The sequence below is a fragment of the Chamaea fasciata genome, unplaced genomic scaffold (assembly GCF_029207755.1).
Source record: "Chamaea fasciata isolate MVZ Bird 193981 ecotype frontalis unplaced genomic scaffold, bChaFas1.0.hap1 SCAF_4, whole genome shotgun sequence".
Classification (NCBI taxonomy): domain Eukaryota; kingdom Metazoa; phylum Chordata; class Aves; order Passeriformes; family Sylviidae; genus Chamaea; species Chamaea fasciata.
The window spans coordinates 65,660,098-66,065,008 of record NW_027094089.1 but is presented as its reverse complement, the minus strand read 5'-3'; the positions used below and the strand labels follow the sequence as shown (position 1 = coordinate 66,065,008).

General features: G+C 37.1%; 1 protein-coding gene and 1 long non-coding RNA gene across 2 annotated transcripts; one reads left to right on the top strand and one right to left on the bottom strand.

Moving 5' to 3' along the window:
- Positions 1-55,335: 55,335 nt before the first annotated feature.
- FBXL17 (F-box and leucine rich repeat protein 17) lies at positions 55,336-337,748 on the bottom strand. The gene is made up of 9 exons (XM_066181845.1): positions 336,929-337,748; positions 323,464-323,586; positions 319,991-320,248; positions 319,148-319,279; positions 244,271-244,378; positions 235,763-235,893; positions 148,898-148,974; positions 68,889-69,031; positions 55,336-55,967 (listed from the first exon to the last, which is right to left on the bottom strand). The coding sequence occupies exons 1-9, from the start codon at positions 337,658-337,660 to the stop codon at positions 55,830-55,832; spliced, it is 1,842 nt and encodes a 613-aa protein (XP_066037942.1). The 5' UTR covers positions 337,661-337,748; the 3' UTR covers positions 55,336-55,829.
- A 172-nt stretch (positions 337,749-337,920) lies between these two features.
- On the top strand, positions 337,921-360,819 carry LOC136288944 (uncharacterized). The gene is made up of 4 exons (XR_010720657.1): positions 337,921-338,114; positions 342,104-342,208; positions 353,840-353,926; positions 360,093-360,819. It is a non-coding gene; the product is annotated as an uncharacterized lncRNA (long non-coding RNA).
- The last annotated feature ends 44,092 nt before the right edge of the window (positions 360,820-404,911 follow it).

The window sequence follows — 404,911 nt, the reverse complement described above, 5'->3', positions numbered from 1 at the left end:
CATGTTCCTTTTTACATATGGTTCTTTAAAATTTGCTGTTGTTTTTAATGAAAATCATCTTGTTATCAACTTTGCTTCCATTTCAGTTTGGATTTGAGCTCAAATCCTGTGTGTCTGGCTGAGCAGTCAAAAGATCTTTAGCTCACAATTTGGACAAGATCTCTTCATCATGTAACTATTTGAATATTGGTCTGGAAATTTGCAAAGTTTAATGCATTGAGGAAAACTTTGAGAAGGAACCAAAATATTTCTTAGCTTCATATGGCTATTTCATGACTTTTATTCCCTCTCAAAGCTTGCAAGGGAAAGAATTACAAGGCACAAGATTTTCAGAGACATAAATGGAAGTGGGTTATTTATCTATCCCTAGACACAGAAGTGTTGAAGTTAAATGCAATGTCCCCTCCATATATGTAGGTAATAACTGAGATATAGTGTGTTGCAATTCAAGTTTGTGTTTGTCTTCATAAATACTTTTGCTCGTATTTGCTAAGTATCTAATTATGAGGAATTTGTTTGTTGACACACTTTAAAGAGCTCAAAATTTATGCCTTTGTGAAGTAAAAGTATTTTTAATACTGTCGGTTTGAACGGCCAAATAAAAGCATTTGTTTCTACCCACTCAAGACCCTGTGTAGAGTTTCTGGCTTTACAAAATGTAAAGCTCATTGCACTAATTTGTCATTAATATTGATTGAATAAGAATAACTGAAATAGCTCATCAGTAAAGTCAAAGCAAGAGAATCCATGGCCCTAGGAAAAATATAGAGCTTTCCTTTTCCCATCCACTTTAATTCCTAAAGACATTAATGTAAAAATCTTTTTTAAAGACTTTTGAAAGCAATTGCTCAATCTTAATTTATTACAGACCAGGATCTTGCAAAACCTCCAATTTTGGTATTATCACTGTAGAAGCAAGTATTTAAAGATCGTAGGTGCAAGAAAGATTAAGCATTGTACAGTAAAAATAAAGTATAATGTGAAAAAAAAAATTAAAAACAGAGACAGTGTACAGCATCAATGTAGTTTTGCCGAGATTTCTGTTAACTCCTGGAAAAAGCCCTGTATTGAGCAGATAGACTATACAGGTTGTACAGATTATGTTACATGATCAGGCTCTCATTTCAGCATCCACGCATCTCCTATGATGACAGGGCAGGACTTAAACCAGCTAAGGTAAATATTAATCCCGTTTGACCTTGTGATACTCTTAAATTATATTCTGTGTAGCTTGCTGTTCAAATGCACATGCTGAGACTGCATTTTTCCAGACTCCTCATGATGAAAGTTAGCCTTTCAGGATTCTTTCTCTACACTCAGTAATTGCAGATGGTGGTCTAGAACATCAGTGTTTGTTTAGAAACTCTCTTTTCAAGCAAGCTTTTCAAAACAGACAGAAAGAGATTTTAAAAATACCAGATAAACAAAATAAAACCCTCAGAAAATTAAAAGAGGTACACATGAATGTAAAAACTCTGAATTCACAATAATATGACCAGAATCAGGTGTTTGCAGGTATATGTGGTTCTTGATTTTGTAGTGATACATTGACTAGTGGAGAAATCATTGATCTTGCTTACAGGCATGCTGTCTTTTGTTTGTTGCTGGTTTAAGCCTTATTTCATGGGACAGACAGCTAGGGTATCCTCTTGTCTGTGTCCAGATAAGTGGAGAAAAACAAGTTAGAAAATCAAGGCACAGGCTATCACCTGGAAACATGATGGAAATCCTGTACTGAATTGCCAGAAAATCCTATGTAGTAAATGTGATTATTAATTTTTATTATTAATAGCACACTTTACAAGAATAAAAGAATTCTTGATACTCTTTAATAATTTTCAGAATTTAATCAACTTTCAAGATAATTTTTGATTTGAACTTGCGCAACTGCAACCATTTATTGCTGTTCATTTTACATGTGAATCATAAGCTGTAAAATCATAAACAGTCCCTATTGTTACAAAATCCTGTGCTTGCTTGTGCGTATCTTTCAGGACATTGCAAAGCCTTAGACTTTGACACTGTTCCCTCATCACACAGCACCACCCATTAACTAACATTACTCACCTCAGTGAAAATGAATCAACATTAAAAAACCCCAAACAACAGTGCTGCAGAGTAGGTTATTACTGATCATGCCACAGTTTTGTGCTGAGTTGGCACTGGAGGCTATCACTGCCCTCATATGTTGCACAATTAAGAGTTTTATAGTCTAAAGACAGCTCTAAGGAGTTTGCATGCAGAGGCAGCTGAATGCCATGAGACAGTCTCTCCATTCAGGAAACTTCAGCTCGTTCACTAAGGCAGATTCAACACATGTCACACGCTGGAGAGCTCTCTGCAGAGGAGATGCTTTCCTGATCAAGGGAGCAGACCTGACAGGGCATTGCTGGGTGCTGTGGGTGACACATGGCCTGTGAAGAAGGTGGTGGTCTCCAAGATGTCTGTCTGCACAGCACAAAAATTTCCCCCCATGGGTGTTTGGTGCAGCTTCTTGCCCAGCCCTGTTTGCTTTGTACAGCAACAGTTTCACTGGTACAGCAGCCATGGAACAAGGTCCTTTGTGCTGGGGAGAAAATCTGGTTAAAAGAATAAACAGAAGCAAGACTGATATATATTATTACAGTTAATTAGCAAGACAATTCAGGAGAAGTCTGTGTGCAGCTATGCACTTTGGAAGGTTTTAGCTGGAAGAAAGTAATCTCAGAAGTTTCAGTGATAAAATGCTGATGAGTTGTTTACTGTAGTTGGGGTGGAAGATCCTTGCAGTGTTTTTAGCTATACTGTTTGGACTTCAACAATGCTTTTAATTAAAAAGCCTATTCTTATAGTCATGTAAATAAGAGAAAATATACCATTTCCTTTAGAAACTACATTTCTGAACATTTTGCATAGTAGGTTTTGAATAGTGAGGCCTAAATATTTTTGGAATAGCAGATGTCACATTCTTGCCTTGGTATCTGTTATTTGTAGTCCCAAAATTCTGTGAATTCCAACACGAAATAGAAAGAGAAGGGCTATTAAATACATTTATGAGCACAACAAACAACAACTTTCAAGACAGAGTCACGCAAGAAAGGACATTTTCTTAACCCTCTTTATTCCTTAATCAGAGAGGTCCACTAATGTAGCACATTTGTTGTAGATTTTGTATGCAACCTTTTCCACTGCATGGTATACCAAGTTTGTCTGACTCTTGAATTCCAGGAGACTAGGCTCAGCCAAACAAGAACAGAGCAGAATTAGCTGCTGTGTGTGATCTATGCCAACAAAACAGACGTCAACTTGACAAATGCCAGTCTGATAATAGTCATGGAAATCCAGATGCAGAAAAGCAACATGGTTAAATTTTTTTTAACTGTTTAACAAGGCTTTGGTTGCATTCTCACTGTCAGTGAAGGTGCTGTGGATATAGTGCTGTGGATTTATGAAAAAATTGCAACAGCTTGAATCATAATGTCTGCTTTGTGCCAATTCTAAGTGAATATTATTCTCCTTACCATCAGCTATGCCATAGCCTTCTAGAGAATTGTACTGTCAGAGGAGAAAATATGAGAATTTTATTTTCTCAGACCATAATATCAAAAACTTAGATGAGAGAAAGTAGTCATTTGGCACTCATGATCTCTCTTCCTTCTTCTTTTTTTTAATAAGTTTCATCTCAGATGAGCTTTTGCACAGACTTCTCTGCTTAACGAAAAGTATTCATTAAAATATTACTCTTTTAAATTGAAGTTACAGGAGACTTGTACAATTAAGTAATTAATTTCACACCTTTTTGGTAATCATTTTCTTTTACTGTCCTTCATTTTGGATCTTGGCCATAGGTACTCCAAAGACATGCATCTTACCTTTGACATTTGAAAGGTATTCTCAAAACTAGTTTTTTCAGCCTTCCATTTGAGATAGTGGAGATAGTGGAATGCAGCTAACAGATAACTAGAAAACAGTTCAGAAATGTAGGGCTGTCTTACAAGTGTTGAAGGAAAGTGCCAAATCAAGAATTGAAGGACTAGTGATAAATGCTAAAAGGGTAAAAGTAAGATCTTGGAAAGAATTCATAAGCGGACTTCCTTATGAGGAGGGTTTATTAATATCTTATAAAATCCACTGTGTATTCTTAGATCATTTAACATTTCAGCATAAACAAAAGAAAACAAACAGTAATTGTCTTATACTTCTGAAATCCTAAATCTGAAACAGGCATATGGTAGAAACAGAGTGGAAAATCATATTACCCAAAGGCTGCTGATGAAATCAAGAGATCTGTTATCACTTAAAACATTAAAAGTTTTTAATTTTGAGTGAAGATTGATGTTTTCTGCTGTGCAAATGTTGCTGCATCTTCCCTGAGCCAAGAAATAGGAGTAATGATTAATTTTGTGTAACTATTAAACTTCAGAGGGGGAAAAAGGGAAGAGGGGAAAAACCCTGGGACAAATCAAATCAGAATGTGGCACTCTGAGGTCTGAGGTCAAGAGTCAGAGTGGTTGTTTTTTTTTTTTATTGCTAAGTTACCTAGGAGTTGATTGGTTTGATCCTCCTTTGACATGTAAAATGATATCAGAACTTTATCAGAAGGAATTTGCCACCTGATTTTATTGCCACATATTCCCATTTAACAGAACCTTGAGATTAAATTCTGAGTTTGTCTACATGACCTAGTTAGCTGCAGAGTGGATGTTCTTGGTTCAGTCAGAGTGTACCACTATGGTTGCAACTGGTGTATCACAGTGCTGAGGAAAACATCCTGCTCCTGCAAGGTACTGAGTGAGACTGTGCACACTGACTATGTACACCGAGCATATTAATTTCTCCTTATCTTTGGTGCAGTAAAGGATGTTTAGAATTTTAGAGGAATTAATCCAAAAGGATTAGACTTAGAGTGGCTAAATCTTCCATGTGTTAAAGAAAACTAGTGTGTTGTTATAAAACATGTTTGTGCCCAAAATCCATGCAAATTGTCATAGTGATTTACAAGCCACTTACAAGAAAAGCTGAAGCAAGACACTTAACACAATCTTGCTGAAATCATGCAGATCTGACACATCATGGTTTCTTTTCCACGACTTGTTCCTGCAAGATCATGATCCACTGCATAGGCTTTAAGACTTAAGGGATTCTTATATCAAGTAAGTGATAAAGTGTAAACTTATGTATGTGATAGACAATAAATAAGATAATTAAAATATATTAAAAATTTTTACTAGTAATGGAGAAGCTTATGTGAAAAATCAAAGAATATTCAATTGAGTTGAAGTTTTACCTGCAAACTTATCCTTGGCAAAGCAGCAAAGAGTATCATTATAGCAGGATAAATACCTCAGTAGTAAAAGCCTGATATGACTGTTTATATTGTCAGATTAAATATATACCTCTAAAGCTTTTTAGCAACGAAGTCCTTATGTATCTATCTATCTATCTATCTATCTATCTATCTATCTATCTATCTGTCTGTCTATCTATCTATCTATCTATCATCTAGCTACCTCTGTAAAAGAGCACTTTTTTGTTTGTTTGTTTTGTTTTGTTTTGGTGTTCTTTGGTTTTTTGGGGTTTTGTTATGCTGAAAACTTTGTAAGGTTACAATAATGGTCTGAAATAAGTAACTCTCAAATTTTCTTTTGTGGTCATCAATTCCACTTCTCTAAAGAACCTCATAAACACAATGGGCCCAATGCCAAAACAAAAATTAAATGCTCATGTGATACCCAAGCGAAGACATACTTTAAGTATGAAGTATTCTCACAAGGAGCCTTGTAAACCCTACATGAAAGTGAATGATCTAGAGTTTATGGCATTAATGTTTGTTGCTTTGACAGTACTTTTTATCAAAATAACTATAATTTTTAAAGAAAGACTACTTAATTTTGACTATATTGCTCTTTTTGTTGGAAAGGAGCTATAAATAATAAGTTTACTAAGTTTTGGAGGTAGTTTGCAGTTGATCTAGTTTGTGCCCCAGCAGTCAGTTAATCCCTTCAAAGTATCATCTATTCATCAATTCATTATTTTCTCTAAGCTTAGATGGAATATATTAAATCTATGTGGAAGCATTTAAAAAGAAAAAAAGTTGGAAAAGAATAGTACCCTGCATGTCAGCTCTTTAGAGAACCAAAAAAACCCAGATGCTTTGTTGTATTGTTTTCCCAAAACGCCTCTACCATCCTTTCCCATTTTCCTCATCAACACTATTTATCTTTTTTTCTTATACTCATTTAAGAAACTGCATTTAAAAAGCAAGACAGGTTACATTTGTCAGGTATAGCTGCACTCATATTACTCTGATATTGTCTAGCTGCTCTTTGCTTTTGTTACTTGTTGATTTATAAGAGCTGGCTGTAATGTGGTAGCATGCATTTTAAAAGAAGTGGCAGTTTAACATCAAAAGACACAGAAGCAGTAAAGGTCTCAGATATGCACAGAGTTTCCACACACACCATATACTATTGTTCGTACTGCATACGCATAACAATTGTTTGAAAGTACTCAGCCTTGCTTGCCAATAACTCCTCAGTCCTGTGTATGGGCCTAGACCTTTTACATTTCAAGTTTTTTGTATGGTCTGCTTAGGAAGATAGAGGCAAAATTCATCATGGACAACAGTGAGATCTGGATCTCACTCATAGTGAGTAAGAAACATAACTACACCAAACAGAATATCTGCAATATGCAACACAGTGGCAGTAAATCTCAGAATGCTGTGCCAGATCTCTTAGCATAATTTTCTTTTATTAGTAGCTAATAGAAAAGAAAAAAAAAATATTTCAGAAGCTTGCAAATTTTACTCCAAAGTATAAAAGAAAATTCTTTGATTTGTTGCATTCTACAGGATTCGAGACATATCTTACTCAGTCAAGGAGCCTGCAGAAGAGTAAGTGGAAAATACTGTTGGTTGTAAACCAGGGAAAAATTTGAGGCCATGTTTAGATACTCAGCATCTCAGTTTGTTTTACAAAGGGAGGTAGAAAAGAATTTTGTCTTCTTTTTTACTGGAAGGCCTGAGGCATTTGAGTTCAGTACTTCTCTAGAAGCATCTGCTTCACATCTGTAGATGAGACTTTTCTGTAGGTCCCTGAAGTTACAGTTGGCTGTGGATTAGCTCAGGTCATTGTCCACAAATACAACTCCATGATATTGCAGTTCTGAAAGCTCTGGTTCCTTTTTGTATGCTTTCCTCGACTGTTCTCAAATAGTCAAAAAGACTTTAGACAAGCATCATAGCTTCTGTAGGAGCCACCCCATTAAGAAAAGCTAGAACTGTGGAATAATGCCTTTTCCATTAGTACCCAAAATACTCTTCATTAGGAACTGCACTGGGATTAAGACTGAAGTCTGGACGAATTTTACTACTGCTTACTGTGAAATCAGAATTTTGCCAAATTAATGTAACATAATCCAGGCCAGGAATTATGAACACCCTGCATGCTGATGGCATGCTGCAGGCAGCACCAAGCTGTATTTAATCAGATAGGGAGTGGAAACTCAGAGCATGCTGTCTGTGGTGAGTAGTTTCAGTGAACAGTGCCTTTTAACATCTTTATAAGTATCTACCGTCATTTTAGACAAAAAAAAAAGCACTGCATTCCCAACTTTATTAACATAATTAGCTGGTTTTGGTTTTGTTAAATAAACTATATCCTCTCTCTGGTATTTTTTTTAATAACTTCCCAGCTTCACTGATTAGCACTCCAATCCTTCACCTCCTCTGTTCAGATATCTTTCTTTGCTGTTGCAAATACTTAGTTAACACCACCTGACTGTTAAGAAGTTAAAAGATCAATTTTCTATCAAGTCAAAAGATCAACTGTTCTATCCAGAATATAATACTGTTGTCATAGTTAGGAGTTCTCACAGCCTAGATTTTCCAGCAGTCCATATCTGATATTTGCTTGTTCCACAACCTTTGACAAATCACTTAACTTTACAGATTCACAGCTTACATATCTGAAAAGCAGATCTAATAATAATTGCAACGAGGTCTCCCCTCAGTTTCATTTTCTCTTTCAAACTATCTAGGACTATATTTAAAAACACTGTCTCCTTGCTTGTTTTCTCTGGGACCTCAGATTTTATTCTTACCTCAACAATGTATTTTATTAATGTTTTCTTATTCTGCATTACTTAGAACACTGTAGCCTGATTTTTTCCCACCTAAAAATATGTGTATTCCCATTTAATAAAATAAAAGATATTCTTTAATTTGTCCTGTTTTCAAGATAATGATAAAGACATCAGTGACAAGAATACCAAAAACTCTCATTACAATTAGAAAGAAGTAATATCATAAGCATATACAGCACATATAAATCTCATGTTGTAGAAAACAGAAATGGACAGGCTTTCTTTGGTGTAAGCCTTAGTGATTTTGGCAGTGAAGCTCCAACTGCCAAGGGATGAATCTTCACTTTATCTTCAGGAGCTATTCCATAATGTTGCAGATCTAAACATGAAGATGTTTATTTTGACATTTAAACTATATTTTTTGACATTTTAATCTTATGCCATCCTTGCAAGGTGTATCCATAAACAACTGCCCCTCCTTCATGGGATTTATAATCTTGCAATGCAGGTGTTTGAAATTAACTTGAAGACATTTCAAATGAAAATGATCAAGACTAGTTTCACCCTTGTACTAGGTGGAGCACTCTGAGAGTGCTGGACACTAGTACTAACTCATAAATGTCAGTACTCTCAGAGCAGATTTATTCAGAAATTCTACACGTGGACAGTCTTCATGTTTTAATACCAAATTTACTTATCTTAAGATATTTGACATTACAAGAGATTTTGATTCAGCAGAGGAATACAGCAGTATTGTGCAGAAAATACAACACAAGGACAATGAAGCAATTGCAGTACACAGTTGAATAAAAACAAAAATCTGATTCCCATTCCAGGTGTTTCTATGCTTATCAACACTGGGGTGGTTGGTTGAAGCCAGCTCATACTTGCTGCTCTATTTGAAGTTTGTTTTGTAGGTTCCTCAGTTTTTATATCCCTATGTTGAGCTGTGTCATTTGTACACTTCTCCCATGATGATCTAGCTGTCTTAGAATGACACCCACACCTTTTTGATTAACTTATGGAGAACATTTGCACAACTCAATGATCCATTCAACTTTCAGAGCCATTGATTAAACCAAAAGCCAACCTCATGCCCCCTTTGTGTTGGGGTAAGTTCTACTTTCTTTACAACAGCTGTGGTGGTGCGCTCTTCTCTTAGCCTCAGGATCTTTGCCCATCTCCTCTGGGTCTTCCTCTGCTTTGGGGGTTCATTGATCAGTTACAATTGATGTGACCTGCCCCTTAGTGATTTTTCAGTTATTTCTACAGACAGAGGGAAAAAATTATGTTAAGATAGATGCACTTTAGCTAATGCACCAGTGAGGTCATCAGGAAGGAAAGCAGCAGGGATGGCACTGGCTGTTATATCACACCATTCTGAAGAAGTAGGTAGCATAATAAAAATTCAGTTGAGATCTTTACATTAGACTAAGTACTTCTAGCAGTGAAATCAGAGTGCATTGGCCATCCAGGATGCTTTTTATGCTTATCCTTTCCTGACATCTTTTTTTCTAAGTGTCTCTGACAACACTATTGTGACAGGACACTGGACATGTCAAACCTTTTGTCTGACCTGGTGCAGCTGTTCTTACACTCTTAATGTAATAGGAACATCACCAGGGTCACTAACTAGCATCAGTCAAACTTGAGAAGCGTTTTAATCCAAAAATATTTTGAAATAAATCCATTTCTTAAAAGTATAATAGCCATTTTCTTAAATTACCTTAGACAGAAGAGATGAACAAACCAAGACTGATATGCTTAAAACACAGCTAAGGTTTATTTTAATTCCTTTCAAGCAAAGATCTTAAAGTAAATATTGATCTAAGACCACAGTGTTCCTCTGGGGAGTATGTTTGACTCTGAATTATTCTAATAGCTTTACAAATGCATAAATAGGCTAAATGAATTATTCCACTGCACTCTGACAGAATATTGTTATTACATTTGACTTGGAGACCTGAATAGACCACATACATGCAGTGCCCGAGTGAACCAGTGTACAGAAACACAGCTTGGAGCAGTTGCTATCACAGCAAGGTTATAAACTTGTTACCATAAGTTATGTCAATATATGTATTTATGTGGTCTATATTTAAGTGAGTAAATGCTAAAAATCTGTATTCTTGGACACAAAATTTCTGTAATTTCTGTTGGATATGCAATCTATTGTTCCCAGGGAAAATATATATAAAAAGCAAAGTAGGCATTACTGCCTTCTGAGACAGTTCTCTCATCAGTAAATATATTACAGGAATTGGTAAACACCATAATTACTTTTGCTAAATTTTGTAAGATGCCATTATTTTTAATGGTATCCTAAAAGTTTTGTACGTGTTTTTGTTAAATTTAGCTATTTTTGTCAAACCATGTGCTCTTGGAGAACGTCCTACCAGAAATACAATGAGTATTGTGAGTGACAGTTCTAGATTAACAGGTCAGCAGTGTTGTAAAAAGGTTGTTGGCAACTCCTCTGACAGATTGCTTTGAGTTTTAAGAGCTTCCACGTCCATCCGGCAGAAGGACTGGGCCCCACAAAAGATAAAACTTTCTAATAAATCTTCAGGAGACTAAAAAATGAAGTGGAACAGTTGAGTAAGTGGAATGAAGTGGAATAAGCCCAGTCTTCATGGCATGTTGCCACAGTGTTCCCAAATGGCTCTAAAATGAAAAAGGAGACAATGTGTGTTTATCATGGAGTTATATGAGCAGCCAGAGAAGAAGAATTAAAGGCAAAGATGAAATCAAATCAAAAGGGCCACATCCATATCACATCACCACTGGCTACTAAGGCTTTAGCAGGTTATTGTGTATGACAACTAGCTTTGAGAACAAGCAAATAACATTTTTTTTCCCTTGTAGTTCTGTTGCCTCACTGCCTGCTGGCAGCTAGGTAATGGAGATTACTTCATGCCCAAGTGGGAATGAATAGGTTACTGTGTGCAAGTCTGTTGGGAAGAAAAATATTTTGGCTATCTTCATCTCAGAGAACAGTATTTTTGCAGAGATTTGAAAGCAGAGTCACTAGGTTGAAGGGAACAGGGCGATAGAGTAAATAGGACAACAATACATAGTTTGGATAGCATTAAAAATAGTATTAATCTGAGTTATTTTTTAGTTCTTTAGAAATCTCATATTTTACTGTTTCTTTTCCACTTGTGTCCAATCCATGGCAGTCTCTTTTGCTTTGTGGTTGAAAAAAACCCACACTATTATTTTTGGGGTTAACTGTTGGTGCTGAGACCAAGATCATTTAGTGTTCTTCAGCTGGCAGCCTCTCACACATAGTGAAATTCCCACTTCAATGGTCTGCCACAGAACAGTGAAAAACAAATCCCTGCACTTCTGTTTCAGGACAGGTTAGACAGATATGACACTCTAAATGTAAAGCACTAATAGGTTCCTTTGTCCCTGCAGCAGTGTCACACTAGGTCAGGAACTAGGCCTGGACAGTGAAAAATGGAAGAGCTTGAGAACAGAGGCTTGGCTAAAAGAGTGATGAAAACCAATTTAGCTGTAATCTGGCAGCTGTAAATTTAACTGTGATGGTAGAATATCTATAATTAGGAACAGGATAGGGAGGCAGACAGTACAGAAATAGAAAAAGAGCTAGCAAGATTTTGGTGGAGTTTTCTGACTATGATGGATTATTCTAAAACTGAAAGAAAATAATGAAGACAGGCCATTTATTTTTATAGTGTGTGATCAGGTACCAAAACTAGGTCAAGACAAAAATAATTCAGAGTTTTTTATTATTTAAAAAAACTAAATAAATTTACAACAACTAGTTGGGCTAGCAAAGACACTTTCCAAACCAGAAGATGGTAGCATTAAGTCAATATGGTGTACTTTTGGCTTTCAGATGAAACTGCTTGGTTATCAATAAGTGTTCTTGTTGTGTGTGTGAAAGGAAAAAACTGACATCAACTTGCAGAAATGCTCAGCAACAGGTATTAAAAATTCTAAGAATATAAAGTAAACCAGAACAAAGGAAAGAAGCCTTGGGATTTATCTGAGATTTCCAGCCTTAAGAGATGTGGCAGTATATACTTTGCTTATGTGCCATCTGCACAAGTGAGGAACTCAGTCCAGTTCTCCAGGCACTGCTATATTAAATATTGATAGGAATTCACTGTATAGTATATTTTTCCTTCTAAGGAACTGCTAAATAGTTAATGAGGTGTTAGGCAGCTGAGTCCATCCTGAATGGGTAATTCTTTTAGTAATAACAGTTTGTTTGCCCCTCGAGGGTTCATTTTCTTACTACCCAGTACAACAAAATGTAATTTGACTTAGACTTATTATTTTGTAACCTATATATATATATATATATATATGAATTGATTACTCTATTCTATATTAGCTGAACACCTTTGGAAATCTTTCCCTGCTCATAAATAAACAATGAACAAGTAGCTAGTCAGCATCTGTCTGATGAATTACAGTGTTTGAAGCATCACAGTCAGTGTGATCTAGTCAATAATAGACAGCAGCAAAAAAGATACCAACCTACCAGGCAGAAAAATGAGTCTTTCTTTTACTTTTACTAATTTCTTCCTAGCCACATAAAGATATACCACTGCACATTCTAAACCTATGCTACTACCATGTCAAGAGTCTCAGTGCACTGAGCCAGTTGTTTGCCAGCCATGTGTTCATCAGCTGTCAGCTCACTGCTTCTTTGCTAAAAAATTAGAAGGCGGGGGGGAAAAAAGTACTTTCCTTCCTGAGGATTTTGTATTTAAAGATGGAGGTAGCTGGAACTGAGATCCCTTTAAGTATCTACAGTAGGATACAAAGGTAGGAAACATTTCATCTACAGCAAAGTATTAATACTCTCTAGTCAGGCAGTGAAAGAAGAAAGTGATTCGGTGAACTATCAGGAACATCCACGTTTGGGAAAGGGATGTTGTTTCTTTTCTGAAACTGACCTCAAGTGAGTTTTGACTTGTAGCTTGGAGTGGAATAGAAAGGGAAATGCTCATGGGCAACAGTTACTGGCTCAAATCAAATCCAAGTAAGTCTTCAGCCACAGAACATCAGCTGTTCTGTTGCAGAGGTCTTGCTCCAGGTAGACACGACAAAGGCAAGTGCATGGAGACCCACCTGTGCAGGCTTTCCAAGTCACCTGTTACAGGCATGCTCAGATTTTCACTCTCTGTAGGGTAGCTGTTCCTGCTCAGTTCAGTGGATAAACATGGGTCATTATGTTGTTGATCTATCTTTTTTTAAAATCCAGTAAGCATTCTGTAGATACTTTAAGAGAAAATACAGCAAGGAGTAATAAGATTTTGTAGTTGTATTGGAGGGGTGTTAGGATACAAAAACATAGCAGGTTTTATGTAAGTTATTTAAACATTTTCTAGAATGGATAGGTACACTCAGTTCAGTGCAGAAAACAAAAACACTACTGACAGTGTAACACAAGGTATGAGAGACTACTTCATAGCAGACAAACTAAATGTTTTTATAGGTGGGCCACTTTCACTCCACATTACCTTAAACAATCATAAAGCATGATCTACTCCATTGCACAAAAACTGCTTGGTATTTTTTGCTATTACAGACAGTCCTGAACACAGTGAAAAAGACAGGCAGATTTTGCAATATGACATAACATGAAGAGAAGGATTGTCAGAACATCAACATTTCATAAAGTAATAAATCAGTGTTACAGTAAATAAGAAAATCTGAGCATTGATAGACATCTCTCAGGTTAGTGAAGGAAGAAACTGTTGGGCTTGCATTTTTACGTTTTACAAGTTGTACTGGTTTTCCAACACAGTATCTCTGAATATTAAGGAAAATAATTTATCTGAATACAATATACTGTACCTCAAATACAGCCCTCTAATCAGTTAATCCCAAAAGTATTACTACCACAGAATGAGAAGGGATGCTGACTATTTAAACACAAGCGCAGAAAAATGCAATGAAGCATATTTCAAGCCTAACAGGCCTCCTCTCCCAGGGCAACTTATCTGAATGGAGAAAATCAGTGGGTTTTCCTAGCAGTCCATGGGAGTCTGGGTTTTCACTACATCTACTGATCGTGGTGACAGCACGCTTTTACCAAAAGGTGCTGCTTTTTAGTCTCTTCCCCTGTTCCATCTATATCTATGGATAAAGAACAATGTTTGCCATTTTCTGTCACTGGAGACACTCTCATCTGCTCTGCAGCTTTTCTCCCACTGTGGCTTTTGTCATATTTAATACAGGAGTAAATTTGGCTTCTCATTCACACTTCCCCCCCCCCCACCCCCCCAGAGTCCTGATTCTACAGATAGCAACCTGATTACCTAGGAAACAGAGCACAACCCAGTAGATTGCAAGGAGCTGCATACAGTAAGACAGTGCATGCAGCAGACAGGACCCTTGCAGTACCTTTCAAAGCTCTCCTTTGAGTTATGATGGAAATAACATAGGATGAAATTAACCCTACTGGATCAGACCAAACCACCTAGGACAGTAGTCTTGTCTGAGTCAGGGAACAAAAGCAGATGACAGGGGAAATTACTTATAAACAGAATGGAAGTTTGTAAGAAAATTTTCCAATGTTGGTGCTCTGAGATGCACGATGGAAAGTGACAGAAGCTGAAGCTTTCTTCTCAACTTAATGCAGAGGAATTGGTGCCAGAGGGGGATGAGGTTTGTGCACTTTTTTCAGAGTTCCCAATAAAAATAAATAATTTATCTAAGTAACGCTGATGAAAATAAGGTGAGGAAGCTTCTGTGTTTACAGCTTCATGCAGTTCAGAGAGGAATATCAATAGCCTGTCAATAGCAGCTAAACCAGTCTGCAAGTTGCATCAGTGATGGCAACAGTTCTCAAAGAAACTACTTCAAGGATTTATTTGCTTGCATAAATGTACATGTTTCTACTAAGTCTTCACCAATCTTGCAATAGGTGCTCATCCTGGAATACACGCCAACAACAGTTTATTCAGGCAAACTTTCATGAAAACCACCAGACCCCAAAAGCAGTGACATTTAGAGACTGCGTGGCTATAAAGTAGATATTCTGAAGAATTTGTCTGAGAAGAAGGATGAGTGCTTCTACAAGGTGCTGTTTACAATGTGCTTAGTGTATTGGACTGAAGTGAATAAGCTAATTCATGAAACCATTGTTAGAGAGTCTGTGTGAGACAGTGTAGGCTGTAGCAAACCTCACCCATCCAAGAAGATGTTGTGAATAAGCTGGAGGGCAACACAGAGAAGAATGAAGAATCCTGTTGTTACAGTGGCATATTGGAATGAAACACTATCAGCAGGACAGGTGGCGAAAAGTGTTAAGGTGAGAAAAGAGGGATTCTGATACTTTTAAGAGCGTAATGGCTTTGGCAAGGAAGTATGCAAATAGAAGTGATGGAGTTGTAACTACACTGAATCCCATGGAGTATATCCTGTAGTTCAAGTACAGCAAATCACACAGCTCAGATAAGACCCATCCAAGGCATCCAAAGAAAATCAGCCTTTGGAAACAATAGAAACAGCAATGAGGAAGCTGAACATAATGCATATGGGGGCACAGAGCAAAAGAGGAAGCAACTGTTTTGCACTTAATGTATTCTATTTGCAGAATTCATTGTCAGAGTGGGGTCACAGAAAGACACCCAGAAACAAAGTAGGGCTGGTTCATGCTCTGGCTTGATGATAACTCTGTGGTTATCCAAGTGATAGGCAGTCTGCTCTGAAGTTTCGGTAAAAAGAGGCTTACGAGGGAGAGAAAATAGCTTGGAAAAAGTGTCCTATGCCTCAGCCTCCTGTACTACTAGTGGTGTCTACATCATAAAATTTTCCTTCTCTGTGGGATCAAGACTGGTCATTATCCAGAGACAATGACTGTTTCTGAAATATAAACGTTGCTAAAAGCTGATTGTTTCTCTTTACTACATTTCTCTATTAGGTTTCTGATCTTTGATCATCTTGATTAGTTTTCTCACAGCTGGTGTATTTTTGTGACAGAATCTGCTGACCAGTGAATCAAGTCTGTGCTCAGAGGCAAATGCATTCTGAGACCAGCCTGTGGTGCTTCTACATTAGTGTGTGTACCAGCAGTCAGGAAGAGCAAGAGCAAATAGGGACTGCAAGGTCATGTCTGGTGCCAGGGCTATTGTGTGAGCACAGTCACAGAGACCGAATGGCACAGCATGTGCACCAGGAGCACAGGCTTGTTTAGGGAGACAAGAAGAGTATGGAGGATTGCATCCTGTATAAAGAAGGTTCATGATGGAACAGCACTGGGATGAAATCTTTTGGTGGTCTTTGGATCCAGACTGATGAAACCTTGAGAAATAACAGTGAAAACAGTTTAGAAAAAAGCATACCGTATTCCTTCAGCCACTTACAGTGATTGGGTAAAATACAAGATCTTTTTCTAAAGTATTTAGAGAAAAGGCCAAAAGTCAGATGGAGCTAAATCTAGGCCTAGACGTATAGATTAATGTAATATTTATGTCTTTGACAAGTAATTATTGTATTCATACAACAAGTATGTTACAAGTTATTGTATTAATATGACAAGTATGTAACAAGTAATTATATTAATGTAACAAGTATGTCTGTAGGAGAAAGCATGGGCCTGTTGTTGAATGAGAAAGACAACCTAATTAGTAATAAAAAGTAGCTAGTATCTAAATAGCAGCCAGGAAGAAATGGAGCTGAGTCCAATATGCTTCAATTATTAATCAGTAACTTGAATGCTAAGAAAGTGATTTGTAAATGATAAGAAATAAGGGAAAGAGATTATTAAGCCAGAAAGTTAAACCTTATTCTTAATAGACTTCATGAAACATGAAGATTGGTGAACAGTACAAGAAGTGTAAATCCTGCACATGGCCATAAAAGACAAATTCATGAACAAAGGTAGGCTGGGACTGAGTAGTGTCTCTGATGTCAGTGCCTGGAAGCGGCAGTGAATATCAAGCAGAAAACAAGCCAGCATTGTAGACACATCACAAATCAGGGGAAGTGCACACTGTCTATTTGGAGGAGCCTGGCCAGCAGGTCAAGGGGTGGGACTATATACACTTTCCTGACCCTTTGTGAGGCTGCACCTAAAATTATGTAGCTAGTTTTGGGTTCCAGATCAAGGGGGTAAGAGAAACAGTATCATCCAGGAGCTACCAAAATAGGTAGGATCCTAGAGCACGTGATCTTCAAAGAGAAGCTGAGAAAGATTGGCTTGTTCAGGATAACACAGAGGTCATCTAATAGCAGTTCACAGTGCTGGAAAGAATTTACGATTTCCTGATCCAAACTCTTCTCTTTATAAGAAAATAATCTCAAAAGGAACAATGAACCCTTACTGCAGCTGGGATGTTCAGATTACATGTTTGGGAAAACTTCTTAGAAAAGATGGTAAATGCAGCACAGGAGTAGTAAGAGATGGTGCAACTTGACTGGGGAAAGAAATGCCGTAACTGATCTACAGCTGGTGGTGAATTTGCTTCAGGGAAGAGGCTGAACTAGATGCCTTCCAAAGGAAAATTCCAAGAAATATTCTCTGAAACAATGATTACCTCATGGTTAAGTATGTCATTTTCTTCTTATATTGTATGTTGTTTGATTTCCACTGCAGCAAATGGACGAGTTCAGAGGAAGCTCAAATGCTACTCTCAGAGTGTCCTTTTAAATGTCCTGTGCCGTGAAAGAAAGGCTAGCAAGCGAATTATGCTTCTGTACCTTGACAGAAGACCTATAGCTCAGGGTAAAACCTATTTTCATCTTGTTTTGTCCTGTATTCCCTTTGCCTGTAAAAAGTACATGTTTTGCTTTGCAGTGTCACTTCTTATGAGAGGACAGTCTTGAGTTAGTTGCAGTAGCAAAGGTCAGGAGATTAGGAAGAAAAATTAATTGCATGCTATAAACAACTTGAATATTCTCCATTCTTCACCAGGGCTTTAATCAGCTCTTGTTTTATCAGAAATCAATCCATCGCTTCACAGTTTATTTGTTCATAGAATAAAAAATCAGAGCTTGCAGTAGTAAATATGGAAACTATAGCTCTAATTCATCAGTCCTTTTATCTCTGATAAGCTTGTAACATTCACAATAGAAACTTCATGTATCTCTCATTTTACCAGTGAATGTGACATTTATTTCTATAAACCATATATACAGATAAACCTACAAAACTGAGTCCACAGGCATACCTGGAATAATTTCCCTGAGTAGTTATACTGAAAACACTTCATTGGTCATTTTTATCTTGCCTAGCTTCATCCAGCCTCAGAACTAAACTTTAATTGGCTGGATGTACTTTTCTTTTCAGATTCTATAATGCAACAATATTTGGGCCTCAATTCCCTGTGTCTGAAAAATGTTGATGTCTTTTGTGTTCAGTATATGATTTCCTTGAACCTCAACAGGAAACCCAGGCTTAGACAGGACAGACTTTTCAGATTTTTAGCAGCAGTCTTCAGGATTTATTCACAGTCATCTAAGCTTAAAGCTTAGAAGAGTATGTATGATTAACACACAGACACACAGACACAGACACAGACACAGACACACACACACACACACACAAAAGGAAAGCAAAAACCCCAAAACAACAGCAACAAAAGACAACCCATCCTCCACATTCCACATAAAGACTTTTCAGAAGACTGTTGTTTACCCAAGCCTCCTAGGATGTTTCTAGTGCTCCAGAAATGTGGTGATAAGATCAGACTCATGCTCTAGGACATATATAGGAAAAGACAAGAAAAAGATAGAGCAACTAAAACAGAGGAGGACAGAGAAAGGAACAACAATCCAAAGAGATCTCTCTGGGGCTGACTTTGCTTGATGCAGTGGTAAGAGGTGGGGCCTGGCTCTACAAATACTGCTTCCCCAGTTGACAGCACTGACCTATGGATTACCCAGATTTTCATTTCCTGGGCACAGGCTCTCATGGACCCCCAAGAAAACCTCAGCTGCTTGCCCTGGCAAGCACCTTTTCAGCTATCTCCTCTGTGGCTCTCTCTGGCCCCAGTTTGATGCAAGTCCTGCTGCTTCCAGGCCAGAGGGATGCAACAATAGCAAGGTAATGCTGTCTCCAAGTGGTCCTGTTGCTAAGTGTAGAGGGGAGAGAGAAAGGGAGAGAGGACCTGTCTCTGAAAACCTGATATGCCTGTTACTATTCTTTTCTCACCAATCCCTGGCTGTCAATTTCTTTTAACTTCTTTCTATCTTATTTGATGTCTGCTGCTGGCTCTTCCCCCCCCCCCCCCCTTTCTATTTTTCTTTCTGTCTCAATATCTTTTTTTTTTTTTCTATTTGGAGGTTATTAAAATCTAGTCTTTTCTCTCAGAGTGTAGCCCTCCTTGCCCTGTCATGAAATGAAATCATATTGAACAGAAGGGCTTTACTTGGAGCTCAGACAGGAATTAAAGACAGCAGTTTTAACAAGAACATACATAAACATCCCCAGACTTCTTGTACTGCCAATGTGAGCTTCCTTATTCATGTTTAGATATTGACAATTTTCAAGGTAGGATACATATTGCTTTGCAACTTTTATGTGTGAAATGTTTTCCATCACTGTGAATGCCTCTCGAAGACAGAATCACATCTAGTCTTCTCACAGCCCTTGCCATCTCACCACCTGCTTCTTGTATCTCAATAAATTCCATAAACTGCATTAAACATGTATTCTTTATATAGAGTTACAAGGGAGCAGAAAAGAAGTCCTAATTTTGCAGTGTGTTGCTGGTGATTTAATCAGTACGCATTTACACATCAGTATAAACCAGTAATGCACACACAATATTTCCCTTCTGCCTCCTGCTTTTTCTTCATGTCTTTTGACCACATGGATAATGCCAGAGCTGCTAATTCTCTGCTTGCAGTGCTTAATGCTCTTGCCAGAGCACTCATTACTAGAAAGACACTGAGGATCAAGCCCATACCAAGAGTAATCCAGCACAGCATCGGCTGAAGTCAGCAAGAGTTGTCTCCTTATGCCGGGGCTGTATTTATTGCTAAAACCATCTCCAGCACAAAGATGTCTTGCCATGTTTATTTTGTGCACCACATCCGGTATAATCAGGAAAAAATAAGATACAAAAGGTTTGCAGTGTTGTTTTAATGTCTGCCAATAACAAGATTGGAGATTCACAGCATCTGAAGCCAGTCAGTTAGCAAAGTGTTCTTCTGTTGCACAAAGCACTCCATCCTAGCATTGCGTCCAATCTCACATTTCAGAGAATCTTCCAATATGCTCTTCTAGGCCATGCTAGCCAACTTAGCAATATGCACTCTTGCCTTACTTGCTGACTGGCTTAAAAATGAAAATTAAATACATTTCTCATATGGCTATAATGTGGAATTTTCCCACACCATTAAATAAAATGTTACTCTAGTTTATTGGCATTTTCTAGGAGAAAACATTTCTTAAGCTAAACTTACTGAGTTGTGTGGGACACTGTGCTAGTGCACACCATATTTTTTCCCCAATACATATAATATTTCTGCTTCTGTGCCAGCAACTCATCTAAGGTACAAAATCAGCTGCTTCTCCATGTCTCACCAGAATAAACAGAGTAATTCTGAAGTCAATGGAGTTAAACCAGTGTACAGAAGAGAAAATCATGTTCTGCCTGATCAGCCCTGTAAAAAAAACCAAGATACAACCTTTATTACAAACAACCAAGTTAGAGAAACTTATTTCTTACTATGGTTTTTAATGTAGCTTGAGTGATAGAGTATGACACATAACATCAGTAACATCTCATGAGTAATTAAATGTATGTGATGTGGGGTTTTGGGGTTTTTTTTGCAGCAACAGCCATGAGAAATAAATTCTTTGAAACAATAGTATTTCTTTGTTAATGTATTATGCACACACCTGTGCATTCACGTAGGTTAACAGGAGGGCAAAAGGAGCCTTAGCGCAAATATGATAGCCAGAGTAGAGCAAACACAAAGGATAGTTATACTGAAAGACAGACAGAAAGGTTTAATGTTAGCCTTTGGAGCTACTGGAACTGATACTTTGAGCTAGAGTTTCTTAACACTAGGGCTTCCTTCTCTGTCTTCCTGAAAAGCCTATTACATAAGTCTGGTGATTGGGTTAGACTCATTTAAAATCCAGCCTTGTGTCACCTATTAAGCTAACAGATGTAGATCCATAGATGGATGAATTACTACTAGCTTCAAAATGCTTGGCTTGTGTAAGGGGATTGAGGTGCTGTGTGACGCTTGGGATTTTTTATTTTCCTCTTGCTTTATCCACATGAGAAATATTTTGCTAGGCACTAACTTGCTTGACCTTTTTGTCTCAGTCAGAAATTTTCTATTAAAAGTAAAAAATGATCCTAACAGAGAGATACCAAACATCTATTGTTTAATCTCTGGGGTCCTTCAACCAATTTGAATGTCAGCATTGGAGGAAGCAATTTTTTCTGTGTGTTTCAGCCTGATCTCCTACAGTTGTTTAAATTGGACTAGCAAACAGTTTTAAATTAACTGAATAGTAAAATAAACATGTTGTGTGCGGTTTTTATAACACTTACACAGAAGAATATGATTGTGTAAAAAAAATAAAAACCAATATAGGGACTATAGAATGACACATAAAGAAATACATTTATTTAAAAAAAAAAAAAAAAAGTACCCCTCTGAATTCTGGCTTCAACAGGCCAGAGTCACAACTATCCTAGAGGTTATTAATGTAGTATGGGTGAAAGATGTACTTTTGGTCCTGTACAACCCGGTGTGAGATATAAATAAATCATGTTCATTTATGCAGTCCAAGTTACATATATGCATATTCACAAGAACATCTGTAGACATACTGAGATCTGCACACATTAGAATATAGTATGGTGTTTGATAGGGCAGTTGGAAAGGTAACATGGAATTCTTTGCTCTTAAAATATTTATTGAATTATAAAAATTAGTTTCTAGGGTTTTGGCACTCATTTCTGTCCAAAACAAAGTCTTCAACGCAGTTTTTTTTCCTCATTTTTGGGAAAAAACCCCAAAAGATCTGACCAAAAAACCCCAGTCTGCTGAGTGAAGATTTATTGGTTTAGACTTTAGATTCTAAATTTCTACTAGTTCTTTGGTGGGAGGCAGAACTCTGAAGAATTTTATTGGTATTTAGAAATATACAAGTAAAAATCTTCAGTGACCCCAGAGAAATAAGTTCAGTGAGACTGTATTACATAATGTATCAACATAAAATTCATTTGCTCATTTGTTGGTTTTTTTTTTGGAGTCCGGCAAAGAAATCACCAGATAGTTCAGTTTTGTATTTTGTTTAGGATAAAATTCACCTAAAATCACTCTGACAGAGCTCTTATAATTACATGTTTTATGTTAATTTGCAGACATTTTTATCAATTTTGGCAGCTGCAGGGAAACCACATGGCAACATGAGGTCTTGTCATTGCTCTAAAATCTTAAATCCTGTAAAACTAACTAAATATTGACCATGAGCTAATACTAAACATAAACATGCTAAAATATTGACATTCACTGCATTAAAGATCACCCCAAGTGAAGAACAGTGCAACACTGCTGTTCCGTGAAGGCAGTGGTAGTACAGAATAAAAAGGTATTTTCCCTGTTCCAAAGTGCAGTTTTAATTTCACAATCTGTGAAGGCTAGATTTTACTTTCAGATAAACACAACCCACCAAGCAATTTTCTAAGTAGTTGTACCAAGATTCCCAGGCTCCAGTCTCTTTAGAAAATGTAAAACGGTCACACCAGAATACAAGCTGAAAGGGGAAGCTCTAACTGGGACCCCTAGATTTATTTATCTCAGTAGTTCTTTTCTTGAAACACAAAAACAAACAGGCCCAGCCTTCTGCAAGCTTAAACAGATGCTGTATAACATGAATCCTTCTACCTGATGAAAAAAACGTTGTTTAGAAATTCTGTTGCAGACTGTGGCTTGTGACACAGCAACTTTCCCATTTTTCTCCTTTGCTTTTGATTTTCACGTTAAGAAATGAAAATGAAGAGTCATCTGTTGAGCATTAAATATTAATTTCTAGATAGTGCTTCCTATTTCACTGTTTGCCAAGTTTTAAAAACAGAAAAATAATTCACATTCTGCATTTCCTTGAGTGTTTTGGAGGCTTCCTCAGCAGTGGAGCACCGTAAAGAACTCTGTGACTAAAAGTAAGAGATGCTGAGGAAGGTCAAAGTTCAGGAGCTTTATGAGAGGAAGTTCAATATAGAGAAGATTGTGTGTGATCTTGGGATAGCCTGGATTTGCTATGCCATGTCCTCTGTTTCCTTTATTTTCTAAAGACAGTAACTCTTAGTCAATAAAGTTGTACTGGACCCAGAGAACAGTTCTAGCTCTGGATCCCCATACAGAAGGAGAGCATGGGGCTCACCACAAAGTGCTCACTGTGGAGAAGGCTTTCAAGCCTGACAGTGAATTCACTGCCAAGACTTCTGCTAAAACAGCTGATTTTTTGGGAACTCTGACCAAAATCCTTTAAAAATATTATTCCCAATTTCACTGACAGCATTTCACAGTGAACACACATTGTCTGCAGAGATTTCATTTTTTAGGGCTTTAGCTCATGTCCTTTTTTGACCAATTAAGCTTGGCAATTTCTTTTTAAAATGATCTTTTCTTCTTTTCTAACAATCCCTCCACCTACTGTCCTTGGAAGTTCTCAGAATAGTCAGGGGGAAAAAAAAAAAAAAGAATAAAGCCCCAGTAAAGGAACACAAGGTACATCTGTGTCAGAAAATTCTTGTTAGTGATTTTGGAACCACTTTTGTCACTGAAATTTAAAGCAAGAATAACAAAACCCTATTATAAAAGAGGACTGAAACATTGTTTCTCTCTTTTACCTCTTTGTATTATCATGTCACTCTGAGTCAACTAAAGCTGCACAGAGGGAGGAAACCATGGTCTCAATCTCTCTGATTTTTGTAGCAGGCCTAATTTTAGAATCTGTTGTGTCAAGTTTTTCTAAACCTGTCAGTTTAATTTGGCAGATGCGGGTTAATGGAGACCTACTGAAAGCAGGGTGAAAGTCTATCCGAGGAGACGAACATAATTCATGACTTTCACAATGCAGCAGTAAGGTAATAGATAAATGTCTCTTCCTTGAAGTTGTAGCAGGAAGCTATAGACAAAGGTACCTTTATAAGAAAAAAAAAAAAAGCACTAAAAAGGAAAAAACATTAATGGCCATGAAAAGAGAAAAAAAATCCTGCTATGTTAGCTGGCCCCTTATCTTCAAATTCTGAAGTGGCAGCTGCTAAAAGATCAAGACGGGTAGGGCACCAGAAGGCAGAGGCTTAGGCAAAAAATCTTTAAATGGAAGCAGAGCACTTCAGGAACCATGATACAAATCAGCAGTGGTGGAAGAAGCCTTTCAAGAAAATAATGTTTGTTAAATAATTTGTAAGAATTATTACAATATTACTTAGTTCACTTCAGCCCCTGACCGCCAGTGAGTCAAGAGCCTGGAAAATGCTGTCCTGCCTGGACACTGGTCCATTTAGGTAACTTAATACATACACCTAATGTAGAGAGTTGAGGGATATTCAACTTTGTAATTACATTACATTACATTAATTCCATAGTGATTTTCATTCTGGAAAAGAAAATGATGAGCAAAAGTTCACAGCAACTGATCCCAGCACAGCAAACCCTACAAATTTGTGTCCCATTGGGACAGTTCAAATCCCATTTGTCTCTCTGCAGTGTCAAGGAGAACCTCAGGGCTTCATGCAGGTTGTCTGAATTACTCCTTAGAGATCATCATAGGGTCCTAGTACTTCACATTACCTCTCACAAGGAACTAGGCATAATTTAGAGGCTTAGAAGAGACCTGCTTTCCAAGAATTGCCCTCCTTTAGATACGGCACAAAAACCAGTACAGCCATTATCTGAAAGAATATTTGTGCAGGCAGATAAAAAACCCCAAACAGGCATAGTTTTCTAACTTGCTTTTGAAAATAGAAGGAAACAAGCTGCTTCACTTTTTGATAGTTCACTCTGTAAGCTCACCTGGAAAAGAAAGCATGAAGAACTACAAACGAGTTTCCTTGTATACACACAAGACATCTCAGAAGCAACCACACACAACACACTTCAGATTAAGTAATCACAGCTATGATGTGTATCTGACAAAAAATCAGGGAAGAAGGGAAGGGAAGAACCTCCCGTCTATATAAGAGTCATGCCAAATTGCACTATTAAGTACTGCAAAATCAGGCCACTTAATTTTTGTGAGAGTGAAGGAAAAAATCTTTATAATCACAAGTATAAGCTGCATGCCAGCAGGGAAGCAATGCTGATTGGTACAGCACTCCTCTGGAGGCTTGAAAGATTAGGCCCTAGGTATGTGCTTATCCATGTTGTCTCTGTGCAGCCTTCCTTTGTCACAAAAGGGCATCTCAGTTATGAACATTGTTCCTCATATGCCCCAAAGTGAGGACTTCTAGAGCACTGTTAAAAAAACCCCAAAACCTAAAGCCCAAAACCACACAAGAGAAGGGAAATACAGGCTTACCAATCTTAGTGCTTTTGTCAATCAACTGGCCTCCACCCATATTAAATAGTTCTCCATCTGGCTTTTCCATAACCTGAGAAAATCCAGAACTGCTGGACAAACCCTGGGGCAAGGTGACTGCATGCAATGTGGTAACAAGTAATAAGTGTGAAACAGTTTAATCAGATCTATGACTGTTGTACCATTATTCATCTGCTTATCATGAAAGATTTTGTTTACACTTCAGAGAATTCTGAACAAATTTAGATTTTCAGTGCCCTAGGTATGAAGTGACCCTGCCATGCACAGAATCAGCATCTGCTCAGCGTGAGATGCTTCTAGCATATCGAGTGACAAAACCAATCACTGAAAGCAACTTGGCTCACTAATAGAAGTTACATGCTAATGAGTAATATTAAGGCAATATTTTTGCCATGTAAGTCATTTTCATCCTGTGTTCAGCTCAAAACTCTTTGGGATACCTCAAGTTGACAGTTTGAATCATAGAATTATAAGGAAAAAGGCTGGAGGGTCCTTAGGAGCTCATCTTTTCACCCCCCCCTCCCCCCCCCCCCATGCCCTAAAGCTGAAACCCCAGGGATGCTAAGCATTCAGGAGTGATTATGTCCAACTCCATGAGAAGTTTGCCTTTCAGACATGCTAAAGGGCAGAGGGCAGCAAGAACAACCCTGATCCGTTGTATCCTGCTTGAGACGTTCACTGTTGTGGGTTAAGGGTCAGGGTATATCCAGATTATTTTCCATTGTTGCCTAAAAAGGAAAGGCCTCTCTGAACACTGAGAAATCGCTTTAAAGCCTTGATTTATCAGCACAGGATTTGCTATGCCAGATCATGGCACAAGTTCTACTGAGAGTGGTTTCCCTCCTAATTTGACAACCCACACCTCAGCCTTCAGAAGGAGCTCCAATGCATCAGTGTGCAAACAGGGGAGACACCCCAAGTGCAATGAACACACGAGAGGGTGTCTTCTAGCTCATAGAGTTTCTATACTATTGTTATTGTTGCTCCAGTTTTCAAACCTGTAAATATTGTAAGCTGTCATAAATTTATAAAGATTATATCTTTCAAATATCCAGAGTAGTTAACGCTGCCACAGAGTGAGCTCCATAGGCTGACTGCTCCCCAAGAGAATCATGATTTCCATGTTTGTGTTGAGTGTACTTGTACTTCCTTGTAATCTATCATGCTGTGGGACAAAGGTAAAAAAAAGTTTCCAGTTTTTCCGTAACTTCCATAAATGCCTGGCAATTATTTGAAAAACTTCACATTTTTGATCATTGTGTTTCCTCATGACAGTTAAATCATCTTTTTCTATGCAGTTTCCTCTCTTGTCTTACTATTCCTCCAACAGGCTTTTTTTGTCTGTCTGAGATTTTACGCAACTCCTGCTATTGCTCTCTTCTGTACTAGATTTTACTGGCATCTGTGGGCCACATGCAACAGAGCTCTAACCAGTTCCATAAGCATTGGTTGTCAGTTCTGGAGTCAGAGCTGTGCATTTCCTCCAAAACTCACAGCTTCCAAAGCTGGAGTTAAAGCAAGAAAAAAATAAAAAAAGTAATCCTAAGCCATGAAAACTGTCAATAACTACACTTGCTCTTTAAAAATTAATTGGAACAGCACATGAGCTTGTTTAAATCCTTGAAATTAGTGTAACTCTTCGGGGTCCTTAAGCAGAGTTGGAATGCTCTGCACAGTTGGAAGTTCCCAGTCCACTACCTTAGACAAGCTCTAGTTCCAAAAGATTAATCCCTCTGAGAGTACCTGAAGCAAGACGCATCCTCCACAGCTGGGCAAAGGTGGAAAAGTGATCTTTTCTGAATGTTGATGTAATATTTATAATACTAGTTTCCATCTCTTTTGGTGACACAAATGGTTGTTAGAGTGCTAGCAATGACATCTCAGAGATGTGCAGATAGCAAGAGTCTTTCCGATTCAAGGCCTATCACCAGGAATCACAGGTTAGGGTTACCTTGATGAGGTGACATGACCAGATCCTTAGGGGATACATCCACAAGAGAGACTGGGGCACATATCAACAATCAGTCTTTCAGAACCTTAGACCAGGCATTTTCTTGGGTTAAATCCTATTTTGCAAGATTGAATTCAATGCAGGAGAATAATTATGCACCTAGGAATTCAGACTGAAACCACGAGAAAGATTTGCTTAAGTGAAATAGGAAATGAGGAAGAAGGTTTTAGGAATCCATTATTTATATCCATAAATAGACCCTGAGGTCTATTTCAAAGTCTCCTAGCATGATCCACACATTCTGATAAAATATGGCAAAGCTGTGTGAATTTGTCACTCTGAATCTTTGGATTAAATTCTTTTAACTTACGTGAGGAAAGCCATATGTATTGAAGAGATGAAATTGCTCCTTTATAAATTTATGGCACACTTAGCTGTGTTTGCAATTTTTACTAAAAAAATCTGCTGAATTAAACCTAATTATTTTGCTGTTTTCTGGGGTATATGCTAACTAAAATAGTAGTTCATTTTATTCCCTAATTAATTTTCTTTAGAAAAATTCATTGCTCAATATGTCATATCTCAATTTTTTTTACAACATTTTACCACCATTAAGAAATTAATTTTTATTGCCCTTTTATAAATGGCATAGCGCCATGGAAGAAAAATCGTTCCATTGTTATTTTCTGAACATTCAGAGCCACAGTATCCAGTATTGATAGTTTCAATATATCCAAGACAAAGTCATCTCTATGGCCAGTTAATGGAAAGATTCTTCTTTATGGAGGACCTGATCTAGCTCCAGAAACAACAAAAACATTAAATTATTGCTATCAAATGCTTACAAGCTAGACTATTTTTTCTTTAGTCTGGCCAATTTTGGCAGGGAAAAAAACCCCAAACCTAACAAAAAACAACAAATAAGCAAACAAGAAACAAACTAAAACCATAACCTAAACCAAACCCTATCCAGAATGCAGTAAAAGACCTGAAAGACAATATCACTGCAATCAAAATAATTTTCAAGAATTTGAAAAGTTTGGATCAGTAAAAATTCAGACACTTACCTTCAGAACAAGTGTAGGAAGTGTAAGTTAGTGTTGCTGACATACAATTCATGCAGAGAGAGCTCTCAGATTTATAGGGCAATCAATGGAAATTCTGGTGAAGAAGTCAAGACACAGGAAATGTGGGGAAACATCAATACATTTTGCTGGGTGGTGACTCCTCTAAAACTACAGAACTGTATTTGATTCTTGTTAATACTGTGTAGGTTCACAGCTTTCTTCCCTCCATGCTAATATCGTATAAAACTCATCCCTTTTTCCCTGCACTTCTCTGTGTTGTCACCCTATTCAAAACATGAATTGCAGATTTTCTCAGTTTTTGTACTTCATTCCAATTAATTATCTGATCTGTGGAAGGCAAAAGTACACTCATATTTTAATAACAAGCTTTCAATTTATCAACAGACTCATTTTGTTCTTTCCTCCACCTTCTCCATACTAAGGATGTTTTCATGATAACAATTAATAGAAGCAAAAATTTTTATGATATTTCCTAGGATCAAATTTTGAGCTTTTAAAATTCAGACTATATATATACGGATCATATTACCTCTGGGAAAGCTTTTATTAATCTCAACCTCAGAGCTGTTTCAACAAATCTACCATAATAATGAAAAGACATCTTATCACATTTTGCTTTCAGTAAATTTACTATTCTTTGATAAGGTTGCAAACAACTGAGAAGTAATTGATCTGTAATTAGTGTGGCAACTGCACAAGATAGACTGCACTGGGATTTAATCATTTTTCTGCATAGTGCTGTGCATCCTGCTCAGTAATATTAAATTATTTAGCTTCTCTCTTCAAATACAAATGGTTTCATGCATCCTCCATTATTTTAGGAGCTCTCCAAAGATGAGAATAACATTTAAATTTCTGATTATCTGTCACCAGCGGAATTATTGCCAGAGGGATCATTTTTCACACATGCCTTGCCATCTCCTTACTTAGAAAACCATTGTCTGCCCATGCTTGTGAATGGATGCAACGAAAGCCCATTTGATCTGCACCCAATTATCCCTATTTGTCACTTGGCTGCACTAATCTCCTGCTATATATGATTGCCTAGCTGAATCCTTCAAGAGCTGTGGAAACTAAAAGGCACAAGCTTAGCACACCGCTGCTGTGGCGCAGCACCACTGCCGTCACCTACATCACAGTTTCCAATTACTCAGGCTCTGTCTGCCACCCATTCCAAGAATATGCTGCAGGTCATCACATAAGTCCACAGGGAAAACAGTGGCCTTCTGACACAGTTCTTTATAGTGGGACTTTTGTGTAGGAGTATATGAAGCATGATTTTTTTTCAGTGCTGTGTTTCTTCTTAACTTTGAAGAATGGGGAGAAGAAGGTAACGTGGGTGTTCATTGACCTGAGAAAAGAAATGGCCACAGTTTAATTTACGTAATTGAAGATGTAATTTCTTCAATAGATCAGGAAGAGAGAGATGGCATTACCCTTTTTTCGCTCAGCTTCATTTTATTTTCATTAATAGTTACATTCATCAGTTCACCAAGAAGTCGAAAGGAGAGCCTGTCCTTTGAACTCAGAAGTGTCAGGACAGTTACATATTAGTTCATATCCAGACTCTGCATCTTTATTAATTTCTGCAGTATAACTGATATAGGAAAATGAGTGGAACAGAATACCAAGTGAACCTGCTTCAGTGTCACTGTATATAATGATACGATAAAGTTTTAGATATCAGTTTCTATTCCATTTTTTATGCATTCTAACATTTTTTCCACAGCTGTATAACCAAAATGAGGTTTTTGATGAGGTAATGTGACTGATACGGTGTGGTACTATTGTAAAACATAACAATTAGCACAAATGCTTGGAATATTCCTCTCAGTATATATTTTCCACCAGCTAATTTCTTTTGTTGATTGCCTTAACTTTGTCATGCCCTTTAAAGTGTCTCACAGTGCCATCCACAGCAAAAAAAAGCCTTGTAATCATTGCTTATTCTTGATCAGTGGTATATTGACACCAACAGTCCTGCCCCAGCATAGTGGGTTGGTAACAGCCTATTTTCATTTTATGCATGCGCGCTTTTTTTTTTTTTTTTTTTTTTTTTTTTTTTTTTTTTTTTTTTTAATGTTTGTGGCATTTAGTGCTTCAGATATCATTTTTTGTAGCACCACCCTTGTGGTCACTTCTTTCCATACTGCAGTTGGATGAGTGGCTAGCCATTGTGAGCAGTGTTTATTCCTGCCTTCCTCTGACAGCATATGTTTTGATGATTTTCAAGTTTCTCCGCAGCCTGTTTTCTAGTAAAAATTACACATGTGATGAGAAATAGACATCTTCCCAAGTGCCTCATGAGGTCTCTGTCAAGCAGAGCTTTGCAGATGGTGCTCATCCTGGTGCCAGGTTTTCCATGACTGGAAGTGGCTAAGTAGGCCTTGAGTACAAAATGTCTGCAAACTGCTCCTAATCTCTGCAGTACTGAAGCATGTTTCCAGCAGTGTCATTGGACCCCTGGACTTGTGACAGGAACCTTGACAAGAATGTATTCTTGACATATGTTAAATTAAAGAAAGTCCTAACCCCTAAATATATTCATTTACGTATTTTACTTACTCAAATATTTAACATTTTCTCTGCCCATAATACCTACAAATCTCCCTCGCTCTGATCCTAATCTTCCTTTTTAATCTCTTAGCTAAGTAGGAATTACAGATGGCAAATTCATGCGTTAGTTTGCTCAGTTGAACTGCACTATAAAGTAAGAAGCAAGAACTCAAGATGTGGGACACAGATGTTTTGTACTTCCCAAAGATTTACCATGTCATGGGATACAGATACTGTGGTACAGCCCAGAGGACAGAATTCACATGAATTTTCATTCACCTGGACTTTCTGTGAAATGGGATGGTGAAATGGAAGGGTGAAACTGGAGGGTGAGCTTTTTGAGCAAGTCTCCCTACATAGAGGAGGGCTGGCAGCCTCAGAGTTAGTGAGATTTGAGTCGAAATTAACTTGAAATATATTAGTGAGAAAGAAAAAAGGAAATTGAAAGAAGTTCTAATGACATATGTGGTAAAGCTCTTTGTAGACCCAAGATGCTTAGAATGTGGAATTAGAGGCAGGAGGAAGAAAAGCACTAAGGCCTGGCTAGTGTAAGCTGTTTTACCCTTTGCTGTCCCTTGTAGGTTTAGTCAAGCTCAGGCACACTTCAGCTCTGGTTGCATAAAGTACCCTGCCTTTATTTGACTTCTCCTGGGCTCTAGTGCTCAGACCTACCACGGAAATAAAATAGAAGCTGAATCTTTTAATGATAGATTAATGGGGAACTGGCAAAGAGCCTCTGAACACTCAACAAAATGGCAAGGGTGGTGCACTGTGGGCATGCACAGGAAGTCTGACCTGAGGCCAGGGAAGTGTGTGAAGACAACCCTCACATCCACCCGCTCCCCTTGCCTTGTGCAGACACTGCTGAGAGCCTGCCTCCTCTGCCTGGTGCCTGGGGGCTTTTTAACTGTGAAACCTTCACAGTAGAAATGGTCCATGAATCTGCCACATAGTCTCCAGGGCCTGTACGTAAGCCAGCAAGTACAGGTTTAAGCTGACAGGCCTGACCTCAGACCTGTTCCAAGGGGTAGTTATTGGTATCTATTAAAAAAAAAAAAAATCCTTTGTGTATTTTTTCAGAACTATGATAAGAAAAAACAGATGTATAAATACAGAAAGATTAGCAGCTGGCTCAGGACATTGGTAGTGACAATTGGGTTACTGATTCAAACCCAGTCTGTTCAAACGACTCAAATTAACTACCAAGCAACTGACTGATGGACTGTGACACACATTTAGTGCCCCTGATCTGGAACAAAAGGGACAAGTGTTCCCAAAATCCCATTGCTGATGCTGCAGGGTGGCAGGAAGGAGGCTCCTGGGGAGGCTGTAAATGATTTGTACAGCAGGACGAGCAGGACAGTGAGTCTCTGTGCAGGCCATGCAGGGGAGGACATGCAGGATCCTGTGGGGCTGAGGGAAAAGGGAGAACTGCCAGCTCAGAGCCAGAATAAGGGGTACCTTGGCCTACCCTCCATCATTGAGTAAGATCAAATTTGATGAAAGACTGAAAGCAAAATTACACACAAATTGTTTCCATAAAGTGAACGGAAGTGGGATGAATTCACACAGCAGTTGCATAACGGAATGGAAAATCATGAAAGCCCTACACATGCACGCATACACTGCCAAAACAAAATGTGATCAAAGCAAAAAGAAGCAAACATATGGACGAATTCTTAGCAAAAGAAAGCGTAGCCAAGTTCACTGACCTTTATTTTAATTTTCTTTAGTTCTCAGCTTTATGAGGAGTGCAGGAAATGGAATGTGCTAATCCCAGTTGATACAATCTTCAAGAAAGGTGCAAAATCTCCCCAAACTAGAGAAAATTGAATGCAGCCAGAAGCCTGTTTAATCTGCTCTCCCCTAGTGTACTTCCAAATAAAGCTCTCCTGATGTTCTGTCAGGGGCCTCCAAATAAGTCAACAAGGAACTTGCAGTGTGGCAGAGAGTTTGGTTTTTTAAAAATATATTAATACATCTCATGAAAAGATCACTTCAAGGAGATGAGAATTTATTTGAAACACTGGGGGATTTTCATATGGCAATGAAGAGCTTCAAGGTTTTTTTTTTCCTTTTTTTTTTTTTTTTTGGTGTTGTTGTGATGGGAGGTTTTTGAATTTATTTTTTAGTATTATTTTTATTTTAATTTATTAGCTGTTGCCCCATTTCCAGTGTCTCTTTTATTATCACGTCATTTGATAGCACCCAGCAGAGCAATAGGGAAATATTGCTAGGGAGTGCATTGGTTGGGGGTTTAAACTGACTTCTGGAGGTCATATTTGGAGTCCATCTTGTAATGTTTTCAATCTGCTGCGACATAAACATGAACTTTGAGGGCAGCATCTGAAATTTTCACATGATTTTTATTCTTTTGCATGACAAAGTATAAATTTAAAGCAGTGAGGTTCCTTGTGAAATAGTAAATTTTACACCTATTTTACAAACAAATGGGTAATAGGTACAAAATAGATGAAACTCAATCCAAGGACATAATGACAATATCTCACATCCAGCTTCAGGCAGTACAATAAGAGTATAAACTTTGGCATTTCGTCATGGAAGGTGCAACGTAATTCTCTTCTTATTCACCCTGGTGGGAGTTTTACCACTGCCTTTGTGGGGCCAGGATTTCATTCATGGTTCATGAGAAGCAGGGCTGCCAAACTGGCCATTAACTCAGGCTGACAGCAGAGCAATGCCATACCTGTGCCACCTGCATGGATGAGTGTACTGTGCTTGAAACAGGCTCCCAATGAACACTGACTTATTTAACCTTTATTTTACCAAACATTCCTGAAGACAAACCTGGTGGGCTATTGAGTTTTTTGCTTTTTCCCCACACAGAGATTACCCAGTAGAGCTCACAGACTGCAGTGATGAACCCTCTGCAGAACTCAGGGATACACACACATTAGACTGTCTGAATCTTGACTTCATGTCTTAAACTGTAGTGTAAATTCCTAATTGATGACTCTCTGATTTAACTATTGTGTGACTGCTTACAAAAAATTTTGTCTAAATAAATTTTTCAAACAACAACAAAAATGGCACTTTATTAGACTATACAGTTAGATTTTCTTTGATTTTTGCCTGGAGGTAATACACTTTATTCTCTTTTAGTGTGGGTGATGAACTATTAATCATCATACCAGTACATACCAAAGAGGTTATGGCTCAAACTGACCACTGAGCTTCTGATCAGCCCCTACACTGGGACCACAGAAATAGAAGCATGATTGAAAATCTAGGTATTAGTGACTAGAATAAGAGGGTTTATAGGAAGGATCAAGGTTTTTCGATTAAATCTTCCCTTCATGCTAGAACTTTATTTTAAAGGGATGAATTTACTTTGGTTTATAAATGCCATAACTACTTTTACCTAGGAACTCCAGAAAAATTTGGAAACAGAAACATAATTTTTGTGTTATTTTAAAAAATGTAAACTTTTATTTTAATTGTATGTTTTTCCCTTTGTTGCTCTAAATAAAATAAAACAAATATAACAAATACATAAAATAAAACAAATATAATAAATACATAATAAAATAAAATTAATAATTTAAAAATTTTTCTTTTCATCTTCTCATTCTTTTATGCTTACCCACTGTTCAAATATTCTGCAGTGTTTTCAAGTTGCAGAGCAAAAAGACTGCATCATCCCCATTCTTTTGTCATTCTGTAACCTTTCCTAAGCATGAAAATGTATGGAATATGAAAAGGTGGAGAAAAGTAAAAATGGAAATATTAAAAACTAGCCTGCCTAGACACAGGTAAAAAATTGAAAAAGCAGGAAAAGGAGGAAAAAAACAAAAAAAACCAAAAACAAACAAACAAACAAACCACCAAACAAAACCCAACATCTGAAGCTGTTCTAAAAAAAAATAAAAAATCCCAAAACAAAGTTACATTTAAAAAGTTTGAATTTAAGCATTAGAAAGGAGAACTCTACCATAAGGTTCTTTTTCCTTTTGGAAGCTGCAAGTGTAAAGGCAAAAAAACCATCTTCAACTTTAATATAAAGCCGCATGCTGAGAGGGCATGATGACATTGTAATGCTGCACACCATATCCATGCCAGACATTCTAGAGCTGCTTTTTTGCTATTTCTGTCACAGTCCTCCCTTTACCCTGCCTTTTGCTCAGTATGTTGGTGCAAAATTTTGTGAGGTAATATTTAAGGACAGCAAAATTATTTCTCAGTGCCTCTGACCCACATTATACAAATGAAAAATTTAAAACAAAACAAAATTATTTTGGAAGTTAGCTAAATAAATTTAAACAATATGCAGTTTCTTAAAGAAGAAAATGGCAAAGAATATTATTTCAGAGAAAAGAATATGCATATTTCAAGGTCCTGCTTTAGTAGTTAAGTCCATTAGCAAATTCAGAAAGGCTCATAAACCTTACAATATCTCCCAGTAAAAAATGGAAGAAATAAAAACTGAATATATTGGTAGAAAAGAGTTGCTACGAAAGCTGTTCTTTCTTGTGTGTTTTCTGGTATGTCAGGACAAATTTGTAATGGTTTTCATTTTTCATACATTCCCATTCATCCACAAGTGTAGACACCCAGTGGCCACATTTGCATGGGCAGATGAGTAACTATACAATTAATGTTGTATGGTCTAGGCTCAGAAATACAGAAACTGTGTGTTGAAAAGTCTATTGTCTCTAAAAAGTATGCCTTTTGAAAATGTGACAATAAACTTTCTGTGTTCTCACATCCACAGGAAAAAAATCCCCTTGTTTTAGTCATTATGATAAATTAAGGAAACCTTACCATAAAAGAAATCAAACCCATCTCCCCTGGGTTTAAAGAAAGAGGATGCAACAAAAAGAATCATGTAATTTGTGTTGTCAGGACTGACACACACAGCTACATGCACTTGCTACAAGTGTTGAAGTTTTAAAAGTAAAGAAGTAAAAACAAATTTGAATGAATACCCTAAGGCTTATTTAATAATGTAATAATTTTCCTGGCTAAAACAGAGTTCTAGAAATGGCTCCCAGAGCTAGGAAAGCTGTACTCTTAATCTGTATTTTTTTACCCTAAATAGGCTGTTTTCCCCTTAATTCCTTTCCCTTTAGGTGTTACAGGAAAACACATTTAGTCACTTTTAGCCTGAAGACACATGAAAGAGAAACTGAGAGTCCTCCTGTTTTAGCAGTCTCTCATTCCAGTATCTACCACAGCCCCACTCTGGGTGTAGCGCTGTGACGCTACCCGTCCATCTGCTTTTACTTCCTTCCAGCTTTAGATGTAGAGGTCACTATCCCTCTGTTGCACTCAGCATACCAAGCTGCAGAAGAGATCACTTCTAAATGCCTGTGTGTTGCTAACAAACCCTTCAGCTTTGAGCCATGCATTGTACCTGCACCTCCTACTGAAGAACACCTGTGACTGGTTCTGTGAAGAACACCTGCGACAGGAGCATCCTGTCCTTTCACAGCTCACCCAGCAGAGTTACTTCATCCCATCTGAGCTGCTCTTCTACCTGCTATTTCCTCTGTTCATCCATTTGTGAATACAGTGAGACCTGACTTGACTTTCTTACGTTTGTACTATCAAATTTACTGTTTTATGATGGCTCATTAATGAGTTTTACAGTTAAGATGTTTGTTCAACCTCTCCTTGTGTGCTGCTAAAACTGTGCTGTTTTAATAGCTGGGAGCCCACAAGATCAGATCTCTGCTCAAGAATATTTATGTGTGGTAAGAGTATTCAATTTGCTAACAAATGAGGTTACAGTGCCTTGTAAGTCATTCGTTTTGATGTTTATTTCTTCTGGAATTGCTCTCAGGGGTAGATCTTCCTTCCTGTCAAATGGCTCCACATTCACTTCTCACCAGCTGTTCTTCTGTATCCCTGAATGTTTCCTGGACTGAGAGAAATGCATATTCCCTGATTTGCTTGATTGCAACCTGTGACAAAGAAAGCGGAGCCCAGTCTATGCCTTTAATCAGATGCTATGGGAGGAAAGGGAAGGAATTTTGAGAGAAAAAGATAGACAAGAGGGTCTTTCCCATTTTTTTCCCATTCTTTCACCTTTTCCTTTATTTTTTCTGTGGGTGCAGGTTAGGCAGAAGGTCCTAGAATAATTCTGGTTGTTTAGTTCAAAGGGCATCACTGTGAAGCACTGTGCTGTGCTGGCAGAAGATATTCCCTTTCTTTCACTTCATCTGCTCTAAGCAGGCCATTGCTGTTTTATATATGAAGACTTATATAAATGCCTACATAAAGACTGCAGCTCTCACTGACAAGACAAATAAAATCCCTCCAAGCTTAGCACTGAGGAAAACTCAATCAACTGAGCAAGGTTTGTATGTCACATACTGGCTGCCTAACATAGTTCTGATAAACACACTCATATGCCAGAACCAAGTCCTGAGCACAGGCTAATTCTTTGGAAAAAAAAGAAAAAGAAAGAAAATGAGGACAGCAGACCTCTTGCAATGCAAGTGTTGTCGTATAAGCTCTGAGTCCCAGTTTCAGTGACTTTGTGCTTCTCCCTTTTTATTTTATTTTTTTCTTTCTGTGAGACTTTTTGCCACTAATGCAAACAGAAATTGCGATGCATGCATGTCTTGATATCTTAATAAGTTTTCTACTCTAATGGGACACCTTAGCATCCTGAAAGTTTTAAGTTGATATACAGTGTAACAGTAAAAAAATTAATTATTATTAAGGGTTAACCAAGGACCTGAGTGGTAGAAACCAATTCAGTTGTGTATAATTAGAGAGCAGCTACCTTGTGATATTGAAGCTGTAAATAGCCCCAGCAGGGGCCCTGACAGAAGGCTGAGGTGTTTACAAGGCACAAGAGATGCTGCCTCAAAGTACATAATTCCTGTTGCCATAACTATTGCTGATATAATGGATGTGTTCATTAAAACCAGACGATTATTTGTTTATCCATCTTTTTCTATTTCAGGCCCCTCCTCACAGGAGGGAGGGGCAGCTTCCTTTCAATACAAATCTATAGTACACACCTTATTTTTGCCCAGTCAGAGGAATATTAAAGGATTGCTTTATTGATTGCTAACCAGCTGTCTGTTCCCCACTGGGGAAACTAACTTCTCCAAACTGCTTGCAAACAACCCTGCAGAATCCAGAAGGGAAGGAAATGTGTACACATCCATTTTTAGGCTCCCGTTGGGCCTTGGGAGTGGCACTTATTAAGTCTTTGTCTGCAAGGCAGGCAGGCGGTGCTTTCCCCGGCAGAGCCATTACCCAGTCTCCTCGTCACGTGCTCAGCTGGGCTGCTGGAAAACTCATCCTGGGCCAGTGAGAATGAAGGTGCGAATGTTACCTGAGGAGGAAGGTGAGGAAGTGTCACACCGGACCACAACATCCATTACCCATCCCTCTGCTCTGGTTGCAGAGAAGGGATGAGGGAATCTGGAAACAGGGAGACATGATGAGCCCGAGTGAATGAGTGAGGTGAGAAAGGTGCTTTAGTTTTTATCTTTACTGCTCACTTTCCAAACTAGAATTGATAAGAAATTAAACTCATTTTCCCCAGGGGGCACCTGGTTTGTTTCAGACACTGACTGGTGACTGATCTCCCTGTCTCCCTCTCCCTGTCATCCATAGCACGTTTCCTTCTTACTAGGTACCCACATCCTTTTGGGGAGGAGTAGGAGGCACTTGGTAGCCCCATGAGGTCAGGGCATCAGAGCCCCATGAGCATCTGACCCCAGTGTGTGGTTCCAGAGCTCCTGCCTTGTCACAACACACACAGAGTTCTCTTTCCAGGCACTACTGAAATTCCAGCATGTGACCATGTGCAGCAACATGAGGAAAGACACCAGGAAGACAACAGTAGCAGTACCAGGCAACTAAATAATAACCAAGCAGACAAAGCATCTCTCCATGGGCTCTTTCTGGCTTGCTTCCAAATGGTGAGGCCACAAGTGGCTGGGGAAGACTGCCAACAAGATAACATCTTCACAAGCCATAGTAAAGGCTTCATCACAGCTCTGTGCCTGTAGAAATGAGCAAGGGACTGATTTTCACAGACTGGTATTTCTGGATGGGCTTTAACCTAATTTTTTTCTCCATTAATACTACCTGAGGTGTGAGATCATGACTCATGTTTTATACATAGTGTGCATTTATCTCCAGAAGATGCTGCTCCACATGTCCTCAGGCTGGTGAAATTGCTAGCATGCCAGAATGAATCACTTGCTAATTTTGGAGCAAATGTGAAGAAGCAGCCTGGGTTTCAGAAAGTGGAGATCCAGTGTCGGGCTACTGACAGCAAGCATGCTGGCATGCATCCTGCAAGCACGCTGTGGGTGGTAAGTGAGCTCTGCAGTGATCACTTCGAAATGAACTGTCCTGCTTGGAAAGAGTAACTGCCCTACAAACATCCATGAAACCTATCACCTAAATTGCATGCTGTCAGAGTTTCCATGCACAAGTGCATCTGAGTAAAAATTAATTCATTAAGAGGAGGCAGTTTGACCCATAAGATATAAGAACAGTGTTTTTCTCCTAGCATCATCATCTGTCGTCTAAATATTTCTTTTACCACTGCTGTTATCCTCATCTATTGTAGCTCAATATTTCAGACATCAGTCATTCGTCATGTCTTTGGTGAATAACTTTATCCCATTTTACCATTACACATATTCATTTTAATCAAATTTTATCATTTGCTGATTTTTAGTCACATCAGTATCAAAGCTCAGAATTAAAAAAGTGTACACAATTTTTTTTAAAAAATTGTTTCCAATCTGCTACCTTTTGTGCAATGAAACTTCTGTGCCTTGGATTCCTCATCACTGTGAGGGCAGACCAGGATGGAGCAAATGCAGTGAATTGGCACAAACAGCTTGGTCACCAGCTTGCAGGATGAACAGCAGGTGTGGTGGTATTGGAGGTTGCCATGGTCTAGCAAGGTAAGAAGAAAGCCTCAGTGCAACATGGGCCAGCTTGGGATCTCTAAAGGTCAGTCTCAGCATCCAAAACACTTTTCGTTCTCATAGGTTTGGGGTGAGGGCGATATTTTTAGCTATTTTTAGTAGTTTGGTTTTATTATTTTTCACCTGTCAGTTTTTGCACTTGCAAACTTGTACTTGCACTTGCAGGTGAGACTTCAGCAGAGGCTCAAAACTTCTGCTGAGACTTTGTTGTCTCTGATCTCCACTGTCACCAGTGCCGGATTACAGATGAAGTCTGCAAGCCAAGGTTTACAAACTTGATTATAGCTAAACGTTTCACCAAATGTTACCCCTATCCACAGGTTCCAAAATCACAATTGGTAGAAATCTCCTCAGATTTTTCTGAGACTCATCAGGAGAAAGCAACTCTGTAGAGGTTTGAGCTCTAAGGTGATTAGAAAACGTTTCAAAGCAAGCTAATACTTTGTTCTTAAACACTATGGAAATGCTATTGCAAATCAGCTCCTGGTCAAGTGGTAAGCACGTGTGCTTGATTTGAAGTATTGATTTCATGATTAAGCAGTATCCACAGTATTGATAGATGTCCCTGAATCAGGGCCTTAAAGTATGCAGTGGCTCTTCAAATTAGCTGCTTTGGTCATTTCACCATGACCTCTTAATTTTATATGATTGGAGTTTTACTAGTTTATGAAAGAATATAAAAGCATTCAATAAGAAAGCAGGAAACAGTGAATCAATTCACTCCGATCTCATCAGGGGTTGATCCTGGGATATGCTGAGCATTGGCAGGGCTTAGAGAAGTCAACACAGAGCATTGTACAGCTTCAGGTAACTTGTCATTAAAGCAAACTGTAAGCTTTTCTGGTTACCCACATTTTCATATGCCAACAAAAGTCTTAAAGCAAAAAATATAGCAGTACTGTCATTTAAAGGGGTCTTAAGAGACTGGAACATTTAGTATTCAGCAATGAATGCAGAGGACAGACACACTCTAAGTACTAGCTAACTCTCTTGCAATATTATTTAAAATATGACAGCACTAAGACACACATTCTAAAGAAATGCATAGCTGAGTACATTTGTATTAGGAAGTATGGAATTGTAGCAGGCAGACCTCCTGCTAATTTTCAAAGAGGTTTTAGTTCTGTCATTGATCAGAAAATTGTCAGTTTCAGCACCCCATTCCATCCCAAAAAAGCCAGATGAAAAAATCATTATACCATGTTTACATTCATAAAAATACAGTAACCAGAAAACAATAATCACAAAGTAGCTTATAAACAGTCCTGCAATTCCACCCCATAAAATGATACAAATACAATTTAAAGGTTACCTCTATGGTATTGATACAGTGCTGGTACCTATAAATAAATAAAATGTGTGGGACTAGGAAGTATAGTGACATTCACTTAAGAGTGTAGAAAAGCAATTAGCTCAAGGTCACTTGCAGATCAGAATGGCTTAGGAGACTAGTTTGATCCTGAGCTTCTGACCAGGACAATGAGATTTATATATCCTTGTTTGTAGACACTATGATATTTGTTTAACACATCTGGATAATATTTGCACTGAACAAGCAGGGAAGAAAGGATGAAAGAGCCAAATGTCAGCTGTTTTGTGTTTGTGTGTATAACAAAAGGGAGAGTTTACAAATGTCAGCAACTTGTTTTTGTGTTTCACTCCTCCAAAATACCTTGCAACAAAAAAATTGGATGTGACAAGAAATTAATCCGTATTGTGATCTAATTATTGTTGGAATTATGGAAAAATTTAGGATGTCTAAAATATTTAATTGTGAGAAGTGTCTATTAAGCTAACTTTGCAGTGAACTTAGAAGATTTTTAAACAGTTGCGCCAGGTTTGAGATGCCTAAATATCAAGAAGACTGTGATTTTCTCTTTCAGGGATAAAAATGGAGTACACACAAAAAAATTCTCTACTTCTTACAATTCAGACCAGGACCTGATCAGAGAGTCTTCTTACTGCCATTGCATGGTCACAGGGAAAGGGGCTTTTTTCCAGGTAGGCTAGAGAGGGAAGGTGGACTGGGGAACTCAAACTCCTGGGAGGGCTGGCAGAGCTGGGGTTGCTGTGCTGAGCCACATCCTTCTGCCAGCCTGGACACAGGGGCAGTCGTGCCTCATTCACATGGTGAAGTCTCAGCTTTCAGGAAGTGTTTACACAGAAGCTGATAAAAGCTGAAAAAACCTGGTTTTATATTTTAGATCTTATTTAACTATCTCACGTCATCTCACTAAGCCATCTCTCTGACAGATGCCCATTTCTGGCAGTGTTGTTTGGGGTATCTACACCATGATCAAAAACCTGTAAATACTTGTTTACATGCCCTTCTACTAACATAGTCTACTGTTGTGTGTTTTCAGATTAAGCTGCAACAAGGCAAAAAGGAAGCGCTCATCCAGAAGTCTCTTCAAAGAGTTTGCCAAAAATTTAGATAGGCTGAACCAACCTATGCAAACCAAACAGAACTGTCATGAACACAACTATTGGCACAAAAAAAGTCTTCCCTTATTCACTGTGATTGAGTAACTCAGATACAACATGGAAATGAAGGAATTTTGCTCAGCTCTTATTTGGGGGCTTAGCTATCAGCGGTAATGAGGAATACAAAGTGGAAGTACAGAAATAACAATTAATAAAAATCCGTATTAGATATCAATTTCTTTCTGTAATGAGTGATATACAGTACAGGGTTTTAAGCTTACTCATTGAACATGCTTCTCTCTGGCAAGCCAGTGCCTTGGGGACATCTAGGGCTGTCCAGATTGTTGTCTCTCCCAGTAAAAGCACCCTTGGATCATTACTATCCACAAAAAGTTCAACAAGGAAGGAGGGAAGGCAGAAGGAAGGGCAGAAACACCCAATACCCAGCTTTCCTAGTCCCTCACTTCCTCAACATGACCCCAGTTCCCAAGCCTCTGTCCTGGCCTCTCTACCTCCAGCCCCCACGGACTGACCCCAAGGGCATCTCCCCATCCTCCCCACCATGCCCCTCACAAGTTGTGGTCAGGTCTGCACCACCCCTTCCACAGTCTGAGGTGAAGAATCAGCCTGATATGGCTCCAGCTGTGAGGCTTCCAGGGGCTTTCCTGGTTTACGCACCCCTTTCCTTGCCCTGTGAGCAACCCGTGCAGCTGCAGGCACATCTGGCCCATCAGGGACTGTTGTCTCCCATGCCAGCTGTGTAGGGCTGAGCTGGCATCCAGTGCTTCCTCCTGGATTAGAAGTGCCCCATGGACCACCAATTCAGCAGTTCCAATTCCTTTCCTGTCCAGTCATACTAGCAGCAAAAATCATCACTACAAGGTCTGTTTTATTGTTTTGATTTGGGTTATTTTTTCTCTTCATATTTTTACAGAGATTTCAAAAAGTGGCAAACATTTTACAGAAGTGATGATTTTCTTATTACCAAATGATTTGTTAACTTCCACATTCTCTTTGATCACTTAATTAGGTTGAGTGTATCACATTTTGGAGAAAAATTAATGGAACTTACTGGCACCTGTATTAAAACTTGGATGTAGTACAAGACTCCAAAAAGAAGGGACAGTGAATCTTTCCATGTTTTTGGCAAGACAATGTAGGTACCACCAGGGAAATTCAGAACTAGGCTCATTGCTTTGTATCTGTCTTAGATGCTGATGTTTGTGAGAAATTCTTACAAAGAGTGTGAGAGTAATTATGGTTTTAATGATTGACCACAGCCAGTTTTCACAAGTGGAAAGGACTACCAGAGGTGGAGGCAAGAGAACATTTGTTTGGGGTGTCCTACAATTTCACCCTCATACCACTGATATAAATGTCAGTCTTCTTTCATCAAGAGGTCATTAGGTCAACCAAGTGGTTAAGTTCCTAGTAGCTTAATTTGTGTCAAGGGGACTGCCTGTTTGTACAAACCATCTGAGAATACCATCAGGTCCCACAGGCTTTCAGACAAATTTTGCACTTATTTAACTTGGTGTGGAGTAAGAGTAGATTCTTGTCATTAGTGCAATTAATTCAAATATATATCATTACAATCTTCAGCAGCATTAACCTATTCAGAAGCATGCTCTCTATTTTGTGCACATAAATTCTCTTGACATTAACAGGAGGGGACAATACTCATGGAAATGTAAAGAGAGTTTAATACTCTTCCCTGCGACCTTCCCAGAGACATCATATTTTCTCAAGCTGACCTCTCATTATGCTGAAAACAGCAAAGAAAAAACCCCATGATTTCTGTTGCTTTTTTTGTTCACTTCAGAGACTATAGACATCTGCCCTAAGTACATTCTGTTAATAATTATTTTGAATGTATTCTAAAAATCCACATCATTCCCAAAGAGGGGAAAAACACAAAAGAAACCCCAGTTGGTAAGGAAGGACAATGTACAACATTATAAGCAGTGCTGGAGCTGCCTATCGTGATTGCCACTCAGAGATAAAAATCATTCCTCACACTTTGAGACAAAAGTAAATGGCAGTTTGCAATGTTAAAAACCCCTGTGGAAATAAGATGAAATGAGATGAGGCTTCCAGACCTGTGAGAAAAATCAATCTGATGGAAAATTGACAAACTTGTTTAACGTGTCGGCACAAGATCCGAGAGTTGACCCGTAGAGACCTCCACTTAGGCATACCGTGAAGTTACTGTCAGTTCTCTTAATCTGTTCAATTACACAACAGGATCTCAAAGGGGACTTTTTACCAAACATCACTTTAAATTAACTTTTCTCCTTTGTGTTTTAAACTTGCAGTCCTTCCCCGCCTCTTTGCAGCAACATGGGTAAATCATTAAAAGCCCATTTGCTTGTCAGTGTAAATGCTACAGAAAGATCAGTTTAAATTTCTGATTGGAAATAGAGAGGGTTTGTGAGGTTAAAAAAGAGAAAAATGCTCATCTTGTTACGTGTCACCAAATTAATCACCATGATAATTTCTCTGAGGCAAAGGTCTATTGTTTTTATGGTTTAGGGGATGAAGAAATGGCAGCAAAAAGCAGCACACCGCAATTTTTATTCTATTAGGAACATGAAACCACTTTTCACAGCCATGGGCCACAAAGTGAAACAGAGAAGCATTCAAAATGGAAGATATACTACTGTACTGAACTGCCCCTAAATGTGTTTTTTTTCCTTGGGGAAGTGGAGTGGGAATAGAACAGGAAGGGAAGATGCTAAATAATGCAAGGGATGAAAGAAATTTAACTTTGAAGATAGGTGGAACAGAATTTAGAAGGCAGAGATGGAACTGCAGATGGCCAAAGAAAAGAATTTGGGATTTTCTGTCTTCATTATTTTATTTAATGCACCATTGAAATAAAAGATTAATTTTCCCCCAGATCTGTTATATTTGAAGTCTGAAGTGAAGGACTCTGAAACTGAGCAGAAAGAGCAGCAGGAATGCGGCCTATCAATTAAACTCAGGTGCCAAGATTCATTGAGATTGATTGGTGTTACAGTGCAAATGCCCAGAAATATTATTTAATAGGTTCATTTTCCCTAAATGCATTCTGTTAACCAGCAAGCTCACAGAGAACGTCACAACAGCCACAGCAGTCTGTCAGCTATTGATCTGGAGTAGGTGTGGATCATGTCATGTATCTTGCTGCTGAGGTGTCTTGTTCTTGTTGATTTCAGTGGAATGAGGCTCTGTATCAGGTTCTTTGCTGGTTTTCCATTTTATTGTTTGATTTTTCTATTGAACTGATTGAAGATGAGAGACCAACATTAATTTTATATAGTAAGGAATGAAGAATGATATATTAAGATGAATGATAATGAATTTTTTTTTGGGGGGGAGGAAGGGGAAATGCACATGGAGAAGAAATTGCATCTAGGAAGAGAGTAGAAGCAAACAGCTTATTTTTTCATTCAGAAGGGACTAAGTGATTTTCTACCATTCTTGTTAGAACACACTGGGGAAAGAAGGCTCACTTCTCTAACCACTTAAAATACAAAGGGCATCAAATTCTGATGGTCTTTTGTTAGTTTTGTTGGAAGTTTTAATATAGTAGTGTCGACAACTCTTGATAAAATAAAATACAACCAACTGCTCGAATAGATAGCACTTTTAAAAAGTTCTGTCTTGATTAATACTGTGTTCTTGGTTTGAAGATTTTAGGTAAAGGTTAACTGTAATTTACATTAAGTACCTTCTTTATAACTATGTCTTCACTGCTATCAGAGATAGCTCTATTTTAGCAGTGCAAAAATTTCTAGATGTTTTCTTTTGTAAAAGCCACTGTTAAGGCTCACTGGAAACTTGTAAAAAGTAGTATTAACTCTTTTCTCACTTTCTGACTGGTCTGAGAGAGACCTTGTTGCTCTTTTCACCACCTAGAACTTTATACAAGCTACACTTTTAACAGGCTTAAAAAACTTCAGCTTCCTCAGTCTGCAGAAACTGATGTAACTCAGGTTAGACTCAATAGTAGACAACCTATGTTTGTGAACTTTAGGTAGATCCTCAGCTCGGACTATTTACATTAAAAGGGCAAATCCTGACCTAAGGAGTAGAGGTTAGTTTTAACAGGGTACCAGAGGCCACGGGGATGCAAATCCATATCTCCGTTTTGACAGATCGTTGAATGGGTAGTCCTCAGCAGCTCCCTCAAGCCTGATCCCTCGATCCAAGAGCAGAGGTGGCACATGATGGCTAGTGATTCCAGCTGCTAGCTCCTGTATGTTGTTTACTTGGAGACTACAATAGATTACACAATTTTCAGAGATGCCCTATTCATCTATGGGCGCTTTTATTTAAGAGGATAAAGTCAAAGTTTGCTCAAAATTAGAAGGGTAGCAGTTCTACTACTTTATATAAACTTTTGATGGATCTTAATGCTTTGTGACTTCAGCTACAAAGGAGAGTCAGTATTACTATTAGCCCTACTACTGATGCTAGTAGAAATGTTAATACTGAGTACTTAGTACTTAACACTAAGTATCTTCTAAGGAAAGGGTCAAGAACAAGGTGTAACTAATATGATAAATCTCATTAACACATATGTCAGAACATAGATCACTATAATGACAATGTTTTAGCTAACTGATATAAAAAAGCTAGTGCAGTATCAATGGTTTTAGACGTGAGTTTAACTGAGCCTTGAAGACTGTGGTTAAAAAAAATACTTCAGGGGTCACTCCAGGCAGGTCAACACATTAAAAAACAGTCCTTGAAATGTAGCTGCCAGCAAGTTAGGCTGGTGGTTTTGCAAACATCCTAAAAGGAAGCACAATCCACGAATCACTTGTTTTTCCCTTATTTCACTTGTGCTTTCTGCCAGGAGAAAAGACTTTTCCCTTTATTAGACAGCATCAAACAAGGGGAGGGAAGGATAGATGTACATGCAGCAAGAAGTTCTTATTTTTGCTTTTATTGATGCAAACTTGACTTACAAGAGAGAAGTTTCTGTGGCCTTTATCATAACAATATATGATCACCTCCTGTTAAGTTTCCAATATACCCAAGGACTTACTCATATAAATGCAGAAGCTTTTGAAATTCTTACCCTTTTCCCTATACCCGTGGTTCTTGCCTGTTATATCCTGATGATGCATAGAGTTACCCTATAGTCACTATCTGTATCAAGGGTGGGGTGTTTTTTTTTTTTTTTTTTTTTTTTTTTTTTTTTTTTTTTTTTTGTTTTGTTTTGTTTTGTTTTGTTTTGTTTTTTTTTTTGGTGGGTTTGTTTATTTGTTTGTTTCCCATTCATCTACTTCTCTTATTCTCACATGTTCACACCATGGTAATAAAATTTTATCCTCTTCTAGGCATAAAGGGTAATTTCCCAGACTAGAAACAAAGAGATGTGCTGATCTTACAGAAAATTTCTCTTCCTTTATTGTTGCCATTGCCACTTTCCAAACCTATTCTGTCCTGTTGGCAAAGATCCTACTTAGATCCTGCCCAAGGCATCTTTGTTTCTGCCAAGTACCAGATCTTACCCTTATGCCATGATACATGGGACTGCAGAACAGTCAAGAAAGTTAGATAGCTTTGGTGGGTTTTATTCATTCTGTTTAGTTTTTTTTTGTTTTTTGTTTGGTTGGTTTTTTGGGGGTTTTTTGGTGGGTTTTTTTGCCTGTGTCTGTTTTTAAATGGATTCAGACGTGATTTCTCTCCAGTTTCCTAGAATATCAACAAAAGTTCATTGAAAAAAATGATGAGTACAGACACAAACATACACAGGTGGGAAAAATAAGTTTCTGAGGGTTGGTAATAATTTCAGTATTTTGCAGCTATCTGCATTTGCTCAACTCTACCTCTGCTAAGGAGATTTCCACCCATGGAAGATTTACCCAAAATACTTATTTTTCAGAGGCAATATTTTCACAGGCACATTTCTTGAGCTTAATTTACTGCATATCCTTGCTGGAAGAGTTCTCAATCCTTTGCAGATGCAAAGTCATAGAGAGTTGCCTGGATATATATAATTTTATGTGCCTTGCAGATAGCTCAGAGATGCAATTGCAAAATCTGGCTCACAGACAGTTGGGAATTTGTGACAGTCCCTGAAGGACTTTGCATCCATAAACAAATGACTGGATTACACTGATCCATAAATGCGTTTTTCTCCTATCTCTGGCTAATGCAATACAAGTAGTCTTCCTCCTGTTAACTGTTTCTGGAGCCACACACAAGAGAACATAAGGGATGTGGCATATATTCAAACAGAAAGGTCAACAGGTGATTTGCTCTTTATGCTAGCAAAAGAACATCAATATCTGTAGTGTTGCAGAAAGAACTAAATGCAGAAATATACCTTAAATTAAGTTCTGTGTTCAGAAAATTTTGCTAAAAAGTAGTGATTCATTCAGACCCTAAAGGGGATTGGTGACAGTCTGGGCTACAGCAGGAAAGCTCAACTCATCAACAAGCTGTGGGGATAAAGTTGCAGGTTTTTTTGTCAGCAGTTTCCTGCTTTGCAAGAATCCAGGAACCCTCATGCTGATGTTGCCTCCTCAGCGCTGTACCCTCTGTCAGCCTGGCTCAGAACCTTTGGTGCCTTGTCCCATCCCACAGGTCCCCTTTCTTTACAGCCTGGCAGCCAGGGAGAGAGGCAGGAGGGATCCTGCATCGAGGGTGCAGCTGGCCCCCTGGCTCCTGACCGGGTGAGGGGCTTTCCCCTGGCCCCTGCTCCACTGGAAGGCTGGAAAGGACTGCTGCCCGGCACAGAGTGAGTGAGACCCACTGCAGCAGCAAGGGGCTCTGGGCAGTGCTGGGCACTAGCAGGGCTGTGAGTTGGGACTCGACACCCAGGTGTCGAGACGCAGCTTCTGAAAGATAACCACGCCCTGCAAACAACAGATGAGTCACGGGGCTGTGCCTATGTGAGTAAATTGAACTTGCCCAGGACAGCTCTCTAGTGCTGAGGCTGACAGACACAGCACAACTCATGCCTGTGCCATTCAACCTTCCTGCCCTCAGAAAGCCACATCTGCACCCAGGGAACCTAAGGAGATGGATACTGGGCATCATTAGCACTGAACTCTTTTAGGGCCACAAGTCACAGGCCAGGAGCATCCCAGTGACAGCCAGAGTGATCTGAGAGTCCAGAAGTGCTCCTGGCACAGCTCTTGCTACTAGGAGAAATGCAGTCACAGAAACTAATGCCGTGTCCTGGAAAACACAGTGCCTAGTCGAGGCAACATCTAATGAACAAACTCTTCCATTATTACTGTTGAGAAGATCATGAAGGCATTTGGACTTTGGAGTTCCTGTCAAACTTCTGCAGGGTGATTAAAAAGCAATTTTGCTTTAGCTACAATCTTTTTGGCGGCTATTAAAGATTTCCAGGTTTATTTGCACCCTAATCAGGAAGCAAATCCTTGCTTTGTTTCTCTTCAGGAAAAAAGTTTTTTTTCTATTTTCTAGCTTTCTCATTGACCTCAATATTTGAACATCTTTGAAAGACTCAAGCAAGGTGATTAACATTCACTACATTTGTTTCTCATTTGTCTCCAAGAAAAGAAGGATATGAAGCATTTTGCTTTGTGTATAAATACTACTGCCTGTCTTGGAGAAAAAAATATCCCTTACAGCAGAGTTTAGTTTATATTGCTTCAGAGACCATGACTCACTGACATGGTCCGGAGAGGTGACCAGAGATTAAAACAACAGCACAAAGACAACCTTTTAGTCCTTCAAAAGTAAGAACTGAGATGTTTATCTCGGTTGAAGGAGAAACCAAAGCAAAGCACACCTGGAACAGGTTAACTGTGTGCACTGGGAGTTAGTGCTGCTGAGAATATTCTTGCAAGTTGGTATTTTGAAAACACCAAAGGCTGTAGCAGTTTGCAATAGGGTACATGATGAAAGCATGAGATTATGAAATTTTCAGTCCAGGAGTCTTTATAACTTTACAGCAGCTGGAAATGCCCAATAATCCTCATTTGTAAAATTTTTAATTTTAAGACCTCAAAAGTTCATTTAAACAAACATTTTCATCAGCTACATATAGAAAGACCTGCCCAAATATTGAAAACAGTTCAGCTTGCTGTTTTTGTTGATTTTTGCTCCTAAATGAATCTGAAACATAACACATTAGTAAAACTCAATAAAGCTGAAACACTTGGAGCTATCTTATATAATCCTGACAGCCTTTACAAAAAATCCATCCCTAAACATTAATTAAAGAATTTTTGTCTCAGTTTCTTTTTAACAGATGTGAAGATGTAGCTGTTATGCAGACCTTTATTTCCATGCTACCATGGAAATACCTATCGAACTTGTGAAAGTATCTCCAGTTAAGCAACCACAGCCACAATGCTGTGTGTGATTCAGCCAATTTATATGTGTTAATCTGACCCTAATGCAGACAAAGTTGAAGAAGAACATCTGAACTTTTTCACAGTTCTTCAGCAACTCAGGTAATCTACAATGATTGCGTGTGTGGAAAATACATGTAGGGAGTCTAGCACAGGGAGGCTTTTTGTAAAACAAGACTTGGAAACATAAGACCCCATGAAATATGAGTCACAAAATTTGACTGTGTACCTACCCTGTTTAGATTGGCAAAGCACAGCTATTATCACAAAGAATTATTTGGTTTTTCACTGGTGGCAGTCTATGGTATATTGCACATGCTCAAGCTTGGAGCATCGCCCAGAGTGTCTGGTTTGAAATAATAGCTTCACAACTCTGCTTCCCAAGTGTATCAGAACTTGAAATAAAAATCTCAGTCACATATATACTGCCAATATCGCAGGTCCTTCAGGGGGAAAGCTAAAAAAAAAAAAAAAAAAAAAAAAAAAAAAAAAAAAAAAAAAATTACAGAAGGCAAGTTAACATTGCTTTTAATATTTTATTGTAATGGACTCTTTAAATGGATCTGCTTTAAAGTGATCCTCTGTTAATATGGGGTTTCATAAATAAGCAGCATAAACCCTCACCTGCTTTAAAATACAAATCTGAATGTTTACAAGGTCAGGGATCATCATATTCTTTCCATGCATGCTCTTACCATTGTTATTTTGCAATGCATTATTTTGTTAGGAACCATTTCTTTAACAAGAGGGTGCTCAAACACTGGGACAGGCTTCCTGGGCAGATGATCAATGCCCTTTCTTGCTCAGTGCTGTCAGATAGTTGGACTAGTTGGTCACTACAGGTGCCTTTCAACAGAAATAGTGTACCGTATCCTATCCTATCCTATCCTATCCTATCCTATCCTATCCTATCCTAATTATTTATTAGATGTAACAGTCCTTTTCCTTTCCTTGTTCAAGATCCTGTGACCTGAAGAAAGCTCATTTTGGGGTTCTGTTTTCATAAAACCATTGTGTATGTGACCTCCTGCTTCTCTTGATTTTGCTCCTGTCAACACCACAGTTTAAGAAGCATCCCCAAGGCTATATTTATCTTGATAATCTGGATGGACATCATTGAGTTCATGAGGAACCCAGCTGAGAGCCTGAAAAAACCAACTGGTAATTATTCTTAGTAGGGCTATTTTCTCATTTAAAAGGGATTACATCTTCTCTTCAGAGAATCAAACAATATCTTGAGTTGGACCAGGCCTTAAAGATGACTTGGTTCCAATCCCTCTAACACTAGAAGAGACCAAGTTGCCCAGAATAACATCTTGACCTCAATGACCCCTTGATGGGGCACACACAGCTGCTCTGGCCAACCTGTTCTAGTGCTTCACCACCCTCACAGTAAAGAATTTCTTCTTTGTATCTAATCTAAACCTATTCTCCTTCAGTTTGAAACTATTTCCCTTGACCTGTCACTACATGATCTTGTAAAAATTATTCTCCATCTTTTTTGTGGGCTCCCTTCAGGTACTGGAAGGCCAGAGCTTTTCATCCTGAAGCTTTCTCTTTTTCTGGTTGAGTAATCCCATTTCTCTCAGCCTTTCCTCAAAGCAGAGGTGCTCCATCCCTCTCATCGTCCTGGTGGCCTCCTCTGGACTTGCTCTAATGGCTCCATGTCCATTCTTTGCTGGAGGGGTGAGAGACCGAAATGTTAAAGGTTAATGACTCAACCAGCCACTAGCAAAAGCAGCAGGTGATTTGCTGGGGGGCAGATTTGCACCCCCAACCAAAGAGGGAAGGAGAGTTTTCGGGTGTATGGTGGCAAAAGAACATCCAAGGTGCAGAGTGGGGGAGCCAGTGGAGGATGACCACAGGTGGAGGATGGCCACAACAAACCAAGCTTTGTTTGGCAGTAAACTGGGTTTCAAGCCAGGTAACAGAGGAGGCTGATAAGAAGCAGATCATGTCAGGTGGGACAAACATTTTGACATGCCCATGAATACCCCTTGCAAAACTGGCTCAGGTGTAGAACTCCCACCTGGGGTATCAGGACATTCACATGTAAGCCTGAAGATACTCGCCCCATCTGATGGGGCATAACTGGCTCAACTACACAGTTTCAGTATTTTTAAGTGAAATACAGTTTGTCTCTGTTCAAAGATTACTAGAAAATGCCTAGTGCTACACAGAGCACCTGCTAAGAATGGAGGTATGCCATCTTGGATTTGGCATTTCACTAAATTTCCCACTAATCTGGGAGCCTGGGCAAAGTGAACTTGAATCTGCATGAGAAACATCACAGTAGCCATTCCCCCTGGTGAGACAAATTGCACAAGAACACTCCCCTCCACATAGCCTTTAGGTGGTGAGAGATGGGTGGAATGACCACCGGGTGAACTATCTGAATTTGTTTTAAGCCTTAATTACACCTGGATTTAAAGAGTGAATGACTGAAAATTAACATTATCTTCCTCCTACAACCACCTACCTTTTAATTAAGAAAACACTTTAGAGTTTATCTAAGCCTTTCCTGCAGGCTGAACAAGCCCATCCTAGAAATGTTTCTGATAAGACAAGTGCTGAGCCACAGGTTACCCTATCTTAACAGCAGGTTTCCACAAAGAATTTGAAGGAAAAAAAGAGATTTCTTCCTAGTAAAGTAGGCCTTTTGGATATAGGCAATCTAGGAGCCACCTATGAGTTTTTGAGATCACTAAGTTTTGTATATGAGAAAACAGGGGTAATTTTTATTTTTAGAAGAGGCAATAACTTTTCTTCCAGAATGACATTTCCCCTGCATGACATGTCAAAGATGAAAGAGTGTGCAGTACTATTTATTCCTCCAAAATTACTAGAAAATTAAGGAACTATCTGTGTCAACACTGCAATCAAAAAAATGTATTTCCATTAGTTCTTATACCACATAAAATTAAAATTATTAGTCACGGTGAGATCTATAGATTAGTATGTTCATAAAACTGAGAGATGAATAGTCAGTAAAAGGCAGAACTACTGGAAGTGATTTACATGACAAAAATGAAAAGAGATGATGAATCAGACTCATATTTAAAAAATCCGTACAGTTACAATATATTTTAGATTGAAAAAGATTTCTGGATATCATCTAGTTAAACTCTGTCAGTCACAATAGGGCCAGTCTACTAAGGATCACATCCAGGTGAGTTCTATCTATTCAACGATGGAGATTTCACACTCTCTCTTAGTACAGTCTAAGTACAGTTGGGTGCACAGATAAACAGAAAACATCATATCTTTCTTATTTTATTAAAATTTATTGCAAGATCAAAGGTCTCACAAAAAAATAGAAACTTACAAATTGTGTGAATAGTTTTAATGCACTCATGAAGAGACATTTAAAGAAAATTGACTAAGATTCTGTACTATATCTGCAATATAATTCACTAGCTTTATTCTTAAAATATTGTTGCCATTTCGGAGTAAATAAACAGCATAGCATTACACATGTTCACAAGTATTTACCACTTATTTTAAACAAAATCTTTACGATATATTTTTTTTCCAGAGAAATTAGTTCATCCCCATTTTGAAAAGTCTAATAAGAAAACATTCAACATCCTCACTGGAAGTAACGTGAGCTGATGTTTCTGTTGTAAAAAATTATGCTATGGAAATCAACAAATAGCTTTACAGAGTTATACAGCCATACTAAACAAGCTTCTATGTTATGCTGCATTAGGCCTTCTGGATTAGCAAAACATTTTGACAATAATGGCAACTTTTCAGCTGAAGCCTAAGTATTTAATAGGTTGGATTAAAATGCTGTAACCTTTTAAAAACAAATATCCAGTGTTACACACCTGACAACATTCTTAACCAAATTGTAATACTCTAAAGGTTAAGGCAACTCCAAATTGAAGCTGCAATGTCTGTATTTTCACAATTCCCTGCTCAAATTTAACTCCTTAGAATGCAATATGAGAGAGAGTGAGAGAGAGTGTCCAGTACTTGGTTGCTGTTTAGGGTTAAACCATAACAGTCCCACAAAGATAATTAATCACTCTTTATGTTTAATTTGGGTAGTGCCTTGCACACACTGTAATAAAAAGCATCGGATCCTATAAAATGATACCCATGATGGGACTCACGTTTAGATGGCCTTCTCAAAGTACGCACTATGTGAATTTTAAGATCCTTTCTAAAGTAAAATAATACAGGGAATGAGAGGGATCCTGTCATTGACTGACATTCATCTGAATTTTCCAATTCATCAACAGAAGAGCAAAGTCAGAGAAGACAAGTTCATTTACAATAGAGACTAATTTTTTTCAGCCAAATACAGTGAGCATTGCCAACTTATTTCTGATGGTTGGTGTAACCAGTTATTCTTTGTCTTCATGAAGTATAGCTGGTTATTATTGTTAGGGTGAGCACTGTTACTCATGATTAAAATGTCAAGGTGGAAAGATTTTAATATTGCTACAGTTTCTAATATTTAAAGAAAAAAAAAGGAAAATGTTGATGAAAACTGGTAATTCACTAGATTTTATTACTCTGTATCTTAAAATCTCTGGCATAGCTTTAGTAAATAAAAAGCATCAAGTTTAGTTCCCAGTTTCAACACAGGCCTCCGTTGATCAACTGCACTGGTGCTAGCACTGAGTTACCCTTTACAGATCAAAGGAAACACACATGACCAAGGCAAAGTAAACAGAGGAAAACAAGCTTAACATCTATAACTCAAACTATCCAGAGAACTAGTAGGAATTCACTTCAAGAAATTTGCCAAAGCCTTTTATAACTTTTATGCAAAAACCACAATGCATTTCTAAAGTTTTGCTTCAGTATTTGTACTTAGTTGTACAGTACGTTAAAGTCAGTGTACAGCTTTTGCCATTTTACTGTAACCTCTGTAAACTCACAACTATATTGCATCATATGAAAGGTAATAAACCCTTCTGCAATCCCCATTAGATCTACTGAATGCAGCAGAATGGAACATGTTGGTACAGAAGGTTAGGAGCCAGAAGACATATTGGGTGTCCAGCCCATTTGATAAGCCCGCTCCAGTGTTCTCTTGCAGTCTTGCAGCACAGTACTGAAGGTTATATGTGGATACTGCTGCACCAGCTGCTCTACTGTGGCCTCGTTCACCTGCAACAGAAGAACAGAGCCTGTGATAAGCAGAAAGTGAATGAAAAGGGTAACATTTGGCAAGCTAGAAGAATGGAGAAACTTTGGACTCCTGGGTGGGCTTGCAGGATGGGACTCCTCATTGTTACTATAGGTATAGTGCATTTATCACAAAATAAATATACAGAATGTAATGTCTGTTAGAGAACGGAAAAAAACCAAATCAAACCTTATGCTTTGATTTCATTGTAAAGGAAGAAGTTTTATCATCCTTGTTAATAAACAAAATGCTGCCCAGCATAACAGATTTCTAACTTGAAATAGAACCTATTTACTCAAAGTTGCTCAAGTGGACATACATTTAAAAATGTGAGATTTTTTTGGCTTTGGAAAATGAAAATGGATTACATCTATTAATTGATTTATGGTACAGTTATGGATACATTTAAAAATGCTAAGTAGTAACTCCACAATTAACTTTATTGAAATGAACTTGCACTGTATGGTTGCTATCAACAGGCCTGCAATGAAAAGTAATAGGTAACATGACTAAAGATGAGGAAAAAGTACTAATTATTCTATGCTGCAGGTAGATCAATTACTTCTATACGTCCCTTTTCCCAAAAGGTAAAAGCACTGTATGTCTTCACATACATCACAGGCAAAAGATTTTATTTTAGCCTTCTTTTGTGAGGATAACATTGCAGAGTTGAGATCAATAATTAAAGTTGTTTTGGTCTGGGATGTCCCTCTTAAATTTGAGACTTCAAAGTTAGCACCTTTATTCTTCATATGACAAGGTAATCAGACAAACCCAGCTAAACCAAACACCTCTACAACTGCAGTGCTGTGAGGGGATTCATTTGTCAATTATTTTAAAGATGATTGCAGTTCATATCACAGAGGTAAACAGCTTTCTTCAGCCTTTAGACAAATAAAAGATTAACCAAAGAACCATGACTTCTAGTTGGCTCTCCTTGAAATCTTTGCTGAACAGCTGGGCATTTTAAAATACATTGATACTACAGTTACTAAAAAACCGACATCAGTAGCATGTACAACTGATGGCATTGTTTGCTTTTTCTTCCTCAGCATTCCACATTCAGGGCCAAAAGTGAAAACCCAGACTGAAACTTTTAGTACCATTACAAAGATCTGTCTTGTGAATAATATTTTAAAGCATGGTAACCACAGTATCTAATAATATTTCTGTCCTTAAAAGATAACAAGGAGAGCTTCCTTCTGAACAGTGATTGCACCCAATCACTGCACCACAAGGATAAATGAAAAGTTTAATATCCAGTTCTTCTACTTTGATAATAGAAATACTCAATCTTCATTGGAAGTTTCATCTAGCTGAGACTGACTTGGATAGAAAACTGGTTTAACTTCACAGCACAAACTGTACTTCTCTGGCAAATTGCTATGTTACAGTAACATCTTTCAGTGCTGAAAAACAAGAAGTGACTTTTAATAAATCAAAATGAAATCAGAGATAGCACAAGTCCCCCATAACATTTGATATTTACAGCTGAATACATACTTGCAAACTGTAAGCTACAATTCACAGAAATATTGCTTGGAAGGAAAGAATCTCTAAAGTAGCACTAATTTGCTACTTTATGCCTATCCAAAAAATAGTCAAAAGTCTCTTTTCATTAGAGTTATGCTGCAGAGACCCCTGGCAGAATCTATCACGCTACCAGAAACTTCTCTTAATGGTTAACTCAGCCACAACAAAGAGGCTTTACAACCAACAGCTGCTTATTTTGCTCTTTCTTAATGGGAAACTTGAAGAAGATGCATTATTTATCTACTAGATAGCTGCAATATTACTAGTACATAGAAGTTACTATGATTTAACAGTTACCGTTGGGCAATATTTGTTAGAATAGCATGGATATTATGGCTTTAGAGCCAGTGTCATATGCATAGTCTCTGCTATAAGAAACAAATAAGGTGAATTCATTACAAAGATGATGCTCACACACAGGAAGGTAGTAAATGCTCTCCATGTCCTGGTGTACTTGACTCAGGACATGTACACAAGAAACAGCCTTGCTACGTTTAAGTTCACGTATTTACTACCAGGCCAACTTAGGCATGGCCCATGACACTCAGAAGACAGAGATGTTACAATGGTATCTTCTAGTCTTAAAACCTATGAAGAAATCTGCGGTAAACCACCTTGTACTAACTGTTTGTCCTAGTTTTTTCTGATACAATTATTACTAGATAAAATAATATTTTACAGAAATTGCTGCCGATTGCTAAACAGAAGAGGGAAGCTTTTGGCATCGGTGACAAATACAGTTACAAAATAAACATGAAGAAGGCAGATAAAACCATTGAAGAAGTGCCACTGAAAAAAACAGCTGTTTTATGACCAAAGCCTGAAGAGTAGAAGCTTTTCTCCATTTTTTACTGGAGCATTAAATAAATATTTTAAATTATTAGTTTGATCCTAGGCATCAACTTGTGTTATAACTTGTTGTTAAACAGCAAAGTAATGACAAATCCTATGGATGTATTTGGAACCATAGCATTTACAGGAAGAAATTACTTTGAACTTGAAAAACTGAGTTTACTCTCATGATAAAGGAAAAAAATTATCTTACCAAACTTCCTGATAAATGATCAAATATATGTAACTTTAAGTTAAATATAAATGCTTTTAATCCTGAGAGTAAAAAGCTGAGTTAAAAATTACACCAAACTAAGTTCAATGTAAGATTACACAACAGAAGAAGGAGAAAAAAAATTTAGCAATGAGACAACTAACCTGGATCCAGAGATGAGAAAAAAATAGGAAAAAGAGAAATAAAATTTTATTCTATGTTAATGAATGTGAAAAGTAATATCCAAGTCAACTATGTTAGTATCCTTGCCATCATTTCCCTAGTGGTAGGATTAGGATGAAAAGAAGTCTTATGCCCAGCCCTTAGAACACAAGCTTCTGTCTCCTTTTAAGATCAGCCTGGCTGGTGATAAAACAAAAGTACTGAATGTCATTACCAAAATAAGTTCATTACACAAACAGAGCAATTTTCCCTTCTGAGCTTAAACATTCTTGTTCAATGAATGAAAACTAAAAATCTCCACATCTTAATATGCTGTAAAATGCTATATTTTTCTTTTGCAGAACTTCCATTAATCTTCATCTTTTGAGTGGTCAAAAGAAAGGCTACTGTCTGCAGATAAACTGCTTAGATTATCTAATACATAATCATTTATCTGAATTTGAGTAGTTCTTCAATTATATTTTAACACATAATGAAAAAATGCAGCCAGTATCATTAAGAATGAAAGTAATATGTTTGTGCAAATCCTGATCATCAAACAAAAAACCAAAATAACAACAAAGACTGGTCTGAAAATTATTTTTTCTTTCTGAAATAAAAAATTATCCCAGACCAAGGAATAGATTGAAAAAAAAAAACAAAGGAGAAGATGGGTTAAAGATAATGGCAAGACTAAGTGGTATAATTTCTCTTTAACTCAATTAGACCAGTTACCTAGAAGTCATAATTTTGAATACTTTTTCCTTAGAGACACATGAACACATATTGCCTATTTCCCAGAATGTACTTGACTTTGTGACAAATGTTATCTGGGGTGAGACCTCCTTAACTTCTTCATCTAATGACAGTGTGGTTGTGCAGTGAGTATTTAAATATTATCAGAAAACATTTCTCATGTGATAATTACAAGTTCCTCTTGGAAAGAAGAACAAGAGCATGGGAACATGTCTAGTCCACGTGAAATGGAACACTGGCAAAACGGTTTTCCAGGTGCCTCTTTGCAGAACTTTCATCCTCACTCTGCTATGTACACACAAAATGCAGCTGAAATACTGAGAAAAATGGGAAATCAGTGCTCAACACCCTTATTCTCCCTTTAGGTAAAATGATCTGCCCACAATAGAAAGCTTTAAAACCCCCACCAGTCAGTAAATATTTTTCCCAGAATTAAGTAACCAACACATACGAGCTGATTTTTTCCGGCTTAGAGTATACTGAAAGCCACTCACAATAAAATATTCATATTTGGATGTGGCATGCTATATTTACTCATCTAGTCTAATTGCCAGTATTTACTGATTTGGTACACCACTTGTCTGACAGAACATCTTCAGAAATTTCTGTTATGCCACCTTCCACAAGTTTTCATGAAAAATTCAAAATTCAAGCAAGAATAGTTATTAGGTAATTTATTTTCCTTTTAAATGTGCTGTGTCATTTGGTTCTAGTGATAATTTCAGCATTGTTTTCTTTAATTTCTAAATTCTAAAATTAGGAATTTCTAAAGAAACCCAATTATTCCAAAGCACTAGGATCTGTCTTCTTTTTTTTTTTAACCTTTTGTTTTCATTATGTTCCTACAACAGATCTTATTAAATTCGAAGGATTAAGTCAAGTTTTCCTAATCCTGTCAAGGTAAATTAGAGATTACATTTGAAACCATCAGCCAAACTAGGTATTTCTTATTAATAAGACTGATACCTGCATTCACACCTCAGGAACAGAAATACAGGTATAGGGACTTTTCCTAAACAGGACTTTCCTAGTTACTTTTCCTTAGCTTGTCTTTAGTTGATACCATATCCTGGAAATCTTCTCTGGGACTGAATACTCTTTCACTAAATTGCCAAGAATTGTAAGATTTCCTACTGATCTCCAAAACTTCTCCTACAGGTGCATTAAGTATCAAGTCTTAGAATGCAGTTCTGAGTCTAAAGCTATTAAAATGTGCCAAAAATGTCTGTGTTGTGTTATCTAGAGCAATATTGAAAAGCAAGAAAAGAGCCATCATCTGAACTGCAAGTTTTATGCAGCTCTACACAGTGTATGAGTGAGTATTCAGCATTAATCTAAAGTTTTATCAGTCCTTTTCAATATCAAACCCTAAAAATCTTCACATCTTAATGACCTCAGTTTAATGACCAACTCACTTGAAAATTGAAAAGAAAAAGTTATCTCTTTTCCGAGTTAATAATTGAAACCAATAAGCAGTTATATAAATAATAAAGCTAAAGCTTGCAAAACTGTGCAAGTTTTAGTGCAAAGGTGCATTACTAGAACTTCATACAAAAACCTACTTGTGTCGCTCAGACCACCATTCATGGATGACAGCTGAAATAATTTCTACATAGTATCTAGCCAAGTCCTTGCAAAAGGCATTGGCCAATTGATTTCTGACCAACTGAGGTTGGTATCCACAGTTACACAACTTTATAGACCAGTCATTAATAAAAAATAACAGACCAATTTATAATACCCTAAGTCAGCAATATCTGCACAGAAAGGCATTAATAATACATAGAACTGCTAGCTTAATCGTAGAAATCTAGTACTTGCAAAGAATTTTAGGGAAATATTAGCAGGTGATAGGTAACATTCAGACCAAAAGATTTTGAGGGCTGCCACACAGACAGTTTGGTTAGAAAAACGGCACAAGTATTATCATTACAGTTCTACACATACAGAATCACAAAATCAACTTCCCACAGAAGAAATGCAAATGGATTTTTTCCCAGAGGGCTTTCTTACAATATTGCTCACATTTTTACTTATGGAGTGGTATTGCAGCATTAGGGCTACTGAAATTTATGTGCACTTCTGCCTCGGTACATATAGAGCACTATTGCATGAATGCCAAATTTGTACGCACCCATCAAAGAAATGAATTTACAGTCATTGTGTCTATTCATAATGATGGAAAATACTTTATGTTCCTATTGCTTTAATGTTTTACAAAAAAATCCAATTTATACACACTTAAAGTTATAAGCAAAACATTTTCACATGGACTTTCTCTAAGTTGTATTTTGCTTCCTCAAGTGAGTGTCTTATAAAAACTGTACTTTGATTTCATTTTCTGCTAATAGTTGAATGAATTATGTTCTCAGGTGACCCAATTATAACTGTTGCCTGTGGCCATAACAAAATTAAAGATTTCTGGAAACGTTTTTTGTGAAGGGCGCTTGATCAGCTAAGGCAGACATATTCCACAGAGTTTCAGTGACTGCCCTCATGCCCAAGGGCAGAACCCTTGTTTAGGACTTTAACAACATAACAGCACTACCAATATTAGGACAATATCCTATAGTCCAAATAAAGTCCCTTACAACTTGAGAAAATAATGTATTTTGACTTAGAGGATGCTGTTATTGAAAAAAAGAAAAACAATCACATATGCACCCACATACAAACACTGTATTTGTAGACTCATAAATAATGAAATCGGCAAGTATAGTCTGATGTGCTATTATGTTGACATTTGAGAACTTAATTGTATTAAACTTTAGCATTTAATTACCCATTTAAATTTGTAAAGGGGAAGGAGTAGGTAAACAGAATTATCTGCAATCTTTTCTGCCATGTGAATTGAAATAAATGGAATACACAAATCTTCTACTATTCCATGGTAGCACTTCTGGAAGGATTTCAGAAAGTGTGGCAAGGTTGCTTGTGGAATATGACTACTTTACAGTTCTTGTTTAAATCACATCTGAAAGGAATTAAATTCATTGTTCTGGTTGTTTTCTCATGTGACTGCTATTGCCTCAAACTGCCAGTCTACTGCAAACTAGTAACACCTATTTCAGATCTCTGTGAGGATGTACAGTTTTCTGCAACACACTATTTTTTATTGAAGTTGTGTAAGTAACAAAGGTTTCACTCTCAGTTCTCTTTGCTTATTGTGAGAGTTTATTCTTCTATTAAATCAGATAAACCACTTTAAAGGAGCCCTTCAGTTTGGCTGGTTATTTGGTTTGCTAATTCTGCCCATTTCCTCAGATGAACTTCTAGACTCCACCTATAGAATATTTCCAGGTAAAAATACTACCAGTATTATACACATTTCAAAAAATTGTTCTTCTAAAAATTGCAGTTAATAAAGACGCAGATGCAGTAAAATGACAGTGGTGATTTATATGGTGATAAATATACTTTCAGATTTACTTTCTCCCTATTGAATTAATAACACTGAATATTTTCCTTCCTATTTGACTACATTAACAATAATTTGAGCACATTACTGTAGTACCTGTCAAAATGATGGCATGTAAAGCAAACAGAGAAGTCTTTCTCTAAAGTTGCCAGCTGGCAAAGATAACTGAAAGTTCCAGGGAGCAATGCTTCTAAAATAATTTCTGCCCTTTTTTTTTTTTTTAATTCATAAAAATGCTGACCAGTTCACACAGCATTCTTCCTTAATAGTTGGTCTTACCATGATTTTGAACTGTTGACTAGCACCTGAGGGCCCATCTTTCTATTAGAGAATGACACAGTCAGGTGGGTGCTTTTTAAAAACAAGGACAATTTCATAAACTCTGGAAAATTCCATCTTCGGCCCAGTGCTATGGAACTGCTGCAGAGAGATCAGCTTGGATGATAAAAATCTTTTAGCAAAGAAACAGTTAAACTAGAAGAGCAAAATCTTTAGATTGTATAAAAATTCGTTTTTGTGTGTGTGTGTGTGTGTTTTAGCAGATGCTTTCATTTACACGCATAATGGATCTGTTATCCTAGTTAGCTAGGGGGAATACGCCAAAAGTAGTATTGTTCAGACTTTTAAAATTGTTGCATTGAAAAGCAAAGTGAAATATATGCTATTCTTCTTTTGTTGTGGGATAGCTGTGGTTTCCTTTTAATGGGATTCACAGATCTCATGAATCTAAAATCTTCATTATTCATAGAGAGATGTATCAATTACAGCTCCTACATTATACATATAAAACTTAAAAAAATACAGCAATTCCTTTTTAATATGCAGCAATGTACTTGAACAAATTATAGTAATTTAAGAGAAAAAAAAGCTACAGAATTTTTCTTAAAGAGAAGGATTGGATATTTTCATTCCTCTTCAAATCACAAAACCATAATTTCAAATCTCAAAATGAACCCCTTGTAAAATAAAAGAAGAAATGGTAGCAATTTGGCAGGTTTTCTGATCGGACTAATGATAGCATTTTCTGAAAGTGGACGGCAAATTGCTGTGATAATTATATTAAAACAAGACATGGCTCTGTATTCTTACTATCCTGCCATTGATTAAGAATAGTTTAGCTCAAAAGTATATTTGAAATTGAAAGATGTATCTCTAGAACCTAGGATACATAAAAGAGCTAATACTCTTTTTCACTTACCTTCAGATGCAGACTAGCTACGTAAATTAGAAGCTCATAACTGATGGGTAAATATGTTTCTCTTAAACAACAGGAGTTGTATTCCTGTTAGGCTAATGATTTGCGATATTCACTGAATATGTATTTACAAATATTTGTAAAACAGGTTTAGTAGAAGGACAAAGTGACAAATTATACTAAAAATCCACATATTGTCTAAAAATCTTATTCTTACTTAAGATGCAAATGATTTCATAACTGACCATTTTTATTTTTAGGGATCATCTTTCTTCCTTCCTCTCTCTGGCAACAAAATAGTTTGTCACTTTTTCAGCTGTACTGACCATCAATTTCTGTGCTCTAATTTCTCATCAAAACTAGAATAGGAAATATATGCTACAGTTTATCTGAGAAAGTCATCTGGAATAAGCTACAGGTTTTTAGAAGTATTTTCACAAAAAGCAGCTGTGTCGTTTTGAGAAATTCATCTCAAAAATAGAAAGAAAAAAGCAAGGCAAAAAAAAAAAAAAAGAAGAAAGCAAGGAATAAGAGCCAACATGATTTATTAACTAAGCTGTATATCCTTTCACAGCCAACTTGGTTAGACTCTCTTCATTTCATTCACACATAGTGATGAATATTGAATTTTGTGGCCTCTGTTTTTTGGTGTCATTTTTCTGCCTATTTTCCCAAGGAATGTCTCCTGCATTTATGTGGGAGCACTGCTGATAACCACTACAAATTGCACCACAGTTATAGGAAAAGGATCTTGAAATATGAAAATTGTGTGTGAAAATGGTTGCAGGAAGATTATTGTGACACATAATTCAACCAGTCAAGCTATCACCCAGAAAAAAAAATCCAAACCAAACCAACCAACCAACCAACCAACCAACCAACCAACCCAATGAATTTTTAGTCCCTATTTCCTAGTTGAGACACAGCCATTTTCCCCAAGGGTGAAGATTTTAAGCTGCCACTATTTAAAGCTGGTTCACTTCTTGTGAGAGCACAAAAAAGAAGTGCTATAAAGACATCTTTCAAATGAGTTCTTTCTAGCAATAAATATAATAGAGAACATCACCCTTCTCCTTCATGTTTTTAATATTAAATACAAAATATACCGAAATAATTAATTAATTAACTATAAGAGGTAAATAGGATCTATATCAATTAAAGGATACGAATGTACAGTAGACTGTGTTCAGTAAGAAAAGCTTGAAATGTGCATTTAAATTTGTCATTTTGATGTAGGCATCATTTTATGCCCTTAGGATGCAAGTAAAGGCCTTAGAAATTCTGATGTCAGTGTTTGTGGGAGGAAAGAATACATCCTTTAACTGCCCACACCTATCTCAAGGTACTTAAAGTAATTAAAGGAAAGGTTCAATCATCTTTAAAATATCCCTTTTCCTAAGCTGTGATAAAAAATACAGACCTCCAATTAAAATTTGATTGGAAGAGCAGATAGTCGTGCTCTCTTTCTGCTGTGGGGAACTAACCTTAAGTGAACTTAATATAACCCCTTGTTTTGCTTTTCTTGGTACACATTGGGGTGACAAACCAAGAGCTGCCGTGCCCCCGAGCAGCACCAACCCGCCATGTGCTCCCACATACCCACATCAAGTCCTAAAATACAACCTTGAGCTGCAGCCCACAGCACTCCTCTGTGCAGAGGAACGGGGAGTTTGTGGTTCCACCCTGCTCCTAGAGCACTGTGAAGAGGTGACGCGAAGGAACTGAAGCCTGGCCTGCTGCCCCTGGGGGCGCGGCACAGCGCAAACACAGGTAGCAACATTGGAATGCAAAACAGAAATGTCTTCTCTTTCATGCCTTTTTCAATTACAAACCTCTAAAATGTCCTGCTTAGGCCTTAAATAACTACTGATTTTATCTATTACTGCTTTCAAAAGAAATGGAGACTCCGAATGGCAACATTTTCTTTCCGTGGAACACGTGACTTGAGAAGTCCTCCTGCTGCTTGCACAGATGCACACATACCCATGGACACAAACATTTATTTGCACCCTGTCCTGTGTGAGAGATCAGAAGGGAGCAAGAGCCTAGCTGCTTCAACTACCTGTTCATGTTGGTATGCAGACAAGTGGGGAATTATGTTGTCCAGAACATAGGTATTTAAAAACATTTAGTCTACTCTAGATCACTTTCGCACTTTAGGAGGTCTGGTCTCTCAGATGTATCCCATCTGATACAGAAAAGTTCCAACTGAAATACATGCTCTCATGATGACCTCATGGTAAAGTCAGCAATTTTTTATGACATTTCTCAACACAATGTCATCTATTTTAACGCAAAGACCATATTGCTCCTGTGGTGTGCATGTTAGATGCTAGGAAAAATGATAAAAAGAAAGGTCATGGCAATAGTAGTTTGATGAAAAATGAGCAATTTGATTATTTTCATGGTGTGGATCAATAATGCTCCGCATCTACTGAAACACATTGCCTGGAGGCACTTGGCTAATCAATGGCAAAAAACAGAGACTGCTTTTACCCAGGCTTGCAGCCTCTCTTGATCTATCTAGGGAGGACCCTTGACGCCTCTAATTTATGTCAAGTGCATATCAAAGAAATTCCAAAGAGCCTGACTCATAAAGAGTGTTTTAGTGGTACCCATTTGAAGTCTACTTACATATGTTCCTTATGTAACTGTGGATAAATACTTCCCTTCCAAGTGCCAGGGAATTCTGAGAAAGGCATAAAAGCTATCTGGTACTAGCATAACAGTCACCTCAGAAAAGGAAGTCTGGTTAGAAGGACTAATCTTCTAACCTTCTTTTCACTGCAAGCTGACAAAAGTACAAAGACAAGAATTTTGACCAACTTGGAGTGTAAATAAACCCTTCTGCACCACCCAAGAATTCTCTTTAATGATGTGCTGAACACTGACATTTTTAATTTAATAGAGCAGCCACTGGAAATAATTAGTTCTGCATGATATTGGGGCAAGACAGTTGAGAACACAATTTTGTTCAGTAATTTCTCTGTTCGTTTGCAGTGGAAAAAGGGAGTTGGCATCTTCTAGCTGCCAAAACTCCCTTAAGTCAAGGATACTTACTTCATTCTGTCTGTGGAGCTATTCTTCCCATCAAGGCTTTGCAAATAAGAAAATAATTCCCAGTGGTAGTCCTGCTACTACACTGTTCACTGTAACAGCATTTATGAATTTCTGAACATCTTTTAGCTACCATACTTTGAATACTTGCAGATGCACACACACATTTGCAGGCACACAGTCAACAGTGCTTTTCTATCTTCCCTGAAGCTTTTAAGTGATATTTTTTTTCCCTTTTAGCAGTTGACTTTCATTGCAAAAAAGATGTTGTATGCTCCTCGAAAGAACTAGAAAAGCATTTACCAGCAATTAGAGGAATACAGAGTGTAGCACATGTCCACAAAAACTACATATAGTTTAACTTATGAGGCAGTAAAGCTTGTTTTCAACATCAAGATCATTGATTTTCTATAGTAGTTGAAGACAGGATAAAATTATTGCACTTATTAGATCGCTGTCGTTTGTTCAGCATTAGCTAAATTCACAAAAAAAATACATGTGCAGAAGTGGTTAGATGATTCTGGGTCAGGTCTAATTCCCAAGGTTAAGTTACCCTTTTAACATTCTCTAAGTACATAATCTTAGCACAATCCATCCGAGATTCACAAACTCCTTTTGTCTGTTGGCCCTCATAAAACACTAATGTTTAGGAGATTAAGTGGACTCAGCTTTGATAGACAGAGCAATTCTTCCAAAGTGCTCAATCTCCTCCCAAACTGAAAACTGCCTAAGGCTGGCTTTGCAAAATGCTATTTTTAACTTTACCACTCACCTGGACATTATTATTCCTTGCCACCTGAAATACTGGGTTTTGTCACTGTCCTTTATGGTGGACTGTGAAGGATGCAAGATAATGCTTTGAAGCAAGAATTTTCTTAGACTAAAATCTGTTTTTCCATAGAGTGCATCCCATCAGAAATCCACAATGAGAGATGCTTATTATGATGGGCATCATAAACCCGACATTTTGTTGATGATGGCTGGGAAGGAAACAATCCCTGCAAGGTTATATGAAGAGTTGAGGTCAGAGACTCTGGACCTTCTTTTAGCTATTTCTGCTGTGTTCCCAGGCCTCTTGACCACACTTCTAAACAGGAACATGATTTCTGAAGGACTATATACCGGGTGAAGTGGAGATGGACTGCCTTCTCCTCTTTTCTTGTTATGATAAAGTACTAAAACCTCTTGACATTCTTACTATACTCCAAGTATAAAGGTATATAGTAAGAAACGAGGTATTTTTTTCTCTTTTTAGCATTATGGTTTTATTCAAATCTTTGTTCAAAACCATGATATATGATCAAGAGCATAGATATATATAGAAAATTGCTGAATCACTCTTGAAGTAACACTGAAGATTTTCTTTTTCCTTTCTTTTTAAGAAACAAAATAGTCTGTCACAGTTATAACATGACATACCAACCGCTTTCAGACAAAAATATTCAAAACTGTCCGAGGGCAGATTTTACAAAAACTTCTGTGAGCACCGCAGGCTGCGAGTGTAACCTATGAGTGTATTTTGAAAATCTACATCAACAAACGTATATATAATGATCCTTCTAGTCCTCTGGGTTACTTTTGACCTGCATGTATGAACACAGCACACCAGAACAGTTGACACGGTAGAGAATACTGAACATTTTTGTTCAGAAAAACATAAATCCTGATGCCTCCCACACACAGAGGGACACTCTCACACTCAGAATCAGGTATAAGCTCAGGCAAAGGCTCCTTACCTGATCACATCTCATCAGACCCAAGTATCTGAGGGATTTGCTGCGCTGAGCAATCTGGGTGGCTCCACGGTCTGTGATCTCTTTGCACCATCCAACATCCACCGTCTCAATTGTCATGCTGTACCTCCCAATGGCTATCAGAGCTGGAAAGACATTAAAGGCATGAAATACACAGCTCTGCAGATACCTCAGCTCCACACACACACTGAGTAATGCTGAAATCAAGTTTTGAGAAGCAGTTGTCATGCACTTTGTAAATGGCATTATATTTCATAATTCTGAACTTCAAACACACAGATAAACATATTTTCCTATATATTTTTCTATCAATCAGGATAAATAGACCAATTATCATATATATTCCATACAAATTCTTTTAATTATTTTTTTCAGAAGAATCAAGGATCAATAATTGAAACTGAAATAAACACAGATTAAAACCAACTCTATTTCACTTTTCAGAGAAAATATACTTTATACTACTAACAGTTTTTTTTCCAGGAAAATCATACTACCAAGACAGCACTGAGATTAACAGGACATTTTGTGAGTCAATAAAACATTGTTTTAGAAAACTCTGTAGGAAATTTCATGTCATATATGCTACAATTATATCCTAAAATTGCATTTTTTCTCATTGTTCTTATTGGTGATGTAAGAACAATGGTGTGTTTCACTTTCAAGTTTTCTTCAAAAACACTTTTCCAGTAAAAATAAAGAAAGAATTAAAAATGTCATAAGGAATTAAAGGAAAAATTTGAACCTTTATTAAAGGAAAAAAAAGAGGATCTGGAAGTTCTGAATGGGCTGAGAGAAACCACAAGGGATCTGAACCAGCTGGGAAGGTTTTGTCATGACATAACAATTGACAAAACACAAAAGAAACAATTCACTGGCACCCTGGTCACCATGGACTACAACATTTTTCAGAAATATGGACTCAGGAAGTCAAGCTGGGATTTATTAACAGAAATTTTAGCAGCTAAAAATCTCAGTTTAAGAAAAAAGGCCAAGGTTTCTGGTGCAGAAGTCAGCCCCCTGCATATAATCAAGGGGTAGGACATTCAGTTTTTAACTCAGGTTATAAGGTAGCTGTTGAAAAGGAAGATGAAGGAGTGACTTATTCCAAGTAATGTGTGTATCTTTAAAGAGTGATTTTTCTTTAAAGTTGATTTTTCAGCAGCTGCGGGGCTGTTCTGTTCATGCTACATTCCCAAATGGCACGGGAAAAAAAAAAAAAAAAAAGAGGAATTACAAAGAGCTGGTAGCTCTACATGATACAAGATATTGATCTTAGCTAATCAGCATGTAACTGAGATCTAGAAGAAGAGAAAAAGAACCCACCTCACTTTCCAGTGATTCTGCAAAGAACTGCATTGATGGTGTACAGCAGTGAGGGTATTTGGATTAATTATAAATATCTAGGTGGACTTGATTAGCAAACAAAATGAGCCAAAGGAGGCCAGAAACATTCTCAGAAGCTGTGGAAGGGGAAGCAGAGCATAATCTCTTTCTTGCAGCAGTTTTCCAAGAAGGACAACATTAAATGAATTTTGTTAATGAAATACTGAATGTATGATAAAATCACCTATGTAGTTTCTTTATGATTTCACTGATATTTGTAGGACAATAACAATTTTCTGTTCTCTTTCCAGCACATCTCTTGAAAACAAATCTTAGTTTTGGAAAGAAAAAAAAAAGTATATCTATATCAGAAAATAACCTTTGTATTTTTTTAGACATGTTTTAAAATATCACTATAATAAAGAGTATGGATAGTCAGAAGCTTTCTGCATACATTTTTCAACAGGAAAAGCTATAGTAATTATAGATAATTGTACTTCCACACAAAATGTTATAGACTTGAAGTAGTGCAAAAATACTGAAAGCTTTCCACTACATTAGAATAATGTAAGTTCATTCGAATATTTTGCCACTGTTTGTAAAGTTACAACCATATTTTGCTATTTTCAGTCCTTCATGTAAAACTGACAAAGAGAAGAACATCAACAGAGAATACTCTCATGGAAGTGCCATTAAAGACCATTAGAATACACTGACAAAATCTGTCCCCAGATTAGCAGACATCTCTCTGGAAAACCAAATATTTTGACAAGAGTGTACGATGTTATACTGAAGTCATATACTACTACAGTTTATTGCAGGAGAACGGGCACGTGGACACACAATCAACATGACTGAGCAGAAGCCAATTTACGTTTACATTAAGCTACAGTAATAGGCTCTAAGACGCATGTTCATGCGTTCACACATCACTTGGTTGGTCCCCTCGGCTTGTCCACGCGATGAGCTTACGTTCTTCAGGACATCCAACTGGTCAGAGCTCATCATCACATTGTGCTTCCTTTACCAAGGTTTTGCATCCCTGGTATTCTGTTTCTCAGGCTGTTCTTTTCTTATTTTAGCCCTGTTTTTCTCAGTAACCTTGACGAATTCCTGAGGGTTCTGATAACAATAACTGCAGGTGGTTTGGCTGGGGCACACTCTGGCCCAAACTGTTCAAATACATTGCAACAGTTCATCTATTAAACGCAGAAGGTATGCCATTTGAAAACACCAGTGGACCATATTTTCTGGAAATTTCAGTGTGTGCAACTGCACCCTTCCAAGAACACTCTGGGTTAGAGAAAACACTATTCAGTTTCTATCAGCATTCAGCAGTGGAAGATAAAGAAAGGCCATGAGAACTAGTGAAAATATAACAATACTTTTCCAGAACAGTTTCCTCACATGAAAAATGTGGCCAGGGATTTTCCAAACTGGGGTTTGTGCCTCTGTACTCTCACAAGTTCATCTGATCAGTCTTGTTGCCCACAAAACACAACATCCATAACATCCTGTGGCAAGGAATCCTGCAGTTCAGAATTCTTTTCTCTTTCAAAAACCACCTTCCGTTGTGGGAAATGCTTCCTGGAAATCTCAACAGACTGTATCAATCAAGTTCCTTATTGTTTCCTGACTTTTTCAAAGCACTGAAGCACAACCTCTTGTAATAAAAGCTGTGGCAACTCCTCCTGAATACGTTGTATTTATTCACATGTTCACTAACTTTTTATATTTCATATAATAACTAACTCGCTTTATACAGATGCCAGATTTATCAGTTAATGTTTTTCTGATCCTTCCTGAAACACTTCTTTGAAATACTTCTGGCAAGGCAATTCTGAAGTAGTCAGGCAGGTTTAAGTGAAGGATTACACAGTGCAGCTGGGAGCTTGGATATTTCATCCTCAAGTTCTTTTACTGAGTACACACACTTCTCCTGGTTGTGTGAGCCAAATACTTTAAGGCACAAGTTTCAGCTAAGAAAATGGTTGCATTGCTCAACAGCTTTTCTTCCTGTCTGCATTTGCCCACAATAATCAGAATACACTGCTATTCTTCAAAAGCCTGGCAGTAGTTTAACAAGGAAACAAGCAAAACCCTTACAAAACTAAGTTTGAATTCTATGACTTGAGAACTTGTAGCACAATCAGCAGTGAATAGTCAAAAGTGTGTTTCCACACTAATGACAGCCAGGCTTAGAAACATGGTCAGTAACCAAAGGGAAGAACCTGACACATTGAAATTCAGTGGAGAAGGATACACAAAAAATCCTCCATGTAGTTTAAAGATATTGGCTTTGACATATGAACCTCTCTTCTTTGTTTTTGAATATTTAACAAGGCATCCAATTCTTTTTTCTCCTTTTTATACTCCCATTTATTTTGGGAAAAGCAAGATATCATATTTCTTTTTCCAGTGCTAGGTTTGTGGAATGGAAATCAACTGATGTCCAGTTCCTACTCTGCAGGAGATAAAGTGTAATGTCTCCAACTGGAATTGGAAAATCACCCCTACAGACTTGAGCTGTATCAAGCAAAACTGTTTTCTTGTTGTAATGGTACTTGTTTGTAGCTCAGAAGTTAAAAGGGAAACATCTTTCAGATGATCAGCTGGAATAGTTGAGAAAACCAGACAAATTCCATCCTTAGTGCACTACCACTAAAAGCAAACTGTAATTTAACCTCACTTTATTTTAAACTGATTAAGGTTAACTGACACATGAAAATGCATCTACTTCAGACAGAAATGTCTGTCAGAGGAAAGGCCTCTTCAGCTCTGCGTAACCTGTGAAACCAGGAGATGCTATGTGTGTTGTCATCAAGTCTAAGGTTGCTGCAGTAGAAAAAAACACATACATATCTTTGATATAAGCAACTGAAATATGGCCTACTCTTAGTTTAATTTGAAGTTATTTTTATGCCTGGAAAAAAATACCCCAGGTTTTGCATAATATTACCAAATACAACTGTTTGGAAATCTGGTGTATTGAACACAATTATGTCAAATTAAAGATATATTTTAATGACATGTACCTACTACACCGTAGAATGCTTCCTTAATCAATAAATCCTATTTCAATTTAACTGAAAATAAACCTCTGTAAGGCTTAACGGAATTTCTGTTTCCTCCCTGTTATTACCTAAAAGGCAAATGTACAAGGACTTGCATTTGGTCAGCCGTCAGTGAGGCACGGACAAAAATGCTTTTAAAAATTAATTATGATTGATATCATCCTTACACCAGGGCATTATAGACATATATGCATTCATGCAAAAATCATTTCGGCATTTATTTACACCTTTTTTCATTAATGTCAAAACCACTTAAATGTGCAAGAATTACAATTTAAAATTTCCAGTCTCTCTAAGGGTTTTACATAGAGGACAAATCAATTAGTCAACCAAGGATTACCAAATGATAGTCTTCTCACAGAACTTTCCATTATATTTTTATTTTTGAATAAATACATTAGTAATAGATACATATAATATTTTTCTATTAATACCTATATAAAACATAAATGAGACAAAAGAACCATATTGCATTCTTCTTTAATTAATTATATAGCCAAAAGTTAATTAGGTGGCTTTGACAGTTATCTACTAACTCCTAGGGAACTTAATTTATAAAAAAACTTTAGAAGTTTATGAGAGTTAAAACTGCAATAAGCAGATGTAATAAAAATAAAATTTGCAAAGAAATAAATACATTCAGGTATTAAAAAAATGGTGTAACAGTTGAGCTTAGTGGACTTGGAAATTATCTGCTGTTGTTGGCATTCTGGAGTTACTCTCATTTGCCTGAGTTATTTAAAGTATGAGTGGACAAAACTCTGGAGAGAGAAAAAACGTTCTACAAGATAGACCAAAAACAGGCAACCTGAAAAGTCTTTTCTATCTTTTATTTATGTTGTTCTAGTGAATTAGAAACAAAAGACAAAGATGAAAATCATGCAGGTAAATGATAAATACCTGAATGCAAAGAGGTTTTAACAGTCACCAAAATTAGTTTGATATTTCATTTCCAGTGATTTGTGGAGAAGAACTTAAAAATTAGCATGCAATTAGACACAAAGACTTGACAATTGTGAAATTCTGTTGAATATAGACAATACACTGCCAACTGATTTTAATATATTATTATATCTACAAAGGCAAACCTTAATTTATAATAACACTCCCTACAGCATAGATTAAATATTGCTTATACATAGAAAATTATTTTCTTTACAAATGCATGCCTATAAAAACTTAAATTAGGACAATTGAATCTTATTCCCCAGAGCAAATCTTGATGTCATAAGAAAAAAAAATCAGTAATTTTGCCCATGATACTAACTATGCATGTTCAGCCCCTGCACTGATGAGGCTGGTGGCTGTCTGCCATGCAAATTACACAAGTTCTGCAGTTTAGCTAATCTGTTATGTGCAGAGAGGCAGTACATGCCTAATTCCATTTCCATGTGTCAAAAGGTGTTTAGCTGCTGCAACCATGCACAGCAGTTGAAGAAATCACTGCTTGAGTTCTCTGCTACCTTGCTCACCCAGCAAAGGAATCATAGCTCACAATTCATATTTCTTATGCCTCAAATTAAAGACTCACTGTGTGACACAACTTTTTATGGAATTCATTTATTTCTGTTTTGAAATTGTAAGGGTATTTTGATTACTTAAATGAATGTTTGTTCACCATATCCTGATATAAATCATGCATCAAGCACTGTAGTTCATCTTGTAGAGATAAAGGCTACCATGGATGTACCAGTCTATCAGCGATTGATGGAGAGACAGGAAGACTGATTTTGTTGTGTATTCCCACATCAGTCCAAACTCAGTTTGTGCTGGCTTCCTAATAAAAACTCTAATTCTGCTCAGGCTTTTGCACATCCAGCTGACAGGTAGTATGACATGGTTTTTAATTCCTTTATAATCAGGACCTCTCATAACAGCCACATTTCAGTGCCACTAGGAAATAGCAAAGCAAGAGAGACAGAATCTGTACAAAAGCTGGCCTTCTACCAGGAAACTCAGCCAATTCCATTTACAGTCATGCACTAAAGTACATTCCTGGTTTTCACTGCAGTTCTCTTGAAATTTAAGTAAAAACATAAACAGAGGACAGAGCCCTGAACTTCACTGTTCTCATAATCAAATCAATCTTTATTCCCTAACTAAATTCCCATACAGTACACCCATGTAATATACATATAGGAGAAAAAGCAAATCCTTTCTCTATGGTGCAGAAGTGATGCAAAAGGGAGATTGGTCAGTGTTCATTTAAAAAATATTTCACACTATTGGTATTTTAATATTTATAGCAAGTGCTCACAAAACAATACCCAGAAAGGTACAAGTAAATATTTCATCTTTTGTAAATCCTAGAGACGTTTAGAAACAAAGTTGAACTCTTTAAAACCTTAAACCCATGAACAGCTCGACATCCAACCTCAAAAGTTTTCCCAGTGGAATGCTGTATCACCTCTCAACATGGCAAACCTGCATTTTAACACACTTGGAGTACTCAGTTTTTTCCCAACTGTCCTCATCTGCTTCAGGCTGCTTGAGGTCTCCTGTGATGATTTTACTGTTGAACCTTTGTGCTAAGCGGCTTGGGCAACATTTCTTGAGAATGAAGGATAAGACTACAATAAAATGCAGAAAGATAGAGTGGCATGACCACAGTGGGAAACCAATCTAACCAGACGTCTCAAGGAAATTAAAAGGAGAGAGACTGTACCTCTTGAGCAACCGTTTTTTTTTTCTCTAAGACTTTAGAAAATTTGGTTAAATCACTTCTCTCTGAAATAATTTTTTGACCTTTATTTGGGAGTATGGTGGCAAACCACTTAACTGGTGATACTACTCAAAGTTTAAAAAAAAAGAAGCTGTTTGAAAATGGTAACACATAAATTTATGTATTTCTGGTTTAGCTTTTAAAAATAAAATCTCATTGTTTAAAGTATTTGTTACCTAAAGAACCATAAGGAAAATCCCCAGAGGTAAGCAAGTCCCAAGGACTGAAAAGACCACATATGAGAGGGAAAGATGACAGAGACACCTCTCATGCAAAAAAAAAAAAAAAAAAAAAAAAAAAGTATTTTATTTTACATTTTGAATATAAAACACATTTAATACAGGTAAATATTTTTTCTTTGAGAGTCACAAAAATAATTGGTATATAGTTACTTGGCTAAGGTCTGTTTGTGGTTTAGGGTTACCACTAAGTTGATACAGTATACATTGCTGTACTCAATGTCAACTTAACTGACTGATACAAAAAGAACAGGCAATTGCTAATCAACTTTTATCCTAGAAGTTTCATGAACTAAAACTTCATGAAACACATAGCACTAAGAGGGCTATGATTTCCCAAGTAAAATTTTATATTTATCTTGGGTATTTGGTGAGACTCGAAGTATGTACAAACCATAAATATTTGTACAAAGGTTACTATTGGCTGTCCTACAATGCAAGCAAAGCTTTGCCCTAAACAGTTTTGAACTTAATTTTTAAACTAGAAATTAAATTGAAAATACAGAAAAGAATGATCTTTCAAAATTATCTTTAATGTTACAACTACAAAGCACCTGTTTCCCCAAAAGTCCATACTAAAAACAAAGCTAACATATGGACAGTCATAGAAAATGGTTTATTTTGTTTTTATACAGGTCCCTCAAGAAAAAATCCAACATTGACAACAACAAATTAATCATAAATACATCTGCAGTTTAAATCTATTAATCCCAAACATAGCTCTATGACTTTTCAGCCATTTCAGTATCTTTTACTCAATGCACACCAACAGAAAAAAAACAAATAAAAACAAAGCATCCCCCCTGCCCAAATCTTCAACACAAGGATGCAAAAAGACCTTAGTACTAGAAACTGAAAGACATGCAGCATATTTACTTCTGTCCTGACTGCAGACTTCTTACAAAAATATTAAAAAATAACCATTTCAGAAATGGATTACAAAAGAGGTTGGAGTTGCTGCTTTTAACCCCAAGGTTTTAGGATAAAATAGCCCCTGTGGACCAAGCTGTTACATACCAGTTCAATTTTCACTTTCCTGGGGACACTAAAATGTAACTCATTTTCTTTGCGTTATTTTGTACTGAAGTAATCTCCATCATTGTCACACACATAGTCTGATTATCAATGGAAGGAAGTAAGCCTGGCTTCAATCCCCAAGAAAATCATGGAGCCAATTTTCCTGGAAGCCAAATCTTAAGGACAGAAAGATGACTGGGAACAGGCAGCACTGATGTAGGAAGTGCAAACAAAGTCTTGTCAATCTGATTGCTTTTCTGTCATGAGACAACTGACTCCATGGACAGGGATATGTAAATAATTTCTTTGTTTTTACATCAGGAAAGTATTGAGAAGAGGTGCTATGGACTCTTAAAATGACTTCTCCCAATCTATAGACAGAAACCTTTTTTTTTTGTCACATTAACAAAGACACCAAAAATTAACTGAACCCTTTTAATCAGGGACAAGGAAATTTAAATACTGTTTTTTCAAACAAATAATGTGGCTTGGGTTTATTTAAACAACACATACCTAACCTCTGAGAGCTGTAACTCCAAACTGCTGTTCCTTAGTAGCATTCAGATATGACAGCCACTATTGAAGGACAGAGAAAAGCCAGATCTGTAAACCTGAATGATCTGAGGTACATGTAATGCACTAACCTAGAGAGATAGGAAGGAAACCATCTTTTTTGGAATCTTGAATTGTTTGGATAACTAGTGCATGCAGTGCTCCTAAACATTTGTGAATGCTTCTAAAAAGCCGTACCCTAGAGTTACTCCAGGAGCTATAGATACAGTCACAGAGGCCAGAACATCAAATATGGACAGATGTAAAGATCACTTAATGTTTTGCTGGAACAGTTAAAGATGATAAACTGGCAGAAGCTAGAAAAATCACTTTGTATCACTTGGTAAAGATATATTAATTAATATACAGTTTTAGGTTATTAATAATATGTAAATAATTGTACATATGTAATATGTACACGTATATAATTCAAAATATTACAATCACTTATTAACAGTCTATTCTGATGAATGAGTTAAGTTTGTCAAGTCCGAAGTTTACAGATGAAAAAAAAAATCAGGATATAGAGATGCTGGCTGTCAAAAAAGAAGAAATTTACCTTAGCTCTTAGTCACATGAGATTGTAAGAGGGGGGTAGAGACTGAAGATGCATTCTCAGAGAGGGAATTTAACGGTTTAGCCCATTCAGTTGTGAGATTAGGCAAGATTAGAGAGCGCCTCTTTGGAGAATGACAGAACAGGCAAGATTAGAGAGCGCCTCTTTGGAGAATGACAGAACGTAATCCTAAATGATGTGGGAACACACCCTTTTGTACACTTAGCTTTGTCTTTCTCTAAGGAATCTAGCTACTGTATTCTTCTGAGTAATAAATAGTGACTTTGAAAAGCCTGCTCCACGGTCTGCAAATACGTGCTGAGACAAAGGATGACATCTGTGACAGAGGTCTGCACTCATTTTGCCAAAGACAGAAAATGTTGAAAACACGCATCCTAAGCTCAAGAACAACAGAATTATGCATTTTGCCCTTTTAAAGAGTAGTCACAAATTCATCAATTTGAAAGGGTACACATCAAAAAGGTTAAAACACTGAAGGATGGAGAACATCTAAAAAAAGCATGACAGCATGTTACTTCTGTCACGCACTAAAGAATTTCACACTGTTTGATGGTAGAACAATAATTACTTAAATCATGATTCAGTGTAACAACTCCTAAGTTTTGATAAGCTTAGCAGCAAGTAGAGTACAATAGATACAATTTTAGTACATAAAACTGGATCAAATTGAGACAAAAGAGCTAAATACATACTAGAAGATAAAATTTGTTTACAAAAATAGAATTTTGTGTACACAATATAAAAGTGGAAGAAAATGGTTATTGAAAGTTTAGAATTTTGTAACTCCTGATTTATAACTGTTCTGTACCCAACAAGAGGTTAGATATTTGACTGTTCACCAGAACACATAAAAAATAAAAGGCAATACTTTAACAAAATGTAACGGGCAATACACCCAAATAAAGGACAGAGCCTGAGGTGTTACACCGAACAGGCTGTTCATGTACTTCAATGACCATGCAGAATTTTTAACTCCCAGAAACAAACCTAATGCCATTTTAAGATATCAATACAGTATTTACTGTTCTCTACTTTAAGAGTACAGGTTCATAAGAATCACATATTTATTTTTCTAACCCAGCTAGTTCATACTCACTCTCCTAACTCAGTCTTCTTGCAATATGGCAAATGAAGACTGGAAAACTGGGTTTACAGTTGTTGTGTAATCTTGTACAGTGGTATTCCTGGGAACTCAGAGCAGGAGCTCGACACTGAACAGAACAGCACTGAACAGAATGGAAAAAATTACTGTACACTACAGGGAACTATGGATTATGTTATCAAAAAGTAGCTACATTTGAAAGTGCTAGGCATAATAGAAAGTGAGTGATCTTATGAATTATAACACATTTTGAAAGAAATGAAGAAAAGACAAAGGAACAAAAACTAAAAAAGTGAAAGGGAAGATTCCTACACATATACATGTAGACATACCTGTAGAGTTCCCATAAATACATGAATATTTGATAAGATAGAATATTAACATCTTTATAAAAACTCTTTATAGCCCTGGAATATCATTCTCTGGTACATTATGTTTCCTCTTAAACTATTTTTCTTCCTTTCTTTTCTAAATAAATAATAATAAAAGTTTTCGTCAAACATAGTAGAATGCTTTCCATGTGAACATCTCTAACATTTTGGCTGTCCAGTGAACTGCTAGAAATGTGAACAAACAAACAAACCAATGCAAACACTCAATATATCTGATAAAGCATCATACATCCCGATTGTCAGATTTCTCTGCAAAAGACCTGTATGTTTAATACCAGTTCAACAGTTACTTCCCACATTCTTGAAGACCACAGTTTGAAAGTGACTCTTGAGAGTCAAGCATTCCATAAAGAGTAGGGAGAAACTATTCAACTTCAGATGGTGGTAGAAAAGTCAACATTAGTCTATAACATACTAAAGAAATGCTTAGGCTTGTATCAGAAAAGCAGTCAGAAAAATAGCAGCAACAGTCAATCTTACCTAGTGATGTGATTAAAGTACTATTATGGCATTTCCATTGCATTAAAAAAAGGAATCTGAAAAAAGAACATTCAGACCAAGTAATTTATGTGCAACATCACTGCTCTTTGAATTGTTTCTTACTTTTAAGATATTTTAATTTTGTTTAGAATATCTTCATACATTAGTTTTGCCCTCTTTCATCAACAACCGATTTTTACCTATGTAACCAACACTAATATGATTGCTACATTTAGAAAGTTTCACTGAAGATGTAGAGCTAGTCAAGCATCACCTCAAATTCTGTGTTCAGTCTTGGGCACCTCACTACAAGAATGACATTGAGGTGCTGGAGGGTGTCCAGAGAAGGGCACTGGAGGTGGGGAAGGGTCTGAAGCATAAGTCTGATGGGGAGCAGCTGAGGGAGCTGAGGGTGTTCAGCCTGGAGGACAGGAGGCTCAGGGGAAGCTTTTCTGCTCCCTACAATTCCCGAAGAAGAGGTTGAAGCCAGGTGGGGATTGGTCTTTTCTCCCAAGTGACAAGTAACAGGATGAAAGAAAACGGCCTCAAGGTCAGACAGGGGAAGTTTAGATTTGATCCTGGAACACCTTCTTCACTGAAAGTGTTGTCAATCACCAGGAAAGGCTGCACAAGGCAGTGATGGAGTCACCATTCCTGGAGGTACTTAAAAGATATGTAGATGCGGCACTGAGGGACTTGGATTAGCGGTGGACTTGGCAGTTATGGTTGGCATAATGTCAATGATTTGGAAGGTTTTTCCCAACCTAAACAATTCTGGGATTCAAAAGATACAGCATATGGACAGCTACAGCTACAGGACAACATAGTTCTTCCAGGAACAATTTTGAAGACAGTTATCAGCCAATGTAATTAGCTTAAGAGTAATGCATACAGTTTAAGTACAATGGTAACAGTGTTTCTGTTTCCACTGAAGGGAGAAAATCTAGTTGAGCAGAAGAGGGTATGAAGCTAGGCTACAGCCAGGATGATATAAGCACAGGCAGTAATAGCATTTATTTTACAACCTTAAGCTTGTGCAGACTTCTTATCTAATTATGCCTGAGAACATTTGTGTTTAAGGCAGCTCTGGGAATAGCATTTGCTGCTAAAGGCTTTGCAGTGATCAGCAGAAGTGCAGGAACTGTATTTTGTCAAGGAGAAATGAATCTTCACATGCAGAGAAGACTGGGCATCCATGGAAGGCATGAAAAGGGCTAATGCAAGGTCCACATTACCCTTCCAGATGTGCAGTTATCCCTAGCAGAAACACAAAGATGTTTGCCAAAGTAGAGTTCAGCCATTCTCAAGATGTTAACTCCATGTAATTTTTAAAGTAAAATAAAATAAAAAAAGATTGAAACACATGTTTTTATAAATAATATGCATATACTTATTTTATTTCATCAATGCCTGGAATTGAAAAAATGCTTCTCTTAAAATTGTTGAATTAAAGTATATTACTGAAAGTATGTTTAGAGGTCTAAAAGGTTTCCAAAAAGGACAATAAGATTTGATTCAGTGGCTGAAAGACCACTCTGACTGTTTCCTATTGTGGCAGTTGGTTAGGTCTCAGATCACAGTATGAAGTTACATACAGCATGTGCTGCACCAAATCTATACAATTAGGGGAGGACAGACTGTCAGCCTCAATTCTGCATTTTTCTGTTTTTGTCAGCATGTATCACTCCACAGCTCAACATAAATTAACACAGGATTCTGTGACGGTTAACATAACATTTAATATATTCCAATGCAGTTACATTGTTCTGCTTTGGAAAACACAGTCAGAGAAAAGTGATGTAAATTGCCATTAATTTCATTATGACTAATGTAACTGAGGTTGTTCATATAAATCAATACAACTGGATGCTAAGAGTGAGCACAGCTGACAGGGAGAAATGAACATAATTTTAAAAGTTTCCATACTGTGAATCATCACAAGTTAGCCTGAAAAACAAAGGAACTACTTTCAGAGAACTTGTTTTGAAGATCCTCCTTGTTTAATATCTGAAATAAGTTGTGTTTATTCTTCTATGACAGCTAAAACAGAGTTTTGATGAGAAAAATCATAAATTATCTGTAATTCCTTAAAGAGTAAGGTGTCAAATATTGACACCTACAGTGCATCTTCAAGACGTTTGTAGTTGAATGGTTACACAATCTCGCTTAGAATAATAACACTTCCAGCATTAATTAGCTGTCCTGTATAATGAACAGAATGAAACCTCATAAAATGAGCCAAGTGTATTCACCTAAGGAACTCTTTAAACAATAATTACCATGATGAAATGCAAACAGAAAATGCTAGTTCCTAAGGGCTTGAAAAATACTTGTTTTATGAAGTATTTCTCCAGTGTACTTCACATTCAGGCACCTAATCCATTCCCTTAAAAATAAAGGCCATTTTCTTGGGAACTCTACAGCAAAGCAGTTCAGCGCAGTAGAACCTTTTCTCTCTAACAAAGTCTAACTGGATCAGGAAATATAGCAGCGTTTATGCCAAGTAGAACATGTCTAATTATTAGTACTATACATTCAGAAAATGTCAAATTTAAAATATAAATACGGTTTCAACAGAGTAAAAATGCACAGCCATGCTAAAGTAACTGCTTATTTAAGTTGCTTAGTGGGCTTTAATTTTCCTTTTGGCTCCTTAACATAAACACCTTAATAAACATGGAAGTTTTTTCCCTTTTATATGGTTATGTAAGAATGCAACAGTTTACATAATAACTTCATTCAGGACAATCTGTTCAAAAGAAAAACGAAAAACTGAAATACAGAAATAATAATGAAGGTTTTAATGGGCTAGATAAAGAATTGGCATGCATACAGACCACATTCGTTTAGAAGATAAAAAAATTTCTCCAGTTTTGAATCAGGTGCCTACTTTTCCAAAAAGCAGAATGCCTGAATACCAAAGAAGATAGTGTTTGCTTGCAAATTGAGATACAACCAGTAGACCAAGTATAAGGTCAAGCAAAGTTGTATACTGGGAGCTATACTGTTGTATAATAAGGTCTATTTGGGTGTCAGCCATTTGTTTTCATTAGAGTTTGTGCTCACATGGCAGCAACAATTTTTTGATGCACAAAGTATGAAATTTTCTTTATGCCAGTCTGAAAATAATATTAAATATATATTTACCATAAATAATAAACAATGTCTATGAGTAACCTTGTGAGGAAGAAAAAGGCCCCTGCTAATCTGTGGATCTGAATTACTCATAATTATTCAAACGATACCACATGTATTAATCTACATACACTTAATGAACTCGTGTTTACAAACTTAAGTGAAAGTCATCTTACTAGAGCTAGTGACAGTCACATACAAACACACTTTAAGTCAGACAACCACTGAAAGTTTCAGGTTCTGGTACCTTTGCTCATTATTAAAGCTTAAAACCTGCAGCCTAAAAACAGTCTGATGAAAAAATCTATTTGATCAATACTGGAGTATTTCAGAAAACCCTCTGTTTTGTCACAGAAAAAGTCCTTTCCTTCAGCAGTGGTATCACTCAGATAAATGAGTGCCTTTTTTCTGTAAAAAATAAAGCAAAACTTTGCCTTATTTTCTGTAAAAACAATCTTTCTGGGAATGCTAACACAGTCTGTTCTATTATCAGGTAAAAAATTAAGCAAATTTTAGCTTATGGAAAGGATCCAAACAGTCAAAGATTATCCAAATGAAGATGGTATACATGTAACCTTGTTAGAGAGTGGCAAACATTTATCTGTAGCACATCTGCAACAGTTTCGAAGTCTTTTCTTGATGTGTAAGCAGTCACACAGGCTGAAGAAACAAATTTGCTCCTTTCTGCCGGAAGAATAATTACTTTCAATATTATTTATACTTTTGAGCAGCACATGAATTTTAGAATTCTATGAGGAAGAAAACATGGTGAATCATTTTGTTTCATAATCCAGAAGGCTAAGCAGTTGTGTTAGCAGAGTGGTGACCATGAAAGCAAACCGAACTGAACTGCTACTAACTGAAATTTCCAGATACATGATCTCAGCAGATAAACTCACTCCTATTTGCCATGTCTTTTGACAGCTTTTACACAGGCTGTACTGATCTACATTCCATTACATATGACTTGGTGTACAGGTGGCAGGGTCCCAGTCCTTGTTAAATGATGTGGATCACAAAATTCCAACTGTATCCATTTACAAAGGAAAAGTGGGAAATACGCTGGTGACTTATTCCCAAACTTGTAACTAATTTCTATGGTGCTGAAACTCCACTGTTACTATTTAGTTGAATTGTATGCACAACAGACATGACCAGTCGTAAGACAAAATTAACAAGGCCAGTATAATGATATTTGAACTCAACACTTCCATTTTTCTTCAACAGGAAGAGGAGAAAAAGAAGACAAACTTTTGCCAGGGAAGTATTTTTTCTCCCTCTCCCTGCTAGCCACAAAATTCCATAAACATTACTCAGAAATATCAACAGTGCTGCTACAGATAAATTCCCACTGTGAACACACCTTTGTGCATGTAGTGTAAAAAAATAATTTTGATCATGCAACAGATCAATATCTTTGTTTTCCTCAGCTATGAGCACTGCCTTTATCCTAGATATCTTTTGTTGTACTATATTGCAGACAATACATCCCCAAAGTTGAAATGGACTTCCTCCACATTTTGTTGTTACTGCTTTTTGCCTTGGTATGTCTGTCTTCAATCATATTGACAGTAATTGTTTATAAAAAGAAAAAAAAAAAAAGTGCTTAAATTTCTTTTCATTCAAAACTGTACTTGTGCCAGAACTCTGTGCTTACAGCTGTAAACCTCTGTCCCTTGTACTTAAAACCTTTTTGGCTGTACAAAAAAATATGATGCTGCATAGAACCTACCCCGTAAAATCCATTATTAGCTAGGACGTTAGTCAGGACACCACTAGATAACTGAATTTTCTGTCAAGTCTGCATGTGGTAACTCCTCTTCCAGCCTTCTGAAGCCTCCCCATTTAAAATATTTTCTGTCAGTTCTGTCTGTTACTTTCCTTGTTTCTTTCAGCCCATTGTTGCTTCGAGTCGTGCTCAAGAGCATCATAAGTCCTGCTCTATTAAGTAATAATGAAAACTAAATGACTCCTCTGCAAACAGAACAGTAAAATTCTACATGGACTCAAACCTGAAAGAAGAATGAGCTTATACTATTAACTACTGTTTTGTTTCTAAATGACACTGAAATTAGAATAATTAGAAATTATTTATACACCTACACTTTAATTTACTTTGGCAAACAAATTACGTCCACAGATTTGTCAAGTTGCATAATCACCCAGGAAATAAGTAAAATGCTGTTGGGAAGCTAGTATTTCAGAGCAGTGTGAAGTACTTTTAAGAACTGTAACCTAAACAAAAGCCATAATCGTCTTCCATTGCACTCAGTAAAATGGCAATGTGACAAATTCAGGAAACTGACGTAAAGCAAGTCTTATCATGGAGGAGAAAAAGGAAACTATTATTAGCAGACAGAAGTTTCATACATGAACATCATCTCTAAGTTTCACTAGTGGTGGTAGACACTACCTCCTCTATGGCTGATAACCTTCCTTTACCCACTAACATTTTTTGCCATCAAAATTCAGTAAGCAGAAGAAAGCTGTGGACTTTTTACTCCCTTATTATTCCTATTATTTCTTATTCTTATCCAAGGGATGACAGATCCACGACAAGGAAGGCAAGGAAAGAACAAAGCTAGCTTCAGGGTGGTAGACCTCACAGTTTTTCTACTCTTCTGCTTTCCAGGTTCCACAGATATTCCCAAAGCCTCTACAAGAAGACTGAAATTCCAAGAAATCAAATCCCACAACTGCAAGACCTCTTCCTCAGTCTTCCAAACTTTACTGCAGCTAAAGTTAGAAAGAAGCTAAGCTAGGAAGAAGACACAACTTTCATTTAACAGTTTCAGTGAAAGAAGCCCAAGCTTATGCATCTTCTTGGGGTTTTGAAACGGAGTGTTTTTCTGACTGATTATATTGCAGAATGGCATTATCATGTACTATTACTGTATTTCATACTCCTTTAATGAAAACCATTCATGCAGATCTCAAATTAGGAATTTAGTCTTAAACTAACATGTACTTACAAGTAGATCACTAAGACATGGTCCATTTTTGTCAAAGAATTAATTTTATTTTCCATGCAAACAAGATTGCTTCAAATAAATAATCACTTTCTGCAATGTCTATACAAATAAAAGTAACCTTTTCTCATATTCCCACCCAAAAGAAATTAAGAAAACCAAAAGATGTTGTTTACTTGGCAGAAATTATATTTGAAGTTTTAAGAACGGTAGATGAATTAGAAGGAGACAAGTCATAACTGTCATAAACGGATGGCCCATGTAAGGGTTGATAAATAGTACAAGAAGCAACAGACTGTTATTTAATTCACCCAGTCATGTTCAAATATATTTCTTGTTGTGTACCAAATTACATCTTGGTTGCAGTATTGGACTTGGTAAATGAGAAACAGAAATCTGAATTATACTAGGCAAAATTTCCTTTTATCTTTTTAACAGCCAAAAGTAACATCATAAAACCTACAGAAAATAATAGAGGCAAGATGATTGAGAGTTTCAATAGAATTATGCTGTAAATCTGCTAAAAATTGCTTATAATGTTAAGTTTTCTTTTTTTTCTTTTCCCCAAATGCAGCAACAAATTAACCCAAAGTTCTATAATACCACTCAATTTATGATGGCATGACTTGGTTAAGTCAGAATAAACATAGATAAACTTTTTTTATTATAATGCAGTAATTTTGAAATAGTTTTTTGTGGACTGTAGGAACATGCAATACTTCTGAAGGGCTTCATGGAAGATTCAAATATGACACAGAGTAATCTACACATATTTGTAGAATATCCATACTTCCATCACAAAATTTGTAGAGACCCACAAATCAAGGAAGGCTGAATACCACTAGTGTGAATTGCTACAATGATGTGTATTTTACACTGAGGTAGGTATATTTAAAAGAAATGGGAACACTGTCACATTTAAAGCAGCAAATACACAACATTATACATATAAAAATGTTTAATTTTTAAAAGGCAGGCATTTCTAAATGCACACATATATAAATATACAAATGAAATCTGCATGGACATCTTAAAAAGATTAATAATGCATCCAAAGAATCATTTGCTTCATTTTGGCTGAAAATTTCTAAAAATTTAAAAGATAATCACTACTTGTTCCCATGTCTTCCACAGACACCCATTCCTTCTTCAAAAAGATTTAATAGAAAGATAAAAATGTGCACTTTACATTTACAAAGACAGACATTCAATGGCTCATTGGGAGATTAAAGTCCATGATCCTGAGACACTGAATGAAATCATCAGTCTTTTCGAAAGAGATACTGTAATATCTTTGTCTATTCTGGTTGTTCCAAGTTAGCTGTTGAACTAAAATTAACTTATAGGCCTGGAAATGTCCAGAAAAATTATCTGCAATAAATTCATACAAGCTCTTACAGTAAAATCAACATCTTGAAGGAAGTTAAAAACTACCTAGAAATTAGAGCAAGTTCTGAGGCATATATTGATAAGTTTTGCAAAGAATCCAGTGGGGCAACCTGCAGTAATTTATTCAGACTTTTACACCAGGTTAAGACATAGCCAAAAGTATGCTGGACACATTGTATAATAAACTCTCAGTTCAATAGATGACTACACAGTCAACAGGGTGGAGACCAAAGCTGGGAAAGAAATTGAAGCCTCCTTACCAAACGTAATTACTGCCTGTTTACTTCTATTTAATCATTTCAAAGCAGAAAACAACTGAAAAAATTTCACACGCAGCATGCTTTACCAGCAAATACTAAGTATCCTCTGTTACAAAATCAATTGTCTTGGTGCTTCTTCTAAACTAATTGCATTTTCTGAAAATATTACTTTTATTAGTCTTACTCAATAGATATGTAGGCAGCCCTCTTCCATATCTCCATTATACACCTGGATTAGAAGGAAATTTCCATTTTGACATCAATGAAAAGTGTAGACTTGAATTTAATTATTTTGATTCCATTATAAACCAAAATGTAAGCATCTTCCTCACTGACTAAAGACCATCAATGAAAGACCTTGAAGAATGGACTGCATTAGCTCCAGAAGAGTTACTTTACTGTGTTGACCAATATCTGGACATATGACCTGTTGTTTCCTCTAAATATCTTAAAGATGTCAAACACTGGGAGTGAACTTCAGCTATTTAAGGCTTATGTTAATGGATTTTCTGCTTAATTTTAGGAAATAGTCATGTAGTTAAAAATGTCTTTAATGAGTACCATTTAACAATATCTTAATAGATATTCTACATTGCTCCAGAGATAAGTTACAGATTTAATACGCTCAGAATAACTCGCTCTAGATCAAGTGAACTGCTCACTGGTTCAGACCAGTTACAAATACATCCCAGTTGTCTGAAACAAGCACCGCTCAGGGGAATTAACCTGTTGCTGAGGCATATTTGGTGTTCATGGTGTCTCAATGTATAACAGACCTCTGAAGTATAATCTCTCAGTGCTAGAAAACTCAGCTGCCGCTTTAAAGCTGTGGAAGAAGTTGCACAGATTCACTAGGAACTGTATTAGTTCCTAGCAAACATTCCTAGAACAACCAGAAGGGATGTTTTTCTGCAGACTGCAGGAATCTGCAATACTTCAGACTCCCAGTCCACAGAGTCTCAGCACAAGTTTCATGTTATTTACCACTTTTCTCTATTTTTAGTAAGTATTTAGATGATCATCACCCTAGAATATACAGTTACTGCCAATAGATGCAGAAAGTTCAGATGTAAGGCCAATTTCACCTCTGCAACCATTTGCAAACAGGTCCTACAGGGACTGTAAACTGTACAGAATAATGTATCCATTTTGACCTCTGAAGTATTTCAGCTAGTGAGCTGAATATTTCATCTGAATATTCACTGAGCTGAGTATTTCAGGTGTGTGAGCTACACACAAAAGTATGTTGACAACAATGTTAGGACACAAAAATGTACTGGTGAACATAATTATCACGTTTGTCCTAGTTGTCTGTTTTTAAAAATATATTTGTCCCTGTACTTGTTAGACCATATACTAGGGAGTAAGTCAGTGGAAAAACATTTAATATGATTTTATCACCTTTCAACTCAATAAGATGATGTTTCATGATAAAAACAATAACAAGATTTTTTTTTTGGCATTTAACAAATGCAAAATAAATCTTTTTTTTTTTTTTTTTTTTTTTTTTTAATGACACTTCTCTGCCATGTGGGAAATCCTTTAGTTCTGAAGTAAATTAACAGCTTAGATTGAAGCACCAGATGTGACACAGGAGTGAGATGCCGATCACTGGAGTGATGGTGCCACAAATACAACTCCCACTGCAACTCGTCAGCTAAACAACATGCAGCCACCCTCACTTTGCATAATATATTATCAAGAAATCGATGCTGTAACATTTATGTCAATATATATATATCTCAATATATAAATCTTGACAATAAATTATCAAGAAATTGTAGTGTTCAATAAGCACGTTAAGGACCCTTTCAGATAAGGTAATTTCACAAATTGCTGTTCCTTTCATGCAACCTTACAGAGATAATAGTGGCACTTTTTGTTTAGTTAAAGGCGTGCAGCAGCAAAAATCATGCATATGGTCAAGTGGAACTGACAGAGTTTAGTTTTAATGTTCCCCTGGGATTCAAGAACTGGCAAAATCCTAGCGTGTAAGTATTTTGCATTTGTATGTAAAGCCATTCTGTTCTAAGCACTATCTTTGGGAGACAAAAATTAGAATTATCCTAGCATTGATATTTTAAATTTAATTTTCCAAAAGAAGATCTATGCATGTAGACAGACAACGGCTTCAGCTGTTAGCAACAAGTGAAGGTTATTCCCAAAGAAGAAGAAATTGTATTCTACAAAATAATCTCCAAGAATAGTTACATTCAGCATTAGACGCTGGTAGGAACATTTTTAAACAAAGAGAAGTTTGCTTCAAGTAAAACATGATAAATTTTTTGTATCCATTAAACATTTTTGTTCTCAGTCACACCTGTAGTCTATTCCCAGACAGACTGAAAACACTAACTTAGTATGGCAGCAAAAGAACATGGAATAGGCATTCTCACTCGTCATTCAGGAAGATCTAACCTGTCATAATCTGAAGTTTAATTCACTTCAGTAGCACTATGTTGATTTTCATGATCAAGAACCTGGACCATTTTGTTGCTGCACTAAACACATTAACTACTCTCTTCCTCTAAAGCACTACCTCAGAAGGAAGGTTTCCTGCATTCCTGTGACAGATAGCAGAATATTGCTCATTACTGACAAGTAAAAAATAAATAAATAAATGAATATATATATATATATATATATATATATATATATATATATATATATATATATGTTCATTTATAATATATATTCATTTCAAATTTTACTTAAGATTCTGCAGCGGTGAGATACACATAAAGCGGTCTTTTAATGACAGTGGTTGTTCGGGAAAAGAAATGTTTGAGTTTTGGTTTCATATATATAAAAATAGATATATTTATATATAAATATATAAAAATTTATATAGAAAATATATAATATATAAATATATATTTATTTTATAAATATTTATATATATTTATATAGAAATATATAAATAAATTGTTATATACACAAATATATATATATAAAACCAAAACACAAACATTTCTTTTCCCGAACAACCACTGTCATTAAAAGACCGCTTTATGTGTATCTGATTGCTATAGAATCTTAAAGAAGTAAAATTTGAAAGCTTGGGTAACTTGTGAAGGACTCTGACAAACACATGAAATGAAAATAAAAAGTTACAGAAAATAAAAAAAATAAATTCTGAGATAACTTTGGTTTTCAAGACAGTGTAAAGTCAGACACTGTAACTTTGAAGAAGTAATTTAAAGCTTGGCCATATGTAAAGGTTTAACACTACTCAGAGCCAGTTTCATTGAAGCAATCTCCAAAAGGACAGTGGAAATAATTGCAAAAAAGTTTGTTGGACAAGAGTGAGCTTACCCTTACACCTTGCAGTAGAACATATTACATACAGACTCATCCACTTGGACATCTGGCAAACTGGGTAAATCAAAAATAGGAAGCTGACCAATGGAAAAGCTAATCGAGAATATTTATGAAAAATAGTACATTGTTTGAAACCAATTTGGGATGCGAACTATTTCAAGGGAACAATCTGCTTATTTCTTCCTGGAATGAACTGCTTTTCAAGACCTTCCTATACCCAAAACTAAAATCCTAGATTTTACATTGCATTTTAAAATTAAAAAGCATTAGTATATCTATAACTGAAGAACAAAATGGTAAAACATATAATTTATTTTGAAATATATTAAGAAGTATTATCCTGATTTTTTTTCTTAGTAGTAGTATTTGTGTAACTGTAAATGAGACACCTCCACATGCAGTTTTTTCAATGTTTGTTTTTTCAATGCAGTTTTTTCTGTAGTTCAGAATACTGCTGAAATAAAATTTCTCCTTTATAAAGAACTAAAATCTGAATGTAAAATACACATAGATTAAATCAAAGTAAGCTATTTAAATAAAATTGTGAGGGAATGGTTATGTCTTTCATAGAATAACTTTCACAGATTAGAAAAAACATGAACTAATTAAATAATATTTTCTTTTTCATTTATCCTTTTTCGATCTGACTGCTCTAGTTGCAAACTTGGGAGATTGTTGTACAATCATTGCATTATTAATAGATAAATCTAACAATTTACAATCACTTTCAACAGCTTCTTTGGTCTATTTGTCTCTTCCTCATGTTTTTGCTCTTTCATCCTTCACATTTTATGAATATGTGTAGATAGAGACAGAAACAAAGTGAAAAAAAGAAAAAGATGAAGTGTAATGTTCAATACAAAAACCAACAACAACAAGAACAAAAAAACCAAGATGAAAAATGTAACTTGTGAAATGTCTCTTTAGGCCAGCTGATTGCAGGGTAACTACCAAAAAGCTGACACACAGACTTTTATTTATATCTACTCAAAAGCAAGAAAATGTCAAAGAATCATGATGAAGCTGATTTCCCTCTTGTGTATGTGCATAGGTTTTGATTATAGGCTTTTTCCTCAATTGATGAACTATTGCGTGGAGTTCTGAAAATCACTTTACAAAAATAGTGCTGTGTTCAGGGTCAATACCTCTCCAACAGTCAGCTATGAAGTCAGCTATAAAGTTGCCACTGGCTTTTTTGGAAAAGAATGGAATCAAGTCCTCTTTATTTTGACTAGAAAGATTTTGGAAGTCAGCTTCCAGAAACAATAGAAAAACCGACATCTGACTAATTTGTGGTATTCATTGATTGTTTTTCTGCTAAGGGGACAAACAGAATGTGATTTTACACAATTTAAAAACTACCTTTCAACTTGGGAAAGACTACAAACTTAATCTGAATATTTGCTATACTAGTAAATACTGGCTATACCAGCAAATACAGCTATCATCTGTAAGTATTAAAAAAGAAAAATAACAAATGTAATTTTGAAGCAAATTTTCTCCATTTCCAAAGGACCAAATCCTCAAGGTTTTGCATAGTCCATTTGTTTTGATCCCCTCTTCAAAAACCTCAATGTTTTTCAAGGTTAGCAAAGGAGTTTAGACAAGGGTCTTCCTGTAATACATGCAGTGCATCTGGAATCACATATTATTCCTAAAGCTGGGAGCCATTGTTGATACTCTTTATACAAAACAATGCACCTCTATTTTTAATGAGAAAATATAAAAAGTCCAAGAACCTAGCAAACTTGAAAGTCTTTATGCGCATAACTAATCCTGTGACAAATTTCTACGACTCTCCTATTTCTAGCTTTTTCTTTTTTTCACTCTTACTAACTCCCTCACAGAAGACAGAAACAAGGGAACGCACATCTAAATTTAATGTCTGCACTAGGGCAGCTGACAGAAGCCTGCAGACTAAGTGCTGTGTTGCAGTGTCAAAGCATTTGACTACCTGGGAACACTTCCTTGTGATGCACTGAAATGAGATTTAAGTGATGGTAAGAGTTGTGAAGCACTATTCCAATGTAATCATGTAATTAGAGTAAAATGTTCTTGATTAAAGGTTGGTAGCATTAGTATCATAGGGAAAATACACCATCTAAAAGCCATTTCAATAAAGGAGTTTTTATCGGATAAGAAAAAAGAATAAGCCAAATAAAGTGTAATTCCCAAAATATAATGAAATCTGTGACAGGGACAGGAACAAAGCATGGATCTCCTGATGTTTTTCCCTAGTTAATTGATTCTTTTAACATGGTGCTTTCTCCCTATGCAATACAAACATAAAATCAAAGTTGAATTGACATTAATTTTAGGACATTATTATAAACTGTTCATTGTTTTTAATGTATTCTTTAATAATTTCTGTGTCCTTAGAATCAATGTATGGCCACTCCAAATTTTGATTCAGAGTGCCAGAAAGGGAAGAGAGGAATCATGAAACACCTTTTTTTAATTCAAAGCTGAGCAGTTGTTCTGCAAGCACTACCACTCTTCCCACGCAACAGCATGAATTACACTTTTTCCACCTAGGATTTTTTTCTCTGACCTTCTTTGGCATTTAAGTGAAGAAAAGTAAGTATTTCAGGGCTGCATGTGTCACTCTCAGAGATCTGAAGTTCTGGCTGCGTGCAGGGGCCATTTAAAAACATTAGTGTCGTCCTGGGAAAAGCAGCCTTTGGACATACTCTCATTCATAACAAAAGAGATTTTAAATAATAATGAGTGTGAGAATATATTGTTTCTCTTTGACCACTGGTGTAGGAAACCTGGTCGTATCATAAAGTCTCGTGAAGGGAAGAAGCATGTAGAGGCGAATAATGGGAAAATAGGACGCCTATGGTGCATGTTCAAACTCTCAGGAACAGCTTTTACCGAGATCAAAAAGGGAAATGAAACTAAATCTTCTGACCAGCTTTTCAGAGACCCTTTGACTAGTTTTGCAGTGAAGTGAGTATACAGTAGCAATCTGTTCCACTCAGAGCTCAAAAACTTTTTAATGTGGTATTTATGTAAAATAACTTTAGTTTATGATTTGATATGTCAAGCAGGAAGTTGATTTAATTTTCACTACAAATCTCTTTTCTAAACAATAGAAATAAAAATGCATTTTAGGTAGACACTGGCACCATCTTTAAATGAAAAGCAATTTTATTCCGGCAGTAAATGTTAATTTTTAAAAACTAACTTAGGGCAAAAGCCTTAAAAAATCGTTGCAGTATTTTTGGTCAGAGGCATTAAAAAAAGTTGACAGTAGCTGGATGGACAGCCCATGCTTTCAGAAAAAGGATCACCTTCCTTTAACAGACTTACTGTTGATCTACAATTACTTCTTACAAAAAGAACAGAGATCACTATTTTCCTAGTTCTAAGATGAGTGCTTTTACATTTTAGTTACTTGCATACACTTACTGAACATACAGCGTATCTTTAGATACAATTCAAACCTTGCTTTGTCAAACGCAGTCTTTTATGGTTTGTATATAATTTAATGAAGTGTCATTTAATAGAGGAGAAAAAATATTGTCAAAGAAAGTAAAAATCTCCCCCCCACTCCCCCCCTTATATGGTCCCCAAGTTTTGCTACATCAACAGTAAAGAAAAGCCCTACTAAAATATTGAGCACTCTGAGAACTTAAAAGACACAAGCTTGTACTCAAGCAAGTTATTTTTCTAATTCATTTTTTGGAAAGAAAGGTATTTAGGGATTTTAAGTGAAACATCACTGCTAACCCCTATATGCATCAATTTTGTGTATCTAAAATACTTCATGTCCTGGGGGTTTTTAGCAAAAAAATACATTACCAGCAGCTTTAACAGTTCGAAGCACACACATAGTTACATGATAAGCCATCAAATTCCCTCTAAAAACACAGTGAACAAAACCCAAAATGTTAAAATTACTGTTAAGTGCATGTAGATATAATAAGACAGGCACAAAGTGAGAGTCCTGAGCTGTATGTGAATATCCACAACATACACAATTAGTATTTGGTAGAAGCTGATTTAAACAGCTGTGAAAATATCTGTGACAAACATGCCAGAGTGTGCCAAAATCTCAAACTGTTCCTCAAACCTTCACAACAAACTCCAGAAACCTACATTAGCAGTTAAGAATCAGATGCCAACTGCATGTCTGTGATCAAATTGGATGAGCCCAGGATCTCTGACTCTTCATTTTTTTTCTCAATCATGCCATGAATGTATGCGCAGCTGCAAAATTTCACTGGAGCATTTTCAAGGCTATTTCAGTGTGGTAGCACCAGAAGAACTCAGAGTGCAGAATTCAGCACAAATGCATTACAAGTACTGCAAACTCCTTTTCATGAACTATGATATGAAAACAGAAATTCTGACAAAGTGCATCTGCTGAACACAAAGAGAGATGGATCATTCATGTAACAGATCAGATTTCAAGCTTTATTGGGCAGAAGCCCGGTACCCAGCATGTACCAGAGTAACCAGAGCCCATTAAAAAGAATTATAGAATGGAAACTTCATTACACTAATAGACATTTGAGAGAAGATAGTAATTTGGCATAAGACGTACAATATGACAGCATTACAGATCTGTTTTGAAATCCATAAAGAAATAAACCTGTATGTCAGGAAAATAATATACTATTTCTAAGGTGATCAGGAGACTGGTACTTATCCTGATAAAAGAAGATTTTAAATCTTGTTTCCTTTCTGCAGGTGGTAGTTCATGAGATGAGAAAACAAAATGTGAAATTCTTAACCCCTTGCATAAGGTCCCCTGGAAAAGATGTCTCCAAAGAGCTGTACTACTCCATAATTACTATTACTTTCCCCTGGGAACCTCTGTCTTACAAAGAATAACAAAGAATCACTGGCCTTTTTTTTTTTTTTTTTTTTTTTTTTTTTTTTTTTTTTTTTTTTTTTAAATGAAAGATAACAAATTTAAAGTTTTATTATGCAATCTTTGACAAATCCAGTGAGATAAACCATTTTAAATAAACACAGTATGCATATTCCAATGTATTTTAAAAGCTGACACAGAAATCCTATTGCCTTTTTATCTGGGGAACCACAGGTGCCTAGGACTAGCTTTGTTCAGGAATACTGACAAATATACAGCTGTATATATATACAGGAACATATGTAATCATATTATGCAAGGCATATCTATTATAAATATTCTTGTGAAAGTCACAATTTAAATTTAATTTTCTGGCATGTAAAATGAAAGCAGTCAGGCCTCTGACTTGAAAGATCAAAACTACTTCACTTCCCAGCAAAAAAAAACCCCCAAACAAGCTAGATGCTTGTTAATTAAATCTTAGGGGATAGAACATAAGAAAATAAAAATTAATTTCCCTGCTTACTGTACACTGTTTGTCTTTTGGATTACAAAATAAAGCTGAATATGGTTTCCCCAGCTCTTACTCAAAGTACTTTCCAAACCCCCTGCCCCCCAAGAAACCAAACCAAACCAAGCCAACAACAGCAACAACCCAAAATAAACAAAACAAAAAAACCCAAAAAAAACCTCACCCAAAAAACCTCACCATAAAAACCCACAAAAAACCCCCCAAAACAAAAACCAAAACCCAGCAACCAAAAAAACCCAAAAAACCCTCAAACCAACCAAAAAGCCAAATCAGATTTCTGCTTGAGCTTTTCTTTGTCCAACCCAGAGTGTGACCATAACCCAAGCACAATTAAAAAATTCTAATTGTTGCAAGGTGTACAGCAGCAGTTATTTAAGTGTTACACTTTATTCAAGTGTTACACCTCACAAAGGAACAAAATTCACACATGACATCAGCTTTTATTCCTCAAATATTTGAGACTTACTTTTGGACATGGAAGGACATTAGACGTTTGGACCCTAGATACCAAGTTCTATAAGAATTCATACTGAACTGGAATACAGAAATGTTGAAAAATTTTCAATAATAATTTCTACAATCATTTTCTTAGGATCAGCTTTCAAATTTTATATTTAGGTCAAGTATCAAGGATTTCATATTATATGCATTACATTATGCCTCTCAGTAAATCCACTGATGACAGTTAAAGAACACTAAGGTTTTATTTAATAATTTGAACAGATTCCCTTGGTGAAATCATTCCAATGTATATTTCTGATTCCGAACGAAGTAGTTAAGTGGCCACTTATTTGTTGTTTTGTGCACCTTATGTTTGAAACACGAAAAAGTTACAACATCAGCTGGCAGAGATTCCAGACCTCTCAATTTCAAAAAGGTGACTGGTTTCCTGTCTCCAAAACAAAACCATACTGAGTAAAACCACCAAGGAATTTGAAACATTATTTAAAGATATCACAAACCTGTCATAAGCTCAACTACATACTCAAATCTTCAACCAATTTACTTAGAAACAAAAACACTTATTTCAGAAAGTTGGACTTTTCTTTTTTTTTCCAAGACCTATGCTGCACTCAAGAAAATTATTTAACTAAGGTCATGCCTATACAAGGAAAAATGCATTGATTTAACTAAACTGATTGATCTTAAATCCAGTTAAACTGGTACAAACATCTAATGTAAATGCACTTATCCTAGCTAAGACCTCACTTAAATTAATTTAGCTTACTTCAGCAATTTATCAATGTTAGCTAAACCAATTCTAGTAAAGGTTAAGATGGTTTAAGTGCCTCTGTATAAGGAGTTTGAACAGATTTAACTATATTGACTTAATAATATTTTAATTAAAACAGTGTAACGTCTCACCTTTAAACAAGGTTTGAATCCTCAAGGCAGAGAAGCAAAGCAGCAAACTGAAATTTGTGGCTTCCACCTGGGTACTCCTCTGCTGATAAAGGGTACATAGGCTATGTAACCAGCATGAAGGAGGAAGAGCAGTATAATCAAAACTAATTTCAAATGCCAGAAGGTTTTGTGGGACCAGCAGAAAAAGGAAAAAATAAAAAGAACAAAACCCACCAAAATTCCAAATCCATTGTTAAGGATTGAGGAAACCTGGTCTGAGTATAAAATGAAATATAACAGAAATACCACTCCATCATGGCATTTTTAAAAAGTCTGCTCTCAGAATGAAAACTAATGTATCTGTTTAAGACCTTAAAAAAAACCACTGATGCAGTATTCAAAAAAAGGTTTACTTCTTTTATATCAATTCAGTTAGTCTTGGAATTTCATGGTACATGTGTGTGGTAACCTCATCACATCTATTTTAAAATGAACACAAGAGGGATAAGCAGTGGCATAAGTCATCGAGATCACTTTTCTCCTGCCCATCAAAACTGTAATCACTGCACTCTTTTAAGCAAACTTTCATACTGGCTCCTCCTTGGTAGTCTTGTGAGGCATGGATCTGCAGAGAGGTGCATGGCAAGCCCTCCACTCCTCCTGGCCGGGCAGCACACACAGTCCAGAGGTGAGAGCATCCTGCTCTGTGCTAACTCATACACACCTATTACTCTTCCTTGGCATGTGAGCAAAATCAGTGATGATCAGAGCAGCTACAGCCACTCAAGGCATCTGCACAAATCTACATTCACTTTTGACTTCATGATTCTTAATTCTGTTAGCTCAACATTTTAAAAGAATTTACAACTACTAGAATATGGAGAGTAGTTACAGCAGAGAGGCTTTCATTCCCATTAATCCTGAGGCAGACACTAATCTAAACTCACTGCAGCTGGTACAGTTGTACATGACGCTTCCTCCAGACTACTTTCTGCCTTTTCTTTCTGATTTTGCAGATACTCCTCCCATTCCTGAAATTTACTGGCACTCATGATTCTGGCTAAAAACCTGTTTAAATATATTTTTCCCTTTCTGACATCAATCCTACTAGGCGAATCAGCTGTGATGTTATGTGTGGGATTTATGCCTAAATCCCTCTCCCGACACCTGAGATCATCACCATTACTACTTGCTTACTCTCTGCTGGTCTAACTTTTAGCATCCAAAATTACCTTTCTCACTAAGGCATACAGCAAATGCACAACTAAGTTAGAGATTGCATAAGCTTAAAATGGACACATTTAGAGACATTTAATAATGTGTTCCGAAATTATATCTTGTATTGACTCTCAACTTCTAGAAGAATGAAAGAAACAATTGTAGTTACAACTTCTTAAAGAAAATTCTGAAGAGCTGAATTTCAGTGCTTTAAAAAAGATGTCTGTGAAAATACAGCAGTGTATGTTGCTGATTTACTAGGATACAGAAAAATGTATCTGCAGTTTCAAAATCTGATTTTAAAGAGGGGCTGGGTATTTTAAGTGGTATTTTATCAAGCAACTCTGTCTTTAGCTAATTGACCCAGTATTCTTTGCTAAGTCTGGTAAACTGTTTTCAAATTATCAGGCAACTAAGTGCAAGGTTAAGTTTAATCTCAAATACTACCGATATTACTAAGTTTGAAAGAAAGGACTTTATTTGTTTATGATGTCACCAGGTGTTTTTCATAGTTTTTCATGTGTTATTAACTGTGTGCCAACATAAAGCCGTATTCTTTCTTTAAACACATACTAATAAAATTTAGAATGAAGTTAAGGATGGATTAATCTCATCTAATTTTAGCCATGTTAAGTAAGAAGCCTCATCTTCGCTGTTTGTCTAATTAAGGTCTGTAGTCAGCCCAGTGGAGAGGTACTTCTGGAGATGTCTGAAAAAGATGAATCATTCTTGTGGATCTTGCTTCTCAGCAGCTGAAGAGGTACAAGTGACTTACTTGCGGCTAGCACAAGCTGAGATAAACCCCCCATTATCTGGCTAAATACAGAAGGCAATCGAACAATTAGCAAATTGAACAACTACTTACATATTTTCTATGAAAATTGCTGTTATTTTCATACAGTTGTAACATATGGGAATGGTCGGAACACAGCAATGCCATATTTTGAAGTGCAATTTTTATGAGTATAATTCATTTTGTTTACAATTAGCAAAACCCATAAGTAAAATGTGATGCTTGTGATGCATCTGAATCAATATGCAATAAAAAGCCTGCAGGTTTAAACACATAAGACAAGTTTTTTATAAAAGGAGCAAAGGAGAATCTTAACTTAGGATTCTTTGGTAGAATTGTTTTTATGCTGTATCTTACATTATTGTCATTTGGAGCTTTAATCACTTCAAACTCAAAGTCTGTTTAGCATATTTTTACCCTTTTTCAGAAAGTAAGTTTCTGCTTTACTATAAATATTACTATATTTCACACTGTCATTCATCTTAGTGTAGACTTTGTATGAACCACTACAGGACAAGCATGGAGAGCATGTTTTGCATGACTAGTGTTTAGCCAGCATGCCACAAAAACATAACTGTTTTAATTGGTACACGTAGGTATTGTTGAGAAGGTTGCTACAGATAAATATCTCTGATGAATACATAACCCACTTACACAGCTTTAAAAAAAAGAAGCACACACTACACAATCCTTGGCACTTAGGTGTTTGTACTAGGCACAAACTAACACCATCAGACTGGAATATGACACTTTTTACTTGCCTCACCTACAACAATACCTTGAAGCACACCTTGGATCCTATGTATATTTTCCAAAAATGGCCTTACTTAAAAATGACTTTCATTACTGAAAACCTTAAAAAGACAAATAAAAATATCTGATACAGATCTTTGATGAAACTGCTACAAAGTTCTGCTAGCAAACTTGATTTTTGCCACCATCACTAATTTCCCTGGTTGCTTATAATAAAAGTAGGCATGAACATGAATAATCTCTAAATCAGACCAGTTGCCAACTAATCACTGAGTTAAGAGTTTATGCTGGAGCTTATCCATCCTAAGCATGAGTAGGAATGTGTTGTACCAGACCACCAGGTTCTGAAGCACCTATAGTCTGTGATGGATCAAATATAACATAACAGTAACAATACAGATTTAAGCATTCAGGAATTTTTTGACCCAAAGATGGACCAGATACTGCTGGAAGTATTCATGTTCCTGGCAGAGTGCAGTGTCAGAGCAGCCTGGATTTTTCTCCTAATGGCCCAAGTCCACATGGAGGAAAACCGTTATGCTTCAGATGTCACCAGCAGAAAATAGCAAGAAGACAAGTGCAGTCCAAGTCGAATTAAGAAGGAAATAAATAAGGCAGAGAAAAACATTTTGTGAGAGGATTGGTTATTTGCCAGGTATGAAAATGGAGGGGTAGACAAATGCCCCATCGGATCCCTCAGTGAAAGGATAGAATAAATGAAAAAACTTTATGAGTGGCTTAAGAAACATAGCTTTGGAGAATAAATGAGTCACTGTAGCATGAATCACTTCATTTTAATGAATATAAACAGATTTGTTTTTTGATGCGGAGTATAGTAAGTACAGTGCTATAGAAATGCAGTAAGTTGGATTAGATATGGCTTATGAATTTATTCAAATACTCTATAGCTATGTTTTACAATTTTATAAGCTATGCCTTTACAAATAATCAACCTGTCTACCGTGCAGCCCTAAAAAAATAAACAGAACAAAAAATTGCATTACCAACACTAATAATCAGCAAGTGACTAAGGCACTTTTTTCTATCTCCTTAGTAGTGATATATTAGTTTAATCTCTACAGTACTGGCAGTGCAATCCTTTCCATATGGACACCCATATGCTACATTACTAGTAACATATCTTCTAGGAAATAGCCATATGTTTCACGTTTAAACCTGCATAATTTGAAGACTTGCTTGTATTTTTACTGCTGTTCTCACTGTGCATTTGAAATACCTGTGGGCGTTAAGTGGTATGACAATAATTAATGTTATATTGCACTACACTGCTAGAACTGGAAATGCTTTCACACTTTGCTGTTTTCAGCAATGATATTTAAGAAATTTAATTACTTCTTGACTTTAGTGCTAACTATGTGCACTTTCCCCCTCTATTCCTTGGAGCAGAGGTGAGTATTCATTAATGTAATACAAAGCAGATAAAAAACATTCAGTCTTGACTTTGACTTCAGATCACTGAAGGCAATTCAGTACTTTGCATCTTGGTGCAGCCACAGCATTGTTTTGGAGTACTGGGAGACTCTGAACATCCATCTTGCCTGTTGGGCCAGGCACAAGCCATGAAAAACTGAAAAACTGTATTGCCCAGGACCAGGCTGGATGAGGACTGTCCTCTCCATCCATTCTCCCTCCCCTTCACATCTGTCTGCTTACAGCACTCAGGAGTGTTGGCCACAAGAGCAGGCTCACTTTTTGGTCAGAGAATCCATGCAACCTTCAGACAGAGACTGACAAAGAGAACACAATGAATACAACCAATTGTACTCAACTGAAAGCTATTGAATAAAATTTGCATGTTATCTTAATCTCTCCTACCTCTGTTTAGCTCTGTATCTTTCAAGAGACTGAGACACACTATAGGTATAGAAAAAGACAGTGTGCAGGGTCCTAATGGCAGAGAGCATTAACTTAGAAAATTCCTGAGGAAACATATGTCATGAAGATGAGCTATTTCTGAGCCCCTAAGACTCAGCCCCTTATTTTGAAATTCAATTGCAGAGAAACTTCCTCGTTACTGAGGAAAAAGTATGTCCTTGTGGAAAAGTAAAATAAGCTTATGGTCTCTTTCATGACACATTTTACTGCCCATGTCTCAAATTACAACAGGTAACCAAACTGAAACTCAACATATTAAAAAAAATGGCAGACTTCTGTTAAAATATCCTCCAGTCCTGAGTAACTTTTCCTAGTCTAGGCATGGTAAGTATCACAGATTCTCATAAAGAAAATAATTAGGCTGGTATTGACTTTGTAAGATCTTTCTGAACACTTTGATTCATTAGTTTTGAATTAAAAAGAAAAATTAAAAGTGTCCGGTGAAAGAGTCTAATCAGAAGTTCTTTACTGCCACTTGAAAAAACATTTTCACAGCATGACTTTTTTATTGATAAAGAATTGTATTTTTGTGCTGTTTCAGTATTATGCCACTATTTCTTGCTTGAATTGTTCCCACAGAGAACAAAGAAAATCTGTTTATCTGAAGGTTACTTAGTATGCAATTCATAAAATGCTTCATCTCAGTAATCTCAGTTTTTGCAGTTGCATGCTTACTTAAAAATACTCAGTCCTTCTAAACTAATTATTATGCATTACTAAAAAAATCTCTATCAAAATGTGGATTTTAAAAAGCCAGTTAGTTATTTTTCAGTTGATTTATACTATTGTTTATCCAAGTAAAACACATCAGGCTAACATACCAATTCTCTTGAACCGAGCCATCAGGTAGTATATGCTCTTTCCTTTCTAGTGGTTGCACAAGGTGAAAATGATAATAGAAGTGCAGGGTATTGAGGGACAAGGTAACTTTGCTTTGTAAATGACATCTCCCTCTACACTTTTATCCACTCGTCTCAAAAAGAAATACAAGTTCCCAATTAAGGTTGAGACTGTAATTAACACACATGCATAGGTTCTACATCTAAATAACTACACAAACTTCAGTTACTTATATCATTGCATATATAGACATCTTTCTACACAATAAAAATAATAGACTTCAGTGGGACTACTTATAGCAAGAAATCTGTGAAATTAAACTCTAAATATAGAAATGAAATTTATATAACCTAACACTATATCCAACGTGCTTTTATTTCTCTTCTTCTGCCCTTGGTTTATGTCAGCAGCAGATGATGAATTTAATTTGAGTTATAGTTCCTACATTCATGTGTGTTTATATACACTAATTCATCACTACAGAGAGAAGCCCTAAAGTATACTAACACAATATGTTATGATTTCAGACATCTGTTTTATTTGTTTTGAGAACCAGAAAAGATAAATGATAAAATATTACTACCAATCTCATTTACAGTAACTCATTATTTTACTAACATAAGATTGAAAAAATATTTTTATCTACAAAATACAGCCATTAAAAAATTGCATACAACTGTTTTAACCTTTGATTTTGAATTTACTTATAGCCTGAGATCAAATTAGACCACATGTCTCCTGATAGATAAATGAAATAGTTATTTCAGAAATAAAAATGATTAGCATAGAAAAAATGTGGAATCTACTAGGAGAGAAATTACAGGGTATCCCAGTTAGTAACAGCCTTTTCTGCCATCTGTTTTATATTCTTACAGTCCAACATACAAAACAAATTCAACATATTAACTGCACTGTTCCTGAATATTTCAATCCTGTATAAAAAAAAATTAAGTTTCAGTGTTTTTAATTCTGATTATTGTTCTTTCTCCTTAATAGCTGTGTAACAATGTAAACACCAAAACACGATCTTTGAAAACTAGAAGTAAATCGACTTGCAGAGCTGCCTACAGAATTAATTTACTAGCACAAAAGAACAGATTATGGCATGTAAAGACTGCCATGACACACTAAGTTCCATATTTAATCATGCCACTGTAGGAAACTTTCTGTGGTAAATTCCAGGCTTCATAATTTTGTATAGTACACCTACACATAAGGTTAGCACGGTCACTTGGGGCAGCAGGACCAACACCACACTTGCCAACAACCAGCACTGGGTCTTTGACGTGGTGCCCCAAGAGAACACAAGGGTAAAGAAAGCACATTCAGTTCCTGCCTGTGTCAGTGTGCCCACACTTCCCTTCTCCTGACCTCCACAAACCAACAAAATCTGAAAAGCCCAATGTCCCATTTCAATATGACCTGTTGTTTGATTGCAGTCAAGTGCGGCAGGGGAGTCTCAAAGTTGCCAATTTCTCATGAGGTTTTAGAGAACTCGCTTCTGATGACCCATCAATGCTCACATGGAGGAAACAATTGCAGTGTGACATCAGGGGCTCAACCAGAGCTCAGCACACAAATACAAATCCAGAGGAAGCCATGTTTCATTAGTAGTGCTCCTCTGAAAAATCCATGGACTGTAACATAGAAATATTAAACAGAACAGAAAAACATAACTAATCAGAATGTTTCTTTTCAATATCTTTGAAGTGATGCATAAAAGAGTGGTATTCTTTGATGTCTCATAAAATATCAGCTTGCAGAGGACGTATACCCACTTTTAAATAACTTGGTCTTTTTAGCGCAGAGTAAACAATGGCTCTGTAGTAAAGTACACAGAAACAGGTATTTTCTATCTAAAAATGGTTTCAATATTCAAGCTAAGTAAGTGATTTTAACCCTTCTGATGTTCACATAACAGCAAAATGCAGAAGAATTAATTAATTCTTCCTTGTCTTTCCACCTAAATGGTCTCTTGAGCCAGCAGGAAAAGCAGGTATATACAAAGAAACACAGCAGACACCTTCACTATCTAATGTTGTTCTATGGTCATTCAACTGTGACACAACTTTCTGCTACTCACAATAGGGCTCCACCTACACCACATCAAGAGATCCATTTTGCATCTTTTCACATGGGGTGGTAGGCAACTCTCTTTGGCATGAAGTAATTGAAGCAATTGAAAGTTAAGTAAAAAAATTTTAAAAACCCATCATTTAGGGTGATCAGTGAACACAAATCTCAATTATGTTCCAGAATATACCATATTTGTACAAAGAAAGACACATAAATATCTTAAATTATTTTTATATGGCTGAAGCTATTTATTAGTATAAAACTGCACAGGGCTCTAAAACTGTTTAATGATGATTGCCATAAAGTTGCCCATCCCTAATTCTGAGATACTGTTAAATATTTCCTCAATAGAAATGATCACCATCAAACATGGTCAAATACAAAACTGTTCCTTTGGGAACTTTGCATATATATGTTACTTCTATATATATATATACTTACATCCACAGACACATACATGCACATACACATTAATTTACATATGTATGTATGTATGTCCTTTACCTTCATCTCCATTATGCTAGAAATATAATTCATCCAAGATACTTAGCATTTCCTAGATGTACAAATCCTGTTTGCTAGTTTTGCAGTTAGTTCACTCTCAAGAATTTTTTTGGGTGCTGTCCTCAGACACTACATTGGGCCTTTTTCATTAAACAAATTTTTTTCCCTAAATTTGAGATATTTAACACAGAAGGATTGAGCCAAGGATATTTCATAATTTAAAAATAATGTATTATACACATGTAAATACACACAACACTTGGAAAATTATTGGAATTTCAGTAACGAGTAACTGTAAGCCATATTTCATGCAGTAGTGATTCATGAGTCATAATCTGTGATAATCATGACATGTACATAAAGGTATGCTGTAATTCCAGATGCCATAAATTCATACAGGGAATGTTTCAATCATAATGATGAGTTTGAAAACTGATGCCTTTTCTGTTTACAGCAAACATACATAGCTGTAGAACTGACTGACTCTGAGGTCTTATTTATGAGCAGAGGAAGCCGTCAGGACCTCTACCTTGTCTCAAGCAGCACACAGATGATACTGACAACCCCTGCTTCAAGTCAGAGGTCACTGGCATAAAATAAACTTTACTGCTGGATCAGGGCAATGTGTTTGAGAAATCTCACTCACTTTTCTCCATCCTGTTTTCCAGGTCCAGAAATGCACCTCTGCTACAGCTGCCACCTCTATTTTCAATGATGCTGAACAACCACAGCAATGGCACTATGTTCATATGAAGTAAACAAGTAAGGATTCTCTTACAAGGCACCTCCACTATTTGAAATTGTTTAAATAATTCTAAAATGAAAAAAAATCACGATTTTAATCAAGATTAAAATTGGTTGAATTATGCAAGTGTGCATTTTTCTTATTCTGTGTATTGAAAATATATTCCAGAAAATAACCCAGACTGTGTCACATATTCTTTTAAATTTATTTTTCTGTCCCAAAAAAATGTATCTCAATTCATGTTGCTGTTTGATTTTGAGATTCACTGATCAATTTTATCTCATTTTGCTTTCAATCTCACACACTATCTTCTCTAGCAGTGAGACTGAGGGCATCATCTTTGTATCTTTCCACCTTCCCAGGGGTTATATTTCTTTCACGTTCCTCAAGAATCAAAAAAAAAGCCATTTTCTTCCTTATACTGATCTTTTTTTTCCCAACAATCTTCTAAGAAAGATTTAACATAAGAAGAATTCCTTGTATGCAGTATGTTTCCATACATTCAGGCACACTCAGATTTAAAAGAGTATCTGAAACATCAATAATTAAAGTTTTGTTACGGGGAAGATTTCTGAAGTTGTTTATGTCTCAGGGAAAAGTTCTGAAGCTGTTTATTTCACTTCAGTATTTCCACTGTCCAGTGAAACCAAACAGTTTTTTTTTTACCAGAAGCAGATAAAATTTTAAAACAGATAGGAACTGGATGACTTACATATTCTAAAGCATAAGGATTAGCATATATTTTTTTCCACGGTTAAGAAAAAAAAAAAAAGAAAAAGAAGAAAAGGCTGTCTAAACTGAACATGCTGAAAAATCTCAATCAACAATATGTGTGGCAGAAATCTGTAAAGGGGAAGACAATTTAAATAACTCACAGGAAACTTTCAGAACTTCAGTAAAAAGGTCTCATAATTTATAAAACAATAAACCAACTAGTAAAACATATTCTATATCATACACAAAATCCCTCAAGAACAGCTACTTGGGAAAAACCATTCACAAATAACTTAAAATAAGCATCAGCCTAAAGAAACTGCATGCAACCCATGTAATAAAAATGTCAGACTTCTCTTAACATCTCTTATCCACCAGACACCAGTAACTTTTTTGAGTTTAAATATAAATATCAAACATTCTCAAAAACTACTATCAGTGTCATGCCACTGGCATGCTGAGACTGCTGTCTTTCATGCTGACCGCAACTGCCTCACTGGTTCTTTGTATTTTCCAGTTTCATTTTATTTACCTCTGGCCTCGAGTTTTATACATGGAGCGCGAGTTCTGAAGGGTAAGGACCACAGGGACTCTTTTGTTCTGGTTTTAAACAATGCCTATTGTAAGTGGATTCCCCAGTTCGCTGCCAGAGATTTTACAGTCACTCACGGTACTGTGATAAACAGTGCAGTAACATGGCAGATTAAAGACTGCTCTTGTGCAGCTCAGTGTGAACGGGGACAGCAACATTGTGGTAACAGCATTACCACAGGTAGTGAAGGCATCTTACAGAGAGTAACAAATTCAATGATCTGTTTTCATTAAGCAAGAATAAATGCTTTCAGACATTCCAAGTTTGTGCATTCTGTTCTTATACTCTGCCAAACACACTCGTATGCAGCCCTGGAATCCAGCTCCCTACAGAGTAAGGAAAATAGAAATCTTGTCAGCAGTACAGGTTTTAGAAGGAAAAAGGCACAAAATGGCACTGTCAGACAAGATGACAGGCTGGACAGAGTTTGGTGGTGGGCTGAGACCCAGCCCTCAGGAACCCTACACTGCAGCTGGGTTGTGCATGATCTATTTGCCTTACGTCACTGTATGCACTACAGAACCATGAGCTTCTGCATGGGCAGAACATTGCAGGCTGGGGACAGAGTAGTGGGACAGTGCCCAGGCAGGAAGGGACCTGGGGATACTGGTGACAGCAGCTGAACATGAGCCAGCAGTGTGCCCTGGTGGCCAAGCAGACCAAAGGCATCCTGGCCTGTATCAGGAGTAGTGTGGCCAGCAGGAGCACAGAGGTCATTCTTCCCATGTACTGGGCACTGGTGAGGCCACACCTTGAGTGCTGTGTCCAGTTCTGGCCCCTCAGTTTAAGAAGGACGTTGAGACGCTTGAGCGTGTCCAGAGGAGGCAACAAGGCTGGTGAGGGGCTTGGAACACAAACCCTGTGAAGAACAGCTGAGGGGGCTGGGGTTGTTTAGCCTGGAGAAAAGGAAACTCAAGAGGTGACCTTATCACTCTCTACAGCTTCCTGAAAGGTGGGTGCAATCAGGTTGGGATTGGTCTCTTTCACCAGGCAGCAACTGACAGAACGTGAGGACACAGTCTCAAGCTGCACCAAGGGAAATACAGTCTGGATATTAGGAAAAAGTTTTTCACAGAAAGAATAATGAAGTATGGGAATGGTCTGCCTGGGGAGGTGGTGGAGTCACCATCCCTGGATGTGTTTAAAAGAAGACAGGATACGGCAGTCGGTCCCATAGTCTAGTTGAGGTGTTAGGGCATGGGTTGGACTCGATCTCGGAGGTCTCTTCCAACCTCAGTCTGTGATTCTGTGTATCTGTGCTACCACAAAAGTTTTATAATAGTTCTCAAATGATTTTAAAAGTCACATTATTAAATGTGAAAAGAAAGAAGAAAATGAAATCAAAGAACCATCTACAATCTTATGAATTAATGAAGTCTGGCTTCCAAAGGATTTTTGTTGTTGCTGATTTTTAAATTGCATTACACTAAGACTTTAGAGAAAAACCTCTAATATTTTACATACGAAAAGAACCAACACTGGAGGGAAAAACCATCAATCAGTAAGGAACTCAACCAGAAGAGAAATCCTTTCTGAGAATGAGGTACTCTGACATCCAATACAGCATCCATTTTAACATCTAGAGCATTCATGGTAGCTATTTTAATGTGGATCTTTGAACATCTAATAAAAATTGACATACAGCATTTTGGACACATTGCGGATTGGGGCAACTACTGGTATTTCTACCTTGTACGCAGAAGATTGTTTTAATGAAATTTATTGGAGCTTAAAACATGTAAGACTTATCTGAAATTCACTGAAAACCTAAAAGGTAAGTATGTTTGTAGGTGGACCAAAACTGATGAAAAATGTGAAAGCAAACAGGGTGACACAAAACGTTGTAAATCCAAACGCACAAAAATTAGGCAAAACTAGTACTTAGGTTAGCTTCTTAATTTCATCCTTTATGCCTCCATGTGATAATAACGGAATGGTAAATTAAGCATGAGATTCCAACAAACCCCTGTCACACTGCATGTGCAGAATAGACTGCTTGCTACTGAATGAGAATCAATTTAACATTTCTTACTAACTTCAAAATGTACTGTTATCTTTGCACACAATATGCTTTTATGCTTACAGCCTGGGGATATGGTGACACAGCTACTGTGTCATTGTGCTTTGCAAAACTTATGATCTGACAGTATGTCCATAACTATATTGTGAGCTAGACTAAATCGTATTACCATCACAATTTTACAGACAGGAACTGAGATGCAGGTTAAAACCAGAAATGGCCATAAGTTGAAACTATCAAATAATGCTGAAATGCCTAGCAACAGAAGTTTTCAATGTATCTCATGAGAACTGACTTCACCTATGCACCCTAAATACAGTAGGTCAATACACTGGAATACAGAGGGGCCTGTAAAAATTTAGATTCCTTGTCCAGCACCACACAGGAAGCCTCTAGCAGAGGCATGCAGCAATTCAGCTCTCTGGCAGAGCACTTGGCTGTCTTAGCATGACACTATGCTTTTTTTCTACAGTCTCCAATTCATCCACTACATATTTTCCAACTTCCGCAATAAAAGAAGCAGATGTACTACAGACAACAGCCTCATTGCAGCCCTAATGTGTCCCCAGTACACAATTTGTCCTGTTCAAAGGACAGAATGGAAAGCATTATGCAACAGATATTTAAAACCTATCGTGCAATGTACACAAAATAACCAGGCAACTAATTAATCAGAACTTTCCTCACCAGTGCATTGATCTTAATAAGCACTCGGAATCTTAATGCTGAATAAGCTTTTCTTCTGTGTGTAGTTTTTTGGGCTTTTTTGGGCGGGTTTTGTGGGTTTTTCTGTAGAGCTATAAAATTTAAAAAATTCACAATTACCATCAATGATTCTCATACAAACATGCAACAATCTGTTTCTCCTTCTTGAGACTAAGCTGATACAAAATCTCTGAGTTCTGAAGGAATATGCTCTAGTGAACATAAACCTATTCATCCCCACCCCCTGCTCTTTTCTTGATGCTTCTACTTCATGTTTTTTCTCTATTTCATTGACCAACTCCTGATTCTTATTACAAAACATTTTCTGCCCCTTTTTCCTTCAAACTTTTCAAACTGTTGCCTTCTTCTTTGTAGCTTGAACACCTATCCTTACTTTGATTTTATCCTCCTCTGTTTCCAGCAACAACTTTCTGCTTTTCTCCCAGCATTTGTCTGCATGTCTTCTACCTAGACATCCACTTTGAATGTCTCTGATCATACCTCCTCATTCCTAAAAATCTCCTTCGTTCTGGCTTGCCAGGATCTAGAGTGCTGGATGGAGGAGTGCACAGTGCACAGGAAGTATTTTCTTCACTGGCTTCCCCTACTGGACAGATGGCTGGCTCATAGTTGCCAATACTAACTGAGAGTCCTTAAAGGCTTGTGCCCTTTTTCCAGGCAATTTAGATGGAGAACTGTGAAGGGATACATAATACCCACAACAGACCAAGCACTGCCAATCTCTGACGAGTATTCCCTGAATATATGCAAACATATGTTTTTACAATTCAGACAAACGTGGATGAATTTGTACAAGGAGAGCAATTACACTAGTATGACCCTGACATCCAACTTTATGTGATTTCAAAGTCATGACGGCTACTCAATTATTTTATTAATGGTTCATGTGGACAAAACAATCTAATTTAATTCTCAAAAACTGCTGAACTGCTTGAAAAAAATATTTTTCAGAAGGTTAAACTGAAACATACATCTCCCACAGAGAAATTCCCACAGATATGGACAAATTGCAAATGAATTCAAAACGGGTATCTAATGAAGTATGCCAAACACTCACAGCTATGGAACACACTATCCCCTTCAACTAGAAAACTACTGATACATTTTATTAATTAAATTAATTAAAACTATTATTACATACTTGATATTATTACTTGTTGAATAAAAAAAGGTAGAAATTTACCATATTTTTCTTACCCATCCTTAAGAAAACACTTACTGTCAAGTAATTTATGATGTAGTAAGTTGCGTTTTCATATGATACAATTGAGGAATGCAGTAGTGAAAAGCATTGTCTTGCAGCAAGCCACCAACAGTGCTTCATCGCCTCTAAAGAACTTGAAAGAATTACAAAGTGTTGAATCTCCTAAAAGAAGTAACTGCAGCTGAAAGCCATTAGTGTGCAATGCGACAGCAGCTGGCATAGGAGATGAATGAGACCATCCTATTGATAAGGTCGCAATCGATCTGAGGCAGACCTTTTTAAATTAGTAAAATGTTGCAGCACTTTAGAAAGTGTCACCAACAGCTCTTCTCCATGAAAAATGCTCCAACTTGTCAGAAGACTGTAATTTATTATTTTAAACAAAAAAATTGCCTCATAGTGATAGAGTACCATCTGTGGCTTTTGTTGAAAGTGAGCTTAATTTTCTGAAGATAATATTCAGATCTGTACGCTTAAGTTTCCTCTATAACTACTCTTACAAAGATGCTCTTCAATAGTCATATGAACTGCTTGAAAATTCTAGGATGGTGGTGAGGGTAGTGAGACCCTGGCACAGGTTGGCCAGAGAAGCCATGGATGGCTCACCCCTGGCAGTATTCAAAGTAAGGTTGGATGGGGCTTTGAACAACTTGGTCATGTGAAAATTGTCCCACGGTGAGAGGGTGGTCTTCAAGGTCCCTTCCAATCCAAACCATTTGATGACTCTATGCTACACTCAGATTCAAAATATACTAAATATAATTATTTTTATGTATATATATACACATACATACACACACCCAAACATATATATATATGTATATATATGTATATATGAATGTGTGTGTGTGCGTGTGTGTGTGTGTGTGTGTGTAAAAAAGGTGATGGCCAACTTTAACTTCTTCAGAATAAGAAAAAATGTGTAAGAAGTGCTTAGAATGGCCTGGCCTCCCAATCACTTCCAGTTCTTTAGCAAATAGGATGGAGAGGTGAAAACTGAAAAGGATCATGACCTCAGGAAACTTAAAACAAAAAACTAGATGCTCATCCTCAGGGCCTTTCAAACAAAGTCTGTTCCTATGAGTTGCAAAGCACCCTTATCCTCCATTGTATGTCTCTATGCTCAGACCCTGGCAGGATCTGAAGTGTTGAGAGCAATATGGTAATGATGTTCCCACAAACACTGTGAAAAACCGATCATTTGAGAAAGAGAAAAGCATAAAGGAGTGGAATACCTCAGTTTTTTAATGCAAATCGACCTAACTTTTTTTTCATAGACTTTAGAAAGAATTTTTCCCAAACACTACAGCTCCTGTTAAGCCGGTGCTTTTCAAATTTCCTTTAAAAATATGTTTTTGAACACCAAAAGAGGATGAAAATGCCAATGACCAAGGTCATACAAGGAGACAGTTTCTGACTGAATCCAGGCAGTAACAGTGAATAGACTCCAATACATTAGTAGACATAAAAGCTGTGGTGCAAAGCATGTATTCTGGAATAACAAGACACTAACTGTTTATGTGTGAAAAAGAGAATAAGCATTAAATACAAAATGTATGTCTACTGTCCCAGCTGTATTTGAAATTCTCTTCTTAATGCTGAGACTTCTCAAATCTGCATCTAAGTCACTTAACAAATAAACTTAACTCACTAGATCACAGGTCCTTAATTATTGCCAGTCTCAACTGAGAAATGGCCAACAGCTGAGTCAACATATAACCTGTTTATTAAAAGAGGAACAATTCAACAGTAAATAAAAGCAACACAGGACAAGTTTTTTCTTGAAAGCTTATAGTGTAATTATTCTTTTCATGATACTTGATCTTTATGTAAGTCCCTTAAAAAGGATAAAAATATCCATACAGCATGAGGCATGGGTACAGTTCATACTGTCAGATTCAGATATGCATATATTTGGAGCATATTTTGTCTTAAAGCTAAAAGAACTTTAGATTGCCTTAGGAAAAAGCACAGAATGTACTGCTACAGTTAGTAATGAACAGTGTACTAAAACTAAGACTATAATTCTAACACAGCTTCCTGTCAATGTAAGGCAACAGCAACTGCAGGCTGATAAAATTAAAAAGTAATCAAATGGTAAATTTAGTAACAGTACTATTTATACAGCTACAGTGCATACTCTAAATACTTTGTTAAGTACTTTCAAAAGACTAAGCAGTGACATTATTTAAATTTCATTATAAATACAAAATGTGAAAATAACACCAAATTTAAAATTCTTGTCTAAATAACTGGACTATGTTAGCATTACAGTATAGCATTTACTTCATTATGTCCCAACTTGTTAGAAAATGCTACAGCCTGACTGGTAGTAGGCTAAGGTTAGAATCAGTCTTCCTCTACATATATGTTATTTCTTTTTTATATTCTTGTGAAGCATGCGATCCTAGTTATTCTTAGATGTAAGATTTATTGGCCTGTTGGTCTGGTAAGCAAATGATGTACTTAAGGACCTGAAATTTTCACTTTTAATTAACACGGTAGGTATTTGTCTGAGCACAATAAAAATAAACTATAACTAAAGAACACCTCATGTGCAAGTATGTACTCTGCCCGCGGGTCATATACAATTAACCCCAGTGATGTACTCTGTTGAGTGTCTTCTCACAGTCAAGAACCAATAAAGCTAGGACCTACAAGGCGAAGCTAACACTTTCTAAAAGCAATGAACGTTTCTCCAATTCAGACTCAACTCAAAAACTTTAAAGTAAATTGTTTTAAGCGAACTACATGTTCCCTTAAAGTCAAACAAATACTCAAAGGACTAATCAAAAATATTTTCTATTGCAATGCTGTGAAAGAAAGAAAAGTATCCTGAAATGGGCATGACAGACCTGCTGCCTTAATTGCTTCTTAAATTATGGGAGTCTGTTGTGGAAGACCTTAACCACAATAAAATGTCAAGTGTACAGCATAAGGACATGCCAAGGATGTTTGCTCCACTGAGTCCTTCAATTTCAAAGAACTATCAGAATAAGAGAAACCCCTTAAATTCACAATGAAACCAACAGCAAAAATAAATAGCATCATTTGAGAGAAAAACTCTGCATTCATATGATAGTATATTAGTGCATGTTTGATATAAATTACATGTTTAAAGTGTTGTAAGTTGCACTGCAAAATGCAGTGAAGGGATTAGGACACTTGTCACCAAACTCAAATATTTTCCTCTTATCCACATGTCACAGAATCATGATGGGTCCTACTCACTCTTCTGATTCCATGCATCTTCAGTCCTTTCTGTACAGGGTCTTAAAATACAGATGTTCCTAGCACCCAGTTGGTTTGCATCCAAGTTCCTTTCTGCATCTAAAGGATGTCCCAGACTACTGATCTCCTCAGCCTAACTTCCCATAATTACTCCACTGCACACACAAAGGGTCTAGATCTGCTGTGATTGATTAACTGATGAGAAAAACTCATTCTAAGGAAGTACAAAACCCAGCGGACTCATCCAAGGGCTCTGTGGCATACAGGGAGGAAGACAGGACCATTCACAACACCGTGACTACAAGAGCAGGGCTCTAGAGCGCGAATGCTCAGAATTTAGGTTGGGTAACTTGCAGAGTGGCCCTGTGATGAATCCCACCACCACAATGCATGACAGGAGCTTGGTCACCTGGGTGGAGTCTCCTTTACAGAAGCTCTTTTCCTCTGTTAGGGAAAATCTCAATAGAACTTTTGTGAGCAGTTTATGATGGGACTTTGGAGTTCTTCAATAATTCATGAAGACTTTCTTGTAGGGCTTAACGCCAATCCTATGTATGCAACTCTTCTCTATGCCTCTCTTCCATCAGGATGAGAAGTAACTGCTACGTCAGGATCCCACTAGAGTGACTGGATTACGGCAAGCTAAGCATTTTGAGGGGGAAGATGTAAGACTCTTAAAAATGCAGAAAAAATCGTGTAAGGAAAACAGTGCATCTGCATTTTGCCTCAAGAGGTCATGATGTATGAGTATTTGACATAGTCCACCTACTGACAAATAACAGCTTTTTCTGAAATTGTATGGGTTTTATCATCTGTCACCATTATCTTGACTTTCTGTGCTTTTATTAATGTGCAGCATGTTAATTAAACTCATAAAAAAGGGTAGTGAAAAAATCATTTCAGTAATTTCTACAAATATGGAAACCACAAATTAAATTATTTAAAAAGTTAGGGAAAGACTGTAAATTTTACCTAAAAAAACATTAAAAGTAAATTATTCTTTCTAATTAACAGAATTGCAGAGCAGATAAAGCCTCTGAAGACAAGTCTTTCCTCAGGCATCAAAAGCTCTCTCTAAACACTGTGCACTGATGAACAAAGTAACAAAAAAAAAAAAAAAAAAAGAGGGTTAGTTGTAGCTTTTCTGTGTACTTGCACTGATATAAAGATGACAGAATATCTAAGTAATTGTTTACCACAAAGTGTGGGGTTGATTTGCTCATTATTTATTCATTCCTGCAAGCCTAGTAACATGACCAGAAAGACCTCAATTTGCATAAAAATAAGGCACTATTGCTTTTACACAGGTACCCCCAGTTGCAACTGTGCAGACAAGTGTTTTAAAAATCATAATCTCTTCTTAGGTGGGTTTGGTCAGGGATGGCTGGCTAATTGGGGGAAACACATGAAAGCACCTCAAAATCCAATTAGCACTTCAGTGCAATTAAACAGCTTTGCTATTCTGTAGAGACATGGCTTTGATCTTGCACTGAAAAGCGTCCTTCCTTAAAGCTGATGTTTTGACTTTTTTCTCAGTAATTAGTGCTAATTGTAAAGCCATTCCTGACATGCTATAAACAGTATTTTGCTTCGTTTGACACAATGACCTTAAATCAGTGTTCTCTTTTGTCTATATTGTACTGGTTTATTATTGGCCTAGCTACTTTACTCATTATTAAATGCACAATATGTAAAACGTGTTAGTCAGATGAAACAAATTATCTAGGTTTAGGAGCTTTTATGTATACTTTCACTAGTGATATTATAACTTATGATTCCACTGAAATAGAGGAGACAACACATAATAATAATAAATTACAAGCAAAGTGATCTGCTCTTTCAAATTTCTTTTTTATTCTGAACTGGAAAAGATGAATTTTGATTTATGTCTTTTTTTTTATTTTCCAGCCTACTATAAGAGGCACACTGAATAATGAACTGAACAAATAATTCTTATTCCAATTGTCCGGACAACTCTTCCCTCTAAGCTACACTTCTTATGGCTACGAGCTTACTGGCTGCATTACTGACCTTGGAAAAAAAAGAGCTATTTGTAACATATGTTATGAACTCAAATGTAAACTCATTAACACGAACATCTGTACTATTTTATGCACTAATATTACACTTCATGGGAAAAATGTCCCAGTTTTCTTGTTTCTTGTTTCATTTTAAGGAATCTCTCACAGACACAGAACTTAAAAAGAAAATAAAACAAAAGCATCCCTCTTTTCTTTTTTAGTTCCTGTTATTGCAAAGTAGTATTTTGATGAAGATACTCATTCACACTTTAATTATACTATAGCTGCAATGTTGAAAGTAAAATATTTGTAAGAAATAAAAACTTCTAATTAGATATAAGACAAACTTTTTTTGAAAAATAAAATACCGTTTTGAAAAACAGTTCCAGCCATCCTAAAGCATTTGTGAAGATGTCAGTGATTTATGTTGGGTTTTTGTATGCACAAAGCTGTCAGAAAAGCTGGTGGTTTCTGTTGTTTCTTCTTCTCCTTGTCTCTTTTAATTACACAATTCAAGAAATCACCACAATATAGAAAACAAAGCTTTGAAGTCCACCTGACTGAGGCCAAGAATTCAGAACAGAACTTCTTACACTCTCAGACAATAACTTGAACACTACCATACATAAAAATTTCAATGTATGATCTTTCTCAATTCTTCCTAGTAGGATTCGATTTGTATAAAATGCTTACATACAAAGAATGTGTTTAGTTAGTTGTGAAAAACAGTGATTACTCTTTAGAAAGGAGTGAGAAATACAGCTCTGGGATATAAAGCAGAAGTTCTTTCTGGTTTTTATACAAATACCTAGAGGAACGGATGTACAACAACAACAGGGCATGTAATAAACTCTGTATTTGTTTTCCTTAACCTCACTAATTAAAAAAATACTACTTTTGTCTTTTCTGTGCCAGCAGTTGAAAAAATATCAATCAATTCATAATTAAACTCATAGTCAAAGCATGTGTTAAAAGTAAGGAGGACTGTGAACCTGAACAGCAATTCCATTACTCTTCCCAATTTACTACAGTCCTTTGACCTGTTATTCTTGATGTCCTTGAGACAAATTTCTCCCTGCTGTGGTTATCAACTTGCTATGCTACTGAGATTTCAGTTGTGGCAATCTAAACTTGTATCAACAACTAGCTGAGCCCAAAGTAGCTGTTGCTTTGCAATGGCATTAAGTGTCACACTGCTGTGTGCCACTGAAAAGAATCAGAGGTAGATAATACTTCAAAGTGAGCCAAGCAATTTTACTGCTGTTCCCACTAAATAATTCTACACAGATTACAAAAGCTATTGCTCCAGTAACGTAGTTAAACTTACAAACCTCAGGCAATGGGATCAATATTATAATGATCTGTTTTCAGGGTTGAAAAAACAATTGTAAGATCTGCTCGATTTTGAGAAAAATATTTATGTTAGCTTAGAAACTTTTTTCCATCTACAAGCTTTGAACAAGTGACTGAACAGTCAGCTAAACATTTATCCCTAAAAGGAAAAGACAAAGCATTTTATACTGAGGTTACTCACAAAAAAGGCTGATCATATTAAGGCCTAATCCTGCACTTTCTGACGTCAATGGGACTCTTGTCATTGGCCTGAATGGGAAGAGGGCCATTAAAATATAATTTTACTTTTAGTCAGTCTTAATTACACAATGATGGAATGATTAATTCAATTGGTTGATTCGTAACATTTTAGCATTTATAACATGATTAAAACAGCTTTGAGATACTAATTAAATTTTAGGGGCATCTTTTAAAATAACATTTACCTATTAACTCTAGTAACAAGCATTAGAAATAAACCTAAATGGCACACATTCAGTTTGGAAGCTAAAGGTGCGTCACTACTAATGACACATGCATTATATCACTGTTTTAAAAAAATCAAATGTTTTGATAGAGTAATGATGAGGCTGCCAGCAGTGCACTCCATCCCATTAGTTTCCACTCCCTGCCATGCCCTCACCTTCTTGTCTTTATAGCAACCTGTTGCAAACTTATAAATGGCAGACACTGAGACTATGGCCAAGTTGTAGCATTAAAAATTCATCAGAAATATGAAAAGGAGAAGGAAACTCTCTTTTTCCCCTGTTATTACCCAGTCCTCGTCTCCACCATTAAGAATGTTTGATGACCAGCAAGCACTTCGCAAAAAATCTCTCTGAAATACTCATCTCAAGATTAGTTAACTCTACTGACATGCTGACTTGCAAGGTTGGTAACTAGCCACAAAACACATTTGCCTGCTAACAACACCAGGAATTAGTAGTCTTCACTGTTTTCCAGTCCTCTTGCTGGCTATAGTCTAAATGGATGCAAAATAGATACTGCCATGTTAAAAAAGAATCTGAAATGTTCTCCAATTAGGCACATCTCTTATTAGCTAGCTAGTACACAATGTTCATAATCTTGGTATAAATGACTAAAAATAAAATTACTATAAATTGGTATTATGCAACCTAGTGCATTAAATTTAATTAATAATTGGCATTTTCTCTGGAGCCTTTACCAAAATCAAACACAACAAAAAATATAAGAAAGAGTACTTTTTTCCTAGTTGAGTGGCAGCGCAAGCAAGTGTAAGAAGTCTCAAATAGATCTGGGTAGTCAAGAGATTCTAAGATGAAGAGTGAAAACACCAGTGGTATTCAGCAAAAACTGTAACAAGGCTCTGCAGTGCAAAGGAGGATAAGGGCCCTGCTGGGACCTACAAGAGGAGGTGCCCTAAAGAAGAGGGTTACACCAGCTCAATGCCACTTTTGTCACAAAGCTGATATTTTGTATTAATGGTACTAACTCATTAGATTAGAAATAACTGACCAAATACTGTGAAATGATTAATGCTGTAATATCTACATACTATAGAAAATTCTGTTATACTACTGAGGTCTTGAAAAATGGTAGAAAAAGCCACGTACTGCCCAGAAAACATCATAATATTGAATCACAATTTAATGAATGAGTAACATGTGAATGCCAAGAACCAAACACAAGTAATGTGGGTTATAAAGACCTTCAATAGCCCCTTCTTGTATTGCACCAGGACTTCCAAAATGTGGTAACACTGCACTTTAAATCTCAAAAGTCAGGTTTTTTTTAAGCATTAGAAGTCAGATCTTTCTGAATTGCCAGGTAGGATGCACACTGCAATCTGCCAACTTTTCCATACCCCAAAACTGATGATCAGGCAAGCTACAGCCTCATGAGAAACCTAGAAAGCAGTTTAAAGATGAGGCTTTTATCTGTGAAAACAATCTTTGAATTCTTAATTAAAAGTCTGGCTTTAATCAATCACCTATCCTACCTACATGGACAATGGGTTTAGCAAGCAATATTCTTGGGGTGAGCACTCCCTAAATATGGAATGGTATTTTTTCAGAAATAGTTCAAGGTAAAATACAGAAGGCTGTTTACCATACATTTAATTAAAAAGCCTAAGAGAAATTACATAAAAACGAGAGGCATTTAAATATGCCTGGGGAAGGAAGGAAGGAAGGAAGGAAGGAAGGAAGGAAGGAAGGAAGGAAGGAAGGAAGGAAGGAAGGAAGGAAGGAAGGAAGGAAGGAAGGAAGGAAGGAAGGAAGGAAGGAAGGAAGGAAGGAAGGAAGGAAGGAAGGAAGGAAGGAAGGAAGGAAGGAAGGAAGGAAGGAAGGAAGGAAGGAAGGAAGGAAGGAAGGAAGGAAGGAAGGAAGGAAGGAAGGAAGGAAGGAAGGAAGGAAGGAAGGAAGGAAGGAAGGAAGGAAGGAAGGAAGGAAGGAAGGAAGGAAGGAAGGAAGGAAGGAAGGAAGGAAGGAAGGAAGGAAGGAAGGAAGGAAGGAAGGAAGGAAGGAAGGAAGGAAGGAAGGAAGGAAGGAAGGAAGGAAGGAAGGAAGGAAGGAAGGAAGGAAGGAAGGAAGGAAGGAAGGAAGGAAGGAAGGAAGGAAGGAAGGAAGGAAGGAAGGAAGGATCCCCAACAAACACTACAGTGTGTATTTCTGCCAGAAAGAAAAGGGAAGGTACTGTATCCTAGGCATCTCTAACTATGTTGTAATGTTCTGGCATCTACAGCACCACAGTTAACAGCCCAGACATGTTTCACAAACACACTTCTACTTTTTACTTAACAACTTGCTCATGACAAAACCTCTCCATATATAAAAATAAATGCACTGTGCTACTCTTGAATAGCTAAGAAATGTCATGCACCACCTTATTAACATTTACAAAAGGAAAATATGATGGAAACACAAGCAAATAAAGAAACTCTCCCCTCTTCCTCATATTGTACATTCTTTCCTGTACTTATTCAAAACCAATGGAAATATTTCAGAAAGTAACTAAGAGTTTAAGATCTGTTTTGCCATGTTTTAAGTCCTACTATTTGGTATTCATTCATCTTTTAGTACCTGTGGCAATGGGTAGACAGTGAACTGTGAATGCTGCCCTAGCTAGAGATTAAAGAATTTCAGTGTGTTTGGACTGTTAGTGTGATCCATGTTTTGATAAGCACTTTTATGCATTCCATGCATTCACAGCAGTTTTATTTAACCAACAGCACCAAAAATGAAATGTTGCTTTTGTACATTTAAATTGCATTCCTAATTTCTAGGCAAATGGTGCATAATACAAATCACAGGTATAAAAACTTAGAAAATATGATACATGTCATATTTTAACTTAAAAACATAAAAAAATAAGCCATGTTTTTGCTAAATCATATACCTGTTTAAATGAACTTCTGGTGACAGAGGATACAATCTTGTTTAACAAAGCGATTAAACAGTTACACAAATTGGCTTGTCCCATATCTTTAACTCTCTCACAGTGTTTCTACATACCTACCTGGCTACTAAGCTGTGAACAGCTGAATCTCTACCCAGGAGGAATAAAAACCTTGTCCTCATGAAAGGTTTTGGATGCAAACATTGATGCTTCTTGGTCACACTTCCTAACCCCAGAACCACATGGTAGTACCTGATCCTCAGCACTCTCATTGCATGTCCCTCTAAAAGCAGTACGGCAACAAATTTATGCTGCTCTATCTCAGATCCTAGTTCTGGATAGGGACTTGCTGGCAGTAACAAAACCTGCACCAATACAGTGACAAATGTCTCCTGTTTTCAAACTACAGGTTACAAAGGAAGATATTATTTGAAGCTTCTTTTTTAGGTTCAAAATAGTGTTAATCAAACTTCAGGGCACGATACCAGGCTCATTTATTTTCCCATGACATGAGCCAGAAAGAATATTACAGGCGACTACACTTTTCATTTGCTGGATTTTCTTTTAAAACAGAGGAAGCTTAACCAAGCAGTCCATTGAAAATTTTTGAAGAATGTAAATAAAACATTTACAAAGCAACATTTTCATCTTTTGATGGCTGGCTACAGAGCATATACACAATACACATAACTTGACCTCCAAACTTATTTTATCTATTTGGTTAAGTAATTTATGAATTTATGAAAGATACTAACTGAATTTATGTAAGACACTAACATTTATGGAAACAAGAAAGCAGTGACATGTTAAAACACAAATTTGTGGGGACCTGCTTCAATGCAAAACGATTGCAGAGTTATTGGTCAGCCATGCTGTGGTGGGATACATGCTCCACCACATGTTTGTCAAGTTACACTAAAGAAAGCAGAATATGATGACAACATTCTATTTTATGTCATTTGATGTCCACTTGAGAGACAATAATACAAGGATCTCACAGTGGAGGTATCACTAGTTAAACAGCAACCTTTTTCTTTGTTTTTGTTTTTTATGTTTGATTTTAAAAAGCCCCTCGAATCACATTTAAGCATCACAAATATTGTATGTTCTAATGAACTTATAAATATTTTAACAGAAGCCCAAAGTTCAGAGAAATATTTGCTGTATGCCATATGCATTTCTACAACCAGAATTTCTTTTGAAATCACTAGGTTCACTCATCTCAGTTTACTTCAAACAGCTAGCCAACTGATGGTCCCTGAAGACAACACTTCTGTTAAGTTGATCTTAATTATCATGTGTACTGACGATAATGTCATCAGAAATAGACCTCAATCCATCTTCCTATCAAATTTAATGATTTCTAGAAAAGAGTCTAAATGTACAGAACAGGTGATGAATTATACTAATGCCCTGCACAGCCCTTCCAGTTAAAGTTCTGTCATATTTCCATTTTAAAATGTCTGCACTTTCTACCTGTATCAGACATAAATTATTAGATGCATAATTTGTGAATGTTATCTTTTAAATAATAAGCACCTAGAACATCATGAGACAGAGTAACAACAGTATTAGTGTGAGAAGGAAGAATTTTAAAACTCCCCAAAAGAAGTACTAGCTCCTGACCTAATCATTAAGCTGTCAGGCACAAACCCTTACAGGGACATATATTTTTCAAGAAGCATCTCCATCTTGATGCTGACATTATTTAGATTTATTAAACATCTTTCCATCTTCCTTGCATAACAATTTTCTCCTTGTTTTTGATGTAAGGAGATTAATGCACTCAAATACATGACTAAGGCTAAGTTGAGGTTCTGCACCTAAAGCCAGATTCTGCAAATATTGAGTATCATCAGATATGCTAAAGAATCTGCAATTTTTAACATTCTGGGATATACATATCCTTTGAAATAGTTGGGACCATACCTATTTACCTCAATTGTACATATATTCATGGGAAAGAAAATTAAAATTTACAAAAAATTCCAATAACTTGTAACATTAGATTTTACTGAGAAAGAATCAAGATGGAAACAAACTGAAACAATCCAAACAAAAGGTCCACTGCTATAGTTTACCATCACAGACTTAGCCTTAGAAGAGTTAAGAATTTGTCTTGAATTCTGGCATTTATATATCATGGGATTAAGTCAGTTGAGGGTTCTCTATTTGAAACTCAAATCTTGGTTGATTAATACACAATAAAAAGGTCATGTTAATACTTCTGGCTCACTTGGTCTAGTTAGCACACGTCCCTTGCAAAACAGGTTATACATGCAACAGTTAGAATCATATGAAAATACTGCATCTTCATTGAAGGCAGAGTTAATTTTTACAGAACAAGATGCTGGAAGAAAGTACTAGTACTAGGCTAACATACTAAAACCCCAAAGCAACATGTCTACTTCAGTTTAGGTCTGTATCTATTCCAGACTGCTTACAGAAATAGTCCTGACCAAAACAGATATGTGGTAAGCACTGGTAAATTAATTTTAAACATTCAGTGTGATATACTGAAGACTACACAACTGTTGTTTGTTTTTTGTGAGACAATAAATGACAGTATTTAATACATAGAGTTTAAACAAGGACATGAAAAGTTGTAACTTCTCTCTCACTATACCGCCCTTCCTCCTTCATCCTAGAAAGATCATCCACCATGGAAGTAGAACAAATTAACTTTATTATGAAACCTGAACAAATTAACATGAAGAATATTATAACTCACTGTGTCATTACAGCGGGGTACAAACCAATTCCTTCTCAAGCAGTTTTGCAAATGTCAGGTTTCTTGTTAATCACATGGACAATTTTAAATCAAAAGTGTCAAAAAGGAAATGACTAAAAAATAAACCATTGCACCCCAGTTTCACATGAAACTAGGTCTATCCATGTGAAACAGGTTTATCACAAATTCTTGTGACAGCATAAAGATGACTGATAAACTTCAGTGACCAAACTAATTGAAAAAAAGATGCTTCAGTCTTGTGATCAGGTTTCTGGTTTTGAAAGATTGCTACACACCTCTGTAGCTGATACGTAAGGGTTTTTAGGGATGATGAGCCATTTGCTTTTGGCAGCAAGCTCTAATGGCACATTGCCAGGTGTCTGAAGAGAAAACTAAAAATCCAGTACATGAGGTACAGACCGTGTAGCTATTCTTGGGTTACCTTGGAGAAGAGCCTCACTGCTCTGAAGTCATGCCATTCCTTGATAAGTTTCAGAGAGTCCTAGCAAACATCACAGTTAGGTCTCTGGAGCTTTTTTCCTTTTCACATTACCAATAACACACTGATGTGGTAAACAGCACTATTTAATGTGTTATCTTTTATTGACATACCATCAACTTTTTCAGGTTTATAGACAATCAATTGGTATTACACATAATTTTTTCACTTTAAAAAAGTAGACCGCTAGCAAGGTTAAAGTGAAAAGTCATTTTTACAGCTTCTAAAGTATTATTAAAAAACCAACACTTTATGTGCACATCACTTCTAGTTCCATAGAAGAAAACTCCAGCAAAATGAACTCCATTGAGGATAAGTATGGACATCCTGTATAATTAAAACCTATACCACTGACAGCACTAACATTAGCAGTACATGCAAAGTTACTTGAAAAGCTGGTCAAACATATACACAATCTATACACATGTATACAAATGTATACACAAAATGCAAATCTACTACATGGAAAATCTATTAAAATCAGAATAGACAGGATGCTCCCTACAGAACCCCTAGATATGTTTTTACAATAACTTCTGGTGCTAAGCAGCTACTTGTAAGTTAAGCACAGCTAACTTGTGCATTGTACTTGTTTGCTCATAAGCTGCTTATTTAAGTATTTTTGTTGCTTCCTAGTTCTTTTAGAACATTCTCCTAATCTTTCCCCACAGCAAGAAACCAATGTAAGTAGTATTCACAGCAATGACTTTGATCTATTCCAACACATCCTACAGGAGAAAATAAAAGCTATCTCTCAAATGGAAGAATATAGCAACTTAAATAGATGATCTGCATGGGACACAATCAGAATAAAAGGGAATGATCAGTGGGATGGGTTGATTGTCTTGGTCAAAGATGATACATGCAGACAAAAGGAGAATTTTAGCTTGCATAAGGATGCATGGGTAGAGGTTTGTATGTATGTACACACATATGCATGTGTGCATGTGCACTAGGACAAAATATTCAAGGACAGAGCTGTAAAAAAAGATTTTAGGATATTGCAGAAAGCATGCCATGGAGTGACTGCAGGCAGTGTGCATGCTTGCATGGGTAGGAGGGGGCAGAATTACATAGTCCACACATATTTTTATTCCAATGATATTATTAGACTTCATTTGTAAGAGATGATTTTACCTTGACATCTTTGCAAAGCTGTATTCCAGTTATGACTGCCACAATAAAATACCTATATATATAAATTATAAACTGAGTACATTTATAGAAAATATTTGGTAAGATCTGCATTGCAAAGTCTATCACTTGTTGATAGACTATCCTCCACTATAAAAAAACCCCCAAACTGTCACACATCAAGAACAATATTCAATGAAATAAAAACTAATACAAAACTAATGTGTCTTCTACTGAGTTCAAGACATCTAAGCACAGACATCTATTTTTTTTATCTTTGCATATTAACTCCATTTCCTTGTTCCTCACATCACATCATTATTTGAAAACATACATGTCAATAATTGCTCTAGTCCACACATTGCATTTCTTTGTTTTCTGACCCAATAAGTAAATGCTTCTATTACCTGCCCAGTGTTTGGGCTGCATTCTATAATAACAACATTCATAATGTGAAGAAAATCATACAGAGACAAATCATCTGGAGCTTTGAACATAACTTTTTCAGGTATACTTACTTTAGGGCTATTAAGAAACACCACCAGTAAATAAAGAAGCACCACATGTAACTAGTAATATTCTTGCATGTAGCAAATGCAAACATTAATTTCAGATAGTAGTTAAATTGCATTTAAAGCTATCTCTTTTCAAACAGCGGCTACTTCACCATTTTCCTGCAGCAAACAAAAGTAGGACTGTTAATGCTGGTTTGTGAACACAGTGCATGAAGACATTTAGCTTTAATATTTTTTTCAACCGCTAAAAAATCCTGAAAACAGCATGTTTTCTTCAATGCCAGATAAATTGCTACCTCAGTATAGATCATTTATTTGCAAGAAAAATGTTTCCTGCAATACTAGAAATTGGTCTTTTTCCTTGCTAGTTCAACAAATACTTTTCTACTTTTCTAAATCATAAGGTAGAAATCTGCTGAAGAATCATGGCATGTCTGGAAAATCATTCCATTCATTGAAGTATCTCACCACAATTACTAGACTGCTTATTTGATAAAATCATCATCCCATTTTTCTATTTAATACATCTGTATTCCCTGGATATTAGATATTAAAGTGATGAAATCAAAACACTGCTGAACAGTTAAGTCACAATTCCATTTTAAAGCTTTGTTTAGGCTTCACCCTAGCATATGCTGTGAAAGCTGATTGCAAAAATAAAAAAAGGCCATATGCTGTGACAGCTGATTTAAAAAAAAAAAAAAAAGACCACCAATGATAAAACAATGCTTAAATGAATTATTTTGGTCAATTGAAATGAAACAGTTAGAAAAATATTTCATACTCGATTAACTATATTCTTTTTGTATCCTTCTTTCTAGTCTTCATGTAAAACAGAAACATAAACATAAACCAGAAGCACTCCTTTAAAAATGACTAAGATTCCACACTACAGAAGGCTCATTATGTGCTACAGCTAAGAGATGGCATTAAACTGTTTCATTACATACAGAGAAGGTCAGACTGTTTCTTTGCACATGGTCCATAATATAGTACTCATCAAGAAGGTTCAGGATAGCTCTACAACTCTTCCGGCTACCCAGGAAAGCTATAGAAAATAACTGAGGATATGAATTTAGTAATTGTACTTCATATTTCTTTAACTCCTTGACTAGACAATTATCCTGCATCTCCAAGTACACATAACTAGTCTTGTCCCACGCATAGAGAACATAAAGCATTTAAAGCTCTTTTAATAGTTCACATACTAGTAGGACAACACCAGAGGACATTATGTAAGTTACAAGATATATAAATAACCCCAAACACCAAACTTTTATCATCTTTCTTTCTGCCAGAAAGAAGTAGAACAAAATGGAAAGTGACAGCAGTCAATTTTGGAATCTGCTTTTCTTAGCAGGTAACATGAATGAAAAGACAATTCAAAAGCAGAGAAGTAAGGTAGATCACAGAATCACAGAATGCCTTGGGTTGGAAGGGGCCCTAAATATCAAATCATTCACACCCTGCTCCCACAGACAGGAACACCTTCCACTAGACCAGACATCTTGACTCCGACAACATCTCACAGCCCCATCCAACCTGACCTTGAACATGTCCATGGATGTAAAAGCCGCAACTTCTCTGGCCAACCTGTGCCAGGGCCTCACCACTCTTCCAGTAAAGAATTTCTTCCTAATATGTAATCTTAAATCCACTCCCAGTACTCCCTCTGTTGCTCTCCTGTAACCTCCCTTAAGGTAATGAAAGGCTTCCACAAGGCTGAATAATCCCAGCACTCTCAGGCTGTCTCCATAAGTGAGGTGTTCAGACTGAGCATCTTCATGGCTTCTTTTAGACTTGCTCCCCATCCTTCCCAGTTTGGGGGTCTCAGAGCTGGAGGCAGCTCTGCAGGTGGGTCACACCAGAGTGGGGCAGAAGGGCATAATCCCCTCCTGCCCCTGTAGCCCATGAAGCCTTGGATGGAGCCCAACAGGTTTGTGAGACCAGCTGCCTATTCATGTTGAGCTCATCATCCACCAACACCCCTTCCCAGAGTCCTTCTTCCCAGAGTTGCTCTCAATCCATTCTCTGCCCAGCCTATGTTTTTGTTGTACTTGGAATTGCCCTGACCCAGGTGCAGGACCTTGCACTTGGCCCCGTGGAACTTCAGGAATTCCACACAGGCCCCACTCAGGCCTATCAAGGTCCCTCTGGGTGACATCCCCTCCCTGCAGTGTGTCTGTCACACTGCACAGCTTGGTGTTGTCAGCAAATTTGCTGACAGTGCTCTGATCCCACTGCCCATGTCACTGACAAAGGTCTTTAGCAGTGCCAGTCCCAGCTCCAACCTCTGATGACCACCAGGTTTCCACCTGGACATTGAGTCATTGACCACAACCCTTTAAGTGCAACCACTCAGGCAATTCCTTATTCCCAAAGTGGTCCACCCATCAAATCCAGACGTTGCAGCACAATTTAATTTTTTCAATAATGTAATATATTCTATATGTCCTCCTCCTCCCCTCCTTCCTCCAGCATTCTTTAAATACCTCATTCTTTTTCAAAACTTTTCCTTCAGTTTCTGCTCTTATTTCTCCACAGGACTTGATCACACACTTGTGACATACTCTGGTATATAGAGCCAAAAATCACTCTCAATAGACACAGGAAACTGAATTTTATCTTTCATAAACTCCTTTAGTAGACAATTGTTCTGCATTTCAAAACATGCATAATTTGCCCTTCCTAACAGAGCCAATAAATGAGTAATCTAGGAAATGGCATTACCTATATGAAGAGAGGCTGCGCAGGAATCAAACATGCAGCAACAGTGGGCAGAAACAACATGACTAAAAAATACTCAGTGCAAGAACAAAAGGCTAGAAACAGAAAAATGTTTTACTTTACAGAGACAATGATGAAATCATGGCAGGCAGGCTTGGATTTTTATTCCAAGGCAGAGGGACTTCAAAACTATACTACCACTGCAATATAGAAGAAGATATAAAGATCTGAAGAAGATGAATTTTCAGGTTCTTCAAATTCCGTCACTTAAAGGAATCTTACCTTTCAAGTGTAAATATCACAAGAACTCATTTTGTCATTGATTTTCTTACAAGTTTGAAGGAAGCCTAAGAGTTGCAAAAAGGAGGTGTCTTGGACTGATAATTAGTGCAGAACTTTGCATGAAATATCAGATGTCACTTTTCAAGACAACAGTGAAACACTTAGGCAGAATGAATGAATGGCTTTGTGCTGTCAAAGTGAAGCCAATGTCTGCAACTATGAAAACAGAGTTTTTCATGTACACAAAACCATGGTCTTTCTCATGCAAACAGTCTGCTTCTTTTTATTGCGTCCTAATGCTTACTTATTTTGCTGGCAGAGAGGGATTTGATAAGCTTCAAATGATTCTAGTCATCTATGATATCCAAACCAAAAACTTCAGGAAGCCAATTTCTACAAAGCAGAAAAAAGAAATCCCTCTTTCTGCTGCTCCTATTTTTCAGTCCTTTCCTGGCGACTTCCCTCTGACTAATGCATTTGCAAAGCTTCTTACATTAGGCTGTGTCCATTTTTCTTTCTGAAGTGGTGATTCTGCAGGTCAGCTTGCCTAATTTGGAATCTAAAGTAGACATGCATTTTGTGCATAATTTTCTCTGTTTGTTTATTTATTTATTTATGCCAGACAGTCTGAGGCTTACCTCTGCCTAGAGGAGAGAAAAGATGTCTCCCTGGACCTTGATAGTCAGGGAATTACTTCTCAGGGTCCTTTTAATGGAGAGTTTATCCTAGTATTTCACATCTTCTTATAACAAGTTTTCCTTTGTTCATGAATCAAATTAGAAAGGAGAGTTATGTTCTCTATTCTCAGTATTAGAGTAACAGATCATTTTGTGAGCTTTCTGGACCACATAATTTTTATATCCATTTTTTATTTTTAATCTTAGTTTCTCCTTTAAAATGTCACTCTTGACTACTTATACTATATAAGAACAATCCATACTTCTATAATTATATAAAACTGCTCCAAGTATATTATGCACCCCTACCACAAATGCAGTTATTTTTCCCACCTAACTTAGTTTTATGTAAATTAAGCCTATGTTTTCTTCAGTAAGAACTGTGAACTGGTGCCAAAGATTCTAGACAGAGCAACAAATATTTTGTCAATCAATATTGGTCTCCTGGTACTCAAATGCTATATGGATAGACAGAAGTGTCTTAAAACATCTGTTAGCTAATTCCACTTTTAAATTGACAACCATGGTACTCAGACGAAGCTCACATGAAGAGTTTTTAAATACTGTATGACACATACAATATTTCTGAAATCTGTTTAGAAGTTGGGTGTCCAAGAGTTTGTACACAACCCATAAGTACTGCATCTAATTTTAAACTGATTACGATTTTGTAGTCACTAAATTCACATGTAAATATTTAAGATAGAACTCCTCACCTGTTATTCTTCTGCTGTTTGCAAACAAAAGCAAACCCCCACTTCAGATGCATTCCGTCCTCAAAACCACAGCTGAAATATTTCCCTTGTTCTTACTCTGAGAATTAAGATGGAAAACAGGCACTTGGAAAAGGTAAATATGAATGCCAAATACTGAAAGCTAAATTAAACATATACTTGGAGCTGGAAAGATCAACTTAGTTTTAAAGTTTCTTTTCCATCATAAAGAAGTCACTTTTAAATAGGGATTTGTTTTTCTTCAGAATAAATTAAAACTGAGAGCACAGGGCATATCTGAAGAACAAAAGGATTAAATCTACAAAAGCTAAGACAATTTCCTGCAAATATGCAGGTAACAATGGCAAACTACAGACACTGTAATGTGGAAACAACAATAACAAAACCAAGGAAGAGAAAGAGAAATTCTTACTCTTCTATATACTTGCTAAGCTAGAATGTGTGGTAAAGCTGATGTTTGTAATGCCACTGTAAATGGAAACCAGAAATGGATGTTTTATTAAAGCTCCCAATCACAGAATATAAAGACACTAGAAATTCTTCCTATCTGGACACACAAAATTACCTACTAAGATTACAGAATCATTTAGGTTGGGAAGTCCAAACATTAACCCATCAGTGTCATGTCCACCACTAAGCCATGTCCCTCTGTGCCACTTCTACATGTCTTTCAAATACTACCACTGCCCTGGACAGCCGGTTCCAGTGCTTGAGAACACTTCTGGTGAGGAAATTCTTCCTAGGATGAAATCTCAACCTCCTGTGGCTCAACTCTGTTTCCTACTGTACTGTCACTTGTTAACAGGGAGAAGAACCTGACCCTCACCCCTCATGGCTACAACATTTTCTGTTTTAGAGAGAAGTAACTCTAAAGGGCCCACCCTCTTTCTCCAGGCTGAACGCCCCCAGCTGCTCCTCATCAGACTTGTGCTCCAGCCCTTTCTCCAGCCCTCTTCCCTTCTCTGCACACGTTCCAGCCCCTCAATGTCCTTCCTGAATTGTGGGGCCTAGAACTGGACACAGCACTCGAGGTGTGGCCTCACCAGTGCCCAGCACAGGGGGACAGTCACTGCCCTGCTCCTGCTGCCCCACTGTTGCTGACACAGACCGGGTGCCCTTGGCCTTCCTGGCCACCTGGGCACAGCTGGCTCATGTTCAGCTGCTGTCTGCCAGAACTCCCAGGTTTTTCACAGGGCAGCTCTCCAGACCCTTCTTCCCAGCCTGTAACACTGTATGCGGTTGTTGTGACCCAAGGAGGTTCTGACACTTGACCACCCTGAACCTCAGACCACTGGCCTTGGACCATGGATCCAGCCTGTCCAGATTCATCTGCAGAGCCTTCCTGCCATCCCACAGATCATCAATCTGAATTAGAGGGCATTTGATCCCCTTGTCCAGATCACTGATAAAGAAATTAAGCAGGATTGGCCACAATACTGAGAAAATCTAAAGGGCAAGCGTAGCTAAAGACAGTGCGAATGCAAATGGTTGGCTTAATAATAGCCATGAAGAATGAAAAATATCAACAAAAAGTGCCTGACTTTGCATAAATTTCTGACTCCAGTATCCTACCATTCCATGACATTTTGCATCCTGGCAGTATTTGTAAGAGGTTCTTAACACAGGGCTTTTTAACATAGATCTGACTCTGAAACCCTTTTCCTAACTAACTAGAAACACTGATCACCTAAAGCATGTAATGAAAAGAAAAGCTTTGAAATATATGATGCAGGTCACAAATTGACACTATTTTCTAGTACTCCAGAAAAGAATTTTATCATAATAGAAGTAAGGTTCATTTAAACATTTAAATTTGAGGGCAAGAGGGTGTATTTACAAAAGCACTCTCTCATACAACATTATTGGTAGGAATAGAGAAGCTGAATGACTTGGGAACAAACATTCGTGCACAGGGAACAAGAAGGATAAGGGTACATGCCTGTTCTGTTTACTCTTTTCCCCAAGCAAAGGGGTGACCTGGGCAACCCCTAACCCCTCTGAAGGCCCTCTCCCAGCTCAGAGCATTATAGTCCCTCCATTTGAAAATCCATACCTGCTATTACTCCTTTCCTGAGATAAAATTATCTATGCTTTAATCCAGGAGTACTTTCTATCCCAGGGATCCCCTATTCTGCAAATTTTTGAGTGCCTGACCTCAGTGTTCCCCATCTCCCCAAGCCATAGCCCACATTTTTCTTGAGGAAACTACATCCTAACTCCATTTGGGCCAGTCAAACTGTGGGAGTGATCAAACCCCTGGATCCCTCTTCTTCTTTATTCCAAAAGGCCACCACCACCTACTATCAGGTGAGGCTGCTGTCTTGCTTGGACTCTCTGAGAAAAAGTGGTTTGCCTATTAACTTTGTAAGAGATTAAAAAAAACCTGCATTGCACTTATGAAAACATTAGGAAAGTGAAAAGAGGCCAGGTGTAGGTAAGAAGGCATCTACAGTAGCATTCCTCATACAAAGTGACTTATTTCAGCAATACATATGCAAAATTTGCAACAGCCAGAGTTAACACTTAAACTTTTCTTTTTTTTTCTCCAAGCATTCTGGAATGTAACAGTGAAGGCTGATGTGTCCAAATCAGATCAAGGTTGCCTCGAGATTATCAAGATATTTGAAAGCTACTATAAATGCTGTTTTCAGCATTGCAGAATCTGAAAATATTTTGCATAATCAATTAAAACTTCGAAAAGAAGAGAGAAAACATTTTCTGAGTTCCTAAACTGTTCAAGGTTCCAGCTGACAGCAAAAAATCCAAGGATTTTTCCCCTAAACCATAGCTGCACATGCTATTGCTGTGACTGATTTATTTTGAATTTTTTCCCTTTTATTCTCATACATCTAAAGCTGCTTTTATTCCCGATGTGATATCATCAGATCTTCAAGATTTAAAGTCTCTGTCAGCAAAAAAACCCAAGAAAACAACCAAAAACCAACAAGGTTTTCCATTTTTCACAATCTGATGTGCACCAACTCTCACTCAACAAAAGACCTGTCAGTAGCTCCATTTTCAAGTACAGTAATAAACTTAACTTCCGTGTGCAGTTCTAAGCCTCTTCCCATAGGAACTACACAAATGCTTCTTTGTTAAATCCTGATTCAAGATTATGGACTTTTTATCTGCAAACTGCAAGGTGCTTCAAAATCCCTAGTACTGGAATCTTTGGTAATCAGATGGGTGACAATACAGAAAGTTGCACGTTTGATGATTAGAGAATCATAAGCATCTTGCATGAGGAATGGAACAGAGATGTGTAGATCGGTAATTTCACCCACCTAAAGGATGAGCGTTGTGTACACATGGTAAAAAAGTATTACACAGTTTCTGCATTTTATCTGAAACAATCTTTCCAAAAAATCCTATAATTAAGACATCTCCATGAACTGGGGAACTAGGTTCTTGTGTGATAGGTTGTATCTTTAGACCCCACAGCTTTTAGATTGACCTTTTATTTTTATTTATTTATTGATTACAATACTACATGTTGGATAGATATCCCAGTGAGGAGATTCAGGCACTTCGTAAATTTGAAAAAAATTTTGTGTCTGTGCATTTCATATATATGTGCTCAAAACTGCTTACAATTCAAGTGTTGTTATTTCTTTGTTTGGCCCTAGCAACAATATTTACTACCAATTGCATGAACAGAGGTAAAAGTAAGAGGGTACACCAAATTTATACAGTCCATTTCCTTTTCATTAGAGACCTCCCTCTTCCTAAAATCAAATTAAATCAAATTAAACACATTATTAAAAAGTAATCAAATTGTACTTTATTTTACTAGAAAGACTACATTGTTGACCTTTTTATTTTGATTAAAAAATAACAGGAACGCATGTGAAATTTACCAGTACTGCATCTGACTTATGAAATGCTCAGCTGCATTAGAAGTCAAATATGTAAAAAAAATATTTAAGCTGCTATCTAATCTTTTTCCTTTCCCTTAAAGACACCTTTGTAAGATGTGTGCTATGCCTGTACTCTAAAGGCAATTTTTCAATTATGGCTATATAAGAAACAGACGTAATCCAAGGTGTTTTTTCTATGTGCATGTTTGTACCTGCATGTGCAGGCCATGACAACCAAATATATGTGCAAACACATGGCTGGTGGAAAACCCCTTTACATAAGATCACAAAAAGGTATTGTATATATATACATAAATACGAAAGTCCCAAAACCACTGTATCTTCAGTCTCTTTTACCAAACCTCTGCAAAACCTCACTGGTCATAAATCATAGCTTATAAGAAAATACGGATTGCAGAGGGAATAGTGACCTCAATGAATTAGGTTTCTTTCAGTTTGCGGTTTGTATTAGTTTTAAAGTGTACTTGTATATTTATTGATTAAAGGAAAAAATAGATTTCTTCTTTCCTTCTTTTTTCTTAGCAGTTACATTTGATCAGAATGGTTTCTTAATCCTCCTCCTTTAATTAAATGACAAGAACACAGCGTGGTAGAGAATACAGGTTCTCTTTACACAGAATTGTTGAACTATAGCTAGGAAAAATAAGAACTCATATGCCCTTTAAGATCAAGAGAGAAACAAAAGAGATCATCTAAGTAGCCAAAATGAAATTAGTGGGTGTTATGTTTTCATCCAGTGACATACACAAGCATCACTTCTGGGACTCACGGGTTAAAAATGGATACTTTAAAATTTTGATCAAGTTAGTACTGTTTCATAGCTGTCAAAAGTATCCCCTAAATAAAGTCTTTTTAACTGAAGTTCCATATCAACATGTTTTTCCAGTTTCTTGGCATATACAGGAACAGTCCCATGTAGGCACAGAAAGAAAGAAGAAATTCCTCCATGAATCAATACAGTACATGGCCTCAAAGAACAAGTCGTAGGCTCCAGTGTCACCAAACCCAACACAAAACACACTCACCACCATAATTCTGACTGATGAATGTGACGCAACTAAAATGCACAAATCAAAGAACAGGTAATGAAATTTTGAATATGTTACTGAGGTAATTTTTCCTGAAAAACATAGCTTCAAATACTTTTTCATTTATAGTGTCACCATTCTGCCTGGCCTATCCAAAGTCCTGAAGGATGCTCATGTTTCCAGTCAGAAGTTCCATGTTTCTCTGTCCGAATCTCTAAAATGTAGATAGAGCAGAGCCACTTCAGGACATCATTAGTTATGATCACAACTCTTCAATGATCTGAAAATAGCTTCCAATCACTTAGAGTATTTCTGTCCCTCTTTAACATCAATCAAGAAAAACTGGTGGTTTATGGTGGTGGAAGAAATGAAAAAGAGCCAAGTGTGGACAAACCATAAAGGTTATATTCTATTGATATTTTCGACTTCACTGGTAAAAATTGTACAAACCTATGCTTTTAGGGAAATAGCAGAGATTCAGATTAAATGTTAGAGGAGCACAGGATACGTACAATACACATAATTCGGGATTTGGTGCACCAGGCCAGCAACTGATTATTGTTAATTATGCTATATGTCATTTTACCAGGCAGTCACAGTCAAAGGCTAAAGATGCTATGATCTCATTGATTTCACTTTTCATAACAAAGACAGTAATAGCAAAACTGGCAGGTTAGGAGCAAAACTTATTACTCCTAGATGAGTTTTCTTCTTTGTTCCTGATTTCAAAACAAAATGAAAGCTAAAGAAATTGTGTTCTACCAACATGAAAATGTAGCAATATCCAAATAGCCAGAAAGATGTTCTACTTTTTTTCCCCAATATCCCCCCACTGGTTTAAAACAAAGCAGTCGGCACTATAACACCGTCACTGATTTTTAATGACATCTCAATGTAAACTGCAAAAAGAAAACAAACATAATTAATTCACAAGGCATTTGTTGTTTTTTTTTCCCTAAATAATAATATATAATGTAATGGTGAAACAAGTGCTCGTGGCCTAAGGAAAAATTCAGTGTGATAAATATGCAGCATAAAAAGCTCCTAACAGGAGGAGCCATTGTTGACTAACCAAGAAAGAGAAAGTTCTTCTTATTTGTTAACACTTGTTGATTATCTTTTTTTTTTTAAGTTTCAGATTCATTTCACATGTGAAAATAAGACACTTTTCTTCTTCACACAAATATAGTACTGTGGTAAGATCTGAGTTGTATTGGTGGTTATGAAATGGATAGAGTAATGGCTGACTCACAGCTCACCAAAAGATGTAAGAAGGTCAATGATCACAGTACAGCATGTGAGGTTGGGCATTAGAGGGAAAAAACAAACCTCTTTAGCAGTGTAAATGAAGCACTGATAAAATGTCTGTAAGACATATGGTGGATCCTCTGTCCCTGGAGGGTTTTTAAGAAATATCCAGGCAAAGCCACAGACAGTCAGAGTGGACCTCTTCAAAGGCTGGTGACATCGCCGCCCTAGGTGCCTGGCTGGACAGAGTGACTCAGCAACGGTCTCCTTCAATCAAAATTTCTATGATTTATTGATTATACCAAATTAATAGTATGGCTAATGCTCTAATGCAAGACCTAGACCTTTGAGAAGCACTTACAAACAGTAAGCAATGATGATTTCATACTTGAAATTTTTTGTTTACTGGTTGGTCACTAAACTTCAGAGACAGTAACTTTTTCAATTAAATTGAGAAAATACTTCTGTTTAAGATGCATTAATTCACATACCCATAAAACAAGATGCATGAATTAATTGGCTATTTGAGAGAACACCCATCTCGAAAGATAAATTTGACACAACAATGATTAGCGATGTAGACCTATAGATTTCATCAAGGAACATACTTGATTTCAAATGTGAAGCAGTGAGAGATGCTTTTATTATATCTTCTAATTCAAATTATTTACACAAAATGCAACCTAAACAAACTGCTTTCAAAATTTGGTAGTATGAAAAGATTCATTTCCATTTAATCTTTATTCTAATATCCATACATAGCAAAAGTACCATGTTCCTAGAGCTCCCAAGTTCCCAAAAATAACTGAGTTACATCATATACATCATACATTTTATTAAAAAACAAAACACTCACACACCTTCTCCACCTCCACTCCCCCCCAACCCCCCCCCCCCAAAAAAAAAAAAAAAAAAAAAACACCGAAAAGATACTAATGTCTAAAACAGAAAGTTTTTAAAGTTTGTACTCAGGAACATTATAAGAACATTCAAACATACCCATATTTGTAATGTTTTCAGAAGTATCTAAACAGGTTGAGATCATGGAATATATTTCACTCACCTATTACCAAATATGTAAAAATGAACAGAATATTCCAAACCACACTTTTAAAAGAATTTCAGATATATTATACTCAAATTATATTACAATATATTATCATATTATAATAAATATGTTATATTTATAATAAATTTTATATTATTAAATGGTAAATATATTATTATATAACAATACATACATACATACATACATATATATATATATATATATATATAATTATTATACTATATTATACTTTCCTACTCTTCTGTATTAGACAACTTGTAGTTAGAAGAAATACGGTTCAGTATGTATAGCTAAAATTAAGGGATGATGGCAACAAGCCAAAGAGAACTGCAAATAAAGCAATGTTGCTGTCTGAGTGTTCTGGAAAGATACTTGACATTTCAAAAACTAAAATGATCCCACTTGACTCAAGAGAAACTAAAATACATAATTTAAAAGCTACTTTGAGACTAATTTTTTATAGAAAACTCTTCAAATATTTGAAGTTGACCAAAACAAAAATTTTATTTCAATTTACTAATTTTTGAAAGCATAGTGATTACTAAATTATTTACGAAGTGAATCACATTCCCTCCATTGGTAACAGAACAGTTTCTACACTCTCTTCTCTGCTGTGAAGAGTTTACAGTTTACAAAGACAGCATGAACTTCTTCGTATAATTCATTACAGATGTAAAAATCAAATGCTTTTGTCACAATAAAGCTAATCGAGAATCACAATTACAGGAGTGCAGAGGGGAAGTACCACTCATTACATTTCACTAAATAAATTAAAATACTTTTGGATGCATCCTCTGTTCTTAGACAAGTTTATAAAAACCCATGTTATTAATTTTTTTTATTATGTATTTGCTGTTGAGTTGTAATTCGTATTTCAAATTAATAAAAAATCCAGTCCCTATTACTTGATATTTAAGTATTTGGCAAATCCAGTACTTTGACATAAGAGATCTATTAATGTATATTCACAGTGAGACCTCAGTAATATGTCAAAAGGCAGATAAGTAGTAAGGTTAGAATTTGTTTTCATGTTCTCCTTCCAATTGTTAAAAACATTTAAGCACTGACATGTTTTAATTAAATATTTCATTTTTAAGCATTAAAAAAAAGCTCTAAACCAGCATTTAGCATATTGCTGTGATATTAGCAATTTAGATTCCTTTTAGTTCTAGTAAGATACATCAATATCTTAATCATTTTTTCATCCGTTTAAAGAAAAAAATAGTTGCTAAGTATTCATTCCCTGAGCACAATGCTACTACAGAAGACTACAGAAATCATTGCAAGAATATTTTTTTAAAAACTTAGGCATTCAAAATAACTACATTACTGCTATGTCTACAAAGTAGTAGACAAATACAAATTCTTTATTTGAATTTTTTAAGGCAGGCAGACAGATGATGGTCAAAATTAGATTTTTCTTGAGTAATTTGAGTATTACTGGAATTCAACAACAAACCAAAAGAACATACAAAAGAGAATATGGAAAGGAAATTCTTCCATGAAAAAAAAAATTTAAGATTTAATTTAGTTTGAGCAATTATGACGAAACAACTGTTTTACTTGCTAGGTTTAAACATCAGTTTTTACGTTTAAGAACAGTAAAGGAGCTTCTCCCTTTTGGATGCCAGCTAAAGAAAACAGTCACTTTCATTTAGGCAACACTGTAGAAACACACTAACTTTAAAATCTAATCTGTAAAATATGTTTTATAGTGCAGTAAAAATGGGGATCATAAAACTGGCTCCTGGTATTTAGGAGAAATACATCACAAATGCAAACTATCAGCCACTTTAAAATACGGTGCAACTCTTTACTTGTATGATTACATATATCAACAAGACTTTCTCATCATATCCTATTAAATGGAAAAAGACTAGATAAATTCTTCTTTTTTCCTTTCATTTTGAGTTCTGTTTCTCTTGGAGAAAATTACAAATACTGCTTTAAAATTTAGAATTACGAGAAGGAATGTTAAATAATCCCCTCTGAGACTAATACTAGGTTTATTTTTGAATAATTTTAAATGTAGGATTTTTTTAAAGTATATTGTTAATAGCTACTCAACAAATAATATGGTTTAGGAGCAAATTTTAAACAAATTCAGAAGTACAATGAACTAAATATAAAACTGGATTATAGGAACAGTGTATTAATGTGAGTTGTAATTGGTTTTATCAGAAAATGTTAAATGTTTTAAATCTTAAATTATTCTATCCAAGCCAGAAATAAATTAATGCTAAATAAAGTTTTGCAACTGTTTTTGTTAAGCAAATTTACCTCTGACTGCAAATCAAATGTTCTGTTAGAATTGGTATTCTTCCTTGCACTGTGACATAACAGATACCATTTGAAATGAAAGTATAAAATGACAAAACATTTTGTTGGTAGTCTTAGGAGGGGCGAAATCAAAATTTAAAAAAAAAAATCATCAATGACTGTAATGTTCATAACATGATGATAATGGCACAATTTACATCTAATCATTTATTTGTACTTTAAATCAGTCTTGAGCTCCAAAGACAAGTGATTAGATATATTACTTATGCTGTGTGGTACCTCACTGGAGAGGCACCCAGCACACTGGTTTTAATACAGGGGTTAACATGGACACTGGAAGAATAAAGCTATATGTATTATTATATGTTACTTTTTTAGGTCACACAAAAAAAGAAAATACAAAAATAAAATACAAAGAGAATAGGATCCAGATCTTGAGATAAATGGAAGTTCAGTATTATATTGAAGTTTCCTAACACAGTACATAAAGCAAGAACACGAAAATGTATTTCTGACAGTACATGCAGAGGATTGTGGCTATTTCAATTTTTGTTGTATCAGAAATATGTGTCTTAGAACTCAGAAATGAGATGTATTTTTCCTGCAGATTAACTTAAGCACTTCTCTCTAGTGATAAAACAGCACAAAATTAAACTTTTTATTATGACTGATAAATTGCTGCCGAATTTCTCACCAAAGAATTGAAATAACAACGCAGAGCACTATGCTTCCCACAGAAAAGCTTAACTTAAAATAACAGAACTTGCGGATCTCTCTACAAGACACATCAGTCCTGAAGTACAATACATCTCTGTTTTCCACATTCAGAACAAGAAACTGGGAACAAACTGTGTATAAATCATAGGCTTCTGCTCTGTTCATCTTGACGAATCAGAAGTGCATCTACATACATAGCTTCCTCCAGCTGGCTATTATACTACATTATTTTTAAGGGTACAGGTTAAGGGGGACAATCCACCTTCCAGTATGACAAAAAATAGTTTGAAAATTTGTCTCATCTCATTGCTCATACAGAAAATCCTTTATTATGTACCATAGGACAAAGGATTTGCAACTGTCTGTTATTTGAGAAATATGTTATTGCAGTAATTTATCTCACTGTATGGGTCTTGAAGATGCACAGTGATATCTCAAATCAACTTCTAATGAAAACTGAGTGCCATTTTTGTGACATTGGGAATACTGACAAAACTTGAAAAGAAAGAAAATTTGGGGGTTTGATAGTTATGAATTATATATGGTGCTGACAAGATTGTTCAAGAGCTCTTTTCTGCTTTGGGTATTACTTTTGATAAAGTTTTAATTTGACTTTTCCTTATTAATTATTTCCACAGACAGGTGACTAAACTTTTCTATTCACTCCTGAACATTCCTAAAAGTTCCTAACAGAACTGAAAAAACATGTTCTCTGATAGGGTTTCATTCCCAAAATAATACACAGCTATCTTTCCTGACATTAACATGTCTCTTTGTTTCAAGGTCATCAGGATCCCTTATGGAAACAAAATTAGATATCAATACCTGCAAGACTCTATGTGAGTAACTACTCCAAACAAAAATAACAATAATAAAACCAAACAAGTTTTAAAATGTCCTTACAAAAGCTCTACACTGTAATTTTTCCTCCTAGCTGAAGGGAAATTTTCAGAGGTTTTAAAATATGTGGAAAGACTCCAACTTCTTCCTGCACACTCCAACATAAACAGTAATGCCATTATAATGAAGGAAGAGGCAGTAAGTTATAATAGGTACTGTTGGTTTGTTAAACTACATAAAACTCTGAAACTCACCTCTATTGTAAGAATAAGCTTTCACTGATCCTCATAATTACCAGGGTTTCAATGGAAATACTTGCTTTGGAATTCAGAAAGAGTGAACATTTTAATGCCCATTACTAGCTGCTAGATTTTATGAAAGGAAATAAGTATCATTAAAACATACAACAGGGTACAGATTGCTTGCCACCTACTTACTCTTCAGGTAATTTAATTCTTATAGCCTGCTAAAGTTAAAGTTGCAATCTATGCACAGAAAACTAATACCAAAACCAAGCAAAGAACCTCAAAATTTGGCACTGGACATCGACAATCTGGCTGACTTACTTCAGTGAATTCAGGCTTCTGAATAACTAACAGAACAAAAACTAGAGAGAAAATGTTTTTGTGAAAAGAAGAAAAAATTTATAAGAAAGCAATATATATATAGTAGTTAGATACTACTATGTACTGTAATATATTACCACCACTTTATACAAGCACAAACATACATACATACACACCACCACTAAAGAAAGTAGCAGAGGTCCTGGTCCTTAAAAGATTATCTGTACATTTACCTACAAGCATTAGCATGGTTGTCAGTGTGATCACTGCTTGCTCTCATAACGTCATTAAAAGAGTGCAAAAGAGAAAGAACCACACACAGGATAGGAAAACCTAACAGGGAAAAAATTCAGAGAAGAAGAGAAACTTGGAATTCAATACAGCAGCAATTCAAAATAATTTTGAAAGACAAGATGGAAGTTGTATTTATTTAAATTATATAAATTGAGGAAGAGATTGCAAACCAGTAATGGGTAAGGATGAAATATTTTAAACTCAGAAACATATTTACCACCTGTTCCATTCTGTCTATCCATAAATACCGCTCTTATCCCCCCCCAAATATATTTGCTTTCTGAGTTATACTGTACAGAAGACATGGTGTTTTAAAAATGAATTTAGAAAAGCTAATATTAAGAAAGAAAGTTTTAGTGAGACCAAGCCTTAGAGAGATTGGCTAATCCAAGTGAGAAGCAGAGGTTAAACTTTCTTTTTTGCAAAAATACCCGCAGTATGCTTATTCTTTATGATTCGCATGACAAATGCTAAATATTGGAGAGAAAACACAAGAAACTCTCAGCAGGACAACTTGATCCCTTGATAATGAAAATATTCTATTTTAAAATAGAAAGCATATGTATCCTAAATATTTTAACATTAGAATTTAATAGTATCTTGGGAAACTATTTTAACATTGTTAGTGGTATCTCACTTCTGAGAAAAGAATCCATAATCCAGTTATGAAGAATAAGTGCAAGTTACAGTTACGGGTTTTTTTGGTGACAGTTGGACTTGATTCAGTATAAATGCTATCTTATTCCTCCAGACTTCTACTTGTAACAGATATGCCCTATCTATAACATTTTAATATAAAAACTATATAATTCCATTATAGTTTGTTAAAACTTTTTTTTTTTGCTTCAGCAAACACCCTCAGCAGAAGAAAAACCTTTAAAAAACCCCCCCATGTGTCCTCAGAGACACTAAATCCATCATTAAATGTTGAAAACAGGCAATACAAAAAAGGAATAGTACCCATTTTAGAAAAGAAAAGGACTACATAACTAGAGAGCTCTTTCTCAGTACTCAGAATCTTTACGTTTTCAGCAAAAGACCACAGTTCAGCTCCTTGTGCCAAGCATTTCTTCTGAAAAGCTTTGTGCAATTACTTTACAGCTGGAAAGAGAGACTTTTTAAGTTACACAGAATCCAGAACTACTAGGTAATGGAAATTCTACAAGACAACTGTGAAGACAACTGTCATCTTCTTCAGGTTACTTGACAGGCAACATTGTGAGATAAACTTATTCCCTGCTAACTCTGCCAACCGCACTCCTAGTAATGACTATTTGGGCACTTTTTTTTTTTTCAGAAAGGTCTTCGGTGATTTTGCAAGGCACAGCTGTAGCAAGTGCTGGATTTGAACACTTCCTTACAAACATTTTTCAAAGGTGACTTCTTTATGGGTTTACTTTTTGGGTGGTGGTGTTTGGATTTGCTTTTTCCCCTCCCCTGTGTTCTGCCAGTGGAAGCTTACAATTTAAAGCTTGTCTCAAAATTATTTTCTGCACCCATAAAGGAAACATTGGTCTGACTGCCTTTCTGAAGTGGGAATAAGGCATTATTAGACTTTTATCTTTTACTACTGCAAAGAATGTGGTTGTAAAGTAATTCTTAGTAAATATACACTTAACATTACTGCAAGATCAGACCCTTAAAACACTTACTCCTGTTTCACAGGCTAGTTTAGAATCTTTTTATCTTTGAACACAAAAATCTCACTTTTGTGTTTCAGAGTGCAGAGCACTCTGCACTATTAAACACTTGATAAGTAATAATTTACTTAAAATAAATTCCCAGCACTAAGGATATCAATAAAACCAAAAGTAGAGCATAAAATTGAAGTGACAGTTACACCATTCTGTGTGTGCTTGCTGCCCCAGCTCAGCTCTCTGCATCTTCACATCAACCTAATTCATTTGACACACCATCTCCCCACAGCTGAGAAAGTCCCACTTCCTTACCAGTTCTTCGGAAAAGCTTAAATACAAAATGCACAATGTTTAAGTAAAGTTTGTGACACAAATCAAAAAGAGGCAGGAAATTCGAAGATAATACTGACAATCCATGCTTAATTCATGACTGCCTAAAAAAAGCATGAAACGCTACGAGGAACTAATGTTTAGCTTTATTATACTAATTCAGTCTATCCTGTCAGTCTAGATGCATTTCAGTGATTATTTAGTGTTGAACAATGTGTTGGATGTAAAGAAACTTTTAAACTAATTGTCAATATCCAAGCATGTTCCACTCTAACAGACATCATGAATTAAAAATACATCTTGAGAAAATTATGCTAGACCTAAAAAAGGATATAATAGCATCATTTCTTTCAGAAGTAAACAAAACACATTTTTTGTATCCAAAAATACAGAATTATTTCTTTTGCAATGTAACATGAAATAAAGAATGCTTTTTCTTCTCATCAGTTAATAGCTCTCAGTATGTACACAAACTTCAATTGCTGTTTGAATCCTAATTTGTCAGTATAATATAAAGAATATTTTTCTGGTCAGAGAAAGGAATGTAGCCTATGGCTACATTATTAGAGTGTAGGGTGTTTTATTTTATCCTTTAGGTTTCCAAATAAAATGTAGAAATTTAGTGCACTTTAAAAATAATATTTACATTAAAAAAATGTATGCCTGGTAACTTTGTATACTATCTGTCCTATGCAGAAATTAGAAAAACAAAAGAAGGAAATTAATAAAATGACAAAGATAGCAATTCAGTGCCTTCTCTAGAGGACGTGAAATTACCTTACACATACATACCCTATTGAGTTACTTGAAGGACAACAATAACAGGTTTTGCTGTAATTATTTTCTTTATTTAGTGACGTTATTATTGATAAATTAATGTATCAAATAATTAAAAATTTTGCTGGATATTAGCAATATTACTTTTTATCCCCAGTTGAGTTACTAAGCAATTATTGTCTTGTCCCAGAAAAAAATCCTGCTTCTGTACAAACCTGGTGTCAAGATTTCAATTGTCAAAGCAAGGACAACTCTGTGTTTCACCTTCACGATTATCAAAACCAGAGCACAGTTGAACAGGACTGTGCTCCCACCCAGTTGCAGCCTCACAGAGCCTCAGATACTCCTTGGTGGAGCCTGAACAACTGCATGTGTGAAGTTGTTAAGCCTTCGTAAGACCATGGCACAGCACCTAAAAGGAACCTAAAAGGTTCCCTGAAGTTAGGAAGGTGCTCCTCAGCTGATTTCCTCTACTGAGGACATGAGGGCTTCAAAAGCCTGTGAGGAACAGCAGCTGCTCTTCTCCCCTTGAGAAGAAAGACAGATTCTTTGATAAAAGATTTGGCACTGTAAGGAGCTCACTTTTGAACTTGCCAGCAACAAAAGCAAATGCAAGAGTCTTCAACTGAATTGCCAGAAAATAAATGATAAAACGGTGATGCCTGGCTCAACCCTGCAACATTCTTGCTAAACTAATTAACATTCACTTGATAACACACTTTTGATCCAAGGCAAAATCTTGACTTCCTTAGAAACCATTAATTCTGTCTATAAATCCTACTTTGTTACATTTTGTTTTACTTTTTCAGCTCAGATATTAAAAGCAAAATTGATTTGTCAGGATGGCATGCTGAGACATGCTGAAGATTATAATGCTAATTAGTCAATAATGAACCAAAAATCAGTGTATCAGATGCTTAACTGGATCCTTAATAGCAAAAATGGATCCATTTTTAAGTAAATAGTAAAGCATAGTAGCAGCACTACAAACAGAAAATATTCTCAAAGTCCCAGTAACTGAGTGCAGTGATACTAAGTGACTGCAGGTCACAACTTGATAGTGACAGATGGGCCTTAGTATACAGAAGAGAAGCTGAGGTTGGATAGAGCTAATCAGCCAAATGCTACATTCATTCTCAACTCATTCATTCCCTGAAACACACTTCCTGCCTTCCATCTAGCTATGCATACTTCCTTTTATTTCTCTTTATTCTTTCATAAGCAAGGTTTTCTCTTTTCTCTTTCTTAGGTTTATTTGCTTAAGTTTTTCAGTTGCTTCCCTACTTTGGGGAAAAATCACGTTTTCCTCTGAGCAACTACAGTGAATGAAGGGTGATATCAGTTTGAGAGATTATTGATCCTCAAGACATGGATTCCATTATGCCCATGATAACTCTTTCCACATGGGTTGTCAGAATCAGAAGGGACAAGAGTAGGGCCTGTAGACCGGCAGTACACAGAAGGGAAAAGTCTGCCTTCTGACCCTGCCCTGCGCCTCTCGCCTTTCAGCAGTGACAAGAAGCACCTTCATTATTATAACCTTATGTTCTATAGATGATTTTCCTCCCTGAATTTCCACAAGACATTTCACAAATTCAGAAATTCATCTTGGACAAATGGTGTTGAGCTGAGAAAATCAATTTTCAACTCTGACAACATCTGTCCTGCCCATGGAAGTACAAACAACAGCAGACCAAAGGAAAGCGCAGTAAAGGCCCGTGTTCCCCTTCCTTTGCCATGCTCCAAACTCTGCAGCTGCAACAGCTGCATGGTGGCCTCATGTTCCAACACTGTGGACATAAGGTGTGCAGAACTCTGCAGAACAACAGACCCTTGAATGCACAATACAAACCCCAGTGAAGTGCAGAATTTGAAAAGGAAAATAGAAGAATGAGTTTGTGACCACTGGAATGGTAATTTATCACTTTGATGCAGTAATTCTTTATTAAAATCTAGGGAGTATAAAGTTAAAAAAATAGACTGAGAAACAAAATAATCATCAAGTCTGAAATGAACACCTCAAAAATATTGTTTGTAAATCACACTGAAATATAGGCATGTATGTGGGAGACAGACATTTGAGAATTTGGCCTTATGGCAAAAATAAGTGTCTTATTTAAGGCCAGTATCTTATTTGAAAAAAACAAAGTAGCCTTTCCAAACAAACATTAAAAGTTTTCCTATTCTAAATAAAAAATCTGTCTTTCTATGTGGCCTATCAGAGAGGACATTTAATTCCTAAGATGCTCCCCTCTATTTTGCCATAACAGCAGTTTTAAAGGATCATCAACCTCATTTAAATTGTATGGCCTACAACAGGTGATCAATCCACATTCTTGCTTGCTTGCTTAGTTATGCTTTTGCAGCATCTAGAAACACACACACACGCACATATAAATATATATATTTTTATATATATATTTTTTTAAAATATTATTTTTTCCCCCTCAAATGTTCTCCTGGTCTCCAGGACTATTCAATGGGGACTTTACCTAGCCTGCCCAGTAATTGCTAACTCTATAACAATGCTTTGCAGCAAATATATACACTGACTTTCATACTTCCAACCACAGATATTTTTAAGCAAGTAAAACACTTTTTATAAATTTCCTATTTTTATGAATGAAGGTTTTGAAAATTTTCATCTCTATATTTCCAACACCTTTGATAACAGTCCCTGTGAACTCTGGTTCAATCTTCACAAAAAATAAAGATATAAATGTATTACATACCATAGTCTGTGATCTTACAGGATACTAAATAAAGTTCTTTCAGGTTCCGTCCTTCTCTGGCAATCACCTCCACACATCTGGAAGACACAGTAAAATTACTGTTATAAGAGAGTAAACCACTTTTAAATATCAAGAGTACAATCCACAGGTAAAATGTACTGTATCTCAGTATCTTCATTTTGCAAATGGTTCCATACATTTCACTGAAAATGATATGGCTACATGTTTACACTGCAGAATAATATTATTTTAAGTTGAATGCCTTTATCTGGATATTCCCCTAAGTCTCTGAATATGTGAGTTGTTTGAAATGTATACAGACAAGCACTTCGGAAAATTACACAAATGTGAATTTTCATTTCTTTTTACTTTGGAAAGTTTCTGTTGCAAATTTTAAGCTTTGACAGCTTTCTTCTAGGGAAGAACTATAAATGCACTGTAATGAGGACAAAATATAAGAAAATGCAATTTTAAATTCACGTTTGTATTTCTTTGGTGATTACTGCATGAGTCAGCATTCATCAGGTCATGAAATGTTACACGATCATGGTGTTCCAACACATTGCTGGAGAAGCTTGTATAGATGAGAAAACGGCTCAGTCATTTGCCTTATCATAACCATGATGAACATGAAATTAAACATAGAGGTTTTTACGTTATTCTTGCTGTTAGATTTTTGTAAACAAGAAAATTAATATTAATTAATAATGAAATTAAATAGGAGCTTATATTATGTTCTTGTGACCAAGTCTATATTACAACGCAATGTTTCCAACTGCATTGTTTATAACCTATCACTCAGAAACCACAGAATCATAAAATACATTTTCAAACATATTAATGTAGCTCACTTGTTCCTTAGATCAGCTAGCATAACTATTGTGTTATTTTCTACATAGATACATTTTAAAAAATGTACACTTACTCTGACACTTAACCCTTGATCAGAACACAAAATTAAATTACTTGCCAATTTCTAAGAAAATAAGTATTGCTGAATTTTTCATGCTTTTGAAAGATACACCTAAATTCTCAGGGATCTTTTTCTTCCACTTACCACCTCCAATAAATTATCTCCTAATCTGATTTAACTGTTCATGCCGGCAATTTTAGATTTTAAAAGCAACCACCTAATTCTGACAACTTACAATAAGGCAATAATTGAACAATTCCCCTTTATACCTATTTGTTCTCTCCTAAAATGTACAATGAAGATTCACCACTACTAATAAACAGTACACCTCTGGCAGAGTACCTTAATCACAGTTCCTTTACAGTTCCTGTTATAAATATTTAACCCTGGAAAACTGTGAGAACCTGATATTTAGAAATTTTTTGCAATTTTTTATCATATAGGTTACCTTACCTCATGAATACACAAAGAAAAGAAATAAATATTTACATTGGGACTATGTTTTTTAATATCAGGTAACCTCAGAACTACACATTTTCCTAAAATAAGGTAAGATTAAGAGCCCTAAACACACTTTATATACATGGAAATTTTCTTGTGGTCCTGTCATACATGATTTTGAAGAACATACTCATCTTGGTTAACTGACTTATTCAGATAACTAAGCTATGAGAAAATATTTTTATTATTTATTCCAGAAAAATACTTCCTAATAATGAGACTTTATTGTATTACTGGTATTATTAATTTAAAAAATCATTATCATGTAATTTTTAGTATTGCTTTCATTAGGCATTTCAGCAAACAAGATATTACTGAAGAGTCAATAGACATTAAGTTTAAAAGAAGCTTTTATTATCATATACATCATTTAGCAGAACAATGATATTACGAAACAATTCTTACCCTTGGATAAAATTTCTGAACTGATAAAAAAATCTGTAAATTGTATGTAATGGTTCTAAAGGTTTTCCAAGTATTTTTGCTTATTTTCACTTACTGAGAGACAACTAATCTAACAAAAATGAAGTGTAGCAATCAGTGTCTAAAAATACCACCCCAAGGCAGTCAAGATGACATATACAACTAACTAATTTTCTCTACAACTTCAGCTGCACACCTTTTTTATCAGTCAGGGTCAAAGTCACATTATCTGCACAAATGCAAAAGCACTTGACTGTGTGGCCCTTATAAATGTATCCTTTAATTTTTCCAGGTATCGCCAGCTCTAAGGGTTAAAGTTTTTTAAAGTGACTTGAGTGACTCCAGTTCTGTCCTCAGTGACACCTTGGAGTCTAAATGAAATAGTCTTCCCTTTCTCCTACTGGGAAAAGAAAACCTTCACAGTCTGAAGCTATATTCATTAAACAGGAAAGGAAAAAACTAAAATATAAAAAGAAAAAAGGTTAAAAAAAGGTTCTTTGCCTCATTTCTTTCTGTTTTTTGAAAATAGGAAAACGATTGAACATCTGAAAGAATGAAGCAATGGCACATCTAGTTGGGAGAAAAAAATTATATATAGCTAAAATACTGAATTGAATTTATGCCCTTTTGTGTGCTTTCTATACCTTGCATGTCAATCTAATTCCAGTTTTAATTTTTATTACCCTTTCTATAGATCATCGTCGTGTAAATGAACTTGCAGAGACAGAAGAAACACTTTATATGGCCTCATTTGCCTCTGCCCTATAAACAATCACACAATACATAATTGCTTGTAACAACTGACTTCTTTACAACATAAGGAAAAATAAGAGTAGTTGTGTATTTATTGCTTTTACCTTTTAATCTTAGTTAAACATGACAGCGAAGAAGAAGGTTGAAAGAAAAAAATCAAATTAACCTTTTCTAGAAAGCAAGGATCATCTTAATGTTGTTGCAATAATCCATCAAAATGATGTCAGATTATTGTCATATCTATCTTTGGAAGTATTTATATTTATGATGTTGCTGAATTAGACAACAAAAAAGCATAACCTAAAAAAGAAACAACCCAGCATTATCCTGGTAAATAAATGAAGAAAAGTTATTATTTAAAGCTGTGGCAAATTCAAAAGAAGTGAGCACACCAGAAAACTGAGCCCCATAAAACTTGGGGGCTAATCCCTCTCTGTCAGGGACCTAACAAGGACATGGTAGGCAACAGCTCTGTGCCAAGGCTGAATTTCTTAGATCTCTTGACCCAATGTCACTGAGCAGGCTTCTATCAGTTGTATTAAAAAATAAACAATTGTCCAGAAAGAAAAGAGATTTTTGCACTCAAAATAACTTATTACCAAAAATGAGCCAAGGAATAAAGAAATAAAATTATAGTTAGAGTTTTGCTAATATACATGTCTGGATCAGAGCTGGCCAAAGTTAAAATCTTTTCACTTCCTACTTTGCAAATGACTATCATTTAGAACTATGTTAACACATTAAAATATCAAAACAAAGAACAGGAAAAATTTTAGTAAGACATTGTTTATTTATTAAACCTGAAAATATTATCCAATAAATGCTTATACCAAGGTTTCCCTAGATCTACTCAATATTTTATGAATACTGTTCTCTGATAGACTGTTAGGCAATTCAGTTTTATTGCATGTGATTCTAAAAATAAGAAATTAATATCACATCCTGTGAAATTTACAGTGCAACCAGGAGCAAGAAAATGTCAAAAAGCACAAACTGGTTTGACATAAACCAGCCAATCAAACAATACTATGATATCAAGAATATAACTAAAAATGTACCTGCATACTGTTAATTCAAAATAGAGTTACAAGACCATAGAAGTCTGTAAGATAACTGAACATTGTGATGTTGAACATATTCACACTGAAAACATCCCAAAATTCATGACATTTAGAGACTAATAAACCTAAGATTGCCTCTTACGTCAACAATTTCTTAAGATGTCCTTCTATTTTGAAAACTAAAAAAAATCTCAAGGTGAAAACAATATAATTATAATGTTGCTCAACTTTTAGCAATTGCTATTAGAAGCAAACTTTCCATCTGGGTTACAGAAACTATAGAAATTTTTCCACTAACACATACCTGTGAATACTGCTCTTCCCACCTGTTCTTAAGACACGAAAGATTACTTAGGTGTACAAAGAGTTACTGATATAAAGCTTCTCTGCCAACATGTCCCTTCAAAAGTCACCAAACTGCACAAAACTGCATCATTGTGTTTCAGATTTGTCTACAGCCACCTTCAAATTAAGGCCCATATTCTTGATGACTTCACACATACAAATACGTGCAACCATTTCTCAGAATCAAGGTTTATGACTTCACAAAACTTAAGAGCTTAAAAATAATAATAAAACTCTAACAAACTAGAAAAAATACGTCATCTGAAACCCTGTAATTTTTCTTCTCTTAGCCAATTGATCCCTATATTCTTTGACCTGAATGAAAGGTTAAGGTTAATAAAGTAAACTGCAAGCTTCTACCTGTAAAAAAAGATAACACAGATCTTTAAGTTATGCAAGATAATTAGATTTAGATATATATGTAGGTGTGTATGTGTGTGTATGTATTATATACATGTATGTGTATAAAAACACAGAGCTATTATATTTCTGATCTAAATCTGAAAACATTGGAAAATTGTATTTGTGGCAACTGAATGGAACTAATGAGAAAATATGAGTACAGTATTTGTGGTGTAAGTGGTCCTGGGAGACCTTGTTACAGTCTGAGACTCCAGCCCTGAGCGGAGCTAATTGGAGTGGCCATGTGCTGGTTATGAGTGTACAGTTTGAGGGAGTCAGTGAGCTTCACCCACCAAAGAGGCATAAAGCCCCCAAAACATAACCATGCCACCTTGGTAAGGTTCAAAACGAACATCAGACTGCCTGCAAGTCTTCTGTGGTATTTGATTGTATTTGTCTCTAGGTAGGCGAGTGAACACCTCACTATTCCGCAAATCATAACCAATTGCACTTTTGGGAAACAAGATGAAGCTTGGAAAGAACAAGAACACTAAATATGCCATGGAAACCATAAACCTCTCATGAAGAAATATATAGTGCTCCTCAAAAATCAGCATTTCAAGTTAAATTCAGGCAAAAAAGTATTAGCTGCACATGAAATAACACTCAGAGTCAGTGGTTTTGATGACTTAAATATTCCAATGGCAGGCAGAAATGCAATATAATAACCAAATCTCTCCTGTAACAAAACCAAACCTCTGACCACAGAAGCATATATAGTGTTAAGAATCTGATGTAATCTGAGGCCCACTGCACTAGGAAAGAATAATTTAAAGGCTAAAACAGTGAAAATAGTAACATTTTACTGATAGATCTATAAACCATTGTAAAACCTTATAACAATAAAAGATGAAACAAATACCCTTATGGATACATATTCTTGGTTCAGGATTATCTTTCATTGATCATTTTATTGGCATTACGAACAAGAGATCTCCTCCAACGTATTTGCTTTCTAATAATTTATACTGATAAGAAGTATGATTTTTATTTGTTTTTAAGTTACCCTTGCACACAATTGTTACTGTGATCACATTTCTGAATCACATTCAAAATACATGTTTTAAAGTGATTTTTAATTTCAAGACCAAGAACTGCATCTAAAAGAAACAACATTAACCACAGAGACAGCAAAACAGGATGAGAGTTGTAATCAAAAGCACAAGGAGAATTTGAAAAGCACTTTTTGTCTGGAGCCAACATGCAAAGTGTCACTAGTTACACATGTTAACAGCAATTATCTTAGAGCAGTCATTAAGTTGTGATTAGCAGGGAGGTATCCTTTAGAAAAATCGATGTGTCATGGGTTTTGTAAAGAGCATATTATTCTATTCCATCTGGGTGGAGAAGAATTGCTTATCTTTGCCCAAATGGGTCAGTGTCACTTATCAGATGGTGGAGTGCTACTTCTCTCTCTTCATTGTTTCACTACTTCCATGAGAATGTCTTCTGCTAAGGGACCAATAAGAGCTCATCAATGACATTACACATTACACTGCACTATTGTAAGCTGCTCCACACAGAGAGGAGGAGCCAAACCATCTTAACCTAGATAAAAAAGAGTCACAGTCCCCCTAGGTATGCAGTTTTTCTACCGGATCCCTGGAGGAAGACCGGACCCATCTCACCCTTACTGGACCCTTTTTTCAACAGGACCATCTCTACTCCAACAGAACCACATCTGCCACTCCAGGAGGGCTTACTTTGGACTGCTTCCAACACCCTGACCAACAGGGTGTCAGGTTGTATTTCTGACTCTGTCAGGGTTTTCTAGGATTTCTTGTTTGTTTATTTGTTTGCTTATTCTTCCGTACTACAACATTTGTATTTCTATATCCCTAGTAAAGAACTGCTATACCTATTCCCAAAATCTTTGCCTGACAGCCTTTTAATTGCAAATTTATGATAATTTGGAAAAGGGGGGGAGGGGCTTACATTTCAAGGGAGACTCCAACCCTCCCTGGCAGATACCTGTCTATCTAAACCAAGACACGATGTAATTTAAAATCAGGTTTGCCAAACAGTTTTGCCACTTACAGCACAGGAAAACAGTAAGATTTTTTTTTTCATGCTGGTACTTATAAATAACCAAGGGGAGGGCAGCCAAGTCCCATAGTGTCTGCTTGTGCTCTGAGCTAGTCAGGTGCATGCAAGCTCTAATCAGAGAGCTACACAGGTAAATGAATCAGCTCTTTGCTTAAGCTATTATGCCCTGTCTTTCAGCAAAAATGTCTATTTTCAAATATTTATTAGTATTCTTATGTAAAACTAAAAGCCTCCTGTTACCCCAACTGAACGTAAATCCAGAAAGCAATTAAACCAAGACAGGAGAAATTAAGAAAATTGTTTAATTCCACTATCTGATAGTTATACGTAGTAGTATTCCACGTAGCCTGCAGGTCCTTTCTGGCTTGGAGGAACTAGATACCGTAACAGATTTAACAGAAATAAATAACTAGGAAAAATAATCTTACCCTGACCCCTCAGAAATCTGATTTGCCACAGATAATCATGCAACAGATAATCATATGTAAGCATGGAAAACAATTAACTGGTATCTCTTACTTTTTTAAGAACTCTCAAGTATTTTGGAATTCAGATTTAAATGAAAAGGCCTATCTGATACAGCACTTCAAATATAGCTTCCTACATCAATTGTGGCAACCGGTCTACTGTTGTAAGGAAAAATTAGGAAGTGCTGACTACCAGCAAGCCCATGTATACTCCTTAGCAAACACTGTTATGTATTATAAAAATAAATAATAGCTTCCTTCCTGAACTGTTTCAGTGGTGCTTTCCCATTAAATTACTGGCAAAATATTTGCATTCCTGATATGATACTGTTGAATTACTCTGCTACAGTGGTCAATGGTTCAGACTCCTAATAGGCATCCGTGACAAGAGATGTTTTTCAGGGGTCTATATTTGGATCAGTGTTATTTAATATCTTCAACAATGTCTCAGATGAAGGGATCGAGTACCTCCTTTGCAAATCTGCAGATGACACCAAGCTGAGTGGTGCACTTGACACTCCTGAGGGATGGGATGCCATCCAGAGGGCCCTGGACAAGCTCCAGCAATGGCCCATGGGAATCTCATGAGGTTTAACAAGGCCAAGTGCTGGTGCTGCACCTGGGCCGGGGCAGCCCCCAGTGCCAGCCCAGGCTGGGGATGAACAGACCCAGAGCAGCCCTGCCCAGAAGGACTTGGGGGTGCTGGGGCTGAGACCTGGACATGAGCCAGCCATGGGCACTCCCAGCCCAGAAAGCCAAGGGTGTCCTGGGCTGCATCCAAAGCCCCGTGGGCAGCAGGGGAGGGAGGGGATTCTGCCCCTCTGCCCCGCTCTGGTGAGAGCCCACCTGCAGGGCTGCCTCCAGCCCTGGGGTCCCAGCACTGGAAGAACATGGAGATGTTGGAGAGAGTCCAGAGGAGGGACACCGAGGTGATCACAGGGATGGAGCACCTCTACTACTATGAGGAAAGGCTCAAATAAATGTGATTGCTCAGCCTGGAGAAGGCTTTAGGGTGATCTAACTGCAGCTTTACAGTACTTGAAGGAACCTCGTAAGAAAGATAGAAAGGGACGATTTACAAGGGCATATAGAGAGAGTTAGGACAAGGGAGCATGGCTTCAAACTTCAGACAGAGAATAGGTTTAGTTTACATATTAGGAAGAAATTCTTTACTATGAGAATAGTGAGGCACTGGAATGGTGAGGCCAAACTGTATGGTGCTCTGAGAAAACGGGTCTAGTTAAAAGTATATCTGTCCATGGCAGGGACGTTGGAATGAAATGATCTTCAAGGTCACTTCCAAGCAAAGCCATTCTATGATTCTATGATTAGTGTATTGGAGTAGAAAAATTGCTTACATAGATATTACTTCCTTACACAGTGAAGGTCATGGTGGCTTTTCCCTAAGGTAAGTGTAAAGGAAACTGCCATAATGTAATCTGTTAAATGCAAAAATGTCTAGATTTAGAAAATAATGACTGCACAGTAGCTACAGACAAGATTGGGAGTTTGCAGATCGTAGGTTCTATTTCTACACAAATAAGCAAATCCTTCTGAAGTCAAGATCCTTAAGGTCCTATTTTCACAGCAGTGTACAGAAAGGGTGGGGTGACATCTAGACTCTGAATGTGTGTTATGGCTGAATCTTTAGTTGAAATCATTCAGTAATGATGCTGTGCATAGAATGAAGTTCAGAGACAGGCCACCACATAAGCTGCTAATTCAGAGAAGTGTGAAGGAGAACAAAACAGTCCAGAGAAGAAAACCTTGAAGTATTGCCATAATTCTCCCACCTAGTACAATTCACATAAGGGCATACAGCAGCTCAGTTGCACCATTTCACGCATGGGGAGACTGGGCTTTGAGCAGCAGTGGATTTCATTTTTCCTCAGGTTTTAGAGATTACATTTACATGCTTCAGGCCTCAAGGTGTTTCCTGGAGTTACAGTGACCTCAGTTTTGGTAGATTTTCTTTTTTTATTAGTAGTCTTGTGCTATTTCATTAAGACTTAGTATACAGTCAGAGTAAAAATAGCCTCTTTTTTTTTTTTTTCCCCCAAAAATCTTCCAAGTTTAATAGCAAAAGTACAAAATGGCAACTGTACTACCATGCTCTAATTTCCCATAAACATTCTTTGAAGTGTGCTTTTAGAATGCTTGGACAAACTTTAAAATAGTTCCATAAAAATGAAAAAAACTTTATTACATGATAGTTACGGGTTGGAGACAGACGCACAACACAATATGCCTCAAGAGTTCTCAGCATGTTTTGTTGTCCCAAGCTTCCTTTTATAGCGAGTTTAAACTTCCTGGGCTTGGGAAGCCTATTGGTTGGGAATCTCTGCGCTGCCCAGATCTCTGGCCAGTGATGTGTCTGCATCCAGCGCTTAGATAGGATTGGCTGAGGTTTTTGCTCCCATAGGGAGTGCTAGAACAAGCCAGGTCAGTCAATTTGGATCTGTTATGATCAGATTCATTTTGTCCAGCTGCAGATCAGCTGTACATTGCTACAAAACTTCACATGATATTTTGAAAATAAAATACTGTTTATACACCTCTGTACTTCTTGATCTCAACCAAGACAACATACATATGACAGAATATTTTGCCACATTCACTGCTTTATTCACAGCAGACATACACGTCACTGTGCTTTGCATATAGGCAGCTGATCTTACTTATTGAGATTTACCCTTTCAAACCTCTTTGTATCTCTGACTTTTTTTCTAATTAAAAAAGAACCCCTAACCTCTACCAGCTATTCATTAATGTACAGCTTTGAAGACTGCCTTTTCCTGAAATGACACTGCAGATAATGGTCAATGAGTCGTGGAGACTGAGAATGGATTTCAACACTCTGCCTCACTTTCTTCTTTCCAATATGGAAACATAAAACTATTTTTTTACTGAGTTGTAAACAGATGATTTAAATATTGCAAAGGTTCAGTTCTGTGAAAACATCAAGTCCCTATAAAATGGGAACAACAGTATTGCTAAGAGTTCTGATCTAAATCTACATGAGATGAACAAAGTTTACACAGGTAGCTTCTTCCACTAGACAGCAGAAGAAGTGAAGTCTTTTACAGGAAATCAGGAAGCTGCCTGCAGAATAGTTTTATCATCACATCTGATATTTCTCCTCTACTGCTGAAGGACATTCAAGTTTGTAGTGAATTTCTGCTTATTTAAAGCAATGATAAAGCAGAAGAAGAGCCAAGATAATCAAAGAGGAAAAAAATAAAATCCAGTACTCATCATAATTCATGTATCTTTGGAATTGATTTGGGGTCCATTCTCTTTATAATTTAAGAATTAGAGCAAGTTGGTAGAAATGTTAGATTCATTTAATTCTGCTGAAGTTAGCAAAAACTGATGAAAGACAAAATCAAGCTCAATGTATTTTTTTACAAATGCTATGAAGAAGATAGATTACAGACTGTGAGCAATAACTGAGTTTTGCTGTTCTCAGATCTCACCCAAAGGGTAGCAACACAGCAAAGCTTGTATGAGAAATTTGGAATACTTCATACAAAATACCTTACTGGAAATATTTTAGCATACACATTTTAGCATAGGAAAAATCTCCATGCCTGCTAAAATTATAAAACTATTGATTTGCCATGATGTTCTGTCTAAATCTTGATAAGAATGCCCAGGTTCTTAGAACTTCACTTTAAGTTGGAAAGAATGCACTGAGACAGCAATGCATTTCAAACAAACAAACAAAGAAACAAACAAACAAACTGTAATACCAAAACCCCAACACACTTAAAGGCAAATTTCAGAACGTCTTCAGTAATGATAATAATTTCTTTCCATATGGCTGTCTGGCTAGCATTTGCGTTACTGGTACATAGAAAGAAGCAACAGAAAACAAACTTGATGATGTTCTATATAATTTGTATGAAGCAAAATTGCCTCCTTTTAACTCAGAGAATATACTAGCAAATATACTTATTGGAAGCTGGAAATGCATTAAGTCTTTCTATGTATCATGATCTTAACAGATTGCCAATTACAGTCTCCAAATGCAGATTTTAATACCACCTAATAATGAACAAACTTCATCTAATGTTATTCAATTCTGAAAATACTTAACAGGGTAACTTTTCATGCAATCTTACTGGAAAATAATTTGTCTAAAAGGAATATTAGGATATATTGTCTCCTTTCAAACTGAAGTGAGAAAACATGGCAGTTTGCAATAGCTGGAAATTTCATAACTGAGCAATTATAAACACATTCAGAAATATGTGAAGAAACTTTTTTCGTTCTGTCCCATCTTAGGGCCCCCTGAGTCTTGCTGATATGGTTCTGATTTTGTGAGGAATTCAGAGGGTTAGTAATTACTCAGTAGCTGTATCATAGCATAGCTTTTAGTTTTGTAAAAGAAACATGACTTCTTGTTACCTGCCTGCACTTATATCTGAGTGTTGTATCACTGGCTACCCCAAACACTTGTTTGTTGAAGAGTAATAAACTGTCACCCAGTTCAACTGTCACCAGAACAATAGAAAAAAAAAACCTACTTAGAACAAGTAGAAGGATTTTGACTGAAATTTTATGAATTTGGTTTTTTTTTCTTCCTAATTTTTCAGAAGTGTTTAACAAACCCAATCGTACAAAAGCAATTTCTAGCTGAGTGCTCAGTTCATTGATGTGCATATCTTAAAGCTTAACAGCTTAAGTTCAGATGTCTTCCCAGCAAGCCTCAACTAATTTTGCACAGAAACAGAACAGAAATAGTCATGTGATTCCTTCATGGCATCTCAGCTACGACAGTGACTATTATGTTCTGCTGAAGGACAACCACAAACAGCATCAAATGATTTCTTAAACTGATCCAGCTATATCCACAAAAATGTAACTGTCTAAACCATGAGAAAATATGCAGTTAATTAAATTTAAAAACCTAAGGAAATTTCCACTTGTTGTATTTTTGCCCCTCTGAAGAGTTCAGGCAATAATTCAGTGATATATTCATAAATCATTATACATAACTATAATTTAATAGATTTTTCTAGCAGACCATTATTAATAAAATAGATATAAATATCTATGAACTCACCTAACTGCAGATCTACCTTTCCCTATTTTCCTTCCCATAGTTATATTACATTGCATTAAAACACTTAGCATTTAACTTTGTTAATAGTTAAAGATTTCCAAAGCAAAACCAGTGTTATCCTATTAATCTTAGCTCTAAAATTTGGCAGTCACTTTAAACGAGGTCAAACAGAGTAGGAATTGTCAGCCCCTCTGTGCAAGAAGTCATTCCTGTATAACTATCTCAGGCACATTCCCCTGCTCACCAGGGAAGTTAGGGGAAAAGCAAAGTAACTAGTGTGTGTCCTTGACAGAAACAGTGGCGGGGAGGAATATTTTCCGTATGTGCAACTTTGAGAAATCACAGAAGGACTAGTGTACTAATACGTAAATTTGCTTTGCACTTTTTTGGACGGGTAAACAGAGAAGACAGCAGAGCGTGCTGGTGGTCAGCTGGAGCAAACACATCCACTGTGCAGCACAATGTTTCAGGTTTTTAAGAACTCAAAACAGATACTATTTGCCAAGTTGTTCTGACATGCACTGTGTTCAGAATTTCTCTTGCTATCACCACATTTACTGGGATGGCAGCAAATTAGAAAATGAAGTAAAAAGAAAACTCTGAAACCCATTCAGAATTTTAGCAACAAAATCTGTATTTAGAGGACACCTTGTTTTCTTAACTATCCACTGTACGCAAAGATACTCATAGCCTGTACTGACAACAGTGATTAAAAAAGAATATGTTCTCACTGTCTTAATTCTGATTAAATTACTAGTTTTCAAGTTTCACATGGAAGCTCCAAATATTTCCTGGATTACTGGCAGAACACATAAAGGAGTTTGTAACTCATTGCTAGACAGTCCTGCAACATTTTGATTCAAATTTTCATCTAGATAAAAGCCTTCTTTATATTCTTACTAACTTGTCTGTACCTAAGATAGGCAGGGTCAATTAGAGTTTCTATTTGTCTTTGGTTCTCAAAATCCACAGGAGGACTGAAAATCTGTTTTCTAATTGCAAGACTGGAATTCCATAGCAATTTCCGAAGTGCAAGCAGTGCATTCATATTGGTTGAAAGGTAGGTTTTGCCATTGCTCCGAATTTCATTTTTTGTCACGTACTTTCAGCAGAGGTACATATAATGACTCTGGTAGAGAAAGAATTACCTCCCCCAGAAAATATAATGTTTCTCCACAAATCATCAATGCAAAATTATTTGCCATAGCAAGTAGTTTGAAATCTGCAATTCCATACACAGATTCTCCAGGTAATGGCCTCAAACATTACCAGGCCTTCAAAGTAGCTCATTGACAGGATTAATCACCTCACTGCTACTTACTTCAAAGTGTTGGTAAAATCTTAAAATATTTCCTGTACCAGCTAGCATTCTAACGTGCTTATGGAGACATGTTTTACTTAATATTCGCCTTGGACACAGCAGGAAACATGTAAGAAGTGATATGGCAGGCTAAATCTTTTGCTCGAGGCCATGAATGTAATGAATTAACATTATTTAACTGCCTGAAGACATGCATCAGTTTCTTCTAAAACAAACAACTACCAAACTGTACCCCAAAAAGAAGAACAAGACTCTTCATATTCTCATTCTAGCCAGTTGTTACACAACTGCATGAAGTTTTCAGTTATGGCACTTCATTAATAGGTGGAATCCTAATGCCTTTTCTGATTTTAGTGGCTTTGGGTTTAATCCTAGATTTAGACGAGTTCACTTACTACTTCCTCCTGCTATCTGGATGAAGTATTCATGTGACTAAACTTCTGCTTGGTATCTCTGCTGCTTTTTTTCTTAGAAAATGATGACAGTACTTCAGCTTATTTCTGTCATAGTAAGACCAAAGGAAGTATCAGTAAGCAGAGCTCATACACCTCGAATTCTCCATTGGCTTTAATGTGATTCCCATTTTCTGTTTGACTTGTTTGTGTGACTCTTTGTTCACTGCACCCTAGGCACCTCAAGACATGATTTTGCTCATCATGATGAAAAAAGGTCTGAGCATCTTCAAACTAAGTTCATCCCCACTAATCAACTGAATAAAATTTACCGTTTCTGTGATAATGTTTGGGACAGCAGTGAGACTAAATCAGTGTGAAATAATGTTCCCATGCTAGGTGGAACAGTAAGTACAAGTAGCAGATCATAGAAAACCAACATGACATCCTTTCCTGTGATTACATGAATCAATTCATACATGTCACCAATTGAAAATTCCTCAGTTCAGCAGGAGCCCAGTGTGGTCAGACAAGATGGAGACCTTCATAAGTACAAAACCAGAGAACACATTTGTATCCATACCTTAAATTTTTATTTCAGCCAGCACCAAACTAATTTTTTACCTATACTTTGTGAAGACGTTTTTGAAGTATTTGTTTCTTACAGATACGGTGCTTACATATTTGAATCTCAAAACCCAAGAGTTTCTGAACCTTCCAAAGTAGCAAATAGTGCAAAATGTTACTTTATCCTAATGAAATTCTCCTTTCTCCTACTGTATTTTTCTTGGCTCCCAGTTACATTTTGCATCTTAAATGCAAATCTTGGCTAAAAATGATTCCTTTCTACTGTATACTACAGTTACAAGCCCACTGTCTCAGCAAGGTACAGGAAAGAAAAACAAATTTAATTGAATATTTACATTTAATTTGAATGACCTCTAGATGAAGGTTAATGCATTTTCTTAAAGATTTAGGTATTTCTGGTAACATCACAGAGTCAGCTATGACCACTGCAGCACCAAAACCTCTGAACTGTAGACTTCTGAGCAAATAATAAGCAGACACCAATTTAGACTAAAATAATATTGTTATGTCACAGTTTGCTGTCTTTATTATCTTCTTTAATGCTACGTTGTTCATACAAAGGTTATTGTACGTACTGTAAATGTTTCAAGGTAGAAATATTAGAACTTCAGAAGTGTATTTAAGAATATATTCATGCATTAGTATTTCTAAATAATAACATAGATGGAAACATACCCAATATACAGTATCTGCATATATCTATACTTACCTTAACATTGGTTTTTCCCATTTTTTTGGTATAAGAATATAAAAACATTAAATAATGTGTACAGATATATTTTATAGAGGAAAAGGTTTTACACGATCTAATTCCACACCTTCCTATCCGCAAACAAAGTACTGCCACCTTCTGTGCATAAATTAGACATTTTTGAGTCAGTCCATAAAACATTGCTACTTTTCTCTCAAGAACTCCCACAGCTGTGAATACAGTATTTTGTTTCATGTCAGGGATAGTCATGGTTGCAGTCAGACTCTGATTACAGCACAAAGAGGTGCAAGTGACATAATAAGTTGACAAGACATTTTTTCAGACTACTCCTCAATCAAAGAAGTAATCAATTTCAAACATATATGACTTTCAGTCATCCTGACTCAGACATTCTACAGGATATTACAATGATTAGAGGCAGTGTTACAAGAACGATATTTCAGTGAAATGGATGCAACACAAAAGGCATCTTAAAATAATCCATAAATCTTTGTTATTGTAATATAATGTCACAATCTTTGGCTTGATTCAAGAAACTGAGATCATGCTAAGCACTTGCAAGTGAGACAGATCTAACTGAAACACACATAACTCTTCAGCTGAATCCAGACTGGAAAATCTTACTGTCCTTTAACAATTCTGTTAGTGTGGGAATCAAGAAACAGCCATAATTCTTGCCTACCAATTGGCATCAGCTATAATAATTACCTCCAACTCCCAACAGACTATTCTGAACCACGCTCACTCCCTTTTAGTATAAGAAATTACGAAAACACTGTCTGTCCTTGCAAAAAAATACAACAGTGATCACAGTAATCTCAGATCTTGGTTTCTCTTGTGCCTCTCAACTGGACACAAAAAAATTTTCCTTTTTCCGTTAGCCAGTTTCTTTTCACTAGTGGTAACCTGGTGATTTCTAAAATGTCTCTACTTTTCAGCATGGCTTGTCTTTGTGAGAGATGCTTGGACAAAGCTGGATAACTTTGCCTTCACTGCCACCCTCTGGGCTCCTTGCTTCAAAAATAAGACTGAGTCATGGCACAGAGATTTCAGGATGGTTTGAAATCTGCACATACTTATTAAATATAGTACTGCCTACTTACACAGTAGTCTCTCCTTCAAAAAGATCTCTGCCAAATGGCTTTATAGGTCTGTTGGTTACACAAATTTAAAACCAAGTGAAGTTAGAATCATTTTAGGCCGAGAAATAAAGATAAGCCTATACAACTAAAAAAAATTTATATAATCTAAATGTTTACAACGGATTTATGACTGCAGATGAAAACGTCCTATCACTAAGAGCTTACCTTTTACATTTTTATTTCAGTTACAACTATCAAAACCTCACTGAAAATCCAACGTCCACAGGGTCCATTTTTATTTTACCCAGTTACATAGTCCCATGACCAGAGATTCCCATACTAAATATAAGTTTATGATACTGTCTGAGAAAACATCTGAGAAGCTTAATTGGTTTTTTGTTTGGTTGCTTTTGGGTTTGGGGTGTTTTTTACACAAAAACAAAGAAGCAGGATTTAAAAGGAATCTTGGGCTGCAGAACACGAAAAGCTCTTGAGATGGAACTCAGTGTCTGCATCCATTTCCTCTAGTTGTCTTAGATAATCACAGTGTGCTACAGCATATCCCCTGACAACAAGGAAGACAATTAAATCGTTACAAAGGTGGCTGCAGCCTGAGATGATTTGGAAGGGTCTGCAGGTGGGAGCTCCAGCTGACTAAAGAGCTAGAATGGGAACCTGCTGATTCTCTTTTTCCTTTCTTTACTATTGTCTTCCTTCCCTCCAGGGTCTGCTATGTCATCTTACACTCAAAATAATTTTCAGTTGTACTCATCCAGACTAATTTTGTTTAACATGTGAAATGACAAGGTAAGAGTTTGAAGGTTACTAAGGGTGAAAATAGTGATGTTTGTCCAACAGTGGAAAAAGAATTTTCAGGTTATGCTCACACAGTGGGAGTTTTTGATTTCCTACACAATTTGCAAATTTCTTTAATCGAGTAAGTTTATTAGAAAAATTCGTGAAACAAGAATTTATATCTACAACTATCAACAAAAGGAAAAGCTAGGCAGATGGGTAACAGGTAAAGAATTAAATTTTTTATCAAGAAATTCTCCAAGTATTGAAGTCATGGAGGAAAAGACAATGCTTTGCAAACATCCAAGAGCTTTTAAAGTATGTTTTTCCTCTTAGCATAACAAATCTGATTATTAGAAGAACAATAAATATGAATATATTTCCTGGTTTATATATAACATGGTTCTAAATTTTGTTTATGCCTCATATGAAATGATTTAGCAAACCCGCAAAATCCCACTCAAATAACTCTTCATAAGCCTCTCAACCCAACAAATTCAAGGAAGACTGAAGTTGCCTCTAATCTTTACAAGCACTCAAGTTAGACTCAAAGGCATATAAACACTCTTAATAATCTGTTCCTAAGGATTCTCAAATACTTTAGCAGTGGTCTTAGAAGACAACCACAATAATGCCATTAACAACTTATTACCATACTTCGTAATCCCTGGAAAACACACACTCAAATACTGGCATCCAAAAGGAAAAAAAAAAAAAAGGGATGAAAACAAACAATTTGTTCTACTCTTTCATAGAAAAGAAAACAGGAGGAGAGATATAATCCATGAAAAGCTTCCTAAGCCGCAGACCTATGTAAATAAAACAGTGTAACACATTAATCAAGTGACAAAAAAACCCCCCACGTACACACACACACACACAAAAAAACCAACAAAACCCAAAACAAACAAAACAAAAACTACAAAAAACAACAACAACAACAACAACCCAACAAAAAAAACCCCTAAGACATCAGGGAAAAGTGCATTTCCTAATATAAAAATAAATGAGCTAAAGTTTTACATAGGAAAAAAACACTTGAAAAAAGTAATGTTTAAAAGAATGCCTCTGGAAACAGTAGTATTAAAAATCAAAGATACAACTGAGTCTTTTGAGCTATGTGTTGAATCTACCAGTCAACAACCAGATGGTTATAGTAGATCTTACAACTGCTGGAAAAGTGCAATTGCATAAAAGTATTGGCAATGTAGATTTTCCCCTGTAATTATGTGTTTGCATGGATACATGCATGTATTTCCCAAACATACTGTGAGGCTTTATAAAAAAATTCAGGGTTATTTTAAAGACCTTATACAGGGCAAAAAATAGCTGCTCATGATTCTCTCAGCTTGGTATAGCAAGCATAAATAGGAATTTTTAAAAAATGTAACACCATTAAGCAATCCCAAACCCACTACATGTAATCCCAGTGAGAAAAAAAAAAATCTGCCTTTAGGGAATAATGAAAATGGATTTACAGTTCTCATAAAGAAATTGTTACAAGTTAGATAACTTAAACATAAAACAACAAACAAGACATTTTAATGTTGAATGAAATTCTTAACAGAACAGCTCATGTTTGTGGAAAGCAGTTTGAACTGAGTATTAACTCTAAGATCTATGTTAGTACATGTGACTAGATTTGCAAACAGATACCCAGCTTCCCAAGCTGAGGATCTGTTTGCAACCTCTATGAAAAAAGGCCAGGTAAATAGGCATGACAATGTAAGGTCATTAAATATTGTATTTTTTATTGAAAATGTAAGCTGCTACACAGTCAAATAGAAGAATTTTTTAAATATGACAAGAAGCAAAAAAAACTCCCCAAACTTGAATGTGCATAAATGAGATGCAGAATTAAATTTATCTGAAGAATTTTACATGAAGTTGCCTTCCTTTGGTATTGATCTACAAGTGAGGACCAGGCAGACAGACTTTATATTTCAGTTTGAAACTTAGAAAATGGCAGACAACTGCGGCATAACAGCATCAAGATCGAGTTTTTACCATCATCCAGTTCAAAAGTAAGACTTCCTACTAGTCCTCCAGAAAGATGTTTCAACACTTGCTCAAGCCTCTCATGCTGACGCTCATATTTCAGAAAACTGTAGCAGTGTTCAGTATTCATGAAAGCAGCTGAAATTCTGAATCTTAAAACATCCAACAGGAATGCAGGACACAGAAGAAAATCAGTCCAGCTTTCCAGAACAGGTGGGAAGTGCAAAATAAATGATAGAGGCCGCTATCTGTAGCAGATCAAGGGGCTTCAAGCCATGAATTAGAGGTTGCCTGCTCTACACAGATAACCCTTACATGGAAGGACGAGCATCCTTTAAAATCCTCAGGAAAAGTCAGTAAAAATCAAGATTCCAAATGAACCTCAGCACACTGTGTATCATACATTTAGACATGTGTCAAAGCCAATAATAGTTTACTGCAGAAATAAATATGGCAAATATGATTTGCCTTCTACATATGGCTTTTAAAAAAACCCCACAGCCTCTTAACATCAGTTCCTATATTTCATATAAGAAAAATACATACTTTTTGCTCTTTCCACAACAAAAACATCAATGAAATTCCTTTAAAGTGTATTGAAAGCAGATGCTTCAGCTGTCTGGTTTCTATAACTAAGATAAAATATGTTGCCTTATGTATAAAAATAGGAATATTTTTAACAGTGTCGTTATTTGCTAGTTGAACTAAATAGAAAACCTCTTGATAGCAGCAGTTCAGGAAAAGGAAAATGAAAGATAATTCAGCTTACAATGCCAAATAGGGGAACATTCTTGAGCCATTTTTCATGAATTTTTGATATCATAAAAATATCATTATATTTAACAGTACAGTGGCTATTGTCAGAAGCCAGGAATGCTCTTTTCCAGTGGAAAGAAGAATTAATAAACCCTCATATAAGTACTGTCTCAAACTGCATTTGAGAATGGGACTGGCTTTCATTAGAGGAAGCCATATAAAAGAAGTCAAGGACTCCAATCAAATTGGAAAAATCTATTATTCTAAGGATCCATTTTGCCTGAGGTTGGTATTGAAAACATCTTGTTTTCAGTGTTTCATGGTAAACACAGAAACATCAGAATGTTTCAACAGTTCAGGGTACATGGAAAAGCATTACCTGAAAAAAGTGGGGTATCCATCTAAAATGTTTGCTTTTCTATATTTTCTATTAGAGCTGTTAAAAATTTACAGCTGTATTGCGCCTTGTGTTTCAAACAAGACATTTTACTTTAGTCAGAGCACTCCTAGAAAACTAAAAATTACTGCTGACATCTTGTCAAAAATATCTGCAGAAGTATTTTGCCACAGATTTTGAGCAGGAAATAGATTTTACCTTTCATCCATCTATTATGCAAGTGTTTTGGTTCTAACCACCTAAATTTTTTTTCAACATCACAGAAAGAATGGACACAACTCTCAGTTTTACTCCCACACTCAATTCTTGTGTTGTACTGCATACACTGATGCATAGATCCTTTGGCATATGATTTGGGGCACATGTCCTACGCATACTTCATCTCTATTTTCTTTTTTTAAAGTAGCTTTTTTAAGTTTGATTCAATACATTTTTTACTTTTCATTACCAGAAAGGACAACAATGTCTCCAGCCACAGCCAACTCAGAATGTGTAAGGGTAGAAGTTATCCATCCAGAAACACAGGGTACAGCAACCCACAATGTACCAAGACAGGTACTATATATATACAGGTACTACTTGTACCAGCACCAATTAATGTTGGTAGCATACAAAACAATAACATCGACACAGGAATATGGGATAAAACTAAAGGCGACTGAAGACATCCTAGAATTAACCAATAAAAAATACTTTCAAACACAATCAGAATCTAAGTTGCAAATAAAGGACCCTAGACCTTCCTCTAGAGACCTCAGTCTAAGAATCAATGCTAGAAAAGGAAGCATCCCAGATTAATATCTCCTTTCTTTAGCCCCATCAGGTCCGCAGCCTATAAATATGCTGAATACAATCGTTTTACTTTTTTAACTATTTGGCCACACCAATGGGTTAAAAAATTTAAAAAATCAGTGGCTCTTTTCAGCTTTTTATCAGCACACTACTGAGCCTGACGTATTCTTTTCTTCTCACCTTATCACCTGGCTGTTTGCCCTTTCTTAAACAAGCTCTGGAAGAAACTATTCAGTTCTATGATTCCATGATATAAAATGGGTTAGAGTAGAAAGATGAGGAAGATAACTGCTGACAAGTCTTCCTGACAGACATATAAAAAAAGAATTTCACAATTTGACCTCCAGGGCCTCATGGATTTACTCTGTTGCTGGTTCAGATTCATGATGAATGATAAAAACGTTTCTTCTGTCCAAGCAAAAAAAAGTATGTAGTTCATCCAGCTTCATATTGGACTGAGAAAACTATTTGTCTATACTCTAATTAGCTGGAACCTAAAAAACAATTAAGTGGCTCTTTCTATAAAGGAATATGGAAAACTATCCATTAACAACTCAGAGAAAAGTCATCAAATGTTCATATCCTACACGAGGAGGAGAAACTATCTACTTCTTTCATGAATCTTGGATAGCCTACAGAAATTCTTAACACTGCAGTAAAAAACTTCAGGTCTGTCAACCACCTTGACTTAAAAGTTTGAGGAATAAAGCTTGTCAGAAGACTAGTAAGACTGCTTATCAAGAAATTTTGAATACATCCAAACTAAAGCTGCAATTATCCAAGCCAAAAATAATAAAAGAAAAGCTTCTAAATATCAGACAATGAAAAGCACATTACCATCTTAACAGATAATTGCAAGAATAAGAAGGTATCAGAACAAAACAGTCATGGTCCAGTTGCAACATCCTTTCTGCAAAATACAGCATATTCATTGCCAAAGCAGCAGAGAAACAATCAATCTACAGGTCCTCACCCTTTAGCAACTCCTCTAAAGGCCTGTTATACAAGCAAGTCTTTGGATTTGAAAGCTACTTCAACTCTTTACACCCAAGTTCCTTGTGTTCCCTGAAGACCATAGTTGTAAAACTCTTCCTCTGAAAAAATGTAACATTCATAATATTAAAATATTGAGGGTTAGGAATTGAAGTATTTTGAACATGAGGTTAAAAGACAAGCCATGTAAGTGAGCAAGAGCCTCATGCTGAAATGTTCCTAGGCTGTCCTTGATATCAATTTAAAGTCAAAAACCTGCCTCTGGAGGAGGGGTTACTGAGGTTCTACGAATGACATATCCCTTGGGATGGAGTAGAGTGAAAGGACACTGAACAGTGCTGTGTTTTCAATTCAGCATGAGAATCTTGTTGATAACAAAGTAATGATTTAGTTGTTGCTGAACTGTGCTTACCACAAGTCAAGCTTTGCCAGTGTGGAGGTGCACAAGGAGCTGGTTGGGAGCACGGCCAGCAGAGCTGACCCAAACTGACCAAAGGAATATCCATGGCACAGATATCATGCCCTGTATACAAACCAGGGGGAATTGAGTCGCTGAGTGGTGAACAATGGCATTGTGCTTCACTTCTTTCTCTTGGGTTTTCTATCTCTCATTTTGTTGTCTCTCTTCATTACAACAGGAATAACAGAACAGCACGAACAGTAGGGCTGTACAACACTGCTACTACTATGACTATTACTACTATTACTACTACTACTACTACTACTACTACTACTACTTCTGCTGCTATTTTATTTCAATTATTAAACTGTTCTTATCTCAAGCCCCGGGTTTTGCTTTGTTTCTGATTCTCCTCCCCATCCCAGAGTCGGAGTAGGTGGGGGTGTGAGCTTCATGGTACTTAGTTGCTGACTGGAGTTAAGGCATGACTATTTTCTACTTTTACATGGTAAATTGGGGATTTTTTTGTACACCATTACTTCCTAAAATGCACCCCAAAGCATTTAAAGTGAGATAAAGCTCATAAACTAAAAGTTTTCTCTATGCAGAAGCCATCCAGATGAGCCTGTCAATTGTACTATGCAAATGCTTACTGAAAAACTACTTCAACCTGTCAGGAATCCTTTGTTCACTGAGTTAACCAAAACCAGTGATGCTTCTCTGATACTTCAAGAACTGCTACAAGTACTCTGCATGGAAGCCCTTTCCAGGTGAAGGTGACATGCCAAACAGATGCCTGAGCATAACATCTTGGTTGATTTGAAGGGCTATTACTCTGGGCATATTTGGATGAGCATCATGTTACTGAGAGAGGCATTCCTCCACTTAGACAAACCAGCATCTCTGGGAGATGACTGCCTGCAGCATGGCTCCAGTGTAACTGGGTACTTTCCCCCGAAGTAATTGTGTCATACAAGTCCCTCTTTGTCCCCATACACAGGGGTATGAGCTGCTGAAACTCATAGTTAGAAAGCATTGGCTATTTAGCTAATCTGAACAGGTTTTTAGCTCTGGGGATTGTGATTCATTTTCCTTTACTGTCAAGGGAGCAGTTAACTACAAATGCATTTGTTAAAATAATGCATCTGTAAAAGCTGCTGCAGCTGATTCAATAGCATGTAAACTCAACCCCTCAAAACATACAGACATTTTGTAATATAGTCTACACAAACCAAGGCAAAAATTATTTCTAGTAGGACATATTACACAAATGGTCACATTTAAAGTAAACATCAAACATGCATGTGCTTTCACTAATTTCTGTGATCTGAGAAACGCTGCCTTTTCTCATTTATACCTCAATAAGCTTTACCATCAATAAAATCAAATAGCTGCATAGGAAACTGGGAAACAAAATTCTGAAGGAAAGTAGCAGTTCAGTTCAACTTACTTGGCTTACTTGGTTAAAAATCATAACCTTAAAGCATGAAGAGAAAGGGCAACCAGGTGTAAATGTGACATACTCTCATTTCTGGTCAAGGGACAATGCACTCACTTTCTGACTCAGACAGAGGACATGTTACAGAAGGCCAATTTTGCCATAAAGACTGTACAGGTTAATACAGATCACACAGGTTAATACTGGCTTACACATTAATCATCAGGAAAGTAATTTACATTTGTAACTTTGTTTTAGCTGTTAGTTGTAAATATCCCCCTGCAGTCCGCCTGGGCTTGAGAGGCTTTGGAGAGATATCTCAGAGGGACAGGACAAAAGATCCCAAAAGAGGCTCTTACCCCAGGATTATTCCAAGGCGTTTATTCTCAAAGGGTTCCAGGGGGCAAGAGAGAGAACAAGGAAGTACAGGGGTCTTACCTAGTTTCCCACTCAGGGAGGATGGCTGGCACTCAGCCAATTAGGTCAAGAAAGGAAGGAAAGGTCAAACCATATGGTTACAGGCATTAGGGGTCTTGGGGGGAAAATCCATTCCCCAGAGAAATACAACAGTTAATCAGTTATAGAACAGGTATGAATGATTATTAAGTCATTACAGAGCACATTAAAAGAAAGTAATACTGAAGTGTGATCAAACTAGAAAAATCTGAGAAATAATACCAGAATATAGACTCTTGTAAATGAAAAAGAGTTTATATAAGCTAAAAGCATCACTGGAATTTCAGGCACATGTGTTTGTACAACAGACATCAAAATGAAAAATTTTAATACATTCCAGTTTTCCATTCTCAGAAAGTAAGAAGTTATTTAGACCCCTGCCTTGCAACACATTGTTACAAATATCTGTCACAATAGCAGAAAACCTGCAATCCTACACTTCGGATCTATCTTTCATAATCTGCTGGCATAGAAGCAGCATTCAGAAACTGAATATTGGTGAGAGTTACCGGAAAAAAGCCACAAAAATAGCTAAAGATCATTTGAGGAAGAAAAATAGACATACTAGCAATTTTCAGGTATCAGTTTCTCTCACTATCTGTTAAGGTTTTATCCCATGTCAAGATGACTCAAATTATATAAATGTTCTTGAAAATTTCCAGATACTTCAATATCAATAAAAGAATCAAGTTGAAAAATCAGGAAGGGTATACAACTCTTATGGTCCAAGTGATTACCTGAGACAGATACTCTGCTCATCAGTACAAAGAAAAAAACAACAAAACACATATTATATAATATGAACCCCTGAATCTCTCTTTTTGGTTAATAAAAGAGTGGCTGAAAACAACTACTTAATGACAGAAGATTAAATTTCTTAAACTTTCTGCACTGCTTGAAAACTAGAAAGCATAATTCCATATATCAGCACTAATTTTCCCCATTTTAAGTGACTTGTTAGTAACAACTTGATTATCAAGAAATTAATATAAAAATTCATATTTCAATCACTGAAAGCCCATGAAAACTAAATGGTATAATCAGTGTTATTTACAGTCCCAAGTAGAAAGCCCAACAATTTTTTTATTGGTCTGATTAAAGCTTTAAAGTGTGGACATAAAAGAATGCATAAAGGATAAAAAAACCCCACTGCTTGCTGTACCCTCTCTTATATTGTCGTGATTATAAATGTACCTTGAAAGAAGGTCAAGATAAATATAAATCACAGAAACATATAACATATGACAGAAAAAATGTAAATTAGAATAAATTAGAATTAAATCTATATAAATGTATGAGATTAGCGCATTCAGTTAACAGTAAAACTATTTTAATAATGTAATTATATTTTTGGTGTATCTGTTATACCTGATTCATTGATAACATATGAAAATATAATATTTTTTAGATTAGGAATTAAATGATGAAGCTCTGTTATAGCAGACACTGGTTTTAAGGCCACTTCATTGGGTAGGGGCTTGAAGTTTTCTTTGAGTTATTTAATGATAGACTTTACAAGCAAATCCACATGGCAGGAGGATTTAATTTTTTTAAAATAATAAAGCTTATTTAAAGATACTACAGCTGTTTGATTCCTGAATGCTAATTGAAGTGATTTATTACAATTACTATCTAAAAACATTTTTCATTCATAAATTTGATTCCTGTGTCAGTAATAGTTTAAAGCATTTAGTGTTAAGGGAATAAAGAAAATTAAACCATAAAAGAATACATTATGATGATGAATTAAAAAATACTGGCTACCAAAACACCAAGTATGAAAAAAATATTAAGAATAGACATGAAAAAAAGGTTGCAATACTTTTTTTACATAAATGACACTTCATTTCTGTTTTTCAAAACCCCTTGACTTCTCCAAGATAGAGAGCAGAGAGCTCTAGTCAGCACCACAAATAAACAAGCAATCAAATTAAAACAGAAAAATTAGGAAGTTTTTCTATTTTCAATGCTGACAACTGTATAAATACAGTGTATATAATTTTAAAAACCCCCAAAACCAAAACCACCACCTGAACCCCATTTTAAAATACAATATTATATTTGTTCAGTGTCATAGACTAGTGAGAGATTACAGCTGTTCCATTTATCAACCTGGCAACCACTGGTCTTGTAAGTAAAATAGTCTGAACTGATCAATGATGGCAGAAACATAACTGAAAAATAAATATTAAATCCTGATTTGTCTTGTGCTTGCTTCTTCCTGTTTCCCATTTGCAGAGACCCAATCTCTGTAGTTAATGCTCACTGGTGTTTACATTTCATTCAAACCACAATAAAATTCATACGGAAATCACCACAGTCCATGTTTGTTTATTTTTTCATGAAATGCTTAATATTGAAAAGCAGGCATTACGAGACAGAGTAATGCACAGAAAGTTTTCCAGGAATCTTGAGCACTTTCTTATTAATCTCCAAAACAAGATTTAGAGAGACAAAAGCATATCCAGTGATACGTTGTTCCCTGTCCTTCCACTGACATGATTTGCAGATGAATCCATAACCTCCTGTCAACAGTACAGAAAGAAAACACACACACACCCCCCTACTAATTTCATCAATTTACCTGACCTCTAACAGTCCTAGATACCCATAGTAGTAAAATAAAGTATCCCTTCCATACTTATTCCAGTGTTTAAATTGATGATTACCAAAAAAATTTATGGGCAGCAATACACAGCAAGAATTACCTCCCCACAGCCTTTTCAACGCTGAAAATCAGAAAAACACGAACAGAAAACAAGGCAATAATCTGCCACAGTACTAATATGAAGTGATAGGACATGAAGCATCCATAATAAAGAAAAACTTTTATAACAAGAAGTAAATCTGACTTGCCTCAACAACGTACTGAAGTAACTTGCTATTTCTTGTGTGATTTTCTCCAAGAAACTCCATATGTCCTCAACTGCTAAGGACCAGAGATCAACTATATAGCTGATTTTGCAACTTCCATCATTAAAATGTTAATTATTCCGTATGTCATTTCTCTTCAGAAGACTACTTTCTCTTCTGTGTATTTCCTTCCTACACCAAGAACATCCCAGAGAATGCAGCATTTCTAATGCGAAAAAGTAATGCAAGAGTCAGCCAATTGGTTCAAAATTTGCTTAAAAGGCAGTTTTGTCCCCTTTATATTTGCAGAAAATAATTTGCTAAGAAATCTAAATAATTTTAAGTTCATACATAGTGACTCCGTGTAGGGAAAACAGTCTTGATGGATTATGCAAATTTCTATTACTTGTTCCATAATTTGGGATGAACAATTCTATCAACTGTATTTTTCACACTGGGAAAGAGGAGATTTTGTTTAAATGTTAAGATATATTTAAAGAGGTATGTAGATATACAATCACATTCAAGCACACGCTTACAATTATTCTGTGAGATTTACTTAAAATGCTATCATACAGACCTTTGCATTAGAAATATAGTTGTTTAAAACTGACTATGAACATGCGAAATAAATCATGAACAAAAATCACTACAAAATATTCAGCATGTCAAAAAAGATTTTAAAAACACTGTTTGTGAATTTTCAGCAAATCTAATGCTCACCTGAACACAGCTACCCACACACTCCCAGTAAATAAAAAAGCTCTTGAGATTTATCCTAACCATTTTCTAAGAAAATGTAAACAATAAGAATGCAATTGAATGTATACTGGGCTCCGTGAATATGTTGATATGTATAGATACCTCTTCCTAACTGCCAAAATAAAATATAAAGTCCAGGTTCCCCCTGCAGAGCACAGTGAAGTGCTGTGCAGATGCAGATAGTGCTCCTCGGGAGGACAATCAGCCACTGAGCTGGGCTGCAGTAATGCAGGATGTCCCTTGCTTACCTGGAGCACTGCACTGTGTCATACAAATATAAACTTCTCCAGCAACAAGTTACAAATCACCATGCTTTGATAGTTGGCACCTGAAGAGAAACATCAGGTGAGGAACTAAAAGTACAGATGCAACCAACAGTGTTTGAATCCTGGCTTCCTGATTGCTAATTTGATTTTGATAAGCCTGAACTGGTGTTATCTGATGAGAAAGTGCACCATGTTGCCTGTTCTGCTGATATCTTGGGCATGATGACTTTGCCTCAGCAGAGTTCTCAGTTCTTATCAGAATTGGACAATGAAATTGTTTTTTCAGTTTTTCCATACTAACCCATCTCTGGCCTCAACATTTTATTTAAATGCAGTAATTTAAAAACAAGAGTGGTTTTTCACATCTTTTTGCTTCTCCTGGTAATTTATTTGTAAGGAGAGTTATTTGCATTTCATACTGCAGATACTAAAAAACTAGCAGAATTTCTTTTAGCTTTCTTCCACTTTCTCTCAACCCAGGTGCAGAAAATCACTGCTGTACTGCTGAGGGGATAGCAAAAGGGGCATAAAAAGAGCAGAGAGGAGGAAAAGGGAAAGAAAATAGAAGGGTGAAGGCAGAGGAGAGGAATGAAAGTGAGAAAAGGAGTCTGTCTCATAGGAAGATGGCAACAGAAAGGTTGATAGCTAGAGTAGCAGCATATATTTAATAGATTTAATGTTATTAACAACTATGTGACTCAGGTTTTCTGATTAAAAGTTTTTCAGACACTTGTCCTGCTCCACAACACTGGTTTTCCAAAATTTAATTTAAAACATCCCTGCACACACACAACTGACAATGAAAACTTGCATTATTCACACATCCTTCTCCTTTTTGGTTAAATACAAAAACTTTGTATTTAACACACGGCATGACACTTCAAATACTATTTTCCCACTTTTCCTAACTCATAGCATGCTCAGAAGCACTTAAGAGCTCTCTTTTGATAATATAATTTATTACTTATGAAACTATAATATAAAACCAAATTGCATCTTCAACATGTTTTCTTTTTAAATATATCCAAATTTAGACTCCTCTTCAGACTAAAGCAGAGAAAATGAACAGAGATTTTTGTTCCTGCTTAAGTAAAGACAAAAACAAACAGAACAAGGACTGATGAAATATTTCAACTTATTACAGACTATCCAAAAGCCAACAGCATGATACAAGTGAATCTCATTCAGTATTGTATTGATAAAACTAAGAAGTGAAAGGCACAATCGAGGTGCTTCATACTGCCTTCTCCTTGCAGCCCAGGAGACCGATTTCCAAAACAGACAAAATCAGCTCTAGATAAGACTTTAGCAATTAAATGTCAGGTTGGACATATTTGGCTTAGGTGATCTGTTGCAAAGGCTAAGATGAAAACATGTAAGAGATTCCCAATGTGTTAAATGAAGCTATTAAAAAAGACACTGATACATTGTTCTACATGGTCTTTGTAAAAAAAAAAAAAAAAAAAAAAAAAGTAAAAAAAAAAAAAAAAGTAATAAAAACTGCTTTCCTTGTGCTCCTCCACCTTACTGTCAGGACAGTGGAATGCTAAAGCAGGTTTCCTAGGAAGCAACATGGTATAAAAGGTTAGACAAAATTTTGTATTGGTGTCCTAGTATGCTCAACTGCCTCAAAGAACAAATTTGAAATAAATTATTGGTCTTCCAGGTTTACATTTTTATGATCCTATAATTTTCATAAATTTCTAATTTCTTCTAATTTAACCTTTAGAAACTTAGTAACTGCTTTCTGCTTTCCTTTCCTTATTATGCAAAATGATGCCTGAGACTAAAAGTACTTTTATAAACTTTATTGAAGTGCAACATACTAATTTTCAAATGTATTCAACATCTGAAAAAACCTCACCTTGTCTAAATTCACAAAAGAGTTCAAATCTGTGCATATTGTTCTCCTTTGCAAACTAAAGGAATATTAAAAATCAGTGTAATTGTTTTTGAAGAAGAAAATATTCTTTTAATTAAATTAAATTATCAGAAGATGTCAAATAAATTGAAACAGTACATTGATGCTAAAAAGTTAAAGTTTTCTATTTTTAAATAGTATTTGGAAATCAGCTAATGGACAAAATCAAAGTAACTGTGCACCAAACTGAAAATGTTTTACTCGTTAAGTTAAAAGTCTTTCTTTTGCCAACTGACAGATACACATTAAACATACACAGATCCATCAAAACCATGGTAGCTGAGTCACATTTCAGGACTGTGCTAGTAAACCATAATCAATTCCTAATTAACATAAAAGATCTATCACACACAATGGTTTAAGTTCATCATAACTTGGAATGAACACTGCTTGGAGAAAGAACTAATACACACATATACACCTCCTTATCTGCAACTGCCTGCATCCAATTTGACACTTTTGGTTTCCAGCTTAGTTCAAATGAAGTGTTCTCACAGGTTCTTGTTTACCCATCCTGAAAAGCCTTTCAGGCCACTTTGTGCTCATTTTTTTCACTCTCAAGATTTTGGACACCTCTTGGCTTAAAGATTTCAGTGATCAAATTTGTGACTCCTTCTCTTTCTTCTAGTTTTATTTATGGTGGTTCCAATTTCTTATTATTTGTTATTACTTCCTCTTTTGATGGGTTACTGCGGACGATTCTAAGGTTTCCTTCTGTACCATTTTTCATTCTCCCTATGCTAGTCTGTTTTGTAAAATAGAAGTCTGAATCTCCACAATATTATTCAAGGGAGATGGCAATACTATATGCTGCATAATTTCTTCATTACTTACGGTCAGAGGTTTCAATTCCACATTGTCTCCTCCCTGTCTCTATCCACAGAAACTGTCAAAAAGTGGAGCTGCTTGTTTGGTAGACTACTCTCAACACACATGATGACAATTCTGTACCTGTATGCCAAGCAGCCAATGTCTTCTGTTCCTACTCCGTGAAGGAAAAATTCTTGCCCTAAATTCTTTTGCTGTGACCAGTCTTACATAAGTGAAGCCTTTGGTACCTGGGCCTCCGCCTTCTGGATATGGTAACAGTGCCCCTTCCCATCTTCTCTAGCACAATGTCACAGCAGAAATGAAAAAAGTCAAACAGCTGTCACTGCAGTTATTGTAAAAGTGAGGAAGCAAACAGTGGCATTTGATTACACCTTCCTCAACAGGAAGCACCCTCCTTCTGCAGCAACTCCTGCTGCTGCAAGGCATGTAAGTGAGGATAGCAGGGGGGAAAGCAGGGGGGAAAGCAGGGGCAATGTGAAAAGGTGCTCTCCTCAGGTCTGTTTTCCAGGTAGGTTTCATAGTGAGTTGGTGTACTTCCTGCATTTGTTTGATTAAGACAAAGTTTTTAAAGCTGGAATATTATGTTGTGGTTTTTTTGGTCTGGTCTTGTACAGCTTTGAGCAAATTGCCACCACTTAAATAACTAATATCAACCATCATAGCAACAACAAACAATGACAAGTGCACTCTATGGACACTGAATCTCTTCATAGGGTCCCCCAGAAGTCATTAGGTGTCCTCCCCCATAAATATTTAATAAAGATTTGATTTCCAGGCACTTCCACTGTCCAAAATGTTCTCTTGAAAAGCCTGTGAAAGCACACAATTGTTAAATGAAGACCACAGAGGGAGGGATATTACTTCGGCACTTTACAAAGTTTGAGCACTTTATGTCAAATGATACATGGTATTATTACAGCTCTGTCTTGAGTAATGGTTTTAATTTTATATTTAATCAACAGAGACTGACCAATGTGTTGCTAGTAGAGGGTTAGAAGTGACTTACCTGGTTAATATTTTAGACTGGGGTAACCATTCTGCAGCTTACATGTTAAGAGAGTAAGTGGATGCACCAGGTGTATAAAAAAGAGAAGAGACCATGAGGTGGCCTCTAACCAATATTATTTTTAACACTAACTCTGGTGTGGGGCTGAAAAGTCAAACCCAGGAAAACCAGAGTAAAAATCAGCTTTTTACTGTTCTACAGAAACATATTCAACATCAAATGTAACTGCAACTTATGTTCATATCTGAAAAACATCCACAATCTTTGAGTTAACATTGCCTTCAATCATAGAGGATGGTATTACTCTATTTTTCTTTCTTAGTTATTCATCAGTGTGATACTCTTAGGCGTGGTGGTGTGAGAAGTTCCAGGGATACCTCAAGCATTATAAATTTAACAACCACAAAAATAAACTATTTTTGTATTTATTTTTCTCTTCATCTGCACTGTGTATGAATGTTTGAAGACAATGTCTCTGAACGGGTTTCTGAACACAAAATAAATGAAACTATTTAGTTAATATCACATTGGGACTTCCATAGTTGTATTATGTTTATTACTGTGTAGCTGTGGTACTCAATAACAATAAACACAATCATTCTGCTCTCTATCCCCCCACTTACTATAACTTTCAAAAGTGTAGGGGGAGGGGGTTTAATTGTCTGATTCTTGCTAGTTCTGTTGCATGAACACCACATGCCATTAAGAGCTCCAGTGTCTATTCCCTTCAAGACAAGGATTTACCCCTCGAAGCTTTAAAGAGGGATAAAAGGAAGACACTGAGTTGGGTGGGTTTCTCACACGCATAAGCTATTAGGGGAAACTCATTACAAAGTGGAGGGAAGAGAGGGCCAGAAGACTGCCAAAACAGCTTTGGAGCCCTGGTAAAGGGTTGGTACACCTAGAGGTGATGGGAGGACCAGTACCCCAGCCTATGCTGACAGCTCCTTGCGATCCCTCTGTTCTCACTAATGACTTCACTGAATTTGATGCTCTTCATTACAAACTCAATATTAATTCTTACAGCCTAGCTGAAACATGTTTTGCTTCCTCACAAGCACATACATATTGTTACACTGGGCAACACTGGAATTACCCAGTACATTGAAGTTTTTTGAGGCACTCTGTGTGCCTTGCTGTTCTTCTGTACATTTTATCCTATCTATCAAATTCATCATTCAAATTTCATGCTCCACAGGTCAAATATCTGACCTCTGCATGCTCTTTAGGGTTGATAATAAGGACAAAAGCAGTATAAAGTAACAGTATGAAAAGACCATATCTGCTTTGAAGGCAAGCAAACATGTTTATGGGAAAGAAAAAAGTAATGACACAGTTCCACCTCCACATAAAACACTCCATCCTTGTTAAATGCAGTGTGGAAATGTGACCTGCCACAAGTGTACCAGTTCTCCCCCAATAGACTCTCCCTTGCACCCTGACCACGAGCATGGCAATGCAGTGCCACTGCGACAATCACCCCATGGCACACTGTCCCCTTGCTGTGCCACAAGCACCTCAGGAAGGTCGCAGGGTGCTGCACGATGACTCCTGTGGAATGGAGCTCTGTTCTGTACCCTCAGCAGCATGAGCCTTGTCCACACAGGCTGCAGCACTGCTCTAAAGCTCTGTAACATTCCCTCCTGCCCCATCAGTGATCCGGCTAAGCTGTCTACCTGGGAAGTGATTCCTCTGGAAGGGATGCTCTCATTAACAGACAAAAAGTTTCCTCAGAAAGCAGGTCAGTAGAACAACGTTGAAGCACTGGCAGTGTACTAGCCATTGTTTTAAAATTCTGCTTTCACACAAATACACAAGAATATACAGTGTTTAAATGTACAGACACACTTTTAATCCTTTGCAATGCCTCTGAACCATAAAACAGCTGAAATCTTCCATTGAATGATTTTTTACAATCGAGTCCCTGTAATCTCTAATTCCTAATTTAACCAAGTTTAACAAGACAGAACTTGCATTATCCTAAATAACGGTGCAGAAAAATACAACGCTATAACTGAGCTATTGTTTGAAACACGTGTATAACTTAGAAACCACTTACTATACCATTGTTCAGCCATATTGACTGGTTGGTTGGACAAATCAGTTTTACTGTGTGACTAAGACGCACATAATGGGTTTTTTTTGATTTATAATTTAATTCCACGCTTTGATATATGTAAAACATACTGAGGATATCCTTTTCATAACATTAAGGGCCTCTAAATTCAAGTAGAATGACACCCATTTGTTACAATCCTATATTAACTAATGGCAGAAACCTTTCAATAACTTAACAATTTCCACTTACAGAACAAATGATTACTATCTGGGTGTATATGAAAAAGAAACTCTCGTAAATAAGCACGTTTTGAAAAAGTGCTATTGCAAAATTGAGGTGGAATGTTCTTATATATGGGTATTTAAAAATTAAGATCCAACAACATTTTACTTGTCAAAACAATTAAATACAGATTATCTAGTATGAGAATTTTAGTTTTGCCATTTTCATAGAACCCCAGTAAAAGAATCCCTGAGTGCACTATCCTAGGCTGAGAAATACAGAGAACATTTGCTGTGAATCAACTGCAGGTTAAAAACCAATTATCTACAGTCTCTCAACTAAAAAAAAATACTTCATTATTTAGGAGAAAATTAAATTATATTTACTTTTACATGAAAAAGAAGATGCATTAACACATGTTATGTTAAAGATGAATAATGTCTCTCTTAGGGAAGTGTAAATTTATGACACTTTACTAATGCTGGAATCAAAGGAGCTTTCTAGCTGTATTTTCACACTATTAGGGCCATCTTGTTCAGTTATTTAATAATTATTTCATATAGATTTGATTAGTGAGATAAGCCCCATCAAAAAATATTTGCTACCTTGAATAAAATACCACATTCTTAGTTATTTAAGGTTCTCCATAACACTGAGTCGGGTTACTGATTGCTTATTTTAGAGAACATGGAATCACGTAGGTTGGAAAACATCCTTCAAGATCAAGGCCAATCACCAATCCAACACTGCCAAGTCCACTACTAATCCATGTCCCAAGTGCCACATCTGCATGTCTTTTAAATCCCTCCAGAGATGGTGACTCCACCACTGCTCTGTGTAGCCAGTTCCAATGCCCAAGCAAACATTCCCATGAAGAACTTCTACCTGGTACCCAATCTAACCCCCACGACCTCAAGCTGAGACCATTTCCCCTTGTCAGAGCCTGACCCCTACCTGGACTACACCTTTCTCTCAGGCAATTGTAGAGATGATAAGGTAGACCTTGAGCCTCCTTTCCTTCCAGGCTGCGCGCCCCCAGCTGCTCTTCATCAGACTTGTGCTCCAGACCCTTCCTCAGTTCTGCTGCCTTTCTCTGGACATGTTCCAGCTCCTTAGTGTCTTCTTGTGGTGAGTGGTCCAGAACTGGACACACAATTCGAGGTGGTGCCTCACCAGGGCCCAGCACAGACAGCAGTGATTTAGATTTTCTATGCAGTAAGCTATAGTATTATTTTATGCTGTATCTCAAGTGTGTTTTAAAGGGTGTAAGTTACGGTAGTAACTGTGGACATTATTGCTAATTTTGTCCTGAACATAACTTTCTGATTTATGAGATAGGAAAGTAATTTTCAACTTCTAAAAACATCTAACTTTATGGAAAAATAAAAAAAAAAAAATGAACAAACCACAAAAAAAGTAACATGAGCACTACTCAGTTGGAACCATCTGAAGTACTGAATCAAGACTGAGCCAGGACTTCGCATTTCACTGGAAGACCCTGCTCAAGAACAACATCATGAATCAGGCTTTTTATGAGAAGTGTGATTTGTATTAGCTGACCTGATACTTCAGTCATCTGCAGAAGAAAACAGCCAATTCCCAGAGGGTTTGTTATGTGCTTGAACCTATTTTTGATGAAGCAGGCAATGGGAACTGAGGCTTTTTAAGATGCATTTTAAGTAGAGGGCTGAGAATATGAAGTTGAAGTCAACTAATGAAAGTGATCTTGAAATAAGATTTCAAATCAAAGTCACTCTGTGAAATATTCCCCCCGCAGCCCCCTCCAGGGCTAGCTCTGGAGAGGCTTCGGAGGAATATCTCCGAAGGGACAGGACAAGAGATTCCAAAAGAGGATCTTACCCCCAGATTATTTCAAGGTGTTTATTACTCCAAGGGGTCCAGGGACCGAAAGAGAGAGAACAAAGAAATACAGGTGTCTTATCTAGTCTCCTATTTTGGGAGGGTCCTGGCATTCAGCCAGTCAGGTATGGATATGTAGGGAGGAAATTCCAGAGGGGTCAAAAGGCGAGAGACCATTCCCCTAGAAAATTACAACAACTCTGAATTTGCTAGATTCCAAATTTTGACCTTAGTAGTCTCCTTTCTCCTTTTTTCCTTCTTATTTTCCAGTCATTAAGAAAACAAAATTCTGGTGAAAAAAATTTAACAGAATTAAGAAGAATAGCAAGAAAAAGCTGGAGCAGACAAAGCAAAACTCTTCACACTCTTAAACTCAGAAGTGATTTAAATGAAATGGATACTGTATCAAATGTGTAAGCATAACGGACTGAGAATTTAGGGACAAAATTCAGAAAGGAGCAAGCACAAACCGAAACAAAACCGGCAAGGGGCAAAGAACAATACAAATTATGCAAAAAATATGCTCAGTAGTTACAGGAATGCCTCATTAAAATCGCTGTATCATTCTACTGCTAAGGAAATCTGTCAACATGTGATTCTGAAAGACCAGAATTACATGCCCTTTTTATTTCAGACTTCACTGAACTTCGCCCATGACCAGATGATTAACTCAGTTACAATAATTACAAAGGACTGACCTGGATGATGGACTAAAATCTCTCTAAATCAAAAAGAAATCTTGCTCCTCATCAGTGGTGAGGTGGTGTCCAGTTGCAGCAAGACATATCCAGATAAAGTTACCATAAGCTTTCCACGGGTTAGAAAAGAAGACACTGGAGTAGACTGCCTACAAACAAGATGAAATCTACAGGAAGGTATTTTTAAAGAACCAGATACAATGGAACACTTTCAACTAGAGATGAACTTCAAGCCTCATTTTCTATGGCTTTGTGGCGATCTACACGCAAGTGGCTCTGAAAACCTCTGGACAGTGACCACTGCCATAATGTGGAAGATGTCACAGGGTATGGAACATTATGCTGCTTCTGAAGAGGTTTCAGTAGCTTGACCTCCATCACGTGACATTTGTAAAACACTTCCATAACCACTGCAGTTTGCTGGAAAAATCATAGAACATGTAGAGGCACCTCCATGATTGTGATTTTGTGGTTTTTTGGTGTCTTGCTTTTGATTTTTTAAACTACTCACATTATACTTGCATATGGTCAAGGAAGGAGAAGAGGAAGGATAAGAGAATTCAACAAAATGTGAGAAAAATGTGAGGCAGACAAGAGACAAGTAATATATTAAGGTATAAAATAGCAAAGAAAATACTGTAAGCAGATCTTTCTTTTTTCCACAACAGAAATTCAGATGGCAATATTATTTCCTTTTATGTACTTTCATGTCTTTTCTGTACAAGAGTATTTTGAATGAGCATCTAGATTATTATTATCTAGGGTTATTTTTGAGCTATTTGACATCAAAAGTTAAAAATGACAGGTAGGCAAGGCTCTCATGCAGTGTTAAGGGACCAGCAGAATATCTCACTGCACGAAAGGCAGAGACACAAGTGAGTACAGCTCATCTAAGTGACTCCCACTGTTCATTCTACCTGACCTCTTTAGCAAGGAACTCACCACAGGAGTATTAACCTGAGGTCCCTTATCCTTGCAACCCCATGGTCTGAATTTGCCTTTAGAATAATTCTCTAGATCAAGTCAGTGCCAAAAAGCCAGTCTCACACAATGGTTACTACTCCAAAAAACCATTTTCATTCTTTTTTTCACTCCCCGATAAGCAGGTATCTGGTGCAAAATATATATAAAATACTAGCAATTACTTCATATTTATTTTTGCCTACTCGTAACCTGCAGCTGCAGGTCCCAAGTCCCCACAGCCCAGAAGCCTCAGCTGCACTCTACTGATTGACTACTCTAGATATTTGAGTTTGTCCCTCAGATTTTTTCATCAATTCTATCTAAAAATAGCTGCAGGAAGAAAACACTGATGACTGGACTGTTGTCAATAGATTCTGAAGAAGCAGCACAATAAGGTACATTAGTGGTGTTGTGCAGAGTGCATTAGGATATGTTACACCTTTTAAAATCCTGAGGTACAACTGCAGTGGGCTGAAGAAGACCAGCTTAGTGCTGTGATGCTAAACTACGAAAAATTACCTGAAAAGCTGTGGCAGTGACACATGTCATTCTACAAAATCTTGTAAGGTCACCCTATGAAGACAAGGGTGGGATCACGTGATTCCCACAGACACCTGTGACATAGACTTTTCATGATTCTGCACTAAATTCAGAATTTACCTTACCATTTCAAGCTTCACTTTAAGTATCTGACTGGTTTATCAAATGTATTATGTAAAACAAGCACTCAGAAAAGTTTAAAATACACAGAAGAAGAAAGTGCTACAAGTGTTGCTTCTGCATTTTGAAGTGTAAAATAAGGAACTGACCAATTACTTTTTTTTGCTGTTTGCCTTTTTCAGTTGTGTTAGGGTTGAATAAGGTCACTAGACAAGCAAGTGAATAGCTGAAAGACTATGAGCTCATGCACACTTATTTAGTGTAATGTAATGAAACTACAAAAGCCAGGAGTTTTGAATGCTCAGAGGAGCATCCAGAAGTGATCTGTAGATAAAAAAAACCCACCGATTTTTCCAAGGCCCAATCTTACATAAGGAATTTCTCATCAGCTGAGTTACTACTTGAGTGTTTCAGTGATTGTAGTCCCAATCTCTCTAAATCTTGTTAATTCATTGGTAAACTAGTTGCTGTTTGAACCTGAGATGTTCTTGCCTCAAGTTTCTAGAGGGGCAATGACAATGTCAAAGATTTCTGCATAGTACTGGAGCAACAAAATATCCAGTTTCCAAAAGATTTTATCACTCTGCTATTCCTCTGTTAGGACTGCACACACTAACTTCTGTTACATAGGGTTGAGAGGAAGTATCTTTTAGGTAGTTATTGGCATTTCAGATTTACAAAAACTTCTGTAGTGTACTCAGTAGGAGTAACTTACAGAAAATAAAGAACTACCACCATAAACATTTGGTGACACATTTAATAGCTAATTCAATAACTGGAACCACAGAATCAACTCATTATTGCATAAATGTAGAGATTTAACTGGTTATAGCATTAAAGTTTGAGAATTATTAAATATGTACATACTGTGTTACACAATAATGAGTGATACCTAGTTTATCATGACCATAGACATGGGTCCAATATACACAACTACTCAGAAGTGACTTAGGAGAACTCAAGAAAGACTAATGAAGTTTGCTCAAGAAACAATGTTTCTGTGTCCTATGGTATTGCTCTTTTTGGCCTTATGCCCCAAGAGTAAACATCTAATTCAAACTGAAAGCCAAGATACTGATACTGACCTCAAGATTCAACAGTTCATTTTTTATACACATAATACGACATATATGCCTCACTTCAAGCAAGCATTTCACATCTACTGCACCACTGAGAAAGCAAGGAAATGTATTGGTTTTGAAAATAAGTAGTAAATTCTGTCTGAAAAGAACCTGAAAAGATGAGCAAATTATTCTACTAGTCAAAAGCCAAGTCAATTTAATTAGAAAGGTCATTACAAGCACACAAAGAAAGCTTCAAAATTACTTCAGACACACTTAATTCTGTGTGCTGGTTTTGGCTCTGAGAGGATTAATTTTCTTCAGAGTAAGTATGAGAATGCTATGTTTTGGATTTGTGCTGCAAACATGAGAAGCAAAACAGGCCTTGACTCTAAGCACTCCTCAGCAATAACTAAAATATCCAACCCTGTAATACCAATGCTGTCTCCAGCACCAATTCTAATCACTGAATGTTATGGAAATCATAGCCCCATAACAGCTGCTGTGAAAACAATTAACTCTACCCCAGCCCAAACCAACCCAGTGGCATGCACATGTCAAGCTAATGAAGAAGAAACAGTCTGAAACCAATGAACATGGTTCAGTGAAATATTAAATACAATAGTTCCTGATCTTGCTATATAGCAGTTTTAAACAGGTTTTTTTTTTAAATCAGAAAAAGTTTTCAACCAAGAAAGGAGACGTTTGTTGCTTTGAAAGAACAAATGACAAACTAGAATCAAAAAACAGCATCCTGCAGCTCCTTAATAAGGGTCGCATGTATGTTTGCATCTATACATAGTTGTTGTTTAAGGCTAAGATACATAACAGGGATGATTTGCTTAATTTAAAAATGTACCTGCTATTAAAAAATAGACGTTATTACAATAAAAATGAGTTCTATCAGGATGAAGTACAGACATGCCTATTTGTCATAACAAAAACAAACAAAAAATCTTGTATCTGACATACAGTGCTATCATAAAAACAGAGAAAGAAGTCTTCTGCAACAAGTCCAGTGTAATCTGAGACATAAGACATACAGGTATTTCCTGTAAATTAGTTAAGCCTGGGAAAACACAGTTAAAAAGAAGAGTTCAGTTACTCTTCATATGAAGTGAATTTGAATCATTGTGAGTGCTGCCGCCAACTTCACTGCTGATCTCATGATGAGTGATGCATATGATGGACTACTTCAGTTCTTTAAGAATAACAATATAAAGGAAGCTCTCCAAGAACTTTCTGGGAGTTAAAATCTTTCATTAGCTATCTAAGGATACCCACAGAGAAGCTACTGGATTACCTGAAGTAACTTACCTCACCTTGTTTTAATTTCCTCACTTGTTGCTAGAATATATACTTTATATTACTATAGCAGTGAGACACAATATTTAATTCAAATTTACATTAGAAATTCTTGGCTTATAAGTAATATCCATTTAAAGTAAGTTTTAGCACAAGCTTTTATTTAAAAATCTGAGCTGAAGATACCTGAGCATTTATTCTTTGTCACAGAAAAGATTATTTGTTCCACACTTTGGAAAAAAAATGGAATTTTAATAGATTTCTAAATGCAATTGATGCTAAGAGCAATACTTGATCTCTTTTGCTACACATTTTTCCATTAAGTGGGAAACAGAAAAAAAAAATAATCTGTAAGTAAGCACCTGAAGTTCTGACCTTTAAATTCAGTCTATATGCTAATCCCTCCTAGTTAGGAATCGGTTCCCCAAATCATCAATATGGAACACTAAGCATAATCCTGCTTTGAGATTCAAAGAAGTAACTTTGAAAACATGGAAGTCTTAGAACTAATTTTTGTTAAAACATATTTGAAAACTCTGTATTTTAAAGAGTTTCAGCTTGCCATAGAGTTTATCTTTCATATTCCTATCGAGTCGCTTTCTTCTGTGCTATCAATAAAAACTAACACTGACCTTCCTCCTAGAAGGTTAAACTTCTAGCTTCTGTTCGAAACACTAGAGTGCCTTTCCTCAGAAGAAATGCTACATAGACGTGCCGCTAGCAATGCGAAAGAATACTCTCTTGCTCCGACCCTTCACCAGTCAGAGGATCTTGGCAACAGCAACAGTGCTTATATACGATGTCTGCATGAAAAACTGTTTTCAAAGGTAACCTTGCCAAGGGCTATGTTCCGTCCTGGCAAAAGGAAGCAAACTTTACTTTTCTACCAATCAGTTCACTCTGCATGAGAAACAGGTGTTATGATAGGAAATGGGACTTGAAGCAGAAACAAAATACATCTCTCTAAAAATAAGTTTGGTTTGGAAAAACTCAGAGATAATAAGCCTGCAGGGCTTACATGTTTTTGCAAAATGCAAATCATGAAAACTGGTTAAGGGATTAAGTGCTCTTTTTCAAAAATGACCATGGAGATTATAATCATTAATTAAAATCATGTAAATAATATTCTGAAAGAACTCTTCCTTTTTATCTCATAGGTTTTGAAAAGCCTAACGGTAAAAGATTTAGTCTCAAAAGAGCTACTCTAATTTAAAAAAATAGCATAATTAATAAGTGTGACTAGTCTTGCAATCTCACCACTAGCTATGACATTTTTTAACAGGGAAATAAGATTTTATTTTTAAGTATCATTACAGCAGGCATATACAATGGATTATAACTTTATATGTCCCTTTATATATATTCAATCAATTTGATAGGTACTAGTATTAAAACCTTGACTTCTGGACCCTCATTACTACTACCCTTAAAACATGGCACATGATGATATTTTTTCTGCTCACTTTGTAAGCCTTCTGTCATTCATCTGTACAGATACATGATCAAAAGACACAAAACAGACGGACTTAGTAAAAATAATTATAAAAAAATATTTATCTATACAGTATACAGATTGTCTCTATGTTCTACAATTTCTCTACAGGAATACAGTAATGAAATATTTGCCTCCCTATTTTAGGTTTTTTTCAAAACTTCAAATTATTCTGAAAAGGAAGAGATAGCACTTCTGTATCCTATGCTGAGGCTTAGCTAAGAGATGCTATCTTTATCATGCAAACAAGATGGGAATCCCTTGCTCTATCTTGAAATCAAAGATGCTTTTAGGAGTCCCTAACTATGTTTTCTCTATGCATAAAGATGGATGATTTAATCTTTTTGCAGAAAATACAATAAAGTAGAAGTTAAGAGCATATTTAATGATCTAAAATAAATGGCACTTACATTTGAAGAAAACAATGTTTTTTTAAAAAGAAACCCTGAAATTTTAAATTATATTAAAAGCTATATTCCAGTTCTTCAAGTGTATTGACAAACTGAGTCCTTTAAAATCTGATTTTTTTTTTTTTTTTCCCCAGAAGAGTAATTGTTACCTTGCAGCATTTCACAGGAATAAGAACGGTAACACAGGGTTACAAACCCACACTGCACTACAAGCTTGGGCCAAGTGGTTGTAAAGCTGCCTGGTGGAAAAGGAGCTGGGGGTGCTGGTCAATAGCAGCTGAACATGAGCCAGCTGTGCCCAGGTGGCCAAGAAGCACAAGGGCATCCTGTGGCCAGCAGGAGCAGGGCAGTGACCGTGCCCCTGTCCAGGCAGGGGTGAGGCCACATCTTGCATACTGTGTCCAGTTCTGGGTCCAGGAAGGATATTGAGGGGCTGGAATGTGTCCTAAAAAGGGAATGGAGGTGGGGAATCTGGAGCATAAGTCAGATGTGAAGCAGCTGAGGGAGCTGGGGGTGTTCAGCCTGGAGAAAAGGAATCTCAGGAGGGACCTTGTCATCTCTACAACTCTATGAGAGGAGGGTGTAAGCAGGTAGGGATCATGCTCTGCTCCCAGACAGGATGAGAAAAACAGGACAAGAGGAAATGGCCCAAGGTTGCATCATGTGAGGTTCAGATTGAGTATCAGTGAAAATTTCTTCATGGGAAGTGTTGGTCAGGCATTGGGACAGGCTGCACAGGGAAGTGGTGGAGTTACCATTCACAGAGGCACTCAAAAGACATATAGACGTGACACTTGTGGACATGGTTTAGTGAAGGACTTCACAGTTGGATTCAATGATCTCAAAGGTCTTTTCCAATCTAAATGATACTATGATTCTAATAATATTTAAATATGTACATCAAAAGAAAAAATAAGTATAGACAACAAAAATAATTATAACAACCACCTTTAACTACATCTAAAACCATGAACAGCAGAGTTTTCCCACTTGTCACTTCACAATTATTTCTAACATTGTAAAGAAATGTGATCTAAATAATTGAAATGCAAAAGGCTTGTGCTGTTTCTCAGAACTGATGCTCTGTTCTATAACAAAGTAAAAAAGCATGCCAGTTGCTCTTTTGACACAGTAAAAAAGATGCAAATAGAACACACTAATATTAGGTGGCAAAAAGTATTTCCTTTGAGTTTGAACACAAAATGCATCTTGCAATTTAGCTAAAAGCCACAGACACGATTTGCACTGCTATGTACTCTAAAATAAATACCAGTACATACTACTCCTTTCAATAAATCAAGTGAAAATCTAAAACCTTTTAACTTCTTGAACGATTCTTTTCACAACTTTTTTCTGTACCCTTGCTGCATTTTGATTAGTAAGGGACAACACAGAGAGACCTGTAACCCAAAATGACAAACACACTGTAATAATGTTCAACAAGCTTTCAAATCCTAAATTTTGAGGATGTCTCAATTTTGAACAACACAGGGCATAGAGGAGTCACACTGAAGAAATGCAGGTAACATGGAAAAAGCAATGAACCCTCTTATATTTCGCTTTATTTTAGATGTAATTGAAATGCTCTATGAGCTAACCCCGCTGAATTGTTTGTTGTAATTTAAATAAACATGAAATCAGAATCACTGGGCAACGCACAATACTCCTAAAATTAGCATTTCCATTTCCATTTGTGCTCAATAACAAAGAACAGATTATTAGATAAAGTGGAATGCACAAAAGACTCTGTAAGGTAGCATTACTTTTAAACAATCATACAGGCAGTCCATTTACCAGAAATGGTGAATAAAATAAAAGAAATACCTTGTGGTTTTGTAAGCAATTTACAGTATTGTACTGCCAATCTGTAACTATTCACTAGCAGATATGTACCCTGCATAAACAAGTTAAAAGTACCTACCTCTAGAAAACTAAAGCTAAAAATAAATTATAAACTCATTGGTGATAGTTTGAATCTTCTACAAAGCCTGAGAAATGAAAAACTTGGTAGATGGTTAGGAAAAATATGAGTAAAATGCAGTGGTACCAATAACACTGCTACAGTGATTTTATGAAAAGAAAAAAATTACATAAAGGATTCTTCTTCATTCCTTGTTGAAGATGTCAGGCACACACTTTTCCATGGCACATGTGGATTGGCACCACTGAGACTACTTTTTTTTTTTTTTTTAATTGTAGTGCAACCAACTATCCTTTCAGAACTCCACAATACTTTAAACTATGAGCTTAAACTCTACAAATGCTATTTATAAATTTAAGATTCCAAAACACTACAAAAAAATACACTCACTTTTAGAGTAGAGAAACAAGCTTCGCTTTCAAAATAAAAAGAAATGCCTAACAGAACTGTTTACAGTAATTTTTTTTCCACAAATAAGTAAATAACATAGTATTTAAGGCCTATAAAGAATGTCACTTTGTGTGACCAAGAAGAATGTTGACAGTTTAAATTCCCCTCCTCCGCCCATAATATTCATTACACTGATCCAACACTACTAATTTTGCCTGATTGCAATTAAATAAATATGTCAGAACAATTTCTGGTAGGTTCAAATTTCTTCACAATTCTTTACCTTCACAGAACTTTAATCACTGTTCTCTCCTATTATTACGTCATCTATTATAAAACACTGGCACCATAACTGAGAGTCACAAGCTTATTCACTGAAATGAAAAGAAATTCATGGTAAGAATTCAGAAAATTTGAGATTTGAAAGGTGGATTTTAGAAAGAAGTTCTAAAGATGAGAACTTTAGATGTGAGATGTGAAATTCCCTAAATATGACCAGTGTTTTTCAGTATGTTAAAAAACCCTATAAACACAAATTCTTAATTTGTCTCGATAATCACTCAACTGTAAGAATTTACACAGCAAGAATTGCAAGGCAATTATAATTTTGCTCAAAGCAACAAAGTCCAGCAACATTTTCGATGCAACTGAAAAATACTTGAGGTGTGCAACAATACAAACGTGTCTGTACGACTTCTGTGTCTCAGCCACTTACTCAGTAATGCTCTGGAGAGTACAAATCGTGTACATTTTGTAAACGTGTATTTATTTCATGAAGAAGTATAACTGTTTGTTGTAAGATGAGTTCCTAAACATTCTAATTCCTCCCCTCCATGACATTAGTCTAGAGTTCAACCGTCATGCATAGTAATGATTTATGTCTCTTTAGATAAATTCAGTATATTTTCTATGATCTAGGCAGATCTGCAGAAAGACTGACACTTTCCACAAAAAACTCTATTACTGCCGAACCACCAAACACAACAGTGAGTCATATTTGAAATGCACAGTAAAAGGACTATTTTCATTACCTGACTGTTTTTCTCAATTATCTCTTACACTGTTAAGTTACTAAGTTCAGGGGATAACAGAAGCAGTGCAGAAAATATTCAAGAAGAATTCTAGAAATGAAAGTCAAATCAGTTCTCACAACCTTAGATAATCACTTCTCTTTCATATGGTTCTGCACTCATACAGCAGAATTTGTTAGAAGGCGGGTTCTTCAAATCTATTTGGAGGTAGATTAGAAATCTGACTGCAAATTCAGAGCTATTCAGCATGTAAATGTAATGCAGGTTACTTCTTTTAAATTACAAATTTTGCTTTTACTACAGAATTCAAACCACTATAATACCAACTCCATAAATTTCTGTATTAGACTCTAGTAGGAAATGTAGACAGTATAGTTAAATGCAGTATTGTTCCTAGTTAATTTTTCTGATTTACAAAGCGATTTTTGAACTACATAAAGTTAATTTTCTCTTGAACTGCAGATTCATCTAGCAGAAAGTGGATAAATAATTACTGAATTTTAAAAGAAATTAGTTTTTAACTTGCCCTACAATACAGAAAGGCACATTGAAAAGGAAAACCCATTTAGTTTCTGGACAAATTGAAAGGGAACAGAAAGTACACAAACATTAGAAAGTATCACAGAGTTTTGTGTGATGAAAGAAGATTGACAGTTTCCTTATTTTTTCTTTCAGAAACATATTCCTGGCATTTGAAAGGGATATAGGTTAACACCCACACTGACAACTTCTCAGCTCAGCCTCAAAGTGCACACCAGATTATTTCTGGGTTACTTCCTGGAAAAAAAGGGATAATAAAGATCCCAGACAGTGCCCTAAACAGCAATGTGACTGACCCGTAAGTTTTGAAATTACATTAATCACATAGAAACTAGAAATGGACCTAAGAAGTGCCACTGGTAAACTAGAAATTAACTGCATCTGCTTACAGCTCTGTTAACAATGGTAGCGCATCCAATTATCTGGAACGTCCAAACATTCAGTTTTCCAACAAAATTCTTCATTTTAGTCTAAACCTAAAAATTACTTTTACAGCATCAAACAAATATAATTCAGGTGAGGTTTGAAGTTATCCTTAGTAAAATCAGTTCATCAGGTGATAAGAATATTCAGATTTGAGGAAGCTGAGTGGTTTCTAAAAGTTTGGAATATCTAAATCTGTCAATCTGTAACCTCCATAATTCATCTCCATTCAAAGCCCCAGATCTTCAGCAATCCATTTCTGGAAAGGCTTCTGAAATGTAACTGCAGGTATTCCATCCTACAGATTGGATTCTGGATACTCTCTAAATCAGAAATGAAAAAAGAGGATTCAACGCCTGAAACTCCAGATAAGAAATTTAGGTACTATTTTATAATATTTTATGTATAGGATCTGCTGATGACAACATCTCAACTGAATTCTTCATTTCTTCTACTCCCTTGAAAAAAGGCATGACAGTAACACAAAGATGAAAGAATGACACAATTATTCAATGTTATGACTGAAAAAGCAGATTCTCTAGTTCAGCTTTCAGAAAGGAAAGTTTCACTAAATTTACATCATTTACGTGTTAATTTATGTTAAAATTTGGGCTATATGCAAATGCACTATGAAAGAAGAAATGTATGCTTAATTAATCCACTGTTTGAAGCAAGCACTAAGTTGCATAGAACTTGGAAAATACTAATTTCATAAACAAAATTCATTCATTAGAGGATAAACACATGTGAATAGATAAAGGCAGAAATTCATATTTGATATTATGGGCTTCTTAACTTGCAATTATTCAGCTTTCAGCTAATTAATAATGCTTCCATTTTTATTTTTAACTAATTTTTATATTTTATCCAATTACAGAAAAAGAAATGAGAACTCACAGTAAAAAAAAAAAAAAAGACACTGGAAGTTGCTTTTCTTTGCATCTCTACATGATGAATTTGCTTAATTTTGTAGGCTTTTAGGATACTCATTGAGAAAAGGGCAGCAGGATTATTGTTCTATATCACATTTGAAGATGCCAAAAAAAATCTCCAAACCCATTATTTACAAGAAAGCAGCATGTCAGTTTTCTTTACCCAGAACTTCTAGTGAGTAAACACAGCCCACAAGAACCATCAAATCGGTATAACTGAATCTCATTTATCTATCAGAAAACGGAAAAGAGAACAGAACATGGCACACCTTATTTAGTATTTGAATATGTTTAATGTGACTACTGTTAGGCTTCCTGGATGCATCTTCATGTCCTGTGAGGAACAAATGGCATTTAATTAATTTTCTAGCAAAATAAATGTCTATACAACTGACATAATTTGTACCTCATTGTTTGATTTATAGCCTAATGCCTACTCCCCTAAGATTAGCATCTGAATCTGAAAATTAAGTTCAAAATACTTGAAGTTTTTTTCATTTCTTCTTGCATCACAGTCCCTGATCTGCACTCAGTGCTCTGTTAGGCACACAGAAGTTACGGGCTTGTGATTACAAGGCAGCATATTGGTGACTCAATAGCATTATCACAGTCTACCGCCTTGTGTCCTCACTCCCAAAATCACATGCACAAGTCACACAGGAAGAAGAGGCACGAAGAAGCTGATACTCATAGAACAAAAATCACAGACATAGTTTTCTTGCATTTTAAAATGAAGCACAACTTTTACAATTAAGAAACAAGACTCAAGAAACAGGTTTAATTACACAAATGATACTGGCTCAATTCTTCAAAAGCTGGTGCCAACTACAGGGTCAAAATTGGGAGAAAACACAGAAATTGGACATATCAAAGACTCACATGATTTTTCCCTTAAGAATGAAAATAAAAAATCAAAACATTGGCTAACAGTTAAATAATTCTAAAATTACTCTAATCCAACTGTTTAATAGAACAGAGCTTCTTCTCATAGAACATACCCAATCAGGTGAAAATTTACACATTAGCATTATGTTTCTAGCTCTGACAACAAAAGCAACATCAAACAATCACTAATCTGAAATTTTTCCATTTTCAACAGAACCATTTAAGCAGTGAACACTGCTTGAAATACAGTAACATTTCTTACAGAATTACTTGTTTTGCACTGGAAAGAAATAGAGAATTTATACACAGAAACAAATATGTGCAAACAGTGGTTTTCGGATGAAAAAAAAGCCCAAAAAGCTTAAGGGACTAAAACCTAATTAAAGAATAGCTTAGTTTTCAACTGGTTAAAGTGAAAAATAGAAGTCACGATGTCCTTCATTATTGATTTAATCCTACAAGATTTTAAAAATAATTTCAATTACTTGTCTTAAGCAATTACCACACATCAATGAAAATAACACCATGAAAATTGAGCTAATGCAGTAGCATTATAAAGCCTTCCACAAAAAATTATAGCACTAAGTTAGAACAAAATCACTTCATTATTCAATTTCTTTCTCAGAATATTATATCACCTGAACTATATCTAAAATGCATATATTTGAGCATTAAAAATTCCGAAGTCTTTACTTGTGCACAGATTTGGCTAAAAAGTATTTGAAAGTATGATTAGATCTATGCTAGCATGTTGGACTTGCTCTTAAAACAGACATTGTTCCAAACCTCTATTTAAAAATTCCTTTTAAAGACAAGAACTTTTCATCAAAAGGAAAAAAAAATCTCCTTGCAGATACTTCAAAACTGTGAGATATTAAGTTTCAATTCAGACTTAATTATATATTTTTTAAAATACATCATATATTTCCCAATAAACAGCCTTGGCAAAGAGATACCTAAGAAAAGTTATGTATTCTTATTATATGAAGAACCAAAATACCCTAAAAACCCCCCGACTTTATTGCAGTGATACAAAACCAATGACCCCAAATTTGAGTCGGTGTTATACAAATATTTAAGATGCATTGTTATTATAGAGTATCTTACTTTATTCACTCTGCCTTTAGCTAATGTTTCAATCAAAGCTGTATTTTGCTTTTTCATGAAAAATCTGCATTCAATAGCAAATACAACAATTTCCATAAAGTAATGCCAAATGTGAAGGCCAGTTAATTGATTTTCTGGTCCTTCCCACTGTAGCAAATACTAAATGATAAATCTAACTGACAAGCCAGCACTTCATGACATAATTACAAATTTAATAATTTTTGCCTATCCCTCCTCTTAGAAACTGTACAAATGCCTTTTGTTGTGCCCTTTAAATATTTCGTGGCATTTTAACTTTTAAAATCTGCTTACTTTAAGGTACTTCTCACTTGTTAGTGAAAAAAAGTGAGTTATTTTGTTGCATTAAGTTCCATATTATTTGATGTTAAAATTATAAAAATATAAGCATATAATTTATGAAAATTACACATTAATCATCATTTCTCATAACTGAATTTCACTATTCTTGAAGGACACATATCACTAAGTGTTTGACTGATGAAAATTAAGCAAGAAAATAATTTTACAGCTGTAAAATGAAATAAAGGTGGTAGATACAAAACTCCACAATTTTTAACAAATGTTTAAGTATGATAGAAATATTTTAAAATTATTCTTATATATACAGTGGTCTTGTAAAAGATAAGAAATTTTAAAATGCAATACTAAGGAATGGCCAATATACAACTGTAATAGAACTATAAACTAGAAGGCCTGGATCTGCTGTGATTTTGACTGAGTTCACTAAGTCTGAAAGCACTGATAAGTTGCTGAGCACTGCTCATACAGGCACAGCCATCCATGAGAAAAAAAAAAAAGGTTGTGGGAAGAGTACAAGGAGCTTAAAAACAGATCAGAAGATACTAGCTAGGAAATTACTGAAATTGAAAAAAAGCAATCAAGAAATATAGACACTAATTGAAAAAGCATGGATCAAATACTTAAGACAGTAAAAGCAGGAACACCAAGCATCATAAATTTACAAAAATATGGCCCTACATTGGTGAAATCAGGTAAGCAGAATGTTTAAGTTTATCCTTTTTCAACAAAATACTTCATTAAGTACTTGACTTTAAGTTACATTGAGGCTTGCTTGTTTTGTTGATCAGGAAATATTTTACTGAACGGAGTTTAAACCCCTTAAATATGGCATACCACTGCGTTACAGGAGACCAGAGAATCTCACTACTGGAACTTTGAAAATTGATCATAAATACGCAAATAAGGTTACTATTTTTCACATCTCATTTCCTGTATGGGGTGAGAAAACAACCTAAGAACTCATGTCTAGCACAGAAAATGGAGGCAACTGTAACTCCTGTAAATTAAAATCCATAATCATCTTCATCATTAAATCAGTAGAAAATGTGGAAGAGAACAAATTATATTTTGGGTGCATTTACTTTTCAGTACTAGTTCAGTACTAGTAAATTCAGTGCTTTAACTCCACCTAACTTCTAGAATACTAAAGCTGTCATTACGAAGCTAAACCACATCTATTAGTCCATTATGCCTTACCTCTGCAAAGCATTCTCTATAAAGTATTAACTACATAAAATACTAATTTAGTGCATTCTGTCATTCCATACTTTAACTCTGTCACCTAGTTCTATTCATTCTGTTGGTTTTGAACCACCTAACCCCTTAGCTGATACAGGGTGCTTTATTTATATGTTTTTTACAGGGTGCCCGAACTGTAATTTTAAAGCAAATACATATGACACCTAGAACTCCAAACTTAAAGTAGTCTCAAGTAAAATACTATTTGCTACTCTAAAATGCTGGGATATTCAAAGAAGGAGAGGCAAAAGCCCTGATGGATCATTTAGTGATATGGTACAGTGTGGTCTGACTCGACACAAGATGTTTACTTATTCTCTCCACCTAAAAAAAAGAGCCTCTGTTTCTGGTTTTGTATGTGAAAGTTTATTATTTTGTTTCTTCTTCATTAATATCTAAGTTCCTTATCTATATCATTTCAGATCAATGTGAGAAAAGTACCTATAGGAATAGGGCAAGTGTACAGATCCAAGTCTTCCTATTTGTGTGACAGTGTAACTTTGTATTTAATACTGTGGGTTCTGTGGGTACCCACTATGTCCTTTCTACCTTGTATTATTTTCTTTCAGTTGTCCTAGACTTTATAAATGCACTTTTAGTGGATTGACATTCTATTCTGGATACTTTAATCCTGCCAGGATGTCATACTGATTCTCTTTGCAACGGGACATAGATGGGACAACAAATAAATAAAGGAAAAACAAAAAATCCAATACCATAGACTCCATTCTCTGCACTTCACAGCACAGGGCTCAGCTAAACTTACCTTAGAATTCCTTACAATTTCTTTGCCATTGAAAACAGAGTATCATTCTGATGTACCTAAAAGACACTGAACTTATTTGCACAGAAGTTCCTATGCAACTCAGGTACTACGATATTATGAAGGGAATCACAGACTTTGTATATACACACACACAAATCCACTCATGGTCTTGCACACATGCATACAAATCATTCAAGGGTCCAAGAAAATTTTCATAGAATAGGCAAACTATTCTGGTCATCAATAACCATGTCTTTTTTCTCTTTTCACACTCTGCCAAACTTTTACATGGTTCCTGACAATGGGGTAAAGGAATGGGTTTTGTTATGAAGCCTAAATGCTTTAATAAGAAGACGCATCATTTGCTCCCTACACACACTTGCTATATATCATTTCCCTTAAGCAGATCATTTACTGAAAACAATTGTGAGGCAATGTAAGAGTTTATGGTTTATTAGCAGAACTGTAAGATCTTTATGTGGTAAAATCAATGCCCTCAGTGGGCAAGGAATTATTGCATGTTGTCTCTTGTCCCAGAATACCTTTAGAATTCTGTACGTGAAATAGCATACATAAATCTAGATTGTGTTAACACTGCATTAACAAAACAACTCAAAGTGTCTTTTCTGTCCTAAAAAAATTATTCTATAACAACATCTTGGCTAAATAACTGGCTTGGTATGAAAATATACTGCAAAAAAGGTTTAGGAAGTGTAAACATTCAGGCAGTAATTTCTATCATTCTCAAAGGAAAGTATCTTTCCTAGTCTCATCTATTCCACATAAGTGTGGAATAAAAAATATAAAAAATATAAAATTCTAAATCTTTCTGCATGTATCCACTATGCTCTACATAAGTCCCTGAACAGCATTTAAAATACAAAGAAATGAAACCAATTCCACTTGCTGACAACAGAAAATCTAGCCAATACAGCTTTACAAAGACCATAAATTTTAAAAACCATAAATATTCCTTTTCTCATATATGTAGCTCATTCAAGAAAGTATTCCAGCTACAGAGGTCTATTATATTGGTTGAAATCTTGGGGAAGAAAAAAACCAAACAATTAAAAAAAAAAAAGCCCAGACCCTCTTACTCATTGAACTGTTTGTATGGAATGGAGAAACACATAAACAACAATGAAAGAAAAACTAGCCAAAACCATCCAAGTTAAATTCCCACGCATGTCTCTAGAAAAAATGAACCCCTGTGAAGGAGTTAAAAAAACCCAAACCTTAAAGGACTTCTCACAACATGAATAAGAGTCAAGCTCTCAAAAATAAGACAGTATTACCCTTTATGCTCACTTTCTGTAAAATGGTTACATACTCCTGAAAGTTGCTGACCTGGGAGGCTAAAGATTTTGTCCAGCTATGGAGAAAAATAGGAAAATCTTCAAAGGAAGAAATATAGTTTTCTGATATCATTATACATTTCAAACAAGCTCCCACACAACTTCCTATGATCTCTAAAAATAACTGGAGATACCTGATAACATAAAGTAAGAGTCCCATGATGCCTTAAGGCATCACTCACTAAACAAAGATGTTTCATACACAAAGATGTTTCATACATTTAGATAAAATTTCAATCAATCTATCTCTGGAAATTCATGCAGCAGACAAAGGTACTGGCTCCCAGTATTCTTCCTGAAAGTGGAATATTCTTTCCTCTTGCTAAGAAATGGAAAAAAGTATGCTTGCTTAAATCCTCTGGTAAGTGTTTAACGTTCTTTATGAACCAGAGGAAAACCAGCAATTCTATGTAGATCTTTTCTACAAGAGAAATAGGAATAGGAGCTCCTGGCAAAACTCAGACACAAAAAGAAAACATATAGGAAGTGGAGAAAGGAAAAGGTAATGTGCAAAGAAAACACTTATACAGGGATGACGTTAGGAAAGTCAAAGCCAAAATGGAGCTGAGTCCAGTTGAGGATGTCAAAGACAATGGAAGGGATTTCTCTAAACACACAGAGAACAAAAGAAAGGGTAGAAAATATCTGGGCCTTCTGCAGAATGAAGCAGGGGACACAGAATATGAAAGAGACTTAGGGCCTGAATGGTGCCTTCTCCTCAGTTTCCAAGAGCAGGTCTTGATGAATCCCAGCTCTGAGAGACCAGGGGAAAAGTCTGGAGCAAAGAAGATGTACCTGTGGTGGAAGCTACTTTAGGGTACTAAAGCAAACTAAATGCAAATAAATATAGGGGTGTCAACAGGATGCACTTGAGTGCTCAGGGAGCTGGCAAATGGCACTGCAAAGCCACTCACAGTAACTTCTGAACAATCATAGCAATTGTGAGAAGTGCCTGAGAACTAAGGAAAAGCAAATGTCACTATCTTATAGAAGGGCAGGAAAGGTGATCCAGGGAACTACAAGCCAGTCAGGCTCACCTTGATCCATGAGAAGGCAATGCATCAGCTAATTCTGGAAACTGTCAGCAGGCACAGGAAGGACAATAAGATCATTAAGAATAGTTAGCATAGATTCATCAGGAGCAAGTTATGCTTGACCAACTTTATCATTGTCTATGATGAAATGACTGGTTTGGTAGAAGAGGAAAAAGCAAGGGATATTGTCTACCCTTAGCTTCTCTAATGCTTCCAACACTGCTCTCTGTAAGATCCTCATAGAGAGAGGCTGGTGAAGTACAGGCTGGATGAACAGACAGTGGGATGGACTGAAAAGTGTGGGAGAAACCCCATGTCGAAGGAGTGATGGTAACTGGCATAAGGTCTACTAGCAGTGTACTTCTCGGGCCAGTACTGGGTCCTGTTTCATATCTACACTAATGCTCTGGATGATGGCATCCCAGAGAGAAAAGATCAGCACCTCCCTCTCCACTTCTCCTCCCCAGGAAGCTGCAGAGAGCAGTGAGGTCACTCTTCAGCCTCGTTTTCTCCAAACTGGACAAACACAGACTCCCCAGCTGCCCCTCACAGGACAGCCCTTCCACCAGCTCCACTGCCCTCCTCTGGGTGCATCCCAGTGCTTTCACATCCTTCTTACATTGTGTGGCCCAGAACTGCTCTCAGCGCTCCAGGTGAGGCCTCACCAACACTTAATACAGCAGGATAACCCCCTCTGTTGAGTGGCTGAAGAAAATTAAGAGACAAAGATGCGCACAGGTCTCAATTTTCTCCAGCTACCATTCTAAATTTAGCCAACAATCTTTGCTTTTCTCATTTGCTGCTCTTCATAGTATCAGACATAGAAAGAAGACACAATGAGAAATTATATACTAGAAATGGCAGTTATGTTCCTTTTCTGCTTTGCATGCACTATTTCACTACAGATGATCAAGTAATAACAGAACCAAACTCAGATTATGGAGTGAAGAGTAATAAGGGGATTGTTCTGCCAAACACGGCATCTGTTTAAAATGTTTCTCTGCTGAAAATGTATTTAAAGCATGCATGGAGTTCCACTGGATCATTCTGCAATGTCCAAATTAGAGGACTTCCAATGAGTCCTTTAAATTCATGTAGGCTTCAGTAAAGCCAGCAGGACTTAATGTTTTGCAGCACATTGAAACAGTAAAAATAGAAATAAATACACCTTAGGAAAAACTGTGTTTCTCTCAATCATTTTTTGTGGTAACCAGCAGCAAAAAATTTCTAGGAAGGTTTGCTGATATACAGCTCAAAAATGCAGGACATTTGCAGTGAAACTAACTTTGTCACTGCTTTATTATAAAACCAGAAGCACTGGAAAATAAATGGAGATTCGAAAGGGTTAACACCCCACTGATTTCAGTTTGTCACCTTATCATAACTTATTCTGAAGCAGAAAAAAAAAAAAAAAAAAAGAAAAATCTTCTGGCGGTTGACACCATACTCACAAAATTTCAAATGCAATACAAGTCTAAAATGCACAGCTGAAAGTCATAAGTTCCATAGCACCATTTTATTCCAATGCACTTTTAAAATTTAATGAGCTTTTGATCTCTTGCATCACTTGTTAAAAGAAGCAACAGGGAGACACTTCAGTACACAGCTGATGACTCCAGCAACCAGCTTTAGAATACAAAGTCACAGATTCAGAAAAAAAGCACTTTTCAATTATATATTATTTAAGGGAAAAAACATACCAAGATTATTTACACAAAATGCATAATCAAGTAAAGCCAGAGCAACGCTACCACATTAATAACTGCTGAATCCATGTTTAACTAATATGATTGCAAAGAAAACTTACAAAATGGGAGCAATTAATCTGAAGAGTTTTCCTGGATTGATTACATCTTTATTATAAAACTAAAAGCTATATTGAAAGAATACACTTATTGATAAAATGCAATATGAAGGCAGGACTTATTTTCCATTACATGATATATATCACATGTGGTGTTTTCTGTGTGACAAATATTTTAACTGTAAACCAGATTTGCAACCAGTTAGAATCTACTAAGGCACTGATCCCCTAGAATCCATGTGAAATTTATCATTTTTTCACGGAATGCCACAGAGATGTTGCCATCTGGTGCTTGAAAAACCATGAGTTGGAAGAATTTTAAGAGCTGGTAGCAAAAACCTATCATGCATTACAAGACTGCCTGTCAACCACAGACATGCAAGCCTTTTGTTTACCAATATACGCAACCTGAGGCACAACCCAGTTTCTGAATAAAAATAGCCTTGGATATCACCACAGAGGCTGATAAATTTTGGAATAAGTATGGCTTTGTCAAAGAGTAGAAATAAAAATTTTAATCAGAGTATTTTATTTCCTTTGGTGAAGGAAATTACCTATTCCAAGTAGTGCTTTTAGCTGCCTGCACCAAAAGAAAGGCTGCATCCATAGAGTTGCTACCCCTTCAGTGACTCTCCCCAGTTTTAACCAATATTTATTTTGAGTAGTTGTTAGGGGTTAGGCTTTCTTCTCTTTCCTTTTTCTTTCAGCAACTCAATGGGAATTTTTTCCCATTGAGTTGCTGAAACTCACAAATGGCTAGGTGCCTGGGGCGGGGAGGTGGCCAACCTCAAAAAAGGAAGGCGTCTAGTGGCACTTCTCTAGTTTTTTAAGAGTTTCTCTTGAAGGGATAGAAATACCGCAAAAAGAGAGGCAAGTAAAAGACGGGGGCTGGGACAGTTAGGGGTTCTCACTTGCTCTAGGCTTTCGGAGGAAGACAGTCAAGCTGCTGCCTGGGGAAACGGATTTCACTACCACTGCTATAATCCAGCTGGGAGCTACACTTTCTTCTGCTGCTGGGCCCCGCTTCCCCTGCCCTGCTGGGACATCCTACAGTTCCAGCTATCGCCACGGAGTTTTTGATACATCTCCACCGCCCTGGGATTTCTGCTCATCCCGGCCATTCCAGTTTGCTGCTCCCAAGAGTTCTGCTAAAGCACCAGGATCAACAGGCCCAGGGATTTGTGAAGTGAAACCTCTCTTCCATCCCTGCCCCTGTCTGGGACAGAGCCACCATTACCATGCACTCCCGAGCCCGTGCCACAGCGCCCCCTGCAGCAGTGGGGGAATCACCGCACTGGCCTGACCCACCGGGAGCCACCAGTGCCCCCGCTGGCTGTGATTGGAACTGCACCGAGGGGAAAGTGCCTGTGGCCAATAAGGCTGTCACTAAGTTCCTGGTTCTGTTTGTTGTTAATGCCATAGTTAGGTTTGTTTGTTTACCTTGTTATATACACTAGTAAAAAACTGTTATTTCTATCTTCATATCTTTTTATCTAAAATCCTCTTGATTTCAAAATTATAATAATTCATTAAAAAAAAGTTTACATTCTCCATTCCCAAGGAAGTTCCTGCCTTCCCTAAAAAACATCTGTATTTCAAACCAAGACAGTACTCCATTTTTTACTAGTAGAGAAGACAATACCTTCTGTCTTCTGTTGTAATTTAGCACATACTCAAAAAGATGACTAGAATAGAATCTTTAGTAACAATTTAGTCAACCTGCAGAATTTCAGCCTTTACCATTTTTCTTGCCAAGATTACTCAAGCACAGAGTCAGACTTTGGTTGAAAAAGTCAGAATTGCTGAAAAAGTAGCATTTTTTTTTCAAAACCAGCAATAATGCTACCTCACTGTGAGAAACTGCATTCAGACCTGAAAATGAAGAAGTCAAATGTATTTCCAACTAACGCACAGCCTTCATTCATTCTGGAAGCAAGACATCAAAGAATGAGTCTCAGTTGTGGTACTGGCAATGTAAACAAGCATTACAAAAAGTTTAGGCCATGACTGTTCAAGAACATTACTCAAGAGAGTGAAAAAAATCGGGCACCAGTGCACATGGATGACAATTTTTTCGTATAACTTAGTCAAAGTCACAAACAAATGGACCAACACAGAGTCATAAATATATCCTAAAATACCAGCCAGTATTGTGTAGATTGATACGAGCTTCATTTGTACTGGCCACTAAAAATCAGTACTTTTAACCATTCCCTTTCCCCATTTCCCCATTTCACAATTCCCTTTTCCAAATGTCTCAGCTCAGGTTTGCTTGAAGAGTTAGGTTGAATTCGCAAGCACACTAGTCCAACTGAAACACAAACATGATCACGTCACATACTCACTACGCAACTGACCAAGTTAGGTCCAGTGGCACAGCTGTCAATGGTTAGAAGATCTGCAGCACTGAGATACTCAGATGAGCTTTTCCAAAAGGCAAGAAATAGAACTTCTACAGTGATACAGGTGACTGAGTGGAACAATAGAAATAGATAAAGAGGAGAGAGCTGTATTATTTTTTAATCACAGAAATTACAGAATGTGGTTTGAAGGAAAGTGTCATTGAGAAGGATAAAAAGAACATCAGACAAGGGAAGAATTCTTAGTGTGAAAAATTGCAGTAAGTGTAAAAGTGCAGTAAGAAGCTGGAAAAGTATAGAAACAAAAACTTGATTTCAGTATGTGAATGCTGATCATACTAGAGTAGCTTATTTAAATTACTACTCAACAAAAATTTTGTTGAGGGACTACTCAACAAAATCTCTTCATGTCAGAACATTATCCAGCCATGAAATATCCAAAGAGCAGAAACTTCTGAGGTTAACATAACAGCACAGAACTTTAAAGGCCAACTGCATGCACCTAATTTAAAGAATGCAAGCAGAAAACCCTTCTGTGTTGTGAGGCAAGAGTGAAAGGACGTGTGAGCAGCAGCAGGACAAGCACAAAAAAAGCCATCATGACATGAGATGCCTAAGGTCAATTAAAAATGCAGAAAGGATGACAGGAAAGCTCATAGCCTGCAACCTGAGTCAAAATCATAGCTTTGGGAAAGTACAGACACCACAGAATTTCCCAAGTGAGTGTAAAAATATTTGGTGCAATGCAATATTTACTGACAAAGAAATCTCTCTCTCTCTCTTGTTTCCAAAGAAACTGTGAATATGGGGAGGGACCTCAGGGAGTAATTTTTTTTTTTTTTTGGAGAGGAGAGTGGGGGGTGGGGGAATGTTGTACATATTCCTGGAAAGACATCATTCAGGGCAAACATCACATAAAAATGATGAACCATATAATAGCTCTGCAAAACACTTCTAGCTGTGCTTAAGCCATTTATAAGTTGTCCTGATGGGTCTTATTTTGATCTCTACCAGTGCTGATCTCCACTGTGAGAACAGCAGAGGAAGAACTTACCAAGACATATGAATTTCAATTATAAAAAGTATGAAGAAAAGAGAGAGTAAGCTACAAAATCTACTTAATCTAGACTGAGTGCATTAATATTAGAGTAAAATAATCGGGAGAGGGACTAATGCAAGGCAATTATTAGACCTTTATAATGCCTTCTGGAGGCAGTAGATGAATATGCTTAATCTGGTAACATCAGTAAACAACCTGTTTTGTTCCTATCCTTTTCCTCCTTATGCCTGTGCATCAAGGGGACCTACAACCTAATTATGCAGCTCAGCCTACAGGTCTTTTCTATCTCTCATCTGCTCCTTTCCTATCACCCTCTGCTGGTAATGTACTGATGACGGGGAAGAGAGGAGAAAATTCAGCTTAAGAGCTGATATGAAAAGAATTCTCTATTTTCAAACACAGAATTTTGAAGCCAGATTTTAGCAAACCCTATCTAATAATAAAGCAAGGAAAGCTAAACCATAACTTTTTCCATGGAAATCATAAAGACAGCAGCAGAGATACAGACACAGAATGGGATACATCAGGTGTAGCAGTGCTACTAGCACCACTCCAAGTAGAACACCAGGATACTATCACTGGACAGAGTCACTTTGTCTGGCTTTCTAGAAAAACCTCAGAACAGATTCATTCAGTACTCACTGAAATCATGCATAATTTCCAGTTTGCCACACGGATGACAAGCCAGGCTGTCACTGGGGCCCAGCTTGCCTCCCTTGCTTCTTCAAAAGAGGTCAGAGAAGAAGAGATTTCATTATTCTGAGCTCCCCCAGCTGCTGTCGCCTGTCTGTACAAAGTCTGTCTGCTGGGTTGCCCGCAGTTCTGGCACCACTCAGGCCAGCACAGCTGGTCTGCAGCTGGCAGATCTAGAAAGCAGATCAGACCAGAGCACATGAAATTGGCAGCACTGCCCTATATTTGCTTACCATTTTAAAATCACTGAATAAAAAGCTCAGGTTTCTATGGGTACCAGTGAAATAACTGCTGGCAGTTTCTATAGGTCTTTACAGGTTTCGGTGGTAGCTATGAGGGACTGAAATGTTGAAACACACAATGAATGTGCACAGGTCAAATATATCTAATTATGCATCTAGCAGGTGTCCATTTTTTGTGCACAGACTTTTCCCCTGCAAATACTTTCTCGCAGATAAAAATGTGTGTGTGGGCAAATCTTTTGCAGCACTAACTTTTCATCCTTAATTGTACAAGTTAATCTGAGCCAAAAAAGACAGCAACTCAGCACCGTGAGCACAGACGGAAGTTCAGAATGCCTCCAGACAGACTCTTCTCCTTTGGCACATACCCTTTCCCTGTCTGAATATAAAATAAGATTAATGTTATTTTACTAAAAGTTTCTTGGAAAGGTAAAGGGGTGTTATTCTAAACTAAGAAAGGTAAAATAACACTGCATAAAAAGCAATGAGATAGAAGAAACAATGTGCTCCAAATCTTTAAAGTAGCTGTATCTATGAGATGCCCTAGAGGGCCTTGAAAACCTACTTAAAATCTCTAAATGCTCTACCATCAGACTCTTCTCCAAGTATTTTCCAGCTTGTAGACAAAAACAGTCGCAACAAAGTTCTAAGTAGTTGTACTTAGAAAACTTGTTATTTTATTTTTATGTCACTGGGTATGTTCTCAGGAAGGTTTTTACAAAACAAACATTGATCTAGCCTAGAATCAGACTATTTTGTGGCTGCATGATCCTTATACAACAGGTTTAGCATCACCATCTCATGGTAAGATAATTCTACTTTTTTTTATAGATATTCTATAAATATTTCTGTTTATTTTTATATTTCTCGACAATTGCACTTTTCTTATAAGCTGTATCACAACTTCATGGGCAAAGTTAGAAGTTACACTGTAATTGTAACTACTCTGCAGTCAATGCTTCCTTCCCTCTCTTTTCTGGGAATTTTCCCTCCAAATTTATTAGAGCAGCAAGAGAGGTTTTTAATGACCTAAATCTGTATTCATTTCCAGAATTAAAGGCAAGTTGTGTTTTAAACTTCCAAATGCTCCATATCTTTTTTGCAAGTCTGTTTAAAGACCATCAAGAGATAATCTTGGTCCACAAAATACTGCGCAAGAATTTCTTAAAATGTCTATTTGTTGCAATCTGTTGACTCCTTTTGCCTCTACATTTAATAGGTAATTTACTGCACGCTAATTGCATACACTACTGTTTTGAAATTTGAAAAAAAGAAAAACCCAAACCAAAGAAAAGCTATGCATCAGTAGTTTCATTTTAATTTGCTGTGTTTGAAAGAATTAAAAATGAGACTGTACGATGGCTAAATGAAGCATAGACAGACTACACTAGTACACCGTACTCTGTAGTGAAAATGCAATATTAAACAAAGAATTTATACTTTCTGTTCATTCAAGGAACACTAAGATCAAGGTAGAATATAATTTTTTTACTTATTTGGAGAGTTCTCTGAAATTATTTATGTGTCACATATTTCTGGGCCACATTTTCCATACAGCAACTTAGAAACTTTTTGGCTTTGTTATATTGAGAAGCAACAGTAAAACTTCCAATGTTTGTTTCCAAGTAAGTTGCTAAATTTCATCAGGTTTCATAAAAGATCCAGCTCACACAAGCAGATACACCTCTGCAGGCACATGTTCCACTACTGGGAAGCCTGGAGGCTACTGGGGAGGTGCGAGCCAAAGTCCAGTCCAACAGTGCCCCAGGTGTCCTGCAAGGCCCTGGAAAACCCCACACTCTGGAGGTGTCACAGCTCCAAGAAGCAGCTGGTGAAGAAAACATATCAACAGCAGCATGGCTTAACTGCACCCATACAAGTCAGGTGTCTATTATTATTTGAGCTATGATTTTATCATGAGTACACACATTTTAAGGTGACAACTGTCATATTGCGGTAGCTACAGTCATTTTTCAACCAGTATTATGAAATAAAAACAAGTATTTGCCCAGTAAATACCTGCTATTTGTATAACAGATAAGATTTCAATGTTATCTCTAAGATAAGATTTCAATGCTTTAATTAAATCAAAATTCATAAACATTGCATCAATATTACTTTTTTAAACAGTTTTTGAAAAATAATACAAAGAAAACTACTTCTGAAGAAAATCTTCTCCTTTCCAATGCCATTTGGCACTGAGACTTACAGAGATAACCCAGTGCAGAACCACTGCTAACAAAACAGATTTTTTCATGTTATTATAGGGTTGATAAATTAGAACATGAGTGAACTGGGAAAACAGAAGTAACATAATGCAGACCTTATGAGAACTGGGAAAAAGTGTGGCCAGAAGATTTAGGCCCTGAAGAAGCACGTATGTCTGGATCTTGTAGAACCAACACATCTGACTTCCTTTGTCTCCACAAATAAAAATTCAATATGTTTAACTAGGTTTTAATGGGCTCACAAGCATTATAACTTTAATCACTATAAATGTTAGTACAGATATTCTACAACCACTTGCTTCTCAGTGTAAAGAAGTTCTATCCTGGAATAAAGCTTTGTGAAGTGCTTAAATTAACATCAGCGATCCTCTTTCTTAAATCAGTTCAGCAATGAAATAGAAGTTGATTTTTACATACTTCTCACAATAGCATTTTCATTCAAATCCATTTTTTTAAAGATTAAATACTGCAGAGAAAAAGAAATTATAACTCCTTCTTCACTCTACCAATTAAGAGTCAATTCAACAAAGTATTTCAGCATATGCTCAAATTAATTACTTGAATATATCAAAATGAGACTAGCAAGATTTTAGCAACCAAATAAAGCACAGGACTATTCATGTACTTCTTTTAAAGCAATTTTATGACTTGCAGTCGCAAGCAAGCAGAAAAAATAAAAAAAGATTGCTACTTCAGATGAGGGAGCTTAAGATTCTATCAGGCAGAGCAGTATCAGAATCTCTAATTGAATATATGTCCCTATTATGACAATCTCCCAGCAACCACAAAGCTCTTGGCTCATCACCTTGTCATTAAACAAGTGACCCCCACTGTTTTTACTTCTTCGCACTCCCTACAATGATTATCCATGGTGTTACTTAATGAAAGTATAAATGTCTCATATGCAGCATCTCCAGACAGTAACAATAATGAGCAGTACAGGAGTAACTCGCTGAAGGTTGTTTGGAATGTGAATTTATAGTAACAGGACCAATTTATTCTCCTGGCACTAAAAGCCCTAAACACAATGAAACTTTGGTTTACTTTCTTTCTGTGGTAGACCAAAGGTTTCTCTTAGCAATACATGGCACCACTATTTTTAGTAGATGCATAGCAGGAGGCAGCTTCTTGTCTTGTTTGTCAAAGAACTATCAGGTTCTCTTTCTACTCAGAACTGATTCATCACCTTCACTTTTGGGGCTCAGGATAAATCTCTCCTCAGTTTTTGTGCTCAAAAGAATTTTTTTTTTCATTTTGATTATGCAGAGGGTATGAACAGATGACTGCAGTTAGCACAGTAATAGTAAGCTAGTCGAGGGGCATAACACCATGTCACCAGCCCTTAGCCACCCAAAGCAAAACAAGACTGCCAAATACTCCATGAGTACTGGAACAAAGAACCTTTTCTCTTCCGTACCAGTTCATACACGATCAGCTTACAAATTCCAATGATTAAAGCACCAACTGATTGCTATGGAATGACAGATAACAACTATGGGACAGCAACTTATTGAATATCTAGTTCCTTCTTGTTTTAACAATCTCTTTCTAATAATTTGATACTATATTCGGGTATTACACCATATACATCTGCATCAGAGGATATAAAATATTCACAGAAAGGTAAGAGTTTAAATGTTGCATACTTCTCTACATAGTATACTACATGTATACTATGTTTTGTTTTGGGGCTTGGTTGTTACTGGTTACTTTTTAACTATTATGCAACTCCAATTACATTTAAATACTAACTACAATTTATTGGAAAACCCAAAGCAAGCTCAGGTAAACTTTTTATATATATATATATATTCATTTCCAAATAAAGAACAAACAATAGATAAACAGAAAATAAGTACTATAAAAAAAAGGCAAAGAAGACATCACACTTGCCATATCGACACCAACTCCTATTCCAGAGTTTCAAAGACAGCATTAGTTACTTTTAGTACTGTCTGGATGAGTGGGGAGTGGTGGATACTGTCTACTTGGACTTCATCAAGTCTTTTGGCACTGTGTTCCATGATATTCGCAAAAGCAAACTCAGGAAATGCAGGCAGGACAAGTGGACAGTGAGGTGGACCGAGAATTGGCTGAACAACAATTCTCAAAGGGTTGTGATCAGTGGCACAGGGTCTCACTGGAGGCCTGTCATTAGTGGTGTCTTGCAGAATTCACTACTGGGCCGGGTATTGTTTAACTTGGATGAAGGGATAGAGTGCACATCTCAGCCTGTCCACTCATGACACGAGGCTGGGAGGAGTGGCTGATAACCCAGAGAGCTGTGCAGCCTTTCAGAATGATGTTAACAGCTTGGAGAGATGGGCAAAGAGGAATCACCTAAAATTCAACAAAGGCAAATGTAGGGTCCTGCACTTGAGGAAGGATAACCCCAGGCACCATCATGGGTATACTAACCTGCTGGAATGCAGCTCTGAGGACATGGGGGTAGACAACAGGCTGTCCATGAGCCAGCAGTGCCCTTGGGGCCAAGAAGCAATCCTGGCGTGCACTAGAGCCAGCAGGTCAAGGGAGGGTATTCTGCACCTCTACTAAGTCCTGGTAGTCATCTGAAGTGCTGTGTCCAGTTCTGGACTCCTCAGGACAACGGACAAGCTGCTCTTGAAGCAGGTCCAACAGGGGCTTCAAAGATGATAAAGGGACTGGAGCATCTCATGAGAAAAGTCTGAGGGAGCTGGGCCTGTTCAGCATCAGGAAGAGACAACTGAAAGCGGACCACATCCACGTCTGTCAGTGTCTGCAGGGAGGGGTCAGAGCAGGAACCAGGCTCTGCTCTAGAACAAGAGTCAAGGGCAGAAATTGATGCACAGGAAGGGAAGTTCCACCTGAACATAAGAACTTTATGTGTGGGTGACTGAGAATTGCAGATTGTCCAAAGAGGTTATGGCATCTCCCTCACTAGATACATTCAAAGGCTGTCTGAACAATCCTGCACAACACGCTCTAGGATAACCCTGCTTGGGCATGGAGGCCAGGCTGGATCCAGTGGCAATGGTCCCCTTTGGCCTTAACCCATTCCCTGATTCTGTAATAAAGGTGAAGGATACATAACTGATCCTGGAACCTTTTCCAGGAAACTTTTTTGTCTAGTAGTAATCAATAAATATCCATGACCAGAGAATCAGGAACATTAGAGGCTTTAATAAATTCTGTAAATTACATCTGCAAGCATACGCATCAATGGTCTTCATAATCCCTTTTTTTTTTTAAAGAAAGGTGAGGTCTATTAAAATCAAATGTTTAAGTTCCAACTTTTCCTAAAACGCAAATAAAGATACTGGTCTATTACTATCAGCCTCTTCTTGTAAAACGAGAAAATTACTGGTGCTACACCCATCTTACCTGAATAGTCATATCAAATGTTGCAAACTGAAAATAAGTGTTTCCAAGTATTTCTTGAAGCAGTATGTTTGATTTAGTTTCCCATCAGTTCTAGTGTTTTTTCTAATGCCTTCAAAGTATTCCAATGAGCATGATATAGTTTTTATTTAGGAAAAGATATATATCTGTAAATTCTACTGGAAGCACTTACACCTTGTCACTTCAGTTTCATGCTGAATATTTCCTCTTCAAATTTGCTTTCACAAAATACTAAGGCTACTTGACTTTCTTCCTGAATTTCTCATTTCCCATAAGAAAAACTTAAATTTTAATAAGTGAAACACAAGGCTCAAATGAAAAGCTTGTGTAAAGACATTGCTTGCATAAAACATGAAATAGAACCATGATTATATCCAGTGAAAATGAAGAATCTCACATTTAAGTTGTTAAAGCCATGGGACAGTACAAGCTATTCAAGGTGGCATCCCAATAAAACATGAAGGGTTTATGCCATTTTGCCTAGCTCAGCTTGTAATCTCTTAAAAGCTCTTTAGGTTAATTACACCTAAATACCATTTTTTTTCCTGAGAAATTACAGAAGTGATACACAATACATAAAGAAAAGAAGATGGCCTGTTTAATGCCCAACTAATATGCTAAGGCTTTAACATTAATTACACAGAAGTACTGCGAACCAGAATTCATGAGGCTAATCACTGCCTGAGGCATCCATTATAGGATACTTTCTTTAAAGGGTACTGTTGGTTATGTAATACCCACGACAGCCATTCACTTATATGAAGAAAAGAAGCTAGTATATGAAGATAGATAAAATAATTTACAGGTCTATTGTTGCCTGAATTTTGGCAGGCATGTGAGTGTCCCAGGAAGTTGCAGGGGTTGTTTAAGAGCACCATGATATATTAAAAATTATTTTTAAAAAAAGCCCAGAAATGGATAGAAACTGATCAGGATTTACTAACAAAAATTAAGAAAACTGTTTTGTATAGTAATATATTAATTAAATACTTCCACAAATGCTCAGACTGTGCACATAGTAACTATGGAAAGACTGAATATTTTTCAGAAATAGCAGTAAAATGAAATTAGCTACTTTACATATCTGAACAAGCCTGTATTAACAAACTCTTGAGCTCTGTGGCACAGTACCAACAGTCAGTCACTCCCCTCCTCCCAAAAGACACTACTACTACTACTACTACTACTACTACTACTTTCTGAACTAGATGCTATCAACTTAGCTTATCTTGGTGTAGATAGGCTAGCAGTGATAAAGTCATGCAGCTACTGAAATCCTGATATAAATGGCAAGCAATTCTTGTGACACAAAGAACCTATAAAAGAATTTCTGTTTCTCAGGATTTTCGAACAGCAGCACAGTTCATAACAATTAAATAACCACACTAAATAAATCTGAAATTTAATGACCATCTAACACAGTCATATAATTTGTCAATCATGGTCAGTTGATTTATTAAATATTTTACATGGTCCCCCATAACATCCTTCTCTCTAGATAATAGAAAAATTAATTTAATGGGTAGACTGTTTGTTGTATGAGGAATCGGCTGCACAGTCATATCCAGAGGGCAACAGTCAATGGCTCAGAGTCCCAGTGGGCATCAGTGAAAAGTGGTGTCAAGAAGGCACTAGGGAGACCTTTCTGTGGCCTTTCAGTACTTACAGGGTGCTTACCAGAGACATGTGGACAAACTTTTCAGCAGGACTTATGATAAAAGGGGTTTTAAAGTAAGAGAGGGTAACTTTAGAGATAAGGAAGTTTTTTTACAGTGGGGGTGGTGAAGCACTGGCACAGGTTTCCCAGACAGCTGGCAGATGCTCCATCCCTCAAAAAATTTGAGATCAGATTGGACAGAACTCTGAGCAATCTGATCTGGTTGAAGATCTCTACTCACGGCACGCAGGTTGGACTAGAAGTCCTTTAAAGGTCTCTTCCAACCCAAACCATACTAAGGTCTTCATCTGCACTTGTCTAAAAGGGGAAGGACAGGCTGTGGACCAGCTGAGTGGGAAAAAGTTCTGCAGATAAGGACTTGGTATCTTGGAAAGCAGAAAAATGCACGAGTTGGCAGTGTATTTGGGGACTAAAGAAGGTCAACGTTATCCCTCCACAATGGTCTGGTGCTGGAGCACAGGCCCTACTGAGAGGCAGAGGGGCATTTTCAGTGTGGAGATGTGGTTTGGGGGCAATAAAGCAGCTTTCCTTTACCTGGAAGGTCATCAAGACAAAGTGATGTTCCAACAGTGAAGAATGCTGGGAGAATGAGGAAAAAATGTGTAATTTGAAACAAGAGTTTAAAATTGGATGTGTGCTTCAGACTTTTTCCCCGTGAGGACTGCCAAGCAGTGGCACAGAGAGGTTTTGCAGACCTCATCCTTGGAGACTTAGATATGTAACTGTTCTGGTCCAGGCTCACAGCTGATCCTGCTCTGAGCAGAAGAGTGGACAAGAGACCCTCTGAGGCCCAGGTTGAATGATCCTATTCTAGTGATACTGTTTGCATCAAGCCAGCAGTTTCTGGAAAAGTTAAAACACATAATTTACAATCTGATCAGGGGTTGCGGGGGGGCAGGGGGGAGCAACCAGAACTCACTTTTTTTTTTTTAAATAATTCATTCTAAGACATACTATTTAAAATGTATTTTATTTCAGATGTAAATGTCTATTTTCAAATGCAAGTTATTTCATTCATATTTACAGATTTTAAAATGTCACCAGCTGTCATCTTAAAATTCTTCTACACTTTTTTTGCGAGTCTTTGTGCTTGATTTTTTTTTCAGGTGCAAGACCACATTCCTTACTTTAAAAATACTAATACGGATGCTCTTTGTCACACTGTGATATTGTCATTTTTAAGGGTGTACGCAAAGATTAAATAAGTTCCTCTACCCCAGGCCTTCTCAACAAATGTTGTTTTGCCATGCTTAGATAGTGTGACTTCATTTTACTCTTCGTAATCCCTAAATCTGTTTGAGAATCGTAATTCTCAAAGGTGTAACTCTTTTCCCATTGTGCAGGTATATTCTGCATTTTATGTTACTAAATATACAATTTTGTATATGGCTCTACTGAAATGCATTTTTCCCAGCACGATCTTAGTTTACTAAAACAGTTTAGATTTCTTGGCATCAACAGTCTATCTTCAGTGTTATTTACTACCTCTCTCCTTCCTGCATCACCCAAACATTTCAACAACTGTAATTTTATATACACCTAGAAGATATGCATACAAATAACAAATGATTGCTGATCTCTCCCCAGCCACTTTCAACATATGACACCAGCCTACATTTAAATTAAGAAATGAAATTCATGGAAAAAGTAAGAGAAAGGTTCTAAAGTGGAAGAAAGATGATGTTAACTTCATTCTGAGGGATATAAAAATTGGATTTACAAATATGAGCTAGACTAGTCTTATGAATAAATAAAAAGCTTAGCGCCTCTTTTGCTGCTTGAGAAAGAAATGAATGTGTTAAGATTACCCAGGAAGAAGAAATTTCCCAAGAAATCAAGCAGTATGTTCCTAGAAGTAGAACGCTACAGCTACAAATCTCAACTTCTGTTTAGTATTAGAGTTTCCAGTGCTACAGCAGTAAGTGACACATTCTGACCTCTTTCTCCAAGTATTTAACAGATTCTTATTCCTTTTCCTGAGAAGCACAGTAAATATAAAAAATTAATACACTAAATCTCAAATCTATAAAATACTGTCTTCATATATAAATGATAATAGACTCCATTTAGTCTTTTTTCATTATACTAAAAGAATCCTTCAGAGCTACAAATACTGTAAGTCTGATGTATGGTAGCAGATGCTTAAATTTTAAGACATATTCAAATTATAAGATACTACAATATAGCTTAAATTCAATTCCCAATTTATACAATGAACAGTTTCTCTTCACTTTATCTGTGCTTTGTAGTAAATATTTGAGACATTTTAATTACGAGTGCTTAAAAAGATAGTTTCTTCCTATTGTTTTGTAAAGGAATAAACAGGATCAAGAAATTAAAAAAAACAGTAACAGTAAAGCCTATAATGGCACTCAACTTGGCTACTTTATTCACAGTGCCATACAGTTTTCCAAATATCTCAGCATTTCTAAATTTTCTTTTTTTAAACCAACCTATTACGCAAATAAATACACAGTGCTTCATTTTTAAGCATAAAACTAATTCTGCTTGCAATAGAGGGTTATGCAAAAATAAAATCTTTGTGTACTTGCCATCTAGTGTGAAACTAATTAAAATGTAAAAATTCAACTACTCTTTCCTAACTTCAGAGCATATGTTATTTAAAGAAGAAGATTTAGCAAAATGTGTAGGCCAAACTTGAACTACTGGGTATCAAGCACAACACTGTTTCAGACTGTGAATTTTACTGTCTCAATCCATCAGCCCCTCCTTGAAAGTCCAGTATCTTGCTCTGCATATTAAGAGCTCAAGACAAGCATGGGAGGCATCCAGGTTCTCCTCCTCTGCTGAACTCAGAAACATAATTGCATAATGGAAAGTTATTTTAAAAGGTCAATCAAAGCCTCCAAACAGTAAATATCCTACATACTCTGACCTATCAAAGGTTATGAAATGACAATCAGTTCAATAGCTTCCGTCTTGTCCCTTGTTTTCAACACAACAGAAAAGTGCAAAGGTCACAGTGACTCCAAGCCCACTCACAATTCTTCTCCCTGCACTTCTCTCTCCACTGTTTTTCCAGGGCTTTCTGCTCAGTGTAAAAGGTTTTTCTGCCTGAATGTTTGACTCTGTAATCAGATGGTAACACAGACATAGGATGAATGGGATAAATAAGCGCAGATTTACTTGCAAAGTAAATTAATACAAATATAAATATCTAGACATAGAATGTAGGCCCACATACTATCAGTTTATTCTTTATTTTGAAAAACAGGGAGATTGAGATGAGATGAGATGAGATGAGATGAGATGAGATGAGATGAGATCTTCACTCTACTCCTTAACATTCACAATACCTGCAATCCTGAGGCATAGCTCCTACTAATACCAGCTCTATCAGACCTCACCATTTTGGTGTTTTGTTTTTTTAAATTATAACAAAGACATAAACACAACCAAGAAAAGATGATATCTAGAGGTACACAGAGTTTGGCAACAGAGATGATCATGGTCTAGCTACCACGGATTTGTGCTTTTAAGATTTCCCCATGACCCTAGAAAGAAAGTGATCAAAAAAAAACCTGCATTGCTTGGCAATAAATGTTGTTTCAAAATAAAACAAATTTTGGAATGCTGAAATAAGTTCAAAGCATGCTTTAATCATATATATCAAGGTCAGGTTGTTGAAGAATACATGAAGAGCTTTGGTTTAGGGCAAATTTAGGGAGGTCACCCCTAAATGTCATCCTAGGACAAGCCTGTTAGGACCTGCAGTCAGTGTTCTTTTGAATTATGCCAATCTACACATGTGGATTAAAAAAATCAGCGGACTGTTCTTCTGGGACCAGCCACAAGCAGCTGTCTATGACTCTGTCTCATGTTACTTTTCTACACCCTCTTTCTAAATATGGTGTCTTGGTATTTGCTGTTTTGCCTTCTAGGTATTTTTGATACCTCCATAGGTATGAATATCTCTTTGAGTACCTCCAGCATATTGATAAAGAGTGTACCTCAAAAAGCAATTAGTCTTTTAACAGTACATTTCCTGTGTTCACTTTTCCTCTGCTCCTACCATATAATAACAAAATAACTCTTTATGCTAAAGGTGTAATTGAGAGATTAAGTCGATTTCCAACTGCTTTTTTAAAAATTAGTATCAAATCAATGTCCCAATTTGACATACACAGCTCTATGAGGTTGTGGCAACATACTGTGGTTTGACACAGTGAGAACCTTTTTTAGAGGTGTAATGAAAGACTCAAGTTTTCTCTTAGGATGTTTCCAGATATGAGTGCTAACAAAATATATCTTTGTTTCGTTGATTATTTGAATAAGAACAAAAACTGCACATAAAATTTTACCATACCCTGACAGTCCTTGAAGCATTTTTTGATAAAAAACAATTTCTCGGTGCAAAGAACATCTTCAGGACAACCTATAGGAACTTAACCACACTTAACAGAGCTGTCAGGACTGTAATTATACGAAATTATTCTTTTAACTGACCTCTGTTTTATGTGTGCATCCTGATGAGGACCAAGGTTAAATGAAAAAGAGCAGGGAAAGAAAAGAAAGTAGAAAAAAAGAGTGTCCCATTTAAGATACCACTGTACTATTTTGAATATGTACTATACTACCAAATTCAGCCTAAGTATTTCAGTATTTGACATTATTACATTTGTTAAAGTTGATGCCAACATTATAGCAGCTTTTGTAGCTCAAGATCTTTTTGTGTCACTCATTGTCTCTTCACTATGTGAAAATAGAAGGGTTGAATTGCACTCTGGCATACCCATTTCTATTCATTAAAGCAGATAGGTTTTACTGCACACAAATCTTGAGGAACATGAGACAATGAAAGAACATGCAATTAACAGAGAGTACTTAATGTTATCTCTACTCAGCAGCACCAAGTGCCTGTAACAGAGCAAGTCCACTGTAATTCCATGAAAGATAAGATTTATATATCCTAGCACTTGTGTTATACACTGATGAACAGCATAAAATTGACATAATGGTTCTTCAGGGCTACAGAACATGTTTTCTTTTGCAGTTTAATTGACAATGACTAGATTGACCTTTTCTCTATAATTGTAACTACAGCAGACCAATTAGACAAATCGTCACCTCTATCATTTCCCACATATAATATGCAAAAGCAGAAGTATCAAACTGTTAATCACCTTTTCATGCTGATGTTACAGCAGATCAGTATTTTACACTTGCATACATGAGTGAAAGCTGGAGTGAAAAAAAGTTGCTTAAATTATATACTTCAATGAATGAAAAGGGACAACTACAGAAATGAAATATTAGAAATACTTTAAATCCTCTGATCTCCCAAATACTGTGTTCGAAATGAAATTTTATGTCCTTCACTATTATCATATTTTTGATGACAATTTACACTTTCACTTAAATTTCAGCTCACTTAGAGCCCCTCTATTGTAAGTAGTAGTGAACTAGATACTTTTATAAAGACATTGCAAACCATCTGTGCATATCAAAAATACTCAGCAATTCATAACATTTGGATTTTACATCAGACAATTCAGTATTAGAGCTGTGTCCCTGTATTTCATTCCCTGTTCTTCTCTGCAGAGATGAGCTAAAAAACCCACAAAGCTCTTTGTGCTGTGCTATTATTCAAAATGCCCGTGATTGTTAATAGGAAATTGTAGAGTATCTTCTTTTAGTATAGGGATTTCTTCACAAGATAGAAATGCACCAGTAATGTTGAAAAACATCAAAATTAATTTCTTATAGAATGTGTGTTACTAGGACTTGAATCCTATTTTATAAAGCAATGTTACAATTAGCTTGGGAAAATTGTATCAGTTTTTTAAGACTAAGTTCATAATACAGACTTTATAATGTATCATTAAGTTTCATCTCAAATTTCTAGACTAAGTCTGGACACTGTACATTTATCATTAAAACTTGAATGCTGAAACACATCCTTTATGGAAGATTCTGTAAAATATTTACTTTGATGTTCCTGAACAAATTCCACATAATATGCATGAATATATATACCTTTATATATACAAACATTACCCAGTAGTCAATATTTCAATGCAAAAAATAATTTGCAATTTCATGAAAAATTAAAGCACTCCACTGAATGATGAAACCTTTATAGAGAAAACTGTAAAACATCACCTCACTGTATGTATTTAAGAACTTGTTTTCCAGAAGTGGAGGGATTTTGTGCAACTTTTGTTTCTAGACATTTACAAACATACCACTATTGAATGTTGTTTTTTTTTTTTTAATTTGAACATAGCTGGGTTACCTATGTAAACTATACCACCAGCGAATTTTAAAATACTGTTGTAAGCTGAGAGCTGATGCTCAGCCGAAGTACCTAAAAATTGTTTCTTTTCCCTGTAGCCCTTTTATCATGCAATTGTGTAGCATCACAGGTAAGGAGACATATGAGAAAGATATTACTAGAAAATCTAGTTTTCACTTGTACTTCAATTCTCTTCTTTTGAATTTTGAAAGCTTAATGCAAAACCAAAACAAACCCAAACCAACATTAGTTTTCTTGGAAGTTTATACCATTTTAAAATAGAATGGATTTTTGTGGTTTTATGCTGAATTGAGGGTTGAATATAATCTGAATTTTCCAAGCTATTCTTGCTATTACGTAAAATCAAGAGCATCCATTACAATCAGCTCCAAGCTACAATAATTACTGGCAGTTCTGTTGCTACTGTCATCAACAAGAGACCAGAAACAGGCAGCAAAGCAGTCCAAATGGAGACCAATGAGCACAACTAAGCTACACAGAATGTATTTTCCTTTTTCTCTGGCTGCCCCAGGAGAGTCTAATATCATTTAAAATTCCTGACACGGTCCCCCAGGCCAGAAGACAATTAATGGATGAAAGTTTGAGCATGCACTTCTTATTTTTGCCCGGCTGAAATGCTAAAGGATGGCACAAATTTTCTAAGCTAAACTCTGCTGGCTAATAATTATTATGTCTGAAAGCAGAAATGGGACTACAGTTTGCAATACAGATTAGAAAAACACTTTCTTTAAGGAAGTGTAACAAATGGATACATATTTTACACATGCATGAAATATATTCACATATCTGAGAAAAGGCCATCTCTCAACACAGTCTACATGTCAAAATTTAAAGGACCACTTTAAAAGAAGTCAAAACCACTACATACGGACATGTAAAAAAAGAAACCTCTGAAAACTATGAGCCAAAAGAAATACATAGATTGGAAGAAAATAGAACTACACAAGGTAAGACCTTCTGCTTTAAGTCATTTATTCACAGGAGGCAAGTATTTTCAGTATCTGGAAGACTGAATAAATGTTTATATGGCATGTGACAGGCCTTCCTTAGTAATATTTTGTACACTTTCCATCCTAACAAATTGTTAGCCTAGCAAATTTTTATGCCTTGTTGATAAAAAGCTCCCAAGAGCAGAACGGAAAAGCAATTAATGCTATAGAAAGGTATCTAGACTTCATGAGTAAAATTTACCTGAATCAATCCAATAAGGACACAAATATTTCAAGAGTTCTCAGTGACAGTAATCAGAACCATTAAAAAAAAAGTTTGTTAGATCCTAAGTCGATTAATGTATGACTTATAAACATGTTGAAAATATGTTGGAATGAATGTATTTTATATACCAAACATAGAATTGATTGAGGACCATAAAAAGGATTTTTGTCACCTGTTAGCATTGTGCAAATCAAACAGATCTCCTGAATTTACTCTTCCAGTCCAGTATGGCTAGATTTTTTTTCCCTATTATATTGGCTCATACTTGATTTTCCAGATTGAAATAAATTGTGCAACTTCAGTAGCACTGAAAAGGACTTTCAAGGAGCATAGAAACATGAATTGGCAGAACTGCATAACTCCTAATAAAGTTAAGCTAATAGCAACATGTATCTGAAAAGAATCAGAGGAGGGCAGAACAACTGGTAGATAATCCATTATACACACCTGAGAGTTTGAAATTCAGTTTTATAAATTAATTGCCATTGTTCAACAGTAGATGGAGAACAAAAATTAGCCTTTGGGTTCTGTTCTATTTCGCTCTGGGCAGGGTCCACAAGCAGTTGATAATATTTCTGGCACCCAGGCTTTTTAGATGCTGCATCCAGCCTCAGGTTTTGAAACAAAGAGTTTAACATCACTAACTCCTGGTAAAGTCTTACTGACATGTACTGTGGCTCCAGAAAAAAAATACTACTGATATGTTACTCCTCAAGCAGCAATTCATAATAAATCACTTAGAAACTTGTCTAGATGTAACTCTTAAAACTTTCCTAAGTCTCCCTTGAGTCTTAAGACTTCCCTAAATAGAAAGCATTCATTCATTCATTCATTCATTCATTCATTCAACATCTTTGGCAGACCTACCCATATGCAAACATCTCTTATCACCCATTCAGAGAATGTATCATATTTGTGTTTATTTGCATAAAAAAATGAAATTAAAAGGCAAAAGGATAAACTTCAAGATACATTCTTTTCAGAAGAAAAGTAACAAAAAAAAATAAAAAAAGAAAACAAACCCCTGTAACTCTACTGATCTCAAATAACAAGTGTAGGGTGTACTTCAACACATAATTTTTTTTTTGTGTGTGTAAAACCAGATGTATCATGTATCATGTATGGCTTGTTACTCTGCTGACTTCTATTAAATGTTCATGTAGAAGTAAATTAGATAATTTTACCAGAATAGAATTCAAGTATTAATCATTAATGACTTGTCATGTCTATTTCTTTTTTCTAAAAGTGAACAGAAGACCAATTCTTTTATTTTACTATTCACAAACTTTAAAAAGCCTTCCAGGTGGGTTAATATTTCATTGCAGCTTTCCTTCCCACTGTCTGTAGGAAACTTAAGGAAGAAGTCAGGAAAACATTACTGGAGTGTTTTGCCTCCAGATAATCCTTTTTATTAGGAGTACTTTTCATTCATTAGAGATCCACACGCTTCTTTGAAACACCTGTACTAATGACAAGCTGGCAGGTGTTGTTAAAGCTGGCTAGCTACAGCATGTCAAGAGGTCATAGGATTTTTTTTCTCAAAGTAGTAGAAGTACTACTGTATATACTAAGCCGATCCAAGGTGGTTCTTTCCCCATGTGAAACTAAGCAGCTAAGCACAGATGGGATTTTCATCAGAAAAAATGATCATGTCAAAGGCAATAACCACCTATAAAAATGTTCTAAGGTAATTGAGAAAAAAACCATGAAAATATGAAATACAAAGCACTAAGTGCAGGTAAACTAGTTTTATTTAAACTCTATCCTTTGGAAACAAGATAGAAAGTCCTGTTGACTCTGTCACATGCTCTGGGAGGTGTTGCAAGGACAAATACAGAAAACAATCACTGTCTTCGGAAACGAAGTTTTTGATACTGTCCTGCAAGGGAGCAGACTACAAACCTCAGTCTGGAGTGACTGGAACTTGGCAAATTTGTTCCAATGCACAGTATTTGGATTGCTCTTAATTCTCTGACTACCACAGACTCACAACCATCTGCTAAATGCCACAGGCTAGATAAATTAGACTTTATCAGATAAAGTCTAAAGGGGAGGGAAAATTAAGACAAGAAATAAAACTGATTGGGAGGAGGTAGTTGGTACTGGAAAGATATGGAAATTACGAAGGCAAAACACCAATTTTTGCCACTCTTCACTAAAAGTAGTAACTTCAATGATGCTGGTATCAATATATCTCACATTCCTTGTGGGCCTTCTCTAGGACTTCCTTGACCAATACATTTTCCAGAATTAGGAGATAATGGTCTGTCCAAACATGGCATGACTAACTTCGAAAAATCAGAAGCAAGCAAGGCAGATGGCTGATATGGTGAACCTCACTTCATCTATCTCCATCTATCTTAACAACCAAAATACTAACAGAAAAGGTCAGTATGAGAGTTACAAAATAGACAAGTTCAGCAGAGGCCTGGAAGGCACTTAGAATCCTTGCCTCTAAGGAGGAAGACTCCACAGCCCCTCTGGGCAACCTGTGTCAGTGGCCAGTCACCATCACAGTAAAGAAATATTTTCTGATATTCAGAGACAAGCTCCTGTGTTTCAGTGTTTGCCCACCACCTGTCACTGGGCACCATGGGAAAGAGCTTGTCTCTATTCTTTTTGCTCCCTTGTTTCATGTGTTCATGCACATTGAACCTTCCGTTCTCCAGCCTGAACAGCCCCAGTTCTCTCAGCCTGCCCTCACAGGACAGCTGCTCAAGTCCCTTCATCTTATTTATGGTCCTTTGCAAGACTCTATCCAGTATGTCCATGTCTTTCTTGTACTGGGGAGCGAGAAATGGACATAGCACTCCCAGTATGCCAGAACGACAGAAATTCCAGAAATTATAAATAAGATATTAATGTCTTTTACAGTGAAAAGTTCAGGCTATATTTAATGAGTGGGCAGGATTTTTCCTGTCTTTTCTGTCTGTATAGAACTGTGAGGCCTGGGAACATTCTGCCCCTCTGAATGTTAGCCGGACAAGTTAGCTGAGTCCTAGCTCCCTTCAGGCACATTGAGGTGAGTATTTACCAGTTTCTTCTCTACTCCATGAGACTAAAAACTAGATGCTCTCAGATAACTTCACCATGGTTCTGAAAAACAGCAAATCACAATCACAAGATATGAACAGAAGTCAGTAAGATTTCAAGCAGAGAGACACAGTTTTAGCCTTTTAAAACATTTATTCTTTGTGTTGCTCACTTGTTTTTTCCCTGACTACACCCTATAGGCATCACCATGATCACCACTTTAAGTTACTGCTTCTTTTCCTCATTACCTTATTATTACACTTTCAGAACTACCTAATTATTCATTCTCTGAGCTGACAGTTATTCTGTCAGCTCAACTTCCACTTCATTGCCATCTTCCACTTCAAGCTGACTACAACTTCTCAAATGTACATTAAATTCCTGTATCCTTTATAAGTCAGTACCTACTTGAATTCTAAACACAAAGTACCCCTACATTTACATCACAGAAAATTCAAAATATACCAGCCTTCTTTGGTTTTAACAAAAGAAAAGCAGGGCTCACTGAGTAACCTGATCAGGATTAAAGGTAATTTGTATGCAGCATCTGACACATTTCCTGTTTATATGACTGCATGATCCCACCGTAAGATGAGTTTATGCTCACCCACACATATACGAAGAAAAAAAACACCAAATAATTGCATTTTTTTTTCATTTTGAGCTTAGAATCCATGCAGCAGGAAATAGTCTAAAGTGGATTTAGAACATGGTTATGTTTCTTCCAAATGGTATTTATACTGGATATACTGACAAGGTCTAAACAATATAGTCACTGCAGTTAATCATTGGGACACCCATTCCTTCTTCTCTCATCTTTTCAAAGTACTGTGTCTATTCTGACTGCATGGTGAACTATACCTTGCAGACCCAGAATATAACAGTAATTGCAATAAAGACCACATCTTCTTTCCTGTGCCTTGGTAGGGTTGGGGTTTTCAGGGGGGTTGGTTTGTTTGTTTGTTTTGGAGGGTTTTTGTAGTTTTTGTTTGTTTTGTTTTTGTTTTGTTTGTTTAGGGTTTTTGGTTGTTTTGTTCTTGTTGTTGTTTTGGGAGTCTTTTTTCTGTACTGCTTTAAATTATAACACTGGAAGTATTTTAACTGTACAGAAATTATATATATACACAAAACATTTCAGTTTTCACGATGCACTGAGGAATCAGATTTATAACACACTGTCCATGCCCTCAGGGAGCATTGCACTTTCTTAATTTCTGTAAGGAATGCCATGCAAAAAATCATCAAGCCACATTTTGTGTCAAGTCTGCCATTTTTAATTATTAGCAACAAAGTTTAAGAAATTTCTCCTTTGGTTTAACAAGTGCATATCTATCTCGCAGGATTTTTTTTTATGCCACAACTCATAATTTTTTTTAGGCTGATGCTAGTCCCTTGCACTGAATTACCAACTAATCACAGGAGATATTTATCATCTCAAGTTTTTTACATGAGAATTGTCAGACTTAATCACCCTCCTCATATTTTCACTATTTACAGACCTTCACTTATCATACATTTCAGCAGTGCGACAACAGTAGACTATTTTCCCCATTTTTCAAGTTAAGACAGATAAAAGCATGGCAAATAATGACAAGAGCTTGAAATTTTTACCCCCTCTGATTACATCCACTTCCACCAAAAAATGGTCCCTAAAAAACTATTTATTTTAGTACCAGTTTTATCTCCATTATAGAAATAAGCAGAATTAGCAGACTAAAACCTCAATAAATGGAAAGTTACACTTTATTATATAAACTGCATTCTGATTTTTATCATTGGTTAAACTCTGCAGATATTACGAGAGAGATCTGTTCTAATCAAATGTTTGCAAAAATTAATTTATTTCATAACAAAGCTGAAGAAACAGTTCCTAGAAGCCTTTATAATGTGGGTTCAGGGCACACTAATAGAAGCTGAAAGGATGACTAACACTGGCAAGGTTAGTGATTTCTGAGGTAACTGCTGAGATATGTGAGGAATCATACCCCACATTCTTTTTCCATTGCACTGATAAGAAAACATTTAAAACAAAGATACCCAGAATGGCAAAAATATATGGCCACTGCTTGATTCTGGAGGAAGTTCATCCTACACTCATGGACATGAAAGGTGCCATTCTCACACAGTACTGCAAAACAAGTGCAAAAACTAAATTATGCAAGATACGACTTTACTGAAATAACGTACGAGTGACAACTCCCTAGTCTACCAAAGGAAACACTGGAGCATAAATGCCACCTCAGTGTTCACAGAACCACAGAAACTGAGCTTTGGGGGATCCATGCTTGGAGCAGCCTATTCGTTATGAACTGTACCTCATGGAAAAAAATCCACACTGGAGCAGTCCTTGAAGAACTGCAGGCCATGGGTAGGACATACGCTGGGCAGTTCATACAAGAGAGTATAGAAGTGTGGGATGGGGTGGCGAGGATACCTTAAATACCTACCAGGTGGGCACCCAGCCACTTCTCAGCCCACCTCCTCAGCAGGACTGGGGAGGAAAATACGATGAAAAAGCCCTGTAGGTCAAGATAAGGATTAGGAGATCACTTGCAACCTATGCAAAACAGACTTGGTTTGGAGAAACTGATCCAGTTGTCACTTACACAGGATAATGAGAAATAAGAACAAGTTTAAAAACATCTCAGCTGCCATTTTTACTGGGCGAAGTTTAATCCCAGCTCCCTTCTCTCTTCTCCCAGAGAGAGTAATGGGGAATGCAGAGTTGCAGTCAGTTCACAATACTATTCCCTGTTGCTCCTTTCTTCTCATGCCCTTCCCTTGCTCCTGTGTGGGTGCCTCATTTAACTTTATCCCACTATTCTGGACTAACCACAAAGGGGTTCTTTTTCTTTTTTTAATAATCATTTTAAAAAATAAACACAAGACTCAGAATTTAAAGTCAATAAAGAAAATTGCCATGCTTAGGTGTATTCTTTGTCCAAATTCTATGCTTTGTTCTGAATTTTTAAAAAAACTTGACAGTCAGTCTCAAGTCATTTCACAAAACATCGGCAGGGTGAAGCAAATTTTCTTCTAAATTTAATTAAAAAGTATGACATTCAAAAGAATAAGTAATTTTAAAAGTAAAATTGATTTGCTTTACATTCTTTCAGTTTTTATTAATTGATTTGCATTACATTCTTTCAGTTTTTATTGAGTTCAAGTTTTTAATGTAGTTGACTAAACATCTGATAAATCTGCAAAGAACTCTAAGGAGATCGTCTTCCAGATAACTCAGAATAGATGAAATTAAATTAGAATTAAGAATTGCTAATATTCACCTAGAATGATTCATTACAAATATTACACAAAAGTACAGTTATTTTCTGAAAGACTTTACTATATCCACAAATCCAGATTATACAAAATTACAGAAATAAGTATTAATGCTCTTGAAGAACATTGCAACTCCAGTCACATCTAAGGTGACGTATACTAAGATGCTACATTAGCACTGTAGTCATCACAGTTAAAATGGACATTTTTGATTAGGAAAAGCACAGGCAAGATGAAAGCCCCGAATTTTTTTCTTTAGAAGCAATTTCATTGCTTCTAAATATGCAGAGCCTTTAATTTCAGGAGGAGAAAACTTTTTCTCTTATTTTTCCAGAAAATAATTCTAGTGTTCATTAATTTTGCATTTTATTAAAAATATACTGTAAGAACTGAGCTGCTGTTGTGATGCTCATGTCTGCTAATGAAATGTTGGGGCATTCACGTATACCAGCAGCTCTGGAACTAAACACAGTGAGCTAATGTCCTCTTAAAACCGCACTCTATCCTCTACCCACAAGTCTCATCAGATGCTTCCAATGCTGATTCAATGGGTTTACATAAACTCATGGTAGGCAGTCAACATAAAATTTTGAACACTCTTCTAATGTATGGAAGACCACCTTAACAATTTATTCTACTAAGTAAGAGTGTGGAAACCCCAACATGCTCTGTGCCAACAACTATGATACCCAGACCTGAGAAATCGGCCGTGCATTAGTGACCCAGTCAAATAAGGCAGATGGAGACTCTCTGAAGGTGAATTCTCCTTTCTTCAGATTCTGAAGCAGTATAAACAGTTTGATTTTCATGCTTATGGTTCGTTTTCATGTTTCCACCGAATTTCTTTTGTATACTGACTTCCTGACTACTCTCCATTTCCTACAGAAACGTCTGTATTTTCAAGTTCCTCTGTCTTGGACTCCAGCTACAATCCTCACCAACAAATATTAATCATTACAGTACGGGTAGACTGTCTCATTACACTGCCTACTCTGGTTTATCCATAGTGGATTTTCATGGAAACACAAAAGAAGAAAGAGAAGTTTTCTCAGAAATAGAATAATAAAATTACATCCAGGTTTTCCACCTGTGCTAACGGGTCAAGGAGGTGCACATTAATGCCTCTCTTCTCCTATCACTAATCAGAAGTCCAATGATGGTAAGCAGTACCACCACAAGGTCAATAAGCAAAATTCTCACAGTTTTAATGTGCCATGGAGATACTGCATATCAGCCTCCAGGTCACAACCATAACTTGCTTTCAATGATGTCCAGATGTTCCGCATATCTTAGCACGTGCTATTGAAGTCACCTACAGTGTGCGTAAGAAATTACATGAAAAAAATACAGCTCTCTTGAGACATTATTACAAGAACCTGTGGCACCACCTACAGAGGAAGAACCAAAGTTCTTAAATGGTTGGGAAAATATTGTCCTGTGACTACAAAACCAAATACAAATAATTTTGCATTGCAGGTGGAATCTTATCCTGGGTGACTGGCAGTGCCATGGCACAAAGAAGTCTCACTGTACTTGTAAATAAAGTTCTTTGCCTCATCTGCATTATTCCCTTCTTTCTAAGAAGAAACACAGATACATTAGGAACTGGCAAACATCCTCCATACAAATATTACACAAACATAAGGAAATATTTTAGTAAGAGAATGACTGAAGCAAGCAGAAACACTCTTAAGATTTCACAGTCACTGCATAGCTTTTAAATGTCTGTCCCTAGTTGAATTATGTAACACAGATGTTGAAGTGAATTATGTAACTCTCAGTCCATAGTGACAAGATTCACAAAAAAAGTTAGACTGTCTGCTAAAAAAGTTAGACTGATCATTATGGATATAATAAATAACAGATGTTCCTCAAACTATTAAAAAACCCACACACCTCTGAAAACTTTACCAGCACATGATACTACATTTCCTGAATCCCCCGTAAGATTTATTTCAAGATGCTCTATTTTTAGTTAATCAATTAAAATTCAAAAGAACAAGGGCATTGACTATAAAAACAACTTCAAGGTGATAAGGTTACCAAAAGCAAGCTTCAGAGGGTATTACTCACCTCACCATGTACAAAGAACTCAATCCTTTCAAATTGCAAAGACTTGATATAATCTACCCATAATGCATATGAAAAGAATTTGCAAGCTTGGTTATGTTCATATTTGAAAGAAGTAGGACTGTTTCTATAACAAACTTCAACAGTCTGAAAAATACCATATGAAGTTTTTGAGTGAGCTGTAGTACTTAAGAAATCATTATGTTAGATAATTTCAATAGGTGTTTTATGATCTTGCTTAACTCACAACTTCTAGAAACTTTTTTACAGTCATCAGAAAAGACCTCTTTTTCCTACATTTTAAAACTAATGTCTAGAATATCTCAACTGAGCACTTTTTTGCTTTAGATAAAAGTAATTTTTTTTTACTGTCCCAAATAAGCTTTTTAGATGCATTATGTCCAAAACAAAAAAGAGCTCCAATCAAAACACAGAAATAATGGTCCTCCTGAATTCTTTCATATGCAGAACAATCACAGCACCAAAAATCTTAGCAAGTGCCTGCCAAGCAGAGCTCTTACGCCCCGAAAATTTCAGTTATTTAAGAAGAAATGTAATGATCACAGGATTACCTCTAACACCATCTCACAAGCAAGAAAGGACTGTAAGTGTTCTAGAGTTATACTCTTGCTTATGGAAAGAATTTTAATGGATTTCTAGAAACAATCATGAAATCTAAAATAAAATTTTAAAACCAGTGACTTACCTCTGCCAAGCAATAATCAACGGTCTTTAATAGCTACTTAGCTCTTGTAAGTTATACTGGTATTTTAACAACTTTCTAGTTTTCTTTAACACTCAGTATTATGCACAAAGAAATGGAGCAAAACAGTTTTGCAAGGCTTTAAAGAAGTCTCAGCCCTCAGTACTCTCCAGTGCGCAAAACGCTGTCCTATTAACTGTGAAAATATCTGGAATACAAGTCCTACGTAGTTGGATCTCACAAGTAAACCTGCCTGATAATGGGGTGGGGAGTGGGGGAGAGGTGGAACTAATCTTTATTTTAAAACAAGGAATCAGGAAAAACATTAGACTGCTACTATCTCACTGGAAAGGTATCAAGACACAGAATCTCCTCTGGCACTCCCTCTGACTAGGAGCCACTCAATGGCATCAAAAAAAAAAAAAAAAAGAGAAAAAAGGTAACGCTTAAGTAATTAATAAATTAATTTACTTAGTTTAAATTAATTTGCATTTTAACCCAAGCACCTGAACACTCCTGTGAGCTTCTGAAGGCTCACTCGTATTCTCAAAGTGAGTACGCTCAAAATACTCAGCTAAACTGGTGTCCACCTCATTTGAAGTCCTGTAGTTGTCTCATGTTCCTTTTTTCCATTACTCTCAATTGAGCTCTTAGAAGTTCAGACTAGTATTCAGTTCGGACTAGTATTTGGAGTTTCATGCCATTTTTAAAATAGGAAAAATATCTGAATTGTCGAATAACTGTTTATAAATAAGATTTACAGGCACTAATTATTTTCTAAATTCTCTTTTTTTAACTAGAAGGTATTGCAAATTGCCAAACTTTGTTATAGTAAGTACTAACAAGTATGATCAGAAAAAAACATGAAATGGAAAACCTTAAGATACAAAAATAAAGAACTAAAAGTTACATACAGAAGCAGATTATCTCTAATTGCTGGAAAGGGCTTCCTTTTCTTGCTAACATTCACAATTCTTTTAATTCATACTCAGTGTGATGTTTTAGAGTAATATGTGTAAAATTAAAATATATACTTATCATTATACTAGTTTTAGAAAAGAAATTAAAAGAACAGTTTGACAGCGGTTCAGATCAAATTTAGTAGACTGCCATATTCAAAACATTCAAGCAGATGGATATATGTTTCTAAGTACTTTAATTAAAACCTGAAAACTGCCTGTTTTTTTAACTTGCATTTTTATCTTATTATTTTTTCTAGCTTATCCTAGAATTTTCCAGTAACCTCATTCAGCATGTGAAAATAAGGCCCTACAGACAGAAAGATCTGAGGCAACTAAATTCTTTAAAACCAGTGAGGTTGCATCAAAGGTCCGACCTAAACCAACAAAGCCAAAAAACTGTCTTAAGGGCTAAAAGGAGTTACGACAAATTACTGGTACTTCCTCTTGCACACATTGCAATTTTATTACTTTTAGAACACTACACTTTCACAAAAGTCTAAGCTCATCTACACATCAGTACACCCTTAATGACTTTCAAAAATCTTGAAAGCATACCTTATTAAAAAATCCAAAAAGTAATAATGGGAAAGAAGTACAATTGCTAGAATACATTATTCTGGTTTATATGAAACTGTTTTAGAACCCTTCTCTGTTGAAAGTGTTTATTTCCTTTCTTTTTTTAAAGCACCAGTTATAATGAAATAGTCTAGTACAAGTAATTAAAAATATTCTTTCCTGTGTACCCTCAGGCACTGACTTTGCTCAACTTTTTTGTTTTAAAAGAAAACATTCACTTTTAAAATTCTCAGTACTTTTTATTTTTCATCTGATTCGTGATATAACTATACATACTCTTTGTCCACATACTTAATGTTGATATAAATTAGTTGATCTGAAGACTGGAATACAGCAGGATAGGAGGTATTCTGGTCAAAAGGAAAAGACTAGGTAATAACCTAGTTATTCTTTCATTTTCATTCTGGAGCTCTTTGGAAAAAAAAACCCAAAATCAACCAAAAAACTTTGTTGCCTTCTAAAAATACAGGAATTCTACTATTTAATTCATAAGCAGTTTACTTTTACTTGCGTAGTCAAGCATATTTCATTGTCTGTGTGCATATAAATTTATCTAAATCCTGGACACCTACTAAAGGAGTCAGTTCAGTTGCAACTGAACATTCCAATCACACTTCGTGCAGAGCACATTCTCCTAAAATCTGTATGAAACAAATTAGTGCTGCCATCCAGTCATAACTAAACTTTTCTCTATTGCAGAAATAAGCAAACACTCCACAAAATAGGTGACTTACCTAAATCTGGATGATTTACACAAAACAAGCAAGAACTCAGCAAACACTGTCTCCTTTAATCAATATCCTCCAACCCCCAAGCCATGAGGAATTATTCTCAACTAACACAACTAGTTAAATTTGCATTACACTGCTTTTGGATGCTCTAATGAAGTTACCTGTCATTAATGATCCAGTTCAGACACAGATTGAGAGAATTAAGGTTTTTGCATCTCTTTACTATTTCCATCACGGTTTCATTGTCCAGTTCTGTGATATGACGTAGATCCAAGCTCGAAAGATTTCTTAGCTATTGAGACAAATATGAGAGAGAGAAATAATCTGAAATTCATTCACATACGTAACTGTTGAAAAAAATGTTAATTTTTTTGGAAGTAGCACAGTATGTGAAAGTTATGAAAGAAATTATCACTGTATCTTTTACAAAAAGCAAACATGCCAGAGATATTCACAGAACTCAGCTTGAGCAAAGTTGTGATACAGGCCCTCAGTTACTGCAAAAAAATCCAGACATCCTCACTCCAGGTGACATACAACCTACAATAAGGGCCTAGGCCTTCCTCCTCCTCTTAAACATAGAGTATGAGATCCTGAGGTAATATAAACTCATTTAACCGTAAGAAAAATAAGGCATGGAAGGAACTGAGACATCATGTTTATGCTTAAGATTCAAATGAATGCAATTAGTGACTCCAGAGTATAAGGCTTTCAAAGTAAACAACACAAACTCTCTGGAAAATACAGTATTTATACTTCAGTCTCACAGCACAGTTATCAATAACAGATTGGATATTCTGAAGAACAAAACTTGGAGTCACAGAACAACATAATTAAGAGTTATGCACTGATTAAACAGATTTATTACTAGTGTCAATCATTCTTGTGTCCTTCAAAAACAAACTCTTTTACAACTTTTATGAGTTACGGATGCAAAAAAAATCTTTTACAGACTTCTCGAGTATCAGTTTAGTCATAATAACCTCCAAGTACTGTTTGCTTTTTAAGCTGTCTGAAATAATCTCTGTTGTACTCTGGAAAAATAATTGCATAAGGCAATATTGACACTTTAATTAAATTTACTTCCCTGTAAGAGAGAAAAAATTATCCTCATCAGCAATTTAAGTCACTAAGGATTTGATTAGGTAAAGGCACACAACTGAGATCACTTAACTGGTCCACTTCAATAGGTAATTATTAAGTCAATGTATTTAGTGCAGGGGGTTGAGGGAGAGGTGGCAGCATGGGGTGAGAAGAAGAAAAGTAAAAGAAGAGGACTTCAAATGTAGCAGCTTTCTACAGAAACAGGAGTTTTATTCTTTAAGTTTTTAACAGTCTCCAAACAAAAGCTGATGATAAACTACATACCATTCCCAAAAATTCTGCAAAACAAGCAACAAAAAACAAGAACCCTGACCTCTGAAGAACACCTGCAGGGTACATCTACAGAATCTAGGACAATAGTATGTCTATTATTACGATACTACCACTGTGGAGGTACTTGCCATATTCCCACTGAAATTCTGATAAACTTTGCTGGGTATTAGGAAGCAGAGTATATAGTGATTGATACTGTGTTGGTAAAATAGACACCTTTTACAAGCTCTGTCTACTCTCATTTCATACATACTGCTCTAACATGAAGTTTAAAAGTCTTATCTTCTCTCTGTCTAAAAAAAGCTCATAACCAATCTCTCATTTTTTCCTGCATAAATTACAAGAAGGGGAAGCTTACAGCAGCTGTCAATTTCCTCACCTTCATACAGCTACTCATATCAGGTGTTTCAGCCTTTAAACTATGCAGGCAATAGTGTGGCCTATGCCTATGACGTACAAAATATACCTGCTGGACAATTCAACAGTGAGTATCTTCTATGAAATTAAACAACTAAGGAGACTTAAAAGACAAGCAGAAAACCTCCCCACTTAAGAAAACCCCAAACTTTCTTTCTCAACAACATTCTTCTTATGAGCAGATGACAATACTGGTGACTCTTTTGCCATTAGTATTACTTCCAGACTAAAAACCATGAATTTACACTAAAGTATGAATGCATGGAGAGAGGTCAATAGTCCTTTAAAAGGTGCCTAAAAAACATGGCTTCAGATTAGGTAAGAGGCAACAAGAGTATATTATCTACATTGATGATGCAATGATGAATTCAGCCGAAAGCATTTGTGGTTGCCCAGTATTTTGGCATTCCACGCATGGTGTCAAAACCCCAACTGAATTCCTAGTATTCCTGTCCACCAAATTAATAGGGTTCTCAAGGTAGATTTTGTCCTGTACCATCACAGTAGAATCATTCCCTCATTGCTCCTTTCCTTCATACTAGTAATAGTCTATCATTATAATCAGTATACAGTAACTCAACCATCACTTGTCTTTGTTACTGTCACATTCCTCCATTTTAAACACCTTTTCGACTAGGTAGGTTAACAAGCACAACATACTCAATGAAGAAAACCTTTGTGTCTAAGAAGTTTGAAGAGACTGCTTCAGATTGATACACACTCAAGTATAATTTGGTCTCTACAACCTTGAAATTGCAATTACAGAAGTGTCAATGGTTTTCAAGACCTGCAGAACTGCATGCACACTCCCTTTTGAGAAAATTTTGGATCAATCTGAATATGACAGTGAAAAGAATATCTATCTGCCTACTTAAGTCAGAGGTATCAACATCTCATTACTGGCAAGAGAATTGTAATAAATGTGTATATAATGATTCTTCATTTAAATATATATATATACACCTCAATAACAAATTTCCTATTTTACATCTTACCTGAGAAATAATTTGAGGGGAAAATGCTACAATGATACAATCACTACTAAGAAAAAACTGAAAAATACCCAAGCCTTACATTTTAATACTAACCCCCACAGATAAAAGTAGTATGACATTAAAAACAAAAATCAAACTTCTCCCAAGTAGACAATAAAAAACAGATGCTAGACTCTACAGTGCATTCACAAATTCTGAGATTAAATAGAGTACCTTTAAACAGCATTTTCTCATCAGAAGGAGAGAATTCTGTGACTTGAATACTCAGTCTTACAGAACTAGGATGCAAAATGTTTTTCCTTTAGTGTTTAGTCTTTTTTTTTTAACCAAAACTAATTTTCTTCATGCAACAACACCATTTTACGAGCAATTTCAGGGCCCTTCTTCTGCAGATATCCAAGCTTTTCTTGAACTCTTTATTTCACAGCTTCGCAAATAACCATGCAGGAACAGAATTTAAACTTTGAACTCCACTACGTCAGTCAAAATATTTTAATGGAAACTGGACTATTTAATGTGACAAAACACACAACGCAAATAAGTAGGCAGAGGGCTTAAAATATGAAAAAGAAAATCACAGATTTTTCAAAAAGCAGCAACACTTAAATTAATTGTCGCTGAAATTACTGATTATCACCCATTACTTTCGGATCTCAAATATTTTAAAATATGCTAAAATCTCTGGGGTTTTTAAATACTTTTGTTGGTTGGTTTAAATGAAATTTTATGCTGATACATTTCAAGATTCAAATTATCATACTGTTTGCCTGAATGTCATGCAAATAATAAGATTTCTATCTTGACTACTGAAACTTGGAATATTAAAATATGTGCAGTGCTTTAGGTGATAGAAAATTACTACTGCCATTGGGACCATAGGTAATTCAAGTGTGCATGTATCAACTCCTGAGAATATTTAGATGTTGTTGCATTGAAATTGCTAATATAATAGGGACAAAATTTTTTTTCCACTGCACACATTTCCTCAATTCCTGTAGAGATAAACTGCCCTAAAAAGCATAGAAGAGAACAGAACCATGGAATCATTTAGGTTGAAAAAGAACTTTAAGCCTGAGTCCAACTGAAACCTGAAACTGCCAAGTCCACCACTAAACTATTCATGTAAGATTAATCCTCTTCAGTATGACAGCCAACTTATTTCTGAAGGAAAGTGTTTATAAGGATTTAATGAGCTTTAAACTCACATCTTTTGCTAATTAAGCTTAATTTTCTTGACATTCTCTGTATATACATGCCTTCAGGGAGTAAACTGCTCTCAGATTTAAGTCTCCCAGAGCAAATGTATGATTGCAGGAAATGTTAAATAGCAATGTGAAAAAACCAGTAAACTACATTCTTTTTATTGTAATTTCAATACAAACTATGAACTATTTTTTCAAAAGTCACATGCATTAATTTTTACTGAAGAGCTGCCATAACTGAACTACACAATTGAGATACACTGTGATCCTAAAACAGTAATCATACATGGCTTAAGAATTGGAAAATGACTGAATATTTAAAAAGGAGACTATTTTCCCATAGACTGATTAAATGTCTTGCATATTTATAAATTTTAATTTCAGTTCTTAGGTACTGTGAAACATTAAGGTCCCATTGCTTAAGTAACAAATACACAATCAAAAACTGTGTTGTAAGCATAAAGATTTAATTACTTCTAGAGCAGGGACTTGGACACACATATAAACTACACATATAATACCTGTGTTACAAGACTAATTTCCAGTTTATAAATTCCAAAAGTTGCTGTAGAATTACATTATTGCTGATTCATAGTTTACATCATCATGTTATCTACTGTCAAGTACTACTAATGAATTTTTTGGGGGGTAGAGGGGAAGTGCCAGTTTCATAGATCCCACTCTTTCAACCATGTAGTCTTCTCTGCAATGTCTTTTTTACTTCCTTGAAAGAAATGGCAGTTGGGTACAACCACCAAGTTCTTCAGAATATCAACAAAAATCTCTTAAGAGGGACACAGTTAACTTCATTCAACAAAATCATCAGGTTCAGTTTGACAGGATGCAAAAACGTTCACTTACACAGCATCATATTAGTTAAAGTTTCAAGCCAACATTCATGAAGAATGTCCCAGCATCACTGTCTTCAAAATCCCCCACTTAATGTCTTTTTCCTGTGATTGGAAGAGTAATATTTAAAAGGACATATTACTAAAGGCAAACAGATTGAAATAAATCATATTCCATCTTATGAAATCCAGTTCATTATACAAATTGATTAAAATACTGTTTTCTCTGTACCGAGCCAAAGAAGAAGGAATCATGCCCTTAGTCAGGAAGAGTAACGATTTTAAGATCAGAAGGTATGCTGAAATATAACCATAAAAAGAGCATAAAGCAGAACACTTTTGTGTCAAAACAAATCACTTACTAGAAAGAAACTATACATTACCCCAGTTCAGAAAGGGTCTAACAAAATCAGTCCTGTCATGTGTAGATTATCATTATGTATCTGTCATGCTGATGAGGACTACACTGAATGAACCCTAAGAATATGATAATAGAATTTGGTCCATAAATCTGAATTTTGAGTGACTTCATGCTGACCACCAACTCAGACACAGCTGTCACTAAGTTGGACTGGACGTGGGTAATTATTACGAGATGAGGAAAAAGTGAAGATCACATTATTCCAAAAAAAAAGTTCTTAGATTAACTGTCTTCATGCATTGGTGATTAGCAGAGTAAGTTAATTATTTTTTTATGTTGAGGTTCTGTACAAGGATTGGTACCTAATTAGATGTCTGTAACACACTTCACCGGTCTGTAAGAAGTACATGGTGTAGAAGCAGAGAGTTCTATTCCTATGAAAAATTACTGTTGTATATATATATATCAGTAACCAAAGGAAGAAGCCAAGGAAGTGGCTTGGTAATAAAATTATACCTAGACGTCAACATTTGCTGATGCCAGCTGTTAAGAGTTCTATTAGAAAGCAACAATTAAACTACTGAGAAGCAATTACCACAAGGGGAGGAAAATGCCACTGCTCTTGAGGTCAAAGATGTAACATTAAAAAATCACTACCTCACTAGAAAAAAATACTAAGTTTCTTATTCTCACCTAGTTAATCAACAAAGATTACCCATCTGGTTGTTCTGTCTTCAACACAATCATCTAATGTGCACAGGCACTTTTCATATTTGTGTTGATCTTCACACTTACAGGAGGAGCAAAGTAAAAAATAACCAGGGAAAAACTCATGAGAGACAAGGATGTGTGGAGGGAAGAAAGAGTGCAAACAAGAAAAAAATTGTACATGGAAAGCTAAATAATTGGTAAGTTATAAAAAAATATAAAACAAGAAAACAGGAAGTGGAGATGTGGTGAAAACAAAAAATAAATTACAACACTACACATGTGCTTCCCTTCTCCACAGAAACAACATTCATAAAGTGTTGGACTGAGTACTCTGATGTCATGGAGGAGGTCATTCACTTCTTTTGTGACAATGTTTCCCACATTAAAACTCCAAAGGAAAATGAAACATTCAGGTCATCTGAACAAACAACTGGTTTCAACAAAGAGTCTGTGAATGGCATATAAACACACTCCTTTTTTCCCTTTCTTCCTGTGTATGTACATGAAGCACCTCTCATCTTACCCAATAATCATTATTTACTTTATCTGTAATTTTTTCAGTTTATAATAACTTCAAGGAAGAAAGGCAGCAGCATGATGACATGGTCTTGCTCAAAAAGCAATTTTTTTTGATTGTTGTTCTGTTCAGTAGCAAAATAGTGAAAATAGACCCTGAATGTTTCTTCTTCTTCTTAAGTATATAACACTTTCTCTTCTACACCTCACAATTAGCTATTAAAAAAGCTCTGTGATGCAGCATCACTGTTATTTAGAATTTTTCAACTGCCAGTATTTTTAAAGAGAACTAACATTACTAGGGGGAAAATACAGTAATAATCAAATACTCAATTTTTATACATCAATCCACTCCAAAGCAATTTCACAACTGAGGCCATTGCTGTTATCTCCAGCTTGCACACAGGAAACAGGACAGAAGGCAACTAGCTCTGCACAGCCTGGAGGGACACACTAACAGGCCATGGAGAGCAAAGAGCAGATTCCACATTCCCTAGGAATACCAGACTGCAATTACTACTAAACACTTATGAAGCACCACTTAAGTACTCAACACAAAACCAAAGTGCACATGGTTAGAACAAAAAATGATGCCATCAGCAGATAAATTCTGGCAAAGACGGATGTAGCAGATGATGTTACCACTCGCTACAGGTAACATCATCTAAAATGCTTGTCCCCATTTTTCTTATAAACCCCCTTTAAGTACTGAAAGGTTGCAATAAGGTCTCCCTTGAGCCTTCTCCGGGTTAACAAATCCCTAACTTTCAGTGTTACCACATCACTGTCTTTGCAGTATTCACAGCTTACAGAAGTTGTACAGATACAGCTTGAGGGAAGGAAACTGAAATACCTAAACCTCAAGTCCCAACATGCACCAATTACAAGTAATTACATACTGAGTCTAAGCAGCCTCTTAGATATTTTCTGAAGGACTATGCTCAAAAGGGTCGCTCCAATGTAAATAATGATTTCTAATAACTTATTCTTAATAAACACTTGAAAATCAGAAATACATATTAATAAAATCAAGATCTTGACTCTTCTTCAATCTAATAAATGCAATTATAAAGTCATTTTGTTGAAGGATAAGACATCTAGCATCTATTAAATACTCAATAAATCTATGTCAGAATAATAACAAAACCAAAGTAACCAAAACATGTAGCTGAAAAGTGATCCTTGTGGAAATTTCCACAAAGCCATGGACTACACAATTTGTCTATGTCAAATTTTTAAAGTGTGTACCTCCTATATTTATGTTGTGTATATAAACATAAGCTTACATAGTCATACATATGTAGTTTTCATAGGATATGAAAATAATTGTATCACTTCTTTCTTCAACAGATACACACGCCATTTACTCATCACTTCAATACACAGTTCATTCAAAACGGCATCCTTTGAGGTCCTATTAACTTTACCACACAAATTAATTTCCCTGGCTTATTTCTTTTTGCATTTCAATTCTTCTGTAGATTCAGCTAAGTAGCTCTAAAACAATGAAAGTAATTAACATATATGCTGGATGGTTCTGTATAACAATAGGAGACCTTCACAGCTGCATCAAAAAACTGTTCGTTTTCATCAGGCACACGCCATTTTCATTAAATATGCTCTCTACTTCCTGCTTCAAGATCTCTTTAGTATTTTCGTGTTTGCATGATCCCTGGATTTACTTTCAGTTACAAATTTTAATTAGATGGTGTTTGTCCACCTCATCCAAGTCATCCATTTTACTGAACACTTTAATTACTTCCTGCAGATTCATTCAAGTTAGTTTTCCCACACATCACTCCTCTTATGCAAAAGAAAAAGGAAAGAGAATAAAATGTATCTATCACACTATCTATGTAAAATAAGAAGATGAATAATGTCAAAATGTATGTACACAAGGGGTACACTGTTGCAACCAGAGGTCTGCCTAAATCTTTTGCAATTATAATTTTGCACTTTAAAATGGAATTTTGTTTGCAATGGAATCAGCTGTAATTATGCATATTAAAGAGTTTTGACCTGAACATCACTGCTACTTGGGAGAAAATGTATAATCCCATAAATATATTTTTGGTACAGTGTTTTTATACAGTGAAATCTAAATATTGCCAAGTTCACTCAGTCATACTTCTGTCCATGTCAGTGCTATAAATCATACACGTAATCTCATCCTGGTGAATACCTATGACATGGTTATAGTCCAATACAGTAATAACTAGCAGAAAGTAGTTATAATACTTACATTGGTAAGGTGAATGACTCCTTTTGAAGTAACAGAGCAGCCCATGAAACCAACATACTGCAGCTCAGGGCAATGTTCAGCAAAAGCTTTCACTGACTGATCTGTCACCTACAGAAAAGGTAAACGGGTAACAGTTGAATAGGTGATATAAACCCATATTAACACAGCTTAAGAAATCTGTACATAACACTGGCAAGTGGCTCATTTAGACTGTTAGTATTATTATTACCACTACTATTATTTATTTCAAGAGTTTGAGAGAAAACATTGGGTATGCACAGTTTGCATAGATATGCATGGACATATGTGCATGAAAATAAGTAAGAAAAATATTTTTGGCAGAAGACAGAAAAAAAAGAAACACAAGGCAAGAGATGATAGATGATTCAGATCTTAATGTCATCCTATTAATGTGCAAATAACCCAAGTGACAACTATATCCCCTATTTTCAGACGTTATATACAAAAATTACAGCACTAACAAATTTGTTATTGGAGATGGAGACGTTATCTAGTTTATTGTTGAGAATTATTTATTTCTTTATACAACTATTTTTTATCTACAATTAAGCTTCTATAGTAAAATTTAATAACTATAAAAAACAATCTGTTGTATAAATGCATTGCTTTGTAAGTAGACTAAATGATGAAAAGGAACTTTCTGAAAAATGTTATACTGACATAGGAACACTTAGGACACTGTCACATCTTCCTTTAAACATGTATGGTTTGGTGGTTTTTTGTTCGTTTGTTTTTTTTCTCTGAGAAGTATATATTCCCAGTGCAAATGGAAGTAATGAAAAACCATATACTGACCGTGGGACAAAGCCTGTATTTTCAAGCTACACCGCTCAGGAACATCTCACTGTGACTGGAATTTTAACTCCTGAATGCTGAGAACATTCAGAACTTCTATGCACGTCTTCCTGACTCCACAGAATCAAAAAGCAAAACAAGTTTTGAAATGTCTAGCACACAGCTGAGCCTCAGGTGAATACACACAGGAACACTATTCCTGCTGTGCTGTGGATCACCACCATCCAGAATTCCAACTTGCCCAACATGTCATGTTCCTGCACCCTGGCAGCATATGGTGACCTTGGTGAGGACTCGGGCAGAACAACTTTTGAAAAGATAATCCAGAGATATGGGTTATAGGCCCACTACCTCATAAAAGCTGTATTGCTTTGGGGTTACTGAAAATTGTTATAGACCTAGTGCAATTTTCTCAAAGCAACAATTTCTCAGTGAGCAGAGATTTTTACTGCTGCACATCTGCCAAATAAAAAGCAACCCTTCTAGTACTGCGTATTTAGAACCTGATTAAACTGAAAACAGACCAAAAGAAAAGGAAAAAGGGTCAGATGAACAGATTCAATCAAAAATTGGGTAGTGATCATGGGGTTAAAAAAAAAGCAAACCACTGCAGTAAGAAATTTCTTCTTCAATATGATCTAACACAGCCTTACATTTTTATTTTTGCTCATCTCAGCTAGAGACAGCTACACCAACTATTACTTTGTTTGAGAAACTGATTATCAAAAACCTGTGACAACTACTATCACAAGTCAAAGGCTTAGAAATTTGCAGTATTTATGATGCTACCAGCACCAAACCAGAGCTGAAAACAAGAGTTTATCACCTACAGAAAATAAATTTGAACCTCTGATACAGCTAATGACCTTAGAGAAGGACTCTATTACAATCTTAGTCTACTCATCTACAGAAGATTCAAGTGTAACTCTCTGTTGCAGACAGGTTTGCCCCACCTGTCAAGAAAATGCAGTCAAGAAAAATCAATGGCATAAATGTCTAATATCACAAATTCACTACAGAGCTAAAAACTTCAATCTACAAATAGTTTCTTACTTATAGCTAACATTTAGGTGCATAAAGACTTAAAAAATTGACATTATGAATGCAAATAATAAAATTCCTATGTCTTAAAATATCTTCTTTCCATACTTCAGTATTTTCTGTAATCTAAAGAAAACCTGTGTAAAAAATAGTTTTACTAAAAATTAGTAACAATAGATTATGACCATTTACATTACATAGTTTACAGATTAGCTGTGAATCTTTTCAGTGCTTGTTAGATATGTAACATCTATTTAATCAGAAAAAGATTCTTCATTACCTCTATATGCCAGGCAAGCCTCATGATTTTCTAGTCAAAAGGAATGTGACATAACGTGATTATGCTTTACAATTACTGTGGTAGTTTAGACTCATATTTTGCTACTGCAAATAACAATTTGTTCTTAAATCTTGACTTATAAATAAAGGAGCAGTGTTTCTGGCTTTTGCTGTCAGACAACAAAACTCTACCATCTGCAGAAGATTACTTCAACTTTTATTGGGAAACACTGTAAAAATTGTCTCAATCAACACTGTACCTTCCCATCTGCAGTCTTTGTTATACCAGCATCTAGGAAATCATTACTTGTTTTTCAGACCTTATGTCATTTATAGCAATTGATTTTTTAATACCATGCTTCCCATTCAGACAGCCTGTAATGAAGACCACTTGATATCCTGTTTGGTTAAACACTTTTAATATGATTCCACTTTCCTATGATTGTATTAGCTGGGAAGGAATACTTGTGTATGTATTTCTATATTTACATATACACACACTTGCAATTTCAGTAAAAGGGCTTCTCCTAAGATGAATATAAAACACTATGCATGGAAAATACCAGATCAAAATACCTGTAATCTAAACATCTGCTAAAAAAAGGTTAAAAGGTAACATTTATATTACATCTTTTTGTTCTTTTTTTTGCAGGGCTTGGGAAAAACAAGAACATGTAGTAATTTGGAATTTATTTAAAACTTATGTGTAAAATGATAGTCAAGTAAAATTACCTAGTCTTCAGTAAGAATAACAGATAACTAAATCCTATTTGTCCTTATTTATATATGGCTCAAAACCATAATGATACAAAGTATTTATGCAGAAGCTTGGTTTGACTTTTTTTTTTTTTTTTAATTAGACCTACTTGTATCAAAACAAAAAAAGTAGATAAAGATCAGCCATATCTGAAAGGGAGATCAGACACTGGGATGGGCTGCCCAGGGAGGTGGTGGAGCCCGCGTCCCTGAATGAGTTTAAGGGGGACATGGCACTCAGTGCATGTTTGGTCAAAGCTTGGACTTAGTGACCTCAGAAGTTTTTCCAACCTAACTCATTCTGTGATTCAGTGATACAGAAGCAACAAAGTTAAAGTTCAAGGATGCTTCTACAACTGGAAATATCTATTCTTCTGCTTAACTAGGCTTTCTTCATCATCTGCAGTATACAGCACCGATGGTAAAAGAGACTTGTATTTAGCTCCCACATGCAGCCTGGGTCACTATTTCTATCAGAAGTTGGTGACAGAAATAATAACCTCTTTTACTGTATGCATGTGTTTTTTACACTTGCAAGAGATGGTCTGTTCAGCAGAATGAAAGAAAATGAAAGAAAAATAAGTGCGTAATGAAAAAAAAGCACGGAAAACTAGCAGTGATATGTATGCAATGATTATGCACCTTAACACGGCCTCTTTGTTATGCAATGAGTTAGCTGTATGTTAAATCTTCACTACTCAGGAGACAGAACAGGTACATAAAAGGTGTATTGTAAATATGGCTTCTGTGAATGAATGAATTTTTAAACAACTGACATTCTGATGCATTATACAAGCAGATTAGACTAGCATAATCTAAGACTAGATTACAACAAAATATATACTGCAGTTCTACAAAAACTACCCTTGTCACCAAAGAAATTCATACACAATTCTACTATAGAACACAGTATTGTTCTTCTAAGAATCTTTAGTAATTGGATTGTCTAGTCGACCTTCATTGACTTTCATTCATCCAGTCTTGCTTCATGTTAGTCTTGCTTTGAAAAAGTAATACAGGATGATGAGGACAGATTTATAAGTTACGCACTAAAGCATTGTGAATGGGAAATACAGTGGTCTGGAACTAATGGCACAGATTTTGTCCCTATCAAAAAGATCTATGATAAGTGAGATATGATTTAATCATTTTCTCTTTATGTATTGCAGCCTGTTATATGCAAATTCCAGTTCTGTTGTTCTACAGAAATTCAGTATTTTGCCTACTCTGAATTAAATTCCAAGTAAGTATTATTTTATTTTACATTCTATTCAATAAATGAAAGTGCAAAAAGAAAGACTAAGGTACAACAATAGAAGTCACTCAAATCCCAACTAAAAAGCCTCGCAATTAATGAACACCTACAGAAGCTCAAACAAAAGTAACTGAAAAAAGAGGTAGGAATACAAAAAACAAATGGCACAGAACAAATACCATGTTTTCTTATTTAAACAGGTGCACTGCACTGTCTGTAAGTAGATTTTAATATGCAGTTTTTTTCATGCAATATACATAAATAAAAGTTGCAAAAATATGTAAAATATTTCTCAGAAAAATAAACTGGTAGAGTAAAAATATGCTGTCATGTAAATAGAGACTCAGTCATGAATCTAAGTATTCATTACAAAAGGCAATACTAATGGTAGAAGAAACCCTTTTTCTCCCAATTCCGTATTCCATTAATGTTTTCTCCATCTTGGTCGGATGCCAGCTTAAGCAAACTTTATTTGGGCACCAAAGGAAGAAGGAAGGGAGGGCTTCTAAAATTCGGTTTTATGTTTGAAGAGTGATTAAGTTTGCAAAAAAGCTCATCTACCAATTCAGTCCTAGAACTTTCTTGCCTTACCTATGCATTATTATCTCTACAGACTGAGGCCCACATGCCACCCACTCTGAAACCTGCCCTGCATGAAGCACGTGACTACACCCTCCAATACTGTGTTTAAGGTATCACATACTCAGTGTGCATTCCCCTGGTCTGTCTCCTCTGAAATTCCCGTGTGACATAACCTACCATGATGTGCAGATAGGAAAAATTCTGGTATAGTTTTGGTCTAACTCATTTTTACCAAGACTTCTAGAATATATTAATTTCAAATGATGCAAGCAAATCATAGAGCAAAAGCATTTATCAGGGACTAATTTAGATCACAGGTGAATTCAATCACAGTCACAAGTATGCAATACATACATACAAAAAAAAAAAAGAAACATAAAGTGAAAAGACTGCTAATACACAAAAATATCTATAGACTGTAAACCAAGTCAGTCAGGCTATCACTGTTCTATCAGCACGAAAGAAATTAAATATCTACGAACGTCTAAGAAAAAAAAATCCAAAAATCACAATCACACTGATGAAGTAGTTTTGAGAGAATATGCTTTAATACACGTGTGCTTAGATAGGTACTTCCTACTTAGCTTAAAATTTGCCTTACTATCTCTGTACAAAAATTATCAGATGATGCCTCTTTCCCATAAAGGGAAAGATGACCTTGTCTCTCCTTTGACTAACACTTTCAAAACTACTTTTTAGGGTTATCAAAAAGGGTCAAAAGGAAGGTCAAAACAAAGATCATAGTATTACAGTAGAATGCTATTAAATTTTACATAGTTGAACTAAAGCATAGACTTTAAAATATTTAAGATTATACATACCTTCCTAGTCCTGTGAATAGCAAATTACAAGTAAATTCTCTTATAATTTAACCACATTTAAATTCAAACAAAAATTCAATTTTATTTTTAAATTACTTTCCACAGGAGGCTTCAATACCCGAAGTATTTACCAACAGATTTAGTCTTAAGGTTCCACCAAACAAACCAGGGCCCTCATTAGCATCTGTTCCTAACAATATCTTAACAATATCATTTCTTAGGAATACATTATACTATTAGATTGACCACAAATATAAATCCACTTCATTTTAAATTAATGGTTATTCAGCACAAACTCAGCTTAAAAATACACAAAAATAAAGACTACTACACACAAATAAAGGGCTCTTTTGTTGTACCTCCCTAAGAAAACAAAAGGCAGAAATGGTGGAAAATGACATTTCTGTTTCAAAGATTCATTTAAAGCTTAAACTGGAAAGGACTTTTCCTACTCAACAGGACTGATACACTGCCTGCTTTCCACAAGCATCAACTTAAATTATATTTGTCATAAAAGCTGTGACAAAGTAATTATTATTGGCAAACATGCATTTAATTCATGACCCCATATTGCAATTACAGAACACAGACAAAAATAAGGCACGGATAATCTGTCATCACACTCAAGTACTCAGGACACCCAAATTTCATTAGTGAACAGCAGAAGGCAAGGCTCATCTGAACTAACTGCCAGAATATATTTCTTCACCTCCAGTAAATGCAACCACTTGCTTAATCGAAACAGAAATTCAACAACTTCCAGCTTTAACTTTAAGCAGTACTACCAATTTCTAAGAGCACACAAAAGAGAAATATAAATCTTTCCATTCCTTCATCTTTGAAGAAAACTACCTGAAAAGGAAATGATCCCCATTTTTTAATATATATTTTTAAAGTTTCCATTCAATCTTCAATCTCTTCACAATCTTGTTTTATAACTTAATGTAGGGGGGTTTTGTTAGAAAAAAAGACATTTTTACAGAAAAAAATGTGTAGTCTTTCATAAAATAAGACATTGCTGCTACTAATGGCTGCTGAAAAATATGGGATTATAATTGTTACAGTTAATAAAGCTTATATTTACCAGAAAGCCCAGTAGGAGGGCACAGCTGCAGCCTGGACAGTTAGAGGTCAGCTGGGGGATGAGAGACAGCTACACACGGACAGCGGGCTACAGCTGGGCAGCCAATGGGTGCCCTTCCTCTGTTAAGTTTTGGTTATGCCTGGTGAAAGCTGAAGGTATAAAAGGGGAGTGTTTTCTACAATAAAGTGATTTCCTCTGCATGCACAAGAGGGTACGTGTCCCCGTTCCCCATTGTTACAGGTTGCAAAACATGTTCCATTATTACCTGAAAGGGATGAATTAATCCACCAGCGTGACTTTTTCCAAACAAGTTAATTTTTTTTTTTTTAAGTATTTTAAGATCAACTTAAGTTTAAGATGTCCTGTGCACCCCTGCAACCTCAGACCTTATGAGAATATATACTCACTCTGTGGCATTTTGCAATAATTCACTACCCCAGTCTCACATTTGAGGGGACGGGAAGAGTGAAGGAGATTGAATTTCTATCCTTGCCCTCATCCTTATGCATCACTCCAGGAGTTAGTATCACTAATCTGCCCATGATACAAGAGGAAAAGATCAACTAGAGTGTAAGAACTGAAGAGTTAAAAGGAGCATTTTACATTACATACACCAGCTGGCCACATCACCTACATTATGGTAACATCAACTAATTCATACCTTAAGTGTGAAAACAACCCCAACATTTTGCAGTGCACTCAATTCAATATTCAGAGGAATCATAATTTTATAAGGTACCCTTTTAGAATGCTTGTGGATTTACAAAGTTCCTCCCTGATTTTTCAGAGGATAGAACAACTGCCCATAAAGACCAGTGTTCCCATTTTATCTTGATAATAGTGAAAGCCTTACAAGGATACAAATCTTCCCTCATTACTCCAACATGATTTTTAGATACAGAACTCTAAGTACCTCTCTTAAAGGCCACACAAAGTATTTCTTCCATTTCTGTAGCACAGAGTATCACTTTTTAATCTTATTTTCTTTTTGTTTCTGATGACATGAGGCATCAAAAGACGACTTGCTCTTCTTTTCTGGTCTGTTTTATCCCACAAATAATTTTGTACTAAACAAAATAACACCCTTGGAACACATTTAGTTTGAAATAGCAAACAACTGTATATTACCCATATCTTCAAACCGGTTTAAATATCTGGGTTAGAAAACAAATCTGAATTCTCAACATAAATTACCTCTGATTCCCATTATCTCATAATTTTATTAAGTACAGTTTACATGCATTTGTATTAAACAAGACTATCAGCAAACCCTAAATTATTTGTTGAAAAATACAAAAAAAAAAAAGTAACAACAGTTCTTCATCTTCTAAAATACTGCCCTCCTACCAAATGAGAAAAATTATTATCAAAATGTGTTTACTCTTGACTTGGAAAACTCTGCTTCCAAAACTAAACATCTTTCTCCAAACAGCATGTATACATAACCTGACAGCCTACAAAAATGTAAGGAATACAAAAATAATAATTCAAAAAATAAAATAAAAATGAGTACCACTGTAAAAAAAATTTGTGAAAACAGTCACACACCAGGAATACTTTATATTAACAAATGGTTATAGGAAAACTGAGTGCTTCTCAGCATATTTTTTAAGCAGACAAATGCATGATAATTTCTAAAAATTAAAAATAATATTCTGCTTTGCTATTCATAACACTCAGTCAAAAAGACTAATGTGTCCTCATTAGTAAGAAATACATATCAAGCATTTTAATTTAGTATCATTTTGAATACAAAGGAAGAAAAAATTTCCATATAACCACAAAATGGGTCCATGGTTCAGTGGTCTAGCAACTTAGTATTTCCTCTTTGTGTAAGAAGAGTATGAATAAAATATTCATCCTCTCTAGGACAAAAGATGACTTTGCATTATCTTCATTTTTAATGCCCCCAGAGCTATAGAAGCATATTTTCTATTCTGTATTATGAAGAAAAAGAAGAAAAAAACAGTTTATTCGACAGCTTTACTGTTAACCCTAATAGAATAATCTCATCACCACTTAAAATCTTCTTAAAAGAAATAAACTTTTATTTTCGCTTCCTCTGCAAAATATGATCTTATACATTCCCATTAAATTCATTTACTCTGGCAAATATATCTATATACCACAATTTCAAGGTTTTTAAAGGGGCTGGAAGTTTATTTTACAATACACATACATGTAACAAGTGTTCTATGCTCATACTGTTTTCCTTCTAAAATGGCTTCACAAGAGCATGATTAATGTTCACAAATAGTGGAGGTCTTGGTCATGAAAACTACTAAATACTATTGTATCTGCATACTTTCAGTTTACACCAAGAACACTGCCCTTTTCATAAATATATATGCATTTCATTTCCCTTGTTACTCTGATTATCTTCAGAAGGCCTCCTAGACACTTAAATAAACCCTTTATTTCCCTGGTCAATAATCTGAAAAATCCACGTCCCTTTCATTAAAAACACCATCACCTCCATAGCATAAGTTTGTTTTGTTGTCACATCCCTCCTATAGGCAAAACTGATTTATCGTTCTTGTAGTGTTTTTATTTCATGTGAAAAACTTAAATATCAATGTAGACAATGCTCTCACTGCTATCATATAATACCAACTCAGAACCAGTTTTTCTGACACATTCTCACACATTAAAGCTTTTCTTCACTACAAAGAAACAGTAGGAAGTACTGTAATTCTCTCTTTACCTGAAGTTATTATATGCATCCGTGTATATGCTACAAGGATATAAATATTTTTCACATTCTTCCCTAGGGCTAAAAAAGCTTCCTCAGTGAAAGTGTTAAAAAAAGTGATTTAAAAAATTAAAGCAAGCCAAAGCACTAATACAAGAGTGACGTATCTATATGCAGATCCCTTCATCTACCCAAAATAATCAAATTCCTAGTATGCAATTCATTCAATGATACAAATTTGTGACATAACATTAATATATATATGACAGTGGTAACAGAGCCACTGTAACCTGAGGCTAACACACACACACAGACAGCAAATACCTGGTACTTACTTAGGCCTACAAAAACACCATAAACTGTACATGTAAAAACATGTTTGATCCCTTGGCATCAAATATTTATTTTAGGAATAATATTTAGGAGTTAGTAAACATGACTGAAAAAGTAATCTTATCATAAAATGGTTTAGGTTGGAAGGAACCTCTAATATTACTTACAACTCCCCTGCCATAAGCAGAGACACCCTGCCCTAGACCAGGTTGCAAAGGGTGCCAAGCAACCTGACCTTGAATACCTCCTGGGATGAAACATCCACAGCTTCTCTGACTCACCACCCTCACAGAAAAGAATTTCTTCCTATATCTGATCTAAATCCACTCTCATGTTTGAGTCCATTGCCTTTTTCCCAGTTGCACTATGCTCTTAAAAACAGCCTCTCTCCATCGTTCTTGTGAGCTCCCTTCAGGAACTGGAAGGCTGCGATTAGGTCACCTCTGAGCTTTCTCTTCTCCAGGCTGAGCAATCCCAATTCTCCCAGCCTTTCCTCATAGCAGAGGTGCTCCATCCCTCAGATCACATCAGTGTCCCTCCTCTGGACTCTCTCCAACAGCTCCATGTTTTTCCAGTGCTGGGACACCAGGGCTGGAGGCAGCTCTGGGCTCTCACCAGAGCAGGGCAGAGGGGCAGAATCCCCTCCCTCCCCTGCTGCCCACGGGGCTTTGGATGCAGCCCAGGACACACTTGGCTTTCTGGGCTGGGAGTGCCCATGGCTGGCTCATGTCCAGCTCTCAGCCTCAGCACCCCCAAGTCCTTCTGGGCAGGGCTGCTCTGGGTCTGTTTATCCCCAGCCTGGGCTGGCACTGGGGGCTGCCCCGGCCCAGGTGCAGCACCAGCACTTGGCTTTGTTAAACCTCATGAGATTCCCATGGGCCACTGCTCGAGCTTGTCCGGATCCCTCTGGATGGCATTCTGTCCCTCAGGAGTGTCAGCTGCACCACTCAGCTTGGTGTTATCCATAAACCTGCTGAGGGGGCACTCAACTCCTTCATCTGAGCCACCGATGAAGATACTAAACAACACTGGTCCCTGTAGCCTGTCCCCTGGGGGGCATCTCTTGTCACAGACACCAAACAGAATTCAGAGCCATTTATCACTACCCTCTGGACAGGGCATCCAACCAATTCCTTACCCATCTATCAGGCAATTCATCAAATCCATGTCCCTCCAATTTACAGAGAAGGATGTTGTAGGGGAACTGTGTCAAAGGCTTTACCGAAGTCCAGATAAATGATATCTGCAATCCTTCCCCTGTCGAATGGTGTGGTCACTTCAACACAGAAGGCCACTAGGTTGGTTATTTAAAAACAATGTGAGCATTTTATCATATAAAGTTAAGATATTTGGAACATTTAATTAAACTAGAATTACACAATCTTGTTCAAATCTCTTCTTCCAAGTTTCATGGATACCATGTAATTGTAATGAGTGAGGAAACTCCTGGAGAAGTTGAAAATATAGGGAAATATATTGTCCTGGGTTGAAGTATATGCTATCACCATCTTCATGAACTGTTGAAACCAGGTGAGGCAGTGCTCCCTGACTCCTCCACTCTGGCTTATCTTCTGTTAATGGGCCCATCAGCACCTCTGCCACACAGCTCACAGATAACCCCCTCCTGGACTATCTCCTGTTAACGGGCCCATCAGGCCTTATCACATGACTCACCATCCCATTGTGAGACGCTCTGCCCAGAGGGAGGAACCAAGCATTCCAGCCTGGATATAAGCTGAGACTCTGAACACCCCTCAGAGGGGCACTTACCCACTGGATTCCCAGAGGACAAGAGCTACCAGACCTTTCTACAGGATCACTGCTTCAGGAAGACCACCTCATCTGGACTGCTTCCATCACTCCGCTCTGGTTGTATTCTGACTCTGTCAGTGGTCTTTTGTATTACTGCATCTATTTTATTTTACTTTCTTTCCTTTTTTTCCTGTTAAATTGGATCTCTGACCTGGAGCCTCTCATTTGTTTTGCTTTCAAACCACTACATTTTTTGGCGCCCAACGTGTGGCACAAGGCACTGAGAAAAGTCAGAATTACAATTTTGTATTGAAGAAGACACCTGTTCGCTATGATGCTCAACATGCTTACATGTGTCTTATATCTATCTCTCTATATTTTTCCACAATGGGGGCACTATATGCCAGTCTTAATGCTCCTGCGTAGACCAGGGTATGGTACCAAAATTGCTTTATTGGTCTATTATGTCCATTGCTTGATAAACTCCAAGGCAATGAACATCATTCAGAATATACACCCAGTCTTGTTTTCTTGTTCTGGTCTAGGATGCTACATCTGGGGCCTCAACAATCTCACCCAGACCCTGTGGGGAGGGGTGAAGAATGATTTTTTCCAGCTTTTCAGGCATGACACAGCAGTTTTTGAAAATATGGAGTACCCTCTGGATGCCAAGGACAGCATGATGTTGTCGTTAGTCCTGCTTTGTCTTCTCTGCACGGCCCGCACCATGCTTAGAATCAAAACACTACATGGTATGATACAGTATGTTCTGAAGGAAGAGGAAGAAGGAAAAAGAAGCAGAGCAACAGCATCAGTGTCTACACAGAGTGTCACAGAGGCGAAAGGAACCAAAGGCAAGGCAACAGTGTCCTCATCTTCACAGACTGCCACAGAGGAGAAAGAAGCCAAGAGTGAGGCAACAGTGTCCTCATCTATGCAGACTGTCACAGAGGAGAAAGGGACCAAAGGTACCATCAGCATCTCCACACAAACCGTCACCGAACCGGAACAGCCTAAACCAGGAGCAGTTGCCCCCGTTCAGAAGAAGAAATCAAGGACCAAATCAGTCCGCATAGTGACTGATGAGGGTGCAGCAGGACCTTCACAATCAGCAGAAGAGACAGAGCCAGAAATCATCACTCGCTCTCTATCTCTGGGTGAGCTGCGTGACCTGTGAAGGGAATTCACCCACCAGACCAATGAGTCCATCCTGACCTGGCTGCTCCGCATCTGGGACGCTGCAACCAATGACACCATTCTGGATGGAAGTGAGGCCAGGCAACTGGGATCGCTGCCCTGGGATGTGGTCATTGACCAGGGGATTGGGAAAACACAAGAACCTCTCAGCCTCTGGCAGTGACTGCTAACAAGTGTGAAAGACAGATACCTTTGTAAAAAAGACCTCCAAGTGCACCAAGGAAAATGGAACACAATAGAACAAGGTATCGAATGCCTGAGGGAATTGGCTGTGTTGGAGATCATTTTTTCAGAAAATGAGAGATTTCTTAAAAACCCAGATGGTGTCCAGTGCACATCACGGATGTGGTTGAGATTTGCATGGCTTGGACCCGAGATGTACTCACGTTACCTGGCAACACTGCAATGGAGGGAAGGTGAGGACAGGGTAGGTGTCTTGGCTAATAAACTAAGAATTTACGAGGACACTGTCACTGCCCCACTTTGTACCCATGTCTCGTCTGTGGAAACAAGACTGGCTGAGCAAGTCCGGAACTTGATTGAAGAAGGCCATCAGAAACTGAAAAAAGAACTTAAGGAAGAAATTTACTATATCCCACCAGAGCCAATGAGAGCCTCTGCCATTAGGAGCAGGCGTTCCCCAGTCAGGGACAGAGGATACACACCACGAGGTAACCTGTTTTTTTCTTCGGGAGCATGGAGAAGACATGAGGAAGTGGGATGGAAAACCCACCTCCTCCTTAGCAGCCCGGGTACGTGAACTGAAAAGAGAAATACCGACCACAAAGAGCCCATCTAGAATCAATGTTGCTCCGGTCTCTTGTGCACAGAACTCCAGACGGTACAGGAATGATGATATGACTGATCCTCTTGAAAGAACCTCAGAAACATATTCACAAGAAGAGAGCAATGTATGCCATGACCAGGAATAGGGGGGCCCTGCCTCTAGCCAGGTAGAGGAAAGGGACAATCGGACCTACTGAACTGTGTAGATCTGATGGCCTGGAACATCTGACCCACAAAGATATACGGCTCTGGTTGATACCGGTGCTCAGTGTACTCTGATGCCGTCAAGGTATGTGGGAGCGGAACCCATTCCCATTTCTGGGGTGACAGGAGGATTCCAGGAGCTGACTGTACTGGAAGCTGAAGTAAATCTAACTGGGAACAAATGGCAGAAACACCCCATTGTGACTGGTCCAGAGGCTCCATGCATTTTGGGCACAGACTATCTCAGAAATGGGTGTTTCAAAGACCCAAAAGGATACTGCTGGGTTTTTGGCATAGCTGCCCTAGAGACAGAAGGCATCAGACAACTGAGTACCTTGCCTGGACTCTCAGACGACCCCTCTGCTGTGGGACTACTGAAAGTTGAAGAACAACAGGTGCCAATCGCCAGAGCAACAGTGCACCGTCGGCAATATCGCACCGACAGAGACTCTGTGGTCCCCATCCATAAGATGATTCGTGAGCTGGAGAGCCAAGGGGTGGTAAGCAAGGCTCGTTCACCCTTTAATAGCCCTGTATGGCCCGTGCGTAAGTCCAGTGGAGAATGGAGACTGACAGTGGATTACCGTGGCCTGAATGAAGTCACACCACCACTGAGCGCTGCCGTACCAGACATGTTAGAGCTTCAGTATGAGCTGGAATCCAAGGCAGCAGAATGGTATGCGACCATTAATATTGCAAATGCCTTTTTCTCCATTCCTCTGGCAGCAGAATGCAGACCTCAGTTTGCCTTCACCTGGAGGGGTGTGCAGTACACCTAGAACCGATTGCCCCAGGGGTGGAAGCACAGTCCCACCATTTGCCATGGACTGATCCCGGCTGCACTGAAAAAGGGTGAGGCTCCAGAACACCTACAATACATTGACAACATTATCGTGTGGGGAAACACAGCAACAGAAGTCTTTGAGAAGGGAGAGAAGATCATTCAGATTCTCCTGAAGGCCGGCTTCGCCATCAAGAGGAGCAAAGTCAACGGACCTGCTCAAGAGATCCAGTTTCTGGGAGTGAAGTGGCAAGGTGGACGGCGTCAGATTCCCACCAAAGTCATCAATAAGATCACTGCAATGTCTCCACCGACCAACAAGAAGGAAACACAAGCTTTCCTAGGTGCCATAGGCTTCTGGAGGATGCACATTCCCGAGTATAGCCAAATCGTGAGCCCTCTCTACCTGGCTACCCACAAGAAGAACGATTTCCACTGGGGCCCAGAACAGCAGCAAGCTTTCGCCCAGATCAAGCAGGAAATCGCTCATGCGGTAGCCCTTGACCCAGTCAGGACGGGATCAGAGGTGAAGAATGTGCTTTACTCTGCAGCCAGGAGCCATGGTCTGTCATGGAGCCTTTGGCAGAAGGTGCCGGGTGAGACTCGGGGACGACCACTGGGATTCTGGAGCCGAAGCTACAGAGGATCCGAAGCCAACTACACTCCCACAGAGAAGGAAATCTTAGCCGCCTATGAAGGAGTCCAAGCTGCCTCAGAGGTGATTGGTACTGAAGCACAGCTGCTTCTGGCACCTCGACTACCAGTGCTGGGGTGGATGTTGAAGGGAAAGGTTCCTACCACACATCACGCCACCGAAACCACGTGGAGCAAATGGATCGCCCTGATCACGCAGCGCGCCCGTATTGGAAACCTGAATCGTCCTGGGATTCTGGAAATTATAACAAACTGGCCTGAAGGTGAGACCTTTGGATTATCCTCTGAAGAAGAGGAGGAGCAAGTGACACGGGCCGAGGAAGTCCCACCATACAACGAGCTACCGGAGAGTGAGAGACGATATGTCCTTTTCACCAACGGTTCCTGCCGAATTGTAGGTGCTAACCAGAAATGGAAAGCTGCTGTATGGAGCCCCACACGACGAGTTGCACAGGCTACCGAGGGAGAAGGTGGATCGAGTCAGGTCGCAGAGCTTAAAGCTGTCCAGTTGGCTTTGGATATTGCTGAATGAGAGAAGTGGCCAAGGCTCTATCTCTACACTGACTCATGGATGGTGGCTAATGCTCTGTGGGGATGGCTGGACCGCTGGAGAAAGGCCAACTGGCAGTGCAGAGGGAAACCCATCTGGGCTGCTGAGATTTGGCAGGACATTGCCACCCGAGTAGAAAGGCTGACCGTGAAGGTTCGACACGTGGATGCGCATGTACCCAAGAGTCGGGCTAATGAAGAACATCATAACAACAAGCAGGTGGATCGAGCTGCCAAGGTGAAAGTATCACAGGTTGATCTAGACTGGCAGCACAAAGGAGAATTATTCTTAGCTTGTTGGGCTCATGATGCCTCTGGTCATGAAGGGCGAGATGCAACATATCGATGGGCTCGTGACCGAGGGGTGGACATTACTATGGACAGCATCTCCCAGGCTACCCATAACTGCGAGACCTGTGCTACGATCAAACAGGCCAAGCAAGTGAAGCCTCTGTGGTGTGGTGGACGATGGTCAAAGTATAAGTATGGGGAAGCCTGGCAAATTGACTACATCACCCTTCCCCAAACCCGCCAAGGCAAGCACTATGTGCTCACCATAGTGGAAGCAACCACTGGATGGCTGGAGACCTACCCTGTGCCTCATGCTACTGCCCGGAACACCATCTTAGGCCTGGAAAAGCAGGTCCTATGGAGACATGGCAGCCCTGAGAGAATTGAGTCAGACAACGGGACTCATTTCAAGAATGGCCTCATAAGCACTTGGGCCAGAGAACACGGAATCGAATGGATATACCATATTCCATATCATGCACCAGCTGCCGGGAAGGTGGAACACTGCAATGGACTGCTTAAAACTACCCTTAAGGCACTTGGTGGAGGGACCTTCAAAAATTGGGAAATGAACTTAGCGAAGGCCACCTGGATGGTCAATACCCGAGGGTCCATCAATCGACCTGGTCCTGCCCAGTCTGAATCCTTGCACACAGTGGATGGAGATAGGGTCCCTGTGGTACACGAGAGGTTTGTTAGGAAAGACTGTTTGGATTAATCCCACCTCGGGCAAGGGCAAACCCATCCGTGGGGTTGTCTTTGCTCAAGGACCTAGTTACACTTGGTGGGTGATGCAAATGGATGGGGAAACCCACTGTGTACCACAAGGAGACCTTATTTTAAGTGAGAACTGCGTGTAGGTTTTCATTGTGTATTTATGTGTGTGTGTGTGTAGTTTAAGGAAGGTATTGATTTGGGATGATGTAGATGGTAATAGAATAGGGGTGGATAATGTCCTGGGTTGAAGTATATTCTGTCACCATCTTCATGAACTGTTGAAACCAGGTGAGGCAGTGCTCCCTGCCTCCTCCACTCTGGCTTATCTTCTGTTAATGGGCCCATCAGCACCTTTGCCACACAGCTCACAAATAACCCCCTCCTGGACTATCTCCTGTTAATGGGCCCATCAGGCCTTATCACATGATTCACCATCCCATTGTGAGATGCTCCGCCCAGAGGGAGAAACCAAGCATTCCAGCCTGGATTTAAGCTGAGACTCTGAACACCAGAGGGGCACGTACCCACTGGATTCCCAGAGGACAAGAGCTACCAGACCTTTCTACAGGATCACTGCTTCAAGAAGACCACCTCATCTGGACTGCTTCCATCACTCCGCTCTGGTTGTATTCTGACTCTGTCAGTGGTCTTTTGTATTATTGCATCTATTTTATTTTACTTTCTTTCCTTTTTTTCCTATTAAATGGTATCTCTGACTTGGAGCCTCTAATTTGTTTTGCTTTCAAACCACTACATATATATACACACTCCATGTTACATGATGTATACACAGTACATTCTATATCCCACAGTCAAGATATGTTCGCAATTGCAACTGTTTTTCAAGCAACTAACCATGTTTTATTTTTCAGGTTTCATACTAGCCATACACCATGGAAATACAGTATGACATCATAAAGCTGATACAATCAGCTGCAATATTCACCTAAGTTTGCCACCAGCAATTACCTAAATTGCTACAGCAGAAACTGAAAATTGGCACAAATACTGAAAAGCTTTCTTACAATACAGCCTCTAGACAACTCCATCCTACAGCATTCCACAGTTTACAGATTCATCTCCTCCTCCTCTTTTACAAGCATACAAGGACAAGGTTTCCTCAAATTTTGCACTATAGGCCACAGGTACAAAATTTTGCCTGCCCAATGCACCAGTACAAATTCCACAGAGGGAACTGTTTAGTTCTGATTATGTGGACTCTAGTTGAATCATATGGTCACCATTTGTTACAATTATAATTATAAATACAATTATAAGATAAATACACATATTAAGGCAGGGGGAAGGAAAAAGTCTTAAGTTGCTTATGCTCTTCAAACTGAAGCACAGAATTAAGAACCTTTCTAATCACCAACAGGTCTCCCATGCCACACAGGAAAAGGAATAAAACAAGATAATTTCCTACATATTGAAATAAATACAAGTTGACAAGAAGACAGGAGAACTATGACTACAACTGCACAGGTCTAAAAAAATCATATCATCATAATCATGAAGTTTCTTATACTTCAATAACTTTACTACATAATGAGAAAAGGGTGAAGATACTTTATTGAAAAATACTACATTAAATGAAATATTGTCTAGACCCCAGCATTTTATAGCTAAGCTCACAAAAAACCACAAATTATTTAATGGACATTACCATTCACTGGGATACCACAAGAGCTTTTTAAAATAGTCCTATTTTGCTCAAATAATTTTACATATTAATCTTCCTGGGTAGCACACATTATTTAATATGAACCGTTATTTTTTTAAAAAAAAAAAAAAGGAGAAAACAAAACACAGAATGTCACTCAAATTTCAGATGCAAATATTGTTACTGGCTGAAATTATTTCAATCTGCCTCTTAGGGAGGACAGAAAATTTAGAAAATTTAACCAGCCCTGAAGTACGCCTTTTGATATTGTAAGCTGTTAAAACAAACTACATTCTCCCCATGAAAAGTCCTTCTAAAAAGAAAAAAGTGCAGGAAAAAAAGGCTTCTTACAATATATGTTAAGGGACATGGTATTATACCTTCATTACTGGCTAAAAGACAAGCTGATAGGTATTAAGTATCCATGGTTATTCATCCTGTTGCAAGTACTAGAAGTCTTCAAGTTTCATTAATGAAAATATGCAATAAGCCATAGTATTCTAGCATACAAAACAGATAAATTCGGAGTTCAAATCCTAACTGAAGAGGATTTTTTAAAAAAAACGCCTCTTTAAAGAATCACAATTTCAGACACCCTTGGGAAATGTAATTAGTGTACAACCAGTGAAAATGAGAAATATTGCACAGAAGTGGAAATGGTTTTGGTTTGATTTATATATCTTCACAAAACAAAGGTCACACTAAACAGAAATACTTGATTATAAGAAACAATAGGAAGAGGTCTCTTCTTCATAATTTTTTACTTAGTGAACTGCATGCATTACCAGTAATTTAATTTAAAATAAACCTCTGTTACATTAGTCTGATCAAGCAGGACACCGACATATTCTATCAATCTGATGCAGAATCAGGTTTGAAGCATGAAGTAGTTAAAAACCTGAAATGCACCAGACAGGATGAAAAGACGGATAGGATGTGATTTAATATAGCTCTCTGGTTTACATTTGTATGAAATACAATTGTTTACATACTTTCTGATCTAGTCAGCACTGCAGCCAGAGGACATTCAGGCTACTCAGCACAGGCACTATAGGAACAGCTGGACATCAAGATTCTCTTCATAGCAGCTTTAGAGTCTTGTCCCTTCATTAACAAATTGGTACAGAGTTCTACATGAAATTTTATGGTAGGAAGTAAATGTTTATGTTCCCTCCCGTGAGAATTATTACATGAATGGGACCAGCTTAAAATGAAAAGTTGCAGGAAAATTAGTCATTAAAATGATAATCTTCTGCATTCACTACTGTGATTAACTACTTCATTACAATCACAGTTTGATATCTGCAGTAACTGGTTGAAGCAACCTCCAAACACAGCAACAATAAAGAAAAAAACCCCATAAAGCTGCTAAAATAGAACTTTATTTTGCATGTACGCAAAGACTCAGATCCAAAACACACTTTGGTTTAAAAAAAAAATTATATTGCGCAGATACATAAACATAGCCTTGCATAAACTTCAGTGGAAATTTAATTTATAGATTTTTAGCCATCAATCCCTAGCCCAGAAAAAAGCAAACCAAGTGGAAGTTCTGCACAGTCCTTGTATATCTTTCTTTGTTTAGCCGCAAATGATACACTACTACACGTACTGACAAAAATTTAAACTATTCAGATAGAAATTAAGGTATAATTTTTTTAAAATTCTTGCACTAAAAAATACCAACAAAAACCCCCAAAACTGAACAAAAACCACACAACTTTTGCTTTGTCCTAAACACAATAGCAAGGAAAATCAATTATCTCCAGAAGGCATTGAAGAAAGGGTATTTATAGTAGGTTACAGATTATCTACTCATATCAAACATTTACTCATAACACACATTTCCATGAGTTGCTTTTTTTCAACAGACCTCTTAGCAAACAGATTGTCAGAACACAACAGGAGATCTTTTTGTTGTATTTTATTTGATCTCATAATATTTAAAGCAGTCTTGATTTCCTTCTTTTCTGAATGGGCATCCAATGAAGTTCTTAGTGTTGTTTGGTTATATATACATTCGTATACCTGGTTGGCATAATTTACACTGATAGTTTTGGTCTGTTAGAGTTAAGTCTGAAGAGGCTGCCTGGATGCAGACAGTAAAAAGAAACTCAGAATATGCAGCAATTGGAACAAATAAAGTACAGTCAGGGAGGCATTTAAACATATTAATGATATCCATTTGCCTTTTTGTCATCTGGATTAAACAATTTCACAATTACAAGGCCAAAGACTAAAATAGGAAGACAAATCATCTCATAAGGGCCCTCGCTGACACAGAAGAAAACGAAGGGGTGAGAATCTACAGCTTCAACACGTACACACAGACACAGAAACTAGAAATGCAGCATGTTGCTCTCTGCCATCATATCAAGGCACAGCCTGAAACAGGCCCAGGAAATCAACACTGAAACATTACCAATGATATTAGAAGAAACTAGGTGACAATGATATGAATGTGAACAGGAGTTAGATGTGATATTTTTTTATTCTTACATGTTGTCCAAAGGCATACCTGTTCAGATTACATCAATCTATCATTGCATACATGCATTTCAGAACAGCAACTTGCTAATGAGAAATCCAAGTGGGACTGCTGTGTTAGTTATAATTGAAAGCAGGCTACAATCCTGATTAACCCCAGTGCAGAACCCAGTGGCTGCCAGGTTTGTGTAAAGCCCTGCATCCTGTGTCATAACAGCAGGACCAGCACAAGAGGGTGCTGAAATTCAGCAATTTAGATTTAAGAAAACAAAAATTAACACCTGCTTGCTCTTCCCAGAGCTCAGCCCATTCAGAAAGCTGTGTCCTGGCTTAAAAAAGCTGTGTCCTGGCTTAAAATCGCAGTAGGCAGCTAAACATCACACAGCCACTCACTGAATCCTTCACGCTGTGGGACGGGGAACAGAATTGGTGAGAAACTTAATCAAGTTAAAGTTGAAGTGAGAAACTTGTGAGCTAAGTAAAGGAAGTTTAGAATTTAAAAAAAAAAAAATCAAAACTAAGAAAAACAAATTTTGCACAGAAACCCAAACCAGTTGCTCACAACTAAATCAGCAAGTCCCCAAACACTGGTGGTCTGGCCAATCACCTTTACCCATCTGAGTTTTCTTGCTGGGTATGATGCCATATGGCCTGGAATTTCCCTTTGGTCAGTTGAGGTCGCCTGCCCCAGCTGTGTCCCTTCCCAGCTTCTCATGCACCCCCAGCCTTCTCCCTGGCGGAGTGAGAAGCAGAAAAGGGCTTGACTCAGTGCAAACCCTGACCAGCAATAACAAAAAACATTCCTGTGTTATCATCAGTGTCTGCAGCACAAAACCAAACACAGCCCCATGCCAGGTAACATGAATTTCACTCTAACCCAGATAAAATAAGTACACAGTACTACCACAAACCCTCATTTTGGTTTAAGAAATTCAAAGGTTCAAAAAACCCAGAAAATTCAACCAAACAAATCCCAAGACCACCCTAAAACCACCACACCTTTAAACAAATAAACAAAACTGTGATTCAACACATAAAACCCCAGACAAATTAAGTAAATGTTTTGAGTCAAGGTTGTTAAGATTTTTTAAAAAGAGGTTTTTCTTTCCTGATCATTCTAATTTTTCCCAATGTGACACCCTTCACATCACCCTTCTAAGAAGGTAAAATATGACAATTACAAATGGGAAAGAATTTTTTTATGCCACAGCTGTAACACAAGCTACATAAATCAATAAGGGAAAATGAGTCATTACTTTACTGAAAAACACACAAACTATTGCCTGCCTCCTAAACCTTCTGATGAATTCCTTCACAAATCAGTTGCAATTTTGTGAAAACAGCAAACTACACAATATCCAATGCTCTGCATAATCAATGCATCTTCAACATTTCCAGCTTCTGGTAAAGCAATCAATTAGGTCAGCTCTCAAATTATTGTCAGTAGTGCCCAAGTACATTGTTTAATGACTTCCAGTTGTACTGCATCAGCTTTTTTGCTTTTGCTTTTTTTTTTTTTTTTTTTTTTTTTTTTTGGTCGAGGGACAGATGAGAGAGAGACAGAGACTGCAAGAATGAAGATCTCCCTACATGCAAGTATAAACAGAAGAAAAATTATTATTCCTATCCCTAATGTAATATCTGGAAAGGTGTTAGAAATGTGTTTTTGTTTCTTGTCTTTCTCCATCCCTCACTCACTCTCCAATCCTCACAACCTCTACAAAGTGAGTAGAATATAAATAAGGCCTCAGGCTTCATTAGGCTCTCCTTGGCAGCCTCTTTCTACAAAAACAAACAGAATGACCAGCTGGACAATGATAATATTCACCTCCTACCTTGCTCCCTTTATCCTTGGATACTTAGACCCTTAGCTGTCTTTGTCTCATTACCTTGAAATGAGACTTGCAGAGCCAGTGTTTGGCTCTCATTAACTCAATCCCTTTTCTCCTGACCTGCTTAGTACAAATTATTCCAACAATTAACAGAATACATTTTAAGGAAAGAAAAAGGACGCAGAAGCAAATGAAAAATCTGAAGCATACATTTATCTGAAGTAGGCCATGGTCTACTTAGCACCTGTAATTTTTACAACTTTTTGGAGGGGCTTACATGGATGAAGACGATACAGCATCAACTATTTTTGTGACTAATGCTTTTCATGGAATATCGACAAAAAATTATTAAACTGAGAAAGGTTGAAATCAATAGAGGAATTTAAGAGCAAAAAAAGTAAAAACAGCTACGATGGAAATAGCAAAGAACTAGACTGAAAGGAGAATAGTAGAGCTGGGAAGACTGAACAGTTACAAACAGATTTTGTATGATCGTCTTGAAACAGGTATTACCAAGTCTTATCAAGAAGGAAGTGCAATCCCCAAAAAGCGGAACACAATGAACTTTATTGGCGAAGCTGGGAATCTAATCAACACAGAAGATAATAACTGTCCTATAATGTAACAGGTAAAGTCTTCTAGAAGAGAGAAGGAACACAATTCCCCAGTGCATTCAGTAAAAATATGTAAAAGCTTTCAGCAATTCTGTTCACTCATCTTTACACCAGGCAAACACAGAAAAGAGGCACCAAAATCATAGAATTGAAGCAAATGAGAGCACAGTGTTTATCAAAGATCTGATCTCTCACCTGATATACACTAGGAGGTGACAACACAAGGAAAAACTACTACTGAAGCATAATTATAGCTACAACTCTTGTGTGGGAAGACTTGTAACAAAAATTTGAAATTCAAATAAAGGTTCAAATTTCACAGCAATTCAACTTCCTAGCATTAAAAGTATAAGCAATCTATTTATTGGATTGAAACAGATATAAGCAGCTATAAACAGATACAATCATGAGATTAGCCATGGAAGCAAGTTGTGAAACTTCCTGACACAATGGGTCTCTCCTCCATGTGTTTCCATGTATTCCTTACACAAGTTAGAATAATTAGCTAAGTCTCATAGACTTCAGGAACATCTAGGTTTAATGAGAAAAACATAATTATAGTCATGGCTGCAGCAAATTTTCTTAGTGGTTTTTACTTTTCTTAATGACTTTACTTCACTCTTCTTAATGACTTGAACTGTCAAATATTCCTCCAGATCACACTTACAAATCCAATGAGAAAGTAGGTCAGTCTCAAACATAAAAGCAGAAGTAAACTCAACAAGCAAACCAAAACCAAATCACACAAAAACCCTACATAATCAACTGCATCCACCAGGCTGGGACTCTCATCCAGCAGAGTGACTATATGAATATGACATACATGCTATATTTTTTTCAAAAATAAAAATGGATGCGGGGGAAATACAAAACTTGATCTCTCCCCAAAATACATACAAAATCAAAAGCCTATTGGGTAATGGTTTCCAGGGGAGTGCAATAAGAAAAAACTGCTTTTTGAAGGAAAAAACCTTCCATGTCCTTGTGATACATTGAAAAATTTATGTTAGGAAAATCAGAACTCCATCTATATTAATAAACTTCTTGTGCTTTCAACTGTTGTTTTATTTCATGAGATCTTATCTAAGGGATGCACTTTTCTTCCAACTGTTATGAACTATTGTGGTAATCTTCTTGTAAGAAACAGATCTAGTAATTGCCCTGTCCAAACACACTTAACCCAAGGCCCATGGAACGTGCTTTAGTGGGGTAAAGTAATTTAGCGGGGACTGGAGATACAGGAAACCTTAATATTTGACAGTGATTGTCACTAAAGGGGCTATTTCCCACAAAGTTAGAACTGTTATCCTGAAAATGTGCCCTACACAAATAGGAAAAGGTCTCATTTTGCTGCTGTTTTTATTTCCTGTCTCACTGCATCACTGCACTGCAAGAACCCTAGGGAACTGGACATGCAATTCATTCAAACTACTCCTGTTGCTGTAAGAATATGAAAACAATATCCCATCTTCATTATGAAATGACCTTGATAGTCTGTATAACATTTGTCAGACTAATAAAATTTGTAAAGATACTTGCTGATATGATGGATTGCATTCTTCACTGCACCAGTTACCTCAAATTAAATTGCCTGTCATTATAATGATGGCTTCTCTAAGTGCAGTTTCTTAATTTGTTCCTCAGTCTTTCAACAGTGATTTCACAATAGACTTAAAGTGTTTATGGATCAATAATATGCAAGAATGAAGTACTGCATTCTAACAAAAAGTATTTGTAATCTTTCTGCTTCCAGTGTGCCATGACAGCATTAGTAGAGAACATAACTCTAAGTAACAGGAAAATAACTTCAAAACTAGCTCACAAGCATCCAGCACCATGAACAGACAGAAAATCCTACAGATTCTGAAAAGGATCCAGTGCTGGCGGTTCACAGTTCATCCAATGGATGAAAAAGAAAGTGAAAAGATTAATCATAAAGTTGTAACCAATACGTATCTTCTCCACATACCTGATCACAGTCGCTCCTGCTGAGCTATACAAGTGTGCCTGACCTGTGCTTCCCTCACAATGAGCTCAGGAGGAATGCACAACGCAATGATAACGAGCAGGGCTTGAAAAGAGCCAGAAAATATTCAGAGCATTTACTCTTTTGCCTCACAAGCATGATAAAAATGTCTGAATTACTTTCAGTCTCTGAAAACAGCACATCCTGATTCATACAGGAACACAGATAATCAGGCCATGCTCGTAATTTAGGTAGAGTACTCAGAAAGCAACTGTATCTCTAGATGGGACAGTAAATCTTCTGCATAGGATCAGGAAGCTTTCTCATTGACAGCCAGGTTCCTGAATGTCACAGATCCAAAGGACCTAAAAGAAGCTCTACTCAAAATTAACAAAGGCAAAGTTGAGAGAACTGCAAAGAAATTTCTCTGCAGATCAACTTTGTTTATTAAAAAATGAGCACAAAAGAAGGCAGCCTCCAACAGGAACTGAAATTTGAAGAGGTTCAGGCATGGGAATTACTGGTTTGTACCTGCTACAGACACTGCTCCAGGCAAATATGCTGCACAGACATGCAACCAGCCACCCTCCCACATCCTCTTCTCAACAAGACGGGGAACACTGCACAGAAAAGTTCATGGTCAAGTTAAGGACACCACTCACAGTAACTGCCACAGGATAAACAGACTCAATTCTTCCACCTCCCCTCTGAGGGAAGCAGACGAATGGGGAATGGGAGTTGAAGTTAGTCCGTAACAGCTCCCTTATGCTACTACTCCATCCTCACTCTTCTCCACCCAGTGTGGCATCCCTCCTACTGGATACAGTCCTTGATGAACCTTTCCAATGTGGTTCCATTCCACCAAATGAGGTCCTTCAGGAAAAGACTGGTCCATGCCACAGTTTCTGCTGGGAAACCTGTGGGCGGCCCTCCATAGGCTGCAGTTTGAGGAGCTTGCTCTGGCATGTGCTCTCCATGGCTGCAGCATCCTGCTGGGAATTTCCACAGAGTGCCATGATGAAAATGTGCTCCACAGTGGTCTTCAACATGGTGTGCAGGGGAATCTCTGCCCCAGCATGTAAAGCACCCCACTGCTTTCCTCCTTTACTGACCTCAGGGTCTGCAGTGCTGTTTCTCACACTTTGTTCTCACTCCCTTCTCATGTCCCGCTGTGCAGTAGTTCTATGCTTTTCAAAGAATATGCTCTACCAGAGGTGCCACCCCATTGCCAGCATCTCACCACAGGCACGCACTGCACCGAGAAATGAACACATTTTAAAAAACCCAAACCCTAAAAGGAATCCATATTTGGTTTTAGCAAACATGGTATCAAAGCATACAGCTTTGATACTCACTAGCCAAACTACAAGGGTTTTACTTAAGGCAAAGAATTATTCCATTTCACAGACACATTCTTAAGAGCTTCAGATTACATACCTGATCCAAAGCAATGCCATGAAAGACTGCAAATCTATTCAATTCCACCCCTTTGTTTTTACCAGCACTGATTTAGCTTTAAATACCTTTCAGTTCAAATCACAGTATCCTGTACATTAATACTTTTAACTATAATTTCACATACTTCAATTGGGCTCCTCTAAAGGTTAAAGCAGTAACTTCAGAAGCTGAACTACACAAGAAAGCTGAGTTGCCCATAAAACTATGAACAAACTCAGTACTAAAAAGGTCTTTTAAGGTAGTAATAATTTTTCAATTGCTTTTCAATACAACTTATCCTCTTTAGCACTTCCAAATACACGTTAGATGAAACTATCTACACCACTGGAAGCTTTATATAAACCTATATACAAAACCTCATGTTAAGACAGTCTTTTGTGCTACCACATAACAATATCTTGACTGATAAAAATCTAATATATACACTACAGTGGAAACTACATCATATATATATATATATATACATAGATATATATGCATATATATACATAGATATATATGCACATTAGTCAGGGAATGCACACATTTTCAGACAAGCCAGCATGTGGCATGAGAGACGTTTAAATCTGTATTAATTTTCCAAAGCAAGTTCATCGTAGGATCCCACTGTTTCTATCAAGATCACAATTTAAAGGAACCTCCTGGGTCCATGCATTCTATGCAGAATGGTGCTACAAATGCCAACAGGAAGATACACAGTAATGCACAAGCCAAAAAAAAAAAAAAAACCCCAAAAAATCCCACAACAACAAAAATCAAACAATTCACCTAAAACTTCCAAGCAGTATGGTTATGCTAAAGTAACCAAGTGGCAACATATTTGATGTAAGTACATAACTGCAGGTTTGCTCGACATTTTTGAAGATAAAGTCACTTACCTTTTGTGCATTTTGTCCTAGTTGTGTTGCTTTGCAGAAGCTTAAGTCACTGAGTCCCTTGACACTTACAACTTTCAAGTGCTTAGAGATAACTGGTATTGCTAAAAAGTGTGAAGCTCGAAGGTACAAGTAATTACAAAAGTAGGACTTCACTGAAATTATCTAAACACGATAAATATTGTCTTGTGCCTGCTAAGCTGTGTTCCCAGATTGTTCAGAAAACTGAAAATAATGTTCTGATTACTGGGATTCATCAAAATTAGTAATAATTTCTGCTCTTATAACTTGATTTCAACACATATCCAAATAAATGCCTTTGTCAAAAGCAGAAGAATCTTCCAATTCTGAAAGACATACTGTTGTAAACAAATAAATCATATCTCCTTTCACTGCTGCAGATACAAGGTGAAAGAACACAGACCTGTCTTCTTACTTCCAAAACGTACAAAAAAAGACAGAAGACAAGATCCAGCCCCAGGGAAGGTCTAATCTATTTTCCGCTCATCATTAGCAACAGCAAGGAACTAGGAATAACAAGGGTTTTTTCTGAAAAAAACCACACAATTTCTTCCTCTTGTACTTAAAATCAGCTGTAAGAGTTTATATAATAAAGTAATTTTCCTTGGCAACACAAGAATGCATGACAGTTATATGAGGGGCTTGTGGATTCAGATAAACCTAATTTAGAGACTCTTCTCAAGTGCTAAATTGCTTCTGGTAAACAAAATGGTTTTCAGCCCAAAATATGTGTTGATATTTTGCATTAACTTCTGCACCTATTCCTATTTTGAACTTCTCCCACATGAAAAATACAAAAATCAAGAAAGAAAGAATCATTTTTTCTTGGTTTATTCTAGGTGGATATGGGGGGGTTGGTTTTTGAGGGTTCTTTTTTGGTGTGGTGTTTTTTTCTGCCTCTCCACCTGCACTGTTTCAATACTTACAGGAGATTTATGAGAAAGATGAGGATGGACTTTTTACCATGGCCCAATAGCACAAGCAGTAATGGTTTTAAACTGTGAGAGGGTAGGTTGAGACTAGCTGTAAGGAGGTTTTTTTGGCAATAAGGCTGGTGAAACACCGGAACACTGAGAGATGTCCCATCCCTGGAAATATTCAGAGTCAAGTTGGATGGGGCTCTGACCAAGCTGCTCCAGTGGAAGATGTCCCTGCCCATGGCAGGGAGGTTGGTTTAGACCACATTGAAAGGTCCCTTCCAATCATTTCATGATTCTATGATTTTCTAAAAACAGAAGTGCCTGAACTGCTGTTGCTAAACTTGTTGCCAAGTATTTTCCTAAAATGAAAAAAATTAAGGATATTAGTAGAAATACTAATAATGTGAGACACTGACTAATTATGAAAACACACCAAGCCCAAATGTTCTTAATAATTTCAGTGTATATTGGAAGTACAGTTTATATCTGGGCAAATAAAACACCTGTATTTTTAACTATTCCATAACAAAGAGAATCTATTATTCCACTCCTGGATAAAATTGAAATAAAATATCTTCACATATATTATCATATGTACACATTGCTACACTTTGTTTAAAATAGCTAAAATAAAAATATTAGAAAAATTAGGGCTAAAAATCTGACACATAGAAATTGAAGGCATTAAACAGTGACAAATATTTTCTAGCCACAGCTTCAAAGTAATGCCTCCAAACTCACTTCATTGTTCAACTACTATATAAAAACACACTAAATAATTTTATTAACTAAAATTGAATAAAGTTGACTAAATTATTTTCCAGTATGCCTTGAAATGATCTCTAAACCTAAAAGGAAGGAAACATTAAAAAGCATCAAATAAAACTAACCTTAAATATACAATAGCATAGTAAAGAGCACTACCGCTAACAAAAAATTATTCCACACAGGATTAGCTATAATCACTATTACAATATAAAAGCACAAAAATTACTTTCTTGTTTACATAGCAGTAATGCAATGCTCTTCCTCTTTAGATAAATATGACAATGAAACAACAAGTTTAACTGCATGCAAAGTAAAAAGATAATTTTCTGGGGTCTTCAATTAAATAAATTCCAACTATTAAGGCCTCTATACTATAGTAAACATGGATGATAGTAAGAAAAGAAATGAAAACATTATTGCTTTCTAAAACAACATGACTTGAAAGTTATACAGAAGTGTTTCTGTTTTTCTTCACATTTTAAACTTACAATCCTCTATCACTAGTTTACTACACTTTAAGGTAGATTTTGGTCATTCAGAAATATTATCTCTTATTCTTAGTCTCCTGAGCACCTTTTAATGGCTGAAATTAAAAAAAAATTTGGAATTCCAAATGGACTTCATCGATCAAAATGGGGTTTTTTTCTATGTTTGTTAATATTTTCAAAATATTTCTATCTTTAAACACTTTTTCCAAATGGATCTTACTCAAGTGTCCAAAAATTCTGCTCTCTCCTATTTTTTCAGCTACTTTGTCCAATGCATTTACATGTCTTACACTCCTCTAACTCCTTGCATCACACATAGAAACACTAAACCAAAGCATGCAAAATACCCAATGTTGCATCTGTTTTATGATGCTGATTCCTTCATCTGACTGAAACTTCATTCTCTAACATATGCATTCTTGCCTCCAACGATTTATCTTATTGACTTGTTTAGCCTTGTTAACCTTTTGCCACATTTTTGCATCTTTTTAATGGTGTGTTTCCTCTTCTTCCTTAAGTATGTTTCACCTACTACTGTGCAGGTTTAATTTTTCTTATTGTACGTTTTCTGCTCTTTTCAGTAAGTTGTTTTGTTTTACTTTGTTTCCTGAAGTTGTGCACACTAATAGGTGTGTGGGTGTGTTCTGCAGCTAATTTTGGGGGGGGTTTCCTTCAGTTTTTATTTTGATTTGGAACACATACTACCCCATTTACTGACAGGTGGTCATATTGAAAGTTTTTCACTTAGCACTACAACAGTGGTTGAATCTCCTACATGCTCCATGATCAGTTCTTGCATATCACTCACAGTCTATATATCTCACTTCAGTTCTATCTCAGTGTGAAATCCTCTCCCATGACTACTGTAGTTCAAGAGCATATTTCCTGCTCTCCTATCTCCTTCAGAATGTTCCATGCAGCCAGTGACCTTAAAAATTTTCCTACAACATGAAAACTATTTTTTTTCTGGCTCCCGCTTTAAAATATAATTCCCTTAGTGTAAAGAATAAAATCTCTCTCCAAGTTCAAATTATTAATGCACCACATTAAAAACCCAACTAATGTTGAAAATTTTAAAAAAACCCCTTTTTTCCCCCTCCTATTTTTTATTGCAACAAAAAGAGATTCAGTGAAAGCTAGCATAATCTAAAAGCCTCTCTTTACAAAATTATGTCACAAGACTACTATAACATTAACATACTACTGGAAATATTCACCCAGTACTACTAGGTTTGGAAACAGCAATTTGTACCAGATTGTCTTGGATTTCATATCGACAAATGTAAAATAAATACATAATAAATGTAAAATGTTTCTAAAATATAAAACAAACACATAATAAACATAAATAAATACATTATTCTGAAATCCACCTCCTTTAAGTGCCTTTCCTCTTCTGCCCTTTATTTCACTGTTCCCTCACTTTTGCTGTTCATGAAAACTCTTTTTAAAACAACCCTACCATTCAAAAAGGTTTGCTGCTCTAAATTTGCCATGAATAAGATGCATTCAGGACATGAAACTTAGATTTATAAAACCCCACTTCTAATTTAAAAATAGATTGTCCTCCCTTGCCCTGAAGTCACATGCAATTACTACACTGTGCAATTCGTGCTCTAAACTACAACTTTCTATGCTTCTACAAAATTGCTGGATATCAAGGTTAAAGATAACTTCCCCTTCAAATGCAGATAAACACAAGTTCAAACTCTTGAAACAGCTTTATACTCATTGGATGAAAAGCGTTTCTTCTGTAAATATGAAGTCCAACCAGAAAAATGCTACGTTTGTACTTCAGAACTCCAAATGAATAAATAAATGTACTCATTATTAATATACTTCCTTAAACTTGTTTCCAAAACATTATTACAATATCATGACTGCAGTATCTCTGAATTTTTATTTTTAGTAAATGCAATATTTCAACTTCAAATTTAGAAGGAAAAAGCTCACTTATAGACACATATGAGAACAGAAAGCATGAAGTAAGAATTATAAACTTCACATCTTCCTTAAAAAATAGTTTCTGATTAAAAATCTGTGTCCATTCTTAATAATACTACCAAACTTTTCAAACTAAAAATGTTGCTTACAAGATCTATTTTTATTGTATCAACAGTTTAAGATAACAATACAACAAAAATCCCACACTACCTATTTATTAGCTATTGATATAGATTAAGACTTTGATGCAGTTCTAAAATGCTAGCAGCAGGGGGAAAAGAAAAAAGCTACAAATTTCTTTGTCACCTCACAAAAAATACTTATTTTTGATGCCCTATTTTTTCCTTTTCCCTTCTTTTTTTTTTTTTTTTTTTTTTTTTTTTTTTTTTTTTGACACAACCAAATGTCACCTTGGACTTATTCCATACTGCACCACAGGTATGTTGAGATACTTTTGGAGCTCCCAAAGACACTGCACTATTCATTTACTGTCTTGTTTCTCTTTGAGAGAGGAAACCCATACATCTCTAACACAGATGCCATAGCTATTCAAGAAAGGGAAATGCTTTCAAATTCATGGTCAGGATATTATATTTCCTGGTACCCTTGAGTTTAATAAAAGACAAATGAAGTTTCAAAAATAACACTCATATCTGACAATATCCATTATTAGAAATATCAAATAAACAAAACCAGGTATTTTGAATATGAACAGAAGGTACTGGGGGTGGCAGGGGGTGTAGGCTGTTCATTGTTTTCTCATTTTTTGTGTTAGACAATGACAAAGAAACACAGCCTGTTTCATCTCTTGCTGACAGTACACCTAAATACAAACAGACACAATCTGGAAGCCAGTAAGCTTAATGGAACCACAACCAGCAGACACAGGGACTCCATGCCCATAACCACCCTACTAGCTTTTGGCCCAGAAAAATCAGTCACATGACCCAAAACAAAAGAGAAAAAGACTAGCAAAAGATAACTAAGGTAAAATTAGGGATGGAAGTTTACTGTAAAATATCAACATTTACAAAGATTTTTCAAGACCTCAGTGAGCATCTTTTACACATTGATAATCAGAAATAAGCACATGGACTCAAGAACACAGTCAAGAACTCAAGCTGTACCCTTATTCTTCTGACAATCTTGAGATTTGGAATAGCCAAATTAAAGTTCTCTTCACATCAGGTTTAAATATACAATGCAGAAATGATACTTGTGATTTTCTAGAGAGCACCATAAAGAAAAAATGCAAAAAATACTTGCAATACATTAATAACTGTTGCACGTTTTCTCAATCCCTTGTTTTTCTGCTAACAGGAAAGATAATCTATGATTGTCATGGCATCTTATCCCAAACAGAGCAAATTACAATCGTGCAAACCAAAACTCCTAGCTTTCTACATTCAGACTGCTTGAATTCTACCAAAAGAGACATTTTCTCCAGAGAGAAACACTCTTCTCCAAATCCAAACGTGCATCTTATTCAAGGCAGATAAAAAATTGTAACCAATAAGTCTTTATTTTATAGCGATCCAAAAATGAAATTTTTTTTCTTGGTGACACCCAAATTTCAATAACTTAAAACAATTTCCAAGCTTCATATTTTTACCACACTCTTTCATTTCTTTCCTACAGAACAAAAATCTTACATTTGCAGTTCTGAACTGTAACTGACTGAACTACAGAATGTTGAGCAGCTGCTCCTCCTTAAAAAATAGAGCAGAACAAAGAAAACTGGGGGAGATATACACTGTACAGTCACATGTGAAGACCTCAGTTCTTCCCATATTTTTCAAAATGGTATAGAAATAATAAATAAAATCAAATATTTAAGCTTAACTTCATATTGACAGATGATAATCTCCAAGAAGAACTAGAAAAATTAAGCATTGAGAAAAGATTTAATTCATTAGTCTGACTGAGGTTCTAAATTTAACCAAAGACATTTAATTTTTTTCCTGGGATAACTCAAAATCTAATGATTCTATTCTTCAGAAGGAGGAAAATTTGAATTATCAAGTACGTCAAAATTCTATTTCTTCCTTTTAAAAGAACATATCCATAGTCTTCAAGCTTCACAGAAAAGTGACTTTGACAAGTCTGCCAATAATGAACTGGCTTTCTCAGAATTACACACATTTGTTTCTGCCATGGAATTAGTCTTGTTTATTTTTCATGCAATCCTTAGTTACCTTAGTCAAAGAATGAGGAAGAAATTATAGGACAAAGCTAAAAGGCAGAACAGTAGGTGCAATTCTGAAAATGTTAGTTCCTACAGGTATGCAATCTCAGACTCTGAAGTCATAGTGAAAATAAAAGGCTACAGCCACATTTGTAGGTAGCCTGGTACCACCATAAGAAAAGAGGAGGCCTGGTCTACATTGACTAGACCACTTCTCAAGCAAAAGCTACCTTCTGCTCCTCAAAAATCTACTGAATATTTTCAGCAGTTAAGCCTAACCTCAGCAGTGCATCCCAAAAGTATTCTATTCAGCAACTGTACATTTTGAAATTTTACAAAGATGTGGTACACTGACTTTGGCTGCTACCAGATGTCCGCACAGCCATTCTATCTCCTCCTCCTCAATAGGGCAGAGAGAGAAAATAAGGTGGAAAAGCTTGTGGGTCAAGATAAAGACAAGCTGAATAACAATCAAAAAGACACCATGAAAGCAAAGAAAAAGAGGAGTTCATTTCAGTAATTTTTATTGTCTAGCAACACCCAGAAATATTTCAGAGCCACAGTATGTGTAGAAGTTGCTTGGGAAGACAAACTCTGTAACTACAAATCTCCCTGCAGTCTCCCTTTTACCCTCATCTTTATCGCTGAGGATGTGGTATGGGAAAATCCTTTTGGTCAGTTTTGCCACCTGTCCCAACTCTGTCCCTTCCCAAGCTCTAATCCACTCAGCTTACAGATCTCTGGGAGGGACAGGGTTTGACATAAAGCCTTGACCCTGCACAAGCATTTCTCCAACAACAGCCAAAATACTGGTGGTGTTATCAACATTGTTCAGCCATAAATGCAAACCTCAGTCCGATACTGGCTGCAATGAAGAGAGTTACCTTGGAGGCCTGTACCTAATGCTCCCCGGGTGTCAATACTGGGTCCGGTCAACAGTAACATGGATGAAGGGACTGAGTGTACCCGCAGCAAGTCTGCTGATGAAACAAAGCTGGGAGGAGTGGCTGATGCCCCAGAGAGCTGTGCTGCTGTTCAGTGGCTACAGAGCTGGGCAGAGAGGAACTCAGTGAATCTCAGCTAAGGCAGGCACAAACTCCTGCATCAAGGGAGGAAAAACCCCAGACACCAGTACAGGCGAGGGGTTAACCTGCTAGAAAGCAGTTCTGAGGAAAAGGACTTGGGGGTCCTAGTGGACAACAAGCTGACCATGAGTGCCCTGGGGCCAAGAAGGGAACCTGGGGTGCTTTAGGAAGAGCACTGCCAGGAGGACAAGGCAGGGGATCCTGCCCATCTACTCAGCCCTGGTGAGGCCCATCTGGAGTGCTGTGTCCAGTTCTGGGCTCTCCAGATCAAGAAAGACAAGTAGAAACTGAAGAACGTCCAGCAGAGGTTACAAAGACAATGAGGGGCCTGGAGGAAGATATCTTAACAGCACATACCAAGAGGATGAGGCCAGACCCTTCACTTGCACTCTGGACAAGATCAAGCAGCAACAGGCACAAACTGAAATACAGAAAGTTAAATACGAATAGGAGGAAAATATTCTTTACTTTGAGGGTGAGAGAGCATTGAAACAGGCTGCCCAGAGGTGTTGGGGAGTCCCTGTGTCCGGAGATATTGAAAACCCACTTGGATGAGATCCTGTGCAATCTGTTCTAGGTGAACCTGCTTTAGGAAGCAGGCTGGACTATTTTTTTCCAGAAGTCCCTTACAATCCCAACCATTCTGTAATTTCACATGAAAATCCCTACTGACATTTCAGTTTCCGTGCTTTTCTTTAAGCCTTAAAATTCAGTTCATATTTCTACTACAATCTAAAAATATTCAGCATTCCTAAGACACAGAATGTTATTTAGCATTGGTAATTCCTAGAGAAAGCATTGCTGCAATGTCTTTTATAGTCCTGAAATAAAAATTTAGGTCCTCCATATCTATTACTCCTTTATTACTTAAACTTCTGCCGTATTTGTAATGATTAATTTCAGGGGTTTTCCTGATATTTATCTGCTTAGCAGAGGTTAAGGCAATAAATGGCACAATTGATCTGGAACCTTTGACAGCTTGTCACTCATCTGTCACAGTTTTCTGATTTGTGTCAAAATTTGTTTTGCTTGAACCTTGACAGATGACAAGAGGGTTTGAAGAGTTATGTCTACAGTAAAATGAAGCTCTAATAGGGAAAATACATACTTTTGAATCATTACATCAAATATCAATAAGTGTGCTAATACTGAAAATTATATCTGTTGCCATAGGTAACTCAAAGCACACAGTTCAGTAACACTTGTCACATATTTTTATCACATCAAGTACAATCACCAATTTACCATCATCATAATCATATTTTCAGCTATACCTCTTGACAAAGAAATAGCCTGCATTTCTAGAAGACCCTACCAAGATCTGATTTTTTCTCCTGCACTGGGTCATTCCCTCACTTTCTTACATGTATGAATTTAAGGGCAATTTTCTATCTAAGGCATTGCTTTGGAACCACAAACATCAGATACATTTAAGCTGATGTGGAACCTCACTGCCAAAAACAGTTAAGGAGAACAACTCAAGAACTGTAATTAAGGTATCCATGTATCCACCCTTTGAAGTAGACTCCCCTTACGACATTTCCTAAAAAGAAAATAGTTCTTTCTTAGTATAGTTCTGCTTATAAAACTTATTGTTGAAAGTGGAAAAAATAACTGAAATAGTGACACTCCATTTCTGGGAGATGTATTTCTGCCTCTAGAAAATTAAGGGCTTTTTTCCTCAAGAATTAGAAAAGGAAGATCAGAGAGTAGCACACATGAAAACATTTGTTTCTACATATTCTGAGACAAGTACTTCAAATTTTTAAAATTTTTACACAGCAAATAGGATTTATCTCAATTATTTCTCTGATAGTCTATTGTTTGATGCAATCCCAATCTTAAGTGAAGACAAGAAGATAAGGACATTCAATCCATTGTCTTAGACTATTATTTTCCTAAAAAACCCAAAGTCATATACCTTTGTCACAAAATAACGTACTTTGTCATTCTGGTAGTAAGTCAGGTCATATTACTACTTTAAAACGCATAGTAAACATTCAGTTAAAACCTGCCGCAACACCAAAACAAGATTTAATCTATTTCCCCCTAAACTGACACAGAAATAAAACAGTTCTTTTTCTCTACAAGAGCAACTATCACCTCTTTGCAAAGCACACGAATGCACAAAATGCTCCTGGCATGAATATGAAATAAAAACTGAATGAAACCCTCGATTCCTTCCTGGACCTATTTATGAACCACAGAATCCCAGTGTATTAACAATATACAATTGTTGGCTCTTGGTACTTTTACGATGGCAATATTTCCTTATTTTATTGAAGATCATCTGAAAAAAAAAGACTTCTCCTGAATATTAATAAGCTGGGACACATTAATCTTTTTCTGGTTTTCATTATCCTCTTTTTAGAATACTAAATCATTAAAATCACAAAGAGAAAAAAAACCCACACCTTAAGACAGAATAGTTTGGAAAATTTGAAATGTTTACTCCCATCCTTCAGCAGCAGACTTTTCATCCTTTTTTCTTCCAAATTGCTAGAGAAGTGAAGCTGAAAATTCTCTCCTGATTGCTCCCAACCCTGGGGCACCCTGACTGCTGGATCCTTGAGACTTAACCCTCTCTCCACTTTCTCCTTAGTTCAACAGTAATATTTTTAAATTAGTAAGTTACTATTTGTGAAGCATCAACAACTGTGAGTGAACAGGAGAGGAGAATATTCTGCCTTCAGAAAAGCATATGAACAGGGGAGCAAATAGTAAAATACTACCATTAGTCATAATTTGAAAACTAAGTGAAAAGAAAATATTGTCTAAATTTCCACTAATATAATCAATGTCTGTAAAATGAAAATTAATGAGTAAAATGAAGTTCCAAAATAAAAAATGGAAAATACTACCTTTTCATTTTAATCCTTTATCATAGTCAATAATGCATAGTGTTAAATCAGGTTTCATTAATTTTTGACCAGTCAACTTTGCCACTAAAGAAAGAATTTGCTTATAAACACATCACACATTCAAAGTATGCCATAATTTCAAGCATTACTGCAATGGTATAAAGAATCCTATCTTGCTATTGCCAACTCGACATAGTGTAAGTACATTGTAGACCAGTAAAATAACCAGTATCACCTACCACTCTTACGTCACACAAGAATAACAGCTTGGTTTATCAGGTGCACAACTTCCCTAAACTATTTTAAAGGTCTTCATAGTCATGCCTGTCTGATTTTTTTCAAGAGTATGATAAAGTGAAATGTGAAAGGATTCTTCATTCATGCTGCCAAATAATCACTGACAGATAATTCTAGTTTTCTGTCTCAATACTATACATAATTACATTGTCATTTTCTGAAGCACAGATTAAAAACTTAAATGCACATGATATTTTAAAAAGCAAAGCTTGTTAAAGAAATTTTTCCTATTTGCTCCATGTGTTTACTGTGGTAGACTGGTAAGTTTTACACTTTCTTTCATCTCTGCTTCAAATACTTCCTTGTTGTATCCAGCATGTTTAACTAAAAACATGTGTGTCACTTAATGCAAATTTTCCCATGACAGCTTCTGCCATAAAGCAGAAGCCACACACATAGTAATTATTTGCAATACACAAAGAAATTACCCAACTTTTATTTTAAGCAAAACAACGAAAGAGGTATATTGACACAGAAAATTTTAGAAACATCATTAGAAATGCTCTTTAGGAAATATTTCTTAATTCAAAGATTTTTCACTGTGAATGTTTATTAAACATAGTACTTTCTTTTCTCTTCACCCTACAAATCTTACTGATAATGGCAGCTAACCATTTGAAGCATAAGCTGTCAGCCTTCCCTCTTGCTTGGCAACCACGAGTTTAAGGCCATCAGAATTTTACCACTAGAGCATAAATGTATTAATGAACTTCTTGTAGATGACTTACATGTAAAATATATTATTTCAGTCATACAACCAGTGTTTTGGTAGGCACAATTCCAAGTCCCTGCCACAGTTCTGCTGCAGTTACAGTTAGTTCTGTGCTTACAAGAACAGGAATCATGTATGCAAACCTCTGGTTGTAAAAGACATAAGCCGAGGTAAGTGACTCCCTAGAATAGAAATGTGTTTGTAATATTCTTTAAAAGATCACATTAATTACAGATACTCTCTACCAAAGTGTTGGAAGAATATACTTTGAGAAGACAAAAGAAGATTTAATACTTGTGGGCCTGAGAATCTGAGACATCAGAAACCGGGTTTCATGAAGCTTTTCATTGTTTAATACTGATACACTTCAAAAGGATTAACTACTACATATTTATAGAATACTTTAGAAATGCAGAGAATTATCTAAGAGCTAGGTATTATAATTCAAAGCTTTCTGGCCAATAAGCTGAAGAAAAGTTACTGTTCTTTAAAAAAAAATTAGATGCATTATAAAAAAGATTTTCAAAATTACTGGACTTCAGTTCCTGGAAGGAAGATCTTAATTTTTTTTTTTTTTTTCATTCTTAGAAAGATTTTTTCATTATGTTTTCCTTACATAAGTAGTATATTTAAAGAGATACACTTTGTAGACTTTGGCCTAATCAGAATAAGCTAAACTTGATAAAAATAATTTTTTAACCACCTGTAATAAGTACATCAGGGGAACGACATCATATAAATCAAAGATGGCCAAAGCTATTGAGATTTACTCACAAAATGACAGTTTTATCTATATACAAAATAAAAGAGTAATGAACAATGTAATAGTTTCCTTTAAGATCAGAATATCAACCATCAGAGTAGATTAAGAATCCCTGAATCTATCCCACCAGCATAAAAATAATTGCCTCCCATAACAATTTTATAACCAAGAACACTCCCCTTCCAGGGAATTGAGCTTAACAATTTCCTCAAACTCTAGTAGAAGCACCTACTCACATAATTTGCCTTTGACTTTTCCTTTGTCAGATACTTAAAAACACAGTAAAATAATCAAACACATTGTAATTTTCAATTCCACCAAGCTGCAATTAAGGTTTCTATTATTTTCATTATTAAAAATTGCATATTTAAGAGCACCTGAGTCCCCTATAACTTCTTCTCATGTCAATGTCCTTACAAAGCAGACTGCCAGTCACAAATAATACAAACTTTCCAGCACCCATCATTTCTAACATTCAGCCGGTTTGCTTAAGTTATCTCCACTCATTCCTATCTTTCAAATGAAAACCTTGGAAGAAAAGAGTGATTCAGTCAGAAATATAACTAAGGGAGGTGAGACCAAATGGGCAGGGAGGGAGAGAGTAGAAGGGAATGTCTAATAGCATTGCTACCTTCACTAATAGCATAATCTGTCCACAGATAAACTACTACTGCCTACATCTCAGAGACTTCAGAAGACTTTAATAAAAATCCTCCTTATTAAAGAATACCTCTCATTTCATTGTAAATTATATTTGTTACATAAGCACTTTCAGGTCTCGTGAAGGTTTTTTGTTGTCTGTTTCTTGAATCTGCCATTACTACAAAAGATTATTCTTCCTTTTCTGGCACCTGCACACATAAAAAGATAGCACAAAGATTCAACCACTTCCTCTGTCAGAAGTGTCATTCCTTCCACCATAAAGTAATACAGTAAATTAGCAACGTAATTAATTTATGTATAAGAAACCAGATACTGCCCCCATAAAAAGCTTCATTTACTGAAAACAATATAATCAACTACCAGTCAATTATATGAAGGGAGAGCTTTCAGAGTTCCTCATCTGTTTAGTTGTTGCTCTTTACAATCATATTTTTTAGCAAACAAATTCTCCCATATACTGCATTATCTCTGAACATTCTATAAAATATTTACATTCTCCCATCTTAGCGATCTATTGAAAACATCAATATCCTTTGCTCACTAGCCTTAAAACTACACAAGAGACTTCACATCCATTTGTCTTTATTTTAAACAGATTTCCCCCAAACTGCCAGATTAACTATTCAGACATAATCCGATGACTACAGTACGAGAACACGAACTTACAATCATATTCTTCACAATTTCCAAGTATCTTCTTCCACTCTATTTATCCCCAATTATTTCTTTAAATATTTCCTAATATAATTGGGTACATATAAGTACAGATTAATATTTGAAAGCTTATAAAATTCTTAGTCCAGTTTCTTATTCTTGCTAATAACTATTTAATCATTGATATGTCAACTTTTTATCCCTTACACATAAAGTCTATAAGAAATAAAAATCATGCCTTGGTTTTCAAAATCATTTCCCAGTTTTAGAACATAACTCAATTTATCAAGCACTACTGACCCACTGTAACTTATCCATCTTCACCAGAGAGACAAAGTACTGCTACACAACAGATGAATGGATATTCCAAGTATCTGCCTCACTAGAATGAGTAACAGGCTGGGCTCACAAGGGAACAACCGCAAGATAGCAGCCAGACACTGGAGCAGCTTGCCTGGAGTGCATGTGCAATCTCCATCCTTGCAATACCCAAAACTCACCTCAAAACCCGCCTTGACCAGGAGACTGGACCACATAACTTCCGGAGGTCAGAGGACTGGGTAACTTCTGGAGGGGCACCCTAATCTATACGATTTTATGACAAACAATTCTAGGACTTGTATGAGCAGGTTCTTTTCCCTTATGGTTACCTACTGACAAACATTTTAGCATGTACTTTAACAGCTATTCTGACTCTCAGCTAAATGAATATATTTTCAAGGCTAAAGCATGGACAATTCACACAATTCTTCCATAAGGTGTAAGTCTCAGTTTCAAAGGAGACTGAGAATACTCCTGCTCTTCAAACAGTTTATGAGGTAGCTCTTACCTAATTGAGTCAGTGGGGAAATCAATGCACAAAGGAACTAGCTGATTTACATAAGACTTCAAGAAAAGCTTGTTTAATTTGGAAAAATTCAGTGTTACAGTATCTAGAAAAGCTTATCACACAGAAAGAAAAGACCCATCCTCTGCCTCGACATTCTACAGGATTTTAGCCAGGTTTTACTGGCAATGTAAAAAGAAAAAATCAGTTCAACTTCCAAGTCAAATATATTTATTGACCACTTCTCTTCAATATTAAACTTGTCTCAGGCACATGACTGCCTGATAAAAATTGCAAAATACTATTTTAGCTAGTATTTGAAAATTTAAGTGATGCTTTAAGATACTTTTCTGTCTTTCAAATGATACATACACAAAGGCAGACTGAAAATGCAAAAAATAAAAAATAATAATTCAAACTCTTGGCATACGAGCTGGTGTGCAACAACAAGCATTCTTAATTAATGAGCACAAAATGAGCTCCATTTTCCCAGCAAAGTGCTCATTTTCTTTTTATCAAGAGCCACATGTATTCCCAAATCAAGGGAACAGAATAAGCTCATTTCAAGGTCAACATGATGCTGCTTAAATTTTGTTAGTTGTAAATATAATATTACTATCAAAAGCTGACAAAGTCATACATCATTATGTACATTCTGACAAGTTCCCTGATATCAATTCAAAATGACAGATAGATTAATCACATTCTAGTTTGACAAATTGCATTGAAAAATGTGACTTGTAAGTACAAAATTCAAGAGCTCAGCCATCTACATCAGATAATGAAGATTCAAAGATCTCTTTTCGTCAGTGTCATTTGATTAGTCCCTCTTCAAAAACGAGCCTTTTTCTTGTGATGAGGTTCTTTCTTTTACGTACTTTTTTCGTTTTCTCCAGATTTATTATTATTGATATACCGAGATAAAAAACAGTGAGTAGCAAGGTGGCAATATATTTTGATTTGTTTGAGATACAAACAGAACAAATGAAGTTACTCTCTTACAGCACTACATGGATCATGCAGTGTAAAACTGGTCCTGAATAAAATTCTAAAAAAGGACTTCCTCAAACAAAACATTCACTATTCAAAAACAGGCTATGAAATAATCATGTAAGGATATATTTTATTTTGCACAGACTGACCTGTAGTATTAATTTGTTCATTTTACCTACACTGAGGCACTTTTATCTAAATGAAAGTAAACATACTTTAAATAACCTTCCCAAAACAGTGAACCTAAAGGCAGATGCTACTACAGAACAAAAGAGAAAGGAAGACCTAAAAAAAAGGTACTAAATATTTACAGCAGCAAGATGGTCTATCCCATCACAGGAAAAAACAATTTTGTATTACATAAACAAGAAAGAGAAATGGTGCAAATAACAGTCTTCCATTGCTAATGATCCCAAGATATATGAAACCACACATGGTATTATGACACTATTTCTCTCATTAAGACACCTTAACCATTCCTCTCAACAATTATGTTGCTAACTAATGAGCATACTAAACGTTTTGCAGCTATAATAATTTTACATTATATACTTTAGCATAAACAGCTGACATCTAATACAAAGCCATCAAGTTTCAAAACCTCAAACTGTTTGGTTATTACCCCTCAAGATTATTTTTGTAACTTAGGAGACATAAAATATTTTTATATTCTTTCCATCGGTACCTGATATTATACATATCAATTTTCAATGGTTCATAAATACTACTATATAAATTAATATATTATTAAAGAATAAACTTTACACAAGTGAACTCTGTGACAACAATGTATGCTGACAGTCAGAAGAAAACCACATTTAGAATTCCAGAGCACAACAATGACACTGCTTTACAGAGCCACATCATTGTGATAACAGGCTAACTACTATTACTTTTATTTTAAAGGATTTCATTTAATATATATTAAATTTCAATTTCAAATAACAACCATATAATGGCTAATCACAAACAAGTATCAGGAACAAAATCACATTTATTAAGCTCTTCTATTACTTTTTAGAAAAACTGGGAACAATTTTAAAAGGAAAATACCATCTAATATTAACCAAAAAGTAGTAACACTGACTCATTAGCTGCACTTCTGACTTAAAGGTTTTTCTTTATTATATAAAATATACTTTTTCCACTAATTTAAAAATATCTTCTCCGTTACACATGCAATTTACAGTGAATAAGAGATAGTTCACTGAGAAAGAGTGTGGTACACCCTGTCTTCAATTTAGAATGAAATATAGATGCTCATCACAACCTTGTTTTTGGTTATTAAACTGTACACACACACTCCCACATGACTTGCACTTATCCCCAAAATTTTCCTGTACAATAATTTATTAAAAAGTAAATCTCAAGTCCTTGCATTAATTTATGAATTCCCTATTTCTCAGGATTTGCCACATGTACAAAGCTTACAATGAAGGTAATGTCACACCCCCCTTGTGTGCATGCCTGTGTTGAACTCACAGTTGATGGAGACTCAACAATGCATTCAAAATACTGCATGCAAAGGGGCTCTTCTCATCTTCACAAAACACTGTATAAACTTGGAAATTAATTTAATCTGTGCCGGCAAATGTTGAATAGTTTCTGGTCAAAAGATTTACATTAATTGCTACATTTAATTATACATCTTACTGTGTAAAACAATGATTTCGTGTTATACAAAATCACTGGCACATTTACACCTCATAAACCAAAAAAATCTTAAATTCAGTACTTAAATGCACACATATAAGAAAATATTAGGAAGCAGAAGGGTATTTGAACTTTATTTTTTAGATTTTACTGCAAGTATTGTAGCTAGATTGCTACTTGCACTTTTTTATTTTTTTATGGGACAGTTAGTATAACAGTATGATTTTGGTAATCTTTTATACAAACTGAAATGCAGAACAAACATCATGCTTAACAGATGTTGTTACACATACCAGTATTTTGAGTATCAGACAGAGCTCACTGGTATTAAAAATATATGGATTATGACATCGTAATTTCCATCTTACCAACTTCACAAAAGGCAGCAGTAAGTACAATGAGCAAAAAGAAGCCTTTCACTAATATCGATCTCCAGTATTGCAAGAAAAAAAAAAAAGGCAAGTCAAGTTTTTCACAATAAGCATACTTTTAGATAGGACTCAATCTGCAAGTTCTTTTTGTTCATGGGGAAGCTCAGTAAACGCAGTAACATTAATGTCATTAAAATAAATAAGTAAAACAAAAAACTAAAAAGATTTGAAAAGGAAAAATTGAACACCAAGTAGAATACGTTTTGTGTAGGTATATTCAAACAAAATTAACTGTAAAACAACTTCTTTAAAATTTACAAACAAGCATTTTAATAAACTTAACATAGTTTTTACAGTCTCTGCGCACACAGGCAAAGACAAAATAGTACTTTCTTGAATGATAAATAAAAATAATTTTCTAGTTACAGATGAAAATTAAGATCATCATTCCTCTAATGAAAGCTCGATCCTATAAGGCTACATTAAAAAGGCTTTACAAAAATATTAGTTTTTCATATAGCTAAATACAGTCTCAAAACGAAGTTCAAAACATAGAAAGCAAAGAGGAAAAGTGGACACAGGACATCTCTCTCCATTATTTCTTAACTTTTTTTTAGCATTTTAAATAGTTTTTAATATTTTTGTTAACATTTTTAGCATTCAACTTCAAACTAATATTTCTGAGCTAGTAAATACAAAAAAGATAGTAACATACATACCTTTCAAAGGATTTGATTTACTTTGTAGATATTTATGGACTGACTTAACAACACAAAGGAAACATTTCTTAGTTGTAGTGAGTTATTTACATTCATTAGACTTACCAGAATTGCAAAAGAAGAGCTGGAGACTTGTTTGATACATCCATAATGGTTTAAGTGTAGATTACAGTTAGAGAAGAACAAAAATAAGAAATGTACACACGGAGGGCTAACATATGTCCCAGGGAAATGGACAAGCAAAAAAAATCTTAACAGCTGATGATTTTATATTATATTACAATTATATATTACACCTTAACAGTATATTATTATATATTTCTATTACATTCATGTTTAATATTAAAATTCTAGAAAAATAATGAGAGTAAAACTCCAGGGATAAGGACCAAATCATCGTAAGTGAGGGATATTCCAAGTGAGATCTTACTAGCACATTTATAAAAAAGCATTGTCGGTCACAAAACATGACAAAGTGAGGCATGACCACCAAATTATATGTTTTCTTAGGTTTTCTTCATTTTTGATAAACAGTTCATTCAGATATCCTAAAAATATGAAGCACCACAATAACTCAGTAATATGAAAATGAATGTAGAGTGAATTATACAAGACTGTAATGTAAGAACCTGTTCCAACCCTCCCCTGATAAATTATAGTGAGAAACAAAATGTCTTGGTCATACTTTCACTGTGAAGTTATACAAAAGCTTTTCTGACAGTACAAAAGTGACCAGTACTAATTTGTAATTAAACATATTCATAAGGAGATGAACTAATCATTTGTGAGGCAGCAGAACTTCGTACACTGGAATTAACTGGAGAGCTGCACGACTAATATTCTGTCACTGTATTTGACTGTAAAGTTTCTTAATTAATTGCTAAAATTTATTAATTAAAGAGTAAAAGCAGATTAGATGGTTATGGAAAACAAAGTATTAGATATCACTGAATCTGATAAGCAAATCACCTTTTAAAATTTCATCTACCCAATCTCACACATCTCCCACCCACAATCACTTTCTTTTTTGGAACAGTACTAGTTGCAGCAGGGTATTTTTCTATCCCATACGTTACTATAACTCATGCTCAAAGTAAATTTGAAAATATTGATTTCCCCATTTCCAACCACACTCATTTTGCAACTTGGTGTTTTGCCCTTCTCAAACAATCACTAAAAGCTTTTAGTTATGTTTTAGCAGTGTAAGACTAACTAGCAGATGACTGGTCATCAAGCCTGGCACAGAAAAGCAGTGGATGAGAACAAGCCACATCAGTAATCTACAATAGCTATTTTCTGTTCTATTAAATCATTAAAGATTTCTAGTTGAACTTAAAAATTCAGACATGAATGATAGGTCTCTGTATTGTGCAGACTGTATTCATGATGTATTACAGTTGAAAGCATAATGCATGGCACCTTTTTATTTAATATCTTCTGCCTTTCACCATTTTTGAAGTTCAAACAAATACTTGTACTTTAAATTCTTCCATATTTATTACAGTTTCATGCAGTAAACGTACTTCATATTGCAGCCAATATGACAGGATAGTCTTAATCACATAAAGAACAAAACATACCATGTTCAAAGTAACCAGCGCAGACAGCACATACATAACCTGGTATTTACCATGCCCAAACACAATCAGAGTCTTAAAATCCTTCTGCATTTAAAAAAATTAAACAAAAAAAAATCTGAGATGTTTCTGCTACTTAATCGTTAAGCTAATTTATAGCATCTTAAGAATCAAAGTTAATTAGATGAGATCAATACTCAAATTTGCAATATGTGGCAAATTTCTGACTTGACTTGTTAGGATTAGAACTCAATGTACAATGTACAATGTACTCAATTACAAAATCCAGGCAGACCAAAAAGAATTTAGGACAACAGCATCATTAACCACTAAAAAGGGGGTTTCGTGTGAAAACAATCTAATCTAAAAAAATAAAGCATTCTTTCCCTTTAGAACAGTAAACAAAGACTTAAACATAACATAAAAACAAGTAATTTAGAACACATCCTAGCACATCAAGTGCAGGATTTCTTTCAATTCATTTTCAGACCTACTGCTCTCCATTTTAGTTTCCCTCCTCTTTTTCATAAATTATTTTTGTGATGTTTATTAGTATCTATTTTCCAAGGTAAGGAGATCTCTAAATTATGAGTGTTTTGCCACCTCAAAGATATAGCTTGCCTAAGTACAAAAGCAGGTCAAAACAAATATTAGAAGAAGCTTCAAAAGACAACACTGCGAGCCACCCAGCATAATTATTACAAGAGAATCCACAACCACATGGCCTTGACATGGAATACCATTAAATGCCCTTCAAATTTCACCATCCTGATAGCTCTTATATCATTACAAAGCACACTGCCACTGTAAAATAAAATACTGAAAAGCAAATGTACTGCATTTTGTGTAGCAACAAAAAGAGTTCCTTCCATACAGACAGAACTTCCTAGAGCTCAGTATTTGCCACCATTTCATTTCTCCACCATCCCTTCCTCCCCTATGATTTTCCTTGTCTCTTTTTCTTATTCCTACCTTTTGTTTTCCCTTTTCGTCTTCCCCTCTCTTCCTATGCGCGTCTGTTTTGTTATCTGCTCTCATTTGTTACTTTCTTCCAGCTGGCAGCATGTGAACCCTGGGGCTGAGGTCCCATTTAGCCATGCCTGAGAATGTCAAGAAATTCTGGCTATGAAAGCCAGCTACCACCTGGGAGGGGACAGAGGGGGGCTTTAAGTCCACCAGAAAAGCTTGCCCAATGAAAGCCAGCCTCCCAGCCTATAATTACAACCCCGAATACACAGACACTGGGGCCTTGGAAAATGTCCAAGCTTTCCTTTTTCCCACCCCTCCCCTCTGGTTCATTCTCAGCACTCTGGCAAACAGATAAAACATTGAAATGGTAGTCAACACTTTGGTACAGCTCAAGGGTTTTATCTTACTGCCTGAATGACACCCTCTTGCAAACAGATGCCCCTCCAACTGTGAAAGAGTACTCAAAAATGTGGAGTTGTTTTTTCCCCTTAAGTAGAGAATGCTCAAGCAGGCTTATGAAGATATACTGCAGCACAGTTTCTAAAGTCAGTTTGCAGCCCTTTCTTGCAGTCGCAAATGCTGCCCTTATGCTGGAAATACAATCACTGGTGTACTCACTGTTAACAAAACACAGAGTTTAATAGCTCTTATAAATTTACCGAAATCATGTTAGAACAGTCATTTTAACTGAATCCTTGAAAATGTGTACAGGCTACACATATTGCTAATGTTGTCATCAAAGGAAATATACAGATTCGTTCATCTCACTGTAACAGACACCATTTCATCAGTTACACACTCTGCTTAATTCATGTGAAACACAGGTGTGCTGACATTAATCAGTACATAAACAGCAGACACATCAAAAGGGTATGCTTGCAGATCAAAAGGATCTTCATCTTTTTATCTGCAGTATTTCTGTAATGCCAAACTCCAACATTATTTTTGCCACATATAAAATTTCATGGAATATTTAACAATAGCTTGGAATATTTAACAATAAGCTCTGCCCTCCATTACAGGACCAGACTTCGTGCAAATGTATTGCAGCAACAATAAAGCACACTGTGCCAGCTCAGTGGCTTTATGGAGAGAAAAAATCCAACCAACCAAAACAAACAAACACACAAAAACCTCAAACAAAAACAAACAAAAATCATACCAAAACAAACAAAACCAAAACATCCACCAAAAAGCCCCAATACACAAAACACTAAAATCAGTAGGTTTTGTGTTGGAGCCTTTTTTAAATTATGTTCTCAAATATTCCAAAACACATAAGGAGCTGTTATTATTCATTCTGGAACTGAGCTTTACCAAACACTGTCACAATGTCTTGTGACACAAATCTATCTTGTCTATAAAATGAATTGTATCGTTGTTACAGAAATCTTATTGAAGTAAGCACCTTAAGCATCCAACACACATAGAGTTGTACTTTCAGCATGAGCTAAGCAATAGCTGGCACAGGGCATGCTCCAGTTTTTGCTAGAAGGACAAAACTGAAATTGGAAATGTTTATAATTTTACATGTAAGGGTCTTATGAATAAAAGCAAACCCGGTGGGCACAGCAGAACATCTCTCAAGACACCCAAAGTAATGAATCTGCCCAAATCAATACCTCAAATTACTCTCTCAAACTGTAATACATTTTTCAGACAGTTCAAAATGGTTAAAGACACTGTAGCATGAACCCACAGGGGAAGCACTCCATACTCTTTTCAAGAGACTACAAAATTAAACAACTGTCAGTATGCAAAATAATTCTGAACTCATTTAGTAAGTAAAACAATATATTCTTATATTACTAATGGATGACTCCATACATACCAATGCAAAACATTCACATTACATTATGGCAAGTTTTGTGCTATGTAGTGAACTGGAGTAGAAAAATTACCATTTTGAATTAAGTTTCTACTGTTCCTCTACCACAGCAATGCTTTCATAAAGTAAATTATGTAACAAGCTTTATACCAAATTAAGAGACAACTAGGTGTCTTCAAAAAAATCTTGAATATATTAATAGCAATTATGACCATTAGATGGCTCTGACTCAGAACTTCACTCATTTCCTCTTCCCTCAAGCTGCATCAGCTGAAACACATTCAATTCAGTATTTCCATCTCCAATTACAACACTATAATATCAGGAACCATTGATTTTGGACTTTGACGGTCATGGAAGTCTCTTTTTTAATTTATTTTCAATGAACAGAAATATTTGACTCAGATCTTTCTAGCAATTTATTAGCTAAAAAGGATGAGTGAATGACTTTCTTATTCTTTCTGAGGTCTAATGTTTTGATAGGCCTGTATTTATGTCATAAAATGTTCATCTACCCTTTATCACAGAACTGTCCGGGTTGGAAGGTACCTCTAAAAATCATCCAGTCTATCCCTCCTGCCATGACAAGGCCACCTGAAGTAGGTGGCAAAGGAACGTGTCCAGGTGGGCTTGGAATGTCTCCAGAAGGGGAGACTCCACACTCTCCCTTGACAGCTCTGCCACCCTCAGTGCAAAGAAATTATTCCACATGTTGAGGTGGAAATTCTTGTGCCTTAATTTATGGCCATTGCTCCTTGTCCTGTCACTATGCACCACTGGAAAGAGTCTGGCACCATCCTCCTGGCATCCACCTGTGGGATATTTGTATGTATACATTACTTAGTCCTGTTTTTCTGAGCTTTTCATATACCTAAATTTCTCTAATGCTAACTTCCCAGAGATGCTCAGAGGATTTCAGTGTTCCTAATAAAAGTGGTTCAGAACTTTTGTTTTAACACTGCAAAGAGTTATTTAGCTTTGTAGTACGAAAAAAACCCAAAAAACAGCACAGTAAACAAAGCTAGCCCAATACAGAAGAGTAGTTTATTTATAAAATCTGGGCCATTTTTGGTGTCTCTTTGTCATGGTTGTTATCATTGTATGGTTGTAGGTAACCAGAACTAAAAAAAATTACAAAGTAGCTGTAGTAGAGTCTATATTAATGCAAAGAAAAAAGTAATAATAATAATAGTAATAATAATAAAAAAAAATTTAAAAAAAAGCTAAATAATCCATCTCCTACAGACAGGTCTTACACTACTTTTATTCAAGTAGTTGCAAATCCAGACATGGTATAGAACAAATGTAGGAAGACATTTTTATTTTGGCTAGGGTTTTACTTTTTGCCAATTGGAACATTAAGCTTTCAGAAGATAAACACATCACCTGAAGCTAAATGATAAATCTGTTAGAGAACAAAAACCATAGGCAAAATGTAATCGAGTCTTAAATTTTTAGGTCAAAGTGATTACTAGGAGGACTCAGATGGCACTGCAGCTGAAGCTTTATTATAGTTTACTGCTCACAGGAATGTTAAAAGTGCCATTTCACTTAATAAAAAAAACAACAGAAATAACAAAGGAAAGAACTAGCAAATGCCTAGCAATTCCATTCCTATTTATCTATATTGCAGCAGAATGAAAACAATATATGACTTTCTCTCTGAATACAAAACATATTTTGAATTTTTTTGTGTGGATGTGTAGTTATTTTTCTTCATCTCAGAGACGAGAAGAACAAATTAAGCTAAATATGATTTTTCTCTAAAAGATATTGAATACTAGTTACTCATTGCAATTATTGTGTGAGTATTAGTTTGGTTTTAAACCACACGGTCACTTGAAAGGGAAGACTCTAAGATCAATTAATGCAAGTGAAAAGCTTGAGAAGCTGCATGAAAGCTGAAATCAAGAAGAAAAGGCCTGCCATAAAAGTACAGAATGAGCACAGAACAACAGCTTGGGTTTTCTTCCACAGTAACAGTATAAATATTTCAGAGCTGCATAGGACATTTCAATTTTGCTTAGTCAATATTCAACTATGTAAGACTTTTTGAGTTGATAATAAACCTCCTGGAGTATTTTTAAATTACGGGGGGTTTAAAATTTATTTTAAGCTATCAAGACGGATTATGCACCTTTTTACTCTCAGAAATGCCTGGCAATATACACACAGTAACCCTTTCAGATTTAACAAAAACTATAAAACATACTCATTAAGACAAAAATACCCTATATTCTACTCTTGTTAGACTCCACCTGCACTGCTGCATCCAGCTCTGAGGTCCCAGCACAGAAAGGACATGAACATCTTGGAGAAGGAGGGATCAGATGGATGATAAGAGGGATGGAGCACCTCTGCTACAAGGGAAGGCTGAGAGAAACGGGATTGTCCATCTTAGAAAACAAAGGGCTTTGGGGTGACTTCTACCCAAAGAGTAGCCCACAAGAAAGATGCAGAGAGCTTATTTACAAGAACATGGCATGACAGGACAAGAGGGAATATCTTCAAAAAAAGAGTAGGTTTTGATCAGATATTAGGAAGAAATTCTTTACTGTGAGGCTGGTGAGGCCCTGGTACAGGCTGCCCAGAGCAGTTGTGGCTACCCCAGCCCTGAAAGTGTTCAAGGCCAGGTTGGGTGGGTCTTGGAGCAACGTGGTCTGGTGGAAGGTGACCCTGTCCATGGCCAGGAATTTGGACCAGGTGACTCGTAAGCTCCATTCCCACAGACACCATTCTATGATTCTATGAGGAAAAGAAAAAGAAGAGGAGAAGGATGAGAGAAGAGAGGAAGGGAGGGGAGAGTTGGGAATCTTTTTTAAAACATAAAGAAAACTCAGATCATACTTAGAAAAAGGGACAATATAATTGTTAAACTACAAAACAATTTCTAATAGCTGATTTGACTAAAATATTTATGCTCTACAAGATGTATGCACATTTTTCTCATTTTGAGTGCAGAAAAATAAATTTATAATTGAAATGTGACAAGTATGCCTCCGAATAAAATAAATTTTTATTACTATACAGCTGTATAAAGAAAGTCATCCATAACAAAATGAATTGTAATACATAACAGAATAAAAAAAGGTGCAGACATGAGGAAATTATCTTAAGTACAAGGAAGTTTGCGTAATAAAATATATTAGCTTACAGAATTATGCCATGGAACACCATGAAAAAACATCACAGCTACAAATTACTTAGGTTTTGCAGGTGTGCATATATATGGGTAAGTATTTCAGAAGTGGAACACTCTTTCTGTAACACCAAATATGGCTTATTATCACACTTGAAATGTTTACAAGTAATTCCTTATTGTTACTTTACAGCTAGACTTTATGAGTTACAGTAAAAGTCTCCACAGAAAAAAAAATTGTATCTACTTATAGCATATGTGGCCACATCTCTCTGTTTGAAGAAATATAATACTATTATTTCAAATATTTTAATCTTAATAATATTATAGTATTAAAGAATTTAATATTAATATTGGAATATTATAACTATCTAATATAAATTTCAATTTTTATCCTCAGTCATCAAAATGAAACACCATTGAAGAATTCATCAGTGAGACCAGGCTAGAAATAGAAAACCCATGGCCTGAACATTTTACTTGCAACAGGGGTCTTTTAGAGATTTTTTTCAGTGGGGAAGTCTATGCCAGCATTACATAGAAAAGCACCTTCAATTGCCCTGAAGAAACGGGAAATAAAACTCTTCCCTCTCCCCTTCAGTTTCCATCCTTGCTCATTCACCATAGATCAAAAGGAATCAGCGCAACCTGACACACAAGGCCTATTCCCCTCGGTGATCCGGCAGGTGCTGAGGCCAGACAGAAAGCCTCTTTTCCACAGCCCCTTACCTTGTTTGATCGCTGGTTACTTTTGATCTGACACTGCCCTCACACTAGTAATGACTTCCCCCTCGCAGAACCCACCTCGCATCTGTCACACAGAATAAAGGGTATCACACTGAGCCCTGACAAGGCCTATGGCCATGAGATGTGCTGCCAGCGAGAGGCTCCCCAGCTCCCACCCTTTCCATTTCAGCTCTCTTTGTTCTGCTGGGTACTGGGGCCAGGGCACCGGTGACAACAGAAAGGATTATACACCAGCTGTGAAGCTGAGCCTTCATGAATTTATATCTTTTTGTCTCAGCTTCATCATATCCCTAAATACAGTGAACTTCATGGTGGTTACTATGAAATACACAACCAACAAATGTGATGGAAAGTTTGTTTAAATCCTCTTTCTCTGTAAAAGAAAAACCCGCGAATGTCCTCTAGGTAAACTGAGAGGCACATTTTTCCCCCCAAGTATTATTATTAAAGTTCTCCAACTGATGATAGAGGAAGTCACGAAAGGCCAGCTGGTTCATACCACTGAAAGGGCAGAAGTGAGAGGAGCATTTTATTTTACCGACAAAAAGTGTTTGAGAGTTTAATGAGCAATTTCTTTATATCTATGTTTTCCTTGCAACTGGGTGTCTTAACAGCAGGTAGAGAAAAGTAGAGTAGTTCTTTAAATCAAATCATGTTACTTGGAGAATATACAAAAGAAAAAAGTGTACAGCTTTTTATACACTACACAATAATAATATAAATTTTTATTTAGCTTTGTAATTACATGTGTTATTGTTGTTCAAATTTCAGTGTATATATATTTGAAAGACATACCAATTTTTTGGGTCTGGAAGTCCAGTTAAAGAATTGAAACTCATATCACAAAGGACACAGCCACACTTTTCCACTCCCCTATAAGCATAGCATTGCATGGCATGGGTCAGAGTCTAATATTAAAGATTACACAGTTAATACCCTAAATAAGAAGTTCCTGACTCTCAGAGAGTGTTGCATGATCATTCTTCAAAATTAACAGGAACTGAGCACATTAAAAGTATTCGGAGCATATTAAAAGCATTTTGAAATAACTTTTTGAACATCTAAGTGTGAGTACAGGAACTCAATTATGTAAACTGCTTAACTTCCAAAACTGGAATCAGATGTTCTAAAGAGTTGTAGATCCAATTAACACTTACAGAATTCAAAAATCAGCAGCTCCAGTCACAATTAATTTTTAATTAAGTTCCGTTGAAAATCCAACTAATTTTTTCAATTATTGTCTCTCAAAAGTAACACTCAGACTCCAGAAGCTAGCTGGCCTCTCTCTTTTGAGCCTGCTGAACTTCTCACGGCAAGATCATTATGCACAGCAATAGAGCATCATAACTTGATGACATTTCCACATCCATCCTGGAATAATACTGAGATGAAGAGAAAGAATACATAGAAAATGAGGTCTCCCATTTTCAGCGCTTTTCCATCAAGAAACTCCAGGTCACTTAGCATCAGAAAGATTTACTCAAGTCTATCCTTGGAAGGTCACACAAAAACCGTAACAGTTATAGGAAGTCAAAACAACAGATGGATTTGTCAGAATTTGTGCAGGCACTAATTGGAAACATCAAGGCACTACAACTTCTCTTTAAGGAACAATGCACTGTATTTAAGGAAGCTGGCTACCTTAAGACAATGATCTTCATAGTTTTTAATATAACTGGTTTCTTGACAAAAATCAGCTTTTTCAAATAAAACAGTCACATTTTGTCTGACAATTTAGTCTCATATATCAGTGTCTATCCCTACATCATCTTTGTTCCAAATGGGTTTTCATTTAACTTACAAGTGGGTTACTAGATGAATATAGTGGGTAAAAAGCAGATCTTCAAAACAAAATAGTACTGGGAGAACAAGCATAGAAAAATGTGAGAATTAAACTGGAAAAAATCTCTCTGATTTGAATTAAAATACAAAGCTGCAATATCTAGAAGAAAATCATAAGGATGACAAAAACACTAGAAATACCTGAGGAAAAGAAGATAAAAAGTATCTTAAATATTTCTTAGCTTATCTGAACAGAATAAAATGTACGTGATTCAAACTGATGAGATATCTTTGCATATGGCAGCCTATGTGAAGCTGTAAATGTAGCCTAAATAATAAATACTTCAACTGTTCTGGAATTAAAATAACAAGCCTCAGGCAAAGGAAAATAGAACAAAAACTTAAGTTTAGCAATCTTGAAAGACAATTAAATCAATATTCAGAAAGACAGTAGATATTTAGAGCTAGACACTTTTCTAGAAACAGATTAAAAATTGATTGAAATTATAACTTTAATGGAAAAGATTACCAACTGCAAGGAGCAGCAACATATCTCTCTGTATGAGAGGGTATAAAAGGGGAAAGGAAAATCCCACAAACCAACACTCCTCACATACCTGCAGGAAGGTAGGACTGACTCTGCAGGTCACATCCTACTGAATAACTGCCTTGTGCAGAGCAGAGCAGATCTTACTACCAACTCGGGGTGATACCCCCTATCTCAGGGACTGCTGTTGGTAATTTCTCTTCCCTGCTGATGGAAGTCTTAACACCCATTCTGATGCGAAACAACAACCTTTTGAAACCTTGTTTATTTTTACTGGGTGAGGACGCCAGTGTTAATGGTATCAGACAGATAAAACTAAACAAACTGACCTTGAACAAATCAGTGTCAGCAAGTGAAAACTGAAAATAAACTGTGAAAGTATGTAAGGCAAAGACAAAAGTGCTCAACAGAAGGAATGCTCTAGGGGAAAAAAAAAAATCACTTCAGTCAACTTAAAAGGATTGCAATAACACTGAATAACAAGGTGAAAATTATGGGGTTGCATCATAATTGTAATCTACTACCTGAATTTGAAAAGGAATTATGGTCTGCAAAGACAGAAGCCCTTTGCCTCTTTCAAGAAGTTTGCAAGAGAAAATAAAAAGAAAAAAAGCCTAAAATCTTTGTAACAAAAATAATAACTGTCAGTAAACATTTTCAATACCACTTGCACTATACAGAAAAAATGGGTTAGCTACTAAATGACATGCTATTCGTATAACAGCTAGATTAGACTCAATAACAAGGATAAAACCTTTGCAAAATCATTTCAATTTAAGGGAAAAATGGTAAAGAAAAGACATGGCTATACAAAAATATGGTTTTATGAGGAATCAAAAAAATAACATCTTTAATATAATAGTTTTTATTTTTAATTAAGGTCAGCATTTAAGGCTGCTACTGTTAAACCAAAATTCTCAATCAACAGAAGAGTCCAATTTTTTCATTTATCTAAAGCTTTGGAATTCTGTTTTTCTTTGCTTGACTGGAGAGCAGGGACAGTTTTCAAAAAGATAAGAGACTCTAAAACCATTCTACAGACCAGCTTCAGCTACAGCAACAAATAAATAGTTCCTGTGAAATATACAATAATTAAGTAGAGGAAAATTGCACCTTTCCTGCCCTCACACCACACCATCCCCTGAAGTAGTCCACAATGGTCAGAAAAAACACATTCTTAATAACAGGAATAGAATATTAAGGTTGAATTGTCAGCCTCCATCCATCAGTACTCCTCACACATTGCAAATGAGTTGTGCAACTCACAAATAATGTCGTGTACTGTGCCATTAAAAAAAAATTACATAGGAGAGGTCTTCACCTTACACAGATGTTTATAATTCACCCCAACTAACTTTAAATCTAAATATTTTATAAATTGATGTTTAAATTATTTATGTAATAATAAGTTAGTGTTTGAGGAAAACAACAAAAATGCATACGGCATACCTAAATACCTTTAATCGCAACACTAATTCAAGAGCTGTACAAAGAGCAGCTACGGGATAGTAAGTAATTTAAAACTTCTCCATCTGTGTAATTCATCTGTAAATAGTCAAAGTACTGATTCAGGCTCATAAATTCACAGAGAAATAGTTTCAAAACTGACCAATAAAGACTTTTGGTTTAGCTAATAAAAATCACAGTGTTAATATAATAGACTGGATTTCATCAAGGCACTGAAATACGCACCAATTCAGTGATAAGTTCACAAATTTATAAATAGTGCACCATCACTGAGCAGACCAACTGTCTACTAGTCATTTCTTAGTATTTACTCTGCTATAAACATTTGTCTTGTTAAAATTTTTTTTTAATCACTAAAATCCATTGGTAAATGCTTATAAAATGGTAGCATAGAATAAAACATGAAAATACCTGTGAGAATTTAGACCTGCAATCTATACGGCTGAAGTCTACCTATGGCAAAAGCATTCCAGTTCAGCAGAGAAATAATTTTGCACATTGTGCTGTACAGCTGTATGATATTTCACTGCTAAAGGTGAATCCAAAACCATTTTTCATAATTCCTATCAGCAGACTCAATGTCTTAAAATGCGACGTCCCCCTCCTCCTTTTATTTTGAGGAACTTATACAACAGGAAACATGTTCAAGAATTAATTTTCCCAAGTTAGTCTGATGTTCATAATCCACAATCCTTTTATTTCACACTCATCTATTACTTTAGTAATTTTTTATTTTAAAGATAAGATCATGTGGAGCACAAATTAGCAATCCTCTAGGATAAAAATGGCTCACATTCACTCTCAGAAATAATACTAATAACACCAATGACTCAAACAAGTCCCGGAAATGGGAAAGAAAAAAAAAAAAGCAAACAAACATGAGTTTGGGGGAAATCTGACTGCTAATCCCCAGTCTTTTCCAGCAGAAAAAAGCCAAAATGGGCTGTACGACTGGATGAATTTGGAGAGCAGCATCACTTACTACTGATCTATCCTTTGATCAGGCCAAGCTTCAACTTTAGGTGAGAACCATGGAAAAAGTAGGAGTGGAGTGAAGCTTACAGCACCTGTTACAAAGTCTCTTTCCAGTATCAGAGAACATATGATTTCTGGGGAAGCAGGTTTTTTAAATCATCTTGCAGATTTCAGCAGCAAGGCTTTTCCAGAATTCTCACCTTCTTTAATCCTCAAGCCATATTCTCCAAATGATCATAAAACCCCCCAAATCTCAAAAGCTATCAAGCAACATCCACTGATTTTTACTACAGGGATGGAAAGCCTCTCAGACAAGACTGAAGACAATCAAGAGCTACACATTTTCCTTATTTTCCTATGCTCCACTCATAAAACCAACAAGGAACAAAGCATAGATGAGCAAAAGTAAACTAAGACAAAACAACAGAAACCACCACTGCCTGTTTTTATTTGATCCGACGCTTAGAGCAGACCACAGCATGTAGTGAAAGAAGTACCAGGTAGCCTTACCAAACCTTTTCACACCCTGAACAGAAAATGTTCATCCTGTGGCAAATCACATCATTCTGCTCTCTACATACATCTAAGTAATCCATCTCAAAATGAATTATCTCTAGCATAGACATATATATGCAGAAAATAATAATGCTTCTCTTCAGACCTGGGTTTGAACATAGGCAAGCTATATTTTTCAAAGGACAATAAAACAGCAAAAGCACATCTGTCATACTGCTGTGCTTTCCCCTGTTAACTGGTGCAGAAAACCCCTTAATTTTACAGAGTCATAATGAGATATTCATAGAGATTTTTAAATTTTTTGTGAAAAATGAAAACCCCTCTAAACAAAAGTCTGGCACAAACACATACTCCCTAGCTAGAAGGAGAATTTCTGTCTTAAGTAAAAAGCAAGGGAAAGCTATACGCAACTGAAAATGTGAGGAAAATAGGAACTGTAATGCTACATTTATGCAGGTAGTACAAACTGCAGTGACAGTAATATGAAATTAATTGGTAGTTCTTCAATAATATTTGTTTTCAGAATCAACAGCTGCTTTTACAAAAATGTTAGTTTCGTAGTGTACAACGTTAGTAATTACTCCTTACATTGAGGAGCCTATCTTTTCTGCAAGAGAAGAAAAGAAGTCAGGAAAAAATCAAGAAAACCATAATCATATGTCTCCTGAATACAATTACAAATAGGTTTACCAGTAAAAACAGCAATAATTCCACCTACTATATTAAGCAAAGAAAATAATTTGAAGTATTACCTGAAAAAATAAAACTAATTTAACACTACTTTTAAGATAGCCAAATCTGTCTGGAACAAATATGCCTGGAGAATTAAACAGATGAAAGAGAGGTGCAGTCTCCTGTGATGGAGACTAACTACTGCAGAAGTTGCCTGTGCTAGGGAACACAGCCCTAGCACACCAATCCATGCATGGCAGATTTGATACATAAAGAATGACATCTTTAACAGAATTACCAGATTAAAAGAACAATTTATTGAAGCACACATTCATAAACCAAGGTATCTAAATATTTGATCTGCCTGTTGTCTTTTATTATGCACTGAAGTATGTCTTCTTTCAAAGCAGCATTTCCTAAAAACACCCGACACAGAAAGACAGGAAGCATGTTTAATTCAAGAAGAATGTATTAAAATTTTTTGGACTGCCAGACAAAAATACTGTATTTTTACATGCAAATGCTATTTGAAAATATAAGCTTATAATATTATAGAATGAAATATTTAAATACTTTTTCTTCAAATAGCATGCTAAAAATGGTGGAGCATTTATATACATATTGCACTACAAAATTTCTGTAGCTAGTAGCATCTAAATGTAGACAAACTGCATAGAGATACTCTTCAGATCAAAAGTGCTTGTAGCACAAAATCCACCAAATTTTCAACTGTTTTTCATGTACATTTAGTATCTTTAAACACCTTCTATCACCTTGTCCATCTTCAAACATAAAATCAACAGCTAAATGGCAAATAGACATTGTTCTGCAGACAAAAATATCTACACATACCTATTACAAATGATTCAATCAGTGTCACATGACATCACATTTCTATGCATTAAGAAGTAAATAGCTTAAAATTTACAAAAACAGTCACAATACACATCTGGATGTACTTCTTAATCAAAACATACTTGAAATTTTCCTTACAATACCTGCAGTTTGAGAGCAGGAGCTTAAAATATTTGTTTCAATATTCCACTTGTGCCTACTTTAATGCACAAACTGCACTATCATCATCTTCATAAGATTAGAGGAAATCATTAGCTGAGCCAAAGTTAGCAGTAAAAATAAAGAACTTAGCATGGCAGCTTTTCGCATTACCTCACACAAGTTTTATTTTGGGAGGGCGTTGGTTCACAGATATATTAGATCTCTTTCTACAGTCCAAGAATCACTACTGCCAAGTAAAAGCAAAAGTCAATTAACTAAACCAGTATCTCAGCATGAAAATCCAGGATATCCCGTTTCTATGATACTTTTCAGTCCCAGGACAGAGTGCTTTATAGGAGAGGAAAACAATGATCTACCTGAGTTTATGTTGTAATGCAGCCAAACTGTAACCTGCATGAAAGCATCAACAGTTGCCACAGTATCTGAAATGGCTGGAATACCTTCAGAGAAGTTTGGAATTTCCAGATAACTTCACCCACCACAGAATGAAGCATGCAGAGGAGGCACGCAGCGGCCTTCACAGGACATGACAGTCCTACCATATATAATCCCAAGAATTCTGTTGCCTTACAAAAAATTGCTTCCTCCAAAGGATGACTGTCCTCCCAAATTTCCATTTGTATAATAGAACTAGTAAGAAAGAAGTGCCATTCAAGTTTAAAATTCACTGTCCATATAGCTTTTCTTCCAGTTTAAAAAAAAAAAAAATCAACCACTTATCTCTACAGACACTGCAGTTTTACATCATTTCACAGAGGACTAGTATCACAATCGAAAAAACAAAAGGTCAGTTGTAGCAAGCCTTCCATAATAGTTTATTTCCAACACCTTTTCCAAGCGAGACTAAAAAAGAAAAGCAAAAAAAGCACAGAACATCTACAAGATGTACATACGGCAAACACCCACACTATTTCTATCTCATTAAAAGCACTCCAAAACTTCCTGAAACTTTGTTGCAAATACTTCAAAACCTGGAGAAATTGTAGTCTAAGAGCGACAGGAACAGTACGATGTTTCCCAGACTGTACAGTCCTAAGAAACATTTAAAAAAACCCCAGGGCATAAGGTCAAGAATGAGCTCTACAGGAAGAATAAATTTTCTGAGATGCGACAGACGTGCTAAAACTGAAGGAAAACAGTACAAGATAGAGCTGTTCTGAAATCTATCAAGTAGAAAGTTTTGAAGTGCTCACTATTAAGGTATTTTCAGAAGTGCCTAAAATCACAGAAATTATCAGCTACTATTTCATTCTAGAAATTCCCATCTTTTTGAAATAACAAATATATTTTAACAGCCATATATAGTAGCTGAAATCATCCAATTGCAAGATGTTGGTGGTTAGATTTCTTCCATTTTTACTTATAGAATTTTTTCCCATAAGTTGCTAGGAAACTAACTACTGGGTAATTATGGGTGCTAAAGTACAACAAAAGAAGTAGCCAAAGTTGAGAGAGAAGGGTAGCATCTGGCAACACTTCTTTTGTCTCGGGGGGGGGGGGGGGGGGTGTCTCTTGGAGGGGGAAGATACCGTGAGATTTTTGGGGGCAGGTAAATGACTGGAGGCAGCTGCTCTCGTTCTCGGCATCAGAAGGAGGACGGGCAAGCTGTTGCTTACTACGGGGAGAATTCACTGTCACTGCTGGAGTCCAGTCCTAGGGACCTACCACCATCTGCTTATGTGCCCAGTAATCCTGAGCTGGCCTTTTCCTGCCCTGCTGGGAGCCAGGCCGCCGCTGTCCCGGCCCTGCCCTGGGCCTTTGCTGCGCTGTAGCCCCGCACCCCCTGCCCTGCCGGGACATCCCCACAGCTCCAGCTGTCACCGAGGAGCTTCTGATACATCTCATCCACCAGCCTGGGATTTCTGCTCATTCCTGCCCTTCCAGCTTGGTGCTCCTCAGAGTCCTGCAGATGCACGGGGATGAGACTGCCCCAGGGTTTTGTGAAGCAAAGCCTCTCCCTACATCCCTTCCCGTCTCAGCCAGAGAAGGCCGTCACGAGGTTCCTAAATCTGTTTGTTGTTAATGCCATAGTTATTCTTGTTTGTTTGCCTTGTTACACAGACTAGTAAAGAACTGTTATTCCTACCCCCATACCCTTGCCTGAGAGCCCCTTAATTTCAGAATTATAATAACTTGGAGGGAGGGGGTTTGCATTCTCCATTCCAAGAGAGGCTCCTGCGCTCCTTAGCAGACACCTGTCTTTCATAGTAAGACACAAGAACACAATCACAAATCTCTCACTCATGTTATACAATACAGGTATTCTCTACATAGCTGAGTAATCCCCCGTATTTTCAAGAAACTGGACAGGATTAACAACAAACACTTCCCCTCCCACCAAAACAATCCAGTAACTTCTGTGCAACTAACAACTTTCATTTTCACGTATTTTACACAGCAAATCAAATAAAGTATTAAAAAACTTCAAGACTAGTTTAAAGAAAACTATAAAACTGCTTTAATAAAAGCACCTTTAAAAAATTCCTAGCCTCCAAACATAAACAGACTGCAAAATACAGTAAAAGAGAATTGTGCGGATGAAGAGAGTTGCAAAGTTGACATTTTATGCAAATCAAACACCCCTTTTGTCACACCTACACCTTGTTGCAAAATCTGAGAGCAATGAACTGTAGAGCTGTACCTCTGGCACAAAGCCATGGACAACATCAGCAGGGTAACATCTCCAGACGCACAAGGCCTACAAACAAATCCTCTGGGCACAGGGCTCGTATGTTAGAGGCAGACCATGGCAGAGGCACAGCTATGCCTCCAACAGCAGCACTACATGCGATCATCACTGCAAAAAATGCAGTCTTTGAAAGCAGTCCCAGGAAGTCTTTTGGACAACTTCTGCTGGCAATGCACACTCACAATGAAGTACAATGGACCACAATGAAGTTGGTCCATTGACCCATTTACTAAATCCAGTATTTTCTTTGGAGGGTGGGGAAAACAAAAATACTTCATGAAAACCTTACCCTTGGAGGGTTTTTTATTTTTCTCTATGTTTAGGAAGTAAAGTATTTTAAAATAATAATTGTTAAAAGTACATACTTGATATTTTTTGTGATTTTGTTAACTAGATCTTTTTCTAATTTACATTTTGATGTTTCAGATACAAAATAGTCTTAAAGCATCCTTGTAATTTTACCAAGGTGGTAGGAGAGGGAACACCAGCACAATCCTCTCCATTGCCATGGCTTAACCCCAGGCAGCAGCTTACTACCCACAGTGGGATGGGGAGCAGAATCAGTAGGGTAACAGTGAGAAAACAGATATAGATAGATATAGATAAAGATATAGATATAGATAAATGTGTATGCATGTATGCATGTATAAATCTCATAAAAAACTTGAAAGGTTTAAAAATAATTTTTCAGTTTTAGCAAACTTATTTAATTGTATAGTGTCAGAATAATGTACAATCTCCCAGAGAGATATACACCAAAAAAAAAAAACCCAAAAAACCCTCAACAAACCACATTTGGATGCAGTGGAACAAGAAGACTAAACGAATACAACCGCAAGTTGTTGTCTGAGGATGACCCCAGTAAGACAATTTTTCGGAAAAACCTCAGATACAACAGAACTTTCAATAGTTATTACTGAAAAATATATATAAAACAATACAATACAAAACAAGGAAAAAGAGGAACACTAAGCTAAGGACTCTTAAAAATACTGGGACAAACCTACACGTAGTTCTGAAAAGCAGAATAGGATGTTCAAATTGGCTACAATAACTACAAATTACTTATGTCTGAAGCTCAGACAAACACAGTTTTTTAAACATTATCATTCTGGATTAAAAACACAATGACAGTTGAAAGGCCATAGCAAATTCTAAAATAAATAATGCTGGAATTCCTAGGATGAAAGTGCATAAAATGTGTATGGATGACAAATTTGCAATTTAAATGTAAATCGAAGAATAAATGCAAAAATTTACCCACCAAGGGGACAGACGTTTCAGTTTAAAACTCATGAGAATTCAACCTTGACTCAAAAAAGACAGTACCTAGGATGGTTTCAGCAGTTCTGCCGCAGTGCCTATTCAATTTGCCCTGTAACCTTGTCTACCAACAATGTAGCATTTTGGAGAAATGCTACATTGTTGGTAGACTACCGGTAGGAAACTACCCGGCAGAGCACCTCCAGTTACCCACAGAGAACATACATTTATATATGTGCTCCCAGGTACCCGTCACTCTAGAAAGATGAGAAGAGGGAATGTAGACATTTGCAGAACTTGTACCCTTAATGATCTGATCTCTCCTACTGAAAACTGTAACTTATGTAAGTTACAGTGAAGTTCTTTGGGAAACAAAAGCGTTTTCCCACAGCTTCAGAAATTTGACAAGTTCATTATTCTAGCTTCATAAAGATAAAAAAGTTCAACTGGAATTTCCTGAAAAGAAATTATATAAAGAAAGCTGCATGCCTATCATTTGTTACTTTTACATAATCTTGTCTCTGTCATATACAAATAAAAATGTATTTGGATTATATTTAATTGATGCAAATTACCACTATTTTAAAATATTGATACTGACAGTTTTAAGGGATTTGCTTCACAGCATCATACTTATGATCTCTTTCAGTAAGCATCACAGCTCACTGGGAGAAGTATTATCAGTTTTGATTTATTGCTATCCTCAGTGAATGGCTGAAGACTCCTACAAAGTACGGCATGAGTCAAGATACTAACTTAACAGGTGAACAACCTACAAGTGATTCATCTGGAGTTTGCCAGTGCTCTCTTTGACACAAGACACCAGCAGATTAAAAGACATAAACAAACAAAAATTTCAACAGGAAAACAAACAAACTACAGAAATTTCAGCTCCATTTAGGTAACTTTAATATCTAGCAGCACATGTTTTAGTGGAAGGGTTTTTCACTCTAGTATCATGGAATTTGGTTTGCGACTAAAGTACTGTAATACCTACCATCCCAAAGGACTAGGGATTTTTAACATATTGTTATTTCAAACAATTGGAAAGACTCCATTCCAGCTACCAATTCCTGGTCATCAAGTTTTTAACTAAAAGCTCAAGTACCTTATTCAAAAACAAGAGCAGCCAAAAAACACACAAAAGAAACAATAAAGTGGAAGTGTCTACATTCTAACTCAAAATTTAAAATTCACAACTTGCTGAAATTTTTTTGTATATTGCATTTAGGATTTTTACATTACCTCCATCCGTTTGGACTTTCAACACCAGAATCTTCAACACTGAGAACATTACTTGTTACAATTCTTCCTAAGTTTGATTTTGATGTACAACACTAACATGCTAGCCATTAATGCACAGGTATAAAATGATGTCGCTTAAATGAGAAAAAAAAAAAAAAAAAGGTATTTAACTTTACTAAAATTATTTGCAAAATACATCATCTGCAAGTATCAAATGAATAATCACCTTATAATGCTGACCAAAAAGTAGGGAAAAGTTCTGTATCAGCCACTTTTCTACTCCCTTACTCCATCACTCACTTCCTTGTCATCGTATTAATCTACAGTATATGTACCACGCATTTTTATGAATAGAATGTTTATTATAAGTGGTAATAAATTACAGCCCAAATAAATGTTTTAAGTGGTATTACACCTAATTTTATATCAATATCAAAACTGGAAGTTTTTTAAGCAGTAGAGTAGGTATAGCATTAATCAACCACATGTAACCTGACAAGAGCAAAAAAGTGTAATTAATGTTGCAATACAGATTACGACTCCAGTTTTTGGTTGCTTTTAAATGTGTACACAAACACAGTGTACATGTCAAGTAAACTCACAACATCAAAATGCAGTACCTGTCTAAAAAGAAAAAACAGAAAAGTATAAAGTGGTGAAACCATACAGCTGACCTTATTGAGACACTTAAGAATTACTCTGACAGCTATCCTGGCAGCTGAAGGGAACACAGGGTCTGTGGAACCAGCACAATATTCAGAAATTATCTGCTGTGCATTGGCAATTCCCCACAGCCCCGGCCGGGAGCTCGTCACCACTACAAAGTCAATGCCGCCATCTAAGGGTGACAACACCACACTATATTTACTGACACGGTATTTACAGAGAGTTATACTGAAACTAAGAGTCTGACTCCTGCACTGCGGTTCTAATGTCTTCACAGCAGATAGATCTAGGTGATTTATGCACATGTACACAAGCTTTGCCTTCTTCCATTCTATTAACATCAAACTTTGCATAAACGTTTCACTGCAGGAACAGTATTACAGAAACTGCCAAGGTCAAAATGCAATAGATCTAAACAAAAAAAGACCAAAAAACTGAACTCTGAGAAATAAGGTTCTCTAAGTTAGGTTTCTAAGAAATTGACTGAATCATTTTACGTTGTTGAAAAAAATAACAAAGTAAATGTTCAGAAGAGCCTGTCAAAAGACAAACTTTTCCATAACAATTTTATTAACAGACTGACGTCTCACAGTTCTTACGAAAGCATGACTTCCCATACCTCATCTTAGTATCAGCATAGCTGTTAAGCGCATTTTTAAGGTGCTGAACCTTACTTTTATGGTACATTAGGTGGTTCGGGTGTGTAGGTAGAGTGTTTGAGAAACTAAAATACAAAAGGGACTTCACCATTACTACTGCATACTACCATCATGCCATCTGCATGAAGTTTTTGCTTTAGAAATAATCTAATTTAGTACTTGAAGGAAGATGAAACATTATTATCTGAAGTTATGACATAGAGTGTACACAAGAGAGAAATCCATCTTGGTGTGTACAGAGTCCTTTATTGTGGGGATGGTGAAGCACTGGAACAGGTTACCCAGAGACGCTGAGGATTCCCCATCCCTGGAAGGGGACAGGTCGCATGGGGCTTCAGGCCACCTGGCCTACCGGTGTAGCGGTAGTGGGGTTGGGACCAGACCACAGGTACGCTCCAACACAAACCATACCATTACTCCACCATCTCACTGAAAATGTATATAGACTTTTAGCAAGCAACTAACTATTGAGAGATGCTAGTTATTCAGCATAAACAAGTCCTAAGCAGGATGAGCTACATGAAGTTACAATGTGTGATTTAGTGTGTTGCTTTTTTAGCATCAGTAGCTGGATTTGCTGAAGCCTTAGGCCAGAAGCTGTGAACTTAGACCTAGATATGCTTTCAGACAGAATAATTCATTCGCTTAGTCATCTTCCTAGGAACCGGTACAGCGCTGGGACAGTGCTGTATTTTAGCTTTAAACATAGTGACATTTCGCTTGTTGCTAGGCAATGTTTATTATATTAGGACTAGTGGTTTTTTAGCTTTCCATGCACAGCCAGTGAGTAAGCAGGTGCACCAGGAAAAAAAACAGAAAATACAAAGGGGCTACAGCTGTCTGCAGAAGCTGTAACTCAATAGGACAGGAAATTAAGTGCCTGCCTGTGTGGTAGACATGGAGAAAAACTAGGAAAGTGCTAAAAGAATCACCAAAATCACCGAAAGTGCTAACCAAAAATTGCCATTAGATCGACCAAGGCATGAGAAGAGTGTGTGAGAGGTGGGGGCATAAGTCATAAGTATATAATTGCTTGGGGTTTTCTTTGTTCTGGGTCCCTCTTTGAAGGCACCCAACCTTCTCTGACCTCATGCTGTATCTCTGTAAACCCAGCATTTTTATAAATCCAGTGTCTGAGACTTTGCTGCGGGAAACCTAGGCCACACCTGAAGGAGGAGGAGGTGCCTGTGGCTGCAAAGAAAACCAGCAACAGGTCCTTCTGAACATGGGGGTTTAATTGGAAAAATAGTAACTGAAGGGGGAAGTCTGAACAACTACAGTTCTTTTCAAAACCTCAAATCATGAAATAAAGTGGTTCAAAAGTATTTTGGGAAAGTATGCCTGAAGAAACGTGGGAAAACAATAATTCTTCTGACGTTTCTTCATGCAGAAGAACAGTTTCAGGAACAGTATGTAAAAAGTGAAATAGCATATGGAGTATATTGTGGGGGATGGAAGAAGGACAGGGAAATTACATTCTTTTGGAACATTTTCCCCCCAAAAATTTCTTTCATTTACTTATTACCATTGAAACAAAGTAAGTTATTTCCATACATTCTAAACATTAGAAACTGTGCAGTTTATATGCCTTATAATATTTTCTTCCTGAAACAATCTGCCTGGGCTAAATTGCTTTTAGCAAAAGCAAAGCAAAATACTCTCTCAACGTTTGCGACACAAGGTGCAATGCTGAAATAAGTGTTTTGCAGATGACAAGTATGATGCAGGATGGGAAATGCTTCCCAAAGTAAAAAAAGAAGTGGGGAGGGGAATATCATTAAAAGACAAAAATAAATTTATTTTAAGTCAGTTTACACAACGCTGACTATTCAGAAAATATGAGAATTTAGTTTATTTTTTCCTCTGCATTTTATACTAAGTTGATTCCAGTCAATGCTTTAAAAGCATATGTTAACTCTATAACCATGTGACAAAACTGTAATATTCTGTATACTCTTAATTCTTTTTTACTTAAACTAAAGTACATTATTCACATATCTTAAGCACTGTAGTTTCTATCAAACAAAGCATCACAGTTAACTTGAATTTTAACTCTTATCTGCTGCAAACTGCCAAGGTAAGCAGAAAACTTACAGAATACTCATCTTAAAAAACTGTTAAATAGCTGCCTGTAAAATACAAACTTAAAAAGTGTTATCACATATCAAGCATATTGCCAACTGTGCCAAAATTTGCTTATCTTGAAATGGAAGAATCAAGAGTCTAACAAAGAAATACAAACATGGTCAGTCTTTACAATTTTTAAAAATTTAGTAAGGGGATAAAAAGGGACAATGTCCAGTGCTGGGGTGTTTCTAGCTATAGTTCAAAAACCACACCATTAGTTTTAAAACAATGTTCTCTATATACTGCTACATTATTGGGGTACACACATATTCATGAGTTTATATGTTATTCTTTTTTTTTTTTTAATGATGTTACAGGAACTCTTTTGTTTGGTTTTAACTTCTGACTTGCCTGCATGTCATCTTGCAGATTAGGTTAATATATTGTACTTCTTCTTGTGGTTTCATCCTGTTGCTTCACAACTCCTAATAACAAGGAGTCAATAAATTATTTTCTAATTTTTTCTTGGTGCTCCGGTTCCCGACACATATCACTTGGAGAGGCCAGTACACAGACGTGAGAAACAACAGGATGAAACTCATTGTTTTTGCACCATTCTCTGAGTTAAAGGCATTTTTAATATACCATAGTTTGCTAGGACCTACAATATATTAATCACAACATTATTTATACAAGCTATATGATGCATACATAAACGGATAGATTATTTTATATTATACTGTCATTTATAACACACGGTCAACTCATACTCTGTCTTAATGAACACATTTGGGAACCATCAAGCAAATGATTTGCCTTTAAGGATGCACTTCACAACATCATTTTATTGGAATGGAAGAAGTGCTGCCATAGGAGCTACTACAGTAGCCCATCCATTCCTCAATGAGCTTGTAAAAGAGTAAAGACAGCAAGGGAACAAAGTATAGAGGTAGGAATGTTGTAATTCTTTTACAGTATCTAAAATTCTACCTTGCATTATCTTTAGAAGCTATCTCTCATTATCTATATCTAGTTCACCACAAAAAACACAGACACTGAGTGGAATAGGGAGGAATAATTATTTTATTTTATTTAATTATATTATAATTTTAGCCATTAAGTTATCAAGTTAAGGAAAAGCAATTAAAAAGAAAATAGTGTGTTTAATCAAATTAGTTAAGTGGAGAAGGGTTTTCTCCAGCTTTACAGTGAGCTCCCAAATCTAGATGAACTCTATCCAAAATAAGGAAAACAGACAGCTTGTGTGAAAGCTTCTGGAGACAACCCTTCCGTTTGGGTGCTCTGTAGCCACTGAGTTCTACATCTCACAAAACCTTCAAAAACCTTTTAGGACTCCATCCTTCTATGGAAGGTTGCAATAAAAGCAATTGAAGTAAAGTACCCCCCACTCTGTGTATTAGTGAGAGAACTGTATGTTAGTGTGGAGCAGTTCTCTGACTTTGCACCTAAGCTATGTACTCTCTGTGTGGGGTGGAGAGATTAAAAACAGCAACTAGTAGCTGCTAATTAATCCATTGTTGGCAGTTAGGTTTGTTCCTTCTTTCTCTAAAGAATTTTTTCCCCATAAGTTACCAAGGAGACCAAGTGTTGGATACTTGAGAGTACTTAACCGAAACAAAGAGGTGGACAAAGTTGGAAGGGGGAGATAACGCAGGTAAAAGACAGAGCTTGAGGCAGCTGCGGGCTCTTCTTTTTCGTTGTTTGGGGGGAGGGACAGAACGGCTGTTGCTAGCTGGAAGTTTCACTGTGGCCAAAGGGATCCAGTCCTGGGAAATCTACTATCACCGGTTCGGCCTGACTCCTGAGTTTTCTCTGTCACCCGCGGGAGCTGGGCCGGCCCTGCCTCGCCTTCGGCTTCTTCGGCGCTGCTCCTCTTGCTACAGTGTGACCCTGCACCCCCTGCGCTGCCGGGACACTCTGCCATCCCAGCTACCAGCCCGCGACTTTTCCACTGTTTCAGCTTGGTGCTCTGAGGATCCTGCAGGGACACCGAAACCAAACTGCCCTGGGTTTTGTGAAACAAAGCCCTCAAGGTTCTTGGTACTGTTTTCGTTTGTTAGTAATGCTGCAGTTGTTTGGTGGGGTTTTTTTTGTGTTTGCTTGCTTTTTAATACATACTAGTAAAGAACTGCTATTCCTATTTCCCAAATCTTTGCCTAAGAGCCTCCGATTGTAATTTATAATTGAAAAAAGAAAAAAAAAAAAAAGGGGGGGGGGGGGGGGGGGGAAGGTTTACACTCTCCATTCCAAAGGAAACTGCAGGGTTTTTTTATTACCTGGCAGATACCTGTCTTCCCAAACCAAGACACCCATCCATCTTCCACCAGCTTCATTCACATTGAACATTCACATGATGCAAACACAGAAATTATAGCATACCATACCAGTCACAACCATAAAATAAAAAGTCCAACTAAATTCAGCCAAGAAATTAAGAAATTTTCTAGTTTTGTCTGGACAGAGCTATAATCTGTTTATCCATTTACACTGAAATTCTCTGAGATTATTAAACTGCATCAGACTGTTTGGGGGCAGATGAGGAGAGAGAACACAGTGGCACACTTCATAAGTCCTGCACTTGTAACTATTTTTTTTTTTTTAAACTAGGTTGCCTATTTGGCCAGTATGCTTCAGAAAAGAGGCTCAGCATGTAACTGTTCTTTCATTCAGAGGACAGAGGAAAAATAAACATGTTTTGAAGAGATACAAATCCTAAACAGTTATGCAAATAACTACAACCTTCTGTTGTTGTGTTAGCCATGCAATGTTAACTTTTTCCTCTTACATCCTTTGTCCCATTTATTAATTGCAGCTTCTGCTTATTACCATGACATAATCAGCACTTCATAGACAGGAAAAGGTCTATTTTTCTGTGAAATGTCTAGCATATTCAACAATCAGAACATAAATTCTCCTTTCCCTGTTTCTGCTCAGCAGTCTGATAACGGAGTTACTTAGCAACAGATGAAGCAACTGAACTGTGCTGCCTGATCCACATACATTTCACTGCAAAGTAACACTCACAAAGGCATTATTTAGCTGATGGTTGCCTCCGCCTAGATGTACTCTTGAAGTGTAAAATCCATTATTGTGTGACAAGCCTATATGAAAACTCAACCATCATGTACTATCTGTAATGTACTACACATTTTGAAATTAACAGAAATTGTAAGAGTCACATACATGATTTTGAGCACCTCTGAGAAAGGAATAAACAAGAAAATACAAAACAAGACTATTTACATGGATGCTACAGCAGCTGCTTAAAATGGGAGGAGTCCTCTTCGTAGCATACTGACAAGGTATGACCTTCAAATACACAGACTAAGACCTCACACATCAAGGACACTCTTCTTGCCAAAGAATATTTTGATTTCTGAGAATAAATACTTATTCATTTTAAAAACACATACAAACACATATTTCCCCAAACCACCTTCTTCACCAGAGAAGCAGAAAGTAGTATGTGCCACATCAAATACTAAGGAGACTTTTTTAGAAGGGACAAAAGTAACCCACAGAATTTGACAAACCATTTTCCAACCATTAATCCCTTTTAAGGTAATTCCACAACTGAAAATTTCCTGCATGTTTTATTTATTTTGGAATGCAAATGTTTCTATTTTACAACTGCGTGAGAACTTCTTAAAAATTATCTTGGTTCATCACACAAAACTACAGTGCCAGCAAGACTTCAAAGTCTCTTGACCCTAGCAAAGGGAAAGCACAGCAGCTTTTTCAGCTTTGTCATCTGGCAGCATTGTTCAAGTGTTATTTTATTCTAAGGATTAAACACCCTGGAGTTCATAACAGTTTCAAAACTTTTTTCATGTGTACATATGAAGATTTATGGAGCTGAATTGAATTTTACAGACCTATATCAAGTTTGCCCCAAGACTTTTGCTTCTCCCTGAATAATTAAAGATGGGCAGGAATTAAGGTACAATTAGATACTAAAACAATAAAGTACATTCATGAAAAACTAGGCAAAAATTCAGCTTTGGTAAGTCGCTAGACAAATTACCAGGAGTGACAAAATTCAGAGAAATTTCCTATTCATTTGACAGCAAATATTTTTGTCTTATTTGCTACTAAAAATCAGTGTTATGTTTTTAACAATGAAGGCAACCAAGTAGAGTGCAAGTTAAGAGCACATTTCACGACTGCCTTAAAAAGAATTAAGATAATCCCTATGTTCCATTTCAGACAGGAACTTTGATGACAATTCAGATACTAAGACTGCAAAGTCTTTAAGTGCTAAGAACTGTAACTTCTTAGGTTAACAATAACAACTTCTTAGGTTACATTTCACACTGCAAAGAGAATCAAAATTTCAGTGACAAGAACGCTAAGATGCATCTACAAGAAAAGCTAAGTTAACACCTTCCCTCCATATTTTCCAATGAACAAGTACTTATGCCAATATTTAAACATACTGCATTCTTAATTACACTTCAGCCATCTTTCGCATACAATTATGCCAACCTTGAAGGTTTTTCTCTTTTTTTCAAAGACAAATAATTAACTCAGCTTTCTCTCTCCAGAAAACGAAGGAAGCTAGATGTTTTTCCTTCCAGACTTCTCAGATAATTTCTTTTTCATATTTAAAGCTTTTTATGTATTAAGGTAAGTATTAGAAGGACTAGCTTTGATTGTGTTTCAATACAGGAGGAGGCACAGGCCCTTTTTCTGCATTTAAACTGTACAGAAATCTCAGTTTAGGTCTCTATCTCCTTTTTTTCAACTTTCTACAGTTCTGACCAAAACCAATAACTGGCTGCCTTTTTCTTTCTTTGTTAATTTGAAAATGCTTTTCTTAATACACAAACCAATCTTGAGCATTAGCATCTCTTTGTCTATCTGAAGACAAATATCAAATGATTCTAGAATACAAGGTATGCTGTTTTCTAACAAACACAATTTATTTTTTCCAGTTCAGCACTTTTGAAACAAAGGCTATAACCACGATAATAGCTGACAGTTAAATATTCAACTGCAAGCAAGTTTTACTACTTTCTTGCAAGAAACAAATTTTAAAAATAGAATAATTTTTTTTAAAAAAACCCTTAAACCAGTGTTCTGCTATACCATTTACAAGCCACTCTTTTTACATTAGAAACCACCATTTCACAGACTGCTTAGAATTAGGACACAAGATTCCTTTATTACTCCTCAACACCTTCCTTCTACTAGCACAGGCATACTACTCTATCCTGGTGAGAAAGTGATATATTTCAAGAAAATATTATGAGTGTATCACTTGCAATCAAGAACCCAAGCTCCAAAAAATCTTTTAGCTGTTTGCACTTTTTACTGCACTTGTAGAAAGAAAATAAACATGCCATATGAACTAAGTACTTTCCTATACAAACCATGCATCTCCCAAACAATTACTTCTGAAATATCATGTTAAAAACAAGAAGTTAACACATTTGGCTCAACTGGTACTTGCATCACCTTCTGAGCCATCTCTGTAGAATCGCAATTTTCACAGCCAGAAACATTTTTAAGCAATTCACTTGCAAAAAGCCTTTCTGAAGAAAATTTTTAAAAGATAAAGAGAAAAAGAAAGCTTTGACAATCAGAATGCCTTGGGAAGAAAAAAATCACGATATGTACTTACTAATTTGTTTTCTTGCATATATATTCTTTGCAGCTTCAGACAGCCTTTAGCTATAATGATCATTCCTTCATCTGAGATCTTGTAACATTGCCCAAAATGTATGTCTTTCAATTCCCTGCATTTTGAACCGAGCTGCAATTAATTAAATCAAAGGGGGAAAAAAAAAATAGTTTGACTGAAATGAAGAGATGGGAGAAAAGATATTTTTTTCTGCTTCTCTACCCTCCATTAAAAATTATCTCTTTTCACGCTTTGAAACACTATGTGCAAACAAGAAAGATTCTAATTACACATGTGACCAAATCAGGTTGCTAACTATAGTCAACAAAATAGACCTAAAAGCAGCACATAAGAACAAAATCATTTACTGTATGCACAGGTAGCTAACAATAAGCTAACAGCTTATTTGATATACCCTAACTCCTAAATGCTCCTTTAACACTCTCAGAGAGTTGATGAAACCTTCCTGCACATCTAACAAATAAAGATCTTAGTCACCTTCAGCATTCATGAAGGAAAAACGAGTTACTTAAACACAGGTTTTGAATAGCAACCAAGCTCAGGAAAATTGAACCCAACAGAGGTAAAGTATAGGATGTCAAACTGCAGATTTAACTACAAAAGCAATCATTCAAACCCTCAGTATTAAGATGAAAAAAAGAAAGTATGTCCAGTCTCTAGAGAACATCATTTACTGCACCAAAAATGGTCTCCATACACCAACTTTTAAAACAGAAGGTTTTTTGTGATTTTAATTAAATCCTAAAAAAAGTTTATCTTCTTCTACTTGCTAAGCTGAAACATACTAAGTTTACAGAATGAATTTGTGGAACGGATGGTTACCTGCTTCAGGCCTTCATCAGTGAGTCTGTCTTGATTGCCCACATGCACTTTCTGAAGAAGAGGACACTGAGAGGCAACTGCAATAATAGAGGTGTCAGAAAGTTGTTTACACCTGTAGGCAGTATATCTTAGGAGCCCAGGACATTTAATTGCTAATATGCATACTCCTGTATCAGATACATTGCGACAATCAGAAATATTGATTTCAGTAATATTCTGGCTTCTTGATGCTATTTTTTCCAACAGCTCATCAGTGACCTGCAAAGAAAAAACAAATACTCTCATGTAACTTTTTACGTAAAGATCTTTAATATCATTAAGACAAAAACAGCTGTTTGTAAGATGCATTTCCATGAGCTGTAGGAAAATGAAACAACACCTCCTTTAGAAATACTACCTATGGCTGAATACTAAACTGTAACTGGTTTGCCTTGGAGGAGGGAGGGGGTGATGGTTTTGATGAGATATGGGCAACTGGGGGAAAGCCAGTTCTGACAAATCATGCAGACTGTAGCTAGATGGTTTCATGACAAAGCTTACAGAGGGAGAGGCAAGAGCTAGACAAGGACAGAAAATGAGTAGCTGCAGGAATTTATGCCACCACAAAAAGAATCCCAAACAGCTGCCCAATGTGACAGAAGTTCTCAAGTATCAGACTGAGCTCCAGAGTTAGGAGGGTAACCACAGACCTGCTATTCTTTTTAGCCACGAATAGACTGTCTCTGATGTCCAGGTATTAAAAAAATAAATTACTAGTTGGTAGAATTGTCTTATTAAAGTTTAGGGCTTGATGTGCTTTAATGACCTCAGCTCCTACGGGAGGTTAAAAAAGCTTATGGAGAGTAATGTACTACTGACAGTGGACACAAAGAATGCAGAAGTCACAGACCACAATGACATTTTTCAGAACTTCTTAGATGAGGAAGAAAGTAACAGAGTCAACTCAGCAACTCTAGAATCAACTCCAGCTGAGTAAAAGGCAATTCTGGCAAGAGGAGATGGCAAACACCACAGACCAACAACCCAAGAAACCCACCAACCCAAAAGACCACAAAGACTGAGTGTGTAGACTAATTAGCATAAGAAGTGCAGGAATCATTTAACCAACAGAAGGTAGAATACTAACTCATAACAGAACTATATAACTTGTAGCCAACAAACATGACTGCATTTGTTTACTGAAATATATGGGATTCCATATTGATAATCATTTCTGCCCTATGGCAATTGTGTTAGCCTTCATTCTATTATGTTTGATGCATAACTACTTTTGTTGTATGGAAGGGCAGTGTTCACTGTTTTAAAACTTTTCTTATTTCATTTTAATATACTAGCAGGTATGCTCAATTAAATCAAAGGGAGGACTGTTGAGGAATACATTCAGTACAAATAGCTTCGAGTGTGTAGCTGCAGTGGAGCTCAGGCTGAGCTCCAGGTGGCACAGCCAGAGGCAAAAGGCCATGCGTGAACTGGTGCCAACTCTTTGCACAACAAAGAGCACAGAGACCTCTGGCACAGCCAGGTGAGGGACACTTGGAAACACAGCAGGAGCCAAGAGCCCCCAGACATAACCATGCACATACAGTGAGGGCATAAAAGCACAGGAGTCCCTCTGCTGGGGTCCCTTCTCCTCCAGCTTGAGCTGTTATTCTGTAGTTGCACAATGATTACATTACTTTAAGGACCCAAATGTCTGAGACTCTGCTGTGGGAAACCTGAAATCGAAGCAGTAAGGAAAGTGGTCTGACTGTGTGGAGTGTGCAGGGAGCTGGGCAGGGAATCCATCACCACCCTGGAGCAGCCACCAGGAAGGACTTTGGTCCCAAGCAGGTGGTGCCAGTGTGGCTGACAGAGCGGCCCCTAGATGCTCAGACAGCAAAGTTTCCTTAACACCATCATTAAAAAAAAATTCCTTCCATTTTGTATCTATAAACCTTGTAGTTCACCAAAAATGACAACAATCTTAAAAGAAGACAATCCTACAAAGGACCGTTCAGAAATACTTACCCATCACCTGGCACAGATGAGATTTAGCTTTAACCAAAGAGGGAAAGAAGGCAACACAAATCCCTTTTGATTTTTGTCTTACACAGCTTAGGAACAGCCTTTGCTGCATTCAACATGCTTTTCATTTGTAGCAAGTCAGATCTTTTTTCTTGCTCTTTCATCAAGCAGGTGTTAAGATAGAAAAGAACTGTGCTGGTTTTGCCTGGGATAGAAGTAATTTTCTTCACAGCAACTAGTATAGGACTATGTTTTGGATTTGTGCTGTTTTTCTTATTGCTGAGTGGGGATTGCACAGAGCCAAGGCCTCTGCTTTTCACCTGGCCACACTGGCAAAGAGGCTGTGAAGGAACACAGCCAGGACCCCCCAGCTGACCAAAGGGACATTCCAGACCATACGGCATCATGCTCAGTGTATAAAGTGAGGGAAGAAGAAGGAATGGGGTTTGTCATTTCCAGTGATGGGGATTGTCAGCTCAAGTTATTGTTCTTTGTGATGGGGCCCTCCTCTGCTGGGGATGCCTGAGCACCTGCCAGCTGATAAGAAGCAGTGAACTAATTATTTGTCTTGCTTGCTTTGTGTATGTGTGTGCAACTTTTGCTTTCACTATTAAACTGTCTTTAAACTCTCATGTTTTGTAGCTTTTATTCTTCCAGTTCTCTCCTCAACCCTGCTGGTGGGGGAGCGAGGAAGGGGCTGCCTGGGCCTTGGCTGCTGGCTGGGGTTAAACCACAACGCCAAATTGCAAAGAAAAAGATCCTTCTTCAAATGCAACTGTCCTGTTTTTATTTCTCTGTACCCTCTACTTTCATGAAGTCTCACTTTTAACACCACTTATTAACTCCTGCATATCACCATTCAGAAAGAAACCTAAGGGTAGTAGCCAAACAGTACTGGCATCCCTAAAACTTTCCATGGAGGGAAGTTACCCTGTACAATTTAAGGCTAGGTTCCTAGGGATCTCACTAAATTAAACCCACAATATTTCATTTAAGGATCAGCTAAAGGCCTAAAAAAACCCCAAACCAAACGCAATCCCTTTTCTAATGAGTAGGAGCCATACCAGCTGAAGAATAAAATAAAGACAATTTGTTAAAACAGAGCAAGCACCATGTATGTGACCATTCATCCAACTACTGCATCCTCAGAAATGCTCATGTTTGTCTTTGAATTAATAAGAGGTCTGATAGCTCCAGACTACCTGATGCAGAGTTGAGACAGGTAACCCACAACCCATTTCAAATAGCATTTGTGCTCATACTGTTTAACAACTGATCTCAGACAAAATACACTATATATAAAGGAATCAACCTAAGGGTCCAAACATTTTCAGCTAATAGAAAAATCTGTGAAACTACAGATATCACCATTTTATGTGTTTATTCTGTTTAGCCCTAGTCAAAATTACAAGTTCCAAGAACAAATTCTGAGTCATGAAAACAATTATCCCACAATGATATTTTCATACCTGCTGACGACTACTGAGATCCAGTTGCTTCCAAAATTGAAAATCTAAACAAAGGTCACGCCAATATTTACAGACTAATGACACTGAAAGGCAACGCTCATTCAGAGATAAGTTGGAAAATATCTGTAAAGAATGAAAAAAAAAATTGTCAGATGTAATTATTATTTAAAGACAGAAATATTTTATTACCAGTACATCTTGCCAAAGACAGAAAAGTATTAGCATGCATTATAACACACAGATGTACAACTTGCCCCCCACTTGACTAGTCCGAGACAATAACAAAAAACCTACATCCCACAAGAACCAACAATATTAGTAAGTCATATTAGCATAACCAACAATAGAATATATCCTAATTACTCATTTTTTAGACTAAGTTTCAAAAGTGCTTCTGAGATGGCACACCTAAAGAATTACAAATTATCTCAGTGTTATTTGCAATCCATTTAAAAAGTGTATTCATTCCCATCCTGAAATGGATGGGAAACCTTTCTTTTTATTTTCTAACTGAACTGGTAAGAAGAGTCATAAAGGCACATCCAGTCATGTTGGAAGGGGGCATGGGATGGTAGAGTAGATAAGCACAGTACATCTGTGTCATAGAAGAGAACTGAAGCACAAAATGAGCCTTTTATACCTCAAGGTTTTGAGCACTATAGCAGCTGCCAAAAAAAACCCCAAGAAACCCCTGTAACTTTATAGCACGATCATAAATTGCTACAGCATGTATTACATTCATCCCATCCATTTCTTAAAAGTACTGTTGTTTATTAATACATTTAAAAAGAGAGTCTGTCAAGAGTTCACATGAAGGTACACTGTCAGCACAAATGAACTTAAATCTACATGTGATCCTATAATGAGAAAAGGCAGTAGTAGCTTTGTACCTATACTACATAGGAGTACAGACTGCAAAACATGAAAAAGTCCTTCCACCGATCTGAGGACATCCAGTACTAAACAGAAATACTATTGCCAAACTCAGGCAATTTTCTCAAGAAAATATGAAAATACATGAGAGTGTCCACAGGAAAGCACTGAAGTCTAGCAAACATGAAACATTCAGGGAAACTACTAGGACTGTTTAGCCAAGGAAAAAGGATGGCAAAGGCAAAAACACATACAAACACACCAAGAAAAAGAAAAAAAAAGAGTAATGAAGCATTTAACTACAATGGTAACTTACAGAACTTTGGTCATTGTGTGGTCTTCAAAACAGACAAGACAACAAACTATTGAGAATAACAACCATAAATGTGCTACTTGTTTTAGAGGATGGCTTACCCCAGCAGTTTTAAACATATATATCCCTACAAGACCCTTGAAGGCCCTTCTTGATGAAGCAGAGCTCCATTAAGAGAGGAAGGGGTCAAATTCAGGACACTCTGTACATTCTTGCAAGATTTATCATTCTCCTCTTTTTCTAGCCATGAGAAACTTGCAATCTCTTACACAAGACTCCTCAGTGTTAAAGGATCGTGCATGAACCCCATTTCCACACAGGCCTTTGCTTGGCCACTACCAGAGTGTCCTAGGGTGACGTTAGAATGTTTGTATCCCAGTCATCTGTTGGGTCTGAGAGCAAAGACGAGGGAGAAGCACTGAGTTTGTTTTCAGAAACCCTCCTCCGCTGGCTGCCCTGGAGAGTCACAGTCAGCAACACATGGCGCAGGACAGTGAGGTTTTTTTTCTTCCTTTTTTTTTAGTTAGTTAGTGTGTAGCTAGCTGAGGGGAGGAAGCTTCATTTTCCTATTCCTCCTGGGGTTTTTTCCTTCCTTTTTTTTCCCATTTTTTCGCCTTCCCTTGGAACTCTTAAAATCTCTCTGGACTGAGGACCCAGGGGAGCGCCGTGGGGGTCTTGCACCTGGAACCCACCAAGATCCATCCTGCACAGCAACGTTTCCCAGCACCAGGGGGACTGAGACAGAGCAACCACCTGCAGGAGGGACTTCCTTTGTAAATCTGTCATCTCTCCAGAGCGGCACAAAGTTCTTGTCATTGGGTATTGTCCAATTTATTGTGCTGGGGAGTGCTTTGTCTGTTTAACAAACAAGGCTCTTTCCACTTCTCTCTGAGGAGCTGTTTTTTGGGGTTTTTTTTTCCCCCAAACCAGCTGGGGGAGGGGAGGGAGGGCCCCTTAGAAGGTTTCTTCCCAAATTTGCCCTAAACCACTACACAGAGTCAGTGTCTGTTTCTCATTAGACAACCAGTTAAACACAGCAGACAGAAGTGCAAACAAAACAATCACTGTCTGCTTTCTCCCTGCAGTTCTTGTGAACCGATGTGCAGAACCAGGACTTGGCTGCAATCAGCACTCAAAAAATACCATCACCCTTGGTCAAGCACAAAGAAAGCACTGAAGAGTAAATGGTAATTTGGCATGTGACATTTCCTGCAAAAGTGTAATACTAAACAATAGAAAAGGTGACAGTCTGATGATGATCACTAATTCTAAGTTAGTAAGAGCAGTAGGAAACTTGAATTCCTGCTGCCAGCATGAAACAGAAGACTGAATCTTTTAACAGTTATAAAATCTTTACAAGAGAACAAAGCAACATGATTCACATTATGTTTAGACAGACATCTGGCTGACTCAAATTAATATTAACAAAGGATATCGAGGTTGGCATTATAAAATACTTCAACTAATCTTTACTCAAGTGGAAAATAAATATGCTTATTTGTGGAAATACCACCTTCAAGAAACAAAATCCTGCAGTTCTGAAGAATAGTAAACATGGCACAGCAAAGCCTGTTGCTAATACAGCTGCCACGGTTAAAATGAAAGCCCATAAATAATTTTTGTATTTTATTTTGTTTATCCTGGGTTGGCATGGCTAAGCTTTGACAGTAGGGGTGCTACAAAGGCAGCTTCTCTGAGAAGCTGCTAGAACCTTCCTTCACGTCTTACAGAGCCAGGTGTCAGCCAGCACCCAAGGTGGACCCACATTGGCAGAGACTAAGACAGTCGGTGATGGCAGTAGCACCTCCGGGATAAGAAGAAGAAAAAAAAGTCATCCAGCAGAAGCAAGTTGCAACCAGAGATGGAGTGAGAATATGTGATGAAAAAGGAGCAGCAGAAACAAGGTATAATGAACTGAGTGTAACCCCTATCCTGGTCCTCCTGAACATCTGGGGGAAGGAGGCAGAGAATTGTCAATGCAGTTAGGCCAAGGAAGGATAAAAGGATTAGGAAAGATATCGGTTTTAGTTCTCGTTATTCTACTCTGATTTGATTGGTAATAAATTCAGCCAATTTCCCCAAGTTCAGTCTGTTCTGCCCATGACAGTAATCACTGAGTGATCTCTCCCTGTCCTTAATTTGTGAACCTTTCTTCATGTTTTCTGTCACCAGTCAAGGAGGGGAATGCCAGGGCTTTGGAGGGGAACCTGGTGTCCAGCCAGGAAAACCCACCATCGCAATAAAAGCTGAAGGCCCTCACAAATCACAGACCTACTGCTAACCTGTTTCTCCTGCATGAAGCAGCTATAGCAACAACAAAACAAAAAAGAAATAAGTTTGATTAAGTACTTGACACAAACAGTACTGTTGCATAGAAAATATTCTGAAGAATATCCAAAGGCATTTGCAGTCATGTTTTAGTCCATGCTGTACTTAAGCCTAGAAGTAGAGACAATTAAGGAGAGCACAGGTGCCGCAAACCGACTTCTTAGAAAACAGAAGTGAGGCCACCAGGACAAGAAGAGAGACCAGGTCACTGCAGAAGTCCCAGGATGCACAGGAGTAGCCATGTTAGTTACACAAGGGCTATGTGTTCAAAACCAAGGCCTTGACAATTTTATAATCTGCAGTAACTCTAAAAGTTCCAGCTATGAAAGGATGCTGAATAAAGCCATGTAAAACAACAGCTTCTCTTCAGAACCTGAAAGTGTTAAAAGATGATACAAGGAATTACATTAAATGGAATTTAGTAGCAAGGATTATACACATTCCAGGTGGTGGCACATCAACCTTTCATTAAGGGATTAGCCAAGCTACTGATTAAAATACTATACTAGTGCATAAAACACTTTGACTCACTTTGATGATTTCACCACCCTTTAATTCAGTATTATTCTCCAGATATACACTGATATTGTGGCAGCTTAATTGTCCCGACTTAAATTTTCTAATTCCCCAAGTATGCATAAATACGGCTGGAAGCTAAAACCATTCCTACACACGAGCCTGTTCATTTAACTTCTGCTTATGACAGATAACTTGGACGGCAATGGTTCTACTAGTCAGCACATTTAATTCCTGAAAATTGTACTCAAACATGTACACTTTCACATCCACTATTCAATTTGTTCTCCCTCAACTCTTTCTAATCCCTCATCCAAATGCCAGAATATCCTTAAGAACTGTAAAGAGGAAAAAAAAAAAAAAAAAAAGGTTTAATAGCTTTTCTCAAGAATCGTTTTACATCATTTCCCTGTTGGCAAAAGTAGGGGTAGAGGAAGCAGAGTTCTGGAAAAGGAGGACCCTCTCTCTCATCTGACCCTCTTTCAGCTCAAATTCCTAATGCATATGTCAGCTCCTCCTGCTTCACTCTTTCACGTCATTAAGACTACTGGGTTTCTCTTTCCCTTCAATTGCTGCAAGAGACTCTCTGAGCCTTCAGGCTACATCCCATTTAAGGATACCTGATCTTCCCCACTGACCTTATCACACCTTCCAGACACAGTAAATTCTTTAACAACAAGCTCTTGCTTTGAAAGAAAACTGTTCACACAGACTTACTAAAGACCAGTAATGCCTTCCTTGTCTCAGTCTTTAAAAGCAAGACTGGTTGCTCTCCAGGCACTCAGCCCACTTAACTGGAAGACAGGGAGCAGAATGATGCCCCCCATAATATAAGGGGGAACGATCTAGTGACCTGCTACATCACTTAAGACCCACACAAGTCTACAGGGCAAAATGGGATCCACGTCCCCAAAGGAGTTGGTGGAAGTGCTTACCAAGCCACTTTCCATAATTTAGAAGCAGTCCTGCATGCTAACAGGGGCATTTCCAGTCGACTGAATGGTGCCACGCGTGATGTTCATCTACACAAATGGCTCAAAGGATGATCCAGGGAACTAAAGGCCTGTCGACCAGACCTTGGTCCTGGATAAGGGTATGGAGCAGATCATCTTGAGTGTTGTGACATGGCACATACAGGACAACCAGGAGTCAGGCCCAGCCAGGGCCAGGTTTGTGAACGGCAGGTCCTACTTGACCAACCTGGTCTCCTCCCATGACCAGGCAACCTGCGTGGTGGAATAAGTGAAAGGCTGTGAATTTTGTCTGCCTAGAATTTAGTAAAGTCTTTGATGCAGTTTGGTTTGACAGAGCACACTACTGGAGAAACTGTCTACTCATGGCTTGCATGGGTGTACTCCAGAAACTGTGGGAGCAGGACCAGGGCAGTGACCATTCCCCTGTGCTGGCCACTGGTGAAGCCACACCTCAATCGTGTGGTCAGTTTTGAGTCCCTCATTACAAGAAAAGCCCTGAGGTGTGTCCAGAGGGCACCGGAGCTGGGAAAGGGTCCGGAGCACAAGTCTGATGAGAAACAACAAAAGGGTTTTCAGCTTTGAGAAAAGGAGGCTCAGGTGGAACCTTACTGCTCTCTACAACTGCCTGTAAGGAGGGTGTAGCCAGGGAGGGACAGGATTTTCTCCCTGAACAGGCAAAAACTGACAGGACAACAAGAAATGGCCACAAGTTGAGGCAAGGGAGGTTTAGTTTAGACATTAGGAAAAATTTCTTCACTGAAATGTTATCCAGCACTGGAACAGGCTGCCCAAGGCAGTGGTGGAATCACCATCCCTGAACATATTTAAAAGGCATTTAGATGTGGCACTTAGGGGCATGGATTATTGGTGGACTTGGCAGTACCAGGTTAATGGCTGGATTTAATGATCTTAGAGATGCTGTCCAACCTAAGTGATCCTACATCAAAAGAAAATAAAAAAATGCAATGCCCAGAACAGCAAAAGTCAACTAACATATATAGAAAGTGTTCAGTCAAATAACATTCAATCTGCTTCACTCAATTCAAACAGTCTAATTTTATGTTGACAGATACACCTATAAAAATCCCTTACAAGAGAAAAGCCACACTGTTTTACCTTTAAACAACAAAACACAGGTAATTCCACAGTACCCCACGTGAGTCAATCCACCATCCTGAATCAGGTGATGTCCAATTGATTTTAAACCAGCTAAACCAAGTCCTTGTACAGCAAAATTCAGATCACCAAAAAATACTTCCTGACCAAGTTTTGGTGTTTTCTTCAACTTTTTAAAATATTTTGTAAGACAATGGATGAGAAAGAGAGAAAGCAAATGCTGATTAATATTAGCAAAAGATCCAATCAGAAAAACTACGAATAAAGTTATTCTGTGGAATTATCTTCTTTACCACCAAGTCCTTGCACAATGGGCCTCAATCATTACACCTCTAACACTTTCCCACTGTTATTATATTAAATGTATGCTAGCTAGTCCAACCTGTGTGTTCAAAAAAGACTATTTTGAACACTTTTTCAAAAGGTGAGTATTTCAGGATGAACTGAGAAAAAAAAAAGCAAAACAAAAAAACCCCACAGAGCATCCTATAAAAACCTTTTTTGAAAAGATAAAAGATAAGTTTTAAAAAATCAGAAATCCATGTACTAAATTTATTTAGTATGTCTTTAAATATTCGGTAATTTTGGCCTTAAATCAAGTTCCTCAAAGTGAATCAAGTGAAGAAGAAAACTGCACTTTTAATCAAAGGAAATAGTGAAAAGTCAACCATATCCATTAAAGTTACTATGAAAGGAAGTTTGGTAGAAAAGTAGAAAATTGTTTGTGAGGTTGCTAACACAATATCCTCAGCATGAAGTTTTCTAAAAAGCAATTTGCATCACAAACCCCAAATATAAAGTAAATATTAACATAATTCAATAAATAATTTTAACTTATTAAAAAAATCTTAATTTTAAGAAACATTAAAAACCATAAAGAAGGAGTTTGAATTATTGATTGCACATCCTAAAGAAGCTTTTGCCTCAGGAAGGGACGCAAGAGAGTTCAGTTGATTGCTAATACCAGTTTTTAAAAAGATACTGCTAACTTTAAGAACAAGGTATACCTACTATGGACATGAACAAAATATAGGCCCCATGGCAGAAGAAACTGTAAAAGGTGAATCTATGCACCCCCTATTTCTGTCTATCATTTCAATTTGAAAGAAATAGTTTCATTTCTGTGAATGAAGCTCTCCTCTATCAATAAGACTCTTCTGTATTCAAAAACAGGTAACTACAAAATTGTTTTCATTACACTACATCAGGCAGACTTGTTTGAAACCAAAAAGCATATGGAATTAACAACAAAAGAACAATAAAATGTACACTAAAACATTTCATGGTGCCGAAGTAACTTCAGACATTCATTCTTGGAAAACTGCTCACTTGTTTAATCAATTTTTTCAGCAACTAACTAAAATTGCAGTAACAAAAATATTTCTCAAGTACTGCTTGACAAAAAGAACATGCTTAGTGCACGACACTTCATTATGACCAGTAAAACACAGTATTGGCTAATTGCAGGCATAGAGCAGTTAAGCTACCAGTGGATTTATGTTTATTAAAGGCTGCTTCATTCTATTTCAGAAAATTCAAGAATCATATGTAAGAGAAGAGGAAGGAAGTATCTGCCTTGTTTTCAAGATATTTCTTCACTTTGCCCACACATAACTTGAAAAGAATGAGAGAAATACAAATGATTCTCAGTTTATGAAAGAGATGTGAGCATTGAGCTCGCACATCTCTGAAAGGAGCCTCAGTACATCCATGAAGGAAATCAAGTTAAAACGGTTCTTGTGATTAAGACAAATGTGTCAGCCAGGAAAAGTGATGGTGTGATTTCACATTCAAGTAGGATTCTCTTGGCAAGTTGCTATTCATAGCAAACATTTACCAGTCCCCTACTTCTAGTAACTTGAATTTAATCACTGGATTTAGTGACTGTACTTAGAGAAAGTCTTTTCAGGCAGCTGATTCTAAGGAAAAGTTTTGCAAATTTAGATTCGTGCCAGATTAGCCAGATGAATTTACTTGCCCTTGCACGATCACTCTACAGAGCACAAAACCAGTGGCAGGAACAAACAGCCAGAAGTAACAAAAGGAAACAGACACTGTCCTTATCAGCCATTTACTCACAGATTGCCTTAGCAATCTTAGGGTGACGTTAGGATGTTTGTATCCCAGTCATCTGTTGGGTCTGAGAGCAAAGACGAGGGAGAAGCACTGAGTTTGTTTTCAGAAACCCTCCTCCGCTGGCTGCCCTGGAGAGTCACAGTCAGCAACACATGGCGCAGGACAGTGAGGTTTTTTTTCTTTTTTTCTCCCTTTTTTCTTAGTTAGTTAGTGTGTAGCTAGCTGAGGGGAGGAAGCTTCATTTTTCTATTCCTCCTGGGGTTTTTTCCTTCCTTTTTTTCCCCTTTTTTCGCCTTCCCTTGGAACTCTTACAATCTCTCTGGACTGAGGACCCAGGGGAGCGCCGTGGGGGTCTTGCACCTGGAACCCACCAAGATCCATCCTGCGCAGCAACGTTTCCCAGCACCAGGGGGACCGAGACAGAGCAACCACCTGCAGGAGGGACTTCTTTTGTAAATCTGTCATCTCTCCAGAGCGGCACGAAGTTCTTGTCATTGAGTATTGTCCAATTTATTGTGTTGGGGAGTGCTTTGCCTGTTTAACAAACAAGGCTCTTTCCACTTCTCTCTGAGGAGGTTTTTTCCCCCAAACCAGCTGGGGGAGGGGAGGGAGGGCCCCTTACGAGGTTTCCACGCAAATTTGCCCTAAACCACTACAATAGTGAAATTAAAGGACAGTTTTACCTCCTAGCATCAGCCACAAAGGTTCAAAACCATTCCATGTATTTTAGTGCCACATTTAAAAGTAAGACTCAACATAAGCTTTAGACAGGATAATATAATAGGAACACCAGCATATATACGAAAGAAAGCTGGTATTACAAAAGGGACTCAATGAACTTACAGATTAAGTCCAATCCAACTGATGTATTATAATGACTCTGCCTCCTGACAAGCCAAAAGAATTTAACAACAAAAAAAAAAGAAAGAAAATCATAGTGCAACTATAAAATCCACATAAAGTCCTTCCAGGTATAAACACCAGCATTCAAAAATCAGAAGATAAAATTAAAGGTCTATCTCTTGTCTATCAAATCCACTTCATACCACTCAGATTATCTTAAATTCAGTGCTAGCAGTAGAAGAGCAGCAGCAATGCATTTTGCATGAATCAACAATATCATTAAAAAAAATTTTAAGCTATCACTGCAACAAAAAAAACCTGTTACTAAAACAAGAGAAGAATGAGAAAAAATAAGTAAAAAGCACTGAGTAAGGACACAAGAAAAGGAATCAATAGTGCTTCAAATAACAGTAATAATATATTTGTGAAAATCCTACATCAAATAAAATACACACCCACATATATATTACACACACACTTATCTTCCCTTTATAGTGCATTAGCCCTAAGTCAAAACTGACAGGTCTGTGCTACAGGCATGTGTCTATGCTTTATTAAAAAAAAAAAAAAAAAAAAAAAAAAAAAAAAAAAAAAAAAATCAGCAAACTGAGAAGGAGGATCTCAAAAAGAAGATGTCATCTATTCTCGACTCTTTTGTTTTGAAGCAAGTTCAAGCACACCCCAAACATTCCTGATAAGGGCATTCCTCTTGCTGTTGAAAAAAAAGCATCAATAAATAGAAAACCCAGCTTGCCACATAACCAAAGAGACAGGAAACCACTGTTGCCAGGACCTGGAAAATTATACACTGTAAGAACATCTAAGTATCTCACCCAAGATAAACTTATTATTTCCTTCTATTCAACAAGGGACAGGAATACAGTTGAACTTTCTATCAATTTACTCTTAAGTAAAGAGAATAGCAGTCTTCTTTCTGAACAACTGTCATTTTGTTCAGAATCTTCCAACTACTGTGTGTAATAGGCCATGTTTTTCATGACCTCTGTACCTCCTCTGATCCCTCTCACATTTGTGTGTGGATTTTCTAAGGAGATCCCAGTGCCCACAGCCTAATGCAGTACTCTAGCAAAGGCCTTAAAAGCACCAACTGTGTTTTACACACAGAACTCCTGTTAATACACCTCAAAAGGAAATCTGAAGTGTATGAGTTGGCATCTCTTGTAAGATCATGGCTCAGTCTGCAGACCATTTTACACCTTATTTATTAAACAGCAGCACTGTGAAGAGGTAACAGGTACAACAGGAAGATTTATTTTTCTATAATATTTTCCAGGAATAAGTAGCAGTGACACTTCAATAAGCACAAATGTGGGACATACAGCTCAAAGTTTTCAGAACTTAATCATATCCAACAGAAGATCTTGTAATTTTCTGTAGTGCGTGCTTAGAAACAGCTCCCTTTTTACATTCACACATGTCGATGACACAGACAAGCTATCTATAACGGACTGATCTACAATTCCTTAATTGCCCTCGAGTTTTAAAGAGAATGGCTTTAAATTACCCTTTAGTCAAAGGTAATCACCCTCCTCTACCAAGACTAAAGATGACATTCTGACTGTGTAACATTGTTTTCCCATCCGTGTCAGCAGCAAAATGAAAAGCAAGATGCAAAACCCTGACTGTGGAAGCACCATTCTTTTATCACTTCATATTGACCAGGACACCTCTTCACCAGCCAGGGAAACAGGATCAACTGGCACACTGCACCATGAACCTCCCAACCCAGTAGGGCCCATCTAACAATCTGCAGGCCAACTTCAGCCTGACAAAAGGTTCCACCAATCCCAAACTCTCGGCCAAAAGGAGACTGAACCACAGTCTCCTTTAGTAAACAGCTAAACAGCACCTGAGCAGACAAAGTGGCAAGCTCTTGCTAAAGGAGCTCCTGACATATTTCCCTGGGCTTTAGGCCACCTACAGAGATGGTGACAGCCACTCCTGCACCAGCACCACTGCATCAGAAGGTCACAGATGTGGGAATCAAGAAAAAAAAAAAAAATCAGGATCTGCCTCTTAACCCTTCTCAGGATGGAATTGCTTGTCCTTGTATTAAGGTTTGTGTCTCCTACACCTACTGTAAAAAGCTCAGTAAAGATTTTGGGTATATTTGTCTTCCACCCTGTCACAGTAAAATGACAGCTTTAGAGAAAGAATATCCTAAATACAATCCTATCTGTATCAAAATCCATCATAAGAAGGCAAATGTAAATCCAGTTGACAGGACACCTAGTTAAATATCTTAAGTTAAAAGTTCCATAGAGTAGTTTATTTTCAAAGCAACAAAAAAACCTAAAACAATGAAATAGTTAGGAAACAGATATATAGATAAAGACACATATCTTGTAAATATATACATATATATATACACATATATATAAAATCTAATAAGAACCAAAACCACAAACCCAACTTGTTAGTACAACTATGGATTGAAGGGCAAATTTCAGGGTGTGTAGATTGGCTCCTACCATGGTGCTGGAAATAATGGCCTATTTTTTCAAAGACATTGCAGAAGGAACTGGACTATAGGGCAACTGTACAGACAAAATCACTGGGGATGGTAGACGTCTGTCCTGATTTCAGCTAGAACAGAATTCTTCTCAGCTGCTGGTACAGTGCTTTGTACCTGGTACAAAACAAATGTACCGTGCATCAGCTGGATCTCTCTTTCTTGAACTCCTTCTTATACAAACATTGTTAGTAGCATACTTTATTTTTCTTCAGGTGTTAAACTGTTCTTATCACAGCCCAGAAGGTACACTTTTTTTCCCCTGAATTCTCCACCCAACCAGTCTGTGGATGTGGTGTAAGAGTAGCTGCCTGGTACCTAATTGCCAGCTGGGGTTAAAACAAATCCCCTTGTTTATAAAAAAAAAAAAACAAGTAATCAAACATAAAACTCACACAACCTTGAAAGCACGGGTAACAATGAAATACTGGGTCTATATAAAATAGAGATTAAATAACATTTAAACTAGTCCACAGGTAAGATATACATGGCATCTTTTACTATTAAAGTTATGGCAGAGCTATAGATAGATATTTTTGAAAAAGTGAAACTGAGTACCAAAAGTAACCACAGAAAAGTACTCACACCATTGATCAAAAAGTATTTCAGCTACACTAATCAAATGAGTCCAGTTTCAAAACCTAAAACCAAATAGCAAAGAAAAAAGTTATTTTCCAGTAACAGTGGCAAACAAATGGACTCCTTTCTAGAAGAACTACAAGACAGTTTCAATTTTGTAATCACAGATGAGATTCATTCAGGTGATAGCTTATGAGTTCTTATTTGCCTAGAATTAATTTGCATAGTGTATCACTGAAACATGACTTATCATTACTAACACACTTAAAAGTATTTAAAAATAAAACAAACGAAACCATCAAACAACGACAAAAAAAAAAAAAAAACCACTCAAACCAACTAAACCTCCCACAGAATTAGTGTTATGTGCAAGACAGACAGATAAGTAGGTTGTTACTGTTTGACAACAAAAGAGTAAAGGAAGTACCTTCTACATTGGATATACAACTAGAAAAATATGAACACCAAGACTCATGTCTCTCACTCCTCCGTTACTATGTCCTGCTTTAAGTTCTGCCATTTGACCTCGGAGAAACACCTGCAATCCTGAAAACTTATCCCCCAAAATTTAAAGACACACTCACATGAGACTATGGAAAACATCACCCGCTCAGTTCCAGCTAGACTCCTCTTTTTAGCTAATGTTTAGCTGAAAGAAGTCAGCACAGTGGTCAAGAGAGGAGCTTAAAAATGGAAAGTAGGTCCAAAGGAGAACAGTATTAAAGGAACACAAAGATAGCAAAAGGGACAGGAGAGGAGAGAGTGTTCCTTGGATATACAGCGTAAGAGGTTATGAAAGCAAGTAATTCAAGGCTTTTGCAAACACTGTGGAACTACTAAGGACAAAATTGATCCACAATACACAGCAATACAAACTGTTTCATAATCAACGCTGAAAACTTGTCTATGTAGCTCCAAAACACACGGAAGCACTAAATACAGTGACAGCCCCCCTTCGCGAGTACCTACACCACTGATGCAAACAAAACTCGACCTGTGAAGGGCACCTTAAGAAGTTAACGGGTACAATCAAAAATTTTCTGGACCTGATCTCTGTGTCTGCACCTCCAGGTAATGGCTCACAACGCCGTTTCCAACGACAAACAACTGGGGTCGGGGAACTGGACACAAACAAAAGTAAACAACACCCCCAGAATCCTATCTATCTCCCCAGCTGCAGGAGCTGAGGCAGCTCCGGACCGGCCTGGCCTCCTCCGGCTCCCGGCTGCACCGGCGCCGCGGGGGCTGGCGCAGCCCTCTTTCCCAAATCCTCAGGGAGAGGACTGGCCCGTCTGTCCCCCCAAACCGACCCACCTTGAGGAGGATGGAAGGAGGCAGCTGATTGATGTCCGGGGTGGGCGGCGGCGGCAGCTCCCGGCAGCTGTCGCCGGGGTACTCCAGCGGCTCCTCGCAGCCCGCCTCGCCACCCCGCTCCTTCTCCTCCTCCCGGCCCTGCTCCTTCTCGTCCTGGGGCGCAGGAGGCGGCGGCGAGGTGGGCTGTCCCCCGCCGCTCTGCCTGGCGGCGGCCCCGCCGCTCTCCCCCGCGGCGCCGGGCAGGGCGAACAGCTGCGGCTCCGCCGGGCACTGGCAGGCGCCTGGCTCGGGCTCGGCGGCGGCGCAGCGCGGCTGCTTGCAGGGCGGGCAGGCGGGCAGCCCGGTCCCTTTGCGCTTGCACACCATCTCGGAGGAGACCTCGCCGGGCGGCCCCAGGAGGCCCCGCACCGGCGAGGGCAGCAGGCCGGAGAAGAAGAGGCGCTGGCAGCGGCCCGAAGGTTCCCAGGCGGCGGGCGCCAGGCGCAGGAGGCGGCGGGCGACGCGCTGCTCCGCGGCGGTCAGCGACACGTAGGGCGGCGGCGACGGCAGCGGGTCCCCGGCGGGCAGCGGCTGCTCCGGGGCGGGCGGGCTGGCACCGTGCACGATGAAGCAGAGCATGCAGGGCCCGCGCAGGAAGCAGCTCCGGCTGCGCGGCGGCGGCGGCACCTTCCCCCGCGGGCGGCGGCGGTCCCGACTCAGGCTCCTTGCCTCCTTCGAAAGCAGGTGGCCCATATAGGAGGGGAAGCGGCGGCAGCGGAAGGGCGGGTGTCACCTGCGGGAGGCGGCGCCGGGAGCTGACATGCCGCCGGCGGGCCGGGGCAGGAGGCGGCGGCGGCGGGCCTGGTTCCGGGACGCCGGGAGGGAGGGAGAAGCTTCCGCTACCGCCGGCCTGACCTCCCCCGGGGAGCGGGGGCGGCGCTCCGCGGGCTGGCGTTGCTGCCGGCAGCGACGGCGCCGGGCCGGGGGAGGCTCCCCCACGGGTGCGTGCCCGCCGTGTGTCACATCAGTGCAATCACTGTGTAAACTCGGGTCTGCAGACTGCATACGTCTCGTACGCCTGTAATGTGTGCGTGCGTGCATTATCACAGAATCGTTAGGGGTTGGACGGCACCTCTGGAGATCATCTCGACCTACTCTCGTGCCAAGGCAGGGTCACCTGGAGAAGGTAACACAGGAAAGCGACCAGGTGGGTTTGGAATGTCCTCTAGAGAGTGACGCCACGGCTTACCTGTTCTAGTGCTCTGCCACCCTCAATAGGGCGTTCTTGTTGAGGTGGAATTTAATGTGTATTAGTTTATGGCTACTGCCTCTTGTCCTGTCATTGGGTAGCCCTGAAAGGAGTCTGACACCATCTTCTTTGCACCGGCCTGGAAGATTTTATACACGTTACTGAGAACCCTTTCACTCCTATCTAAACTTAACGGGCCCAGCTCCTTGCAGTCTCTTCTTACAAAGATGCTCCAGACACATCACCACATCATCAACTTTTTGGCGTCTGCTGGACCCCCTCCCTTAGCTCATTGCCGTGTATATGTGTGTGTGTATAGTATGTATAAGATGTAGAAAATACATCCATATTTTTGAGTAACTGAAATAAAATTTTTTGTAGCCAAATATGAGAAGACCCCTGCCCATTGGTCTCAGATTATGTGCAGGATGGTGGCTGAGGTTTTGCAGTGGCAAAGCAGCACAAGCTTAGACGTCACCGAGAGTAGTCTTCCAAGTTTTCCTCTGTCAACATCATCATCCCAGCAACACTTTCTAGAAAATACTTTTTTCTGCTGTTTTAATTCATTGTACATCCAGAAACAGGGCTCTTATGGGACCTCTGACCTCCTATACCCTCCTGCAGACACTCACCTCTAACTGCAGTGCATTGAACCTCGATGCAGGTGCCCTGGTGTGTAAATCCTTGCTGGAGGCTGCACTGCTTTAATTAAGACTCTGCTTAGTGCCTAGCAAAAGCAATTTGTTTCAGCATTCAGTTCTAAACAGTTGACTTAGCTATATAAGCCTAGATGTGTAGTTTAAATACATGTGCAATTTTGTCTCTAGTAAAAGGTGTTTGGAGAAGGAGAAAGCAAGTTATAGCTAGAGTATATATGGCTCAGTACTAACATTAAATAATAAAGGGCAGGAGAAGTAATGCACAGTGTTTTATATTGTGTAGCACATTTTGGCCTTTTGCCCAGGGATGAGTTATGTTAGGATTAAAATACCCATGCTGCTATTACTTTTGTTTGTTACCTCTATTATTAGTCTTCAGCAGTTCTGTAAAAATGTTCCCTATGAGACCTTTGGATAAAAGCAGAGCAATAGAATATTTTGTTTGGATTTATAATTCAATGAGCTTCATCAATAAAAACAGCAATTTTTTGCAAAAACATTGCCAAGGATTTTTCTGCTCTGTTGGGAGAATGGGTTGAAAAGCAGAAGACAGCTGGAAGTAACTCTTGATGAGACTATGAACAGCAGGCCAGTCATCATCTTACATGGACTGAGTTTAACGGTGCCTGCTCTGCACTTGTGCAGCCCAGGTGTTGCTTCAGTACTCCTCCAATTAGCAAGGTAATGGACATAAATTCATTTTTTGTGCCTTGGCCATTGGTTTGTGGCTGTCCCAGCTGCCTGCCAGTGGTGGCTCACACACTCCCTCCTCCCACAGACTGCAAGGTTTTATTTCAGTAAGGAAAAACAAAAACATTAAAAGAATATGAAAATCCAAGTAAAATCTTCAAATCAATCAGAACTTAGAATAGACACTGGCTACCTTCAACTTTTCCAGTGTGGGTCTTTCCCATGCAGGCTGCACTACTTCAAGAACTGCTCCAAAGTGGAGTCCTTCCATGGGTCCAGAGGTCGTGCCAGGAGCCTGCTCAAGAACAGAGTTCTGATGGGGTCATATGTGCCTTTGGACATCCGCCTGCTCTGGCATGGGATCCTCCATGGGCTGCCGGTGGTTCTGTGCTCCACAATGGACTCCTTCACAGTCTCTTGGACTCAAGTTCACATTGGAGTTCCAGCCTGTCCAGTACAGCAGCACAGGAGCACAGATTGCCCTGGGCACCCTTCAGCCCAGGCACTTTGCCATGGCTGTCACCAAAGTGTTCCCAGGCACAACATGCTGAGGTGGCTGGCAGTGCAGCCACTAGGAAAATCAGAGCAGCCACTAACAAGCACGGGGTTCCAACAGACAGGAAAGCAAGCCCCATGGCAAGTACAGTAGTCTGCCAATTAATAGCTAAACAGCAGTAACAGCTACAAATTCAATGTATCACATTCCAATAAAATCTGCCATTTTTTCAACCCTTCATGCACTACAATGGGTGCCAAAACAACTGACATGGTATAACCCCAGCTGTTCTTTCTTAAATTTTAATCTCTTGCTTTTCTTGAGTTTTATTTCTTTTCTCCTTGTTTTGTTTTCATTTTTCTTTTCCTTGCAATTCATTATTACTACTACTCTTAGTATTTCTAACTTATTAAACTGCTGTTAGTTACCTCAGCCCATGAGTTTATTTCTCACTTTCACACTTCCCTGTCCCACTAGAGTGGGGTAGTGAGAGGGTCTGAGCAGCTGTGTTTTTCTTAGTTGCCAGCTAAGGTTAAACCAAAACAACTGTGTTTGTTATAAGTATATTTGGTATGATTATTTTCCCTTCGAGTATATTACACAATCACAGAATCCATTTGTTTGGAAAAGACCTCTGAGATCATCAAATCCAATGTTCTACCATGTCAACTAGACCATGGCACTAAGTGCCACATCCAGCTGATCCTTAAACAGCTCCAGGAATAGTGACTCCACCACCTCCCCGGACAGTTTATTCCAAGGTCTAATCACCTTTTCTGTGAAGGAATTCTTCCTTGCATCCAATCTAAATCTCCCCTGAAGTAGCTTAAGACTATTCTCTTATCCTGTTACTGATTCCCTGGGAGAAGACTCTATCTGGCTACAGCCTCAGGTCAGGAAGTTGCAGGGAGCGATAAAGTAGCCCCCAAGACTCCCTTTTCCAGGCTAAATGCACCCAGATTCTTCACCTGCTTCTCATCGGACTTGTGCTCCAGACACTTTCCCAGCTTTTCTTCCCCTTCTCTAGACACACTCCAGCCCCTCAATGTCCTTCCTGAATTGTGGAGCCCAGAACTGGACACAGCACTCGAGGTGTGGCCTCACCAGTGCCCAGCACAGGGGGACAGTCACTGCCCTGCTCCTGCTGCCCCACTGTTGCTGACACAGGCCAGGTGTCCTTGGCCTTCCTGGCCACCTGGGCACAGCTGGCTCATGTTCAGCTGCTGTCTGCCAGCACCCCCAGGTGCTGTTCCAACAGTCAGCTCTCCAGCCACTCTGCCCCAGCCTATAGCAACGCTGGTGGGTTTTTTGGTCTTGTTGAACCTCAGACATTGGCCTCAACCCATCAATCCAGCTTTCCAGATCCATCTGCAGAGACTTCCTGCCTTGTAGGGGACCAGCACACCCACCCAAATTGATGTTGTCCATGAATTTGTTAACGGCAGATTCAATCCCCTCATGCAGATCATCAATGAAGATATTAAATAGGATTGGGCCCAACACTGATCCTGGGGGGACACCACCAGTGACCAGAGGCTAGCTGGATCCAGCACCATTCACCAGCATTCTCTGGGCCTGGCCATCCAAATAATTTTTAACCCAGCCAAGAGTGTACCTGTCCAAGCAGCTTTTCTGGGGAGATGGGATCAAAGGCTCTGCTGAAGTTCAGGCAGACAACACCCACAGCCTTTCTCTCCTCTGCCTGGTGGGTCACCTGGTTATAAAAGGAGATTTTTATGACACTGGTATCTCAGAATTACTTTATATAGCTGGACCACCATTAGCAGACATAATGTGTATCAGATGTTACAGTATTTCTGAAGTTGCTGCATGCATAAAATTTTTGTCACTGTAGTAGGCAAAGTTCCAAGGCAATTATGCTGTCAGAATGCCATGGGGGTCAGGGCACCAGGCAAGGCAGGACAGGGCTTCCCCAGCTGTGACCAGAGACAAACTTTACCACATCCCAATTGTTTTCAAGTGTCTTTATTACCTAAACCTACATATTTATGTCTAGTGTTTCAACCAAGTAGATCTTCAAAGTTCCCCAAAGATTTGCAATATCTGTAGGCAAAAGTTAAAATTGTTTTTATTGTTTTCAGCCTTCCATCTGAAGTTGGAACATGCTTATCCCAAAACACCACCTGCTTCAATATCTGAACAGTGCAATCCCGTCTAATCAAGATCACATTCAAAACCAGAATGATGTAAGTACTTTAACAAAGCTGTGGGCTTGTTTTTTTAATATTTTTGACATAGCTTTTTAGGTACAAACATAGAGGGAGAGTTTAGCTCATTTTTCAAGATGCTATTATTCTTTTTCTAATAGCCTGCAAGAGCTAAAAACAAATTAATTTTACTCTTAATAATTTAAATAAGATTTAAATTATTGATGAGAAATACAGGGAAGCAGAGGGCGCTTTGTTCTATGCAAGGGTTTTAACACTGAGTGTCACTGTTGCCTCATGGAAGGCAAGCACAGAAGCAACCTATTGTAGAGTAAAAGCAGAATGAAATATTACATGACCAAATATCAGCCATGAAATCTTCACTACATAATGTCAGAAGGCAGATGTAACTAACAGTTCATTTCTTCATTAGCACTACTTATATTTCATATTAGAATATTAATATTTCAAATTAGAAGTCATAAAACCAGTAATGTGAGACACCTGAAAGCTACTACAGCATAGTCTTGGAATTAAGTAGTAAAATCCCCTCAATTTATGATAGTAAGAGTTTATTACACACATAGCAATAGATTATGACATTTTTCATTGTTATCTCTGTGCATATTTAAATAGGCCACAAAGATTGGTGACCCAAGGTAAGTATGGTATTTATATAATAATTTTTATATATATAAGTTTGAGCTGCAAGGTAACACAAGAAATTTTTTAAGTTACCATGTTGTATCTGGTCCTGAAAGCCCTTAAGTGCATGTTCATCAGTATTTCAGGACTGACCTTTAGAAAACTGGGTCTATAATCTTTGGCCGTATTGCCAATGTTGAGAGATAATAGTTATTTAAATAAGTAAGTTTAAAGTAGAATAGTTTAGTTGAGTTATGAAGTTATAGCAGTGTGATTTAGTATGTTTATTCGCTTTGTATAGCTTTGCTTGCTTAATATCAGTAGCTTTGAAGTGGTGTGTTAGGAATGTCATTATGAAATAGGTGGAAAGAAGTAGCAGAATTTCCATCTTGGGTTTAGAAACAGATTAGGAGTTCTTTTGTAAAATCCTATTTGTTTCACTGTTGTGTTGGTTTAACTGGAATATACTTAAGTTTCTTCACTTGTAGGCAGCTGTGTTTTGATTGGTAGTTGAAGCAGTACATGGATATTTTGTTTATTGCTGAGAAGGGCTTGCCGAGTTCCAAGGGCTTTTTCTGCTTCTCTCTCCATCCTACCAGTGAACAAGGAATTGGGGCGGCGCACAACAGGGACACGATACCCCAGACCACGTGACATCACATTCATCAGTGAAGTGGAGTGAAGAGGAGGGAGACAGAGGGATGTTCAGTGGGATGGCGTTTTTCCTCCCAAGTCACCATTATGTGATGGAGCCCTGCTTTCCTGGGAATGACTGAACGCCTGCCTGCCCATAGGAAGAGAATTCCTTGTTTTGCTTTGCTTGCGCATTTACCTATTAAACTGTGTCTATCTGTATGCAGGAGTTTTCTCAGCAATGAGCTCCCTGTGGGATGGGGGTGAGAATTGGATGGGTAATGCTGTGTAGGGCTGTGTGGGGTTCTGCTGCTGGCTAGGGCATGACAATGCCCTTGGTCTAAATGAGTTTGACCAGAGGTTCCTCAGTTCTCCATTCCTGAAGACCTACAATTTTTATCAAGCTCGAACAGTAAGGTATTGTTGGTGGAGAGTAGGTCTCCTCAGCTAAAAGGCTAGATTAGGTTAACCCACTCCCTGGATTATACTCTCTTCTGTTTAGGTAGAGTACTGGAGATGGAAAAAGTACCCTTCCTCCTAGCTGATTTTGCTGCAGAGAAGAATATGTAATTGCTGGCAACAATAAAGAGAGAGTGTCCACCATTCTGCACTGGATGAGCAGTGATAAGGAACTTCAGGCATAGGGGTGAGGAAAAAGGGAAGGGAGGAAAGATTAAAAAGGAGAGAGCAGATATCTTCCTTCAGCCTGTGCTTTCAAATATGCATTTGGAAAATAGTAAGACAGGCTGCCTCTTACAGTAAGCCCAGAAATAAAACAATTTGAGGGACCTAATGCCTTATGGCCCTTATCCTGAAGACATAATAGAGACTCTTAGTCTGTGCAGTGTCGGAGATTTGTATTTTTGAGGATTCAGTGAAAAAGTTGGCAAGATTTCTGAAGTCATTATATGTTTGATGAATTACATCATAAAATTTCTAAAGATACTGTTCTTCTGGAAAAAAACATTCTTTGGAGGGTGGGAGGAATAGTTTAAAGGACAAATTCCCCAACACCAAGGTTGCATATGAAAATACAGAATTTTCCAGCATAGAGATGAGGTAAGACATTCTCTGAAATCAGAGAGCTCATACCTAGTAAAAGATTACAGTTTTAGACACAGCACAAGCAAAAAAAGTGAAACATCATGAAATCTGTAAGGACATAATCTAGTATTTGAGTCTAGTCAAATTCTGATTTAATATCCTTTTCCTTTGTAGGATATTAAGGAACATAAAAAGTCTATCTAATTTTAACTGACTTGCATATTTATTTGAAAATGGCAGTCAGGATCTGGCTGTTCTTGATTTGCATTTTGTTGGCTGGTGTTCTGTTGTGTTTGCACTAAATACAGTATTTATGTATTATCAAATACCATATTCTGCCAGGACAGTAAGAGTGCAGCAGCAGTTCTCATTAGGATTTTTTTTTTTTTTAAATAAAAGTACCTGATTTTGTACTCTAATAAGAAGTTTTTAAAAATATGTCTCAGTGTTTGTCGTGGTTTAACCCCACCAGCCCCAAAAGACAGTCCCTCATTGACCCGCCAGCAGGATCAGGGAGAGAATTGGAGAGGTCAAAGCTACAAAACCCATGGGTTGAGATGCAGAAAATTTAATAGGAAAAGCAAAAGCCAAGCACCCAAGCAAAGCAAAACAAGGAATTAATTCACTGCTTCCTGTGGGTGGGCAGGTGTTCAGCCACTTCCAGCAGAGCAGGGCCCCATCACCTAATGGTGACTTGGGAGGATAAACCCCATCAGACCAAACGTCCCCTCCTTCCTTCCTCATCCCCCCACTTCATACAGAGCCTGATTCCACATGGTCTGGAATATTCCTTTTGTCAGTTTGGCATCGCCTGTCCTGGCTGTGTCCCCCTCAACCACCCACACACCCCCAGCCTCTTTGGCAACATGGCAGTGTGAAAAGCAGAAAGGGCCCTGACTCTGCAATCCCTGCCCAGCAATAACGAAAACATCTTTGTATTATCAACTCTGTATTCAGCACACATCCAAAACACAGCCCCATACTGGCCACTGTGAAGAAAGTTAACGCTACCTCAGCCAAAATCAGCAGTGTTTAAATGAAAGGCTTGGCTACTTATTGATACGTTGCAAGTCCTAGTCTTCATTGCAGCCATTGTATTGTCTGATTCTTCATGTGATTCTCATGGAGTCACATGAATGGAGGCTGTGATTCTTATGAATGAATCTCAATTTCAGGGCACTTCAGGAGGAAAAGGTAGTTAATGTCACTACTCTGATGAATATTTGGGTAGTATATACTGTGAATTATCTGTTTGCAGGGGTAGTTTGCCTTTTCTTATTTGTTCTGCAGATATAATCATCTGATACTCAAATGTCACCTTAAAGTTCTACTTTGCTGGAAGGAAAAAACATAAATATGACACATAATTTCAATCCATTGAATTGCAATGGTTTACACTCTGCTTCCACAATGACCTGCCTGTGTCTTGGCAACACACAGTATGCATATTTGGAAATGCGTAGCAGTCAGGGTCTCTTGTATGGCTGTAATCTTAACTGCCTGTCTCTCATTACAACAAGGGAAATATTGAATGTTTTCATTAATGTTTTGCCCAAAGTAACATTTAGGTGAGTTTAGGTAGTGGTAGCCTCATTCCCAAAGGTAGAAACCAAAATTTGGAGATCTCCTTCATTAACTCATGTAAGGTATCAATCTGAAAGGTCTTCAAAATAACCATTTTTTTGTTTGTTTGAGGTGATGACCCCCTCAGTAACTAATAAACCCTCGAATTTGTTAATTACAGTCTGCCTGAAGATGGCAGTATTTGATTTGGAAGAATAAATCCTGGAGAGAAATGCAGCTTGGATCCTGTTTTATTATTCATCATACCATGGCACCTAAATGACAGGCTGTCAATAATTAAAGGGAGGGTAGGAGTAGAGAGAGCACATGTTTCACAGTCTTCTGACCTGCCATAATTTTTCCTTCTCTCTCAGCATAAAGGTTCTCTAGTGAGTGTGTTGTAAAAATCTATTTTCAGACATTATAACACTTGTATTCAAGCCTCCAGAAATCCTTATCTTGGAAATCCCTAATTTCTTTATTTTTCTTTTTAATAAATTGCCAATTAAGATTTGCCCCTCCGTGAAGTGATGAAGATAAAAATATTAGCACTATATTGTTTCCATTTCACAGTTTTTGTGTTTAAGCATACATTGAATTTACAGTACTAAAAAATGTTTTGTGTCTAGGTATTTCAACGTTAGCTATGAACCACCATATTTAAGTTAAAATTTTATCCAGCTACAAAAGGGCTGCAACCTTAGGAGAAAAAGAAGGAGATAACTTAGTAATTATTCTCTCTAGATTTCTTTCAGTAATTCACAGAATAATTACAGTTGCTTGTAGCAAATTTCTTCTTTACAGGAGCATTATGTGAAAAATCATATGTAAATAAACAAATCAAAATAGAAGTTATCTTAAACAGAAATCTTGGGCTAGTCTTATTTTCAATGCATTTAAGGAAATCCTGTCTCAATTATCTGTGTGTGCTTTTTTCACCATTCCAAATAATTATTAAAAAGGGTTAAATGAGTGTAAGAACCTCTTTTTGTTGCCTTGGTTGAAGACTGCACAATATTCCTGAGGTCAGTGCAACTTGTAACTTGACATAATAACTACAATGCTCCTGGCTGCCAACAGTCTTGAGAAGTTAGTTTCTGGTATTTGGTAACCTTTTACTATTTATGATAGTTGCTTCGAAAGTAGAATTGTGATTCTCAACTGGGGGTTGAGTCTTGCAAGATCTAAAGAACAGTAACTAGTGGGGTTCTGCTGGGCTCCATCTTAAACCCTCTGTTCTTCAACATCTTCATAAATGACTTGTACAAAGGATTTGAAGGTACACCAAGTTTAAAGATGATACAGAATGGGGAGGAACTGTTGACCACCTGAAGGGTGGTGAGGCCCAGCAGAGAGACCTCAACAAATTGGAGAGATGGGCAGTCACCAGCTTGATGGAGTTTAACAAGGACAAGTACTGGATTCTGCACCTGGCATGGGGTAACCATGGGTATACATATAGATTGGGGAATGAGAGGCTGGAGACCAGCACTGTAGAAAGGGACCCAGATGTCCTGGTCAGTGGCAAGTTGAATCTGAGCCAGCATTGCCCTGGCAACCTTGTCCTGGGGGACATCAGGCACAGTATCACCACCTGGGAAAAGGGAGGGGATTGTCCTGCTCTGCTCTGGGATGACATGGCCTCACCTCGAGTCCTGAGGGTAGTTTTGGGTGTTGCAATGTGCAAAGGTTATACAGCTATTAGAGAGTGTCCAAAGGAGGGTCATGAAAGTAATGGTCTATAGGGGAAGGCATAGGTGGAGCAGCTGAGGTCACTTGCCCTGTTCGTCCTGGAGGAGACTGGGAGGAGACCTCACTGGGGCCTTTGACATCCTCACAAGGGGTAGAGAAGGGGCAGACGCTGATCCCTCCTCCCAGATGACCAGTGACAGGACCCAAGAGAATGGCCTGAAGTTGTGCCAGGGGAAATTTAAAATAGACAAAAGAAAAAGGTTTTTCACCCAGGGGGTGTTTGGGCACAGGAACAGTAATTTAGAGGTTATTAAAGTAGTTTAAAACCATTAGAAAAGATGGGAGGAATTTTTAAAAACTGTGAAGTGTTTTGGGGGATGGCTTCCAAGCAGGATTCATACATATATTTTAAGAATAAACAAACAAACCAACCACGTCACACCCATGACATTGCCATTTCTGCCATATACGTCTAAGGAAGAGGAGCAGAAAAATTACATTGTAGGAAAATTAGATTGCAGGCAGGCACAGACAGAGAATACAATCTGTCCAGGTCTAGAATGTCAAAATATAGAAGCAGATGCTAAAACCTTCTGAGAACAACACCTCCCAAGATAAGATTCTCTGGGGGGAGTTTATATAAAAATAAGTGGGACAAGTTAGAGGATTCTGTCTTGATAAACCCCAAGAGAGCAAGTAAATAGTCCATTCTAACTTTCCATGAAGATGGATGTTTGAATAAACACATACAAACAAAATCAGTAGGAAATCTTTAAGATAAAATTATAAATTAATAACATAATTTGTGTAATGATATCTTCCTTTCATGTATGGACTGTTCTTCAACACTCCTATCCACAAATGTTTGTTTCTAGCAGCCAAACAACAGAATGGCTGAAAATGGATGTCACACTGCCATATTATTCTGCCTAGTTAGAGTCTGTCTATTAGGCTGATGGCATAAACTTAAAACTTTGGCAGATGTATATATAGATATTAAATAGAATCAAAAATTCTAGTTGAAAAGGTAGTCTTTGTAGCAACATTTTAAAGCAGTGCTGACTCCCTTCAGTCTTTGTCTTTGAAGAGAAGTTGGGGCCTTTGCCAGAATTCATGTTAACTACTGCTGGCAGAAACCTATAGGCAAACTTGCCCTTTATCTGGAAGTAGCAACTGCAACACCAACATTCAGAGAAATTGTATCTCTCAGTAACCTCTCAAGGTTTCATCACCTTGCTCCCATAAGAGGAATTCTGTTAAACATTAGTACTCCTGTAAAATGCATATCCTAAAATTAAAGAAATATCTAACAGGCAAATATAAAAAGTTGGGGAAGATGTAAGGCACCTTGGCAGGTTCTATTAATGCTATTGTTAGGATAGTTTCTGCATTTTGCACATTTTAGTAGGAGGGGACATAATGCTAAAGAGTTGACCTATACTGAATGAAATGCACATATCTTTCCCATAAGTATGTCAGGGAAATGCATGTGATATGTATTATAAGATCAGCTAGCCTAACTAGGAAAAAAGAATGCATTTCTCTTTGGATTCCATGGTGCCCAATGTCTGAGGGATGGTAGAGAACAAAATTAGTTGAATTAAAATTTGTATAAAGCAAACTTTGTATATTTCATGTGCACCTTTTATCCTTTCCTGTAGGAGCATCCGCGGACGGCAGGGAGAAGGAATTCTGCTGACCTGAGATATTCTAGAATACGTGGTTTTATTGCATGGGTCGTGGGTAAAAAGGGCCTTGCCTTCAGCCACCAGCCTTGGCTGAAGGGAAGTCCCAGAGAGAGCGAGATGAAGAGCAAGGGGGTATGAGTTAAGAGAGAAGGGAGCCAGGTGGCAGGGATCAGAGAGCAGGGGGAAGAGGTAAGAGAGGTAGAAGTAAGAGAGGGAAGAGCCAGGAATAGAGAGCGAGGTCCTTGTTACAATGCATTATATCTCTTTTTGTGATGAATGTTCTAATTTACAGTGACCAACCAATACAAGACACAAAATCCTATAGAATCTACTGATAGCCTATGAGAACTACTACATTACCATACTATATTATATTTTAAACTCTAAAAACTACTCTTTAGACTTTTTTGTTTTGCTGCATTGACCTTTGGATCCCTTAGCCAGCAGAAAGGTATTGTTCAATCAAAAGGGATTCTCCCTCAGCTGGCTAGGCTATTGTTTTCAGGTTATATAGTAACTAAGACTCAGTATCCTACAACTCATAGTAAGCTTCTATTTCTATTATAGGTTTCATATTTTCAGAAACTTTTGCTAAACAATCATATTTATAAGGTCTCCCTGATTCATCTTCCCCAACACTTTCCTACCAACGTGTTTCCAAGAGAGGTAAAGGTTGTTTGAAGGCATGAAGGCACTGCCTTAGCACAGAACTGTCCCAGTTGCTGTTGCAATACTGCACTCAGATTGTTGAGTGTTGGGTAGACGTTTGCAACTCTTCGGGTTTTATCCATATACAAGGTCCAGCATAGCTCTGTGGGACTTTCGGTTGTAAGGTCAAGTCCTAAATTATGTACTGCAATAAATCACCTGCACTAGAATTTAAAATGAGGGACCTTGCCACAAAAGTGCCTCGAGTGTGTAGGGACCAACATAGATAGCTGTGGACAGCTGCTGCCTCCTGTGCTCCATGAGGGGCTTGCAGAACTGGCTGCTGATACATTTTCCAAATGCATTTAGCTAACAGTATCTGGCATATGGGCACAGAGTGAGAAGAGGCTGTGATGCAGCCGGCTGGTATTAGCAGCTGCCTGTCTGTGCCTGGTAAATGGGATCCCAGGCTGGGAGAAAGCCTGTAATGCCACTTTCAAGGAATTGAACTTGGCCACGGGTCTCTCTTCCACCTGTGCATCAACACGCTGTGAAAGATGTGCTCTTTTTGCTGCTTAGGCTCAACTTCTCTGTCAGAGATGTACTGTGCAGTTTGTCTACTCATGTTTAGATATACAAAGGAGAACCTGGGGAGGACAAAAAAAAAAAGATTGTGAAGCTTCATACAGACTAAAGGAACAATGAGATAGAAATAAGTGAGTGTTTGAACAGCTTTTCTCCAATTATTAAAGCAGGAAAGGTTTAGCTTGTTGATATAGATTTCTTCAAAAGAAAAAAAATCCACTGAACAATTGTCTGAAAATGTTATATAGAAAATGTGACTCTTGCTTTAACTGCTCAGGGTGTTGCAGGCACCTTGAAAAGTTCTTGGGAATTTAGCCTGGAGTCTAATTCAGATTTTGAAGTGTCTCTTGGGCATGAAAATCCAGATCATCAAGGTACCTAAGGAAAGAAGTAAACCTGTTCTTTCATTTTCCATATAAGTGAAAATGTACTTCTTCACCCATCTGAACCCTGCTAGGCAGTGTCTGCTTTCTTCTAAATGTACATTTAATACTCTTGTTGCAATCCGTGAAGTACAGTATATTCCTCTTCTACCTGTGTGTGTTGCAGGAAGCTGTCCAGCCTGCAGGCAAATATCATTTAGAGGGTTCAGGAGAGATGGTTCCATTCTACAATACAAGCGAAAAATGGCAGTGGTGCTTGTAGGAAGTGTCATGTTATTATAGGAAATCAGTAGCTAAATAACTTCGTGTCAGTTTTTGCAAGAACCAGGGCATATGCTACCTATTTTTGCAGAATGACATGACTTCTGAAATTTAGTATTTGTTCATCTTCTCAGAAGCATACACACTGCCTTGTTGCAAAGTGGGATTATTTAGAAGTAACTGTACAAATTGCTTGTCACATACAATATTCCTTTACTGCTTGAGAAGCACTCTCTCAACTGCAGTTAATTTGGACAGTAGTACCTAATATTCATTAGTTAAAAATCTGTATTCCCTGTAGTTTTTCCTGGGTCTTATTCTCCACTTTGTACCTCAATGTAAATTTGAGTTGTTTATGATTATGTTTCCTGGTAAATCTTCTGAATGAAGTTCTTTACTCATGTAAATGCTTTGGTTATGATATATGTGGTCAAAATTAGCAAAGTCACTTTCAGTGTAATTAAGATATAATTAAAATGGCCCTGTAGTGCCTTATGCTCTTCCAGAACGTTTTCTGCACTGACAAGTCTTTGAAAAGGACTTTGAAAAGGACTTTGAAAAGGATATTGTTTTAACATCTAAGGTGCCTTAGATGTATCATGACAATTTCTAACTAGATGTTGGAAATTATCTGTATGAGATCAAGTTGTATCAGTTGTATGAAGTGTAGTTATGTTGAATGAGGTGCAAATGATGGAGGGACTGGTAGTAACATCATAGTGAAGCTGTGGTTTCAAAAAGGAGATAGCATTAACCTAGAGTAAAGATCAAAAGAAAGGTGCACTTGGCTTATGTCATTTTACTGTTTTTCTGCATTGCCTTCGGAGTGTTTAGATACTTGCTGATTTAGGACTGTCAGTACTAAGTGGGCTAGATAGGGCAGTACAAGTTGAAGTGTAATTATTAGGGAAGCTCTACTCCCACGGGAACCTCTACTAGAAGAAAGTCAATTGGTCCTACCTGCAAGTCCTCAGGTGTAGTAATAGGTTATGCACAAAGTAATCATGCATTCCTTTCTTAAGGCATGTGCATTTCACATTCAAAGCACCTTTTTCTAAGAGGAATAGCATTTCAAGTTAAAAAAAAAAAAAAACAAACAAACCCCAACATTTTTTCTTTAAAGTTTTTTTATATATATAATTAAAACCAGAGGCTGCAGATTAAAGCTTTGATCTGAATGCAAGAGTACAGTGAAATACCATAATTTCACTTTCCTCTTTCCCATTTGAGCTGGTGCACCACTTACAGGTACACCACTACAGGAACACAGTAAGCCATGAAACTTGGATTTCTTATCAATGAAAGTATTTTAATGTTTCTTCACAAATCAGACATTCCAATGTGTTGTTTGCTCATCATTTGAATTGTCTGTTCATAAGATAAATCACTTTTCCTATTTAACTTTAAAGAATGTTCATACACATCAATGGGGAACTTTTTGTAACAAATAGATGAACTGGAAAAGAGATTCCTCAGTATTGGTTCTGTGATACTTATCTTTTGGGAGTTAATTGCAAAGGTAAGCCTGCCCTTCTCTTCCTTGTAGTCCATAGTTCTCAAACAGCTTTGCTTAAGGGAAAGCTTTAATGTTGGCACTGGCACTCACAGCTGCAAGTAAGAGAAGGACAGAGGGCTTTTCTGCTGTCCTAGCCAACACTGAAACAGAAATGGCTTCAAAAGTGCAGGGCAAAAGAAATAAGAACAATGTAAGCCCTTCCTGAGTTTACTGAGTGAGCTATACACAGCAAGTATGACTCTTACAGGACAAGGTGACTTCTAAAGATTAATGAACTCAGATTCATGTTACCATGAAGAGAGAAAAAAATTTGTTATCCATTGGCACAGAAGGGGAATATGAGGCACAGACGGGATAAGACAGCCTGTAGTCACATAGGAAAGCTGTGGTAGAATAAGAAATAGGATACAAAATTTGCCAGTCATTTCCCACTGTCTACATACTTACCTCATTTCCCACATAATGGGGGATGGAAATGAATGTAGTTTCACATCTCAGTATTCATAGAACCTCATGTGGGGGAAGAGAGGTGAAGTGTTCAGGACTGTCATGTGCCCCTTAATAACACAGTCGCTTAAAATGCTGGAGTGTCTTAAAATGTCTGAGATGATTCGACTTCATCAGGATTAAATGTTCTGAAGACTTCATGATGCAATGTGTGTGAAATAATTTGGAGATGAAAAGAGAACAGCTTCCAGCTTGAAGAGATTTATTTTGATACTTCAGACAATTTTATATTACTTTTTGACACACAAGTTGTGTGTCAGCATTAAAGGCTTCAGACTATAAGAAAATCAAGTCTTAATTAGTATGTAGATGTAAAATTATAAACCCATCCTCCTTCCTAATCTGCACTATATTTGATTTGACAGCATTTTGAAGTCATTACTGGATTTTTTTTTTTTTTTACCCTGTTATATCAGTATTTCCCAGCTTTTGATTCACAAGCTATATATTACTCACAAGCTCTGAAAATAGCTTTTGTGAACAAATGTATCATCTGCCCTTGCAGCTCACACTGACTGGAACTGCAATTATTGTGTTGCCATTATCATGCTACTTGATCCACAGTTTGCCAAGGATCAAGCAAAAGTTGAAGGTAAGTTATTCATAAAACTATTGGAAAAATTAGCTCTAGTCTGGACTTGGAGACAGTAATTGTGGAGTTTGACTTTGGCTGGCTGCCAGATGACCACCCAGCTGCTCTCTCACTTCCTTCCTCAACTCAACAGTAAAGAAAATATGTCAAAGCTCAAGAGACAAGATTAAAGACAAGGACATTATTTATCAGTCACCATGATGGGCAAAAAACTGACTGCACCAGTGCCTGGATATGAACATCCAGTGTGATAATGGACTACTTGGTGGAGAACCTTTTTGTTTCTCTGTTAGAAGTTAGAGGCTGCTCTGTACAGTGTATGGAAATAAGGCATGAAACTGTCATAAATACCCATTTAGGATAGAGTAGAATAAAACAGAATGAAACACAACAAATAGAACAGTGTATTTTGATTGAAAAACATGTACATCTAATCCAGTTTTCTGACCACCTCAGGGCTCACCAGAAGTTAAGGTGTATTACAAACGGCATTGTGCAAATGCCTGTTAGGCACTGGCAGACTTGGGGCATTGACCACTTCTCTAAAAAGCCTGTTCCAAGGCCTGACCACTGTCTTAGTAAAGAATTGCATCCTGATGTCAAGTCTGAACCTCTCCTACTGCAGTTTTGAGCCATTTCCAGGCATCTATCAGGGAGAAGAGATGAGCACCTCCCTCTCCACTTCTCCTCCCCAGGAAGCTGCAGAGTGCAGTGACCTCACCCCTCAGTCTCCTTTTCTCCAAACTAGACAAAGCTAGTCTCCTCAGCTGTTCCTCACTGGACATGCCTCACAGCCCTTCCACCAGCTCTGTTTCCACCTCTGGGGGCATCCAAGAGTCTTCACATCCTTCCTAAATTTTAGGGCCAGAACTGCACACTGCACAATCCCCTCTGTTGGCTGTTGGGCTGTGCTGTATCTGATGCACCCCAGGATGGAGTTTGCTCTCCTGCGGACCGAGGTGGAGCCTGCTGTCCACCAGCATGCCCAGGCCCCTTTCTGCAGAGCTTCTGTCTAGCCAATCCTCTCCCAGTTCAAAGTTGTTCCTGGTGCTACTCTTTCCCAGATGCAGAACCTGACATTTGTGAAATTTCACACCAGTGATGATTAGCCAATGTTCAATCTATCAACGTACTTTTACAAAGCCTTTAATCCTCAAGAGAGTCAATAGAATTTCCCAGCAAATGTGCTTGTGGTGCATCCAGCCTCTGCATTCAGATAATTGATAAATGTATAGAATAGTACTGTCCCTAGTACTGACCCCTGAGGAGCACTGCTGGTGTCTGGTCTTCAGCCAGATGTTGCCCCATTTGCTATAACACTTGAGGCCTGACTTTCAGACAGTTCTGCACTCAGCTCACCACGTAACAGCTCATCTCATGGTTGGATCACTTCTGGAGAAGTGAGATGCCATGAGTAACACAATAAAAGCCTTTACACAGCAAAAAGTATCATATGACTGTATGTACCTTTTAATGACTATTTCTTCAATGTCTTTGGTATTCATATCCTTCAAGACACAGTGACAATTTGCAAACAAGAAAGTTTGAGCTTAGTACCTTACTGTTTTGCAGTCCTCACAGCTTCTTGCTGTGGTGGCAAGCTCTTCTTTTCAAGTAATTTGTGCAGCTGCTGTTTCATTCAGAGTCTGCTGTATCTTGATAGCTGTGCACATTCAGTGGGGTGGCTGAGCCACAAAGAAGAAGGCGCCTCTTTGCTCTGCCTGAGGTTGCTCTGTGTCTGAGGAGAAAAGATTATACTCTTCCTACGGGTCTCTGCAGCATGGACTGGCACAGAAGATGATGACAGGATACAGGGCAACACCAGGTAAAGAGAGGTGACAGAGGGCAGATTGAAACTCTGACTTCCCATACAGATTTGGAGAGTCCTAAAAGACCATGGCAAGTCAAGAGACCAATTAAAATTTTTTTTATCTCAATATGAGCCTAAATGAGATTAATGCCTTGCCAGGACAATAACAAGGTAAGGTGGAATTCCTGTAGGAATTCCAGCTACAGTCTGTCTTCATTTCTTCTGTGTTTTCTAAAAACTTTGCCCTATTCTAATTTCTGCTTAAATGAAAGACAAATGTTCAAAACAACTTTGTTGTACAGGTGGAACCACCCCAAAATTCTCATCAAACCATTTTCATTGTAAGTGTATAGGTTATAAATTAGCTACTTCTGTCATCTTGCTGATGTCACAGTGCTTTCAAAAGAGACAGTCATGTTTTTTTTGCATAACATGTGTTTATTATTTGTAGTCTATTGCCTAACTATTTTTAAAAACATTTTGAAGGGACTCATTATTGGGATAGGGACATCATTAGTGAACATACCAGCTGAACATAACTGAATAGGATGATCTCATTTTATTTATAGCTTCACAAATTACAAAAATGAACACCATAGGCCAGGGGTTAACACCAAATTATTTTCTGCTACATTCAGTCACAGAGAATTAAAGTAGGGATCTACAGACCAGAAAAGAAACCCTGCCCGTGACCCTTAAGCTTTCTCCTTGCATTACAGCTTTTGAAAAGCTCAATCTCTGTCTTGAAAACAAAAAGGTGGAAGGAGAGCAAGAACCCAAAAGTTGAATCCTACTCCAAATCCCATTGACCATAGGTGCTTGGTCGGTGTATTACAATGCATAGAGCACAGCACTAGTTTTTATTTTTTCCCCTACAGATGCCATTACTATATTGTTTACTGTGCTTTCTTCCTTGCTGATGTGAACTATCTGTGATGCTTGTCTGCTGCCCTCTTTTCCTCCTAACTTTTTGCTAATGTGGCCACTGTGACTCCAGGAGGACATCACACAAGATTTGGAGGACCAAAAATGAGTGCTAAATGTGACTCAAACTTTGCAATTACAGAGGGTTCCTAGGCAAGATGTGCTTGCGTGGGCCTACCCGGCATGGTCTGCCTCCTGCTATGAAAGGAATGTCCAAAATACTGGGGTTTTTATTTTCCTTTATCAGTTTGGAAATATTACTAAATCTAGAACACAATCTGGGACTTGGTTTCTTCTCCATACAAAAGTTTGATACAACCAACAGAAATACGAGTATGTCACATGGGATGCAAACATTTAGTCAGGGAAATTATTTCAGCTGAACAATTTGACATAGTTTATTTACTAGTTCTCTTCATAGCTTTATAGAGATTTCACTCCTAATATTTTTTTGACAGAAATACAAGGCTTTTCTTAAAGTGAAATTATTATCAACAGATTTGTTTGCTTCTTGGCCTCTTCCTTTGCATTCTTGTATCATACTCTCCTGCCTCTTAAAGCTACCAGTCTTGGGACTAGGACCAATTATATATTTAACTGCCTTTTATATTCTTTAGGAATGTTACTGTTGTGATTACCTCAAATTAAAACAGCTGGTTTTTTTTCTGAGGGACATGGGATGGATTCATCTGTCTACAATACCATTCTTCACAGCTATCCTTTCTTTACAGCTACACTCTCCAAGAGTATTCCAAATAGAAAGCAGAAGTTAATACATTGTCTAGACTGCTATTTGCAGTTTCTCTTTCTGCATTTTAAATACCTGTTATCAAAGCAATGCTGTCATTGACGTAGTCATGTTGCTGCAGGCATATGATGAATGCAGAGTACAATAGTTGACCCAGCAGTTTTATTTCATGGGGTCCTTCAATTGTGCTGAGAAATTCAGAGATAGGTCATCAAAATGTTACAAGATTACAGGAAAATTTTCAGCTCTTTGACACTCCCTCTGAAAGTTGTGGGTATAATATCCCATGGCCCCTGCAGGGGATACTGTAGCCTGTGCAGCCAGTGCTAAAGGTAGATTTGTGCAGGGGCAGATTTGTGCCCCATAGTGTCAGAGGTGCTAGGTACTGAATAAAAATGTGTTTCTACCTTTGGCAGGCAGTGTTCAGCGAGTTACACTGATATTTCCTCCAGTTAAGCTATGGAAGTCAAACATTCACACATCAAATGACAAGGATTTCTGTTGTTATTTAAAAATGGGGCTTAGGGAGACCTATATTGTTTCCTTATTTGCAGTGGCCATTGATTTACATGTAATTTTACACATGTAACCTGTGTTTGCATTTTAAGTGTACATTCACTAACATTTTGTTTCCATACTTCACTGAAAAGCACATTCACCATGAAAAATGCGTTATCACCACACCTGCCTTAAATGAGTTTTAATTTCTCTTTAAAGAATTCTTTAAAAATAATGGGTTTTGGTATTGAGTAAAGTATCTTTTAAGAGAATTTCTAGATTTCATTAGGACCGTTGTGGTTTAACTCCAGCTATCAATTAAGTGGGATGGGAAGAGAGAACTGGGAGAGTAAAAATGAGACAAGACATGGGTTGAGATACAGACAGTCTAATAGGGAGAGCAAAAGCTGTACACACAAGCAGAGCAAACCAAGGAATTCATTCACCCCTTCCCATGGCTGGGCAGCCATGCCCAAGAGAGCAGGGCTGCATCACGGCAGCTACTTGAGAAGTCAAACACCATCAATTCTGCACATTCTCACCTTCCTTCCTCTTCCCCAGCTTTACATGCAGAGCATGAAGTGACATGGCCTGGAATATCCCTTTGGTCCTGGCTATGCCCTCTCCCAACTCCTTGTGCACCCCCAGCCTTCTCATAGGTGGGATGAGAAGCAGAAAAGGGCTTGACTCAGTGCAAGCCCTGCCCAGCAATAACAAAAATATCCCTGTGTTGTCAACACTTTCCAGCACAAACCCAAAACTCAGGCCCACACTAGCTACTATGAGGAAAATTAACCCTATGCCAGCCTAAACTAGCATGGTACTTTTAGTTTTTTACTTTTACTTTTTTAGTTTAAAAGTGTTTCAAATCACTAGAGTAATAGTAGCTTTAAGTTTAATTATCTTTTTAGAAGATTCAGACTTGGGGTTTGCTTGCTGGCACTGCATTTTTTATGTAAGGAATATATAAAATTGAATAATGATCATTCCCCCTACAGGAAACCAATAATTTTTAGCTTCAGCTCTGCATTTCTGCTTATATCTGATAGGTGTTACAATACACAAAACAAGAGACTTCGATGTTTAAAAGGAAAAAGCCTTTATATAATTTGAAACTCACAGACACCTTTGTTAATGTCTGCATAGAATACTTAGGAAGAACCAGAAGGTTAGATGGTCAGCTTTGAACTATAAGAAAGATCATACACTTGTGTCTGGGTTTGAATCCTGACCTTGCTGAACTGAATAAAAAATCTGTTAGCAATTAACTTAAAAAAGTATTTCTTTTCTGGGAGTTTGTTGCTTGACATCTAACAGATTCATCTTGAACAAATGCTGCTTGTCATTTTAGAGAGACAACAATTTGCACTTGTAAACTTACACATAAATACAGATTCTATACTTACTTAAAATTCAATGACAGCAACTGCTTCAGATACAGTGAGCTCAAGGTTGAAGCCATATTGCATTGTATGAGTCATTTGGATGAGCCATTTGATGTTGGAAAAATGTGAGAGAACGTAAAAAGTACAAGTTCCAGGTTATAATAATATTGAGCTTTATTCCCTGGTAATAACCACATTTGAGGTTATAATACAAATCTGAGTGAGTTTGCATATGGAGTAAGACCATCTTTAAGTGACGATGAGTAAAAAAAAAAATATCAGTGGAAGAGTTTAGGCAATTTGAACTGCAGGATCAAGATACATTTCTTATCTGAGTCAATTCCTTGTATGGAAATTTATTGTTATAGCTTTTACCTTAGAGGAATACTACCTATAGCATTATGTAACCCAGCAACCTCAAGTTTTCAAAAAGAAAGCCCTACAACTATTGATCTATGGGGACAAAGAATTTTCTTCTTTTTTTCTCTTTTCCGGAAAGGGTAGGATAGCATTTTGTATTAATACAGAAGGAACTTTTGCTGTTCACACAACCATTACCTTTCTGGAAAAACACCAGGCTCATATTTGTATTCAAGCAACTGTAATGCCATTTTCCACTTCACTTAATATGGAAGATTATTAGGGAAAGGTGCAGTGCATAACCAGCACAATACAAAATAACTGTCCCCCAAGTGTGCAGAACTCCATGTGTATGAAATGGCTGAAGCAATACAAGAGTGACTTACTAAGTTTAAACATGGAAGATATAACCTAAATATTGTGCTGTGTCATTTCTCTCAGAGGTCACCTGCATGCTGATGTCCTGAAGTGGAAGTGCAGTTCTGCAAGAGCAGAAGGCCGTGGAGTTCAGCAAGAGCTCAGCAACAGGTGCTGCTGCCACCACAGTGAAACCCTTCCCCAAAATGCTCAACAGCGAAGGAATCATGATACTCTCTACAGGCATTGAATGTGCCTTTTTTTTTTTTGTTAACAAATTCTCATTGATGGCTAAAGTATAGTACAGTTAATATGTCATGTGTACTCCAGCTGCCTATACAGACTTGAGCAAAACAATTGACATAGTAGCTGATATGAGCATTTCCTCTGCCTTAACTTGTAATTACTTTAAGAAATACTTCTAAAATATCCATGTTATGCCACAAATTAAAATCTAATTACACAAACCCACTTCCTTTGTTAAAGGGTCCCTCTCTCGATCATTCAGTTAACAGTAGATACTACCAGTTTTTCTTAATTTACTTCAAATTCAGTACTTAATACTGTTTTGTTTCTTTTCCAGAAATGAAAAATCCCGTCTCGTTCTATTCACTCTACCCTACATTTAATAAGCAGAAGGTTATATACCAACATCTGTTTCTCCACATCAATAATTCTATTGGTTAATGGCTCCATGTGCTGGGACTGCCAGCCTGCTGTAAGCTGTTGGGCACTGTTTGCTGCATGCTGACTTGTCAGCATCAGTGCTCCTTTACATTAGAAGGAAGCATCAAGTAACAAACAGTTTAGATTCTGCTCTCATCCTATCCCCTAAGGGGTGTTCCCTTGGAGAGGTGAAAGGATTGATTTTTCACTGTCCAGTAGTTTTCATCTTATACTTGGGTTGCTTAAGTACCATTCTGTACCTACGTTTCCACTGAAAAAAGATATGCTGAAAATGAAAGAGTTTTTTCTTTTTCTGATAGTGTTTTGATTTGAAGTTTATTCTGTTTCCACTGCATGTTCCAGCAATAGGTCTTAAAGCAAGACAATACAAATTCAATTGAAGGACCATTTGAGAAACTTACTTGAGTTCAGGTATGTGAAGAATACCCAGAATTTCTCATGAAGCTATGATGAGCTCTAGTAAGAATTACCTTGAATACCCTACTTTTTTAATATAAGAGTTTAGTTGGGTTCAGTTAGGCTGAGTTAGGCTTTGCATGTAGAGTTGTATGGAGAGGAGAAACAAGTGCATTCTGAGCAGGGACTCTTTTCTGCTCTTGGACACAAGACAGTTGTATTTTCACCAAAGAAGGAGGATCTAGCCTTCTTCAGTAGTGTGAAAGTATTTCTGTAGTGTGAAATAATTTCGGTGCATTTAATTTTCAGTCAGTTTCAGAATTGATACAATTACTTTCACAAAATTTATTTTCATTCTTTTTCCAAATTTAAGGTCACAGGAAGATTGCCCATGTAGATTTAGCAAACATTGTGCAAATACATTTATTAGCTCAGTTTTCCTATTTAAAGCTAAACTTTAAAGCAGTAGGCAGAAAGCCCTATATATTTTTGTATAGCTAAACCAGAATGTTTTCTCTCACTGTGCTTTGCTTTGATTTTCAGGTAAATCTCTTCCAAAGTTTGTTTTGAAGTCATTCCTGCATGTAACTATCCCAAGGAAAAAGGAAGCAACTAGCTTATCTTCCTCATTTTTTAAACTCAAAATGAAAAAATTACTCGGCAATTACAGCTAAGCAAAAAAGAATTCCCATTCTATACTTTAGTCTTTGTTTAGACCTGAGTTTCTGTCTAGAGCTGCTTTGAAAGGTGTTCATGCCCTTTTTAAATTTTTTTTCTCTAAATTTAAATGGGATAAAAAGAGAAGCAGAGAAGTATCATGGGTTTGAGATAGTGGAAAGTACTAGGATTTGAATTATTTAAATTATATGAAGTCTTAAGTGTAGAAAATAACCTTAAAATAATTTTTTAATTTCAGAGTATTGAATCAAAAATCACATTCCTGTAATTTGTCCTACACATCCTTTTTTTCTGGCATAGTTTATATTGATTTTTCTGTACAAAAAAATACAGATTACAGGGAAAAATCATAATCACAACAAGGTGGCTAGTATTTAACCTTTATCTAGCACATACATCAGGACAAGATGTGTAAAGCAAGGCTATGTGTAAAGAGGGCATTTTGTATTTGTTGTTATCTTTTTCTCATTGGCAAAGTTAATTATTGTTCAATTAACATCATCCTTTAAATCATTAGTAAATATATGAATTACACTTGTTTTCATATTGTGTCCTTGTATAAGTACATTAATTTCTATGCATTTGCCTAACACACAAAAAAAAAAGTCTTTTTCTATACTGCTAATAGGGCTGTATTTTCTTTCTGTTTCCATGAATTCCCTATACTGCATAGTTAAATGAGTTTTGTTCAGATAGACTTCTCTTTCTTCATGTCAGAAGAGACATAAACTTAGTCTGGTGCTCTCTGCTTGACAAATGTCTGCTAGCTTTTTTCCTTGAATACTTTCAGTCAGAAAGAGAGAAATTTTTTTCAAGTATTTAGCAAATCTAGATAAGTCTTTCAGTAGTCCCCTTACTCTGTCAGCAGTTCCTTAGACACCCATTGTTCAGATATTTTCATCGTATTCAATCCTCAACTATTTTATATGGGAATGCTATACTATCACTTTTATAAGTAAGCACAAACCCTTGCTATTCCTACTGAAAAACTATTTCAGAATACTTCAGAAGTTTATAACCCCGATATACCTTTGAGCGTCTTAGAACCATTAGTTATTCTGTCAGCATTATCTACAGGAATTTTCCCTTGCTTATTTTAATAAGCTTCCCCTACAACTTCTCAGTTTTCTGTCTTAAATCACTGTATTGACTCCTATAATATACTAAGTAATCTTAATTCAATGCATTTAGATCTTGAGTCTAATATTAACCTAAGTGTGCTATTTTGGAAAAAAAAAAAAAAACTAATATATACTAGTGTTTATGAGATGAAAATGGCAGAATCAAATCTGATGAGAAAAATAAGTGATAGTTTATTAGGAAGAATTATTATTTTGAGCAGAGTCTGTGGTTCTTCTTACACAAAGAATTGTGGTAAACAAAAAAAATCCTCAGGGAAAGCTGTACTTCTTCATAAAACCAGAATTTTGAAGGAAAGCAATTAGATAAAAGGCAGTATGAAATGTATAATGAAAGCAGTTGCTTTCAATCTGAATTCTTCTCTCTCAGTTTTCTCATCAAACCTCTAAATGTTTCAACTTTTTGACCATCACTTTATTATCATGCAAATAATTTCTTACCCTTAAATTCTAGAAAGCTGGAACAGGGAATGCATGACTATACAAATAAACAAAAGGTTTAAAAATTGTGCTTGGAGTCAGTCAGAGTGGGGAGATTATAGTGATCAGTTTAGCAAAATGCACATTTTCCTTTTAGCCAGGGAAATAATAACATTGTCATTATGCTAATCAATGACTTAGAACCACTCAGAGCACAGACGGGACAGTGTGAGAAGTGTTTGCACTGATATGGAGAAGTAAACAGCTCAGCATTTTTAGGTGTAGTGACAGGGGAATGATTTTCAGAAACTGAGCTGTTTTTATTCATTAAAAAATGTTTTGGACTGTTATTTTCAAACTTTATCTGTCATACAGTATTTAAAATACAGAGTTGTCGCAAGAAGGTGGCATAAACAGAATACACAAGAAAAAAAATACACAGAAAACCAGGGTCCTCCCACAAAACCACTTGACAGTTAACCTTACAGCCTTTGTGTACAACCAAGGGGATAATCTAGAATAAACAATCAAGGTCTTGCAACATGTTCCCATCCACAGCTGTGTTAATTTCCCTTCATTATGTTACATGTGGAATAAGAAAACCCTGGTGAGTAAAGTTATGGTTATTGTTTGGTAGTGAGTGGTGGGATTTGAGGTTTTTGTTTGGTTTTTTTTTAAGACAGATCCACTGTCTTTTTGAGTTGACTTTCTTTAAGGTGAAAAGAGAAAACTGAACACACACACATTTAAATCTAGCAGTCCCCATGCTTAGCTGTCTGGCTGGCACAACAATTCCTGGGCATGTTGGTTGGCTTCCCTTATCTGCTGAAGCGCTCCCCTCTATGCCAGCAATAAAAAGGCATCTTAAACTAGATTGTGTCTCTTCTCCCAAGAGCAAGATAAGAGGAAAAGTATATGGGGAATGACTGGAGGTGCAAGAGGATCTGTTCTTGCAAGGTGCAAGCGTTTCTGTTCTTGCAGACAGAAACTCTGCTGAAACTGTGAAGCAGATCTATTTGTATTCTTGTTTCATCAGAGGACTAGTGGCTGTGTCTTCTGTAGTCACCAGGGGTTCCTGACCCTCTCAGCTCACCTTCATCACAGTGGAGAACTCCTTTTATAATCGTACTTCAGGGGTTAGGTGTTTCATAAATGACCCCAGAAGTTAAAGCAGATGTTAGAGCTTGTTTTCTTGCTTTCCACTTTTTCTTCCTGTTTTTAGCAACCTCTTTTGTTAGTCAGTTCTTCATAGAAGCTAGCTTTGCACACGGGTGGCTTTTAAACGCACCCCCAGTAGGAAGCCGCTGAAGGCAGCAAGGCATGACTCCACACTGCTTATCTGCAACGGAAGGAAGGTAATTTCTGTGCTCTTAGATCAGACCTAGCCAGCAGTTCTCTTTCTCACTCCTTCTCGTTATGACCCAGGGGGTGAGGATTGTTTCAAAATTACTTTTAATGTGGAAGTTTTTGGAGGGTGGAGGCAAATGCCTCCTGTAGATGTAAGACTTGAGTTCAAATTTCAGAGGTGGAGAACAAGCACAATAAAATGAAAGGGAGCTCCACCAATCTGCCAAATTTAAGAAAGCTGGTGTCAAACAGGTGGTAGCTAGGTAACTATTTTAAATACAGGATCTCATAGGAATTGTAATTCTATCTCAGCCAGTCAGAGAAATATGTCCCGTATAAAGCAATGTGGATATTTTTTTCCCCCTACTGATTTGCATGGTCTTATGAGAGGCAGAACAGAGACTCACCTGCTGATAATATGTAAAATGCATAAGAGCTGCATTCTCAAAATCTCACTGCCACTTTTAAAAGTTGTTTCAGGTTAACTTGTTCTCTCAGGAATTAATTCTCTGAGAGAGGAAAAGAAAAAAGGACAAGTATTCATAATTTTTTGAGTATTGAAAGTGATTTGTGAGTGATAGTTCCTACTCACATATATCTTGAGATATTTACAAATTTTTTGAAAGCAATCACAAAAGAGCTAGTAGTATTCTCATATGTTGTTAATAATTTTAAAATTTGATAGTGTATATAGGGCAAGAAAAAATACCAGGGATAAAAATGAAAAGATGAAATTTAGAGCAAAAATATATTCAACTTTTTGTAATCAACATGGTTTGTATCACCAGCAATCAACAGATTTCTAGGTCTGTACTTCAAGGTATTAAGAAGGACTGGGGGGTCATTGCATAAGTCTCATCCATAAAGTGACAGAGGATAACCTATGAAAACATAGGCAATAGATTAAAGATAAACTGGTACAGTGTAGCTTGACAGTAGAAAGGCCTGAAGACAGAATATTCACTTCTAGAATTGAGGAATGCATAGTCAGGATCTCTTTGCCATAGAAGTTAAGACCGAGTTGTTTCAAAATCCCAAACCAAACATAGCAGATCTATTTTCACATTAATTTGTGCCCTCAGGTAATCTACAGCCTGCTTCCATTTGTCTTGCAGAGAGCACCATTAAAGTTTCCAGAAAGTTAACTGAAAAGAACCCAAAAAACCTCTGGTAAAACACTGGCACTGTGTGCTTCCTGCTTCTGTACTCATCCCACAAAGTTCTATTTTCCTAATGTTTTGATACCCTATCAGAAGTGTCAAGGGTCACTTATGGCAGCCATTGTAATTGTCTTTAGTGTTTAATACAAAGGCATGCTATTGAAGATACATGGTGTACTATCACAAACTGCCATGAATGCCAGATACCACTTGCTGTCTGAAATCACTGGGTACTCTCCTGGTGACTCCAGAAGTTCTCTGGCATGATCAGTTCTTGCTATTACATTACAGAATAAACTTAGATGTTCGGAGTGGCTTACTCCCCTGTTTATGTCATTCATGCTCAATGTAATTATACTGCAGGATTTTCTTAGTGGAAAACTCAGTGAATGTCAGGGTTTAGGATAGAAAAGTAATTGAGATTTCAAAGACATTTTTAAATTTAATTTTTTTTAATTTTTTTTGAGGGGTAAGGAGGCAAGAGAATGTGTGCCTATAAACCTGTGAAATGAACCAAATTTTGTATATAAAACTTGGCAAGCAAGGAGTTGCTCTTTTTAGTGAGGTTTTGAACATGTGTTAAACCACAGTGCTCTGCTTTGAGGAGATGGTGGATTTGTAATAACTCATTCCTATCACTTTTTCTCTTAAGCATGATACTTGAATATTGTAGCCCAACTGAAGTTTAACAATCGGACTTAGATAAGTGTCAGTGCACTAAACCTGGGAAATATGATAAACATGCACACAGGACCTTGAGGGCACCGTCAGTCTAGTTCGAAACCACTGAAACCTCCTGGAACCAGAATTAGGCAGATATCTCAGAAACAGTATTTTCCAGTTCTTTTATTGCTAAGCCAGACCAAATTGGCACCATTCAGAGTCAGCTCTGATATTTTACATCACTGGCAATAGGTACAGTAGAATAGTCAGAAGTAAAGCCCATAATCTGCTGTTTTCATAGGCAGTAGAGATTTCTCTCAAACTAAATCTGTATCCTCATCCATTACATTGAGGCTTGAAGTTGGTGGTGGGTTCTCTCCACGTTCTGGAAGACTCTGAAGAGTTTTCTGAAGAATGAACATTTCTCAAAAAGTCATACATAATTCCATAGGTTATTTAGACGCAGGCACTTCCTCCTCATGCATATCTTCACCACTGGACCATTCACTTCTGCAGTAGTTAGTTTGCAGATGTTACAGAAGATAATGGGAATGCTAGATTAAGATGGAGGAAAATGCTGGTAAAATGCAACTAGGAGTTGGAGTTGCTTGAGATTAGTGGGAGGGTGTTAGGGGAAGTAACCAGTCTTTTTAGTCCTTATAGGAACTGTTGCTGAAAGGGTGAGTTGGCACTAAACTTGAGCATCCCAAAACAAATTTGATTGAATATGAGATATGAGCAAGAGAATTCATCAATAATAAAAGACAAATGTGGGGAAAATATATATATATTTTTTTGGGGGGGAACTATATATATGTATGCCTCCCTGTTCATTGAGTTCCTGGATTTGAGTCAAAAATATCAGATTTTAATATAAAAGTCAATTTCTTGCATATGGAAATGTAAATTTGACCACAAGTAATTAAAATGCTGAAATTAATATTCTCTATTTTCTGATGCACACATGCAAGATCAATATGTGACAACTAATATATGCCTAGCCAGGCAGATATTCATAGAGGACATTTTAATTTCTAATCTTTACTTTTTTTTTTTTTTTTTTACTCTCATCTTTACCAGATGAGAGTTCTCATCTGGTTTTACTAAGCTACCTGGAAAAATATTAATTAATGTTTTTGCATAAGATCCAGATCTAACTCTGAGGATCAAAAAATTATGTCAACTAAATTGAACATTCAGATTTAAATTACCACACATTATCTCTTCCCTTTACCACATTCATATGAATTAAAATTTTTCCAGGCATGTACATGAGAAGAAAGCTCTACGCTAGGAAAAAGCAAGTACCTACAAATAAACCTCACTCCTAAAACTGAAGAGCAGAAAAGTAATTTCATGTATTGGGCTCTGCCCAATCCATTAGGTTGACAATATAGACAAAATTAAAGTTCCCTCCTGGCATAATCTTGGTTTTTAAATGTATTATGTAATTTTAAAACTGTACTCTTTAATACTATGTATTTCTAAATGTAACTATTCATTATTGTCTATTCAATTTTTAGATCAATTGGCATGAATTCTAGAAAAATTAGTACCACTCATAGCTTTTTAAGTAAATGTAAAAGCATATGATGTCCATTCCTTCCTGACATTTCAGGTTTATCAGGAGGTTGATTAGACACAGTTCCAGCATTACTTCAGCGCACAGCACAAGAGACCAGTTTTTATCTACTTGCAGACTTGGAAACCTTAGACACCAGCGGAAGAGCTATGGCAGGTTTAAATTGTCTTTTCTCCTGCACACTTAGAAAATGTAGTGAAATTCTGTTCCTCAGCATAAACTACTTGGACAAAATTGTGTAATTGATATTCTGCTTATGGCCAAAATAGAAACGATGTTCATCTCTTTTATGTGATGACTTTTAGTCTCAGTAAAATTTGTAACATCCAGATGTGTGTATCCAGGAGGTCTTAGGAAGTTGTGCTGTGTCGTGTTTCAGCTCTGTCATTGCCAGCCTTCTGCTGCATTTATACTTGGACAAACACAAAGGCAAGAACAAGGATCAATTTACAAAACTATTTTGCCCTGATTATTTCTCATAAGACATGGAAAGCTAATGTTGCATCACAAAAAACTGAAAAAAAATACATAAAGAAGAGTTTCAGGAAGTTGTCTGTGAAATTCTAACCTTGCTTGGCCCTAATAAGAGGTGCAGAGGCACAGGTGAAAAGCACATTTATATATTATCTCTTCTGTATAGTACAATCCTCAATTGTTTCTTGATCCTTTGACAACTCTTTTTTGAGGTGATAGGGATACAAAATGTATCCCTTGATACATCCCAGGTACCCATTTATCATCTTATATATTATGCTGAATGTTAGTAAATCCAGCTAGCATGCCACTACTTTAATTTCTGTGGTTTTGTTTCTTCATTTTGTTCATATTTGTGGACATTCCTTTCTTTCAGTGTCCGGCTGCACATAACTGATATTTTGAGGTTTGGAACAGAGGTGATGCCTTAAAGAACTTAGAAATAAAACAACATTCTTTTAAGATAATATTGGTATAGGAGGTAACATAAAAGCTGGTCTTTATTGGAGGCCTCCGGGGGCAGATACGGAAAATGCCCATGGAAGCCCACCCGCATGGCTTGGAAACACTTTTTAGAAGTTCGGAAAATTAGCATATTTGACAAAAAAACCCAATTAGTAGCTCAAGTGATGACCCAATTCCCCCTCCAGGCCAAGCCCCTTCTAAGTTCTTCCCCCTTAGATGAACTTGCTGATGAAAATGTGTCTTGAAGAGCTGGTTTTTGACCTTGGTTTCTAAGGAGAATCAAGATAAAATAGGGGCTTTGGAATATATTTCGTCTTTCTGCATATCAAGGCAGGGAGAAGTACTGAGAAAACTAGCTGTGAATGCAGTAATAGGTTACAGAGCTATGAATATATGTGTAAAGAATAAAGAGAATATATAAAAGAAAAAAAATGAACAGGCACAGGAGGTACTGTATATAAGACTTTTGTGGAAAAACTCTTCTGTGCAATATCATTCTGTCAAGAAAATGGAAGAAGAATCTCTGAAGTTAAAACTGATCTCACCTCTTTAACTATTAAGATTTCATTTGCTCATGTTTCGTTACATTAACGACCCAACAGATATTGCAGAAATTAGGTTAGTAAGACTCCAGTCAACACCAAGGGGCAGAGACAGTGTTAAACAGTAGTAAAAAAAAAAATAGTTATTTTTGTAGGACAAGTTAGATAGCTTTTTTTTTAAACAAACCTCTCTGTTAAAGTCTTTACCAAAGTAAGTGCAGAGTCCAGTCTTGTTTAATTTTAGAGAATCAGGTTTGGAGATAAAATGTTTCCTTGGTGGTGGTGTTGTTTTGGTTTGGTTTGGTTTGGTTTTTTTGTTTTGTTTTGTGTTTTTTTTTGTTTCTTTTTGTTTTTTGTTTTTTTGTGGTTTTTTTTCCTCAGCCTATGTCATTAATATCATACATAGCTCCATTTCAGGTGGGGCTATTATTTAGCGATTTTATTGAAAAAAACAGGCTAGCACACACAAATTCAAAGAAATATTTATGTGCCATAGATAGGGTAAGATATGGACCACAGGCTAGAGGAATGCAACAAAACTCAGTAGAGTAGAACTATGGAGGGGAAGCAGCCATCGAGTTAGGAGTGCATCTGCTCTTATCATTACTGTGGATGCCTAGAGGAAAAGCACGTGATTCTCTGGTCATCATCTACTGCAAGAACAAAGCTTTGTGGTTCCCATGAGAGGGCACTGAACAAATACAGTGGTGCAGGTTACTGGCAGCACAAAAGCCTGGATTTGGGCACTGCTATTTCATGAACCACAGCATTTGCTGTGTTTGAGATGACACATGTTCCCAAGTAAGACACAAGGCCATGAATGACACAGGGTGGGTTGAGCTCTCTCCATCCTGAACCTCTTTCACAGAACAGCTACTGAAAGTTTTAAAGGCAGTTTTTTCACTCAAAAAGTGCTCACATGTATGGCTGCTGTGCCCCTCAGATTTTCTCAAGAGGAAAATTAGCTGCCCTAAGTTCATGTTGGTCTCCTTGGAGAAGACACAGAAGGTTTTCAAAAGAGCAGTGAAAGTTTCCCTTCTCTGGTCTCTGCCTTCCTAAAATGTACCCACTAGTTCAGATGATTGTTCCTCATCCATCTCTGTTCTCCAACACTTCCCCATTATTTTATATTCTTAAAAATACATATTGTTTTAAATACTGCAATAAGGCTCAACCATTACATTTTTTAAGAATGCATCATTGCAAGTCCTTCTTAAAGCGGTTGTGTTTATTCTGGTTAAAGGGTTTATAATTTCTGTTTGCTTCAAAGAAACAAAATCAGACTATCCTTTTTAAAGCCTTTTTAAAAAAAGTTTAGGACCTGCCTAATTTTAAATACATAGAAAAAATCAACATTAATGACTAAGTTAAATGGCTTTATTGATTAGCAGTTATAGTTTTGAAATAGAAATAGAGAAAACAAAAAAATCAACAAAATAATGTTTTCAAAATAAGAAGGTAAACCCCCCCCAGGCTTGTAATGTCATTAAATTTCTTGTTTTTTCTATATTTTATGGGATCAGCAACTTGAAAAAAGAATTATTAATATTATTATTATTGTTGTTGTTGTTGTTTTTATTATTACTATTTTGGTAACTCAGGAATGCTGCTCTGAACAATATAACAATATTATCTGTTTTTCAATGCATGAGTGAGTTAGGACACAGCTGAAGTGGTTCAAACAAAGAGTCGTGCAGTTCTACTGAATCAAATTGTGACAAATGACTTTCAAAGTCTTCATGTTGTCTCAAAAGAAGTACTAGAGCACAATCCATATTTTTAAAATTATTGTGAACTTCAATAATAGTATAACCTTGATCTTCTGAATGATCCAAAATTCTATTTTGAAAGTAGATTAATTCTAAACCAAGTGGGTTTTATTTCTATCCTTTTGTAGAATTTACTTAATTGTCTTTGAAAATAATAATTTTTAAATCTTATAATGCCTTAATTGGATTGCTAACACTTACCATACTGGCACAAGACTATAAGGTTGTTTTTTCTGCATTGAATCCTCTTAAAAAAAAAAATTTTTAAAAAATTGAAGTTTTTGTTTGTTTGTTTGTTTTTGTTTTGGGTTTTTTTTTTGTGGGGAGGCAGTGTGGAGAGTTTAAAATCTCCTTCCGTGTTCTGTTTCTTATTTCTTTCACAAGCTTTACCTATAGTTTTTCTGTAAAAACAATGGCAGTAAAGGAATAATTAATTTTTTTGGCATAAGAGATAGAACTGAATTACCTACATTATTGCTTTAAATCTGTATCTTAACATTAGTTTCGTGTTTAAATTAATTTGCAATATTTATATCATCTGGATTACATTAAGCAAAAAAAGACAGTAGCTATAATTATTTAGAAATTAGATCTACATGCTGTAGCTCGTGTAGCTCATGTTCCACTCACAAGCCTGCCAGTGTATCCCTCTGAATATATATACAAAGTTGCTGATGGATTTAAAAACATATGAGATGCAAAGAAGTTGACTTTCTTTGGAGTGGGAGGAATGCATGTGCAAACTTCCTTAATCTGAGAAAAAAAATGTTAAAAATATAGAGGGGAATATTTTTTCCATGAGAACACAACTGCAATTATTTTCGTATTCTATACAGTTTAAGGACTGATTCCTAGCAGTTAACAGAGATATTGTTTTCTTACACATATATGCTGAAAGTGCTTTTTCTTTTTGTTTATGTCCCATGTCATTTTTTCCCTCCAAATTGCCTATTCTTCCTGGTATGACAAATAGACAAGACAAAAAGTGTATTTCATCCAGGGTGATGTGATGGATCATATTGTCCTAAATGTTCCCTGCTGGCATTCCATCATCACAGAAATATTACTTTCTCTCATTCCTCTGTGATGAGGAGAACAAGGTTGGAATTGATGCTTAACAATTAGATTTTTGAGGCATCACATGTTTTCCAGCTCGACCTTGGCTGACAGTATTCAAGACAATGTAACAGATACTGCAAATTTGAATTGTTTCAGTTTGTCCCTTTTTTTAGAATAGAGTTTTAGAATTTTTTCTTAGAATAAATTAATTATTAGTCCATTTCAAATTAAGCTATTTGACACAGTTTACTTTAATACAAAGCTTTAAAAAATTTTATGAAGATTTAGATTTTGGAAGTGGTTTCCTCTTGCACAGAAATTAGGTATATTTAGTTATTTTCTCATTTAAGGAATGTATGTATAAAAATGGAATTATTTGCAATGTTCTTCAACAATTTGTTACTCTATGATCCAGACTTAAAACACTTGCATTACCAAGCTAGGATAGAGACATATGAAAACTTATCTTCTCTAAGGATCCTGTTTTCTTTGTAGGATCTTGAAATTCTGTCTTCTGCTTCCAATTTTACCTGTACCCTTTTTTTTTATTGTTGTTGTTGTTATAATAAAGAGTTTTGCTGATGTTGATAAGTCCTTTATACTTTCCTTCCTTCCACTCTTCCCTCCAAGTTCTGATCTGTTTTGTTCCCTATTCCTGCAGAAATTACTCAGTATTCTTTAATCGAAGTGGGGAGTTTTCTGGGAATAGGTTTAATGGTATCTTCTTCTGAATAGGTTTTATGGAACAGATTCTTTTTCTAAGACAGACAGTCCAAGTTGCAAAGCTGCCTTCACTGGAGAATTTGTGTTGTACAAGGATGGTGCAAAGAGTCTGGACATCCCTGCCCATTCTTTTACTCAAATGGCACAGTAAACAAGTCGCTCATTTGCAGAGACAACAAAACTTTTATAATTAAGTTTTTTGTAACTTAAATCAATGTTGTCCCCTTCTGGCACTAAACATTTTTATAGTATTGACATCATGTTGGGGGGCAGGGGGAGAAACCCCACAAAGAGAAAATGAGTTTATTTAGAATATTCTGTTATTCAGTACTTGAAACTCTACTTCCATTTGTCAGCATCAACATGGTGAGGATATATTGTGGGCATGAGTATCTAAGAGAAACTTGTATTTCCAATTCCTTAGTGCAGGCCTTTCTTACTTTCTCAGTGGGCTATGCAGGATCCTCTGCTGCCAGTAAATAACAGGTCAAATGCTCTTCATTTCCCTCTTCCAACAGGATCACTGTGACGAGATACCTGTGGGTACAAATCTTCAAACTCAATGCTGTGGCTGTTACAAATCTGATAGTCCACATAGCCAGAAGCGACTACTCAAATAAGAGGATAAAGAAAAGAGAGTTGTAATCACCATTCATTGGTTTAGAAATGTCATGCCAGTTGCATTTCAGTCGTTGTGTGATATTTATACAAATCAGCATATATTAGCAGCCAGACATATTCACAACTGTTCTAACAGCTCAGTGCCTCCAAGCTAAATTGATTTCATCCCTTAGACACCCATTAACACTTCGCCTTCCCATTTAGATAATAGAACACAGTTGTTCAGGGGTGTTTATGAAATGACATTAATTTGATTGATAAGTGACCTTGACTGAATGAGAATATATGTTTTCTGGAATTAAAATAATCACCTTCCTTTTCAATAACCTTGTCAGAGTTACAGACCTCCAAATCCTCAAAGAATTTAAGTAATCACAATCAGTAAATACTTTTTTTTTTCCCTGAGAAGTGTGTTTGGGAGGATCAAGCTTTAAATTAGATTTTACATACTAATATTCTAATTGTAGAAGGTGCTGAAATAATCTGAGAATGATCATGTGCTTTTAAAAATAAATCAGTGTTCAATTATTTGGGTGGTTTTGTACCTTAATCCATTTTGAACAACTCACTGGCTCTAGTAGGCCATTTTTACTAAGATGAAATGAAATATTTAAGTTTCGTATATTGTTAATATTAGTTAATATATGTTAATAGTGAGATAATCTAGCCATTATTAATTAAGAATATTGGAAACCTCTGATACAATGCTAGAAAAAAAATCAGTTCAGTGTAGGAAGCTTTCCTAGAGCTGCATTATGAGAGTTTTTCAATAATGGATTAAAGAGACTAAATAATTAAAATGTCATTTGATTGAAATCAGACCATTCTCCTTGTATTTCAGCATTACATCCTGTAACAAGCAAGACTGTCTTTTCAGCTCCAGATATGGAGTCAGTCTTTCTTTTGCTGTACATAAATTTAAAAAATGTGTCAGAATTTAAAAGCAAATAACAGACACTGACTAGAATATTTATCTTAAGAATATAATTAAAAATCTAAGGTTAGGGTTTTCATTTCCTTGTTCCAGGGAAGGTTCTTCGGATGTGAAGATGCAGCCACTATGAGTATTCACCCAAAATACAATCCCCTGGGGGATGCACTTGAAGGCTGGAGCCCTGATCATTCTTGCTGTGCAGCTGCTATTTTTACTGCTGTTATTCTGAAGGATAGAAAGACACCTGAGCAGCATCACCTCTGTCAGAGCAGCCCCAGCTGCAGCATTTTGTCAAGCTTCTGAGGCACTTGTAGGTGCCCTTGACATGAGACTGGATATGAGCAGTCTGTGGGCCAGATGTAGTTCACCGATCACTGGTGACAACAATTGACAGCTGGGCGGTCAATTATTTACTCTGTTGTGATTACATTTTACAGCCTTTTTGCAGCCTTTTCTACTAAAGCTGATTAACATATTTTAAAAAAAATTGCAACAATGAAATGCTAACTGAAATAGAAGTTTTCAGGTTGCAAGAGCTCTCAAGTGCAGAGGTTTCATGTATAGCTGGAAGGCCTCAGCAGTGGGAAACCCATCCCAGCATATTCCACGGAACTGGAAGATTCTAATCCGGGCTGGAAGTTACAAAGAAATCAAACATCAATTGCCTGATTCTGAATAGGCACTTGGATGGATGTCTTCCCCTTTGCAAGATGTCACAGCCAAGAGACAAACATTTTTTTCTCCTTTAAATTTTAAATGCAAAGGCTGATTTAGAAATGTTTTCCTCAAGTTTTCCAGTAACTGATATAAATTGTTTCCATTGTATGAAACAGCTGCTTATACTCAATCTCATTTGAGTGAGAGACAAATGGAAGCAAAAGCATCCAAGAGTCAGTTCAAAGTTATTTGCATAGGTTAATTTAATGGGGTTTTTTTGTAGCATATTTTCTCTATCTCGCTATTATACCTCTTTCAGTAATTTTCTCTCTGCTGCTAGAACTGAAAAAAATCTATCAAGTGTGATTCTCAAGGTGTGGTGATCACACCATTGGCTCTAAACACAAAATCCAGTTGTTCCCTACACTAATCAAGGGTCTCACATAATTCACAGTTCAGCAGCCTCTGTATGAAGTACACTTCTCTCTTCCTAGTGAGCAGTGCTCTGTAACCTACTTTCCAATGGCTAAACCAGTAAAAGTGATAATCTGCCTTGAGGGACACGCTGAGCCTGGGCTGCACCAGCGTGCCCATCCCTGGCTGCAGCACCAATGTCACAGGGTCTGCAGTTTTGGGGTTTGCACCCCCCGGGTAAGGGAGAGATGCCAATGTTGTTAAGAGGGGCTGGGAGGAGGAAGCCAAATGCATTTATCGTTCATGGCATGACAACCTCAGGTAAAGCTGAAGACATATCTGAAGACCAGAACGTGACACTAAAAAAATGGTTAAGAGAACAAGATTGTACATTGCACAGCTGACATAACATGAGATAGTGAGCATGGAATAAATATTCTTATTCAGTTGTTCCAGTGTTCAGGAAAATAGGAGTTAATACAGGAAAGAAAAAATGCCAGGCTACTTTTGAATAAAATAAATGGAGTAGCAGAAAGGGCATCAACACTCTTTGTCCTAATTAGAAGAGCTGGAAATACTCCAGGCTGTTATCTAGTTTCTTGGGTCACAATTGTTGAAATTATTTGAATGTAATGCAAAATAAACATCATAGTCAATATCACAACAATTATTATAACAATATTTTTTACATATAATACATCGTCTGTCACAATAATTTTGAACTGGCATGGTACAAAAGACGTGTTTTCATTGAGTTTAAACATAGTCTTTTTGGGCTCACAGATTTTTTATTAATTCTTTAGAAATTGATCTGACATCGTGGTATTTGTGCTTTCACCTTGATTGCTACAGGAATTGTCTTCTTTAAAGAATTTTCAGGAAAGAGAGGTGGAAAACTAAATTATAACGACATGCAGGAATAGAATATTATGAATTAGTTTGTTCACATATATTATTGCCATGTATTGTTCTCACTGATCACAAAGCCTTCAGGCTGATTTTCAGTTTCCAGATGCAAACTCACATTTAGTTTTGCTATTGGAATTTTTAAAAGGGTGAAAGTTATTTGTCTAACTTGTGTTTATGAGCTCTTTTAAGTTACTGAATGGTACTACAGTACCTATTGGATCACGATGATTGCCTATCCAGGCTGTGAAAGTTCAGGATGCCCTGCTTGCTTCTGCTGTGAACAATTGAGGCTGGTTGCCCAGTTGAAAGAACTGATGCCTGTATCAAATCCAACAACAGATGGCATAACTTTTATACTTTTGCCAGCACTGATGTATCATATCACAGCAGATCTATGAGCAAAGCTTTTAAATTGAAGCTGTTGTGAGACAAGACTGCTGGTGTCTTGAAAAATTAATCATTTTATTATCCTGAATGATGTCTGAGAGGAGGAGAGAAAAAAAGCCGGTAGATTCGATAAACTCAATTTCATCATCAGATCCTGAGGTATGCTTGAAATTCCACCGGCTGCACATATTTTGCTGAAATGCCTTCTTCCTGAAAATAAAGGTCTGCACTCAGTACTGGTATGATTCTATTTTTGCCTCAGCTTTTCCTCATTTCTTAACTCTACCTCAGCCAGAGCCAGCACACTGACTCAGCCCTGCTTCTGCACGATAAAATCCTCCTACATGCCCTCCTAGGTATGGCCAGCACAACTGCTCATAGGGACATCCTGTGAATAACTCTTGGGACTAATCTGACAAAAAACCTTGGCAAAATAGAAGTTGCAGCGTTCAGATTAGTGTCTGTACATGCTGTCCTCATTTTCCAGGTCGTTCTGTTAACACAACAGATGGCTTCACACTGCAGGGAGACAAAGAAATGAGCAGCATGAAAACAGACAGCTTACAGTAAGATACACATTTTTAATCTACCACTGAGTAACAAACCAGGATTTAAACTTGCACTTAGTTTTCTGTAGTGCTGATTAATTCCTAGAATATCTTTGAAAGAAAAAAATATTCCCCTCAGTTCATTTGCATTTGAATTTATTCTTGTGGCAGCTTCTTGTGCAACAAATTTTCAAAGAGGTTGTAATATATGGAAGACTTAAGTCACTTTTGTGGAGTTCTTCTGTCTTTTTTGTGTGTGTTTCATGTAAAATTAAGGTTTTCATTTTCTGTGTAGATATAAAAGTCACACCAGAGGTCTGCTCAGTCAGACTGAAGGTCCACTAGCTCAGGATCTCATCTACAATGGTAGCAGACAGATAGTGGGAAGTATCATAACATTTTTTGAAAGTGAACACTCACTGAAGAACAGTACTGACTTTATTTTGACAAACTCATTAAACTCTGCTGGATATTCCAAAGTGTTTCCTCTGTTTTATCAGAGAGAAAAAAAAAAAGTTATTTCCCACGAGACCAGTTGTCCTAGACCTATACTGTAACACTTTTCTCCAGAGGGATAGTAAGAACTTGTGGGAATCAAGCTAGCTGGGATGGGTAATAGCTTAGCCCAGGTAGCCTATGCAGAAACCATAAACCTGAAACCATGGGAGGGTGGATACTCAAAGGATGAAAATTAGGATGCTGATGCATCTATCCAAAATAAGTCATGTCTCTGGTTTTGGTTCGCCATTGGTTTGGGACCTTTGACATGTAAGGCCATGTCCCAGTCCCACATTTGGGATTGGACCCCTGCTCTCGGTAATCTTATATATTGTTAAGTTGGCCTCGTCCCCAGGTCTTTGGATGCTGCCCCTCGGACCATGCGGTCTCTGTGTTTGTTATTTTACCATCATTAAAGTTTTGTTTTTCCAGGCACTCCATCGTTCCCTTCCCTGTATATTTTGCCATGCTCTGCCCAGACCCAGACTTCAGACTGGACCCGGAATCACAGTGCTGATTGTGAAAAGAAATTTCCTTCCAGCTTCACGCTGATAGAGCTGTGACTGGGATAAAAAAAAAGAAGTAAGATGAGTAAATTGGTAGGTGGTAGAAGCTTTGCATGACTTGGAAGGAAACTCGTTTGCATGTGCTGATTGAGACTGAACAGCTGGACTTGTCAAAGGTCAAAGACAAGAGTTGGTTGATAATTTGAACAAATAGTACTGGAGGCAGCAAGATCATTTTACAGGTAGAATATCCACATTTGGAAATTAATGCATTCCAAACTAGCAATATATTATGGATGATGCTTATCTCCTAGACTACACAAGTTTACAAAAGATCAGATTAGTGAGAAGACTGAAAGGATTGACTAGAAGAAAAAGCCATTTTTCTTTTGAATTTTCCTTGAATTCATCACTCTGATGAAAGTGATGAATTCAAGGACCATTGCATTCACAAATGATCTCCTTTTCAGAGTTTCCATGGTCTGCGAGGACTCAGTAGCCACAGGAATATTGACAGATATCGACAGATATTGAACAAAACTCTGTGGTATGATGGATTTCTAAATTTTTTACTTGAAGTCCTAGTGTGTTGACAGTGTAATCTTTCTAGGCATACATGATACATAGGAAGACCATGTTACACATGACATGCTCAACATCTAATTTGACAGAAGAACACATTCTCTGAGCAGTCTTTAAATTTCTATGTATATGATTCCAAGACAAATTCGTCGAAGCCCCAAAATGTATCTGGGCCCTTTCTTCCATTTCATTCTTCAAATAAAAATTGCACAGTAAATTTAAGCAATCTTAGGTAGCCACTGTCCTTTGTCTTTAGCTCTCTCTTTTCTGAGACAAAAAGAAGAGCCACCCCAAAATATTGCTTAATCCCTTACAGCTAAATTTTCTCAGTCCTTTCTAGGAATTGACTAATCCTTCTGTCTTGGGTCCAAGGAATGAATAAATTTAGTGTAAAGAGGCAAATCCATGCTGCTTTTTACGCCTGTGTTGTCAGCTTTGTGGCTTGGTATTAGAGAGGTTCTGTTCATAAATCTCTTGTGCAAACAGCTCAGCATCTTCATTTGCTCTTCATCAGTTCAAAAGGAGCCTCCAAATGTAGTGCTCTCTGTGTCCCTGCTCTGACGTTTCTTTAATGAATTGAAGGGATTGAATCCTTGGATTAGAAGAGGCAATTTGTTAAAGTATATATCAAAAAGTAGAAAACTGATATTTTTCTGATAAGCATACTTTCCTAAAATAAAAAAAAATACTGAAAAGTAATTCTTGTCATATCTACACTGTATTCCATCTCTGCTTTAGACAAAGGAGCAGCTGAGTCATTAAACTTATTGATCCCTCAGTTGAAATGATCAATCAGTGTCAGTTGTCTTTAATTTCAATATTAAAGGGCTTTGTGGATTGTGGGAAATGCACTACAAAGATGTTTCTCTCATGTGTGACAGACTGAGCATTTCTGAGATAGAAAACAGACCAGGAACTCTGAAACACATGATCAAACAGCTGTGGCCATCTATGAATGATTCTACCAGCTTGCAGCTGCTTCTCAGCAAAATTCTGGTAGAAGTCACTTATGTGAGGCAAAGTCAACATACTCCACAGCCAGTTGTACATAGGGCAGGACTATAATACAGCCCTTTGTCAGGCACACTTTAAATTAAAGGTTTGGCTTACAGAACTGTGGAAGCTCAGAAACTTCCTTCTGTTTTGCAACTCAGCTACTGGACATAATCTTCAGAACAAGATCAAGTTAAACAGCTGGGAAAAGGATGTTTTGGAGTGCTGCGATAAGGTTTGTCAGAGCTCATCTGTCAAAGTTCTTGAGGAAAGTAGAGCACCTAGGCACAATGATTCATAACAGTGAATAACTCAGCATTTCAGGGAAGGTTTCCTCTCCATAAGGCCTGTGCTAGAGCAAGCCTTGAAGAAGGTAAGGAGTTCAGGTTTCCTAGACCAGTGGAAATTTGCTATTAGATCTCTTTAAAGTAATGCATGGAAACTTTCATGGAATCAGAAAGAACATTTCCCCAGCTGGCTACAACTAGCTTCATATCTCAGCTGTTTTTAATACTATTGAACAAAAGTTATACTTTGAAAATGCTTAAATGATAGAATTGCTCCTGTCTATTTTTGCTGTTTAAAAGTAAAAATACAGATATATGTGGATTCAAATGTTTTTAGAAAGAGAAGGAACATGCAACTGCTTGCAAACTCTTTTGAAAAGATGCAAGATTGTTAACAGACTCACTGGCTGTTCTGTCCTTAAACTCGTGAGTAACTTCTGTGTTCCTTCATTTGAATACAGTATGCTAACTGGCCTGAAATTAAGTCATTCTTTGTTTTCATTAACTGGTACAAGGGGGTGGGTAATGACATCATCTTCCAAGCAGGTACAAAGGACATAAGCAATACTTTTGTAGCCAGCTCCTCTCACTAAGTCAAACTTGGTAAAGAGAGGATCCATCCAAGTAATTTAACGGATGTGAGAAAAACATCTGTGTGCAAAGGATGCCTATTTGAAATGGCTTTCTGAAGTCCAGCCATTTTCTTTTGCAGTTGCTACATGTTGATGACAGACCTATAATAACTAAAAAGTGAAGCATTTAGTAGAAGCTAATATTGGACTGCAGATCTAAGACACAGAAATTTCTACTGGTTGATGATCAAATCTAGATGTTACAGTTACTTAAATGGAAGAAATTTTGTTTTTCTTTAAATCACATTCACAATTTATTTTCCCAATTCTATCCCTTTGACAAAACCACACTGAAATCCCAGTGTCTCCAGCCTGCTTTCATACTGCTCTAATAATTAATAAGAAAAGTTTTGTCATTTGAATGTGATTGAATAAGAAGGTGCTTTAAATGTTCAAGCATCATAGCTTCTATTAAATGTTAAAGCAATCTAAGAGCATCTTGGAGAATAATTCACAGGCTCTGGGTGAGCAAGATGCCTGTGTGGGTAACTTTTCAGAATGATGGACAGCATAAACTATGGAGCGCAGGTGCCATTTATGTAAGAGATTTTCTCTATTTAAAGACATGATAGTCAGTTCCCACTGGTTAGTGATTCTAAGCTTTACTAGCTTTCAAGTAGTAGCCCTATAAGAAAGACTTATTCAAGTTAGTCTTAAAGTTAAATTGCAATGCAGTTATTGCAATTGCAATTCCCTAATACATTTTTAATTAATTACTTTCATAAACCTATTATCAGGGATATAAGTGAGTAAGAATTTGGCATAAAATCTGGAGATATATTCTACTCTTCACTCACTAGGGGCATTCTTTCTGAAAGCCTCCTGGAAACTCACTGGTCTTTGACAGCATTGGGTTTCTCTGCTTTCTGAGAGATACCCAGGCATGCATCTACCTATCAAGCAGACATAATATCTCACCATCAAACTCTGCCACAAATTTAATGTATAGGCAATTTCGGCAGTTTTTGCTGGGTGTTTTTTGGTGGTTTTTTTTTTTTTTTTGTTTTTTTTTTTTTTTTTTTTTGGTTTCGGGAGGGGTTGTTTTGCTTTGTTTTGTTTTGTTTTCTTTTTGTTTGTTTTTGAGGTTTTGGGGATCTTTTGTTTGTTTGTTTTGTTTTGCTGTGCTTAAAGCTTGTGTCTCGTCTTAGGTTGTGACTACGTTTGGTGTGCAAATAGTTGGATCAAGCGCCCACCAACCCTGCAAGGTTTGTGACATGGATCCAGAGAGAGGTGTGGTGGACGGGTGGGAGCTTGTCAGCACTGAAAAAGCTCACCATTTTGAGGAGAATGCAGAGAAATCAATGTTAGGTACCCTGTGCATGCTGGTGTCAGCAATTGATACTATTATTGACCTTATATTTCTCCTGCATTAGACTGCAGGTCACCTCACATTTGGAAGATTGCCGTTTTGGGCTTAAGTGGCTTAGTATGTCAACTACTAAGATTTAAAAACCCATTTGTGAAGTCTCACAGGTATCTTGTAAGACTGAGTTCTGTTTTCACGCACAGGTAATCATATATATAATAAGCAATCATCCAGTTCTAAACTTATACCTCCTCACAAATAAATTTGTCACATTACAGAATAATAAACAATATAGAATACTCTTCCCTCATCTTGAATCTAATTCAAGAATTTATTCTTTAGGATTTTCGAAGTTTTCAAACGTATTTTAGTATTGGTAGAAAAGATCCATGAATTTCATGTCATTCAGACTGGTAATTCATGTATTTTTTCCATCCTACATGTTATATACTGTTTGCCATGAGCTGCTCACCCAGTACTTCAGTGATATTTAGTGATATATGGCACTTAAATGATACATAAAAGATACTGCTCTGTGCTTTACCTGTTAGAAAATAATCCATATGTATTTAAGATAATTTTGCCTCCAGGTTGTAAATTGAAGTATATGTGACATATAGACCACAACCTATTCCTTTCTGGACAATCAGCATTTTCTAAATATATTGTGACAAGTTTTCATCTCATGCGTGAATAATTCCAACATGTTTCATTAACAGATGTGTGATTATAAATTTAAGAACATACTATACATAGATCCTTCTCAAAGTAGGAGCTAATGCATATTTCTATCTTTAGATACTAGTCAGAAAAAAACAGAAGAGGTGCTTAAAAATTCTTTAGCATAGTTTTGGCAATCTGGTTTTAGTGTGAGATAATTTTTTTAAAAGAGACTCAGATTTTCATCTGTGAATTTTTGGAAGTTCCACTCACAGTAAACAAACAGTGATAAATTCTCATGCAGTAATTTCCATCCTTTTTTTCTTTTTGACAAAGCTTATCAAAAAAGTGAAAAGCTTGAGTATGAGTGCCTTTGAGATTCAATAATGCACTAAATAGTATTAGTCTTTTTAACAGTCTAAACAGTAGTCTTTTTAAAGAGTCTTGTTTACTTCAAAAACAGATCCAAAGGAAGTGCAAGGCAGCCAGAGGGTCAGAAGACAGCATCTTAAAGGGAAAAGAAAATCAATGTCAGAACATTACATAATATTACGAAGTATTCCTTCTACATTCAGAAGATTTTTTTTTTCCTGAAGGATGGAAAACTGCCAGACTGGCCATATTGCTTTAGAAATGCCACTGTTTGCAGTAAATGTGCAATGTAGCCAGTTTCAATCAGTCAATATTACCCCATCAGTCACTCTAGACTCATCCTCTGTGAACTCAAAGAGACATGCATCAATCTGCAAACCTTTTTTCCCTGTACTGAAATGTCCTAGCATTCTCTCCCTGAATTGCTACAAAAGTACTCCATTCCTGAGCTTTGTAGACATATCACAGCAACTTCCCCTCACATCTAGCTGAACCATTTAGTATCATCTGGTTTAACCAGTCCCATCCATCTAGCAAAAGATGTGACTGCTGACTTAACTCACTATTGTTTTACCCCTAAATTACCAGCTGGTAATGTTCACATTTAGAACTGAAAAAGCTTTCTAAAGAATGAAGTCTTGAACTTTATTGAAGATGAGGGGAAAGCATTCTGTATCAGACATTATCTTGTAGTACTCAGTATCAAGCACTAGTCTCTGCTCCAAGAAAATGTGTCTTGTCAACAAAAGGAAAAAGTATAACAGTACTATACCTACATTATGTAGCCTACTGGATTATAAAATAATTTTAAGTTATAAAAAGTAAACGGAAAATACAACGTCATTTATTCCTCATCATACCATAAAATGGCTGAATGGCTGAGTTTGGGAGGGATCTTCAGAGGTCATCTGATCCAACTCCCTCTGCTCAAGCAGGGCCACCTAGAGCTGATTACCCAGGACCACAGCCAGATGGATTTTGTATACCCCCAAGGAGGGACACTTCACCACATCCCTCAGCAATCTGTGCCAGCGCCCATTGGACTTTGCTGAAAGGGCACATTGCTAGTGCATATTCAACACCTGGTGTCCACTGGGATCCCCAGATACTCTTCTCCCAGTCACCATGACTGACCAAAGATTGCTGATAATGGCCTTGCAGTGACATTAGTGGCCTCAGCACTCATGGATCCATCCCACCACAGCCCATGATGGAGGTCCATTTCGTAAGTATTCACTGAGCAAATCCACAGAATAGGATCTTCCTTATTTTATTTGCTCCTTCCTTTCTGACTAGCCTTGCTAGTAAAGACAGTGACAAGAAAGGCATTCAGTATCTCAGTCCTTCCAACAGAGCCTCCTATTACAATCACTGCTTCCTAGTCCTCCTCCATGGTCTGGGGTCAGGTAGCCCAAACATTTCACTTGATGGAATATCTGGCTCCTTTTGGCTCCTCTTCCACTTTCAGGTTGAAGCCTGTGCTGTGGCTATAAGTCCTAAGGTGGTTGAAGTCAGGATCATGAGCTCCCAACCTTCACACTACCCCCACCCAGCGACAGCAGTAACCTTCAGTTTTCTCAGAGATTTGTGGGTTTTCTGCAGTGATTATGGACCCCATCCCTGGAAAGTTCAGAAGCTTCCAAAGCAGAATCCAGAGTCTGCTGTGCAAACTGATGCCCCTTTTTGCTGTGTTTTCAGGGCAGTCAAGCAAAAGTTAAGGTACCTGCTTCAGCTATTGGAGAGAAAAGGCACAAACTCAGCAGTCAGCTCTTTCTACTTTACTGGTGCAGTGAAATTTCCTGCTTTCCCCATAGTTTGAAATGAAACTGTATAGGATTTTTTTCATGGGAATTCTATTGTTTCTGATAGTTTGATAGACATTTTTAATTTGTATTTTAATGACAATTTAAAAAGTTGTCATTAATATTTAGAAATCAGATTTTTTGAAAAATCTGACAAATGGGGATTTTTCTTCTGGCTCAAATACTGAAATATGGAAAAGAACAAATTATTAATGAATGTTGCTAAGAGAACATCTCTGCAGTTTTTTAGACTTGCATTTGTTTTCAAATTTTTTTCATACAGCTTCTGTCATTCCTGAATCTAAGCAAGGAGGCTTACCAAGGAACTGATATCAATGGGAAGTCATGGAGAAAAAAATATACATTTCCAGGCCAATTTATTCCTTAATAGTATTCACTTTGATTCTTAGTATACTAGTGTTTGGATAAGGAAGGGTATGAGTGCATTAGCTCCAGAACTGAAAGTACCAATTATTAAATGCACCATCAAATGCACCAGCTTTTTAAAACTGTTTTTCAGGGTATTTGCACACTGTTTGCCCTATTATAGTCTCATCATCACTGAGCAGGTACACAGTCTGACATTTTTTCAATATGTTGTAGAGTGCCATAGTATCTGACCATGGGATTCTGTGGAATGATCAGTCAAACCAGATCTTGTTCAGGTGAAGGTGATACAGGAGACCTCACTGGATGACATAATCAAGTAGCTCCATAGAAAAAATTGTTGTGATCAGCCCTGTGTTGATAAAGAAAATCCAGTGCAGGAAATGCATAGAGCCTTCTATATAGTGAGAGAAATACCACAGTGAATAGCATTATTCCCATTTTATAGCTGAACAGTCCACAGGTTGCATGGCAAACTTTCCTTCCAATCTCCCTGCTTCTTGTTTTATAGATGTCAGAGCCCATTCTACCAAAGCTTCCGTGCTCTGTATTGCCAGCTTAAATCAGCACGCCTGCTCTATTTGGAAGCAGCAGAGGCTGGCCACACAAACCTTGCAGGAAGTGTTCATAGTATGACGCTGTGCTCTAGGAATAAGCAGTTTAAGTCTTTGTCAACTTCAAAGCTCAAGAGTTCACTGTAATATTATGCCCTGATCTAGAGGTAAAAATAAGTAAAATGCCACCCAGATCCATGCAGATACACAACGATGTAAAGGCTGTAGGAAATCTAGTAAGGTGCCCTCTAACTCAGAAGTCAGATGAAGGGCAGCTGAAGGATGCACATGCTCAACAAAAGCTCTCACATCTTTTCCATATCCTCAGCTTTCCCTGATATCATCTTAGTATTACTACGCAGACTGAGCTTTAATCAATTTGCTCTCAGCCACGCTACAATCTCTACCAAGCTTTTAGTGAGATGTTTGTTCACACTCTGTGCAGGATGCTGCAGATACAAAATTCCCTCACAGGCTCCCCTAATTGCAACTGCCTGATCCTTCTATCAAGCAGAACCATGACAAGATCACATCAAGTGTCCTTTGTGCTAGAATAACTAAAACTCATTTAATGATTATTCACTTGCTTATTTAATAACAAAAATCTATGCACAAATCCAAGGACCAAATATAGCAGATTTTTAAAGGCTGTTTTAGTGTCTCAAAATGTATTTAATTTAGCTTTTTCTTTGTTCTTCTTTGTAGAATTCCTGTGTCCTACTTTGTTACAGTAATAGGATTATTGTGTTTAACTGCTTATGTTGGAAAATAAAATACCTCCACACAACCAAAGATGATAAGATAGAATTGCTGCAGCCTGGGGGGTTGCTAAGAAGTCTCTTCCACAGATTGATTCTTACTGTGTGTGGGTTGGTGTAATCATCTCCCCACTCTCCAGCAAAATGAAATCAAAAGCATCACTGAAAAAGTAGTAAAAATGAAACATTACTAGGTGCCTCTTTTAACTATATGAATTAATTCTCTAACATATCTTCGTGTCCACTCCTCTTCCAAATGATTTATAGTGTTTTACCTTTGTGCTGCAGTGATTATGTCCCCCATTGCTGCACAAAATCATTCATATTTTGAAACTGTAATGAAAAGGTGCTACAGTGGTGGCTGTGGGATTTCTCAGTGAATTTTATTTAAGAACTGAGTAATAATATCAATCCGAAATGAATGCCTGCAAGACACAGTGACAGAATACATATGCACAGATTTGTATTAATTACTATGTCCTTCTTTTATCCATAAGTCTTATTTACATTATTCCAAGTGATTAATTTTTCCTCTATACTTCTTTACTTTCTTCCCCTAAGCAATTTGCCTTCTTTGAACAAGCTTTTAATTTTTGTGTTCTTCAGCACTCCTATTTTTTTCGTATGTCTGCTGCTGTAGATAACTCCATGGCATAGTCAGAGGCAATATCAGGTATGTACTCCTTCTCATACAAAGCCAATATTCTCCTTCTAGAATAAGTGCTATAAATTCTTAAAATCCACTTATATCATGACTGTCTTATCAAACATGCTTTGAGATGAATAATTTCATCTTTTTCCTGTGCAGGATAGACGGGCAATTTTGTTAGAACTAATCTTTCACACAACACCATATATATTTTATATATTATATAGTAAGTCCTGCCATTCTGCAGGACTGTAATAACTATTACAGTTATTTGCAGGAACTGTAATAGAGTTCAAAGATCCTAACTGAGATCAGGATCCTATTACAATAGCACTGCCATGGGGAAAAGAACTTCATCCTCTGACCCTGTAAAAAGACTGGAATTAAACTCAGAAATAATCCTAAGCATGTCCAGGCTAGACATGGACAAGGAAATCTGTGGATTAAAGAATGAAAATACTGCTGTCCATGTTTTTTCTGTGGGCTAGAAAGTGACAGCAAATTTTCATTTTTTGTCCAGGACACACAAGGAATTCATGACGCAGACAGACACCATTTTTTCAGTCAATAATCTTACGGATCTTTATTTTTTGCATCTTATTTTCAATAGGAGGAATAAGGCTTAAGCTGAAACAGCATAGAAACAATAGTGTTTCGAATTGCAGTGTGTTAAACAGAAGTATAAAAAATAGACTTTTGAGCACACAGGTATCACTTAAGGCACAGAACTATGACAAATCTGCACCAAAGGGAATTTGGAAAGCCATTTTTTTCTGAGGCCTGTCTGTGGAGCCTGAGGCTTGATTAGGGACTCTAGAGGAGAGCAAAGCAAACTGATAAGAACGATGATAAATGGGGAGAAAGGGGCACCTAGAGGAAGAAAGGACTCAAATTGGGAGTAAATGAATGAAACTGGATCTGTCATAAACTGGAGGGAAAGGACTAGAAAGGACCAAATTTGCAAAAGGAGCATGAACTCACAGTGACATAATCTTCTTTAGAAATTAGATTTAAATTAGTAATTGCCAAATCTCAGAGTTCCTAGACTATCAGCAAATCCTCCAGAAACTGTTTTTACTATCACTGAGTTTTTGAAGACACTACCCTGCAGCTAAGCTTGGAGCTGCATAAAGACCCAGCATGATCCAGGTGAGTATCTGTACGGTGACATACAGTCCACAGCTTTGTTTTATTGCTTGGGCTTTTTAAAAAAAACACAGGAGATCACATGCAAAAACATAGCTTAAAGCCTTATTGATGTTCCCTACACAAACTTAATTAATCCCTCTTGTGTCTTTGCATTATAATTTGGAAATTTATTTTACACAAGATTTGTTCCCCATCCAGTGCTCTCTGAATAGTCTTGCTCTAGGGTCAAATCAGAATTATACAGAGTAGGATGTAGTATAATCCTTCCATTAATTTGGCAGAAGTTAGAAGACATGCAGCAGTGGATGTAGCAAAAACCTGGCAAAAAAAAGGAATGGTCTCAAAATTCAGGGAAATGGAACAGTGCTCTCAATAAGCATATGCCTCATTGTCTCATGCATCCCTCACAGCTACATCACCTAAAGAGAACTTTTGACAAGTGGTTACTACCTCTGTATTCCTCTTTCTTGCAACTCCAAGCCTTTCCTGTGGTCTGAAAACATTAGGTATCTATATCTGCAGCACAGACAATGGGCATTGAATGTACCCAGTACCATGTCTAAACTAAAACATATCCTATATCTAAACCATCTGAAAAATCAACTCATAAGCATCTCAAACTGTCAAAAATAGTGGATATCTTCTAATTTATTCTGTCTCAGTTCTCTCTCTGTCAAATTAGAATAATAATTCCTCTTCAGTGCACAGAAGTGTTGTGAAGATAAATTCATTAAGATTTGTAAAGCACTCAGACGATGTAGTGATGAGCACCATGGAATAGCCCAAGAGGAAATTAAAAATTCTGCCTTCAGAGCAGAATTTAAAAATGTGACAAGGGACCATGCACTAAACAATAACAAAGAAACAAAATTTTGAATAGTTCCTCATTCAGGGAGCGTTGTCTATGTATTGTGCATCACAGAAAGCAGGAATACAGGTAACAAGTGGGACGTATGTGATCAGTTAATTAAAACCAGGCTTATAGTGCATGCCATGAGATAGTAAAATTGAGTTTGGTGGACAATCTAAAGCCTGGAAGTTCCAAGAGTTGAGATTTTGGCTGTAAATGCATGGTAATTTTTTCCAGAATAGTTTTTATATTTAATATGTAGAAATGTAGCAGACATGGACTATATTTGAATCACCCAGACTGGGCCACATTGCTGAGGCCTTTAGGGTTCAGCACTGAGGCCTGTAGGAGTTAGTAGTGCAGATAGAAATTCAGTGCCAGGAGTGTGGCACAGTTAGAATTATAACTTAAGGTTTTAGCAAGAGTTTGAGGGTTTCTAGTATTTAGCAAGTATAGTCATTAGTGTGGACACAATAGCTGCCTTAAGAGTTTATTAAACAGTAAGTCTTTGCATTCTTCTCTGTGCCGTGTGCCAATGAGAATTTATCTGTAACTGTAAACTATGTAGAGTGTATAAAATCTGCCATCTTTCACACAATAAATGGAGACATGTAGCATTAATCATATTGGTCAGATCTGCGTTTTGCTCTTGCCAAGTTCCCACCTTTATTGGGGTTTCCTTGCGACTTTCGTAGAAAGTTTAATAGATCTGTCTCCTTTAACTCCTTTCACTAAGACATGACAGCAACCATATGTTTGTCTAATGTTACATCTGATCTCCTAATTCAATAGATTTGGGGTAGTATTTCTCCTGTTTCTCTCAAGTCAGCTTAATACCTTCTTTTAAAAGTGTAGAATCCTACCAGAGACAGCTGAAGTTTAATGCAACAGAGTCAAGTATGAATGCTGTTAAAAGAATCTGAAGAAAAGTTAATTGTACTAATCCAATACCTGTTGTATGAATGAAACCCAAAATTTGCTGGCTGAATTATCAGGGAGACATTAATCCCACCTGAGATTATGTTATGCCTAACTACAGAAGAGTTTTTTTAATTTAAATAACCAAATTTAAACGAACAAAAATCTGCTCTCAGTATCTGTAAGTATAAAAACTAGATAAAAAATTCACACTGACAGTTTGGTTTTGCCTTCAGAAAGTCACCTTTCTATATCTGTTGGCAGTGCTCTGATTGTCTGATTGTTTTTTATCGCTTTCATTGCAGCATCTTTCCTTAACAAGTCAATCAGGAAACTTTGCATGTTTCATAGTGTCCCAGTAACCCATATCCTCTTGTTTCACAGAAAACTTTTAATAAAACATAGACTAATGATCCTTAGACATATGGGACATAGGGTTTTTAGAAATAAATATTCTTTTCTTTATTATTAAAAATATTGTTTAAAACGGAGAAGAGCTATTCTCAAGATCTCTACTAAAGCAGAGACAGGCAAGTAACTTAAAATGCTTTTCCCCCAAATTTTTAGAATGCCTCCTCAGACTACCAGGGTTTTGTTTTTGTTGTTGTTGTTGTTTGCTTAATTGTTTGTTTATTCACAAAAATGTAAACCTGGAATGTCACTTTTCCCAGACAGTACTGAACAATCTTAATATTCAATAATTTCTCATGCATATGAAAGAGAAAGAAAGGGCAAAAAAGTTGAAAATACTAGGTTTTTTAGATAAAAGTACCTCTATAGTAGTCTTGTACTTTTATATGCAACTTAATTTTACAATGAAGGAGGATTGACAAGCTGTAAAGTGAATCAAGACTGATAGAAATGAAATGTGTCTTAATTTATTAATTGAAGTCCCTCAGGCTTCCTTTCTATTTTCAGATACATATAAAGGTTAAAAGTTAGAAAAAAAATTAAAGTGACAGTGCAGAATGGGGATTCAATTTATCCCCTTCAAAAAGTATTTGGAGTTCATACATATGCGTAGTTACTTAGTACATATAATTAACACTTCTGTGGTTGGCATCTAGTGATTGCTGGGTTTAATGCTTTTCCATTTTTATGTTTTTCCCACATTGTTAAACATTGTTCCTCTAGTTAAACATCAAACATGACTGCAATCTGTTAAGAAAAAATTATAGAGGTTACAACTGTAAGATTTTAAGTCATGGAAATACAGATAATGGTGAAGTTAAGTGAGTCTGTCACACTTTGCTGGTTAAATGTTCCATTTTTGAAAGATATCAGGCAGTATTCCTAATATAGGACAGTATATTAGCTTTACCTGAATCACTGGGCATCTTTCCAGAAGCAAGGCTAGACTGAGACAGGCATAAGATCAGCCATAGTTGTAAAGCTTGAGAGAAGAAAGATTGTCTGCGGAACCAAAAGATGAATTGTCTGAACTCATCATCCTGGCCAAGTACAAACAGATGTTTCTAAGAAGACACCATGTGGCAATATATAGCATGTCATTTTGTGCTCCAGGCACCAATTACCATAATAGAGAGGGAAGTTCTCATACTTTCTCTTTATTGCCCTGACAATGGGTTTTAAATTTCCAATGAATTTTAGAAATCCTCTGCCCCAGGTAAATTTGAATGCTTTAGTGAGGTAGATGGAAAATTCAGCCACTGGCAGATGTTTGCTAAGAAGCTTCAAGAAGTTGCCAGGCATAGCAGAGGAGTTTCATCATCCCTGAATACTTCTGAAAATCTCTCTTGGTCTCTTAAATGCAAAATCCTTTTAAATCTAATTCTGTGACATCTATTCAGATCAGAATTTTCACTTTCGGCAAAGGGGAAAAGGGGGTTTGAGAGACCTGAGGAGAAACTCCATTATGTAATGTAATACCATGCAAATGGCTAGAAGTTTTATGTTAAAATCTTCATTAGCAATACCTGCTGTACTGACTGTAATAGTTATGTATATTCTGATATCTGGAAAACAATGAATGGAACATGTAAAAAGATATCCTCTCAATATCTCTCTTACACCCACATCTCACATTACTGTTGGTAATTTCACCATCAAGTCCATTTGACAAACAAAAATGCAGTTGATATGAGATGCGGGACAGGCTTCAAGACAAAAGACCAGAGTACCAGAAATTAAATTGCTTGCCCAAATCCCAGCAGTGAGGAATTCCCAGCTTTCTTTCACAACCACCTTAAGGCTGCTATGAATAATAAGAGATCCTTGTTTTGCTGGAACAATGTGTTCCCTTGAAACCTCAGAATTCACATTTCAGAAATAGGCCATTTACCAAGTACTGATTCAGTTTTTAACTCCTGCTTTGTTACATTTTTAATCAAAAGTAACTACTGCAAGAACATTGATACTAGGAGTATTAAAATACTCTGCAAATTTGTAGGCCTTGATGAGCCTTGATCCCAGCCCTGTTCAGAAACCAGGAAAGAGAACCATGGTTTAGCAACCATGAACAGAAGTCTAGGTTGTTGAGTCTGAGCCTGTAGTGTCTGCATTACTCAGCCAAACTGACAAAGCAGCCTGGCTGGCCTTAAGAGAGGGATCAAGCGCCAAAGAGGCACAATAATCGGCATTTACTGTCACTCCAGAAAATCTGAGTGGAAGGTCAAAATAAAGAGAGGGGAAACTTCAGGGGGGCAGTACCTTTGTTTTTCTAGGTCTGAAGATATGTAAAAATTGCTTGGTTAGAATTCCTGTATGGGAGCTTCTTGCACAGCAGGTTATAACATTAAGCTCTGTACACTGGTAAAGCAGATCTTACGTAATAAGTTTCACAGCAAATTTTCTTCCTGATATTTCTGATGCTAACACAACTATAATACATGTCTCATTCATATGATGGTTCTGGGAAACAGCACACAGGTTATATGTTTATTCCAGTGAGATTACCATGCATCCCTCCATGGAGATCAACAACAGCAGCTCTCTAAATTTGTCAGACCACAGGTGGTAGCCAAGAAAAAAAATTGTCATTTGATTTCTGATGTGTCATATGAGGTATACTGTCCTGAATGCATCAGTCAGAAAAATCCAAATCCAAATTTTGCAAACACGTATCTCTAAAACCAGGATACATTCTGTTAGCTATGCTTAAAAAGTACTTAAAAAAAAAAAAAAAAAAAAAAGGTACATGAAGTCCCTGAATGACATGAAATCTGAAAAAATTCCAGCTACCATAAAATGCTGTAAGTTATAGTGGGCTGATAAGCCAACAACATCACAATTAGAAGGCAAGCAAAAAAATCAGTAGGAATTTCTTAGAAATATCAAGCTTGAAAAAAGCAAAGCAAAACGTAAAAAAAACCCCACCAAAATTCAACACAGTTGAAAATTAAGCAGAAGAAAGATTCCATAGAATGATAGTGTGCTGGTATGTCAGTGGGTAGAAAAGTTGTATCAGCAAAACACAACAGCACAGCTCTGGGTATGTTATGCCATCAATACGCACAGCCAAACAGAAAATAAATTACAGGAGAAAATTACTGTTATATAATTGACATTTAGTAATTCTTTGTTGTTCCTTACCTTTCCAATTTCACTTAAAATATTATCCTTCCATAGCAGAATTTAATCAGAATGTAATATTCTTTACCTGACTTTTCTGTGTGAGGAACAAGATGGGATCTTCCTATCTTCAGAAATAAAAGGGATAAAATGAGTATGAAATGGAAAGGTATCAGTGCTTCTAAAATGGACATTTCATCTCTAATATGCTTATGGCCATATTCTGTAGTGCAACATTTAAAGTAAGATACAGATCATGGGTATAATTTTTACAATATGGCACAATAATTTTGCCTTACTGTCACTAAAGGATTTGTGACACTCTTTCAAGAGATCCATTATTGAAACTCACAATAACCAGATTCCAATCTGGAATGCTTAGGATTTTGTATAAATACAGTGTTAGAAATTTTGAATAAAATAATATAAAGCTCTCCTCTCCTCTCCTCTCCTCTCCTCTCCTCTCCTCTCCTCTCCTCTCCTCTCCTCTCCTCTCCTCTCCTCTCCTCTCCTCTCCTCTCCTCTCCTCTCCTCTCCTCTCCTCTCCTCTCCTCTCCTCTCCTCTCCTCTCCTCTCCTCTCCTCTCCTCTCCTCTCCTCTCCTCTCCTCTCCTCTCCTCTCCTCTCCTCTCCTCTCCTCTCCTCTCCTCTCCTCTCCTCTCCTCTCCTCTCCTCTCCTCTCCTCTCCTCTCCTCTCCTCTCCTCTCCTCTCCTCTCCTCTCCTCTCCTCTCCTCTCCTCTCCTCTCCTCATTACTGCCATTCTCCTCATTACTGCCATATGTAGATCAACAGTTTTTGTTCACAATGAGACATATACAATGAGGACTACATAATCCATAACTACAGACTTCATTCCATAGGTGTAATACACCAAAACTTCTTAAGTTGGATCCAACTCTGTTAAGGTGACCATGGTTAATCTGGTTGCACAAAGAAATGTTCAAATGTGTCCTTAGCAGATACTCTCAGTGCTATGACACCTTTCAGCAATCCCAGTATGTGGCCATGAGAAAAGAGCATTTATGTCCTGCTGTTGGAGCTATCCATTGGGATTATGACCTGGAGGCCTCATTAATAAAAGAGGAACAGAGGGTAAACAATCAGATGTCTCTGAGGCATATATTGTGTTGCTCCATCTTTCTGCATTATCCACCATGTGTAACCTGATCCCTGAGTAAAGACAATCCCACTGATGGGTTTGTACTCAAGGCAGAATTGATCCAAACTGTCCTCCCTAACAAACCTCTCACATATACCACTGAGACTTTATCTCCATCTACTGTAAGCAAGAGCTCAGACTGGGGAGGGCCTGCTCTGTTGGTGGAACCTCAGGTGTTAACTAACTAGGTGGCCTTTACTAAGTGCTGCTCCCAACTTTTGAAAGATCCCCCACTCAGTGCTTTCAAGATGGTTTTTAACAGTCCATTCTATCTCTCCACTTTCCTGGCAGCTGGTGCAGGGTAGGGGATATGGTACACCCACTCAATGCCATGTTTCCTAGCCCAGGTGTTTATAAGGCTGTTCTTGAAATTAAACCATTAAACCAACAATCCTCTCAGGGGTACTATGCCTCCAAAGGACTTGCTTTTCAAGGCCTAGCCTGGTGTTATGGGCTGTAGTGTGAGGCACAGGGTAGGTCTCCAACCATCCAGGGGTGGCTTCTACCATTGTGACCACATAGCACTTGCCTTGGCGGGTTTGGGGAAGGGTGATGTCGTCAATCTGCCAGGCCTCCCCTTACTTATATTTGGACTACTGCCCACCATACCATAGAGGCTTCACCCGCTTGGCTTGCTTGATTGCAGCACATGTCTCACAGTCATGGATGACCTGAGAAACATTATCCATGGTTAAATCAACCCCTCAGTCTCGTGCCCACTTATAGGTGGCATCTCTGCCCTGATGACCTGAGGCACCATGGGCCCATTGAGCTAGGAACAATTCTCCCTTGTGTTGGCAATAAAAGTCTATCTTTGACACCTCTGTCTTTGCAGCCTGATCTACGTGCTTGTTGTTTTGGTGCTCCTCATTAGCTCTGCTCTTGGGGACATGGGCATCTTACATGGCGGACTTTTACAGATATCTTCTCTACCTGAGTGGAAATGTCTTTCCACTCTTCAGCAGCCCAAATTGGTTTTCTTCTGTGCTGCCAGTTGGCCTTTCTCCACTTCTCCAGCCATCCCCACAGAGCATTTGCTACCATCCCTGAATCAGTGTAGAGGTAGAGGTTTGGGCACTTCTCTCTTTCAGCAGTGTCCAGGGCCAATTGAACAGCTTTGAGTTCAGCAAGTTGGCTTGACCCACCTTCTCTTTCGGTGGCTTGTGTGACCTGTTGTGTGGGGCTCTATACAGCTGCTTTCCAGCTCTGATTCATCCCTACAATGTGACAGGAACCATCAGTGAAAAGAGCATAGCATGTTTCTTCTGCTGGCAGTTGGTTGTACAGTGGAGCTTCTTCAGCCCGTGTCACTTGCCCTTGTTCCTCTTCATCAATGAGATCAAAGTTTTCACCTTCAGGGCCATTTGTAATTATCTCCAAAATCCCAGGGTGATTCACTTTTCCATTACAGGCGCACTGTGTGATGAGGGTAGTCCATTTGCTCCATGTGGCATTGGTGGCATGGTGGGTAGAGGGAGCCTTTCCTTTAAACATCCACTCCAGCAGCAGTAGTCAGGGTGCCAGGGAAGTTGGGCTTCTGGGCTTGAACTCCTTCATAGGTGGCCAAGATCTCCTTCTCTGTGGGAGTGTAGCTGGCTTCAGATCCTCTGTAACTTTGACTCTGGAATCCCAGTGGTTGGCCTCATCTCTCCCCAGGCACCTTCTGCCAAAGGCTCCAGGATAAACCATAGTTCCTGGCTGCAGAGTAAAGCACATTCTTCACATCTGGTCCCGTCCTGACTGGGCCAAGGGCTACTGCATGAGCAATCTCCTGCTTGATCTGGGCAAAGGCTTGTTGCTGTTCAGGGCCCCAGTGGAAAGTGCGGGTAACCAGGTGGAGAAGGCTCACAATCTGGCTGTATTCTGGAATGTGCATTCTCCAAAAGCTATGGCACCTAGAAAAGCTTGTGTTTCCTTCTTGCTAGTTGGTGGAGACATTGCTGTGATCTCGTTGATGACATTGGTGGGAATCTGATGGCGTCCATCTTGCCACTTTACTCTGAGGAGCCAGATCTCTTGAGCTGATCCCTGAACTTGGCTCTTCTTGATGGCAAAGCTGGCTTCCAGGAGAACCTGGATGGTCTTCTTTCCTTTCTCAAACACTTCAGCTGCAGTGTTCCCCTACACAATGATGTCATCAGTGTACTACAGATGTCCTGGAGCCTCATCGTTTTCCAGTGCAGCCTGGATCAGCCCATGGCAGATGGTGGGGCTGTGTTTCCACTCCTGGGACCGCTGGTTCCAAGTGTACTGCACACCCCTTCAGGTGAAAGCAAACTGAGGCCTGCATTCTGCAGCCAGAGAAATGGAGAAAAATCCATTGGTAATGTCAATAGTGGCATACCATTTTGTTACTTTGGACTCCAGCTTGTACTGGAGCTCCAGCATGTCTGGCACAGCAGCGCTCAGCAGTGGAGTCACTTCATTCAATGCATGATACTCCACAGTCAATCTCCACTCTCCGTCAGACTTGCTCACAGGCCAGATGGGGCTGTTGAAGGGTGAGTGGGTTTTGCTGACCACCCCTTGGCTCTCCAGCTCACGGATCATCTTGTGGATGGGGATCACGGCGTCCCGATTTGTCCAATACTGCCGACGGTGCACTGTCGAGGTGGCAACAGGTACTTGTTGTTCTTCTACCTTCAGGAGTCCTACTGCAGAGGGGTTCTCCGATAGTCCTGGCAAGGTTCAATTGCTTTACACTCTCTGTCTCTATAGCTGCTATCCTGAACATCCACCTGAGTCCCTTTGGGTCTTTGTAATACCCATTTTGGAGGAAGTCTCTGCCTAAAATGCATGGGGCTTCTGGGCCAGAAACAATAGGGTATTTCTTCCACTCATTTCTAGTCAGGCTTACATCAGCTTCCACCAAAGTAAAATCCTGTGATCCCTCTGTCACACCAGCAATAGAAATGGACGTTGTCCCTACATGTCTTGATGGGAGTAATGTGCACTGAGCACCAGTGTCGACAAAGGCCTTATATTTTTGTGGTTCAGATATGCCAAGCCAGCAAATCCACACAGTCCAAAAAACACTTTTCCCTAGCCTGTACCTGGCTAGAGGCAGGGCCACTCTAAGCCTGGTTATCCTTCTTTCCCTGGGTAACTGAAGCTGCTTCCTCTTTGGTGGAACTTCCTCTCCTAGTCTTTCTGTCCTCCAATTCAAGCACCCATTGTGTCAGAGCAGCTGCAAGTTTTCAGTCCCACCTCCTCACGTCTTCTCCACAATCATGCAGGAAGGACCACAGCTCAGGTCGTGGGGTGTACCTTCTCTCTCCATCTGGGGGGATGCCTGCATTTGGTGCCAGAACCTCTGACCTGTACTGCCAAGATTTGGAGAATGTCCTCTTTAATCTCCTCCCTGAGTTTCTTGTGACTCTCCTCTATCTTCTCTTCTAATTTCTGCAGACATGCTTCCACAGCTGCGATTCTGGCATGTGTTGGGCCATGCACAGCATCTGTATATGCTTGGAGCTTCTTTGCCATATCCAGCACGGTCTCCCCCGTACCATCCTGCTTCATTATTTGTGAAGCAGAAGTATATTCTTGTGGCCCAAGCTGTACAAGTTTTCACCACATCACGGCTGTACAAGTTACCAAGTCTGGGTTCTTAGTGTTTGGATCATCTGAGAAGATAGTCTCTGCCACTGCCATTTCTCTCAAGCATTGAATCTCTTGTTGTGTGGTCTTCTACTGGGTTTGCTGCATATAGAGATCATCTGCACACAGATATCTTTGTGCCACACTTCCTCACAGCCCAGAGACTGTGAGGGTTAGCTCCTCTCATCCTTTCTTGGTCGATAATTGGATCATGTGCCAGGGATCCCAAATGCCTCCCTTCAGTGCCATACAGAATTGTAGCCTTGCCTGCAGCATTCTAAAGACAGACTAATCAACTAATTATAGATTCATCAGTAATACATAGATTAGAACTAAGAACTATATAGAACTAAGTATAGATTCATCGTCGCCAAGTGTACTCCTTTCTTAGGCCACAAAGCTTCTTCAGGGAAAATGATTCAATAGTGGCTTCTGATATTGTGTCACTTGCTTTGACTTCTGATTTTGTGTTGGGAGGTGTTGAGGGTCCTTTGCCTGGATCATCACCCACTGGTCAATTGGTTTTCTGTGTGCATTTCTTTCCCACAGTGACTGCCAGTGTCTTAGGCTCACTGTCTGGTTTAGCTGCTGGTTCAGGCTCATTGTCTGGTTTAGCTGCAATCTGAGTAGCTGGGCTGTTGGCTGCTGATTTATCTCCCTGCCCCCCTGCCTCTATCTGCTGCCCTACAGTACCTAGCAGCTTGCAATAAGCATATGCCAGGGCCCAGCTTATTGCAATGAGCTTTTTCTCCTTAGAGTCATCATGGCAGTTCTCTTTCAAGTATCTCCCCACCTCAGATGGGTTCTGAATATGTTCATGTGACAAGTTCCAGGCTATAGGGTCAGAAAATTCTTTCAGGGTTTGGCCTACATCCTCCCATTCTCCACACCACTCAAGATTCTCCATTCCTGGGTCTACTTCTGGGTCAGGGATCTCATCAGCCCCTCTGGAAATCTCAGACCTCACTATAGACAAGCTGCAAACCATATAAAAGAAGTATACCAGATTAAATACCAGAAAGGTGGTATCTTTAATGTTCAGAAGAAACCAAACATTCTCCAAAAGCAATGTAACAGATTCAAAAGAGAAGAGGGAAAGAAAAGGCTGCAAAGCCTCATCCCCTACTCCTCCTCTAACTAACTGGGTGCAATTACTAATAAGTCCCCAAAACATGCTGCTGGAACTACAATGCAGGGTAGGACGAAGAAACCATAAACCAAACATACCTGGCAAAAACTCCAGTACTTGTATAAACTTCCTATAAGTCATTACTACTGAACCCAGCGTGATAGTGACTCTAATCTGTGCACCTCTACTGTAAAAACTACATGTAAGGGACAAGACTGGAGCTATTTCTGGACAAGAAAATAAACCTAGGGACCAGAAAGGTATTAATACCTCAAAAAAGCCTAGTGAACAGAAACACAGGAAGGACTCCACCCCAAGAGACATTATGAATTCAAGTAGCAACGTGGCTACTGACTGTTTTGCCCCACACAAAGTACAACTAAAATGCAATCAGTACAAGTTTTTTCCACTTTCTCGTGCCATGCGCTGGGTGCCAATAATATATTTGTCCTGGTTTAGAGCAAATTTTGGAGGAAACCTCCAAACAGGCTCCCTCTGGAAAAACAGACCCAAAGGGCGCCTCCCCTCAACTGGTCCAGGAAAAATTCTCCTCAGAGAAAAGTGGAAAAAACTATTTATTCAACAGACAAAGTGCCCACAAGCATAAAGAATGAATAATATGAAATAATAAAAGCTCTCGCCACTTTGAGGTGAGAAGCCAAACTCAGAAAGTCCTTGCAGGTGTAGCTCAGCTCACTCAGTCTCTTATCAGTCTCTCCAGCATTGGAAAATTATCCTGGCCCTGGTAGGCCACAGATGCTCCCAGTGCTCTTCTGGGTTTTTCAGTCCAGGACAGGTTTAAACAGCCCCAAGAAAAAGGAAAAATAACAGTCCAGGGAGCTTCTCTGCCTCAGCTAGCTAAAACTAACTAAAAACAAAAACAAAACCAAAAACAAAACAAAAAATCTCTGTCCTGCCGTCTGTCCATGCTTCAGATGAACACAGTCCAGGAGCAGCAATGTGGAGGAGTGAGCAGTTTTCTGAAAACAAACTCTGAGCTTCTTCTTTCTCCCCTGTCGCTCTCGGAATTAGTCTTAAAGGTACAAAACTTAACATACAGCACAAACAGAACAGACATCTGGGGCTACAAGCATCAAAAAGTCACCCCATGACACTACTTTTTACCTTTGCACTTGCACATTTATTCACTGACTATGTTGTGATCCTTGTAAGGCTTTGAACATCCTCCTCTTTTGTACCTAGAGTAGGATGTTATGGACAGAAAAACAAAAAAACAAACTGGAGAGCAGCTCTGCTGGAAGGTAGATGATGGTCCTGGTGTACAGCAATTCAGCTCTGTGCCTGGTAGCAAAGAAGGCCAATAGCATCCCAGCCTGTAATAACATGAGTACAAGTTAAGGGAAATGATTGTCCTGCCTTGTGCAGCTCCCGTTAGACTGTATCTAGAGTACTCCTGCCTCCACTTTTGGACATACAGTAAAATAAATGTTGAGAAACTGAAGCAAGTCAAGCAGAAGGCCACCAAGAGGGTAGCCATGTCACCCAAAATCCCTTCTTGGCCATCTTCTGGTGGGGCACTAGTTGACCTTTGCGGGTCTGCTCAGCCTCACATGGGACCCTCAACCATGTGACAGACTGCCACCTTCTCCCATGGGCACAGGGGAGCATTTGAGGAGCGCTGCTCTCTAGCCACACCTGCCCATCTGCTGACCTGTAGGGTCATTTCCTGGCTTGATCTTGGACCTGCCCTATCCTCATAGATTTGTGAGATGCCCTGAATTTGGGGTTGCTCTTATCTTCAGCCCATTTGCACTGAGCACTAACCCTGCTCCCTTCCTGGGGGGCTGAGATTGGTTGCTGTGACGTTTCTGTCCTGAGAGAGATGGGTTCCCCCTGTTTCCCTGGGCCCAGGGACTGGTCCTCTTCTGTACTCTGGCGCCCAGTCATGATAACATTTTCAGCTGGCTGGTTCTCTGCACTCACAATTCAAAAGTTTAGACATAGGTGACTGGAAACAAGGCATTGTCACATGGTGACAAACACGTGTGGGGCTCACAGCTATCCTTGTTACTACATAGTAAGTTCAAGGTAACAACTCTGACATGTCTTGCTTGGATGGAGAAAAATAATGTGAGACATGGATAGTTAGAGATGTTTATCTGAGTAATCCATAGAAAAGATGCCAATGGAAATCTTGGATTAATGCAGCAAAACCAATCTTGCTACACACACTCTTTTCAAGGTTAGACATTACTGAAGTAAGTCAGCCAAGACCAAATTTTCTTCATGCAGGAAAAGCCAATTCTTTATTCACATAACTCATTTTATGCAGTTTTCACAGATCTTGTGTGCAATATCCATTGACTGATAGTTTTCTTACTACTTCATTTATTGGTCAGAAGGTCCTTTGTACATATGTGCTAGGGTTCAGGTTGTTTACATTTTTCCTGTATGGGTTGTCATAGAACAGACCTAGTGTTTATGCAGCTGCACTTATTTTTCTCCTCAATAATATGCTAACGAATTTTTCATACACATGATTGTTTCATATGAGAACTTGCAAGTTATCTGCACTTAGCTAAAGTAGCAGGGCCTAATTTATAGGACTCTATATTTTGTAAGACCTTTCTATTTTCTACCTGTCTGCAAGAAGACATGTTGTTGCATGTATAAATTATCCAAGACACTCAGATGGAACACAGAAGATGTGTCTTTAAATGTATATCTCTCATCGTCTAAAAGTATAATAAATCAGATCAAAACAGTATTTCCTGAAAAAGATTATTTTTTAAATAAGCACAAACCAGATATCTAATCTAAACTAGCCAAGAAATTTCTGTTATCTGATATTGAAAGTGAGGAATGCTGATAAGCTACAGACATTATATTCTGTGCACTTCCATCAACAATTTTAGTGCAGTTTCAACTAAAATAAACATAATCCTAGAATATCTACCAAGCAGGGAAAATCCCATGTTTTACAAGGCGCACGTTTCATAATTATATACAATGTCAATAAAGTCGAGATTATGTCATAATCAATGAAACAAAGCAAACTATTTTGATAACTGTTTCATTTAAAATCTGTTTTGTGGACTTTTAAATTTAAATAATGAAAAAATAATCAAGTCAAGAGCTTGTCTTGTCCTGCCTTGGATTCTAGAAGCCACAACTGATTTACTGCAGCTGATTACAAAAGAGCAAAAAAAAAGGAAATACCTCGTAATCAATTTGTTACAGCTTCACCTGCAGTTGTTCAAGGCTGGAAGATGGGTATCTGCCTATTTTTCATTTGTTGCATATTGCTGTAAGCTGTGGAATTCATAGTGCTGGCCTTTGGATGTGCTCCCACTCCATCAGTGCCGATACACACTGGCTTCAATGTGCAGGGTATCAGCACTTCCCAGGAATGGCTTCCTCCTATGTGGAATAATGGTTGCTGTAGAATAAAACCTTTGTTTGCAAATCCTACTGCTGGTTTTAGGGTGATTCATTTGCCAGAGGTCCACGGAAAACTGTGTGTGTACTCACCTATTCTTTAAACACAGTGAAGGCCTGCCAGGGGCTACGTAAACTGTAAAAATGTGATATAATCTACTAGATACTCAGAACATGTCTAGTAGCACAACATATTAGATATACCAGCAAGCACCAGCTTAATTTCCGGGGCTGGGATCTAGTCAGCTGGCCATAATTTTTCATTTTAAATTATTTTTCCCCAATTCACTTTCTGAGAAAATCCATTTATTAATGTATGTATGGTTATTCACAGACATGGGTAGATGGTCTTTCCAGGCAAGATGTGTGAGACCTTACATAGTTAGAAGCAGTTTGGGGTGGACTCTGAGTGTCAAAAACTGTATGGCAGATTTTTGTACCCAGTTATTTTTTCTGTGCTGTGTAATATTGAAAAGACAATTCTAGTTGTGGAATACCCTCTTCTTCAAAAAGAGTAATGATGTGTATATTATGCCAGGGAACTGAGCTCCAGGATTCTAAAGCAGTTTCTGATAAACAGAAATTCCTCTTTAGATGACTTCTAAAGAAATTCCAGTGTCTCTCCATAAAAGCTTCAAAGTATATAATGGCAAAATTGACATTTTTTGCCTTGGGAGCTCTACTGTTGTCTCCTCCTAAATTCTTCAGCTCTGTAGTTTGCAATGACATGGTGTCCCTGCAGGTACTCTCTTACTAATAAGTACTGAAAAAATACCACCAGACAGGACAGTTCTATTACAAAAAGACACAGGATTTTAATAACATGCGTCTGACATCAGGACAACAGTAATACTTCGGCTTTTCCCTTGAGGTCTATCTAGGTAACAAAACCAAAATTATAAAATATGGGGCAACTTATACCCCACTCAGAAAAAAAACTCCCCAGTATGAAAATGAGGAAGTGAGAAAAATATTTTAGTGGCTTTTAATATTGAAATTACCCTTGGCACCAGAGAAAGGTAAAAAAATCAGTAGAATAATCCAATTTCACAAATCAAATTCGTGCAACTATTTTTGTCACATCTAGGGAGAGGTTTAGGGGAAGAGATGCATCTCTTGGTATATTGGCTCTGGGAAACACCTCCATCACTTTCCTATAAAGACGTCAAGTCACTTAACCAGTCATGCTATTGTGGAGACAAATTTATGTAAACACTTCACCCTAAAAAAACCTTTGCCTTAAAGGAACAACGTGTAAGAAATACGTAATCTTATAAAGTCTGCCCTCTGATTCATGTCTGCCTTCTTGAGGATTTTCAGGTTAATGAAGTTTATCTTCTTCTGCTGCTTACATTTTAGAAAGACTCCTGTTCTTTACCACAGTAGATATAAACATAATCTATCCAGAATGATTACAACTTCAACCTGTTCTGCTGTCTCAAGGCAAAGGCTGAGCTTCTAGATCATGGATTAACAAGTTCTGTTTTAAAAGGTTGGGTTGGATGGTTGGTGGTGGGTTTTTTTGTTTGTTTGGTTTGGGGTTTTTTGTTTGGTGCTTTTTTTTCCTTCTTTTTTTTGTTTGTTTTTTTTGGGGGGGGGGGGTTGGTT

Bases quoted from the DNA above. Each gene is read 5' to 3' on its own strand.
- FBXL17 (XM_066181845.1), bottom strand. From the start codon at position 337,660: ATGGGCCACCTGCTTTCGAAGGAGGCAAGGAGCCTGAGTCGGGACCGC. The intron at 244,379-319,147 runs GTAAGTACATAT...CCTTTTCTGTAG, and splicing joins ATATGCAAGAAAACAAATTA to GTGACAGATCAGTCAGTGAA. The intron at 69,032-148,897 runs GTATGTAATACA...ATGTCTTTCCAG, and splicing joins CTGTAAGATCACAGACTATG to CTCTGATAGCCATTGGGAGG.